Source organism: Lagopus muta, chromosome 5 (genome assembly GCF_023343835.1).
Source record: "Lagopus muta isolate bLagMut1 chromosome 5, bLagMut1 primary, whole genome shotgun sequence".
Lineage (NCBI taxonomy): Eukaryota > Metazoa > Chordata > Aves > Galliformes > Phasianidae > Lagopus > Lagopus muta.
Genome location: NC_064437.1, coordinates 24,679,369 through 25,238,525, shown reverse-complemented (window position 1 = coordinate 25,238,525; position 559,157 = coordinate 24,679,369). Strand labels below are relative to the sequence as shown.

The following is a 559,157-nucleotide window of genomic DNA, read 5'->3' as shown; positions in this document are numbered from 1 at the left end:
AGGCAGGCCAGGCTGTTCTCCTGGCTCCAGCACTGCCTGCTGATTGCAGCCAGGGGCTGCTGGTGGCAGAGGTTCTGCCTTGCCTCCCCTGGGCCTCAAGGTGCTGAAACTGAACTGGGGAGTCAACCTGGTAACAGGAGTTAAAAACAACCTAGAGCTTAAAAAAAAAACAAAAAACACCCCACCCCATCCCATTAACACTGGCAAGTTGTGTAAGAGCCCCAAACTACTCACAACAACCAACGACCATCAAGCAGCACTCATGCTAGACCACTAGATATAGGAATCAACTGTGTGAAGGCAGTATGGTGGGAAGGGGGTAATTCCAGTGGTAAGTCTGCCCAGCATTCCTGATGCCTCAGCTACAATGAAGACGAGAACATGTGGAAGATGAGGTGACAGGAGGGAAAAGGGATAATTTCATATATTAACTAACTTTGCAGTTCTCATTACAGCAGCAACAGCACTGTGGAAGTAAGCCACTGAGGCTAGTGCATCCACCTCCAGCAGCTCTGAATACTGTCAGTGCATTAGACCTGCCCCCAGCTGCACACAGCCTGCTCCTTCAGAGCTGCCCAGCCAGGACTGCTCAGCAGCTGGTACCAGCAGAGCCCCGGGGCCCTTCCTCGCCTTGTCAGGAGCCCAAAAGCGTGTGTTAGTGCTGATGGGGTGCGTCTGTACAGCCAAGGGGCCGGCAGCCACTCCAGTACTCCGGCTGCCAGACCGTCCTTCCCAGAGCGAGAACCTGCCATCGATTCTCCTGCCTGTCAAAGGGAGGAGCAAGGATCTTCCTTGCCTCGCCAAACCGAGCAGATCAGACTGGCAAGGTAGGGACAAATACTTGATGTTCTGCCCCTTACAGCTTGAATCTACCCTCTCCATCCCCATTTTCTGAGATGAACTTGTAAACGTGAGAACTCAGTGATCTGAGGTACTTCACATACTCAAGTATCAGTCTTTCCTTTTGAAAGCATCAGTACAGAAAAGAGTCCCCCCCACCCCACGTGTATTTCTCTTACCCAGATTGACAGTAGCTACCTTTGCACCACATCGCTGATTTCTTGGACGCACGACAATAAGTTATTAAGGACGGGGTTTGCCCCAGGGATGCTAGCAGCTGTTGAGGACACCTGCAGTTCCTGCAGGCTGAGTTCCAGTTTGCTCACGGCTTCCCGGAAGGCAAATTTGTTGCGTGTATGCGGAATGCAGTCCACGTAGCCTGAGCAGTAATCCAACAGCTGATGCCCTGTGTCCACCAGCTGGCTGTTTGGTGTTGGCTCAGTGATGGCACTCGAGAGAAGATCGGCGCACTCCAGCAATGCTTCCTTGCTGATTTTATCTGCTGGGATTTTCTCAGTTGCCTGTTTGGTCTTTCTTAACGCTATCTTTGCGCCAGCTGTGCCATTGGCCATTTTCACTGGGGAGGTGGAAGACGACGACAGAGGCACTTGAGGTGGAGGCATCATGGGCCTCCCGGATTTCCCACCGACAGGTGCTGCTGCTGCCTTCTTACTCCCTTCGCCTGACTCCAGCCCGTGCTGCGCCCCCGCCGCGTTGCTGAGCTCTTCTGCTGCATCCGAGCAGGCGGCTGGCTGCTGTAGGAGCCTCATCACTGGTGGTGGAGGTGGAGCACACTTTGGTTTTACCCGTCTGGGCCGGTCCCTGTCGCCGGAAGAAGTGACCTGATGCTCAGATAAGAGCTTAAATTTATTACCCTGAGAGTCTGTGCCAATGAGCTGCACATCTGCTGGAGTGTGTTTTAGAGTGGGTGAGATTAGGACTGGCACTTTGTGGTTGTGAGTGGTTGGAAGTATTGCTGCAGCCTTTACTGGAGAGGACCACCCTGGTCTCTCGCCATCCTCGAGGGCCCCCTGCCGAGGGCCGCTGTTCTTTTCTTTGCTTTTAGGAGTTGCTGCTAGCCCTGGCATCTCCTTTTCCTCTGAACTGGAGGGGGTTCGGAAAGGGAGAGCTGTGGCACCCCTTGGCAAGAGTTTTGCTTTTGGTCTTTCTCTGGTCAAAGCAGAACCTTCTTCAAACCTTTTGGGCAGCAGGTCATTTGCCCTCCCTGTGTTCTCATCAGGCTGAGAGGAGGTGGACACTGTCCGTTCCAGCTGGATTTTTGACCTCTGGGAATTCCTGGGAAGGGTCATTGCCATTCTATCCTGCTCTGGAAGCCCTGAGGACATGGAAGATGTAGAGTTCGACCTCGGAAAAGGCTTTGATGCTTCTTCATTGCCAGTGGGCTTTCCTGGTCGTAGACCCAGTGTCTTTTTAATCAGGCGTGGTGTAAAGAAACCTGTGATGCCAGACCACCCCCCACCAGTGCTCACACCCCCACCGCTGCTGGTGCCAGTGCCATCGTCATTGTAGAAGGTCCTCTGCACAAAGCCCCCACCGTAGCACTTGGGTGGTGCCAGGTTTGCGTCCTGCTGTGTGGGAGCAAAAGCGAACCCATCCACGTGCTGCAAGGAAGCAACAGATGAGAAGTTACCCGTTAACTCGTATTTCTTGTGGGGCTGATTCTCCATCTCCCGGAAGGAGCTACTGCGCTTGGGGGGTGTGGGAGCATTCCTCTTCTTCATGAAGGAGCTGAAGAAGCCGCCTTTTCTGTCCCTGGTGAAAGTGGTCTCTTTGGCATCCTCCAGCAGGCTGCTGGGTGACTTGTCCCTCTGCTTGTGGGGCAGTGCGGGAGACCCACTTGTTGGCTGTGTGCTTCTGATTAAACCTAGGAAGAAACAAGAATGAATCTACAAAATCCATTTCCATTTCCACCTCCCTATCCTCCAGAGGGCTGTAAGGGCCCAACATTTCAGTTACACAGGATCTGCAGAGAAAGACTGAGAAAGGAAGCTGGCACTTCTATTTTTGAGCTTGTGATTTAAAAACATTGTGCATGTGTGACCTGTCGGTTGTCTCGGGAGGCAATTTAGGAGAAGGTCAGGAGAAAGTGAAGCTGCTCTTTTCTCTCAGTTTCTTACCCCCTTGCTGTAGTTCTTTTCTCCCTCCCCAGATACTGCAAAGTATAAAAGAAAATCTCTTGCTGTATTGTCAATTTCTGTTTGAAAGCTGTTATCTTAAAAATTTAGTTAAATTTAAAATTAAAAAAATGTTATGAAATTTACTAAAAGGACATTGCAAAAGCTGCAGTGTTTACTAGTTACAAGCAAATAGGCTGGCAAACAGCCCTCATGACACTGCTGCTCAAAGCACCAGCCTAGAACACTTTGGCTGGATGAGAGTTGAGTTCCAGCTTATGTAAGGCTGAAGAAAGCTGGAGCCCCACATACGTATTTGCCACAGAACTGCTTCACGTCCCAACATTTGGGTTCTTTGTTCTGCAAACCAAGAGCAGAATGGAGAAGTCTGCTTGACCCAAAGGAATTGTGCCTGCAGACATCATCTCAGTTGTCAGGAGTAGTTCCTCTGCCTACTCAGGAATGAGAAGTGACACCTGTACTGAAGAACAAGACCATGCAGGGCTCCTCCCCGTGAGTCATCTCATCCCTCAGCTCCCTCAGGGAGCAAATCTGCCATCATTCCGATCTCTCCACCTCACTAATACAGGAAGAGTATCCACAGCCCTGCCTCTCCTGCCACATTAACAAGCCTGCAGACAGGCTACAAACTGAAAGAAGCCAACACCGTTAATCGTATCTTGACTAGAATGTGAACTTTTACAGACCATCCTGGCAGGATACTTGGTTGAAAGATCTCCACTTGGTGGATGTTCTGTTCTCTTCTGCTTGTCTGACAATTTACACTGGGAGCAGATCTACACCAGAACACACAGCCTCAGTGTGAGTGCCCTAGAGCTCATACCTGGTGCGGAGCTGGATGCCGAATGCTCCAGGGTATCCTGTGTTCCTTCAATGTTCTCCTTGTTCTCTGCCTGCTTCTTCAGTGTTCTTGTCTTGGAGGGAAGCATGGGCAACCGGGGCAGGTAAGGAACAATGGATGAGGAGGAGGCTGTTCTTCCAAGCTCCTCTGCTACCTCTACAGGAGGAACAGGAAGTGGAATGGTTGGAACAAATCCAGAAGAAGAAGAAAATAAAATATGGATCTCTACTGCAATCCCAGACCAGCAAGAAGACGTGACTGAGAACGCAAGAAGTTTGTGAATTTAGCTTTTTGTAAATTCAGAGGTGCTTAGGGTAAAACACGTTGTACAAATGGAAGTCAAACTAACTTGCATCTTTGTAAATCCATCCAAAATGGTGGTAGGATCTGCACAAGTGAGGCTCTGGTACATATCTAGCTCTTTGCTGGGTTAAGGTTGCTCAAGTGCTAAAGTTTACAATGAATGCATTTTCTTCCCTTCTAAATAAGGTGCCTCTTGTTAATTGCCTCAAAGTCACATCCTTTCTGACTGGACATAAGCTGCTTTGAGGCAAAACACTGCACATCTCTATTAGAAATGAAGATTTCATGTTTTCTCCTCAATATCAACACAAGGTATATGATTTAAAAGCACTAACCAAAAAACCCCTCCTGTACAGCCCCGGGTTATTGTTTGTTTGTCCCTTGATGTGCCTGTTACAGATCCTCCCTGGTAGAATTTCATCTGGTGTGATTTTTCTATAGCAGGGAAGTGCGTGGCTTTTCATACTTGATTTCAGAATTAGAGATGCTTTAACAATTTGTGCTCCTTTGCCTCGTATCACACCTCTCCTAGCTGACCAGATTTGAAAGTTGAGTTGCATAGATTTTCTCCTTAAAAAAAAATAGCTAAGTAGAAAATCCAGATATTGAGGCAGACTTTTTAAATAAAAGCTGACAGTGGTATTTCACTACACTAATTTCTGCAATCAGAAACAGAATGTGGTATGTGTGCATCTTTCTCTCTCCCCTCGCATCACTCGCTATTCCTAACTCCTCCTTTAGTCTGGGAGGCTTCCTCTCATAAAGGAGACAATCTTCTTTAGGCAAACTCCTTGTTATCTTGGTATTCAAGTTAATTACTGTGCTGTCTCTGCACTGACACATCTAAAGTTTATTCAGTATTTGTGCTAGGAGTAAGACTTGTATTTACAGACATAAGGATAAGAAGTAAAGGACGAAGCCTCATCACAGTCTCCACAGCAAGCAGATAAGCTTTAAGAGCCTGTGCTTAAGAGACAGCACTCTGGGGGATAAACAACTACCACTGCTCAGAAACAAAACAACAGGTGCTCTCACCCTCCGAGATGCTCGAGTCGTGGAACATGGTTTCAAAAGCCTGGTGGGTCTCAGCAAAGGAAGGTCGGTCTGGTGGGTTCCACTTCCAACCTGCAGTGTGAGAAAGCAGGGTAAGTCTGTAACAAGTGGGAGATAATTTGTTATTCTGTCTTTCATTAGTAGATTAAAAATTTGTTATGCAGTGTTAGAGAGCTCTTTGTGGCAGATGCTAAGCAGCACACTTGGAGGATGAGTTTGTGCGACCCTGTCAGCAGCTTGTCTCCTGCAGAGGTGCTGTGTTTGCTGAGTAAAATTTCCTTCTTTTTTGGTGATTCCATATTAAGAGTCCTGCTTACAAGTGACAGTACAATTTGCCACAAAAGCTACCTAGCTGTAATCAGCGATGACAGTTTTTGAGAGTTCTTGTTCCCTGGAGACCAGACTCACTTTGCATCACTGACCAGGTATGTCTCAGGTGACAGGGACTTTTCCACATAAGCTAACAAAATGGCATCTAGAAGTAAGGACTTAGGAGCTGACTACAGATTTCTCCTACCCCTGCCAGGCTTTGTTCCCCAAACTGGAAGAAGATACTCACAGGCCCTCATCAGTTCATAAACCTTTGGAGGGCATCCCTCCGGTTGTTCCATCCGGTAGCCCTTTTCCAGCAGATCATACACCTGAGAGAGATCAATGCCTGGGTACGGTGACATCCCATAGGTAGCAATTTCCCATAACAGCACCCCAAAGGCTGCAGAAGGAAGAAAATAAAACTCCTGGTCACAAGACTGCCTGTATGGTATGCTGCTCTTACATTTTGGCCTTGGCTGCAGCTAGAGGCAGAACCTCTCTGCTGCAGATTCTTCAGGCCAGCCTAGGTAAAGACATTAACAATTTGTGAAGTTGTGACCTGGTATGTTCCTCCCATGGGTTTTCTGCCCAGGCCAGAACACACTTTACTCTCCAGGGTGGCAAATTAAAAACCAGAATGAAACAGAACATAACAGTGAAGTGGAGTTGTCTTACCCCACACATCTGATTTGATGGAAAAGGTGTTATAGGCCAGGCTCTCAGGAGCAGTCCACTTGATTGGGAACTTGGCTCCAGCGTGAGCTGTGTAGGTATCTCCAGTCATCAGCCTGCTTAAGCCAAAGTCAGCCACCTTCACCACGTGGTTTTCTCCAACTAAGCAGTTCCGTGCTGCCAGGTCCCTGTATGAAGAAGAAAGCACATAGGGCGTTTAAACACAGTCCTGTCTTTGCAGAGTTTGTCCCTTTCTGCTTCTCAATGCCATCTTACCCACCTGTGAATGAAGTTCTTCTTCTCCAGGTACTCCATGGCAGAGGATATCTGAGTGGCCATATAGAGCAGCACAACAGCACTCACTTCCTCCCGGTTGCACTCCCGTAAATAGTCAAGCAGGTTCCCATATGGCATGTACTCTGTCACGATGTAAAAGGGGGGCTCCAGGGTACACACACCTAGCAGTGAGGAGAAGGCATGTGAATAAAGCTGCTGGTTCTTCCCTAGCTTACCAGTATGCCTGATTTAATTCCCATTTCTTGCAGTCTCTAACAATGAGAGTTTCTCTGAAAATCCAGGCCTTTTGTCTACAAGAGCTGGATCATATAGGAAAACTATATGGGAACATATAGGAACATTATAGGAAATTTAACATATAGGAAACATATAGGAAAATTATAACTATAATCATATAGGAAAACTATAAAACTGGAACATACAGGAAAAGGAAATCCCCTTTTCCTATATGTTATGCATAAAGGATGTGTACTATACATATACATACCATACGCTGTTATTTGGAGGGTTACAGAATGGAACAGGACATATTCTGAACACCCATTATTTACTTTCCTTTCCCTCTTCTCTTAAAGCTGAAGAGTGGCCAAATGGAAGTGGGTACCTGTCAGCAGGCCAGGTATCCAGGCTGGAATGTCACGACGGAGTAATGCGAAGCACTCCCGTGTATGCTAGTGGGTAAGGGATCAGAGCAGTGGGACCTGCTCCTAAAGCAGCATTCTCACACATTGCTCAGATTATTCCTTGCTACAGTCATTGCAGTTATGCACAAAGCATGTCAGAGTGGAGGAGGAAGGCAACAGGATACTCATGTCAAATCTCTGTGAACTCTCACTGCAGCACTGCTGGGTGCGTGCTGATACCATTACCCACATACAGGAGCAAAAATGCATCTCTAATGAGAAACTGTTTTAGTCTGGAAGCAGCCAGGGCTGGGTGACCACTTCATCTGTGTCCATTTTTTAAATGGGTACAAAATAGATGACATTATTAACATCCTTCACATTCTTCACATTTCTCCTTTCATCCTAGGCTTGGCTTGACAGCTTTGCTCCCAAAGACAGCAAAAGTCCAGATGGAGCTAACCACCAGTAAAGCTTTAAAATGTCTCATTAAGAATCTTTGTATATACTTCTGCAAGGCTACTTCAACTGAGTAGAAGAGGAATGTGACTTCACTGATAACTGAATCCAGGAGAATGGCTAAAACCAATGGCACAGTTTAACAGGAGGTTGATACTGCTAACTTTACACAGTGCCCCAAGAGCAAAGTCATGTCACTAATGTGACAATATTTGATGTTTCATTTAGAACTGGCGTTTCAGCTCAGCTTTGCTATATGAAGGAGAAAGCAGTCAAAAATACCACCCCATAACCTGACCTGATTCAAAAAATCATGTCAGTAAATCTGCCACTCTTTTTCAACAAAATGGATACATTTTGGCAGAAACCTGAATAAGAACAGAAAGATCAAGGTATTTCACTAACCTAATAACTGCACTAGATTTGGGTGCTTGATTTCCTTCATCACAGCAGCTTCTTTCAAGAACTCTTCCACCTCCATGGTATCTTCCTAGACAAACACAGAAGAGAAGATTTATCTTCACGACCAAGGTCTGCTCAACGCTACACATTCTAGCTGAATGGTATCCTTATCTCCATTCTGATGTTTTGGCTTTTACTAAAGCAAAAATGTCCTAACAGCCCTGAAAAGCTGGCCTGCAGCACAGCCAAATAACAGATGTGCAGCCCCTGGAAAGCACTAGGTTCTACCAACTAGGTATCTACTGTGGCTGGAGAAAAGATGACTCTGAAAGTCACTTTGTTCTGCCTAGCTGTAAAAATTAAATTTGAAATCTTCCTTCTTCAGGTGGGGGGGTACCTGAAATGTTAACATTCAACAGCGGTCACATTGAAACAAACAGAAGGCTCTGAGAGAAATACAAATGGAGGAGCTAAATTTTTCCAGAAAGATGGGAGAAGCTGTAGGAACGCACTTCCAACACCTTTGATTTCTTACAGCTTCCACAGCTTTTCTAAGGGAAGGGAAGCAGAAGTGGTAACCGTGCCTCCAGGCCTGCCTGGGACACGCAGTTCCTGCAGGAGCCCATTGGGCCAAAATTCCAAGCTGTTTCTAAGCTCCCTGCACTGCTGCAAGCTCAACAAGCTATCTTTGTTCTGCAAAGCTGCTCTCAAAGCATGGATTTTATACAGATCAGCACGCTCCGTTTTCAGATAGTCCTATCAGTAGATGGTATAACTGAAGAAGTTACAATTTCCTTCTACTTATCGTCAACACTGACCAAATTAACAGCATGCAACAATCTGATAACTCACCTTTAATGTTTTCACAGCCACGGTGAGGTTGTATTTCTTCCAGACACCAACATACACCTCGCCATACTGCCCTCCCCCGAGTTTGTGCTTCATGGTGATGTCAGTCCGCTCCATCTCCCACTTGTCGTGGATGGGGGACACTCCATACACAGTGGGCTTATTGCACTTGGGTGCTGGGTAATGCAGAGTCGTCACCAGTCCATCTGCTACCGTGGAGTGATGGTGCACTAGTTCTGCTAGCGTGCTGAAACGGCTTTCTGCTGTCACGTACACCTGTCAGGAACGAATCAGGAATCTGCTTAGGTAAAGGCTGCTGAGAGCTTTCAGTTGTGCTGGAAAATGGATACAGTACAAACGTTCCGGCAGATTTGGAAGAGAAAACAAAAACGGTAACAGAACCAGATGTTAAGAGCACTTGTTCTCAGTTGTGTTGAGCAAATGAATGTTCCTCTGTGCAATTTTCACCTGCAGAAGGCAGCCAGATTTCCTTTCCCCACAGCGCCGTGCAGAAATCCTTACCTTTCCATCGGAGGTGGTGTTGATCCTGTAGTGGTAAACACGTCCCTCGTACCTGAGCGAGATGGACAGCTGCCCTGGGCTGCTCTCACTCTCACGAACCAGGAAGCTGCCGTTGATGAGGCTGCTCAACAGATACTCTGCTGCGCTGCGTGACACCGGCCCGTGATACCACGAGTGCTTCTCCAGGCTGTTGACTGGTGTGATGTAGTTGCTTGGTACCCAGCCCTGCCCATTCTTCGAACGTACCTCACTCCATTCACCATTCTGGTTGTAACCCAGGACTCGCAACTTCTCACCTACGAGCCAGGAGGGAAAAAAGCAAAGGAAGCACAATATGATCTACTGGGTCTCATCAAGAGACATTCCCCACCAGCTGACTAACCCTTGTTTGTTGGTGTACGCAAAGTATTTATGAGTAAAGTGTCAGCCAAATTTACTGCAATGTAAACAATAAGTTCACAGAGCTTCTTGCAGTCCACATTTTAGACCAGATAAGTGTTTTCCTTTTTTCTTGGAAGAACGAGGTTTGTCTCCATCCTGAAGCCTGAAGTGGCATTTGTTTTTTTAACAATTGTGCAGAAGGGCATATTCTGATATACTTCCTAAACAGAAATTCTTCTGTGACATTCTTAATCCTTGATTTGGCTGCAGCTGAAAGCTCCTGAATTCTGTATCACCAATAATGTAAAGATTCTCCTCTGCCTCACAGCCAGGGAGCTGGGCAGCCTGGATGTACCTGGGTCAGATCCTTGGCCAGTTACTCCAAGGTGTACCAGTACCAGAACTGCCCAGCAGGTGTCTCTCCAACACAAGAGAGAGAGACCATAGGCTTGTAATCCTTGGTTCGAGAATAATTGCTAACTCACTCTTTCCAATGGAACAACAGCAGGGTTCTATTTTCTCTTGCTAAGCGTACAGCCCGTGGCTGCCCTGCAACTCAGATCCTCACCTTTGGTGATGCTGAGTGTGTTGTCACCGCTTGCTACAAAGTCGTAAAGTGCAACAAAGAGGTTGGGATCGCTCTCAGTGGCTCCCAGCAGGTTCTCCTTGGAGCTCCACCTAATGGCTTCGTTCAATGCCTGGGGTTCAACATCGCAACCATAGGGGCGGTGCAGGGCCTCTGAAGGAAGAGCAGAAGAGGAAATTACAGCTGTAAGTAAATCAAAGCCTGGCGCACAGCAGAGCAGAGCTCCCACTGCACAGTATGTGCAAGAAATAAAACATGCCCCTTTGATGTGAAGTAATGAACTTCTAAAGTATTTTCATGCTACAATTTCAGTCTGTTTCTGCAGCTGAAGTAAGTAGCTTGGATTTGAAAGCAATGTTAAGAATAGAGGCAAAACAGACTGAATTATGACAAATAATATGCAACAGTAACAGAGTCAGTAGGAATGGTAGTGATTTGTGACACATTTCAAATAATAAAGTGGTAAACTGGCAAGGATAGAAAGTAATAAGGATAACACGAGGTATTTAGGAGCAGTGTTCCTGAACACAGGGCAAGTCTGTTTGACTGCTTCAGATGATGCATACTTGCTAGTACAAGGAAGTGGGAGGAAGAATCAGTTGTGAAATGGTATTTATAGAAAAAGGGTTTTCCAATCCGTACTGTGGTTTCCCCAGGAACAAGCAGCTGGTTGCATTTCAGTATAAAGACACAAGAAAGACGCGGCAGTTACACGTGGGGCAAAAATACATGTAAGAATGGAAGTAATGCTTCTGAAGGCACAACAAGGGCTGTTCCTGCCCCACCACGTGTTCCCAATGCCCCTCATTGAATCTACTCATGAAACCACCCCATAAGTAGACCTGGCCTGTTCCTGAGGGTCTGAGAAGTCAGGAGCAGGATGTATTGAAGCAGACTGCTGCAAGAGGATCCACCCCACCAGGCTCCCACACATTCTTGTGAGACTTACATACGTGAGCAAGAGCCAGGCTACATGGCACATGGAGAGAACAAAGAGCTCGAGAGCAACACAGATGGGAGAGTTGGGAAGTCAGAGAGACAGAACAGGAAGAGGCCTATGCCAAGTAACAGGCAAACACGTGTCGAATCTGTGCCACGTGATGGAGCTCAAGCCTGGAAAACTTCAGTGTAGGGGCTTTCCCAGAATCCATGTTCAATTGTTTTTAAGCTTTATTATACATACATGGGAAAGGAAATGACTGAGGTTTGTTAGTTTGTTCCCAAACACACAGCTAAGTGGCTTTTGCCTGCATTTCTGGTAATCATACTGCTCGAATAACTTGCTTCCCAGCCATGACAGAGTGCCACCCTATCGAGGTTCTCCTAGCAAGAGCAGCAGTGACAGAGCCACAGCTACCAAAGCATGGCTTCATTCTCTACAGATGCACTATTCCTGTGTTTTCTTCTTCTCAACTATCACCTGCAATTACCAACATCCCAGACTGTCAGATAAAGAGTAACCACGCTGTGCTGCCAGCACATGGCTGCTGCTTTTTAGGGCCGGGTTTGTGCAGTTATTATGCATCAGGAACAGCTTAAGTGGCAACAGAAAAGAACAGTGGTTCCCAAATCCAGCTCTCTTTATAGAGTACAAATAGATGGTAATTAAATAACACATTCTTTATACTCCAACAATGCCTCATGTTAGAAAGGCAGGAGGGGGTTTGGTACCTTGAGCAAAGCAGCTCACCGGTGTGCTGCACAGAGAAACTGAGTGATGCTCCCCTGCTGGCTACAAACAGCAAACACAAAAGCAGGCAGCTTCCAAAAACCACCCCGACTCTTCTGCTCTGAAATACTTTAATGGTGTTTAAATTACTTCTTCCTTTCAATTGCACAGCTGCTGAAACAGCAAAAGCTTTAAACAAAAACACATACGCTTGTTTTATTTCACAACCAACGTATGGCTTAGGATTCCTTTTCAAGCTAACCCAACTCACACACAGGCATCCAGTCCCCAATAACCTACAGTGCTCAGTGCAGTGTGGGATTCTTGCCATCCCATGTGCAAGGATAAGAAAGCTGAGCTCAATACGGTAATCACAAAGAGCTCAGTAAGGAAGCTGAGACAGCCAGTCACACCACATGGGATACGCCTCACACTGAACAGCCTGGGAGCTCCGGTCACACCAAGGGCGAGGAAGTGAACTGGGAAGTTCTCTTTGACATCGACTCAAAGCCTAACCATAAATCATATGTGATTGCTTTCATTTCCTATACAATTGAGAACTTACCTCATCATTTATTCTACAAGCAAGGCTTCAGCCACCTCCTTCCTCTCCTTTATTCCCACAGTACACTTTGCTTCCCTCCGGACATGAATGCTTTCCTATTCAGCCACCACCACCAAGAGACATTTTGCCTCCCACCCTGTGCCACAGAGGCTACAATTACGGATCTCTTCAGCTCAAGAGCAGAATGAGAGCCCAACATACACCTCATCTTCAGTAGCAGAACCCATCAGGCGCTGACACGGTCTGTGTTCCTGAAGCACTAACGCTTGTACAAACAGAGCATTTTGATAAGCCCAAATAAAAGCAGGCAATCTGAGTCCTGCTCCCACACAAGACAAAGAGCTGAGAGGTCCCACACCCTAATCTAAGCCAACAGGGCAGTACAGAAACAGGAGGGCACACTGCAACCTCCCTAAGCATCCTACCTGTGAAGCTCGACCCCGCAGGCTCAGAGGCATCGTTGCCAAGGCAGCAGAGCAGCTTGTTCTCTTTGCCATAGCTGGGCTGGAACAGCACCGTGCCCACAATCATGCCTGCTGCACAGCAAGCAAAAGGCCAACTAACTGCCACGAGAAGTGCTGGGCTGCCACCACGTGCAGACAGTACTGGCAGCCAATGGAAAAGCAAGCGCAGCCTACGGGTGGAGGAGGAACAAGGGAGCTGCGGTTATTTGGTTAGGAAGGGTGGAGCTTCCCAGGGAGCTCTGAACATACCAGGCATGCGGAGGCTGGACTGCGAGATGAAGCAATTTCGACAGAGCTCTGTGTCGCTAGGAGTCGGGCAGCAAAGTGTTGGGAACAAAACAAACCATTTCCTTGGAGAAATTCCTTTGTGCAAACTGCCAAACAGATCCTTCGTGAAGGGGACTGCCCACATTGATTCATTTTTTCACTCCACGTCCATGCCAATGCACAAGTACCATTCACATGAACTAAGCAGAAGTGATGCGAGTCAAAATATTAAACCTAAGAGATGAATGAGCACTTAAAGAGAAAATGCTGCTGAGCGTTTCCGAGAGAAACAGAAAGCAGAGGCAGCACAGCATGCCCAGTCTGAGCTGCGTAGCTGCTCACCTAGTAAGGTTCAGGGCAGCTCTCTGAAAGGGCACCATCAAATCGTCTGTCACAAACGTGAGACCTGTTTGCGGGAGTCCTCAGCAGCCCCAGTTCTCTAGCAGTCTCTAGGGCTGGTAGCAGAACAGATTTCTTCTAATGCAGAGGAGGAAGGGTTAAAAAACAAGCAATCACGGTGGCAGTCCCACAGCTGGGAGGCTGGTGGGCCTGCAGAGGGGTATAAAAGGCAGCAGGGGAAGGGCAGCAAGTGCTTTGGCCTTTTGTAGAAGGCAGAAGGTGCTGCAGCTCACCAGCCAAGAGCAGCATTTCTACAGCTGTGAGCTCTGTGAAGAAAAGGCGGCAGCTTCGTGTGATGAGGGCACAGCTCAGACTGAAGGTAAGAAATGAGCAGTTGGGCTTGTTAGAAGCGTTTGTTTTGTAAGGCTGTGGGTGTGAAAAGTCACCACAGAACAGGTGTAGGCTGGATGTAGGCTGTGCAAAGAGTTACTTCTCCCTGTGTGAACTGTATCGTGAGTATTTTCCCTCTCCACCATCACTAATGCAAGTGGAAATTGCAACCAGACAGAATATATTACAACACCTACATACAGTTGGCTTCCAAAAGTTCCTGTGACAACTGAGAGGTATCCTTTCCTTTTCCTCCAAAACAAACCTCTGTGAATCCTGCTGCATGCTGCCAGCTGGAGGTTGAGATGCTTTTACCTCTGAACCCCCAGGCTATCTTTTTCCTGTTTGTTCTTCCTCTTGCAGTTTGTCTTCCCTCTCTTGTGTGCTCTGAGTGCCCTTAATTACACTGGTATTTGAAACAGCGCGTTTATTAATACACAAAGAATAATAATGTGAGGGAAAGGCGGAGCAAATAGTTGCAGTAAATAAGCTTTTCAGGTGGGTCTGAAATGGTGTTAGGAAATGAAAAGCTACATATTAATTTGTTGCTTAATTAATATCAGCTGCAGAAGTTTAACAAGCAAAATGGTTATTAGCCTGCTTGTTACAATGCGACAGATGTGTAAGTGGTATCTCTGGAACAAGGAAGGATTAGGAGATAATGAATCGGGGTTACAGATGCAGCATGGAAGCACAGGCACTGAGCGTGCTGTCTGTAGCCTCTCTGAGCTGTGACGGCCAGCTGTAGGTGAGCTCGGGGCAGTCGGCCAGCAGCCAGCACTGGTGTGGGCAGGGCACCAGTGTCCCTGCACAGTGGGTCGGTTTGTAAAGGCCTGGCACATGCACCCAGGCAGAAGGAAACCAGACTTCTTTTTAACTTCAGGATAAGCATCGTTTCTTCCAAACTGATGTTGCTGGATGGTTATTCTACTGTGCAGACCATCACTTTGACATCCGCATCCACAGCAAACATCCTGTTCCTATTCCCCTCACACTCAGTGCACAACGTGAGACATGAATTCTGGTACACTCCACTTGTTTGACCGAAGCAGCAACCTTTCAGGCAGAGCAGCTTTTCCCAGCTCCTTGGGCTATTCCCTGCTGTGCCCTTCAAAGCTGTTTCCTGAGCACAGCTAACCTTCCTCTACCACTTAAATCCTCCCTTCCGAGGTACTGCTTTTAATGTAAGGCAATCTTGCTGACTGCACGACTTTGAAATAAGTAGTATGAGCAGCTTCTAAAACTTGCTACATCTGGAACATACGTGCTGTCAGTGTCTCCCAGTCAAACAAAAGTGCAAATAGCAATGCTGCTCTGAGGGGTTTGGTGCTGCTGGCAGCAGGCCAACGTGACTTTGTAGGAAGGAAGAGAGGCCAAGAGCTACAGGACAGTGTCACTGACATAGCATTTAATACCAAGAAACCCAAAACCCAGTGGGTGTTCTGGGTTTCCCTTCTTTGTTTTACAAGAGGACACATGAACTACAAGGCCACCAAGATCCTCATGCATCCACATCTTTCGCTTTATTTCCACTTGGGGTTTTCAAACCAAGTATCAATCCACGCTGCTATTTTACCCGGTCTAGTTTCATACCCTTGCTGCCAAGACTAACAGAGTAACAAGGAGTAGGCATTAGTCAGCCTGGACCACAGGAACTGGGCTGTCAAGTACTGAGTGGTTCTGGTATAACTGCCATTTTCCACCGCATCCTCTAAACATACATCATTTCATGTGCTGGGCTTCAGGAGCTTCAACCAGCTTGTTAGTGGGAGGCCTTCCGCATTAATGAAGATGAGGACACAAAACTGATAACACAGCAGCAAGGTTTCCTATTTTGCTGACACGTTTGGAGCAGTATCAAACCCTACAGTAGCCTTGTTTCTGAAACCCAATCTGAGCACTTCCTACTAACCAAAAGTACTCCATCCATCCTTACAAGCAAACCAACGCTGGCCAGGCCAAGTAGCTGCTGTCTAATAACTTAGCAGCACAGAAGCAGGCCTATGAACTCTCTACCCCAGCAACAGACTTGAGGCCTTACCTTGATGGACCACCTAGTCTTCCTGCTGACATGTGTGCAGCCATGGAAAAACATCAGCTTAAAAGGACTGGGACAGCTCACATATGGCTCTGGTAAGATACGGGTGACCCAACTAACTGCTGTTCCTAGGTGTTCCGCTCCTGCAAGCAAGCAGGCTCTTAATAATGTGGTTTGTTTGAGCTGAGCACAGATCCATAATTAGTCTCTGGGCCTCCCACAGCTCTGTGAGGTTTAAGTGCCATAAACAACCCACTGCATAATGCCAAGAAATACAGCTCCAAGCCAGGCACAGGGATGGGCAAGAAATAGGTTTCTATTTATGGTCTCAGGCTGGGAGAGACAGAATGTGGGAGGAGGCATCAGAGTCAGTGACAACATTGCATCATGAGGAGTCCTCATCACAAAAACATGTTGCAAGCCAAGCTGGTATGCCTTCTTCCCTCAGGTATCAGAATGCATCTGACACAGGAAAAGGTTAACAACTGATGTCTGGTACTGGGGAGTGAAATACATGGGGAGCCCAAATGCTCTCCACACAGCTCATCTTTTAAGAACAGATTTATTTTAAATGTGGTACAGAGCTGCATGAGATGTTCTGCATTCAGTTCGTGGTGAAAGCGGTGGGGAGTGGCACAGAAGACATGTTTTTGAGCTGGTTTGAGGTGGAAAGCCAAGGGAAGGCAATACCTGGTATTGCTGTATTTTTACTGGTGGAAGGACAGACTGACAGATCTATCTCAGTGCTGTCCATCAGCACATTTCCTTGCTGTCAGTGACTTACAGCACACCACTGCTCTCAGTATCACCTGCTGCAGAACTTCCCTACTTGCAGCTTCTTCCTGGTAAAGAAACATCACTGATACAGAATCTGGAATGAAGACAAGCTTAAGCACCAAAGTGTTAATCTAAGAATCTCTGACCATTCCTTGCTGAATGCAAGATGCACAGATTTCTTCATAGCTCATCAGCTGTGCAGATGTAAGGGACTGAACCTCCTGTGAAGCATCTGGTAGCAGCAATGTTGTAAGAGTTTCAAAGCAGATTAAGTATCAATCACCTTCAGCAGAAACACTTGATGGATGCTACTCATTACCTCTGAGATTTCCTATCCTCACGGAACTCTGTCAGGAAAATGACTCTGGGACATACACAGCTAACAAATGATGCAGATTTTTATGTGCACTTGAAAACATTTGAGGTGAGGAACTAATTTGAACACAAGTGAGCTGGACCTAACAATGATTAAAAAAGCACAACAGGTGTTTCTCATCATGGGCATTGAAAGTGGTCAGGGACAACACTATGCACTAATCTGACTTCTTTGAGCACACCTCCATGTGAGGAAGCAAAATCTAACACATGATAGAACAAGAAAAACTTTCTCCTATGGGAGAAAGAAGTTGTAATGCAATTAAAAGTGATATACAACAACAGATTTTTGAATGAAAAACTACACCTGTAACCTCTTTACAAAATCCTGAATGTCTTATCAAAACATCTGTTAGCTTAATTACTAAGGACTGGTTCAGCCCCTATGAAGCTACCTAGCTTTGCAATGCCAGTATCCACAAAGAAGCAGACAGACCACCAGCCTTAGGTGCTCTATATTACATACCTCCTTCCATTGAGTACAGAGGTGATGATGGTCCAATTTTTGGTCCTCTGAATCCTGCCTACAGTAGACTACAACTCACTCCCACAAGAGCAGTTTTGGGAAAGGAGTGCTATGGAGGGACACCAGCAAAGATAACTGGGAAACCACTCATGTGTAGATCAAAAGACTGCTTAACATTCTTCCTCAGTCGTGGCGAGTTCCAGTAAACTCCACTATAAAGAGTAAGGATTAGGTCACCCAGCCCTACAGGAAAGGTGGGCTGGCCCAACGTTATGACAGCTTACAGCAAGTCATCTGGGTTTAGTACTTTGGGGCAGAAATAGCTTAATGTGAATTACACCTCCATGGAATTTCTGAGGAGTCATTAATTCTGGCCAGATCAAAGCTGAGATATTATCTACTTCCATGCAAATCAAATGGATTGCTATTTACTCACTCAGTGTTAAGACAAGAATTTGAAGTTACAGTTCTACAGAAATCTACTTGAAAAACCCTAAGCAAACCAGAAATGCCTGCACTGACCTAGCCTAGCTCTGAGAGGTTCATTTTGCAGATGTAAAGCAGCAACCGATCAGCCCTTGGAGTTCACACGACATAAATGTCCAAGCTACTTTCCAAGTGACATAATGACTTCCAATAAGAAGCACTACAGTGTTAGGATCCCTCCTCAGACGCAGCACCTGGAACAACAACTGCATTCATCTACTTCTCAGCCAGCTTGTTGAGGTTTATTTTTAGCCTTTCCAGTTACAGGGAAAGCTTGGAAGGAGTAAGCCTAACTTACTGACCTGCGATCTCAGGAGTCAAAGAAGCATCAATCTCATGACATCAATGAGAGCCAAGTCAGGACCTGAGCCCAAGCGGCTATTCTGGCAATACCTTGGGTAACTGGCACTGCTTACCTTCTGGAAGGTGTTCGGAGGGTGGAGCTGCCCAGGTGAGCTGATAGAGCTTCAGTTTCCAGTACATGAGTTTAATTCTTTAATCCAATCCCGGAATGCTCGTTAGCACAGATGTGACTGCCCAGTTCCATCCACCCACAGTGAATATGCAGCAACTGCCAAAGCTACGCAGTGCTTCTGCTTTAGACAAAGTTCTCGAGCTAAAAATAAATCTCAGAGCTGTCAGCCTCAATCGTCAGCCACTGACTGAGATGCTGCTCAACCAACTGTCCACAGCCATTTTCTTCCCTCGAACAAAGAAGAGTTTCCCTTTTTAAAATATTTACTGTATATTTAACTCAAGACTTATGATCTCGCTTCCACGAAATGCGTACGCCTCAGAAAATAAGCCAGCGCTTCTTTTTCTCCTAGAGAACCTGTCCTGAGCAGGAAGGAGTGCTCAAAATGGCACGCTGTCCTGACTGTGGCACCAGGGAGAGCCCTTCACGTGGAGCTCAGCCCAGGCTCAGGGACTCTGAGCTGTCCTGCTCCTTCTCAGCCCCAACCCCCCGCTGTGGGGGGCAACGTGAATAAGCGCGGGTGAAGTCAGAGAAGCGCGTCCATCAAACTAAACTTAGTGACTGGCTGCTGTTCCACTTCCCCTTGGCTAAACCCAGACACTTGTAATTGGCTCTGCTGAGCAGACAAGGGACTCCATTCAGCAGCGCCGCTCCCAACAGCTGCCAAATAACTGGGGTAACACAAACCCCACAATTCCTACTCGGGGCAGACAGCTTGTCAGTTTCAGGCTGTGCCATGCATGTGTTTCTTAAGATCTCCTACCAGTGATGATCAGCCCTTGTGCATCCAGACCTTGTGTTAAAAACAAGAACGCGCTCACTGAAATTACACTTTCTGAAGAGTCGTCCTAGAATCCAGCAGAATTAATACAGCTTTGAAGGAAAGGAGTCCTTCGAAGACAGGAAGGCTGAACAAGTCCTACACTCATAATCTAAAAGCAATCAAAGCTACAAGAAGTCACAGTTTGAACTGCAGGTACACTGATAAAATAGACATCTTCCTTACGAAGAATAACTGCAAATGAGTAAATATCATGATTAAGTATGACTACACAGGTTTGTAATGGATAATTGTTGCCATGACACATCCTTGCCACAGCTCACAGATCCATTTCTCCTGCTGTTGTACACAGCTCAGAGCTCAATACCCCACCTGCAAAGTTGGAGTCATTCTCCTGCGCAGCACCATCCACACTTACGCTGAATGTTCTATCATTTCTCCAACCTGCAGTCTTTCAACTGGCTTCTCTCTCTGTTGCCTTTAACAATTTAATATTATCAGCAACTTTGCTATCTTGCTTTCTTTTGATTTCTTCCTCTTCACATCGCTTGTCAGTCTGACAGTAGCTTTTAGATGAAAAGAACAGCTCAGGTGAAGAAAAGTTAGGAACAAAAAAGTCTATTTACTCAGCTCTCCAGTAGCTGCACTCCTCACTCTGGTTCATACAACAAAAACATGAATGCATTCCAACAAGACATACAGCCAGTGCTTAGTCTGCTGTACGACTGGGTTTGGTTACCAAATACTGCTATCTTGTGGTGGGAGGCATAAGATGTGACAAGGGAAAACGCTGAGCTGAAAGAGCAGCTAAAAAGTGCAGAGTTGCATCTAGGAAGCACACAGCAGATAATGGGAGACCTGAACGTGCCTGGACGCAGGCAAAGCAGGGTCAGCCTGCAGGTATTTTTCAACCAGTTTGGCTTTAGAGCAGTAAAGAAAAGCGACAACTCCATGCCGCCACAGTTGGAGGAGAAGCAGCAGTAGTTCTTTAAGGAGCCTGTCTCCCACTTAGCACTGGCACTGCTGTCTGAGGCTTCTCTCCTACGGCCTGCGCTCCTGGTGGCACAGCAGCACACGCAGCACCGCTCGCTATGCTGCCTGTGTTCCTACCTGGAAGCCGTTCTGCCCACTGTCACTGCTCTGGTGTGACACTTGGGTGACGCTTCTCCCAGTGCTTCGTCCACTCCGTGTACCATATATATTCCGAGGGAGGAAGGAAGAAGGAAAGGGCTGGGATTTCCCAGTGCGAGGTCAGCACTGCTGCTGGCTCAGCATGCCGTTTGCTCTGGCTCTGCAGAGCAGTGGTTACCCCTACCCAGCACCCACCCACGACTTAACCTGAGGCAGAAAACAAGACCTCTGCCTACAGAACTTCAGCTGCGTTCTGTTTCACGGCGAGGTCTCTGCCAGCTGTGCCTCACAGCTTTGAGGATACGTGTAACTGCTGCTTAAATTAGGAGTTGTTTTAGGAGATGGAAATTTTGAATTGAGATTGAGATCAAGGAGCAGCCGTGCCATCCAGAAGGGAACCTCACCCAGTGCCCCCACACCTCCTGCTGCCAGAGCCCAAGATTCCTTTAGCATCTTAAATTGAATTATTGACAAATTTGACAGAGTTCCACCTCATTCCTTCTTCCTCCCACTCCACAGAAAAGCATTCCCAGTTGTTGCTGGCCTATGTAGGTTGTCAGGACAGCTGACTGCTTGGGTTACACAGGGCTGCATTGTATCCCTTCAAGAACCAGGCACCCTAAGAGCTTCCTCTGGGATCAGGGCTCAAGACCGGGCTGACAGCAGCGCACCAGGTGCCGTCTTGAAATCTGAAATTCCAAAGCAACAGGCAGTGCTGCAACTGCTCCTCTCGAAATCACTCTCCCTCTTGAGCCCCTTCAAAGCAAACCTACTCCAGATCCGACATCTGAGTAACTAAAAGCATAGCAAACCTCTAAACTCAGCTGCCTGATGTTGCCTCTGGAAATGGAGAAACAGAACTCTCTTCTTTCTGCCTGTACCTGCCTCTCACCTGCTGCAGGCTTCAAATGGGCCTTTCAGCTCAGGAAGACTTCATGGAATCAGAAGCTAATAAACATTTGAAAGTCATGTGAAGGGTCTTTAGAATTAATGGCATGTTTCCCATCCATCAACATCACTGCCAGGAACAGCCTTCCCATTGCTTTCATGCTGCTGTAAGCACTTAAAGCTACGTGACTGTGCTGCACAAAGTGCTTAGAAGTAACACCTTCCTGACAGATCACAGAACTGAGCCCAAACCCTCAGAAACAGTTAGGGAAGATAGGCAAGGAATGATATTTACGTGAACATATTATTGCTTTGAGATCTTAACCTCTTACTATCTAAAATAAAACTGGGCAAGCATAAAAAGTTACATTTGAATGAAGCCTGCATAGTCAGCCTCTGTGGAGACTGAAGCAGGGGCTGGAATTCTGAATCCCAGCAGCAGTCAGCAGATGGGAGCTCCTCCATCCAAGGATGCTGAATCTGCTGCAGGAAGGATCAGCAGAGATTCCGGGGCAATGGCCCTTAAGGTTATGCTTTCATTAAGAACACAGACCCAAAACAAGGAAACACCCTTAAAGACAAAATAAAGCACCCACAGCACACAAATCCAGCAGTGAAATACAGAGATTACCCCACGAATACCCATCAGAGACCTGCATGGAGCCTGACACTTTTTCCTGCTAGCAAGACCATTCATTGAAACACGTAGAGTCACACCTCAGGTTCTGAAGCTGGAAAAACTGATTAATGGCAAACATCAAATTGCTAATATCAAATACATCAAGCAGCCTCAAGAGGGCTGAGTAATCCAGGCTGGTACGTCCTTTCATTAGCCATGTCCAGCGTGACTGTTCAGTCAAACTTCTCTGTTGAGAATTTGGTCTAATTAAAATGCAGCTGAATATTACCAGTGTAAGAAGTAAGTTCCTAATTACAAGAGAAACTAACAGATCTGTTCACGCAACCGAGATTTTTCTGAGAGACAAACTGGCCAAATAATCAACCCACTTGTTTATCCACCTTCACATTCACACCTAATTCCTCTTGAAGGAAAAAAATCCAAGTCTTCTCTCTTCAAAAATTCTCAACACAACTTCCAAAAATTCTATACAGTGAATATTGCAGAGAGCTTGTTTATAACGGACTTCATACTACTGGCATTGCTACTGCTGGCCCCAGTAAGGTGAAATTACACTCACAACAGATGTACGCTTCAAGAGCAGGAATGGAACTGACTCACCCGACTAAAATACACAGGTTTAATGATGTTACTTCTGAAGACAGGGCAGGGCTTCCTGCATAATGACAGGTACAACATAATCATGGAGAAACAACAGTGCTGGCTTTGTTCTTAAGACGTGAAGGTGGCTGCTGTCATCTACGTAAAGCCCATGAAGTGCAGGTCATCCCTTCAGAGTGGGGAGGCACAACGCTCAGCTCTGGGTGCGGAGCTCTCGGCCCACTGCTGATGGGCTCCTCACTCTTATGGAAGCAGAGCAGCACCTAAGGGTGGCAAGGAACGTAGGGAAACGTCAGTGCATGACAGGAAGGTGCAACTTGGGCAGAGGAAAAGAGGAAGGAGAACTAAACCCACAGCGGTTTCTATGGGCAATGTTTCTGTTTAGCCACACCGCCACAAGAGGTTAGCATTATCCTGACCACTTGAACGGGGCTCTGCAGCCCTTAAGGCCACCAGTAGGGACTTAGGAAAAACTTTGATAAACTGAGCCCTCTGCAGCTGTTGGGACTCATCTCGTGTTGAGCTCCATCTGTGCAGGGGAAGGTCTAAACTCAAACCAAAGACCCTTGCTAACTACTACTTGCCAGAAGCTGTGGCAGAATCCAACTCAAACTGCTGTTGGCCGTCCATCCCTCCCACATTAGAGCTTTCATTACAAAATCCTTTCAGCATCTAGCTAATGAGTGACGCCTTCAATACAAAGCACACCAGACTTTAAAAACAGACTTTAAGCTGGTGTGCAACACCACTCATGTTCTCTCCATAAACTCTCCTACACTTCCCCATCCTGACGAAGTAGGATTACAGCGAGTTAAATTCTAGCATCAAAAAAGAGAAGCAAATCCATCACAGGGTGAAGCACAACACAAAGCCTCTATAGTTGGGCTTGGAAATAAAGCTGGACCTGTGGAAAGCACATAGTGTTAGTGTGTAGCATGGACTTCAAAGCGTTAGCAGTTCTGCCAGAGCTGTGCAGCACAAACCATCCTGTCTGCCCGCGCCTTGTGCCTTATCTCTACAATGAAACACTGCCCTCCTTTTATAAGCTTACTTAACCTACCAATGGGAAAAATAGATTAAGTAGCTAAGTACTAAAGAAAACAGGTTTTCTTAACGGCATCGATTTTTACTTATTTCAATATCCATTCTTTTGGTTGGTTATCTTCATGGGGAGGAAAAAACATTTCCTTCCATTCCTGTCTGCCTGTATTCCTGGTTCTAGAGCTGGCATCCTTCATCTGTCCACCAAGGCAGGGAACAAGGGAATAGACTGCTCCACTGGGAGAGGAGGTGGTCAGATAGGAAGATATCATGCCAACAAGATAAGAAGGGGCAGGACCTGCTCAGAGCAAGAAAAAGCAAAGGGGGGAAAAACAAGTATACTGAGTTATGCAAATGATAGGAAGGATAAACACCAGAGAAGAAACAAGGGCGCGTATGTTGGACAACACAAGAAGGAATAGCAGGACTAGAAAGTAGACTTAAAGGAAGGAAAGCTGTAGAGCAGTATGTAAGAGAAAATCCTCACAGGACAAACTGTGATATGCTGACGGAATGGAAGGTGACTGTTCTGCTGTGATTTCACCTGCCTCACTGACAGATCGGATGTGGCTCAAAGTAAAGATTCAGGCAGCTGAGCAGGAAAGCTAAATGCCCAAAGGAAAGGAAATGGTCATTTTTCCAGCATCTACCCTTGGACGTTCAGTTCTGCCGCCCTCCATCTAAGCCTCAGACAACCTTATTTCACACCATATATTCAGCATAGGATGACACTTGCTTCTCAAGTTAACTCATAGAACAGCTTGGGTTGGAAGGGACCTTAAAGATCATCCAGTTCCAACAGCTATTTAATTCCTAGAAGCAAATCCAGAGTAATCCCAGGAAGGGTAATCTTCAGCTTGGTTAAATGAAGCACCGCTGTACGGGTGATGTACTGAAGCCTGTTTTCTTATTCACAAACTGAGCTGTAATAGCTTTTATGGTTTAAAAACTGACGAGCTCATCTCCCAGTAGGCCATGGAGGGGAGCACTGGGAGGCAACTGTGTGATGGAGAGTGTTTCAACCTTTCTGTAAGAGGAAATAATGGATGGGGGGATGTAACAAAGCCAGATGTTAAGACGTGAAATGCACTTAAGGCCTCGTAACAAATTAGGAAAGTGCAGGGGAGAAGAAAAGGACAGCTACAGTACACCAGAGCTCATGCCCTTGCATTCAGGCAGTAATATGCATACCAGAGGAAGTCCATCTTAGTTATATTTTAAAACATGCTTTCATATCTCTTTTCCAAAAGTCTGTTTTGTGACCAGTGCACTCCTTTTCATGTGGCCTGTCACTGCCTAGTGCTGGAGGCAATGGCAGGCAATGCGACTGCCTGGCTGTGGGCCACTTGTTAAGGACGAACACAGCAGGAGTGTCAGGGCTCAGATGAGCACCTCAACTCTGCACTGTAACATAGAAATGTCACAAAACTTCCCTTTTCAAGGCTAACAAGAACCTTGCAGGAGGAGAGAAATTAAGTCAAAGCATTGCAGCACCCTCTCGTGGTAGGCTGGAAAACAATTTTCTCCTAAAGCAGCAGCAATTTACCCCTTTCCCTTCTTCCTTTCTTTCTAACTGCTGGCTGCTGGGTGTCAGTCTCGCTAGGCTGGACCTGGAAGCCAACTTATGCCTTAACCCCAGCCCATAGAAACACTATCACAAGGCAGGCACAGAAAGTCACGGCACCCTGATGTCTTAGCCCTTAAGAATTTAAGTATATTGAATGATGATGACCTACAAAGAGAAAACAGACAATCCGGCACAGCACTGGATACTGTTATGACAAAAGCAAGAGCTGAAGCTGCCAGCCATGGGTTCCACTAGGCAGTTATGGCACGCTTATACAAACCACCATTTGAGCTGCCGCCAGTTTTGCACAGCACTCTTAAACCACCCAGAGCATCCATGGGAGAAAGAAGAGGGAAAAGCAGGCTGGCTGCTCCTCTGCACCTCCTGTCAGACTCCAGTTATTGCACTGAGACAAACCAAAGCCTCAGCTTCTTACAAGAACAACCAGCTCATTTCTTACAGCGATGGAAAACTTAATACCAGCAAAGCTTCTTGAGGGGACATGATACATCATTTCCTTATTTATTCTAAGGATCTCCTCCAGACAAAGCCTTCTTAATCTGATACGGTACCTCTGCTTTCTCTGTTTACTCTCGAGATTTCAAAACCAGCCACAAATAACTACTGGGTAAAACCAACAAATATAGTGCCGAATAACAGAGCACAGAGCTTATGGTTAGTGGGGAAGTATTCTGCTGTGCTTCACTGGGTAATTGGGACAGAGCACAGCTTTCATGCTGGTATCAGTTACAAAAACACTGCTGGTCCCTTCCCAGGCTCTAGGACTCTCCCTGTCTGAAAATAGAGAAAAAGACACCAGAGAAACATCCATCTCTGGTCAGGAGGCACAGCATGGATTCTCTTGAGCTGCAGAGAGCAGACCCTCATCGCTCATACAGGTTACTGCACAAACCATACAGCTCATCACACCTTGCTTGATGCCAATCCAGACAGTGAAGGAAGCAGGTCTGAAACCAAAGCAGAACTGAGTGCCATCACCAAGTGATCAAAGAAAGGCTCCCAGCAGCTGGTCGAGGTCCTGCCTGTACCGCAGCCTTCATTCTGGAATCAGTGTGCCATTCAAAGGGCATCTGCACCGAGGATCAGGGATATTCTGATATGTAGGACATCTAAAATTGAAAGCTCAAGTCTGAAGAAGTTGCTATTTTAAATCTAGGTACCTTAAATCTGAGCCTTGGAACTGCCAACTATTAGACACCATTATTATTTGCTGGTTTATAGCTACTTCAAAGATGGAAAAAAATAGCTATAGAACAGGAACTGCAGTTCAGCTCCGAGACAAAGGACACAGTTTCTCTCCCTCTTGTACTGGACTCAAAGAAAGCCTTACAGTTAAAGTGTAAGGAAGCTGCACGAAACAAGCAGTGAGCCCATCTCACACAGCCCAGCTCAGAGCAGCGTAACCCAGAGCTCTGCTGGACCCAGGCACTGAATGGGGGAGGAAAGCTGTGCCACAAACTGTTCCAAAGGATCTCGGATGCTATTCACGTGTCTGTGAAGAGTTCATTTCACACTTCCCACATGACATCACTTTACCAATTTTTAAAAAGTTTGCAAAAACAAAGGCTTCGTTTATTCCATTCTATTTATTATAATTTATTCATTTATTCCAGAGACTTCATTTAGTCCTCATAGTTTCACTGATCGGAAAGCTGTGATATGTGAGGTCTCTGGACCAGAAATTACTCTTTAAAATGATTTCTTTGGAAATCCTTTCAGGGCCTTTTAACTCAATCGTTCCTCCAGACTCTTCCCATCATTTAATACATTTCAGAAATACCTTCTGCTCTTTGGTTTTCTAAGCAGCAACACAAAATTGGTATTCTTATCAGTTGCACAGCCTCCCCCACGTTTCTGAGCAGCAGGAGGACCAAACAGTCTTGTTAACTCTGTGACACTGCTGGTTAGCAGTGAATCCAGGGCAGCAAAGGCTTTGAAATAATATTGAGAGAAAGAGTATTTTAAAGCATTATCCCTCAAGTTGAACAGCTAAGATAATATCTCCAGTGTACAAAAATGAAGCTTTAGGGAAGCTTTCCTTAGGGCACAAGAGCTCTCCATCCCCAGGTGAAGGAACTCAGGAAAGGAAGGCAAGAACCTGGTGTGGCTGAACTGGGACCTGCTGCAAAACTGGAGAGCAGAAACAAAATGCACAGGCAGTGGAAACAGGAACAGGTACCATAGGAAGACTGTAGGGAGGTTGCTAGGCTGTGTAGGGTTGAGGTCAGGAAGGTCAGTGCCTAACTGAACATGGGTATAACAGAAATGCTAAGTCATGGCCTGAAGCAGTGATTGAGCACCTGGTGGGAAGGCAGGGCTCAGGTGGGTGCAATGAACCTGAGTGATGGAAGGGCTGAAGCCAGGATCCACCGCTTCCCAGATCTCATTTAAGGGTTGGCAGTGGAAGTGGGGGCATCTTTTGCTGCAGATCCCTGTGTATCTGAGGCCTTCTGAAGGTAAGCAGATATTTTTTTCTTTTGTTTTTGTATGTTCTACTTGAGACAAAAACAAACAGGAACAGCAGAGATGAAAACTCAATGCCTTGTTGTAATTATAACAATAACAAGGAAGGAGAAATAGGCCAGATGTGCACAGAGTCACAAATGCAGAATGTTCTCACTCTTGTCTCCTCTACTCTGACCCAGACAGCAGCACACAACAGTTCCTGTGCCTTTGCCATACAACACACCAGGAAGAAGCTGCTTCTGTTCCATGTCAGTGTTAAATAACAACAGCAAAGCAGGGATGAGCCCAAAAGCCAAACCAGTAACATGATCTAACAACGGGGGAGAGAAAAACCGGCTTAGGGAAAATGAGATTTCCTTCATCGAAGAGCAACTTTTCTTATGTGAGAAGTTCTCACGTGATTATTATCACAATATCTGCAGATCAACATAAAACCAAGCTCCAAGTTGATTAACACAATTATTTTTTTTTTAATTGAAGTGTCATAAATCAAGATTGTGAAGGCAGTGTTTGTGGCTGAAAAGACTTATATGGGCTTGGGTGGGAGGAAAGGAAAGACATGAGGAAAACTCAGTTGTAAGGAAAATACTGAGATGACACTTAAAGAAAAAAAATCCAGACATGAATTCAATGCAGTTCTCAGTGAAGCATTTCTGCTCATCGTTATTTCCCCTCCCCATGACGGAAAGGCAAAGTATTACATTAAAAGGCTGCCTAGGTGAGAGTTAATGTTAAACCCAAGTGCAGATAAGCAGCCATATGGGAGATGCCTTGTCTTCCTGTGAAGACCACAAAGCACGTGAAACTTCCTCAGCAGATATTGGTAATAGAACTAAGCTTTGTTGTTGTGGTTTGCAGTGTTACCAACAGGAAGCCTCAATGGTTTTGTAACACTCAGAACAATCTCTCTGGGTAATACCAAGATCAGTCTTTAAAATAAAAGAACATATTTAGCGACCACAAAGCCAGACAGATGCCAGTGATGATGCTGTAGCAGTGACAGAAAAAAAATCAGGCCTGAGAGCCCAACTGTGTTACCAACTTGGCACGAGCCCGTGTTTCTTTGCTGAGGAATGACAGCCTGCTGGTGGTCCAGACAGCCATGAGAACTGTTTATCAGTAAGTGATTTCTGAATGCTGTTAGGAAGGAACCTGAACGCCTGCCTGCAGATTCACCTGCAAAGCCAATCAGGAACCCATTCACACCACAGCTAGCAAGCCCTGCATCACTCCTAATTCTGTAGTGCTGCAAGAACAACTAACCATTTGGCAAGCAGGGATGCCAGGCCTCAGATTCTGAAACAGTTATAACCCAGGTGGGGCCTTGGTCTGCACTCCTCCATCCTCGGCTTTCTTGAAACAGAAGCAGGTGGAAATGAATTTGGCAAGTCACTAAGCAGCCTCACCTGTGCTACTGCCAGTAACTTTCACACATATCCCTACCAGACTGAGTATAAAATGCTGCTGCTGGGTTCCTATTAGTTGGATTTCTGTGTAGTATCTTAGGAGTGTGAACTAGTCAACTGTCAGCAGTATTTAGAAGACAGTTAACGTGAAGTTGTGACAACTACCAGAAATGGGCTAGATAAACCATGCTAACAATTATCTAGCTGTGTTTATAAAGCAAGACCTAAAAAGTACGATTTGATTTGAGCAAGGACAGGCTTGCTTTAGGAACCTGACATATGCTGAAGCAAGTGGGTCACAGAACAGGTCACTTCTTCTGAACGCCAGTGAAAACATGACTTCAAGCCTACTGTCCCAGAATCTGTAATTAGCACTAAGATCTTCCTGAAGACAGCCCTGCTGCAGTGTCACCAGGAGACAGCCCAGCCCTCTCTTAACTCTTAATTACAGGAGCTGGCAGTTCAGCTAGATTAAAAAAGATGATTGAAGCCGATGTGACAACTCACTGTTGTGCCCAATAGCTTACGGAGCCTCTTGCCACTGACTTGTTCACTTGGCTGTGTCCTTATTTCAAGAAAAAAAATGTACAATTTTTTTTTGCCAAACATTGCACTTGCAAGCAATAGAGAGTTTGTGAAATATTGCTAGAACAACTTGTACCACGCCATCTGCTGCATGTGGAGAGCTGAGAAACCACAGATCTGCTTTTTAAGATAGTTCTGATCACTGTGTTTGTCAGTAACTTCATTTCAGCCTTACCTTCAGCCATACCTCCTGTGCATGTGAAAAGTACCTGAGGAAACACATATGACGTATGTCAAGAATCCAAACAGATCCGTGCTCTGTATTATACCATCCCTTCTGAGTTGGCAGAGCCCCTTCTCTTGTGAAGTACAGGATGCAAGAATCCCAACTTGAGGGATGAGAATGAGCGTGCAACTGAAGCTGCAGGAGTAATTCAGCTATCATGGAGAATGATGCAGCAGAGAACAAGAATCCTGCAATTTCATATTCGGCAGGAGACTCAGCTGAACTATTCTTTATTCCCCAAATAATTAGTTAAGAGTTATTTATACCTTATGGTCCCACAAGATTTCTGATTTACAGTACAAAGAGTCAGGCACTGAATACAGTGATTATATTCCATCTGCGTAGGGCATTTACTGACAGGAAAGTCTGCGGGCAAGGAGCTCTGGCCCAAACTCACTGCTTTTCACTGGGATGAAAAAATAAAGAACACTTTAGGAGGCCCACAAAGTACAGTTGTTAAACTGAGCCTATTTTCTCTCCCTCTTTCCATTTTCCTGTATCCAACCCTTCAGTTTCACTGGATTTCAAAGGGACAGTTATTTGTGCTTCTTCCTATTTTAGGATGTTTTTATCATGTGGCGTAGCGCTCCAACTGCCTTAGGGGAGCTTTAATGATAATTTTATTTTTAAAAGTATAGGCTTATCTTGCTTGACCTTGATGCACTGAGTGAAAGGTTGCTAAACCCCTCCTCTAGAAAACAAAACGAGGAACAAATGTCCTGCGCCTGCTGGATCAAAAGCTCAAGTGTGGCAGTGCCTTTTGCTACCCCAAAATATATCACCAAGGCAACGGCAGCAGTTCTGCAAGCAGGTATAGCAAAGGCCTCCCAGCCAGGATTTAAATAATCTGATTTTCCTGCAGTATGTTTTCTTCAACACTCAGCAAGTCTTCTCGGAGATGAAAAGCATGCTAACACCATTCCAAAGGGTATCCTGGTACAGGAGGCGGTTATCGCTGCTCTTTGAGAAGAAAACACGAGCATGTCACTGTTCAAAGGCCATACAAGGAGCCAAGCAGAGCCAACACCAGTTGGAAGCCAGTGGTTGTCAGTGGCTGTACCCCTTCTCTCAAGCAGACTACCTAAAGGACAAGAGGGAGCCTACCTTCTTATTCTCCACCCTGCTCTTTCTCTGGAAGGAAAACAACCTGTGACAGCACCAAGAAGAACTTTTCTCACCTGGCTGTACCAAACTACAAACAAAACTGATCTTAAGCTGGTGTCTGCTACAGCTTCTTCCCACTGAGGAACTGTCCCTGTGGGACCAGTTAACCCTGCAGCTGCATACGAAGGAATACAAGTGTTTCAGTTTGCGCTCCTTCAGTACATCACTACTGAACAACATGCTTGGTGGTCCACTGCTTGCTTTTATAAGTCACAGATCATGTGCTAGGAATGCTAGCATGAGCTACTTTGAAGGCTTAACTGCAAAATTCACAGTTCATCTTCTACATCTTGGAGAGCCCTGCTCCACTGACAACAAACCATACAAGTGTATCAGCTTGCTTAGGTCTTTTCTGCTCAGCTGCCATTCGATGGTGAGCTGAAGCCCTAAGGAGCTGAGAAGTCTGTTCTCACGGCAGAATAGCAGGCTGCTACAATGCAGCTTTCTGTACTCTTCCAGTAAAGCACTTTCAAACCCTTTGTTTCTTCCAAAAATAGGTACAGACATTACTTCTGGGCATCTGTGCATAACTGTAGCTGGAAACTCTGTAATATAGCAAACAAGTCTGGGACAAACCTGCTCAGCTCCATCTCCATCTTTCATAGACAAATGCACTTCAAGTTAGCTGTTTAGAAACATGTCTTGGGTTCAGGTGGCCTAGCATAAGAGACTGTACGCTCAAGTACAGCCACTAGCAACTACAGCGTTCAGCACGGTGTTCAAAGAAAGCTTGCAGGAAGCCAGGTGAAGTAAAACAGGAGAAGGTCAGTGAGTGAAAGCTAAGAATAGATCTTATGGAAAAAAATCTCAGGGGTCACAAAAAAAAAAAAAGAAGAAATTGCTGAGAAAGGAAGTTGGTTCCAGAGCCAGGAAAGTGATGGATTTGGGTTATTGCCCAAGACAGGTGTTTAAATGTGTACCCAATTTTAACTAGCTCTTGCTACAAATTATTGCTGATGAGTTTTTCACTTGCACTGAGTGAAACAGACATGGATGTATGGAGCTGAGGAGTTCACCAGTACAGGATGGGAGGCTGAAGGTTGCCCTGAATCTCTCCAAAGCAAGATAGGAAAAAAAAAACCCCACAAACTTTTACCTAACCTAAAAGATTACAAATCTGCATTTTATTTTCAACAGCCACATATCCCTGTAGCATCTGCAAGAAAGGTAACTGAAGGAACAAAAGCATAAGTAAAATGAAATTAATTACCTTATTGCTGGAGCAGTAACTGCACTTCCCCAAACATCTCTCCTACTTCTCCTACTACAAACACCTTGTGAGAACAAGCACCAGGCAGTCATCATGGTACCAAAGCACTGCAAGTCAGATTGGCATGTGCAGGACTCTTGCCCGCTATGTCATGCTTGGCAACCTATACAGCAATTCTACTCTGTCTCTGAAGTTGTAGGTGTCAGCATGCTGAAAGAACCAGGGTAGGTGCACAGGAGAGATCTGAATTTACAGTGTTATTGTATTTTACAGTAATGTTTTCCCCAAAGCGCCTTCTAAAGTGCAAAAATACAAGAGTATAAAACATCAAATCAACAATACTGTACTTGAAAGAGGCAGTGAAATAGTAATCCTTAGCTGTAACCGTAGTAATAGTGGGTCAAGCATTTCAGCGAGCATGGAGCTGTTATGGTTTTCTAGTTCATGCTGCTCCCTGATCTCAAAAGCTGTGATAACACTGAGAATTTAAGCAGCAGATTTAGTGCTGCACTCTTGTTTTGATTGATGCTTCCATGTCAGCAGTCACAGCAGATGATATTTACATTTAGACTGCTGCTTGTGCGTTCCTTAATCTTTTTGCCTCTGCTCATTCTATTGAGCAAAATGAAATATATATTGACAGAAACTGCCTTGTTCCATAGACACCGATGTCTCCCTATAACAAGGCAAACCATGATGCTCTCCAGAGCAGATTCAGTTCCTCAGGTTACAGATGCATGCACACACCTATAGCCTCAGTACTCGTGTTGAGGCAGTCCATTTATGGCACCTCCTAAAAGTCTGTGTCCTTTATTAAGAAGCTGTCAAACCAAGATAACAGATAGAATATCACAGTTATAAAAGATTGGGATTTGGAGCTGCGGGAGAGATTACGGAGATGAATCGTGCTGCATCGAGCGTTTCTGCTTACAGCGATAAGACAGAAAGGGATAAGCACAAACTTCAGCTGCAAACCGGCCGGATGGCAGCCGCAGCATCCCAGGCAACAGAAAAAAAACCCTGCTATACGGACCTTGACAAAGCAAGAGTTACCGATCCGGACGGGCGCGCCGCGAGTCTCTCGATAAAGCGTAAACCCCAGTTCAGCTCGCAAGCACATGGAGCGGCCGTCCTCGTAAACAAACCCGGCGCCGAGCCGTGCCGTGCCCCCGGGCCGGGTCAGCCCCCCGGGCCGCATCCCCGGTCACCCCCGGGACGTGGCAGCGCTGCCCGGCCCGGCCCGGCGCCATCCCCGCCCGGCCGAGGCGCCGCTCCTCCCCGCCCCCCGGCCCAGCCGGCCACAACAAAAGCGGAGCGCTGCCGGCGCTCTCGCCCCTTCCCCGCGCGGCCCCGCCGGCCCCTCACCGTGCTGCGCGAAGACGTTGAAGCCGCCCTCGGCCGCGCGCCCCGCCGCCTCCCTGCGGCGCCCCGCCGGCCTGCCCGCGCCGCTCCCTCGCGGTCCCCTCGGCTGCTGCTGCTGCTGGGGTGGCGGCTGCTGCTGGAGCCCGGCGCCCGGCTCCCCGACGCGGCCCACCTGCTGCCCCATCGCCGCGCTGCCGGCCGCGGCCCGCCGCTCACATGCCGCCGCTCCCCGGCCCGGCGGGCGGCCTCCCGCTCCTCCCCCGCGTGCGCGCCCCGGCGGCTCCCGCCCGCCCCCGCCGGCCCCGCGGCGCTCCGGCCTGGCGCTCACGGACTCTCCCCCTCGGCCCCCGCCGCCATCTTAAACCACAGAGCGCCGGGAGAGGGGACGGAGCGGCTCCCGCGGTCCTCCCGGGGAGGCCGCCCCCTCCCAGGCTGGCGGGCGGCGCCGCCGGCGGGTGGGGGGTCGCGGCCGCGTCGGGCCGGGTCGCGTCCTCCTGAGGTCGCTGAGGCGTCCGCGGTGCCCGCGTTAAGGCGCCCCGTTCCCGCCTGGGGGCGAGAGCTGCGGGTTGTGACCCAGGGGTGGCTCGGTTCGGGCGTCAGGGACTAATAGATTCTTCACGGAAGGCCGGTTCTTCACGGACGCCGGGATGGGCTCGGCGCTCGGCCGCGCGGTGCGATTTTGGGGTGGTCCTGCATGGAGGCAGCAGTCTGAACGTGCGAGCGCTGTGGGTCCTTTCAGCTAGGGCTATTCAGTTATTCCGTGCCCCTGAGCGCTGCACAGGATGACCTTTGCGGGCTCCTCCCAGCTCAAACAGTTCTATGATTCTACATAAAGCTGGGACTGCTTTCCCACCTGGTGCAGGTCAGAGCACGGTGGGGACGCGCAGGATCTGGAAGCTGAACCCAGCCCTCTGCAGGCCCATTCTCTCATTCTGCGTGCACCGTTTCCCCCCTGTGCTCTGTGTACGCTTCCCACGCCCTGTGCACCTCTCCCAATGCTCACAAGGCCCCAGGTGAACTCCCAGGGCCCTGGGACACAACCTGCCCTCTTTGTCCCCTCCTGACCCAGGGCATGGAGGAGCAGGGAGGCACAGCCACACGAGTAACACAGGGCGTGTTGCTGCACAGGCACGGCTGGCAGCAGCAGCTCGTCATCAGGTGGCTGAGCATGCACTGTAACTAATTGGTGTGCAACCAAACCGTCTTCTTTCAGCCCCTCTAATCCTGCAGAAGGCTCTCCAACTAAAGAAAAGGGAGGAGGTTTCATCCTGAGAGACAGCGATGCTTGCTGCAGTTTAGAAGACCTGAGTTCTTGAAGGTGTTTTGCTCTCCAAGCTGGCTACAATTTTAGCAATAAAGGCCCTGTTCCATAGCAGTGTTTGTTTCTTCACGGATAATATGCAGGGCTGTCAGACTCAGGTGCCCTCACCACATCACTGAGAACAATGATAAACTCTCTTGTTGATACAGAGCCAGCCAGGCCCCAGGGACCCACAGCAACCTGTGCTACATCAGCCCTCACGTGGTTGTCTAGACTGGAATCCTGAGGAGAAACTCCTCCATGGCAGTCAGCTGGCTTGTCTGAAATGTCTAGTGACACTTCTGAGGCCATATTCTACCTCCCCTGCATCACAAGGTGTGACCGAAATGCTATCCATACTGTCACGTGCACCTGAACTGCACCCAGTCCTAGGGCACCAGCTCTGACACAGACTAGAGTGAATAGGATAGAGGAGTATGAGCAATCAGAAGTGCCTTAATAAACGCATTAATAAGCTAGGAACACTGGGGAGATCAGGAAATAGAGGCAGGCTTGCTAATAACAAAGCAGTTCATAAAACAGCATTGGGACTATCTGGGCTACACACCGCCAAGTCCCAGGACCCAGTGCAGACATGGCTATGAGGTATGAGCAGAGGGTGTGTGTGCAGGATGGGCAGTCCTGTGCAGAGCTGATCTACATGGGCAGTCTCTGCAGTGGAGATATTTCCTGGTATCCTTCCAGCCAGAATTTGCAGGGTTTGGCATTTGTAAATGGCTTGCCTCGTAAACAAAATGTATGTTCTCTGAAGACTGCAGAGAGACAACAAACATAAAACTCCTCTGTGCCATTTGCAGTTGCCTTGTAGGATAGAAGAACTCTTTCATATCAACAGGAATGGTACTTTTATTTCCTAATGCCTCTTTACTCACTGATCCTGAAGAGCTAACCAGAAGAAAGCCATTAGCATTTCAAAAGGAGATGCCAACATCAAGAGACTATTATGCATAGGTGCACTAAGGAGAATTGTGTTTAATCACTGCTCCTCAGGCCTTACGAAATCCCTCACTCCCTCTATGAGCAGCTTGTGCACATGTAACAGCTCACTGTGGGTTACATTAATGTCTGACTGCTTGGAAAATGTCTGCCACACAGTAACATGTCAACTGGGGGTGGAGTCAGACAGGGACTTTGTTGTAAAGGGAAGGGGTCTGCAGCATGGTTACTGTTTGCTACCCTACAGCAGTGTTTTAAGACCGCGCCATACCCTATTTAACAGCTTCAAAACCAGTGCCCAAAGATACTAGCAGTTGTGGTCAATCTCCTGAACGAGCTATGTCCTCAGGCTGTATCCACTTGGTACTCTCAGGAACGAATTTTAAATGGCACCATTTCCTCTGGCCCCACGTAACAGGGGATGCCCAGCCCCGGTTGGTGCCCACCATTCTGGATTGCCTAAAAGAGCGATGGGGATATAAACAAGAAGCTCCCCAAACTGAAACTGACCCTGTGTACTGAGTCACTGATGACACGGAGCCACACCACTCCACGTTGTTGGAACAGGGGCTAATAAGTACTTACTTCATGGAGTGTCACAGTTACTAACTATGCCAAGATTACAAACTGCTTTTGAGAGGAGATTTTTAAATCTGTATCAGTGCTACCCATTATTGTCAACTGTGATGTTATCAGGCCCACGCAGTGCCAGGAACAGGTTATGTGTCAGAAGGTAATTTCTTCTGAAGAGGGCTGGCAGCAAGTGGTACCCTAACAGTTACTGCCCTCCTGGCAATTTTGGGCTCCCAGTCAATCTGCCATCTCATGAGCTGTTTGAGTAAGGGATAAAAGCACCAAGGAACAAAGGCAGCATTGACGTTGCAGTAATAGGCCTGACCAGAAATGTGGTATTTCTAGCATCACTTCAGAACTGACTTTAAATATTTGCCAGATATCCATTTCTTGAAGTTTCCTCTAAGTACTGAGAATGCACTGCAGCACATCCATGGTGTGCTCCAAATATCACAAGATCAAGTCATTGGTGGATGAGCAGTGCTGTGCTTTACATGCCATGAACTCACAGCTGTCATTTGCATGAGGTGTGGGTTCTGTGCCAGAAGAAGCCCATGGATAAACTGGAGATTCCTAAGCTTATGTTGAGTCAGCTGAGCAATTTGGATTTGTAACTTTGGAAAAATTAACTAGCATTGCTGTACTGGTAACGTGAAAATTAATTCTAGGAGTGATCTTTGTTCTTTTCCCAACTCATACACCTTCTGTGTACTGAAGCTACAGAGAGAAACATTATTTCTATTAAATATTTGGCCCACATTTAGGAAGTGGATGATATTAGTTGAAGCATTTGTTAATTGCTTAGGACAGCAGAAGCTTAATCCCAACTGAGGCATTTGGAGAGTTCCCAAGAATAAGGGAAATATGTGCTTCCCATGTCAGGATTTTCGTGCTCCTGCTGCAGTGCAGGAGAACAGGTTGTGGAAATAAGGATGGCTGTAACTCACCTGGGATGGCTGCAAAAGGCAACGTGTGACATCCACTAGGTGGCCCGGGCATTGCTGCTGGGTGTACCTGTAACACCCAGCCTGGGTCAGTGCAAACACCAGGCGGCCTCCTCTGAGTCGTAAGGAAGGGGCTCTGGAGAAAGGCACGAAGAAAAGAAAGAGAAGTATAAAGATGTGATACAGCTTTTGTGACAAGAGGTTAGTTACCCTGCAATAAACAATAAAACCTGTGAGTGCTGAGCCGTTTCAAAGGAGAGTGTCATTTCTGGATGAAACACACACGAGCACTCATCCTTTCGTCTCCGACTGGCGGCTCTTAACACACAGTCTGCAGAGATCTGTCACAGCACAATAGTTGGCATTTCAGCCTTTTAAAAGCTATTTTTAGTCTTTACTATGATTTAAATTGTGCTTCGGCGCATGCAAGATTGCTTGAAGTACTCGCATGCCTGTTCAGTGGGGTTCTACAGACACAAACTCTTTCCTGGGAAGGAAGGTTTTCTAGCAGATTTGGGCCAGCAGCATAGAAACATCCCCACACAGCCTTTGACAGATGACATTTCTTCTGCTACTAACTGCTCTTCTGGTCCACCATAGTTAACATTTTAAAAACTACAAACACACACCGTGGTTTTGCATTAGCTGTAGTGCCCAGCTAACTGCTCTCACTGGGTTACAGCTGTGTGGCTGTCCTTGTCCATATATCTATTAACTGTAAATAGGAACATATTGACTGCTCTGAGGGTTTACAGGAACTGTTCCCATCATGGTATAACCCATAGCCTTCTTGTAGCCTCCATCAGGGGAGAGCCAGAGGTGCAGGGGCATGGAATAAGCAGCTTGTTGGACTTCTTCAGATGTTGGACATCTTTCTTGTCTGCTATATTTGTGAGTGCTACAACTGCACCGCCCTTCCCATGTATCTGTTTAAGGCAGGAAAAGAGGTACAAGGGTGTGTGGATAAGAACATTCAGCATGTTGTTTGTTTGTCTTTTTCTCTAGAAAATGAAAAAAAGAAAAAAGAAGAGAAAAAAAAAGATGACAAGCCTCTGCATCTGCTGGCAATTGCAAATCAGTACTCAGCTTGCCCAGCGTGATTAGTGATAGAGTACATTTGCTGAGGTAACATGAGGTTCCCCGATGGTGTTGCTGATGATTCAGGCTTTTAGGCATTTGTCTGCAGAAGAGTCAATAGGAGTGTTTTTACCACCAGCATTCCAGTGCTGCTTCAGTTCATATTTAGGAGCCTAATTCTTTTGGTTTCTAATTTATTGAACAGTGAGAGATGTCTAGTTAGCAGACAGAAGCTTTTTGTTCTGTATTTTCTCTTCTCACTGGCTGGAAGGTTTGTAGCCAAAGAGCTGACATTTAGCTAAGGGACAGCAAACACTTCAGAGTGCAATACTCCATCAATGCCTCAAGACCGAACTCATCCCACCCTCCACTCCCATGATAACTACTGTTCCATGTTTGAATTAGACTAAGCGAAGCACCGTAGTAGTCCAAAACAAAACAGAGGCTTCATTAGCTCAGAAGAAAATATATCCTTCTCTTGGTTTTCTAGTAAGTGCAGTTAAAATTAAATTGAGTTCAGACTTAACAGTACTTCCTTCCCATGCTCTTTGCCTCACATACCGGTTTCCCCTCATGCTTCCTTCCTCTCTCTCTTCTCTCTTGCCCCCTCTGGCTGTCACTCATGCTCAGAATGCTTTGCCAGCCAGTGAGTTCTTAAAGTTCAGTCTCAAATACTGCTGCAAAGACCTGGTAGATTCTCCCTTGGTAGGCTTTCTAATTTAGTTATGCAAGAATTGCAGGTGATTGCTGCGTCTTTCAAACGACATTGTGTTCCTGCCTCATACTCTGATACAGAACTAAATGCCTTGCTTCGCAGTTCTCAGATTTAATGTTGTTTCTTTGGAAGGTGCTCAGCCACGTGAAACTGAAAACAAAAGCACAATCAAACAAACGAAGCAAACAAATCAAACCGTGAAAGGTTCTCCGAGATGTTCCTGTGAATGTGTTTCCACGTGTGAGCACACAGAGCAGCACCCAGGGGATCACCATAGACGTTTGTAATCAAACCTCACTTCAGTTTAAAACTTGTTCATTCTGTTAAACATGCAAATATTTCCATTCTCTTTGCAGATTCCGCCTCTCTGCTCATTACCAAACCTCTCACAAGCCCTAATCTTCCTCTGATCAGGCTCTTAGAGTGTTTTGTGTGGTCTTTAGTTAGACTGTAAACTTGCAGAAGTGCGAAACATCTTATGAAAAGAACTTCCACTGTCTCATTTCACATCCAAATTCTTCTCCCATACCAGCTGTGTGTGTTTGCCTAGCAGCAAGTCTTCTGTTAATGAATGACTTGTTCTCATTAGCTTGTCAGGCTGGATATGTAGCCTGCAGTTCCTACTCACACAGAGCCGCACGCCCTCCCTTGTAGCTCCTGGTAAAGCAAATAATGAGATATACAAAGCCTTGTGTCTCTGAGTTTGGCCTTTGCACGCTTAATCATTAACTAACATAGAATGCCAGAATTAAGTGACTAGCTGGTGGCTAAATATATTGAACATAAGCTGAGTCCTATGGGTTGCCTGCAGTGGGGTTTGCTGCAGACTTTGACATTGGCTGCCACTTCTAAGACCTGCACAGAAGAGAGGAAAAGTTGTTTGCTGAGAACTACTTAGCAGAGCCAAGGGAACTGCATACATTTGTTGTGTGAAAATGAAATCAGAGGTGGATTCTCTGACACCTGGGATGTTTCCAAAATGAGACCCTGTGCAACTTTGCCTAACTTTGAAGCCAGTTGTGCTTCGGTCAGGAGGCTGGACACACTGAGCTCCAGTGAGCCCTGCCAGCTTACATTCTTATTGTGTTCAAAGTTGAGATCATCTGCAGGTTTCCTCCATTCAGAGTATTAACAGCTTGTCCTTCAGCCTGGCTGAACTCTTCACAAAACTCACAGGAGCTGAATATTTCTGGAACCTCTGTTCCTCCATCTGATTTGTGTAAAATCAGCCATCGGGTTTAAAAGTTACTGGAGGTAAAAGATGGAGCAGACGGACAGGCACTCCCTTCATCAAACACACAGGACAGCTGCATAAGCCTTGCCTTCTTAAGACAACCTTCCTTCCATTTACTTTTGAGCAGAAAACTTGTCAAGTGTGCACTGAATGAGGCCTGAAGCTGTGTTGTATATTCCCAGCTGCAGCCAACCTGAAATAATACCCCCCTAGAGCCAATAGCACATTTCATATAGCTGAGATAGTTACTGTGCAATGGGAGCTATGCAGAGAAGTTGAGACATTTAAGCCTGAAACGTGGGCATCTTCTTTCTGATAGAGGTTATACTGTTGTGCTCACACAGGCACGTGTTAAAGTCTCCCTGCAGGTTTGTGTTGCTTGTGTCTGTTACCTATCTGTGTCATCCTCAACTTTCTCATACCCCAGAGTGACAGAAAGGGGAATTTGACCTCAGCATGCTAGAGACCGCCTGGCTGTCTGCTGTCTGCCTTTCCCTTTCTGTCTCTTCTTTCTCAGGATGTAGTCACACTACTAAATTACCTTGAGCGATCTGTCTCAAAGTTTTTCCCAGGGGTTGCTTGCCATAAGGGGCAGACGTGTGACGTGCATCGATAGTCTGTGCTGCTGCAGGAAACTCTGAGACAGTGTGAATCCACTGTGGGCTGTACGTGACCCTAAGATTTCTGTTCACCTAAGGCAGCTTTGCATCCCTCGGCGTCTCTTCTGCAAGGGGCCAGCTGTATTGCTTCAATCCACAGAGCTTGCCTCATCAGCTGAGTGATTTTCTTTCGCAGCGATGGCAGCAGGCTGTAATGTTCCCTTTTCTCTCAGTTTACAGAAAACAAACCTCTCTTCTTCAGCTTTCAATCGCCCAGGAAAACATTACTTTTGTGCTCCTGGGAAAGAGCTTCATAGCATTTCTATTTTCTGCCTCGCAGGGAAGCAGAAACTGTGAAATCATCAGCATCCTCTGTGTCTCTTGTACGTTCCCTGGAGCTGTTATACTGTGCAGTCTGAAATAGGGATCTGCCTCAGGGATTTGCTAATGATGCATTCAGTCCCAGCATGGCACATGCTCATTCCTGGGGAGTTACTGAGTTAGCATTTATAGTTCCACACTTTTCCTCTGAGTACATGAAACCCTCTGATTTTCTCTCAGCACTGAGGTCTTGTGTGTTGGATTCTCTTCTCATGACAGCTCGTTTGGAATGCCACCAGAAAGCTTTCAGCCTGGATCTTTCCTCCTAAAATCATAGACTACAGTAGCATCACATCAGTGATTCTCCCATGACTTGGTGCCTGATCATCAGGCAGCAGAGAAATGCAGTCTTTCGGAGGCGTATTTTCAAAATAACAGAACGAAGGCATTTGCAGTGAAGGTGGGTGACTGCTGGTGTTGATGCCGGAAGCCTTTTGCAACTGAGTAAATAAGCTCATAAGTGAAAAGCAAGGAGCCAGCAGACAGTGATGAAAGCACAAGAGGCCAAACGATGGGAAGTAAGCACTGCTGGTTGTCCTAATGGTGCTAACTTGGCTACATGATGTAGGGAAATGGCAGGGGTAAAGGATGAAGTTACCTCACTCAAGCTTAGCCTGTCCTCTGGTTTGTTTGTCAGTTCTTGTTTCTCCTGACACTTTAGGCAAGGAGAATTTTCTCTGTGTGTGAGCAAGGGTTGAAGGGGCAGGAACACTTTTACTGTGTTTCATAGTAACTTGCTAGTGAAGACAAGACTTTTCTTGCATGACCTACATGCCTGAACTCAGAATCCCTCTCCCAGGTCTGCCATCTTCAGATTTAAAACCTTTAAACAAGCTCAAGTTTTCATCTCCTCATCCATATTTCCAAAGCATGTAAGCCTCAAGGCACTAGGCCAACAACGGAATATTGCTGAGCACAAAGATGTTTTTGTAACCACATCAACTGAGCCCAATGCCAATCAAATGCAGCAAACCCTGCATATTGCTTCACCTCCCAGAACGGTTCCATTACAACCTTCCATTTTTGCTGGCCCTCAGCTGATAGGAAAGGCTATTCTTTCAGCTTTGTAACTCTTCTATTTTTTCACTTGCAGTGAAATAGTGTTGAGAGCTGCCAGAGACTCAGCTGTGACATGGATTTATCTGAATTCAGGGTTTTGGAAGTGTTCCTTCACGCTTGTCATCTCCTTCAAAAAGCACTGCATTGAACCAAGTCTGTACATTCTTTACTGCTCCACTTGTTGCTAAGGCCAAAGATGCCAAGTTTCAGCCTAATTCTTTTGAGAGACCAGACAGAAATCTGGATTTTTTTTCTTTCTGCTTTGTTTCTGCTCCTGGCTCCTACACTGTTCTCCCTCACCATCACCCAAAACATCTTTCCAAGGCAGCTTGGAAACTTGGAAAGCATTGCCGTCTCCAATCCCTCAAACCCAGCAGCACTCCCTCCTTTGCCTGAGTCAGGCAGGCTTCAGCAGAAAAGAGAACGAATGCAGAGATTTTCTCTCTGGCCAGGTATTTCCAAAGGGAAGGGGAAGCAAAAAGGAACAGATGGGTACAGCGCTGAGCAAAGAAGAGGGAAGGTTTTGGCAGGGCAGCTACAAATGCATGGTGTTCTCTGTCAGGCTTGGGAAGGGTTCTTGCAGAAGGGAAAGCAGCAGGCCTGGCTGCATCACTGCCATGGAAACAGCCAAATTGCTGGTTGGACAGATTTAGAAACGTCTTCTGCTTGGGACTACTTTCAGTAGATGTCATCCGTCTCTGCGGAGATTAAAACAAGGTGGAAATGAGGCAATGCCTCATGCTAAAAGCTGAAAACATGATTTCTTTCTCAGTTTACAATGGAGACTCGGTCTCCCACGGCTTTATGGAGATATCTGTTCCCCTCTGAGCAATAGGTTGTGGTCTTGGTGGGTATTACTTTTCCCCACATCCTCTAATTTTTGGAGGGCTTTCACTATGAAGAAGCGAAACCGCCTTCAGCATTATGATTCCAGTTGCATTTCAAAGCTCCTGGGCTTCTCCTTGGTGTTCACTGTGGAGTTTAGGTAGCACCCTGACTACCTAAGTGACATTTCTCCCTAAGATCTCTTCTTGGTGACCTCAGAGACCACGTGTTTCCTCAGAGGGAAAACCTGGCTGATTTGTTCTCACTGGAGCAGCTCATTTCGTTTCCCCACACCTTTCCCATGGCCTCATAATGTAACTTTCAAAGGCAATCTAAAAGATCACAAAACAAAGCTGGGGTGTTACAGAAGGAGTAAAGCACTTGTAGGAAACACAGTTGAACTTAGCAGGGTTAAAATGTAGATACACCCACATGGATTCAGTACCTTTCATGATGCGGTGTTTAGGAGCTTCTTTTTAAAAATATACCAAAGAAACAACATCCTCAATTGAAACAAAAAACCCAAACTCGCTAAACTGGCACAGCTCATTCAAAATGATAGGGCAAGGAAAAAATATTTGCCACTTGGAAAACAATGCAGATTTGGCCTGGCAAGAAGGTCAGCATCTGAATTTCTGAGCTTGCAGAGCAATCCGGCAACCTGCTGACAGGCAGCAGGGCTTCACTTCTTTTTGGAAGGGTGATTTCAGCTCAGTAGCACTGAGTGATGTTTGAGGAAACCACTGCCCTCTGCTGAGAGAACTGCACTTGGTTCTCTGCCTGTTCTAAACGCCAGCAAAAGCAGCAACTGCATTGCTTGTAAGTGCACGAGGAATTGCTCTCCGAGGCCCACGTTTAATTCCTGCTGCTCCTGTCTCTTTACAGGAGTTTGCTAATCTGGATCTCTTGTAGCAAATATTTTGAACGTTCCCAAAAGTAAACAGGAGCAAGGGTAATTACACACCAAATCCGATGTGATGATAGCAGCAACTCTGAAAACTTGAACTGGAGGTTTCAGAAGCAGTCTGCATGATCTATAAGCACTTTGGGCACCTCAGCTATGTGACGTGTGCTGGAGCCAGATTTAGGTTTTCTTGCCAAAATGCAGTCATGCGTTATCAGATCAGGCTGAAGCCCGCTACAGTTTCTTAAATGATGTGTGATTTGGTATTTTGTTAACTGCTGACTGAGCTCCGACCTTGGCCTTACAGCAGCACCATTTTTTCTGGCTACGCAAAACCAGACCATTCATTGCTACACTTCGAATTGGCTTGATGATACAGGTCTAACTTCACTGCCATTTTGCTATTTGTTAAAAAAGGATTCAAAAAACACCAACTCCTTAAAAAGTGTAACATGTTACAGTATTTCCTACCACTTGAGGGAGCTCTGTCATTTACACATTGTCATTTATACAGTTGCTATGGTGCACGCGTACTGAGAAACGATTAAACCATACTTAGAAAAGCATATTGTGACCGTTTACAAGGGTGGATAGCGATAGAACAAGGGGGGAATGGTTTTAAACTGAGACAGGGGAGGTTTAGGTTGGATATTAGGAAGTAGTTTTTCACACAGAGGGTGGTGATGCACTGGAACAGGTTGCCCAAGGAGGCTGTGGATGCTCCATCCCTGCAGGCATTCAAGGCCAGGCTGGATGTGGCTCTGGGCAGCCTGGTCTGCTGGTTGGTGACCCTGCACATAGCAGGGGGTTGAAATGAGATGATCACTGTGGTCCTTTTCAACCCAGGCCATTCTATGATTCTATGATATTATGGGGAATACTGCAGTCGACTGAAACATGAGAAAGTGCTGAGGCTTCTGGGCGACTCAATCTAAAGCCCAGATAGAAGCTCTAATTCCTGTGAAAATGAGTGACAATAAACAGCCACAGTGACTTAGAGCCTGAAGTAGTGCACGGAGTTATGCAGAATTAAGAAAAAGCAGCATCAATCCCATCTGTTTGGAAACAGTGCCAAGCTTTATGGCAAGGTGCAGCAGAAGGCGCAGGTCTTCCTGAGGGGCTGTGAAAACCTCAGCCCTCAGCCTGTCCTGGCTCTTGAAGTGAGATCAAGTAAAGCTGAAGCAAAAAGGTTGGCGTGTCTGGGACACCAGTTGTGATGTGGGGGCGAGCAACGCCGTGATTCAGCCAGGAGTGCTGAGAAGTGGTGGTGGTGAGGCAATCGTTGAGCAATGCAGCCTGTAGGATTAGTGTAAAACGCTCAAGAAAATCAAGATTGCAAGCAGCGTGGTGACAAGCATGGTAAAGGATGTAGCTGATGAAACACTGCTGCAATTTGGACCTGTGAAGACAAGAGCAGAAGATGCACGCAAGTGGCAAAAAAAATCAGTGGTGGCAATGCCTCATTGAATTTATAAAGTTTGGGAAGAAAGGCAACGAGGGGGGCTGGTCGGGTGTGCTGCCTGCAAACACACCTGGAGCAGGAGGAATCTGTGATACAGATTTTAGGGAAAGGCTGAGAGACCAGAGGCGAGCAAAGCACCCATCACACAGTGATGTTTGGGCCAGAGAGGTTCTTTAAGAGCTGTTAACAAACTTGGTGCTACCTACCCCTCATCTCCATAAGGCACAATAAATGAAGCCCCGCAACCAGCTCTGAACTCCAGATGCCCTCTTCTTTCTGCCAAAGGTATCTGATCTTCCTACCCTCCAGAGCTGAGGTTTTGCTGATTAGATACAACAGTTCCATCAGCAAGTTTTGGATCTTCAGGAAAGGAAACTTTCAGTTTCTTCCCCTTTTTCTCCTTGCTCACCCTGCTCACGCTGGCACCACAAGGCACTGCAACGTGAGTAGCCTGCCGTGACTGCGTGCTAGCAGCCGTGAGAGCATCTCTAAGAGGAATTGTGTTAAAAAAACACAAAGCGGGTTTTAAGTCCACACTGTGGAGGACAGGGGCTCAGTTCTGTGAAGGCTCCAGCACAGTCATTCGCATGTCAGCAAATACTTTTTTCCTCTTTTTCAATCTTTATAGCAGTTTTCCTGCTAAGAAGCCCTACACCGGGAATAACCGGTCAGCGCACCGCATGCACGGCACAGCCCTGGAGCTGCGAGGAGGAGAAAAGGCGGAGGTTGGCGGCTCAGTTCTCGTTTTAGGAACACTTCCCCGTTTACGCCGCAGCGACAGAGGTTACTGGAGTTCGCTGACGTGCCGCAGTGACTCACAGCCCGTCACGCGCCGTGCCCTCCCTGCTGCAGGCAGTGTGCGGGCTGCAGGTTGGGCCTTTCACCCCATTTCTGACGCTCCGAACAGAGACGGGACCTCCTCGTTTCCCTCCCCCGTAACAACATCTGCCCTTGCTCCGGCACAACCGTTTGAAACGATCTCCCCGCGGAGGCCGCGAGTCGGGCCGAAGCCCGGAGCACTTGTTGAGCAACCGCCGCGTTCCCCGCCAAGGACAAGGACGGGCGGAGGGACGGGGTCCTCCTCCCGGCCTCGACTCCGGCATCCCGCCGGCCGCACCCACAGCCTCCACGGGGCGGGATGTCCCGCCGGACCCGGACGCGCGGGCGGAGATGCGGGCGGAGCGGAGCGCAGGGGGCGCGCTCCCCCCCACGTGCGCCTCACGCGCCCCCCCCCCCCGCGCCGCGGCCCGCGGCCAATGGGCGGCGCCGCCGCTCCCCCCTCCCTCTGCGCGGTGACGTGCGCGGGCGCGCGGCGAGCGGCGGAGGCGGGAAGAGCGGCGCGGGGCCGGCGCTCAGAGGAGCGGCGCGGGCTCTCGGAGGTGACCGTCCGGGCTGCGGGCGGTCGTTGTCTCAGCCCTGCCCGGCCGGTTCCGAGCGGTCGGCCCGCTCCCGGCTATCCCGGCTGTAGGGGGGTCGGGAGGCTCCGGGAGCGGGCAGAGTTCCTCGGGGCTGGGGAGGACGAGGAGGGGAAGGAGGGAGCTGTCGTCGTGCAGCGGTCGCTTCCGCGCGTGTATCGGGGCGCAGGGTGCCGCGCTGCTTCGGCACGGCTGCGGGCTGCCTGACGGGAAAAGCCGCGTGTGGGCTGCTCGGAGGGACGCGGGCGGTGGTAGGCGGCGTTGTGATGCTCCCGAGGGATGAGATGGGCGCTCTGGGCTCAGCCCGGCGTCCCGCCGAGCTTTGGCTGTGGCAGAGGCTCGCTGTGTTAGGGTGCCGTGGTGTTAGGCTGCTCTGACGGAACCCGAGTGAGGAAAGCGGTTGTTGTGCTCGATTTCCTCCAGCACGGCTCTTGTTTTCCTGCCAAAAATCGCTGTGGCCGGTGCTAACGGAGCTGTGTTGCTGTATCCCCAGGGCTCAGATGGGGCATCGAGTCCTTCGTTAACACCTGAACTTGGTCCCAAGGAGGCTGTGGATGCCCCAGCCCTGCAGGCATTCAAGGCCGGGCTGGATGTGGCTCTGGGCAGCCTGGTCTGCTGGTTGGTGACCCTGCACGTGCCTGGGGGTTGGAACTGGATGATCGCTGTGGTCCTTTTCAACACAGGCCATTCTGTGATTCCATGAACCTTCCTTCCCTCGTCCCAGAACTCCTTGTTTTTAGTTCCGTTCTGTTAACCTTTCTGCTGGATGCTAACAACTCCCAGCCTGTGGTGGGAAGGAAGGAGTGCTTCCTTGCCTCTTGGAGGTGGGCAGTGCGCTCTGAGTGGAGCCAGAGAACCCCTGCTGTTCAAGGACAGATGTGGCTTTGGGGCATCTCACCGGTGTAAGAGCAGAAGGGTTGAAGTGGCTGCTTTCCATGTGCTTTTAAGCCACAGGTGGGCAGAACGGCCCTGTGCTGCTGCAGTGGGAAGGCAGTAAGGTGGAAAAAGTCATGTCACAGTGGTGGCTGGGTTGCTTTTAAAGGTGAGAGGATTGTTCAGAGTGATTGCAGCAGCAATGGCAGAGAGCTGTTAGAAGGGGGCTAGATCCTGCCAGCAGGATTTCTGCACCAGTGAGAGTATTTATTTGCTGTGAGAAGGCGTATTGTTCTCGTGCCTGGTTCTTTGTGTTCTTCAGGTAAAGGCTTTTGTATAAGCTCACACCACTGTAATTTATATATCAGTCAGCTGAGAAGCTTGTTGTTTTTGTGGTTTCTGTTTCTATAGCATGTAGACTGACCTGGTTGTGACTTCCTTACGTGGAGCTGAAAAGGGACAGTGTCCTGCAAGAAATGGTTTGTGGTCAATTGATGTTTTGCTTGGTGTTGCAGAAGCTGCTCCTGTGTACCCAAAAGATTGGCAGGTCCTCTGCTGGAGGAACAAATGCAGGAAGCTGACTCCTGCCAGCATATGATCATAAGGGTCCAGTTTCCCTTTTGTGGAAGTGTCTGTCTCAGTTCTCTGAGGAAATCCTTCTTTAGTTGCTTTCTGACTTCTTTTTCTCAGCCCAGCTGTGACGGATCAGGTGTTCCCTATTAGCTAGCAGCTCTGACACTAGCAGTGATTTTTGCCATTGGATGTGTTCAAACCAGATTTTCTCTTCCTGTTTTTCCCTGGTTCGCAGCACAGCCGTTGTCTGGCCAGACAAAATACAAGGATCTATTGAGGAAGCTGCTTTTTCAGTGAGAACTGAAGCTTGACAGGAGGGGGCTTGGCTCAGGCAAAACCATGCGGGTGATCTTGCAAAGCAAACGTGCCAGAGCTCTCTGAAGACAAATTTTGCTGTCAGGCTGACTACTGGAGAGCATTTTCAAGAGCTTTTTGCGCTTTTAAAGATTTCACAAAGGCTCAGGTCATTTTAAATACTTAGATCTGTAAGGGAAAGGAGGGAGCTGTGGGAAAATGAAAGTTCTTTTTGTAGTGGTGAGGGAGAACTTGCTTGGATACTTTGCTCTTTCACAGATACAGTAAGGGAAAGGCAGTGTGACCTGCAGTACAGTGACTAATGCCAGTGTGTGCTTCTTTTCAACTGCCCTTACTCTGAATTCATAATAGCAAGGGAAAAACCTTAACTGTGGAGCAGAGGCGGCTATGTAATTCATTCTGTAACTATGTGAAGAATAAATGGGGTTTTGTCATTAATTATTTCCTGTCCTTTTCTGGTTTAGCTAGGCAGCAATGGCAGGGGAAGACTGTGTAAGAAAACGCCCGTCTGGCTCCACCACAACCTACAAGAGCCCTGAGAATGAAGAAATGCAGAGGAGACCTGATGGCGACAGATCCTTTCAAAACTCCAGCAATGGTGAGGTTCTTTCACTTGGGATTAATTGGGTTTGTATTAGTTTATACTGTGGCCAGCTGGGAAGTAATGTGGCTTACAGCTGGCTTGATTTGTGGATGTTTAAGTGGTTTTGCCTGTGGACTTTGAGACAGTGTCCCCAGAGTCCTCAGTCATGCTGCACTGCTTTCTGTGAGGAGGTGAATGACAGAACTGCAGCTCTTATTCTTTCTCTTTGGGAGTCGGGATGAGTGAAAAGCTAAGCTAGTTTGTCATGACGTGCCACACGAATCTCTGTTCCAAAACTCTGATAACAGTAATTGAAGGAGATAACTTTTTTTAATGCTCTCCTGAATAGTGTCACTATTTCACTGTGTATCTTTCAAGCGGAACAGGAGTTGAAGCAAATATAAGTTGAGAACAAGTGAAATTTCTTCTTCCAAAGATATCCTTGAGAGAAAGCTGTCCCACAGACTATTGCAGAAGTGAGACTTTCAGCTGTTGGTGGTACTAATCTTTTAACCTGGCTGAATGGGGCTGCTACATCAATGCTGTTTTTAGGAACTTGCAGGTAGTGACTGCTGGGAAACAGTTATGATGGGTTTAGAAGCAGACTTCTACCTCTTTACCCATGGAAACACCTTAACCATTATAAGTCAGTTTGAGTTCTTGCACGCTTGTGGGTAAAGAATAAATATAGCTGTGATAATTAGCACTTGGTAGGTGGGTGTGCCTGCTTTTTAAAAGCTTTTCTTTTTAGAATCTCTGGAAGGCAGCATATCACTGCAGGTGTGATGCTGTGAGTGGGCAGCACCTAAACAATCTGGGATGGATGTCTTGATAGTGTGCTGGGCTTTCATGTGCAGGTCCACACCTGGTGGTTGGGTTAGTAAGTTGTGTGTTAGTGCAGTCCAAACTGCAGTGCAGGTCTTCCACAGGGAGACAAGTGTCACTCTCTGACTGATGACCGTGACACAGAAGATGGATCCCTCTGTACAGGAATTCCTCTCTGCTGGGTTAGATCAGCAGCTCTGCATCACAGAGTTTAAAGCTTTACCAAGTCAAAGGAGTGCTCTCGTGTTCTACATAGTGACCCCTCATGCAGTCTAGTATGTTTGTGTAAGTAGTTGTAACTTGGTGTGAAAGCTCACTAAGCTGGAAGGGTTGCTCAAAAGTAGCACCCATAAATGTTTTGTAGCTTTCTTTCATTCTGGTTTCAGGATAACTGTTCCTAAAGCATCAGTCCTGACAAATATACAGGCAGCTTGAGGCTAATAATCTGGAATGCCTGGCAACATCCTTTTACTGTAGCATCTTCACACCTGAGTTGCACAGAGTTCTAGATGATAAACATGTTTACTGCAGTTAAGGAATTCTAGACACCCCAGGGCAGTATCTTGCATGCGAGTGAACACACAGTATTTTTGTAGCAATTCTTTCTGCAGGAAAAACTAAAAACAAATGTGACTTTGTACCCTTTATCCTCCCTGATTAGCAAAGACAATCTGCTTTTTAACTTAATAGTGTTAAGGGCCAATTGACTTGTTTCCAGAAGCACGTTGGTCTCATACTCTTTTCTCCTTGAAAAGGCTAGAGTGTCTTAAGCAACTGATTTTGTCCTGGCATAGTGTGTGTGGGTGATCTAGGCAACAATAATCCCTTGACAAAATCCAGGCTGCCCTAAGATTTGTGTGTTTTCAGCTGGAGATGTGTCAATAAATGCAAAACTGTTCTGCTTAATGGGATATTGACGTTGGGCAGCAGTAGCAGGAAGATTTAACCTGGAATAGCTGTAATAGAAACTGCATGGCAGATGTAAAAGCTTAGAGAGGACGTGGCTCTTTACTGTACTGAGGCCCTCTGAAATGCGAAGATAAGACCGTTTGAAACCAGTAAACTGATGGCTGTGGAGAAATCTGAAGAGGACTGATCCGCAAACAAGTCTGTTGTGGCATATCTGCTGGGTATGAGTAAGCATGTTTGGTAATGCTTGTCTTGGAAAGGGCTTGTTATCTTCTAACCAAGAGGTTACTATGGATCATTCCTGGTGTGAAAGTTCATGAAGCTGCACAGGCCATGTGTCCTTGTTGACACAGGAGAAGGGAGCTTTGGAACCAGGAAGAAACTTTGAACACTTCAGACTTTACCGTCTGCCCAGGGCAACAAGTGTGCATAAGCTGCTGAAATTGAGTTTCTTGGGGGTACTTCAGGGAGTTAGGTGGAAAAAGCTGTCTTGCCCACGACTGTGTGGATGCTGGTAATTCTTATGTTCTGACATGTTTTATAGTCTGTGGGTTTGTTGAAGGCCAAGAAGCTTCTTGTGACAAGCCTGGGAATGTGCAGGTGTGACCTGGAGAATGCTGCTGTTTCCTTCTGCTAGTCAAGAGGCTGTTTGGGTTCCATGTCCCTGCAGACTTTGCTTTTTAACTGGATTCCTTGCCCAGCTACAGCACGGTGACCTAAGTAGCCTGTGCATTTTTCAAGCAGGTCAGCTGAGGGTTGAAGGCAATTTAGTCATAACTTGTTCTCTCTCTGCTGCATGCATGCGTAAATTGGAATAATTCAGAATAAGACTTGTGTTCTGTTGTACCTGGTGTGGGATGCTTCTGCCCTTGGCTGTGTCCCTGTGCTAGGCTGGCTTGGACATAGCTGGTCTTTCAGATAACAGCATCTTCAGTAATTTTAGACTGGGAGCCTGGACAGTAACAGGAAATTCTCCTGCCAGTGTTCCTCTCACCTTTTCCGTGATAAGTAGTCTGGTCAAGATACAATGAATATCATGTTTTTCATCTCCTTTTATGGAAGGGCAGTACTGGGTACAGTTTGCATGGTATCTCTGACTTTCCAAGAAGATCCTGAAGCTAAATAGCTTCTGTAATCAGTGGGGAAAATACTTCTGGTTATCAGATGCAGCTGTGCACAGCATGTCCTAAAACCATCTGGGGAAGTACTTTCTGTTTTATGAACACATGACAATAAATTGAAGTTCATTTGTATGCTTTTCTTAGCTTTTCTGGGAAGAAAAGTTTTTGTCAGATCGAACAGCCAAGGAAGATGACTGACTTCTTGTGGCTCATGAAGGCTCACCGTCTGGAACTGTGCTCACACTTACATGACTTATTCCCACTTGTGCTTTTGACTGTAATTACTGGAGCAGTTAAACAAAATGAGTACTTTTTTTAACACTGATTTTTGAGAGCTTGCTCAGTGGAGTGCTGGCTGGCATCTCATGCAGGAATTGGTTTTGCTGGATTGCAGGCTTTAGTATTAATGAATTGTGTGAATTGGGATGATTTTTTTTTCCTCCAATCAATGTCACTTGCTTGTAATATGTACAAAAGAAGATTAGAAAAGAAAATCAAATCCAATTAAAAAAAAAAAGACAGTTTGTAAATTTTTTTGGTGAAATTTAAGTTGCTCAAATTTTCAGCAATAAGAAAACGTCTTGATAATTACATGATCTCTTTAAGGCTGGTTTCCTGTGTGATTTGCTACTATGTCATTCTAGTCTTTAAAGATCTTTTTCTTTACAATTTCTTAATGTAGTTCCTGTTTTCTTAGTTCACAACCTGCATTACTTTGATGGTAGATGTGCTTGCCTGACTTGTGCGACCTTGAGTCTGATTTCTTAGATGATACTGTAATCCTAGAGTGGTGCAAAGGGATTTCTGATGGCAAAGGAAAGTGGAAAATTTAGACTTCTTAGTGGTGTTCAGTTCCTCTTAGACTCAAAATCATGTGACGATTCTATTTGTAAATGACTTTAGGAAACATAAGTAGCAGCTCGCACAGCAGAAGGTGAATGATTCAAGATGATGATTTATCTATTCTATGCTACCTGCCTGTGATGCCCTGCCCAATAAACTCATGGTGTGGAACAGCAGGATGTGTTGGTGTTGTTGGGGGGCAGATTTTCTTCAACAGGAGACAGTTTTGCTTCTTTTTCAGAAGGAAGCTGAGCTTACAGGTGGTTTTACTTAGTTTGCTGCGTGAGGTACATGTAGAGAAGATGCTGAGATCTTGATTCAAAGACTCATTAAGCCTTGCTATGTTTTTAGTCTATGTGATGTTGCTTATTCACTGGTGTGTGGGTGGATAAAGAGATAGGAGGGACACTATGTACAACTTCAGCAATTACGATGTCAACAGGTCAGAGACCTGCCCAGTTTCCTTTACAGGAATGTTTACAGGAATATTACAGTCATATGCTAAGGTATAGGTGAAACCAGCCATTTTTAAGGCCTTGTTAGTGGAAAAAGGATGTTTTCTTTCTTAAGAGAGTCACTCCTGAGTAGTTGTAGTGATAGGAAATGCAGTCAAAGCAGTAGCTGCTCATTTTTTGTTCAGCTCACAAAGGAAATAGTGCTACCCCCCACATCTCAGATGTCTCGTTGTCTTTGGCCCTGTTGCACAGTTTCGTGAATACTGGCAGGTGGATGAGAGAACAGTTCTCACCTTTTGCAGCAAAGGTGGCTGGGCAGTGAGCTCAACAGCTCTGTGTGGTTTGGTTGCCAGCAGGTAAACATACGGTGGTTTTTAGCACAGCAATAATGGGTAGAAGGACTATCGATACAATTGTGGAGTGGTGCAGTGAGGGAGTTGAGTTCTTGAGATGCTCTGAAGGATATGCTTTCCTGCTGCTTGTGGGATGGTTTTGCTTATTTTTTTTCTGTGAGTGGTGGTGCCCATTTGAGACCAGTGAAGTGCAGGAGCTGAGTGGCAAAAGCTATTTTACACTCTTGAATTGTTCCCTGACTGGCAGTCTATTGCACTGTTGTACTTGCTGAATGACTTAAATGCTGAGGTAACTTTTTGTTTTGGAGGTGAGATGCTTAGCAGCCAGGAATTCTGTTTCTGTGAAAAGTGAATTTTGTGTGCAGCCAGAATATAAAGAAATCATTTACCTATTTCTATTCTTTGTTGCATTACAAGGTGGCTAAAAATACCTGTAAGAAGGTGTTGCCACTTCCCATTCTTCAGTCTATAGCCTGTGTTTTATGTCCAAAATCTGTTCTTACTGCCTGCTTGATATGGGGTGGTAGGAATGTCTAATGCTGACAAATGAGTACAGTTTTATTAAAGATGGAAATAGGAAATATTTCACTTAACTCTTGGTGTTGCTAGTGACGAAAGTCCCAATGGTGTTTTTAGCATGCATAGACCTGTTGTTAGCATGCACTGACCACCTGCTTTAAGGGATACAGTGTTTTGGGGAAATACAGTCAGACTGATGCTCTGATGGGGGAAGAAAGGAGTGAGAGTAGCCAGGTTGGAATACAGGATGACAGCCTTCCAACTTGCCAGTCTGCCCATCTTTAGGGATGGTTATTTTACAGAAAGTCGTGTCTTTACTGCCTTGTCTGGAGGTCTCTACATTGCCAGTAGGCAACCTAATCTTTCGTCTAGTTCACAGTGCATAAGATAAAACTATGCTAGAAGATCAGCATGCTTGGATATGACCTTCTAAGGGTTGTTCTGATTGCTGTTTCAAGGCTGAATATGTTTAAGGACCTTGGAATGATTTGTGGAGTTGCAAAGCTTTCAGAAATCCAGCACGTTATCAGCTGTTGCTTGCTTTATCATGTTGTGATCCTAAATGGCTGTTTAAAATACTTGCTCAATGCTTACTAACATTGTAGTTTAGTTTTGTACTTGCTGAGACATTAGTAGGAATCAGAAGTATTAATGAAAAACTAGTGAATGAACTACTGCCTGCTGTTTTTCATGTATTTTCAGTCATGCAGGACACGTTGCTGCAAATGCAGCTGTTAAATATTTGCTCTTCCTTCCTTAGGTCGCGTTGATGTGGACCATGTGATAACAAGGAAGATGCAGCTAATAGCAGAAGCTGAGGTAAATATACTGTAATGCTTCTTTGTGGGGAGGAGCAGGATAATTGAGCCTGATCATCTCTTTTGGAGACTCCTCAATCCTGGAATACAAATACATTCTATTCAGACATAATTCAAGTGTGGTGACTTTTATACAGCCCTCTTCCTGTCTGTATCTCTTCTCACTTTGCACAAGAGTAGTGCTGTCAAACACAGCTCTGTCTTGTTTGACCCCAATAGGTTAGAGTCCGGTGATAAGAATGAACTTTGAGGCCTGTAATAAAATAGGACTTGCCTCACTACTAACTTTTGACAGTGTAATTGTTAGCTAGCCTGTTCCCTTTGACAGCTTGTGTGTCCAGTGCTTCAAATTCTGTGTCCTGTTAGCCATTAATGCACCTGGCCTGTATCTTTTGGTTTCCATTGCCCTAGCTGTGGAGGTGATCTTACTACTTTTCAGTAAGCATTATCCTCAGAGAAAAATTTCTATGCATGTCATCTGCATCTGCGTGAGCTGCCATTGCCTTAATGTGCACTAAGGAGATTTATGGCCAAATTAAATGAAGTTAGCTAACAGTGAACTGCACCCTCCTTGCTAACCATTGTTTCACAGCAGGCATGTTCTTTGAGGCAAACTGTCCTGCGCTCTTGCTTCACTTTATTGCAGAGAATCCCATGCTGAGGATGAGGTCATCTAATTGTCTCAGCCCTATGTAGTTATTAGGGATTGGATACTTAAAGGACAGGGACAAATACCTTGCAACTTTGACGTCCTTTCCTGTTTTAAAGTCTCTTTATTATATAGATATGATGTGTAACTTACAGTAGATACAACTGTAGTGTACTTAAATGTCTTCCACAAAGGGTGTACTGCTTTTTGTGCTGACGTTCCTAGAATTCAACCCATTAGAGGGATAGTCAGCTCTTAATTTTATTTCATATATTGTCTTCTCTGAGTGACTCTTACTGAGGGCATGATAGAGCAAGTCTCATATCTGCCTCATATCTTTTTTCTGCAGACGAATACAACCACTGCAATTCACTGTTTGCAACTAATGCTTGCACAAGTAACCTTTGAAGGACTGTTAAGCACATGTAGCTGTTCCAGGGGACACTATCTGGATGCTGAGGGACAACTTGATCTTGGATTTCTTTCTTTGAGAAAGTTATCACAGAATTGTAGGGGTTGGAAGGGACCTCTAGAGATCGAGTCCAACCCCCCTGTCAAAGCAGGTTCCCTACACCAGGTCGCACAGGTAGGCATCCAGGCAGGTCTTGAACATCTCCAGAGAAGGAGACTCCACCACCTCCCTGGGCAGCCTGTTTCAGTGCTCCGTCACCCTCACTGTAAAGAAGTTCTTGCACACATCTGTGTGGAACTTCCTATGCTGCAGCTTATGTCCGTTTCCCCTTGTCCTGTCTCCACTCACCACTGAAAAGAGACTGGCCTCACCACTATGGCCCCCACACCTCAGATATTTATGAACCTGGATTAGATCCCCCTCTCAGTCTCCTTTTCTCAAGGCTGAACAGACCCAGTTCACTCAGCCTTTCTTCATAGGGGAGATGCTCCAGGCCCTTCACCATCTTCGTGGCCCTCCGCTGGACTCTTTCCAAGAGATCCCTGTCTTTTTTGTACTGGGGAGCCCAGAACTGGACGCAGTACTCCAGATGAGGCCTCACCACGGGCAGAGTAGAGGGGGAGGATCACCTCCCTCGACCTGCTGGACATGCTCATTTAATGCACCCCAGGATGCCATTGGCCTTTTTGGCCATGAGGGCACACTGCTGGCTCATGGCCAATCTGTCATCCACCAGGATGCCCAGGTCCCTCTCTGCAGAGCTCCTCTCCAGCAGCTCATCCCCCAGCCTGTACTGGTGCATGCAATTATTCCTCCCTAGGTGTAAAACTCTACTTTTGTGTTATCTTTCTGAATGCTTTCTGGCTCCAAAGTTTGAGACGTGGTAGCCTGTAGTCAAGGCAGTTTCTTATCCACAAAGAGAACCGAAGAAAACCAGAAGGTTCAGCGGCACTTGAATGCTGAAGTTGCTCCTGAAACATGGGAAGTTCAGGTTTTATATGCTGAGTTCAGCAGATTGCAAATTTAAGATTCCTCAAAGCTACAAGAATAGCTGTAGGGCTAAGTATAAAAGCCTACATCTGTTGCAAATGCCCGAGAATTCCTCTTCTGCCTCATTGTTTTGACCGGTATTCACACAACAGAAGCTTAGATCCCCTTTTGCCCTTTATGGGGTCTGTATCTGAGGCCTATACAGATGCTTGATTTCTGACAAGTGCTAATCACTGTCAGCCTCCATTTGTTTAAGCGGGAGTTGTAGGTGGTTGGTGTTGCTCCACTTAGGATCATAGAATCCTTAGAGTTGGAAGGAGCCCTTAAAGTTCATCCAGTTTAACTGCAGCACAATGCACAGGGATTTCTACAGCTTGATGAGGTTGCACTAGGAAACCAGAGTGATGCCAGTGCCTCACTAGCCTTATCATGAAAAACTTCTTCCTTATATCCAATCTAAATATCTCCTCTTTTAGTTTGAAACTATTTCCCCTGTCCTGTCACAGCAGTCTCTGGTAAAGAGTCTGTCTCCTTCTTTCTTACAGCCACCTTTTAAATAACAAAAGACCACTTTCACATCTGCTTGGAGCCTTCTTCTCTCTATACTGAACAGCTCTGGCTCTCAGCCTGTCTTTATAGGTGAGGTGTTCCATCCCTGGGCTCATTTTGTGGCCCTTCTCTGGGTACACTCCAGCAGGTCCAGAACTTTGCTGTACTGAGGACTCCCCGTGTGGACACAGTACTCCAGGTGAGGTGTGCATTAGAGAGGCAGGATCACTTCTCTTGACCTGCTGATCACACTTCTTTTGATGCGGCCCAGGATCCAGTTGACTTTCTGTGTTGTGCAGGCACGCTGCTGGCTCATGTTCAGCTTGCCATCCACCAGTACCCCCAAGTCTTTTCAACAGGGCAGTGCTCTGTTTTTTTGTGCTTGTATTGATAGTGGGGGCTGCCACAATCCAGATGCAAGACCTTGCACTTGGATTTGTTGAACCTCATGAGGTTCACCTGGGCCCCCTGCTCAGCCTATTTAGGTCTCTCCGAGTGGCACCACACAGCTTGGTGTCATCTGCAAACTTGCTGAGGCTACTCTCGGTCCTGCTGTTGATGTTACTGATGAAGATGTTAAAAACACCTGACTCCTGAGGGGCACCATTTATCACATGCAGACACTGAGCCATTGACCAACACTCCCTGGATATTTCTGAACCAGTTCCTCATCCATCAGACAGTTCATCCATCAAATCCATATCTTTCCTATTTGAAGAGAAGGTTGTTATGGAGAACTGTGTCAAAGGCCGTACTGAAGTCCAGATAGACGAGGTCAGTGGCTCTCCCCTTGTCTAGTGACACAGTTAAACTTTCATGAAAAGCCATGGGGTTTGGCAGGCAGGGCCTGCCCTTGGTGAAGCTGTGCTGGTTATCCCATATCGCTTCCTCGTGTTCAGTGTGCCGTAGCACAGTTTCCAGTTGTATCTGTTAGAATGAGTAAAATTAAGGGAAACTCTGGTGAATTTCTCTGTAGCAATAAGTTACAGGGTTGCTTGGCTCGATTTCCTCTGACTTATCAACTATTTGCCTGCTTCTGTTTTTTATGGCATAGCATTTATTGAGTATTTGCTCCCCCTCCTTGTTGTTCCAATAATCAGATTCTTTTATTTAAAACTAAATTGTGACAGCTGAACAGATCTTCCCTGTTCCTTGTGTAACACTTGGAACACCAGTTAGGGAACAGTTAAGCTCTGCTAGAGGACTGTGCCATATTGCAGAGAAGGTTTGTGTGAGGTGCATTCTCTTATGTTTTATGTGTTTAGTGGCTTGATGAGTTGGCTTATTGAGTGTGAACAGTTACTCTGGCAGTTACTCAATTAGACTGGCCTTTGATTGGCAGTAGTGATGGTTGTCAGTGTAACACAATACATTGTGCAGTTCTGATGTGAAGAGTTGCAGTTAATGTGGAGTTTCTGCTCTGTCTACATCAAATTTTATTTCATGAGAACTCGCATCTTGTTTTCCCAGCCCAAATATGTGCATAAGTTGATGTCAGCCTTGGAGGGTTGTGTTAGGAGGGGCAGCCTCAGCAGAGCGCTGACTGGAAAGGGAATGTGTAATATAAGGAAATTATTTCTGCTAAGCTCTTGCTGAGAGGAAATTTAAAAATAAAAATAAAAATGTGGTAGGAATGAATAGTGCTTTTCTGGAAGGGAAATGAGAACACTCCAAGAGGAGTAGGAATTTGTTTGACTTCCTCGGTTAGGGATACGTGCATGTGTGCTGTAAGAACAGGCTGTGCCAAACAGCAGTCTTCTGTTACAGGCTGTAGTTCCAAAGTACTCAACTTTTGTACTTCTTGTTTTTAAAAGATCAATCCGTGTTTTTGCAAGAGTTGAGCCCTCTTCTCTGCTTTCCGGAAAGCTCTAAGAATAGACAACCGAGTTGTATCATCAAGTGCCAGTGAAGCTTGTTAGTTCTATGCTAGCAGCTGCCAAATAGTAAGAAAATGTTTTCTAAGTTAAATATTAATCTATTCCTTCTCCTACTGCAGCTTTTTTAGTTCTCACTAAAGCTGACCACTGTGAAGAATGTGTTCTTATTTCAGGTTTTGCGTTTACTACCAGAAAGTTAAACTTGCTTGCTTGGCTGTTGTTGCATTATGCAGCAGCACTTTGTACGAATACAATACTGGGCTTTGCTCGCCTAAAAGATCTACATCTAACAAAGACCTTTTAGCTTGGCTTTTTGGGTCTATTTCCTCATGTTATTAGTCCTTGTGCCTGTTTCTGCTTAGCAAAAAACAATGGTGCTTCACCTTTTTCTGATATGACAGGCTCTACAAAAAAGACACCAAACAACGGAGCATCACAAAGGCCTTCCAAAGGAAGCAGTGCTCCTGTGTACAACTTCCAGATTCTTTTCCTCCTTGAAAATGGATTTCTTGGTTTTGTTGCTTTTCAGCCTTCAAGATTAGAAAATCAGTATCAGAAAGGAATTCTGAAGGCATTTGGAGGGAAAAACAAATGTTTCTTGAGCCAATGATGAGTAGGAAGATAAGATGAAATAATATGCAGCTACCATCTAGAAATACTTGGACAATCTGAGAAAGTCTCAAGCAAAAGGATGAGCAGACAAGTTTTGCAAAGAGGCACTTGCATCAAAAAGAAAACAAACGATGACCGTAATACACGATTAGATTTGTAGTCCTACAAACTTTGTTAAACATGCTTATCTTCTGTGCTGAAGATAACTGGGTGACTTCTGAAGGGCTCATAATTTTAGGATCTTGTGGCTTTCTAAGCTCTTGGATTTCAAGTGAGCACATGTTGCATTTATTTCCTTGAGGGAATTCATTTTGCCTAATCTTCTACTTGCAAGAATAGCTCTTATGCCACTATGCAAATCTTGGGATCCTGTTTGCATCTAAAGAGCAGGAGAATTTGCACTGTAGTAAAGAACTGTCCAGAGCCCAGTGTAATACTTTCTATGGAAGTAAGTAACTTTGAAAGTGAGCATTTTATTACTTAGTTTCTTCTAAAGGCATCTTATTTTTAAAGTCTTCCTGGCCCGTGGAGATGAGGTCTTTGGAAGTTCATGCTGTGAGACCGAAGAGCAAATTGAACTATGCTGTATACTGGAGAATTGGAGTGAATTGTGCACGTTAGCCTTTAGGCAAGACAAAAGTGATAGGGAAACAGGATTATAATCTCATCATTGTGTAGTTTGCCTTTCTTCCCTGGTTAGCTTGTTATTGGAAGGTTTAAGTAATATTTTCCTTTCTGGAGAGTAAACTTTTTTTTAATCAGGTAAAAAAGCAAGCAGTCTTTGACCAGGGTGGCCTATGCCTTGTTAACAGCCAGTTATTACCCTCTTTGTGCTCTGTGTTTTTCCAGGAAGATGGTAAAGGATTGGGATGCTCATCTAGTTTCTCAGGCACCCTTAGAAGTCAAGAGCTCTAGCAAACAAGATGCTTCAGAAGTTGCATTTTCCGGGTAAAATGAGGAGAAAAAAGAAAAGAGGGGAAAAAAAAAAAGCATGAATAGGCTGAAAATGGTGCACTTTTGTTCCAACCGGTTGCATTAGCTTTACACTGGTTATTTGCTCTGGCTTACAAAAAGGGAATTCAGCAGGTTCAGCTGGGATTTTTGAGTCACAAGCATGAAAAGATCATCTTTTTTTTTCCTTCCAGTAGCACTACACTGGCTATGATGTAAATCTTGTTTGCACTTGTGGCTAAAACTGAGAAGTGTTTTCTGGGTCTGTATTATGTTTAGCTCAGCTTCCATAGCAGCACCACCAAAAATGTGAAGTACCTGCCACTCCAGACATGTGTGAAGTTCAGTATTTTTGCTTTGCTCCTCTATTGCATCTGGTAGGGAAGATAAACGTTATTCAGAACTCTCGGAACTGAGGTGTGTGAACAGGCTGGATATGTTCCTGTCCAATTGACTCCAGCCGTGGGCTGATGGCACAGGATCCCTTACTTTGTTCTGCTCTGGGATAAAAAGGAGTATGTCTTACTTAACTCTAGATACATTTTGGTAACTTGCTGCTCTGTTCTTGCTCTGTCAGCAACTGAAGCCAGTTTTCATGAAGGAGGTGGACAGTCACTTCACAGAGTTTGTGAACAGTTTGGTGGCAAAGTCAGCGCTCCTGGATTCCTCATCTTCAGCTTCCCTCTTCCCGGCTTCCTGCTCTGAGAAGGAGCTACACAAAGCCAAGTAAGTCAGGTTTACGTTAGTTCTATAACAAGACTGTTTCCTGGAAGCCTTATTTTCTTTTTCTTTTTCTTGAATGTTCTAATTTGCAGGACCTTAAGAGCCCCTCCAGAACATGGGAAGATCTTCACTGCCAGGAGGTCCCTCTTGGAGTGAGTAGTTTAGCTTCGCTTTTTCCATTAATAATAAGTTTCCATTAATAAATAAGTTGACTGTAAGTACTCTTGACAGCAAGCTAACTAGCCTTTGCTTTGAGATGCTTCATTTGAAAGCCATAACACAAGTGTGATGTGCGATCTGCTATGTGAATGGCCTGATAGCTTTTGAATCTCTCCCCCAGTGAGCTATTTGAAGTGAGTCACATCAGGACAATCTATCACATGTTCATCGCTCTTCTCATCGTCTTCATCCTCAGCACACTTTTAGTGGACTTCATTGATGAAGGAAGGTAAGAGTGCTCGGGAAGGACAAGGGCCAGGGCTGGGAAATGCTCACTCCCAAAGAGCCAGAACTACATGAAAACTATAGAATGGTGCACAAAGTAATTCTTCTTGAGATGCTGTTAAAAGGGGGGGTGTTCAACTTGATGCTCTTCAAATATCCAGCAATTGTTATTGAGTGGATAGGGAAATTTCAAATGCAGTTAGCTAAATGTTGGGAAGGTCTTACAGATAGGTGTACTGTCAGTGAATTGTGGATTTAACATGCTTAGTTCATCACAAGGCCTAATGGAGGGGAGCCATCAGTGGGTGTGGACTGCTTTTTTTTATATCAGCTTGCAGTGCTTGGAGGACTGTGTTTAGGGAGAAATAAAAAAACAAAAAACCTGAAATGCATTATCAGTCCTTTCTGATTTGAGAAATGACAGTTCTGATACACTGTACTTGTGCTTAAATAAAAATAGAAGCTTCTCATTTTTTCCTGTGGAAAAATCTCAAGGATATTGGCACAGCCTGTAAGCTTGTGCTTAGCAGGTAGCCAGTTCTGGAAGAGATTGTGAAAGACTGCTTTCCTCACACTTGATTGTTGCCTTGAATATCTTTTTGGCAAGATGTATCTTGTGTGCATGAGTAGGATTGCATGCTTATCTTGCTGATAATCTGTTGTTCAGTGTACAAAGCCAGAGCTGTATTTTGATTATTACCGTTATCTTGTCTAGGTATAAAAGCTGGCTCATGCACTACTGAACATTATTTGGCTAATTCTAACTTAATAGCAATGTGGATGCTGGGGGAATAGACATTTACCTCTAAAATTGGCTGATAGGGCTGGGTTATCTGTGATTGCTTTAAAAAAAAATTCTAAACTACTTGATCTGATAATTTGGATCCAATTTGCAATTAAGCCTCCACCCTCACAACAAATACATCTTGTTGGTATGCTTTGCATTACTTGTTCCTTTAATTTGCTTTAGAATTGTTACTTAAGTATTGGTGGCTTTGATAGGCTCTCAGGCTGCACATCTAGTGCATGTTTAAGTTCAGTTAGTGAAATCATGTATCTGGTGCACATCACTTGGTGATCATCATTCCCTCTGGCTATAATCCTTCTGAGTCACTTCCAAAAACGTCTACTGTTTTCATAAAGCAGAATTAAATTAGGTTTGGGTGCTAGGTGTTAAAATATCTTGCTTCTACTGGGGGGAGTGGAGAAGGCCTCTCTCGACGTTAAACTCTTGTGGAGAAACTGGTTCTTAACATAGTAGTGGTAATGTCCTATGAGTGTTCCTCAAAAGCTCTTTTGGGCCCAGTTCAGCTACCAGTGGATCATTCAGTGACGTGTTTAATTACCAGCAGGGATGACCTTTGAGCATATTCTCAAAGCACTTTCTCATCTTAAAGATGCACTTAAGCCCTGCTGGATTTGAAGGTAAGGACAGCTTACAGCTGTGCCTTACAGCACTGATGGCATGAGTCCTTCAGGTTTTTATTTTCTGGTGTGCTTGCAGGTGGTCATTTAAATCTGTGCTGTGGGCAGCCCTGTGTTTCTGAGCTGAAAACTGCCTTCCTTGCTACTGTCAAGACTCAAACTGCAATCTGTGTGGTTGGCCTTCTGTAGCCATTTACTGAAACAGAAGCACTTCCTATTGAAGCAGTGGATACTAAATGTTGTCTATTTCCTTGTGCCTTCTAGGCTGGTCCTTGGGTTTGATCTCTTGGTCTACGTTTTTGGAAAGTTTCCGGTCGTCTTCTGTACTTGGCTGTGCATGTTCTGTGCCACAGTTATCATTCCATACAGCCTTTTCTTCCAGTGGGCCCAAGGTTACAGCAGTTCCTCCCATCGTGTAATCCACTCTCTCTTCTACGGGACACTGTTCACTCTCTTCCAAACCGTTGGGCTTGGGATTGGGCCGACGTATGTTGCTGTATCATATGCTCTGCCTCCAGCTTCCCGTTTTATTGTAATACTGGAACAGGTAAGCAACTACTCGGTATCCTTGGATATATTGAAGCTTATCTGCAAAACTGGAAGGTGATTTGTTTTTTTTTTCTTTAAGAATCAAGTGTTGTGGGATTGTTGTTTGGTTGCGGGTGGTTTTGTTTTTTTCATTCATTAAATTAAGCCAGGGCTATGGATGGAGTTAGTCTATGACTTAAACACGTGGCAGGTCTAATGAGAAAACCTGATAATAGCAAATCTTGTTTTGACGTGGAAACAACTTCCACCTTAAGATTTTACTGTACAATTTTCTCTGAACGTGTATCAAGGCTGAAACTCCATTTACTTCTAGTTGTCTTGTGGATGCTAAGTGCCTTAAAACAACTTCAGTAACCTGTTATGCTGTAACATTGCCCTTTAAGTAAATAAATAAGGGGTACGTGGTCAACACCTGTTTCTTCCTGGAAGAAGAAATTCCTGGTGGAACGTACAAACTGCAGAGAAACCAAAGTGCTGAATGCACTACCCTGAAACACTTGATGCAAGTTGGTATTAAACTGGTGTTCCGTTAATCTCCCAGGTTCGTCTTGTTATGAAGGCTCATTCATTTGTCCGTGAGAATGTGCCCAGAGTCCTGTCTTCTGTAAAGGACAAGTCTGGTGAGTAGCTTGATTTTTAGTTGACAACTGTGCTTAACTAGCTGTTGCTCTGAGAGAGGCAGAATCTGAGCTGGTGACTTTGCACAGGGAGGTGATGAGGCTTTGTGCTGACCTTCTGCAGCATCATTTCAACCTGAATTTTTTAATTTGGTTTTAGTTAATGAGCTAGACTGTTGCTCAGATCTAAATCTTGCTTCAGCAGGACTTCTTACTTCTGCTTTTGTGAGCAGTATGGAGAGGCTGCCTGCTCACTCCTAGTCCAGTGCATTGGTCAAGTGACAGCAGTTCTAGAAGGCCTCTTGGCAATGTATACCAGAGCTGAACATGAACCCACATGTTGATCCAGGCCTTAAGATTGATCTACCCTGCTTGAGCAGGGACATTGGACTGCATGACCTCCAGAGATCCTTTTGAACCTCATTGATTCTGTGATCTTTGTGAGGAGGAAAGGAGATGTGATATCAGTGTGTCATCACTGCACTGTTAGTCATCCTGACTTGTTAACTGCTCTTGACAAGGGTATTTCCATCTGATAGTTTGCTTTATTCCTTGGGAATCCCCTACCTTTAGTTCCAGCCTGATCTTTTTTGATACACTGAGTGCTGTATATTGGGAAAGAGTAGTAGGTAAAAGAAAACTTCAGTAAGCAAAAAGATTGAAGAGTTATTTTTTCTTTTCCTTTTCTTCCAGGCTCAGTACCTATTCCTCGCATTTCTCAATACTTGTACTTCCTCTTTGCTCCCACACTCATCTACAGAGACAACTATCCCAGGTAACATGAGCAATATCAGTGTAACATTAAAGAACTGAAGCCAGTACTAAGGACCCCACATTGTGTCCTATTAAATTAGTTAATTAGAGCTTTCATAAAGTCATGGTAAAGTCAGAAACCCGACACGGACAAGTCTTGGTTATGAAAACTCACTCCACTACTAATAGTGCTTTTGACATTACAATTCCTGTTGTGTGCATGAACTGAACCAAATTGCCACTGAATATCTAATGGCACCAGTCCCAGCAGTGGACATGTGCATTGCTTCGTGCATTGCTAATTGATGGCCTTGCCTGTTGAGTTTGAGGCGGTAGAATGAAGCCTTATAAAACTGAGAACTCATGAACTTTCATGTACTTGTTGTTGTACTTCTATAGTGTCGAGTCAGCAGTACTTTACATGACTATCGGGTGGATCACCACCTCCTGTGTAATTGCATAATGCTGCCTCAGAGGTACTTTTTCCTTTATGTAATTGTCACAGCTGTCCTACATAGTTGTGAGGAACCAGCAATCTGGTCTAGGCACCTCTTTTTAAAATTCAAGAGGTCAAGGACTTTGAATTCTAAAGCTAGTTTTTCCCAAAGTAGAATCAGTAGCAAAAGGAGGATTTTGCTGCACTAAGATTCTATTTAGATGTGACATTCTGCATTCTTTATCTTAGGAATCCTACAGTAAGATGGGGCTACGTAGCTACCAAGTTTGCACAGGTGAGTAATACAGCTTTCTGAAGAACAGATCTGTCAGAGGTCATCAAAACTGTGTTGCTAAACAGCTTTCCCTTTAGCACTAGTTGCTGTCAGCATGGTGTGAGCTTACTGGAAAAGAACACTTTTTAATGATTTAAGAAGAAATTAAAAAGCAACCTTGCTGAACTAAGGATTCTGTCAAAATACATGAAAATGCTTGTTAAACCTTCAGAATGTTTTGGGGTTTTTTTTGAGCAAGCATACTCCATTCCATAAAAAGTTTCATGTCTGTATGGGGAGCACTGTGCTCTGGCCCTCTTTCTTTACTCAGTTTTGCTGTAGTGCACTGGCACGGCAACCTGTCTGCAGATACTCAGGCCAGTGTTGAAATCAGAGGCCTGGAGTTCAGTGCTTAACTGAGCTTAAGTCTGACCTGATCTTTACTTCAGTATTGAGGGAGAACCTATTTGGAACATAAACTTCAGTAGCTTCTTGTAGATTTGTTTTCAAACAGTGGCTTCGTGTGATTGAAACTTTTATGGTCTTGTTTTAAAAATAAAAACAAGTAACAGAAAGGCCTCTGGCTGCTCACATGAGTATTTGGCTTCCATCAGTATCTAAAGCAGTGGCTTGCATTTTTGTCTTCAACTTTCAGAGCATGGGTTTGTAAGCCAGAGAAGGTATTAGGTGGTTTGGCCTGTTACTATCTTCTTTGGGATTAGGGAAATTAAGTCTTAATACTAGATATAATTACAATTATATAATTCTTCAATTAATTCTGTACTTGTCTTGGACCTGGATCACAAGGCACTGTTCCCTGCTTAGTTTCATGTTGCTGTAAGTCTGTCTCATAATTTCTGAGCTGACAGGACTAGGAGAAACTCAGAGCTTCTGTAGTAGAAAATATGACTTTCTTCCTGGCAGTCAACATGCTGGAGAGATGGCTGCTGTGTACTCTCTGCCTGGAGCATTATGGCAGATTATTAGTAGCAAAGTGAAATAAAATAATTGATTTGTGTTGGCAGCTGCTGATGTTCTTTCAGAGCTATCAAGTGGCAATGTGTTAACTGTGCATTTTGCTTACAAAGTCAGGCTACTATTTTTGTTCCAGGTGCTTGGTTCGCTTTTTTATGCCTACTACATCTTTGTGAGGCTCTGCATTCCTCAGTTTCGCAACAGTAGTCAAGAAACATTTAATCTTCGAGGGCTGGTCTTGTGCATCTTCAACTCAATTCTGCCTGGTAAGACCTGGGTCTGTGAGTATCTGTCTTTGTAGAAGAGGCAGAAGGAAGGGAAAATAACTCTTGCATCAAGCATTCGTGACAGGCAAGTTTGAACTTAAGTCTTCAAATTGTAGGTACTGTTGCCATCTGAGATAAGTGTGACCCTGTGCAATAAGAAACTGAAATGGTTTTACTGTTTTTGTGTAGGTAGCATAAAGTGTATATCTGTCAGTGTATTGGAAAGCCCTTCCTAACAAAAAAAAATAATCTTGACTGTGTTACATGTTCCCCCTTACTGCTGAGGGAAAATACAAGAAAATCAATTTGACTCTGCTTTGCTTCTAGGTGTACTGATTCTTTTCCTGGTCTTCTTTGCCTTCCTTCACTGTTGGCTTAATGCATTTGCTGAGATGATGCGCTTTGCAGATAGGATGTTCTACAAGGTAAGAAGCAGGAGTTCATAAAGCAAGCTCTATAAAGCTTCTAAAACATTACCTACCGTAACAGAAGGGAAAGCGGAAACTAGAGGGGGGGGTGGTGGTGTTTTCCTTTTGCTTTTTACTTTAAAAAAAAGTCCATGGGGTTTTGCTTATCTTATGCCTTAAACTGGTGGTTGTGTTCTAGAACAGTTGTGTTCTTGTTTTTATTTGGTAGTCTGAATTGTTTGTGCAGTAGTAACCCTGTGCATGAATGGATCTGTGCACCAGGCCTACTGAAGAGCTCAGTCAGGACACTGTTCTTTTATCATCTCAGCCACTGTGGTTTTAGACAAAAGGAAATCTTGATATGCATTTCAAAATCATTGAAAGTACAACAGCGTGTTTTATTTCGTGGTGTAAATTGTTATACTGGCTTCGTATTGTTCTGACTGATGTGTTTAAACTTGATAATGCAGAAGAGACCTGTAGGATGTTTGATACTTAATTAGATTTTTATATTCTTTCAACTTTGCTTCCAGGACTGGTGGAACTCCACATCCTATGCAAACTACTACCGAACTTGGAATGTGGTAGTGCATGACTGGCTCTATTACTATGCCTATAGGGACTTCCTCTGGGTGAGCAACAAACTCATATATTCCTTGTATTTCTAATTAAATCTTGAGCAAGATGGTGCTTTTTCCAACATGCAACATCACTACTGCTATATTGAGAAGCCAATGACTGGTTTTCCTCTGCTGGCTTTGGGCAGCAACTGTAGTTTTTACAAGCATCTATTACTATGCCTGCAGGATTTTTTTAACAAAACAAAAGAAAATAACTTGCAAGAACCAAACTAAAGCCACAGCAGAATAGGTGAATAATACTTTGTATTCTTTTGTCTTCCAGTTTTTTGGCAAGAAGTTCAAAGCTGCAGCTATGCTGTCTGTCTTCACAGTATCAGCTGCCGTGCACGAGTATGTTCTGAGCATCTGCTTTGGCTTCTTCTACCCAGTTCTCTTTTGCCTGTTCATGTGCTTTGGAAGTAAGTTCCCAGTAGAGTATGTGAGTGGGTTGTGGCATCATTATTGTACAGAATCATCTCATTTCCAAGTGTTTGCAGTTGTGGGTCCAAACCTAGTGAATGGCTTAGAGAAGTGAAGATGTGAATGGGGAGAAAGAGAGCTATGTATGATACCCTGATGTTCATGGGGCTCTATGTATTTAGTAGCACTGTTTCCTTTTTGCCAAGCCTTAGTTGAATTGCTGCTTGTCAGCAAGTTGGAAATGATCTTTAAAGTTGTAGTGCAAGACAAGCATTACTTTGCTACTGCAGCAAGGAAGAGAGTGCGTTTACAAGTTAAGGCTCTTGCATTTCATTTTGGGGTGTAAGTGAGAGGGCTCTAAATCTCTAGGTCACCTCTGCCAGCATGATTTGGTCATCTGTATATCACAAACAGTATTGACACCCAAGCAAAGAGGCATATAGCTGCACCAGCTTGGAGAACTCTTCTGGAAGTTCAGGTCAATTGGTAGTATTTGCTGTCCTGCCAGGCGTAATCAGATATTTGTGTGCTGCACTGACCTTGGGGAAGAGCCTTGTTCTGGAGGTGAAGCAGTGGGGAGGGGGAATATCCAGCAAAAATCAGCTGGTTTCTGAACGATGCTTCTCATTTCCTCTTTGCAGTGCTCTTTAACTTCATCCTTAATGACCGCCGGAAGGGGCCCATCTGGAACGTGATCATGTGGACATCCCTCTTCCTGGGCCAAGGTGTCATCATCTGCCTCTACAGCCAGGAGTGGTACGCCCGCCAGTACTGCCCTGCACAAAATGTGAGTGACTGACCCTCCTTAGGGGATAACTGACCAGGCCAGTGGCTTGTCCTTTCTTGCCATGGGGATGGGACAGGGATTAAGTGATGCGAGCCTTTCTGACAGTGTGCTGTATTCGTTCATTAGGAGCTATTCAGAAACTACAGAAATCTCAAAGCTTTTTGTCACGGTAGCACTTTCATTAATATTTTCTATGCTGACAGTATTTCACTTCTTGGAACTGTGACCATTTTTCTCACATCTGAGAAAACATAAGCTGCTACTTGCATGTAAACTAGACCACTCATGCCATGTGAGTGTAACTATAGCACTTGGCCACTGAGGTCACGGGAAATCTTTCTAGGAGGCCTGCAGAAACTGAGCCTGTTGTGCTCCTCCTAGGCTAGAGTGGGTGACAATAAAAATTGCTTAGCTCTTATCAGATATTTCTGTAGATGTTTTTTTTTACCTTTACTTACTCTGACACTTTCATGGTATTAGAGTCATCTTCCACATAAAACATTTTGCTCTGCTAGTTGATTTCAATTTTAATCAAAGGTATGCTCAGACAAACTCAATTTTGAGTCTCATTTAAGTGTTTACTATCATAAATTGTGGACTCCATGAGACAATATGCTACTATAGCAGATGCATCAGAACTGTGGATAAATACTGTGTAGGGTGGGAGGTGGGCAAGGAGCTTGTCCTTTCAGAGATAAGAATAGAGTCTGAGGTGTGGAAATGTGGTTTGACCTTTCTTGTTGGGGAAATTTGACTTCATCAGACCACACCACAGCTGGTGCTGTTTGCCTGTGACTAACACACTGCCTCTCTGTGTTTTGCAGCCTGTGTTCCTGGACTACTTAAAGCCTCGCTCGTGGTCATGTCACATGCAGATGTAAGAACTTGTTGGCCACACCATCACAGAAGAACAGAGTTTCCTCCACGTATTTGGACCATTGACTAATTCACTGCGGACTTTTTCTAAGGGAATTTTTGCCTCCTGATTATTTGGGAGAAACTGTATCTTTTAAAAACAGTACTGAAGCAACCCAGTTGAACTGGATTGCACCAGGCTTCATAGGCAGCATCTGTCATGTGCTGCCCCCCTTTGAGCCATTTCCATGCCAGTGAAACATTATGCTGAAGGTGCAGTCTACTGGAATCCTACTCGTCCTGGGGTCCCCCAAGTGGCTGCTCTTCTGGGCAGTCGTCCAGTCAGATTTGCTAGTAGCTCATGGTTGGCTTCCGTCCATCTTCCTCGGTCACCCCTTTGCAATTTTTGTCTCCTTTTTGGTAATGGGATGTCTACAGAACTTCTATTCTTTGTGATCTTGTCCGTTGCCATGCCACGGACAAGTGACGGAGCAACAAGTTATTTGCCTCCTTGCTGTGAAAATAGCCAAAGCATTCCTGGATGGCTTTGAACTGCATTCTATGTACAATGGCTGCCTAGGGATTTCAAATGGGCAGAGGAAGAGGGTGTTTTTTTGTGTGGCTGTGTTGGAGAATCAGCTCTTTCTATCTTCAGAAGCAGGGCACAGTGTGTGCAGTTTGTCTTTTTTAAATGGAAAACCTAGGTTTTCTCTATGTTTGTTAAGTTTGTAACTGACTTTACAGCTTTTTTGTCTTCTGAAAGCCCTTGTGACTTGAGGAATAGATTTCTTGTAGCTCTTCCTTTCCGTTGCTCACAGATAATCAGATTTTTTTTTAACACAATTTACTTAAAAGAGCTTTTTCTTTTAATTTGGCAGATGCTTTAAGGTATACAAATTAAGGCTTTCTGTAGTGAGAAAGATTTGAAATACTATGACTGAACTGTAAGAAAATGTGATTGACTTTACAGGTACATAGTGCATTCTCATTTGAGATGTCTGTGTTGGCTTCTTTACCAGCATGTCATGGTGCCCCTTGCCAACAGGTACTGTAGCAGTCTCTATCACTGTCAGTGGGGAATTAGGGTTGACCCAGCAGTTGGAGTCAGAGCTGCTTTTGCATCTGCCTGTGTCTGCCCTCGTCAGTGAGATTTTTTTCAGCTGAAAATAAGTTTTCTACATATTGCTCTCCTACTTCTGAAGAGGGAGGCCATCTTCCCATAGACACTGCTGAAAGAAGCGCAGTGAATTTGGTCTTTCAGTATGTATTTATAACAGCAGCTATTCTGTCTGAATTAGGCAGAGCCCCTTCAGCTTCCTTGCGCTGTCAGATGTTAAGCACAGAAAGGAACTTGGATCGGGTTTGGGTGCATATCTGTTCAGTTTTCCTGAAATCGTAGCTTCCATTATTGGAGAAGGAAGGTAACCTGCTAGTTTCTCTAACTGTTGTCACCTTGACTTTGGTCATGGGGATTCTCTTAATTACTCAAATGTTCTTAATTGCCACTTCTCAGCAACAGCTTTTCCTTACTAACATACAGCCCAGGTGTTAGATACCAGCAGTAATGGACTCGTGGACCTGTCTCCCACTTAAACGTCTTTTGGGCTTCTCTTTTTATTAACCTGAGTCAGAAGTAAATTCATGAGAGCTAGGCACTACTTACTTTTCCAACTTTTGAAATGCCTGTAAGAGGAAATGCTGTGCTTCAGAAGGGATGCCGTCAAGTCAAATTTGCCAAATCGCAGACTTGCATGTGTTGTTCTCATCTAAAAACATCTCCTACCAGAACTTGTCTGAAACAGTTGGGTTGGCTTCAGAGGAAGGAGTTTGTGTGTGTAACCAAACCTGGCTGTATTAGTATACAAAATCCCAGGAATGAAATACATTACTCTTATCTTGTTCAGTCTGAATAATCCTAAGTCTTTCTTTCCCTTTCTGCTTAGAGGAAGGGATAGAAGTGCTGGAAGAACTGAACAGTCACTCTCAAATCCAGCTTTCTTCTTTAAAACACAAGGAAAGCATGAACAAAAGCAAGTAAACCCTTTGGCCAAACAGCTCTATCACTTGCTTAACACAGGGTAAAATTCAGTTTAGTACTTTAGAGCTGGTGCTTGAAACACTTATATACAGATATGATTGTACTCAAACAGGGTGTGATGGTTTTGGAACTCATTTTTTTCTTCTTGATGCCTGTGTCAGGTCTTGCTACAATCTCAGTGTTCTGAAAAGAAATAAAGTCCTGGCACTTTGTGCCAAGTTGTAGTGTTGCCCTTACAGCTGGCACTGTGTCATATCCCTAATGAACAATATCAGCATTTTCTGGGTCAGCATCCTTGGTGTTGGAAACATTGGTGGTTCGAGCATCTGGCAAGCAAAAGGCAACCAGGATGGGGTGCTCAGCTGTTGGCAGTGGTCTGAAGATTTTTTGACAGGTGAAGGTTTTCAGCCTTGTAGATCAAGGCATCTCACAACTGTGCTGTCAGGGAGTTATTTTCAATTTCATAGGGTTTTTTAAATTGCTTTGAATACAGGCTTACATTCGTTTTTCTGGAGGGGAGAATACTGAGTCCTTTGTTTAATTAGTCTGTTATAGTATGTTTGTTTGCTTGAAAAGAGCTTGCTTAGACCATGAGTACCAGAGCTAGCGGAGTGGTGTTCTGGTCAAGTAAGTGAATGTTAAGGTTTATAACCTGCCCTTTTCAAGTTTCTAATGGTATATGCTGTTTTCTGTGATTCTTTCCAACACAAGAATTATAAAGCTTGCTTCCATAGTAACTCTTTTAAAGTTTTAAGGTGGGAAGCGTCCAGCTTTGGAATGGCAGCCAGAACAGCTGCAGCTCATTGTTCAACATCACAAAAATCAGTGTTAATGTTGTGAAATATATCCAAAATCTATCCCATTATCATGCAGATAATGGTTAGTTCTCAGGAAAACTGAATCTGTGCAGTCTTCACGCCTTGTACGTCCTTTCTGTTAGGATGTTTTTGCTTTCTGCCTTCCAAAGTGAAGCAGCCTCGCATTTGAGCTGTTAACTGTATGTTATCCTGTGACTGCCACCCAAATAAGGCATGTGGTACATGCTGTGGTGGGAGGGGGGAGATCCTAATGTATTTTTAAATATAAAATGGTACTGACATGAATCAGTCCACCTGCCAATGGACAGCTGAGCTGTTTGAACTCCCACCTTTTGAATGTAGTTGGGCTGGAAGGATGGCAGTCCTGTGTGTGAGCCAGGAGCAGGCCCACATGCTGCACGGTGTCGGGTTTGTGAAGCAGCTCTGTGCTGTGCCTCTGACCCAGCTGAGCTCACCCTTGTCCTTTCTGGTGCTTGCAGCCAAGCCAGCTCCCCCTTCCAGGGTGAAGAAGCCATTGCTGTCTCTTCATCCAGCAGCGGTGTGGCAGGGAAGAGGCGTGCAAGAAGAGGACTGCACAGCAGTCACCTGCTGGCCCCTGGTACCAGCAGTGTCCCACGTATATGCAACCTGTACTGTGTTCTGTCATGCAGAGGAGCCGTTTATAATCTACTGTATTACAGCAGTTGAAATATATTTTCCTATTAGAGGAGAAAAAAAAAAAACAAAACTGTCTCAGCCTGTTTCTTTCCCAAGGCTCTGGATTAGTTTGGGATGAGGGTGGCAGAAGAAGAAGGGGAAGGGGAGTAGGACTGGGCTTGGGGCAGGGTCACTGTGGGGTTGTTCCTCTGGGAGGGGAACTGCTGTGAGAGGCTGCTTCCAGAATGCAGGGATGGCAATGCTCTGTTTCCATAGTGATGGAGTCAGTGAGGAGCTGCCTGGCTGCTAATAGCTGGCAGGTAGGGAGGGCTCTGCTGCTCCCTGTGCAGCGTGGGAGCTGGAATACTTGGGAGGTTTGGGAGCTGCTGGTGTGCAGCAGGGGCTGCGTGATGATGGCTGTGGGGTGGCTAGAAACAATGTGCCCAGCTCCAGGCAGTCCCTTGCACAGCCTCTGTCCAGTCCAGCCCCTCTGCTAGAGGAGGGAATGTTCTTGGAGCTGAGGAAGAGGTGCAAAGGAGCACAGGGAAAAAGGGCCTGTAGCTCTTGGAACAGACTAGAGTTTCTAGCCTCTCCCAACTTAACCTGTATTAAATCAGAACAAGTGCCAAAATGTACATCGTGTTGGTGATTTCTGCCTTTGCTTTGGGCCTGAAATGGGTTTGTGTGCCAGGAACTTAATGTGCTATTTTCCAGCTGTGCACCACATGCTTGAAGTCAAGTCTTTTCTATGTCCTTAAGCTGTAGCAGCGACAGAACAGCACCATTAATCAATCTTCCTATCCTTTGTGGTGAGAATAGAGTGTACTGCCAAGCGCTGGTTTTAAAGAGGAGCGGAGAGTGGGAGGAAACTACTGCAATGTATTCACCTATCAGAAGTTTTACCCTGTTTTTCTTTGGTTACACCTATGTGCACGAACGCATTTCTGTGCAGTCAATGAAATGCTGTTAACCTATCTGGAAACCTCAGTACAAAAGGATATAGCTGATAAGGAGGTCAGAGAGTATTTATGAAGAACAATGTGTATTGGCAAGGGTAGGCTTCACGTGAGGGTCCCTGGGGGCAAGATTTTTTTTCATTGGCAAGCAAGAAGGAAAAGCAGTAATGTTAATGGAGAAATTCAGTTACAATTAAGTCTCTGGTTCAGTCGTTAGATGTGTAAAAGTAGCAGTTAACCCCATTTGCAAATGATAAAATCAAGCACTCTTGTGCACGTAGCATTTGGAGAACAGAACTCTTGTGATGGTTTCGTTAAGTGCACTGAGCTATCATTTTGTGATGCTAAATGTTAATAAATTGCAGAAGTTGCATTTGACTTAAACACCTTTGACTTTTCTACATCTGTGAATCAAGTTGATGCCATGTCGGTTATGAAATGCATTTTTATGGGTCTAAGTAGATAATGAGTATGGTGGTCCTTCAGGCTTTGCCCTCTGTAGAGCCAATAAGAGCTTCTTGTTGGGTATTCCTCCCTGGAAATAAAGCATCAGGTGCTTCTTCCCAGCTGAGCTGCCTAGTGTCAGATGTTTTCTTTTTTCCCCGTTAATTAATAACACAAAAAAATATTAACCCTGTGAAGTACAAAGGTGGGTTTGACTCTGTTTCTAGATTGCTCATTACTGAAAACTTCCTTGGGTAAGAATAAAAAAAATCCAAGCATCTCTTCAGCATGCCCACCAACGGAATGCCAGTTCCTGGGCTGAAGGCAGTTGGAAGAAAAATGAGCAATTCCTTGTGCATGGAATCTGTCAGCAAGGACCATTCAGGTAGGGCTGGAGTTGGAGATGGGGCAGAGGATGGTGTCCTTTGGGTTCCTTTTCACAACAGGATGCTTGTCTGGGGGAGTTCCAAGCTTTGCCTTTGTTTAAGTAATTGCTAGTATTGCAGGGTGTCAATGTTTTTGTAGAAAGTAGAAATCCTTAAGAAGGGTAATGGATTTACGTAAATAACTTCAGCTGCTTGCAGCATCCCTTGGTGTTTGCATACCTGACAGCTTGGCACGGTTGTGTATTTAGTGCCGCTGTCCCTCACAGTTTGAAGGTAACTTGTTATAGGCTTCGCCAAAGATTCAGCAGCTGCTAGAAATGGGATTAGCTGCCTGTGTTTGAGAGAGTTGTTCCTGCTTTGGGGTAAAGGAGTGGGCAACTTCTCACAGTTCTTCTCAGCCCTCTATTTTATCAGTAGAACAAGTGAGTTCTGACGCATTGCTTTCCAGAGATCCCTTTGTTAAGGGGTACATGGAGGATGCTGGACCACGTCAGGCCTGTTTCTTCCTCCCCAGAGTACAGTTTCGTTCCAGAAGAGATTTTCCGAGCCCTGACCTGTGCTAGCAGCTCTCTTGGCAGCCCAGACTACTTACAGTCCCACCAAAAAACAAAAAGCACAGTGAGCTTCAGGGTAAGCGTTTCCATCTTTGGCTTTTTATTATCCAGAATTGACTCTTTCTTAGGGACATGTTTTCATTCTGTTGGTGAAAGAGAAGGGTGCCAACCTTCTTGGACAAACTGATCTTGTGTAACGTTACTTTTCTGATCGTGTCATTTGATGTGGATCCAAAGCATAGTCTTACAATGCCTGTAAAATGCTAAACGTGCTTGTACCTATGTGTTGCTGTGAACCCCTTGTAGCAACTGTTTTGTGCATGCTGGTTTCTTTAGCCCTAAGACAGAAATAATTACGTGGAGCTTGTTTAGACAGTCGTTTTGACCTCTCCCACTCCTTGGCACATTTCTGGCTAAGAAGTGACAGCCACGTGTGCTTTGTCTGCAGGGCTGCTTGCGAACCCCCGATCGGCTTTGGCATTATCCTAATCGTCGGAGCAAGTTCAGACACTTGACAGACCACCCTGTCAGCTTGACAGGTGCTGGAAGGTAAGTAAAGAAGGGATAAGGAGTTGACTGTGATGGGAAGACGTTAGCACTACAAATGCAGATAGGTCTTTCCATTGGTTTTTCTAGTGGTGAGTGTCTGCGCTGCCTAACGAGACTGGACGAATGGACCAGTTATCCCAACTGAGCTTATTTGGGTGAAATTCAAGGGAATGATGTTTCAGGAATAATAAATAAAGAGTTGCTGCTGCGTGATCTCTCTTTGGAAGCATTCTTCCAACGGATCCCAGGCTCACTGGCATACTCTGATCCAGGATTAGGAAAAGAAGCTTTTCTGGCTTTAATGGATTTATCAGGGAATAGCTTTACACTTCTTTGCAAATAAGCGTTGCTTAAATAGCACTAGGAATTGAAAAATGCCTTGCTCCTCTACAGTTTGCAGCTACGTACGTGACAAGGCATTGACAACCGGCATGAAAAGCAGTTTTTTGGCCAGTGATAGGCCAAAAATTAATCTGCCAAACAGATTAATCTGCCAAACAAGCATTATCTTATCAGTCTTTTTTGGCCTGGAAGAGGCCAGTAGCAAGAGAAAGGTAGGTTGCCTGTGTTCTGGGTCAGTGTACAGCTCTTTCCCTTTGTTTCAGGGATGTCTCTTATTTGTGTGATGTGATGATCCCAGAAGATAAGAAAACAGTGGCCCTCAAAAGCTCTTTTTCTCAAAGTCCTCAGGAACAAAGCAGCGGTACAGTCTCAAGTACTCCTGTGAGTGCTGCTCCTCATTTATGTTTCTGTGTACATCATTAAGTGGGAGAAGGGAATTCTTCATGTACACCCCCAGTGTTGCCATGGGTTGTGGCTTTGTTTGGTTTCTGAGCCAAAATGATTTTAGTGTCATACCCTGATCCTAAAAGCCATCAGTTCTCCCTTCAGTTCACAGCCTCCCAGCTCCCTGCCACAGTTCAGCATTAATTATTTTAATCTTTTTCCAAATGTGGATTGTTTCTGTTGTGCTCTAATTACGTAGGGCAGGAAAGAGAAAAGCACCACGAAAAGTCACTCTGTGAGCTTTGCTATCTTTGCTCTCTTTTGCGTGGCCAAAACTGCACCATCTCTGGCAAGGAACTGGGAATTTGCATGCTATCTTCTATGCTGATGTTTAATGCTTTCTCTTTTCTATCCCTAGCAAGCAACCCTAGCAGATAGTCTGGTTCCCGAGGAATTTCACATTGTGAGAAAGCAGGGAGTTCTGCCCTTGAAGTACTTTGATGAGTAAGTGCTTTCTGATTGACCAGGATTTGCCTTCAAGTTGTAGAGCTTCTGCTGTTCAGAATGGAGGGGTAAAATGCTAATAGGCTGAGAACGCTGGAAAAATGAACTTCTTTCAATTGAGGAGAGTGTATAAAAAAAGAAAAGAAAAGGTGGCTTTACAAATCCCACACTAATGGTAAGGCTGCATTCAGCCCGCCAGAGCAATGTGAGCCACCTTTGCTTTGCCTCTACTGCTTGAGGAAGGGTAAAGGAGGATTTTCTGTAGGCTATTACTACTAAATGTTTCCCTATTTGAACATGAATGTAGAAGCTGAAGTCTCTTTTGATCTCTTGAGGAAACTTTTGGAAGTTGCCACTTGTTTTTTTTCTGTTGTTTTGTTTTTGTGGTTTTGATTAGCCTTGTTTTTCTACTTATCCTCTAGAATTGCTTTCTGTAGCAACACTGGGCAGATCCAGGGTAGTTTTTATTCTCACTGGAGCTATACAGGCCTGCTAACTCTTGGAGCTGACCATTCTGGTGTGGGTTTGTTTGTTTGCTTGGGATCTTCAGTTTTTCAGGCTGTAAGTTTAGAATTTCATTTACAAAGCTTTACTCCAAAGTGCTGCTGGGTACCTCCAGTGTTCCTACAAGATTTTGGTGGCAAGGAGGAGCTTCTGTTGGTGTATCAGCTGCATGAACAGCTGCAGGAGGTCAGACTTCAGGCTCTGGATGCTCCCACTGAGAACAGCCCCACACTTCTTTCCCTATCTTACTGTATGTGGGACATAGAGATTGAATTAAAGCGCAGGATTCCTTAGCACTGGAAAGGCTGTTATATAATTCAGCTTTTATGGTTTGTTTCTTTTTTAGTAAATACACAACTCTGCTTGAAGACAGTGAAAAGAGACTACGTCTGTTCCCATCCATGTACGTACCCTGAATCAAGTTTTTACTGGGGAAAAAAAGCCAAACCAAAACAACACACCACAGTTGGAATTCCATTTTGTGGGAAAATCCCATGGTATACTGTGTAGAATAATGATGTGTCTCTTTCTGGTCTGTCAGGAAACCTTCTGGGAGGTTAGAGGTCATACAGCTGATGGAGGCAATGGACAGCATGTTGGAAAAAGCTGGAGTAGATGAGCTGATTGGAGTAACAGGACCTTCACAGGTGGATAACTCACTCATACCCAGAAAAAGAATATCATTTTCCCTAGTGTTTGTCTCAGTTGTGCTTAAGATGCCTCCAAGCAGTTACTTTTTGCCCAGGCCATCTGTCTGTAGGTGCTGTCATAGGTGAGAGATCGCTCTCTTGAGCTTCTGGTTGTCTTTGTCTGATCCTTGAAGAACAAGCAGCTGCAAAAATGCCAAAAGGAATCATCTGGCATTGCTATGGAGGAAATAAAGCAGTGGCTATCTCATCTCCTCATTAGCAGACAGGCTGCTGTGTTTGAAAATGGATCTTTGGAAGCTTTCATTTGCCAAAAAATCTCTATCCTTTGCTTGGGCTTACTTTTTATTATTCTTGCACAGTAACGGGGAAGGTTTAAATGGACAAAGTAGGATTTTTGAAAAATGTATAGCACTGTTTCAATATGAACTCCTGCTGGAGTTAGCAGAAAAGCTCCCACAGATGTTAATGGGAGGACAGAGCCAAAACAAATTTGAAAAAGAACCTGTGAATGTGTGCAGGTTGGCTCTTTCTCTTCCCCTTCCCCATTACCTCTTCAAGAGGGAAATTAGGTTCAGAAGAATTTAGTGTGCTGTGCCAGTCTCAGTTGATGATGGAGATTTGCCAGTCTCTGCAAGGCTGGTGTTTGTCTCGTCTGTTTTGCCAGCTGCACAACATGCTGGAGCTGATGAAGGCAGAGCAGAACATCTACAATGTAGTTTTCCATGAGATGATTCGGCAGGTCAGCGTGGACTGCAAGGAGAGAGGACAGCTGCTTTCTAAACTCAGGTCATCATTTGGCAAGCAGCCTTAATCCCCCTCTTGATTTGTGGCAGTATCCTCTCAGGAGCAGCATTAGCTAGATCTTTGCAGATTGCAGATCTTTCTTAATGTCACTGCCCAACAAAGCTAGCCTGTCACAATGTCATTGGCATGGGGTCTGATGCCAGAAGTGAAATAGGATTGCCCTGCCTAGTTAACAACCAGTACTAACGGACCACTGTTACATAACCAGGAGTTTGAACCCTTGACACAACACTTGACAATGCGGGCACCTTATGGGTGTGACATTTAATGGAACTTTTCACATGTGGAATAGCTGGAACTACTCTCACAGCTGGGGTTCCTCTGCTCTTTTTCCACCTCACACACAGATTACCAGTATTTGTAGCAATTACATTGTTCCAGGGTTTTTAAAATCCCAAGTCCATACAGTCAGAAGATTGCCCTCTAGATATGCTGTTGTGCAGTGAAAGGAATGGTTTTCAGATCTTCACTTTCAGGACAATTTCTATTTATTTTTATTATTTTTACTGAAGACAGAGGTATGTGGATCTCCTGGAGCGTATTCCTCAGCAGATGAAGGCACTCTACAAAAAAATGATGGCTCAGCAACTGGTTGACAGACATATTACAGAAGAACTACTCTATTTTAAGGAGTGTGTTGCGCAGCTGGCCAGGTCTGAATCCTTCCTCATCCTAAAAAATTATCTCCATGCACTAAGCTTAGCATACTGGTTTTGTTCAGTTTTCAAATCTTCCTTCCATAGGAGCAGGCAATTATTTTTCTTACTTGAGCCAGAGCTACAGGGACTGCGCTTTAGCCTCCTCACACCATTAGTCTGTTTTTACTGTCAGCTGTGCAGCATGGAAGCACAGAATAAGGGTTAAAACACCTGCTTTCCTTTACACTTTGCACTGAAGGGGATTGCGGGAGCAATCTGCATGTGCAGGAATAAGAGGTCTTCAAAATGCCTTTCAACTCCATAGAGAGCTGTCTGTGTATGGTGAGAGCAGTCTGTGTTTAGCAGAGCAGAGACTGGGCTGGGCTAAGTTTATTTAGGCTGTTCCTTGCTGTTTCAGCGAACTATATGAGGTACGAGAACATGACTGCAAGGTGACCAAAGAAGCAGAAAAAGCTCAAAAGGAGCTAGCTGCAGCTATGCAGGAGGCAGAGGCAAATGCAAAGTAAGTTCCTTTCAAAGCTAAGGTTGGGAGATCTCTGCAGCGTGCTGGTATCATTCTCCTGGCTTGGGAAGAAGGACAGATTTCCTTCTGAGGAAGAGAGCTTGGCTCTTTGTGACAAATACTGTCATTTTTCTATAAATCCTGAACTCCTCAAAGGGACAAGAAGCTGTCTAAAATTCTTCTAGTTTCAAATCATAGAAGTTGCATTTGTTGCTCAGGTGCTGCCATCCTCTTCACCCTACAGTCACAGCTAGTAAGCTCATAGTCAAGTAGAGCCTGCAGCTTGGAACTTGTATGAGGCTGTAGACATCTTCAGGTACATAAAAAAAACCTAAGTGTTGAGGTGGTTGGTATCAGATTTGTGTTGGGCGTTTGGGATTCACTTACAGGAATCTTGTGTCATGAAGAAAGCAGATGGTCTAGATCCAACAGAGATTTGTAAGAATGCTGGCTGGAAACTCGGTGTGAGGATATCAACACAATGGTGTTGCAGCAGCTCAGGGTAAAGGAGCCGTGAATTCACGCACTTATGTGGAAGGTGATCAAGGAAGGAAAGAGGGAGATGAAATGTCTTGGGAATTGGGAGGAACGCAATAAATGTGAATAAGAAGCATGGACAAACTTCATTGTCTTTTCCTTCTAGCCTTTTGGAACAGTATCGAGAGTTATACGAGTTACAGAGGAGAAGGCTGGAAGACCAGGTTCTGGTGGTAGCTCAAGAGAGAGACATCTGGAGCTCAGCTGCATGTAACCTTGCTCTGATGGTAAGTATGGGAGGTCAGTGATACACTGCAAGGTATAGACCATCACAGCAGGCAGACTTTTCCAAAAGCAAATTTCATCCCAAGGAATGTTTGTTTAATCTAATTGGTGCTAACCCGTCTCTTGCCCTCCTTTTCTGAGGACTGTTGTATTTCATGTTTTGTTTGGTTTGTTCCAGCTGATTCACACAGCATTTTTAGTACAGGCCTCCAGTTTCTGTGCAGGAAGAACTACGAAATGAATATTTCCAGTTGGAGATGAGTTTGACTGAAAAGTTTCCTTCTTCCCCATAACTTGGAATATTGTAGCCAGATTCTTTAAGCTTCACAAAATAGCATTCTTGGATAACTCTGCTTCCTAGCTTGTGTGTTTTTCTTGTTCGTGATCTTTTACTTTTTCCTCGATAAAGTTTCAAATTTATTAGCAGACCTACCTTCTTGGTTTGCCTTGTGGATAAGAAGTTTATTTCTGAGGTAAGTGGCTTCATCTGCTTGCACTCTATTTCATAGATAGTAGAGCTTCACATTACTATCAGATGTCCCTTCTCTCAAAAGACAACAGTGAAAATAACGTTTCTTTCAGATAATAGAAAGAAACCAGCTCACATTGATTCGCAGGCTCCATATAAGTGGGAAGGCTCTGACCAAAGTTCTCAAGCATTTCATAGTCCTTCTGGCCTCAAAGGTAGGACTTGTCTGCCATGGGTACCTGTTTGAAGTGTTTGTGTGTGTGGTGCATGTAGCACTGATACTCAGCAAAGCATTCAGTACTTCTGCTGTTACTAGAACTTTTAAATCTTGATCTAGTTTTGAACAAGTGTTAAAACTTGAATTCACTCATTGTCTTTCCAGTTCCCTTTCTCATTATTCCATATCCTCTTTCCTCTACCTCAAGCTTTTCTTTTTCCTCTTCTTTTCCTTCTTTGTGTTATTCTTCCCTTTCCTTGTTCCATCACCATAAAACCAAACAGATCCAGGTTAGTGAAATTTTGTCTTTGAAGGTATATAGTTGCATGGTCTCTATGTAGCATACAAGCAGCAGACAGTCAAGTGCTCACTTCTGGAATGCCTGGGAAGTGTGAGCCAACTTAGTCCTGCATGAAAGGGGTTGTTTCCCAGATCTCTGATATATAGATATAACTCAAAACACCTAGGCTGAAGAGAGAATTCCTTCAACTCAGATCAAAACAGTTACGACTTTTTTTTTTGCCATTCAATGGCTGCAGGATCTGAGAGACCTTGCTGATCTACAGGAGGAGACCGAGCAGTTCAAAGGAATATTAGGTCATGTTGGAGCAGAGACAGAGCATCTGGAGGAGTCCAGCAAGGAAAAACTGCAAATTGTGCTCAGAAACCTCAACAAGTGGCTTCAGTACCAACGCAGTAACTTGTGAGTGGCCCTGAGAGACTGGGAGTAGTAGTCATTTCCCCTTTGCCCCATGGCACAAGTCAAAGCATGCACAGAATTCCTGACTCAGATGTAGTGAGATTTGTTACAATCTTCATTTTTCATATCCCTCACTGCCCTGCTTTTATGATTGACATGTTTATTTTGATAGTTGGGTCCTTAGTGGTAGCTCCAAAGTGATGCTGTATGCTTGTGGCTGAATTCAGTGGTGAGGTTACTACTGACTCCATTAGGGCAAGGATTTTACCCTTCTACTAGGAGCCAGAGTTCTCTTTTTACAGATATGATTGCCATGACAGAATTCTTCTGTTTAGTTTGGTTCATTTTAACACTCATGACACTTGCATTGATGCTTCAACAGAGCAGTAAAGATACAAAATGAGACTGTAAGGCACATGAGGTTCCAAATGCAAGGTCTTTTTGTATATTAATGTATATTTTGCAGACTTTTTGTTAGTCCATCATGATATATTAAATAAAGGACAAATGCAAGTGCAAAATCCAGAAATGCACACTGTCTGCACTAACAGAAGATGTTATTTTCCATACTTCACTCGTATGTTAATAATTGATTTTCTTAACTACAGTTGTGTTTGCACTATGTTGAGTGACTTAGCCTTACCAGCTAAGTAAGGCTTGGTGTTTTTGGCTTTTTTTTTTCCAAGTTATAATTTGTGTCACAAACTTGGCATGCGTACAGTGTATCTTGACCTTGGTTTTACATAAACCACTACAGGATTTTTTTCTCTCAGCTCTCATGCCTTCTTTTTTTCTGCTTAGTTCTTTTCAGATGAAAGAAGAGCTATTGGATGAGATCTTAGAAGATATGAAGCTCTTAATAAATGTAAGATTTCTGGAGGTTGGACATACTACTAAATGGTATATGCTCAGCAAATGACCACTTGCTGTCAGTATCTATGCCCATCACAAATCAACTGACATCATTTGTTCTGAAGCTTCAACCAAGAATCTACACATGAAAAGTTGCAACTGCCCAATACTGCAGCTCAGCCATTAGGCTTACCCACACTTGAGCACTGACAGCCAGTTCTGGTGACTGATAGATTATATTAATCTGTAGAAGCACTCACAGTTGTCAGCTTCGTGGAGTAAGTTTCCAACTTATTGTACTTACTATGACATGCTCATGAATTCCTTGTTATTCTCTTACCTGATTTCTACCACCTTTCCATTGCAGCCAACTTTTGGGGACACAGTAAGCCTGTTGCTTTTTTTTTTTTCTTCAGATGCTGAAGGAAGATGTGCAGCTGTATGCAGGGGAGACATATCTAGCCAAGACTGAAAGTCTCAGGAGTGCTGCCAGGATACAGGGACATTGGACAGAGCTAGGAGAAACGGTGCTGAGTCGACACCGGGACTTAACTGGAGCATTGCCTCCACAGCTCGCTGCCCTGGAAGAAATAAACCAAAGTGCACGTGAACTCTATCAGCAATATAACATAAGGATAAGTGGGAATAATGGTAAGAAATAACCAATTTTGCAGTTCTGTCTTTCTTAGGGTATGCCAGGGAAGTAGCAGGTAATAAAGGGCCAGTTAGTATAATCTGCTCTGATTTTTTTTTGCAAAGACTATGTCTGATCCCTACGTATATTTCAGTAACCAAAAAATGGGAGGTATGAACTCTGAGAAACTTGGCTCTTGATCGCACAAAGAATATCTGGAATCTGAAATGCAATGCAATACAATCAAAGAAAATTGCAGTACAAATAAGACATAAGCTGTGTTAAGTTCAGAGCATGTGTAGTTTGTGATTGCGTGAATTATGTGTGGAAAAGAAAGCAAATGTACAATAAAAGAATCACAGAATCACAGAATTGTGGGGGTTGGAAGGGACCTCCAGAGATCATCGAGACCAACCCTCCTGTCAAAGCAGGTTCCCTACAGCAGGTCGCACAGGGAGGCATCCAGGCAGGTCTTGAACATCTCCAGAGAAGGAGACTCCACCACCTCCCTGGGCAGCCTGTTCCAGTGCTCCGTCACCTCACTGTAAAGAAGAGATGTTTAAGTTTTAAAGCAAAATGTCACTTTAGAGTTCATTAACCTGATAATACTGTTTCAGAGGGTAATATTTTTTTTATTACCTTATCATTAAGACAGTTATCTAAATTTAGATATTGATTTATACTGATAATAAATTATGCAAATAAATATTTTTCTTGCTGATATAAAATTATCACATTCTGCTTAAGGTAACAAACATTTGTAACCAACTTTTTCAACATTTGCCTCTCCTAGGCCTTGACTCATTTCTGATTTCAGAATTGTTTCATCTCTGGTGTTTTTTTTCCAATCATCTTCTTTTCTTTTAGAAGACTAAACTGAATATGTGTCCAGAACTGCTGCTCATGTTTTCCGAGCTCCTTCTCATTCTGTCATCTTAGTCTTTCATAATGTTACCCTATGCTTTATGCTGTGTTGTATATTTCTGCTAAAAGAGACAGTATACTGTAAGTCTGTCCAACCTAAAAGACAGCTGAAAGAAGTAAATACTCCTAGCAGTTCTCATTAAAAAGTAAAAGAAGGAAAAAGAAGCAGGGACGTAATTGGCCAGATATCATGGCAAAAAGTTAACAGCAGGCTGTCAGAAGTCTTTGTGTTTATTAGTGATCTGAACAAAGGTTTAGGTGGCATAGTGCTGACATCTGATACAGAATTGCTTCCATCAGTAAAGTCCAGAAAAAGGAGGTTTAGCTTATTTTAACAAAGGTTTTGGGAACTGGATCTCAGTAAAGGTATTCTCTTCCTCCATACAAGGCAGTGTATTTGAATTGCTTGGACTCATTTCTGCTCTTCTCCTGCCTGTGAGAAGAGACAGGGTATTCCATCTCTTTACATTGCAGCTACAGTTTAAAAAAAAAAGGTGAAAAAGAAAGTGGCTATAAGAAATAGATGAGAGAAAATACTGAAAACATGGTAATTATTGTAATTTTGTTCTGTAAGGCAATGATCCTCATTTACCTGAAATATTTATTATCTGCTAAGTTCAGGTTACCTGATCTCAAGCACCACGTGACAGAAATACAAAAGGTTCAGTATTTGTTGGCAAGGAATAAAGATGCAAAGAGAACAACGGCATATGAGACTAAAATTTATAAATTTTCACTTAAGACCTTTGCTCTTCCTTGATCATTTCTCGAAGTCATACCTTTTTTGGTAAGTTTCTGACTCTGAACTTGGTGACTGGGACCAGAGCGACCTCTCCATTGAGATCCTGCTAGCTCTTCTCTTTTGCTGCAGACCTGACTATAAGATAAAGGCAGTCTTCCCAAAGCAAATTTGTCTAGTAGTGGGGCTTTCACAGTATGTTCTGGTACCACCCAACCTTTGGAGGTAACTTCTTTCCTTTCTTACCAGTCTGAACATCTCAACATTGCTTCATTGCATGACAAATAATCCAGAGTAGAAGTTAACATACCACAGCAGTACAGTGGGGAAACTGAGTCATTAAAATGCCTCAAAAATGGTAATTACCTCCACATGTGTAACGTGTTATCTTTGAAACAAGTTGTCATGAAGACCAGGACCTTAGCAGGATTTAAAGACTAAACACTGGACATCAGGAGCGACCTTAATTTCAAGCATACTTCCAGGAATCAAAGAATATCCATCAGTTTATGCCAGATGAGTGAATGAACATGTGATTTACTGTTTTATCCGGGTATTTTTTAATATCTATGTATGTTGTATCTCTTTTGAAGAGAGCTACAGCGCGTTTTGTAAGAGTTCTATTAAGCCATCACATTTCTTTATGCAACAAGTCAAATCTGTCAAGACAAGAAAGAAAGTCAGCTTCACATCAAGCAGATTTTCTTCCAACTTGCTGTTAATTCAGTGCTTCCTAAACAGTTTTTTCTTAGCGCTAAGTATAGCCAGATCTCACGTCGGCTGTTCATCCCTCCTGGCAAAGGTCTTTGAATTGAGCCTTGTTTTTGTTGGCTGAAAGAACGTAATTAAAGGTTTGTATTTTCTTCCCCTCCAGGCACAGTCAGATTTTTGACAGTCTTGGTGAGAAGCATGGAAGATTGGTTATTCAAGGCGCAAAAGCTAACGCGAGGTTCTGGCATGCATGAAACTGAACTGCAGGCGTTTTATCACATGATTCCTTCATGGTTGGCCCAAGTGGATGCATTAATGAGCATTATAGGCTCCAGTCAGTTGCATAAAGCTGAAAATGATATGGAACTGCATTTCCCGTAAGGACAAAGGTGTTAATTGTGCCTTATACATGAAACTACATGCATAAGAAAAGAAAAATGTTGTTTTGTGGGGACTCTGGCACAAGAAACTGGCAGTGGGATAACTGTGATCAGCTTAAGTGTTAAAATGATTGGTGGCTGGCTGCCTTTCATCTGCTGTGATTTGGCCATTTGCTTTGATTTGGCAGTATCTGTCGAGGCAGTTGGTGGCTACAATATAACTCCTGGAACATCACTGAGTGCCACCTGTTTCGAGATCGTGGCATTTGAAGAAAAAAACTACAATTTGTGATTAATTTACAGGCAGATTTGTGGGGGCATTCTTCTCATCGTGCTCTGTCTTTGGCAAATATCATCAGGAAGTGAAGTATTTGCAGAGCACATGCATTACATATATGTTAGAGATTATTTGCAAATGACAAGCTTGCCCACAACCACAGTGTTAATAAAACTGCTTGTGCCACGTCCCCAGCATCTGGTGTGCTAAATGTTATTTTCCTTGAGCTGGGAACAAAGGTGTCTTTGCGACAGGAGATCCCTGGGTGTGGTGCATTAGATGTCACTTTGTCTCTGCATTATTTATTTTAAAGGGTGGTACCTAGAGAATTTTTTAAGAGGATTCAACAATGGATTTTGTCCGTGAATACTGAGGTTGAGAAGAGCACCACGCATCTTAATGAAGAAGTAAGTGGAAGCAAGTAAAGCACTGTATTTAGGATTCACTCTTTCCTCCAATTTTTGTCTGGACAGACCACAGCTGAGAGGAATGCCTGTTTCTCCTTTAACACCTTCTTTCTTGTTTGAGTTGCGGCTTTCTGTCTTCCAGCCAGGGGAACATATCAAGACTACTAAAAACAGTGCACTAAAGAGTGAATCAACAGAATTATGTTTTGCTAATCTTTAGCAAGCTTTCCCTCTGGAGTAATGTTGACATTTTCTGTTCAGAGAACTGTTTTGGCTGCTAGCTCTCTGTTTTTGATGTTTTTTTGTGTGTGTTTGTGTTAGTGAGGTTCTCACAGTGTATCTTCTAAATGTTTTGCAAGCATGATGTGTGATTTTTGGTCTGCTGCTGTAATATGGACAAGAATGCCCCATAGCTGATAAAGAGCTCATGTTGCTGAACAAACACTTTGCAGAAAGACAGATCCATAGCAGGAAAATATTTATTGGTAATAGGAATGAATATGGGAGAAAAAAAATACGGGTCAATGTTTCTGTTATTAGGTCAGCTTGAGTTAGGGTAGAATATTGGCTTAAGTGAAATGCACTGAATTCAGACTACTTGATAAGATCGTTCACTTATTACTGGTTTAGATTTGCTCTGATGTTTTGTGCAGGTGACTGAACTGCACAGAAACCTGACCCTGTGGCTGGTGAATTTGCTGCAATATGTGATAGTGGATCGCTTGTCCTGTGAGTGTCCCCAGCAGCAAGAGGCAGACTTCGAGATGGGCAAGGAGCTCAGTCTTCAGAGTGCTCAGGAACTACAGGAAGAAGCAGAAAAGCTGATTGCCAAGATGTGTGGACTGTCTGGTTCTGTAGTCAGGTATGAACAGAGACTTTCAATTTGGACTAAAGGAGGCTAATTAAAGAAAAATGTGTAGTGTGCCAAGAGATTCCTTGAGGCAGCAGATCTGATCAATTTGGTTTTCCTTAGATCTTTTCCTAGTTCTAAATGGTCCTTACTGGAATTTGGAGGGAGCCTCGTAAGATAGGTGTATCTAAAGAGAATGACAGTATCTGCTTCATACCTGGTACTGCTATAAAACATGCACCTGTAACTCTGTGGGCTCTGTCTACTCTTCTGAGCATCATGTAAAGCAGTTCAGGCAGTGAGTCTGCAGTCCAGGTCACCTGGAGCAAAACCTGCATCTGTGTTCTTATTTCCTCTATGGGCTAGTACAGTACAGGCACAAGCAAGCTGCCTGGGAGGTCACTGCGTGAGTGGTGCAGGTGAGGATTGTTCTCTAGCACAGAAGTCTATAGGTAGCTCATACATCTTGCTGACAGCAATGGGATGCTGCCTGAAAGGCAGAAAGCATTTGAGGGCACTCCTACAGTGTCAACGACATTCTCCATCTTTGCAGCTGCTGCCGTGAGGTTGTCAGCACAATTGTTCGGAAGAAACAGTCAGAGAAGGATGCAGAAGCTGATTTTGAGCTAGAGGAGCTGGATAAACTCAAGGTAAAAGGCCACTATGTTTCCAGCTGTCTAGGTCTGTACCTCGATGAGACCACATGTGCTTTGTGAAAGGTAGAGAAAAATAAATGTGATGATTTTCAAGGAGGAAGATTCTTACTACTCCTGATCCCTCAAATTGCCTACTGACTCCACGAAAGTGGAAAGTGGATAAAACTGAACATGACTCAGTATTAACACTTTCCTTATCTCATTTCAGGATATCCTGCTAGATTTATTCCGTATGAATGGCAGCAGATTCATCTCTATGTTAAAGCTTGTCAGAGCCATGTAAATTGAGATTTGAGCAGTGCTTGGGAGTTTCTGGAGGTGTTTGGTGCAATATACCACTATACAGACTCTGTTGAAGTGTTCTGCTGTCAGCTAGCCTACCTTCTGTCTCCTTGACTCTATACTGGAGCTCTTACTGAAAGTGTATGTTGATGGCATCTTTATTTGAAGCAGTGCAGGGAGTGTGATAGCGCGTACGTTTCTTCCTCTGGTAATTGCTACCATTGTCATCTTCAGTGTTTAGTTAAGCTTTGTCTGTGTTTTAGGAACCTGAGATGTAGACCCTTCTTAAAGCCTAACGCTGCACTGAGCACAGAACAGATGAGATTTTTACAAGGAATTCAAGAAGCTTCTTTTCAGGGACTGGAAAGTTTCTGTTCCATGTTAGCTTTGCAAGTGAAAAAGTAAACTGTCAGATTTTCCTTCACTTCTCCCCACATGGGCTGGGACAGAGACCTCCTCTGCTGGCCTGAGGTGGAGCGTGTTGAAGGAATTGAGTAATTAGACAGTGATGGATACCATATCTGGAAGCTTGGAGAAACGTCTTCCATTTGCTCTGTGAGGTGTGAATGGAAGGGTCCATTCATGTCCCTGGAACAGATAAAGATAGATGGAATTATTTAACTGACTGAATAATTACGATCACAGATTATTTTTTTCTTAAATTAATAATGCCTCTTTTTCCATTATGTCTTCTCAGACTGAGTGCTGTAATTGGATTCAAGTGTGTAGCCTTCTCCTTTCAGAGATCAAAGGCACTCCAGTCTCCTTTCTGCATTTAGAAGAACTGAGAAACCTCTTTGGATCAGAGGTACATATATTGACTGCATTTGCTGTTCTATGTTGAACCAGTTTGAATGAAGATCTGCTTTAAAATATCTAAAGCAAGCAGCTATGATTCAATTTGAGCAAAGATCCAGTATGGAGACCTCCATGTACTCAAAGCTGCAGTTAAAGCTTTGAAGAATGAAGACTGTAAACTGGTTAAAAATCACTGTGCTTCTTGTGAGGGTATTTCTGAGGCAAAACTGAAGCTTCACTGTAGCTATGAGGTATTACTGCACTGGTAGAACAGTTCAGCATGGTGCCCGCTAGCTTTCGCTTCAACCTTTGGCGTGGACTTAAGCTGGAATTCTCTTGGTTGGCTTGCCCAAATCAGGCTGAACTTCTAGTCAATTCTTTATATGACTGAATGGGTGTCTGACACTGCCTGTGACAATTACGTGTTTTATATATGGCTGGCCTGGCATTGATGTAACGTCATACATAACCTAAATTCAGATGACAAGGAAATAGTTTTCCTATTCCTAAATGATGCACAAATTATGTGCATCAGCTCTCAATTTAGTCCTCAAGCAGAGTGATGTTTGTCATAACTGTGTACTTATGACTAGTATGTCAGTACTACAGTATACTGCCACTGCTGTAGGCCATGTGTTGCCCTTTTTTTCCCCCCCCCTATACAATGGCCTATAAAAAGCAAGTATACCATAGTGGGTCCTGCTTATGAGATATATGAAGCCCAAGTTTAAATGTGTGCAAGAGGAAGTCAGAGACCAGCCATTTTGCCTGGGTTATTTGGATGGACAAAAGGCACTTTTGGTACTAACCAAATTATTGTGGTGCCTTACAGGAATTGGAGTTGAAACTTAAGGACACTATCATTTCTTCAACTCAAGAAGGGCTTAAAGCTGATGATGCCAACAGCGAAAAGAAACAAATAACAGAGAAAGAAACATCAACAGTAAAGGAGAAAATCGTCCTTATGCAGGTGACAGTAGTAGCTGCAAGATGCTACTTTCCAGCAGAGTTGGGATTTTTTTATTGCTTGGTGCACGTGATGGGAAACGTGGCCTTTTACCTACAGTGTCTCTAAGCTAGTGATACTTCTCCTATTTCTTGTTCATTTTCTCTCTTAGGAGCAACCAGGTGCTGGTACAGATGATATGAGTGAAGGTGATGAAGCTACTACAGATGTGATCAGATATGTAGGACAAGACTCCAACATCCACCTGAAATCCTTGAAGTCAGACATCATTTCAGTTACAGGGGTAGGAATCTCTACTACACTAATGTTTTTAGCACACGTGGCAGAGATTTGGAGCTGGGTTTTAGCTGTCTATTTGTTGTCAGACACTGTTTAATGTTTATATCGGACCTGCTGCATGAGTGAAAGGTGCTGGTGTTCTCAGTCTCTCTTCTTGCCACTACAAAATATTCATTAGCACAATTTCTGCTGCCTCAGTTCATCCACGTGGCTCATGCATTCCTGCCCTGTACCGTGAAGTTGGGTCCAGTCACAGGTGATGTGTGCAGTCTGAACGAGGACTATCATCAGAGACTGAGTGTTGCCAGCACTTCCTGGGATGGTAAAAATAATACGGTGCTGAATACACAGAAGAAGAGATTCAGGGATATTCAGAACAGTAGGAGTGCAAGAAGTTCAGGTTGCTTTTGGCCAACTGTGCCTCCTGGGTCTCTATTTTTTTCCACTTACCTATGGGATTGTACTCTTTGGAAGAGTAGTCCAGGCTAAAGGCATCAGTTTGTAAAGCTGCTCTTCAGAAGTCATACAGTTTGCCTTCTCCAGTCACTTCCTAGCTAGTCAGACCTTCAGAGCAGAGCCCAGATGTATGTGAATTGTGGAGCTTTAGCAAACTGTCAGTGGATATTGCTACTCCTTAAGTAAGCTGCATTGTTAAGTGTGCCTTGCTCTCAATGCTTTAGAGGCAGGCAGGTAGTGCAGTGATAGTGAGAGACTCAGGAGTGTTCCTTTATGGAATTAGATTGGTTAGTAAAAATGAATCTCTGGAAATCATAGTAACCTTACTAAGCTTAGATTAGGAGTCTTTTAATGGGACTCCACAAAAGTCCTGGTTCTTTTCTTCAAATGAAGAAAACTAATGCCTGCTGGACAATTTGAGTAGCTGCCTCTGGCCATTGGTTGTTAGTTACTTCACTCCTGGTCAGGCTACAGCCATCTCCAACATCTGTAACCCAGTGATGCATGGGCAATCATGCAACCAAGACTAAGTGCAAGTGAGATATTTATGTCCAAATCAGGAAGTGATTTTAGTCTATTTTTAATGTCAATACATGATTGGATCCAATCAAAAGAAAATGCTTGACTTAACCTCTGGTTTTACATGATTTATGGATACTGAGCTCTTGTCTGTGTCGTGACCATGTACAGAGACACCAGCAGTGTCCAGCCAAACAATATTCTAGATGAAATGCAGCATTGTTGGTTTCATGTTCATTTATGGAAGATTGTGCCCTTTCCAACCAGAGAGAGATGACTGCCAGCAAGTCGTCAACTCCCTTTTCTCAGAAAGAGTTTGAAGCCCTGGCACTGCTGGAACACCTGCAAGTGCAGCTTATGTGAGTGCTGGTTCTATGCTGGAGGGATAAACAGGGCAGGGTTCCATTTATATCTGTTCTGCTTTCTGATTAGGCTCTGCTTCAGCCATCTCTGTTAGCTTAGCTTTGGGGTTCTTTCTCTTCTGATTGTCTCAAACCGTTGATTGTGATGTTAGGTAAAGATGTGATACTTTTAACACTTTGTTAGCAAATGCTGAGTTTAAAATGAATTCACTTTGCAGGCTTGCATAGCTGTGCAATGATGTCTCCATCTCTTACAATGCCCTTCTATGAAACCACAACTGTATTTTATAGAGTTGTTCAATTCCACTGCACGTTTCAGCTTTCTAAATCTTTCTTTTAAGTATTCTACCAGCACCTGCTTAGATTTCAAGTTTCAGCATTATCTTTGCTTCTTTGCTTCAGAGAAACAGAAATCCGTGCTCAGAATGCAGAGCAGAGATCTGAAGATTTTGAGAAGAAGCTGGAAGAAGCCCTGGAGAGAATCCAGGAGCTAGAGAGTGAGCTGGAGAAAAGGGGCAAAGTCGTCCCAGAACCAACACCTAAAGAAGGGCAAGGTCAGGATAATCAGTGATCTGAACCTCTCCTGGACTCAGAGTAGGAAGCAATTTTTGAGGATGCCTCATTCATGTCCCACTTAGCACATGCTCCTTTCTTCCTGAGCACATCCCAGGGTCTTGTCTTGACTCGCTGTCAGAAGCTAAGCAGGGAGGCTTTTGTTCTCATTCCAGATTGGGTCAGAAAGAACTGCTGAACTCTGTCTGTTTTTGAGATAAAATAATTTTGATTTTGCCATATAACACCAGGCCTACATATATTCTAGATATTAGATGTCACTGTAATTGGCTTCGCCTTCCCTTTAAGTACTGTTACAGTCAAGGTCTGTTTAGAATCGCTGATTTGTGGGTAGAAAAGAAATAATGTTTAGGTCCCTTGATATCCCACATAGCTTTTGTGTTTGTAGCAGAGGCCATTCTTGCTGTCTCCAGCTGCTGATGGCTTGGTTTTGCCCACGTGGTGTGGCAGTCAGTTCTTTAGGTGGCATGTTTATTGTAAGTGAATATATTTCCTTTCTCGGCTGGATCTGCTCAGAAATAAGATGTGAAGGAGAATAAGTGGGAATTAAAACGTCTCCTTTTAACACTCTAGTGTATATTCTCTTTGATATCAAAGTAAGAAGAGAGACTAATTTGTTTAAAATACTTTAAACGTATTTACTCTGCATTTTAAAGGCTTTTGTTGTTGTTTTTTTTTCTCCTTTCAGAAAAATGTTTACAAGAAAGCTTGCCTGAAGGGGAAGCCTGCTCAACTCCCAAAACTTCCACCTCTGGCCAGCACAAGCAATCCAGAAAAAGCAAAAAATAAAAAATAACAATGCCTGAGCAGTTTCTTGGTGACTATTCAGAATAGTTTCTCATTCCAGTCCACTGCCTTTATTCTATATTAGCCACTCCTCTCTGCCATCTGGGCACTTATACTGTTCTTCTAGCTGGTTCTACCACTTCCACACCTGTCTTGTGCTTGTCCTCTACTTCCCCCCAACAGCTCTAGCATCTCTACAGCTTGTTCACCTTCTCTGTATGCTGATATACCCACATGCAGTACCCCTACAACCTGAAAAAGCCAAACCACCCAGAGAGGTGGTCCCCAGGGCTTCTGCCTCAGTCAGGCACCAGCCTGGGATAGTCTGAGTAGTTATGAAGCTCTGCCAGGACAGCAGCAGCTGCCTGGATTTGGCATGACTCTGAGGTTTGACCCAGTCTCAGCTCTGAAGCTGTCAAGAATCATGTCTGCTCCAAACAGCCCCTGCCAATTCCCCTGGAGTAAATTCTATTATGGAACCTACCATATATCAGTAACACTGAAGCACATTTTTAAATGATGTTTTCCTTCTTTGAGGTTTTGAGTCTATACCTCCTGAAGGTAAAACTACAAGTTTCTGCCAACTCTGTATACGTTAAAGAGAGAAAATCCTGCTGGAACAAGGATTCTTTGGAACTGAGGAAGCAATTAGCTGTCATTTGCCTTTTCTGCAACTTTGTAGAGAAGTTGCATGTTTGAAGAAAGATGCACCTGACTTCTAAAAATGAGTGCAAATAGGGTAATGTGTGCCCTGCCCTCATACCACGTGTCTCTGGCCGAGCACTGTTCCTTTCAGACGTTACTTGCAGAGGTGGTGGTCCTTGATGTGCCAAGGAATCTTGGTCTGGTTGGATCGTTTCACATGAAGTTAGAAATACAGCCAGAGAAGTGCTCAGAGAAAGGATCATCTGTAGGTCACTCTGTGTGGTGTTTACACCCTTTTGCGCTGGTTGGGAAGCAGGGGCTTATTCCAGCATCATGAGAAAAAAAAACAGAACCAGCCTCAGAGAAGTAAATATAAAGCTCATGTTCATCAGTGGAAGATTACAGAGCTTCCCAGAATTAGTTTTCTGTGTCTAGATCACCACTGAGTTTTCTTACAGACCTACAAGCAGCAGCCAATGAAATCCTCCAGCCAGCCAGCTGCAGTTACAGTGGTAGAATGAGTCGGATGTGAGGCTACATCTGGAGCTCAGATGCAGTGTGATCACTAAGTTCACAGGTGAGGTTTTTTGTTGTTTTTTTTTTCCCTTCTCAACCACCTCTAAGGAGACTAGTGTACTGAGAGTCCCTGCTGCAAGAAGACTAGCAAATACTAGTGGAGTGAGATACATGGAGCACTGAGTGTTGAGAAGGAGATTTCGTAGAGAGGAAAGAGCTGATTAAATACAAAATTACTTGATACTTATTCAAGTAGACTCTTTGTCCCTTGTAGAAATGTTAAACCAGTACCTGCAGACCATCCTTGAGACACAGTTCCACGTCCCAGAAGTCTTAATTAATGGTATGAGCCAAGTGTGTGAATGTAACTAGCAGGCCAAGAGAGACTGAGAAAAATGAGTGAAAAAGCAAGAGTGAGCAGCTGGCTGGTCCACCCCTGCTGGACACACGGATGATGGGAAACTACTGTGGGCGATTAAGAGCAGGGGACGCAAAATTTCCTTTGGCCTCTACTGGCCAGCAGCATGCCAGGGAGATCTGCTTGGAAGCAGGAATAGATGCTGCAGTGAAAGGAGAAGAGCAGAGTTGATGTCCACCCAAAGGAACCAAGAGCAAAGAAAGCAAGGGCACTGTGTTATTTCCTTTGGCAGTGCCCCAGGTCTTTCAGGGTAAAAGCTTACAGTATGTAAAGCTATTTCAAGTAGCTTTCGGCAGGGAAAATCTTACAGGAATTTTGAGGACTTTCTCCATTCCTTCCCTGTGAGTTTGACAGTGCCCCATGTCTATCAAGGTAAAAGCTTACAGTATGTAAAGTGGCTGCAGTGGGCAAAAGAACTGTTCTCAAGGCTTTTAGCTGGCTCTTTGCTTAGTGCTGGATTCCCACTTCTCAGCTCAGTGGGAGTTGGCTAAATAGGTCATCTTCCTTATATTTTCAGACAGTCCTGCTGGAAGCAGAGGTTCATAAGCTCAGATCTTGTCCTGTCTCACCACCCAGTGGAAGCACGTAGCAGCACAGCCTGCCTTCCTCCCTCTACACAAGCAAGCAAGACACAAGCATTGCCACTTTCCTGCTTTTCTCCTTAGTCTCTAGGACTAAACATCCTGGTTGCCTATTAAATAAATATATATAATAACATATATATGATAATATATATATAAATATGTATAATGTATGGGTGGCAACTGAAATCTTATATCCAGTGCACCATGGACAAGACCTGGCTCATTCTCTTGTCACAGGAGAACCAGGTTGGCAGCACCTACCAAATTACCTGCATGTAATTACCTGCATTACCTGCATGTAATTACCTGCATTACCTGCTAAGCCCCTTCCAATTTCCCTCATTTGTCAAGGCTCCCACCCCACCTGCCTGGCTGTTGTCTTTCCCCCATCAATTCACACAGAGGAAAAGGCACCTTAGCAAAGCTCCCATCTGTAGCACCCAACCGCTCCCAGTTTCTCAGGATGCAGCACACAGAGGTGGGCTGTGAAGAGGAACATGTTCCTATCCAAGAACTTCTGCCTTGGCTTTGTTTACCACCCAGCTGCAGGACTTGCTTTTATTTAAAAGATAAAATAAAATAAAATAAAATAAAATAAAATAAAATAAAATAAAATAAAAAGGCTTTTTCAGCCAAGATTGTGAAAGGGAAAACCCCCAAAAGCCTGAGTGTAAGGACACTGGAAAACAATGCCCTCTGATAAGATATTCCCTTCTAGGAGGCAACCTGTGCCTGCCTCTTTTATCCCACTGTGGATTTTTCCCTGTAACAAATGATGTGTGACAGGCTGTTCGTTTGGAGATGGGGGTGTTTAAACATATGGAAGCTATCAGGCTTTCCTGCCAATGTGATGAGGGTAGGACAGATCAGATCCCAGGGATCTTTTGTGTCAAGGTGTATCAGCTGATGTGAAAGGGAAGGGATGATACTTCTCCCTCGGTCCCCTGCTCACATATGCACCAACACTGCTTATTGTGCTCCATACTTTTCCCTTTCCAAAACAAGCAGAAGCTTCTTTCATGTACAATCTACTTTTATATTACAGGTCTGGGCTGCCTTCCCTCCTGTCTCCAGTCCAGTACCTGCTGTTGGGCTCCCCATAGATCAGCCATCTTGCTCCTCTCTGAGCAGGATTAACCAGTGCTTATAGCAACTATTTCTGGGAGAACTCTTACAGCATGGGTGAGTCCTTCTTGTCTTTCACGCTTTCTGGGAGCTGTGAGGTGTCTGTGATGATGCTGCTCACTCCTGGAGGGCTGCGGGTAGCTGGAGAAACCAGATTTGTGGGATCCAAAGGTAAGGGTAAGATGAAGGCAGCAGGTTTCTCTGCAGCAAGGGAGTGCAGTGCATGAAGGTAACGGAGCTGAGCAGCAGCAGGGGCACTGGACAGGATCTCAGCTGCCATCCGCAGGGACTCAGAAGCCGCCTTCTCCCCCTCAGCAGCAATCACCTACCAAGGAGGAGAATAAAGATTTTTGTCAGGCAGGGAGTAAGGCCCCGGCATAGGCTACTTATTACAGAGGGAAGTTGCCACCATGAACTTTCTGGGGCCCCTGTAACATTCCTGCTGTTCTGATCATGGCATGTACTAGATCTCGCGTCTAACTTGTTTTCACCAAAGCTATGTGTACTTTGGGTGCTACTAGTTCCATCAGAGCTTACAACTGGACTCATGTGTGCTGCAAAAGCATGTGAGAGGGCAGCCCACAGGCTAAGCTTGTGAGAAGGGTACTTGGACATAAATCCTACCTAGGCTCAGTGTAAGGTATGGAAGACAGCCCAGGGTAAGGATGGTGTGGGGTACATGATAGTAGTGGCAGCCCAGCTCCACCCTCCTGGCTGGGTCTCCAAGCAAGAGTGAAACCCTGAGAAGGGAGAGGTTTTTATAGGCACTGTGGTCAGGGATGACACCAGCCTCTTATGTGTCTTTCTGACCTGTGCATAGGTACCAGATCTGGGATTCCACTGCACTGGCCCATGCTGCAGCTCACCTTGCTTGACACAGCTCTCGAACAGGATCTGAACATCTTGAACAGATCTTCCCAGAGCTGTACCCTACTGTGGTATGTTCCAAAGACCTCAAACTAGGGTGGGGGAAAGGAAAGAGTGATGCCTTGGAAGGAGATGGGAGGTCTTCAGTGTTTGCATACCCGCACTTTGGCCTGCCTCTGGGCTTCTGCTTCCACGGCCAAGGACTGCTGGACTTCAGCAGGCAGCTGCACATTGTTGCTGTGGTAGTGAAGGATAAGGATTAGAAGAGCTCTAGGCTCATCTGACAGCCCTGGCCCTCTAGGGCTTAGAATGGGCTCAAGTACTGGTCTCTACAGAGGTGTTCACAAACATCCTTTGTTCTCTGCGTGTGCCTCTATAAATTACTTCCTTTAGTATTCTACCTCTATTCTAATCTTTCTTTTCCAGCCTGATTTTGTACATATCCAAGCTGGAATCATTAGAAAATAATTCTAATGATAACTAGATCATTAGTGATGTACATAATCACTAGGCAGCAGAGAGGCCTTCTCTGTTTGTGTCTCTGAGGCTTGAAGTTTAGAAGTCTGTGAGGTATCAGAGGATCCACTGGGAGACTGCTCTCAAGACAGCCACAGGAATTTCCTTCTCTTTACAGATGTGCTTCTCTGCTGCCTGGCTCTCTCTTCCACGGCCCTCTATGTGATGAGCAAGTCCCACCTTTCTCTACAGGCTTCTGAGAGTTGAGACCAACCACTGCTAAGACCCTGAGGACTTTGGGGCACACACTGCCTGTGTGACTCTTAGGCTAAAAGAACTGCAGAAGAGTTGATGAGATTCCAGCTAAGGATTCTGCATTTGGCTGTCAGTGCAGGAGCAAGTAACATCTTTGCTCATGAAAGTTTTATGTGAGACAGAGGTTTGAAAGGGGCGGTGAAAACAAGGAGGTGAGGGCTGCAGAAGAGCTGCAGGGAGGGGGCCAGGGGTGAAGAAGAAATGTGAGCAAAGCAGAATGGATACTTGCAAAAGGGCAAGAAAGTCTCTGCTACCACCACTTCCTACCTACATTTCTGTTCTCTCCACTTTGATCCCCCAGCAGCCTGTGACCGCATCCAAAGCCACCTGTCAAGAGGAAGATATTTTAGAGCACAAGGAGAACATAAGCCCTTGTCCAGGCTCCTCAGAGGGACTTAGAAGTTCAGGAACGTTAATTCAAGGCAGTGATGCGGATTTATTATATACTGTGTGTGGACTCTCAGAAATAAAAATTACATCCCTCACTTCTGATCTGTATTTGCCCTTAGTATGATTTAGCTAGTCCATACTGGTTGACTGTAGAACCAATCCAATTCCATAGGAAACATTCAGTTCCTGAGTGGTATAATAAAGTTTGCATACAGTGGCCACAGAGAACTGCCGCTGAAGATCCTGTGTATTCAGGGTTTATGGCATCTCTCTCGCACAACAGAAAACCATTCTCCTGAGAAAGTCCTCTCTGGAATAAGCACAGAACCTGAGGTACTGCAGAGCACTGATGAAAATGATTTAAGGGGTTCCTTCACACTTCTCACATCACAATGTTTGCTACTACCCACATATGCTTGTGAGACCCACGTTGTAATTCCTTCCCCTAAAGTGATTTAAAAAAAGAGGAAAATTTCCCACTTTTCAATGAAGGAGGCACATGTTCTTATCGCACTCTCTTGCAAAATACTGTCTGTGATTTAGGACTGATTATCTTCCAAGCTTGTTAGCAGAGCCTAAATTCCCTGCTTGCTCCACCCTCTCCCCAGCTGCAGAAGCACCTTTATCTCCTGGCTGATGCTCTTTCTCTCCAACAGAAGCTCAGAGAAGGCTCGATGTGCCAGGAGGCGCTTTGTGGTGGTTTGCACCAGCAGCTGGATGGCACTGGAGATGCTGGTGAGGGTGGTGAGGAGAAGAGAGGCGTTCTCCAAACGGTAATAGCAGACAGCATCTATCTCCAGTGTAACCATGTCTTTAGTCACCACCTAAGCAGAAGACATGAGGGAAGATGGATATGGTTCTGGCAACTTTAAGGTAGCACAGAAAAGTACACAACTCTGGGAAAGAGGAAGAATAGCTAGATGGGTACATCTTTGTAGTTGTCACCTCTGCTACTCTCTGACCTGAGGCAAACTGCATCACCTGTGGATCTCAGTTCCCTGGTATAGCATCGCTGTGTCTGTCTCCTGAGTTTGGTTGCTGGGCTAGAGACTGCAAGCAGTCAAACATCCCCATGTGTCTCTCAGCCCACAGCTGCTTGCTCCATTCCTGTTGTCTGCTATGTGCTCAGTGTTGCTGAGTACCATCCCCAGAGGGATTTGCTTTACACCACGGGAGGGAACCTGCTGATGGTACTAGATAAAGGCAGTGGCACAGACAACAGGACTATTGGGAGGTTTGACCTGTGGGACTGTGGCTAGGAGGGTGCCAGTTTCAAAGTTAGCAGTGAGCTCTCAGCTCTTTCCCTGACTTGTACAAGAGCAGAGTTGCCACACTTAGAGATGCCATTGTAAGATCTCAGTCTGCTTTCCTGTCCCCACTGTGTGTACCCTCAGTGTGATGGGTAAAAACTGCTCCAATATCCATGGCTCAGCCACTTCCTATTGGTTACCACTAAAGCTTGTCAAACTGAATGGGATTAAAAGCAGTGGTTTTAAAATGGCAGAGAGGTAAAGGATGTCTCATACAGTCACAGGAATCCAGCAGCTGAGGCTTTGCAGAGATGGCTTGATGTAAGATCTGCAGCAAGACCCTAAGAACTGGCAGCATTTAACAGTATCTTCTGCCCAGTGGAGTGACATGGAACCAGAATCACTATCTTAAGCATAAGCTGGTTTTTCTTACGTCAGTGCAAAATCAGGACTGTCATCAAATACAACCAGATAAAGAGATCCAAGAATTAATGTAAAGAAGGGATGGTAGCCATACCTGGTGGAAGGGGATCTCTAGGGTTTTGAGGCGGAGGTCCACTTTGTGATATGTGTCCAGGCAGGGAAGGAAAAAGAAAAGACCTGTGGAAAGAAAAAAAAATCTTTTGGTGATCATCAAAACCACAGAAATTGCTTCTTCAGCTCAAGGGAGCAGTAGAGGGGATTGAGCACAGAACTATGAAGGAACAGCAAATACATAGGCTCAAATTGTGAGTCTGATTCTGTATTGGGAAGAGCCATTGGAAGCTGCTGGACCTCAGAAGACGTGTCTCCTGGTTAACTGTACCTGCCTGGAGGGCACCAGGACAAGAGCTTTAGTAGAGCATGATGAAGAGGAACAATATGGCTGGGGGGAACTCAGTGAGCATCTTACCAGGCCCTCTGGCCCTGCCAGGAAGGAGATGCCCAAGCCGGAAAACAATGGCTCTCTCATACTCCCGCACTACCTGCAGAGAGAAACAAAGCTAGGCTGGAGTGGAAGGCATAGGACCAGCAAAAAAATCTCACTGGGCTGTGCATAGGAAGACCTCTGTTCTGGTAAAGTCCTTTGAAAAGAGGATTTCAGCAGATTGGAGGTAGTGGAGTCAACTGTTCCTAAGCCTCTTTACCCCAGAAGAAAATCTGACCCAAAACTGATGGCTGGCTTGCATATAATCAGCCTGTGATTAGGTGAGAGCAGCCCATGCTAGAGTTGCTCAGTATTTCCCAGGATGAGGCCAGCATTCTGCTTTCTTGTAGTCTGGCTGAATTTGAACACCTTGTGCCTAATCTATTTCCTGAGAAGCTGTAATCAAAATATGTCTACTTGTAACCATGCTATAAATTAGAGAAAACTGAAGGAAGAAGAAAAATCTGCTATTAATTGAAAGATCCAACCTCCCTTTAAATTTGTAACGCAAAATCTATTTTACCCTGCTGCTGCAACGCAACTATGTTTGGATTGGGTGAGCTGAAGGTTATGTTCAAAAGTGAACAGACCTGCAAACTGTTTAATAACAAGAACCTAAGCTATATGCTTATGACCAACACATGCTGGTTACAGTCACAACAGACACCAAATACTAAATCCAAAAAGGCATCATGCCTATTCTTACCTTCATGCAGAACCAGACAGAAATGGGGAAAGTCATTACGATGAACAGGAAAGACAATATAGTCAGAAGCCACTCACAGATGTTGAGACCGGGAGACTTCATACCTAAGGGGAAATCCAACATGACTCCGTTAGGATAGGAAAGTTCCCAAAATACAGATGGCCTGACAACTGCCTGCACAGGTCAGCTTCTGCTGGTCCTCTGCCTAGACTTGGTGTTTGCCTATTCAGTGCTCTCTCAAGCTGTGTTTCAAGAACAGTCCCTGGTGGTCAAGAATTTCCAAGACAGGCTCACAAATTTTAATGCTCCTTTTTTTGGCTTCTTCACAGTAGATCTATATGACAACTAAGCAGCACTGAAAGATTCAGAATGGGCAACTTGCTGGCTGACCCTGAAATCACAGAAATTTATCTGAAAAGATTAAGCAAACAGAAAGACTGCAAATAAAGCACAATATTCAATACTCAAAGCCTGAAATACCCCTCTCCACTGGGGAATCTAAAAGATCTCAGGGTCTTTTGGAACAGGATTTTAGCCACATTTCAGAGAATAGAGCTGCACTCAGAGGCTATCCTGAAGGGAGTTACAGTTGTATGCCTCAAGCATTCTCCCTGCAGCACAGTTCTTAGGGCTGTGAACTGGCATTAAAGCTAATTCTGTCTGCCTAAAGGAGGGCAAGCAAGAAAATAATGAGAAAAGAGCAGGAAAAAAAAAAATGGGGAGTAGTGAACTGAAGCATAAATGATGCTGGGAATGTAACTGCTTGTTTAAAGTTCACTGCTTTGCTAGACAGCACTGATGTGCCTGTACTGACTGTAGAAGCTGGCTGGAGCTTCCCATAATCTGTCTTAAGGACAATTACACATCTATGCAACGGGTGATAACACTCACCATGCAGAAAGCAAAGACACTGTCACCCACACAGTGTCAAAGAGCCCGTAGCTTTTCTGCCCCTTCCCTTCTATAAATCATACCTTCTTCTTGATGCTCGCTGTCCAGCAACATCATTGCCTCCATTTCTTCATCAGATATCACATCATCCACATCCACCACTGTGGATGTGTGCACCCTACCATCAGTGCCTACAGTGCTCTTAATCTCCTTTGTTTTCTCCTGCCTTATATCTCCTATTTCTTTGCTGGCTTCTTTGCTTCTCTCCCTCTTCTCCCGTTTCCTCTGTGTAGCTGGAGACTCTCTCTTTCTCCTATGGGACTCCCTGGAAGAGCTTCGAGATCTCTTATCCATCCTCATCTGTTTCTCTGCACCAAGGAGCATACAGCTTCCTGTGGGAGTGGAAAGAATCCGTGCCTGAGTGCTTGAATTTATTGCTGCAGGCAGAAAATCCAGGCAGGGGAGGAGAGAAGAGGAGGTGTTAGATCAAGGAGGCTTGTTCAAATTTATCATAAGCTTGTCAGACAAAATGGACAGTGAAGTGAGAAAGCTGTTTCCCTCCCGCTCTGCTTTCATTTCACATGGCTGTTGAGATGAACAGAATGTTAGACCATAACAGGGAGAACTGCAGGAAGACATTATGTTTTACCTTCCTGCCTTTGGAAATCAAATGCAATCAAAATGATTTTTAATAGATGTTTTCTACAAAGCTGTTGAAAAACAAGCTAAAAGTAACTAGAAGATGCTTGACTCTCAAAACCCCAAATGGTCTGAGTGTTCAGCACAATAAATTCCCAGTTCTGAATGTGATGAACATGGAGGTCCTTGCAAGCATAGAGCTATTGAATTTATCTCTAAATTGCCAGTAGAGTTTGTGTGTGAAACGCCTTCATAATTTTGCACAGCAAAAGTCAGGCAGTGCAAACATGGGAGCTTTTTACCAGAGAAAGAGCTGCCATACGGCACAGACTGTGGTACCGTCTCTGGAAACCTTTGCAAAGAGTGCCACAGATCACGCTGTGTCACTGCTTGTCTGAAAGAAATCAATACCCAACTGGAAATCACACTAACGAGGCTCAAACATACAAGCAGTGACAACCCTGTGGTCGGGCAGTGCTGAGCTCAGGGTTTCCCACTCAGCCTCTGGCAGATGTGTCATGTGGAGGAGCTGCTGGAGGGAGGGGGGAAGGCAGCCAGGGAGGTGCTGATCTCGTTTTCTTATAAGATTCCTGTTTTATTGCAGGCTTTTGGGTTGCTCAGAGTCGGAATGTTAGAAGCAGGGGGGCAGGCGCACCAGCTTGCTGCAGTGATGAACATAGGTGAGAAAAGCTGGATGGAAGTCGGTAGGAAAACAGCTGCTTTATGACACTTTAGGCACTCCACTGTAGGCTTTCCTCTCAGACGGGACAAAAATGTACAGGACCACCCTGACCAACGCTGGCATTTGAGTTTAAATATTGCATTCAAGAAAAGAGAACTTTTTTAACACGTGGGTCTGACTTTTCCTGTCAGAAGGGAAGCACACCTGCTCCGCCAGGTGAAGGCTGAGAGCCGGTCCCACAGAGCAGGCAGGGTAGCGGGAGAGGGTAGAAGAGCCAACAGGTGTAGCCGGAGCGCCGCACGGTCGGCAGAGCGCTGTGAAGAGCAACGCGCGCCACCCCGCCTCAGCCCGAAAAGGCGGGAACGGGGCGCGCAGGCGCAGTGCGGCCTCTTGGCGTCGTGTCGGAAACGCGCTGTCGTGACTGAGGCGGCGGTGCCGGGGTGTGGTGGCAGTGTTGAGCCTGGCCTGCCGCGTTGCCGGCTTTTGGTTGTGATGTGTTAAAAAGCCTTTCGCAGTCGTGGCGTGAGGTGTTTTCTGCTCGCTTTTTGTCTCTCTTAGAACACAGACATGTCGCAGCAGGTACAGCTGATGGAGCTGCTGAAGAAGGAGGTGAGGTCGCAGCTGCTGGCTGCTAAGGAGGGCCTTACCCCAGCCCAGCTGGAGCAGGAGTATCTGGCTATGGTCGGCAGGCCGCTGCCGCTGCGTGACCTGGGGTTCTGCTCTACCATGGAGATGGTGGCCAGCATGCCAGGAGTGGTCCGGATCTGCCCCAAAGGCAACGGAGGGTTTCTCCTCAAAGGTGAGACCTTCCTCCTTGCAAGTAGAGAAAGATTGCCTGGAGTTACGCCTCGGGGTGAAGTGGTGCCCTGAAGTGAGGGCTCTGTTGTAGGTTGCCCACCCAAAGGCTGGCTCTAGCTCCCCGCTGTTGCTGGTATTTCTGGCGCTTTCTGTTTTAGCTGTTTCCTGTTGTTTGGCTAAGAGTACAGAAAGGCAGTAGGTGAGGAAGGTGAGTGAAGATCAGTGCCAGCTCTAGTTTGGAGCTACTGGGGTGTGTGTGACCAGATGACCTCCAGAGAAGTCCTCTACACCAGTTCTTGGTGTGATTCTGACATCTTGTTTTTGCTTGAGTATTAGGATTGATGGTGAACTGGAGAACCGGTGCACAAACACAGCCCTTTTTTGAGTGCTGTTGGCAGCTTCTTGTGGTTTTGTGAAGCTTAAAATCACAGAATGGCTCAGGTTGGAAGGGATCTCAGGGATGATGAACCTCCAACCCCCCCTGCCACATGCAGGGCCACCAACCTCCCCATTTAATATTAGGCCAGCCTGCCTAGGGCCCCATCCAATCTGGCCTTGAACACTTCCAGGAACAGGATATCCATGACCTCCCTGGGCAGCTGTTGCAGCACCTCACCACTCTAATAGGAGAGAACTTCCCTCTGATATCCAACCTAAACCTTCCCTCCCTCGACTTAAAGCCATTTCTGCTTGCCCTGCTGTTATCTACCTTTTCAAAGAGTTGAGGTGACTGTTGGATTCTTTTTTCATAGCCACTTTGAAACAAGACTCAGTTCATCAGCATCTTGATGCTCTTAAGCTGTGTTAAGATTGTACTGCAATTCAAGCTGAGAGAAGCAGTGGACCATTTACTGTTGCCCAACAAAACCCACAGCAGCTGGCTTTCTTCTTGTGATGCAGTATGCACTTGGCCAGCCTTCCTTCTGTCTGGGTTTATAGGGAGGAGGGTGCAGATTAGCTGTTAAATTTGGTTCTGTCCATTTTGCAGAGGGGAAGGAAAATTGTTTGCTGTACTGAAATCCACACACGGTTTAGTAGGATTGTTTTTAGAAGAGACATCTGTCTAAAAAGGGAAATGGGAAAAGTGGAAAGAACAGCTTTGCCTATGCAGAGCTTTGAATGGTTTACTGCTCCAGTCTTCAAATAGCTTATAAATATCTAATATTTTTTTCCTATTGTAGCTGTTGCCGACGAGACCACCAAAGATATTTCCAAACTGATTTCCAGACAGAAAACAAGTGGTAAAGCACGGAGTGTTGCTAGGAAGGGAAGGGCTGCTTTTCTCTCTCAGAATCAGTGGGATTTGCCTCCAAAGGGCAAGACTCGTGTCCTGCCAGCAGCAGTGAAGAGGGAGCTGCAAGATCTCTTGAGTTCCTCACCACTTCTGCTCTTGGATTTCAACGATGCGTACTACACACGCTTTAAGCGGACGTTCCAGTACAGGCAGTATGGATTTCTCTCCATATTTGAAGTTTTCGAAAGCATGTCTGATACAATTATGGTTAAGGAGACAAAAGAAGGTTCCTTGATAACCCTGAAAAAGAGCTCCTCAAGTGAGAAAGAGCAGAAAAAGATGCCACAAGGTAAGGCATCTTTTAGCTGGAAACATGTAGGTCTTTTAAGCATTGTGGACAAGCAGATGTATTTCTGGTAGATGTTGCTGTATTTTCAGTTGCTGTAATAGTCCCTGTTCCCTTCTGATTTATCAAGGAAGGTCTGTGTGGTGCTGCAGAAGTAGTTTAAGGAATTGTCTCAGTAGCAGAGAGCTTAACTGGAAGTTTTCTACAAGTTGCCGCTGGTTTTTGGTGGCAGGTGAAAGAAGAGATCTACCTTCCAAATATAAGCTTTCTGAACCTGTGTGGAGGACTACAAATGCTAACTGTTGCAGACAGCAGATAACAAAAGTAGAAGGATCTCTTGAATGCCCCGCTCCACAAGGCATTGGAGCCCTTCAGTGCACTTCTTGAGATTGAAAATTTACTAATACTACTATGAAAGATTAAGCTATAATTTCCCACAGAAGAGACTGTGTGTACTCACTGTTCCTGTAACAGCCATGGCAGAAAACTGTGTGCAGTACCTGCAGGGTTCCTGACTTGTCTAGCTGGAATTCATTTATGAAGGATGCCTCTCTAGCAAAAGTTTGTGAATGTGGTAACTGAATGCTACAAGAGAATGGAAAAATGCAACCAGTGCTTTCATTTTTCAAGTGTTTTCTGTTTAATATGTAACTGCATCAGTCCAAGAAAGAATAATAGCCAAGTTATTGTCTTTGCAGTACTCATGGCTGAGCTGCCTCCTTTGGAACCCAGCTGTGAGACAGAGATCTTTCATCAGGCAGCAGAAGAGAAGTCAGAGCCAGTGGATGCACAAGAAGTAGGTCTGGGTGATGGCCTGAAACAAGTGAGTAGCTGGATGAGTGATCTGTAGCTTCTTCTTGGCTTAATCCCAGATTGGAGGCTCTTTGCTTGCTTTTGTTACTGAGATTGTGTTGTTGATGCATTGCTGCTTGCAAAAATTTTAATACCTGTTTTAATGTGGAGTGGCAAGACTCCAGGCTGGGATATGGCTTCATATGCCATCCTAACCTAAGTTTTTCTCTTCTCTCTTTTGGGTCATCTGATCTGTGTTAAAGACCATCCAAGGTCAGTTAACCATCATCTTGTTCTCTGATAGTTATGGTAATACTCTGTGTATTTATTTGTTATTACATCTTAGTGATCTGAAGATGAGCTCTGTGGAATTTCCTGGGCTGCTGTAGGCAGAATTAAGTGTCTTGTGCAGTCCCATTAAACAGGGAGACAAAGCTGGGTGATGATTCTTGTGGAGACTTTGATCCCTACAGTTTCACTTGGTGACTAAAGGAAACCAGTAAGACTTTATTCACTGTCTAAAGTTATGGGGGTTCCTTGTCATTCTTGTTGGACTTTGAGAGTTTTGAATTTGTTTGACAGTATATTTCTAGAAGGAGACGGAGAGGAGCAGTTCGGAAGATCCAATAGGTTGAGGGAATTTGTCACCTCTGTTTTTTTTTTTCCTCTCTCTTTTCCTACCTTCCTTCTCTCCAGAACACCTTCCTACTGTAGTTCTCTCTGCCAAGCTTCCCAGGTGGCTGTATGCAACCTGAGGATTGGAGTGCAGGAAAAGAGTCCCAGGAGTTCTTCCTGACTTTGGTGTTTTTTGCAGTTAATTTGGAAGTCTGTGTCTGAGTTCGTGTATGGTAACTGTTGAGTCACAGCCTGAACCACTGATTGGGCACCTGGGGAAAAGACCTGGTCAGCCCTGGGAGCACAGGTGAAGGCAATTCAACTGTGCAACAGGAAGGGGTAAAGCCTGGCCATACTTCTCTTAGACCTCACTTAAGGGCTGACAGCCACTGTGCAAGGATTTCTTTCTGGGGATCCCTCCTTGGTGAAGTTCTCCCCTGCAAGCCTAGATCTTCAGAGATGGGTGAACTGTCCTTTTTCCTTCCTTTATAATGCTTTCCTATTGCATTAGTCCCTCTGTCATTACACCTCTTGTATCACCTTTCCATCATGTCAATCTTTCTGATTCTTACGGCTGGACTTCACGTTCCTAAAGCAAACTCTCTGGCAGTCAGCATTGAGCTTGTAAAGAAGTCTTAGATCTGAGTGATGAAGCAGCCAGAAATTCTCCTTGAATCAAGTGCAGTCTGCCTGTTGAATCTGAAGGGCAAAAAAGAAAAAGAGGACTGTGATAACCCTGACTTCAAGTGAGGTTTTTGAGCCTTCATATCACAATGGGAATCGGTTAAAGACTTCTCCTGCTCAGGCCATTAAAGGTGTTTGTTCAACTTGTTTTCCCCATGAGACGTTAAGTTTGCTCTTCTGTTTTTAAAAAAGCCAGAAAAGGGAGGAAAGGTAGTTGGTATGTGGGATATGCAGTGAATGCTTGTTCATCAGGATGCTGCAAGGTGGAGGGGAAAGAAGAGACCTGATCCCTGCCCTGCTATACGGTACCCCAGTATCCTGTCACAAGAAGCTAATAATGGAAGGGAAACTAATAATGTGAGGAGCACGGGCTGAGTCAATGCTCTGAGAAGGGGAGAGGTGTGTGGAACTGCTGCTCTCAGCGCTTTTCTCACCCACAGCTGAGCCAAGGGTCATTCACACCACTGTGGCAGCTGCCTGACTGTCTTAGGGAAAGGATTAGCTGGTCCCACAGGCTGCAACATATTGCAGGGCTCACTTTTAGTGTTTCGCTGTTTTCTCTTGTTATTGTTTTATTGTTTGTTGTTTGTTTTTTTTTTTTTTAAGCATATTCACAAGTACATGTTTCTATACATTCATGGAGATGTCTTTTGTGATCTTACACATCTTTACTGATCTGTAAATTAGATTATAAAGATAGTGTATGCCCTTAACAGGGTGATATGAACCAACTTCAGGGGAGCAAACCAGTCCCTCAGAAATGCCTCTGTTCACAGGCACTGCTTAAAGGATTTCCAGCCATGGATTGTTTTTTTTTCTTTGAGCTGCTGCTCAGGCAGGCATTTCCTCAGCTGTTATTTAACTTAATGTTTCACTCAAAAAATTTTAACTCAAAAAATTCAAGAGTATTGGCCTTTGCTCTGTCTGTAGAAGGACTTATCTAATTCTTGAAAAAAACATTTAGAAGAGTTAGTGTTGCAAAAAACATTGCTTGCAGTTGGATTAGCCAGATAAATGAAGGTGTATGTACTGGAAGACGTTTCCCATGTGTTGCTTGGTGCATAATGCACTGTTAACTTGTAGTCTGTTCGTTATGGGTCAAAATGAAATCATTTTGACTTCTGATCTTTGGAGGAACGCTGCTCACTGCTGCAGAAGAAAGCTCTTGAGGCAGTGAGAGAGTAGCTTATGTATGGTTCCCCTCCACAAAAAACTGTGAGCTGCAGTAGCCATTCACAGACAGATCTCTCGGGTGAGAAAAGAACAGAATTTGTAGGTCTCATTTGTTTTTATCCTGGGGAAATAGCTCTAGTGTGAAAATGTCACTTGAATCACTTTCAGGTAGCTTTCCTGGTTCAGTCATATACTCTTTCATGGTCACAGAGCATAGAAAATAGCATCTTTTGGGTAAAATCCAGCAAACTTTAAAAAACATTATTGTAGCAATAGCTGTTTTCTGGACAGAAGTCAGGACATGACTCTAGCTCTTTCTCCTCATGGGAATGCATGGTATTGTTGTTACACTACCGTTATTGACTGATTTCCTTCATTCTTCCTTTTAGGTAGAAGAGAGAATGAATGCTCCCCCCACAGAGGAAGTTCTAATCCAGGTTTGCACATCTGGTGGGATTTGCTGATACTCAGTAACTCATAGGTTCCAAGCAAAGCAGACTCTTTCTTTTCTAAATGGTACTGGAACAGTTATTCATGTATGCTTAGTGCATGAAGAAATGTGAGTACCAACTCCTTCATCTCTTTGTAGCCTCAAGATTTGGAACAGTCCAGGCTGGATATAATGATGGTGACTTCAGACATCCCTCCAGATGCAGTTCAGGACAGAAGACTTTGCAGTTTACCTCCACTGGAGACAAGGTGCTTGGTGGGAGTAATAGTGAATTTAATAGTCTCTCCTGGTGAGTTCTACATCCATGTCTGCAGCGCAGAAACTTCTGATAAACTGTGGGATCTCATGATTGAGATGAGGTGAGAACACTCTGTGCTGATAGATGCTACTGCCTGTTGTGTTTGTACTGAGAGAACAAGGACAGCCAGCTAGTTATGATAGTTATGATAGTCGATAGTTACGATTACAGCTGGTTTGGTAACTTGTGCTGTCTGAAACACGTGTTCATAGTGCTTATCCATTCCTTTTGATTAGCAAGCCAAAAGTATGGTTACTATCAATTTGCAGTTGCTTGGGTGTGATCTGGATAGCTCTAAACTGTAAAAGAATAGAAAGGTTCCAGAGGGGGAATTTTTATCTTCCTTTTTGCCTCTTTTCTGTGTTATTAATGGGCTCAGTTAAAATTTTTCCTTCCGTTTCCAATGCTTGTCAAAAAGCAATGAGTAATATGCACTTGCCATCATGTACAAGGGCTGCTTCAAAGTAATGCTTCCTGTACGATGTCTGCTCACGATGTCAGAGGTGAATATTCTGCAATAGTGGTGTTGTGTATTGTTGTGGTTACTGTGAAAATAGGAAGCATTACTTTCAGAGCAAACTGTGTGTATTTGAAAGCAAGCAAAGCCTCATCAGTGACTGTCAGTTTCATTATGCATTTGAGATTCTCTTCCAGCACAGTTAACAGCAGTTACAGAACTGCTGTGTGTTGAGGAAGCACCCGGTGTCCACGGGGCACATACAAGTGGAGTTATAAATTCTGCAGGCAAACACTACAGATGATGTGTAGCCAATACTCCAGAATCTGATTTTTAATAAGCAGTGATTTAGCCAGATAATGTTAATGACCAGAATGACTGTATTTAGCCTCTAAGGAATTCTCTTTTTAATTGGACCCCAGGGAGGACATTCAAATGTTGAAATTTAGGTTTGCATTTCTTACAGTCATTTCAGTTTGAGTTCAGCAGAAAGGTGATGTAAAGCATCCATTTAAACATCTGAAAATGTTGTCACTGGGATTTGAGAAACCAGGATTCTTCTGAAATCCTATGGATTTTTGTGTTCATCTTTTGCATCTTTCCAAGCACAGTCTTTCCTTACGATGTTTTGCAGATGCTGTTATTCAAATAAACTTGTTTCTGATCGTTACATCATGCCTGAGTCTTCAGTACAGCCTGGACAGCTTTGCTGTGTGATGTTCTTGCAGTGGTGGTACCGGGTTATCATCTACCGTGTGATCAGTGACCAAGAAGTGGAGGTGTTCTACCCAGATTATGGGAATGTAGGCATTGTTCAGAAGTCTTGGCTGAGGTTCCTCAAGTAAGTAGATTACACATGGTTGGCAGAATCACAGGATGGTTGAGGTTGGATCTCATCCTCATTTTAGATTCCACGAGTGGGTGTAAACATTCTCTTCAGTAGTCATCAGTTGAAATGGGCTGCGTTTTTGGTGTCAGAGGTACTTGTTTGCCTTTGCAATTTAATATCTTCTGTGCTTCATTCTTTGGTTCAAAAGTCATTGTTCTCTGTCCATAACTTTGTAATCATGAGGGGTTATGATAGAAAGATGCTTGGGTGAGGGAAGGCATAAGAGATCAGTTGTTAGTGCAGTTCTTTCTGTGCCTGTTCCCTGGATATTTTCCAAAGTTACTGTTGGGGTTAATCATAAATCCACTCTTTATTCCTAAGTTGATTTTTAAAACCCAGAAGAGGAGTAAGTTCTGCTCTTCTGTCTGTTTTTGCTCTGAGTTTGCTCTAATGGCCATGACTTTGTTTTATATTGCAGATGGTGCTACTTGAAGCTGCCAGCTCAGGCCATCCCGTGTTCCTTGGCATGGGTCAAGCCTGTGGAGGTGTGTGTTCATATGCAGTTTTGTTTACTGACGTACATATAGGAGCTGTCAAGAAGAGAGAGGCTTTTTCTCAAGATAAGGACAAATATTTGGATTCATCCAGGTCCCTCTGATGTTTACAGCAGAATTGTTGCTGTTATGTTCAGTGGAATGCTGAAAAGTGATAACCTTTTCAGTGTTTCTTCTTTATGCCTATGTAGTATTCTTGCTCATATAATTTCAGAAACAGATAGCTGATAAGCAAATGAGCAAGCATTTGTTTTCCCCTCCAGTAGTTCTCCAGGGTCCTTCTAAAACACTGATAGATTCAGCCCTGTTGTAAAATTTTCTGAGACCAAGCTTTAAGTGAGTTTGGTGCAATCCAAAATGCCAAAGCTCAGGTCAGTCTGTCGTGAGAAATCTCATGGTCAAGAAGTCTGGGAAACGTGCTCCCATGCTCTGCATTGGAAAGGCTACTTCAAATTTGTGTTTTGAAAACATTCTTAAAAACTTTGCTTCTTGAGGGCAGCAGATCCACGTTGCAGTGAGGCATTAGCAGCTTTGTAAAAACTCCTGGCACTTAACTTTCATAATCTCATGGTTCCAGGAATTCGCTTCTTCCCCCTCCCCATAGATAAGATAAAATGGCTACACTTGAAAATAGGTACTGACAGTGAGAAGGTATTCCCTGTGTAACTGGCTTTGCAAACTTTGGGGTTTAAATTTAATTTAGTTCAGTTCTAGAAAGTTTGCCTGAATTTCCCCCTTCCCCTCTGCATTTTTATCCCTAGCTGCCTTGGCCTAATTGTCATCTTGATGAGTGCTCAGAAGGGAAAGTCTCAGGTGATGGATTCTGGTCTGTTATAGTAACATCATACTCTTGTTTCTTCTTGAGGACACGTGGACCAGTGAGGCAACTCTCCAGTTCCAGGAGCTGTGTTACTCTAAGGTCCTTGTGGGCATTGTGGATGAATACGTGAATGGCATTTTGCATCTCTTTCTGTGCGACACATCCTCTGAGGAAGATGTCTACATTCACTCTGTCTTGAAGGATAAAGGATATGCTGACATCTGCAAAGAGAACTTACCCTCCCAGGTCAGGAGGGAGGAATGTGGTGCTGTAAGAAAGGGCAGGGCTGGCATCCGTTGGGTGCCTTATAGGAAGATGCTCTCATCGTTGAAGATCAGTTATGCCATTACCAAACTGAATTACAGAAATGGTCTTGATTAGAAGCATCTTAGTTTGCCAGTGAAATATGCAGTGTGGGACAGCGTAAGCATGGTGATTGCATGCTCTGTGTAGGACAGACATCAGGATATAAATCATGCACCAGGGAGTGGTTATGAGTTAGGCCAATTTGTATAATTGTCTGAATGTCTCAGCTCTGTTTTGGGAAGAGCTGTGTGGGTCTGAAAGCCGTGAGAAAAATGCTGCTGGGATTATATATCTCAGCAGGACGTCAAGCTTTACTGCCTGGAGCACACTTTTTTTTTCTTTCTGATATTGGTGGTATTTGCAGATTAGCTTTCTTAACTGTGCTGTGTGTTGCTTTTTGTTGTTGTTTGCTTGTTTCTAGGGATTCAAGGAATTGAATTCTTTAGCCTTGTATGTTCAACCCAGTGCAAAGCAGGAGAGTGCTGAACTGGTGGAGCCAGACCTTTGCTTGCAGCAGGATTCTGTAGGTGCAGATAATGAAGCATCAAGCTCCAGACTGGATGAGGATGAACTGTGTAATCAGGTGGGCATTTGGCTGTGACATAACTGTCGTTCAACGGAATAAACTCCAGAGGTTGTTTGACATATGTTGATATATGAGTACCATGCACTTTTTCAAAGAAGTTGGAAGCAGGACCAAAAAAAGCCCAACACCATTCCCATAACATGTTTTGAGTTGAAATGAAGCGTGTCTAACATGACACTTGTTACAGCTCAGCTGGCATTTCCTTGTAACTGCTCTCAATGCAGGGAAATGCAGTGCATGCTCTTGACTTGGTCAGACCTTAGATTTGCCCTGTCAGCCTTGACAGCTTGCTGCTTCCCCACCGCAACTCAGTTCCCACTTAAAAACAAAATGTGTGGATGCTGTTGTAGCAGATCTCTTAGCCTAGGACACTCCTACATGGTAAAGTTCTCAGAAGGCTGTGTTAACTGGACAATATTCTTAAAGAGTCTGATTTTAATCAAGAAACTAGTTTTATGGTGGTGGAAAGAAGTTAGGGTGGCAGCTCATTTCTTGTTCGTGCTCTTCCCTTCCCTCTGTGTTCTTCTTTAAAGTTGCCAAAACTTCAGGAAGAACAGGGTGGAAAAATTTCTTTCTGTTAATCTGTCAGAGCGATACCATCTGACTGCTCAGTAGCTTGCACTTCAGTGGATTTGTTCCAGTGCCTCTTGATTTCTTCATGCTGGTCATGTCCTTGCAACAGAACCTGTATACAAAGGAGAAATGGGACGATGTGCAGCCACTTCCAGATGAAGTAAATGACTCCAAAGCTACAGACCAAGACCCTGAATTCGAACAGGAGGATACAAACAAATCTTCAACTGACCTTATGGCATTGGTTAAGGTAAGGTTTGTTGTTTTTTTTTTTTTCTCAGCCACTGCTGCTGGGATGGAGTTGTTTTAAATAAAAATAGTCAATTTTTCTACTTTTTTTTTTTTTTAAATTTACTAACAATGAAACAAGGATTGGCTTTTAGTATGGGTCCGGAGGTGTACATTTACCTCTTTGTTGCTGTATTATCAGCAGCACCAGGAACACTAGTGTTTCACTGGTACATCAGGGCGTTATGGAATAAAGTGTCAGTGTCAGCACTTCATGGATCAAATCTGGCCCTTCTTCACTCCTTGTGAGCTGACTTAAGCATTCCCCTGCAAGTATGAAACCACGTGGGTATAGAAGCATAGGAATTTCCCAGCTGGATCGTGGGCATGTTGTCTGCCCCTGGCTTAATCGCTTTAGAAGCTTTAGAGAAAGTGACAGGATTTTCTGTTAAGGAAGACCATGAGATGAAAAGCTAAATCCTGCCTATAGACACCAAGGGAAGAAGTGCTCTAATCAGCTAGCTGTGACAAACAGAAGCTTTTCCTTTCTCTGTGTCATCTCGATCCCTTAGCCTCAGTAGATGTTGGTACCTGTGGTGTTGCCAGGTGGTATTCCACCCCTTTTCCAGTTTTCATTGTTCATGCTTTCCTTTTAGTGGTGATGATCTTAATTGCGTGAATCAGGAGGAAGTGTAGATGGTGCCTTCCTTATTTCCTGCCCCTCACAGCACTGTAGGGCATACTATTTCTTTTATCTTTTCTGGACAGCTTCCTTATGACTTGTGTGCCTTCCAGCTTTTTCCAATAGTCATAGACCCTTCCACAGTCTGCCTTTCCTCCATGAATGTTCCTTCTTTGTCTTGAAGTGGCAGTGACGCTTTGAGTCCCCCAGCAAAGACAGCATGGTTATCAGAGGGGATGATTACCTTTTAATGGTATTTTCTTTCTTATTCTAGCACTCTAGTTTTTACTGCATGTTAGGCAGAAATTGTTAGTGGGCTGATGGTATCAAGCTGAGTAGCTGGTTAATGAGGCTCTCATACTTGTTCAGGTTATTGCCTTGTTATCCTACCAGCATTATACTTCTGTTGCCCAGCCCTGAGGCTGTCCTTGCTGCTTCAGAAGCTTCTCACAATCCCCCTGTGAGTGGCCAACCTAAACTTCTTGAATCACCTTGTGTAAAACTGTTTTGTTCTGGGCTAATAGTCTGAATGCTCTCTCACCAGAGGCTGATTCACCTCATCTGGAGGTGGGTGCCTTTTTGCTGCTGCTTCAGCAGAAGAGGCCTAGAGAACGGGCACCTAATTTTTGAACAGCTACAGTTGGGCAGATGAATTGCACCGTGGCTTGCCTGTTTCACTATTCTGTCATGCTTCATGCTGAATCAGTAAATAAAAACACTGGCTTCAGTCCCATTCTTTGACTGAGATGTAGGTGGTCATCTCTGGAGCTTAAATTTAATTTGTATTTTTGGTAAAAAACGCAGAGGAACTTCTTCTGACTCAGTTCTCACTCCCTTGCAGAAACTCCCTCTGTCATCGCAGTCACTTGTTCTGCGTGGGGCTGCTGAGAGATGAGCCAGCTGTTCTTTGCTAAGACATGCTAATTAGTATCCTGTAATAATCTGCCACTCTTTTCAGCTCACTGTGCAGGAAGAGCTGCCCTTTTGCTGGGGTTGCAAGTAGCCAGTATTTTGAAAAATTCCTGTTGCTGACATGTCAGTTCTTTATGAACTCTGAGGGAAGTCATGAAGGTCAGGGCAGCTAATGAACTGAGTGTGCACTAATTGCACCCTCTCCTGAGGGTTTATTGTTTGTTTGTTTTAATATAATTGCAGACACCTCATCCTCTTGGAGAGTCCTTAAGGCCTACTGTTTTCTTCAAGTCATTGGAAGACTACTTCTCCTTCCTCTATGTCAAGCAACCAGCAGAAATGAGCCAAAATGGCCCTAATAATGTACAACGATTTTCCAACAAAGCCCAGTCTTGTGAAGTTCTACATGCCTCTCTTCTGCTTATGGCAGCACCATTTATGCTGGACAACCGTAACAGTACGAATGGATTTATCAGTAAAGTTTAATGTAGAGGAAAGCTGAGCAAACTCTTACTGTCCCTTGAGACCTGCAGTCAATGTGAAAGTATCCTAGTGCTGCTTCTTTGCTAGACCTGATGGACTTGTTGGTATTTCTGTGGGATGAGCTGTGACAAAAATAAATGGCTGGATGCAATGCTTTGTTTCAACCTCTGTAAGCATAGTGAATTGAGGTGTTTTTCTCCCAGGGTTTTTGGTTTTTTTTTTGTGGTTCCTAGACTTTCTACACTTCTCATGCTGAAGTTTTTGTTTTTTCCATTCCTTACATCAGGCTGTGTTCATTCCATAGTGAGCCTCTCCTTCTAGCTGTAAGGGAGAAAAGCACTTTTTTAACTTTAAAAAGTCCACAAGGGTGTTTTTTTTTTTTCCTGTTTTCAAAATAATGAAAGAATTTTCAGCCCCCATGTGCAAGTTGCCCAATTTACAAGCCAAAGTGAAGTGGCTTGCCTGAGATAGTGTATGTTTGTTTCTTGAAATAGAGCAGTTTGCTGTTTCTCTGGAGTTGAGGCCCTAATCTTCAAGATAGGATCTTATTCACTTTGAGTCTTCTTTCCCACCTCTGGGGGGAATAGGGATGAGAGCTGGGGGGAGATAGAGAGAACCTCTTGGATTTCACCTTTTCCAAGTTAATTCAGTGAGTTTGCAGTGGGAAGTAGCCATGCAATCACTTGATCAAGTACAGCAAACAGATGCTGCTGTCTAAGCTGAAACTCTTAAGAGATTCATGCGGATATTTTCCTTCTTCCTTATGCAGGTGATGAGAAAATGAAGAACAAAGACCTCCCTGAGAATCTTGCACTTGTGCAGTGCAGTGGCAGAGGTCTGTGTGAGCAAGAGATGTCCTGCAAGCTCTACGTCCCTCCTACCACCTTGTCTGCGGTGTTGGCAGCTGCTGCACGCTTAGCCACTTGTCATGGCTACTTCCACTGGCTCCCAGGCCCAAGAAAGGAGCTGTAAGAAGAGGTGAGAGAAGCAGATGGAGCTGCTGCTGAGGAAGGCTCCGTAGAGCAGTGAAATATTACTGTGCTGTCATTCTTTTAATTAAAAAGCACTTGTTTGAAAAACCTGTGTGACATTTTCTCAGACATACCTGGTGCCTGTAGCACGTGTTTCTTTGAGTTGAGGAAAATACTCTGTTTTTCTTGTACTGGTCTTGCTTTATTGCTCTTTAATGATTCAGAAGAACATCTCGAGTGTCACGTTGTGTTCTAACCTGAGGAGAGGAAAACTGGAAATGCATCCCTCCCTCGGTGTCTGTGTGGTTTCATCATTGTGTACAGGAGGTGGTTATGTTTTCTTCCATCTTTTTTTTTAACACAGTCAGTGCTCTTGCTCAGTCCTTGCCATTAGGAGAGCTGTATGCCAGCCTTATCACTATCCATCCTCGTAAACAGCCATTCTCTCTCCTGTTTATGTGCTCCCTTCAAGTACGTTATGGTTGGAAAGACCGCTATGACCATCTAACCCAACCATCAGCCCATGCCTGTAGTCTGCTCTGGGCCATGTCAGTCAGTGCAGCATGTAGCTTTTGCTTGAACACCTCCAGGGGCAGTGACCCCACCACCTCTCTGGGCAGCCTGTGCTGGTATCTCACTGGCTGGTGAGGGCTTCCTTTCTAGGAATGAACTGTGTGCCCAGTTGATTCCGACCCAAGAGTTTTCCCTGAGAAGCACTGGTGAAAGAAAGATGACTACTTTCGTTGAATTTCACCATTTAGTTGTGATCCACATTCAAAAAGAAGGGTAAAACTGCAGAGAGCAAGAAAGAAAAATGGGTGTTGTTAGGGATCAACTGGGCAAAAAGCCAGTGAAAGGAGGTGAAAGCAGAGAAGTTGAGAGCTGCAGGAGTTATGCATTGTGCAGCAGCTGTGTAGCCCTACAGGGAGTGTCAGAAGTTGCCTGACTTTCTGGTCCTGTGTTAAGGCCATGAGGTTGTAACAAAAGTGTTTGTCTTCTAGCATAAAAATGGATGAAACACTTGTGCTTGCTCAGAGTTGCGTGGGCAATGGAGCTGGCTAGGTTTGAGTGCTTTTTGTCTTAGTTTTTCTGCTCATTACAATCTAATAAAAGCTCTCAACTGGGAACATTTCTGCAGAATTTTCTTTTCCCAGTTCTCCCTGATGTGACAGGGAGGTTTCTGTGCCTGGGGTAGTTGAGTTCCCATTTCTGTGGGAAAACAGTTACTGTGATGCCTTGGGATGAGAACTCAGGGAAAATTGGATGTGTATCTCTGTGACCTGAGTAGGGGGCAGTCTGGGAGGGAATAAAAGGAAAGAAAGCATTTTGTGTCCTTTCAAACACTAAGATGGGGTCAGTTTTATTTTGATATACTGGATCTTTGTTCCCCATATGGCATGGGCTGTAACATCTGCTTGGTTTTGTAGCTGGGATTTGAGTGAGCTGAATGCTCCTGGAAGGTCTGCTTTCCTCACTTCCTCCCAAAGAGGAGGGCAACATCTGTTTTTATCTCCTAGAGATCTACTTCTGTGGCAGCTCCTCTCCTGTGGAGGAGGAATAGCATCTATGAGGGAAGGATAGGAATGCTGAACTTTTGGGCTGTGCAAAAAAAAAAAATCAAATTGCTTGGTAGCTTTCTGCCCTATTGCAAAAAGTGCAGGCGGGTATCTTGGGGTGCCCTGGTTTGTCCAGAGTCACTGGGACTTGAATGGCTATGTGGGGACTGTCTCCCAGGACAGCTCAGTCAAAGGCAAAGCCCCTGAACTCAGTTCTGGGAGTTGTCCTCGAGCCAAGCTACCTAGAGCACTACCTAGAGCAGCTGCTTATAGGCAGCGTCCTGCTGCTTTTGGTAGCTCTTCAGCACTTCTTTCAAGCCCTGTGATTCCTCCTGTCTTTTTTGCATTGAGTTTATTTAGTGGTGAGGTTCATGACTCTGCCTCTGGAATAATAAAACAGCTGGCTGAGGATAAAAGCTTGCTGTTAAACGTTATAGAGAAGAGAGCCAGGTGGTGATTGGGTCAGGAGCCTCCTGTTCCAGCCAGGAGCAGCTGGGTCTTGGCTTTATCTAACCTGTGGGCACATAGGTGCCTTTCTCCAGACCTGAGCTCTGCCCTGGCTCTATTCCCCTCCCTGCCAGCTTTTGTTTGATCCCTTTCCCCTGCTGGTTTGTGGTCTGGTCCGTCTCTGGCACTGCTTCCATCGCTGCCTGGCTCAACCAAGGCACGTTCTGCACTGGGTCAGGGACTGTGATGGTGCCTTAATTGAGTCTCAGATATTCTTGAGAATTTTGATCTCTTAAATCACCCAGAAAGCTCTTCCTCCTGCCTGCTGATTGCCTTCTCCATAGCCCCATCCCTAGCAGCAGGTTTCACTGCTGTATCGGCTGCATGCTAAGTTGTTTTTGGATGCTGTCATTGCGTTCCCATTCCCACCTTGCAAGTGTGTGAATGGTCCAGAGCAGAACAACCTGTTTTCTGGGCTGTTTTTTGATAGAGAACACCAGAAATTGTGAGTGACAGGTGCAGAAAGAGATGGACTCTAGAGGTAGGCTGGCTCATCCAGCCCAGACCTACTTTGGCAGAGATGCTGTGTGTTTTCTGGTTTTTTGGTCCAAAATAAATGCTTTCTAAATGGACCAAAATCACAAGTCACCACCCTGAAGCCCTTTGGCTCAGAGCCTTACCCCCAGAAAGAGGGAAGGATGTGGATAGTTCTGAGCAGCTTGGGGAAATGGTGACAGGATTGAGGTGCTGGTGAAACAGGCAGCTGGCTGTGCTGCTGGTGTGGGCTGACACTGCTTTGTAGTGACGTCCTTCGCTGCTGATGGTGGTTTTTGGGGATGCTGGTGGTCCTGGCAGCCTTCTCTTATCCCTCAGTGCCCCACGCGTGGATGTGGAGAGCAGAGTTGTCTCTTAGGGTGCTGGGTGTGTAGTGCTGATACGAGGCCGGGGTGGGATGTCCTGAAACACAGAAAGGTAAAAGTAGATGCAGCTTGGCTGTCTCGGCCGTGTGTTTGCAGACTGCTCGTGCAGAGGACTGCGCAGTGCCTTGGCACAGCTCTGCTGGCTGTCTCCGCGTCCCCAGCTCTACTGGGTCGCTGCTAGGTGGCGGCCGAGGCACAGCTCTGTTCTCTTCAGCCTGAAACTGCTCCTCTAGGGGGATCCCGGAGGGAAGGAGCTGCTGGAAAGACTCTACCAGGGTGGGAAACATCCCTGTGCCTCTCAGCAACCCCTGAATCGCACAGGAACAGCTCACAGGGAGGGGCTGACCAGGGCAGCTGCATCTTACGGAGTCATGAAGATGGGAAAAGAGCTCTAAGATCCCCAAGTCCAACCCCATCCTATTCCCACCACTGACCACATCCTTCAGTGCACTGTTATTGAACACCCCCAGGGTGCACTACCTCCATGGACAGGCTGTGCCAATGCACAACTGCTCTTCTGAGCAGAAGTTTTTCCCAATATTCACCCTGGACCCTCGGGTTCAGCTTCAAGGCCATCACCTCTCATCTCCTCCAGCTCGCCAAGCAGCAGGGCGATGAAGCTGTTTTGGGGAGCTGCTGGCTGGATCCTGCCTGTTCTCATCTCACAGGACTGTAATTGGGGATAGGAGGTGCATTTGGGATCTCAGAATGGGAGACACAGACACTGCTGATGGGAACAGGCAAACCCAAGGGGGGAGGCCAGCAAGCATTACACAGCATCGAGGCTTCCCCCATAGCTTAGGAGCTCCTTCAACTGCTGAGATGTGGTTGGGAGCACGTTCCGGGCTACAAGCACTGCATGTGGGATGACGTGTGACTGGTGGGATCGTGGAGGTTGTGCCTGCCATGCTGCTGCTGCTGCTTGCTATGTGAGTACTGCTCCTGCTGCAATATCAGCAGATATCTAAAAACCCAAACAACCCTGCTCCTGGGGCTGCTCCCCTACTCCTGGAGACCTTGGCTGATCTTTCCAGTACAGCTCAGGTCATGTTTCTCATTCCCAGCAGGTCTCTGGCTGTCCATTTATTGCTTAAGAAGGTGGAAAAAGAGAGATTGTTGCTTCAGGGACTGAAGTGTGATGCTGCACCTGCATCCCTGCTCCCTGGGTGTGGGGTGAACCTGGGCAAGCTGCAAAGCTTGAAGGAAGCTGCGCAATTTCTTTGTAACAGTGATTATTGACCGGGAGCCCCTGGGGTACAGGACCAAAGTGTTCAAAGCAAATGAAAAATGGAAAGGCAGTACAGCCCTGCAGCTCTCCTTGAAAGCCGGGGTTAGCAGAGTGCTGGCGAGGTATGTGTGCCCCAGGGACGTGCTAATGGACTTGGACAACGTGTGGAGCTGTGGTATGGGGGAGTCATCTGGGGTGGTGGGTTGGGGTGATGGAAATATGGGGGTTCCTGGCTGAGACTCTAGGAGTGGGGCTGCACCCCAAAACCTGGACCTGAGGGGTACCGGGGTGGCTCTGCTATTTCAGAGGGCTGAAGTATTCCAGCTCTGCTTCCTCCATCTGCTTTCCTGTGTGCCTTTGGGTTGCCCTATGCTTCACAAAGTGGAGCTTATCCAGCAAGTCAGCTTGGCTTTAAAAAAACGAAATGCTCCTAACACCAAAACCATTCTCTTTTTTTATTTTTAGGTGGTGGTGTCTTTTGTTTTTTTTTCCCAGTGAAAATGGAATCGTTGCACGGTTTAGGGAAGGTAAAGCTGCACTCAAGGCTGCTTCACATTGCTTCACTTGACCCATGAGTAAGTGCTTTTCTTTCCTCTGACCTGGAAGGATTTATTTTTCTTTCCATTTAGCAAGAAAAAGGGAAAAAAGCACGTTCACAACACAGGTCACTGCAGAATGAGGTCTTGAGCCAGAACTGCCTTTTCAGCCCCTGTGCCAGAACCCATCAGTGCTTCCCTTCCCCAGCATGTGCACTGTCTGCAGGGCTCCCTGTGCTCAGAGGCGAATTAAAACTCTTTGCCCCTATTAGCTGGTGCTGAGCAGCTGCAGGGGTGGCTTTGGGATGAGCAGGGTGTGGGCAGTGCTGAGGAGCTGATGGCTTTTTGAAGGTTACCAAGCAGAATGAGTGAACTGCACTGCTTACAAGTTGTTTGGGGTCATTCTTGTGCTGAGATGTTCCTACCACAGGGGCATGGAAGACTCGGAGCAGAGCTGCTGGGGGAGATGTGGGTTCAGTTGGTGCGGGGCTGTGCTGTGGGGCTCAGTGCTTGGTGGTGGGGCTCTGGGCACTGCTCCCTGAGGACATATGGTCTCTGGGTGTCCTGCTGAGCACCTGTTCGCACCCAGGTGGGTCTTCCTGGCTCTGCTGATCCATGCCCAGCAGCCTGGGTGTTCTCTGCCATTCCTGCTCCCAGCAGTGAGGAAGAGGAGGGGTTCCTGTGGGTGCTGCGCAGTGCTGGAGCTGCTCCCCAGGGCAGCAGCCTGTGTGCATGCATGCGCGCTCCCCTCCCAGTACCCTGCTGCCAGGAGCTCTCCTTTTTCTGGTTCAGCTCTTTAAAGCAGGAGCTGATTGCAGAGGGGTTGCGAACTCACCCGTGCTTTTAATCCCACTGCTGTCAAACTCCATTAGGAGGTTCAGCATCATTTCACTACCTCTGGGGCTGGACCGTCTCTTGCCCAGCCTGAAATGAGGCCAAGGCTGGGCTCTGTTGGGCAGGCAGGGCCTGCAGTGGAGGGGTCTGAGCTGCATTGGAGGCTCTCAGCTGTGCACTGGGCTCAGGGTTGGGGTCACGTTGGCACCTCCACATCCCCTCTTTGTTGGCCCCCAGTGCAGCACTGCCTGTCCCTGCTAGACCAGTGCGAGCTCCTGTAAGGTACAGCTGTGCCATGTGAGTGGCTCCCCACTCACTGTGTGCCTCAGTCCATGTGCTTTGGCAGGTGGGATGACCTGTAACAGCAGCTGTCAGCCCCATGGGGTGGTTTCTTTGGGAGGCAGTGAACCCGGTATGGCTCAACCCCAGCAGAATCCCCTGTGTATCCCACTGCCTATGTCACCGTACTGGCACTGGGAGGGGACAGCAGGGAGAGAGGGCAGAGAGGATGAACCATAGGGTAGTGGGAGGGGGTCATAAAGAGGGAGGGTCATAGAGACAGGATCATGGCTCTGCACTGCCGCATTGAGCTGCGCTTCCTTCCTGCTCCGGAAAAAAGCTGCTAGGCTTCATCAAATATTGAGGCTGAGGACTCATGAAGGCTGGAAGCAGTACTTTTCCTGGTGCAGGGGGGTGTGGGAGGGGAAATCCTTCTTGGGCTGAAAGTAAATGTGTTTGTATTATTTTTTTTGTAAATTTCTTGAGGGTTTTTTTTTTTCCCCAGCTGTCCCCAGGAGGAGAGGACACACGGGGCTCCTGGGCTGGGGCTGTGTGCTGCTGAAGTGTAGCCATCGCCTGGGAGGGAATATACAGCCTCGGGTTGTACAGCACGCAGGGGCTGTCTTCAACATCAATCTCTATTTGGGCAGGAGGTGGCATTTCTGTCACCAAGCAGCACTGCTCCATGCTCCTGAGCACCCCTGGGTGTGTCAGGATGTGTGCAGAGCAGAGAGGTGTCTGTGTGCACAAGTGTCCCAGCAAACACATGGCTGAAGAGCCGATGCTGGGAGTGGAGTCCAAGCTTTAATTTTTGCCAGAGAGCACAGGCAGGACCGGAAACATTTTCTGGCTTCAGTTTAAAACTTTTCAGCAAATTCTCTTGCAGAAGCAGGCAGAGGGGATCCTACACCACTCCTACGAGTTGGGTTGCAATGTCTGCATGCTGTAAGGGCTGACTGCACTGGAGTCCTGGGATGTCTGAGGATGAAGAGGGGTGAGATTTCCCCCAAACCCAAACTGAAATTAATAGGAAGCATGCTCAGCTTGCGCAGTGCACTGGGTCATGCTGCTGCCGCCGACCCTAAAACATGCTGGTGGGGCTCCCCTACCCACGTGCTTCATATAAAACTCCACGGATTGGAAAGCACAGCGCTGTTCCCCACCTCCTTCTCTGCTCCCAAAGGAACTCCTTCCCAGGGACTGACATGGAAAAAAGGAGCACTGACCCTGCTGCCATCCGACCAACCGTTTCTTGCCCTGCGGTCCCGTGGCCAAGGCAGCGCTGTGGGACGGGTGATGGAGACGAATGGCACCGCTCCAGAGCTTCTCCACGGCGGGGACACTCCGAGGTTGGGGCCGGGGGCGGTGCGGGGCTGGGGGCGGCTCCACGCAACCGGGCAAACTCCTCCCCGCTGCCTCCACCCCCGGGCGGACACTCGGCGCCTCCCGGGCTTCGGTGCGCGCTCCTCTGTCTCTCCTCCTCCTCCTCCTCCCCCTCCTCCTGCCCGCGCCCGGCGGCGCTGCTCTCCTCCGACCCCGCTGTGTGCCGGCTTCCAGGTAAGGGTCAAGGATTTGGGATAAAGGATCTGGGATAGGGGATAGGGGAAAAAGGATTGGGATGAAGCGCTTGGAACTTTCCGCCCCCCCCCCGGCCCCCGGGCAGGGGATGCTCTACGAAGGGCTCTGGAACCACAGGACCCCAGTTCATCTCTTTGGGATTGCACTGCCCAACTTTGCGACGTTGACTCTTTGGGGTGTGGATGGTGCCTGGCCCCTTTGTTTATCCCTGAGGATCTCTGGTTTGTCTCTGGCTGAGCTTCAGTAATTGAAGGAGACCCGTGCTTGAGTTATGGGTCTGCCATTTGTTGTCTCCTAAGGTTATCCTGGAGGGTTTGGTTCCCCACAAAAGGACATGTGGAAGCACCTAGCATTTCCAGCCAGCTTTCGTTGTGTGCTATTGATTGCCTCTACAGGGGAGAGGGTTTCTGATAGGCCACGGAATATTCCACCCAATGGAGCGTTGTGTCGTGGGGGCTTCTCTTCCTCTTCCCCACGTTGGTCCTCGTGCATCCGAGGTGTGGAGCTGCTGTGTGATGCTGTTTGTGGTGCCTTTGGGCTGCTCGTTCGCATCTAGCATCATTGCCAGTGGGGTCCTGTGGACTCAGAGCTGGGCTTGGGGGGAAAATTCTCCATCCCAGAGGGCTTCACTTGTTGAGCAGCTATCCAAGAAGAGATGAAAGAACCACAGAATCATAGCATTGTTTGAATTGGACTGTGCTTCTACGAAGATGCCATTCCAAGAGGGGAATGATCCCACTCTACTGGGACACGGGATGTGCTCCCACACCTCTCCACAGTGCTGCGTTTCAGCCCCATTGTTCCACTCTGCAATTCCAGGTGGAGCACCCTATGGCCGTTGCACATGGAGTGGTTTGGGTGGACTCACCTGGGTTTTGGGTGCTGGGCATGGTGCTGTCAGAAGGGACAGCTGAATACTTTGTGGCCAAAGTGCTGCCCTGGGATTGGATCTGGGGGCCCAGCTGCTCTGCTTTGGTGTGATCATCCCCAAACCTTGCCTGGAAGGTGGTGTTTGGAACGGCCAAGTGTGGTAGAGGCCTTTCCAGAGATGGAAAAGCTTCTCCAGCTTGAGCAGCACTGCTGAGCTTGGCCATGGGCAGAATCAGCTCTACAAGCACTGCTCCTTTGTGGATCTGCTAAGGCTGCACCCAAAACCAGCAGTAAAGCATTAGCGAGGTCGGAGCGCTCCCTGCTCTGCTGCCTCTTTCTCTCTGCAGCCGCGTCACCCCACACTGCATCCCAGCGAGGTGAAATATTCATCGGGGCTCTGCTACCCGTGTTCTACTGAAAGCACATTTCATGCTTCATTTGCTGGTGAGGCTGAGAGGCTTCATGATGTGATTCCCCTGTGACGGCCCTGAAAAGCGACCGTGGATAGGACTGGTGGAGTCTCCCTTAAAGAGAGCGAGGGGAGAGGTCAGAGGGCCTTGATGCTGCAGGATGGAGGCCCTGTTGTGATGCTGATGCTCTGGCAATAGGTATCCAGCTTCCGGCTTCCCCCCTGAAGCTCAGCATCCCCCATGAGGAATAGAAGGAAGCGCGGACCCGATGCTGCTCTGGGGTTTTGGGCTCCCGTTGCTCTGGGGATGGCAGCGTCGCTCTGTCTGCCCCGCGCTTTTGGGGAGGGGATGGTGCCCAGCTGCTTGGCTGTAGTACTGCTGCACGTGGGAGGCTGCTTCCCTGTATTGCTGGGGGAATGCAATTAGACCTTAATGAGTCATTACAACAAACCTCTGTTTATGCTCCCAGCAAAGATGCTGGGGGCTGCTGACAGCGGGCAGCAGTGCTTGCATCATGCACAGGGAGAGGCTGTGCGCCCTTCGCAGCCCCTTCTCCATGCAGAAGGGCCACGGGTGTTACAGTGGGGTTATAATTGCTGCCAGCCCTTGGAGTGCTTCTGGAGGGTGGCAGCGGTCAGAGAGTTACCTGCTGCCTGCTGCAGCCCTGGCCTGGGCTGCTGGTTCTTTCCAGATGGTGGCTTATGGATGTGGTGCCCTCTTCTAATCTGTGCCCCAGGTGAGTGGGCAGAGGTCCCACACGTCCATGAGCTCCCTGCTCAAAGGCCTTGCCCCACAGCCCCCTCTTCCCTTGCCCTACCCAACTGTGCAATGCTCCATTTTGTTACCCCTGAACGATCTTTGCTGATTGAATCCCGCTGGCTCCCTGGCACGTTTTAGGGCAGGAAAGTGCCTGGGGACATTTGGAACATCCCTGTTCCCCAGCCACTTTGCCCTGTAGGATGCACACTGGTTGTTCTGGCTCAGAGGGTGAGAAATAAACCTGGGGCTGAGCTTCCTTTGGTGGAAGTGGTGAGAAAGGTGGACGGGATGGAATGTGCCTGCAGACATTGCACACAGGTCCCGGTCCCCCTGCACTCCAGTGCTCTGGTGCTGGAGATCACTTTGGCTTTGCTTTGTTGGAGCCTTCTAAGTTTTTCCTGCTCTATGGTTTTTTATGTTGCTCATTTCTTCTGGTATTTGCAGTCGATCCATTCACCCATCTGCTGCGTGTTCTCAGGAATTGTTCCCTTCCCACCAAAACTCTGGGACGTTTGGGAATTGCCCAGCCCCAGCAGACACCGGTGGGTCCCCACAGCTGCTTCCCATCCCTGTGCCCATCACATCCCTCCCACGAGGCCATGCAGGGCGGCCCCAGTGGGACAGGGGGAGGCAGTGGGGTCTCTTCTATCAGGGTTATCTTCGGGCTCCCACCCACTGCTGCAGCCCCTCAGGGTGCTCAGCCCACCCCAGCGCTGCTCTGTTCCAATTAGGCCCTGTGAGAGGATGGATGCTGGTGAGGCCACGGCCGCTAATTCACCAGGCAGACAGCTCATTGAATTAGCCCAGGCTGCAGAGCGGGGCTGAGCCACCCGCACACAGCCCCACGTCTGTCCGTCTGCCCCACATGGGGCTGATCCGCTGCTGCTGCCGTGCGGGTGCAGGGATGGATGTGCAACAAAATGGACTGGGGCTGTCCAGGCAGGAGAGGCACGCATTGACCCACACCAGCAAAGGGAATGTGCTGCCCTGCTCGCTGTGCGCGTCCGGCACGGACGTCATTGAAGGGAAATAAATATAGCAGCCGCTCGCTCCAGAGCTGCTGCTCAGGCTGTAAGTTTGTGCTGCCGCACGGCATCAATTAAAGAAAATGGATCTCTGCGCCAAGCAGCCCCACGCCTGCCTGCAGGGTCAGCCTGCTCCGTCCCCACTGGGGACAGTGGGATGGCAAGGGGCAGGGAGGGCCCCAAGGGTGCAGACAGACGTGTCCTCGTCCCTCTCCAAGAAGTGGAGGCTCTGTGGGGTGTCCCCGAGCCATCCAGGGTGCGGTGTGGCTGTCATGGAGCGTGCTGTCCCTATTGTTAGCTCCGTGCAGGCGTGCTGATGGATGGCCCTATCAGCTGGCTGGTGGGCATATCGATTTGTGGAGTTTTTGTCATTTTTTTCCCCTGTTTTATGTGTGAGAGTGGCTTGAGAAAGGAAGTAAATCCAAACCGTCCTTCTGGCTTTGCACTGTGCCTTTCTGAGTGCTGGAAATCAATGTGTGGCTGCTGGCAAACCACGCTGGGATGAGTTTTTGGGGCTTTTCCTGCGGCTCGGGCGGAGGAGCAGGTTGGCAGCTGTGATCTGGAAGCTGCCACCTCCCCGCATCAATTAGGGTCGTGTGGCTGAAGGGTAATTAGATCTGCTCAGCTGCGAGCTGCCAGCGCTTGGGTCCTATCAATTAGCGGCTCACAGAGGGCTGCTGATGGGACACGATGGCAATGGGGATGGCAGGCATAGGGCTGAGCTGATGGCTTCTTCTCCTCCTTGTCCCTGCTCCCAGTGCCACAGGCATCTCCCCAGGGCCATGCAGAGCTGCCAGCCCCCCCCAGCCGTCCCAGGGCCGGCGTGACCGCCAGCGGCCACCGCATCCCTGGGTAAGTGCCAATGGGGAACGTGGGATGGGAGCGGTGATGCTTTGGTGGTGACACTCCCCATGTTCTGCCTTTCAGAGTTTGATGGAGAATCGGTCGGATGACAGCGGGAACTGTTGTCATCACCGGGGGAATCCTAGCGACAGTGATCCTACTGTGCATCATTGCTGTGCTCTGCTACTGTAGGCTACAGGTGAGTGTGGGGACATCCATTGCACCAGGGTGCAGGATGGGCTGGGGGGCTTTGTGCCCGTGCTGGGCAGGGTGAGGCTGCCCGACTGCCTCCCACAGGAATCTGAGGAGCTGCAGTGCTTGCTCACTTAGGTGTAGGCTTGGCTGGATTTGCAATACCAGATGAAGAGCTTTTGGGTTGGTTTTTGTTTTTTTTTCTTCCTATAAATTAGACGAGGAAGCTTTCAAAGTCGGCTGGCTACAACCTCTTTAAAAGTTAATGCTGAGTCTGTGCCATGCAGCAACGTGCTGGAAAGCACAGAGGCTACAGGGGAGGTGGCATCCCCAAATCCCTTCCCCATGCAGATCTCACTGTGAAAGGAGGAGACACATTCCCCTGCTGCCCCCCACCTGCTCCTGGCTGGGTCTCACCCTGCTGCCCTCATATCCCAGCCTGGTGGAGCCGAGCAGGCAGCTCCAGCAGTGGGGAACTCCAGCAACTCCTGCCATGGGGCTGAGAAGCTGCCCCACTTCTGCTCCAGCGCTTTTCTCACTTTTTAAATTTATATTAATTTGTTAGTAGAGTTAGTAGTAGCTCAAACTGGAATTATAGAATCATAGAGTCATGAAGATTGAGGAGGACTGCTGAGGTCGCCAGGTCCGAGCCCAACCCACTCCCACCACTGACCGTGTCTGTCCCTCAGTGCCACATCTACTCTTAGGTTATGTGTGCCAGGTGGTGCCTGGGGCTGCCCCGTGCTCACCTACCCCATCCCTCTCTGCAGTACTACTGCTGCAAGAAAGATGACCCCAATGAAGAAGAGGAGGAGGAGGAGGAGGAAGAGGAAGAATCTGACCTTCCTGCGCACTCGCACCCCGGCACATGCAACGCCTGCAGCTCCCGCATGGCGGACGGGCAGGGCAGTCCCACTCCCATCCCCGAGCTCAACCAGCACGGGGCCCACCCCCGCTGCCCCACCTGCTCCCCGTACGGCTCCCCGTTCTACATACGGACCCCCGACATGGTGCGCAATGGGGGTGAGCGTGTGGCCTACGCGCCCGCCTGCTACCCCGAGATGGGGCCACCCGTCGGCCTGCAGGGCTTCCCGCTGAGCCGGCACAGCTTCCGCGAGGGCTTCCCCCCATCCAGGGCCATCAGCACAGAGGTGTGACCCCCACCACGCACCCCGCTCGAGGGATGGGGCTGTCAGCTCGCAGATAGTGGGGGTCGTGCAGGGAGAGCCCGAGGGCAGCGTGGCCCTCCTGATGGAGGGGAGTGGCGGAGCCTCACGGGTCGCTGTGGAGGAGGTTATCCAGACTGTGACCTCTGCACCTACAAGTGTAATTATTACTCTATCTCCTGAAGGAACTTGTCTAATGAGGGCTATGTACAGTACAAACTAACTTCATTGCTCCCCAGAGCGGCGCCTTTGGTGTTCTCCAGCTGGGGCTGTGCCCACGTCCCCTGCACGCGGGATGGGGATGGGAAGCACAGTGCAGTGGGAATGGGGGCCTGGGGCCATCCTGCTCCGCCTGGCCGCAGCACCGCTGTCAGCAGCTCATGTTGCACTGGGAACTGACACAGGGCTCGGCTTCGCCCACTGCAGCCTGTGCTGCAGTTGTAGGAGAGGATCTGGATCACTGCGAGGGGACGTGAAGACCGTTCACCCATGGCAGTGAGCACAGGCAGGTCTCTCTGTGGCCAAAGCCCCCACTTTGATTGCTCACAAGCTTTCTTAGGAGCGATTTTAACTTGGGCCCATAAGTGACCGAGGTTTTGCTTACAAGAATTGCACTGCCAGATGACTGCAGTGTGGTCACCTCAAAGCCCTGCCCAGACCCCATCCAGAAGGATGCTGGTTTAGAATCGCTTTGGCTTGCAGCAGCAGAGCCCACCAGCTTGCGTCCCCTCCTTTGTGAGGAGCTCCAATGGAGCACAATCTCCCCCTTCACTTTGGGAAGAGGACCCGAGCCAGACCCAGCAGTTGTGTGGCTGTGACGACAGCTCAGCCAACAGCTCCATCTGCGGAATGAAGATGGGGAAGTTCCTTCCTCCTCCACAAATCCAATTAGGTGAAAAATGACCAAAAGGACATCTCCATCGTCCATGGACACTTCCATAGCAACAGCGCAGCACTGCTCCCCGCTTGCAGCAGGGAGGAGGGACGCAGCCAGCCCACAGGTGCTGCCAGGAGCAATAGCAGGAACTGCTTGCCTTGCCCTTGCAATGCTGGGTAGAACTGCTCCGAAGTACAAGTGGGGTGTTCTTTCACTGCCACCATTTGGAGACTGGCCATCTGAAGGATTTGGACCAACAAGTCTTGACTTCCCTATTCAAACACAGGTGAAGGAGATCTTGTGGAGGCAAACACTGTGTCAGCCTCAGATGTCTTTGCTAGCAGACAGTAGGCTAATTGACACTCTGACGTGCTGTTGGTTTGGCACCTCTGCTCAAACAACCCAAAGAAAAGGAGCCGGATGAATGCCAAAAGTGATGATGGTCCTTGCAATCCAGACACCGTGCCCCAGCATGCATCTTACACAGTGTATGAGCAAACATTATTCACCGTCTCCCCCATCTCTGGGCCAGAAAGACCTCGTGTTTCCATTATGCTGAGACTCAGTCTAGCTGCACCTCCTTTACAGTCTCCTTCCATTCTCCAGACAGCGATAGCAGGCCTTTTCGTGTCCTTTCACAATAAGGGCAGGCAGGACGAAAGAAGAGAGTTAGCAGCAGCAACGCTCTGTGGATCCCACTGGCTGATAGCACCTGGCTCCCATCCAATTCTCTTCCCGGATAATATCATCTCTCTGTTTTTCTTGGCTAACTCAGCAAATGCTGTCCTTTCCCACTAGAGCGTCTGCTCAGCTTGGTCTCCATCCTGCTTGGAGCCACACGAAGTTAATGTCACAGCACGGCTGCCATGGGCATGTCCCGCTACCCAACTCTACCTCTTGGCATGAAGCAAGGCTTCCCACCTTGCAGTCCCCAGGTGGGGAGAGAATATGGGGTTCTGCTTCTACAGGTCACCTCTCTGATGAGAGGAAAGAGAGGAAAGCAACCATATCATGTGCAAATGACCTGTCACCAGCTGATGAGGTGAGGCAGCTCCAAGGTAGATGGATGGCCAAAGGTGAGTGTCACCCTCACAGCCAACACAAAACCCTGGGCCTGGCAGCTGCAGATGGATGGGTGAGTCCGAAAGGGCAGGGAGCAGAGATACAGCTGTGGGTTGTACGGTTTGGGTGGTGGAGGAACAGGACAGGGTAGGGGCAGGCATCTCAGATTTTTTCCACTTCAGATTTCCTCTGTTATTATTCTCTGTCTTTGTTGCTCAGCTATGGGTCCAAATTCCATGTCAGAAATAAAAGAGGACTTTGAAATACAAAACAGGAGTGATTTCTGTTCTTTTGGCAGGCAACACAAAATGGGGTCCATCCATAGCTGCCCTGTAAGCTGTCCTGATGCTAAGATTTCTCCACCCCCCCCACCTGCTCCTGCTTGTTTCTCTTCTCACCCTCCTCCTCCCTTGCCCCCCCCCCCCCGCCGCCTAGGCGCACACATCCCCAAAACAACAGGTGACAGTTTAGCTCTTTATTGTGACACAGAATTTTTTGGCTGTGTTTGGAAATTGCCCATGTAGCAGAACGACCTGCAGGGCAGGACGGGGTGACTGCAGCCTGTGCCCTGCTGTGGGCTGGCTCTGTGCCCCACCGCCTCCAACCAGAGCTCTCTGGAGGCGACTGACAACAGGGACAGGCTCTCCCAACTCACTTCTCAGTAGCTTTCTAGGAACTGGTGGTTTGTCTTCAGTAAAATCCTCTTGGTGGAGAGGGAACAGTGATGACTAAGCCCTAGGAGTCCTTTCTCGCTGAGCAGGCTGGTCTACAGGGACTGGCTCCACGGCCAAGCCAAGTGAGGTGGCTTCAAGTGGTAAAGTCTGGCTCAGGGAGCTCACAGCCCTGAACTTGGAAGGGAACTACAGCCTGGCAGCAGTCACGGTGACTTGAGGCGACACGACCGGCAGCAAGCCTTCCTGTAGTACCAGTGAGAGCACAGCTTCACCTTCAGCACAAGCACGCAGTTGGCCGTCGCTTTGTCTTCACAGTCTTCTTCTGGGGAGCAGAAGCAACCACAGAAGGGGTTACAAAGCAGACACGCTTCCCCAAGCTGAGAGCTGGAGGGAGCGAAAGGTTCCCAGGGCTCTTCCTCCTCCCTGCTCTCCCAGTCTCACCTGGGGCCTCTGTGGGGCACGGCTGGAGCTGACACATCTGCCTGCCTTCTGGTTTGGTAGCAAGGTCACAGCCCTGGGCCAGCGCTTCCCCCTGGTAGCACTTCACCTCGCGCAGTCGCACGCCAGCACCGCATGTCTTGCTGCACTGTCGGGATCGAGGGAGAGGAGAGAGAGCATGAGAGGTAGGTTTTCATTGAGGTGTAGGTCCCGAGCTCTTTCTTCCACTGAGACCTGGCAGTCTGTGCTTTGGAGACTGCTCTCAAAGAGGTTTGGGTCAGATCTAAGCCCAAACTCAGGCTCTCCTCCGGCTGCTTGAAGAGAGCCTCTCTAAGATGAGGCAGGAGGTTGCTTTCTGCTTTTTAACGCAGCTCGGAGTTGGTTTTGCTTTGAAGGCTGATGCTGTTTTAGAAGATGGACAAAATGGCAGCTTCACCTCCCCCCCATTCACTAAATGCTAAGTAAAGCAATCAAGAGGACAGAACATCAACTGCTGGCAGAGAAGACATGATTGCATCACCTGCAGTGGTACATGCTTTTGCCTGAGGCAATAATCCACGAGCTCAAAGGTTTTCTCCACCTGCTGGGGGCCAGTCCTTTCTTTTGCTGCCTGGTCTGCTAAAAAGCAGAGCTTGTCGTCCCACCCAGACCCAACAGAGCCCTCAGCAGACTGAACTGCTGGCAATCCTCACTGCAGGTCGCGCTCCACCACCCAGGGTTAGCTCTTCTCCCACTTCCCTGCCATGCTGAGCCGTACCTGAGACCAGGAGGTAGTGAACCAGGTTGAACACGGCCTCATGAAGCAGGCAGCTTGCTCCTCAGGCTTTTGTGCAGCCTCACAGCGCTTCTCAGGGTACTCCCTGTACACCCCATTCTCCAGCCCTGCACACAGGACAACCCGGCTCTTTGTCCCTCGTCCGCAGCTGGCATCACACTGGGAAGTAGAACATAAACTGCTGCTCTGCTGTAGAGCTTCAGGTAAGGTAGCATCCTGCTCAAAAGATGCTGAATGCACGTGCTAACACCAGGCTGATGGAGGTAGTGCAGCCCGGGTCACGGGAGCAAGGGGTGCCTGCAAAGGAGCTGAATTCCTCTGGAATAGGGACAGGAGATGGTTTTGTGTTCAGCATGGAGGATGCTGAATTGAGCCTGGCTGGCCTGAGAGCAGTTCCCACAAGGGACCTGGAGCAGCCAAGGTAAGGATGTAAGAGGCTGTTTCTGTCTTATTTTATATATCTCTATGTCCTAAAAGACCACGTAGCGTGTTTGTGCAGTAATTACATCCTGGAGTACTGACAAGCTCTGTGAGGGCTCAAGGGGACCAAGCTGGTGCACTGCAGGAGATTGCACAGGCAAGTACCCACGCTCAGCCCAAAGCTATGCAGGCACAGATGGGAGGGATCGACCTCTCAGGACAACACCGAGAGAAGCAGGCAGTGGGAGGCAGAATCTCATTCTAGCTGTGTTCCCTGGTGTCTCAGGCAGCACTTACCAGTGCAAGACTTCACTGCTCAGTGCCCATCTTCACAGTGCCAGGGCCAGCACAGCTGGCTCACATCCCTCCTGAGTCATCCTGCAAACAGCTCACCCGCAGCTGAACAGCTGAGAGCACAGCAAAGAAGCTGGCACAGGCAAAAGTGGGGAGCCCAGCTGGCCCTTCAGATTTCAGGTGAGTTTAATCACTCAGGCACAGCTCAAAAACTGCACTGCAGCATTGGGTGGGACCTACACCACAGGACAGAGCAGGAAAGGGCTACAGGAGTGCCGTGGGTCCCCAATTGTAAATGATTTCTGCTCGTTACTTGTGCTGGAGGGACTCCCAACTGAACGCAGTCAGCAGCTAGGAAGGCTAGAAAAAGGATTCCTTAGAAGCCCTCCTTTGTGCTCCGTGAATGCCTGTTTTTCTCAGGACTTTACAAGGCAAAGCCCAAACCCCACAGGTGTGTCATGATGTTCTCTCTGGGTGCTCTGGGATTTGGACCAGCTTGTAATGGAAGCTCATAATAGCCTCTCTAGCAACAGAGGGCAAGCAGGCTGGCAGCAATTGCTGGCTTAATAGAACAGGGCCCCTGGGCCATGTTCATTGCACCTGGGGCAAGTAAATGCTCTTGGGCTGGAAGTGACTCCCAGGACAGGGGCCTGGGCTGAGGCCTTACCTCTGGCTCTTATTAACTGGAGATGCAGTTGGTTTTTGTAGGGCTTTCTCTTTAGCAGCGAGACCAAAATCTTGGGGGTGTAAGTGCAGATTCTGGATGGGGCTCTGCTGAGGTGCCTACAACTGCCAGCTGGGAGCCAGAAGTGGGAGAGGAGGAGGACTTCCTTAAGACACTGCTGCCTTCCCAGAGACCTCTGGACCTCAGAGAGCTTGGAGGGCCACAAGTGCCACAGACTGGGGTGTGGTGGGGACAAGCTGGGGTATTTTCCTCTTCCCTCTTTTTGGAAGGAGCAACGATGCAGCTGGTGGTCACACTGTACAACTTTGCTCCACCAAGGGAGCCAAGTGCCCATCACCTCCTGTGGGACAGGGCTGAGGACGGAAGGCTGGGCTTGGCTTTACCTGGTCCCACTCCTGCTCCACCCAGTGTGCAGGGCAGTCCTTGTCTCCACACGGATGGACAGCCAGGGGCTTGGCAGCTGGGTCACACTGTGTGTCAGAGATCACCTTGCCCTCCAGGTTGCGACAGGCGACGAAACGGTTTATGCGTCCCTCACCACACGAACCTGAGCACTTGGAGGAATAAAGGGCATTTAGACACACCAGGGAGGTGGAGGGGCTACGGTCAGCAGTGAGAGTCTGGAGCCCTGGATCTGGGGCTATGGTACTTGATCCCAAGGGTCCCTAGAGGTGTTGGAGAAACATGGAAATGCGGCAGTGAGGGACATGGTTTGGCGGACATGGATGATGGGTCAATGCTTGGATTAGATGATCTTAGAGATCATTTCCAACCTTAATGATTCCATGATTCTAAGTTCCAGTTAGGTCTCAATGAGCTCCATTCAATAATTTGAGGAGCTCTTGGCACCTGGAGAATGGAACTCCCTGACCAGATGCACCTCCAAAGACCCTTGGACTCCACCACTCCCTGGGCAGCCTGTGCCTGTGCCTCACCACTCTTACTGAGAAGAAATGTTTCCTAATACCCAACCTGACCCTCCCTTGGTGCTGAGGCCATTCTATCCCATCCTGTCATCGTTACCTGGGAGCAGAGGCCGACTCCACATCACCACAGCCTCCTTTCAGGCAGTTACAGAGAGCAGTGAAGTCTCCCCTGCACTCCTCTTCTCCACACTGCCCCATCACATTCCCTCAGCTGCTCCCCATCACGCTGTGCTCCAGACCTCATGGAGATCCCTGCCCTTCTCTGGACAAGCTCCAGCAACTCAATGCCTTTCTTGTGAAGGGCCCAAAATTGAACACAGAACTCAAGTGCTGAGTACAGGGGGATGATCCCTCCCTGCTACTGCTGGCTGCACTACTGCTGATACAAGCCAGGATGATGCTGGCCTTCTTGGCCACCTGGGCACACCGTTGGCTCAAAAATGTACATTATCACTATTTCTCTAGCCTCTGCTAGAGGAAAGCCAACAGTGAGCAGCAGCATGACTGCTCATCCGCTCCCTCCTGCCAGCCCTGTGCCCTCAGAAGTGGGGGCATGGAGGAGCAGCCTCTCTGCACTCACCGGGCCCCAGTCGGAAGCGGTCCAGCGGCGGTCGCAGGGCGGCCCTGTGCACTCCTTCTCACTGCTGGGCTTCTGGGACTCATCGCAGAGGGCTGCTTCCACCGAGCAGCGCACCGCCCTCTTCATCGTGCCCTGGCTGCCGCATCGGGCTGAGCACTGCAATGACACCGAGTTGGATTCCAAAGCAGAGCACAAGAGGAATAAGCAAAGGCGTTTTCCTCCTGCTGCACTGGTGGAGAGGAGAAGGGCCCCAGCCGGGAAGGAGAAAAGTGAGTAAAAGTGAGCGTGCAGTTGGGCAGGGCTTCCTCAGCGCTCGCCAGCGGGAAGCACCCAACATCTGTCATTTTCCTTCAGACCCCGGCTCATCCTTGGATGCAAAGTTCCCCCGATGCCTACCTCAGACCACCCTGAGAGCTCCCACTGGGGTCCGCAGGCCTTGTTCTTGCAGGCTTTCCTTTCTATGGGCCTGGCCAGCCCAGCTGTCTCGCAGAGGTCATCGTAAACAGAGCTGTCGAAGCCTGGAGCCAGCATCTTCCAGCAGCGCACGGTGCGGTACTGGTAGCCCTCGCCACAGGTCCTGGAGCACTCACTCCACCGGCTCGTTTCCCACCTCCACAAACAGTCCCCAGGAGAGAAAGCACAAAGCAAAACCCACGTAAGTGACCCGGGGATGGAGGGTGGCTGGGGAGTGTTCGTGTGCCTGGGACTCCCTGACCCACTAACTGCTGCTATGAATCTGCTCATCAGGTGTAGGTCTGTGGTCTTGAAAAACAACTTTGTGCTTAGCGGGTAATTTAGACACAGAAAATTCCTTCCCTCTTTTCACTTACATGAGGATACACAGGTTTAGCTGTTTAAGTACATCTTCCAGACCAGAAATGGCTGCATACTGTGAGCAGGAAATGATCCTTACAAAGACGTGTATTCCCCAGGGGGAGCAGATGTCATTTCCACTCACCGAGGCTGGCAGTCTCTGCCTGTACAAAATTCATGTGTAGGTTCTGGTCGGGTCAGGGCATCGCAGTACGCTTCGTCCACTTCCACTCCGTCGTACCGTACACACATTGCATAGGAGGCACTGATACCTGCTGGACAACCAAGATCTTGTCTAGGTCAGGCTCCACCAGAACCAAAAGCCTCCCCCAGCTATTAGAAAATCACCGAAGAGCATTCACTGCCTCTGAAAGTCTATTTGCAATTTAAAAATACCAGTAGCCAAAAAGGTCCTGGAAGATCAGTCACCTCAGCAAGGCTTGAACTGATAAAAATCTCCAGACAAAAGCCAGCCAGATGCTCTGAATGGACTCTGAGTGTTGGCATATAAACCTCTCCTAAATTCTCATATAAGCTGATGCTAAAACTCACCCTGCAAACTAAAGAAATTATGATTGCACCACTGTTACAAAAGTCAGAAACTTCAAGACACCACTCTAAGACCAATGGAATTTGGAAATGGGAAAACAGTACATCTGTCCTCTTCAGATACCAAAAAAGAGGGAAGCAAATAGCAAAGAAAGTGGAGGCTGCTGAGTGGATTCCAACTACAGAAGTCACCAGGACAAAAGCAGTCTTCAAAGTAAGCTCTGGGTCTTTACCTACCTGAAGTGCAGGTGGAGCTGCAGGGGGCATAAGCCGAGACCTTCCACCGATACATGTCAGCCAAGCTGATGTCATCGTGGCCCACAGGGCTCACATCAAACTCATTGCTGCAGACAGAGGAGGAGGCAGGAAATAAAGACGTAAAATTGCTGTGAACATAAAATATACTGACTGTATTTCCACCTTTCCTTCTTGGAAAATGGGAAGAAACTCAATGGTTCTGTTCTCCAACCCTATCTCCCCCACCATGGGCAAGATGCGCCACTGGTAAGCAGAGCGTGAAGCCTTCACAGAATCACAGAATGGCCTGGGTTGAAAAAGGACCACAATGATCATCTAGTTTCAACCTCCCTGCTATGTGCAGGGTCGCCAAGACCCAGGCTGCCCAGCCACCAGACCAGGCTGCCCAGAGCCACATCCAGCCTGGCCTTGAATGCCTCCAGGGATGGGGCAACCACCTCCTATATTCAGCTAGTAAGACTGTGAACAGCCATAGCTCCACAGGTCCTTCCAAACACATCTAAATGGATCTCTGAGGCAAAGGAACACAACGTATGTTCCAGAAGCTCTGTGTTGGACCATGAGCCGTGCCAAACATCTGGAAGACACAGTGTTGCTCAAGCAACTATAACAGATACCATGGAGAGTCGCTGGCAAACGGGGACATCAGGGACAGCAGTGAGACTGCCAGAGGACTGGTTCAACCCTCCCTCCCAGCCAACCGTGCTCCTGTTTTGCCCAGGAAACCAAGTGCCACCTTTCAGTGCCGGGGGCCCGCAGAGGCTCTGCCTGGCTGATGTCCTCCGTTGTGCTGGCACCCAGCAGAGAGCTCTCCACAGATGCCATCACACTGTAGTTGCTCGCTTTCCCCTGTCTCCCAGCAAACATCTCCACCTTCAAGTCCTGCAGTGAGTTCTTATGGGACGGTGCTTTGTGGAGGCCCTGTGGCCACCGGGCAGCTGTTTCAGCCCATAGTCCTACTGTGGTGTTCCTCTGGGCCAGCCTGGCAGCCAGGTACTGCAGCTCCCTGCAGAAGGCAGCGTGGTGCTGGTCCTGGTGGCACAACCTCCTGAAGAGCCGAAGCCTGGAGGATGCGACGCGGCTGTTCTCTGATAGCTCAGACCTCCTCATGCTGTAGGGTACAGCTGTGCTGATGGAAATCTGGTTGAATTTGAGGGCTGGAAGAAGAACATTGGGATGTGTTAACTATCTTGCACGCCTTATACTTTAGCATGTGGTTTAGTGGTGCCTGGTAATGCAAAAAACACTGAGTATTTGGCTTTGAAACCCTAAGTTGCCATCAGGGTGCATCAACAGGCTTTAATTATCCTGAGCAGCCTCACGTGAGATCCTCACACCTGCCCGTGGCCCAGAAGTTGGATTAAAGCTCAGACCTATGTTGTAGGTGCATTTCACTCCTAGTCCTGCCCCTTAACTGTTTGGCTTTCTCAGACAGACCTCAGATCTGCTCCTCTTCCCACAAGGAGCACCCAGCTGCACTCTGACAGTCTCCACCCCTGCTATTAACCATCCTTTTTCCCTGTCTGCCTGATGGAAAAGCCACCCTACATTTCAAGTGAACCAGCGTAGAATGTCTCAATGCCTCTTTTCAATAAATTAAGGCTTGGGAGAAAAGGAAAAACAAAGCAACCAACCCAATTCTGTTTCTCCACCAATTGCTGCTGCTTCCTCTCGTTCTTCCTCCCCTGCTGTGTTTGCATGGTAGACCTGTCTTATGTGGAACTCATACTTCTCCTTTTCTTCACCTTGTTCCCATCCCCAGCCCCGAGGGTGATTAGTGGAGTTGGTGTGGAAGAAGTGTGGATGGCTGAAGCCTAAATCTTCATGCCTGTCTTTTAGAGGAAGCTGTTTGCTGGTGTCATCTGGTGACAGGGAAAGCCGTGTGACATTGGAGTCCTTGGCAGCTCTGAAGTTGGCTGGAACAGGACGGCTCTGGCTGGTCTCTACTGGGTGATGATAACGAGGTCTGTCTACAGCAGGGGCTGCAGTTCGGAGAGGTGGTGGTGTCCGTGGTACAGTGTAGTCATAAGTTATATGTGGCATTTTCCCATTAAAGTTATAGTACTGGAGGAAGCAGGGAAGGAAAACAAAACCTCTTTTATTCTAAGGGCATGCATTTCTTCTAATCGCTTTGTGACAGATGTTAAGAGAAGATAGCATCCTCTTAAACCCAAAAGGAAACCCCACGAGGCAATATCTGGCTTCCTCAGCCACAGGGTTGGTATGAGAACAAAATTAGGAAGCAGTTTGTCTGAGGGAGGCTCATAGTTTGGGACAGGCAAGACAGGAAGGGCTAAAAGTACCTCTTCACATACCATGGCATTCAGAGACTGGTTAGTGGGGCCGTGAGCTATGATATACTCCAGCCCATCTGAATTCAGACTCGAAGGCCGCCTGTACTTGAAGATCGTGCCAGCTACCCTGAAGTTCTGGGGGTTGTCAATGGCAGAGTTGCCGTTGAAGAAGAAATGCCCATATTCATCAGCGAGCGCTTCAAAGGAAAAAAGAGACAAGCGTGATGCTCCGTGCGGAGCGCTGAGGCTGTGCTGGCACTAAGGAAAGCAAACCCTGTGCTACCCAGGAGGAGATGCTCACAGGAACGGCTCAGGTGTCCTCCCACCCCATAAGCAGCTGAGCTGGGACCTCCACACCCAGCCAGACCCCCCGCTTACCCAGGATGTTTTCTGTCTTCCTGCGCTCCATGATGAGGATGTCCGTGGCACCGGCAGGGATGCTGGTGATGAACACGTAACCTGAGGAGCAGGAACGGGAGGTGAAGAAACTCCAAGGATGGAACAGAAGAGTGCTCATAGGCAAAGCACCTCGTGGGATAGGTGTGCATGTAGGAGGGCAGCGCTACCCCTAGCAGGATGTTAAGGACATAAGCATGTTGTGCCAAGCTGTGAGCTCTAATCCTGGCTCCCTTCTGAAATCCCTTTGCAAATGACCACTGCAGGTCTCTAAGGCTCAGTTTGACCACTGCTGGGTTTGAAGTCAGAAAGGAATTGCGTGAGCTTAATAGTGTGGCTGTGGGTGCATGAATGAATGTGCTGTCAAGCTTTTCCTCACAAGAGCACATAAAAAGCTTACTATTGATCAGCACTGGTGCTGAAGGGTGCAGGGAGAAGACTGCAGGTCCCCACAGCTCCCGACTCAACAGAATTTGTCTCAAGAGGAGCATAAAGATTGACCTTTAAATGGGTAGGAAGTAAAAGGCTCTTAACGTTGTGGGGCTTTGCCAGCTTGCCTTTCCTGTTAGAAAGTCTGTTGATTGCTTTTTTCCATCCTGTAAGATTTTATGAGGCCTGGAATGGAAGGCCAAGACTGTCTGTGTGCTTCTAGAGAGGTTAGCACTATTACCACACCCTGGAAAGGAGCCAGAATACTTCTCTGGTCCAGCATCTGTGGAGAATGAGGTAGACTAGTGGAACAATAGCAGTGTAAAACGATGTTCCAAAACATCCTCAAACCACAGTTAATTAATTACTAATGAGTATACCACAGTCTGTTCCTTCTTGGTGGAGGAATGGGCCATGAGGTTGCAAGAGATGAACCATTAATCTCAGCCCAGTTTCAGAGGGACTGTCCCTCAGCTGCATCAGCCACAGGACTGGGGAAAGCTGGAGACGAAGTGCAGGCTGAAACAAATGCTGTGACCCTCATCAGAGGAGCCTAATCTTCCAGTGAACACCTAGCACAAATAAAAGAAGATTCATTGACCTTATCACATCATCTGAGGTGCGCGAGATGCCAAAATCAATAGGAACAAAGAGATCCCCAGCTGCCTCCTACGGTGAAGATGTGAAAGAAAACCTTGCTGGCCTCATTTACAGCATATCACACCCAATCTCCTCTGATTAATCCAAAAGGATAAGATGTCGGTATTTAAGCAGAGGTGGCACTCTTCAGCTTTTTCCACCAAGCAGCTGGGAAACTCCTACCCTCATTCAAGCCAGTCACCCTTCATGCCAGTTGGTGGTAAGAAGTAGCAGGTGAAGTCTCTGGACTGTGGTAGCAGGGAGTACCTATCTGTGAGATTGCCTTTCGGAAGCTGCCTGAGACACGGTGACAAGTGCTGCCGTCCCCTCCACACACCCTGCATCTGTCCATCGTCCGGGCCGAATACAGGCTCCCATCACACCCCACTGGCTGCAAGGAACAGAGCAAAAATAGAGTGTCTCTTAGGGGACAGTGTCTTTTCAAGGTGATGCTACCTTATTCTTTAGGTGAGCTTCTGCGTGTGGATGCAGGGTAGTTTGTGACCGTGTGCACTGTGCTCCTGAACCTGGGGCAGGATCTCATGGGTGGGTGCAGAAAATAGGACTCAGAAAGTCTGTTGCCATTTATTCAGTCTCCCATCTTTTGGCAAATCCTTCTCACTGTAGTAGTGATGTACAGCATCATCTTCCAGGAGACGCTGCATCAAAGGCAGGCAGGCTGCTTGAGTTTTTAAGATACCTCTCTCTACCACTCCACACACACATCCTTTACCCTTATTCTACAAGGGAAAAAATCCAATCTTTTTCAGTTTGGCTATGAACACTGAGCTGCAGTCCTAGTCTTCTCTGTGCTGGGAGAAAAGTTCTGTTACCCACTGTGAATGTGGATGTATCTAACTCCTTTTGTGTGAGTCCCTCTGTCCTGCTCTAGCCCAGAGGCATTCAAAAGTGAATGTCATCACTCTTGCCAGGCCTTGGTTTCACCTCTCTGCTGGGACCCTTGGCTTCACAGTGACTAGGCAGTTCAACAAGGCATTTATACCCCTGGTTTCAGTACTGTTTCCTTCCAGAGCCTCACCTCGCACTTCCCATTGATGCAGACCCCTTGGTAGGTCCTGTCCTTGCAGGAGGTACCATCCTGGGCTCGGGCCATCAGCTGCCTCTCTCCATTCCGCGTGGTGCACTGGAGGTCACACGGCTTGTTGGAGATGCTGGTGTAGTCATCTGAAGGGACAGAGGCAGACCAAGGGGGTGGGCAGTGAGGGAGGGGAACTTCCCTTTATCCACACTGCTGGTTTGATATCATCTTAGATGTTCTTGCTTCTCGGGATGAACTGCAAGGCTACAGACCTTGGTAGTAAAGGGATCGTGGTATGAGGCTGCACCTGGGGCCACACACAGAATTGCTTCTTGATGGCAAAACCTCTCCCCTTTGCAGTGCCATTCCCTGTGCCAGATATGGGAATCCACATCAGCAGATCCCAGGCCACACATAAATACACAGGAGCAAGTATGACCCGCAAGAGAGGTATCCACAGTGGGGCTGTGGCCAGCTGCACCCCTTCCAGCTGAGCAATGGAAGTTAGAGGTGCAGATGTTCTATGTTCCCTTGGCAGCTAATGGAAGAACAGGCAGGTCCAGAAAGGCGGTCATATCTCAGGGGAGCTGAGTCTGGGCCTCAAGGGCCATCTGGCAACTCGTGTGAAGCAATTTATCTCCTCTGTGCAGGAAATGGATGGCCATCCTGTTCAGAACAACCCACCGCCATCCCAGTGGGAAGCATGCTGGCTGACGGAGGTGGCTGAAATGGTAGGAGGCACACACCGACTGAACACCACTCTGCCAAGGTGACTGGTGGTGAGTCAAGACACCTGAGAGATGCCTGTGTTCTGTGTCTGCTCGCCAGCACATTCTGACATAGGATCCAAGCCAGTGTGAGAAGGGGCCTGGCTGGCTGGGGTGGCTCTGTGAAGAGAGGGGATGATTTCTCCAAAGCAGGGAGCATAGGGAAGCACTTCTGGACCAGCCAGGAGCATCCATCCCTCGCCCCTGGGTCCTCCTCCTGTGTCTGAGAAAATCCTGCAGGTGTTTTCTCACCCTGATCCTTTGTGTGAAGCTGTGAAAACCCACCTGGATAGAGGGGCATCCAGTGGTAGTACCGCTTTCCAAAGGCTTTGGCATTGAAACTGGAGCACTGCTGTTGTTTGAAGCTTGCTGTGTTGGCTGGGCAGGGCTATGGAGGGAATAAATGTGATCAAAAGCTCCCTATATCGCAGCCCTGGCTGTGACAGCTGCTTGGCCCTGCTACATCCTTGGAGGATGAAAATGCCCTGTCCACCCTGGAAGGAATCAGTGATGGACTTTGATGTGCAGTAACACGGGCAGAAAGGCCAGGCTTCCATCGCCTCAGACAGCTGTAGTTAACAGTACTGCAAAATCTACTTCCAGCAAAGGGAAAAACATACCAGAAAAACTTCTTCCTTCCCCCCACCCCACGATGAATATGTTTTATATCCTTCTCCCCCACCTTTCAGACCCAGAGAGGAGCCCAACTCCCAGAGGCACACTGGCAACTCCTCAGGAGTGCACTGTGCCTCTTATCTGCACTCCTCTGCCAGACCCTCACTGCTGCTGCTCCTGCACTCCTGCACTTGCTGGTCCAACCTCACATCCCCCAGTACGGACCAGTCAGTGCTGGAAGCAATTCTCACCTGCTGCTGGCACAGTTGGTAGTGCTTGGCTTGGCCAACACACATGGTGCTGTTTGTTCCCTGGGGCATCTGGAGCCTGCAAAGCAGAATGTGTGAAAGCAGAAATAAGCTAGAGGTCTGCAAAGCACTAAGAAATCAAGGATAATAGAAAAGTCAGGGTGGGATTTTATTAGAGTAAGGTTTTCAGGATTTACAGTGGTCAACGTCTCCCCTGAAAGACATCTTCAGTGCTGTTAGCTTTGGAGTGTGATTTTAGGCTCAGTTTGGGTGGATGGGAAACAGCTGAAGTATTTCCAAGGCTTTGTCTGCACATCTCTGCAGAAGGGTTGTGTGACAAAAGGCCAATGGGGCTTGATGATCCACCATTTCCACAGAAGCACCTACGATTTAGAAGTGAGCTGGGGAACTGATTTCAGAATTCACTGGGCAGCATGCAGAGAGATGGCACCTATCATGTGTACTGAACACCTTTCAAGACTAGCAAGAGAGGTTTGGTGATGAACAAAAACCATGGTTCTCAGCAAGTGATGCTTTAGTTCTGGCCAGCAGCACTTGTCCAAGGGATACTGAACTTCTCAACTAATGCAAAAGCTAAAAAAATTCCTCAAAGCTGAGAAGATGCAGGGAGAAAGGTCAAGGTTACAGATGGGAACTTCACTGTGTAATGAAGAACCACATTCAAGCTGGACTGCTCAGGTCTAGCTATTCCTGCAGAGCAACAATTTACACAATGTTGGTAGAGCCTAAATTCACATCATAAGGCTTCAAAATTGCCATCTCTTTCAGCTGAAACAGGGGCAGCCTGCAGACTCCAGCAAAAACTGTTTCACAGCGCATGGCTGGCTCACACTTAAGCTGCCCTGCCGAAAGCTGCAGGGGCCTTTTGGCTGGGTTTGATGTCAAGCAGAGGCAGAGACATTGGCAAGCCTCGTTAGTGGGGAGGCGGTGTCCAGACGGATGGCTGTCACCACATCTGGACCCTTACTATGCTGCCAACCAGCCCACATAAAAGAAATTTTCTTCTGGAGGAGGCAGAGCAGGTAGGGGGCCCTTGTCTGAGCTTCCTGCCCTCAGGAGTGCAGTCACGCAGAAGGGAAAGAGGCTGAGCAGCCCCAACGGTGTGCTGCGCAGTACGATGCTGGCTCTTGTTAGCAGCTCAGGCTGGCGAGGTGCCTGATAAGGGCTGGGTGGTGAGGTGATCCAGAGGGAACAGCTGGGTCCCCACGAACCCTATTTGACCAATTCCAGGACCGTAGTAGCTGCAGGGGGCAAATGGAGGTTGGGGCACCGTGGAGAATGCATGCTGGGACCCACCGCTGCCGCAGGCAGTGCCGCTCCCGGGACATCACGCCTCCGCCGCAGGATCGCGAGCAGGTGGACCACGAGCTCCACTCTCCCCACCACTTGGTAACTTCTTCATCCCAGGGGCCAGCTCCGTCTGCTGCCTCACTACTGTCCTGACAGAAACAGAGAACGGTTAGCTGGGGAACCTGGTGGCCTAACTCCAGAGGATGGATGGATGGATGGATGGATGCCTCTGGGATCTCGTGGCATGGAGAAAGGCTGCTGGGTATGACATGCGTGGCACTCAGTCTGGCTGCAGCCTGAGCTGCAAGCTCACTGCCAGCCCAGCTTAGCCACACCAGCAGCCCACAGCCCAGCTGCCAGCCAGCACGGAGCAGCAGGAAGGCTGCAATGCCTGGCTGCAGAGAAGGGGGGTGGGGGGGGATGCATCTGTCCTTTGGCAGAGCTGTATCACAGGGAATAAACTCTTCTTTGTGCATAAGTCGGCTCAGGTCCAAGTTCTTCACCCTGCGACTGTCACAAAAGTCATTTTCAAGAGCGCTTCAGAACCAGAGCCTCTCGCAGGCTGTCTCAGCACAGCTTTGCTGGCCTCTCCGTGCTCAGCAGAGGACTTTCTCCCTCACCCAGCATGCTTTGCTGTGGCCAATCCTTTAAATTTGGCAAACCTGAGCTCTCCCACCCCTGTGCAATCACAACTGCAGGCTGCCGTTGACTGCACCTCTAAGATTCCCAGCAGGTAAGTGAGCGTATGTTTCAGTAAGATCTCTTGCAATGCTTTTCCTGCTGTGTGATGCCCTAAAAGCTCCAGAGATTTTTGCAAATTGTGTGCAGGAGTGAATTTGCTGTTTACTGCAACACAGCTGTGAGCAGAGAGTTAAACGCAGCAATGAGCTTACCATGGGGCAGTGACTAGAAGTGATTTAGCCAGCTGAAAATGCTGACGGTGTATCAGTAGTAGCAGAAGAGATCAAATAATTTGTGTGTGTGTGTTGTCTGTGTAGCATCTCTTATGTTACACATGGAGAGGCTGTATCAGTGCTACTCATAGCAAAACCCTGATCGTCCTGGTGGGAAGAACTGGTCTGCAAAATTGATGGATGTAAAAGAAAGCTCAGCAGTCTGCTGAGCTAGATTCACTATTCTGGTTGACTGCCTCTTGGCTCGATGCTCTTTCATGGTGTAATAAAGCCAAAATGTTCTTCATCTTGCAGTGTAATTCCTGCCTGAGCATTTGTTTCTATAGCATCTGCCAACAGCATCCTCTGGGCAGAGGAGATGCAGAGGAGCTGATTTGGGGTTAGAACCAAGTGTGGTCGAGGTGCACATAGTGACTGTGCTGCCCATGGAGTGTGTTAAAAGTAAACCTGCTCTGCAAAAAAAGCACCACACCACCTGATGCTTTACCCTTTTGTGATTACAACAGCTGATGGTGAAAACAGTGCAACCAAATTCCTTGCAACATGGGTGTGCTGGCTGGATGTGCTTCTCTGACAGAGAGCAAGTGCTGTGTAAAAATGAAGTGTAAAAGAAACAAGCAGATTTTCAGCAAGATCTTTCCTTCTGCTACCAGATGCTCATTTCAACCTGCGTCCTACGACGGTTTCTGCCTGACTGCACACGATCAGTCTGCAGGTGGAAATGCTGGCTATGCAGCTTCCGTGGTTACAAAGACAGAAACGAAAGGCTGTATTTTCAGTTCAGATCTCCCCCTGACCCCTGTGATAAGCATCTCCAGGCCTGCAGAGGAAGCGCCCTTCACAGCTGCTGGGAAGGAGAGGACAATGATTTATCTGTCTGTGCAAAGAGCTCAGTGCAAAGCAGTCTCTCAGGAGCTGGAGCATCAATCACAGCTGGCCCCTTTCCACGTGACTGAGTGGCCACAGAGCACCAAGGGGTGCACAGGCTGCCCAGGGGGAGGCGTGTGGGCCAGAAGTGGCAATATTTACCCAGCCTTTCTCCAGGCTTTGCCCCACTCCACCCCTGTGGGCTCTGCTGCAGCTCAAGCAGTGACAGCAGTTTTCAAATGAAATGTGTTCCTCTACCTCTGTAAGCCCCTGTTCCTGCTTCCTCAATCAATCACACACTAAATAGATTGATTTGGCTCTCAGGTTTTCCATGACCAAGCACTCTTGCCAGCCCTCGCCCAGCAGCACTTATTTATCTGTGTAAGCAAGGACAGTGCTGAGCTGCAGCCTTTGCCAGCGAGGCTCACGGTGTGACAGCAGCTGAGTCCTCAGCCCTGAGACGTGGAGGTGAAACTCAGGTACGTGCAGCTGGTTTCAATCTGGGCTGACTTTGCTGTGTTGCCAGAAGTGAACCCGTGCTAACCATGACACACAAATGGCTCTTGTTTGTAATTAGCGATACTTGCATTTTCCAAATTTCCAGATAATAAATTAAGGCTTGTGGGATAGACTCCAGATTAGATAAGCTCCCAGCTTCAGTTTCCCAAGCCCCTCGGCAGACCCCAAGGGTTACTTCTGGCCAAGCAGATTTCCCCCCCCGTTCCTTGGAGAAAGAGAGCCAAGGGGCTTTAAAACAACACTTCTGCAGTCTCCTGGTTATGGGAGATGCTGAATCCCACTCTAACTTGTCCCATGCTGTAGAACCATGCATGGAGCAGACCAGAAACTGTGGGGCAGGAGGTGAGTGTAGGTGCAGGATCTGTAAGGCTGGCTCTGCCTGGGCTTGGATATGGAAGGGAGGATCAGGTACAGTTCCTCAGCTGATGAGAAACGTTAAGGGCTAGAAATCACATCAGCAGAAAAGACAGGCCACCTGCAGCTCAGCCAGGTGCTCTCCTCAAGAATTCCCCTGGAGGCACTTGTGGCTTGGCACGCAGGCTATACAGCTGCAGCTCTTCCTCTCTGAGGCTAACCACGGTATTCCTGTGCCTCAACACCTACACGGGAGGCTGCGCACATGCTCTGGTGAGGGCTGCCCTCCTGTTCCCTTGCTCGGGGGTGAGCAGAGCCTACGGTGACGCTGGGGAACTTTTCCAAAATTTTCCAATATTGCTGTCTCTAAGCCAGCATCACTGAAAGCTTTTCCTGCCTACCCAAAGGCTCAGCAGCTGTTTCCCTTCTACCCCCCACCAGAGCCAGACAAAGGCTGCCACAAACAACTGCTTCAGCCTGGCGAAGGAGGGAGGGCCCAGGCTGACATCCTATCAGTTCTCCAGGCGGTCTTTCTGAAGAACAGAAAGGAGAAAATAAACCCTCTAATGATTCTCTGTTGCGTGTCAGATCAACTCTAAGCTACAATGGGTTTCCCAGAAACCTGGGAATAATGGCAATTAGTGTGTCATTGGCTCAGTGTCCCACACTGCGCACTGAATCCTGGGACTCATTAAGCCCGTGTCTCAGGGGTTAGAAATCTTTCTAGGAAGAGACAAAACAAATCCCTGTTAGTTCCCCTGAGTGGAGAAGCTTGCAGGGGTGTGCTCTGTTGCAGTGTGATGTGCCTTAGGGCCCTGTGCACCACTGCAGGCCACAGGAAGCTCTCATAAGACAAAAAAGCAGCTGAAAAAGAACTAAATTCTGAACAGCCCTTTTCTGAGGTCATTAACTGCATGTCCTCTACAGAAATCCACAATCCCTTACCTCAGGGCTTCTCTCTATGGCAAACTCTGCTACTTGCTTGAGATACTAAACAGCTTCAGATGTCCTAATGCCTCAAACTGCCTGCAGATGTTATCTTGTGCTCCTGGAAATGAACCGCCGTGTTCAGCCCCCAGGTCTGGGTGCTCTGTGTTGTGCTCTGATCAAAGCTGTGGCTGAAAAAAACGACTGTGTTTTCAATTGTGTCCCTTCCTCCCCACAGAAAGGAGAACTCTGATGCACCGTTGATCATCCTGCTGTGAAGGGAAAGAGGAAAGGAATACGGGGTGTGCATGAGGAATCCCTACCATCTGTTTTTTCAGAGGCACTGTGTCCAGAGCTTGGTGCAGGAAGGAATTTGCTTATCTAGGGACTGAAGCACTCTGTGGCATTCTCTGCATGCATGCTGCAGAAAACACAACCAGCAGGTTAATCCCTTAATGACCACTGCATCCACAGCCTGCTCTGTGTGGGGTGAAGGAGTGCACATCTGGCAGGCTGACCCTGGGAAGCAGAGCAGAGCAGGCAGAATGTGTGCAAGGCTGCAAAATGCAGCAGGAGCAGCACACTGGGGCTTGAACCCAAAGGCAATCCCAGCTCAGGTGACAACGCTGCTCAAAGCTGGGGTGTACACAGAATGAGCCACAGAATGGCTCAGGAAGGACCTCAAAGATCACTCACCACCCATGCCATGGGCTGGCTGCACCCAACTCAGGCTGCCCAGGGCCCATCCGTGGCCTGGGGTACTTCCAGGGATGGGTCACCCACAGCTCTGGGCAGCAGCGCCGGCTCCTCACCGCTCTGAGCGAACAATTTCCCCCTGACATCTCACCTCAATCTCCCCTCGCAGCAAAGAGCCGTCCCCCCCCCCCAAGTCCTATCGGCGATCCCACCTCAGCCACGGCTTTGTGCGGGGAGCAGCGCATCGCTCAGACCCCTCCTGCGAACCGGGGGGCTCCGCTCCCCACGCAGCAGCGGAACAGTGCCACCTCTAAAGGCCGTGGGGGCAGGGCTGGAACCGGCTCCCAGGCGCGGGCGAGCGGCCTCTCCGGGTCGCCGCGGCCCTTTGTCGGCGGGGCGGGCGCGGAGGCGCCGTTCCGGGCAAGGTCAGCCCCGAGGCCGCGCTTACCTTAGCGCCGAGGGGGGCGGCGGCGCTCAGGAGGAGGAGGAGGAGGAGGAGGCGGCGGGGAGCGGCCATGCCGCGCTGCTGCTGCTGCTGCCGCCGCTCGGAGGAGGCGGCGCGGCGGCCCACCAGCGGCCGGGGCAGTAGCAGCCGGCGGCGGGGCGCGGGCCGGCATGGCTGGGGGAGTTAATGACTTTACAACGTGCCGGGAGCGGCGGCCGCCGGGGGAGGGAGGAGGAGGAGGGGGAGCCGGCGGACAAAGGGGAGGCGGCGGGGGGCAGCGCTCCGAGCTCCGGAGGCGGGGAGCCCCGCGGCACGGCCCCGTCCCGCCCCTCGGCTGGGCTGCGGTCCGGGCTGCTGGCACGCAGCGCTGTGCCTCGCGCTTCTCCCGTTTGGGATCCGCCAGCCAGCCTATGGAGCTTCCAACGCGAAAGGAGGACCGGCGTTTCTTTCTTTGAGGAGGAACCCGTGTGATCCCAGGCTTCCCTCTGCAGCCGAGCTCTGAGCCGGGAGGTGACCGCTCCTCCCTTCGGCTGCTCCGAGCGGTTCAGCTCCTTTGCTACGGCGTGGCTCCGCGCACATCAAGCGCGGGCTGGGTCTGCTCCTCTGCGGGAACGCCGTGACCCGAAACTGCTTCTGGGATCCGCCTGAGCGGTCCCGGGTTGGGGAGCCGTTCCCGGCTCTCGTTTGGAAGCTGTGCTACGACTCTGAAGGTCGTCAGCTCTCGAGTGCCCTCGCCAGGGACCTGCCGAGCCCTGTGCTCGGGGGGAGATGCTAACGCTGAGCTCCGCGCAGAGCAGGGGAAGGACAGCGATGGGGCTGCTCGATGCTTTGCCCTCTCCCTGCGCTGGGACAGCCGAGGTCACTGCCCGTCTATCTTATCCTGCCTTCCAGCTTTACTGAGTGCAAAGAGATGTAGGTACAGTCCAGCCTGAGCTTTCAGAACTGATTTTGCCCCTCAGCTGAGCAGCTTCGAGGTAATTTTCAGAGTCGTCGAGCACTTTGCTGCAGCACATCCTTCCCTGTAAAATTAGTGCTGCGGGGACACCTTCCGCCCTCCTCTGCTTCCCTTCAAAAAACACGGCTGTGTTCCTGCTCTGCATGGGGCTCAGTGCAAGGACAGACCCGGAACCTCCCATCCTGCAAATCCAGATAGATCCTCGTGTCCTGCAACCTCTCAGCACTGACGCACCCAAAGCGACTCCAGTGTGCAGGAGGGAGGTTTGGGGAGCTTGCAGGGGGCTCTCGCTCAGTGTGCATTGAAGGTCATTTCTCTGTGTGCAGAGAACACACGCCACAACAAGCACAGCATCTTAGGGGGGGGAACATACAAAACCAATGCTCTCCTCCAGCCAGAGCTGCTCTGGGAGCCCAGCAGGAGTTTGGCTGTTCTGGGAGACTTCTGAATTCAGAGGCGAGACCAAAAAAATGCTCTCTGTTTAGGCCAGGGCTGAGCGAGATAATTCAGCACAAATGTTAAAATGAGGATATGCAGAGGTGTTGTGAAATTGTGTGGAACAGACTAATTCTTTTTTCCTCCACGAGTACAGTGTTGAAATGAGAAATATTTGGTTTCTAAAATATTTCTGCTGCCAGTGGCTTTCAGTTTCAGTATTACAATGGAGTGTTTTGCAAACCCCAGCGTGTTTCAGCTGGAGTTGCATTTAGCAGCTGGGTTGAGCTGAAGCATTCCTCTGTGGGTTTGTTCTTAGTTTTGGGCTTAGCTAAAAAGCTGCCTATGTTTGCCCCAAACAATTGAGAGAAGTATTCACTTTGTTTGCAGAATTACAGATGTGACCTAACTTAATCTTTGTCCAATATGATCAGCTCTTCTGCTTTATGAAACAAGCTAGAGAAAAGAACAGAATACAGTAAGGCTCAGCCTCACTTTGCTGCTCTCTTTCACGATCTCATTTATTTTTAAATAGAAGTTTTGTTTCAGAAGCAAGCAGGGTTGTTTGGTTTTTTTTTTTTTCTTTTGGTCTTTAAAAGGTCATAAAAATGTATCTATATTAGAACAGCTTTGCTGGGTGATGCTTACAGCGAGGTACCCAAGCAGGATGAAGTTGCCACTGCATACCCTGACTATGCATTATTCATACGGTATATAAAACTGGTAGTGAGATAACTTTAAAATACTGATTTCTCTCAAAATATGAACACGATTAATGCTTCACCAGTTCTTACATCAGCGCCAATACTTAACCATGAAGAGCAGAAACAGTGTTTTTTGTTACCAAAGTAGTGGACAACAATAAAAATGAGGAAGAGGAGGAAGCACCCAGCATCTTGCCTATATCTTGTATAAAATCACGCCTAGAGCTGCTCTGCTGATGCTGGGCTGTAGCACGTCTAGTTGTGTTTGGCATGGTAAAAACCTCTGCAACAGGATGCTTCATGTGTAATCGTTGGCCAACGCTGCAAGGGTAACTCAGCTCCCTGTTGGCCGTGGGGGATAAACATCAGTAAGTCTGGGGTAGTGGATAAAGTGCTGCAGCACTCCTGGATCTCATCTTCACGTGACCAGCATTGTAAAGAAATCAAATGTCTGCTCTTTGGTTCAAATTGCATCCCTTTCCTCTTCCCTCTCTTTGTCCCTTCCTCCAAGTCAATGGCCACAGAATCTCCCAGGAGAGGCAAGGCACGTGGCAGGAGGACAGAAGATTCAGGTGGTGATTTCAGGCACTGGGTGGATGGCTGAGCCATCAGTGGAGCAGATCAGCAAGACACCATAGGGGTGTCAGCACAGGGGTCTGGAGCACTTGGGTGGACTGCTTGCATAAACAGCATACTGTTCTTGATTTGTGTCTTGCTCAGGTGTAGTTTCTGCCTCTGCAAGGCTTCAGTCTCTGTTGTCCATACAAAAGCAAGACATGCTTTGCTCCAGCTGCTCCGTCTCCAGTAGCCATGATTGTAGGCACAAGGGGCTGACACCTGGGGCTGGCTGCTAGGTTACAGTAGATACTTCAACCTGTGCTTGCCCCTAGGTGTTCCCTGAGTTAGCAGCTCTGCCCCAGCACTCCTGCAGCAATTCAGTGTGTAGGAGGACCATGTAGGAGACTGTACAGGACCTGGATTTCTCTTCTTGGGATGCAGAGGAGGCACGGTAAGAATCCATCCTGCTTAGTTAAGGATTTGGGGTGTTAATGCCATAGGTTTTGTTCTTTACCACTTAGTATCAGTCTGCTCCTCGTTGCTCTGACATTAGCCAGAGTATCACCTGCCTGGCAGGAAGGTAAAAGTACCTTTGGTGGCAAGGACCTGGTGTGCTGTCTCACATGGCTTGAAATAAGTATCAGTATTATCATCTACATTCATCAATAAAAGCTGGGGAGAGGCAGGCAGAACAAGGGAAAGCAAGGCAGGGAACTGCTGGTCTGCAAACACTCTCAATCTCCATGAAGGGGGCTTTTCCAGGGGATCTGGAAAGGCCATGGAATGGCTCACGGAGGTGTTTTGTCAGCTTGCTCGTGTCCCGACCCTGAGGGCTCCCCTCTGTGCAGGCAAATGATGTAGAAACACTTCTGATGGCTTCCATCAGATCTGAGTGAAAAGGAATCATGTAGGACCAAAGCTGATGCATCTGCCCAAAGAGATTCTTGTAGCCTTGTGGTGGTAAATGGATCAAGAGTGAACTTTTTAAGAGGTAGCATTAAGTTAAACCATATTATTCATCCCTTTGCCTCGGGGCTTCACACCATCAGAGTGACAACAAAGTGTCTTGTGTTTCCTTGTTCTCTGCTTTCAGAATGGTCACTCCATTCCCTGTTTTGTGTAGTGTTTAAATGCTGATAGCTTAACATTTTTTGTCATTGGTGTTTGAGGAATTTCTGGACTGCAGATTTGTTTGCACATTCTGAATTTAGGATCTGGTCTTTAGGTGTAAATCAGTCAGTGGAGATGTACCAGGACTGGCTGGTCAAACTCTTGGGTAGCAAATCTATTTTCTTTTTGAAGCATGACTTCCAAATGTTGGGTTTAGTGAGTTTTACCTTGCTTTGTTCTACTTCCTGCAACATGCAGTTTTTCCTTCCTGCATCCCCACATTGCAACGTGCTCCTGTGCAATTAGCAGTCTAAAATATCAGCTTTTCCCACCTGTCAGAAGGAAGCATATAGTCTATTATTATCTTCAGTTGGCCAGGAGGCCTGGATCAGTTTTTACCTGTTGAACTCTTCCAGGAAGGTACAGGAAAAAAAAAACCTGTAGAGAATTCTACACAGCACTGGTGTTAAACAAAGTGAGTTCTTCATTCATTTTTGTCTCCACCTGCTCCGAGGCTGGCTTTCCAACCCTTCCTGGGGCTCTGGCAAGCCCTTAGGGTTTGGTGTGGCAGCCCCACTTCTCGATGTTCTGCACTGGGTGGATCGGTAGGACCAGGTGGGAGATGCGGCTCCACAGCCCGCTCAGTTTGTCAGAGTCCATGTGGTCATAGGAGCTGGGAGTCCTGGCACTGGTGAACTTGGCCCAGAGGAAGTCACGAACCCTCTCTTCCACCTGTTGGAGTCTGATGTGGGTCTCGAGCATCTCCTCCTCCAGCAGCACGGTCAGCAGCAGGGCCACATCCTTAAAAGCAGCGCTCTCGTGGTCACAGTACTTGTAGAAGATGAGGGTGGCACCCGCTGGCAGCAGCTCAAAGCGGTGTATCACCGCAGCACGGTCCCCAGCCTGGAAAGCTGAGCTGAGCTCTGAGTCCACCTCCAGCTTGGCCTGGTCGCTCTGGAGCCCGGATTTATCCTTGCCATCGATCTGCACTGTGCTGGCACGCAGGGCGGCAGAATAGGTGTCAGCTACACAGGCGCTAAGGCATCGCAAGGTCCGCTCGCCTTTGCGGGCGGCTGTGAAGATGATGATGGCCGGCTGCGTGTGCTGGGATGTGTTGAGGTGCTTCTGCAGGAACTTGCGACTGCGAAGCCACAGGTCAGGACTCTGCCCTGGAAACCTGTCCTGTAGCTGGTTGAACTGGGACAGGAAGGCCTCCACCGTGGGGTTCCTGGGGGCTGGCTGGGATTTGGCGGTTGGGTTGCCGAAGCAGAATATGCAGAAGCCAAGAAATACGAGGCCCAGAACAACAAGTCCTGCTCAACAGGGAAGAGATGCAAACGGATAAGTCAGTCCCAAGCAACCCATGGCAACCCGCTGTTTATACCTTCCTAGACCTTCCCTGCTAGGACAAGAAAATGGTTCTGGTTGGCACTCTCTGGGGTCTCAGGAATAGTGAAGAAACCACTTGCTCCATACTGTAGAACCCATGCTACTTCACACCACCTGGTGGGGCTACAGCTCCACAGACAAGGGCAAGGCTACAGCCTCCCGGCTGCAAGGCAGAACGCCAACTGAAATTATAGCAGACCACAAACTTTCTTCTCTTACCCCACTTCATCTGTTTTCTTTAAGGTTCATGACCATTTGGAGCACCTGCCTCCACACATGGAGGTGGCTGATCTAGCTAAGCTATTGTGTTTGCTGCCTTCCTCCTAGCTATGCTGGGTGAACAAGGACTACCCTGGTGTCCAGAAAGGAGAACAGTGGGGCTCAGATACTGCTGGTGTTCCCAGGATCTCTTTCTGCCAGGAGAAATGCACGGTACAGATTGGATCAAACTGGGCTTCTCTTTAAGGGCATGGATTGCTTTTTTTATTTGTGACCTGTTTCCCCCAAGTCTGTAGTATCTGCTGAGCAATAGTTCCCTCAAACCTTCAGAAAAGACTGTGAAGGGTCATGAGAGAGAAGAAAAGTTAAATGTACTTCATTACTTGTTCCTGGAGGATCGGGGCCTTCTGGTCGATGAGTAATGCACAAGGGAAGCTCCTTTTCCTCACCTTTCACTAAGAGGGACTCTGTAGGTTTCTCCTGTTCTGTGTTTTGAGCACTGATGTTCTGCAAGCAGCGCTGAGCCTCTGGTTGTGGGGCTGCATGTCCTACAGTGAGAGAAATACATTTTCTATTTGCTGTTGAGAGAACAGCTCAATTGGGTAGTTATGAGAAATGCAACAAATCATCCTGGAACTCCCAGCTGTGGGAAAGAGTTAAAGTTAATGCTGCTTTGGGAAGTCTTGTCTCTCTTTGCTTTTTGGGCAGGAAAAGAAGAAAGATTCAGCATAGTTTCATGCTTTTGAAAAGAGAACAGAAGCAAAGGGGAAAGAGACAAAGAGGAGCCAGTTAACTTTGTGCTGAGTAGCAGATACCTTCTTTCTTGCTTGACTCCAAAAGAACTGACAACAGGCACTAGGAATCTCACTGTATTCCAGCACCTAAGCAAAGCAAAGGCATGTGCACGATCGAGCAGCAGCAGAGTGCAACCACCAGCTCACCTTTAGTCCCGTGCCTGCTCCTTAACATGCCTGAGTAGTCACTCTGCAGTGTCACTTGCTCTGTGTGCTCTCCTGCCTCCTGGTCTAGGAGAGGAGTACTGGTGCTCTCCTGCGCCAAGATGCCTTTGGTGACATCTTCTGGGGCGTTCAGATCTGAACGTGTCATTTTGCTGTCAGAGCTCAATGACTTGCTTCTTGATAAAGCATCTTCCTCTGCTGTGTCGGAGCTTTCACACTGCCTGCTTGTCTCCTGGTCCTCCTGGGCTTCCTGGAGGCCGTGGTTGTGTCCTGCACAGTCCATTTCATTTTGCATCAGCCTGGCTGTAAGGAATGAAATTCACAGACCTATGCTTAGTTTCTTTCAGCATAAGAAACGAGTATTTTTTCTCCTGTTCTGCCCCCTCTAGGGAAAGGCTCCGTTTCTCAGCATTTTGGAAATGCAGTACACACAGATGGGGAGAGACTCACCTCTGTCCAACTCATTTTCTTCCTGAGATCTTTCTGATGCATCATTTTTTGTCTCCCCAGATTCTTCCAGTGATACTTCAGTTTCCTGAGGAACTTGAGTCTCCTGAGGAGATTCCACTGTGGGGCTATCTAACTCTGTCAGAGCCACCTCTCCCCCATGAGCAGCTGGTGGCTTACACACTAAAGTGTCCTCCTCCGGTTTGCAGGAGGTCTCAGGCCGTGTGCTGGTCACTTGGTGCTCAGGAGATTCTTGGGGAGGTTCTTGGTGTACAGGATGCTCAGCTGTGCTCTCCACCTCCTCTTGGACTGGCCCAGCTGTTGGGATCAGAGTTCACGAGCTCAGTTAGCCATGCAGGAGATAAGAACATCCAGCGCTTTACTACCACCCTACTAAAACTCCCAGTTCTTGCATTTCAGATACATCTACACAAGCTGCTCTGGGGGAGAATTTACCATGGCCAGCCATCATCACCAGTGAATCACACTGCCTTATGTTTACACAGAGTACTCCATTGTTTTGGCTGTAGTGGTAGCCACACAATGAGCAGTCACTTTCAGAGATGCAATCCTCTATCTGTCCTTTGATCTGTCCAACACCAGGAACTTGAAGCACTTTTAATGCTCAGATCTTACCAGCAGTGTGTGGTGGGTTGGCCTTGATGCAGCTGGGCGCCTGGGGTAACCAAAAGTTGGAATACACATAGTTTGAGATAGAGACACTTAAATAAGTGAAGGATGGGGATTGGGGGTCCTAAGTGATGCAAGGGCAATCACTCACTTTCTCACACAAGCGGGCTGATGACTGGAGAGTCTCCAGATAATGGCTACTTTGGAAATCAACCCCATCCCACCTTTTTCTTCCCGTTACCCCAGTTGTATTGTTCAGCATGACATTACAGTGCATGGAACATCCCTTCAGCTAATTTGGGCCCATCTCAGCCTACTTCTTGGGAGAAAGAGAAAACCTTGAGCCTGTACAAGCGCTGTTCCACAGCAGTCAAAACACTGGTTTGTTATCAACATTTTTCACTTGTGGACTTGTGGTTAAAGAAAAACAACACAGCACTCTAGAGGCCGCTATGCTGAAAGGTAAGGTTATCTTAGGCAGACCTTGTGCACACCATTCTATGGGGGTGGCAGTCCCTTCATTACATGGAGGGTATGTTACCACTTCTTCCCCAGAAAGTGGTTTTTCCTAGGCTAGTAAACTAAGATAATAGACTCAAACCATTTCTAAGGCTGTTGTTCAATACTGGTCATAACAATTATGGTGGTGTCTGCGCAATAGCTGCCTTGGAAGCCAACCCTAGATTATAGATAGCATCAAGCTATCACTGAAATGCTCTGGTGCAAGAGAAGATACCAGAGAATGGAAGCGCGTGGTAGGAACCGAAATGCGAGGAACCAAGAAGTATCCTGCTATTCAAGTTGGGTACAAGAAGTGTACCTTGCCCTGCCTCCTCTGTAGGTTTTACGTCCCTAGGTAGTGGAAAACTGTCTTATCATTTAATGCCTATCAATTTTTGGCTTCTGGGCTGTGCATTGTTTGGATCTGCGGATCAAGAGCCCGCACTTGAGCTGAACCATCTCATCCCTACCTGGTAGATACAACCTTGTGAAGACTCACTTCTTCACTGGAAGCATATTTGTTGTAAACTCTGAAATTCCTTCTGCAGGTGCACTTAAGATACATTTGTGCAGCAGAACCTCCTCCTCCTTGATTGGTAACCCAAGGGAAGTGACTCTGTCACTGCCACCTACTGTGCACAGCAGTACCAGTGGGAGCTGCTCTACCTGATTACACTGGGCTGTTGGCCCAGAGGTGTTCTCTCTGCACACTGCATTACAAAGCAATTTCCCATGACAAAGCACTGGCATACCAGGAAGAAAGCTCTCCCAGCCTGAACTCTGTCTTCGGCCCTTCTTGAGTTGCATCCCAAACACAAAGTCTAAACCTGTTGCTGATAGGAATACAAAACTGAAAGTAACCTGCTACTACGTTGCCTGGAGAAGAGTGGATTTTTCTTAGCTTTTTTTGGTTTCCATTTCCATTGTTGGTGTTGAAGTCCTTTTGCAATGGGATTTTCCCAGGAAGTGGAGCAAGCATAGATTTCACTTACCTCCGGGCAGACCCACACTTGAATTCTCTTCCATTTCTTTTCTCCCTTGGAGTCCCAGCACTGTTTTGCTTCACTTTCTCCTTTGCTTGTCCAGGGACTCGTCTCCCCCCTGGTGGGGTGACTGAACAAGTCCTACCCCTGGCAGGGCCACCATCCCGCCTCGGCCTCAGGAACTGCAGCCGAATGCCTGTAGACCTGATAAGAGCAAACACAGCCGCAGTGATTCATGGTGGAAGGGGAGGCTCCTCCCTCTCCTCTAAGTTAATTTCGTTGCAGGAAAATGAGTGCATGTAACCGTTACGGTATGCCATGAACTCACAGTGTGCAGTGCCTGCCAGCCAACCAGTGACAGGCAGTGTGGAAAACTCATTAGAAACTTTCCCTGCCGAAGATGAGTTCAAGCAGACCAAAGATCTTGATTCCCAGCTGGAGGGGCATCTTCCCTCCCCCCCTATCCCCCTTCCGGGCTGCCTCTGTAGCTGAGTTTTCTTGCTACTGCAAGAATTAGGAGTGCATGGGTGCAGAGTGTGGCTCTCTCAGCCTGGCTCCTGTCCCTCCCCTCCCAGCGCTGTTCCGCTTGCAGAATAAGGAAGTACAAAGATGACGTGCCTTCGGACACTTACCAGGCAGGGCTGGAGCCTGTCAGGGAGGCAACTAGAAGCAGCGAGGTGGCCAGCAATGGCCTTGGGGCTTGCCTTTGCCCTGGGGCTGGCTGAAGAGTCCTTTCCCTGAATACACTCTGAATCCTCCGCTGTGGGTGCAAAGGTGAACCCTGCCCTTCCTCACGCGCCCGGCTAGGCTGCTGGGAGCTGTAGTTTTCCTCCTTCCTCTCCAACGCGGCCACCTCTTCCCCAAGAAGCAGCATCTCTGTCAGCAGGGCTGTTTGCTGGAGCATTCCATATTAACCTTCAGGGCTGTACTTCTGAATACTGGATTTCTGTGCTGTAGGTTTAAATATGTTTGAGCAATGCTTTTTGACAAAACAGTAATACATGTTGCTGTACCTACATGGGATAGATATGTTCCATCTTTTCTATCCCCTGCCCCAGGACCTATTTCATAGGAACTGGTGACGTGGGAACATCACACCAAGGCAAAGGTATCAGTGCAAGGGCAAGAGGCTGCAGCCCCCCAGATCAGGCTACAGCCTGTATACAAACACCCTCAATACAGCCCAACACCAAATGGCTGAAACAAAGCACGAGGAACAGCAACTGGAGTGGTGCTGCTATGAAGCTGAGGCTGTGTCTGGAGCTCTTCAGTTTGGAGAGCAGAAGGCTGGTGGAGCTGTTGTTCACCAAACCCTTTGTTGCCAGAACTTTAGACACCTACACACCAGATAGTAGGTCAAGTTCAAGGGAGTTAAAGAAATAGCATTTTTAATTCTGTGTACAGGAGATCTTCAGTCCTTATTGGCACTCGGGCAATGAAGGCAGAGTGTCAGAAAGGATCAAACTTATTTCTGGTCACCAGGTTCATAAACAGCCAGTGCAGGACTTGGTGGAGTTGTACTTCGCAATGGAAGGTGTCACTAAGGTGAACAAAACCTGTTCCATGGTCTGCTCTTTGTGCTCCCACACCCAGAGCTGGAGTATGAGGGACATACAAGGGTCTGGATGGGATGGAGATCTCTCTCTTCGTGGCAGCAAATACAGTGCTGTGCTTTATAGAGTAATTGATTTTTTCATTGCTTCTATTAGCAGATTTGGCTTTTATCCTGAGCACTGATTCTTATTTTTCCTCTTATCTTCTCCCCTTGTCCTGCTGAGAAGCAGGACTGAGAGAGTGTCTGGATATACACCTAGTGACCAGGTTAGGCTAGCACACTAAGGGATGTTAAAGCCAGAAGGGGACCTGTGTGCCATTCTGTTTGCATTCCTTTGGTTGGGAACAGCCAGTGGATGCCCTGCTTCCCCTCCTGCAGCAAAGCAGGCAGCAGCTCCCTCTGTTAACCACAAAGCCTCTGTAGGTGCAGGGGACAGAGTCCATCTCCCTTCTAGACAGACTCAGCAAATTCTTTTGTCGTGAACAATCTCTCACCGGATGCAGCAGAGGGCTGTAAAAACAGGAAGAACGGCAAAGCGTAAAGGAAAAAGCCTAAGTGACTTATCTACAGCGAGCTGCGCTCCCTGCGATGCTCTGTTATGCAAGAAGCCAAGGTCAGAATCTGCATAGAACATAATCTCCCCCCAGGGTTGTGCTCTTGGGTGCCATCCATCTCGCACCCTGGCCAAAGGTGTATTTGACTTGTTTCTGGCCAAAGGTAAAGAGCAGCATGATGGACACAGCGGACAGGAGCTGCAGAGCTCCGTTAAGGTCCCAGAGTTCCTCTCCGTCCACCCGCCTGACCCCGCGCTCGCCACTTCCGCGTCACGTCGGGCACGGCCGGAAATAAAGGCGGCGCAGTGCGCGCCCTATGCGCTGTTCCACGTGACGCGGAAGTGGTGGGTGCGGAGCTCTCCCCGCCTCGGGAAGTGAGGTTGGCGGAGCCGCCTCCGCCGCGGAAAGGCGGCAGCTTCGGTGCAGCGCGGAGCAGAGGACGGGATGATGGAGGACGGCGAGGAGCAGGCTCCGCCGCACGCTCCGGAGCTGAAGCACAGGCGGAAGAGCCCCCGGTTCGCGGCCGAGGCCGAGCCCGACTCTGGTGGGGCGCCGGAGGGTGAGCGGCGCGGGCGGGCGTAGCGCAGTGGATCTTGCGGTTTAGGGCGCGGTGGGGCGGCGCGGAATGGGGCGGGCGGGCGGATTGGGGAAGCGGGCGGAGAGTTTTGATAACGGAGTCAAGAAGCGGAATCTCGTTGCAGGAGGCGAGCCGTCCTTCGGTAGCCCGGGCAGCCTCACCCGGCCCCCGATCCGCGCCTGCAGGGCGGCAGGTGAGTCCCGGCCCTGCTGCTCCCCTGCCCCCGGGTTCGGTCGCCCGCTGAGCTGAAGCTTCCTTCTGGCAGCCTGGGTGGGATGGCAGGAAGGCGGTGGCACTGCGTAGTGCGATGCTGCGGCTGTTGTTTGGCAGCCTTAAACATGTCTTCATCTTTTCAAACCTCTTTTTTTTCCTGTGAGCATCTCTTTTGACTGGTCAGCCGGCCCTGACCTTTGCTTTGCAGCTTCTGCCACCTTACTGGACTTTATTCTTTCTGTTGGCAGTGCTAAGTTGGGTTTTGGCCTCTCAGTGGCTGCGGGGTTGGACAAACATTGATGGTGTGGGTTGATGCCTGAGAGCTCCCTGAGGGTTTCAGTGAGGGATGTGGGTGCCCTGGAGAGAAGCAGCATGTGGTGTTATGCTCTGAACTGATTTTAAGCCAAAAGCTCTTTTAAAAAAAATAAATAAATCAAAATAAATCTGTGTGGCAGCATGGACAGCTGTGTTTGCAGAGGATTCCAATGTGCCATAAGCTTTTCAATTCTTAGTTGCTTTTTGGTGTCAAGAAAGTAACCCTTGGGAGATCGTAACGAGAAAAACACAAACATAGTTCATATACATTCTAAAACTGTATCTTGTCCATTGTTTTTGTGATGTTATGAGCACCAGTCATACTGAGATTATATCAGGCCTCCTTTTATCTCTCTTTTCCTACCCAACAGGTGGTTCTTCAGCTTCCTTCCTTCCAGAGAGCCCAGCAAAGGAAAAAGTGAATGATTATGATGTAACTGAGCACAAGTATTCAGCAGGGGATCAGCCTAATGTTTATACACCGCTGAAAGGTAACAGCGCTAGTTTTGGCCATGCCTTTCTTGTGATATAATAAATGATTGCTTAATTGTACTCAAATGATACTGAAGGAGGAGTTGAGCTGAAACCTGAATGGACGAAGATGTTTAAAATGTTGTTTTGGGAGGGGGATCTGGGGGAGCTGGTAGCTAACTGCTTGAAGAATCAGGGAGTGGCTTGAAATTCATTTAATCAGTAATTGTTTAATCACCCAGCTAAATTCGCTGCCTGTGGGAGAAGCCTGAAAGCAATTGTGAGCGCAGACTGACAAAAGATAGGTGTGAACCAAGTGGCAGGCCCTTCCTGTTAGATGTGGTAGCTTTCTTCCTTTACAGAGGGGTCTGAGAGGCTCATGTGAGTAGTTTGGCAGTACGCTGTGTACTCCTTCCCTGATAAGCTCTGAAGAAGTCATTGCAAGACCTAAACATGTGTTGGAAACATCTTACTGTTGTAAACTCGGATGCAGTCACAGTTTCATTTATAATTTTTGCTTTGGTTTCAGAAAGTAAGGCTGACTTCTTTGAGAAAACTCAAGAGCACTATTCTACAAAATCACAGAGTAAGTAGAAAAATAGATTCCAAGTCCTTCCCTGTAAATACGAGAATGCTACAGAATTCTTTTCCTTTTTTCTGCTAGTATTTTTCTTGTGCCTTTTAACTCTTTGTCTGGGAGGGGGTCAGGAGGCAGGCCCACATGGAAGCTGGAGAAGCTGCTCTGTTCCAGAGCTGGACTTGTCTATTTTATCAGTTATTCAACTTGCTCACCCAACAGAAAATGACCCCTCCCCCCTCACTTTTTTTTTGATTTTTGGCTGAGTTGGGTTGACTCATGGAGCAGTCAGTAAGTGCAGAGCACTGAGCAGGCGTATTGTGGGGTTGAGGGAAAGAACACAACCTTCACTTTTGGTATCAGTGGATCAGGATGTGCACAAGTCACCTTCCTCTGTAAGCCTTCCTGGGGTAATGGTGGCCTGTTGTGGTTTGAACTAGCTGTCTGATACAGAGGAACAGCTTTCTTCTGTGCTGGCCAACTTAAGCCTGTTCATCTGAAGACCAATTCCTTGTTACAGATTTTTGTGCTTTTGGATGAGAGATGGGGTTTTCCAGTGGTTTGCTTGCTTGTTTTCTTTGTGTTTGTGTTGGTTGATGTTTGTTGGCTTTTTCTCTTGGGAGAGTGCTCGCCAGGGTCTGCCTGTGCCCTGTTGAGGGTGTCAGAGAGTTGCAGAACAGAGTTGCTCATTTAGCCATTCAAGCTCTGGCTTAAACCAGAACTGCTTTTAGCACCTACTGTCATTACATTCATACAGAAGCAAGGCTGTTGCATTTATTTTGGTGTTCTTGAAGTAACCACTGCAGGGTGTTTGTTCAGTTTATTCTCAGTAGTGTCATTGACAGTATCTGGATTTGGTTATATGTTACTGAAGAGCCTTCAGCTTTGAAACCAGTTGCTTTAGCTTTCAAGGGGCCAGAAATTCTCACATCTTCTTAATTAAGAGACTAAATGGAGAAAACATGCTGACCAATAATTGCACTGTATTCATGCAGGTCTTGGGAAAGTTGCTCATAACACTCTTTGATGGATAATGTCTCTAGTATTTTGCTGTCCGAACCCATTTAAATCAATAGACTAATAGTATATTTTAAGTTGAAGCCCCAGCAGTTATTGGTGCACAATATGGGGCCGTGATCTGATTGAGATAACAGGCCTGCATTTCAACCTGCACTGAAGTTACTGGCACCATGCCAACTTGCTATTGTTAATTAAACAGAAATTAGATTTGGAGAAGGAAATGTGACCCTTCCTAGGTGTTGCAGGTTTCTGGAGAATGCATATCCCTGGTTACAGTAAGACTGTAAGCCCTCTCTCCACTGGAAGATTGGTTATGATTGTATATTGTTCTCATGTTCCTTTCTTAATCTTGACAGGCAGAAGTAAATTCCGAGATCGGCCCAGCACAGGGAAGCAGTCACAGCACTTGGCCAAAAGTAAGACTTCTGCTTTCACTTCTATTTCTTACATGCATTATTTTAAGCACTCACTGGCTTGCTCAAACTGAGCATCCTTAACGGAACCAATGCCTTGCTCACTAGGGCGTGTGTTTTCAGTACTAAAGAAGGGAAGAGTCTTGTGTGATGGATGGGAAGTGTTTTTGCCACTATCTGAACATCTTCCATTTGTACTGTCTACAAGGTTTGCCCTGCAATTAAAATTGAGGCAGACCTAGTGGTGGTATTATTTAATAGCTGTTGTGTTGCTGTCCTGCTGAAGGTTAGGACATTAAAAGACAAAACACAAAAAACCCCCACAAAATCCCCAACAATGTAGTATAAGTTCTTTGTTGCCAGAGAACTTGGTCTGTTTTATTATGGGTTTTTCTGGGGACAGAATCAAGCCTTATGCTTTGCAGTAGGTCAAACACGTGTTAGTTTAGCTGTTTTAATTTGCAACCAAAACCAAGTTTCTGATGCTCACTGTGCTCCTGTGCACTGTTTGCTGTGTGTCTTCTTTGTGAAGCTGGTTGAGAATGCGTTCTCTGGAATATTGAGCACCTCTGAGATACAAATAATGCATGTTTATATTTAAGAAGATTGGGGAGAAACAGCAACAGAAATTGTTCTGGTACTGCCAGATTTTCTATCAGGTTCTTTCTATAGAAACTAAATGGAGGAACAAGTTTGACCTTTGTGAGCTTTGCCACTTTAAACTGAGGATTTGGTGGAAGGAGGGGTGGAGCTTTCAGCTCCTTTTTCAGAAGAATGTCCAGTGTCTTGGTTATTTTGAAGCATTTTCAGATTAACTTGTAATGACGACATGTTATGTTGCTGAAGAAGTGAGGATTTCACAACACTACTTTTAACCTGAAAGATGAAATTGGGAAGGTTCTCTTTTAAGCTAGAACATTTTTATTTTCTACTACTGTACCAGTAGCTTAAGAGTGAAATCAGTTCATTAACTTCTGCTGTATTTTCTTCTTTTCTCTTTTTGTTGTTGTTTGCTCCTCTTTTCTATAGAGGATGGATCACAGAGTGGATTTTGCAAGGGATGGACTTTGTTATTTGTTCTGTTAATTAGTATCTCATTGTTTGCCTTCCTGTGGATTAAAATACAAAGCCTTCCAGATGCAACTTTGTCAAGTAGAAATACTCAAATTCTACAAGCGTTTCGGGCCCGGATGAAGAAACTCAGAAATACATACCAAAGTCAGGACCCCAATCTGTGGAAGAGAACCCATGTGTTCCTTGAGAAGCACCTGAATACTTCCCACCTGCACCTAGAGCCAGCCATCTTACTGTTCACAGCTGGTCGAGAAGCCGAGAAAGCACTGAGGTGTCTTAGTGATGAGATTGCCAATGCTTTTGCATTCTCCCAGAATGCAACTACAATCAAAATTAACGGGGCAGACAAAGCCGTATTGGACAGTGATGTTGTTAAGCTGGAGGTGGATGATGAGCTCAGCTCAGGGTTCAGACAAGGCAAGAAGGTAGCAGTGGTGCATCGTTTTGAGCTGCTGCCTGCAGGCTCCACCCTGATCTTCTACAAGTACTGTGACCATGAAAATGCAGCATTTAAGGATGTGGCTCTTCTGCTGACAGTTCTCCTGGATGAGCAGTCGCTGAGAAGAAGCCTCACCTTTCAAGAAGTTGAGGAGAAGGTGCGGGATTTCCTTCGGACCAAGTTCACTAGTTCTGATGATCCTGGTTCTTCTAACAGCATAGATACAGATAAGCTGAGTGGATTGTGGAGCCGTATCTCTCATCTTGTCTTGCCTGTTTGGCCTGAAAAGAGCTTCTCTATGGAGGGATGCACATAACAGGCTTTAGAGTGGCCTTTGGAAAGGAAGGAGACAGAAAATGTGGTGTGATGGCTAAACAGGGAAGAACTGTGGCTGTTGAGCTCAGACACACACAGTTTCTGTGCAAAGAAACTTCATCAGGTGGCAGGGTTGCTAGAGTAGCTGGGACTGGGACTCTGAACAGAGCCTGCAGAAGGCAAGCAAGGAACTTGCTAGTTTTTGGTAAGTTGCCTTCAGTAACTTACTCAGGTTTGGTGTCTTGGAATTAGAAGCGTGTGCCACTGCAGAGCCACTCATCTGCTTGTGAAGTTGTCTTGTTGGCTTTGCTCTGAAGAGCCTTTTCTGCTGGCAGGTAAAGCTAGAATCACGTTTGATAAGGTAACGAGACAAACTATCACCTTCAATGGACAGAATTTACCTTTCTTGTAATACATTAGCAATGATAAAGTGACATGAATCCATATAATCATAGCATAGATGTCAGCTATCTCTGGAGACTTCTTGAAATGACAGAATTGCCTGAGAGATTTGTGACTTGCAGAGAATCTTTCAGCAAGCATTTCTTCCTCAAATTTCTTCCTACTCTGACCAGTTCGGAGAGTGAGAAAAGCTGATGTACAAAGTATTACCTTGATGCTGGTAGTAAATGTTAGTTAAATGATTCCTCAGCCCCTCTTTGCATCACTGCTTCAGAAGTTCTGCAACTCTTTAAATTTGGGGAGAATTGAGGAAAAACGCCTACCATGTGTGTACTAAATGTTACATCTCCTTTTCAAATAAAACCTTAGCAAGACATAATTATTTCTCACCTTAAGAAGATAATTATTTTTGCATTAAGAGAATGTATTTATTTGTGGTACCTTGTAAACTAGAAAACAAATCTTTTTTTCATGTCTGTGTATAACCTGGTGCTTGCTGCATAAGCTTTTAGTGAAGAACAGATTTGCAAGGCGTGTTTTTAAAATACATTTTTAAGAGTGCCTCCTGCCAAGAATCCCTCATACCAGACTAAAAACATGTGTCTTTCTGTTGTAAATTTTTTTTTTTTTTTTTTTTTTTTTTTTTACAAAAAATAAGTGAATTGCAGCACTTCCATTTCATTACTATTAGTGATGCTGCTGAACCATTGGTCTGCACGTATTCAGTGTTGAGTATGAAGGAATGTGTGAATACTGCTCTCAAATTAACAGGTCATTTTCTTTAACAGCTGAGAGCTTAGTGGTTCTTGGGCCCATCCTTTACTCACAAGTCCCTTGAGCTGTCATGTTGTCAAGGAGAACATCTTGGAAATGCTGGAACATCTGGCTTCTTGTGCAAGCACAGATTTGGGGTGTAATGCGGGATTGAGCAAAATCACCTGAAGTGTATAAAAGAGTGCAGTTGGAGAGACACAGCTGTGGTTGTTTGAGCCAGTGGTGGAGTTGTGTTTACCACTGAGAGCCAGCACTGGATACCAGTTCTTATTTCAATGAGAAGAAATACAAACTGTAAAAAGACATGGAAGTGCTGCTGTTCTGTGTTTAAGAGTAGCTCAGGAAGAAAAAGGTGGCATTTACATTTTGAACATTTCACTGGACAAATGCTTCTTTTTAAAGAATAAAACAAACTGTGACTTATTTCCGAGTGTATCCTGATAGTATATCTACTTGTATGTTACTGTAAACTACTTCAGTAATCATTAAAAAATAAATCTACTTGTTTTATAAACATGAGATTTGCCTATTGAATGTTACGTGGTCAGAATTCCTTGTTCATGTATTTAAGACTGTTCCCTTTACCTTTGACCAGATACAGATGCCTAAAATAAAACCTTCTGCAAAATTTAGGAGCTCCAAGAAACTTGAGTGGAGTGATAGCTATTGGGATGCAGATGTATGTATTTGATAGTATCTGGGCTGCTCCCCGACTGGGCACAACTCAGGAAATTGTAATAGCTCTGGATTTTCTCATGCTTGGTGTCCTTGTGCTGTTTCTCAGTTCTGATTCAAAGTTAGCATATGGTTCACTTGTTTCATTTGTCTGATATCAGTCAGATGACTGAAGGGATGATTCCATTGTTGGCCCACTTCTGGCTGCACATTCCTGTACCTCTGCTGTGCCAAGTTAGTGTGCTGTGACCAGCCTTAGGGACAGGTCTGAAATGAAAACCAGCTTGGGGGGGGGAAAAAAAAAGGATAAACTCAGCAGACTGAGCCATGCCACAATGGTGGGAGATTCATGCTGTTATTACTAATGAAACACGTGTGATTCAGTTTCTTTTTCTAAAGCTGTCTCCCATGAGATGAAAGGGCTGTGTTCTACTATTTCAAGACCAAATAGGAAGGTGTCTTGAAACTAAAGACTTAATGTTCTACTTAGTGTTGTGTCAGACAGTAATTGTGGGGTTTTTTGTTAATTGCAAGAGAAGTGAGGTGTACTTCCAAATCTACAGTGTGCTGCTTAGTCTGGAAAAATAAATTAAAAGCAAAATGCTATACACAGCCCATTCTGGAGAGTGGGAAGGGCTGGAATTAGAAGGCTTCCTACTGCTGAAGAAGTAGGTCCAGTTTGTGGCTTTGTCCTTTAAAGGCTCTTATCAAGTATCCATGGGTACTTAATGCAGATCTTAAGTAACTTCTCCTGGGCCAGAGTTGAAGAGTAGTATGTCTGTTGCTCACAGGCAGCTGATTGTTACCCTCCATGTCTTATTTCATTGCCTGCAGTAAACTGAGCCTGTTGATGTTTTTGAAACTTTGGCATCTTCCAGAGAAATCTCATTTGTGAAGCTGCCTCTCCCTAATAGTTAACAGCAAATTAAATAGACTGTGATAGTGAAGATGTAGTTATAGACAGCGAAGAGCCTAGGCTGGAAAGGGAATGATTCATGTTCTGTGGACCTAGAGTATATAAACTTCAGGTAAAATGTGATTCTAGAGGAGCAGGACCAGTCAAACCAATTTGCAAACAGCACACTTCAGAACACTTATTTTCCATAATGCTGTGAGTTGGCTTGGAAAATGGGAGTGAGGCACACAGGAACGAGAAACTTGATTTTGCTCCAGCAGGGTTCTTATCCCGGTGCAAATTGCTCCCCTGATGCAAGCATACAAGTGCCAGGGAGCTGGTGACAGTGCCCTGTAGGCAGCCAGGGCATACAGAAAGTAGAATGTGGGCCGCCTTCTGCAACTCCTGCTGTCGCCTTCGTGCACCTAGAAAGGCAATACCTGTTTTGCCTTGAGCAGTGCATGGTTTGAAAGGGACTTAGAGCAATGCACTGCCTCATCTGTTTTTACCTTGTCTCCCACACCCTGCTTTCAGTCGCGCTGCACTGAGCAGAGGAATTCTGAACAGTTTTTCCCCACAAATTAAGAAAAAAATCATGGATTCAATATTCTTTTTTGAAAGATGTGTTTGTTTAGAACTGATAATCAAATCAGCTCAAACTGGGTGCAGAAGGCAAGGTGAGCTCCCCATTAAGGTAGACTTACAAGTACTTGCTGTATAGAGCAGAGCTACACTCAATAGCTATTATGTACTTGGAAAAAAAATCTGGCTTTAGAGATGCACAACAACATGTGAACAATTTGCCAGATTCTGTGCTAAGACCCTGTAGCCCAGCTGGAAAACTGAGAACAAATCTGAAGTGATGCGTAGTGAGCCATTCTGTTTTCTAAGCACAAATCACACGGGGAACAATTTTTCATGCTGCTGTAAGACAAACTGCAAAATTGTACCAGTATATAGAAGGAAAAGGGGGAGGGGAAGTTTCCTGTGGTTCTCACAGCTGTCCTGCGTCCTGTTTTATTGTCAGTGCCTGACAGTTGGATTTATAATGGAGAGCCTGGAAGACCTCATACCACATTCAACAGGTGGAAGCACCCTTCCCCAAATTCTTCTCTGGCTCATGGGAGCCATGCCAGTCAAAGAAAGCAGGGAGGGAGGCTGGGAGGGGGGGAACTAGCAGCTCTTTTGGCTGCAATAGCCAGCTGCCCCTTTTCTAATTTTAGAAGGGGCGTGCAATAGTAGTATGGAGTGGAAAACTTTCCAAACCTCTCTCTTAAAGCTGCAATAACAAAGTTAGTGTAAGATGAGATTGTGGCTGTTTAGCCCTGACTTACTGTATCCATCCACCACTTCCAGCGCCCCGGGAGTGCTCGCAGCAGTGTCTCCGTTGCTTCACAGTGTAACAAGCAGTTCATCAAACTGAATTGGGATGAGAGTCTTTTCTCCCAGCTGCAGCTGTTTGCAGGTAAACGGCCTCCTTATTTCTAATCTTGGAGAATTTCACAAGGGGACTGCATTTGTTGTGAGTTTCTCTCTTGTTTCTTTTAGTACAAGACCTGCCTGTCAGAGCTTTATGCCCATTGGTAGGGAGTTTTTAAAAAGTAATGCAAAGTTTTATGATTAAGTTCCACGGATAAAGAGAATAAATAGAAGCTGTACAGAAGCAAAAAATGCAGTAGACAAACAATGCCTTATAATTTTGACTGGCTGAAAAATTATTTTCATGTTTGAGAAAATTCTAATGCAACTCCCCGTTTGCCTGAAAATGAAAAGGAGCCTGAAACTAGATGAACTGCTTCCAAGCAGAAATGAGAAGCTAAGTTTAAAAGCATAATTAAAAAGGTAATGCATTACAAAAGTGCTGAATAATTTAACTAGACTGCCAAGGCAGCAATATTAATGACTGAATTTAAGCAAACACCAGGTGATGATGGAGAATGGAATAATGGAATGCAATTTCCCTTCTCTGTGATCAGGGCTCTCATATGCTGCAGTAATATCGCCCGCATTGACTGAAGTTGTCATTAGTACAAAGAGTCTTCTGCATTTAGAAGGTGCAGGTTTGTTCTTTTAGGACTTGAGAGGGAATGAGGCACTCCCTACCACTTTTTTCCATCAGAACTGTGCCTGTCTTTTTGTCCAATTATTTTTTTCTCTTATCTGGAGAAAAACACAAAAAAACATTTTCCACTGCCATCTCAAGCTTACCTCTTGTTTCAAAGGAGGTATGCTTACTCTGGAAAATACACTCTGTAATTAGACTGTGCATGTAAAGGAGCCAAATTAAGGCTCAATGGGTACCCTGTAATTGTGACATGATTAAGTTCTGAGTTGCTCAAACTCTGCAGCTGCAATGGTCTCAGCATTCGGGCTGCTTTCCCGTGTTGTTCCCATACTGGAATTTTTATATGCAGAACATTTGCCATTCACAAGAAGAGGGGTTATGTAAAAATAGTTTAATCCTTAAGGAAAAAAAAATCTCCAGTAATTTCAGTGCTCCTTTAGGGGCTGTGGAAGATAGCACTCCACCCCCGTGCTCCCCCAAGAAATTTGGCATCTGTAATCAAGCCATCACACTAATTACTGGAAACCGGAGTCTGGCGAGGCTGCAGACAGGCCCTCAAGGAGACGTTCCCAAAATAACCAGAGGAATAATTTCTTTCTTTTTTTTCTTTTTTCCTATTCTAATGACTTTCCTTCTTCAATGGAAATAATTCTGCTGCAGCCAGATAACATCTCAGACCTATTTGTGAAATGTGGGTTAACTGTTAAATTTGGAAACAGGGAGTTCGGCATTCGGAGCTGCTTTCATTTTGGGAGAAAAAAAAAAAAAAAAGCAAGAAAAAAAAAAAAAAAAGCGTGATTTTTATGAAGATGGTGCCCCAATTTGGGCTGCGGCCCAAAGGAACACGGCGGCAGTTAACATGACAAAGTGCCGTTCTTGTATCAAACCCGAGGCACCGAGCCCTGCCGCTCTGCACGAACCGGCACGGAAAGAATACAAGCCGTGAGGGACGCGTTGGAAAAAAGCCCTTCGCGGCGCTGAGAGCACAGCAGCCCCGCCACAGGGCCGCCTCGCCCCGCCCGCAGCCGGGCGCCGTCTCGCCCCGGGCCAGGCGCGGCGCTGCGTGGGCTCTGCGGGCACCATGAAAGCGGCAGTGCCGAGCCGGCACCGCCCTTGGTCCGTCCCCCGGCTCGGCCCGGGCTCCAGCCGAGACAGGAGCGGAGCCGCTCGCCGGACCCGGTGCGAGCCGGGAGCGGGACGGCCGGGCCGGGCCGAGCCGCAAACGACATGGCGCCGAGGTAAGGAGCGGCGCGCCGCGACGGGACGCCGCCATCTTGGGGAGGTCGCGGCGCGCCGGTTCTCGCGAGACTTGGCGGGCGCTCCCGCCCTGCCCCGCGCCGCTGCCGCCGCCGTTCCGTGTCAGTCGTTGTCCGGTAATGGCGGAGGGCCGGCGCCGCTGAGGGAGCGCGCGTCGGCGGGCTGCGGAGCCGAGCTCGGGACGCACACTCTCTGCTTTCGCGGGATGCCCCGGGACCCGGGCGGTGGGCGGCGAGGAACCGCCGCCACCAGGTGAGCCGGGAGCGGCCCAGGCCCGGCTGCGCTGCCGGCCGCGTCCCGCTACGGGGCCGGGCGGTGCGGCGGCTGTCAGCGGGCCGGGCTCCCTTGGACATCGCTGTTTCCCTCTTTCTTACGTCGATGTGCCTGGGGCGGTGAAGGGAGGGACGGGGTAGGGTATCTGTGGCGTCGCTGGTTGTCGCTTTGCATGGGGAAACGCCGGACGCGGGTTTTCTTCCCGAGCCTCCCGCTGCCCCGTTTGCTGCTGGCAGCCCCGGCCCTGCCAGGTCCGTCGCAGCGCTCAGCGCCGTTAACCGACCGCCTCCGGCTCCGTCCCCGCTGACAGCCGCTCCGGCGAGCTGTGACCGCGTCGTGCCGTTCGGCTGGGCGTTCGGGGCTTTGTGATGATGTGACTGAGGCTTCTTGTTCTGTGGATGTGGTTTGCTGAGCTGTAAGACCCGCTGTCGGTGTCTGGCATAGTTTGGCTGCAAGCCGTATCACGGCAACCGGGCGTCTCCTAGCACATCGCGTGCCTGCCATCGAAACTGCCGCTCCGGGATAGCCCTGCCGCTGGATGCGTGCTCCTGTGCCTCGTAGCTGAAAGCACACGGCCTCACCAGCCAGCCCTGTGTTTGGTCCTTCACAGGGCTGCCCGGCAGACACCTGAAAGCTGGCTCGGTAGTCCGTTGCTACCAAAAGCACAGCACAAAACTGCAGCCAACGTGCGCTGCTACATTACAGGAGTTCAGATCTGCTGTCCTGCCTGGTTGTGTGGCCAGCCTGCTGTGCTCGCTGCTCCTCATCGTTCCGGTTGCTACAGCAGCTTCATTAGGTAATGCTTCAGATAATTAACTACAACCAAGGGTGTGGCCACGCTGACAGTGTTGAAGGCTTCAGTTTCTGCCTGTGACGCTACCTTAGAACAAAGGTGTGCTGCATCTGCTGGCTGCAGCAACTGAGTTTGTGCACCAGTGACACATTTCTGCAGGGGGCCGGGGTGCTGTGGGAGCTGCACAGCTGTTGGTTCAGGTCTTCTGGTACAGCCCCTAGGTGTGGCAGGTTGCTGAAAAAACAAAGTGATGTGTAACTACAAAATCACATTTGCACAAACTTATATCGCTAAGCCAGTGTGCAGCCCTGTTTTATCACTGTAACGCTGGGCAAGACTTTATGAATATAAACAATCCCAATGTGGACAGCATCTTTCAAGCCTTGGAATAATTCTGGCAGTGATTTGTGCCACCGCGATAAAAGCATCTGTCGAGAACTAAATAAGTGGATAAGAGTTATTTATAAGTTTATTTAAGAGTATTTATTAGAATTGCAACTGTAAAGAATCAACTTGTGATGGCTCAGGTATGATATGCTTTTTGGCTTTTTCTTGCACTCTTCTCTATTGGTTTCTACTGGACTGGGTACTCTGTGTTTGACAGCTGAGCGTCAAGCTGTTGATGTGGTAATTCTCCTTGGATTTGAGTGCTCAGTTGAGACTGTAGTCCTGTGTACCTTTTAAGTTAGGCACGTGTTTGGTATGAGCTGAAGTCTAGAGTGTTAGTGCACATAGATCTGTATTTTCCAGTATTATATTCACAGCAGGTAAGCAAAACTGCCCATGGTAAGGTGAGTAAGTGTGATGTTTTGCTGATGCTTCTCTTTCCCCTCTGACCCACGCTGGCACTGACCGTGTGGCAGCTTGCTCCAGTTTGCTGAGCTGGTGGAGAACCAACAGAAAAAAAGAATGATGTTCTGCAGGGTTAGTGAGTTGACCTGGCTTAGTGAGCAATTGGACAAGCATTGCAGCTATCATAGGAGAGCAGCATCATTTGCTAGGGAGGAATATGTCTGTTCTTTTCTCAGTGCCAAGTTGCTAAATGTGCTCCATGTACCTTATAAACTCATGGTAAGAATAGGACTTCTTTTTATCAGTGCAGCAGCATTGTTTGAAACATGCTACCAAAGTACTCAGTAATGCAATTTGTGCTATTCAGTATAGGTGGTGTTAGTGAGAACCAGCGTAGCAGTGTAATTATGACGGGAGAAGTTGAGTGGAGAGAGAAAACTTTCCTAGTATCTCAGGCACGTGGCTGGATCGGAATGTCTGAATGCAAGAGTTATCTGTAGATATAAGTGCCTGGAAAAGATATGTGTATCATTGTGCTAATGATGTAATAGGCTTTCATGGACTGCTCTATTGAGAATAAAATTACTTGTATGCGTAGCTGAGAAACCTTTCTCAATATACTGCAGAAAGAATAGAGCAAGTAGATGAAAGAATCAGTTCTATGAGGTCATTCTTACTGAATGCTGAAAGAAATTGTGTTGTAAGAACAGCCTCACCAAATGGTTATCTGTGGCAAAAAGTGTATCTGTTCCAAAAGTGTTACATTTGTTAATAGGAAAATGCATCAGGTGGAATTGTTATATCGCATCAGAAAATCCGGATTTAATGCTTTAGGCACTTGGAGCATTTAATGGGACAGCACAGTCATTTTTTAAATACAAGAGAATATTTTGTTGTTTTCTATCTAGTGCAAGAAAAAGATCTTCTCAGCAGGGTCCTGGTACCAGTCTTTGCTGGTTACTGGCCTTTCCAAGGCAGGACGTGCTGAAGGACTCAGGCTTGTTCTGCTGAATGGATTTAGTATGGGCTGCAAGAGTTGCAGTCTTCTATCATGCAGTAACTGGAGATGAAACGGGAGAACTTCTGTTACGAAGGCTGAGGAAACAAACACAGGAGTGTTGTATCTTTCTGAAATTAGAATGTGTTGCTGATTTTCTTCTCTGTGATAAATGCAAATATCTTTGTAGTCAAAGGCAGTACAGAACTCCTGAATGGATGTGCATCTCCTTAATAAATGGATGCATTGTCTGTGCCTTTGTGCTCTGATTTCTTCACGAACAATGCATCGAGTTACGTGAGCTGTCACAACATTCATCTCAGTACATTTCCTCAGAGTACCTCCTAGTATGTGATGCAGCAGAGTAAGACATTCAATGCATTTTACTTTTGGCTAAACCACTAATTCAGTTTTTAGCTCCAGCCATTGCTTTTGCATTGCTTGTGGTGAAGCAGGGACACTTTTGCAAGCTGATGTGGCTTTTCACAGCAGAAGAACGTTGCAAATATCCATCCTCAGCTTATACCTGGAGAGAGGGACATTCTGTAGTGTTTCATGCAGTCATAGAATGAATGAATCATAGAATGGCTTGGGTTGGAGGGGACCTCAAGGATCATTAAGTTCCAACCCCTTTGCCACAAGCAGAGCCACCAACCTCCAGATCCAGGCTCCATTCAGCCTGGTCTTCAACACCTGCAGGGGTGGAACATCCACAGCAATCTGGGCAGCAGTTTCATTCATAGGAGATTCTTCAGTGTAGTTTGGATGCAAATTTAGTACCTGGCTGATGTCAGTGATTTCATCTTACAACTCGTGCTTCGTGTTTGTGTGTCTCAGCTGAATTTTCTGCTGTTTGATGGGGGTGGGACAGTTGATGTCATTTGTCTTTCTGGTTAACAGTTAGAGGTAGCTATGTGCACTTCACATTTTTCTTACTGCTTTTCTGTATGTAAATGTGTGCTGTATCTTGATTGCCCTGTTTAACTTCTTTAGTATCCCTAAAAGCTTTTAAAATATTTTTCTAGCTTAAGACAGGCCAAAAGTCACACATACATACATAGATATATAAATGAATCTTTTTGATTGATAGTTTCTATTTTCTTAACAACCAGAACATGAGATCATCTTGTATATTTACTGCTTGCATTGCAGGACTGAACAGTATTGCCTACAACATTACTCATTGAGAGCAGCTAACAGTTGTGCCTTGTTGCTTACTTTCAGCATTTTTTTGCGTTGGCCTCACATAATTACCTGTTGTCTCACATACAGCCTTACTCAGTGGGGCCCAGAGCAGTGTGGACCAGTAAACAATCTCTGAGTCATAGCAATAGCAGCTGCTTGGATGCAATAGCAGGCAGAGCTACCTGTGCAGGCACTCTTGGTGGTTGGAAGCCAGGAACTCTATCATGAGGCACAACTAAACTTCACAAGAAGAAAAACCCCCAACTTTCTTGCAGAAATCTCTTTGGGGGTCTGGAGAAAGATTGTGGGTGATGTGTATTTGTTGGTGGTTTTTTTTTTGTTTTTGTTTTTCATGTATTTATTTTGGGCAGATGTGTATTTGTTGCACTGGAACTTGTCCCCAGTTCCAGTGACCAGGAAGGTCAAGAAGTCACCTGCTTCTTTCTGCTTTGAGGGAGGAAGCTTTTTCAGTATATGTTGAGGCAAAACAAAATGCTGGTTACTCTTGTATCAAATGAACGTTAAAACAAAAGTCTTAATGTAATATGGATGTTTTGATCTCCTGTTTATTTGGAATAATGCAATGTGGTAAAAGCTCAGATTCCAGAAAACGGAGTGGATGAATGTATTTGTGTTCTGAACTCAAGCACATCATTAGAAATTGTACTGTGTGGCATTTAAGGAGTCATGGAAAGTGTTTCTGGCACCTTTAAATAGAAATTCCATCACTTTCAGCAGGCTTGCTCCCAAAACCAGTTTGTTTGACAAGGTCTGTCCGCCTGTGAGTGTCTGTTCCGGCAGTAGCACAGAGCTGTAGCTGTGCAGGCAGGAGTTCAGCGGGTCTTAAGGATTCAGAAGCCAACTTCCAGTTCTTTGTAAGCAAAGACTTAAAACTGGAACAGTCTCCCTGTAGCCTTTCCCTGTGTCTGTTTCCCCACAGGCTCTGCCTGCGCTGCGCAGGACTGGGCACAGTGGGAGCCACTGGAGTGGGATGTGCAGCCTCTGTCAGGCCTTGGAGCCCCAGCCGTGCCCTGTAGGAGCAGGGGTGGCAGTGGTTCTGCTGTCCTCAGCCCCACACGCAGCCCTTGAGGAAGCAGCTTCAAGCATTTGCCTTTGGATAACGACTAGGGAGTGTGTTACAGGACTGGGATTTGGGCTAGATGACCTCTAAGGGTCCCTTCTAACCCTAAGGATTCTAAGACTTTATGACTTTATGCCTGCATAAGGCAAGGAAAACCAAGGTGTAGAACAAGAGGAGGATGGCTCCTGCTGGTGCTGCTGCTTTATGGTAGCTAAGCTGTGCCAAGTGCTGGCCCCGTGTATTCCCAGCCTGGAACAGAAGCTCCCACTTTGTGGGTTAAACAGTTAATATCAACCCTTAGAAGTCAGTATCAATCATTTGCTTCTCTCCTTCCTCTTAGCGAGCCTGCATGTTTTCTGTTGTGTGACTTGATTTCCTTTGGCATCCTTGTGTTTATATAAGAAGCAAGGTCCTGAGGGATATCATTCGTCTACATACTGTGGGTGTTTTTTGTTTTGCAGTTACTGACTGCTAATGAAAGCTGTGGTCAGTCTCTTGCTCATACTCTGCCTTCTCTGAATCCATATGATGCAGTTTCCTCTCTGAATCCATATGATGCAGTTTCCTCTCCCATTTCCTTGTTGCAATGTTTTCTGAGTTTCTTCCTTCCTTTACTCGAGGTTGTGCTACCAAGGAAAAAAAATCATACTGAGCACTCTTGGAAAACTGAACAACAAAACCAGTCTTCCCATTGCTTTTCCTCCTTTTTGCCATTCGTTCTTCTGTTCCATTCCTGTCCTACCTGTCTTTCCCCAGTCTCTCTCTCTCTTCTACATCCTGCTTATCTCTCTTTTCCTAGCCCTGTTTTTTGTATCTTGACATTTTTTGGAGTACCTTTGCTAAGCATATTCTACTCTTACATTGCCCTTTCCTTTCAGAAATGCTGTTCTCTTGATGTTTGACTTGTTTTGTTATCTGCAGTTCCTTTCAATGCTATCTGGTGTGTGTGATAGTAAATTCAGTGCTGGTTTCTCTTCTTTTTCTGCGTGGCAGTGTTTTTCTCTTAGTTTCCATTTCCTCGTTTGCCATGTCTTATCACGCCCATAGGAACTGTCTGTGGAAGACAGTGGTGTTTTCTCCTCATTTTCTTGCAGGAGTTTGCTTTTCTTGCTAGTTTCCCCTCAATGCACTCATCAGCAGCAGTTCTGCACCTTTTGGTGTGTACCTTTTTCTTTCTTGGACAAATGGGTAAAAAACGAGACGGGCACGTGATGTGGTCGTGGAATGTCAGACCACGTTTGTGTCTCAGCCATCCACCCAAGGCTTGGCAAACCAGCGTTTGGTGACCTGACTGCCTGCATGGGAGCCCTCACACCACCACATCAGCTTTGCTGAATCTGCAGCCTTCCAGTTTTTTCCATGGCCTTATCCAGGCTGCAGATAACCTTTGGCATCCAGAAGTTCTTTGGAATTTGGGTTGTTGAGCTGCTGTTTATCCCCTGCTTCCTCCAACTTGCGTGCAGAATGGGGATGGACCGTTCAGTTTTTGAAGCATTCACTTCAGAATGCAGTTTTTACAACGCGTTTATTCTTAAAACTGTTCATGGAACGTTGAGGCAATTTTTAGGTTGATGTAAAACGATATTTTTGAAAATTATTTACGCTTCCTTTGCATCGCATTTTAGTGTAGTGTTAGTGTTTAGTGTAGTGTCAGTATTCATGTCAGTGTATTTTGGTGCCTGGCTGGTCTGTTCTCCTGCGTGTAAATCTTATAAATAGACTTGGCAACTGTATCTTCATTTGCTTTTTCTTTCTTTTCTCCCCCACTCCTGGCTGCTTTCCTCTGGTGTAACTTCTTGCAGAGAGGGGCACTGACTTAAACAAATACTTGTTTTTCAGAGGGCTCTGCTTGCTCATGTGAGCTGTAGCGATAGGAAGAAGTTATTTTAGGAATTCAGAGGTTGGTGGAAATCAGCATCATTTGTTGGTGGATCTTGAAAAGCTGCTGAATTCTTCTCATCCTTCCAAAAGAGGGGAGAGGGACACCTGAAAAGCCAACCTTTATGGTTACAAATGGCATTGCGATTGGAAACTAGAGCTTTTTTGATATTTATTTGATATTAAAATTGGGCTGTTTCAGTCTGACTTGTGATCTGCTCAGCTCAGATGCAGGGCTGCCAATCCTTCCTTGAGCATCAGGATGAAAGATGCAAGAAATAATCTCATGCCTCCTTTTTTTTCATCTGAAACTTCTTTAAAGAATGTAGGAATACATAGAGAATATTACTATACTGTGTTCTCAAGGGCATCATACAATAATCTGTATAGAGCTGTGTGTTTATAGTGAGGACAATTCTAGTCCCAGACTAAGATCCTCTGTATATATATTGGTAATTCAAAGGATAAGAGTAAATCACAAGTAATTACTTGAAGAGGGTTAATGTGTTCCCTTAAGAAATGGTTGCAAGCTCTCTTATGCTAAATGTATATACATACTGGGTGTGTTTTGTCATGTTTCTCCTTGTGCCAGAAGCCTGATAATGGTGACTTAAAGCACTGCTATCAGCTCTCAAGCTTGGTTCTTTATGGAAAATGTCCCCACTTCTGTTCATGTTTGCTTTACTATTTATCTAGCACAACAGAAGATGGTTTCTGAGGCAGAGCAGGGCAGTGCTTCCCAGCACAAATGATGTGATGCACAGAGCTGCAGGGCTGTGTGAAGGAGCTGTGCAGCACCTGTCCTAGCAGCAGAATTCTCTGACTTCACCTGGCTTGCTCTCTGTAACAAAATACTAAAATACAAAAGAAAACAGCCAGTTTCCCTTCTTTCTAGAATTTCATCCTCGTGATCAAGGTCATATTACCTTTAGCATACAATTTATTTATTTTTTATGTAATTTTTTTTTTTTGTAGATAAATTGACATGATGTGGACCAACAAGTCCAGTGAGGTGGCTCAGCAGAATCCAAGGCATAACCAAGCCAAGGATTCGACCAGAGGTATGGATTTTCTCTACTGTATTTCTTTGCTGTAAAAAGTCTTTTATCACGACTTCTTTGAAACTTTGTGGAGCTTTCATAGACAGCATTCTTCTGCCTTGATGTAGAAGCTAAGACCATGTATTATATGACTTATTTTCTGCAGAGGTAGCAGTTTCATACTGTGATCTGCAGAGTATTTGCTGATCTGTGTTAGGAATTGCCAGCCTGTGGTGTGGCTGCCAAGACGGCACAGAGACAGCTTTTATTTATTTTTTTTAGTGTTGTAGAAGAGGAGCAATGCAGGAACAGAAATTGGGAACTGTAGTCTCTTGAAAGAAGCATCTGATAAGCAGTTGCTCTTGCCTCCAGCTCAGTTCCAGAGTGGTGAAGAGCTGCAGACTGTTGACTAGAAGCAGTACATCACCCCTGGCAGCACTTAGGTTGTCTAGAGCTGGAGGAATCCAAGGAGCTTTTCGCTGTTGTGATTAGTCTGCAATTGAAAGGGGAGGGGGGAGAAAGTATGCTACATCTCTAAGAGGAAGAAGGCTCTCATCTGGTGGAGCAGCTGAGTCACATGCTGAGCCCGTGGTTTGAGATCAGGCATATGATCCCCACTGTGACAAAACTGGACTCCAGAAATTAAAAAGTAGATACAGATGACTGTTTTATCTACAAGAGGACATTACTGTTGATGTCTCCTGTGATATGTTCAGTTTCTTTTCAAATCATGTAAGTTATGAAACTGAGGGGTTCTGTAGACATGGAACACCATCCCTCAAAGAGCAGTCGTTTCTGTCTTACTTTCTTATCCCTCCTATTCCTTACCATCGTTTTATCTTGCCCAAAATGATATTGGCATCTTTTTTACTGTAAGGAAAAAACATGTATTTTTGAAACTTCTTAATACCTACTCTTCTCCATGGTTCTGATCCACATAAAGTTTTTGAATGTTGTGTGTGTAAGCAATTATATATATATTATAAATTATTATTTCTTGAAAGAAATATATATAAATTATTATTTCTTGAAAGAAATAAGTGAACTGAAGAAGTAAATAATTTTAGAGGAAAGCACTGCTGTATCCTGCTGACCTGGGGTTTCTGTGGAGCTCGTGCTGTTTGTATTAAAAGGCTGAAGGGGATTAGTGCCTTGTGCTTGCTCTTCATGACCATTACTCCATCTAAGATATTGTGTTGGGGTAGACAGCTGGCTTTGTTATCTTCTGTAATGTGTGGTAGATCTGGTTTCAAGTCTTGTAATGCATTCAGCGTAACTTAGTGAACTCATTAAATTTGACATTAAATATTTTATTGCTCTGTTAAGATGAATCATGGCTGATAACAGCCTCTTACTGAGGGTATTTACAGGCTGGAATTGAGTCATTAAAAGAACTCGATTAGCGAGCCAATGACAATTGTTCTCAAGCAGCATTTTCTTTCATTATTTTCCATTTAATAATAAGTAACTTATTTCTTTTCTTCTGCTATACAAGATCCAACTGCAGCATGGGCTACTCCTTCTCAGACTAAAGCTGCTGTAAGTACTCGTTCTTAACTGCTTTTCAAATCAGAATAGTTTGAATGAAAATATTTTGCTCAGTGGTTTGCTGTTAGGTTGAAAATAGAGCAAATGATTGTGGTGTGCGTGCATGTCAGACAGTCCTGTATTTCAGAAAATACTTTCCACAGGTAATAAAAGAAATTTTTGACACAGCAAGCTTAGCCTTGAGCACAGTACTACCTTCTAAGTCTCAAGCATGGTATTATCTTATTTCCTATCTAAGAAAATGCAGAGTTCTCTTATTTTTGTAAACCTGAACAAAGAGTTCTCCCCTGCTTTCCCAAAGGAGTCAGAAACTGGGGCTGTACATTGGTACATCATCATGGTGCTTCATCATTTTTCATCTTTGAGCACTGAAATTGCAGTCTTTCTGTGGGAACTTAACTTTGATGCTTAAGAAATTGCACTCCGCTTTCTAAAAAGTGATGTCAGTGAAACCAAGTTGTGTGAGTTTGGGGGGAATTTGGCTCTTTCCTAGGCCCACATTCCTCTCTATGTGAATACCTGAGCATCAGTATAGGATTTTACACGTGGAATTCTGTATTATGCTCTCTTTTTGGTAAGAGTATTATAGAATATATTCCAAGTGGAATTAATACTTCATTGAGGCCAAGCAGTAAGGCTCTGAATGGCATGTTATTGATAATTTATTCACAAAAGCTTACTTATGGAAACATATCTATATAACAGATCATAATTCAGATGATCTTTTTAAACAGATCCTAATAATCTTGCATTTTCTGGTCAGAAGGCTCTCTCATTTTGTAACACAAGCATTGTAAAGTTGCTTTTGGCCTGCAGTTTTATTCTTTATGAAAATGAGGAGGAAAAATGTCACATGGGGAAAAAACCTGTTTTTTAAGAATTGAAAACAGTATTTTAATGTGCATTATCTTCAAATTCTAGCTACGGCACATAGAGAACAAATTGGAAATAGCTCCCACCAGCACAGCTGTGTTTGATTCTGTCATGGATGCTAAGAAGCCCTCTGCTAGTGCCGGCAGGAAAACAAACAGGAAAGGTATGTATTAGTTAGGGCATAGCATGCAATGCAGGGATAAGCTACTGCAGTCTGGGAAGCCTTTATTCTTTTCCCCCACCAACCCAATCCTGTGTGTGTCCAAGGTGTCTTCTGCTAATGATCTCTACTGATGAAAAGCTAATTGTGCAGGATAAACTAATATTTTCTTCTCTTAGCTTGGGAGTGAAAATTTGCTGACATACACATACAGCTAGAATGAGTGACAAGGCTTGCCCATTGTTATGAGTGAGCGGTGCTTATCTCATCCTGATGGCTTGTTTTATTGGGGTTTTGATAACAGTTGTATATGCCTTTGTTTATATTGGAGTAGCTGTTTACATTTTTTAGCATTGTCAACTCTTACACCCTGATGGAATGTTAAATCTCACGCTTGCTTTATTTTAACCTTAACTTTTTTGAGTGTTCTTATAACACTCTTTTTCTTCAGTGCGTGTAGCAGATTGACTTTGAGTGGCAACACAATCAGCATACATAGGTTTCATTGCATCTAATTAATGTTTAAGCATTATTGTCTCTCTTTAAATTATAGAATTATAGAAAGGGTTGGGTTGAAAGGGATGTGAAAGATCATCTAGTTCCAGTCACCACTGTTTCAAGCACTTGCTAAGCATTCTCCTAGTTGCTGCAGTCGGACTGTAGTAAAAGAGAGGGAGAACTTTAAATGTTATTTTGGAGTGCCACTTGAACTCCCCAAAATTGTGTGCTTACTCATTCAGCCCCAAGAAATCTCTCCTTCTGGAGAGTATATAAAGTGTATAAAGTATATAAAGGGTTCTTTGGTTTCTGTTTCAGCTTCCCGGTCTTCCAGCCAAACTAAACCAGGCAAGGAGAAGTCCTCACGCAGTCCTCTTCGAGCCACAACCCTTGAAAGCAATGTGAAAAAAAGCAACCGGGTGGAATTTCGTGAACCGTTGGCTTCATACAGGTTAAGTTGGAACAACTGGCTGTTAAAAATATACTCACATAAAAATTAAGCTAATGCTGATATTGTTTGATGGTGACTCAGAAATTTACTTCTTACTCCATCCACGAGCATCATGTGTTGTTGGACAAGTTTCTTTGTTTTTAACTTAGAAACTTATTTTTTGTCTAGAGAATGAGTTTAAAGTCAAACGTGTTGAAATGGGGTCACACCATCAGATTGACTATGGCTTGATTGGTTTAAGTATTTAGTTTCTGTAATAAGGACCAAAAAGAGCATTTCCTCATGCTTTTCCAACTTTGTTTCGTTAGTTCTTAAGCACGTGTTCCCAAATGTTATTGTTCCACACTGTGCTATCATTGAAGGAGTAAGCAAGGTCAAGAAGAAAAGTAATTTAGAGGCAGGGTAATTTAGAGGCCATAGAAGATGGTGGGGTGTGAGAAAAAAGAAAATACAGAGAAACCTGTTCTTCGTATGTGTTAATTACTGTAATGCTCCTACAAGCTACTATGCTATAGGGTAAATGTGGAGCTGCTACATTAACACATCACGTCTCATCTGACAGCTGCCAGTAGTAGCTGCTTAAGCTGTGCACAGGATAGATTTATTTTATTTTATACATATATTTTTGCTGGTGAAATTATATGCAATTAAACCACTCATCTTCTATAGTTACATTGATGGGTAATGCTTACTATGCTATGTGAGAAAAATATGTGGAGAGAGAGAATTTATTGAGTACAGTGTTAAGGGTTTCTTAAATGAGCTCAGTAAACACACTTGCTGATGAAGCAAGCCAGCAAGCTTAGATGATGGAGATTCACTTCTTGAACCTCAGTAAAAATATTAAGTCAGTTAAAATATTAAGTGAGTAAAAATATTAAATACGTTTTTGTCCTGACGATATATCCACCACAAGTCTATTAAAATCCTATTCAGAGAGTGTAGAAAAGTACTTCAAATTTGGAGTAGCAACTTCGTATGATTTCTTCAGACTTTCCTTATTGAATATATCATGGTCAAGTTTTAAAAGAAGTTACCTCTGAAGTGGAGATGAATCGTTCTTTTTAATTAATGAGCATGTTTATAGCTGATTTGGAAGGTCCTGCAGTTGCACTTCTGATGGTGACTTTTTTCTTCCTCTTATTACAGCAGGGATACATTGAGTTCTCTGCCGCATCAAGGTTCTGGCCAAGTGGAAGCCAAGCAACTTCTGCCTTGTTTGGACTTCTGTGAAGCAGAAGGGAAGGCTGAAGTAATGGGCCGTGTGATACATGACAGAGATGAACAGGATCTCCACAGAAGAGATTTTGAAAGTCCGTGTTCTTCTGCTGCAGATGAGACTGTTGTTAGGTATTTAAATGATGGACCAGCAATTGATGCCTTGCAAAATAATGAGGCATTTCTTAAAGCTGCACCACCTCCAAGATTGGAAGAGGAAAAAACTAGCAGCTCCAGAGGAGATGAGGGTAACACTAAAGCTCCTCTGAGTAACATGTCCCAAGATGGTGATCTGAAAGTGTCTTTCCCTTCTTCCACGAGTACTGCTGCTCATAGGCTGGAAATCTTGAAACGGCAGCAGCATGATGCTAAGCTGGAGAAGCTGAAGGAGCGGATTCGTAAGCAGTGGGAGCTTTCTGAAGAGCTGGGTGGCAGAGGCCAGCACTCAGGATTTGCTGAACAGCCTGTAGTGGTCACAAATGTGGAGAATACTGTTATTCCCAAAGTCAGGAAAGTGGCAGCTGCACCTGCTGCTCCAGCATACAAAGGTATGGGGGTGCAGAATCCCTGGTAGTCGCTCGTAGCGAAGGAGCAAAGTTCAATTTTGCAAAGTATCAAAGCATGGAAATGACTAACTGTTGTGCTCAAATAGCGGGAGTGGATAGAATGATACGATCACAGATCTGGGCAAGAAATTCTCAACAACCTTTAGAAGTGTGAATTCCTTTTAAAATCTTCCTGTCTCTTCTTATGGATTACTTTTAAAAAATAATCTTGCTGTATTTCTATTTGGGTTTATTTTTATGTTGTTTTGTTGTATGTTCCCAGGGGATAGCAACATGTTATTGACTGAGAAAGCCTTTTCAGTTTTTTCTTCATACTTTTCTGCGGGTTTTGGTCTGTGAGCGGACAGCATTCTGATATTTTGCTTTCTTCTGGTTTATTATTAGTAATTCAAGTAGTTTCTATTTTACTTGTCAATTTCCCATTCCTTTTGTACCCCAATTTTACATTTTACACAATTATTTAAAACTCTTCAATTGTTTACTTCCAGGTTTTAATCCTGCAGAAGCTAAAATTCGTGCTCCAGATGGAAAGATCTGGCATGAGCAAGGATTTCACGTTGGTCGGGAGCTGTATACAGATACAGCACTCCAGTTAACAGGTGATATGCGTATTGAATTTATTAAGCAACGCAGCCTTTAGGATTTAGCACCCTTATAGACTGCTGAAGGGGAGATGGAGTGTATCTGCTATGGAAAATCTGTTGGGATCTGCTTATTTAAAATGCATTAATTAGGTATTCTGCAGTAAAGGGGTGTGTCATCAGCTATGTGTGGTGAGGAGATGATATGGCAAGAGCTTGGTTTCATATCTGTGGCTTTATAGAACTGTCATGCTTTTACATCAGAATAATCAAAATCTTGGAGTTGTAGGTGAAATTTATGTCCCAAAGATTTGTTTGCAAGGACTTCTTTAGAGGCTGTGGTCTCTTGACAATAGGGAAGGTTCAGCTGCGTCCAGCTTTCTTTCAAAGTGCTGGAGTCCTCTGCAAGGACCCAAGAAAGAAGCAAGCTTTCTGCAGAGGCAGTTAGGATAACAGCTTGGTTTTATGAAAGTGCAGCTTCTGTTGAAAAGAAGGATACAGGTAGACCAAAAAAAAAAAAGATATAAAAAAGCCTTCTAAAATTATCTAGATTTAGTTTTCTCTGCAACTCTGTACCTTCAGTGTTGTAAGGCTTATTAAGTCTGGGAGGAGGCACTTTGTAAATCAGCAGTGGTAAATTAGAAGAATGTTACCATTGGGCTTTATTCCATATTAGATGTAAGATCAAGTGTTGAATACTAAAAGCTTAAAAAACTGTTATTTGTTTACTTGGAGGCCTTTTGAAAAGCATTAAATACTGCTGTTGAAGAACAGAAACATGGGAGAAATTATTATTTTCTTTTCTTTGTGATGAACTCAGGTAGTAGCACAGTATTTTGATGATAAAGGCTGAGTGAAGATAACTGTAAAACAAATACATTGCAAATCTAAGCAGCTAAACAGTCAGAACTGTAACACGTGCTTTATGTTTTCGTATTTATGGCTCCAGGACCCAGTCTTCATTCATTTTTTCACTCTGGAAAACTGTATTGCCATTGACAGCTCTTTTCTCTGGCTAATCTAGATTAGGATGTCCACAAAAGTGTTTTGAAGTGGTTACAGTGAAGAGCTGTAGGGTTGAATTGCTTTTGATTCGCCTAATTGGAGAAAGAGATCAAATTAATAAAAAGCATTGGAGTGGAAAATTATATCCCCCAAGAACCACTAGTTTTGACACTTAAGAGTTTGCTTATTACACATTAAAAATAACATTTTTAATTTGTCAAAACATATTTAAGGTTAGAGGGAAAGGCACTTCACTGTGTTGATAGTATAGTGGCTCATAGGGAAATGATTGGATTTCAGCTTTGGTTTGCTTATATGGCTTGAGAAGATACTAAGAAATTCTTTTGGATTCATTCAGAAAAAAAATCAGAAAGGGCAACCATTTCAACGAAATAGTTGTTCAGATATTCTGTTCAGCATTTGCTCCTGCATCGAATGCCAATATTCTGAAGATATTTTTGTCTGCGCTAGCGTTGTTTATTTTTAGTTTTGACAAGCATATGGTTTGAGTAGTTCATGAGCTCCTTACATAAACCCAAATTTTTTGAAAAATTAGCTAGGAGATCCAATTAAAAAGGCATTTGGGTCGTGTTTTCAGTGAACTTCTGTCTACGAGGAGACAAGCTGCTGTGTTCAACCCTATTTTTGTTCTAATCCCATGAGTAGAACAGCTGTGGTGGAACGTGTCTCCTTGCTGACCTGAAAAGGTTATATTCAATAACTGATACCAAGTAATCAAATGCTGGAGCTGCGTATAATATGTACTCTAAATGTATTTTTAGCCCATAGGATTATCCATCCATACGTTAACTCTGTACTGAAGTTACAGCATGGAGAGTTCTGGGTGTGTATAGTGACTTGCATTGAAACTGCTCCACGGTCCTTTATTTCTTAAATAAGCTGTAAGATTTCTAATAACTGCAGAAGCTTTTCTCTTTTGTTCAGTGAAGTTTCTTTATGTTAGCACAGACCATGCAGAATACCTTTACATCTTCAGCAGATAGGCTAAAGGATATTGCATACGGATCCCAGGCTTCCAATAATCCTGTCTTAGAGGTGTTCCGACTTTGCCTCACTGAACAAATTTGTTGTAATATGAATAGAGTGAGTGGGAAGCAATTGCAGTTTCCTGGTATGAGGAAAGAGCTGTCTGGCACTGAGAGTGGTGAGGAGGCTATCTTGGTTTCTGCAAGTGCAGTCACTGAGGTCTCTGATCCTTTCTGCCTTCATTTTCTATGCTTTCAGGCTCAAATACGAATGGAAAATGGGTGAGGAAAGGATACAGAGGGCAGAACAGGCCTCTTAAAATTTCCATTTAGTATGACCTATTGATCTGTCTCTGATCCTCCATCAGTGAATTCAGCTGAAATTAAGTGCTGAAAAAATCAGCATCTAAGTAATAAAACTTCATCTCTATCCATGTTGAATAGGGGAACAAACAAACAGTAGTGGCTGTAGAGATCCATAAACACAGTCTGGTTGTATCAGGATTAAGAAAAGCATCTTCGAGGCATGTAAATTAAAGTGCTTCTAGAAGTCCATGGTAGGCTGCTGGAAGCAAAGGCATGGCTTGCCAGTTGTTCCTGAGCAGTGCTTGTCTCTGCTTTCTACCAGGGCAGCTGGGACACCCACTCAGTGCAGTTAGTGATGAAGCCACATTCCTTCTCATTCAATTTACCCTAATGTAAAAGCATGGTAGAATACAAGTTTATCTTGGGGGAGTGTGGCTGGCTTCTCTAAAACCTCAAACCTAATTGTGGTTCTAAATGAGGGCTTAAGCGACACAGAGTAATTCTGCATCACTGGGTAAGTAAATTTTGCAGAAAGTAGGGCACACGGGTGTCCTGTCCTGCACACTTGGGCACAGAAGCAGCAAGTGGATTTTATGTCATGCATTAATGTGGAGGGAGCAGCTCTGGTATTTCAGGAGTGAAGGAACTGCGTGTTTGTGTGGAACATTAATACTGTAAAGTGGAATGTCTGTAGTAGAAGGGAACAAAGAATTGCTTCTACCTGTCAAAATAGCATTTAAAATGGAAAGTGGACTTTGTAAAGATCTGTTACAGCTTTACTGTGGCTTGGCTTGGCTTCTGTGTGTTTCAGTGCATAGGTAAACAATACTTGATTCAAAATCTTCATGCTGTAAGACTGTGCTTCTGAGCTTCTCTTTTTTAAAGTAAATGTTATGTGTTTTTTCCTGTGGGATATCACTTAACAACTCTTGCTACTTTTTTGTTATTTTTTTTTAGAGAATTCAACAAAGAAAGAAAAACCTGGTGAGAGAAACAAAGAGAGAAAAGCATCCAGACCGGTGCGGAAAGTTCAGAAACTGCCACAGTCGTCAAATCCAGACTCCAAACCAGGTGACCTCCCCTACTGTAGAAGGAAAACTGTTGCATGTGTGTGCTTCACAGATGAGCTTTGTTTCAGGAAATAATAAAATGAAGCTTGTAGTTTTCGGTAGCTTTGCAGATGTGCAAAAATGCAATTGTAGTGATAGTGGATGGTATTGAGGATGCATGTGTGTTTGGTGTTTGCTTGGTTATGTATGCTTTTTTTAGTTTGGGGATATTTTTAATTTTTCACCTTTCCATTTGGAAACTGCTGATGGGTGTGTGTGTGTCAGGGGATATCCTCGAGTGTCCATCAGTGCTGACAGAAGTGGATCCTGCTTCTGTTTCATGTGGAAACTTGTTAGTGCCTGACCTGTAGCTCAGTGAATAATGCTGGGAGTTGGAATGGAGATGATACTGAAATGCCAGCAGTTGGGTAACAGGTGGGAATGGAGCCATTGAGTTGTCCTCCTCCATGAAGAGGCTGTTTCTGGATGGGATTTCTCCCAGTTTCTCAGTTGGGAAGCAGCTGAGCTTCTGGTTCTTTGGCTCACTGCTCTGATGCTCTTCCATGTCCTACATCAAGTTGTTGCTGTCCTGCACCTTCTGTTCTGGCTTGGCCCGTGCTTGTCTTTTTCATCAATTGGAAATGCTCAAGCACGTTCCCTGGCAGGTCTTACAAACCTTGATGTTTAAAAGGAATGTTTATTTCTTTTACAAAATGTGCTATTAAGGCTAATCATCTCTTGCACCTCTTAAGGTGTTATATACAGTCACCAGTAATCAGCAAACACTTTGTTAAAGAATATCTATTAAAAAAAATAATTGGAAAAAAAATAAACTATTATAGAGGGTTTTTGAGATGAATTTGCATTTGTGCATGCTGTAAATGCAAATATTTTGCTGTGATGGTGACTTCTAATACTTAAAAGCATTAAGCGTGGATTTTCTGCTTCCTATGCTGATCAATTCATCCTTAAAGAAACATTCTAAGCTAACTTAAATTCGTATCAGTCCCAAATGAGGGAGGAGTACAGGTTGCTTTGAGTTTTAATGGCATTGGGTATCCTCTGTAATGGAGTAAATGTGAGTAGAATTATGTCCTCAAATGCGTGGAAGAGACAGATCTAAGTGGCATAGCTGTGTGATCCAGCCTCCTCCAGTCATAGTAAGAAATTGCTTAACATAGCCAAGGCTATAAATAGCCACAGCTCATGTTCTGTTCCATTCGCTTCTTTTAGTTCTAACAGCTGACTTGAAATGGAAGATGAGGCTTTACACTGCCTTTTTAAATGCACACAGAAGTAATTGAGAGCAGCGAGTCAGGCAGGAGAACCCCTTTGGCTGATGAATCTGTAAAAGAGGATTGTGGTGACATGTTTCAGCTGGCAGATTTGTAAAATACTTGGACAATTTACAGTACAGCAAGGAGGGGTGTTAATAAATGAACAGTGGGTTATAGACTTCTTACTGAATAGATTTGCTGCTTTTTTTTTCCCTAAGCCTAGAGTGTATGAAGAAAGAAAAAGAGAGGCTGAGGACTGGCATTGCCAAAAATGGCTTTAAGACCATTTAAAAATGATTAATGATGTTTTAAGGCAGTCATAAGAAGGATGAGTTGACTAAACCTAGCATTTTAATCTAATTAATGTTAGGTAGAGATATTCCAGCACCAGTTTTTATCATTTAATGATGTGTAGGATGATAAAATAATACTAATGCCATTACGATTGCTTTGCAGATGGCATAAACTCAGTCTGTATGTGAATTAACTGTGAGCTTGGAGGGTAATGGCTTTTTTTCTTTTTTCAGTCATGGTACAGAAATGTCAACTAGAGGACAGTGAATTTGCATAAGACAACTGCTGCTCATGATTATTTTATCTCTTAACAAGACACCTTCCTCAGCTCTGTTTGAAGTTCTTTCTAGGGAACAATTCATCTTCACATTAAAAAAACACAAGCCTTTCTTAGCATTTCTGTTTCAATTTTTGTTTCTGCTCTTCTTATTGAAACATTTTACATCTTCTATCTAATGTTTGCCTCTTAAGTTTTAGGCATGTGTAACCTTTTTTTTTTTTTAACCTTGTTTCGTAGGGCTCTAATGTTCTGCTGCATATATTGAGGTTTTACACCATGTTATGTGTAGGCATGAAGCACTGACAGTTGTGTGATTCAGCTGTTGAGTGTCTTCGTGGTACTTGCTGTTATGAGTGTGTGACTGCAGCTGTACCCCTTATGTAAAATTAAAGGGCAGAGTAATGATTGAAAGGTGCAAGCAATACTTCTTTTTAATGCATCAGAAAATCCATCTGGTGCTTGACTTTTGTTATTTACTGTGCAGGTGGAAACTATGTAATAAGTGCATCCTCCTGGCGGGAGGGACAGAAGCTAGTCAGAAAGCTACTGGGTCCAGCTCCCAAAATAGGACACGACAGAAGAGCTGTATCTAGTGACAGAACGGGGCGAGAGCGAACTGCCAAGCCTGGTAAGTTCTTTATCACTGTACTTTCATTGTTCTTCATTTATTATACCATTTTGCATGTCTGCAGGATTAAGTAGATGCCTGAGATGTAGCGTAGTCAGTTTCTTAATAAAATAAATTATTTTTAACTTGGAGGCAGCTACAGAGAAAATTTAATTCACTTCCGTGGTTGGGATGTATCACCTCACTTCCTATGCTATGAAGGTGCAAAGGAGCTCTGGAAAAGAGGGAAAAAGGGAAACAACAAAATCTGATCAGTTGTGTTCTGTCTTTGCCTGTTAAGGCTACTGAGGAAAGGAATGGCTGGAAGTCATCTGTGGCCAGATTAATTTTCCACGTGTGCTGCATGTAATTTGTAAGCTGTGTTTGGGCATTTATGTTTCTACATTTATTTTAGCTCTTACAGGTAGAATATAATATCATCTCTGGGCATCGTAATTCTTCATTTTTTCTTCCACCAGCCCTTTTCAGAATGTGTCCAAATGTCGGGTTAAATAAGGGAAGGTGGTAAGTGTTGTGCTGATTATGCCTCTGAGGTGGCAAGGCTGTAAGAATATAAAGGGTGTGAGCTCAGTGTAAGCAGAGGCTGCTAAATTCAGGCTGTGACACTGAATATCTGAAACATAAGCATATTTACAGTGAGACCTGCATAGGTGACGTGACACCGGGGAATTGAAGTTGAGGTGAGTAAGCAGATGTTTTGCTGTAATGCAAAGGAAATTTCCCCAAAGTACTGAATTAAAATCAGTGGAATTGTTTGGTTACACATGCTTCATGGTCATTAGAAAAAGAGGAAGGTATACTGGTTGTACCAATTCAGTTAAACTGGGACTGTCTAAAGATGTGCAGAGAAATCTTCATGTGCAGGGAAGGGGTGAGACTCTAATAAAATCCCTTCTGTTATTTTAAGTGTTGGTTGCCATTTCCACGATGATTGCATCACTTTCCACAATCTTTTATCACTTTCCTCCTCCTCACTTTCCCTGCTGCTTCAGTTAGAGTGTGTAGTTACCAAGTTTGATTTTTACCTGCAATATCTGACGAGTTATTTTTTAACAGGTCGTATTGGAAGGACGGGTTCAGATTCTAGACTGGTTGTTACACAGAAAGCCTCTTCAAGAAGTTCTGAGCGGTCGAGGAGTAAAGTACGATCTGGGAATAATCTGAAGAAAAAGGAATCTGCTCTTCCAGGTGATACCCAAGATGATCATGCCTCTGTGAATAAGGACTTCTTGACCTTGGAGATACGTGGAATTCTTGATGACTTGCAGTTGGATTCCCTGCTTACAAAGCAGGAAAAAAATGTGGAAAAGCAGAATCCGAAGTCTGCTTTGCCTACTCAAAATACCAGGAGCCACAGTCCAACCAAAAGGAAACCAGACAAGGTAGCTGCCAGTGAGGAGCCTCAAGTGATCTCTAGGAAACGTCACTATGATACAGATGAGGTTCGTCAGTACATCATCAGGCAGCAAGAGGAGAGGAAGAAGAAACAGAATGAAGAGAAGAAAGCACAAAAAGAGGCAACGGAGCAGAAGAACAAAAGACTCCAAGAACTCTATAGAAAGCAAAAGGAGGCTTTTAAAAAAGTCAAGAGCGTGCCTCCTCCTGAACCTCCAGCAGCTAAACAGTTACAAGAAACTTACTCTAAACTGTTGTTGGAACATACATTTTTAAAAGAGCCCTCTCAGCAGCCTACAGTGCAGGAAACACAGGTATAGCTGATTCACTGACTTAAAGTGCTGCAGTTGTTTGCAGGAATAGGAGAACTCATGATCTAGGAAGGTCATGAGTTGTCCTGATCTGAGAGCTATCCAAAGCGTGCATAGAAAACAGTGTTTTTTAAGCAGAAACTACAGTACTTTGGATTCAGAAGTAACTTTCTACTGATGGTAGCTTCTCTTTGTAGCGAGACCTCTCTGAAAGGTGAATGGGAATCATCTTTCTATTATAGTAGAAGGAAAGTTCAGAATATTTACTAACATCAACTATAATAGTTGACTTCTAAGAAAACTGTAAACCTCAATCGAATGGTGAATTGAAAGGCTTTGTCTGAAGTTACTCTCAGCCAGTGGACAAACTTAAATCAGTAGCGAGTTTAATTAAAAGTCTGCTAATCAGAAACTGAATGTGAAATGATCAATAGTAAAAGACTAATATCAATTTGTGTTCAGTTGAACAAGTTCAATATAGGAGCAGAGTTCTTTTCCCATTACATTCTGCTGAGACAAAAGCATATATGTCCTATACTTTTAAATCTTTGCATGGTAGGAAAGATGTGATATTGCACTGAGAAAGTCAAATTTTTTTCAGTTTTAATAAGACAAAAGCTTCTAAATTCCTACAGGTTTCTGAAAATGCATTTTTCTGGTTATTTTCATTTGTAGCCCAGACCTGGTTATCAGCCATCTGGAGAATCTGACAAAGAAAACAAGGCTCAAGAGCGTCCTCCTAGTGCATCTTCAAGTAGTGACATGTCACTGTCGGAACCTCAGCAGCAGCAGCCACTACTGAGGTGAGCCATTGTAGGCCTTCTGAGAGAGAGGGGGGTACTCTAGTGTTCTTCTCAGGATGATGAAAATAGATTGTTCTTTATGTTCATGCCCTGTGGAGAGTAATTGTCTTTCTGGCAAATACAACGTTTTCTCAAAGTAAGGGGGCAGATGATGCAGAAAAGCGTACAAAAATTTTGGCTATTAGCATTTATTGAGTCTGTAATGAATGATTGGTGGATCCTGTTAATCTTCTGCTGACATCAAGGGATGTGCATTTCAAACTGGGAGGCAATGTTTTCTCCACTAGCTATTGCCAGCAGGAAAGAAGAGATGATCTTATGAGAAAAAACAACGCCCGTATTCATTTGATTTGTTCAGTGCTTCCATTTCATCTATTGTCATGTTCATTCTTTTTGAAAAAGTCTGTGTCTGAAGTACCAAAAGCCTCTATTTCAGCTTGGAACTAGCCTTTCCCTATTTCCTTTCATGCCCTTTTCTCCACTTCTCATTTTTTTCATGTCTTATCTGAGTTTTTCTTATCAGAAGTTAATGTGCTTAACCAAAGTCTTAAAGGTAAGAAGCTAAAAACCAATACGTTTCTTGCCTATCCTTAATTGCCTAGTTGTGCATGTCTCATTTTTAATTACACAATCAACATCTGCTGCTTAAATATAAGCCTCCTTCATTATATTTACTTTCCATTGGTCAAATCCACACTTTGTAAATATAATGAGGCGTTTCTTTCTTTCTTTCTTTTCCTCATAGCACCCATATAAGGGGGGGTGCGACAGTTCTAGTGAAGCGTGGTCTGAGTACAACTGAATGGGAAAGAACAGTGCTAAGAAATGCCACGTAAAAGGGGGGGACAAAGGAAATGTTTTCTCCTTTATAAAGTTGGGAAACTTTTAGAAAAAGGTTGCTGTTGATTACGAAAACATTCAGCTCTTTACAGCTCTAAAATGCAAATTGCAGCATAAACAACATTTAAAATTTGGGAGGGGCTCTGTTTTTAATAACATTCTGTAACTGTTTACTGCCCATTGTCCACCCTTCTAACTCCCCCAGGAAGTATTTATTTCCAGAAAGCAAACTTGTGTCAATGAGACTTTCATCTAAAATAATGATACTTATTAGTCAATAATTTAAATGTTGACTTTTTGTTTCAGAAGTGACTTCATGGAACCTTCAAGGGTACAGCCAGACCGGTTGCGCCCAAGAGTCCAGCTCTCTCATCCACAAACTCTCATGGACTTGAGTGGAGGCCCTTGCTCACAACCTCGCAGTCTGGAGCAGATGGGACTTTTGTCGAAGGAAAGTGATGCAGCATTAGCAGGCAGGAAGAGCCACACTGCACCCACGGGTTTGCTGAGCCTCATGGCTCAGCCGTACTTGAATTCAACTGCTGCACAGCAAAATCTTTTAGGAAAACACTCTGCTAACCAATATAAGAGTAAATTAGATCGGATTAAAGCTTTAAAAGCTACAGCTGCTTCCCTTTGTAGCAGAATTGAAATTGAAGCCAAGAAGTTGGCTGGGGCTGGTCTCAATTTTGGTGCCATGTGGAAATTGGACCATGAATTTGTGCAAGAAAACCAGGATGACAGACGGTGGGCAAAGGCTGTGAGTCCTCCTGTGAGGGAGGAAAATGAAGGTGCTTTTTCAGCCAGAATTCAAAAGATGCTGGGTACCTGTGTGTCTCACACAGCCTTTGAAGACAACCTTCCTGGAGTAGGCAACCTTGGTGAATTTAAAAAGCTCCCTGAGACAATCAGGCCTCATACTGCCGCAGTCAGCCTTGGAATGAGGTCCCCCACTGGACATTTGTCTAAGAGACTGGCTGATTCCCTGGGACGTGAAAACCAGGCGTACGGTCAGAGCAAAGCTGTAATTCCTCGAGAGTCCAGCATTGACTCCGTCAGCGAAGGGCCTCTCCTGTGTGACGAAAGCCTCTCTGAGGAGGAGGGAGACCAGCACAAACAGCTGCCACTGAAGATTCTGGACACATTGAAAGAGAGAGATTTCTGTGTTCGGGAGAGGAATGCTTTTGAGCCCATAAAAGAGTTTCAGAAAGAAGCTGAGAAGTATCTGCCGCTTCAACCTCAGACAAGTGGCACTCACAGCAAGGGGTCGTGGGAAGAGCTAGCCAAGGGAAGCCCACACAGTGTCATCAACATCTTTGCAAAAAGTTACCACCTTCATGGCAAGGGTAAGGAGAAAAACAGGAAGGTTACTCGGAGGTCTTTTGAAAAACTGCTCAATTTTATGACTCCTTTCGTTTGATAATTCACAAATAAGGGGTGTGCGTTAAGATGTATTGCTTTGAGATATATCACACATTAATCTGTGTAATGGTTTCCTTTAACTTTTGAAAGATAAATGATCCCCTCCCTTTTCTCCCTTATTTTCCCCCCCAGCCTAACCGCATAAGGAAAAAAATCCCCACTGCTGAGGGAAGAAGGGTATTGGTGTGTTAGTCCTCTTTCCTTTTTGTTCAGATCTTCATTTTTGAGAAGGAGCCTTTTTTGAGAAGTTTTTATCTTGTTGTTGTTTTTTTTTTTCCTCCTTTACTATTGTTTAACTATCCCTTAACATTAAACATGGCTGCATTGAAACTTTCTGTTGATGACTCTCAAAGAGTTTGTTCTTCAGAAGTGTTTTGGCTGGAGTTTGACAGTGAACTATTCAGTACTTTGTGGGAAGAGCTTGTTTTGTGTTAAAACTGCTGTGAGATACCTGTACTGTTCTTCTCCTGATGCTTCTTGTATTCAAAAGGAAACATTTTGACCTCTGCAGTTTTATTTACTCACTTGATCCACACTGTATTCAGAATTATTTTTGTCTCCAGTGTTTGATGAAAGATCAAATGGAGGATCTTCCCTTCTGCGCCCTTTACTCCCTGCCGTGAGCCCACCAGAAAGCATGGTTTCTTATGAGGATGACTTTGACTATTCACCAGGAAGCAGCACTTTAACAGACAAAAAGATTGCACGTGACCTCAGGTAGGTGTGTGTTTGACTTCCTGTAAAAAACAAAATGCAGCGTTTGAGAGAATGTGGTTGATGCAAATTTTGTTTTATAATACGCTGCACATCTTTCCTGGTATGCTGTACTGTAATGCCACTGAAATGGTCAGATATTTCTTTATGATCTTGGAGTTAATGTGGCAAGCAGCATGACCTTTAGGTGCAAAGGTTAGAGTGGAATATTGCTGATCTTTGCCTGATTTTTGTTCAGCCTTGATCTGGCAGGTAGCTTCACCCTTAGTAGCCGGGTGAAAATTAGCTCTTGTGTGGCTGTTAGAATGTTAATTGGATAGTGCTTGTAAAAGTTAGGAAAGAAATGAGATTTGAAAGTGTTAAAATGCTTCCACTACTTCGAATTAGATCCATCTAATGTCTTAGCTGTTGAAGTTTTTAATTCCAGAATTGGTGCTTTTCAATATGAGCTGTTTTGTGGGTTATAGTCCTTTCTTGCAAACTTCTTGTACACAAAGTAACAAAGGACTGGAAATTCCACAGTTTATCACTGTCAGTCTGTTCCATTTTAGTGTTGCAAGCAGCAGTAATTCAAGCATTCAGGAAGAGCTTCCTAGTGGGAAGTCTCCCCGTGAATCTCGATCTGTCGAACTTGCATCTCAGCATTCATCTGGACCCAGATCTGCAGCATCTTCTCACTCATCTACTTCATCTAAAAAGAGAGGGAAAAAAGAACGTAAGTGCAGCACTTGACTGTAGGATATTTGTATTTCTTGAAGAAAGCTCTAGGATTTTCTTGTTGTAAAAGCCGCAGTCTTTCTGTGTACCCAGTGACAGTAATCTCACAGGGATAGGACGTTTTCCTCTAGTGGTTCTCTGCTGAATTTTCTCGACTCTAATTTTCCTCTGATGTTAAAACGCAGCTGTCCAGAACTAGATAGGCAGAGGAATTATAAAAATGGTGAACAATTGTCCCCTTCCTGAACTATCTGACAGCGTTGTTTATTCTTAGGGTTGGAGTCTTTCAATGGAAGTTCTCACCACATTCCTGTGGGAGAAGATAAAATTCAATCTGAACTGGAGTGGGGATCCCAACAAGCAAAGAAGTCCGTATCGAGTAGCAGACTTCCTAATAAAGACTATGAGCAGAACACGGATACTGACAACACAATAGAAAATTTGTCTGGACAATCCATGTTGAGGTAACATGAACTTACAAGACTGTACGAAAATATAAGTAGCGTGGCTTATGTTACAGCAGGCTATAAAAAATGGTTATATTTCTAGACATGTAAACGCAAGGTAATATAAATGTACAAATGTTAGTGAGATGAACATGCAGTAATCTTTTCCTGTATTTTAAAAATCATGGAAGCCCAAAGTTGATAGCTGTCATAAGTGAAAATGGAAAACAGATTTCTATGTTCCCCTGCACCCCTCAAATGCTCCTGTTTTTATAAGAAAAATTGACCAGCATAAGCTTTGTGGCTGTTTTAAGCATTGAAATACAATTTTGTTTTCCTTTCCAACAAATTCTCTGTTATGAAGAGGGGAAAAAAGTAGGTTGTCAATCTCTATCGTTATCTTGCTCTTAACAGTATGAAACAGATGTTTCTGGCTAGACTTGTATATGCTTAATAATACTCATAAGCCTATCCAGCTCTGTGAGGTAATGCTTTTAATGAGTGAAGTGCACCTCAGGAAAGAGTATAAAGTAAGGAAAAAAATTAATAATTTTCCTGTTTGGCTGACTGTGAATGCAGCTCATTGGCTAAATGTGCAATGAAAACAGTTATGAAATACACTCAGTGTAATTTTCACTGCATGTTTTTCTAAAGAGCAACAAACAATGGTTTTATGCTCACTGTGTGCTTGTAGAATGGTTCTGAGGTATTAACTTACACTAATGGCTTTCACTTATACTTAGTATTTGGTTTGAAAGGTCCTTTGCCCTCTAAAGGTGTGCCAAGCATGCACAGCTGAACCTCTTCCTAAGGGATTCAAGCATCTGCAGTTGGTCCTTCTTTGGCATCATAAAATAGGGATAATATATTTAAGAAGTGCCTTGTCTCTGTGTTTCTTTCTTGCCCTTGTTTTAATGATCATCACAGATTTTGTTGTAATTGGATCAGAATGTGTAGATACTGAGTTACTTGATTTTTGATGTATGCTGAGTACTTGAGAGAAAATACTGTGCTGTAGCAACTTCGCTCCAAATTGGAATGAAGGTGCATAACCCATTTCATGAGGTCGTTTCATAAAGACAGACTGGGCCTGTGCAAACTGTAAAAGAATAGACCCTCTACATAGATCTGTTCAGTCTGTATAAATGAAAGAGCTGAGTTACTGCTTCTTTTGTTGTCTTATCAAATGACTGGAATTAAGACAATACGGACACCTTTCTTTCTTGTTTTCTGTCAGTTTCTCAGACAGAGGAAGATCTCAGAAGACGCCAACTTCTTCCCCATCTCCAAGTTCCCAAAAAATTATGCAGTTTGATTCTGTAGTCAATACAGCGGAGAGAGCCAAGTCACCTTCTGGCTTTGCTGGAAGCGCAGCATCGGGGCAGAAGCCTAACCTAGCCTTCTCTGACTTGAGTCTGGGAGCTAGTAGACCTGCAGCAGGAGTAGCCTCAGCGAGTGGTGAGTTCTCTTAAAGATGTACAAATTCAAGAGCTGTTCCATTTCTTATCATTATTTTATGATGTGGGGCACTGAAGTTCAACAGAGTCTGACAGTTAAATCCTGTCCTTCAGGATGTATGCGATTCTCCCCTGCTGCTCTTCAGCATCGTTTGTCAGCAGAATTGAACTACCTTACTGCCATTGAAGAGTCTGTGCGACAGCTTTCAGATGTGGAACGAGTACGAGGCATATCACTGGCCCAGCAGGAGAGCGTTTCTTTGGCTCAGATTCTAAAGGTAGCAGGGAAAATATTTCCCTGTTTTAGTATTGCTAATTCGATTAATTTTCTTGTAAGATTAAAAATAAAATAAAATAGGAGGAATCATGCTTTTGTCTTTCAAAAGTAGTTCCAGCAAGTGGCTGAGGCAAATAAGCTCTTGCATTTACCCTCTGAGCTTAAAAGATGTTTTTCTGATCTATAGGCACAACAGCAGCGTCATGAATGGGACGTAACTCTTTTGAAAATGAAGGCTGAACAGGAAGCTTTAAAAAATAAGAGACAACTGGAAGAGGCAAGGCAGAAGGCAGCTCAGGTAATGCTGCTCTCAAAAACTGTGGATTGTGTAAGAGCAAGTTGTTGTAAGTAAATCTGTGCCTATGAATGCTCTTAATCTGAAGCTGTGGTGAAGGGATTTAATATAATTGGGGGAAAAACAAACAAACAAAAATCTTCTGGTGTCAATTTCAAACTTTTTTTCCCAGGCTTATAGAAATGCTATGTTATACTATTGACAGTACTATATGGTAATACTTATTATCTATAGAAAGTTTTGAAGGGCTGATTTTTTTTGCACAGGCCCAAGCAGAGACACTGCATCATCTAGTCCAATCACGACAGGGGGCCGCAGAAGTGCTTCAGGAGACCAGGTGCAAGGCTGCAGCCAAGCAGATGGAAACTGCACTTTTCACTGCAGATACGGGCCACCAGGTCCGTGAGGTGAGATCCTGAGTGAAATAAAAAGCTGTTTTAATTTCACTCTTGCTTCAAATACTGCCTCTAGATTATGCTCTGCGTACAGTTTCTTCATGTTCCTAACATGCCAAATAACAGGACTTCAAAGGAGCAGTTCTAGCATCACTACTTAGAAGTTGGTTAGCAGTTCTAAATCCCTGATTGTGCTTCTCATGGTCTTCCCATTAATTAACTATGCAAAATTTTGGATGGTGATTGTGAGCATAGCATCTCTGATTTGTAAGCGTTGTAGCCCATTGGATTGAATCTATATCTATTCCATACAAAAATCACACTAGAAAAGCAGGGGAATTTGTGGGCTGATTTAAACATGGAAGTTTGTACGATGTTGGAATTTAAACCTGTTGCTTCCATTGCAGTGAAAATAATATTTTTACTCTTTGAGTAGGATGCATTTTCTAATGGAAATTCAATGTTCTGGGTTTTTTTCATGCTTTTAAAAACTAATGTAATAATAGGTCCAAAACGTTCTGTCGCTTGGAGATCATTCTAGTGATCAGATGTTAAGTTGATTAGAATACAACATAGGTGATGTAATGCATGTCTGTAGCTTTACATTAATAATTCCGCTCCCTGCAAGTTAAATAATATATGTGTATGTACAGAGCATCTCTGAAAACCAGAATTGAGATGTGTGTAATACAAACATCTCAAAACAGTCTTATGCATTCATTCAGTATAAATTGCCTGCGAGAAGGACAATTTTTTCAAAAACATGTTGATAGTTAAAAGCTCATTGTGTTCCTTTGTTGGTTGTACTCAGATGATGGAGCTGGCACGAACCCAGATCTCAGATACTGTCAGTGCTCCAGCTGCTCCAGTCACCACTTTGTTTGACCACCAGCGGCAGCATCACTCAGAGTTCATGAAACAACTGAGAGCCCGACCTGATACAAACAGGTTTTGTCAAATGTTTCATAACTTGGGAGGGGGGGGTTGTAAGATTTGTTAGTTTTTGCTTCACATACTTTCAAAGAAAAGTGTAGTATTTCATAGTAAGTGAACATTTAAGAGGAACTTGGATTCCAGCTCTGTGTCCTTTATAGTGTAACTCAAAGGACAGATACTGATTGTTTTTGCAGCTTTTTATAAAAGAGTAGGAAAAGATGCTCTGGGTGTTTTGTGGGATTATTTCACTTCTAACCTAGATAAGTGTTTTCTTTATGAATTTTAACTATTACTTCTTTTACTAAACTGATAAAAGCTTATGGAATCTATATCAGTATTTAAGACAATGTAGATTTAGCTCAAATGCTGTCTCTTTTCAGGAAATGTGAGACCGCTACCATGTCACAAAGTAAAGAGGCAGGTGACTCAAAACAGACTTACTCACTGGCATTTGATAGTTATTCAGAGTCCTCGAGATCAAAGGTTCACGATCGGAGGTAAGAAAAGATTAGGATTGGTTTTTTTCTGTTTACCTGCTGTAAATAAGAGCTACGTTTTGAAAATGCTTGCAAGGTAATTTTGAGACGTGTTGTTCCACTGTTTTCTTTTGAAAGAGAGAAAGTGGGTATTAAAGCTTAACATTGCTGGGATGTTATTCACTGATGTAATGTAAAATGAATATTTTTAAATGTGCAAAGTAGTATCTTAATTTAAAAGGTATATTTTTTGATGAAACAGTAGTACCAGCAGTCGCCAAGAGAGTCCTTCTGTTCCGTCTTCTAAAGAGAATGAGAAAAAACTTCCCCATCGTGAAAAGATAACCAGCAGCATTGAGGAGCAGGCTCATACTGGTGCGGACGATTCCTTGCCTAGTGATAGTATTTTATCACTGCCAGATGAAAAAGGTTAGCTGTACTTGTATGTACTGAACCAGACAGTGGTAAGGGGGGAGGCAGGTGCTGCTTCAAAACTGGTTTCTGAAATAAATGAGGGAAAATGTGTGAAGTTTGAGTCCCAGCTGAATTGATAATCTCTTAAGCAAAAGATGGCGTAGTGAGATTGGAATATTTTGAAATTCTGCATGTTACAGTGATGGAGTCTTCTCTACTTTTTGCTGTGGTAACTGTAGCTAACCAGATGTTTACTGGCTAAATGTGTAGGCTGAACACCAGATGTTTTGGTAGACTTAAAATGTATTTATACCTGCATGCAGAATTCTGTTAGTTTTTTTTTTAAGCTAGATAACAGTACTGCAAGATGTCCTCTAACTCAAGGTCACTTTTCTGAAAGCTAAGACCTTTTCTTGCATTAGAGGAGTCCTCTCCCTGTCTTTTCTTGTCCTTGTGGCTTTACTGAGTTGAGACAGGGTAAAATGACCTGCACAGTACATACTTGAGCATTAACCTGCTTCCCTCAGATTCTGCTTCCATTGCAACTGAGTATTCCCTGAAATTTGATGAGTCTATGACGGAGGATGAGATTGAAGAGAAATCTTTTCGGTCTTTGCTGCCCTCTGAAAGTCATCGTAGAATTAACTTGGAGAAGAAGCGCGGTAATCGCGATGATTCTGATGAGGAAGTCTCCCCAGAAAAAACTGCTCTGTCATCTATCAAGGTATGTCAAGTGACCACAGTTAAGGTAGATTAACTGTTACTGTTCAGTTATGCTCATGAATTTGTTGAGTTTTTCTGTGTTGCTCGTGCTTACAAGCTTTGGTTGTTTGAGCATTTGAAAACATCAGAGTTGTATGAACATCCTTTTTGTCACTGTTGTGCAAGCAAGGTGACTTGTTCTGTGGAACAGTCCTTACTGGCCTCGGCCTTTTCTCCTGTGGCTTTAGAGAAGAGTGATGTTTTGAGGTAGATTATAAAAACTCAGTGGATATATTCTTCCTAATACCTCCTACTCATATCCAGGAGATAAAAGCAGATGCTGCTTCTTATTCTCATGAGGAGACATCCCAAGAGTGTCACGAAACACAGGGCAGAAAAAGCTGCTCTTGCAGTAGCTCAGAGAGAAAAAACATATTCCCTTCTTACGCTGAACCACATGCATACACACAGTTTGTACTTGAAAAAAGCTTTGAAATTTATTAACAAACTGTGCTAAATCTGCCTTGCCTTACAGGAGCTAAGCATGCCTTTCTCAGGAGGGCAAGATAGTTTCTCTAAATTTACTATGGAGATGGTAAGACAGTACATGAAGGAGGAGGAGGTGCGAGCAGCTCATCAGTCCTCGCTACTTCGGCTCCGGGAGAAGGCTCTGAAAGAGAAGACAAAGGCTGAGTTAGCTTGGTTGGAGCACCAGAGGAAGTAAGACGATGTTGAATATACACTCTTGCTAACTGCTCATTTTCTTACGAAAATCTCCTACTTACATTGTTTTGGTAATACCGCACTCCTTTGTGATTAAGTACCAGTGGTTGAACAAGTCTTCTGATTTCTGTAATCTGTGCAAATGTTATTTTGTGGGTTTTTTCTTTCCTTTTTTCCTTATTTAATCATCTCTTGCAATCTGTTTGCAGGCATTTGCGAGACAAGGGAGAGGATGACAAGATGCCCCCTATACGAAAGAGGCAGCGTGGTCTTCTGCTGAGACTACAGCAGGAAAAGGTAACTGATGCTTTCTAGGAAAATCCTATAGAAACTTCTGTGATGCTTTGGACACTGTAGAAGTTAAGAACTGATGGCTCTGTGCCAGGCTTTTGGATAGAAAAACAGCATTATTTCTCACCATATAATAATTCATCATTTGATGGTATATAGCGTATTGTTTTAAAAGGTTCTTCTATATCAGTAATCTCATGGATTGAGACCTGAGTGTATTAATTCATTGTCTATTCTCTGGTGCCAAAATTGCAGGCGAAGTACTTCATCACAGTTTTGCTAACTTTAATCTCGTATTGTGGACACTGAGAGTTTCAGAGTGTGTTGGAGAGCTGTCTGTCAAACTTACTTTGCTTAATCTTTTATACCTAAAAGGCAGAAATTAAGCGTCTTCAAGAGGCCAACAAGGCTGCTCGGAAGGAGAGACAGCTAATCCTTAAACAGCAGGCAGAAATAGAACGAATCCGTCAGACTACAATGAAACTGCAGGAAAAATTGAAATCTGCAGGAGAAAACAAGCTTGTAAGTGTTCTGTACAGAAGTTGGAATCTTCACCTCTTTGTGCTGCTGGTATTTGATTCAACTACTAGCTTAAAAGCTATTGGATTACACCTGTCACTTGGGAAATTTATCTGCTCAAATTGTCTTACCCTGTATATTTCAACAATTTTATTTGTTTAATTTCTTCAAATCGTTTGAGGAAATGCATATGGAAAAGTATTAGAAAATGTTTTAACTGGACAGTAGACAAGAAAGAAAGTGACAGACTCCTTAGCAGGGTCTGTTGTGACAGGACAAGGGGCAATGGGGACTAAAACTAAAAGGGGAGATTTAGATTGGATGTAAGGAAGAAGTTTATTATAATAAAGGTGGTGAGGCACTGGCACAGACTGCCCAGAGAGGTGGTGGTGCCCCGTCCCTGCAGAAAGCCAAGATCAGGCTGGACAGGGCTCTGAACATTGATGGAGCCATGGGTGTTCATGTTCACTGCAGGGGAGTTAGACTAGATGGCCTTTAAGAGGCCATTCCAACTCAAACAATTCTGTGACTCTGTGGTGATGATTAATTCTCGAGCTTAAGTAATGACTTTGGGAATATCAGCTTTTGGATGTTTGAATAGCTTGGACTCTGATTCTATTAATCTGATTCTGTTTATCCGATAAAAGAACTAAAACGTAAGCTCCAAAACCTAAGCTTGCTGGTTTTTGTGTTTCAGTGTTATTAAACAAAGTTTCTCACATCTTCAGTGCTGGAACAGGTTGCCCAGACAGGCTGTGGATGCCCCCTCCCTGGAGGCATTAAAGGAGAGGCTGGATGGGACTGTGAGCAGCCTGGTCTGGTGGGAGGTGTCCCTGCCTACAGCAGGGCCTTAGAGCTAGTTGATCTTACAGGTTCCTTCCAACCCAAACTGTTCTGTGATTCTGTGATCAAGACAGGTTTGGTAACCAGCTGAATCCTTACAAAATTCTGGAAATGCAAATGTAATAATAATGAGAGGACTTGTTTCCTTAACTGAACTCTAGTAGGATTTTTTGTTCTAGTTACAGTCAAGGGAGAACTGAAATTGTGGTGGGAAAAAGGATACAAAAAATGATGTCTAATGAGAAGAAGTTGGAGGATAAAGCTAAAATATGTAGGCGGACAGACTTAACCTGAAGTATTATTTGATGTAATCTGAGGATAAGTAAGATGAGTTAACACAGTTCAATATTAAATTCTAAAAAAAGGATAACTTTTCATGCTTTTAATGTTGTTTTTTTTTTTTTTTAACATATATTTGCAGGAACTTCACAGTGAGGATGATGTCAAGCAGAGCAATGGTTCTAGCCTACTTCTAACTGATGCAGAAACACGCAGCCCTTCTCCAATATCTATCTCCAGCAGTGAGACCAGTAGCATCATGCAGAAACTTAAAAAGATGCGCAGCAGAATGGATGAGAAGTAACTAAATTTTCTTTTCTATTACAAAGCTTTGCTATTTTAATGAAAACAAATTGGTTCAGACAGTGTCTGCACTGAAAACGGTTATCAGACAGACTACAGTGATACTGAGATCATATGCAGTGATTGTCTTTTCAGAATCAGCCTGAAAAAGAACTAATTATAAGCATTGATAGAGCTATATTAATCTTTGAAGAGAGTGTTTCATAGGATATGTTTTTTTCCTTGAGTACAGAAATGCAAGTCAGTAAAAGCATATCAGTTTAAGAGATTGTGATATCTGTACTTGGCAGGAAAATTGATTGATTTGAGCTTAACAGTGTGTCTTGTCAGACTTCTTAGAATGAAATACCTTAAAGCAGATGATCAAAGTGATGCCTGTATCTTGTATTTCTGCTTTTCCCTTTTATATATCTGGTTCATGGAAGGTCAGGGAGCTTGTGTGTGACTGAGAAGACAGTAAGACCTTTTATTTTTCTTACGTCATCCACAGGTTGGGAAAAAAAACTGAAAACAGCTGTTAGTCTTCAGAGGAAATAAGTATATGTGGAGTTGCTGGGTCTGGAAACTAAGACTGAATCTGTTGATTTCACCTGTTGAATTGTTCTGTATCAAATAAGTTGTTTCTCTTCAGTGCAGAAATTACTTTGTTTGCTTTAAGCATTTCAAATATGTTAGCAGTATGTTCTCATTAGTTTGAAGTCCTGTGTTCTTATTTGAGACTAACCCATTCAAAATCTGACTTGTGCCACTTAACCCCACGTAATAGTCTCTGCTTAAACATTTCTTCTGAATTTTGAACCAAGGTAGCTCACTACATTTTTGTTTGTGTGGTGATCTTTGTAATGTCCTTTCTTTGAAACTCATAGCAGTTAGAGCAAATATCAAAAAAGCAAGCACTGCCTTTTGTAAAGGCAAGCTGTCTGTGGCTCCTTAGCATCCTGCTTGTGATCGTTTGGGAAGGACATTTCCAATATCTGCATATGTTTGTGTATGCTGAAGATTAAACAGCCCAAAGCATCAAAACAGTGAGAGAGGATTGGTGTAAGTAGTGGGGGAAGGAAGAACAAATCCACATTCTATTTGAATAGTCTCCGTGTTCAAGCCTGAAAATTGGATGCTTTGTTATTCAGACCCTTCTGACAGGAACTAGTGAACTGAAAAGACAAAATCACAAATGATAATCCAAGTTTCTGAAAGACTGTATTTCTAAAACTTAACTCCTAGCATTCCAAGCTGTGTGGAAAACCTCACTTTCATAACAACAAACTTTCCCTAAGTATGTGTTGAGGTTGGTAAATTGCATAAGAGGGGAATCAGAAATAGGCTCAGAAGAAACATCTTGGAAACCTGCATGGAGATGGCCTGCAAACAAAACAAGTTCTTTGTCTTCTTTTTCCCTCAGTTTCAACATACAAAGTTTAGAATGGTAATATTGTGTTACAAAACTGAATCACAGCTTAAGAATTTGGGTATTATATTAGTGCTAATGTTAATACATTATGTTAATGTAAAAGATTACAAATGTGTTTGTATTTATGTCTTCCTTTGCCACTTTTTTTCAGGTAGCCTTTTTAGTCAATATTGTTTCTGAAATCTTTGCTTTATTCCTAAGCAACAGTAAGGATTGCATGTTAGTAAATGAATCTCTATAGTACAACAAAGGATAGTAACAGATGCAAAGTATGTTTTATCCTTGAGAATATTTTAATTGCAAGTCCAAAATGTTTGTCATCTGGGATATATGTTTCAAAAGGGTAGGCATCAGGATTTCAGCTGCAGTAATTACTGTGAGGAGCATCAAGTGGAAGTTGTACTTGTGTGTGATGCAGTGTATGTGGCCGTGCATTTTTGATTTTATAGTTTTGTCAGATTGCTCTACACGTTCAAAGTATTTTGTGTAAACATAAATAATTCTCTAGAACTTCAGTCTTCTTGACTGTATACACATCTTGCAGGTTTTCCTGATAGTGGTAGCTGTGCTTATTGACTGAAAAACAGTGCCAACTTAGTACCTAATTTTTACATCCTTGTTTATAAAATACCTAAGAATAACATTAACATAATATTTACTTAGAGTATATTTAGGGAACTGTCTGCTTGAAAAACGAGTTGTGTGATGCTGCAAATGGGAAGAAACTGAATGAGTAAAATATAACAGAGCTAGGGAAACACTTTATCTGTGAGACAGCTTTAATATCTCTTCTGTTAAAAGGACAATGAAAGAGTTGTTCTGTTTTAATTATAACTCATGAATCTGCATAGCCTGCATGTGAACAGGAGCATGCTCTGTCAAAGAGAATTAACCCTTCTGCCCATGCTTGCCTTGCATATGCAGCTTTAATGATAATTCGTACAGCAGAAGAACTAACTAAATGCTCATTTGCTTTTGCTTTCTTTAGTATGCTTCTTACCCTGCTTTGTAGTTGCTACAGAGCTGTGCAGAGCATGATATTTTGCTATAAATATGATAATATGCTAGGAATTAGCTTAAAACAGTCTTCTATTGGAAAGTAACATTTTAGTCACGGTGTTAAGTTTATGTAGTTTAAAAAAATACACAGGCATTATCTTTCTGCAGAAATGAAAGTGAGTATTCTGAGACCAAGTCTGTGCCTTACTGCAAAATCCAAGAGCAGCTGGAAGTTGAATACAGATATATTTCAGGCTTTTTCTGGATTTGCTTGAGTTTCTTTAAATAAATTCATCCTTTTTTAAGTTTCAGACTGGCAAAGCTGTCTATATTACAGAAGCAGCACTCTGTTTAATGCTAGCAGTATTCTCTATTAAGGATTAGAATAGCAGAAATCACAAGAAGCTGAGGTTGAGATGTTAGCAGGTGCATGTGTAAGTTTGTATCAGAGTAATCAAACTTCAAAAAGTTAAAGAAAAACAGAGCAATGTGAAAGTAGCATGCCTTTAACTAACAGAAAATGAAGTGTTATAACTTATGCACAAGTGTATGTTTTCTTATTACCTTCTGCATAACAATGTACAATTTTTCTACCCAAGGTGTTAGGTTAAATGCAATTAATTTTAAAATTCTTTGCTAGATGCTGTCCTTTTTCTCATTCTTTCTGCCTTTTTTTTTGCTTAGTTTTAAACTCTTCCTCCTTATTTTGTAGACACTGCTCTCCTGTTCACTACTTCTTCTCTGTCTTTACGTCTCACCACTGGGCCTCTCTCAGTGTCTGTTTTCCCAACCTCCACCCCAAATTCCAGCTGTATATCTACAACCAATTGGTCAGGTAACTGTACCTTTCTCAAGTGATAGACTCTTTGATAGAGCATGCTCTGTTCAGTCCTAAAAAATCAAGAGGTGGTTCTTCACTGAACAGTTCTGACACTTTTTCCACACTGATTCCAGATTAATCTCTTGTTTCCACTGTGTTCTGAGTAGCACACAGACAGTTCACTTTGCTGTCCAGTTGCTACTTCAGAACAGCTGATGAAACTGTCTAGTTTGGCTTTAAAATCTGTGTGTATTAGATATAAATACAGTTCAAGTATAGGGCAAAACTTCCAAGTTGTTATTTTTGTTATAGGCAGACCTAATGTGTGACTTTAGCACCAGACAAATAGTTAGACTTTGAAAATTACAATGATGTAATCTGAGTGCTTCTGCTTCCCCTTTGCTCCTGTAGATTTCCTGCCTCGAAGATACCAGATGTGGTTCATGCTTTTCTAATATTTTCCTCCCTGTGAAAGTGCCCCTGCTGTGGAGGATGAACGTGTGCCCTTGGTGTTGCAACTGGAACCCTCTAGACTGTAGCAAATGCTAAGGCAGTATGCATGCTACCTTGTGGTGGTTCTGACCTTTTAAACCCCTGGGTTATAAAAGGGTCTGCATCTTTAGCTATGCTCATTTAATCGTCTTCTTCCTAAAGCACGAGTGTTTGAGCCTTCTTTCCCTCTCGTTAGTGCTCTTTTTGACCAACTTGTAGTTTTCTTATTACTTGGTCTTTGTATGGTGATTAGTTTCACAATCATTTAGTTAGTTCTGCTCTCCTGCTTGTGGCCTCCTGGGTTAATTCATTTGAATCTGCTGTTGAAGAGTCTTGCACCTTCATATCCATTTATTTCAGCCTTTCTCTTGAACTTTACTCCAACTGGATTTGCCTCCCTCAAGACCCAGTCAAACATGAAAATCCAGGCATTCTGATGAGATGAAACAACTAGTGAAAGAAGAAGAAGAAGTTTGCATTGAGATCATTATTGTAGTAATGACCTACATAACAAGTTCCAAAGATATGACCTACTAGATTAATTGGAACTGATGTGTATCTGAAAGTAAGAGCTGATAAATCTGGTAGTGCTAGTGAAAGACAACACGGACAAACATGGCGCTCTGTCATGTTTGTAGTGCAATTATCGCTGGCAATCTAGCTTCTTAATGTTATTAATGTCAGTTTTCTGTAAGACTAGATAATGTTTGATGCCTATCTATAGGAAGCGATTGAAAAAATACGGGAAATCCTGGCATCTGTTAGCTGAAAGGTGACAGGTATTCCAGAGTGATAGAGGTGCTGCTTTTCATCTGCTGTTGCTCTGGCCATAGTAAAGAGGTGTGTGTGCGTCTTACTGGCTTCTGAAACTTTTATCTTGACATCATCACTTTTCCACATCATTTGAATCTGTCTCAAAGAAGGAATCATCATAATCCTTCTGATGAACTGCCAGCTCATTTTACCTGGGAACAGAGTGAGCAATGCTGAGTGAGCAAACAACCAATGTCATTCATCAGGCAACACCTGCAGCTTACCCAGTTGGCCATTGCAGTCTCTGTATTTATAAAGGTAGTTTGAAACATGGGAGGTTAAAAAAGCACAAATGGAATTTGTAGCTTAAGAACAATAATGCTAAGTATTTGGATTGTTTAAAAAATTACAAATTATAGAATACACTTTCAAAGAAAAGTCTCACAGGACTTGGAAGACAGCATTTTTAGGCACCCATTTTGTACTTCTGTACCCATTTGAGCACTCTCTCTAGCTGGCAAAAACCATCTTGTTTTCGAAGAGTGATTCTGTGACATTAAGGATTTCATTGCAGGGGATGGATGGATTGATGTATGCTCTTCTCTAGAGTTGGCATGTTAGAAGACTATACAGTTGATATTGACCTTCCAGTTGCTATCTTAAAGACTGAATGCTATCTTCTTGATAACTTCAGCATCTAGATAGGAACAAGAGGTGATTCTGTTCAGTAGCTGGCAAAGAAAACTAGTATACATGCATAAACTTATTCATGCTAGTGACATTTTACATTAATTTCCTCATCTCTGAGGTTTCATGCACAATTTGAGAAATCTTTGTCACAGATCAAAAAGATCTACAGATTTTCAGCATGAGCTTTCTTTCTTTTCTTAGTTTAAACTAGTAGCCAGGACTGTTAGTAGGTGGGAGAACAGTCCTGCATCCTTACCCTCTTTATGTTGTTAGCTGATGATTAACATTCCAAGTGATGATACTCAATCCAGAGATGATACTCAAAGGAGGAAGGATAAAGGCTCCAGTAATTCCAGTAAATCTTTCAGGTGGATTATTACACAGGAACACCTCTTATAATTAGTTATTTAGAAAGGACTGTGGGGCAGCTGGGGTCACAATATTTCTCTGTCACTGGAACTAGCAAAAAGATGGGTTCATTTTTCACAGTCACTGCTTTCTTGAGGGTTCCAGTTTCATACCACAGGTACTTCTCATGTTCTGAAATTAGGAGCTGACCCTGTTCATTTTACTGAATATATCATTAGCACTTTTAAAAATGTTGAAAATTCTTTGAATGTTAGTAGCAGTTTTACAATATCTTGTAGGCTTTATTTACTGGGGGAAAAAAAAAAGTGTTCTCTGTATGTCAGAAATCTAGGAGATAGTAGTTAATGTGGCAGTTTCCCTAGAAAACAATTTGAATAGCTAAAATTCTGGAAACTGTGGCAATAGAGCGACTGGTTTTCGGGGTCTTTGACTATCTTCTGCTATGTCTGCCAGGTTCCTAACTAAACGAGAACAGAAGCTGATGCAGCGTCGACAGAATGCTGAAGAACTGTTGGAGTGGAAACGCCGCCTGGATGCAGAGGAAGCAGAAGTACGGCAGATAGAAAAGCAGGCTTTGGCTGCCTGGGACAAAGAGCTGCTTAAAACCAAAGCGGCCAAGAAAGACCTGGGGGATCTGAGAGCTGAGCCCAAAGGTAGTAGAAATTTTGGGAGGAACTTAGGCAAATAACTCAAGTCAAGCGTAACTGGGCAGAACGATTGCTTAAGTTTGCACTTCTTTTCTGTGATCTTGTGGTGGTTCTTTTCTCACTTTCTGCAGTCTGTGACATCTTTGGCCCTGTTCTTTTTACCTCTGTTTTAAACCTTGGTCAGACGTGAATTCCAGTTTTGCTATGTATTTTCTCATGTGTTTCTGCATACAATCTGAAATCCATTTCTGTTTTCTCAAAACAAAAACAGTACGTGATCTTTTGCTGAACTTATCCTGAACTTACCTTTGTTCAGTAAACGTTTGAACTCTGCGACTGTGCTGTAGTATGCTAGGATGTAGTTAGTATAAATAGTGCTACTCTGAGAAAACAGGTTCCCAAATTTTAGGGGCTTCAGTCTTATCACTCTGTCTTAAGTGGAATGTACTTTGAGCACGGACCACAGAAAATTGTATTGCAGTGGGAGAAAGTAATGAAACTTCAGGGACTGTTCTCAAAATAATATTTTCTCCTCCCACCGTTGAAAGGGGGTGATAGATTCACTGAAGGTCCAAAGGGAATTTAGAATGATGTCCCATCACACTTGTCACTGAAAAGCCTCGTGGATCTTAGGCATGTGGAAAACACTTTAAAGATGTTGTGTGTGCAAGCCACGACGTTCCAGCAAGAGAAAATTCAGCATGCTGAACACAGAGACGCAGATGAGAAAATACATTTACTTTCTGTTAATTGTGTCTACCAGTGAGCACTGGAGCACGGCCCTGCTTCGGAAGAAGTTCCTCTCCCTAGCCTTTGCTCAAATATTAAATAGTTCTTCATGGCTGCTTCCATAATGCTGTGACTCCTGCGGAATTTAGTAAACAGGAATATTGAAAACCCAACTTATTATTTTACTTGTTGCCATTTGAGAGACTCATGATGAAATCATAACATTAAAATGTTCTCTGCAACGGCTGTAAAGGAAGCAATCAATTCTAAATTCAAGATCTGACTTGTAGATTATGTGCTCCACCATGACTTCTTCAGACTAATAGTGACTCTTGCTGTTGCATGGCTAACTGGAAGGACAGGTTTCCCTAATAATCTTTCTGGAGTATGTTGTCTGGAAAATGTTATAATATTTTGAGGAGTTTTTTTGGTTTTGACATTTGGCAGTCACTAAGACTAAGTAGTCTTAAATCATAGTTCTCTGGAAAACATCCCTTTTTCATACTAGGTATTTCGAAGTCAATTTCTAGATAAGTGACTAATGCATACCCATTTGACTTACACTGATAGCAGTTACTACTTTGTATGCAGACAGTGATTACTCTGAAGGCATCTAAGCCAGTGAAGATTCTTATGTTGTTTCTTTTTTCTCGTTATTCAATCTCAGAAACAGCCAGTGAAGAAGAGTCTCCAGTGCCTTCTTGCTCTTGTGTGAACAGTGAAAGCTCGGTCCCAGAAGAGCTTGGCAGTCCAGCTGCAGAATCCGTCCCATCAGCGACGATGGGCCATGGACAGCCAGAAAGCCCAGATCAGAGTGCAGTTAATGAAGACATTATTTATTCTGAAGACTTCAAGTCTTCTACCTCACCTGACAAACTTGTGAGTGAGCTTTTTATGCTATATAAATTCTTAAATTTCTAAAAGGGGAAGACGAGTAATAGTCTTTCCAATTGTTGAAACAGGGGTTAAACTGTGGTATGTAATACCACTGTATGTTATTAGAATAAACATTGTGATCAGTTACGTTCTTCAAAGTCTTGATGAAAAAATGCTTGAACACAGAGTTTCAGTGTTTTTAAATCCGTAGGTAGTCTTGCAAAATGTTCTGCGTGTGTCACGTAGGTATGCAGTATTAAGTGGCGGAACACTGACCCAGTTAAACAATGTGTATTAGCTGTAGGCGAGCTTGTCACCATTGTATGAATTCTTTGAGGCTGAGGAAACTATGCCATGTTCTTCTGCCTTGCTTTATTTGCATATTTCCCAAAGTATAGCTATAAGATGAGGAAACATAGCTGTAATCTGGTACACAGTCCCTTGAGTTTCAGATTATAACTGCTTTCTAGTTCATACAGCCTTATTGTTCTGTTTCAGTAGTTCCTCCTGCTTGGTTGACAGTTTTGGTGAATTTTGTCCTGACAACTTTGCTTTGCACTGAATCAGAAGAGACCAAAAATGCACTTTGTGCAAAGTCAGAAGAACTGCTCATGTAGACTTCCATTACAGACACTTTCTTCTTGTAAAGTTTCCTGAGAATATATTACAGTAAAATGTCAGATATGCACTAGAGGTCATGATTGAGATGTGTGAAAAGTTTGTAGCATGACACTGAAGCAGTGAGCGGAGTTTTGGAAGAACAATTGCTCTTAGAATTTTTTGCGTGCCTACAGAGAAACAGGGCTCCTCTTGAGTGATTTAGAATGGCATCTCTCACCTCTTGTATGAAATTGTCCTTTTGGATTTGCAGGTATATTTAGTAGGTGTTCCCTTGAGTGTTACCTGTGAGTACAGATGTATTGAACACCTCTGAGTCACAGCCATGTCTGTTTACCTAAGTAGCAAGAAGGTAGTCTGAGCACGTTTATTGAAGTCCAGCCTCAAAGTAAGCAGTCCATTGTTGCTACTGCTGGTATTTTTGCTTTATTATTATTTTGACAAGCTAAGATAAAGCTTGTCTTAAGACAGCTGGATAGGTAGCTTTGCTTATGAGGTGTTCTGTGGTCATGCCAGTCTCTCCTTGTAACTAGCTCCTGATGGCAGTGATCTGCTACTTTGAGATTGAGCTTTACAAGCAGTTACTCATTTGTCCTTTTCTTCTCACACAGACTCCTCCCAAAAGCAGCATATCTGTATCAAGGCAAGATTCCAGCAAAGGCAGCCATAGATCTGGGGGACAGCTCCGTTCTCCTGTGAAGTCTCATCAGATATCTCACAATTGGTCTGATGAGTCTTTATCTATGACACAGTCAGGTAAGTATTTGCTTGGATTTAAATTGCTGTTTCAAAGCTAGTCATTTTAATAAGTAAATTTGCAAAGCAGACCTAGATATGGTAAGGCAAGCAAATTCCTGCAAAATACTGGGTTTTGAAGTTCTGTGGGAGTATTTTCCCATGATGTAATTTGATCAATTCAGCATAAGAAGGCCTTTGCACAGATTCCTGCAAACAGTTGAAGAAGAGTCAATAGTTAATATGTCTAGAACTTAAAAGTACCAAGGTTGGCTGTGTGTTTAATAGACTACACTTCTCTGTTCTGCTTGTTTTAAGAAAGCAGAATATGGTTCAGCAGCATATGAACATGATTGTCTTCCTTCTGAACACAGCATGGCTTCAGAAGACACACAGCCCTGTTTATCATGGCAGTGCAAGTGAGCCCACTGGACCTGCACTGACATGTGCATGGTGGTTGGACATTTCATGACATATCCAGAATGACTCTTTTTGTGGAGGAGTTTGAATTGTGTGCAGTAAAATGGGGCCTAAAGTTGTGTTTTGAGCTACAAGCGTAAGATCTACTACATAGACTCCTATAAAAAGTATTCTAACCCAATGTCCAAGTGGGCTACCAGTAAATACGTGGAGAGAGTATATACAAAATGAACTGGCACAGAGCCGTCCTTTCCCTGCTGTGCTCTTGCGGTCTGTTAGTCATATACACTTCATGAGCAGCCACAATCTGTGAGGTCACCATCATAAGCTCCATTGATCTGTGAAGACAGTTCTGATCGTTTCTCTGCTTTTAGTCTCTGAATGATCTTGTACTCCACAGTGCAGTTGTTACAGCATCCCAAATGCACTTCCTATTGGCAAATGAGGTAGCATTTTCCTGCATATTTTTGTTTTCTTTTAATTCCTTGAGTGAATGGTAAGTTTTTAGTGGAAGAAAAATAAGGCGGTTCTTTCTGTTGTATGTCCTGGCTGTTGTTTGGCTGGCAGATAGCTTCACTTGCATACATAAATCTCTGGTCTTCGTAGTGCTTAGTGTGGCAAGCTTAATAATCCTTTCTGCTGTTTTTAGATTAATATGTATGCAAGTGCAGTAGTAATAATTTTAAAGCAGGTATTCTGCTGGATGTAGAAATGAATACATACTCACTCAGATACTGAGTAATTTTTGTTTGCATTCTGGAGCACAGTTAGCAACCCAGTGAAGCATTCAGCAAATTGATAAACCTATGATCAAGTTCTGACTGACGAACCGTATAAGGAAGCCATTATGAACAGTAGAACAGGCAACAGTGGTCATGGTCATGAAAATGAAGTCTTTGATTTCAAGAGCCAGAGACAGATGGAAAAAGGGGGAATTCCATCAAGGTGGTGCTGGTTTCATAATCATTCAATTGAAAAGAGGCAAATCTTCCAAGCTGCTGAGTAGTAGTGATGTCATTGCTATGTCCTGATGCATGCAAAGACAAGTTCGTCAAAGATGAAAGCATGCACCAGTTTTTTCTTTAATGAGTTGATCAATAAAAGCTATAATTACATAATGGTCACTTAGCATTCAGGAGGAGTTAAGTACAGTGGCATCATAAAGTACTTATGATTAGCAAGTGAGATTCCATTCTTTTCATGCCTTTTTTTTTATTATTATTCTGTAAATGCTACTAACAGTTGTTAGTGGAAAAAGAGTATAGTAGTGTGTATTTGCTGGATGTTGATGAAGTCCTTCTTTATTGTTGTCCTGTGAAATGGAGTTGATTAGCAAAATGTGCTGACCAGCTAGTATGGATAACTTATTTTCCTAGTGCCTTCAGTAGAGCAGTTGGGAGTTCATGAGCATCCAAGCCTCTTGTCTAGAAAGCAGCATAGGTAATATAAAACGTTGGAAAAGCAGACCAGCCTAAAGCCTTCTGTTTGGGACTGCTGCTCTAGGTAGAAGTTGAGAGAGGGCATGGTAGAATGTGGTTATTCTGCAGTGAATCTAATCAACTGCAAAATGTTCCATGGGAACAGAGGCAGAAAATCGTCAATGGCATTGAAGACCAGACTGCAGGGGATGGAGAGGAAAATGATTAAGAAATGTTAGGTAGAACATAGCTGTAGTCAGTAATGGCATCTTAGGAAAGTCTGTGAAGTTGAACTTGGAGCGAGGATGTGCCTCATAGCTTTGTGTAAGCAGCTGCTGAGTAGTCCACTGTGTGCCTAAGCTCACTTCTAGTCGCTTCACTCTGAATAATATGTCACTCTGAGGCCTGACAACAGTGAAATCTGTGTTGTTCGAGTTGGCTTTCCTTCCAGCTGTCAACCACTCAGCTTTCCTCTTCACAGATGTACTAACAAAGTGTACCTTGTAGCTTGAAATTTTGCATAGCAATTTTAAACATGCATTTCAGATAAGTTTTTGGTATGCATCATTGGGTTATATTTTTAATGTGTCAGCAAATTTTAATGTCTGCAATAAGCTGTTAATGAGATAGCCATGAATGTGGGAGACAAATATGTGAACCAGTTTGCTAGCAAGTTATTACACATATCAGAACATCTTTCTTGTCTAAAATAAGATGCAGTGCTTTTTCTTTCCTGTGTTGTACAGCAGTGTTGTGAATCTAAGAATCCCCTTGGAGCCCTACTACGTTGAAATCAACATAATTTCTTTGCTGTTTCACTTGGGTTATCTTTTATATTTACTCTATGACTACTGATTGTTTTACATGGGACTGTTTTTTAATAGGCAAGCTATTTAAAGACTAAAACTGAACTTTTTCAGAAACAACTTCTGATCAAAGTGATATTGAAGGACGGATCAGAGCCCTGAAGGATGAACTACGGAAAAGGAAGTCTGTGGTTTACCAGCTGAAAAAGGAACAGAAAAAGAGGCAAAAGGAAAGACTGAAAGCACAGGAGGCCAGTCTGATCAAACAACTGGAGGTTAGGAATAGCAGTAGAAGGGCAAAACGAAAGCCAAGGCTGTTAGCTGTGAATAAATCATTATTATATGGATATTGTTGGCTAACTGTTGTGTGAACAGCTGTGAAAGACGTTACTGCAATGGAGACATGGTTGAGCTTTGGCTGATTAACAGTTTTCAGTAATGAACCATTGTCTTTGAAGCAAGACCATGCGCTTTGAAATGTGTGTCTGTAAGGAATTTTAGACAGTATTCAGGAGGGAACACATTAGTATCTCAGCTTGGGTTGCTCGTGAGTGTTGCTCATGTAATTTGACTTTGAAAGTGGGTTTCACAGCTCTGGAGCTTTAGGAAGTTAAGTAGATTGCTTTACAGACAAACTGTGTGTCCTTAAGCATTTGAGACTGAGAATTATTTATTTGATAAGTTTTGTTTACAGAATGGTCGTTATGGTTTAGTCCTTTAACAGCCATAACTGTTTCTCTTGCTCAGTCATATGATGAGTTTATCAAGAAGACTGAAGCAGAGCTGAGCCAAGATCTGGAGGCATCACCCACAGCCAAACCTCAGATTAAAACTCCATCCTCTGCTGCTGCTGAAAAACCTAAGATCAAGGCACCACCACTCCATAGGTAAATGGGATTTCTTCTTTCTGAGATTATTCTGAAACCAATAGAGTGCTGCTAAAGCAGAAATCATCTGTGCAAGGAAAGCACTTCCACAGTGCTCTTCCTCAAACACTGGATTATGGCAGTGTACTGCCGACACATGTACTGATCACATCAGACCTAAAGCAGTTAAGATGCACTGTCCCTGTAATCATATCTCATTTCTGTCCTGCCCAGCCTCTCAGGTCCTAGTTCCAAGTTCTTTCTGAGTAACAGTTTTTCATGGAGTGAGAATTTGCAAAGTGGTTGTTTGAATTACTTAGCTAAACCATCTTTGCAGCTTAATCTTGGTTGGGATCTTATGTTTTAAAAGGCAGATGATTCCATTGACTTCACTTCCTACAATATTTTAAGTGTTTCATTTTCTCCAGCAGATGGTGCAATTTTAGCTCATTTTTTTCTTTAAAAAAAAAAAAAAAAAAAAAAGTTTAGTTTCAGTAGTGTGGTACTGGATGCTTGTGTTTCTATTTTTATTTGTTAAAAACAACAACCAAAAAACCTCAGTTCACTCAGTTTAATTTTTCAAATTTAGGCCAGAGACAGCTAAAAACTGGAAATCACTGACTGAATCAGAGAGATCAAGAGCATCTTTGGAATCCATTGCAGAGCACGGAGGTATGTAATGGAAAAATCAGTTCTACAGTAAAGATCTCGAAGCCTGACTATTTTAAACTTCTTTAATATTTTACTTCTTGATTCAGGAAGGGGCTCTAAGAGAACATGCAAGCTTCATAAAACCATAATGATGAAGCTGCATTTTCCATGTTTTGCTTTCAGAAGTATTTTGAGAGTAGAGTTTCTTTAATTATGGCTTCCCCGTTGCTCCCCTGCTCACCTGTTATGAAACCCCATAGTATTTGAGTTCTGTATTTTAAAGGAATCATCTCATTTAAAAAAGAAAAAAATGTTGATGGGAGATGGTGTCCTCTTCAAAAGCTAAAACCACTCTGTTGTACATCATATATTGCTACATTGGTTGTGCACTATAAATGGCTACGTTTTTTTTGTTGCTTTGTTATTTGTATTTAGTAGGCTTCTGCTTTTGCTGTTTCCTGAATGCTCAGTATTTAGTTTATTCTTGCTGAGGTTCTTGTAAAACTAATTATGTGGCAGCCTTTTTCCTTTTGCTTACTTCCCTGTTCCTCTGTCACTTGAGGAAAATAAGGAAATAAAAACGACGGCTTGAGAAGTACTTGTTTAAGAACAGGTTTCTTTGAGATACTTTTCAGTGTTTTGCTGCCTGTCATTAGATAATTGCTGTATGCAATTCAAATCTTCATTGTTTTTATAGAATTGTAGAATGGTCTGGGTTGGAAGAAACCTTTAAAAAATCATTTAGTTCCAATATCCCTGCCATGGGCAGGAATGTTTTCTATTGGATCACACTGCACAGCCCTCATTGTGGGCTCTGTATCGTATGGTGTTACGCCAACACAAGGAACAGCATTAGGAAAACAAAGTGGGAGAACCATGGAACTGGATGAATGTTGCCCATATTCATAGGCCAGGTAGAAATACCTGTTTCCAAAACATCATTTTGTATTTTTTAGGGTGGAAATCTTGATGTTTAACTTTGTTGCCTATGGTTGTGGTCTTCACTAAGATAATGTGGGCTGTATCGCATGTTGTGATTCATTTTCTGTTTTCCTTCAAGATGTTGTATCATCAAAAACTGAGAGATCTGTGTCTTTGCACACTAAGAAGGAGGCTGTGACAGATGTTCACCCAGAAGAACCTTCTGGAACATCTTCGTCAGTTTCAATGCCACCAAGTAGTTCCAGAGCAGGATTTGGTGATTCCCTAGAGAAGGTGTCCTCATCATCTCCTCTCAAAGACATAAAAGACATAAGCAAGATATCCCATGGGTCAGTAAGCACTGTGGAAAGTGTATCCAAGGAGGAGGATGTCCTCAGTCACAAATCTGAGATATCGGAGAACTTGGAATACATAAAGTCAGAGGAAAATGAGCTTGAAGATTCTCATGTTAAGTCTCTGGAACATTCAGATGTCTTGTTAACATTAGATAAAAAACAGGAGAGATCACTGGACATCCTTCCAGAGAAAATCCTCCATTCCAAAAACGAACCTTCTCTAAAGGAACCTTTTTGTTTGACTGTGGAAAGCCTTCATGGTGGGAAAGAAATCTTAGAAGAGAGACTGGCAGACAAAGATGCTGCAACTGTCCCAAGCGTAGAAGAATCTTCTCACAAACTGAGCATATCAGCAGAAGAAAAAGATAATCTGCTTTCAAAACATTTGTGCATTCAAAAGGAGTCATCATACATTGAAGACTTTGAAGGATCCTCTTCCAGGAAACAGCCATCAATTGAAGAAGCACTTGCTGTGGAAGAATACGAAGATGATTTTGAAGCATCTCTCTCATCTCAGGGGGGTCAAGGGGACTCTCAGTCACTGCAAGAGCAGTCCCTGCTCACACAAACCAGCAGAAGCAGATCCACCAGCAGAAGCAGATCCACCAGCCTTGGCAGCGATGATGAAATCAGTGAATGCCTCAGTGACAGATCTCTCTCTCTCTCTGGCAGCGTGCATTCAGAGAGGTTATTAGAACTTAAGTCCCCGACAGAACTTACAAAAAATACTGAATGCAGAGATGCGGAGAAAGATCAAGCTGCTGTTCAGTCACCACTATGGCCCTCTGTTTCAGTGACAGAAGAAATTGATAGTTTGCCAAACTTCAGCATAGATGATAGGGTACTTGTAAGTAAAGTCCAACCTGGAACATTGCGATTCAGAGGTGTGACTGAGTTTGCCAAAGGGATTCGGGCTGGTGTGGAGTTGGATAAGCCTGAAGGGAATAATGGTGGAACTTACGATGGTGTTAAATATTTTGATTGCAAAGAAAAACATGGTATTTTTGCTCTTCCCCAAAAAATGTCTCACATTACAGAAAGTATTGATAGCCATTTAGATGCACATGAGTACGAAGACTCATCCTTTGATGATAGACTGGAGAAGAAAGGTAAAAATGAGCAGAAAGACAAAGGAATTTCCAAAACTAGCAAGGAAGATGAAAGCCAAAGCAGAGATGCAACAGAGACCTCTTCTCAAGGTAAAGCTGCTGCAGACACAGCTGTTTCAGAAACCTCAGCTGGAAAAAACATTGATGAGGTCTCATTTTCCAAAGCAAATGGCATAAGGATTTCTGTAGCTGCCAAATCCTTTGCCCAAGAGCAGTCTGTGGTGGCTTATCTGAAGCATGCTGTAACAGAGGAAACCAGCCTTACTCCTCCCATTTTTGATGTCACAGATAAGTTTTCCAGCGTTCAGTTGGATGACATCTCAGATTTCTTTTCTGAAAAGTTGGAGAGACAGAAAACACTGGGAGAAGAATGTTGTGAGAAGTTAAATGATCTCTCTCCTGGAGTTGTGGAGAAGCCTGCAACTCCACTTCTGGATTTGCTGACAAAAGAAAAGAATCAATTAGAAGCTCAGCTTAAAATACCATTTGAAGAGGAAGAAAAATCCAAAAACCAACTGGAAAAGGTCAGTTTGCTCACAGACAGTCTGCTTAAAGATTTTGTGAAAGATACAGTTGACCAGTTGCAGCAAATAAAGAAGATCAAGAATGAGAAAATCCAGCTCAGCAACCAGGAGCTCTGTGATGCAAAGCAGCACTGCAGTACCCCATTGCAGGAGGTAGAAGAGCAGATTTCTGATGGACTGGACAATTTTTTTCTAAGTTCGGACTTGGAAGATGACAGAGAAGAACTTTCTTCCCCAGACATGTGCCCCAGACCAGTAAGTAACAGACATCTTGCTCTGATTTTAAGAGCTGGTGATTCCTTTGATTATAGAATCTGAAGAATGGCAGTGTGGCAGCAGTTTGTTTTCTCACAATTTCTGTTCACTGATGTGATGATTGTTTGTATGTCTGTGTAATGCATGTTTTGGTGTTTCAAGGTTCACAACTCACTTTAGTATCCCCACAGGCTTGAAGGCAGATTTTGGCACATGAAAGTGAAAAACACTTCATTTAGATTGCATTCTGCTTATGTGTTTCATTTTCAAGTTGTTACCCTTGGTCTTAATTCTAAAGAAGTCAACATACTGTAGATTGTAAACTTACTTTTCTCTACTCTTGGTATGAAGTAATCATCCTGTAAAAGAATTGGTTCTTTTATAGATCATTAAATTGTCAGACTGCTCTATCTGCAGAACTAATATATCACGAGCAGTGGAAGTTCAAGCTACCTCGGAACAACCATTAATGAAACAGATTTAGGACTTGGCCTCTGCTGGAGATCCTAGTAAACCTGTCTCAATATATTATCACAGAAAGCTTCAGCTCATTTCACCATTGTGAGCACTGCTCAGTCACTAGAACAGCCATCACCTGCTAAAAGCTTTTAGGCTGTTAATGTAGATCTGAGAGCGCTGGTAAGCGAAGTAAAAAGTTGTATGTCACATTATCACTTTTTAAACTACTCAGCCTTTCATAAACAGATGAACATGAAGACAGACGGTGGGCCAGGAACACAATTGTAAGTAAGCTCTTTGGTAGCCTTCTGAAAGCATTCATCAGGAATGATAGAGGACTCGCGCATTTTAGATGAAGCATCTGGAACTTCCCTGTGGGTTGTTTGTTGTTGCTGGGAGAATTTAAGAGTAGTTGTGTACGTATAATCTATCAGTAAAGCGTTTGAAAATCCAAGCTGAATATCTGATAGACAAGAATGTGATGCTGCTTTTAAATTTACTCTCCTGCAATTTACAGGAGAGCCCGGTGTTTGGTGCCAGTGGTCAGGAAGAGCTTGCCAAGAGGCTGGCGGAGCTGGAGCTCAATCGCGAGTTCCTGAGTGTGCTGGGAGATGAACAAGACTGGTTTGATGAAGACTATGGCCTAAGTTCCCGTAAGGTCCAGCAGAAGCAAGCCGAGGAACCAGCGGTGCTGCCCAAGGTAAAACCAGAGAAAATTCCACCAAAGCCATGCGAGGAGCTTTTGGCAGTTCCTCATACTGCGGCTGAGGTGGAAAGTTTGGTGCATGCAGCAGCTGAGGAACTCTGGAAACTGAAAGAGCTGGGTCACGATCTTCAAAGTTTCAGCTTTAACACTGACTTTACCACTACCATCAAAGACTCGATAAACAAGCAGGTCTATAAAAAGGTACAGTCTTCAGGTGTTTCGCTTTTGTCCTTTGAATTGTTACTGTGAAGCACGGAAGCCTTAATTCTTATTTCTTCTCTGTTAAGGTGGTATTTGATTTAACAAAAGAGATCTTTGGGGAAATCTTTGCTGAGGATCCTAATCTTAATCAACCTATTTGGATGAAACCATATCGGAATGCGTCTGCTTACTTTCGCCGAGTGAAGGATCCAAATGATTTGGATGAGATCAAGGTAGGAAGAAATCCTTGTCATACAGGGAAGATGAGGTGGAAAATAGTGTATTGACAATTGCCTGATAGTAAAAATAAAGTCATAAGGGGTATGGACCATAGAAGATGTATTGAGAAGATAAATTAGATTACAGACCTGTAAGAGTTTGTCAGAATGGTCTGTTTCACTCAAAAGATTTGCCTCCCAGTCTTCTTGGCTGATACTAGCTGCTTTTAAACTACAGCCCTTGACTGATAGGGTGTCCTTGGTCTTACAAAGCTGGTACGCTCACAGATTGGCGCTTTAGCAGATTTCAGTGGAACGCTGTATTTTGGGGATAATGGCATGGATCCAACTGTAGGGTTGGGCCAAATGGGATGAGCTGGATTACTGCTCTTTTCCTTTACTGAGATGTACCTGTGCCAACCTCATTGAGGACCGTGGAGTTGTCCAAGTTAATCCAAAATATAACTGGTGAGAGCGTTGCGGTGTTTGGTAAGCCTCAGGAGGTCTCCTGTGGCTGGTAGGAGTGCTCAGCAAAAGGACAGAACCTCAAAAAGGCAGAGCCAGACTAGGACAAAATTGAATTTGTAGGGCAGCTTGTTAGGAAGACGCTCATCAGGACATAAATGAATACTATACTGTTTCTTCTGATTTTTTTTTTACTGTATTTTGATTATTTGTCTGCAGATAGAGCATGTTAACTCTCTATAAAAGTTCAAAGTAGTATCTAGATCAACTTCTTAGTTGAGAATACTTTCAAAAACCATATCTCAGAGGAGAGAAGGGGCACAGGACAGGGACACCGAACTCCCGCTCTACTTTTCTTCAATATCTTCCTGCTAAATGAATGGTCATAATCTCCTGTTTACTGTACAGTTTAATTGAAAGTTCTTCTCAAGACTGCTGTCTCAGAAGTGGGTGTCATTTTTTTTTCCCCACTGCTGAATTTAATAACTGTTGTCTATGTAAGTCTGCCTCAAAGACTTTGCTGTGACTTTCTTGGTCCATCGTATGTCTTTTGACTAAACAGAAGCTTGCTGTGCTTTCTGTCTTGACTTAGGGTAAGTACTTTGAGCTAAGGAATGACAACTACACACAAATGTTATTAAAACTCATCTTTTTTGTTCTGTAGAACTTCATTGCAGCTGAAGTACTGAAGCTTTTTAGTCTAAACAAAGAGCCTAATAACAAAACAGACTGGCAGAAGATGATTAAATTTGGGCGGAAGAAACGAGACAGAGTGGATCATATATTGGTGAGTGGATAAAAAAAAGCAGTCGTGTCCGATGCGGTCCCTCAGACTGAAGTATGACATGATCATATTTTTCAGATTTGATCATACTATTTATGGAATGCAGAGTATGCAAGAGATCTTGATAGGTGTTTAATTTTAGAGAGCACAGTGTTGTCAAAACAAAGTAAACCAAAAATCAAGTCTGTTACCAGTGAAGTGAGGAGACTTGAATGAATTCAGTTCAGGTTTACTGGATTTGGCTGGAGGATAGATTTGCGCACTGACAGAGGTTTAAGGCGTGAATTTGCATTGGAATAGTTGACTGAAAGGAGAGCAAACTTTTTCTTTGGGAAGGAGATATGGTTTTTTTTGTGTTGGTTTTTTTTCCAGTTTTAAATGTTTTTATTTTGAAGTCATGTTGTTTTTATTGGAGGCAGAGATACTGAGATCATAATAGACATGATTGCTAACCAGATTGAGCAGAAAGGCAGCAAAAATCTTTAGGTTAGAAGAAAGATTTCCGTGAGATGGTGTGGGACATGATGCTTCCTTCGTACAGGACAACCAACCTGCCAGGTGGTACCCAAAGCTAAGCACTTCCTCAAAGCTAAGCAATGAACATGAGTTCTGCTCCTGTACCACTTGACATAACTGATGAATGCATCTGCAACTGGGCAGAGACTTAGAAACAAAGTGTTAAAACTGTGTAAGATGGAGTATATCTGGTGTGTACTAGTTTTGGAAGGTTACTTGTTGGCTTGTATTGCAGGATGATTAACATCTTTATTGGCTGTAATGATGGTGAAGGTTCTACTTGGGAATATGAGTTGTCATTAACATCATGCTTCACTTAATTATACCTGAAATTGATTCCACACACGTGCACACATAAGTAACTTCAGGTCATGGGTAGTGTGGTCTTTTAATTGCCCATCAGTGGAAGGTTTCCAAAGCAGGCTTTTTCTATAGGGAGAATGTGGAATGTATGTAAATAAAACGTTTAGGTGTAGGACCTGCATATCCTAGTACTCTTGATTCTGACTTATAGAAGCTGTTCATAGTGTGTACAAAAAAGTCCTATGCTTAGATCCAGGGAAGAGTTAATAGTTCAACCATCATGCTTGTGTACAGATTTAAGACATGCTCCTAATTTCTTTGAGTCACACCTGGAAAGAAAGTTTCCTAAGTGGGAAAAATCCTTCCAGTTGAAGGCATCCAAAGTACTTTAGGTGGGATAAGTTGGAAGTTTGGACAGTCTGGTGTGTGAATTACATGTGTGATGTCTGTGGCCCAGACATCAGAGATTAATAGCACTCTGGCAGTTTTGGCTTAATAAATAATCTGTTTAATTTTATTTTGTTCTCACAAGTGCATGGTAATAAAATTTTAGCAGAAAGCTGGGAGTAACTGAAGATTGCAGCTTGCCATGCTTTAGGATTAAGGCAGCCTCAGGGGCATTGCTACCAAAGCCATACTGTAATGCTGCTGCTATCAGAGAATCTTGTCACTGAAAACCTAAGGACACAGTATTTGGTTTCTTTTATTCTGTTTTATTAATATTTCTATAAAATATGAACTACTTGAATAGCTTTCCTCTGTCCCCTAGTCAGCCTTCAACTTGTGCTTAAGGTCATGAATTCTGTGGTAACACAAATGCGAGGCCATAACTGGATATACAGGTCTGTAAAAGGTCTGCAGCCTGTCTGCTAGTAACTCAGTGCAGCTCTGAGCAGAGGATCCAGTTGTGGAGTTTCACACGCATTGTTTGAAATGTATTCAAATAGTACAACACAGTGATTTTCTGAAAAAGAAATCAAGATTTTTGGTAGGCTTAAGTATAGTAGAAACTTCTTTAGAAATGACAGCTGAAAATGCTTTCTTTGTTAAATTTAGGAGACCTGCATCCCTTTCAGTGTGCAGAATCTGCCACGTGATTGCCTGTAAGAGCTGACTGATTCTCCGTGTTCTTTTGCTGCTTATTAAGACAAAGATTATTAAAAATAAAAGGTGTTCTTCTTTTCAAAGAAAACGTAAACTTTATTTGTCTTCTATTACTTGCATTTAAACTTTGAGCACAAGTCCTTCCCAGTTTCTTCTTTCAACTAAAAGTAATTTTCAGAGGAAAACAGCTTTTTACAGTTCTTACTGAGACAAGTACGTATTTGAGTGACTGAGAGGAGTGAATGCATCTGATGGCCAGTATGGACACACAGCCAACTGCCCCAGGAGCACAGCACAATTAATGCAGGGGTTTTGGTTCTGAGGAAGAAGAGTTTGTTGCACACCAGTTTCTCCACTACAGCAGCAAAGGCTGTCAAGTAGCTGTCTGCCATCACAGGTGGCTCTAAAACCTAAAGCCAGGTCTGTTTGCTGAACAGCCTTTTGCTTTTTCTGAAGACACTGAGCAAGCACCAGGCTATTTTGCCTGGTTTAATCTCTCCCTGGTTATTCTTGGAGGTGTCCCTGGTTTATCACACTGAACCCATTTCCTGATAATGCCTGGCTCCAGCAAAGTTCAGCCCTGTGGTAGTGGCACAGCAGTTTGAAAGGCACATGTTCTGGATGGGCCCTGGGAAGCAGGGTGGATCAGCCACTGCGCAGCCAAGAATCGAGGGGAGAACTGGATAGATCAGCAACTTCCACCAGCAACTGCATCCCACTTTCATCTGCCATTTCCCACAGCAAAATAGTTATCAGTTCTTTCTGCCACCAACAAAAGCCACTGTGCTTTTCTCCTTTTTTGCAGCATTAACTTTGATCAGGCTGGCAGATCTTTAAGGAGTCTGTATTTAGAGCGCAAAAGCTCTCCATTACCATGTGTAGCAAGTCAGGAAGGGAAGGCAGAAGACCGGCATGGTTGAGCTGGGACCTGCTGGTCAAGCTGAAGAGCAAGAAGAAAATGCATAGGCAGTGGAAACAGGAATAGGCACCATGGGAAGACTGTAAGGAAGCTGCTAGGCTGTGTAGGGTCGGGGTCAGGAAAGCCAAGGCCCAGCTTAAACTGAACTTGGATGGAGATGCCAGAAAGAACAAGAAAGGCTTCTACAGGTGCCTCAGCCAGAAAAAGGAAAGTTCAAGAGGGAATATCCCCCATAGTGAGTGACATGGGCAAGCTGGTAACATCAGACGAGGAGAAGGCTGAAGTACTTAAGTTTTCTTTTTTTTATCTTCCCTGATAACTGCTTGCCACACATCCCTCAAAAGTTTGGTTTGGTAGGAGGGGATCGGGGAAGCAACATCCCTCCCACTGTAAGCGAAGATCAGGTTTGTGACCCCCTGAGGAACCTGAACACCCACACATCTATGGGTCCCGATGAGATGCAGCCCAGAGTCCTAAGGGAATTGGCTGATGTAGTCACCATGCCTCTTTCAGTGATATCTGAAAAGTGGTAGCCATCAGGTGAAGTCCCTGGTGAGTGGAAAAAAGGTAACATCACACCCATTTTCAAGAAGGATAAAAAAGAATACTCCGGGAACTGCCAACCTGTCAGTCTAACCTCTGTGCCAGGGAAAACAGTGGAACAGATCCTCCTGGAAGCTATGCTAAGGCACATGGAAGCAGGAAGGTGACGGGAGAAGCAGCATGGCTTCACCAAGGGCAAATCCTGCTTGGTGTCACTGCATCAGTGGACAAGGGAAGAGCCATGGATATCATCTATATCCATGAGCAGTGTCCCCCAGGGGTCAGTGCTGGGCTGACACTATTTAGTATCTCCATCAGTGACAAGGACAGTGGAGTGAAGTGCACCCTCAGCAAGTTTGCTGGTGACACCAAGCTATGGGGGGGATGCCATCCAGAGGGACCTTGATAGGCTAAGCAGTGGGTCCAGGAGAACCTCATGAGGTTCAACAAATCCAAGTGCAAGGTCTTGCACCTGGGTGGAGGTGCAACCCTCACTACCAATACAAACGGGGATGAAAGGATTGAGCACAGCCCTGCTGAAAAAGGCCTGGAGGGTACTGGTAGATGGCAAGGTGGACATGAGCCAGCAGTGTGCCCTTGCAGCCCAGAAAGCCAACCATATCCTGGGCTGCATCAAAAGAAGCGTGGCCAGCAGGGCAAGGGAGGTGATCCTGCCCATCTACTCTGTGCTGGTGAAGCCTCACCTGGAGTACTGACTGCATTCAGATGTGGAGTCCTCAGTACAGGAGAAACACCAGGCTGCTGGAGAAAGACCACAAAAATGATCCGCAGGATGGAACACCTCTCCTATGACAACAGGCTGAGAGAGCTGGGACTGTTCAGCATGGAGAAGAGAAGGCTGCAAGGTGATCTGATAGCGTATCTAAAGGGGAGCTACTGGAAAGAAGGCTTTAGCAGGGTCTGTGGTGATAGAGCACGGGGAAATGGTTTCAAGCTCAAAGAGATTAAGGTTGGATGTAAGAAAAAAAAATTTTATAGTGACAGGCACTGGAACAGGTTGCCCAGAAATGTGGTTGGTGCCCCATCCCTGGAGACTTTCAAGGCCAGGCTGGATCAGGCCCTGGGCAACCTGATGGAGCTGTGGTGTCCCTGTTCATTGCAGGGGAGTTGGATTAAATGGTCCCCATGGGTCTGTTCCAACTCCAAAGATTTTATGATTCGATCTATCTCCAGAATTTGTAATAGCATTTGTTACAAGCATTTTCTGGTCTGCAGGACAGTTGCTCAGCTATTAACATTTACAGTGAACCTTCACTTTCAGTGAACAAGCACAGGAACTTCACTTTTATGAAAAATGACTTAGTTTCAAATCAAGTTAAGGAATGTTTAGATGTTTGGTTATTTTTCTTCTCGTGTCCCTTTCATATTGCCAGCTTTGTCTTGTGTATTCTATCTGTGATCCATGGGAGAATCTTAAATGTGTACCTAGGCAGAAGTGCCACGTTTGGGTGTGCATCAGTACTTCCTACACCTTTCAAAACCTTTTTTAGTACATAGTACATAGTGAGAACCCTCAGTCCTCTTTGTTTAAGTTCAGGTGCTAACAATAGGCTGTTTTCACTCCTCTTTTTCCACTTGGGTCTTCAGCCAAAACTCTCTGCCAGTTTGTTTGCACAGGGCTAGAACAGACTCTGCTGTTGCTTTTCCCAAGCTGACCTGCCACCTCTTTTCTTTTATCCTGAATTTGAGAAAGTAAAGCTCACATGATACTGCCAAACCAACATGTTCAGTTTATGAACCCTGTCAAGAGAGTGCAGAAAAGTACTTGATCTTCTGGCCCAACCACTCAAGGGTTTCTGTCCATGAGATTTTAAACTCTGCAAAAAAGCCAAGCTGTTCCTATCCAGCTGCCTTTATCAGAGAAAGCCCACTTTTGTGATGCAGGAGGGAAGTTCTACTGTAAGAAGAGAATCACAGCCTGCTCTTGTGTATAGCTGTGCATCTTATTTCTGAGCACTGAGAGCACAGTGCTGTGAGAATGCACCTGCCTGCCATTCTCATGTGGGCATTCTTCCAAGGCAGTATTTCTGAGTCTCTGTTATTTCTAGGCTTCTAAATAATCTTTTAAAATGTTGTTTACTTTGCAAATATTAATGCAAATATTATTTTGCATGAGAATCTCTAGAAATCAAAGCTTATCGCCTAAAGTTTCCATCAGATTTCATTCTTCTCAGTGTTGTTTTTGGATACCATGACATTTATTAGCTGGCCAGGAGGATCACAGGCCCCTGCACAAGTTAGAATGGGTCTGTAGGAGAGCCATGAGGATGATAAGGGGCTGGAGCACCTCTTCCACGAAGGAAGGCTGAAAGAGCTGTGCTTGTTCAGCCTGGAGATGACAGGGCTCCGGGGAGACCTCATTGCAGCCTTTCAGAACTTGATGGGAGCTTATAAGCAGGAGGGGACTGACTTTGTATGTGTCAACGGTTTGTGGGCTGGTTCGGCCCGGTTCTGTGACCAGCGGGGCAGAGGGATCTGTGGATCTGCGCCTCCGCAAAAGGGAAACAGGGGACCCCAAAATACTTGAAAGCAATGGCAATAATCTGAGGTGGAACAAATGATTTACTAAATATAGTATTAGCAAAATACAATGAGAGAGGGAGAGGGAGAGAGAGAGAGAGAGAGAGGGAGAGAGAAAGAGTCTGTTGAATGGTAGATAGACCTCACCACAATGCTGAGGTGAGACGTGCAGTCCAGTTGAGTGACTGAAGAAAAGCAGACAGTGAAGAGCAGGTGAAGAAGAAGAACTCAGGTGACCTCGCACAGAGTTGTATCTCCTTGCTGACCGCAGAGCCTCCTGGGGAAATGTAGTTCTTCTCCGTCGGACGAACATTCAGCAGAAGTCAACCCCCCCCCCCCCCCCAATTGCATTACATGATGTTATGGTGTGGAATACTGATAGCCAAAAATCATAAAACCATGACATTCCACCCCTTATTCTACATCACTACATCATGCTTAACACATGGGATTACAGACTGCACTCCCCTAACATCAAATTCCCTTGTGGTACACACTGAACATCCCCGTTTTTCTGCATCACCTACCAGGTGGACCCAGGTCCCTGGGCAAAAACAGTTCCACGAAGAAGTTTGCCCTTCCCAGAAGCTGGAAAAACCCAAACTGCTTTTCCCAACAGGCTCTTTACATGTGCTACAGGGACCTTATCTCCCTCTACAATATGTAGAGAGCTGGATTGGGTAGGACCGTCTCAACTGATTGATCCTCTGGCGTTGACCAGCCAGGTGGCTTCTGCCAAATACTTCTCCCAGTGTTTAAATGTTCCACCACCCATTGCTTTTAACATGGTTTTTAACAACCAGTTGTAGCGTTCGATCTTACCAGAGGCTGGTGCATGGTAGGGGATATGATAAATCCACTCGATGCCGTGTTCTCTGGCCCAAGTATCCACAAGTGAATTATTAAAACGAGTCCCATTATCTCACTCAATTCTTTCCGGGGTGCCATGTCGCCACAGGATTTGCCTCTCCAGACCTAATATGGTGTTTCAGGCGGTAGCATGGGGTACTACGTATGTTTCAAGCCACCCGGTGGTTGCCTCCACCATGGTGAGCACATAGCACTTACCATTGCGAGATCATGGCAAGGTGATATAATCAACCTGCCATGCCTCCCCATATTTGCACTTTTGCTATTGCCCTTCCCCCCAAAGAGGTTTCATCCTCTTAGCTTGTTTAATTGTGGCACATGTGTCACAGTCATGAATGATTTGTGCAATAGTATCCATACTTAAATCCACCCCTCGGTCTCTGGCCCACTTATATGTTGTGTCTCTCCCTTGATGGCCTGAGGTCTCATGGGCCCACCGAGCTAAAAATAACTCACCCTTGTTCTGCCAGTCCAGGTCTATTTGAGCCACCTCAATTCTGGCAGCTTGGTCTACTTGATGGTTATTTCGCTGATCTTCTGTAGCTCTACTCTTGGGCACATGAGCATCTACATGGCGCACCTTTACAATCATATTCTTTATTCGGGCAGCAATGTCTTTCCACAGTTCAGCAGCCCAAATAGGTTTACCCCTTCTTTGCCAATTATTTTGCTCCCACTGCTGTAACCACCCCCATAAGGCATTTGCTACTATCCATGAGTCAGTGTACAGATAGAGCACTGGCCACCTCTCCCGTTCAGCAACATCTAAGGCCAGTTGGACAGCCTTTACCTCTGCAAATTGGCTTGATTCGCCTTTCCCTTCAGTGGCCTCTGCAACTTGTCGTGTGGGGCTCCACACAGCAGATCTCCATCTGGGATGCTTCCCCACAATACAACACGGTCCATCTGTGAACAGGGCATATTTCTTTTCATTCTCTGGTAGTTCATTGTATGGTGGGGCTTCTTTAGCACAAGATACCTCTCCTGCTGGTGATGTTCCAAACTTTTTACCTTCAGGCCAGTCGATGATGACTTCTAGGATTCCTGGACGGCTGAGGTTCCCCATCTGCGCTTGCTGCGTAATCAACGCAACCCACTTACTCCAAGTGGCATCAGTAGCATGATGGGTGGAGGGAACCTTTCCCTTGAACATCCAGTTCAACACTGGCAGTCGAGGTGCCAGAAGGAGCTGTGTTTCAGTACCGACTACTTCGGAAGCAGCCCGAACCCCCTCATATGCAGCTAAGATCTCCTTCTCAGTTGGAGTGTAGCCCTCCTCCAACCCCCTGTAGGCTGGACTCCAGAATCCCAGGGGTCGGCCTCAGGTCTCTCCTAAGGCTCTTTGCCACAAACTCCAAGTGGGGCCTTTCTCTCCAGCAGCAGTGTAGAGGATGTTCTTCACATCCTGTCCCATCCGTACTGGCCCCAGGGCCACAGCACAGGCTATCTCTTGTTTAATCTGCTCAAAAGCCTGCTGCTGCTCAGGACCCCACACAAAATCATTCTTCTTCCGCGTCACCTGATAAAGTGGGCTTACAATGAGGCTGTAGTTTGGAACATGCATTCTCCAAAAACCCAGTACACCCAGAAATGATTGTGTCTCTTTCTTATTAGTGGGGGGAGACATGGCAGTGATTTTGTTGACCACATCTGTCGGGATGTGACGACGGCCATCTTGCCACTTTATGCCTAGGAACTGAATTTCCTGGGCAGGTCCTTTCACTTTGCTTCGCTTAATAGCGAAACCAGCACAGAGAAGGATCTGGATTATTTGCTCTCCTTTCTCAAAAACTTCCTTTGCTGTGTTGCTCCACACAATGATGTCATCAATGTACTGCAGGTGCTCAGGAACACCTCCCTGTTCCAGTGCAGCTTGGATCAACCCATGGCAAATGGTTGGGCTATGTTTCCACCCCTGGGGCAAACGGTTCCAGGTATACTGAACGCCCCTCCAGGTGAAAGCAAACTGTGGTCTAGATTCTTTGGCCAGAGGAATGGAGAAAAAGGCGTTAGCAGTGTCAATGGTGGCATACCACTTGGCTGCTTTTGACTCCAGTTCATACTGGAGTTCTAACATGTCCGGCACAGCAGCACTCAGTGGGGGTGTGACTTCATTCAGGCCACGGTAGTCCACCGTCAGCCTCCATTCTCCACTGGCTTTACGCACTGGCCATATGGGACTGTTAAAAGGTGAGTGAGTTTTGCTGATCACTCCCTGATTCTCTAGTTGACGAATTAACTTATGAATGGGGAGCAAGGAATCCCTGTTGGTGCGGTACTGCCGCCTGTGCACCATTTTTGTGGCTATCGGTACATGTTGCTCTTCCACTCGTAGCAACCCCACACCAGACAGATCTTCTGACAGGCCAGGCAAAACAGACAACTGCTTAACACCTTCTGTGTCTACAGCAGCTATTCCAAAGGCCCATCGATACCCTTTGGGATCCTTAAAATATCCCCTTCTGAGGTAATCAATACCAAGTATACATGGAGCCCCTGGGCCAGTCACAATAGGGTGCTTTTGCCAGTCTTTACCAGTGAGGCTGATTTTGGCCTCCAACACAGTCAGCTCTTGGGAACCCCCAGTCACCCCATGAATATAAATTGATTTTGTCCCTTGGTGACTCGAGGGCATTAGGGTGCACTGTGCACCAGTATCCACCAGGGCCTTATATTTCCGTGATTCTGATGTGCCAGGCCATCGAATCCACACAGTCCAATAAACTCTATTATCCCTTTTTCCCCCTTGGCTGGGGGCAGGGCCCCTCTATTTGTTACCTCTGTTGCCTTCAGCAACTGGAGCAATCACCTTTTTGGAGAAGTTCACCTTGGTGGTTGATTTGCCTTGTAATTCTTTTACCCGTGCTTGAAGTGCTGGAGTAGGTTGCTTATGCCACTTCTTCGTATCTTCTCCATGGTCACGTAGGTAATGCCACAAGGTGAAACGTGACGTTGTCTTACTGTTGTCACTTGTTTGAGCAGGAGGACGTCTTCTTTTGATAGCTGAGACATTGGATGACACTGGCTGGGAGGAAATCAAGTTGATCAGCCCCTCAAGTAGGCTGTCTTGGGAATTCTGTTCCTCATTGGATGTAGCTGTTACCACCATGGATTCATCAGCATCAGGCACGATTGATAGTTTGTCTATGATATCTTCTTATTTGTTCTCCATTCTGTCCAGCTTTTCAGCTACTTTTTCAATGGCTGAAACACGAGCTCGTAGAGGGCTTAAATGTAACTCAAAGTCTTGAAGTTTATTAACCAACTCATTTATAAGGGGTCTTCTTTCCCCTCTGCCATACATAGCTGCAAATGTACCGGCGTACCTCTCTGGTGCAGTCTTTGTGAATGTATGCCACATGTTTGGTGTACACCTGGCTCTCTCAGGATCATGCTCTTGGTCTGGCTCATCAGGAATGAAATCGGGGCTATGTAGTGTTTCCACCACAGCATATTCTCTCAAATAACGGGTGCCTTCTTCCATATCAGCCCACTTCTTCTTCTCAGGCATCAGATCGTCTTTGAAGGGGTATCTTTCTTTTACAGCTAACAACATCCTCTTCCAGAGGGTGAAGGCCTGGTTCTGGCATGTACCAATACCTCTGTCAATGGCTGAGTCCCTAGCAGTGCCACCCAGTTGGCGAGCTTCTCTACTATCCAGCCACACACTGGTGGCCCCATTGTCCCAGCATCGAAGTAACCAAGTAGCAATAGGCTCATTTGGGTGACATGAGAAGTCTTTTTTCAGACTTCGAATTTCATTCATTTTCAGAGATCGATCAACAAAGGTAACGATATCTTGCTCACCTCTTCCTCTTCCAGGACTTCTTGCCCTCATAGGCGTTGGTGACATGACAGTACGTGGTCTGATAGTGAGAGGACGAAGGGGAGTTAATTTAGACTGAAAGAGGGAAAATTTAGGTCAGATGTTTTGAAAAAAATTCTTTTCTTAGACATGGTGAGGTGCTGGCACTGCTGCCCAGAGCTGTGGGTGCCCCATCGCTGGAGGGCCCTGGGCAGCCTGAGCTGCTGGGAGGCAGCCAACCCTCACTAGGGGGTGGGGCTGGGGGAGCTTTGAGTCCCTTCCAACCCATTCTATGAAAATGTCTCCGTTGCCTAGAAGCAGTTTGCGATAAATGGATCAACAAAGCAGTTGCAACTGCCTCGGCTCAGATGTCCTCAGCTGGAACTACAAAGCAGCATGGTAGGCTCCACACATGTTCTGAATAACTGTAAAGAAACTAGCCTGCAGCTGCACACTGCACCTTCCAAAAGTACGTTCAAGGAAGTCCTGCCGATACCGAAGGAAATTGTGCCCTGTGCCTCAGAGGAAGAAGGGCATGATAGAAATAAGAAAAAACAAATCACTTATACTGTTTTTCTTGATGTCTCCGATGCTGTTGAACATGCAGATTTTCTCTCCTTGTATCAGGTTAACTAGTCCTTCCCCAAGTACTTGTTTCTTTATCTTATGTATCGTTTTTTCCTCCTGTAATACCGTAAAAGCAGTGTTCCATCTCGTTGTTGTGGGTGAGGCAGAGTAAATAGCAGCTTACAGTGAGTCTGGATGTTGGGGTTTGCTTAAGAGCTAACAAAATTACAGCTTTTAACCTACCTAGTTGTTTTACTTGCTTCCAACCCCACGTTCGGTTCATGAGGTCTGGGCTTACCTTCCCAGCAGGGAGGCTGCTGCTGGCCTGGGGAAATCCAGCAGGGAGCTGTGTCTGCTGGCAGTGGGCAGCTGCTCCAGGTACCGGTCCTGGGGCAAGGTGTGCTGGCACTGGTCTCCACCCATCTCCTTCTCTTCCAGGATCTTCCTTCCAGCCAGGATCTTCACTGTCTCCTTTTTGAGTCCCCTGTTTTCTCTCCAAGACCACTTCTGCTTCTTGGAAACCCTTCTTTTTGGCACAGTCCTTTCTTTTCATGATCCCTATCTCCTCCCTTTCCTCATCTAAATGGTCTCTTTGCAGGCATGCAACACGTGACCAGCCTCCCAATTGGTGCTTGTCTTATGCCTTTTTATTAATGAGAGGGTATGGGACATTCCCCTTTTTTGTTTACTCAGGGCTTATCTGAATGTACAGCCAGCACATATGGGTTGCAGGCAGGAAGCTTCTGCTGGAGTCTTCAGATGTCCGTGTGGGGGTGGATGCCTGGAACAAACTTACACCCAGTTATCTGCCTCCTGTTAGCTTTCACAGTTTAAACTGTTTTTCACCTAGGACACACGTTCAAAGTTTGGTTGCCAGTATTGTTAACTTCTTCTTTACTAGCAAGAAGTAAAGTTAAGCCATTGCACTTAATCTCTGACAGCTGCGTGGAGTGCTTGCTGTGGTAGCACAGAGACTTGTAAGCACATGGTGTGGCTCTTGCAAAGCTGTTTGCAGGCTGAGATCCCTCCCCACGCTCTCTTAGGAGAAGGAGAAAAGAGCTGTCAGGCTGAAAGCCCATGTGTGAGGCCTTACAAACAGCTAAAAACCATGACAGCAATGCACGTTTCCTAGGGTTCCCAGTGCAGCCTGTTCTTGTGCTGTTTGGGTTATTGAGTTATCACTGTGCTACGGCAGCTGCCACTGTCAGGACAGATGAGTTTCTGTGCAGTTTCGTTTCGGATGAAAGGGAGGAAGTGTTGGGGCTATAGTTCTTGTACTGTTTGAAATAACAGCACATTATTACATACTGATGCTGGATTAGTGGGCTTTCAGTATGCTTTGACATTCTTTCAGCAGCACTTAGATGCCTGGCTAACTTTAAGTGGCTAGCAAAAGCACATTTGGAGTTCAGAGCTTAGGGTGTGTGGTCAGAGGAGCTCTGTGCTGAAGCTGAGCAGAGGAAGAGCTTTAATCAGATGTGGCATTTTAAATGAGCAATGTTTGTATCCACTCTTCTTTTGAGAACGTTTGAACTTTGTTGGGATGCATCTGTAACGCTAACATAGTCACTAATACACATGTTTGATAAGCTTAGTTGGAGCTGGGCAATTTGGAGAGATTGCTGATCAGGCTTCATCATATACCTCTGTTACTAAAACACCTCTTTGCCAGCAAACAGTGGGCAGCAGTTTAAAAGGACATAAATAGCCATTGAGTTATTCTTTGGGCTGAAGTAGTACGAAATTCAGTTTGTACTAATGATGACAAAGCAAATGAAGCATGGCGTTGTCTGTGCAAATGAGTTTAATTCTACCATACAACACATGCCAGTGTTTTGTCTTCCCATGTAGAAGAATTGGAGAAAAGTTAGTAAATTCCTTCAGGTTTTCTAATTCTTATTCGAATAATCTGAACTGTAGTAAAGTCTTTTATCCTCCCCTTTTGGAGCTCTTTGCATGATTCTGTACCAGCTTAAGCTGCATGAAATCAGCGTCTTACAAATAGGCAATTAGGGACTTTTTAATGCAGCCTGTGCTATTGGGCTCAAATATCCCATTAGCTGAGTTCTTTCAAGTGAAAAACTTGGTCAGGAATACAGAAAGCTTTGAAGCAAACTGTGGTGGAAGGTGGATAATGTTCATACAATGGAATAGCCTGGCTCAAATAGAGCTATGTCCGTTGTGCTATTCCAAGCATTCCTTGTAATGTCTTGCAAAGGCAGGTCTGTTGTTGGCAGATGGGAACTGTTTGTGATCTTTTTGGAACTTTGCAGGGGGTATTATCCTAGAGCAACAGACTTGTAATGCTTCCTTGTGTTTCCCTTTTTCCCTTTTATCCCCTTAGGTGCAGGAACTCCACGAGGAGGAAGCCCAGTGGGTGAATTACGATGAGGATGAACTGTGTGTAAAAATGCAGTTGGCAGATGGGATCTTTGAGACCTTGATCAGAGACACTGTTGAGGTACTGAGCCAGGTAAGTGCAAAACAGCAGAGATGGCTGCTTGTGTGAAGTGCCGAAAATAAACCTCTAGCTGCAAGCACTGAGGCACGGGCCTTTTGACTCCTGATGTACTCTCCACCCTGCAAGCATTGCTGCTGGACTTCCTCGTGTGGGTTTTAAAGTTGGCTCAGATGCGACTACAGGAACCTAAATTTGCATCCTCTGCCACAAGAGACCTTGCACTGGATTTGTTGTCTGGACAAGCTGGTCCCCCGCTGAGGCTGCGTTGTGGAGTGCTCAGACTGTGTGCCAACGCAGTTATGCCATGTAACTGTCAGCAGCTGTCTGTGCTCCTTGCCTGGGGCTTTGACTTTCAGCCCATGCCCTGAAAGGGCTGGGTTAAGTTGGGATATTGGTTATTTTGTTGGAATGGCTGTCAGTCATCAGTACGAGAGTTGTCTTAAAACGTGAGTAATTTGGAGAAGAAATGATTTGGTAATATTTTAGGTATAAATGATTTACTGTACTGAACAGTGTTAAAACCTTAACACCTCTTCTCCTGCAGCCCTAACAATGTGCATCAATTTCTTCTGCTCCAGAGCCCGGTTAATTCCCTTTCCTGTGAAGTTGTTTTTCATCTTTCTTCCTGTGGCGTGGTACCAGACATGGTGCCACTCTGTCCAGGGAAATCAGTTAATGTTGCTTTTTGCATTCAAGTAAAGAGTTCCTTCTGTTTTTCATATGTAACATGCTTCAGTCCAGAGGTGGAGCAAGATAGAAGAACATGAAAGAAGAGCCCATGGACAACTTTCCTCCAACCACGTAGCACTTCTTGACTTCCTGGAGCACCAGCTGCTCCTAGATAACAGATACTCAGGATTCTCTCAGGCACGGAACATGCAGGAGTAGCAAATGTTTCCTTGCAAAAATTTGGCCTTCACACCCTCAGCTTTCTCCCCTCTGGTCACCTAATATATAGGAGAAGCCATTACTTGAACAATTTAGAGAACAGAGTGTATTCACCAAAGAAAGCAGTGCTTGACCGACTGCATGTTTTGTGCTTGTGGGCTTTTTTTTTTTTTTTAATTTATTTTTAGGTAATTTATTAAGTGGGTTATAGGAGAGTGTCCTGTGCAGTTGGTTGTGCTATCTTATATTTTGAGACAGACAGATTTGAGAAAATGCCTGTTCTGGGAACTTCCGGGGTCTGCATTCTTTGCTCAAGTCCTCCAGCTTCTTGAGATGGATACAAGGAAGAACCAAACCTCAGTGACTAGGGGTGGACAACAAAGGCAGGACTAGGAATGGAGCTCCTCTGCATCCAGTTCAGAGACAAGGGGAGAGTTAAGGGGGCTGAGCTTGATGTGAAACTTCCCTGCTGCATCTGTTTCTTTTCTTTCCCAGACCTGCTATGTCACGGGCAGCCATTAGTACGTGTTTCATTCAGTGCTGGGTTGAACTGCAGTGTCTTTCTGCCAAGTTTTCTTTCCTAGTCTGCCCCTCCCACTCTGGTGTTTTTCTTGGATGGACGCAGACAATCTGGGGTTGAATGCTGATGCCTTAATAGTGGATGACACTGTTAACCTGGGACGAGATGCAGGGGAGAGTCAGATTCTCTGGGCAGCTGGAGTGCAGAGAGATGCTTTGAAGCACTTTAGGAGGTCCCGTAAGGATGCTGCTGCCCATGATAGGGATGGTGGGGGGGGGAGGAAGTACCTTTTTCTTTGATCTGCTTGGTCCTTGGGCTTCTGGGCTTTTACTGTGCAGACCTCTGCTCCTGCTCTGTTACGTTTTCTCTTTTCCGCTTTCTTTTTTTGAAAGCTGTCATTGGAATATTTGCATTTTGCACAACGACACGTGGCTGGTAATTCTTCAGGGACAGCACTGGGAAATGCTAGACTTACCAGAGGTCCAAGCAAACTCTCAGATGTAGTATTGCCAGCGCCTCGCTTGCGAGTTAATGGGGAGCCGTGTTCATGGAAGCTTAATAAGTGGAAGAACAGAGGAGCTAATGGCCTGTAGGAACAGCTCCAACGGGGCACATGCACATCTGTCCTGCAGCAGTTGCCTTCCTGGCTGGCTGAAAGTCAAATGGTCTTGGTGGAGCCACGTTCAGCCTTTTTTTTCCCTAAGTGACTCACTTGTCCATCTAAAGTGTCGTGATGCTGAACTGTGAAATTCTGGGCTGCTTAAAATAGAAGCAAACTGAAGCTGCTGCATTTAACCGGCATGGTGTCACTGATTGGGTCACTGCTGCAGATTCCCTTTCCTGGGTGTATCTTTTTCAATAGAGTCCATTGTTATTTTTATAGGTAGCAATTAGGAAGGGAAGGCAGAAACCCACAACACAGCTCTGTGGCTGGAGTATCAGAGACATGCAGCTGGCTTTTGTCCCCTGAGTACCATGACCAGTGCTGAGGAGGGTGCCAGGCATCAGAAGGCTCTCCAGCTGTCCTCTGGGGCTTCTCTGGAATATCCAGCAGCAGGAGAAGGTTGTGCAGCTCACCTGCCAGGGACCTTTGGAGGTCGTATGCCTGCTGTCTGACTGCTATGGATCAGCAGTAGATCAGTGCCCTCACCAGAAGTAGTGAGTAGCTGTCTTTACAGCTGTTTGGACGGAAGTGAACTCTGTATAAACAACGGCTTTATTCCTGTGCACACATCACCTTTTCTTTTTGGTAACCATCCTTGACAGGAGCAAGCCGAAGAAGACTTGAACATAAGTAATTTATCTTCTCAGTACCTCACGTGTGTTGAGCTTCTTCTAGTTGAGAGTGTGCTCAATACCTCGGGTGTGTTGAGTTCCTTTTGGACCGGTGATGACGGTGACGAAGCGATGGTCTGCCTGGGTCGTGTCTGATAACAGGTATGGGGGAGCCTGGAGTCTTAGGAGCAGAGGCTGAGTTCTGTACGTCTTTCCCCTCCCAAACTTCCTACTTAGAAGAACAAGATGATACTGCTGGGTCTCGGCTATCATAGCACAGCCACATTAGGAGCTTCAGGGCTGAGAGGTTCTCCTGTAAGCTCCTGCAGGCAGCGGCTGCTGGCACTGGGGGACGTAGTTCCCTTTTGGAAAGGATCTCTGCGCCGTTTGGAAAGCCCAGCTGCCTTTTGGAAGGGGGAATGAGGGATTGGAAAATCCCATCTTGTTCACTTTCCTTTCTTGAAAAAGTGGCCTTAGCTTTTTGCAATACTTGAATAAGTGTGTAGCTGCAGAAGATCTTCAGTAGCACAGAGATAGAGACCTCTTAGGTGACTATTCTGCACGGAACTGAGTGCAGTTCTGACTTTCATATCCCTTTGCTACCTTCAGAACATTAGGAATACAGAGTACTTTTCAGCAGAGAAGCAGTTGGATCTTATAAGGCATTTAGTGCATCTGAAGTGTTTACAAACGGACTGAAATGGAGAAAAGCAAACTAGTGAACTTATTTGTAATTTAAACGCGAAATGCGAAAATATATACAGATGAAAGAGGAATACTGTAATTAACCTGCGTTTAATAGTTTGTTTCCTTGACTTTGCAGAGCCTTTTGATACACACTTGCAAAGCCGCCTTCTGGGAGGCTCTGTCTCCCCATGTACTGTGTTGTGGAGATACTCAAAGGAAACCTGTTTACTGTGTACATGTAAATAACCTGGTCACTTGGTTCTTGGGCCAGTTTCTGCAGACGTTCACATCCAGAGCAGTTTTGCACGGTAGACAGACCCAAGGATGCGGAGGCGTTTTTGTAATTAAGAGCTGTAAAATAACCAGGGTGCTCCCTGTGTACACCAGTGTAAATATCTTTGGTAACTGAAATGTACTTTAAGAGAACAAAATCTGTAAATAAACTGATTTATAAATTAATCTCATTTCCTGGTTCTTTCAGAAATGGAAGCTTCATAATTACCCAAATTGCTGCTGACTCTGAGGGTGTCCTGTGGATTTGTCCCTTGCCCGCTCCCCTTGCTGTCTGATGCTGTACTTGTGATGCCAATCACAGTCCACAAAATCCCATTAGAGTTGCCTTAATGATAATCACACGTTATTAGAATTTCCTTCTCGTTGGAGCTGACTGATGAAAGCGAAAACACAAAATATCATTGCGTCATCATTGCAGGAGGCACGCTCTGTGCCCTTGCCAGGAGAAACATTATTCCTTATGTTTATTGAAAACAGGTTATAAAGCTTAAAGTGTAAAAAAAACAAAAAACAAAAAACTCAAAACTGTTGGAATGAAATCCTCCAGACCCTAAGCTGTGTTTCACATGAATTGTTTCCTAACATTTTTCCAGCTCAGGAGCTCTGCTGCCACCAGTTCTGATCTCTGTAGATGAGCATTGCTCCTTGAAACCTTCATTTATTGGTGAAACCCTCCTTACCTGTGCGACCTGCTGTAGGGAACTGCTTTGGCAGGGGGGTTGGACTCGATGATCTCTGGAGGTCCCTTCCAACCCCTACAATTCTGTGATTCTGTGATTAATCTTTCCGATTTCCCCTCCCTTGGATTGCAAACTGTTTTCAGACCAGCAAGAGGAAATGCTTTGACAAGTGAGAGGTACCAGAGCTCTGCCAGGGGCTGGCTGACCGGCAGCCGTGCCAAACCACAGCCCTGTGATCATGAAGTGCAAGAGAGGAGCAGCGTGGCCACAGTGTGGGCTGTGAGAGGCAGAGTGCATTCGTCAAGCTTCCAAGTGCTTCCATTTCTGCTGCTGCTCCTGTAGCTCTGCTGTGTTTGGGGCTGTTTGCTAATGTAGCTGCCCAGGGCATGGCAGTGGGATGCCTGCTGCCCCAAGGCTGAACCAAAGCGGTGCACGCTCATTACTGAACAGCAGGAGAGCATCCGTGCTGCTGCTCTCCTCGCCCTGCAGTTATTCTGCTCCTTGATCTTGGATTTTTGGGTAGGGATTTGCTTGCAACCAGTAAGCTGCTGCTGCACTGCTGCTGCTGTCCCTGCCCAGGATGCTGGCAATCAGCTCCACGGAGGCACTTACTTCCTCATTGGCAATTCTATGTTGCTCCACTTTGGCATGGACTTTCTACCCGTGCATTTGCACAACTTTTCCTTTGCAAAGGCCACGACAGCACGTGGCCCCAGTACAACTCCCAGGTTGGGCAATGGCAGGCCGCCACCTTCCTAAAGGGAAGAGCTGGGCTGCTGGGTGCCTCCCTTCTCAGGAGGTGATGCTGGGAACGGGCAGCCAACCCAAAAGCAGGGGCTGGAACGGGGTGGGCTCTGAGGTTCCCTCCAACCTAACCGTTCAGCAGTTGTAGGACTCTGTGACCTACGTTGCTCTATGGAGGCGGTGGAGCCAGCCCACCCTTGGAGGTGAGCCCTCACACCGAAGGGTGGCTGCAGCCAGAGGAGTGCTCCGTTGTCATCTGTGTGGCATTCTGAGTTCCGTGCGCTGCAATTAAGCCAGCTGCCAAATGATGATGTGGCAGAGCTGGGCGGTGTGGCCTCCTCCGATCTGCGCCAGGACGCCGGGCAGGTGAGCTGGAGTGGAAAACATCTGCCCCGTGCATCCTGGGTTGTGGCAATGAGTTATAAGGAGGGACTTTGGGTAGAGCCGAGCTTTGTTTCCAGTCCTGACGTACCAGGTGCTGCCAGCGCCCTCTGAAAAGGGCAGCAAAAAGAGCAGGGATGAATCAGCAGAGGGCAAATAGCAGGCAGGGGCTGGGTCTGGTGCTCCGCAGACACCGAGTGCGTGAACATTCATCACATCCTGAGAATGCACCCCAGAATTTCTTGTTGTTATTACAGGTTGCTCGGGCTGGAAAGGTGGAAATCAACAAAATACAGCCGCTGGCTACTGGTGGTGGCCCACAGGGGTCTTCAAGGGCTGTGCCAGGTGAGTGGTGGGGTCGGTGATGGGCTCAATCCGAGTTCCCTGCATCCTGCAGTGGAACTTCTCCAGGCAGCCCTTCCAAGGCCGGCACAAGTGACGGCAATGCCAGCAGTCATGGTTGTGCCATGAGTGTTGCATCGGCTGAGTGTTTTTCTTGGAGTCAGTTCCTGGAATCCCAATTACGTAGGCATGTGTTCTTTAATTTTCAAGGAAGAAAGTCCGTTTTGGGATCTCCCTGTTCCCGGAAATTCAAAGCTAAAGGGAAGTGAAAAATTCCTGCATTGTCTTACCCCCAAGGTTTGAGCCATTGGACTTCCTCAGCCACGTTCATGCTTTTAAGAACAGACATCAACCTTTCCCTATATTCCAAAGCACGTTCAGGAGTCCTCTCTGGCAGTTTGAGACCTGAATACATAAAACCCATCTGGTCTTCCCTTGTCTGCTCTCCAGCCCCACACAAGGAGAATCAGAGCTCTGTGCCTCCAAGGACGGCCCATTTGGGCACATGGAACAAGTTCTGCAGGGCTCCAATGATTTCACTGAGGTGGTGGTTGCCTTTGAGGATCTCAGCCCACACCTCAAGGTGTGACTTGGAGGCGGTTGCCTTTGGCTGGGAAGGGAGATCTGGGAGCTGATGGGCTTAGTGAGCCCAAGGTACCGCTCAGCTGCCGCATGGCAGCAGTGGCAGCAGTCCTTGGCCCATGGCCTCATCTCCTCCCAAAGGTAAGGATGCTGAGTCGGGCGCTGAAGACCTTTGCTGAGAAATGGGTTCCCAAGCACAACATCAGAGCCTCCCACTGAACTCTATGGCTTTGGAGGTGGAACCAGTAGCAGGTAGTGCTGAGAGGGCGTTGCCAAAGCCATCTACCACTTCTCTATTTATTTTTTAATTCATCTCGGTTATCCTGACATCGATCTTCAAGCAGGATGTTTCAAAACCTCTGCTTTGCCTGCAAGGAAGAGCCAGTTCTTGCCAGCTTGCTGCAGAGATGAAAAGCCCAAGCTCTTGCTATGCAGTGAGAATAAAGGTAAAGAAGGAAAAATAAATCCCAAACGAGCAGCTCCCACAGCGGCTCCCCAGGAGCAGGAGCAGCCTGGGCCCGGGGCAATGAGCTGTGGCCTGGCTCACCCCAAAAGGAGTCAGGGCCCTGGGCTGTGGGCTCTCCCCTCTGCTTTGGAGCTGTTTTTCAGCTGAGAAAGGATTAAAGGAATTTGGGCTGCTTGGGAGGGAGGGGCGAGCTGGATGGGAGGATGCTGGCAATTAAGCATCAAGCACCTCTCCTTCAGCACGATAACCCCATCGCACTGATGAGCCCTGAGAGGGAGGGATGTGGCCCAGGGTGAAATAACGGTGATCAGCAGGACAGAGATGGGGTGGGATTTTGGTCTTATGGCTGGACGATGGAGAGCCTTGTGCTCTTCACCAAGGCCCCTGTGTTCCCTGGCCGGGGCAAGGCCTGGCTCTGGCAGGCTCGTTTTTCTAGCAGGGCAAGTTCTCCTCTAACACCTAGGTGGGGCCGGCAGCTAATGGCCTTTCTGGGGCCGCAGCCAGCACCCAGCCCTGGGGAGCGATGGGCACCCCGACGGCAGGGCTGGGAAAGGCTCTGCGCAGGCCCAGCCATGGTGTGGGGCCACGTCCAGCCTGGGGCCCTGTGCAACGGGCACCTTCCAGCAGAGTGGGTGTGCGCCGAGAGCCCCGTGTGGGGCAGAGCCGCCCCACGTTGGGTGGAGGAGCCACATCTGGAGCCTCCGTGGTGTTGAATGTAGGCATCACTCCTTGCAGGCGGCCACCAGCCCTGCGTGCCCCGCCACGTGCTGGGGTAGCCATGGGTGGGGGACCCCTGCAGATGCCACGCGGCTGACATCAGGGTGCCCGTGCAGGGCAATGCCGTCAGCAGGCGGCTTCCCTCGAGGAATTTCCCTAATGGCTGCCACGCCGCAGGCTTTGGGGCTGAATCAGCCGCCTTTGGTCATTTTATCACAGTTTTGTGTGATGCGTCTGCAGGTACCGGTGACCCTCTGGGGCACGTTCCTCCTCCCCGGGGTCTGACACCCCCCCTGCCCGACTCACGAGGCGAGGGCTGCCTGCTGCTGGTGCCACCGTAGCTGCGAGGTGTCTGTGTGATAGACGCAGTGATGCATGCGAGTTCCTGGGCTAAGGGTCATCACACCCCCTGCAAGGGGTACGGCTCAGCCCCCTGGGAGGTGCAGACAGGCCTCCACGCAGCTGAAATCCCCGTAGCTCAGACCGGAGCGGCTCAGCTCTCCCAAACGGCTGGACGGGGATGGAGTGGGGAGCTTCGAGCTGAGCCCCCCCCCCAACAGCTCCCACGACCCCAACGGCCAGCGGTGCGCGCCCGACAGGGGGCGCTGTGATAGCGGCCGCTTTGGCCCCGCCCTCCCGGTCCCGCCCGCCGGGGGCGGTGCGGGCGGGCGGCCCTAAAGCCGGGCGGCGGCGGCTGCAGGGGGCGGCCGGGCGGGCGATGTGGCGGCGGCGGGCGCGGAGCGGTGGCGGCGGCGGCGACGACGGGGGAGGAGGCGGGGCGGGCCCGCGGGGCCGCTGGTGGCTCGCGGTGCTGGCGCTGCTGGCGCTGCTGGCGGCGGCGCTGCCCGCGGCGCGGCCCCGCTCTCTCTACTCGCCCAGCGACCCGCTGGAGCTGCTAGGGGCCGACACGGCGGAGCGGCGGCTGCTGGGCTCCCCCAGCGCGTGGGCCGTCGAGTTCTTCGCCTCCTGGTGCGGGCACTGCATCCACTTCGCCCCCACGTGGCGGGCCCTGGCCGAGGACGTCCGCGGTGAGTCCGCGCCCCCACGCCCGCGTGGGCATCCCTAGCAGCGGCCTCCTGTGCTGGCACCCGGCCCGGCGGCCCCGGAGCGGCTCTGCCCTGCTCTGCCCGCGGCTATTGGGGCGTGCCGCCGCCCCTCCGACATCCCTCCCCCCGTGCCGTTCGCTGTGCCGTGCTGGCCGTGCAGCCCAGCTGTGCTCTCGCAGCGCTGACCTTGGCGCGTGGCTCTTGCCGGCCCCCGAGCCGCGTCCTTCCCCTGTCACATCCCGGCTGCTCCCCGTGATTGCGCTAATGACAGCGCGGGCACTGCGGCTGAGTCAGGCTGATGGCTTCCTTCAGCGCCCGGACGGGAAACGAGGGACGGGGCGACGACGCTGTGCTCCCGCCCCGCCGTGCCCCGTCGTGGAGCGGCAGTGCCGGAGCCGCCGCGCCGAGAGTCCCTGCTGTCCCCGCATGTGTGCTCCTAAGGCCCTCTGCTCCCGGCCTGCTCCCGTTGGAGCTGTCCCTATTCTGCTTTTGGCACCTGCTGCTCGGTGTACCCAGGGCTGTGAGCGTTGCTCCCTTCCCCAGCTCGCCCGTTTTGGGTCATTCCGTCTTTCTTATCACAGCTGGGATGGGAAGGGTCAGAGCCCCGCTCCCGGCTGCATCACGGTGGCCATCCCTCCCCTATCCCGGCGAACCGGCTGGTTGGGCAGGGCTGCTGCCTCTTCACCTCGTGCTGCCATCGTGTTCCCTGCCTGAAAAGTAGGGCACAGAGTGCTGGCTGGGCTGCTCGTGGGATGGAAGCACTGCGCAACCCGGGAGCAAAGGCTTTGTGTCCGTGCTCGGCACTCCTGTGGGCCCCGCAGTGCGATGGGGACTGACCTGTGTGCTGCTGGTGGCAGGCTGCAGGGCCTGGCTGCTTCCCAGCTCTGTATTTGGGTCTATTTCTGGGATAGAAAGCGTGGGGCAGGGCTCCAGCAGCAGGAACAATCTGTGTCGTGATCTGTTGGGTTTTTTTTTCTTTTTTGTATGTGTTCTTTTTGTTTTCTTTTTTTTTCTTGAGGATTTTTCCAAGCAGACATCAATTGGAACAAATCTCCCGAGCCTCAGGAGGCAAGAAAAGAGGCCAAGGCGCTTAAGCTGCCTCCCCCCCCCGCCATGCTGTGCGGGAGGAGATTGGGATGGAGGGATGCAGGGATGGCGATGCAGAGCACTGCAGCCTGCTGCAAGCAGTTATGAGCTCGGCCTTGGCCCCGTGCCTGGCTCTGTGCGAGCTCTCTGCATCCCCCATCCCTACTGGGAAGGATGGGGAGTGGATTTCCCATCAGTGGGGGGCAGCACAAAGGGATGTAATCCCTGAGGGCTGCTCAAATAGCAGGGATGCTCTGTAGGGCTGTGGCTGCGCTGACTCTGTCCTCCATCCCCTGTCCTGCAGAGTGGAGGCCGGCAGTGATGCTCGCAGCTCTCGACTGTGCTGATGAGGCCAACCAGCAGGTGTGCGCCGAGTTTGGGATCACTGGCTTCCCCACGCTGAAGGTAAGGTGCATGGGGAGAGGGTGATGGGGATGCGTGTTGAGATGGGCAAGGGGGAGAGGCTTTTAGTGCCCTGTTTTCACCCTGCTTTTCTCCGTGATGTTGGCCCCCTCTTGCTCAATTGGGCTGACATCATTGTGGCACCAAAATATTCCCGTGGGGATTCTGCAGGCAGCCTTTCCCATCTGGCTGGCAGGGTGCCTGGCACGCTGCTGTCCCTGCTGCTGGGCCCCTGCCTGCCCGCTAAGCTGCACAAACACACTGGTTCCCAGTGCTGCCCTCTGCAAACAGAGCTCCAGCCCTGTGCTGCAGAAAAGCTGGGGCTCCCTGACCAGCAGGATGCTGGCCCTGTGAGCTGCCATTGCCTTAGGATGAGGAAGAGGAGTCTGGGGTTTGGTTTTGAACCGTTTTTGATGCTCTAGAGGTGGGTTCCAGGGTGGCTCCATCCTCTGTTGCTTAATTAAAGCAGGGCTGATTACAGCTTGGTGAGCTGGAACCAGTCAAACACCTTGTGTGCTGCATGTACTGTGGGGCTGGCTGGGCTCCAGTGGGACTTTGCAGCAAAAAATAGGGCTGCAAAAACCCACCCAGCTGGGACCCAGGGGCTGGCAGCCCAGTAAATCTGGCATGGAGTCTGAGTGTGGGGATCCATGAGCCATGCCCAGCTGTCCTGGGGACCTCACTGGGCACATGACGTTTAGGAATTGTCTCCAGGCTGTTGTGTCTGCTCTTCCCGCCACCCTCAAGCAGCCGTGCGCCCAGCCCAGCCTGCAAAGCAAACACCTGCATGACGCCATCCAGCTTCATGGCAGCAGGGCAGGGCTGGGGGAAACCCTTCCTCATCCTTCTCTGGGAGCTCCGGGGAGCAGTGTGCAGGACTGTGGGTGCCCGGAGGTGTGCATGCCGCTCGCAGTGCTCAGCATCCCTCCCCTCGGGGCCAGGCGCATCCGGAGCCGGGCAGCATCCCGGTGTCATGCTGGGGCTGTGCAGAGCAGGGCTGTGAGCAGCACGCAGGGATATTCCATGAGGTGAGAGTGCTCTGCGTTGATTCATTTTTTCTCCTTGCAGTTCTTCAGAGCTTTCTCCAAGAAAGCAGAGGATGGGATAAGGATTGCTCGTGAGTGTTCACAGCCATAGGTTTTGTGCTTTGGAGTTTTGAGGGAGGATGGGTCAGGTCCCTGACTGGAGCCCTGGTGTCCTGTTCCCACAGACCCTGCTGCCACTGTTGCAGACCTGAGACGTGCCATCATCACCAACCTGGAGCAGAGCGGAGATGCCTGGCCACCTGCATGTCCTCCACTGGAGCCAGCGAGGTATAGGCACAGGAAAAGGGGCTTCCCAGGGAAATACTGAACCAGAAGTGCTCAGAAAGCTTGTTTTAGTTATTACTATTATTTTCTTAATTATTTTCAATTCAACCTGGCTGAAAGAGAGCAAGCGGTGCGTGGCAAGGGAGTGTTTGGCTTTCCCAAAACAGTGGTTGGGCCAGGGTCACACTGCAGCTCTCTGTGTCCCATGAAAGAAATAGGACACCAAACAAATTGGCTCAGATTCGTGGCACTTGTGTTGTTTCTTTCCCCGTGGGTGAGCACACAGCTCCGTCCTGCCCTGCCTGCCCTTTGTTTTCTGCCTCCTCGCCTCACCCTGCAGGCTTTCAGAGCCTGTGAACCAGAGCAGAAAACTGGGCTGGAAACCTCAGTGGGGAGGAACCTGGGCTGGAACCACACTGATGGCATCACAGCCCTGATCCGTGTGGGTAAGGGATGGCCCTATTCACCTCGGGGACAAAGCAGCCCACCAGCATTACCGTGCTCCCGTCTTTAGCCCAGAGAAGAGAAGACTCTGGGGAGAGCTGAGGGGGCATTTCAGTATCTGAAGGGGGACTATAAGAAGGAAGGGGACAGCCTTTAGCAGAGTCTGCTGTGACAGGACAAGGGGAAATGGTTTCAAACAAAAAGAGGGAAAAAGGGGAAAATTTAGACTGGAGATAAGGAAAAAGGTTTTTACAGTAAAGGGTGGTGAGGCTGTGGCACAGGCTGCCCAGAGAGGTGGTGGTGCCCCATCCCTGCAGACAGCCATGTCAGGCTGGATGGGCTCTGAGCACTGATGGAGCTGTGGGTGTCCCTGCTCTGTGCAGAGAGTTGGAGCAGATGGCCTTTAAGGCTCCCTTCCAACTCAGATGATCCTGTGATTCTCTTGCAGTGCCGAGGAGGTTCGCAGCTTCTTCCACAGGAACACGGAGCGGTACCTGGCACTGATCTTTGAGAAGAGCAATTCCTTCGTGGGCAGAGAGGTGGGTATGGCTGTTCCCCTGCGCATCATTAACCTGTGGGCACCTCTGATGGGTTGATTCACCCAGTGCTGCCTTCTCCTCCTTGAATGAGGAGATGGGAGGATGGGAACGCTGGCCCATCTCCCAACATCCTGATGCTGGGATCTCTTGCAGGTAGCCTTGGACCTGCTGCAGTACGAAAACGTGGCGGTGAGAAGGGTGCTGAGCAGCGAGGAGGAGCTGGTGGAGAAGTTTGGGGTCACCACCTTCCCCTCTGCCTACCTGCTGCTCCGCAACGGCTCCTTCTTCCGCCTGCCCGTGTGAGTCGGGGGTGCGACTGGGGAGCACCGGGGTCTTCTTGGTGTGGGGTGGGAGGGGGCTGCTCACTGCCCCTCTGTCTGCAGGCACGCTGAGGCACGCTCCTTCTACACCTATTACCTGCGGACGCTCTCTGGTGTCACCCGTGGCTCCTACAGGCTGAATGTCACCAGCAGTGCCATCAATGCAACCCGTGCGCTGCAGCCAGTGTGGGCTGACAGGTCAGAGCCCTGCTCTGGTGTTACAGGGTGGTGTGGGGAACGGGAGGGGGTGAAGCACCTATGGGTGGGACCCTGCCCCCCAAATCCCATATTGCTGTTGCATATCAGCCCTGCTCCTTGCAGCTGGTTCTCTTGGGGTGTAAAGCGAAGTTCCAATGGGCGTCTTGTCGTCCCCATAGCTCCAAGTTGTATGTGGCTGACCTGGAGTCTGCAATGCACTACACACTGCGGGTGGAGGCCGGCCGACCAGCAGTGCTGGCAGGAGCCCAGCTGGCTGCTCTCAAGTGCTACGTGGCCACACTGGCCAAGGTGAGGAGCTGGGAGGGAAACCACCTGCATGGGGGATCAGAAATGTGAATGTGAGCACATGGGGCTGACTATGTGTCCTCCATGAATAGGTGGCTGAAGGTGGTTTTGCTGGGAGGCTTGGGGCTGGATAGTGCCAGATGGTTCCAGACTGTCCCTCCAGCTCTTAGAAATCCCCTTGCAGTGGGCAGCTCCTGCTGTGCTTTTCCTCTGTTGGGATTTCCCTGGGATGTTGAACTCATGCTGCCTTTCCCTGCTCCTCCACGGGACGGAGCAGTGACACCGGGATTGCTGCCAGCCCAGCTGTGCCTGAGCCATTGCACACCCGAGAGGTGTGAGCTGAGCAGGGAGGGGGAGCACGGTGTGGAAGGAAATGTTGGCTGGAGAGCAATGTGTTGTGGCTCAAAGGCAATGCATTGAATGGCAAAACCTCATGTGGAAGGGAGGAATGGCACTTTGCAGCAGAAGTGTCAGCTGGGAGATGAATTCCCTGCAAATCTGGGAACTGTGGTGTAATTTGAGCGCCCAGAGAGAACAGATCAGCCTTGAAGAAAAAGCAAAGTGCTCCTTCCTTTTGCTTCTTGGCCTCTTTTCCTATTTGCTACCACTGTATTTCTTGTAGCTGTGGCACACGTTGTGTGCATATGGATGCCACGGGTGCCACACGCTCATGGACCACCCCCCACTTCTCCTTGGTCCAAGAGCATTGCCGCTAATCGGATTTGTGCTGCCTTACCTCCAGAGCAGCTTTGTGCCCTGCTCAGACAGCTGGGCACTGGGGCTGCTGTTCAGAGCCTGCTGCAGGGGAAACTCAGTGCAGGATGCCGGGAGTCCCATGTCTGGGGGCTGTCCTGGAGCTAGATTCAGGTGTCCTCACCACGTTGTTTTCTCCCTCTTTTTTGCACAGTACTTCCCTGGGCGCCCCTCCGTGCAGACCTTCCTGCAGTCCCTGGACAGCTGGATGCAGAACTGGACAGAGCCTGAGCTGCCCCGCAGCGCCTTGAAGGAGGCGGTGAAGAATAAGGAGGATGTAAGGCACCCCCCCCGACACCCCCTTTTATCCCACCCCCATCCCACTCAGCAGCTCAGTCATGCTGCGTCCATCTGTCCTGCAGGCCATCCCTGCCGCCGTGCTCCCCACCAACGTCACCTGGGTGGGCTGCAGGGGCAGCGAGCCCCATTTCCGTGGTTACCCCTGTGGGCTCTGGACCGTTTTCCACCTGCTGACAGTTCAGGCTGCCCAGGGCGGCCCTGACCAAGGTAGTGGGATGAGGGGTGCTTCATCCTGGGGGAAATAGGGGGATGGCCTGTGGGTGATGTGGCTCTGTGGGCTCCTGACTCATCCCTCCTCCTCCTCCCAACCCTCTGGCCATCTTTCTCCCTTAGAGCTGCCGCTGGAGGTGCTGAACACCATGCGCTGCTATGTCAAGCACTTCTTTGGCTGCCAGGAATGTGCCCAGCACTTTGAGGCCATGGCAGCCAAGTCCATGGACCAGGTGAAGAGCCGGGATGAGGCTGTTCTCTGGCTCTGGTCCCACCACAATGAGGTCAATGCACGCCTGGCAGGTATGGGGCTGGGATCGGGGGGAACAGGGGCTGCACAGTGGTACCTGGGGATGCAGGGAGCAGGTGGTTTCTCAAGGGAGGGGAGCTGGGACTGTTAAGGGATCCCTTGTTATGATGAGGTTGGTCAATGGTTCCTTTAGGGTGAGGGGACCCATGGTAGTGGGGACATCCCGTAGCAGATGGTTGTGTGGCATTAGAGCCATTGAGCTCCCCATAAGCATCCCGCTCCCTCACAGGTCTGGGAAGCTGATCCTGGCACAGCGTGGGGCTGTGCTGTCCCTGCTGCTTAGGGCACCTCTCACTCCTTGCTCCTCCAGGTGGTGACACAGAGGACCCCCAGTTCCCCAAACTGCAGTGGCCTCCGCCAGACATGTGTCCTCAGTGCCACCGGGAGGAGCAGGGAGTGCATATGTGGGATGAGACGGCTGTGCTGAGCTTCCTCAAGAAGCACTTCTCCCCGGGCAACCTCCACCTGGACCATGCCATCCCCATCCCCAGGGCCGGGGAGGAGGTGGTGGCGAGTGCCAGGCTGGGCACTGCAGGCCTCCGGGAAAAGGAAGAAGAGAGGAAGGAAGAGGAGGAGGGAGAGAAGGAGACAGAGAAGCCCGACAGGGAGAGCGAGACGGGGCGGCCGGGCTCCTCGGAGCTGCGCCGTCCCAGCATCGTGCGCAGGAACCCACGGCTGCAGGCGCTGGGGGAGGACATCGTGGACCTGGACTCCTTCAGCGAGCAGCACTTCAAGAGCAAGGCGCTGCGGGCTGCCGGCCGGCACCGGCGGCTCAGCAAGAGGGACACCGTCGCCCTGCATCACGACATCGGCTGGGAGCGGCTGCAAGTGCCTGAGAGCCGTGAGGAAGGGGAGGAGGGGGGCTTACAGAGGAGCCCCTGGCTGCGGGTGCTGGGCTTGGGCTTCTCCCGCCTGGACGTCAGCCTCTGCATCGCGCTCTACTTCCTCTCCTCCATGTGCCTGCTGGGCATGTACACCTTCTTCCGACTCCGCACCCGTGCACGGAAAGGCCGTCCTGGCTTCCCCGTGGCGTGAGAGCAAAGTGGGACCCTTCCCCCCCTCCCCCCTCTGGCTGCAGGACTCCCCTCGGCCCTCACAGGGCAGGAGTTTTGCTGCTGGTTTTTGTTTTTTGGTTTTTTTTTTTTTTTGAGGGGGGTGGGGGGCGGCTTGTTCCTTTGTGTGCCACGTTCCTGGGGCTGCGATGCTGATGTTGGTTGGGGTCCCGGCACCCCACTGCGCTCTGCAGGGACTGGGCTGGTTTGGGACAGGGCAGCCTGGTCCTGTGCTGGGGCAGCCTCCTGGTTCAGGAGGCTCCTGGGGCCAGGAGCATGGCGTTGGTTCCCCCCCCTGCTGTTCCCCCTTTGCCTGTGGGGGCACTGGGGGTGGGTTTCAGCATTTTGTTCCCCTCCCCGTCTCATTGCTCGCTCTCTGCTTGTCTTAGTGGAATAAATTATTTTTGCCGATGGTGCTGTCGGCTTGTCCCTTATTTTGTTCTCTTGCCTCTGGATGATACCCAGCCCTACATCCCCGGGGTTGCAGTGTCCCCAAGTGGTCGGACGGCCCCTACAGAGGCGGGGACGCAAGGAAAGAAGCTGGCAATAAACCTGCCCCAGTGTTGGAGCTGCAGCTGTGCCTTGGGCAGGACGCAAGAGCATCCCCGGGGACCGGGACCTGGGCCGGCCGCTGGCCCCGTTTCTCCCTGCCCTTTTTATCCTTGTTAGGAATCATTAAGGAAAATGGTTGTTTTCTGAGGCTGCGGCCATCTGCTCCGTTGGCGCTGCCTAAATCCCCCTGTAACAAATTCATTGGGATTACGCAGCCCTCCCCTAATCCCAGCCCTGCCCCCCGTGCGGGGATTTAAAGGGATTAGAGCCCGGCTGATAATAAACTTTATTAAGGGGTGTGCGTGAGGGGGGTGTCAATCCGATTTGGAGCCATTTTCTTGATATCTTCACTTCGCCCAGGTGGGAGGAGAGGGCCGGCAGCTCTGTGGGCCCATCCTCCTGCCCTTGAAATAAATCGTCTGTCGTGCTGCCTCCCTCTCCTTGATTTCCCTGGAGGGGGAGGTGCCCGTCCCCAGCATCCCTTAACCCCCTCTCCTCTCCCCCGTGCACCTCTCCTGGAAGCAGATGCTCCTCTGCATCCCCCCCTCCCCGACCCCAAAGCAATTGTGGGAGATAGGATGCGCTGGTGGTTGGGGGGGGGGGGATGGGACTGCCCAGATCGCCGTCGTGGGGGGAGATTTGCGGGGCTGGGAGCTAAAAGCCACCACGCACACAGGAAAAAGAGAAGTCCCGTAAATAGACTTTCCGTAATCCTGTTTGGTGCTGGCCCGATGCATGCGGAGGGGGCAGAGCTGGGGACCCCCCCACACACACCGATGGGCACCCGATGCGGTGGGGCAGCACCGCGTTGTGCAGTGCTCACAGGTGGGCTGAGATCCGGGGAAGGGGGGGGGGGGCCGTGCTGCTTCTTCCCCCCGGGGCCGCCCCTTCCCATCGCCGGTAATTACCCAAATGGCGCAGGCTGATGGGAGACAGTCGCTATTCCCTAATAGAATTTGCCCTCAAGTGCAATTTAATTTTCCTGGGCCAGCCGCCCCCCCCCGGCTCGCTGCTGCCCGCCGCTCCCTTTCTCCCCTCTTTCCTTTCCCTCCTCGATGCGGGCAGGAGCGTCTCTCCGGCCACAAAATCGCGGGGCTGGGAGGGGTGGGGGACACCCTTCGTGTCTGCTAATTCCCAATTAAAATTAACAGCGCCCTGCTTGGCACTCCCCGCGTTCTCCAGCCGCCGGTAAGTGCCCGCTCTGTGATTTCTCCATGCAACGGGGGTGGGTGTAGGATGCGAGAATCCGGATCCCCCCTTCCCAGTTAGGGCAGCGTGGAGGGGATGGGTTTCTGCAAACCTGACGCCCTCTCAGGGCACCGGGGGGGAACGAAACCCAAAGCCGACCGAAGAGCAGCACAGCCGGGAATAGATGGGCGAGGGAACGTGCCGGAGGGGACGGAGAGGGGCGAGGATAGGGGCGGTGCGGAAAGGTGCTGCGGGGGTCAGGGGGAGCCGCGTTGTGCAGGGATGGGCGATGCGGATGGCGATAGGGGAGGTCTGTACCGATGTGCGGAGCAGAAAGATGAATGAGAACGGAACCCTCACGGGAGAAGGGGATTCGTTGGGCCAGAAGGATCCATCGGAGCCTGCCGGACATAGCGCGCTGACTCCGGCAGTGGCGTTTGGGGAATGGCTTGGGTAGGGGATGGGGAAAAGAGATGTCCGTGCGTCCGTCTGTCCGTATGTCCCAACGCTCCGGGATCGCTCTTCCCGACCCGCAGAGAGCTGCTCAGCACCGGCCGTGCTGCGGGCAGGATCCGTGCTGCCGGGATGGGTCTCGGTGCAGGAGCCTCGTGCCCCGCGGGGGATTTGGGGGGATTTCGGCTTCCCCGCGCCCGGTTCACCAGCACCGAACGGCCCCAATCTCCGCTCTGCCTCTCTGCACCGGCACTGTTGAACAGAGCTATGTCACGACAGCCCCGTGTCGCGATAACGCCAACCACGCTCCGCAGCCTCCGGAGTCCTGAGGCGTGGCGCCGCCAGACCACGCCCCTTTCACGCAGACCACGCCCATCAGCCACGAAGCCCTGCCCCTCCAGCTCTCAGACCCCGCCCCCCGCGGCGTGCGGCGTGCGGGGATTGGCGGAGGGCTGCAGGCCCCGCCCCCGGCCCCCTGCGGGCGGTGACGTCAGGCGCGCTCCCCGCAGGGGGAATGAATGGGAGGCGGGCGGTGCTGGCGGCACAGCTGCGGCGCCGCGCCCGGGCCGGCACCGGCACCGGCACGGTACAGCACGGCTGGGGCTCGGCTCTGCTGCTGCTGGAACCGGTGCTGCCTGCGGCCGGGGGCCGGCCCGCCGCCCTCTCCTTGCCCTCTTCTCTCCCCTCCGCCGCCCCCGGGCCAATAAAATGATGCAAAGCTCAGCGCTCGCTGCCGAAGGGGCTGTCAAGGGGCTGCCGGAGATCCTCGGGGTGCCGGTACAACGTAAGGACGCGTTTCTCTTCTCCCCAGATCCCCTCCCTGCGGCCCGCTGCCAGCCCCGGCCTCGCTTCTTCTCCTTTCATTTCTTCCCGTGTGCGGCAGCGCTGCTGCATGGGAGAGCCGGGGGGGGCCCCGACGGGGCGGTCAGCGCGGCTGTGCGTGCGCACGGGGCTGCGAGCGGTGCCCCCGCTGTTGCCGTGTGTCGCGACACGCGGCCCCGACCCGCCTCTCGTCTCTCCGTCCGCGCGTCCATCGGTACGTGCTGCAGAGCTACAGGTGGCGCGGCTCCTTGTGTCCCCCCAGGCAGGGCCGTGAACGTCCGGACGTGTGCGGGGACACTGTGCGGGAACGGGGAGGTTGCGGGGGTGCGAGCTTTGCCGGTCGGGTTTCCGTTGTATTTGTTATCGTTGTTAGCATTTATAATTTGTATTCGAGATCATCGATTACTGCTATTACGGTTCCCCCTCCCCCCTCCCCAGTGCGTTTGCAAACGGTTCCGGAGAAGCGGAGCGTCCCGCGGTGGAGGGGGGGGGGGGGGTCTACAACGGGGGGAGGGGGGACTGTGCACCATTCGTTTCCCGGCCCGATGTGAGGCTGTCTCTCTGCTTCTGCCCGCACCAGGGTACAGCGAACGAGATGTTGTTCTTCTCGTGTATTTAAGCACAACAAATCGCTGGCGAAATAGCAGGGTTTGTGCTGCCGAAGTTCCCGTGGTGCTGCTCGAAGGGGGGGGGGGGGGGGGGATGAGGGGGGGCTTCGGGGCTCCGTAGGGACTGGGGGGCAGTCCGCGGAGGCACCGCGTCTGAACCCCCCCTGCTATGGGGAAATCGTGCGGTGAGAAATAGGGGCGTCAGTGCAGGGCCTCCGGCCGGGCTCCGGAGGGTGGGAAAGAGGCTGCAGCCCCCTCAAGGATTGCTCTATCATTGTTATAATATTTTATTATTTGTATTTTGTTTTATTTTGTGCCTCCCCCCGCCCCCTCCCCTCCATACCCAGCACTGCTCACAGTGATGGGCGCCCTTTCCCGTTCGCGTTTCCGATCGCTGTGAGATCGCATTTCTTTTCCCCCCCTCCTCGACCCTCACAGCACCTTTCTGCCTTAACCCCAACGTTTTGCATCGACTTCAGCTTGGCGTTGAGAAGCAAAGAGCTGCGCGGGGAGGAGGGGGAAGGGGAAGGTTATAAACCCCCAGCACGGCCCACGCTAATTGACACCCTCATTAATAACGCTATTCTTAAGGGGCAGGCGGGAGAACGTGCGGCAAACCTTTTGCCGAACCCAAACTTCTGCCTAAAGCACCTTCCCAAAATAATAGTAATAATAACAACAACAATAATAAACGAATGCATCGACGGAACGATCACTGAAAATAATAAGAAGAAGGAGAAATAAGAGAGAAATCGATCAGTGTAGATGGAATAAAACCAACGGGCTGTGCTGCCAACTCGCAGTGCAGTGGGGGGGGAGTGGGGCTGGATTGGCCCCCCTGTATGTGTGTGTGTGTGTGTATATGTGTGTGTGTGTGTATGCATGCATTTATGTGTATATACATGCGTGTATATCTATGTACACACAGATGTGTGTGTGTATTTATATATCAGATCAAATGAAATTATCCGAACTACTTAAAAACAAACAGAAATCGGCTCGGTTCCGGAGCCGTACGGGACAGACGTGGGCTGCCCACAGCGGCCGGTTCCGATCCCGACATCGGAGGTGCCGCCGCCTCCAGCACTGCGCATCCCCGCTCTCCGTCCTCCCCCCCCCGCTCCGGGATAACGAAGGGGTTTCTGTCTCTCCCCGTTGCCGTCAGGGATCCCGAGGGATCGGCGGCGTTTCCTCTCGGTGCCGTTTGTCGATGCTGTTTGTTGGGTTCGGGGTCACCCCGCTGTTTGTCGGGTTCGGGCCCCGCCGTGCTGCACCGCCCCGCTCTGATCGGCTGCTGCGCCCTTTGCCTTCCCCCCCTTTTTCTTTTCCTTTTTTTCCTTTTCTTTTCCTCTCTTCTGCCATTTGCGTTATTTGTTTTCCTTATAGTTGCCTTTCTTTTCCCCTTTTCTTTCCCCCCCACTTTTCCGTCCCTTCTTTTCATTTCCTATTTTCCTGGTATTTTGCTTTCTTTCCCCCTTTTTATTTCCTTTCCCTTTCTTCTTCCATTTTAATTTCTTGTGTTACCTTTATTTTCTTGTCCTCCATACATCCATTTCCCTTTTCCTTTTCCATTTCCTTTTCCTATTTTCCCTTTTTTTTCTTTTCTTTTTTTTTTTTGCCTTTTTCCTTTTATTTTTTTTTTACATTTCTTTTCCTTTATTTTCTCTTTTATTTTTTTCCTCATCTCTCTTCTTTCCTTTCCTTCTCCCGTTTCTTATTCCCTTCCCAATATTTCGTTGATTTCCTTTTCCTTCCTTCTTCCTTTTTCCTTTTGATGTTCCTTTCTTTTTCTCTTCCTTTTTCTCCTTTTTTTTCTTATTCTCTTCTCTTTCTCCCTTCTTTTTTCCTTCCTTCCTTCCTTTTTCTTTTTCTTTCTCCCTTCTCTTTTCGTTCCCTTTCCCTCCCTTTTCTTTGACATTTTCCATTTTCTTTTTCCCTCTTCTTTTCTCATTTCCTTTCTTTTCCCCCTTTCTTTTCCTTTTCTCTTTTCCTTTCACTTTTTTTCTCCCTTTCTTTTCTTTTTCTCTTTCTTTCTTCTTTTTCCATTTTATTTTCTTTTTCTTCCCCCCCTCTTCTTTTCTCATTTCCTTTCTTTCCCCCCTTTCTTTTCTTTTTCTCTTTCTTTTTCTTTTTTTCCATTTTATTTTCTTTTCCCCTTTTTTCCTTTCCTTTTCTCTTCTCTGTCTCCCTTCGTTTTTCCTCCCTTCTCTTTCCCTTTCCTTTTCCCCTTCCACCTTCCCTCCCCTTTCCTTTCCATTTTCCTTTTTTCCCTTTTATCCTTCCCTTTTTCCTCCCCACTCCCCTTTCCCTTCCACCCTTCTCACCAACCATTCCCCTTCCCCTCCTCTCTTCCTTCCCTTCTCCTTTTTCCAACCTCTTTTCTCTCCCTCACCCTTCTCCCCCTCATTCTCCCCTTCCTTCCCCTCCCCGTTTTCCTCTCTCCCCCCCAGTTCCCATCTCTCCATCCGGGACGGCGGGAGCTCGAAGCTCCGCGCGATGCCGGCGTTGCTGAGCCGCTCTCCCCTCCGTCCCCGCAGAGATCCCGCAGTGCGCCGGCTGCAGCCAGCACATCCTGGACAAATTCATCCTCAAGGTGCTGGACCGACACTGGCACAGCTCGTGCCTCAAGTGCGCCGACTGCCAGATGCAGCTGGCCGAGCGCTGCTTCGCCCGTGCCGGCAGCGTCTATTGCAAGGAAGACTTCTTCAAGTGAGTACCGCGAGGACCCCGTCCTTCTCCCCGTCCTCCCCGCACGCTGCCGGCCGCCCCGTGTCGCGATGTAGCCGGGAAATCGCCGATGCTGCGCTCTCCGCCCGCCTCCGAGCGAGAGGGCACCGCTCCGCTCCTCTTTTCTTCTCCATTTCTTCTTTTTATTTTTTTTTTCATTTAACCTTTCCCTCCACCCCCTTCCCTCCCCCCTTATTTATTTGTTTTCATTTTTCTCACTTTTCTTCCCCCCTTTTTTCCCCCTCTTTTTTAAATATTCTCTCCTCACTGAGCCTCCCTTCCTTTCCCCGCTGCTTTCCCTCTGAGCCGTGCGCTCATCCACCTCCCCGGCTGCTGCATGGAACAACATTCCCACCGCCCACATGGAACATTTCCCAGCCCCCCATCCTCCCCCTAAAATTTACTTCCCAACACAGATGCTCCATCCCCGTTTTCTGGTGGAAGCTGGGGGTTTTCCTAAGGGCTGACACCGCATCTCCCATCCTTCATCCCCACCAACCCGCAGGATGGCGATGATGTGGCCATAATCCTAGGGGGTGTTCCCAGCTCAGCAGAATGGAGGGGGCTCAGCATGTTTTCTGTACCCCCTCCCCCGGGGATCCTAATCCCATTGCCAGCCCATGGGGACGGCAGCGCCAGCACCACGTCCCCACATCCCACTACTGCAACCACTGAAAATCGTGGCGTGAAATGAAGCTGATGATCCCAAAGTCACTTACACTGATGGCCAAAAGGTGTGGGGATCGATGGTATTGGCACCAGGAGCTCAGTGCTGGGCTCATGTCAGGGCCCACTTAGATCACCCTGTGCCAATCAATAGCCCAGTGCTGTCACTTTTGATTCACCCATCCATGGGGCTCGAGGTCTGCTCACCTGAAGCTGCCCAAAAGGCCACACTTCAATATTTTTGCACATAGAATCATTAAGACTGAGGGGGAAAAAAAACCCTCTCAAATCCCCAAGTCCAGCCCCAACCCATCCACACATCCCTCAGTGCCACATCTCCACAATTCTGTAGCACCTCTGGGGATGGTGACCCCACTGCTCTTTCCTTGCCCGCTCCTCCATGCCCGCTCTGCACAGTTTTGTTGCTCACTCCGTGCACAGTTTCACTGCACACCCCTGGCAGCCCACCCTGCTGGCACGGCACGGCACCGCCGCGCTGTCATTACGGCGTAAGAGCCCCATCATTCTGCATTAATCTGGGATTCATCATGCGAGCGGGGCGGTGTAATTAATTTATTTGGTATTAATGTGGATGAAATATGTACTGTCCTTGCGGGGGAAATCGGGCAGCCTATAAGCATTAGTTAAAAGAACCATTAAACTCAACCCTTCCCCAGCTCCATTAGGGCAGCCGCTGACGAAGATGAAGCCGCGCCGCGTGAGGTGTCACACGTAATTAGCCTGATTGCTGGGTTAACTCTGCCCCGCCGGCCGCTTGTCCTTGCAGGCGCTTCGGGACCAAATGCACGGCGTGCCAGCAGGGCATCCCCCCCACGCAGGTGGTGCGCAAAGCTCAGGACTTCGTCTACCACCTGCACTGCTTCGCCTGCATCATCTGCAGCAGGCAGCTGGCCACCGGAGATGAGTTCTACCTGATGGAGGACGGGAGGTTGGTGTGCAAGGAGGACTATGAGACCGCCAAGCAGAACGGTAGGCAAGGCCCCTAAGCTCGTGTTCAATGGCCCCCAAGCTCGTGTTTTACTGCCAGGTCTGCTCACGCCACTCATTTGCTCACAGATGACTCCGAGGCGGGGGCTAAGCGGCCCCGCACCACCATCACGGCCAAGCAGCTGGAGACACTGAAGAATGCCTACAAGAACTCACCCAAGCCTGCCCGGCACGTGCGGGAGCAGCTCTCCTCTGAGACGGGGCTGGACATGAGGGTGGTGCAGGTGAGACCCAGAGACCCAGGCTTCTGCCCACAGCCCAGCGCCAGGCTGGCCCCTAGCAAGGGCTCAAGTTGGGTTCCAGGTGCAGGGGTGTCGTGGTGATGGGATGCTGGATTGCAGGGCTGCAGGGATGCTTAGTTGCAGGGTGTGTGGAAGCTGGGATGGGGGGTGCTGGGGTTCATGCTGTATGCAGATGCAAGGTTGCAGCGATGTTGTAGTGCTGGGTTGCAGAGGTGTTAGACTGCATGGATCCAGCGTGCTGGTAGTCAGGTTGTGGGACTGCTGGCATGCAGATTTGAATGGGTGGTAGGCTGCATCAGTGCTGTGGTAATGAGGTGCAGGTGTGATGGGTTGCACAGATGTTGGATGTCAGCAGTGTTGGGTTGTAGGGTCACTCATTTGCACGGTGCTTTGGTGCAGGCATGATGGGGTGCAGAACTGTGGGGATCCCGGTGTGCAGGGATTAAGTGTTGAAGCAGTGACGTACTGATTTGCAGGACTGTTGCACTGTATGGGTGGTGGGATGCATGAGTGCTGTCATGCCACGGTAATGTGGTGCAGAGGTGCCAGATTGCATGGGTGTTGGCACACAGGGGTATGCTGGGTTGCCAGGAGTGCTGGGTTGCACGGATGCTGGCCTGCTGGGGCAGTGAATTGCGGGCATACTCAGATGTGCAGTGCCTGGGAGCTGGAGTGCTCAGGTGCTGGCATGATGGGGTGTGGAGTTGTTGCAGGGATTCTGATGTGCAGGGGTGTTGGGTTATACAGGGGCTGGGGTGCTGGCATGACATGCTAATGGGCTGCAGGATTGCACAGGTGCAGGCATATTTGGTTGGACTGCTTGGTTACACAGCTGTGTGGAAGCTGGAGTGTTGGTGTGTGGGGGTCCCATCCTGTGGGGACGCAAGGTTGGAGCAGTGATGGATGCTGAGTTATATGGGTGCCAGATGGTGTGGCTGAGAGGTGCTGGCACGCAGGACGTTGGGATGCCGGGTTGCAGGGCCACCACCAACATCCCCATTGCCCGTCCCAGGTGTGGTTCCAGAACCGTCGGGCCAAAGAGAAGAGGCTGAAGAAGGATGCGGGACGGCACCGCTGGGGCCAGTTCTACAAGAGCGTCAAGCGGAGCCGCGGGGCCGGCAAGCTGGAGAAGGAGAGCTCAGCTGAGGACTGCGGGGTCAGCGACAGCGAGCTCAGCTTCCGCGGTGAGCAGGGCAGGGGGGCACGGGGCGGGGGTCTGTGGGGCTCTCTGTGCACGGCTGACACCCCATGCACTCCTCTCCTTGTCCGAGCAGACGACCAGATCCTCTCCGAGCTCGGCCACACCAACCGGGTTTACGGCAGCGTTGGCGACGTGGCAGGAGGACAGTTGCTGAACGGTGGTTTCACCATGGACGGGACGGGGCAGCCGTACCAGGACTTGCGGGACGGCAGCCCCTACGGGCTCCCCCAGTCGCCCTCGTCCATCTCGTCGCTGCCGTCCCACCCGCCCTTGCTCAACGGGTTGGACTACGCCATGGACAGCAGCATGGGGCTGGGGGCGCAGGGGGTGAGTCAGACGCTGCGTGCCATGGCCGGGGGGGGGCCCACATCCGACATCTCCACGGGGAGCAGTGTCGGGTACCCAGACTTTCCCACCAGCCCGGCCTCCTGGCTGGACGATATGGATCACCCCCCTTTCTAAGCGCCGCACGCCCCCCGCCCTGGCTCCCTGCGTGCTCCCCCAGCCCGCAAGCGCAGCGCCGGAGGTGCGAGATGGTGCCAGGATTTCCCGTGGGAAGAGGAGCCGGAGGGATCCGTGGGGGCTCGGCGCCCATCCTTGGGGCATCGGCGATGTCCGGGGCTCGGGATGGGGCGGGTGCCTTTGGATGTGTAAGCACAAGGGAGGTGTGGGCGCACAGCACGGCGAGGATGTTGGGGTCACCCCGTCTCGTCCCTCCTGGTCGGCGGAGAGCCACGTGCGCAGGAGGGGAGGACAATCAGGGATGGCAAAGCCTTTATGGCAGAAGGGTTCGTTTCAGAGCGTTTCTCCCGGCCCAGGGGCCGTGCTGGCTGCTGGCTGCGGCGCTGGGCGGGTGGGAGCGGGGCTGTCGCGCTGCGGCTGCAGGGCCGTGATTTATCCCCGGGCGTGCAGGAGTGCTTACGGTGCAGCGCTGCACCTCGCTGGCTGGAGGGGAGGGATTGCAGCAGGAAGAAAAGCCTCGAGGCTGAGAGACCGAGGGCACGGCCAAGCTGGGGCTGGAACACGGGGAAAGATGACTGGGAGCGTGGGGTGAGCCTCTGCTGCAGGATATTGCAAAAACATTCCCCAAAACGGTGGGGAAAAAGGGTCCGTGCTCGGGGACTTGCCTGATCGGGGGCGTTCGGTGACATCAGGCTGTACTGGCTGCTGCCCGCGGCCGAAAGCGAAGGGAATTACAAATAAACGTGAAATCAAGTGAGAAAGCTCGATGCTGGGCAGGCTGTCCCCCGGCTGGGTGCGTTGGTGCTGCAGGACTGCCCAGCTGCACCTGTGCGCCCCCAGCTGTGCCCTCCCCGGTGCTGCTCTGTGCCAAGCCCCCAGCCCCCGGGTGGCACAGGGAGGGGACACGGGGTGGGGGTGGGGGCTGTCCCTGCAGCAGTCCCTGCTTGCTCACCGTCCCCATCCGATGCAGCCAAACGTCCTCCCCTCCCCTTGTAAATGTTGTACAGTTCCAGAAAGTGAGTCTTGTTTGCTGGGAAAAGGGGGGGGAGGAAAAAAAAAAGAAAACAATAAAAAAATTTAAAGACTAAAATCTTATTTATTGCCGTGTCTTTGGGGAGACACGACCCCCCCCACACACCCTGTCTGTGGGATGCTGCTTTGTACCCTGCCTCCTGTGCCATGGCATGAGCTGTGTACGGTCCCTGCCGCGTCGAGGGCACACGATGTCAATAAATTCGGGTCTCATCTGCAGCTGCTGTCTCTGGGCTCTTCTTCCCCACTGGGGGTGGGAGGGCAGTGGTATCACCTGCTCTGTCCCCACATGGGGCCGTTTTGCAGCCCCTCAGGTAATTTGGGTGAAGTGAAGCCTGCGGTACTTTGGTCCAGGAGGGAGATGGAGCGATTATGGCTCCATAATGATCCCACCGAGCTGCGGATGGGGTGACAGCAGTCCCAGCAGCCTGACACGGAGCTGGTACACCTCCATGCTTTGCAGTGGGCATTTCCATCCCTGCCACTGCTCCCCCTGTGCCCTAAGGGACTGTTCCAAGATGGGGGGACCTCAGCTCTGAGCTTGCTCAGGTGAGGCGTGCTGGGTGCTGAGCCCCGCCGTGGGCACCGGTGTGTTGGCTTTATATATTTTAATCATTTTAACATTTAATGCTTCTCAATTAAAGTGATTTCCTGGAGTAGATGCCAAGCTTAGCCCGAATGCACATTAACCACTTTCTGTATCGGTAGTTAAAGGCACCGGGGGATTTAAGCAGCAATCCGCAAGGCTGTTGGGGAAAGGTTTGGCTGAATAAAGCAGATTATAAACAATAATATATGTCTTTCTCATTTTACCCCCCCCCCTCCTGGTTTTTTTTGGAAAGGCTCCAAACTCACAAACAGACCTAAAGTGCTATAAACATCTCCAGGGCTGCGTGCCGAGCCCCACATGTGCTCCCTGAAAGCAGGGGCCTCAATGCCACTGCTTCTATCCCGGCTGTAAGAGGGCGTTTTATTGCCCATTGAGCCAAAGTTCCCTTCACATTGGGGGCTGTGAGAGGTACAGTTGGTCCCCCCTGCCTTCCCACCGGGTGCTGGTTCACACTGTGAATTAGCATTTTGGCTACAGTGGGTTTGCTGATGCAACGCTGGGCTGTCGTAGGTGCATCCAAAGTGATGCAGCAGACACAGCGGGCTGACTTGTCCTTGCCATTGACCCAACACCTCCTGCAAGGGCTGCAAGTGACCCTAAGTGTTGGAATCTGTTGAGGAAAGGCACAAAGGAATACACAGCCCATCACTGCTGCTGAGCCTGCCCTGTGCTCGTGGGCAATGCTGTGCCACGGTGTTGGCTGCCAAACGCCATCAGCATCAGCCCAGAAGTGGGTGCACTGCAGGAGGACCTGGTGTTGGCAGTTCTTACTGCCACAGATGTTATCAGCCCTCATCTGGGGGCAGACAGATGGATGCAGGACAGAGGATGGTATCTCCCATCCCTACAGCATCCCAGGAACCAAGTTGCTCATTAAGGTTGGAGAAGACCTTTGGATCATCCAGTCCATCCATCACCCCATCCCCACCCTGCCCAATGACCACGTCCCTCAGAGCCCTCAAGTTCCTCCCTGCAAGAGAAGCACGCAGAGACACCGTCCCAACACTGTGCTTGTTTTATTTATAATGTTTTGCTTGGACCCAAGAGAAAAAAAAAACCCAAACCGTAATGCAACCCCATGGCCCTGGCTGTGCCAGCAGCCCTCCCCGGCAGTGTGCACTAAAACACAGGGACCTATCCAAGTCCTGTCCCCTCTCCTTACCCCGGAATACTGCTAGATGTCAGAGCATGCAAAACCCTGACCCGCAGCCTGCTTGGAGGAGAGCAGGGCTTTGCTGCACGATGGTATCCATCCGGCCGCGTGGCACGGCTACACCTTGCCTGCTGTGTGCCGCTGCAGGGCCGAGGTGATGGCCTTACAGTCTGTCACCTCCTCTGGCAGGCAGCCCTCCTTGTCCCGCAGCGTGGGGTCGGCTCCGGATTGCAGCAGCAGCTCCACGATGTCAGAAAACTCACAGGCGGAGGCTGTGGGGAGGGAGGGAGAAAGAGCAGGGTCAGACCTCGGCCCTGGGCTGCTTGCAGGGCTGCTTCCTGCCGGATCGGTGCCTCTTTGGTTTTAATTATATCTCAGGTCCTTTTACAATATAACCAACTAACTCTTTTGTGCTGTTAAATGTTGTAATCAGAGGATCTTTTGCATTACTCGGCAGTTTTGCGCTGACCCGAAGCGACGAGCGGCAAAGTTTAATTAAAATAAAGGCAAGGTGTGATTGAAGCTTATATAGAAAAAGATAAAAAGAAAAGGAGGAAGGGAAGGGGATGATGCTCGTCTAGAGGTTGGCAACCATGCCCACGGCAGGGAGTTGGAACCCGATGGCCGTTGAGTTCCCTTCCTACCCAAGCTGTCCTGTGGTTCTACCGTTCTATAATGAAGCAGGGATGTGGGAGGGACCGAACAGAGAGGTGGCTGCAAAGAGGGGATTTCCAGGGCAGCCAGGGAACTGCAGCCCAACCCTATAAGCACGGTGCCCACCCTCACCCCGCTCCTGTGAGCCCTGGCTGGTTGCCGTGTCCCCACAGGGGCAGTGTCCCCACAGAGCAGCCTCACCACCGGATTTATGGCACCCTGGGCACATCTATTTGTCAAGGGCCGGAGCGGCACTCCTGACACCGGCACGGGTGAAGATGAATTTCCATTCAGCTCAGTTCGCCTGGTGACTCCATTAATCCTCAGGGTTCGGATGATGAATTTCTTTCTCTCTCCTATTTTTTTTTTTATTTATTTCCCCTCCCTCCGCACCGAGCCGAACAGATGGCTCTTTCCAAGGAAGACGGAGCGCCCGTGAGGACGCACAGCCTGCCCACCGTGCAGCCACGTGGCCGCCAGCGCTCCGAGAAGCCTTGATTTCCTCTGGGAGCTGCAGTGGGATGAGTTGGGTATTCCCAGAGGGCGGGAGGATGGATGGAGGCGAGGAGATGGGAGGCCATTTAGCAGGACCCGGGTCCCAAAGGCGAGCAGAGCCTTCGGGATGAGGCTGAGCGCTGGCCTCCGCTTAACCTCCGATTAAACCCAGGGTCAGCAGCGGGCAGAAGGAGGCAGAATTTATCACCCGGCGCAGCCCGCGGTTCGAGGCCGGCTGTAATCAGGAGAGCTGTCGCCACAAGGACAGCTGTCAGGGCACGCTCGCTCATAAAAAGGGATGGATGCACCCTAAAAGCAGCCTCTCGTGGGGGTTAACCCTTCCCGGAAAGTCCTCTGACAAAAGGGGAGGCTTCATTCCGTGCTGCAGTGAGCAACTTGGTTACAAAGTGCTTGCATCAGGACATCTTCAGCAAGTCTCAGCCTCAGGCCGCCTGGATGGGAACGATTAACTCAAGGCTGTGTTTGAGATCTGGGTGGTGTGTGAGCAGATCTGCTATGGAACGGAACGGGGAAGGAAAGCGCCTGCAGTTTGGGAGCGTTGGCACCTGGAGAGGCGTCCCACAGGCTGCTTGGGTGGGTGGGAGAAATGACTGCAGAGATCATGTGAATTAAATCAGCTGATCACCAAACACCGCAGCACCGACGCGGCAGATTTCCCACCTCAGCCAGAACGATAACAAGTTGGAAAATGAAGTGTCCTACAGGAAAGATCACACGGGGACCATTCACACATTACTGTAATTACAGCCTTGGTTCAGGGGCCTGGGAATCTGGCCGTTTAGATCCAGATCCAAATGCTGTGTCTCGGGCTGATGGACTACAGAGCAATATTGCCATCCTGCTAATGTCCTTGTGGAGAGATCAGAGAGAGGCACAAACACTTCAGAATGACAAGTGTGCTCTTAATTACACAGTGACAGCCACTGAGAGAGAGTATAAAATAATAACTGGACATGCCTTAATTTTGGAACAAATTACGATGGAGATAATTTTTTTTCCCTATTCCCTGCATATCAGCACTGCGTGTGTCACTTAAGTCTCTCTACTTTTCTCATTTAGAGATAGAACACTCTTTCAATTAAAAGGATTGCTATAAAATCTTGTATTTAATTAGCACGTAGCTGCAGGAGTGAGACAAGCTGTAACTTCACTCTGCCTGGTTTGGTAGTAGATCCGTCGTGCTCCCAGCTGGCACCAAACTGGTTTGTAACCAGGACACCCGGAGGTTAGCATCACACTGCTCATGGGCTTTGCCATTGGTTAATCAAATCCATCCTTCCTACTAATGCTGCTGCTGAAATTTGCTGTTATGTACAGAGGTGATTTGCTCCAGCTGCAAATCCATCCTGCTAAAAGGGAACAACAGAGCTGAAGGGCAGCTTACCGTAATGGAGTGCAGTCTGGCCTTCCCCGTCCTGAAAAAAACCAAGACTTGATTTTAGAGGTGTAAGCAACGCCGCGGGGATAGAAGTGAATTCCAGCCTTAAATAAATATGGTGAATCACAGCAATGCTTTAACTGATCAACACACACCCAGCTATCCAGCAGCCAGGCTTTGAATCAGCATCTGCCATCAATCTGTATTGCTGGGTAATCAATACCAACCCACGCGTGGATCACGTCATGGCACCGGTATAATTCAGTTCACAGCCTTATCACTTCCAGCTCATAAAAATGAAGGATTTCAGTCCTACAGCCTTACTTTGGGATCCTTGGCAATCCTGAGTGCACTTCTGGAGATGCCTACTGAGAGCTTCCTTGCAAGCACAGCCTTAGATGGCAATTCAGGACACAGGTGAGGCACGTGGGCGCTTGTACAGCTCAGCAAACAGGGAATAAAACCACTTTTCTTTTCCCCTGCTGAATACATTTTAATTCCCTGCTCTTCAAACTCAGGTCTGTACAACGGTGGACTCAAGGCTGAAGCCATTTCTGTTGTGCTTCTGGAGTCCTCTCCTCTGCAGGTGAAGAAAGGAGCACCACAACCGCACGGAATGATGGCTGCTGACATGCCTGGGGAGCTGGGAGACGTGTTGTGGAGATGGGTGATGTGATCCCACACTTTGGGGTGCATGTCCCATCCCCAGACCCAGCAGCACAGCCCTGGGCATCTCCTGCTCCCGCCACAGGGACAGGTGAAATAACAGACGGGAAGAATTACTGTCCCCTTTGCTTTCACTGCCCCATTGGGATTAGCCTCTAATTCAGCTCCTCGCCTCCTTAATGTATTTGCATCTGTTTATGTAGACTTAAGTTTTTAATTACCATCATCTTTGGGATTAAGGTGCAAATTCAACAGCCCACTGGCAAAAGGGGAACAAAAGAACAGGAAAACAGGTGGAAATCATCCAGAAAACTGCTCTTCAGAGACTGCTGGTTTCTAAGCCTGGTGACATCAAAGGCATTAAGCACACCCAGCTGGGAAACCAGGAAAGAGTCGTGCTGCAGGGTGAGATGCTCTGCACCGACCTGGAACGGGGCGGGAGGAGAGGCGGGCAGCACGGATGAGTTATTGGAGAAGCAGAGTTAAAATATGCAGGGTGTGAAAGTGCTGGGGGATGGGAGGCGAGCTCTGCATCGCCGCCATCAAAATTTGAGCCAACAACAACAAGATGAAAGGCAGGTGGATGGGACTGGAGGTGCACAATGGAACCTGGGCACCCTGATGGCGATCCCTGTCTGGAGGATGGCTCTGAGGGTTGGTCCAGGAATGCTCCAGACATTTGTTCCTCTTCCAAAGGCCTGCGTGAAACGCTGCTGCTTCAGCAGAGCTGTGCTGGCGGGGCTGGCGAGCCCTTCATTTCAGAGCTGGCATTTATTAGTTGGAGAAGGGAGAAGTCCCAGCACACACAGTGCATCTCTCCAACCCCAATGCCATTGAAAAGAAAAAAAAAAAAAAGATCATTAATCCAGTGTTATGCAAAAGCTGTTTACACTTTATTTACACCAGATTTTTTTCCCCCTGCGAGCCTGATCACTGGCCAGGTGCCATTTGTTCTACTTCTCCAATGTGATTCTGTTTGCTCCTGTTTGCTCCGTGACAAATTTTAATCCAGGGAAAAGGGGAAAAAAAAAAACAAACAACTCTACTGTGGTCACTGGTGAGTTGGAGCTGCTAATTCTTCCCCACTGAAACTGACAGGGATATTGGTTGGCTTAGTTTATGGTAAGCTCCGAGCCAGAGGGGGGCACTTGTAGGGCTGCTGTCGTGACTGTTCCATCAGTTCTTTCCAAACTGTGAATACAGAAAGTTAGGTAGTCCCAAGTGCTGGTGCCATTAAGGGCATGCTAAAAGAAGTTAGAAATGTGCTGACAGAACTCCAAGAGTGCACAGAGTTTGTCTTGCAGCAACTGCCTCTTTGGGAAGCGCTGTATCACACCCCATTGCAGTTCTGAGCCAAGAACTTAAGAACAAAAGCCCACATCCGCTGAAAGCATCAAAACAAAGATGCTGCAAAATGACCCGCACCTCCCAGGCCCCAGGTCTGTGACAGATGTCTCTCAATGAAAATCCAGCTACCAGTGGGCAACTTATTGGATAACGGGATTGCACTGCCCTCCTGAGAAATTTAACGGAGAGAAATGAGAGAAGATGGACCGAGTGCAGATGGACCCACTGCCTTATCCGTTAAGTGCTGCTATGGCTCCTGCATGCCAGTTCTGCCTTATAAGAGAGGATTATATCAGAGCTTCCATCCCGTTGCTCTCTCCTTGGGAATTTCTGCTCCCTGCTGTACCTGAGATGAGAATTCTGGAGCTACGGAGGTGTGGGATCGCCTTGGTCAAGCCAAGGTGGAAAACAACACATATAATAACCTTTCCTGCTGATGGACAGTGCACACACTTGTTTTTTAAGGTATTCTTCCCCTCTCATTGCTGTTTTTCCCTGTTCATTCATGGGACGTTTAAGGGAGCCGCTCGCTACTCACAGCTCCCAATACTGGCAGGGATCACAGATAAGAATGACGCAGAGATAACTGTGTTTAACAGCTCGGGTTCAGCAGCGTGGACAGGCAGCGAAGATAAATATTTACATGAGGTCTTTAGAAGGCGAGTGAATAAGAGGGCTGGAATTATACAGACCCTGAACAAGCACTGGTGCTTAGGAGCTGTGAGTATAAATCTCTGCAGCCGCACGATGCAGGTTCATTCAAGCCAGGGAGATAAAAAATAGCAGGAAAATACTTCCCTCCGCTTGTAAAAACTGCTTAATGTCTCATCTATTTCCACTTTAGACTTCAACTTCCCAACAATTTACTTAAACCTCATCACTGGAACAGGTTGCCCAAGGAGGTTGTGGATGCCCCATGCCTGAAGGCATTCAAGGCCAGGCTGGATGTGGCTCTGGGCAGCCTGGTCTGCTGGTTGGTGACCCTGCACATAGCAGGGGGTTGAAATTAGATGATCACTGTGGTCCTTTTCAACCCAGGGCATTCTGTGATTCTATGATCTTCTTTTTCTCTCTCTCTGCAATTTTATCCCCGAGATGACTGCAGGTGAGATGGCAGCTGAAAGGCCTCCAGAATGTATGTGCTCATGGTAATAGTGAGCAATGTGGGCTGACACATCCAGCCTGAAATCCACTGCACAGCTCATGGGATGTCCCTCCACGGCCTTTATTTTCATTTTCATACTTCTGTGGCTCACAGCAGCCCTGGTTTGGGCACGTGCCATTAACACATGCAGAATGAATGTTTGTGCAGTTGAGGCGTTGGGTGAGTGAATCACTGTGGGTGTAAGTGCTGGCATTCCAAAGCTGTGGTTCAGTTTGGGATCTGATGTTGTTCTTTAAGGTCTCTGTGTTATACCAGTGTGCACCCACACACACCCAGACTTTTGCTTTTAATTGCCTCCTGATTTTCAAAGCAAGACCAGTGACCCCAAGTTTGGTAACGATACCACCTAACAGCATTGTGTGGGAACACCCAGAGTCCCAAAAAGCTCCAACCACTGGAAAATGAATCACACCTACCTTCATGTTTTCTTCTCCTTTTCCACCTTTTGATTTTGCTAAGGCAAAATATACTTATGACTGCTTCACCTGCTGGTTCACAGCGAGTGTCCCATACGTGGGCGAGGAGTGGTCTGGTGTTTGAGAAGTGCCAGCAGTGTTACAGCTGTGAATGTTGAGCATGGGGACCTTGGGACAGCTCAAGCATTCCCAACAACAGGGCAACTTCCAGCAGAAGCAAACCCAAAACCCAGGCAACAGCCACACACTGATCTTATTTGGGATTGCAAACTGCCCAGACAGGGCTTGGGCGTCCCACCACTACATCCCGTGTTAACTCTTGCAGGCTTGGCACTGTACTGAGCTCACTCCTGGCACTGAGCTGCCCCTCTCCCCTGCCATGTCAAGGCACGGGGCAGCCATCCCCGGAGATGGGAGGTGCTAGACAGATCTTTATCATCACCTCTCCATCCCTTCCCTAAAGCCTATCACCAAGCTATCACAGGTCTATCTCCTAAGTGCCTCCCAGATAAATTAGACCTGCATAGAGAAGCAATTATTACATTTCTAATGGTATGGGTCCTTACAGCACAATCTCCTACTGAAAGGCAAAGGAAATTGCATTAGCTTTTGTTTGATTCAACATTATGATGGAAGGAGGAGGGGTGCAGAAGCCCTTTCAAGCCAAGCTTGGGAGCTGAGGTTCCTTCTCTCCGGTGAGCCCCTTATGGCCTTATGGCCCCCACGGCCTGAGCATCCTGGTTCATTCAGGCACTATAACATGAAGGTGCTCTCCACTTCCCAAACCAGGCGTAAAAAATCTCAGGGAGCATCTGATGCCCCTGAGCTTGCTCTCCCTGGAAGCCTGCCTTTGCTAATGCACCCAAACCCACTGGCCTTGGGAGTTCAGAGGGCCAGCATGACGCTAATCCCTCATCGCCCTACTTTCCAACTGGTGCTGCACCTACATTTCCACGTGCAATTTCAATAGGATTTATCACATCCACCACCATCCCCATCTAGTGCTTCTGGCACAGCCAGCGCCTCGATATCGCCATCGTGCAGATGGGGCTGCCTTTGATTGCAGAATGAATTTTCACCCCAGTTTGCACTCAGTGCCCTGAGCACAGCTGCGTATTTGTACAGATGTGCTGATAGGTTGCCCCAGATAATGTTTGCTGCCTTCTGTTGCCTCCAGCATCAGGTGTTGTCATCCCTGTGTGTTAGTGTGACAGAACTGCGTTAGCACAAGACAAAAGCTGCCAGGGAGCCCCGGGCTTCCTCATCCCATCCCAAGAACAGGGCTCAAAACTGGGTCTGGAAGGAGCTAGCCTTCCCTAAAGCTACCTCGCAGGCTGCAAGCAGGACGGCCCAAAGCTGCTCCTTCTCTTTCCTTTGAAGCCAAACATTGCCAAGACATTAAAACATCCCTTCTCTGGGCGCTTCCCCGCCCCCTCCCCGCATAAAAGTTCCTCGCTCCCTGTTCTGCTCTTGTGTTGCTTTATCACTTTAGCAGATACCTGGTTATTTAAGGGGCAGGATAAATGGGCTGAGACAGCTTTCCCATCCCCAATTCACTAGGGAACGCTTGGAAATTCCACCTGACACCAGGACCGAGCTCTGCTCTTAAACAATCTCCCGTCTGATCCGATTGTTCCCCAGTGGGGAGGCAGGCTGCAGCTCGCTCAAGAGTCATTGATTGGATTAACAGCCTAATTCCCAACAGATGAATAGAATACTGATGTCTTGTCAGCCCACATCATAGAAGGAAAACACAATCTGCTTCTACAGCCCCGAAATTTAACCCTTTGCTTCCCCCCCCCCCCCCACCGTGCACAAGGGTCCGGCACTTCCAGCTCAAGAGCCTCCCATTTGCATGACAAAAGCTCTATTAACCTTTGGGATGGTTGGCCTAGCCAACCCAATGCTGGGGGCTCAGGTGTTATTCTTCGTGAGGTTGGTTTTGTAAGAAGCTACGGAAGAGATTTATACCAGGACCTTCACTTTTTCCCTATTTTACAACCTGTCCTTAAAGGAAATACTGTATGCTTCACCCTAAGTGGTGGAAAATTCATTAGCTTAACGATATTTATCCTAAAACACATTGGGATTGAGTGTTTCTGCTGTACATCACTCAGCTGTGCGTCCGTCCCGGCCGGGATGCCCAATGATCAATCCCACCTCGCAGAGCACTCCTAATGGAGACATTAATGTTTTCTTACCTCATAGAAAGACTGTGATCAGGAATTAATTGCTATTGGTCAAACGTTCACTGCTGGAAGAGGAGAACTGTGTGCATATTAAAGAGATTCTCCCAGAAAAAAAAAAAAAAAAAAGTATCTATGAATTTCCCCTGCTTTTATTTCCTTGCTCAAGGTGTAACAATAAATAAAAATCATACAATTTTAGGAAACACAATCAGAATGACCTATTTTTAAAATATCATTGGCATCCAGTGTGCTCTGGGTTCTTGCAACAACCACCCTTTATGTTTGCATTCACAAATACTTAAACCAGCCTTTAAATACTGCTGTTTCTCAGCAGCAGTCCCAGAATACACAGAAATAGGGCTAAAGCCACCATGCCAAGGTGGTAACCCATACATAGAAGTGGTCTCTACAACATCCCTGGTCCACCATTCTTAGTAGGACTGGCTTCCCACCCCTTCAGCATTCTTCCTTCCCCTGCAAAGCACAGTGTGGGTGACCTGAGACTGGCCAGGTTGGGTAATATTTGGATTTTAAAGCTCCCATGAGCAGTGGTAACATCTCCTCCATTAGTCCTTAATTCTAAAAGGGCTAATTAGCCCAGAATTAGCATGACAAAGTGTGTAAGGATGGATATGTGCACCCTTTGTTTTCTCCCTTCCAGCAGCACCTGTTAGCCACTGTGATCTTCCAGACTGTCATTTCACAACACTAATATGCATACAAAAGGCTGAGCAAACAAAGCCATCTTCCTTGGGTCCATCCCTGCCTTTGGCCACCCCTTCAGAGGTGCGCAGCACAGGCAGTGGGGAGGCAACAGGCGGCACCAACAGCAGAGCTGCCCTAAGCAAACAATTAGCGAGCGACGCTGCGCCGAATCAAACAATTCAATTAATGCAGTGTCAGTGCTGTTATTTTAACGCCATCCTAATTATTAGCTCCCCTGGCAATTGGATATCATAATGTTTCGTTTTCATCCCGGATTGAACTGTGCTACGAAAGCAATAAATAAATAAGCAGAGTGACCCCTCTCCAGCCCAGCCCTGCAATGTAATATGGCTGTGTTGTGTATTCCCAAATCCAGGTTAAGGATGGGGACTGGGGCAGTTGTGCCCTGGAACCAGCAGACTGAGGGTTTTATAAATACATACAGAAATAATTAAAATCTAAGGGGTTTAGAAGGGTTAATCTCCTTTAAATAATCTCTGCCACAAAGCCTGTAAAGTCACTGCTGGCGCCGTGCCTGCGCGGGACCGGCTGTCGGAGCAGCACGTGTGGGCTGTGACATGGCCCCAGCATGGTGATGATGCTGCAAGCCCAGAGATCCACGTCCAGAGCAAGGTGCTGTGCTGCTCTGCCAGACTGCAGGGAAGGAAGCCTGCTCAGGCTGCTAAATGGAGCAGGTGGGATGGGAGACAGCGGGAGCCGAGAGCGATGCTGCTGCTGCTGCTCTGTTTGGCTGAGCCTGTTGGGATGCCAAGGCTTGTGCTGAAAAGAGTGTAAAGGGGCTCAGGAGATGTTGCATTTCTGTCAGCTATAACGGCATCAGAGGAACCACCCTGCACTTCTCTACATCCTCTCCTTTTAAAGTGCCAGTTTTAAAGCCAATGGCCGAGTGGTCATTAGAGAAGACAAAAAAAAAAAAAAAAAAAAGAAAGAAAGAAAAACAAAGGGAAAGCACAGATGTCAATCCTGTGGAAGTAGAGCAGTACCAAACCAAGGGGTTTGGCTTCACCTCCAGCAAAGGCACCTGAAATGCTGCATGCATGCACGAGTGCCACAAGCAGCTACAGGGCTGGAAGGGAGGCTCCTGCCTCCCAAACCCTGTCCCCACACCCGCAGGCACAGCCCAGGAAGGGCTGCATAATGCCTTCCTGCACTCTTGCACTGCAGTCAGGAGTAATGCAGGCTCCAAAAGGAGTGGGCACACTGCAATTAGTACCGTGGCTAGAGGCACAGCTCTAAGAGCCTAAAGGATGCCTCAGTTCCTGTTCTGTTTTCAGGCCAGTGAGGATAAAGAATCCAGAGGCTTTGTTTTGGTCTCACAAACTTTCCTCAGCTCAATGTACAAAATCCAAACTTCCCATATTCGGATGGTCAGAACCATCCTCGGGCTTGGAGTTGTACAAACTCACTAAACAAGTGCATAGGTCTCCCAGGACAGCCGCCTTCCTCCCGAGCACGCCTGCTTCTTAAGCCTGACGACTGCTCTGTGGCTAATCTGGACTTAGCAGGCATTCTGCATGCAGCTGTCTGCTGGGGGAGGCACTAGGGCCTGCCCCCTGTGCTGGGTGCAGGAGCCCATATAGGATGCTTCCTATCCACATCCACAACCTCCTGGGTTGCCCAAGGAAGTTGTGGATGCTCCATCCCTGCAGGCATTCAAGGCCAGGCTGGATGTGGCTCTGGGCAGCCTGGTCTGGTGGTTGGTGACCCTGCACATAGCAGGTTGAAACTAGATGATCACTGTGGTCCTTTTCAACCCAGGCCGTTCTATGATTCTTTCCCACGAAGGGATTCTGCTTTGTGATGTCTAAAGGCCCTTTCACAGCCTCTGTGAATTGTATCAGGAGCTGATTTAGCATTTCTTGTAAGGCCATTTGTGCACAATATCCCTTTCTCGTTTTATCCAACACAACTACTTTTTCAGGTTGGGCTCTGAAAAATCTCTGTTTATGAGCTGCAGGACTTTTCCCTGATGGAAGAAGGGAGAAATAAATGAGAGGAAGAAGGTTTGTTAGTGCTGCTCTTTCACAGCCAGCCAGGTTTACAACCAGTTTTTATAAAGTTCCAATACTGAAGAAATAAAGGTAGGAAAGCCATCTGGAGGAAGCTGCCTCGGGTCATCCCGCTATCAGTAGATGGAATTTCTCAGCGGAACCACAATACTGTTAAAACACAGCCAGCTAAATACAATTAGTGAGATGCAGAATGGATCTTCACTTTAAGGGCTCTTTCCATGGGCAGCCCTTGCTCCCCGCTCGCCATATAATAGAAGTGTTCCTAATGAAATGCAGCAGGATCAGGAGGCGACTGGGGAAGAGCATGGCCAACTTTACACCAGACAGATTTATGCTCAGGGATGCTCTGTTTGTGAATGAGATGCAGGAGGAACAGGCTCGCCATTCATGGCATAAGGTCAAGTTCCCCAGCACTGCTTGGTTCGAGGGCTGGGGTCACAGTGCAGAGCAGGGCTGCCCCATTTGCTGCCCCATCAGCCCCAGGGAGCTTGCTGGGCCCCGACATCTGTCCCAGCACACAGCAGTGCAGAAGCACACGTGGCATGGGTGGGCTGTGGGAGCAGCAGATGGCATGGGCTGGTGGGCCACCGACCCAGGGCAGCGCTGACCCCGGGGTGAAAGGCTGAGCATCTCCCATCACCCATCCCCTGAGCCCCTTCGAAGCAAGTGTTGATGCATTAATCTTCGTGACTGACGGAAACAAACTGCAAATGGAAGGTTCCACGGGGAACCTTTATTTATTTGGAACCGAAACGCCGCTTAAAAACATAAACTTAAGGGCTCTCTTTGATTTCGTTCATTCATCAGTAGCGTTGCTGCTCAGTGGCATTTCTTTCCTCCCGAGAGCAAAAGCACGTCAGCCTCGAGCACAGCCCTGCAGGACAGTGAGGACTGCTGCAGTAAATAATGAACTGGACTTGTGCTTCCCCTGCACAACCTTCCTGACCTGCTTACCACCACTCAGGGTGCTGAGCTGGCTGGGCAGGGTGAATGCCTCCACATCGGGACACTTCCCAAAGCCATCATGCAGGGGGTCAGGCTGCTGTGTGCTTGTTGGTTGGTTTTTTTTTTTAAAACCACACAAGCTAATGCTTTAAGAGTGTCTTGATGGAATCAGGGAAATTGGATTGTCCCCCCATTTGCTGGCCTAAAACAAGCCTTTTTTTATTTATCCCATTAGAGGAACACAAGAAAAACCTTTTAAATGTCACTAAAATTTCCCCTGCATTGCAAAACCCAGTCAAAAGGGTTTTAATTTTCCCCGAGACCTCTTAAGTAATGCAGTGTGTCAAGGTTTAATACATTGCGGGTTGGGGATTGTCTGCAGCCTGTGCTGTTCCACCAGGGTGACTCTGGAGGGTCGGTCCTATTTGCTGGATGGGATCCTCGGCCACGCTGAGCTCCCCAGCCTGCAGCACTGAGGTCAGTTATGGTGGTGAGGAGTGAGATGGGGTAAAGGGACCGGATGGATCTCCCTTTAGGGTCCCCAAAAGTGCAGTGGTGCTGGTCCCTCACCTGTCGTTTTGGTTTGTGAGTTTTGGTGCTCTGGTTTTGTGAGTGCCTATAATTTATAGGCTTTACTTATTTATTTACGAGGACTAAAGAGACTTGGCAAGAGGCACTTATGTATGCTGATACGAGGCTCCGAATTCCCCTGGAGTATTTAATATGACAGACATCAGCTTAATACCAGGGATGGAGCCCAGAACTGACAAGTGGAAGCACACAAAGCCTTCGTGCTGTGAGAGGAGCGCTGAGCCGGGCAGGACGAGGCTCCATCCAGCAGCCCCAGCATTGGCACCTTGGTGCCCCTTGAGCTTGCCAGGGGTGCCCTGCTGAAACATACCCATTTGTGTGGCTCTCCAGGGTGTCCTAACAAGTTTGAATCTATGCAATGAAGGAACGTGTGTCCAAAACATCAGAGCTGGGACTTGAAGCATCCTCTGGGCTAGATGGAACTGAGAGACCAGCTGCAGTCACTAAGGGCTACTGGCTGCATAATTCCTCTCATGCCCCCAGTTTTGGGAGAGATGGGGAACTGGAGGGTTATGTGTGCTTGAGTCCAAACCCATGGAGAGCTGGTGAAGGTGCATAGCCAGGCAGAGCGAGGAAGAGGAGGGGGATCACAGCCCTTCACTGAGCCACAACAAAACACACCCCTGAGACTGAGATGCTGCCTCCCGAGCTTCCCTATAGGGCCACATAATCTGCTTTACAATACATCCAAATTCAGCACGAAAATCGGGAAAAAAAGGGGGGAAAAGCCCCCCGAAGGGCTGGTTATTGGAGCAAGGGCTGCGTTAAAAGGATCAGGAGGTGGGGGGCCCAGGGGGTGGCGGGGGAGGGAATGGGATAAAGTAGCGGGTCTAATCAAATCAGTTTAAAAAGCTGCAGCCTCTCCGAGTTAACCTTGCCAATCAGCCTGTGAGCGGGTGCATGTCTGTGCACATTAAAGTGGAAGGGCGTCCTTGAACCCGCAGCCTGCTCCGTCCTCACCGCAGCCCACGTGGATGCTACCGTGGTGCCCAACTGAGAGCAGCCCGGGCTCGAGGCTGCCTGCCCATGCTTGAGCCCAGCTCAGTGCCATGGGGCTGCTCCCCGAGGTGAGCTCGGGGGAATTAAGCCAGCAAGAGTTGGTTTAAAAAGGACAAAAAGAAGATAGGAGACAAAAGGAGCAACCCTCCCCTTGACGAATGCGGTTGCATTGAGGCTGGCAGCTGTGAGATGCATTACCAACCTCCGCTAATGACTGAGGGCACAGAAGTCACTTTAAAATAAATATTCACTAGGAATTACACGGGTAATCTAAAGGGATTATCCTGCTGCCTTAACAGGTCCATAAACTAAACGCTAAATGGTCTACACAAGTGTTTGCATTAATTCTGACCTAAATCAACCCTGCTAAAAGCCAGATTCGGTTTTGGAAACGGAGTGTCTGCTTTCAGTTAGCATGCTTGTGAACGTCCCCAGATCATTGCTTTCCTGGAGGAAAAGCAGGGTGGAGCAGCTGAGGCCACAAGTGTGCCAGCAGGTGGAAGAGCTCCAGTAGAAATGTGTGGGTCCAGAACAGAGGCACCCACATCCCAAGTGCCAGCTCCAGAACATGGTACCCAACATGGGGAGAAGGGTCAGAAGAGCGATGCTTGGGGCACGTGCTTCAGCCCTTTGGTTCTCTGTAATCCTTCCAATCCTGAGCCCTCAGCTCATAGAACCAGCCAACGTGTGTACCTCTGCAGACAGCTGAATTCAGAACACAGCAAGACTGAGAAGAGGATCAGTGATCAATATGGGTCCCCTGCAACTTGGGATACTCTGTGATTTGCTGGGAGCTCTGGCAATAGAAGTGGAAGAGCTATGTTCACCCAGTCAGGCCAGTGCTCCAACAAGTTCTACTTAAAGTCTAATGCCATGCAAATAACATTTAACAGAAAATAAAGATCAGATTCCTTCCTTCCTGAAATACATATTGTTGTGAGCTCCTACACCTATGCTAGGGAAAAACAAACAGACAAAAATCAAGACTTCTGTTTTAAAAGAAGATGAATGTTCCCCTTTGTATGGGAACTGCTGAACCTCTGATTGATCACCTGAGGCGAGCAATGAGTCAGCCATAGGAGCACAGGTGAAGGCAATTCACCTGTGCTAATGGAAGGAGTGGAGCCTGGCTGCACCTCTCCTAGACCCCATTTAAGAGCTGACTACCAGTGGGGAAATATCTCTTCTGGAGATCCCTCCTTTGGAGTTTTACATTGAGCCCAGGTAAGCATTCTATCTATTCTTTTTTGGTATAATAACCTGCTCAGCCAAACTCTCTGGTATATTTCATAGTTATGAACAGTTTGCAAGTTTTCTTCAGATTCTGTAAAAGAATGACAATGGGGAATGAATCCTCATTCACCTGCATGAGCCTGAGAGCATCACTTCAGCCTGCACTAGACCCTACTCTAAAACAAAACTTCCTTAATAGCTGCAAAGCAGACGCAGTTGCTCTTGTCCCTCCTGGTCCCAGCTGCCAAGGTGTGATGTCAGCCAGGTGTAGAACCAACCCAGTAGACAGCAGCCCCCTGGGACAGGCTGCCAGCACAGCACTGCTCAGCTGAGAGAGCCCCAGCAGCAAGTGTACGTGCACTCATTTGCCAAGGAAGTCTAAAGCCTGCAAGAGGGACTCAGAGCAGGGTGGGATGTGAATGGACAGAGTCCACATCCATGTGTGTATCAATGGGAACGGCAGCAGGACCAGCTGCAAACACTCCCAGCTCTTGAAGCAGCATTATGGGAGAGCTTTGCTATGGAGAACCACAGAACCATTTGAGTTGGAAGGGACCCTTCAAGGCCATCTGGTCCAACTCCCTGCACTGAGCAGGGACACCCACAGCTTCAGAGCCCATCCAGTCTGACCTTGGCTGTCTGCAGGGACGGGGCACCACCACCTCTCTGGGCGGAATGGGTGGCTGCAGACTCCCTTTCCTTTGGGAAATCTACTCTGTTGTTGGCAAGACAAAAAGTTTGAAGCCTTCCTTTTATCGCTCCTTCCTCCAGCTGCACGACCCCATGGAGGGAGCAGTCCCCAGGTCCCTGTAATTTTATGCAGCTGGAGTGGAGCAACTGTGCTCCAGCATAAAATTCCAAGATAGACAGCTTCCCTTGGTGGCTTCTCACACCTTGAGTGCTCAGGAGACAATACCCTTCTCCGAGAAGAGGCACAGTGCTACCGAGTGATGGTACATATTAATTTCTAAAAGAGGATTTTAATCATGCAACGTCCTCTGCAGTCGCACAGAATTTAATCTCATTGCTGACAGTGGGTGATGGGGGAGCATGTTAAGTGGAAAAGTTGTATTCTAGCCCTCCCTGCAGATGTGTGCTCCTCCCCAGGAGGATGGAACAACCCACCACAGCCTCTCCCTGCTGAGCAGCCCTGGCTGAGGGCCTCCAGCACAGTGCATCCCAGCGGACATACAGCGTGTTCCCAACCTCCTGTGCCAGGCTCACCTACATGTACTAACGCGGTTAGCATTTATCAAGGCTTTCTTCACAAATATGGATTTATTAATCTAGGCAAGACCTGGGATATATGCACATAATACTGCCAGGTTACTGAGACACACAGAACATCCACCCCCTGGCCGGTGGCTCAAGGTCAAGCAAGGAATGCAGCCCACAGTGGGATTAGCTTCAGGATGCTGAGCTCCTCGGGCTGTGCTGCAACCATTAGGACATGCTGTCCTTTGCCACATGAGGTCTTCCCTCTTCTAATGAGATCTGCCCTCACCTAAGCCAACATCTAAGAATCCTGCCTTCTCTGAGTAACATGGGAAGGGAAAAGAACCCAGAACTAAAGCCTGAAAGCTGTGAGCTGAGACCCCCCCCCCATAAATACATTTGAAATTATGGCAGCCTAAGTGATGGCTTGAGCAGAAAGCAATTCACAGAATCACAGAATCACAGAATGGCTCTTGTTGGATCACTGAGCTCCAAACCCTGCCCAGAGCCCATCTATGACTGGGGGCACATCTGGGGATGGGGCACCACAGCTCCGGGCAGCCTGAATTCCATATAATCACTGCAGATAAATGCAAAAAGACATACATTTTCAGGAGGCAAGCTTTGGATGCCAAGTAAGTTGCACACAAAACTCCTGTAACAACATTTGGGAGGTACAAGAGCAACGTTGAGTTATCTGCAGATAAAAACAAGGTATGAGCAAAGGATCTACTGACTCTACAATCCTGAGGAATCTGAAACAATGACGTTTTGCTTTTGGACACAATAACCACTGTAGGAAGTGAGGGGTCTGAGTGAGAGCTGCATGGGTACATCTGAAGCAACAGCTTTTAGAAGATACAGAATCCTGCAGAAAATCATGGTTTTCCAACCTTACTGATCCTATGATTCTGTGGCAGTCCATCGTGCACACTTGTGATTTATGTCCTGTAATGCATGATAGGTTCTTTGTGCTCCCAGTCCACTTGGAGCAGGGGCAGAAAACATCTCCCTTCCTAAGTGTGTCGCTCATAAATGCAAAGAAATGCCTTTTTATTTTCCCCCTTCCAAATACAAATCCATCATGAGGGGAACAGCGGGAGCATGGCCAATCCCAGCACACCCACCCCAACCTGCAGCCACTGCACAGCCCTAATGCATGCAGCCCTCTCCCAAACCGAGCGCATCCCTTAATGCGTGGAGCCCGTTAATGCGTCCTATTTTCCTGCATTAACCAAGCAAACATTACAAAGTGGGTCCCCGTCACAGCCTGACCCATTTTGAGAGCCCACCCGAGCCAAACTGACTTTTATTTCTTAGCAAAAAACAAACAAACAAAAAAACAAAAATAAAAACAGGGCTTCAATAAAAAGCAACCAGTTGCAGCCTTGCAGGATTAGTTGGATGAACCCGTCAGTGGATATAATCAGCTTAATGGCAACAAAGATCACAGCACAGGGAGTGCAGCTGTGACACTCAGGCACTGCACCGAAGGGACAGGTTTGCATAGGGCTGGGCTGCTCTCCTTGATTTCCAGCCTTTTTTCCTCTCTCTCTCCAGCCAACAGCCCCATCAACATGAAAGAATTAAGGATGGGAAGGGGTAGGGTGGAGCAATTTACGTCTGTGGGTCAGCATGCTTACACAGCTGCATATAATTCAATTAAATGGACAAATAAAGCAGTGCTAGTTGTTTTCCAAACTCGGGTTAATTTTAAGTCCATTCCCACTCTGCTGTGGGCTGAAGGGCTGCCTGCTGGTGCCTGAGCTAGAAGCTCTGGTTTTGAGGCATCTTAATTTGCCAGGAAAGCCAGGCACTAAGCATCTACACCTTAATCTATGTGTAGACTTATCAAATGGTTTGCGTTAGAAGGGACCTTAAAGACCATATTGTTCCAATTAACCATTCTGTTTCTGGGGTTCAGGGTTTCCCCCAGGCAAAATCCCCTGAAATCCAGATAGGTGACATAGGTGGGGATATATACAGATGTTGCATGAATCTGTTATCTAGAGGATAACTGATGGATAGATGTGGCACAAAGATGAGCTTACTGAGTGGAAACCACCCCTGTACAGCTTGCTACTGTCTTGTGGGCTCCGTGCTGGTGAAGCTCCAGCCTGTGCAGTCACACTTTCAAACAAGAGCTCCAAAAATAATTTGTTTCTGTTTTTGTTTGTTTGTTTGTTTGTTTTTGTTTTCAGAATAAAGACCTTTTTCAGTACTGCAAAGTGTAAAGGACCAACGATGCAAAGTTTTGAAGTCCTTAAAATCAGTCGGTGCCTGCAGATCCACGGCACCTCCCACAGTTAACATGTGCCCTCAGTCAGAGCTTCCCTTGCTTTCTCCAAAATGCCCATTCAACACTCACTGCCATCCTCCCCACCAGAAATGCCTACATTTCGGCAGTTCTGAGCGTACGTAATTTGTAAAGTGCTAGGCAAATAAGCACGCTCTTAAAGGAAAACCTTATAGACAGGCTACGTGGCACTGAGCTCATAACCCACCAGGAATGTCAGGAAGCCAGATTTGCACATGTCAAATCCATCATCTTTGGATGCTCCCAAAGTTTTGCTTTTTGTGACTGTACAAAAGGCATCTCTGGAGCCATTACAGGAATTAGTTGGAAAGGGTGGGGGAGAAGGAGGAGCGGTTAGGAACGGCCATACACCCCTATGAGGACATTTAGAAGCATCTGGCTCTGAGATATTAAGAAAGGGGAAAAAAAAATTAATCACGTTGGCTAGGAAAAAAAACCTGGCATCAGCACAGCCACCTTGTCATAAGGCAGATATTAATAATGTGAGCCTCCAGGGAATGCTCTGACATCTGAAAGATCCACTCGCTGGCTATCACAACGCGGGCAGCTTTAACTGATGCCTTTTTGAAACCTCCTGAATCTCAGTCTTAAGCACTGCTTAGGAATTTTTTTATGTTTTATTTTTTTTTGCAGCAAAATGAAACCCTCGGTGTTAAAGATCAAACATACAACGCATTACTCTCCTTCCTAGGTGTTAAAAAGTGTGTGCAAGGGAAAGCAATGCACCTTGCTGCTTTTAACCATGGCCACAGCAGAATGGAAGAACGCCCAGAAAGTGGATGCAGAAACATTGGATACTGGAGCTGCAGTTAGCAGGCGAATAGGATGTTAGGAAAACAACGTGGTGTGTTTAAGAAATGCACAGATGTAGCTCTGAGGGACATGGTTTAGTGGGTAACATTGGTGGACAGTTGGACCTGGTGATCTTAGAGGTCTTTTCCATTTCAATGATTCTAAAAGGCTGCTTTTCCAAAGAGACCTGCACACCTCATCCGAATGGAGTGGGACAGCCAGAGTCTGGGGATGCCCCCAGTGTGGGGATCTCTTAACACAGCATCTAAAGCAGAAATCCCCAGGGTTTGAGTAGGACCTAAAGTTGGTGACACAAAAACAAAGCTTTAATACTAATGACTCACTGAGCAGCAGCAACAGTTAGAACTTGCATTTTCAATAAAATGTATTTAATGAACAAAACATGGCAAAATTCTCTTTTTTTTTTTCCTTTCTCTTATAACTTCTGCAGAGCTGCAGAAATCCTTCCCTAATCCCTTGAAAATGAACCACGAAAAAGGAGCCATCAATTTGCTTGAAGAGCACTGCTAAGAGGAACCCACGCCACAACCTCATGTGGATTTTCTCATCTTTTGGACCATCCATGACCACCTCCAACTCCAGGTGCACGGAATGCACAGCCAACTCAAACATAGCAGCAGCTACAAAGCGAGCATCTCCAGGACAGAGCAATGATTGAAAAACAGAGGTGGGTCTCTATACGCTATTTGGTGATGCAGGGGATGCTGGCATAGGAACTAACAAGCAGTCACATCAAATAAGACGGGTTGCAGCTGGCAAGCCTAGCTGGGCAATTCCCCAGCTGGGGAGTATCACTAAGGCACATTTAGGAGCAGCAAATTCTGATGCTGAAGTGGATGCTGACCCCCTGGAGAGCAGCTGGGCACAAGGTGGAAAGCAGCATCCCTGAAGAAAAGCAGGGCCACCATGAGTTGCCACTGTCTGCTTAGATTTAGGAATCATTCTGCAGCCTGTTAAATCACCCTGTCCCAAGAGGAAACATTTTCTGCATGGGGTACAGCTGTGATACATTCCTATGCAAATGAATCAATTTTCTCTTTTCCTCTATGAAAAGTCTCCCATTTTTTCCCCATCACTGAATTTATCTCCCCGTGGACTTGATAAAAACCAACACTGATCAAAGAAAGGGATGCATTCAGCCCAGAGATACGTGTAGATAAAAGTCCCATTGATTTCAGTAGGGAATTCACAGGTTTACCCTTCATCAGAAGCCCTTGGTAATGACACCTTACCAGCTTTTAAGCCCTCAGTGTTCGAGGGCCTTGCCATGACTCAGTGTCACTGCTGGCACTGCCTTTGGAAGCACCGAGCCAAGAATGCCATTTTTCTGCTGATCTCTTTTTCCTCCTCTCTTACTTCCATTCCCTCAACCTTTCTGACTGCCCTACCTGTCGCACTGCATTTGGTGCCAAGAGGGACTCTTTGGGATGGGGACAGTGTTTGCTCTTGCCTGATGCCCTGACTGGCACTGCTACCAGCTGCAACAAGGGCAAAACCAACCTATTGACGTGCCTGTCCATGCTTCTCACAGTTTCTCTGTGACTGTGTAGTTGTTCTTACATAAATCCAGAGAGCTGCTCTGTATTACTATGTACATGTGCACAAGAGAGCCATGTGAGCTGATACAGACAAAAAGGAAAAATAAGATGATGTAATACGGGTCAAAATAAATGATTCCCACATATGCTCCAGTTCACATCATCTTCAGTTTTAGACTCTAATAGATACACATTCATAAACCACAACGTAAAGACTGATGACTCCAAGCTGCTGTGGTTTAGCAAGTTGTTTCTAAGCAGCTGATGAGTGCAGCTGACCACATCCACACTGAACTTTTCCATCCAAGGAGAGAAATTAACAAGCAGAAGTCAGCACAGCTCCCAGCTTTTCTGCTGCTGCGAAACATTCAGCTGTGAACGCTGTCATGGTTGGCATTAACCTCGTTGCTTTGCAATTAGGGCTGGAGGTGTGGGTGCTCACGACCACCTCCTGTTGTTCAACAACAAGTGCTCGGTTATCAAGCTATGAAAAATCGATCACCTGCAATTGCTGAGCCCTGACTTCACACGGCTCTTCTGAGTTGGACCACAGGAATTTAAAGTGCAATGCTCAATTTCACACCGCTTCAGAAGGCAAATTGCCATGTAATCGGTGAGCATCGCTCGGAAATATCCTGACAACAGCAGAGGGAATAGGGCAACACAGAGAGGGCAACGGGATCTGGCTTCAGCCTCAGATTGCATCTGAGTGCGGCTGTGATTAAAGCTTGAGTTCAGAAAGAAAAAGGAAAGAAGAAGCAGCTGAAATTTCCTGCAGGCAGGTAACCTGCCCCTGGCTGAGCCCATGCACCTAGGGAGCTTTTCCTGCAGCCTGCTGCTGTCTGAAATGCTTCTCTGTGTTGCAGAAAGCCAGCCACTCACAACTGCTTCCTCACTGTTCGCCTTTCTGTTCATTAATCACCACCTTGTTTCGAGTGCCCAGCTGAAAGGGTGACATTTCTCACTGAGCACCAAGCCAGAGCAGGAAAACAGCTCTGAAGCTGGGGTCTTCCTCCTCTCCATGCACACACAGCCACCTCCAGCCCCATCTCCAGCCCCATGCCAGCCCTACCCTGGTCTGCATCCAAGCCAGGGTTGCTGGTGACACACCAGAGCTCCGAAACCAGCCTGGCTAACAATAACCTTTAGCACTATTTCCATTCCTTCTCCTTTCTTTCCGAAAATACTGCTGGATGTACAATAAAGGAAGGAAATACTGCAGAAGGAAAAAGAGAAAATCAATTCAAATAAATTTGCAAACCATTCTGCTAGAGCATCTCACTTAGAGCAGCCACTTCTTAGTTGTAGGGCGAGTAATTGTGGTATGATCACAGCACTAACACGGTGCATGGAGGAGGTGACAACATTTTTAGGGGTATTTATTGGAAGCACACTAAATTCAAGACTGTACCCCGCAAATTAATTTTCAAGGGTGGCAAAAGTCAGCTGGCTAGGGCTGTTATTGCTAATAGCTAGAAAAGAGCCACTTAATCACTTTGCATTTTTATTTGTAGAAGATAAAGAAACATTTCTTTCCCTAATAGTTTCATGCTTGTTTCATCTCATTTCATCTGGACTGCAAGATCTGTTTAATTTCATTTGATCCGTTTTCTCAGGGTCTTAGAACTACCATATTTTTATAATCTTGTTATATCCGTGAGATAAAAAACAATTATTTGCCCCATCATTTCCCAAATGGGAAAACAAGACGGAAAGAAATCGAGTGACTTGTTCAAGGTCATGCAGGATTCTGCAGCAAAACTGGGGAATTAGAAACCTGAACTCAATTCTTAATGCAGCCATAAAGGGAACTTCCCCACTGAAGCAACAGGGGCTCTGTAGACTTTGGCTGCTGGTTCTCAACATTTCAAATAGCTGGTCTGCATTACAGGTGTGTTTCTATGCCGAGCAAAAAGAATGATAACATCCATATTTCAAAGTTTTGCTCCAAAACCTTATCAGAACTATGATTCAAGTTACAGGGAAATACCATTTCAAAGTTCTGTACGTTCAGCATATGCATGGTGCAATCCAAGAACTGTGCTGCACGATGGTATGCCTGTATTACTCTGTTAGCTTCTATAACAACATGAAAGGTGCAAGAGAAATTACTCAAAAACCTGACCATTAGACTAGAGGTGAAGAGATCTTCTGATTTTTGGCAAGCCAGATGTTAACAGGTGCTTTAGCCTTATCCAGCATTAATGGGGAGAAGGGAGCACAGCAACCAGGCACTGGCTGTGCCCGAGCTGCACTTTCCATCTCACTTCCAAGCTGTGCTGAAGTACACTGGCAGAGCAACATCCATCAGAGATGTACCGACTGCTGACCACAGCAATATTTGTCCTCTACAAAGAGGATACGAGCAGAATAGTTGAATCTGCATAAATATTGCATTAATAACAAACGGACTGGGTGAAGATAGCATTTTAATACTGAGCACCAGCTGAAGTATCTACCTTCAGAGTTTAGAGAAGCTTCTTAGGTTGCTGAATACTGCAGCGCTCATGAACAGGGCAGAGTTGCCATAATGCCACAGGTTAGGGCCTTGCTGCTTCCCCTGGGATCATCCCCTGGCCATCACCAGCACATACAGAGCCATACAGACAGAGGGGACATCTCACAGCTTGGAGCAGAGACACTCCATTTCTGATGAACATGTGAAATCCCATTTCTTTTGGCTTCTCTAACACGACAGATCTACCTTGGTGGTTATTTACACTTCCCTCTTCCAACATTCCCCTCTCCTCTTCTGTAAACATGCTATAAATACAGACTTGGCATGCAGCTCAGCTCGCCCATCCTAAAGGTCTTTCTGTGGACAAGCTGTGATTTAGCTCCAGGTTCCTGTAAGCCTGAGCAACTTCTTCCAACCTCCGTCAGCACTAATGTGACGCGTGCCCTTGTGCCTCTTCCGAGAGACCCGTACCTGGAGGAACCGAATCCAAGCACCAGCATGACTCATGTGGGCTTCTTTATGGGCTTCCTCCTGCTCTGGCTCCCACGAGCCCTTTATGGGCTCCTCAGGGTTTTGGAGGAACGCTGATGAAAGTCACCCTATCCCGTACATGCCACAGGACGCTGCCCTTAACAAGACCAAGACCTCTGACCAGTGTCAGATAATCCGTCACTATAAGCTCCTTGTATCCAAGCCAGATATTTATTGCTATTGATCTGCCTGGTCCCAGCGAAAGACTTTTGTTCTCCCAACCCGGGACTTTGACCTCAATTAAGTTATGAATTTCAATCCGATAGACTGCTCCACTTACCCTGCTGCTCTCCCTGACTGGATTAATTAGAATTAGCTAGGCTGGGAGTCACCCCGAGCGCCTCATGGATCATGTTATTTTAATAATAAATAAAGAGACGGCAGCAGCATACAAGGAAGGATTCTGAAAGATTGTTCATCCAAAAGCATCACTCAGAACCTGCCAATACTAATTTCTCTGAGTTTGATTACCTCATTTACTTCTTTTTATTTCTATTCATTAATTGAGTTTTATCCCCCATTACTTCAGCTCCCCAAATGTGCCCTTCCTATAAAGGAACCAGACACGCACTTTGCCGTTCCAAAGTTTTATTGCTGCAGCTCATCAAAAGTATAGTTAGCAGGAATGGAATAGTCATTAAGCATTTAATAATCTAATAGTGCTGAGAAAATATATATATAATAGGGGAAGGGGAACGGGGAGGGACGAGGCAACCCTGCCTAGTGCCACGAAGCGTGTGCTAAGCACTCTTCCTACAGATGGTTAATTGGCTGGTGGACAAAGCTGAGCATCTTCAAGGAGGTAACATCTAACACTGGAGAAAATGCATCTATCAATTAGGATATTTTCTGACAGCACAAGAATGCCTTTGGAACGAGACTAAAACGGGTTGAATATCAAAGAAATTTGATTGGCAAGGGGAAGTTTTTGAACTGGTGAGTCGAGGCCTGATAGCTACATTATCCTTATTACTTCTCTTTCTGTATAAAAGCAATTACATACTTGAAGATGTCAGGTTGCCCAGGACTGTACTGAAATGGATTGTCTCAGCCAGTCATGTCACAGACATACTACGGAGTTATTGACCCAGAAATGAACACTTATTTGTCACGCTCATTTTAATGTTTAATTGGCTGGAACAGGAGAAACAGATTTAGATGATGGAAGTTTACCAATTTCTCAAGCTTTGGAACTCAGCTTGCAGATAGCCAGGTCCTGACCCGAGAACAAATGCAGCAGAAAGCTTCAAAGCACCTTCCAGCTTCACCTGTGCTCAGGCCTTCATTTGGTGAGAAACCTTCCTTAGGACAGGGTGATCAATTCCAGCCAAGCTGAGCTGATTGCAGGGGTAAAGGCTGAATAGGAATAAAAGATGAACGCACGCAATTGCTGGTGGTCGTTCCAAGGGATTTGTGCGGGCTGTCTATGGTACCACCAGCTCTGTGTTCAGGTAGTTAATAAACAAAAAGAAGGCACTAATAGAAAGAGGAGGAGTAAGAAAGCACCATTACATTGCTTTGTGAAATTTCGTACTGCATTACAGCTGGGTAACAGAGAGAGCAACATCTGAAAGAAAACACAGATGAATTGATGGTTGGACTAGATGATCTCACTGGCCTATTCCAACCTTAATGATTCTATGGAAGAACTAGAAATAATTCTAGGAGGTTGTACCAGAAATGCTGAGTCAGAGCTTGAGGCAGCGACTGAGCACCTGGTGGAAGGCAGGGCCAACCCAGGGGAGCTCAGGTGTGTGCAGTGAACCTAAGTGACCAGAAGGGCTGGAGCCAGGATCCACCTCTTCCCAGACCTCATTTAAGGGTTGGCAGTGGAGGTGAGGGTGTTTCCCTTTGAAGATTCCTGCTTAGCTGGGGCCTTCTGAAGGTAAGCAGCTCTTTTCCTTCGTGTCTACATCTGTGGCTGCTGCACTTGGGCTTGTTCTCATTTGGTGTAGTCAAAGACTTTGCCACCCTGCTATTATCATGGTATTTTCCATCCTATATTATAGCATTATAGAGGTGTAACATTACTAGACAGCTTCCAAGAGGGGTACAACTAAATGAGTAATTTGCAATTAAACTTCTCAATCTGAAAAATGTGATTAAGAGGGCTCGAGGAGGCTGATGAAGTCAACAACAGAACAGAAAAGGCAAGGGGGGAAACAATTACTGTTTCTCATGACACCAGAATGATGGGCTATCACGTGAAATACTTGTGGCAAGTGGAAGCAAATGCACAGCTAAGCCACAGCGCTACACCTGGCATAGAAGATTTGGATCCAAAGAGGTGGGAGAGAAACTTATCAAAGAAAAATCTAGAAAAACCGGAATTGATTCAGGAGCCTCCAAGCCGCAGACTTCAGGTAAATACATTAAAAAATACCTTCTGCTTACCCTGTTCTGTCTGCTTAGCATTCACTATTCCTACTGCTGGAGACATGCTACTGAGCTAGGAGTCCTGCACTGACAGCTGCTGCGGAAAAGAAATATAAAAATCAAGGGATAGGGATCTCCTAAATGAGCTTTGCCATTTTGAGTTCTGTTTTGTCACTTACAACCCACGAAGCCAAGCAACAGGTATGAGTGAATTAGTCAAAATCTAACTTAAAATCTTTATTAAAAAAAACATGAAAAAAAATTACTGTCCTGGCATTCAAAGTACTGGAAGGAAGTCCATCTTTTTTAGAAAAACTAGCAGAAGTTCTTTGCATCAAAGCCAGCAAATTCAAGATGTCCCAACAATGAGCTCAGCATTTGTTTTCCAAACAGGAAAAGACAACTGACAATGCATGAGTACAGAATTCCATTGGGAAGCAAGATCAGACTTTCTCATACTGAAAAGTCCTTAGGAAGAAGGTCACTGGTGGAATTTAGCTCCTTCAGAACAGGGAAAGCTGAATGCAAATGCTCCAGGAACTACCTCTCCTAAGCAAAGAGTAGCTGGTTGCTTGGCAAAGGTTGTTTCTCCAATAAAGCCCAATGCCTGGGATATAGGAAATGAAGCAAGGCTGCAGACCATTCCAATGTGATGCGTCCACCTGAAAAACCAGCTTGGTTGCCAGTGGTATCCTGTTTGTGCAGCTAACCAAATACCTTAATGAGGGGCTAAAGCATTTCCAACAATGCCTTCACAAATTACAGGGACTTAAACATGTGCTTATGTCAAAGATGACCTTGGGACAAAGGGGCTTGGGACCATCCCACGTCCTCCCAGGGAGGCATTTGAGGTAAGGCTGATTCCTGCATCTGCAAAGACAGATACAGTAAGGAATAAGACCTCTCTTCCAGCTCTGCAACACAGCATGCCAGCCAACATAGTGCTATGCATGTCCACCTAACAGCCAGCTGCTGCTGGCTGTCCCTGTGGGCGCTCCCAGAGGTTGCGGCCATCGCATGCCAGTGCTCGCCCTGCCCCTATGAAGGAACAAGGTGATGCCCATGTGCCACACAACCTCACAGGGACTCACAGAAACCCGGTCCTTGGATTTAATCCCTGCATTCTGACATTCTGATTACCCTGAGAGCAGCTTTAGATTTTGAGGGTGTAACAGTGGGGTCTACTGCTGGCTCTTCAGGGCTGGCTCTTGGATTTCACTTTTTCAAATGCTTGTATTGCATGGAGAGGTTGAAAGGGCTGCGTGGGTCCTGAAATGACCACTCGAATAACACAGAAGCACTCAGTTGTCTCAGCCTGCTTTGCAGGCAGTGCTGCACGCGCTGCCTGAGCAGAGGTGCCAACTGCTTTGCTGCACCAGCAGTGAAGCAATGATTCATATGTCTACAGGGAGCAGAAGAAACAAAGGCTGTACATGTCAAGCTGGAAGATGTGAAGAGACAATGCAACAAAAAATCGGCATGCACAGGCAGAAGGAAACTTCTTCTTGTCCTTATAATACACAGCTTGTGCTGCTGAGACCTGAGGTGTCTTCAGAAGCTGAAGAGCAACCCAGGGATAAGTCTCTGCATCCCTCAGCATATATTTAGAGCTGCAAATATTTTGCAAATGCTTCTGCTGAAAGGGACTTTTCTCCCAGTAGGTAAAATCAGCATCTGCTGAGTGGTGACCATTTAACATTCAACCTGCTGCCAATCTACATTCCACAGAGAGACCTGCAGGAGAGACATGGAGCTGTGCCACTTCTAATAACTGTGTGACTGGCACCATGTCAATGCTTTAATGTAGAAAGCTACCCTCTGTCACTAAGCAGATCTTTCCTTTCTTTTGGCTAATGGATTTCACACCCATTGGCAACAATGTCAAGACTGAAGGGGTATAAGCCTGCAGTCTTCTGAGATCTCCTTGGCAAAGCTGACTACAGAAATATTGAGATAGGGACTGGGGGCTGTAAGGAAAGAAGAAAACTATCGTGGTTAATAATTCTGCTCTCATTACCCATTGCTTTGCCTTTCATCTTTGTTTAGTTTCTTCATCTGTTTGCCATTGTGCCTTCCCACTGCAGCAATGGTCAGGTCAGCAGAACCTGCAGTATTTGCTTGCTGGGAGCATAACTATGCCAAACCTCTGCAGCAATCTGCAGATCCAGGAGAGGGTCCTCATGCTTTTATTAGCTAAGCTTTCAGCATATTTAGGGGGAAATTTATATTGGGACATTAAATGAAAGCGCTCACAGCTCGGGTATTTTTATTTTGACAAGGTTAGAATGGTCCTAACAGTGGAGTATTTTGATGGCTGGCATTTCGTCTATAGGTGCATTTGCACAGATGGGCTTGCAGGAAAGCTGGTGGGCTACACAGGCATGCACACATTCCATGGGGAGTGGAAAGCTGTGAAAGTGCAGCCTGGGACCTGTGTCTCTTGATAAAGAACCACCAGGATGCCTATGCTGATCTCCTCAACACCTCTCTCAGATACAGAGAAATAGGCAGGGAAGGGATGGATGCACGCTAGCTGGCTACTGCTTTGTCTGCACTGCACCTCCAACATGAGGCCCACGCTGATGTAGTTCCCCTTTTTGCTGTGAAATCTGAATAAATGCAGTTAAAAAGAAAACAAGCAGGCAGTGACATGCAGACTTTTTCTGGCTTCTTTTTACTCTATACATGCAATCATTCAAGAGTCAGACAGGAAAACGCAAAGGCCTTGCAAACAAAACCAACTGGCCACCAATCTTAGCAATCTTCAACACATCCGTAATTCCTACTTCATTTTTAGCTAATGGTGGAAATTAGTCTTTGGGCTCAGTTGATAAAAATCAACCTGTCTCTGCTGGGTTAGTACCATGATCTGTGGCACAGCAACCACCTCTAGTACAATTGATTTTCTTTTTTGGCAACCAATAGGCCAGTCAATAATAATGTTGTTTGAGAAGGATTGAGTCATGAGGGAGATGAACCCTCCCTGCCATTTATTATGTTTGTATTGTCTCCATTTGAAAAGATTATTTTCTTTTTCCCCAATGAGGACGTGAAGGTATTATGAGGGGACTGCTACTCCCCATCCCAGGCTCCAGAAGTCCTATGACTCAAAAGCATGCTGGCATGCAGATGGAGAGCTGCTGCCTGCTGGGGCTTTTGGCAGGGGACTAGGAGAAAAGATAGGCTGGGGAAGCAGCCACACTTCTTGTGCTACTCTTAAAGGAAACAAAATAGACTTCAGACAGCTGAGCTGCCTGGTGTGAATTAGTTCAGCACACAGATGTAACGTTCACACAGGTATGAGAGAGAGCAACCAGCCTTCACTGCAGACAGTGCGGGATGCTTAATGACTTTCAGTGAAGTTACAGGTGCGTACAAATGAACAAAGTAAAACTCACTCCTATTGGCAACAAACTTCCCAACCTGGTGATTTCCAGCTGCGGTTCTCAAGTTTCCTTCCCAAGGCCCTGAGGGCCCAGGGGTGACTGGAAAACTTACTGACAACAGGTGTGAAATCTTCGTACAGTGACCTGTGCCTTTACTGAGGAACTGAAAGGTCAGCAAACAAAGCAAACAGGTCAGTTAGAACTTGGATCGTGACCAAAGTAGCCAAATTACAGTGCTATTTTCTATATGTAAGTATAATGTTGATAAGCTGATGACGTGAACTGCACAATGATGTGCAGAGACAGCAAGGCTGGGGCAAGTCTCAAGTTTACTGCTTTGGTGTTACAAGATACTACTTGCTGTTCTTCCTCTCAATGGACAGTTATTAGACTATGATGCCCTTCATCCTTCTGAAAGCACAGGGAACACAGAGGATGCACAGCTGCATGGCAGCACAAAGCTGGGGTGCAATTCTGTGCACCCAGCATCCAATGCCCCCTGCTTTGAAACCTCCTTTCCAAGGCCAGGGCAAATGCTGTAGGAAAAATTGTCACAACTGACGCTTTGACAGTGTAAAAAGGTTTTCCTTTGTCGCTTGACCTTCTGCAAGGGAAACTTATTCATGTCTTCATATATTTTAAAGCTAGAAATTGATATTACAATCATGCTGTCTGAGCTGCTTTGTAACTACTGCATTATGAATATGCTCCCCTTCCCCTCCCTTCACCACTCAATTAAAAGCCTACATTTTAAGCAAGCAGAGCTGCAGCAGCAGGAGGCTGTTTTCAGCCTGATCCCTAGCTCTGGGTATTTCCAGCAGGGCTCCAAAACACCATAACACCACCCACTTGGAAATGGCCTCTGGCTCCGAAGATTTAGGTAATTCAATTGCATAAACGTCCCTTTTCAACGTGAAGAGAAGCCTGTTGCCTTTCTGTATCCCTTTGCCCATGGCAATCGGTTACCGCTTGTCAAATGTGCTATTAGAGCTAATTATGAACAATCAGAGAACTCAATGGCTGCAGCTTTTCGATGACATTAATGAAACGCCCTTCTGAAGCTGCAGTACCACCATTTAAAGCAAAAAACACCGCACTCCATCACTGCAGTCCAGGACAGTGTGGCTGTTCCCAGAATCGGGGCTGTTTGGAGCATGCTATGAGAATGAGTGGAGCCAGGCAAGCTCTCCTCCAAGCTGCCTGTTTAACAACAAAGAGTAATAGATCCAGATCCAGAGGTTTCAAGTGCTTCCACAAGGTAAGCATTGCTACGGGTGAACTAAAATAAGGCAGTAAAGAGTGAGCAAGGCATATGTGCAGGCTGGAATAATGGCACTACAGTTTCAAGTCACCAGAGATCCCCATACACCTATCCCATGGTTCTTCATAGCCCACACATTAACTGACAGTGCAATTGGTAATGTGTAATAGCAGACACTGCAGTGTTTATGGCTGCTTAGGAAGCCACATTTTTTCCCTCTCCCTTTCTTCTTCAGGTTACTCTTCAAAAACTCTTTCTGGTTCTTCTGGGGGTGTGAATTCTCAGAGAGTAAAGGTCAAAATAAAGAAGAAATAAACATTAGGTCATGAAGTCTCAAAATGTTATTGCAACTTACGTATGGCTGAGAATTAAAACGCGCCTGCCTTCCCTGGGAACACACCTACGTGCAATGCAGGACCTTTATAAAAATTCTCCTTTATTACTTTGGTGTAAAAAAAAAGTCAAAGATTGATTTTCTTTTTATGGCCACTATTAACCTTTTGTTACTGGCCAAAAATAAACTGGTTAGAAAACGTGCAATACATCAAGAAAAAAGAATGGAAAGAATTTAACAGAAAATTGAAGTTTGGAGAAAAATAAGACAATTCTCCCCTCAGCCTTTTCTTCTAGGAGTCAGACTTTACCTCCAAAGAAATGAGATAGTTATCCAAAAAATGAATTCCCTGCGTGCTGATGCAGTACAGCATTTCAAACAGAAGCACCTCCCAGGCTGTCAGGTTAAGGGGGACGGGCAGGTGGTGGGCCCCACCTCCATCTCATTTCAAAGGGAAGCTCTCCCCCGATGCATCTGACACGCTGCCTGCTAACTTGCTGGAAGGGGGGCTCTGGGCTGACAATGGGGCATGCCATGCCACGAGTGTGGAGAAGGTCCACTTTGCACAAATTCCCACAGCACCTTCTGCAAGGCTGATGAAACCATCTTGCTGCAAAGAGCTTGCAAAGTTGTCAAAAGGAGAGCATCTCTGTCCAAACTGGGCAGGAGAACAACGCCTATAAAAGCCACGCTGGTAAAGAGCAGTCAATCATCATCTGACAGAAATATGTTGAACGATTATTTCCGAACACAATCACAATTACACAGGGCAGCCCTTCATTACAGCCAGCTGACAAAACTAGGAGCGTTGAGTTGTGAGTGCGGGGAGCTTCCAGCTTCCTGGCCAGAAGGAACCACTTGTTGAGCTGCAGCTGAACCAGGGCAGCTCCCAGCCTGGTGCGTTACGCTGCTGCCCCTTCAGCTCAGACACTTCTGAGCATTCTCCTGTGTAATGCTGTGAAAGAAATTGCTCTGGAGTTGGTCAGGAGGCCACAGAAAAAACAGCACACAAGTTCTGTTTTCATTCCTTTCTTACCTGGCTGTTAATGTCAGCAGCGTGCTGTAACAGTGCTGAAACGAGCTCCTTGTGTCCTCTGTCGCATGCCCAGTGGAGCAGAGCCCTGCCCTGCAACATCCAAGAGCATCAAAGCTAGTCAAAAAACAGCTTGGAGAATTGTAGTTATGCTATGAATTATTGAGTACTAATAGCAGATATACACTAATATCAGTACATAGCATCCTAGTGCTCCGGATCTGAACTTACAGCAGCCCACGCCTGCCTATAAATCTCTTGATGCAGCAGTGGTGAACAAGGTGAGCAACTCATTTATCCACTAATTGGGACTGTGAGCCAATTTCCCAACCGTGGTGCCAGACCTGCAGGTGGGGCAGAAGATACCTGCAGCAGAAGCTCACCCTTCTCCTGCTGGGCATCCTTCAGCAGGGTGGCACAGACAGACGTTATTTGGAAGGAGGATAAGCAGATACAAAGCATTGAGCTTTTTAACAGACTTTTTGACCCAGTGAGTAATTAATTTTTGTAACACATAATTTTAACGTTACACTAATTAACCTTGAATTAGAATGTATTCTCTGACAATGACTTTCTGTGGAAGCACCGATGACATCGGTGGGCCATTTAATGATTTATGTTCTTGCACTCAGCACCACAATCAACGTCTAAGAGAGGAAAGAGTGCCATTTACACACGATTCTGTAAACACGGGAAGATCTTTAATTCATCTTTAGCATCCCTAGCTCAACTCTAGCCTGGTAATTACTTAAGAATGAGGATTTCAGTTGGGCAAGCAATGCCAACTTCCTTGTGCCTGGTTTCTATTTCAGAAGAATCACTTTATCTGCAATATGCACAACAGCAATAAGTGCTCCAACTGATTATCCCTGTTTCTCTACACATGCAGTATAGAGACAATATTCTAATTACACAATTCCAATTTTTGTGTCATTGTAGTGCAAAATAAAGGCATTCCTATCCTGTCCATAAGTAACATGTTACAAATGGCTGCAACGTTTTGGTTTGCACTTGTCTCTGGTCGAGCAGAACCTTATTTTACTGATGCTCAGCTTGGTGGAGTCCAATGAAGGGAACCCAGTGGTTGAGGAAGAACTGTGCTGCCCATTGTGTGAGCGTGGTGATACTGCAGCATGGTGCAACCAGTCCCTCCCTGCAGTGCTGCTTCTGCTGTGAACGTTGCCTTTTGGACAAGACAAGAAACTGAAGCCTGATCATCTCCAGTCATTAAAAATCTCCTCGCGCTATTTGCAGGAGTATGGATTTCAAGTCTTGGGCCAATTCCATTTTGGGTAATTACACTCTGCTTACCTATATATTTTCTCTGCAATTCTAAATGGATACAATATTTTCCAATTAGTGCCTTAAATGGTTCTGCATTGTAATCGTGCACTATTAAAAAGCTGACACGTTCCACACAAGAAATGGCTGCATCCTTGCATCATCTTATCCACCCTATAAGCACAGGGTGGCAGGGACCCTCTCTGCGAGAGCACACCATCTGATGTGGAAGTAAGAAGAAGAATCTCAATGTACTTACCATATAACAAAAAGCATCACTAAGAAAAGTTTAAAACAATCATGGAGTCACAGAATGGCCTGGGTTGAAAAGGACCACAGTGCTCATTCAGTTCCAACCCCCTGCTATGTGCAGGGTCACCAACCAGCAGACCAGGCTGCCCAGAGCCACATCCAGCTCACGACTGTTTGCACTGAAGCAGGCAAACTAAAATCTTCTGGAGCCCCAGTTGTATGTATTTGGAACAGCTACACAGCTACAAAGTCTACCTGTTTCCCAGGTCCTCCTTAAAAAACTAATAACAATTCAGTGATAAACCAACTGAACACACAGTCTACAACTCTCTGTGCAGCTTGGCTATCACCTATACAGGTTGAAAACAGCCTGCACAGCTGTTACTTTACATCAACATGTGTCTGCATCTTTAAATAACACAGCAGAAGCATTAAGAGCCACAGATTGAGCCGTCCCAAAGCACTTCCCGTATGACTATTTCATTAGGCAGTGAAAGACTCAGACCAAGGCGAATAATTTTGCATGGGAAAGCACTGCATCAGTAGCCTTGCCCAGTGCAATCAGACAGCAGGGTACTCGTTCTGTGCAATTCAAACACACAACAGTTGTTGCAGAAGTTGCTTGAGAAGATGCATTTCCCCTGCCTCTGAAGTATTTAATAAAAACAGCATAAAAATAGCCCCAGTGCACTAACCCTGCCTCTTAAATCTTCCGTGCTTTGCTTGGGTAACCGCTGCCAGCTTGGCCGGCTTCTGCAGCAGTTTCTCAAGCCAACAGCATATCAATTTGCTCAGCTCCAAGTCACAGTGTGTTCACAAACAAAGCACAGGACGGGGATTTGTCTCAGCTAGACCGAACCTCAGCAGACAAACGGATGGGAATGAATTTCACATCAATTAGCCAGTGCAGAGAAAGAGGAGAACAAAGCCAACCTCAATGGAAACGCCACAGTATCAAGCTCTACTTCTAGGGACAATGCTTGCAGCTTAAAGGATGCACACCCATGACAGACAAGCTAACCCGTAGCAAGAGTTTTATTGGGATGCCCCATCCCTGCAGGCATTCAAGGCCAGGCTGGATGTGGCTCTGGGCAGCCTGGTCTGCTGGTTGGTGACCCTCACATAGCAGGGGTTTGAAACTCAATGATCATCGTGGTCCTTTTCAACCCAGGCCATTCTATGATTCTATGTTTGTTTATTGGGGCACTTCCAACAGTTACAACAAAATCTCCATCTACAATCTCCGTGGACTTTGGCACAGATGATGGAAGCAACCCACCTATGTCTCTGAACAACTTCTGGTTAGTTAACAGCTGAAGAAATACTGCTCTCACAAAGGCAGCAAACAATCCACGCCACCAGAGCGTGCCTGACGCCCTCCAGTGACTTCCCAGCCACAGTCCTTCCCTTATTCCATTAGTCCTGCTGACACACGCAAGAGAAACTGGTTGTTTTAGCCTGCACTATTACTCCTAAGTGAATGCAAGCTATTCTGTTGAACTCTGGGCAATTTAGATACAGTAAATGGAAGCTTGTACATGATTACTGTCATTAGATTCTTTGCTTAATTCTAAATTGAAGTTTATTATATCCGTACTGTTAGCAGGTATGCTGGCTTGACTGCCGTACACAAAGATTTTCCTTTCTTTCTTTAATCTAGGGGAGGAGGCAGCCCATGCTTCAGAACTTGCCAAGCGCATCCCTGCCTAAATCCTACAGACTTCTACTGCTCCTTCTGAAATCCTTTTGCTTCTAAGTCAGCGTGCCCTCGTTTTACATTTTTATTCTCATTTTCTCCCTTTGCTAACTAGATACAGTACGAATACATCACTTGGTGATAAAACCAAAGCACCATACCACTGCAGGCAGGCCATTCCTGCTGCGGGAGCGGCTGTGCTGAGAGCCTTTACAGCACGAGGCTGCTTGGTGCTCCAGCAGATTTTGTTCCATAACAAGTTAACTCTTTGTATGGATCCGTGCTGCCACTTTATATTTATATGTGTTTAAATCAAAAGATCGACAGAGTGAGTTACGTTCAGAGGGCTGGGAAAGGCATCTTCTGGATACGGCAGGATGTATTTACACTGTAACACTAAAACACTTAATAAAAATGACAAGATGATGCTTGCATACCCTTCACTCTACCAGAGGCTTGCTCTGGATTATCTCCTTCCTAAAATGGGTTCTAAAACTTGAATCAATTTGCACGATACTGGAAAATGAGCAGCTCTCCAGACTTTGAAGAATGCATTTGGTTACTAAACAGCTCTGGCGACAGTTTCAGTCCCTCAAAACAGCATCAAACAAACATTTCTTTCAGATTTCTTGTTTCTCCAATTTATTTATTTATTTAACCAATTTAAATCAAGCCTAATGAAGGGGCTCCTACCTCTTTGAGCACTTGCTGGGGTAAGCAAAAATACACCTAAGGGGGAATTCTGCACCAGCAGGTATCTTTCCATCCACTTTCCATAGGCAGCCAGGAGTCCAGAAGCGTCAGGCGTTTGCTGCAGCAGCTCCATGCTCTGCAAGTGCCTGCTGGTTCTGAAACAGGCCCTATCACACTTTGGACTCGTGGGCATATTTCTCAAAGACGAGAACTCTTTGGGAGTCACTCTGCACTTTTCAGATCTGTCTCCAAATCTTACATGGAGAGAACAAAAATATTTCAGCCATCGTTCACGTTTATTTTTTTAACCTATTTCTTTGGCTGAAGGCATGCACATTCATTGCTTGGATGCAAAAGAAGGAACCAGCTTTTGAACATCAGGAAGAATGAAAACATCTCATCAATGGAAATGAAGCAAAGATCACATTATGTTATTATGCACTGATTACAAGTGTGTGATCTCAAAAATGGGATTTTATTAATGAAAAGATTCTGGCCATGTTAGGAATGACTGCCCTGGGCACTCACTTCTGCAACCTGTGGCTGACAGAAGGGCAAACGGAGCTCAGTGACAGCCCTGTTGCAGTGACTGCACGGCATATGACAGTTTCAGTTCATTGAATTTACAATGCGAAATTCCAGCTCTGATCGTGAACACCTTCCTTCTCATCTGAAAATTAATTCACACGAATTCCTGATTAATAATAAAAGGCCCTGCCATCAGCATTCAGAGCCCCAGCCGGGGCTGTCATGGCTCAGAGGGCAGAAATCTGCTTAGAGCTACCGGAGAACCCAACTGAATTTGTGGCGTCTCAGTCTATGAATGTGTAAGCACTTCATCTGTTCACCAAAACACAATGTGCTGGAAAGCAGCAGGCAAAAGTAGCTGTACGTACTGTTGACCAGGAGCAGGGCTAGGTGGCAGTATGCAAGCACTGAAACCAGAGCAATAAAGCTGGTACTGCTACATTTGCTGAATGCAGAACTGTCCACTCCAGGTGTGTTCTTTTACCAAGAAAATCATCAGGCCATTCACATTTTATGTATTTGTCTTTTCCTTGAGGTTTCTGGCAATACCTCTATTATTTTCCTGTGAGGAAAAGGTGTTTTGATTCTGAAAAAGAGTGTATGATGCCCCTAGAAAGGGGGGTTTTCAGCAGATCAATCTGCAAGTTGCAGCTGTTGTTGCTGAAAATAACAGGAAGTTTCTGACATACTACAAAACCACAGTACATCCATGCTGCTAAAAATCCAGTGGAAAGTTGCTCTTTCCAAACAGATTATACTCATCTCCATGATCAAGGGCTTGTCCAACTCTTGCAGTACCTTCTAACAAGTCTAACAGGGGAATTCTGGGAAGGTTTAATACTGAGTTAATAAACTAAACAATTAAAAGACTGATTTTCTGTATCTTTTTATCCATACCTCCTCATCTGCAACATTCACATCCACTTTTTTCGATTGAATGGCTTTGGTTACGTAGTCAATGTTGTTTTCTCTGCAGTAATCAAAAATGTTCTTGTCCTCTTCCCTATCCAGGAAACAAAAGCAAAAGAAATAACACATTACTGCACTGCACAAAGGCCACGTGCACATCTTATGCTCTAACTTTGCTACAAACATTTCAATAGCATCGCTGGAGTGGAACTGGCTTCTGGTATAATGCATGCAGAAGAATATGTTTTTTCCCCATGTAAGAGTCAGAAATTCCTGCTTCCTAGAAAACAAAGGTTGTTTTTAACAACACTGTATCAGGGCAGAAGTCTTACTCCTGTGAATTGTCACAAGAAGCTTACAAAGTTACCCAACACAAAACCTGCTCAGTCCTGGTATATATCACTGCAGTTTGCCAGGGGATAAAGGGCTAAAGCTCTGCTTCTCCCTGCTACGCAAACAAACTTGTAACTACTACTGCTTGGAGTCACTTTTCAGTGCCACACATCTCTGACAGTGGTCACTAACACAGGTTTGGAGAGAAGAGCAGAAGAAATAGGATTAAGTGCAAAGCTGAGGATCTAATCTTGGTTAGACCCTCAGCTTCTGAAACTTGGTGGCTTAAGGATTTCTGTAGCCATATCCAGATGAAGATATTTCTCAGATTTTTCCAGACCCTTTTTCAAACACTTTTTTACTTTTTGACCCGTTCATGCTCTCAGCCTTGTTAAAGGAAAGTTCTACAGCTCCATATTGTGGGCATGAAGAGATGAACAGATACTTTCTTTTGGTGTTTTTAAAACAGACGTCTGATATTATTGGGTACTCCTTGGTAACCTGTGTTTATTCACGTACTTCACACCACCTGCAGACCTCTCATATGACCACACAAGTCACATTCTCTCCAGATGCTCCTTTCAAACGATGCTGTTGTTTCCTCGGATAGCAACTCCTACTTTTGCTGATAATTCCATTTCACCCTCTTCTTCAGCCTCTCTCCTTCCTTTTTGAGATGGGTTGACCTGAATTAGATATGCAGGTGCACAGATTTGTACAGTGGGGTAAAAAAGCCTTCATTCAGGTCTCCATCCTTTTCCTAAAGGTTCTGAGCATTTGCTTTACTAATTGCCAAGAAGCGCGGCAGATCCAGCAACTGATATGAAGGTCTTTCATGCTTTAAGAATCTGTACTAAGGTCTTAAATTCATTGGAAGGTGTTTGCTTCACTAATAACAACACAAGGTTTAGTATGTCTGAAGCCAGAATACTGCTTTTAGCTCCAGAAGAAGCTATTGGTGCATATGGTAACTGTTGAGACACAGCTTGAACCACTGATTGAGCACCTGGGGAAAGGACCCAGACAGCCTTGGGAGCACAGGTGAAGGCAATTCACATGTGCAACCAGAAGGAACGGAGCCTGGCTGCACCTCTCTTAGACCTCATTTAAGAGCTGACTGCCAGTGGGGAAGGATTTCTTTCTGGAGATTCCTCCTTTGCAGAGTTTCCCTTGCAAGCCTAGATCTTCAGAGATAGGTAAGCATTTTTTATTTGCAGCACCTTTCTGTCACTCTAATGCCTTTGTTACTGGGCCTCCTGTATCACTATTCCATCACATTGGTTTTTCTGACTGTTACGTGGTGCAACTCAAACACCTGCCACATCCCAACTTGTGGGTCTTTCTGCCAGCAAGTGTGGCTAAGGGAGCACGTGTTGGCATCCTGAAACAGGCATGCGTTGGTCCCTTGCATATCCTAGCCTGCTGCTCTGAGCTAAGGCCATGGTCAAGCTTTGTTGTAACACCATCGCTGTAAAAAGGACTGCAACAAGGTTTGCTTGTGGGATGGTACGTAAATAGAAACAACTAAAGCATGACAATAATGTCTTTAAGTACTGGTACACCCACACAGCTGTGTTCCCACTGAGGAGTAAAGAAAACAGATCACCGCTTTGTTAGAAGTAAGCAAAAAGTCCATGTTTCTCCTCCCCTTCCCTGTTTCCAAATGAAAACTATAGCTCCAATGAACTAGTCAGTATTGTCATGGGATTTGGCGTCTTCCAAACAGTTAATAATACAAAGTTAGCCTCTCCTGTGGCACCCCCAGTTCACAGTCACCTGTGGGCTTAAGACAGTCTGGATGTTGAGCAGAACTCAAACCTGGCTGCCTCCAAGGAAGTTCCTTACAAAAGCAGCAGCCTGCTGCATCAGGTCAGACCCACTGGAGAGGCCACAATGCTCTGGGCCATTCTCCTTCACATCCCTGGAGGCGTTCAGGCTGGATGTGGTTTTGGGCAGCCTGGTCTAGTGCTTGGTGACCTTACACATAGCAGGGGGTTGAAACTACATTATCATTGCGGTCCTTTTCAATCCAGGCCATTCTATAATCTCCCTTACTCTCTGCACACAAGGAGTCCTCTGGCACACCTGAGCTGCACCTTTCCAGGAGAGATCACACACTTCATGTGCAGGCCCAGGGACGCTACAGAAGCCTGCCAGTTCCTTAACTGCACTCTCAAGGACTCATTTGTTGGGGGCCTTGCCTGTATGCTACACAGGCTCCTGGGGAACAAATCACTGCATGCTTTAAATGCAATTGCTTTGAATTCTGGAGGGGAAAAAAAGGATCTCATGGTGGGATTAGAAAAGGCGAAAGCTTATGCTGCTCAAGATGGAGATCGACAGCTTCATGAAGGAGGTTATGAGGCATGCCTGCCCCTGCTAACGACAGCTGATTTGACAAGCAGATGTTCCTCCTGCCTTGCCAATCTAACCTCTCACACACACTCTTGGCTACTGAAAGCCCTGCTGGGCCTCACGTGGCACAGCTGAAGGCACCAGCAGGAAGGCAAACAGCAGCAGTGAAGCAACTGCTCGCTCCCTGTGCTCCACAGGAACCTGTCTGTAGGAGCACAGCGGGAGGGAACATTCCTAACACTGATGGAGCAGCAGTGAGCCACCATTCCACCACAGCCTCCAGGCCAACTCTTAGTCTCCTCTGAGCATACCAGTATTATCTGTAAGGGAGAAAAATGGACACAGCTATCTGGATATGATTTAGCTTTTCTGGACTCACCACCTCTGTGAATAGTCTATGTATTCCCCATCCAAAAAACCACTTTTCTATCTCCACAATGGAATTATTCCAGGATGGCAATCTCCCTAAACAGAGATAAAGTTTTGGGAAATTTCACCTTTCTACAATGCATTTATTTGTCAGGGTCTAAACCTGCTGGTTCCTGTTTTTGAATTAAAATAAGAATTGTTAGCATATATTCTCTCCATTTTACAGAAACCAACGAAGAGAAGTGAGTTTTTTTTTACAAACAGATATGAAGGAAGTCCATACAGTCCTAAAGAAGATATTTTATTGCAAACAAAACGATGTCTGTGCTTCAGACATTCAAAACAATTTGTTCTTGCCAAGTGCCAAAACCAGGAAGGTAACTAGAGAGAAAAAAGCTCACAAAAATAGTATAAACTTGGCTCTTTTTTTCTTCTTTTAGAGACAGAGAAGAAATAAGAAACAGCATAAAAGCACATGAAGATTTTTCATCTGTTTCACACATGTTCATGTGTACATGCAAAACAACCCCTCCACCAGCAGTTACAAGGAAACAAAGTGGATGCACAGTTTGTAGACCAGCACGCCACCTATAAAGCTGATAAAAGTCAGCAGCAAGGCCTAGAAGACAAAATAACCTAAAAACACAGGCAGAAGCACATCAGGAATACAACAGATGTCATATCGTAACGTTATTTGACTCAATTTCAGGGGAAAAGGTTCTAGCATTTCTAGTGATTTAAAAAAGAAGTGCATTATGAAAAATACAGCCTTTAGGATACCTTGAGTTGGGAAAGAGCAGGAAACTCAAACTACTGGGAAAGTTCACAGTTACTTACAATGGTAGCTAAAAGAAAGATTGAGATGACCTTGTTTCAGTGTCAGACTACATACAAGCCTTGTCTCTTCTCGTTGAGGAGTCTCCAAATCCACCTGATATCTGCAAGGAACAGGTTCCCATCTATTTCTTGCAGATGGCTGGAAGGGCTTCTCTTCCCTCCCCAACACATTCTACCTCTCCAACTGCCTTCTGCTCTCCCCATTCTGGTAGGAGATGCTAACCCCCATTCAAAGTCATAGAATCCTTAGAGTTGGAAAGGACCTTTTAAAGGTCATCTCTCAAATCAACTTGAACCACACCTATTGTCAAAAGGCAAAGCAAGGGCAGTTCCTTCCACACTGGAAGATGATGCAGGAAAGCTTACACCAAGCCATCTCCTTTTCCCAAGCCTGGGAGACTTCCAAAGCCTTCTCCCGAAGCTATATGAAAAACAGAGGGGTCAAGCCAATGGGTTTTAAATAGCTCACAGGGAAGATCTACTGTTGCTTAACCAGTCTTCGCTTCCTCCCTACCTTGGGCACAGTAAATCCACCTAAGCTCAGTTCCCAACTGGTGCCGGCCCCGCTCCCTTCCACCCTCACAGATTACCTCTGGTCCAAGGCCTTGAGGGATCCACCCAGTGCTTCTTTGGGCTGCTTCTGCCCCTTCCCATCTCCGTGTCCCAAAAGATGCTCAGTGACGGCTGCCTGGCCCCGGTGCTGCACACAGGTGGCATGGCCAGGCAATGGGAGCCCACCGGAGCGGAGCAGCAGCGTGCGGGGAGCAGAGAGGCACTCGCAGCACTCAGTGTTTGTGTCAAGGCCCTCAGCCCCCACGGGACCCATTTTCACATAATCTATAATTATCTCTTCGCTTTAATCGCCTCGTCACTTCTGAGGCTCTCTTGGGCGCAGGAAGAGGAAAAGCTCATTAACTGAACCTTTTCTCCTCTCTCCAGCCACCCATAGCTTTTAATTGCTTGGTGTTGTTATTATCTAGCAGTGCAACTGGGATCATTTTCATAAGAAAGGGTGGTGGGAGGGGGGGAGGCAGGAGTGGGTCCCTGAGGTATGCACTGCAGACAAACCTTTGCTTTCTCAATTATTTATGCCAGCTGAGGTTTTACAAGCTGAATAAATCCATAACTCAAGTTTATTTGGAACCGGCAGGCTGTCCCGGGGGGAGTGTTGCCCACTTGCCTGTACACTTGTGTGCGGTCCTCGGGGGGCTGTGGGGACGCAGCGAGACATGTGTCAGCCGGTGCCACACGCCGCGCCATGCATGGCACTCTGGCAGATTAGCAGCATCACGGCGGGGGGGGAGGACAGCCGTGAAAAGCCCTATTGGGAAGGCCAGGGAAGGAGGCCTGAGTGAGGCCGGCCCTTTGCCCAGCACAGTCCTAAGGTCACCACCCTGGGGAAGCCATAAACCCAGAGCAAACGTGGCGGTTGTTGTGGAAGCACCATGGACAGAGCATCCATTCCTACCTAACGCCAGCGTCGCTCTTGTTTCCATCGCTGGCATTCCCAGAGGCAGGCTGGAAGGAAGGAACCAACCCCCGGCCACGCGCCGGGCTCTCCCGAAAAGGCTGCGAAGCGAAGCAGCACCTTCACCGTGGATGCTGGAAGCAGCTTGTTAAAATTCAGCAGCCTTTGTGCCTGACCACACGCAGCGACCTCTGGTATTTTCTGCCAAAACAGTTCATTTGTCTCACAGAACAACTAATCAATTCCAGAGCCCATCCATCACGGAGGCTCGCGCGAGCCGGCCGGCAGCGGGGCCAGATGGCGGCTGCGTTAGTGGGATTAATACAATTCTGATAGATTACACGGCAGCGGGCTGGCTTCCAAACGCCAGGGGGACGGGAAGAGGAGTGCTGGGGGTGTTGGCCACCACCTGACTGCTCAATGGCCCCCGCTTCCTAAAGCAGGCTCCCTGCTTTAGGACTCACACAGGTCCCCTCTGCTCCAGAGTGCTGCAGGAAAACGTGGTGGTTTGTCAGAAAAGAGCTCCTTTCACCCCTTGGGATGACAGCGTATCGCATAGCTCAGTGGGACCTCAGAGCCACCCAAGGGATTTCAATTCCATACCAGCAGGCACAGTCCACATGCAGGCAGCTCCTCTGCTGTGCTCGGAAATGGGAGCGGATGTCTGGCAGCAGCATTTGCTATCTGACAAGTTTGCTGGAAACATTTGTAAACTGCCTTTTTTTTTTTCTTTTTCCTTCTCTCCTTCAAAAATGTTTAAAAAGAACTTTGAAGTTAAATTTCCAGTTGTGCAACACTCCTGGGCATCTCCCTCAGTCTGCGTCTTAGATTTATATTGGTGACACATCAGTCAGCCTCATCCCACTGTTTATTTCCCAGCTTTGCGAAACTGTAATTATAGTTATTTGTTCACGGAAGAGCTCAGCCACCACTGCTTTCATTCTGGCATTAAGAACAGACATGAAGCTTTATGCAGCAGGAAAAAAACCCAACAGTACACCCACCACTGCTGAGCAGCCTGAAGCCACAGATCATTTCCAAACCCTCCTTCAAGGGAAATCTCCGAGTTCCACCACCAGCACACACTATTTTTATCTAATGCCCAAAGTGAGATAAGTGATTTACAGAGAAACACAAAGGCAGAGCACTATGCTAATACATTTTGCAACTGTTCCCCATTAGTCACTGGGGGTACTTCAGCTCTTTATTGCCAGGCTTTATTAATGACTCCTAATTGATGACCAGTGCCCAGCACCCCAAAGTAAATAACTGCTACGCCTCATTAGCTCAAGAGACCTTCTTCTGATTTGAGGATTGATCTATGAACACGCAAATTGCACTGATTTAACTGAATCTCTCTCTAAATTGATTTAATTAGATCAGTATAACCTGTTTCTATGGATGCTCTTGAATTTATTTGGAATCCTTGCAATGTGGTTACATGAGCCAGACTGACCATTTTCCTATCATGTTCTCAAAGTGGAAACATTTGAGATAATTAGTGATAAAGCAAATTCAGCCCTGGCTCCATCCCAGCTCTCCCAACCCCGAATCCACCTGACTTCAGGGTATGGCGTGGCAATTTCCCCTTGCCCAGCATTTGCACCCTAAAAGCCAAGCACTTTGTTCCACAGAAGGAATGTAAGCATTATTTATGTATATTCTAGAAACTCACTTTGAAAGCAATAGCAGTGCTGCTGCACTGTAATTGACTGCTGACAGTAAACTCATGGTTTACACTACTCTTAAAACAAGATCCCTCATCTCCCTGTTAACCTACTGCCAGCTGCTGCTATGTAATCATTTGTTCAACTGTTCAGATGCTTCTGGTAAGCATAAATTAAGAGAATCTGCTTAGGTGAGCCTTCAAAACTCTGCACTTGCATTCCTGCCTATCTGCTGGTGCCTGGTGAGGCTGTGAAGATGCTGGGCTCCAGATAAATTGGACAGCCTTTCTCTGCCTTTGCATCAGCTGAATCCTAAAGGACACGTGGGAGCCTGCGTTTGGCACGGCGCTGCTTGCTACGGAATTCATTGCCTTCAGCAGTCTGTCAGATCCCAGGGCTGAGGAGGACACGAGTTTTTGTTTTTAGTAGCCAAAACAAGACTTTTGCTCATTCTGGGCTTCCATTTCTATGGCTCTATAATTGGAAAATATTTATCCCACCAGCTAAGGGAAACAGAGACCAAAGTGGACTGATTAATATTTCAATTTTGGCAAGCTTGCTGCAATGCATCAGTAAGGCACACCACTGACAACCAAGTCCACGAGATGGTCTGCAAAGTTTCCTTCCTCAATTCTCAGGCTACAAAGCAGCACCCACACACAGAAACTACAGCTTCACACTTACTGGTAACTTCCAACATGCAAATATTTGCTGGCTCAAGGTGTTAAGTTTTCTTATTCTGCTCCTCTCACCCCTCAGCCTTCTAGAACATGCTACAACCCTCCATCAATAAAACTTCGTAACTCCCTCTTGAACAACACATTACTTACATGTAGAAGCTCATGAAATCTCAAACTACAAATAAGTTCCCAGCTTTTGGTGCAACACTTAAAAATCCTTTTACTGCATTGTGCCATACACAATTTCCAACTCAGGAGCCATCAGCTAACACTTGAACCAAAGACAAAAGCCTGGATTCTTATCTATAGGGGATCCCTAGGAATCCCTCAGAATCCCTAGGAGCAACATACTGAAAATGAACACTTCAATTTTCCTTCTTCTTCACAGAAATATTTCAGAGGGATCTTTTGTTTGTTTGTTTTTAAGACAGTATACTGCTTATAAATGCAATCAAGTATTACAGAATCTTATGTTCTTGTAAGTAAGCACTCCCAGCCCAATTAAAGTCTCCTTATCATTTGAGTACTATCAACCCAAACCACTTCCATGCTCTAGTTAAACTTGGATGCCAAAATAAATGTCTACAGCCATTCTCAGGCTCAGCTACTTGCAAACTTTGTACCAGTGCACACTAGACAAAAGCCATAGTACATGGGCAACTGCACTGAGAGAGGTGAGGCTGTGCCTGTGGATGAGACGACGCTGATGCTTCCTCACTTCCCAACTTGCAGTTGAAGACACTGATGCCTACTGGCCAAATAGTGCTAATGAACCACGTGAAAGCTCCTACAAACAAAGTCAAGAGATTTTATTCAACTCACCTTCAGCAGAATCTCACTGTACCATCTATGTTCAGTGAGTACATCCATCCACAGCCATGTTTTATAAGGATTACAGCTATGCTATACCAGTCCACGACTATCTGAGCACCGCCACACAAAAACAAACAGTATGCTCTGCATGGTAAGTCTAGAAAAATTATTTGGAGCTGTGGTCATCTTCAAGTCCTCCACAAGCAATGTTCTCATGGATACAGTAACAAAAATATGAAGAGAAGATTTAGAGTAACCTAGCTGAGGCAAAGTTGGTTTTTCTGGATACCGTTTCATGTTCAGAAGGTGCTCAGGCAATACCTGGGATAGCAAAGACTCTGAAAGGACTGTAGGAATAAACATCTCATTCAGCACTCAATGCAAGGCAGCACTAATATGCTCAACTCCTGAATGAGCAGCTCAAATAGAATTTAGACCACAAGGTTAAGTTATGACATCAAGGATGTTGGCTGAGACCTACGCTGACAGAGCAGGGAAGAAAAAGGAGCTTGCGGCTAGCAGAGGGGCTATTCCTCAAGCAGTATGTTAAAGCAAGGTCACACCTGCCTGTCTGGTCAAGGTCCAGGTGCACGTTAAGACGTGATGGCTTTCCAGGCCTGGCTGCTCCTGGCCAACAGCTCCATCTTGCTCAGGAGTGGGCTGCAATGCTGAAGGATGTGCCCACGCTGCAGCTGAGTGCAGCGCTGCTGCTGTGTTTGCCTGCTCCAATTCCTACCTGATCTCCATGCAGAGGGGCTGGAGCCACCTGCTCACGTTTTACTTTTCACTCATTTGTGACAACCAGCCAAAGAAATGCTGCGTTAAGAGTTTGAAGGCTTGGAAAATTCACAGCAAGCTTGAGAGGGTGTGCACAGAAATCAGTGTTTATCTTTTAATTTCCTGGGACTAAAATGATGCAAGACACGCAGTAAAACAAATGGGATCACAAACACATAAATGGGTGACTGCGACACGACATGCAAACGCTGCTCAAACATTTAGCCCTCTCATTTAGCCTGCTCATTTGAACTAAAAATAATGCTGCATTCTCAAAGATTCTCCAGGTAATCCTTTACATACTGGAATGAATACTACTCCTGTGATTAGTAGTGTGGAACAATAAAAAACAAGCAAAAAAAACCCACTTGTCCTTATTCAGTAGCTAATGTCACTGAGTACTTGCACTTTGACAGTTTTTAAATAGCAGCCATTCTAGCTCAGTAAATGCATTTCTGCTATGCTAGCTGCAGAACCTAGGAAAAATTAATTTGATATAAGGTGCAAGCTCTCCCCGAAGGCAAACATCGTCCAATATTAAAACCTTCACTGAACAGACCTTAATGAACATATTGGTAAAGAAATAACTATTTGAGAAAGGTGGTGTCTGAATAGCTTTCTATTAAAAAAGCCAATATTACCTTTTTTTAGCCATATAACTGAAAAATGGGAAGCCTTGCCCTTCCCCCCACATCTCGCACCAGGGAAAGGTTAGTACCTGGCAGTGATACAGAGAGTTATTGATTTAAATGATTATGGACCTGAAAAGTTCTTTCCTGTCATTTATTATCCTGTTGTAGTTGCCACCACACTTGCGCGATATTAGAAAAAAAAGCTTAACAAGATGACATGAGAAAAATACTGTTTTCAACTGAAGTCCAGCACAGATAATCACCTGATTGTTTCTTCTTGATACAACGAGCTGACAACAGGGCCTCCAAACGCAGTTTTGCTTTCTTTCCCCCTCTTCTCTGTCGTCTGAAAGAAAAAGAAAGGTTGGTCCCAGCATCCTGGCTCCCAGGTTCACCTCCCAGACCTTTCCCAGCCCCATGGATGAGCTCAGCCCTCTGGAAACCCCATCTGTGACCCTTCCCATCCGGAGGAGGAGGCAGATGGATGCTGCTGTGCACACAGCCATGGGCTCACCCCAGAGGTGTGCTTGGTGGCCCAGCCATCCTGCTAACAGGGACCCAAAGCATTGCCATGGCCCCCAAGGACCCAAAGCCGCACCGCTGTGCAGCGGCATAATGTTATGTTACTAGATTGCAAAGCTTGCCTTTGGAAATCTATTTAATATAGATTTAAAATTAAATTTTATAATGGGTAGCATTTCCAAATGATTTACTCCCAGGAACTCTAGGATTCTGAATGATTCCCACCATAATAGAAATGAACAATTAGAGAGATGATTGATCGATACGCAGCCGCAGGCCTACCTTCAAAAAGCATCCTGCACTTCGGGCTCTGCGATTGACTTTAACTCCATGCCAGATTTGCAGAACAGAATAAAAGCCTGCGTCTGAAAGCCTGAACCTCTTGTGCTGGCCAAAGGGACCCCTGCTTGCTCTAGAGAATCCGGCACCCCATTCTCCAGGGGAGCACTCGAAACTGGTTTGCAATTCTCAGCCAATGCTGCCTTACAAAATAGCCCATTAATTGCAATGTGCCCTTGGCAATGGGCAGTTCTGCTTTCTGTAACAAGAGATCATCATGCCCAAGATGAATAAAATCAGAGAAAGCTGGCCCAACTCTAGCCCCCTCTCAGTAGATGCAATACATTGCTGACTACACCAAAAATGGTGCTGCCTCATCACAATTCTACGTAGAAGGATGTTGATTTTTTTTTAAAGTAAATGCTCTAAGTTGCCTTTCTTCCTGGCTCCCTAAGCTGCTTTTGTTTTAAACAATTTTTTCCCCATAGTACATTTACATTCTGCCCAGCTTGAACCAGATCCACCTTTCAGCTCTCCTGTATTAGCCCAAAGCCATAATATTTGGGTTTGCAGATAGCATAGCTTTAAAAGAAAAGATGAAAAGGAAATTGGCTATGAAAGTCATTCTGTGGCAAGTTGGCTTTCTCTAATTTAGAGTAAAAGGTGACACAAAGTTGTTCTCTCCTGAAGGGAAAGGGCTTTAAAGTCTTCCCAGTGCAGTGCCCCTCTTAAAAAATTATTTAGCAGAGAACCTTACTGTCCATCAATTATTTCCACACCACTTATAAAGAGAATTAATTTCAGATCAGCTGCTACTGCATGCGAGAGCTATTCGTATGAAATGAAGAGCTATTCTTATGAAATGAAGAGCTATTTCTATGACATGAAGCTATACTTACACTTAGCCTACCTTCTTTGATGCTGGGGGCCAATGGACTCCCAACCAGCTCCAGAAACTACAAGAACGTTTTTAATCTGCGTCCTTTCCTCTCTTCCCACCACAGTTTTGGGTGGTTGCTTTTTTCAAAGCCAGAAACAACACTTGAGAAAATAGATTTCATCTTCCTAGAGGCAAAAATTGTAAAACAGGTTTCTTGGATTAAGTTCACCTCCTTTGTGCAACCCGATGCATTTGCACCAAAGATTAATCATACTGATCGAGTACACCTAAGGCCACTGGGAAACTTAATGGTAGAGGCTTTCCCAAAAATGCTCAGATGACAACTTCTCTGGTTCTTAATCCATATACAGGTTGCTTTGTCCAAGCAGCTTTTACCTCCTCTCCTTCATACAGAAATAGGGAACCCAATACCCAACCTATGAATGTCGAACCAAGCTTATTCCATCACAGTCCGCAGAACAAATTTATGAAAAATGTACAGCAAATGTCTCAGCTAGCCTCTCAGGATTCAGCGTGTGCCTGTGCTCTGCAAAGCCATTAAAAGCAGCACCGTGCTCCAACATCCATCACCGTGGCTGGGCTTCCCATGGGGAATGTGCCCAGGCTTGGAACAGCACTCCTTCTCAGGAGCGATGGGAGCTCAGCCTTGACGCAGGCACACACTGGTTTCCTTCCAGCCAGCCTTGCCAACCTGCCTATACCCTGAGCTCAGCTGCCTGCTGCCAACATCCGTACTGCCCGGCCTGCCAGGGATGTGCTTGCGAAATCCAAGGGTGATGGAGCAAAGAAACCAGGCAAGAAGTGGGATAGGAGCTGCTGCTCGTTCCAAGCCACACTGCAGCTCAAAGAAGAAGCGTTTGGTGGTTTATGTGCTGCTCGTACCAGCTGAAGGGATCTGCAATGGGCTGGTGCAGTTCTTACATCTCTTGACATCTCTACAGTCTACAAAAAGGGCTCTTGGGGCTGAAGAGGCAAAGCAAACGTCATACCAAGACAGATGACAACCAGTGAGTTACCTTGCAAACCACAGTGAAATGAAACCCTGACATTGCACATTCTCTCTCTTCCTTTAAAAAGGCACTAATAATTAACTATACAGCTCTCAATTAAGCCAGCTCAATTTCTTTTCTTGCTGGCATGCTGTGCGAAGCACTGCAGATACACATGTAACTAATGATAGTTAAGGAATAACGTGATCCCAGGCTCCCATAATTTGCTCCCCTGATTTGAGATAGATGCCAGCAGTCAGGACCGTGTAAGAGATGCTAGAGAAAAAGCAAAATTACAACATGCCACATATGTGAAGGGGTTACTCTTGAAGTGCCAGCTGAAGGTAGAGGAATTCATAGCAGCACAGCAACAAATCTTCTTGCAGGACTGCACACAAGTGCCAAAGCACAAGCAGTGTCACGTAAGAGATCCAGGAAGAGATCGTAAAGAAAGGCAAAAATGCCTTAAGAGGCACTGGAATTTCCTAATTTATCCCTAATTCTTGTCCATTGACTTTTTGCTGCTTATGTACACATACAGCTGATCTCAAAGTCACTATTACTCCTGACAGCCAACTTAGGTAGGTGGATCTGGGTGACCATAGCTAGCATAAATCACAGGCAAATGTGAGCTTCTGTATGCAGCAGCCGTACTCATTAAGAGGCATTTCCAACTCCCCTGACTCCCGATGCATTTTGGAGCAAGGCAGGGAGCTCCAGCAAGGAATCATCGTTCTCAAGTGTCAAGCAGAGCTGCAGAAAAAAAGCCATGCTCCTCCTGGAGGGGACAGCAGAGCAGCCCCAGCCATACCTCCCGGCACTGTATTTGTCAATAAAAGCTTGGCTCGAGTCAAGGTACAATCGCATCTAGACTGGCTGTCATGGACAATGCTGCTCCAGCCAGCCTCAAAGCCTGACAACCTCTTTCTGAACAGAATGGAAATACAGGGACTAATATTTGCTAACATCATTAATTCATTTTTTGTCCCCGCTCCCCCCATCTTCCTTTATCCACGATGTCAAGGCGTATACCTCCGAATTGTTGTCAGCCATCAAACAGACGCTGTGTCCCGGTTCAGAGGTTAACATACAATGACAGACACATTAAAAAACCCTGTCCGATGCCTCACTGACAATTTCAGCTCCATCTCCTCCTCAATGCGACAGTAGCTCAAAGTCACTTACAAGCTTTAACAACATTAAAGTCTAATTGCGATTGAAAAATAAAGGGGAAAGATAGTTTTATCATACTAAGCATTATGGAAGCGAAAAACGATTAGGGAGACAAACATTTTCTTTGCAGAGGTTTTGAGTCCACCTCCTATTTTGGTCTTAAGAGTCTCCCATGATTACAGCATGATCCATTTCTCCTCTTGCAGCAGGAAGAAAATGATCCGAGAGAGGTAGTCTGCTATAAGGTGGCTGGTTTGGGGTTTAGTTTCTAGCTGTATCCCTGAAGACAGGACAGGGCTTTACTGCTTTTCATCTCATAGCCCAAGCTTTATCTCCATGTACACAAAGCATGCTGCCACAGATTTAAGATGCCACTTCCACAGTCCTCCTGATGCCCCACTGCCATGTGCCAGAGTTCCCTGCAGAGATGGAAGTGAGCTTCCTGCTGGTGGGGAGCTGTGAATGCATTTGACCTCGTGGTTCACAGCAGCAAGAACAGCAAAAGTTTCAGCTGAAGATTGTTATTGTTATTAAAAAGTTGTAATCTAGCAGAAAAGGGAAGATTCTACGCGAGGGTTAGCACATCCCAATCCCAGTACAGGACATCGCAGATTTACTCAGAGCAAAAGGTCTCCTGTGTTTGATGAGTTCTGCACATGCAGGCACACAGCAGCAACAGCTGGATGACAAAGGCACGCGGCTGCATCACGTTGCACACCCCTCAGCCCATGGATTCCCTTGCTGTATAGGCACACATCTCTCCTGCTTTCCTCCATACTGCGAACCTTCAAGCATATTTGCATATATTTAAGATAAAGAAAGCTATTAATGAAAAAATATATTTGCCCTCCAAGGTGCACTGGCTAATTCCTTAAGACACTCAAGACAAATTCATCATTGTCACAGAGTTTGGAAATGGAAGAGTGAGGCAACTTCAATGCAAGCTATGGCCAGGCTCGAGCATCCCAGGCACTGCCGAGCACAGAAGGAGCTCTTTGAGGTTATGTTCAGGTGTCTGTGATCCAGCCCATTCTTTCTGAGCAAATGCACCAGGAGTCAGAGGGGCAGCAGTACCTGGCTTAAGAGAGGGAGGTGAGAAATACTCCCCATAAAATTTAAACATTCCTGCAGCAGTGAATACCCAGAACCGAGGCTTCAGTCAGCACAAGTGCTGCCCTGAGCCCGGAGGAGCTGCAGTGAGGGATGCCTGAAGAGCTTTGCTTGATGGTAGCAGAAGGAACCTGTCCTGAGCTACGCCTCCCAGTGCTGCACCTGGGGGAGGCTCAGCAGCTCCAGCTCAGCTGCCAAGAGGGACAGCAATGTCCCCTAACCCTTCAGCTCCTGTGAAGTTTGCCTTAAATCCTTGAAGTGTGCTGATTGAGTTGTAATTAAGCTGCATTGTCTCAGGCGACAAATCTGACAGGAGACACTCCAGAGATAACCCAGAGGCAGAGCTCACAGACTGCTCTGGCAGCTGCCACGTCCCCTTAACCCTCTGGATTAACATTTCTGGGCACCATTTGAGGAGAGAGGGTTATTGGGGAGGCAACAAGAACACGTGAACTCTCCTAAAGTTTCAGCCACTCTCCCCCTCCTCTCCCTGTACCATGGCCTGGCTATCCCCCTGGGAGGGGAACTTGGGCAGACACTAATTGTATTTGACAGCAGCAATTACACGCAAGGCTGGAGATTAGAAGCTCGTTAATTGTGTGTGCCGTAATTGCTGCCGCCTTTCCCTTGGCTGGCCGAGGCCGGAGCCAGCAGAGCAGAGGCAGGAGGGGTGCTGCACCCAAATGCAGGTGGTCTGGGGCTGAGAGGAGAGGTCTCCTCTCCCCAATGGCTCCTGACCCTGCACAATGAGGGCTGGGTGGCCAATGAGGCATGAAATGAGGACAAGCCGTGTGCTCTTCCGAGGGTGTTTTCCACCTGTATCCATCTGCACGGTCTGGCTGAACAGCATGGTAGGTGCACACAGAGGGAAGGTAAATATTAACCCTTCAGGGCAATGCTGCTAAAGGAAAAAGACAATTACCCCCTGTAAGATTAGGTGCATATCTCAGTAGCATTCATAAGAATCCTCTCTTTTCCACTGAAACCCACAAGCTCAGCATTTCTCACTGCCTTACAGACTACCAGATAGACGCAAACACGATGAACCCTTCCAGAGGCAGTCCCAGGCAGCCCTGCTGGGCAGCCCCTTTCAGGACAAGCTCTGTGCCCTCAGCACCAGCAGGACTTCTGCACCCCATAACCAGGGCTGCCCCGTTCCCCTCCCACTGCCCTTCCCAGCTCTGTGACTCATCACCTGGAATGCTTTCAGGAGACCACTGAGGATCTATCTGCACAATCTGAGCAAGCCGTCCCATGCAAAAAGCAGCAGTGCATCCCCCAGGATGGTGCATGGATGGGTTTGTTCTTTTGATATTGCTGAGATAGTTACCACAGCTTTTCCCCTTCTAAACATAATCTGAGATGAGGATGAAATATTTTCCTAGCTGAAAGCTAAAAACAAACATGCTGCTATTAACACCCATGCGCTGCACAGTTATACAGAGCTGCAGTCTAAAACAAGGCTTCAAAGAGTATTCCATTAACATATAGTGAGTTAATTAAAAACTGTAGCATAACACAGCTGGAATTTGGTCATAAGCACAATCAGGGGAGGGGAAATAAATGTGAAATGCCTGACAGAACTGTGAGCAAGCTTTATGATTGCTAGTAGCTCTGATTTCATGACTCAGCGTACACAATTTACCGTGCACGTGAAATGAAATATCACATTCAGCCAACAAACATAATGCAGCAGCTCTTAGGATTTTTGCTTTTGATGCGTGGAGCTTTTTTCTTTTGTTTTCAATGGAAAAACAGAGAGGTAGGGGCCTTATTCACACCATGCCCAGAGTGCCCATGGCAGCATCATCCTCTGTGCTGCAACCCTGTGGCTGCCTGGCCACCATCACCACATGCTGTCGCCTTCTGCAACCAGCCTTCCCAGCCATGTAAAGGCACAGATCCCTACCCTCTGTCTGAATGTCATCAGGTGGAAGCCTACAACTCTCCACCTAGAAATCAAGGTATTAGTGAGATAACCCCACAGATTCCATCCAACTCCCTGAATTTTTAACAATCTCTGACACAGCAAGAGCTTCATCTACACTGAAAAATAGGATTTTTTCATTAGAGCTTGCACCCTCCCCCACTTGAAATAGCTGAGCAGCAATTTGACATGGTGCTGTCATGAGCAAGGTGCGGTGATCCAAAGCCCACCTCCTAAACACACACCTCAAGCTGCAAGCACAGCAGAGTGGCCGCGTTCCTCCAGCCTCTACCACTGCCTCGCTTCTCTACCCAGTGCAGAGGGCTTGGGAGCTCAATGTCAGGCTCTTCTGGGTTTGTGGGCACTGCAGGAAGGCTTTGGGGTCCATGGATGCAAGGGAGACTTCATGCTGCTCTCATGCAGCAGAAACTCAAGACTGAGCAGACAAAACATCTCTTACCGCTGGTCTTCTCCACCTCACCTGCCAACACCAGCAAGCTCCCATTTGACTTTCCTCCCGTTCCAAGCACTCTGTTATGTTCAGGTTAGCATTCAGCCTACTGAAAGCTTCATTTCCCAGCTTGCTTTGGCCACTGAAGTTTCTGATTGAGGTTTGACTGCAGGTTGAGTTGCTTCTCACACCACACCACCACCACTCATTTCTGCTCAGAAAGCCACTCCATACAAGCAAGCTTTTTAACACCTGCTTATCTCTACTTTTGTTAATGGAGAGAAGCAGCACTGCTGTTTGTCTACAATGAACAAAAAGCTGCATGTGCCAACAAAAGCCCTTCCTTGCCAGAAATGGCCACCTGTCATGGCAGAACAGCAGAGGCAAGACCTGGCTGTCCCAGTCACTTCAGCTTGCAGCCTGACATCCCAATAAATGGGGACATTCAGGTTGAGTATCAGGAAAAATTTCTTCTCAGGAGTGGCTGGGTACTGGCAAAGGCTATCCACGTTAGCCACCATCCCTGGACGTGTTACAGAATTGTGGTGATGTGGCACTGAGGGGCATCGGCAGAAGAGGGGATGAGTTGGGGTTGGACTTGGTGATCTCAGTGGTCTTTTCCAACCCTAATGATTCTATGACTCAAATTCCCCCTTGCCATCTCAAACAAAGCCAAGATCTTAGGCTGGCCTGCAAATACGAACAAATCAGGTTCCTTCTGCACATCTATTAAGGGGGAAAGAAAAAAGCAACTGAATCCCTGCTACGCAAAAGACATACAAGCATCTCACCTCCTTCTGTTAGCTCTGGTCATCACTGAATATCCATAGTTTGAATTAACGTACTTTATATTATTCAGTTTCCTGTGCTGTACCTGGCTGGGATGCAATGTTTAAACCCACCAGGAAGCCAAGTGTCATGATGTCGGGACATCATAGCACATTGCTATGCTGTAGCAGTGCTCAGCGTCAACAAGGCAGAGCCATATCCCTGATTATTTTTCTGAATGCATTTCAGAACAGTACAGAATATATATATATATTTTATGAATTGTAACAAGATGATGGAAATGAATTCATTCGCATATTCAAAAGGACAAATACTTCATCTTTGCTTAAATGTTTAACCAAAAGCTCCACACTGGGGGCTAAAAATGATAAACCCTCCAATTTCCTGCTTGCAATCCCAGAAGACAGCTACTACAACATCCCTGAGCAGCTGCGAGAGAATATGTGATACTGCACACAATGCACTAACGCTACAGAACAGTGGCACTGCTGGATCTGGGCTGGAAAAATACAAGCATTCTTACAAGCAGAAGTTAGCAGAGCTAGTAAAACTGCGTAGTTACTATGCAGTAAGCTCCAGCAAGCTTACATGGAGGGAGAAGAGGTAATCCTGTAAAGTGAAGATGTTTAGGAATAAAACAACACCGAGAACCTCTTCACAGGATTCCAGTGTGGCTTTTAATACATAATTTTGCATTGTTGCTTTGCTTTCTAAACTTCAACCTTACTAAAATGCCAGCTTGCAGCTTGGCACTGTTTATTTCAATCAATTGCTCGAACGAGGATAGCAATGTCATAAATTAAAGGTGCTAAGACCATAAATTTCCAGGGAGATGTAAAATCAAAGAGAACAATCCAAGCGAATCCCAGGGGTGGGAGCCCAACACATGCTCCAGCTGTTGGGCTTATACACTGTGTTAGTGCCCTCCCTTTCCCCACACAAACTGGGGGGTGTACAGGGTTACCTTCACCTCTTGAGCCAGGGCTTTCATGCTTAATATTCCATGCTGCTTTTAAAAGCTGTGCTGCCAGTGAGGGGAGAAGCTTCTTGACCTCAGCTCTCCCCAGTTCACCGCACAGCCCAGTGATGGCCTGCAGGGTGAGCAGGGGCTTGCAAAGCTGGTGCTCATCACTTCAGAGCTCAGCTTTCCACCCAAGGTCTGGGCTGCCTTTTCCCAATGACATCCAAGAGATCTCATACCCCTGCTCCAGTGGCTCCAAGAAGAGACAGAGCAGATCTGCACGAGTGGTGGGAGGTGTTTGCAGGAGAGTGCACTGGTGCACCTATAGGCTCAACCAGGTGACCTTACTGCTTGTGCAAGGCTAATCATCACCATCAGCAGGACCACAGCAATCCCTGCCAGCATTCCGCTCCCGTTTGTCTTCTTCAGACTAATAACTGACACTTGGATAAAATAACAACCAAAACAAATAGTCAAATAAGACATTCACAGGGTGGGAACCGAAAGACAAGAGGGAATGGTTTTAAAGTGAGACAAGGGAGGTTTAGGTTGGATATCAGGAGGAAGTTTTTCACAGAGGGTGGTGGAGCACTGGAAAAGGTTGCCCAAGGAGGTTGGTGGACGCCCCATCCCTGGAGGCATTCAAGGCCAGGCTGGATGTGGCTCTGGGCAGCCTGGTCTGCTGGTTGGCAACCCTGCACAGAGCAGGGGGTTTAAAACTAGATGATCATTGTGGTTCTTTTCAACCCAGGCCATTCTATGATTCTATGATCTGAACAAACCCCGAAGTACCCCCAATGGAGAGAAGCAGGGATGCTGGCAGTGCTGCATTCCATGCTGCCAGCCTTAAGGAGTACCGTGCTACATAGCCCCCACTTCACATGATGCTGTTAAATGACTTCCATGCTACAAAGAAACACATTCACTATTTTCACAGTTTCTGACCTCGCAGTAGGACAAGCCATAAATTGAGGCATTAACCCAAACGGCACAGCAGGCGTCTGAATGCTGGTGGCAGGCACAGCCCCACACAGGTCCTCTACTCCCCGCTCTTCCCATCCCCCTTGTAATCCTGCCCACACGCCCTGCCTCTCTTCCTCAGCCACAAACAGTGGCTGCTTGGGCAGATTATCAGGGGAGACATCTGTTTGGCTGATAGACAAAACAGGAAAACATGATGGGTGCACTCATTTTGTTTTCAGAACACTGTTTTTTCTAATGCATTTCTTAGTTTCCCAAAGAAATTGTCAGCCTGAAGTACCAGCCAGGAAATCTGCAGATTTTGACCTGAAACTGCATTACATGATTTACCACTTGCTCTTGTAATTCTTAGAAGCTGACCACACGTCAAACCTATAAACTGCAGAAGAGCAAAGCTTCTCAGTCCGGGCAGAAGAGGACAAATTTGAGTGCTGAGCTCAAGCTTACAAAAACTGAGGTCTGGCTTTCAAAATGCCAGTTAACACATTGTGATACAGAGTTCACACCGAGTCACTGCAGAAATGCCAAGTTGCCCTGGAAGTGCTACTTAAACACAAGAGGGTCACCAATTTCAATCGATGGTTAAAATAGTTCAGTAACACTGTGCAGCCCACAGAAAACGTACACACAGCTCTGCTGCAAGTCCAGATTGTCCTGCCTTCACTGTATCCTTGTATTGCAAACGCCCATTCTCACGTTTCAGTTTCCCTTAACTTGCCTGTTACAATTAAAATGTGGCAGGGATCGGCTTAACAGGAAGAGCAAGACAGAGGGCAGGAGCCCCCCATGCTGGGGCAGCTGCCCACCCGATCAGAGGTTGCCCTCTGCAGTGCCTCGTAAGGAAACAGCCACTTAACAAACCCATCTGCTTCCCAGTTTACCGCACTGACCCTACTGCTATTTCATTCACTCTGAAGTTTGCTTGCCTTCTGATGAAGCTATTTCATACCCAGGGTGCTCTCCTGGCTGCTCCCAGTGCTCACTCACCACCAAGAGGCATTCCACCATCCCACTCCCACTCGCTCCTTGGCCCGAAGTGCGGTGAAATCAGTCCTCCTTACCCAGATAGAGCACAGGACAATAGCTGAAGTACAGCCTTCTTCTCTGTAAATGTCAGCACTGGAATTTCAAACCTCTGAGAGCTTAGAAAAGACATTTGGCAAATGTTTATTTTCTTTGAATCCACATTCTCTCCCTGCTCTGCCTCAGAGATGTGTCTCTGCTGTTCAGATTCCAAAGATGCATCTTTGCTCATTACACAGTGCAAACCTTACTGTGGGCATTATTGGTGAAGTCACATTGCTAGTCAAGCACAAGTTAAAATACCCTTTTTTTCCCCAAAGTATACACACAGAAAACCATTAAGTGCTTCAACACATTTTTGCAGTTAAAGCCAACAAAGCCTCTGTCAGGAGAAGGGGGTCCTGCTGAAATCGGTACTGGGACTCGCTGTTGGGATTGGAACTGGTAGATGTGCAACGTAAGAAATAGCAAAAGGAAATATTTAGAATCAAGAGATGCCAAAACTGCAATCAGCAAATGAAAGGCTAAAACTGATGAGTAGATCTGGATGCTTTCTCTATTATTTATTTTTATTATTTAAGCTGTGCTATGCAACCCCTCTGTTACAAGAAATGCTCGGTAACCACTCACTGCAGTGTGTGGTGCAGCTTTCCACCACATCAGCTTGGAAAACCCAGGGTTTTACATCGAATGGGATTGCTGTGACATCAGTTACATGCCAGAGAATAGAATTATGGTGTTTGTGGAAATGGAAATATTGCCACCAAGAACGTTTGCCTCAAAACTGACGAGCACTAAAAGCGCCCAAAGGAAAGACGGCGACGAACGTGAGAATAAAGTGACTGTACAGACCTGCAAGAGTTTGTGGATTTCCCCAAATGACCAAACCCCGCTACTGACAGCAAGGTAATGCTGCCAGGGCAGGGCCTGCAGAGCCAGAGTGACAGCAGGGTCAAGGTGTGCGTGGGCAGTGCTGCAGGTGGCTGCCAGGGAGAGCTCAGGGACGTCATTGCCAAACTCACACACACGCATCAGCAAAAGCCACTGAAAGCAATGTGTCACTTGCTGCCAGGAAAGCAGGAAGACAACAGGTGAAAGCCTGAGAAGCAGAACAGGCAGGACACATCTAGCTCTCTGAAGGACCCCAGGCAGTCGGATGTGTTGACGGCATGAAATGTTTCTATTTAGGAACAGAAAACACAAAAGAACTGCTTCATAAATTATTCTGTTTTGGAGGAAGAGCGAACAGACTTGAAGGACAGGTGATGTCTCTGAAATATGTAAATGGCACTGAGCTGGTCCAAGCAATTACCTTTTCATTGCCTGGAACTTCAGACTAAAAGGAATGACTCACAAGAAAGAACAAGAAACAAAAGATGTGCTAAAAGGTAGAAGATGACGAAGGTAGATGGCATCGAGAGGAGAATAGAGACGAGCATGGAAGAGTTGAGTCCTGGCCTCTGAATAGCTGCTCTTGGGAAAAAGAGCAAAGCAACCTACAGCATGGCACATCAGAAGACCATGCCAACGTGGGGGAGCTAGCTGCAAAAGCATCCTGAAAGGCAACTGTGATGACTAGTTCTAGACTTGTGAGTACAAGAGAAATATAGCAGCTCTGTGTAAGTAAAGATCACGGATTTCACCTACTTTACTGTATTTGCTATTTTAAAGCTTTTCTAGCAAAGAGAATTGCTGAAAATAATGCAGTCTGATTATTTATTGCTGTTAAAGAAAACTCCAGGCATGAATGTATCAGACAGCCTGATAGTGGGAAGGGTGAAGGCAAAACTAAAATGCACTGGAAACATCCACGGAGATGAGCCAACAGCTGTGCAACTGATGTGAAAAGCAGCATCTGGGCCTCACAGAGCAAGATATAGCTGTGGCTGCCATATCTCCACATGCAGTCCTCTCCTAATCATCTGCAGGTACTCCAAGCTCTGGGTAGGAAGAGAAAGGAGAAAGTTGGATTTTGGTTATTGGTGGTATTTTCAGTGCTCTGCACACAAATTCGGGATGCTCTTTCTGCATCAGCATGAATTCACTTCATTTTTTTCCATCAAAACCAAAGAAAGATTACTAAATTATAGCAATTACAGTCTGATGCTGAAAATGTACTAATACAGAACCTGCAAGGTCAATGTGAAAGAATGAATCAAGGAAAGGATCAAGAAAAGTGAACAGAGACGTAGATCTATAGAGGCTGCATAAGAAATACTGTGTACATTTAGTGCCACTCTTTTCATTAAGAAAAATACTGACAGCCCAAAGGCTGCAGAACAGCAATAAATATAAATCTGTTGGGGTGTGTGTGTGGAAATTAAGAAAAGTTTCCAAGTTTTAAATTTTGTGTACGTAGTGCTAAAAGATTAAGACATTATATACCCTTTGGGAATATAGGAAATGGGGGAGAGAGGGGACTGAAATAACACAAGAAATTTGTAAGCCATATAATAAGATATGCAGCATCCCTGTACTTTGATTACTATTTATGATCCTCTAACAGAAATGCTAAGTCACAGCCTGAAGCAGTAATTGAGCACCTGGTGGGAAGGCAGGGCCAACCTGGGGACCTCAGGTGTGTGCAATGAACCTGAGTGACCAGAAGGGGTGGAGCCAGGATCCATTCCTTTCCAGTCCTCATTTAAGGGTTGGCAGTGGAGGTGAGGGCACCTCTTGCTGGAGATCTATGCATATGTGAGCTCTTCTGAAGGTAAGCAGCTTTCTTCCTTCACTTTTGGGTCTGCTGCGTTTGGGTTCATTCACTTTTGCTGTAGCCAAAGACTTTTCCACCCTACTGTTATTGTGGTACTTTCCACCACATTACAGTTCCATGGTAATTTGGAAGCTCAACTTTTTGCATTTGTACCAAGCTCTATATACCATTTTATTCAAGTAGTGGGAGCATTTTATTTGTAATCTACTGAGCACAAGAAAAACTGAAGAGAGCCCAGCAGGTGAGCATGTAAAGAAGACAATGATAGCGATGAAGAACTTTGTGATGGTCTCACAGATCTTTCTTATAAATCCAATTTGAAGTTGGAAGAGTAAAACAGCTATTATCCTACCACCATGCCCTGATGTGTACAACTCCATCATTTGGAAGAACAGAGCTCCCTCTTGTGGATCCTGAATGTGGATGTGGCAGGAAAAAACTGGGAGATTGAAGGATGAGAAGACTCCTCGTGGGATTTTAGCTGTACAAAAATGGAATTTAAATGCAAATACAGTAGAGAGGAAAGGTGAATTATCTTAAAGAAGGTACTGTTGCCTGTACTTGAATGCTGACTCTGAAATCACATTCTCTGATCTTCTAACTTCCTCTGTTAGCTCTTACTGCAGCCAAGCAGACTGCTTCCACGGAAAGCTCTCAGACCTCTTAACAGGTTTCTAGCTCAGTCACAGGTGAGGGGTAAGAAAAACAGAATAAGGACTACAGTGGTGAAGGCACAGTGGCATGCACTGGAGCTGTATGAATAAGAAAACCACTGGTGTCAGGAAGCCAAGAAATACACACCTGATTACGAGAGTGAGAGGTTTATGTACTGAAATGCTGCAACAGCAAGAATTTGAAGAGAGAAAAAAATGCTTCTTAAAACTATCAGGAAGCCTTAGCCCTGCCATTAGCAGAGAAGCTTCTGCTCAAGCCCTAGCACTACTCTTTTCTCCTGCAAACTTCCTGCATCAACTATTTAAAACCACAGGAGGATGGAGCCACACACCAGTGAGCAAATTCCTGTGCTATAGCATTACCCTCCACTGCATGGATTCTGCTGAGTCCTGTGCATAGGGGTATGTGAAAGAAGAGCTCTCACCTCTATTCATTCCCCTCTTGAAGGGAGGAGCATCACTGCAGACAGCCCCTTGTTTGCTGGATGAGTTCTTAAGAAGGATTTGAAGACCACCAGGTTATTCCAGTTCTCCTAGCAGAGAGCTTTGTAACCCAAAGGGATACCTATGAAAAAGAGTAGCCCTCTGAAGCAAGGAGGGGAAGCATACCCAAAGCAGAAATTGTCACAGCACTCTTAATGAACCCCAGCTCTGCCTGGTTGTCTCTAAATTACTTCTCTGCTGCAAAAGCAGGATCAAACCCATGGAACAAGAACTGGCAAAGAAGCAGCAATCACTCTTATGAGTCCAGAACAGCACCAGAATATAAGAGGGAATCAAGACCTTGATTCATAGGCTGGTGCTCACACAAGATCCTGCTTCCAGAGTGCAGGACAAAAAAAGAATCAATTTCCTACCGTGAAAAGAAATTACCATGCTGTCAGCATTTTGCTATTAGTGAAACATCTTCCTTCTATCTCCAGTTAAAAGCAATATTTTTCTAAAGAGCAATCCTCTTAAAAAAAAAAAAAAACTGTATAGAAATCAGTCTATAAACAGGGAGATATCCTTAAATGCTCAATCAAGTAATAAACCTAGCAGATGAAAGGCAGACTAATTAAAATAACAGTACAATCTCCCTTTAACAAACGCATACAGGACTCAAAAATATGCTTGTTGGAGTACCTAATCATAATCAGATTTGGTAATTTGCTGTATCAAAACAAAAAGGAAACATTTTCAGAATTGATCATTCAGTTCATGTCACTCTTATGGAGATTACTTTCTATTGATCAACATTTAAATAGCAGTTGAAAAGAGAAAGATGAGAAAAGGGTAAGAAGTATCTTTACATGCTAAATACAGCATGAACCGATAAAAGCAGAAGAAATTAGATCACTATAGCCAAATCAACCCTGCACATGTGCTCACTGTAATGAAGATAATTACAAATGAAAAAGATGGTTCTTCATGCTTCGGCCTTAACAAAAGGGGAGTTTTAAAATGAAGTTAGAGCTTAATCTGCTCAGAATGAAGTTTCCTACGCAGCAATTAAGTTCTGCATGAAGCTGAACCACCATCGGCTTCTGAAGGGCGCAAATGCTGGTTTGTTTTCTGAACAGCACTTCCTACCTGTGGATTCCAGTTGGGGTCCAGTTTTTTCACTGTAGCAATGTACTCCTGCATAGCCTGATGAGGACTGGTGTCTCCCAGGGCTTTCCAAGCTTCCCTAGGGCAGAGAGCAATGTATCAGTGAGCCTCCCTGAGACAGCACAGCGTGTTCTTATGGTGTCATCAGTGAACAAAGCAAGAGGATCCATCTACATGTTTTCAAGGGTTGTAAAGCCACCTCCCATTCAGTTTGAAGTGGTCAACTTCTCAGTGAAGCCATGAACAGCTAGTGCAGGGGCAGCACTTTGCTGGGAAAGCATCTTTCAGGGGGTCTAGATCTAGGTTGGAACATGTTTTGTGTTCTAACATAGATTCAGCTATCTTGGCTGTTTCTACAGTGTTCACCCTGGAGAAAAGGCTGCAGGGTGACCTCACTGCAGCCTTTCAGTACTTAAAGGGAGCCTACAAACAGGAGGGGAGTCAACATGTTGAAAGGGTAGATAACAGCAGGACAAGGGGAAATGGTTTGAAGTTGAGGGAGAGGAGATTTAGGATGGATGTCAGGGGGAAGTTGTTTGCTGTGAGAGTGCTGAGGTGCTGGAACAGCTGCCCAGAGAGGTTGTGGATGCCCCGTCCCTGGAGGTATTCAAGGCCAGGTTAGATGGGACCCTGGGCAGCCTGGTCTAGTATGAAATGTGGACGTTGGTGGCCCTGCGTGTGGCAGGGGATTTGTGATCCTTGAGGTCCCTTCCAACCCCGGTCATTCTGTGATTCTCATGGTATGCAGGCCAATTCTGGATGTAGAAAGTAAAGACAGGCTGGGTTTTCACGACCACATGAGGCAGAGTTAGCTGTAAGCTGTTCAGGTTGCAAATTCTGACTTGACCATGTCTGTTGCATTGCAGGCCTGCAATACCAGTAAGACCAGTATCCCTCTTCTTGTTCAGGAAAAGCTATGTTTTTGTGAAGACACTCCTATATTAAGCAAAAGCCATTCAGTGGCAGGCTCTTAGATTTGACATCCTCAAAGTGAGATCTGTAACACAACACAGAGCAGAACCAGAAGTCTCTAGGAGTTGCGATGATTTCCTCTTACCATTTCTGCTTCCCCTCAAAATCAAAGAAACTTGGCTTTGGAGTGTTACAGGTTCCAAATTTCACCTAAAAAAATAAAAATTCTTTATGTTAGAACAAATCAAATGGAACTCCTGAATGGTCTGAGAGGCATCCATCCAGCTGCATGGGAAGCACCAGCTGCCAGTGAGCTGAGGCCCGAGCAGAAGTGCCTGAGATGAAGCAGTGTGATGGAAGGAAGCCATCAGTGGCAGTACCAAGGCAGGGTTAGCAGATAGGCATTGCTGCAGGACACACTGTGATCTTGTACACAGCTTTTGTGGCTCAACTCTTGTTTAAAAACACCAGAACAGACATGGCACCCAAACTAATGCAGATGGACAAGAAATCTTTTATTCAGTGTGAAATGGACTTGGTGCCAGCAGGACTTCTGTGGCCAGCTTTCCATAGAGAGGCATCCCAACATGACAAGCACAAAGCCATTTCTGTCAGTGTGGGGTGCAGCTCAATATCTTTGAGGTCCCTTCCAAGCAATGCCATTCTGTGATGCTCTGGTCTGGAAGAGGGCAGGGACTGCTGGCAGAGCAATCTGTGAGCCAAGCAAAACCCAACTGCCTTCACTCTTCTCGTTTAGAAATGAAATATGCCCCAGTGCTCAGGCAGGTGAAGTGCTTAAATCAACCTCACCTTAGCAGGGTGGGGATTTTCTGCTGAGGAGAGAATCATTAATCAGGCTTTAAAGAGAGCGTGCCTACACTGAGAGATATTTATTAGTTACACTATGTTTTCATTTAAAGTGTGAGAGACTGTGACTGAAATTAATTTTCCGTGCATCTGACTGCCTGTGAGCGAGCAGTCCATCCAGATTAGGATCCCAGCTGGCCTGTAAAACAGTGCACTGCATTCCATGGAGGAAGAAGGGAAAGGACAAGCAGCAGTTAAGCCCTGTAAATCAATCACCATTCATTTGTACTGTCAATGTTTTCTCCTGTGCTCAGATATGGTCTGGACCATTTGTTTTATACAACAAAACGCGGAAATAAAATGCAAGCTCATCATGTGAGCAGAAAGTGCCTGCCTGGCAGTTCTTTGATTCGGTGTGCAAGCAGGCCAAGTCAGACAAAAAAAAAAATCCCATCTTTTTTAATTGTTTGCTGCCATCATCAAAACAAGAGGGTAGTTTCTTCTCTCTAGATTTGGCATTCAAAGGCTATTCCAGCCCTGGAAAGATTGTTAGTAGCATCAATAGTAATACAAATCAGGGAACAGTAGTTAAATTTCATCCATCAAAGGAGTTAAAAAAATAAAAAATAAAGTGCTCCTGTGCCCTGCTTGCTATTTTGAGATATATTAAAAAGGGTTGCAGTGGTTTTGCTGGAAAATAACACTCTTGGCTTCCCTGGCTTTGCTGCAGGACTCCATAATGCATCAGAAACCAAATGGGAATTCAGCATTGGAGGAGCCTGGATGCTGAGGATGGTGATTTTTACCTAAACATCAACATAAAAACTGGAAAAACAAAAAAAGTGTGGTGTAGGACTCGGTCCTGTTGCTTTCAGAGGAAAGCCTCAAAAGCTGTTTTTTCTCCCCAGCTAGCAGAAAGACAAGAGCCTGTGTTAGTATTTAAGGGCAGAGTTCCTCGTTCTGGATCCAGAAAATAATTACTGATGGTCTCCAGGGGCTGACTGGTCACTTGGTGCTTAGCTCTCCTCGTTTACAGTTCATCAGCAGCATGAAAAGCAGTGTGCAGCCAGAATGTATTAAGTGCTTTCCTAGCATTGCTTCTCTGTGCAGCTGACGGCAGGCTCTGCTCCTAAACCACTGAGAAGCAGCTCTGAATGGGAGCTGCCTGCATTTGTGGCCAGCGTGGCAATTCAGAAGCTCTGGGAGAAGCCTTCACCTGACGGCTGGAGGTGACAGCACTCAGAAGAGTGCCTGCATAGATGGATGCTCAGAGCTGTGCTCTGTTAAACCGGTTGTCAATGGGCCATAAGGGAATCTAAGGAAATATCACACAAGGATGCTAACCTGCAGACTGAGGGCAGCAGGTCCCTGCTTTGCTCACAGTCATGCTGCTAACTCTGATTCAGTTCCATCCTCACCTTGCCACTACAGACTCAAGGCATGGATTGCACAAGTGATTTGCCCAGAGCCTCATGGAAAGCAGGAGGAGAAGCAGCACTCCAGCCCAGAGCCCTGCCATCCACTCTGATCTTCTTCCTGCACTGAGGCAGAGCCATAAACTCAGCACCATCAGCTGAAAAGCTCACTGGAGATGACAACTAAGCAATTCCCTCATTTTCGAGTCTCTGACACATAAACAAAATCAGAGAGAAAAGTAATAAAATCCTGAAATGGCCTCCAATAAAAGGTAATAAAATTCCAGGAAAACAGTTATATACCCAAACAGTTTGAAATAAATAATATACAGTATCTTAACAGAGAGCTCAGCTGTTACTGTCACCCCTTTTATGATGGTGCTGTGTCTTAAATCAAAGCCCTCAGTGACACAAAATACTAAACTGAGGAAAGACAAGGATGCCAAATCAAGGGCAGCGGACAGATCTGAGTCAGCACCTTTTGTGTGCTAGCAATACTACTGTCCACTGGAGTAATATATTAGCAGCCCATTATGCATACTGATACGGCTGCTATAATTAAATAGAGAAAACTTGCACTAAGCACCATCGTTTTGATTTAAAGCACAAAATGCTGCAGAACTCCAAGCAAGCAGAGCCTATCCCTGAGGTAACTGAGCTAGCAAACTCCTCCTCTTCCCTGCCAGCACTGCCTGCTCCAGCACTGTGCTACAGCCTTCCTCGACAGCCAAAGGCATGGAGACCCAAAGCAGGGGGCACACGGACACTGTTTGTGCAGTCTGGGACAAGAGGAGATGGAAGATCTCTGGTTCCTCACCTGGAGGGGACTGGAGACCTGTGCTGACTGCAGTAGTTGCTGCCTTTTCTTAACTGGTATTACAACTTGTGAAACAGCTTCTGATTTCAGTAACTATAGCTCTTATAAAGCACTAGGAAACTCCTCTGGAGTCTGCTGACAGCCACGGGCTGAGGGCTAAGTAATGCCTCCCATCTGCCATAGAGGACAGCTCCAAAGCACTTGTAGGCGGTGAGAAATAAGAGGTTATTTGAAACGAATCTGAGAATCCAGGTAAGCTGTAGCAGAGACAATCCTATTTCTTTTCATCTCCTTCTATGCAAGGCTTTAGTTCCTAGAAGTTCTCCTGGCACTTTCCCCACCCTTTCCTTTCTCTTACAAAGAATAAAGAGCCAGAGACCTGCTGAAGCACCAGAAGATCTGAAGACAAAGCTCCCACGTGATCAGCCTGGTCTGAGACAATTAATGGCCCACAAACTACAGCTAAGGAGCCACCAGCTCAGGGGATAATTCAATACTGCATCAAAAAGATGGAAATGCTTTTGAGTAGCAGCAGGCCAGGCAAGGGTATTCCAGATGGAAGAAAAATGTAACTTGGATTGTCTGCAGAATCATAGAATGGTTTGGGTTGGAAGAAACCTCAAAGCTCATCAAACCCCAAACCCTGCCGTGGGCAGGGCTGCCAGCCACTGGATCAAGCTGCCCAGAGCCCCATCCAATAGCCTCGGGCACCTCCTGCTGAGCAAAACAGACAGAGTCCAGTTCCACAGTCGCTTTTCAAGTCAATGCAAAGTGAGGAGCCGGCAGTGCCACCCAGAGCAGTGTGTGCCCCGTCCCTCAGGTGCCCCATGCCGTGGACGGGCCCTGGGCAGCCCGAACTGCTGGGGGGCAGCCAACCCACGGCAGGAACCAGCTGGGGGAGCTTTGGGGTCCCTGCGGGCTGGGAATGCTCCACAAGTGACCCAAGCACGTGGCAGAAACAAGCCGGCTCAGCCTCCCGGCCCTTCCCCCTTTTCCTCCCATCCCCTCCCCCCCGTAGGCGCCAGGCCTCTCCCTCGGCCCAGTCGCAAGGCTCCGCGCCTCACCTGCTTGTAGCGAGCGTACAGGTACAGCAGCTGCTCCTTGCTGGCGCTGGGCAGCAGGGCGGGCAGGCGTTCGGCCGCCTGCTCGAACAAGGTGGACAGCTGCTGATCGGACGGATCCGGCCCCGCCGAGCCCGAGCTCCCCTCGCCGCCGCTCCCGGCCGCCAGCGGGGGCGACGCCATGGCGCCGGTCCGCGCGCACAGCCGTCCCCCTGCGCGCCTCGGTACGGTTTCGCGCCGCCCGGCGGGAAACGCGCACTGCGCCCGAGAGTTCCGGGGTACGCGCGATCCTACTCTCATCCGGTAGGGAATGGCCGCTGGGAGGCAGTGGCGGGCCGGCTGTGGGCCCAGGCTGCGCAGCCTCCTAGGGGTTGCTCCCTCCCGTCCTATCGCTGTTACCTGGGAGCAGAGGCTGACCCATCTCAGCACAGCCTCCTTTTAGGAGCTGTAGAGCAGCGAGGTCTCCCCTGAGCTCCTCCGCACTGCCCCATGCCATCCCCTCAGCCGCTCCCCATCACACCGTGCCCCACACCCCGCACGCCTCCGTGCCCTTCTTCAAACACACTCCAGAAGCTCGGTATCTGGTAGTTGATGTCAGTGTTCTCGTACTGTGCAACCCAAATGGGGATCTGAAGGAGAGCGAGCACATCTCTCATTTAGTTGGTTTTTTTTTTCAAGATATCAACAGAAGATCAAGAGACCTCACAGCAAGAGCCAGCAGGCCTGGAGCCAGCCCCAAGCCCTTCTGCTGTGTGCTGACCCCAGCCACGAGGGGGATGGATAAGAGCTCAGCAGCTGCTGCTCAGGGTTTTCCCTATGAAAGGCTTTTTTCTTGCACTTTTCCTCTGAAGGCTCCTCCCCAGCAATCCCCCAGCATAATTTATATATATTTTTTAAAGAAAAACGTGCTATTTATAAATGATTCTATACACTCCCAAGAAAGCAAGTGCCAGACTGTGCTGGCAGGAAGCCTACTGCAGACTTCTTGCTGCTCCAGTTAAGGAAGCAGATAATGCCCATTCTCGTGCCTTCTCCCAGCACCCAGCTGCAATAACAGCGAGATGTTCCAAGCACACTGCAGGGCACTATGTCAGGAGACTCTGTGGGACAAATGGTTCGAGTGTACGGACCTAATGCTTGCAGTCCTGCAGGCCTTTTGTCCTGCACGTTGCAGTTGGGGTGGACTGACACGTCATGGGCTGGGCTGGGCTCACCGAATGTAATGTGCTAAGGACACGGCTGGGGTCAGGAAACACACCGGGAGGGAGGAACAAGACACCAGGACGTGAGGTTTCCAGTAAAATGCAGGTTGTTAGAGAAGCAAGGCAGGTCATTCCTGGGCTCCTAACGACCTCATTGCTCTGCCGAGCCCAGCAGCGATAACGCAGCACCGTGCGCCGATGCTCACCACGCCCGAAGAGCTGCGGGACACACGCAGCCGCCCCCCATTGGGGCCACGCCCCTATCTTTAAGCCACGCCCGCCTGAGGCCACGCCCCGTCTTTAGGCCACGCCCCCATTCCCGAGGCCACGCCCCCCGGCGGCGGTGGGCGGTGGCGAATGTTGCCGTGGCGACGCGGCGCTGCCGGCGGCCGGTTGGCTGGCGGGCGGCTGACGGCGGGAGGCGGCGGCGGGCCGGGGAAGATGGCGGCGGCCGAAGAGGCGGCGGCGGCGGCGGCTGCGGGGCGGCGCTGAGGAGGCCCCGAGGCGGGCCGAGGATCGGCGGGGCCGGGCGGGCGGGGGCCCATGTGCGGCGGCGGAGGCCCCCCCCCGCCCCGCAGTACCGGCGGCGGCCCGTTAGCAGGCAGGCGCCGCTAGGAGCGGCTCGGCGGCAGGATGAAGTTCGCCGAGCACCTCGCGGCGCACATCACCCCCGAATGGCGGAAGCAGTACATCCAGTACGAGGTGAGCCCGGCGACCTTCCCGGGGCTGGCGGCGGAGCCGTGCCCGGCGGGGCGGAGCGGAGCGCAGCGCTGTCCCGCAGCTGCGGGCTGAGCCGCCGAGCCCGCGCTCTGCTCGGCGCTCAGAGGCCGGCTTCCCTCCCCGGGCCGCGGCTCTTGCGGTGCGCGCAGCTCGCATTGATCTCCTGACGTCTGAACCGCGGTACCGTTACTGTGTCCGTCTCGCTTTCTCCGCCTGGCTACTGAATAAAGGCGGGTTGGAGTACAAACTGTCTCGGAGTCCTTTCTGAGCGGTACAAAATAAGCCCTCCCAGCCCTGCTTTTCGCTCCTAAGTTGTCAAACTCTTTGTTGCTCTGCCCTATTGCCCGCGCGTATCGCAGCACTCGTTATTTGGGACCTGGCGGTGGTGTGGGTGCAGACAGAGGCGTGCAGCCCTCCTTTGTGCCGGCAAACACCGCCTCGTTGCTCAGCCGAGGGGAAGGCACAGCACCGCTTTCAGTACTCGCATGCGGTTTTTCTTGCACCGTGCGTGGCTGCGGTCGTGTCGTTGCCGTGTCTTTTCATTTTGACAGCTCAGATCTTCTTAATGAAGGCGGGAATGCTGCACCTAACCCACACACTCGCGTGGGTCTTGTGGGCGAGCTGGGAAAAGATGAGCCCCGTTTCCAGGGATTACCACGACCAAGGCTGGGAGATGGGACAGGCACTGCCTCCAGCTCGTTCTGTGTCACAGAGCTCCCGTGCAGCCCTCATTTCCCATCCCGATGGTGTGGTTATTTCCTTGGCACAGCACCTGCTGACCCCGGGTTGCAATGTGGCTGAGCTCAGGGAAGCTGAGCCCCCGCCGGTGAGCGGCCCTGCCCTGCTGTAGTGGCAGCAGGATGAGGGTGTGATCTGGTGACGTCAGGGAGAAGAATGAGACGTTGTGTTTTGAGGACCTAAAAACAACATTTAGCTGTCAGGTGGTCTTTCATCATTTACAGCCTGCAAAGTTATTGTCAGTAACATGGCTTTCCCCTCCAGCAGTTACCTGTGCTGTGATCGTTGAGGGCGGGTGCGTGACCTGGGGAAGAGCTTAGGCAGGGAAAAGCCTGCTGGCTTTCATTAAAAGGGGAAAAAGATGTACTTCAATACCTATAGCTTAGATTATCTTTCAGCAAGAGCGCAGCAGTGGCCATTGCTGTCCGTGTGCTTATTAAGAGCAAGCAATGGGCATGTGAAAAGGCAGACCGATGATGTATGCTGTTCTGTTTCATTCAGCTTTTGGCAAAGATGTTGGCCGTGTCTGAGTGAATGCAAGCACTGAGTTTTACAAACCCCTGATTGCCTCAGTCTGCCTCTAGAATGGGAAATCAGAAGGAAAAGATTGCACAAATGGTAGAACGGCTCGAGTTGGAAGGAATGGAACGGCACAAAGCATGATGTTCCATGCTATGTTCTAACTGCTGGCTGGTCTGGGAGCCCAGCTTGCCATCACTCCGTGTGCTGTGAACTGCCCCTTTGCTTCCCATGGAGCAAAAATAAAATAGGAGAGCAAACAAAATCCTGTCTTTCCGTGTCAGCCAACAGCATTCTCTTTTTCAAGCAGACAAAACTGGACAAATTAAAGTGACTCACAGATGAATCTCAGAGGATGCTTTTTCCTACAAACATGCCCTTGTGGCTGCAGTGAAGTTGTTGGCGTGTTTGTCCACTAATTGCAGTGTGGATTTGCTGTTTGCATCTCTGAAGCTCCTGCAGAAGGAGGGGAGAGTGGCTCAGCCTGCTCTCATGTGCCAGTGTGATGGAGGCCTGGTTTTACACTTGGCAGATGGCAATTCTCTGCTGGTTTCTCTGTCCTGAATTTGTTTATCCGAGAGCAGAAAGCTCTTTATTGAACTCTTAAATTGGCACGCTGTCTTTTTTCTTTCATGTTTTCCCATCTATTTGACTTCCCTCCTCTCTAAAGGGGACCTTGGGCGCTGCCTGCTTCAGTCTTTGGACAGGGGCAGCATGTTGAGAAGTTCTAAAGCCTGGTTTCCCCCATGAAAAATGTACAGGTAGGCGCTGGTGATTGGCAGGATGAGAAAAGGGAAGGCGTTCTGCATTGGTGGCTTTTTCTTTTGACCACTTGATGCATGGCACAGGATCACGTGCTGCCAGCTGGTGAGTCATGGGAGGAAGGGGACAGAGCAGCCATGGTCAGCCAGAATGTAGGCATGGGTTGTGTCACTGGGATGGGGATCATGCAGCAGTGGCTTAGCTGGGAAAACAATTCTGCAAGTGACCTTTGTTGAGACCTCTGGAACGAGAGCTTTGGGAGATGCCTGAGCTGCCTGTTTGCTGGCCGCCTGTGACACCTTGCGATAAACAGACGTGTCCTTTAGACCTTCTGTTTGCTTAGCAGTGCATTACAACAGCGCTGAGCTGCTCCTTGCTGAGCTTGTGGTTTTCCCTGTGAGGGCATCAGGGTGGTGGTTGTTCAGGCTGTGCTGACCCAGGGCAGGAAGGGGCAGAGTGTGGAGTGTGGGGCTGTGGGATGTGTTGGGTGATGGGCAGCAGGCCTCGAGGACCCCAGTGACTCATGTGCATTGGATTTCTGTAGGTTCACAAGGCAGCAGATGAGCTGTAATTCTCACAGCAGGTGTGTGTGCAAAGCCTGCTCGTGTTCGTGCCCCTTTACTTCTAGTTCCCAAACTGGTTCAGGTTACTCCATCAGTCTCCAAACCCATCTCAGGTTGTTTGATGCTGTGTTACCCTTGAGATCCCTCCTTGGGAGAAGGCAATCACTCGTGTTTCCTAATCTGGTCCGTCACCCTGTCTTCAGCTTTTAGAATATGTGTGTGTTCCTGTACTATTGTGTAACAGTGATAGATCCCTGAGGCTTCTTTATCTCTGTTTGCCTTGACAAGCTCCTTTCTATGTCACGCCACAGGTTTTCTAACAAACCTCGAGCATCCTACCGACCTGGAAACCTTTTTCTGAAAGAATATGTTTTAAAATACGGTTGGAATAACAATAGCAGATTAGTAATATAACAAGGTTTAGATGAAGGGGTCAATAAATGAGAACATGTGTTTCTTTTGCTAGCAGAAATATGTGTAATAGCATTACCAACACGTCCCGTAGCTTTGTGTGTCAGTCTGGAGGGATAAAAGGACTTTAATTGCTTTTGTTTTCAAACAAGCATATCAAAACGTAATTTTTATTTGATTCTGAGTGCATTCTTTGTTCTGCCCCTCCAGGCTTTGAAAGAGATGCTGTATGCAGCCGTGGACCAGGCCCCTTCTATAGAAGGTAAGCACGTGGTCACTGAGAATTGTGTTTTTCTTGGCATTGGATGCTGGATGTGCAGTAGTGTTATTTTTCTGTCCTCAGTCCTCCTAAATTGGTCAAGTCAATACACTGATGGGCGAACGCTCGGCCTCCCGCAGCCTGCGTGCTATTTGGCATTGTTGGAACTCTTTGTCCTCTGTCATCAGCACAGTAAATGGCTTTGTATAGCTTGAGACTTCAGCAGCTGGATTCCTCTTGCTTATAAGGACATTCACTGGTGGAAGTACTACTTCATCACTGGAGAATAGCCTCTTGTTTTCCCATGGCAGCCCTGGGAGATAGCTGTGCTGGAGAGTCACCGGTTGGTGAGCAGGGATGTGAGGGTCTCATCCTTTTGTCCTGGGTGCTCCCTGAGTGCTGTGCCACCTCTTGGATGCTGATATGAGTATATTTTCTTGTTTTCGTGTGTTTATTGCCACTGCATTCTCTAGGTAGGTTGTTTTAGCACAGCATCTGCTTTTAAGCTCGCTGCATTTTGAGTAGTCTTATGTGTTGTGTGCAAAAGTTCTCAATAGAACCCTATAACTTTCTCCCTCCTTTAGTTTGAGGAACTGAATATTTTTGCCTTGATCTTTCTTTGCTCCCTTTCTGTGGATTTCAAACTCTGTGCTTCTAGCAGTTTGATTGCAGAGCAGTGTTAGTGTCACTGATCTCTCTGAGTGCAGCTCTTAGATTCTTGCTGTGTGTGTGCAGAGCAGAACTGCTGCTTCTAGTGCAGTCTGTTGGCTGGTGTCAGTAATGCCAGCCATCCTTAATGCTAGTTCATTAACAACTCACACCTTCTTCTCCAAACTGTGGGTCCTAGAAGTGCATTTCTATAGGTGAGTGGCCACGCTCCTGGCATCACCTAAAATTGATGGGCTGCTTTTGGGGAATGGAATCAAGCTTGGAAGCAAGATGCTGGCAAAAGAGGCAAGTCCTGCTTTTTAAAGATGCAAAAATTGCTTTAAAACCCCCACAGGCCTGGAGGATCTTTCTCCCAGACAACAGTTTTCTCTCCCAAGAAGCAGTTTTCTGTCTTAGAGGAACCACAGTGTTTTGTATAGGCTGCACAGATGATCTTTATTAACTTGTCTTTAGAGATAATTGGCCGGTTTTGTTGAGAAAATGTGTTTCCTTTGTCTTACCACCAGTGTGTGACTTAAGGTTTGTCTTAAAATGGATGGGGCTGCAGATCCTTTGCGTTTTAGTTCCTCAGTATTGTTTTGGGAAGGTGTAAGGAAGGCACTATGAGAAGCTGGACGGAAAGCTCCTGAGTGGTATTCTGCATTTTGACTTCTTTTTTTTTCCTATGCTCATTGTGATATAGTGATGTTCTGTATGTGCTGTAATGTTTACGTGTAAACATACTTAGGACAGGAAGGGAAAGTGAAGAATAAAATGTTATAATATAATATTAATGTTGTTCTTTTGAATGTTAAAAGGACGTAAGCTTCTGTTTCTGCCTCCTTTGATGCTCATCAAAAAGGGAAGTAATGACTTAATGTTGTGCTAGCTACAAAAAGCATCTTGTTATTTGGAGAGCAAATTTCTCCCTCTGTGTTGCAGAGAACAAAGCGATGCAAACTTTTTGGAACTGCTCAGATTTGTCACTGTTTTGCCCACACTGCCTCTAAGAAGAGAGCAGCTGTGCTAATTCCTGCACTGTTAGTTCAGTGCTATGTGAGCGTGTGCTGGTTTCTTTTTTAATTGAAGTTTGTTTCCAGTGTGTTATTTCACTCCTGTTTTGTTTTTGTTTTTTTAGTTTCCTCTGCTGTGAATCTGTTTTGCTCATTCCCAGCTCTCTGAAATGCCTGTGTGGCTTTGAACTTAGCACAGGAACACCAGGAGAGTGCTGTAAGCCCCATCTTCCCAGGGTGAGGCTGGTATAAGTCTCATTTTAGGCTGGTTTAACTAAAAACCATTTGATGTAGGTGATGCCAGGCGCTGTAGCCGTGTTCAGCTGGGCTTTGATTTGCCTTACATGTAGACTGGAGCTAATCTTCAGCTAGTAGTTGGGCTGTGAAATAAAGGGAGGTCTGTCTCCGTTGGCTGTCTCTGGGCTCATGTTAAGGAATCTCCTGCTTATGGTTGGCACGTGGGTAAACAAAGCTGGCTTCAAAATGACTCATAAGCTGTGCAAATGGTGCTGCTGCTGCTATTTTAGGGAGAAAAGTTTGCTGAGAGGATGATCTTGCATGTAAGTTGTGGGGTCACCTACCAGCACGTTTACCTGCTCTACTGGTGATCGTAGAATCCTTAGGGCTGGAAGGGTTCCTCCGAGGGCCATCCAGTGCAACTGCCCTGCAGTGAGCACTGCACTGACCAGATGTGCTGGCATCTCCCTGAGCTCCTCAGGGTTCACCTCTTTGCAGCCATAGCGGAGATGGAAGTCTGACTGTGAATTATTCATCCTGATTATGCGCTCCAATGGACAGGGTCTACTCTGAATATTATTGCCTAGAATATTTGTCTTTCAGATATTGAAATTTAACCTCCCTTTAAGACCTGTGTAAACAGATCTTGTTGTTGTCACGTTAAATGGCTCAAAAGTGGCACTATCCTCCTATTCTGATGACTTATTCCACTTAACCCCCATCTGCATTCCAGTGGTAGGCTGGAACAAGGATTAGACCGAGTGGGGAGTAGGAATGCTTCAAGATTGAACTCAAGACCAAAATTAATAGGTGACTTTCATTACAGCTTGATTGACAGGGGAAAAGCTTAGCAGCAGTGCTGGTGCTTGTGCTGTGCAAATTCACCTCTTTGCTTGCTCCAGATGAGAACAGAGGTGTGAGATTGGAACGTTTTCTGCATGCCCTGCTTGGTGATACAAATTTACTTCAAAGCAGGCTGGCAGTGCCAGAGCATAGAGCACTCAGGCTGTGGTGCAGGAGCACATGCAGATCTGCCTTGGCTGAACTGGTGCGCTCAGGTTCTTGCCCCCAGGTACTTGTTTCCACAGCTGGGAAACAATGAAACTAATGAAAGGGCTGTGCACAGCTTGGGAGGCAGCAGGAAGGCTGGGTTGGGCACTGCACACCAGCTCCAAGGAAAGGGCTGCACCTGCAGGCAGGTTTCTTTTGCAAGCTGCTTATCAGGCTGGCTGCACAAGGGCTGTAGATCCCTCCTTAATGGTGTGGGGTGACAGCAACATCAGAAATGCTTTTTTTCCCTGCCTTCCTGCTCTTGCTTTCTGATAATATAAAAAGGCCAGTGTGTCAATTTAACTGGTAGGTAGTAGGTTTCATGTTGGTGGTTAAAACGTGAGGGCTGGGAAATAGAAAAGGAGTTCACAAAGCTGGAAGATGGACAGCCAGCCAGCCGTGCTCGCAGTGCAGCAGAACATCAAACAGTGCTTTGGGTGTAGCCTAGAGAAACACCATGCGTGTGTGTATAGGAGGTCAGAATTTATTGTTGGGCTTTGGAAAAGGCTGCAGCAGGAGGAGTAACAGCAAGATTTACAGTGTGTGTAGGAGGCAGCCTCGGGGTTTGTAGCCACTGCATTCAAAATAGGCGATTAGGCTTTGGGATGAGGCTGTGGCTATTTGGTGAATAATGCCATGTGAATTAAACTCGATGAGTTTCTGCCTCTTTAAAAATGCATGCTGTGAGCAGGCTCTCCCTGGAAGGAAATCTCATTCTTCTGCATCACAATCACTTGTAAGATGCTTCAGAACGATGGTCAGGGCCTGCCGGGAGCTTCTGCATCTCTGTGATGCCACGTAGGAGAGCAGGGGCTGCCAGCACAGCTCCTCTGCTTTGTTACCTGGGCTGAAGAATGCCTGCAGGTCTGTAGCTGTAAGGCAGCAGTGAGTCGGAGCTGTGTACGTTCAGCCAAAAGCTGCAGAGAACACTGAGAATGCACCAATCTGCTGGCATGCATGGTGGGTGCTGTGTGAGGAGCAGCACAGCCCATCCTGCAGCTCCAGCCCCAGGCTGTGCGCTGCCCTTGCTGCAGAGGAGAGAGCCTTGTTTATCTCCTAGGAGATGGAAAAGCAATTTCTACTTCCTGATGAGAAGCTGACAGGCTATTTGACTTAACAAGAGAGGCAGCCGGTGTGATTGGGAAGAGGAAAATTGCATGCCATAACATAGCGATAGAAATGCAATTTATTTTGCATGTGCTATATAGCTTCAGGCATGCATTTTGGAGGGGTGAGAATTCTACACGCGCTGAAATGCCAGTTCTAAATAGCAACAAGAGGTGAATTTGGTTTCCAGACTGTGTCTGTAATCTTGGTCTTATTGCTCCCGCTGTTGATTAGTGTGCTTCTATAAACACTGCCAATGTGATTAGTGTGCCTTTATAAACATTCCCAAGGTGTGTGTGGGGTGAGGGAACCTGGAGCTCTCTGGCAAGCTGAGTGAATGAGCTGTGACCTCAGGACCTGCCTTTTCCCATGGCTGCAGGCGTGCCCTGATGTGTGGCCAGGATGGCTGTCCCGGTGCCACCGCTGCCCATCTGTGTCCCCATGCAGAGCCCAGGTGTGCTTCTGAATGGCTGCTTTCTGTGAGCACAGCTGTAAGCAGTGACTCACCGGCAAGGCAGCTGAGTGGGGTAATAATGAGCAGGATTGGCTGATACACCTATAAAGCAAATTCTGTAAGTAGCTGAAAGGGATGGGGCCAGTACTGTTGTGTTTTGGTGTGACTTTGTCTTCCATCATCAGTGGTAGCAGTGAAAAGGCAAGGAAGTTACCAATCTGAGAGCCCCATATGGCACTCTGCCTTTCTTGGAGCCTTTCTGCATGCTGGATGTTCCTTGAACTCCATGGCAATCCAAGACAAAGGTTTTATTTCCCCTCACCCAGTCACAGGCTAATGCATTTCTCTGTTAACAGCTGGGTCAGGGCTTGGTTCTGCACTGACCTTGATGAGCACAGGTGCAGGGAAATGTTTCTTGGAGGCTATGTGTCCTTTTAAAGCCTTTAAGAGGCTGTAATTAATGGAGTTGCCTAGAGACAAGAAGACTTCCCGGGGAGGAGAAAGGAGACCTTCCCAGGGAGGATAAAGAAGGAGCATCTTTTGGCTGAGCTGGGTTAGTGGTCGGTGCTCACAAATGATAGCCCTCTGTATAGAGCCTTCGTCTCTGGCTTTCAGATGCTGCACGCTGTTAACATGCAACATTCACTTATAGCATAGCTCTGTAAGATTTGTTCATTAAAACTTCATGTTTCAGAGGTTAGGTTGCTATAATATGGATCCAGAACACAATCTCCTTGTCAAGCAGTCAGAGGAAGAAAGCAAAGCAGGATACCAAGCTTGAAGCATTTGCCACACCTGATCAGATGCATCTGTTGTAATAATCGTGGTTGCAGGACAACTGCTCTTTCTGGTGAGCGCAAAAATACCCCGTATCAGGTGTGAGTTTGAGCAATGCATTAGCAGCAGGGAGCTTGCCACAGCTTTCATACCCTTCTCTTCAGCAGATGTCACCTTGGTGAAGCCCCAGAAGGCGTGAAGCAGCAGGAGGGATGGCGAGGGGTCCCGCATCCCTCTGCCTGTGTGTAGCTGTCTGCGTCTGAGCCATTCTGTAAGCAGACCTTGCCAGGATGCTTTGGGGTCTGAGTTGTGGCCACATGTGGCCCTGTTTTTCCCCAGCCTGCTGCCTTTGGTCCTGGAGCTCCTGACCACTGAAGGTGGAAGTTCTGTTTGCTGCTGTCGGCATTCAGTAAGGGTTGAGCTGGAGTCCCAAAGGCTCCAGAGACGCTGAGTGTCTCCAGTTTTAGAAATCCGGCTGCAGCTCAGTCAGAATTGATCTGTACTGATTTCCCTTTCAGTTCCTCCTGCTTGCAGCCAGCTCCTGCGGGTTGAGTTCCGCCTTTGTTCCCAGCTGATGGAGCTGGTTGGTGCACGCTCATGCTAATGGAGCCCGCTCACCTTCCGGCTGGGGAGGAATTCAGCACTGGGAGGTGTGTGTGTGATCTGGGCTTGGACTTGCCTAAGCACAAATTTGAGTAATGAATTAGTCATCAGCCATGGATTTCATGGCCCTGGGGACACGGATCCTGAGGCTGGTGCAGCCCAGCTGTCAGTCAGGAGCTGCTGATGCAGGAACTTCTCGCGGCCTGAGAAGGTTCCCCCAGCCCTGCTAATACGGGGAAGGGAGGTTGCCAAAGCCTCAAGCTGGTATTTCAGCAGCAGCGTGCCTGCTTTACAGTGTGTCCTTCAAGGCTTCAGCCTCTTCGCATAACTCAAATAAAAGTATGCTTTAACTGGGTATTTAGAAACCCAAGGCAGCACACCCAAATTACAGCAGTTCTGCCATCTTCTGCATGCAAGGTAATTTTACCTAATCCTGTTTTTGTGGTAAGCAGGACCATCCTCCATCAGTTTCACTAGTGATCCCATGGTTACTGAGGTACAGGGGTGATGTGGAGTGGGTCTGGGAAGAGATGCTTCTATTCCATCTTCTTGTCCTTGGCCACCGCTTTGTTTTTTTCCCCCTCTTTTGTTAGCATTGCACTGTGGCGTGTGCCTTGTGGTGGCTGGCCTCAAGCAGGATGATTATTCTGAGAGATATGCAAGCTTTATCTATCAAAAAAATAGAAATTATGAGTTCGTGTGCTTTTTGTACATAGCTGAAGCAGTCTCTTTGGGGACAACAAGGCTAGATTTGTGCATTTTCCCATCATAACTCCCACCTATGCTGATTCTTTGCAGTGTCTGTTATGGCTCCTGGCCAGGGAGTCAGTTTTTCTGTTGCCTTTGTCAGGCAAACACCACGTGCTGCAGCAGATAATGGGTGATTCCCCCTGTAGCGAGGGGTAGTGGCTCAAGAAACTCAAGACGACGGCTTCTACTGTGGGGTTCTGTGTGATTTTATTTGAAGATGGAATAATAATGCCCAACGTTGTGCAAGTTGCAGGTGTCCCACCTGAAATGTTCTGATTAAAGAAAAACCCCCAAACTATAAATACGCATATGGAAGGTAGACAGGAAGGAGTATAGACAGTGTCAAACACCACATCTGCCTGGAGTTCTCTTGCAAGCATCCATCAGGCCTCAAAGTCTTCATGTGGTCCTGCTGCTATGAAGCAGAAGAAATAAAAATCAAACCTCTCCAATGAAAACATTTGGCTCAAGGAGCAAAGGATACTTCCACAGTTATGCTCCCATTCTTATGTTTGCTTTTTGCAGGCATTTGGCAAGACTGTGCCAAAGTGTTTTGGGCAGCTGGAGAAGGAGTATTTTGTTGTTCTCTGCTTTCTTAATTGTAAGTTCATTTGCAGAAGTTAGAAATGAGGCAGTGCTAGAAGCTGTACGCTTGGTTGCTTGAGCATTGTGCTGAATACCGTTGCTTTATAAATAGCACCTTCAGGGTTGGCACCTTCTCTGCGTGGAAGGTGTCCGAGTCTCATTTGTGGGATTTGGATTTGGTCATCACGTTGTCACGCTGCTCTGCTTTTAATCTTTCAAGACACAAGCTGGCGAGAGTGCCTAATGCTACAGCCCGCTTCTGGTTTGTATTTAGAGTTCAGCTCTGCCCTGTTGAGAGTAGGCACAGCTGCTGGGTGCTCACAGCTTCTGAACTATGCAGTGCTAATTCTGCTTTGGATCACGTTGCTCCGATCTTCATTAGAAAGTTAATTGATCAGATCTTCAGTTTTCCACGTTGGAGGGCAGTAGCAGAAGGGTATCTGCATGGGGCACAAGGGCTCAAATGGCCCTGGAATCCTTAACAAAGTGGGGAGAATGCTGGCTGCCAGTGAGTTTGCTGGGTTTTATCATTTGCTCCTCTAATGCTTTGCTCTTAGTAGGGCTGTTTGTTGATGGAGAGGAAGGTTGATAGAATTATTAAGGCTGGAGAAGATCTCTAAGATCATCACGTCCAACCATCAGCCTGTGCCCACCACTGCCCACATCTCTCAGTGCTGCATCTCCATAGTTCTGGAGCACCCCCAAGGATGGTGATTCCACCACTCCCTGGGCAGTCTATGCCAATGCACACCACTCTTTCCGAGAGGAAATGTTTCCTGATACCCAACCTGACCCTTCCCTGATGCAAGTTAAGGCTGCTACCTTTCATCCTCTTGTTCAGTTGCAAAGACCTTGGCTAGGTCTGAGAGGAGCCCAAGAAGGGCATGCAGCCTGGGTGCTGCAGGGTCTGCCTGTGGATGCTGGATTCAGTGGGCACCGTCCCTTCCTCCAGGATTCTAACAAGTGGCCTATCTAATTAAGTGTCTGCACATAGATTCATTTACAAATATTCTTAATCTTTACTTGAGGAAGCCAGTTCCGTTGCTGGCTGCTTGGTGCTTGCTTTCAGGCTGGAAGGCTTTAGGAAGATGCCTGCTGTCAGAATGTGACTGTTCCACGCGTCTGTGTGCCGAACACAAACAGCTCTGCAGTTGATCAAAGAGGAAGGATTACACTGCTGCCACGAACTAAACGGGCAAGTGGGGATAAATGGCAGCTCTGCAGCAGGCCTACCTGAGCACACAGCCTCTTTGTTGTCAGTGGGGTAATGTGAATCATTTGTTGGTGTGATTGCTTGGTTTTGTTGATAGCAGAGATGTTCTTTGTTCTGTTGGGAATATTTTTCCTCGCATTTCAAAGCCCTGACAACTGGGTTACTGGTGATGGAAGGCCATCTTTGGTGTAGCTACACATGCAGTGAAAAGTTCATCTAAATCTGAGGAATATAGGGCATCCTTTGGAGTTCTCAGAACACTTCTCATATAGAAAAAAGAGAGATTTTGATTTGCACACCTGCATTAATAGAGCATGCAGACACATCCTTGGTGAGAGGTGAGTTATCTGAGGGCAGCTGTACAACTTCATCTCTGCACCTAATCCTATGAGTTTCGTTACATCCCAGCACCTTGTATCCTGCAATTCTTACAGGCAAACGTTGTATTTATGATTATATTGCAGGTGTTTTGACTGGCCTTTGTGCCTCTGTAAAAATACCAGGTATAACACAGCACCTCCAGAGGGATGTATTCTACCTGTATGTATGGTGAGCAGTTGTTATCAGTCAATCTTCCTCACTTCAGGGAAAAGAAAAATAGGCTTTAAGCAAACATTAACCATTGCCACATATGGTTTTTACACAGCGAATCCGAGTTTAAAATGATGGGCGGAAAGCTGAGTTGTTTTAAGTTGCCTGTGAACTGTAGCTGAAGCAAGTCCTGATGGTCTTTGACCTGTTAATAATCAATTAAATGAATAGCACAGACTTTGATCTGTCTGTCTCAGAGTTCAATTTGCTGCAGTGCTGCATGCCCCTGCCCAGAAGCAGGGCTGAAGAGGTGACCCAGCTGCTGCCAGCTGTGCTGCTTCCAGCGCACGGCAAGCTCCTGCTCTTCTTTTGCATGGTTACTCTATCTCAAATGAGGAAACCAGTTCGAAGTTGAGGTCTTTCCTGCTAAACCAGGAGCAGAAACACGTCAGTGTGTCAACTACAATCTGTTTCCAGTTATTGCTCCTGTCACATCGGTTGCGTTTGTAATGTACAAGGAGTATTTGTGTTATCAGACCACTTGTAAAGGCAGATCTTGTTTAGCAGCTCTTTCTTGTCACTGTACTTTATTCTCCTTAAACTTTCTCCTTCCTGCACAGCATGGAACGTTATGGCTGGAGCAGGAGTTAGTGCCTAGTTCTGTAAGCAGCAGTTTCTGAGCCTGGTTGCATCTTACTTTCATGCTCTACAATGTTTTATCTGCCTGGAAAGCTCATTTAGAGCCCAGTAACTGAAGATGGCTGTATGTTCTATACAAGTAAAGTGCAAGGACTTGCAACTGCTAGGGAGAAAAGGGGGGGAGAGGAGACAGAATATTGTGGGACGGCATCTGGGTGAAGTCTCATTGCATTAAACTGTTTTCTCTCCTTGCAGTCATTAAATCTTGTATAAGTCTTGACACTTTCTCATGGAGGAATAGACAAGAATAAGCTTGGGGCTTTCACTGCTTTGCCATACATTGCCTACATATGACATCGTTTTCCTTGGAGCTGTTGGAATGGGTCTGTTGGATTGCCTTAGACGTATCTCTCAGCTTGCTTGTCTCCTAAGCAAAAGTCTCCCATCTTGGAATAACATTATTTTTGCCTCAGGATAACCTTGGTTGGCTTTACAGTGCCAGTTAGGTTTTGTTAACGGAATGTTTATGGATCCCATGCTAACTTGCTTTGCCCTGAAGAGGTCGGGCCATTGGACCCAAGGGTCTTTTTAGGTCCCTTCCAGCTGAATATCCTATTCTATTTGCACAGGAATGGCTATTCTGCTGCAGGATAGCAGGAGAAAGCCCAGAACATTTGTGTGTGGGCAGGTTTTTGTTGACGTTACATTGCTTGGGAGGATGTTGCCTCCTCTGCTGGGTCATCTCTTCCTTTTTTTTTCTTTTTTTTTCCTCAGAATTTTCTAAAGTGTTTTTGACAGTCTGGATATGAGTCAGCATATTGAAAACCACAAGCTTTGGGCTGGGCTGAAGTTGGCAGTTTGGGCTTTTAGCTCGTTGCCTGGGAGTGGAAGGTATTGAAGGGAGTACACATGTGCTGCTGTGCCTTCTGTTAGAAACATGGACAGTGCAGGCTGTGACGGTTCAAAATTCATTGTGCTTTTATTCGTGGTGAGAAATGTGAGCAGATCTGCTGCTAGGTTCCCAGTTATAGTTTGTTCTTTTTTTCTTTTTTTTTTTTTCTATTTCACTCTTCTGTGGTGCCACTGTGCTTTTGTTTTCGCTGAGCTGCCCTCTTGTAAGCTGTGCTGTTTGTTTTTTTTCCCAAAGTGATCCTTTTGGTGTAAGGATGCTCAGCACTGCCTGGGGCATGGAGCCCTGGGGGTATCCCTGTGCTGAGCAGCTGCTGGCTGTTGTGCTGAGCTGGGCTCTTTGCCTTGAAAGGCCTATGACTGCTTGCTTTCAAAGGAGAATCACTACATGTTATTTTTAGGGCTTGGCAGGGAGAAAAGGGTGTAAATAATTTTTATGAGTTCCATTCTGAAAATGGCAGCTTTGGGATGCGCAAAAGGTGGACTTACTGTTCCATGAAAGCACATTGAGGTGCACTGAGCACATTTCAGGAATGTAGGTTTTTGTTGTTTTTTTTTTACACTTAAGCTGTTTAAGATTCCACTTTATGTACTTAAAGCATTTCCTTTTGAAGATGGTGATGTGCCTTTGATTTGGAGTCCGCTGTCGCCTTCTACCAGCTGTGTGGAATTAATCTTGTGCTCAGACACCAAGTTCTGAAGGTGGAAACAATCTCCTGCTGTTGGGTGTAAAGTGTGCAGGAGCTGCCCCTGCTGCCAATGGTACTTTGCCTGGGACTTTTGTAAAGGGCTTCTTATTATAAGGATGCTTATCCCATGGAAGAAACTTTACTGATGTAGATTTATTTTCTTCCTATTTCTGCGTACCTCATTGGGGATTCATGTAATCCAGCAGAGGTTCCAAGACCCTTAAGGATTTGCAGTGTTCGAGTGATTCATTAACTTTTCTAATTATGTGATTGCTAGGACAAGTCTGAATGCTTCAGGGCGGATAGTCTGGAGATAAATACATGGATACCTGGGGTAAATGCAAGTTGTGCCTTACGTGGATCTGGGAAGCTGTTGTGACACTCCAGATTTTAGCCGAAAAAGCAAGATGGGATGGCTGGTCAGCTAATACATGCCTGTTGAGTGTGGGCATCTTTCCTTAGCAGTGACTTGATGGAATAAAACCCCACAGGATTTTCCCCCAGGGATTAATGGTGGAGGCTTCAGTTTGTTGATGTTCTGAGTGTTCTTTGCTCTGTGCAAATCAATAGAGGCAGTTTCTTAAAAATTTCTTTCTTTTTTTTACAGCTACAAAGGCAAAAACCCTTTCTCTGTGAAGGAAACTGAAGCAAGCAGATCTATATTTGCCCCTGATTGATGTGGGCAGCTCCAAGCTGCAGTGTCAGAACGCTGAGCTAGGATGTGTTCATTTGATTAAATCAAGTCCATGGAAGTGGTGGTAAAAGGAGCTGCTTACTTGGAAAAGTGTATTTTTAAAGCAGTAGACCTGAATATTTCCATTTTAACATTCTGTTTGGGCAGGCACAATGTTCCAGCTGGCTCTGGTAACCAAAGGATACCTTGAAGGAAAGGCATGGTTGAGGTATGTGGGACACAGCGCCTGTTCTCCAACTGCAGGCAAGAACTGGTTTTCTTGCAGTTCCTTTAGAGAAACAATCAGGCTCATTAAGATGATTAATTACTGCAGTTTTCAGTCATTAATCTTTTGGAGTACTGATATATATAGTGTGCAGGAAAATCCATTAGCGTGCCATGGCTCTGTGCTAATAGTTGAATTCTGCTCCTCTTTGTAGTAGTAGTGAGGTAGATGCATGTAGATTACAATGGAGTAAAAACAGATTCCATACGAAGGAAAATATTTCATTTGATGAACAAGATATACTTGTTCTCTTACTCCTCAGTTGCAGAATGACTTACATGGAGTAAAGCATGTTGTTAGAGCTATTAAAAGTTATTAAATGGGACCAAGGAAGGCATGATGTGGGAAAGGAGCAAATCGGTGCATCATTCTGTACAGCTTTGGCCCTGTGTCTGGTTGATGATCCATGGGAGAACTCATTTAAAGCTTGTTTATTTAAACTACTTATTGTACAGTTCAGCAGCCTTGGAAAATGAGGGTGAAGGAGACACGGGACTCTGTGAGTTTACAGACTTTTTATGTGTTAATTTAATGCAATGTACAAACATCTCTTTAATTACAAAGGATGAGAAAAGCAGATGATTAACTAGGGGCTGCAGATAGGCATTCAATTCACGTTCAGACATCACTATTTCTTGTTTCTGAGGTGAGGCACAGATATATATGGCTATGTGTGCATACGGTATAGTGGTTCAGATTAGGTAGTGCAATGTCTCTTGCCTGGGAACAAATGATCCTATTTGATGTGGGAAGGATGAATTGTTTTCCAATCGTAGAGGCGTCTGGTGGTGTTTACACAAGCAGTCAAGGTTTCAGATAAATCATGGGTTTCGTGTGACTGTGATTTGAGTGACTCCAGTGCAATGGAAATAAGCACTCAACCAGACTTGCTGACTCCTAGGCTGTGTTTCAGAACCTTGTGGAAATGCTAAGGAAAGCAATGTTCAGAGAAATTCTACACAACCTGAGTATCTGCTTGAAATATGAAATACCTGAAAAGATAGGCAGCACCTGAGCTTTAGGAAGAATGAGGTGAGGTTTAAGATAACTGTAATGACAAAACACTGGCTGAAGGCTCGTCCCCAGGTCCAGAGTGGTGGATAAAATCCCAAGCAGCTACACAGATAAATATGTGATTATTCTCTCATTCCCACTTGTACCACAAGTGATTATTTACATCTTAAGAAATTGATGTTTCTGACTGAAGTCTTCAGGGTATTCCTGATGCTGCTCTTCAGCTGACTGTAGAAACTAATTGGGAGAGAGAGATTTACGGCTACAATTAACTCACAACATCGGTGTGTTTTCATCGAGTCAGTCCAGACAGAGGTTGACCTCCTTCATGTGAACTCATAATTCAGATCTCAAAGAACAAGAAGCAAAACCTCACAGTTTTAACATCTGTTGCAGAGCAAAAAGGAGACAAATAATAGCTGGGTTAACTTCTTAAAATCCTGTGCTGCAGGAAGAGTGTTTAGAAAGAGATGTTTATTGAGAGTGTGCAGTAGTGGTGTTATTCTTCTTAGGGTGCAAAGCTCCGAGTTGTTTCAGGGTTTGGTACGTCTCCTCTGGTCGAAGCACTGTTGTTGCTGTGTCCTGGGCTTTGGAGATGGACATCCCTGGGAGCAGAGGAGTCCGTTCCTTCCATAGTGATGACCCTGATTCTGCAATACGATGCCTTTGAATCTCTCTGATGTTCCTTTGGATGTTTTGGTAGCTCTAACTTTCAGAAAACTTTTTTTTGAAACTTCTTCACTCAGTTCCAGCTTCAATGGGTGTCGAATTGAATACCCTTTGTTGAGTGTAAGGCGTCTGTTATCTGTTTTGGCAGCCTTCAGTTCACAGCATTCAAAGAAAAACGCTTCCCTCAGTGCTGCAGGTTTTCTTCTTTTGCTTTAACATCTTCAAACAACTTAATTTTGTGGAGTTTGTCCATTTCCCAAAGTTTCTTATCTCTGCCATCCAGGCTCGAGGATTCATGTGCAGATCGAATATTTGGGGGTATGGGAAGGAGAGGTTTGGAGGTAAAAAGTGGTGTTATCTCATTTATTGGTTACTTCTGCATTTCTGCCATTTAATTTTGTTTGCACAATCAAACAGCTTGGAACTGGCTGAATTGTGCAAAATGACTTGTGCACTGTCACATATGATGGCATCCATGTGTTTCTTGAACGCAGTTGGAAGAGTGGTGCTTGTGCTGGTGACATGGGTTGGTAGAGCTGGGGCTCCTGTCTCTTTGGGGTTGCTGAGGTCTGGGCAAGATGTGATGGCAGCTGTGATGGCAGTATGGGAGTCCCCTAATGCACAAGGGAGGGTTGGGCATTGTTTTACCACTGCCTGCAGTAGGGATGAGTGTGCTTCCACCAGGTCTGAGCTGCATTAAACTGCTTTGATCTTGTAAATTGACTTATTCTTCACTCACTCAGAGGAACTTGTTCAGAGCTTTTAGGCTGCTAATGCCATAAGTACAGCACAACGCCTACAAGCCAATTACAGAAAGCAGTGACTTGAGGAAGGGGAGCTTTGGAATTAGCCCTTCTGATAGAAAGCAGTGCAGAGCACACCAGTGCCCCAGCGCTTTGCTTGCTTTGCTCGGTGCTGGTGAGTGCAGGCCAGCTGGCAATGAGGAGCTTTTTGTGGCCGCTCTTGCAGCCCAAGTGAGATATTTGAGACTAATAAGCTATGTTACCATTGAGAAAAAGGATGTCAGGTCTTTTCCCTTGGGCTGTCTCCAAACCTCCATCAAACAATGGTGCTTCAGTTAGGGCTGTGGCAGGTTCTGGCAGGAGCATTCAGGAGCGCTGCAGTGGTGTTGAGCTGCTGTGGCTTGTGAATCAAGGGGGGAAAGGAAAAAGAAGAGGAAAAGCTTTGTGTAACACTTAAAAAAATAATAATGATAATTGTAATAATGACTTCTTTTCTGTAAAAGTGTTACTTGAAGAATGCATCAGCACTTTCAGGCTAGAAAAATGTGGGGTTTTTCTCTGCTGTTCATGGGTGCAACCGAAGGGACTTTGTTCATGCTTGGAAAACGTGACTTGAATTAGCAGAGCATAAGAACCTCCTGCTGGAGATGTGGCTTTCTGAGAGTTGATCGTGTGAGAGTATTTTGTGAAAAAACAACATAACTGTTCACTTTGTGCTAGCAATTAGGCCATCTTTTACTAAAGGCTGGGTTTATATAAAAACAACAAACTGAAATGAGCACCATTTGCAATGGGCTGCCTGAAATTTTAGTAACTGACTCTTATTGCTATATATTTTTTTTTAATGTTGCAGGGAAGAGAAAATTGAGAATAAATTGGCGAGTACACCCCACACTTGTGTCTTATCTCCAGCTTTATATTTAGAATTGAGTTTAAAATAAGAGTTCCTTTTGTTTTTAGGTTTGGGCCATATGTGCTGCTGTCTCTATAAAATGTGAGTGAAGCTAATTAACTACAAACGAAACACCAAACTGCTTTGGGTAGGGGTTATTGCGCACGGTGTCGATGGAGCGATGCTCGTGATTATCCTCTGCCATGACCAACTTCTGAGCGTATGGTCTGGTTCCATCAGAGGACCTTGGTATTACTGAGTTCCTACAGGATTTTGTAAGAAGAGGCAGTGCTCATTGCTGGCTATGGGAGAAAGCTGAGGTGAGCCATGGCAGCTCTGGGAGGCGAGTTTGATTTACTGTGTTGTGGTGTTGAGGGAGGTAATAGATACCAGTGTGGAGCTCGCTTCCATTACTGTTATTTTTGCTGCCAGTGTATCAACATGTTAGCAAATATCTGCATAAATATGGGGGTATGATATGTCCTGAAAGCATTGCTAGAGTTTCCAATTCCACTTCTGTATTGTTGATGGTTACTCACATAGCCAGTAAGCTGAGCACCAGCGGGATCATCCTGCTGGAGATGGATTACCTCTGTGAAATGCTATAGAGTCAATGAATGAATTTGTTTCTGAGATATTTGGGCTGTACAGGGTTGCCAACCATATACTGAAAGAGGAATATTTAGTCCCAGATCTGCTGCAGGTAGGCAGATGCACAGACTGGGAGCATGAGAGTACATCGTGATTATTTGGTGTAGCTTGAAGCACAAGGAGCTTTCTAAATCTTGCAAACTAAATTTGATTCCTACATAGAAATTAGAAGCCTTCAGAAGTTGGAATGTGTTCTTAAGACAACTTTCATCTTATTTTAGACGAACGTCTCATTAGGTCACTCCTCTTTCTGTTCTGAAGCTCGCACTGCCACAACATCATAATTAAATGGGATTCATTTTCCAATTTTAACATATATTGTTTGATGGTTGTTTTGTTTTGTTGGGTTTTTTTAAGACAATGTACTGGAATAGCTGAACTTGGAATGGTAAGAAGAAGATTGCTCTTCACCAGAGAATCGAAGGAATTGTACCAATATTTATTCCATTTCTATAGCTGGTAATTGGTTTCAGGTTCATGTCTGTGGGCAATCAGCCGTGTCTGTCTTCCACTTAAGGAAAGCCTCTGATGTGATCTCCAGTTAATCACCATGATCTTTTGAGGCTTCACAGCTGCTGAAATAATGGGAATTTATCCTTTTTATTACAGTGTTAGTAGTGATGGGGTTTTAGCATATATTGAATATTGCACAGGATGCTAAAGTTTGGTAACTATATGAGACCTCTCTACCCAGGCTGATCAGTGGAATTGGGTGGATGATGCTGCAGTGATCCCTCCTCTAGGTAGGGGTCATATTGATTTTAGTTCTGGAGGAAAAGGAACGGGAAGGGGAGATGAATTTACTGGTAGCTAGACCTTAACTACTGGAACTCCTGGGCACTTGGGCCTTCAGTATCATTGTTAGCTTGTCTTCAGATCTCCCTGCTGCCATGTGGCAAGGCACCTAGCTTACTAATTACTGCACTGATTGATTCCTAGCAGCTAAAATTGCTGAAGCAGCCAGATCAGCAGGAAAATAGGTTGTTGAACTTGAGATTTGCTGCAGCACTGAGCATTGATATATCGTTACCTACAGCTGCCTGCATTTCTTTAAGGAGATACAAATAGTGGTATAAGGTGCATTATGCGTTAATGATGATTGCCTGACTAGATTTGACTTCACTGAAAAGCTGTCTTGGAGAAATCTGTATGATTATTATTATTATTATTCTGAAAAACCCTATTTTCCTGTATGGAGTTTTATAATTTATTTCTACAAGCTTGTCTTTCTTGGGTATAACACTGAATTTCATACAGTTCTCAACTGCATGAAGTTGAATTTGGGCTATTCTTCAAAGCAAGAAGTTGCTTTCCCTGCAGCTGTTTTGAAGAGATCTCTGGACTAGAGAATGAAGGCATTTTCTGGGATGCCTGTAGCATGACCTGAAGTCTTGTTTTCCCTATTTGTTTCTTCTTCAAGGTTTTCACTATTCTTAATTCCCTTGTTCCAATCTTACAAACGCTTTCGCAGAATAAAAAGCACTGGTGTTTTACAAGGGGCATCCTTCAAAGAGAGAGCTGGCACAGATGAGTGAGCATCACCCAGATTTGTCTGCTGCTTTCATGCGCTTTCCTGATGGGTCACTGGAGCCTGACCTCGTTTATGCTGGCCACTCGTGCTCTTAGAAAGCTAACTGGAGGAATTGAAGGCAGCAAAGCTGGTAGGACTTGAGAATGAAATCAGGTTTGGGAACATCTTTGTGCCTTTCTTAGCCTCTCATTAGGTATAAAATCGTTGTAGTAATTACTTAGACTTGCATGTTCCAGGGTAGATCTTGACCTTTTATTGGATCCCGTCAGTATATCTTCATTTAATGAAGTTCTTGTTCCCTCTGCCTGGGAATGTCCAAGTGTGATGCTGAGAAATTCTCAAGAGTTTGATCATTGTCAGCTGTTAGGAGCTGGTGCCCTTGTGTACTTGTGTCAAGAATTCCAGGCTGAGTGAATGGGAGCAGACACCATTGCTTGGGTACTCAAGCAAGGTTGCTTCTCTGTGCTGGCGTGGCTGTAAGTATTTGGACATCTCTGGCCCTTAATGTTGTTGTCTGGTCTCTGGTGCAAACTTCAAAACTTCAGCTGCCCAGTTTGTCCACCTAAAGTCTCCCACCTAGCAATTTAGCTTCACTTAATTGGTAGAATAGAGTAAATCTTCGCTATATTCGGCTCCTGTTTATTTACTTTAATTATAGTAAATTTTGTCAGAAATAAAATGCTGTTGTGCTTCATGTTATGAAGCTTATCATAGTGAATTTCATGTTCTTTTGTGGATATAAATCGTGGCTCCTTGTGTCAGCCATAAGGTCGAGTGCAGAATACTGAGCTCTGCTCCTGTGTTAAAGCTGGCAGCAGGTATCAGCATGGCTGATGTGTCCAGAGAGCTGGCCACAAAGGGGCTCTTGTCTGCAAGAGCCATAGGATGGCTTAGGTTGGATCACTGAGCCCCATCCCTGCCATGGGCTGGCTGCCCCCAGCTCAGGCTGCCCAGGGCCCATCCGTGTTCTGGGGCACCCACAGCTCTGGGCAGCAGTGCCAGCACCTCACCACTCTGAGTGAAGAATTACCCCCAACATCTCACCCTAATTTCCTCTCTTGTGGTTTAAAACTCTCCAATGTCCTATTGCTATCAGAGTCTTCATCTTTTTTATAAGCTCTCTTTATGTACTGAAAGGTCGCAATGAGGTCCCCTTAGGGATGACTACTATTAGCTTCTGTGATAGCTTCTGTGAGATGCTGATATGAACTGTTGCCTTTCTGAGCCTAGATCTATGGGCAGTACCCAAGCACTGCTGTTTTCCATGTGCTCATCTGCCTTGACTTAAGCCCTTGTTGTTTGACATAAGGGTCTCTATAGCTCTTTAAGGAGTTCTTAACCAGCACCGTTGTGGAGGCAGGCCTCCTTCTGGACTTGTCTTTGATATCCTTGGTAGAGAATAGGCATTGCTGTCTTCATTTCAGTGTCTTTCTGTTTTTTTACTGACAGCTCCAATCAGCTTGTTGCTCTACTTGTACATACGATGAGCTTTTAATCACAGAATCCCCAAATGTCTCAAATTGGAAGGGATACACAAGGATCATCAAGTCCAACTCCTGGCTCTGCAAAGGACCACCCAGAACTCAAACCCTTGGTTTGACAGCTTTGTGACCTCTAGCAGCTTGGGGACTGCTGCCCTGGGAAGCTTGTTCCAGCACTTGACCACCTTTTCCAGGACCCTCTTCCTAATGCCCAACCATTATGGTAATACTATGTCGTATTGTTCTAGCTGTACTAAGTGAGTTAGGGATTCAGTCTTTAGTGTTGCACTAGGGCAAAAGTAGAATAGGAGGCTTTAAAAAGGGAAATATTCAGCCATTAAGTATTAGAGCAGAGGTGAGTTGTGGCCCTGGTGAGAAATTTGCTGCTTCTTTTGCACATCACTGCAGTGCTATACTCACAGCTCCTCCTGGACACTCTGGGTTTTTCCTCCATGGTAAGCCCAGAATAGCTGTGTCCTTGAAGCACACATGGAGGAGATGTCCCAAAAGCTTTTACATCTCCAGTCCAGCAACCAGAAAATACGGCTACAAAAAAACGAACTCTCAAGTCTGAGCTTAGTGAATCTGGAGAGCTGGGGAGGCAGACAAAACAAGGGCAAGGATTTGGCTCTGGGTCGGTGCTGGCAGCAGCGCACAGCTTTCCTGCTGTCCTTCAGCTGTCCTTTGCGGGCAGCTTTGAGGTGTGGATGGAAAAGCAACGTCTCACTTCTCATTTTTAAACTATTTCCCCATGACCATTGAATCAAGCGCTGTGCAGCCTTGAGTCACCGAGCCTTATTCACTGTGGAATTTACTGAGACAAACAGCTACGACATGCTGCTGCTATTTATAACGTTATCTCATTGTCTGTGGGTTACATGATGCTGTGTGGTATGAGGGCTTGGAGGGGAGACCCTCTGCAGCGTGCAGCGTTTCCAAGCTTTTTTACTGCACTGTCCATGTCATTGATGAAGGTATTAAAGAGTATCAGTCCCAGCACTGACCCTTCTGGGACACCTCTCACCTCCAGCTCCGTTCAGACATGGAGCTATTGACTGCTGCACTCTGGACTTAACCCTGCAGCCAGTTCTTCGTCCATTGAACAATCCATCAAATCCATGTCTTTCCAATTTGGTGAGAAGGATGTTGTGGGGTACCGTGTCAAAGGCCTTACTGAAGTTGAGATGGGCGACATCCGTGGCCCTTCCCTTCTCCATTGATGCAGTGACACCATCACAGAAGGCTAGCAGGTCGGTCAAGCAGGATTCACCCTTGGTGAAGCCATGCTGGTTCTCACGTATCACCTCCTTTCTGAAATATCTGACTAGTGATTTTCTTAGGAGCTTACTTTACATGAGGGGCCAGTAGTTAAAGTCTCATTTTGACCTGGAAAAGTTGACTTCTCCAAAAAATGAGTTATGTGTAACTTTAAACATGGCCAGGGTATCCCATCAGTGTTGCTGCAGCTGTCACTGGAACCTTTTCTCAAAGCAGATGTGAAATCGATACCTGCAAGATGCCTTCAGCTCAGAAGAAAACAAAGCTTATTTCTGGATCTGAGCCTTTTGAATTGGTTCCAGAATGCCCGAAGGAGTTGGGAGCGGGGAATTCCCTGCTAACTCTTGGTAAGTTTTACTGGAAAATGAATCAGAAAGAATACTATAAAGCAGCAGTCTGCCTTCAGCTAACGAGCGTGACTGACCTACGTCAGTGTGACGCTGTTTTCCAAGTACTGCCCCCCCAAAAAGAGTCAGAATATGATAGGAGTAGTGGAAGGTCAGCTTCAAAAACAGGGAAACGCCTTCAAAGGATCCTCTCATTGTGAAACAATAAAAGAATAAATTTGGTTTGGTTATGGTTCTAGAGAAACACGGGCTTCGTTTGTGAAAACACAGTGACTACATTTAGCTATTCCAACAATCAAAGCAATTAATGCTGTAAAGGGAAGAGATTTTAACTCCGACTTTAGATGTAAAAATTTGCAGTCGGTAATATGAGAGGAGAAGGGTGTGTGAAGGGCACGTAAGGGGGAAGGAGGATGTAATATAACATCAGACAACAGTTTGTGGTGCGGCGGGTGGTTTTGTGAAGGTGGGTGGGCAGCCCTGCAAGCAGCTGGCTGTTGGCCTTTGCAGCCAGCTTGAGCTAAGCACTAATGACAACTATCCCATAGATTGTCTGTCCACCTGGATGCTTACAGGACAGTGATCTGCTGGGACAGCAATCTTGTTGCAGTTGACATCAGAGCAAAAATCACTTCACCCTTGAAAAGCATGTTAAGTGCTCGGATTTCTTTGACAGTAAAGAGCCATGTTAATGCCCTGGCTTTCTCACTTCGCTTTTGTTTTAGCAAGCAAAATGCGAAGGCATTAAACTACTCTTGTATCAAAGCATAACGGAAGGTGGCTGGGAAATGTATAATGGCAGCTGGATTCCATACACAGATTGCTGGTGAGGTTGAAGTTTGTGTGGGTTGAATTTGCAGCTTATTGGCTGGCTTGTTGGTTTTTTTTTTTGACGTCTCTTTTGTTATGGAGCCTGCTGTCATCTCCCTGGAAACTGAAACAGAGCAGCAGTCAGAGAAGTAGGAGAGGAGCAGGTTTGAAGAAAAAGAAAAGTGGGGGATGGAGACCATGTAGTAAGAGTACACCTGAAGGAAGAAGTTGTTTTTTTGAGTTAATAGATATATATATTTTTTACAGTAACCAAACTCTTTTTAGCAAACTTCTTTTGTGTGAAGAGATGAGTCTAAATGCAGCCATTGCCACAGTGCTTTTTCAGCTCTGAGATCATGGTGGTGAAGCTATGCACCTTGAGCTGGCTCACCACGCAGCCCTGCCTTGTCTTTGTGCAGAAGTGCCTCTGCCACACGTGCTTCAAATCCTCCTGGTCCTCTCCGTGTCCTGCAGCAGCTTAACGACAGTTCTAGGCTTACTGCTTTTGAGACACGAAAATGCATATGCTATGTTGGTGATTCGAGTGATATATTTTTAATAACTGTGAGTGCTGTTGTTCCTATGTGCCAGGCGAAGCTTTTATGCTTCAGAAAAGACCAGGGCTCCCCATGGAAGTACAGTGGTAGGCTTGGGAGGATGCTGTGACTTTGTAATGAGTAAGCACTGTGGGTTTGTGCAGCACGTTCAAGGTGTGTGTGTGTATTCACAACCCATGGGTAATTAACAGAATCCCAGTTTCATTTTCCTTTGATTGACTCAATGTGAGGATTCAGAGTGGGCCTGGCATTCTGTCTGCTTTCTTTGTGTTATTTTTTCTTTTCTTTTGGCAATTAAACTGATCTTTATGTAAGTCGTCTCTCGCATCCCCGTGACAGAACGAAATGTTGCTGTAAGAGCTACCCAACTGTGGAAATGAAGATCAAGAAACAACATCAACTTTCTTGCATGTTATTTTCACAGCTTTGCCTGATGTTCTATCAAGGACAGCATCCTCAAATGGTTGAATGAGACCTCTTCAAGCTGACACTGCATGAGGAAGTTGGATATAAAATAAGCCCTTCTCGGTATATCTGCAGCCAGACTTTTTTTGTTTGACTGACAAACTGACTGACAGTATTTAGTATCACGTTCTTTGCATTTCCTCTTGGGTGTTGTGTGCTGCATGTATGAACCATGTGATGCAGTGTGGGAACATGGATGTACCTGAATTTTGGCCTCCATGCACAGCCTTCTATTTTGTACCTGAAGCATACAGAGCAGTTGCAAGGGCTGGGAGGAGGGGGCTGTTCTCAGTGAGCTGCTTCAGCAGAGACTTTCTGCTCACTGCTGTAGCAAAAAGAGGGGAACAGAGCTTGGGCTGGTGAAAACCAGGACTGCCATGCCCGGCCCATCATCTCCCCTCCAGCTCAGATGCTGGCATGCTGGATGTGGAAGAAAACCTTTTGTTGTGAAAGCAAGGCTGGTAGGAAAGCTGCTATCTGCTTATCAGCCCAGCTGTGTACAGTGCTGGTACTGATGTACCCTGCCAGCTTATCCCATTTCAAAGGGCTGAGAGCAAAGCAGTAAGGAGCACAGAGGAGGGCAGTAAAGATGAATTACTGGCTGCTATTGTACGAGTGATTGAGCTGATTACAGCTATCTAGCCTTGAACAAGATCTGATAGGAGACTACCTGATAAAATAGGTGAACAGCTCACTCTTTCTGCCAACACAAGAACTAGGGGACATCAAATGGAAGCAGTAGATGCCAGATTCAAAGTGAAAGATGTAACTCGCGTGGCACAGGTCTGGAGGTGCTGGGAGTTTGAGAGCTGAACACAGGATTCCACACATTGCATAGGAGGCAAATATACTTGAGCTCCAAACAGAGTCAGGAAGCCCCTAAACCACAAACAGGTGCTTTGGGAGAGGTTATTTAAGGGAAGCTTCACTACAAGGTTGTCTTATCTTTGCATTCTCTCCTGGTTAATCATACTGGGTGATGATGGGAAGGGACTGCTGGGCTGACTTGCCTTTTAGCCTCAGTGTGGCTCTTCTCATGTAAAGCTGGCAAAAGGAACACAGTTTTCACGAGCAAAACTGCTTTGGCAGTTCTTTTCTATGAGAACTATAACTTTAATTATTGCATAGTGACTTGTAGCAGCATTTAATCCAGTGTTCTGGTTGCTTTGCTGCTGCAGTACAAGGGCACATGAGGTGTGAGTTTGCCCTGTGAACAGTGCCCTGGCAATACAACCTCTGAACATCTCTCTTTGCACATTTTCGTTTATCTGCAGTCTTCGTTTTCCATCTCAAAATAAAGTTGAATTGCATCTGCTTGTTAAAACAAAAAAAAAAGTGAAATCTGATCTTGTATAGAGTTATTGGAAGTTATTAATGAAAAGAGTGGGACCTTTCCACCCTCTCTACTTGCTTTAATTATACCAGGAGATGGGGGGCAGGCGTCAGTCCCTGCTTCTGTGAGCAGTGCATCAATTTCACCCCGACTATGGGAAAAGCAACAGAGTGGCATAAAAGCATAGGATCATCTGCAGTGATGCTGACTGTGGGATGGCTTGCAGGCCTTGCAGTCTGCATTTAGTGTGCTTTCTGAAATCCCAGGCTGGAAATCCCTTCTTTATAAAGATATGTCACTGTTATGAACCCTTATCCATGCTTTACAATGGTTATTTCTTAAGAGGATTATGTATCTTTGTATCACCCGTACTGAAAAGAATATCAAGCATGTGTCCCAGGGTTTTGTTGTTTCCTGAGCTTTGTAAATACTGTTAAGAAATAAAATGCACTGGTTTACCATAATAAATCCTAATACTTCAGGAGATAATAAGCACTATTGGAGGTTATTTGCTTCAGAAGACGGGTGAGTTACCTTGCAGCATCTGGTGGGCTGTTGTCCAGTACACGCTGTGGGGTGGGATGCTGCCTTGGCTATTTAAAAGCTCATTAAAATTGCATCTCCCGTGCTGTGGTTCTGTCCTTACCCCCTCCAGCTCGCTGTCCAGGCTTCTGTGAGCAAGCCAGAATTGATCACAGCAATTAGCTGAGCCCAGGGGAGATTTCTAAATGCTAATGTGTATAGTTGTTTGGTTGTTGGTTTTTTTTGTTTTTTTTTCTTTTTGCTGTTAGCTCATGTGTTACTGCTAGTGATGGGTGCTTCCTCACTTTAATGCATTCATTCTTCTCCTCTGTCTTTAACAGTTATCTGTAGACTGTTCTGTAGACAGTGGAATCGTAGAATCACAGAATGTCTTGGGTTGGAAGGGACCTCAAGCATCATGAAGCTCCCAACCCCCCTGTCACAGGCAGGGCCACCAACCTCATATCTAATTCTAGACCAGGCTGCCCAGGGCCCTATCCAACCTGGCCTTGAACACTTCTAGGGACAGGGCATCCACAGCCTCCATGAGCAGCCTGGGTTGGACCAGTTTGGTTTTGCATTCCTGACTCAAAACTAGACTGGTGATCTTTCCACTAGTGGTAAACTATTGCTTGCTTTTTTCCTTCCCCTTAACTGTGTGCATCTACTCAAAAGACACATTAAATGTCACTTGCCAGCTTTCTAATACTTGAGTGGTTGTATGCTCGGAAAAAAGAGAAGTGTCATTCAGCAAAGTAGAACTGCACAAATGCATGAATAAGTCTGGTGGTTTGTGGCTGCATGCAGGGAAAATAAGTCTGTAAGCGGAGAGAAATGGCCCTAAAAACTCCAGCCTGGCACAGACTTGTAAAGGAGTCATGTTGGTAGAGCTGTTTCCTGGTTACAATTTCATTTAACTGTCTGTACCTTGAAGCAAGTCCAATAAAAAGTAAACATGCAGAGGTTTGGTCAAAAGGCAGCAGAAAACTCTTCTAAACCTTAAAATCATGATTGATGGCATAGTAGTAAGTAGCTTCTCCATTCTTCGAAAGCTTTGGTCTTTTTTCCTGGGGAAGAAGCACTTGAAGTCCTTCTGATGTTTGTATTATGAATGGTTTTCTGTTTCTTAACCAGAGCTCAGCAATAACACTGGTTCTGAAGAAATGGAAACCCAACAGTAAGTTGTGGCTGAACAGCTGAAAATCTGAACTGATGTGTTGGTTCTGTACTGTTGACCCAATGTGGCAGCTCTGATCACAACCATTACATCTCACCTTGTGAACGTGGTGCTCGCTGTGGAAAAAGGGGATAGAACAAATTAAACCTTTGGTATTTCAGTCTGGAGAATGTGATGGCACAGTGCTGTCGTTATGTGTTCAAACAGTTCCTCCCCTTGAGTATCACAAAAATAAGCCCATCTTACCTGAGGCTAACTGGAATATTTTCCTGTAAGGCGTTAAAGCTCTTAACTGTTTCTGACATTGATAAAACATCACTAAATGTCTTCTGCAAATCTAAACACACAGGAACATCCTGCACCAAATTTTCTGTTTCAGGAAAATACTGAAGCAGCTTGATGCGTTCCCAGTTGGCACCTGTCCCATCAGGGCTTGCTGGTAGCTAGTTTGCTGGACTGCTGTATAGCTAGCCTGTGGATATCCAGGGTTTTAATCCTTTCTACCTCTAGAGCCAGACCCTTTTTTACATTGTATGTATAGAACAAAATGTGGAATACCCTCAGTGCCCAGTTTTTTGGGCTTTTTGAAGGGTTTGTGTCACTACAATGTGAGAACAGATATTTCAGCTGGTGAGCACTGCTTTTTATCTTTTCTCTCTACGTTTTTAAGGCACCCCTGGTCCTGTACTCAGCCCCTGGTGTGATGTGGTCAGAAGGAGCCCTTGCTCGTGCTGCCCCATGATGCATTCCAGGGCTGAATTCTGGAGGAAAGGTCTCTGGGTGGAGGCAGACTTGTGCCTCCTATTCCCTTCTCAGTATTCAGCAGGCGTCCTGTGTGCGTGCCAGCCCTTCTTTGGAGGTTAGAGAAGAGTAAGGCTTAATAAAACTCTCAGAAGTCAGAGTGACTGTGGTAAAGGCCACAGCAACAGCAGGGGAGGAGCTGGTGGTGACCCCTGAGTTCTCAGCAGGAGCCTGTCCTTACCTCTCCTCTTGTACCCGGGGATTTATTTCATACTTGTGTTCACTTCCCCCTCTCTCTCCTCTCCAGATGAATCTTGGTCTTTTGACTCAGAACCTGGGCTGTCCTTCTACTTGCATACACTTATAAATTCCTAGCTCTGTTTGTGCTGTCTTTGATGTGAATACCACTTCCTCTGTTGCCACAACATCGAGACTATAAAAAGTACTCTGAAAGCATCAGAAACATTCTCTAGAAGATATTTAATTAAACCCATAGTTTCCAGTGTGCCTCGAACACGTATATAGTTCCAACTCATGACACTGTGATAATAAGATGACAGTTCTAAAATGTGGTGCTTTGGCTAAACCTCCTCATCTTCTTTTTTCCGCTACGGGGGCTCTGGATGCTACAGCCTTCATATGGTAGATGAATTCCTTGGCAATTTGCTCTGCTGGCAATCTACACCCATCAACCATTGAAAAGCTGGGCGTTTATGTTCAGTTCCTGTAGCCTTGTTGTCCCTTGTCACCACAATGGGGTAAATGGTTCTTGTCTTGAGAATTTGTAAAAAACCCTAATGTAATTCTTGTTTGGAGATGCCTTACCATGAGTGAGGCCTTCAACATCTGTTTCTGTATCCCCTTCATTGCAAGTGGAATCCCATTTTTCTCTGGAACTGAAGTGTTCCTCGTTACTCAAGGATTCAGAGGTGAGCAATGGAAGGGCCTTGGTTCTGATGGTGGAGCTGTGAAGCAGTTCCTCTGCTGATGGGAGCAGATGGAGGTCCTGGAGCTGGAGCCATGTGCTACATGGTCTGGAAGTGCCCCCAGCAGCTCAACTCATTGTGTGGGGGTAAGAAAAGCACCAAAAATGCACAACATGAGGATTACTTTGGGATCGACAACTGTCAAACCACTCACAGAAGACTAATCAGGTTTGGGACTGACGAGCGTGGAAGCGATTACAGCTTTCCTTAAGCTCTGAGGCCTTTGTCGTTTCATTTCCCTCCCGTGGGCCATAGGATTAGTTTGTCAGCAAACATATTGCTTCTCAACTTGCTGTTTGCAAAAAGGAGAGCAAGACCTGAGCCTATGTATCCTCCTGTAGCAGAAATGCTAAGTCATGGCCTGGAGCAGTGATTGAGCACCTGGTGGGAAGGCAGGGCCAACCCAGGGGAGCTCAGGTGTGTGCAGTGAACCTTAGTGATGGAAGGGATAGAGCCAGGATCCACTCCTCATTTAAGGGCTGGCAGTGGAGGTGAGGTATTTTTCTGGAGATCCCTGCCTTCCAAAGGTCTTCCAAAGGGTAAGCAAGTTTTCTTTTGTTTCTGCATCTGCAGCATCTATGTTTGGGCTTGTCCTCATCTGCTGCAGCCTAGGATTGTGCTGCTGTTACTGCGGTGCTATCCATTACATTACAGCATCACACTTTCCTTCCCCTGCTTTCACTGGTGACTGTAGCCAGCGAAATCTGTGCCCAGCAGAAGCTGAATGGCCCCAGCTGGTGCTGGCAGTGACTTGCATGGTGCAGGTCAACGTGCCCTGCTCCAGCTCCTATTTCTTGCAGGCAGAAGCAGCCCCTTGCCTCTGGCATCCTGCTTAGAGCGAGGTGCTGCTTTAAGCCTGAGTACTATAAATGTCTGCTTGGGATAATAACATATTTCATGATTGTGATCATTCAGCTAGATAATTACTTGAAAATATTGGGGGTGGGGGCAGTATTTATTTCTGTAAATTGAAGCAATTAGATTGCAACCTTCTGCTCAGCTTTATAAATGTGTTGGTGAAGCTCTTCCATCCCACAGATATGCAGCTATATGAGTCTGGCCTGGTGGGTGCCCTGCCTTTGGCTCTGGGCAACCCCAGTGCCCCTGTTCTCACCAGAAGCTCTGTTTCCCTACGAGTGGGTTTTATTTCTTTCAAGCACTGTGCTGGCTTTATTTCTTCAACGCCATGGATTAAACATCCTTAATCATTAATGATTCTGATTCAAAACGCTTGGCATAGATTTCTGAGCTACGGGTTTTGATCCTAAATGAAGCAATTTTTCTTCCCATGTGGTATTTCCCATCTTTGGATAAGATGCTTTGAAGTCAAGCAAATGCAGTTTAACTTTGAAAACAGCGGCGATGTACTGTTTATGACTGCAGTGTTTCTCTAAGTTCTTTTCTGATAAACCAGAATGACTTTTTTGAAGGTGATTCTTTCTGCAGATACTACAGTATGTAAAAAAAAATAAAATGCTACCGTGGGAGGGAGATTGGTTGAAAAACTCAAGTATTAATTTTTCATTCCTGCTGTATCTTTGAGACCTCTCCAATGATACTCTTTTCCTTCTCTTTCATCCTATTAAGAGAAGTCATAGACCATGAGGTTGTCCCTTTTTCGAACCTTGACATGAAGGCGTTTCTTCTCAGCAGAGTAAATCAGAGTACAACCTATATTCACAGCCCATTGCTCTGATTAGCTTTCTTTGGCGTAACTAAAAAGCCAGTGAATAATCTGTCCAACCTCTAGGAATGGCTTACATTTGTTTTATTTTCAGATCTGTGTCATTTCTGGTGATGAAAGTTGTCTCCATACTCTCCCATTGCGTGGTTGCAGGCAGCTATAGGACTTTGTCATGCACCTTATTTAGACTGAACAAAGCCAGCCTTCCTTGTCTCTCTCAGCTTTGTTATCTTTGGCATTTTTGTGGGAGATGCAAATGATCTGGAGGACTTTTTGCTTTTCAGCTGCCTCTTTGCTTTTCAAGGTGAAACGGAATATCCACTGGAACAGCACCAATTGGCATAGGGCTGCTCAGGCTTTCTTGCTTGTTGCAGACTGCAAGTCTGGACAACCTTTGTTTGCAGACAGTGCATGTCTTGTGTCAGGCTTGGCTTGTTTGTAAACAATTCCAGCTGAAGGGGAACTCCCCGACATGCCAGACAGGTGACTTGTGTCCAGGATGAGTGCCTGGCTCTGTGTGGCTGGGAGCAAGGTGCTGCTCTGAGCTAAGGGGCTCCCTGCAAGCTCAGGCAGGTTTCAAAGAAGCTTTTAGGCATATATTGTTGACTGTATGCTGGTGTGACTTGCAAAAATAAAGAAGGGACGTTGAACAGCCAGAAGTCTTCCTTCTTAATCTTTCCTTAACAAATTAAGCCTGCTTATTAATTTATTAGAGGAGCAGACAGCTGCTGAATGTGCTCTTGTTTTGGTCACAAGACTGTGATTTGGTGCTTTTTCCCTGTAGAAGCAGTGAAGAAAGGGAAGGAGGAATGGAAGGCTGGGAAGTGCTTGCTTGGAGCTGAGTCATTTCCAGAATGATGGCCCAGGCCCATGGGTTGGCTGTGCTGGAATATCTAGCAGGGCAGGCATGGATCAGCATGGGGCAAAGCTCCGGTGCAGAGGCACGAAGATGATAGAAATGGTTTAACCAGCATCTTCGTAATGGTTGTGTTTTCAGAGTTAACCAGTTCAGGCATATGCAAACCCAGAGCTCCTTACCAGTCGTGTTGTTAATTATATTTGCCTGAAGTTTATAATGCAGGCTTATTTGCAGACGGGGTGTGGGAGTTCTGGTACTTGTTTATGGTGTGTTTTCCAGCTTGGGGGTTTCTCAGCCAGCTCTGTGCACTCTTTTAGCCTGCATCTTACTTATTTTTGAAAGTACCTGACCTTAAGATATATTACTTTAAAAGGCAAATCTGGTTAAATTTTGTAATTGAATCAATTCTGTGCCAGTTCTCCATAATTTTCATGTTGAAGTATAACTCTGCCATGGAGAAAGCTGGCTCTAACACGAGTCCTTTCCTAAATGAGCATTTCTGTCCATGTCTCCATTTTCCTCCATTGCTTAAAGCCCAAACAACTGCTGTAGCTTCCTTGGAGATCCTGGTTTTGCTTCAAACCATCTTGCAGCATATTTCGTTCTTGCTGCTGCAAATGCACTGTAATTGGCCAATTTTCCCATTTTACTCCTATTTTTCAAGTCCTGCTTTTCTTCTGCTCAATGTACTCACTACTGTCAGCTTAGCTTCGGACCTATTAAAATATTGTGTTGCTTTATTTAGTCTCTTTCTCCCTCACTATAGTATTAGTACATGCTCAGAATTCACAATAGTTTCTCACAGTCGTGGTTTTGCTCTCTTCCTGCACTCTTCCTTTAAGGATTGGCCTAAACTATTCCCAGGGATTTATGCTGGGGGAAGAAAACCAGTTGTGTTGTCTGTGTGTCAATGCCCCATCCTTAGAGGCATTCAAGGCCAGGCTGGATGTGGCTCTGGGCAGCCTGTTCTGGTTGTTGGCGACCCTGCACGTAGCAGGGGGTTGAAACTAGATGAGCATTGTGGTCCTTTTCAATCCAGGTCATTCTATGATTTTATTCTTGCAACATTCTCTTAGATGGGGCATTGAGAAGGCAATTTGGAAAGGGAAGGTCTTTAATTGAAGAAATGCCTTTGTTTCTACACTCACTCGTGCATCTATAATTTAAGAGTGCAGGTGTCAGAGGCAGAGGTGAGTGGCCTGAGTACCTATCTTGAACCACAGATAACAAGGCCTAATGTTCTTCTTTCCTCCGCTGTCTGGCAGGAAGAAAAATCTGCATGTAATTATTGTAGATAAACCTGTGTTTTTAGTCATATCTATGGATTTGGTTGGGCGGTTTGGACAGCTAAGCTAAATTGCAGTATAGTTTGTCTGCTCTCTTCCCAGGTTTGAGAATGCATCAGATTAATGCTCCCGATAGCAGGAGTGGCTGTCGCTTCCATTTCTGAGACGCTGCCTGGTGTCCTGTGATACACAGCAGAACATGATTAGGATGTCTCAAGGGATTTTCACCTTTCCAGCCCTTTCCTGATCCCCGTTTTCCTTTTCTCCTCCGCCGGTGCCACGTTTCCAGCTCACAGTCAAGGCTCACAGCTCCCCTTTCAGCTTTCTGCAGTCTCCTTGAAATGTGAAATTCACCATGTAGTGAGGTCTCTGTAGTTACTGCTGAACGTTGTTCCTTTTCTGATCCCTACAGGTTTAATTCTGCCGCTCGGTATTTTACAGAAGCGAATGTTACTGGCCTCCTCTGATGTCTTTGGCTTTGTAAAGCTTTGTGGAAATGGCTCTTTGAAGAAAGAACAATTCCGCAATTAGTAGGATTTTGCTCGGTGTTAGGGGTTGAGAATCTTGCTGGCAAGGGAGCTGGCTCTGGGCCAGGACAGGCTTTTAGATATCCGTATTGTGATCCTGTTTCCCAAGGCAGCTCAAAGGCAGCCCAGCCCCACAGCTTGGCTGCTGGGGAGGAAGGCGCGTGCTGGGAGGAGGCCATCTTGTCAGCCTTCCCTTCCCTTGCAGGAGCAGCCCTTTGTGCCTTGCCTTTCTGCAAGCTTTCCCCCCCCCCTCTGTTATCAGAAATAGTAATAAAGACTAATAACTCAGTAATAATGAGGTTTTTCTTGCTGTTGCATCCCCATGGAGCTGCCTTGTTTTCTCATGGCCTAGGGGACTCCCTCCTTGTTCACAGCCTCCTCCTTCATGCCTCTTCCCAGTGAGCAGCTTCTGGGATGGGGGGACTAGCTGTAGTTCCCAGGAGGTGTTTTTTCCTGCCCTGGAGGACAACTGCAAGAATGTGTTGTCTGAATGGGTTTATTCTCAGATGTATGGTAGCAATCCCTGCCGTGGCTTAAAAGCTTTGAGTTTGGTGCACCTTACAATATTGGTGTCTTTAGAAGAAAGCTGCCAACGTGATCAAAACAGAGCAAAGGAAAAACAGGCTCTTGGGACTTTTGAGTGTGGAGCCTGCTGACCTCAATACCTCTCTCCAGCACTTAAAGTGAAGCTGCTCAGATGGTAAGCTTCCATGTGGCTGAGATTCAGAGCTGCTTTTGGTAGTACGCAGGACCAGCCGTGCCAGCCACCTTGGTCCCTCCCTGCATAGATCACAGTGGTGTAAGGACAGGAGCATCACCACCAGGGTGCTGCAGTGCCGTTATCCTCTTTGGTTTCCCTAAGCCTTGGTTGCTGGTCTGCTTTCAGCTGAGTTGGCGTTAGTGCTGCTCGCTCACCCTGACCAGCAGAAGCTCACTTTGGTGCCAGCTCCCGTGGGACGTTTCCCATGGATTCCCATACAGGGAGCGAGCAGATCAGCTCGTGTCCTTTGGTATCTCTTTGTCAGATGATTTTTTTTCCTTGTTACCACGGCAACCCCTCCTACTCACCCCCAGCACCCGAGGTCTCCATACAATGTCAGTTATTGTCTGTGACGATTATTAGGCTATTATTAAAGTACCGCTGAAGTATGTCAGGATCCTGCAGGAATTTCAAACAAGTGGGAGCATAGACAATAGGGAGCACGCATGCATCGTGCTGCTGGGGGAACACGCCTGCAACCTTCAAAGAGCATTTTGGAATCAGCACGAGGGGTTTTGCCAAAGTGAAGAGAGGTCAGAGCAATGCTATCATGTGCATGGAACGTGGCTGTGTCAGTGCTGGCTTGTTGCTGCTTGTGGCACCTCTGCAAGCAGCGTAGCACCGAGAATACTGCGTGGATAGAAACAGTAGTGTAATACTCACACTGTAGATGGCTGGGGAGTGATCCTTACTGGAAGGTCTTGGGCATTTGCTATGTGTCTGAGTTTAAAAATGAGTTGGCCATCATCAGTGAAAGGATGCGCCACAGCTGTGCAGTGAGCAGGTGAGAAAAGAAAGGGAACCTCAAAATGATGCTTTACAGATCACAGCAGATCATAGTGCTTTTTTTTTTTTTATTCTTAGAAGAACCTCTTTGTCTATTTCCCAGCTGCAGGAATTTGGGAGATGAGAAGAAGGACTCACTTTGCCCTCTCCCTGTGCAGTAAGCAGCCTGGGCTTATGCTACTGAAGCCCCTGTTCCACATGCAGCAGTAGGAGCATAGCCTTTTCCATTCCTCCCCACACCCTAGAACTGAATTCTCTGCTGCCTTTGTCTTGCTGCTGCAGCCCTTCTGTGCAGCTATAGCAGAGCTGACAGGGTTTTATGGCACCTTATCGATTTCATCCAGGAATTTCCTTCCCAGCACCTGCAGTGTTGTCATGGGTCAAAGATGTCACCAGACTGATGTGGCATTTCATTTCTAAAAGCTGCCAAAGAGGACAGCAGCTCGCTGATAACATCTTTCTGTCAGGCTGCGCAAATGTGAGTAGCAGTTGTGAGAGTGCAGATGGCAAATTTGTTCATGGTTTTGCATATGTAAAAAAGAAAAGGGAAAAGAAGAGGGAGGGTTTGAAAGAACCTCAGTTCTTACTGTTGGCGCGTGAGACTGGCTCTTTAGAAACTAATTTCTCTGAACAGGTTGCTATAAATTTTTCTTAAGATGCAACAGCACAACTTCTCTTCGTCCCTGGAGAGAGATTCTTCCTCCTTCCCCAGCTTACTGCACAAATAGAGAGCTCTGCCTCGTCGCTTAGCACTGTGATAAGCACTGAAGATGAGTATCTGGAGATGTTTGTATGCCTGTTAGTTGTTTCTCTTAGCCTAGAGTACAATAGTATCAGGCAGATGTACAAAGCGTTTCTCAGTTCTTATCTGCAGCCTTTCTGCCCTTCTCATGTAGGTAGCAGCAGGGAGAGCATCTCAGCTAGCAGAGAGCCTGGATGCAGTTGCTGGCTGGAACCAGGGCTTGGGCTCACAGCTACAGGTCCTGGTAATTCCAGTACCATTTAAATTGGTCTTTCTAAGCTTGTTCCTCAAATGGAAGGCTGATTTAGTGACCAGTGCATGTAGCTGCAATGTGTGCCTAGCTGTCCTCTGTCCCTCCACACAGCCCAGTGTAGTTCATGCTGCCAACACACATCAACAGGCACTGGATACTCTTTGCTCTTAATTGCAGTTCCCTTTATTAAGCTGAATTCAGGAGCACAATGGTGGAGGTTATCATCTTTGGAGAGCAGAGATATGCCAAAGCTTTTGTCGCAGCACATATCAGCTTTGTTTTTTGTTTTTTGTTTTTTTTTTTTTTTGGACGCAGACTTGTTGGCATCCTTTTGACAACCCCATCTTGTATTTCTGCTGCATTTTGACTGTTTTGTCATCTGCATGCTACCTGCCATGTGGCATATTTCATGGACTTGTTTGGCAAACGGAGGGAAAATACTTCCATGTTCTGCTTTAAAAATAGTGCAGCCGTCTGGAAGCCCAATTATGCTGTGCTGTGGGATTACCCCGATAACACTGTCTCTGAAGGCAGATTGATAGCTCCCAAATTGCGCTTCTTGGGAAGGGGATGGAGGAGGGAGCGGACTGATAAAACAGCAAAGAAACCCCAAATCAATTGGTATGGAGTTGGAGAGCGGCTGTAGTGTTTTGGCTTCCTTTTGGTGAGAAGTTACAGTCATTTCAGGGCACGAAGCCGGAGCTCCCTGCAGAGCTGGCAGCCCCATGCTCAGCCAGCAGCAGTGGCCACGTTGCTAATTCGGGGTGCTGTAAGCTGAACCAGGAGCAAAGCGCTCTCGTCAGCGCACGAGCAAATGCAGCATCAGCAGCTTACGTTGCAAGCAGGATGGCTATCGTATGCGTACGGTGCTTTAGTCTTGGCAGACTCTTAAGGTTTTTCAGTCTGAGACGTGGTTTTGGAGGTAATTTTGTACCTCTCGCCTTCAGGAAGCTCGGTGTGCACAGAAACAGAGCTTTTCCTTGCGTCCCAAGCGTACAGTTTTGCTTCGTTCATTGCATCCTGTCCCTCCTGACCCATCCCTCTTTTCTTTCAGGCCTGTAATGAATTAATGATTTTATGTAAATGTGCTGTTTGATGGACTTGGGAGGTGTGCCCTGGGACTTGTTTAAGCTATCACATAGGAAATGCATCATCTGTTCCGTGCTTTCTGCAATTGCCATCGTTTTTATTTTTCCTTTATTCCTTTTCCCTAATTTCTAATCTTTTTTTCCCTTCTTTCATCCTTCAAAGCATGTGTAGACCATTTGCCCGCCTTTAAGGATTTAATTGTTTCTCAGCCCTGTCTCCCTGCCCCACCCCCTATATTCTGCCTTAAATAGGAAGCCAGAAGCAACCCTCCCTGCATTACATACCTGATTGCTATTCAGTTCCCAGGGGGGAGGCACTGAGAGCTAAAAAGCAGGGGCTGGAGGTCCAGGCTCTCAGGTTAGACTCACTGAATGTCACTAATTAGAGCAGAGTAGCTGCTTACATATTTATTCATGTTTCAGAACAGTTGGTGAATCAATTGAGTGAATGAACTGGGGCAGCCTCTGTGTTTCTTGGGGGTTGAAATAAAGCCCCAGGACCTACTTGAGCTGATTGGTGCTGGTGTATAGTGGTGTGAATGTGGCAAAACGGTTCTTATGCCTTTCTGTGTGACACAGCAGTGATGTTTTATGCTCTTCCTACCTTCTGTTGTCCTGCTGGTGAGGAGCTGGTTCCCTCTTCCCAAACACTTGCCAAAAAAACCCTGCTTAACTCGGGTGAGAAGAAAATGCTGTCATCTTGAAGGCCATCCTCACTCTATTTGTAGTTAAGGTAATGGATTAGTTTCCCTAAACGTTACATTAAAATCCTTGCAGGGTTTTAAAATCAGGACGACAACAACTTTGCGCTGATGCATTGCTGACAGATTTAACGGTGCAGAATAACCTTGTAATACCCAGTTTCCTTTTTTTTTTTTTTCCCAAGGAACAGATTGGTTTCCCTGCAAACACCTTGAAGTGTTGCCTTTCACCAAAATCCCCTCTGAATTTAGCTCTGCTTTTCACCCTTGAGTGGGTTTGTGGCATGGGGCAGTGGGAGCCTCCTGCTCCCCAGCAGGGAGCTCTGTGTTCCAGCTGCTCATCCGCCAGGAGCAGTGCTCATTTCTGCAGTCCTAGCAGCTGCCTGCAAGGCTCAAGCACAGCTAGTGGGGTGAGAATCACGTTTTTGGATTCTGCTTTCATGAGAAGTAGGGCAGACTCTGCATATCTCCGAGTCCGGATTTCCTGGAGCATGGCAAAATCATGGCTAGGAGAGACTCCGTGTTCCTCCCTGCTTTCTCCCACTGCACTTTTGCTTGGCTCTCTATTTTGTTCATAACGTCCATACTTTAAATAAGGAACAATCTTGAATTTAAGCAGTTTTGTAAGTAGTGAAGTCTCAAATCAGCCACTGCTGCAGGGTGAGTGGTGCCTTGTTAGCCGCTGCTTGGCAAAGCCAAGGTCTGAAAGGCTTGCAGGTTTCTCACAGCAAAGCATGCTTCCTATCATTCACCTTTGACAGGGAGAGCACCTGCACGTAAGGTAAGGTTGAGAAATGTAACTTGAAAGGTACAGATAAGGTAAGGTTAAGAAATGGTGAGGGCAGCTGGTCCCTTGTGTGAGGTGCATCCTGTAACTCCATCACTGTGTTCAAAAGCTAGTTCAACTATTGACACAGAACAGCACCACACCAATGTGTTTTAATGCCAGTTTTTGTGTGGGTGCGCACAGTAAAGCTGGGCTGCTTATCCTGACCCTGCAGCCCTGTTGGCTGCTGCCAGATTGCACAACCTGAAGGTGAAGCTGGCTTCTCTGGGCAGCTGTCCATTCAGGGTCATTGGAAACATCATTCTGCCCATGTGCACTGCAGTGTAACTCAGGCTTTTGTCATGCTCTCAAGCAGGGATGCAGCAGTGGTGGTTGCAAGGCACCGCAGTGCTCTTGGAGATGCAGTCAAGAGGTGGTTAGGAAGCTGGGCCCTTTGTTTCCCCTGCTCAGCATGCTTGCTTCCAGTTTGTTTCTGAAAGCAAAGCCCACTGGTGCTGGCAGTTAGTTCTGCAGTTTGTGTATTCCTGTCCTGCCAGGTTTTGTTCTGTTAGCAATAGAAATTACTGAATGCTTCCTTTGGCTGCGTTATTTACCAAGTGCCAGCAGCGCTGCGTCTTGCTCCTGGGAGAATGTCGGGGGAATCACATGCCTCTAAATCATTCTTCTCATTTGAGGTGTAAAAAAAAAAAAACAAAAAACAAAACAGCAACCCTTTCTTAAAGTATTCCAGCCTGCTCTGGGCAGAGACAAGCTTCCTGTAGCTCCTGCCTGGGGACTGGGGCTGAGCAAAGGGGCGAGTGAGTGCATGGGCAAGTAAACAAGGCTATTGAATCCTGAACTGGAATTGCCCCAAACTTGTGTGCACTGGAGAACTTCTGCTTGCTGGGCTGGAGTGGGGTCCCAGTGAGCAGCAGGGTGGGCTGGGCTGGGGCAGGGCTGGGCTATGTGGGAGTCAGCAGCATCTGTCGCAAGTGCTGAGTGTGAAGGTCCCCTGATACAACCTAACGCAGAGCCGCTCTCCAGCCCTGTGCCATTTCTCCAAGATACTGTGGAAGCGCATTTTTCTTCGTCTGATAATTGCTTGCTTATTATCTTCTCGCTGACTGTTTGCTCTTAATAGCTGGTTTTAAAAAAAGGAAAAAAGGAAAAATGAATTGGAATAGTTTGCTCCCTGGGGGGGGATGAAGCCATCGCTGGTGTGCTTATAGCAGGCTTGTCTTTGTGCTGCGTGGCTGCTTCCCTGTATGGGGAGCCTGTCGCTTGTTCTGCATGGTTAGTTTTCTCTTTCTGGTTGCTCTCAATATTAATTGAAGTCTTTCCCCAGACACAGCTCTGTTAATCTTCCTTTTCTCATTGCCCTCCCCCTGGCTTTGATATCCCCAGCAAACACGCTTCAGTGTGCCTGAGATTTAAAAGCAGCCCTGTTTTCCTTGCTAATGTTGGTGCTCCCTTTGTTCACCTGTTCCTTACTGCCACTTTTTAGCAGTTTTCTTTCTGTCCTTAACTTTCCCAGCCTTGTTTGTTCTGTAATTGTTACAAGGATTTCTGGGGTGGTGGGGGGAGGTCTGGTATCAGCTCCATTTATGCAGCGTGGCTCTCGATCCATTAGCCTCATTGCATTTCTGCCTGTTCCCTGTTCTGTCTCCCTGAGATGTGGTGTGCTGGGCTTCCCCTTCCCCGTCCTGTCCCATCCTGTTCTGTCCTGCCTTGCTGGCAGCATCACCCTGTTCCTCCCAGAGTTTTTAAGAAGCTCAAATGTTCCTAATTTCAGTATTTCCCTAAAGGTTTTCAGCATCATTGCTGGCAACCTGCAGGAGGAAGCTGTAGCTTGCATCTAGTTCATTTCTAGCAACTGCAGCTAGATGCTTACAAGTGATGGAAGTTTGAATGACTGAGCTGTTTTAGGTGTGGGCACCTGAGCTCAGTTCCAGGCAGCCATGTGGGCCTCCCCAGTGCCTGCTCAACAGCTGAGCTGCAGCCAGGCTTCAGACAGTTCTGTAATGAGAAGGTAATTGCTATTGCTTTCTAAAAGTCTGGGAGTATGACCATTAAAACGGGAGGCTCGATAAAAGAAGCATAAACAGTCATTTTATTACGGAGCTTTATCTCGGACAAACAGCCTTTTTTGCTTGATTAAATTATTGGCGAGATTGAGCCGATGTCTTTATTGATAGATACAAATTCCCACTGAAAACGACGGGAAAGCTTCCTCTTAGTTCTCTTGCTATGCCATGAAGCGTGACGTTCTTCACGAGGGAAGTAATATTTATGGCTTTTAGGGTGAGAGATCTCTGCTACATTCAGCACCAGAGTGTTTGAGTTTCCTTTAATTTCCCCTGGTGTTGCATTGCCAGTCCCTGTGGTAATTACTCCCATCATTGATTTGAGCTCAAATCTATAGGATTGCAGCCTCCCCCACCCCTTTGTAGAGCAGATGCATCTTAAACATCTCTTGGCTAGAAAGTTGGGAGCTGTAGCACAGAGTAGCAGAGGGCTTGCTGAAATCATTGAGTTTTGCCAGGCTGAAGGAACACGTGAACTGAAGGAACAGGTGAATGTAGGGAAAAACTTCAATTGGAACTTGGAATACCTGATTCTAAGTCATCAGTTCTAATCTTGGTGTTCTGTGCTGCTGTGTATCTTTATTGCTGCTTGTCTTCCGTGTTTGCTTTGCTTAAGGACCAGGCTGGGAACTTGGGGAAGCATCCTTTACACCTACCCAAATGAGTTTCCAGAAGGAAGGCATTCTTCTGCTCTTATAGCTGGGTAAAACATGAGGCCCTGTGTTACTTAAACACAGATATGTAAACTGTGAGGTGAGTTTTGTGCAACCATCGTTGCTACAGGGCTGCTTCATTAAAAGGAAAGCTGCGGGATGGCAGCTGGAGGAATGTGTGGGCACGTTGTTTAACCAGGGACGTGCCCGCTGCCATCCTGGTCCTTCCACCAACCTTTGATATCTCGGTTGGCATCGCTGGCTGCTTGCTTCGACTGGGCAAACCTGGTCTGTGTGTCTGGGCAGGTCCTGGGATGCATGGAGCAAGCTTCTCAACCCCTGCTGTCTGTTCTTTGGCCCATGAACATGTGATGGTCGGTATGAAACTTCATCTGGAGCCATGGCTCTTCTTGGCCCTTGGCCTTCACTCTTAAGTGTGTGGCATATTTCTGGTTTAGCTTTCCAGGAAACTTTTCTAAAGCATTTAATAAATCTTTACTTTTCTCCTTGAAAAGAAAGAGAATTCAAAGGTTGTTCTTAACCAGGGAAGGCAGGTATTGCAAGTCCCGTCCCTCTGTGACATCTGTTGGTGTTTAGATTTGCCCTATTGCATTAATTCTGTGTTTATGGCAGATTGTGGAATATTGCTTGTTATTTATCTTATTTTTTTCTGCTACTGCCTTGCTGTCCTTCACATGTGAGGTGCCCCCTAGCCTAGGTCCTGTAAGCCCCGTAGTAGCACGTCATGGAGTGTTGTGGTCACTTATAGGGACAGGTAGCAATGGGGATAGACTTCTGGAGCTGAAAGGGCACTGTGCAGAAATCAAACAACCCAGTGATGTTCAGGACTAACTGCCAGCCTTTTCTACGCCTGATTTTCTTACCAGGATAGTACCATTGCTTTAGATTCTGTGCTTATAGAGTCATAGGCACTCGGTTATTTAACTAGCTGGAAGGCACTTTGTGGAGGTTGCTTTTGCTTCCCTACTAAATAAACCATCTACAAGAATACAACTTCCAGTGATACAGCCTCAAAGTAAGGGAACAGAGTTTTTACCCACCTGAAAATTGTAATTTCCAAAGATACTCTGAAATGGGTTCCATTTATTCTGGGTTAACGGTGGAACCATTGCATGGCAAACCAAAGCCTGAGACAAATTATGTTGGTGGTTTGCAGCAGCTCTTCCTTCCTCCTCCCCTACCTGCCCACAAACGCTGCCTGTGCAGACAGCACAACCTCACTTGCTACCTGACTGTTCATTTTTTATTTCTGGAGTTATTTCTCTAACTTAGGCCAAATTAGATTTGGTTATTAAGGCAGTCATTAAGTGGGAAGCTGACCAGCACATCTGGAATTGTTTAGAAAAGCAGATACAGCCTACTTAAATTTTCTTATTTTTGGTGTGTTTTTTTTTTTTTAAAAACATTACCTAATGTATGAAGCTTCTTGCATGCTGCTTTTTTGGTTTCAAGGCCACATTTTTGTTGATGGACTCTTCTAAGAGAGAGATGGACCATTGCACACAAATGTACAGTTTCTCAGAAGTGAAGGTGAAACATGAAAGCAAATGTTCTTTCCATGCAAAATGAGTGAAGTGGTGTCTGCTTCCTCCCTCTTCCCATAGCAAGAATAAAAGGTTCTATATCTATGCTCTGAACACTTAGAAGTGTTCTTGTACTTATTTGCCACAAGATTGGGCATGAAAATGCATGGTGAGTAATTAATTTCTTAGAAGCTGGATGAGTGATACCATGTGCAGCTGACAGGAGTGTGGCTTTCTGCACAGGAGGAGGGAGTTGGTGCATGGAAGCATCTTGGCCTTGGAAAAATCCCCCAGTAAACACGGGATGACTCATTAGGGATGTAGAGATGATCTTTGTTCCTGCATTTATGAGCTATGCAGCTTGAGTTCTAGCTGTAAAGCTCTTTGTTGTACTGTGCAAGAGGTTGGGGAAGTCTTGGGGCTGTGGGACCGTCAAGGACGTTAGAAAATGATGGTTGAGCAGAGGGGAGGAGCTGGTAGGGGTTGGAGGCAGATGCATTTCTCCAACCAGAGATCTGCGGATGCCCCGTCACTGGGGGTGTTCAAGACCAGGTTAGATGGTCCCTGGGCAGCCTGGTCTGGTACCAGATCTGGAGGTTGGTGGCTCTGCCTGTGGATAGGGGTTGGAATTTGGTGATCCTTGGGGTCCTTTCCAATCCAAGCTGTTCTATGATTCATTAAATTAACTTTTTAATTTCTTATAAGCTGGAAGCCTGCAGATTTTCCAGAGCCTGGTCACGTTGTGTTGTTGTGGCCCTGTTTGAGCCCGAGGCACAGGGCTTTTTGGTAGCAAGAGGCCAACAGCAGGGCACAGCAAACATATAACATATCCAGGCAGCTCAGTAGTCTGTGAAAGTGAGTAAGCAAGCAGCCCAGTACGCCGATCACTTGTTTCTATGCTGCAGCTGCACAACACAAGAATTTGGATGCATAGTTCTCATGTGCTGAGAAATGACTGTGTGGGGCAGTGCAGGAACGTATGGCAGTTTTTCAACTTCAGGCTCTATTGTAGGTGAGCTCTGTGCAGGCCAGAAAGCACAGAAATGGGAATATATCCCAATTGGTCCAGCTTGCAACGTGATTTTGCAAGGAAGGGCAAAAGGCTTTTGGGCTTAATGCCTTGTCCTCTGCAGCAGGAAGGTGATGGCAAGAAACAGCCGTATCGATTGGGCTCTCTTGGCAGCCTTGCTCATGGCAGCAGCACAGATTTTAGGGTAAAAGACTATTAGGGCTATAGAAATAGAACAAAAGAAAGGTTACCAGTGGTCCTTCTTGGCAGTGGTAGCTCGATGCCTTTTAACAACGGCTTCTGTTGTCATGGAGCTCCTGAATCCAAGGCTGAGTTCTGGCACTGTGATTTTCTCATGGCAGAAAATGTTGTCCTGTCCTAGCCTTGGGGGGAAGAGCAAATAAAGGCAATAGCCTTGGCAGCACTTTATTATTGCAGCTCAATTGCTGAACTGCAGTGGGAACATTACCAAAGGGGAAACCTTTTCTGCACAGAAAATCTTGATTTTTTTTTTTTTTTTTTTTTTTTTAATTTACTTTTTTTTTTTTTTTTTTTTTTAAAGTTGGCATCCACTGTGGTCTGCAAAATGTCTTTTATAAGAAGGTGTTTGGGTAAAGATATTGAATGGTTTATACAGAGCCTTGCTTTCCTCTGAGTCAGCAGTGTTTTGAGGTCCGAACAGAGACCTGAATTCCCCATCTCAAGGTTTTTGGAAGGTCTTTCATTAGTGGCTCATTAGTGCCTTAGAGTCCTTTTTCCTCTTAACTTTGGATGTAGTCAAACAGCTCTGTGCATCCATTGTCTCCTAAAATGATTGGTAAAGTAGAAAATAAGGTATTTCTTTGGCACCGTGTTGGTTTAGCCCTGCCTGCATTGAGCTTCCCGTTACCATGTGAGGTGACATTTTGGAAGGAGCAGAAATACGTGGCCCTTCCTTAAGTCAGCTCTGTTTTGAAACTCTCTGATTACAGTTATTTAAAAACCTTCAGGCAACTGCTGGCCTAAAATCTGCCTATTAAGTACCACACACTAATTTCTCTTGCTCCATCCACCCACACCTGTGGGATCGGGGCAAGTCTGGATTGGCTTCACCACTAGGGCTGCAGGGTATGGTGTGGCAACCACTGTGACTCTGCCCTTAGGAATGACCAGCTCCAAAGCAGAGCTGTTTCCCATCCTCTGGTGCTGTGTTTGTATGTGAAAGCTTAGAGGTTGAACTGAGGAAGCTGTTCTGTCCTCGGTTCCTGATTATACAACCACGAGAGGTTTAAGCAATGTCTTGAAGTGGCTGTTTTATTATAGCCTGGCTCTTGCTGAAGTCTGAAAGTCTGGCTCGGAGGTGTGTTGTTCAGTACTGCCCATCGCTGTGCTGATAATAGAGCTCCAGGAGAAAGCAATGGCTTGGCTTGGGTTTTGTGGATTGCCAGAACAGTGTCATCTTGGAAGTGCAAATCTCCAAGGTCTATGTGGGGGAAGGCTGCTGTGCCTTAGTGTCAGCAAAAGGAACGTGGCTGAAGCATTCAGAAGAATTTGCTGAAAAACTGTTCTAAACTGCCTATAAAGGGAGCAATAGGTAGTGAAGAGAAGGAAGGTTATAGATGATGAGAAGGTGGGAATGGTGGCTGAAGCCAGCGAGTCCACCAAGAAGGCCTTGGGTAGGCACATGGGGATGGAGCGTGGTTTATCCTTCCACCGGTGCCTGACTGTAGCATGGGTGATGTTTTAGTGTTGGTGAGATGGTAGGCAGCTGTCTTCACCCATGTGGCCCTACAGGTGCAGTCATACAAGCTGGCAAGTAAGAATGAAGCATGTGAGATGTGCAGGAGCACATGAAGGGTGTGAAACGATGATGGGAGCTTGGGTCAATGGGCAATGCTGCTTCTGTGGGATTTTCCCCCTCAGTCTTTGAGCAATTCCTTTTACAATCAAGTATGTGTTCCCATTGGACTTGTTTCTTCTTCCTCCGTGTGACAAGGTGATATTGTTTTCCCCTGAAGAATTATTTCCGTGGCTACCATTTAGAAATATGTTCCTATATTCTTCTGTTTCAACTTATTTTTTCCTGTTTTGTTTTATAGACACAGATGAAGACACGGTAAAAAGATGTTTTGCCACGTTTGAAGAGAAGTTCTTCCAAACCTGTGAGAAAGAACTTGCCAAAATCAACATTTTCTATTCAGGTAAGGTGCTTATTTGTGTATATTTGTGGAAAATGCAGCAACATAAAAAAGAGTCTGAAGCTCCCAGGCTTTCAGAATAGCCACAGTGTCCATGAAAGGTCTAACATCAGGTAATTACAGGGCAGGTTTATATGGGAGACTGCTCTGGTTTAATCACAGACGTGGAACCAAACCATGGTTTTTGAATGGAAGAGAATGAAGGACAGGCACTTTCATTTCTTTGTAATAGCATCCTACTGAACTTTGAAGATGCTCTTAAATTTAAGTGGCAGCTTACATATAGGGCGCATTTCCTCATCCGTGGTGACAGTCTCCTGTGTGTGTTCAGGCAACTGCAGAGCTCCCCTGTTGGTGCTTTCGGAGCTTTTGCAGAAGGATCTACTGTGATCTTGCCTGTTTGTGTCCACTTGTCTGCCTTGGCACTTCCAACAGGTTTTAAAGCACCTCATTTTAGCTTTTGCTGTGTTCTGGGGTAGATCAGTCAGAAGCAGTTTGTCACTGGCTGTATACACAATCCTGGTTAGTAAATTTGGGTAAAAATATGATGGTGTAAATTTCAAAGTGCTATTGTTTGTTTTCCCCAAGAAAGTTTGCGTTCCCACCCTTGATTTGCTCTGTTATATTGCTCCAAAAGGCTTTTGTGTACTGGTGTGCTCTAGTTCCACCCACCATTATATCTCAGCTGGTTTTCTGCCTCTTTTGGTAATGCTTGAAATGGTTTTCAACTGGAAAAGAGTTTAAATATGGGTACAATGAAGTACTGAGTGCTGCCATACTTTCTCTCAACGTGTTCTTGATTTATTGGCATCTCGCATTAAAACAGGCTTTTGCAGCACTTCATGGTAGCCTTCTCTTTTTATTTTGATTGGATAACAAAGTTGAATTGTGCAAAGTATTTTAATAATCACCTAGTATGACTTTATTGCTAGCTGTTTTATTGCTGGCAGAGTCTGGGTGGTGAGCACAAGAATAGCTAAAAGCATAATAGATGCACTGAGTGTACACTGCTGCTTGCCTCTCTTCAGCTTCCATGTAGGGAAGCAAACCTCCCTTGGGCTGGCTGTGCCAGCTATCCTGGCTCTGTAGACCTGTTTTGATGGAGCCATGGTGGGTACAAGGAAGTACAAGGCAAGAGGAGGTTTGTAGCTAGACACTGTTGGGCCAGCTGGGTTGCACGCTTGAGTCTGTAGGCATTTTTCTACGTTCAATTCTTATGTCCCTGCCTAAACTCAGAACAGTTCTCAGTTGAGTTTTACCCTGACTGCTGTATCAAAAAATACCATTGTTGTTATGCTCAGAGACTTGTCTTGCTTTCATAGAATCCTAGAATGGCCTGGATTGAAAAGGACCACGATGACCATCGAGTTCCAACCCCCTGCTATGTGCAGGGTCGCCAACCACCAGACCAGGCTGCCTAGAGCCACTTTCTGAGCTGTTTCAGCTGTTCTAGTAGGAGATCCTGTGTGCTACACGCTAGGCTCCATGGAAGTTCTCTCAATTCATATGCACAGTGCACATGATAATTTTCCCTAATGAAGACCTTCTAGCACATATGCACCCACATCCACACACCTCTTCCCTCACTGTATAGAATGACATTAATAATACAGAATAGGATTTTTTCAATTTGCTGTCATTTCAAGAAGTTATAGGAGCAAATATGTGCAATTTGAAAATCTCTTGTGAAGAGATTTAAATAAGTCTTTTATTTGCAAGAGAGCAGTGTGACTGGAATAGTATGGAAACCCCTTATTAGTGTTGTTAACGTGAAGCTACGTAGAGCAACCAGTGAAGGAATGTTCTTTGTCTTGTCCATGTCAGAAGCATGCCATGCTGGGCTCTGTTATAACTCCAGGCAGGTGGTGGCTTGCATCATGACCTGCTACTTGCTATTTATTATGAGCTCACTATATGGCTTGTTAGACACTTGTCTTTATGACAATAAATATTTCCTGCTTGCAGGAAGGCTAATCCTTCTGCTGATCTCTGTTTCGTTTTCTCCTCCCCTCCTTTTCCTGTCCTGAAGGCTCTGCTCTGAGCACTGCCTTGTGCTGTGTGCTCAGAGACTGTTGGCTTCCATCAAGCGCAGTCTTAATTCCCCAGGCTATTATTCTGCCTCTGCAGGAAGGAAACCTGCCATTAAATAGATCTGATTTGATAACCAGTTTGTGATTATTTGGACTTCTCTCGAGTAAACTTATACCTGATTGAAAAGAAAAAATAGGAACGTTCTTGGATAGTTGCAGTGGAGAAACGCTTGCTGAAGAGTTAAGGTTTCATTTGTGGCCAGTTTTGGTTTGTGCTTGGGACCCTCCAGAGTGAATCCTTGTTATAATCTAAGTCAGTGTAATGCAGGGAGGTCTGAGAGAGCCTGCCCTGAATGCACTCTGGGCAGGGTTGCTGTGAGCTGCTATGGGCTGCTGGGTTGCCTTGTGGCTGTTAGCAGTTCTTAAGCCTAGCCGTGGCCATGCAAGTGACTGTTATTCCAAGCTGGAACTTGGGGAGTTATTTTACCAGCTCCTTGGTGTGATGTTTTTTCCTGATCCTTCTCTTTAAGTTTGGGAAATAGTCCTTAGCTATCATTTTGTTGCGTTTTCGAGATAAGTTCAGGTTGGCAGCCCCTTTATTTGCTAACCAATGAGACAGTGCTTCTAACTGGTGCAATGCAACTGAGGGAAAGGAGGGGAAAGTGGTGATTGCAGATTGTATACAGATGCCAGCAGCCTCGTAGCTGCTGATCAAAGCAGGAGCTGCATCTGTTACTGGGAGCTTGCCAGAGGGGTTGAGCTGCTCTCTGAGCTCCAAAACCCAGCCATGCACATGAAATGTGTTTCTTCTTTGATTTCTTTGCTGTCGTATAAAGCGGTAGCAACCACGTGGCCGGTAGTGGATGTGCAGATCCTCAAAGTCCTCTGCTGAATTTAACACTTGGTAGGTAGTAGGTTGTTCTATGCAGAGCTATTTACCTACAGGCATATTGTTTGGGGAAAAAGCCATGCTTTCCTTTACAGGTCTGATAGGCAAGTTGCTGCCCACTCACCTGCCTTTTTCCTTCCTCTACCAACAGAAAAGCTTGCAGAAGCTCAGCGCAGATTCACTACTCTTCGGACGGAGTTACAGTCAACGTTGGATGCACAGAAAGAAGCCAGTGGGGCTTCCACGCTGCCACGGCGCAGAAAGCCAGTCTTCCACCTGTCCCATGAGGAGCGTGTCCAGCATAGGAATATCAAAGACCTGAAATTGGCCTTCAGCGAGCTCTACCTCAGCCTCATCTTACTGCAGAACTATCAGGTACTCACAGAGGGAAGCACTTTGAGAAAGCTCTGTGTCTCCACGTCTTTGTGCTTGTGTTGCCTTCGGTTGCCTCATTCAAGCCAATTTTGCACATCATTTTAGCCTTAGAGACCCTGGCTTAAATTAAAGAAAGGACCAACACCTAGCAGCCAGCAACATTCTTCTTATAGGGTTGTGTTGAGCTGGAAGCACTTTGCTGACCTGCAGAAGGATCTCGGATCCTCTTCCATTTCTGAGCTCTCTGAGCCTAGCACTTTTGGCATGGTCACAACATGCAGTCACTCTGGGGCCTCATAATTTGGTGGTATGTTGTTCTATGCAGGGTTAGAGCTGAGAAGGTGGGGAAGGAACTCTTTTATCTAATGTTTGTAATGGAACTTGAAATGCTAGCGTAATGTTTCCTCTTGGTGTTACCATGGCAGTGACTCTGACCTTGCTAGATCAGAATTTCTTGTTAAAACATCCACTTTAAAAGAATGTTTGTAATTCTGTAGGACGCGGGCTCGAAAGAAGTATGAGGAAACAAATCTGTAGTTGTAGTTGGACTTGTAGCACGAGGGGATGTGACAAATATTGCAGACAGTGATTTCGTTCCAAAATTCTGGAAGTATTAAGATCTTGCTGGGTTTTTGTTTTGTTTTCTTTTTTCTGGGCTTGCTCTGCTTTTAAATATCTCACTATGTTTATTTGTTTTACCACATTAAATAAGAATGGTTTAACATAGGGTCTTTCACTTAAATTTGCTAGATCTGTATTTAGGTCCTTACCAGTAATGCCTGGAGTCTTTTTGCTGTCAGAAATACTTGGATACCACTGTGTAGTGTGGACAAAACTCAATGGGAGGTGACAAAGGTCATTCCTCTGACAAATCCTTTCCTGTTCTACATCAATGAAAAAAGGCATCCTGCACACTTACCTTTTTGACTTGTGCTACCATGAGTCCAGGGGCACTGTGTGTATGCTAAACATTTGCATAAAACCCATCTGGATCTGATAGCTTTCAGTCTCCAAAAGGAGCAGAGCTTCCTTCTATGGCATATCTTCAAAGAGAATGAGAAAGTCTGTTCCAATTGGTCTTGAAGTTGAGGACAAGGAATACATACACTAAAGCCAAATCCCATAACATTGATTTTAAGCACCTTTGAGTTTAGATACAAGAATTAGAAATATTCAGTAGCTTGAAGTTTTAGAGAAAGAAGAGGGTGACCTGTTGGGACGATGGCATAGCTGGGGTCATGTCGTCCTTCTTGCAGGAAATAGAATGAAACCACATAGATTATATAAAATACTGTGTTTTAGAGCAAAAAAAATTGCAAAATTAACTAATATGTTATACTTATGGGGCAAATAATTGAGGCTGACTCGGTCTCACTGGAGTGCTGTGCATTTGCCTCGTTGGTGCATTTCCTAACTAGGTATATGAGCAAAGATTGCAAGTCTGCTGCTTCATCCTACTTGATGTTGCATAATATTATTGCACAAGTGGCACTGTTTTTTCACCTTTAATGGCAAAGCATGCCATTAGTCAGCTGACTTCAATAAATACAAGTAGTATCCAGCAGAAATGGAAGTCAGGCCTGGAGAAAGCCCTGTGCCAAGTGAAGCATCTTGAATAGCAGGACAAGCAAAATGTGTGACTGAGTGCATGACACTGGGTTGTGTGAGGTGGCACCAGGAGGGATGCCACTGTGCCCTGAGGACACTGAAGCCAAGCTGTAGGTCCTGCTAGTGCATGGATCAAGTGCTGTCAGTTCAGGCTGTGGAAAAAAATCTCTGCCCCAAATCAGCATTTTGTTGCATCTTTTTCATTTCAAATTTATGAAACGGTGACCTGCTCTCCCTGGGTTAGAATGCTGGCTTTTCCAATGGAGAGTAATTAAAGTCTGTTGTCTGCAGTAATGTAGATCAGTAATGCATTGGCTTCCTGCTCCCATCTCCCTAGCTTCATTTCCCCACCTATGGCAGGGCTCTGGTACTAAATCACTCACAGTGTAATTAGATTGGAAATAATTTCGGTGAGTAGTTGGTGCCTCTCCCCAGGGTATTGGATTCTGCTGTTTTCTGTGTTTTTCTTTCCAAGCTAATTTCTAAGCTTGTTTTGAAGTGACTCTTGCATGTGTCACTGCTGTCTGAAGGGGACGTAGAGCCTTTCGAGTTGCATTTTCTGTGCAATGAAGTACAGTATTTCAGATGCATCCTGTCACAGCAATTGCTGTTTAATGCAGTGTGCTGAGCTTTGCCTATCTTTGCTACTCGGTGTTAGGAGAGTCTTGGGTCAGGGCTTAGCACATAGCTTGGAAATCAACCGTTATCTTTCCTGCTTTAATGTGGTGTCGTCTGCTTATCTCACCTCCTGTGTCTGCAAGCCCAGTAGACTGGTTTTGTAGTTGTGGGGTGGGGTGTGCTGGGGAAGAACGTGCTGTCCTGGGGCTGCACTTGGCTGGATTTCATTTGCAGCTGTATGAGGATTTCCCTTCTATAACGTGCTTATTTTGAGAACTTGGAAGGTTTGGAGAAACTAGAAATCGGTGGCCTGGTTCTCCCCAGTGGGGAAAAGCCCTTGAAAAGACTAATGTGTGCCTTCCCCTGGGGGATTTGAGCCAAAACATGCTCTTCCTGTGGCAGTTTTTAAGAGCTCATTCCAACTACTGCTTTTGCAGAGACCTGTTGCTGAGCTGCAGTACCTGGGATGCACACAGTCAGGTGCCCATGCAAGCAGAGCATGTTGGAGAAACGTTAGGCTTGTTTGTCATTCCTTTCCTTGCTAGCCGTGGCAAATAACCAAGCTGAGCTTCAAAGGCAGTAACTGTTTCCCTCATCTGCAGAACCTGAACTTCACTGGCTTCCGCAAGATCTTGAAGAAGCATGACAAGAACCTGGAGACAACACGAGGGGCAGAGTGGCGCGTGGCTGAGGTGGAGGTGGCACCCTTCTACACCTGCAAGAAGATCAACCAGCTCATCTCTGAAACAGAGGTGAAGATGCTGCTCTGTGTGCTGCTCCTATTGCAGCTAGAAAGCAATGGTTTCTTGTTCGCTGCTGATTCCTGTAGCATCTGCATGTAGCTTGTGTTCACCACTAGGGCAACTAGTAATTAATGTACCACTGATTTCTTGCATTGCTTGCACACGTGTGTAAGTTTGTCTTTAGCTGGCAGCTTTTCACTTTGAGAAACACTGTGTTGTTGCCTTACCAGGTAATGGTAACTGGATACATCATAGGAAGCTTTTCCTATCTTTGTTATCATGTATTGGAAGAACACTGAACCAGAAGTCAAATGTAACTTGGAAATCAACTGTTACTTTTTGTTTTAGTGCAGTATCTTGTACTTACTGTTAGAATGAACTTCCGTGATGTGTGTCTTTATCTCCTTAGGAAGTGGTGACCAATGAGTTAGAGGATGGGGACAGACAGAAGGCTATGAAACGTTTGCGTGTTCCACCTTTGGGAGCAGCTCAGGTAAACAATTGATAGAGCTAAGCTTCAGCAACTTGACAAGTTGCCAAATTAGATTCGAAAGTAGTGAAAATACATGGATGTGAGCATGCTCCATAAATTGTGAGGGCAGGGTAGTCACATATTCTGCTTTAGTTCCAAAGGACGTGGAAACAGCCTGCAGATTGCAGGCACGATAAACATAGGGATGAGGTGAATAATAAAGAGAAAATTGTGCTAATTATAATGTATGCTTACATCCTAAGAGCTGCTGAGAGGCCCCAGCTCTGCTTCAGTTCAGCATCAAGATAGGTAAAAATGTTATGCAACAATTTCAGTGCTGCACTTCAAGGAGGAAGAATGCAGTCTGAGATGAGGCTGCATCCCTGATTTAAAACGTACTCTGCGAATGGATCTGATTTTGCTGATAACCTTTTTAATCCCCCATAATTCCACCATTGCTTTGTTCACAGCCTGTACCAGCCTGGACTACATTCAGGGTTGGATTTTTCTGTGGATTGTTCGTTGCACTGAACGTGACTGTCATACTTTCAGGTGGGTATGTTCAGCAGGACCCAGCTGGCTCCCACACCCTGGTGTGGATGTGTTCTTGTCTCTTAGCAGGGGCTTGCAACTGAGCTGGTCAGCCTTTTGGGTTGGATCGGCCTGGGTCAAGTCATGCAGTTGTGAATTATTGCTGCTCAGTAATAGATCACGTCCTTCTTGTGTTACCTACATGGATTTGGACTTGAAAGGATGCTGATTTTTCTTCTCCTGGTTTCCTTCTGGAAGTGTAACATCCATGTGTAAAGACACGGTGCTTGTTCTGTGAACACGCATTCCTCTTCCACCTTGAGTGAGGTGTTTGCAAAACTTAACTTTTGCATAGCACTGATTCACAACAGAGAATAGAACATACGTATAGCTATACGAATACTGTGTCTTTCCTAATTTTCATTAGGAGTGCATGAGAATGGCACAAAGCTGTGCCAGGGGAGGTTCAGGCTAGATATCAGGAAGAATTTATTTACCACGACCGTGGCCTTGGTTTTATTCTACTATTCCAAGTTTGAGCTCTCACAGGAGTAAAAGGAAGGTCGGTAGTCTAGATCCAGATATGGGGCTCCATCACAAGCTGCCTTACTGTGGTGTGTGTGATTTCAGTAATGTAACTTATGTAAGCAGTGCAACAGACAATCAACATATGAGCTCTTGCATTTGGGAAAGCCTGTGTCTGTGTTTTGATTTGAGAGAATTTTTAATCAGATGTTTCTGTAATTGGATCTGAACATCTCCTGGGATAAAATTTCTCTGTTTTAGAAGCTGTTTGCTCTTCCCTTTTGTATAGTAGAGTTAGAAAGTTGCCCCGTCTGTATGAAGGCTCCAATGAATGTGTAGGAGCTGTTCTTTATTCATCAGCCTTTTTTCTTGCTGTAACTTTCATGTTTGGTCTGTAAGATGCAAATAGGACTGAAGCCTGTAATGCTCATTTCATCTCAGTATTAAGAACAAAAACGAGACGCGGTTGTGAGCAGGAATTCATAAAAATGATTACACCTCTAAAGCAGATGTTGCTAAACTAGTGTAAATAATTGGTATGTTTGTATCAGCAGACATGATCTGGTATCTCTGAGTTACTTCACATATTGAGCAAAAGCTGCATCCTAGCTGTAAGTTATTTATTTTTAATTGGGCATTCTGTTGCTAACCTCTATGCTACTTTTGCCAAATTGTTTTCATGGTATGATTCACTAAGATAGGATTTCAGAGTTGTGTAGAACCTGTGAAGCAACATTACACCATGGCCACAGTAGTAAATTGTATCGGTGCTGTTTGGGGCTTAGATTGAACATCAGGAAGCATTTCTTCATGGGGAATATGGCCAATCATAGAATGGCTTGGGTTGCAAGGGACCTCAAGGATCATGAAGCTCCAACCCCCCTGCTGCAGGTAGGGCTGCCAACCTCCACATTTAATTCTAGATCAGGCTGCCAGGGCCAAGCCTTGGAGCAGGCTGCCCAGGGCAGTGAGGGAGTTCCCATCACACGCTGTGAAGTGTTGAGCTGTGTTCACTACAGGATAAGCCTCATCTAGCTGTTCTGTCTCACATAACAAGCGTATCTGTTCTGGTCTGCGTGGTAACTTCTGCATGTCTGATTCAGTATTTTGGGGCTACTCTGGGTTTGGGAGCAGCTGCAGACATTTCAGATAAAAAATTTGAAATGCGTGCTTTAGCAATTTCATGCTCAAGACTCCTTTCTTTCAGTTCATCAGTGCATCTCTCATTTCTGTCCAAGCTTGGGCTCTGTTTGCCTGAAACTGATAGTCTGTAGTTCTCTTCTCCCTTTAAAGTGCTTATGGATGAGAAATACTCAGGGGAACTGGGGATGAGGACAATTGTATGTGCTCTTCTCATCAAACCTCTATCAGGAGCGGAGGTGCAGTGTTCTGCAAGGGGACTCTGCTGGACGGAGCGCTGCTTTATAGGGCTGCTCACTGTTTGAGGCCATTTCCAAAACCCCAAAGACTGAACAAAGCAAGGAACAGACTTCCCCATATTGCTGCCTTGTGTTGGTTATTCTGCTTGGGTGCGGCTGGCAACTATATTGCTGGTTATGAATATGTATTACGTTATGGCTGTACCTACTTCAGTGATCGGACGCAGTTCAGCGTTGCTGTAAATGCTGTAAATTGTGCTGCCTGGTTTTGTGGGCAGCTGAAATATTTGTATCTCTGTCTGGTGAGATTTCCTCTCCGTTAAAGCAGAATGTGTAAGTGGGTGTAGTGATGATTTATGCTTAGTGCTGTCCCTTGAGCCCGCGGTGTGAGACGGGGGACTTGAGATGCTGCTAATGACCTGACTGCACAAGCTGGAGAGAGAATTTTCCCCAGAATACTCATAAATCCTCGAATAGGTTAGGCAGAAGGTCCTCCAGCTGCTAGAATATGCAGGTGAATGACAAGCAGGCCATGCTTTCCTGGGCCGGGGCTGAGTATCTGAGAGCCAGAGCCAGGAAGCGGAGCGCAGGTTTGATTTGTGGCGTGACTTGTGCTATCATTAAGGCCCTTTCATCTTTTTCTTTGTCAGGTGTGGCTTTTATAGATGGACCAGATGTGTGGCCACTGGTGAGAATCTATCGAGGTGGCTTTCTCCTGATAGAATTCCTCTTTCTCCTGGGTATCAACACGTACGGCTGGAGACAGGCTGGTGTGAATCATGTCCTCATCTTCGAGCTCAATCCCCGCAGCAACCTGTCCCATCAACATCTCTTTGAGGTAAACAGCACAGACCGTTAGCAGAGGCTGAGCTGTGTGCATCAGGAGGATAAGTCCTGCACCGTTTCCTGGCAAGGAATTCTAACACAATTAGAGGAGGAAGTTGCTGAAGTCTGATTAGATTACAGGGTTGCGCACTGCTCTCCCTTTTCTTATAATGAGAATTCATTGTGGGGTTTGGAATTATTTTTTTCACAAGGTGTCTCTGTATTTTGTCTGTCTTTCTGCAGATTGCTGGATTTCTGGGGGTTTTGTGGTGCCTCAGCCTGCTGGCATGTATATATGGTAAATTCATCTACATCCCTATGCAGGTGAATCCGCTCATCTTGTATGGCTGCATGTTGCTTTTTCTCATCAACCCTACCAAAACCTTGTATTACAAGTCCCGTTTTTGGCTGCTCAAACTATTGGTAAGTCTCAAAATATAAAATATAAAATAGATAATTAAAAGATTAAAAAGCTGTGGCTAAGTTGTAGCAGTTGAAATATGTGCAAGCATCAGTAATCTTCAGTACAGAGGGATATTTTACCTTTGTGTGTATGTATGCATAGAGCAGACCTGATAAATACTTACTGCAACTTATTACTTGCTATTTCTGTTTGCCTCTACTGTTGTTATCTTCATATTGCAGGTAGTTACTAGTTAATCTTCATGTGTACAGCTGTATGTAGCATGTCCCTTGATGTAGCTAGTCCTTGACCCAGCTGGGCATTGCTGGGTTTACTGATGGAGAGGGAATCTTTGCAAAGGTTACTGCTTCCAGGTTACTGTTTCCAGCAAATCGTTTATGTTTCTTAGAAGACCTTATTTTAGACCCAGCTACTGTTTTCTTGGTAAGTTAAGTCTGGTAAATAACGAGTAGTAGATATCCATGCTACTTTGATGTACCAGTTGCAGGTGGGAGTCCAATAGAACTCGTTGGATGGCTCATCAGTTTCTTCCAAAATGGCTGTTTCGCATATTTGCCCCCACCCTGCAGGCCCTTTTAAATTAACCTCAGTCACTTTGGTTCCCTTGATATCTTGTTCTTGCTGGAACTACTCTGAGAGGGGAGTTGGGCTGGCTGACATTATTCGTACAATCATTTTAGTGCCAATTAAGACAATTAACTTTGTCTGGAGCATGGCAAAGATGAAATGTAGAGTCATGCTTTAAGTGTGTGCGTGCAGGTATACATGCAAGTAGTTAACCTCTTTAGCCCTGTTATTTGATTTGCTAAGTTACAGCTACTTTGGTTTCTCCCCCTGTGCCTTCCAGCATTCAGCCACCTCTCACAAATGTTCCTTTAGTCCCAAGCCTCATTAGTCTCCCTGCTGTCCCTCGGTGCTAGGAAAAGTACAGCCAGTGATCTGACTGTAAGCAATCTCTGTGCTAATTTACCCTAATATCTTCACAGAGTAAGATCCTCAGTCTTCACAGAACTGTTAGTAGCTGTGGTTAGTTCCCAGAGCCTGCTCCATCTCTAGACCTTGCTGCAGCCTGCAACACAGATGTATGTGGAAGCCAATTCATCCCAAGGTCTCCTGGGGAAAAAAGCTCCATCAAAATGCAAGATTGCTATAATGGTAGAAGATCACGAAATTCTTCTGTGTGTCATGCAGAAGGGGGAAGGGGAGAAAAGAGACCAGACAAAACCACTCAGTGTAGCTGTGAAGCTTCTCCAATTTTTATCTCGTGCAGTTTTTATTGCGTATTTTATTTCTTCTCTCACCAGCAGCTATCTGGGTGAAAGGAGGTGTGAATAGTGCAGTTCTTAGAACTCTGCTTTTCACACAAACTCTGACTCGAGGAGCATTTTCTTCTCGCAACTTGCTATGCTTCGTCTCTGGCAGAAATGCAGCCTGGTGTATCGGGTGTAGCTGTGCATTATTGGCACCTCTGATTTTTCTAGAAACAAATCAGGAGGATGTTGTCAGTGTTTTACAGCATTTCCTGATGGAGTGAGGAAGCTTTCTGCATCCACCTGTGCTCACTGGCTGCTTGTTGGTGCTCATGAGCAGGATCTGTGTTGATAATCCCTGATGGACTGCAGGTCACTTCTTGATCTTCCTCTGGGTGAAAAAATGATTTAGCCTGTAGGGAGTTTAATCCCTTCTTTCTTGCCTGCGTGGCACCCTGCTGACGTGAACGTTCTTTGCCTCTGCTTCCAGGAGAGGAGCGTGCTGCATGCATTTGTGTAGGCTGAGGGAAGCAGCTCACCAAGAGGAATCAGATCAGAGTGCAGAGCATGGCATAGCGTCTCCATACCGGCCTTTCTGCAGGGAGCTGAAATGGGGAAGCAACTGCAGGGAGCAGAGCAGCATGAGGTGAAAATCTAGGGAAGTCTTCAGCTCAAGCATCTGCTGTCTCAGCACTGGCTTGAAACTGCAGTGGTCAGCACCAGAAAGTTTGCGCTTGGATTGTGGAACTGCTGAAATATAATTGCAACCGATTGCTTGAAACTGAAGTTGGACTCTTGGCTGTTATTGCTTTATTCTTAGGGCTCATCTTCAGCTGAGGGTTTTGCAGATTCCCTAGCTGGGGAAGGTGGATCTGCTTGTGGAATGGGGATGTGCCAACACTCTCTGGTCCCTGCTCTGCAGCTGTCTCGGGCCTGGGGAGGCGTGCAGCAGCCCTGGTCAGAAGTGGGAGCTTTTGGGGGGGTTAGAGGAGTTCAAACAGCAGCTCCTGTCTGTGGGGATTGTGGATGGCGATAGCAGGGCCTTAGCTGGGCCATCTGCATATCTGCGACTCCTTGTCTGCTCTAACCTTTAGGTGGAAAGCTTCTGCTCTCTTAAAAGTTCTGTGCTGTCATCACCTAGTGTCCAAGTGTCTCTCATTAATCATAGAATCAGAGAATGGCTCTGGTTGGAGGAGACCTTCAAGATCATCTTTCTTCTGCTATGGGCCCCAGATGTGAACACAGTACTCTGAAAGGGAACGTCATGAGGGCAGTGCAGAGGAGGACAGTCCCTTCCCTGCACTGTGCCACCCCTCTGTTGATGCAGCCCAGGAGCTGACTGATGGCCTTCCAGGCTGCAAGAGCACACTGCTGCCTCGTGTCCATCTTTCTGTCCACCAGGACCCCCAAGTCCTCCTCAGCAGGGCTCTCAATGAGTTCTTCTCCCAGTCTGTACACGTGTCTGGGATTGCCCTGCCCCAAGTGCAGCACCTTGTTCTTGGCCTTGCTGAGCCTCTTTAGATTCTCATGGACCCACTTATTTGAGCCTGTCCAGGTCCCTCTGGATGGCTTCCCTTCCTTCTGCTGCTTGAATTGCACTGTGCAGCTTGGTGCAAATTTGCTGAAGGTGCACTCAGTCCCTCTGTGAATGCCATTGATAAAGATGCTGAAGAGCTCCAGGTTCCCCTGGAGTCACCAACCTCCACCTGGGCACAGAACCACTGACCACAACCCTCTGGCTGCAACCACCCAACCGATTCTTTATCCGCTGGATGGTCCACCATCCAAATCCATAGGGCTCCAATTTAGAGATAAAGATGTTGTGTGCATTAAACTGTTAGGAAAAAATAAAATTCTATGAGTAAAGGTAATCAGATGGTATAAGGGGTTGCTCGTAAAAGGGGGGGATGGTCTGTATGAGAAAGAAGGCTGCTGCACCTTCTCTGATCTCTGCAGCAGTGCTTCCACGCCAGGGCTGCTTTGAGAGCAGCCATCCCTCACATTCAAGCCTTTGTAATAAGTGCTGTCCTACCTGAGCATGGGAGCTTTCTGGGTCAGGGTCTCTATCTGCTATTTAATGCCTCAAAGTCTTGATCCCTTCCTTGGCTTCGAAATATAGAACCTTAAATTGGCATTACTAGCCCAGCTGGGGTTGTGTCAGTCCTTTCCTGGGTTTCCATAACGGTGTATCATTTAGGTTAATAAGGAGAGCAGTATAAAAGATCATTGTTAGCCTGTGCTTTCATTAATTTAAAGGTTCATAAATCTCTCAACTACAGGATGGTGCTGGGGCTGTCTCTTTGAGAAATTGGCCGTTAGTAGCTATAACTAACTGGGTAGAGAGAGTTGTAATCGAAGGTAATGGACCATGAAAGCTGGCTGGTTTGAATGTAGCAAAACTGCTGTTGAGGCTTAGAGGGAAAGTGGGCTGGGATGAAGAGGGAGTTTAACTGACACTTAATAGGATCTCCTCTGCTCTCTATTTAACTCTTTAACTCTTTAACTTTTAATTCTAACTTAACTCTCAAACCCTGCTGGAGGTTTTGGGAGATCCAGCTGAATAACGGTACTCACTGGTACAACTTTGAGCACCAGAGAACAGTTAAGTACACTGAGACATGGTCAGATTAAGAGCCAAGTTATGGGTTTCTTATCTGACTGATATTAAGTCTGAAGGACATCAGTTAAGGTAATGTGTAGCTGAAAGAAAGTGCCAGAAGTGCCTGGTCAGCATGAGGAGCACTGGGAAGAGCTCTTACGCGGGGACTGCGAGCTTGGTTGGGAAAATGAAAACTTGGAGAGGATGAATAGTTAAGCACAGGAGGAGAATTAGATGTCTGGAAGCAGGAATTTTATTTGTACTTGAAATAGGGAGACAATTATCTTTCTTTTTTTCAGCAGGAGCAAAAGATCAGCAACAAATCTGCAAATATTTTTGTTTAATTCCCGTATTTGTTCGACGCTGTGATGTTCTGCTGCTGCAGATGGGTCTTTGCTAATATGTCACACAAATTATTCCTTTTTCTTTCAACAGTTTCGAGTGTTCACCGCTCCCTTCCACAAGGTGGGCTTCGCAGATTTCTGGCTGGCTGATCAGCTCAACAGCCTGGTTGTAATACTCATGGATCTGGAATACATGATTTGCTTCTACAGCTTCGAGGTTCAGTGGACGGACAGTGATGGGCTTCTGGCAAATACAGGTAGAGAAATGCTGTCAGCTTTGTGAGTGCTGTCAGAATGACCTGAAAAATACCAAGCAAGGCAACTTCTTAGGCAGCTGATTTGAAGAGGCCAACCAATGACACGGAACTGAAATAACTGGCCTTTCTTGTAAGCTTGGCATTGGAGAGATTCTGCCGTTTCTTGCTTCCATCCAGAGAAATGGAATTTCACATCAGTGCTCGTTTCCTAACCCGGTCGTTTGGCCTGACTTGCACATTCATCAGAGGATGTTAGAGCACTTATTGATTGGAAAGACAAAACGATTTTCCTGGCGTTGTTTCATTTCAGTGGTTTAACCACGTATTTGCTTTTAGCCTGTTGCTGTTGCTTAGCACGAAAATGAGTTGAGGTCGTTAACCACAGCTTTCAGTGCTGTAGCCTGGTTCTTAAAGGCTCCATCAGCATAGCCTGAAGCAAGAGAGGACTGAGAAACTTCCTCAGAAGTCCTTATTTGTCACATTTGATGCTATAAGAGCAGGGCGGTGCGTGCTCTGCCTCTCTCCATTCTAGCCAGGGAAGTCACAGAGCTGATGTGTGAATTTTGACTTTGGCCTTCCCAGTGGCAAAGCCATACCTGGCTCCTACTGCATTAGGCTGTGTTCTTTCCATTTTAAGCAGTGACTGCTGGCAAATTGTGTTGTCTGATGGTTTTGACACTTGCTAAGAGAGATTGCAGCATGCTTCAATAAGCATCAGCATTCGCTTTGTTTTTCCAATCTGTCTGATCTTTATCTTCCATTTATGACAGTGTTGGAATTAACTACGTATTTGTCTTATTCAACAAAACCAAAACAAGTTATAAAATAACCGTGTGGATAATGATTAGTCCTCCAAACCCTGGAATAAAATGCTTCAGAATAACTATCAGCTAACGAAGCTGTCTCCATTAGTTTGAGTAAGAAACAAACATTTGTTTTAAATGTGCTGAGCAAGACTGCAGAAAAATATGGTATGCTTGGGGGGTTGTAGTTAGAGCTGGGATTTTCTTGGTTGTTTCCTTAACGAGAGGACTTCAGGCTTCCTGTGTGACATGGTGCTGTGTTTGTGTAGTTGCCTCTCACCCCAGTTGTTCGATCTGTGTTCATTCTTTGCTCCATCTTTCAAAGATGGAAATAAATAAATGGTAAAGTTTTTTTCATATGCAAGAAAAGATAGAAGTTACTGACTCTGTATCTCTGACACTTTTTTCTTGCAGATAATCAGATTTGTTACAGCTACTCCTACGGAGTCAGAGCAGTTGTCCAGTGCATCCCTGCTTGGTTGCGATTCATCCAGTGCCTGCGCCGGTACCGCGATAACAAACGGGCCTTTCATCTGGTTAACGCTGGAAAATATTCCACCACCTTCTTTGTGGTGACATTTGCAGCCCTCTACAGCACTCATAAAGGTACTGGTTATGTTGGAAGGCCATGTGCCCATCGGTGTGCTCATCAGATCACGCTCTAGAAGGGATGCTGAGGACCACCTCAGCCACGTTCTTACCAAGTTCGAGTGATAGCAGTGTGAAAACGCAGTATTGTTTCTTTATGTTTAAGTATTGTGTCGTGGTGCTGAGCTGGTTTTTCATCGGTGACTCTGCTGTTGAGGAGTGGTCAATATTTACGTGCACAGCTCTGGTGGGGCAGATATGTCTCACCAGTTTTTCTTCTGTTGAATGAGAACATCCTGGGCTAAGTCATGGGGTTTTCCTCTTCCATGGGGAAAAACTTAGGATTGGCTTCCCTTTCAAGTGTAGGCTTTGGCCTTTCAGCATCTGTGAAGCATCTCAGTGGAAAGTCAAAGGGCTGCCTAGCTGGTAAAAAGTACTTCAAGATCTTACTTGAAGTATTTTTTTGCATACCTGCTCTAAAGGAGGAAACTGGAATACCTGTCAGTTCTTGCTGTGATGGGAGGTTGGGTGGGAGACGTCTAAGGAAAGGGAGAATGTAGGAAATTCTTCTGCCTTGGCATTCATGAACAGTTGCAGCTTGTCTGTCATCCCTAAACACAGGGAGATGTGCACAGTGCTGGGAAAACGCCCTCTCTGGATTTTCCTGTGTGTTTTTATCCATGTTTTTTTCTGCAGCTGGCAGGGAGTTGTTTCCAATCCATTTAACTGCAGATTGAGCTCTGATCCCCAAGTTCCCCATCTCCCTGGAAACAACAATTACTTGATTCTGCTTCTTGCTCTGAAGGAAAAAGCTTTCCGTTTCTGCACTTCAGGCAGTCACCCTGCCTCTCATTGTTCTCAAGTCCTCAAAGCTGTATTCTTTTATTTTAAAATATACGCCTCCTTTATCTCCTGGAATTAACAGCTACACATGTTCATGAGCTATTGCTTATCCTGACATATGATTGTGGCAAGGCAGGGAAAAGGGTTGGATGTATGCTCCTAGTTCCCATGCTGGTTGTGGGTGAGGAAGCAGGGTTATTAGAAACCTTTCTGTGGCCAGTGGTTCTGGAGCCGTGCACGTAACATTTGCCAAGCTTTGCATCTTAATGGCACAAACCCAGCATGACAACGGTGGTGATGGATGCTGTCAGAGCTCTTCACCTTGCTCCTCGTGCATCCCCTCCTGCTGCTCCCCCACAGGGCTTGCTCCCATTGTAAGTTGCTTGGTGCCACCCTGCTGCCCTTTTCTTCCAGCCCTGCACTCTGTTAGTCTCAGCTGCTATGCTGTGAGATGAGGCACGTAGAGATTGCCTGGCTGTGGTCAGTGCTGGTATGGTTTATATATAGTGCCTACCTTTAGGAGGCTGAGGGATGCTTCTGCCTCCCGTGGGGACGCTGTGGAAGAGCCCCCTGTGGGAAGGCTGGGGTAGGTTTGGGACAGGAGGAAAGCCAGCATCTGGGTAAACATCCTATGGAAGGACTTGACCTTTTCCTACTCCCCAAGAGGTTTGCATCCATGCCAATGCTCTGACCCTTGTTCTCATTGCTGCCACACACAACTGGTGCCTGCCCCTGCACACAACTGGCAGGCAGTGGGCTGTAACGAGGTGTTTATGAGCCCAACCCAGGCTCTTTCCAGTGCCTGAGACCTCGGTGACTCCCAGCTTTGCTCTGTCCCATTCTCTTCTTAGTGGCAGCTGGTAGTGCATAGCTGTAGATGTCATACAAAAGCAAATAAAAATTTGGGAGCTTCGTGGCATTTAGAAATGACACATCACACAGCTTCTGCAAATGTCACTGCGCCCGGACTGGCAGTGGTTTTGTGAGCACTGCCTGAAGACCTTGCTACATCTTGTCAGTGCTGTTGGCCGTATCCCCCTGCTGCCAGAAACTCGCCCTTGGACCTTCTTAATTCTGTTCAGATCTGCTGGAATTGTATCTGTGTTCTTTGCATGCGTTTCCCCTTCTCTAAACTTGGAGTCAGATGGACTCTTAGCAAGTGTTCACCACGTTGCTGTTGGAAGTAGAAGCGCTGCTCCCCCACGCTTTCTGTCTGCCTAAGTATAGCAGAGGCAAACACTGGTCTCTTATTTACAAAACAACTATTAGGGGCTATGGATGTTTGCTGCTCAGAACACCAACACTGCCCCAGACAGGTGTCAAACGGGTAAAAATCCTTGCTACTTAGACCTGTTCTAAATGACAGTTAGTAATGAACCTGTTAATTGCTGTTTTAACTAGAGTTTTATTTAAACAGTTTTTCATGCCTCTGTTTGCAAGTCTATGACTTATAAGTCTGGAATGAGAGCTTTCAGCTGCCAGGAGAAGAGGGTAATTTGTGGCCTTTTCTTGGGAGGTCAGGTAATGTACACCAGGCAGTTCTCCCTGGGAGTCCCGAGGAACATCATGGCCCTCTGGGGAGGGTTGTCTTCCTCCACTGAGTTAGAACAGCAAATAATTTGTAGTTGTTCTTTAGGTTTTCTCACGTCTGCCAGCTGCGTGGAGATGGGCTGTGTGGTTAGGAGGGTTTGTCAGCACTAAAATCCAGCTAATTCACCTGGAATGCACTTACATGGCACTGTTGTGCTGGATTTTCATATACTTGTTGAAAACAACTGGAGCCAAACAAATGCACAGATGCCACTTTGTTATGAATAACTGTCATGTGCCGATGTGATACTGCTTTATCTGTGGCTGCTAGAGCAAAGGTTCCCCCCAGCAGCGACACAGCAGGCTCTTGACTCAGTTTCCCCAAAGGACTGCAGTTTAATAACCCCTTGTGCAGTGCATAATTCTGGTTGGAAAAGCAATTTTTCTCTTTAGGGTTTGGATTCCAAATGCAACTCGCTCTGCTCTTTGTGCTGTGCTGTTAGATCCAAGGTACCAGAGTACACACAGTTAGTCCTCTCTCAGACTGGTGCTCTCGTTGTCCTGGAATGAAGCTTGTTTTGCAGAGCCCCCTCCAAGCTATCGTCTCCTAAATTAGTGCCGCTCAAATGCGAGCCCCTCACAGAGAGCAGGAGCAGTGAGCAGTGACTCGAGCTGCCCGCCCTGCTGCCAGCTCACAAACACAAGCACATTTCAGGGAAGACAGCAGGAACCAAAGGGCAACTGTTGCTAAGCTCCCAAAGGAAGAATTCTCAGTATTTTTATATCGCTCAAAGGAATGGGAAGCAAAGGCCGTGTTCTGTAAATATAGTCCTCCGGGATATGTTTGCACAGGCAAATGAGGCCTATCTGTAACTCTAAGCTACCTAGCAACTGCAGCGTGTGCTGGCTGCAGTGCAGCAGAGCAGCAGCCCTGTCCCCTGTAACTTGCTTTTTTTTAAGCTGAAATCTGTGAAGCTTGCTGCCTTACCGAGGAATAGAGATATGACCCGATGAGGCAGCAGTCATCCCGAGATTAATGAGCTTCTGCATGAAGGTGTTGGACCATCTCTTACTCATAGAGAGCTTCAAGCAGGCCTGAACAGATGAAGATGAATGGGAAATGTGCTGCTGTGTGGAAACCCAGTGGAAGACTGCAGGTCTGTTTCCCACTCCTCATTCATCACAGTGGTTAAGGTTGCTGCCAGGCTTGACACCGAATGGTGCAGCTCACTTTGCATTGGAACGGGTCACTGTTTCTCTCTGGGTCTGTCCTAGCACTGCACAGCTGTGGCTTCCAGGTGAGGGGATGGTGGGCACACTGGGTGCTACTGGGGCTGTATCAGAGGATACCTGGCTGTGTCTTAACTCTGCCATCCTCTACCTGCCAAAGTACTGGTGGCTTAGTTGGGGCGTCGCTTATGGCTTGTTGGCACCGTGTTAGAAACTGCAGGATGTAACCCCTGTGGAGAGAATTTGCAGATAGGTGGAATGGTAATTAACTGTGATCCTGAATGGCTGCAGCAGGAGGTGAGCGAGGCAGCGTGAGAGCTGGGGCTAAAATGAATTAAACAAGTCAGACATTGGTGCAGAAAATAGCAATACCTTGTAAACAAGAGGGAGATCATCTATTTACGCTGGTAGAGAGTGATAAAGCAAGAGGGAATGGCTTTAAATGAAAGGAAAGGAGATTTAGATTAGATGTCAAGGGAACTTACCACTGAGAGAGTGGTGAGGAGCTGGCACTGCTGCCCAGGGCTGTGGTGCCCCATCCTTGGAGGTGCCCCAGGGCATGGATGGGCCCTGGGCAACCTGAACTGGGGGACAGGCAGCCCATGGCAGAGAGTGGAGCTTGGTGATCTCTGAGGTCCCTTCCAACCCAGTCACGCTGTCATCCTGTGGTAGTGAAATGGGTGGGGAGAAACTAGCAAAGCAAAATAAAAGGATGCTTAGAGTTCAAGTGCAAATTTTTAGTTAAAAAGGGCCCTTTTTTTTTTTTTTATATATGGCAGAGTGGAACCATAGTATTTGTGAGACCCTGTTGCCTTTGTTATTCCTTGCATGTCAGTACAAGATCTCTCTTTCTCTGTGTTGGAACAGCTGTCAGCACTGTGGCAAGCCAGATGGTTTGATTTAGGTGTCACAAGAGCCTTGTAGAGAGCTTAGATTGACCTCTTGAAGTAAAACAAACTTTGTAATGGGATTAACTGTCTTCTTTCCTAAGTGGCTGCCTTCCTGCTGCTTGCCTTAGCACAGCATACCAGCAGCTCCATCAGGGTGATTATTTGGAGCCAAAATGTGCAATGTCTGTCACATTGCTGTGAGCTAGGACGACTTCTGGTCTGAAACCCTGTCATCCCATGCCCAGGAGGCCCTCAGTAATGAGTTGTGTTCATTAGCCAGTCTTTCTGATCCTTTTTTCCGGCAGAGTGGTGGCAGTGTCATTAGCAGAGTATGTGAGGCATTGCCACGGGGCAAGCATTTCCAACCCGGCCTCTGACCCCCCGTCCCAGAGCCAGCCTGGCTTCCCATGCCAGCTCGTTGGCTCTAATTGCTCACCCAGGGCTCCAGGTGATGCTGTGGATGGAGGGGGAGTCACCCCCCGAGGGAGCCCTGTGCCTGGTGGCACGCATTTATAGGCAGTGGGGTTGGGAGCTGCCTCTGCACCCTGAGTGTCAGCACAAACGAGGCGTGAAATCCCGCAGGGACATTTTCCAATTCTTTGTAGGCCTCTAAATGTCAAGTGGGATGCTTGGTGGTGCCAGCAGCAGGGCTGTGGGGGAGAGGCACCTCGGCACCCTACCAGGCAGTGAATCATCCATCTGGTCCCAGCTTAACGTGACTGGAGAAGCGAGAGCACTAATGAGTAAGGTGTAAGTAAAAGGGATGGCCTACCGGTTCACCTTCCAAGGCTGTGCCAACCTGGGCTTCTGTGTGGCTGCAGGAACCTGGCAGGTGCAATAAGTCACCGTTGGTTTATTTTTTTTTGGTCAGGGACATAGTCAGTGGGCATGGTGGATGGTTGGATTAAATGATCTTAGTGGTCTTTTCCAACCTTAATGTTGCTATGAATCCCTAGACTAGACCACAGCATTTATTTTTGACAGTGAATTCAGCTATTCTTATTAGTGAGTCTGCTGGCAAATGATTGCATTGGAAGCCCCATCCTTCTCAGTTAAACACCCCCCGGTAACACTTCTCAGACGTGAGAGATGACACTGGGAGAGAAATCCAATCTGTCAGCAGGGAGTGGTGTGCTTCCTCCAGCTTGCAATTAAATCATGTATCTCCGTAACAAAAAGAATGCTTATCCATGAGAGTGCTTATCCAGGCTGGATGTGGCTCTGGGCAGCCTGGTCTGGTGGCTGGCGACCCTGCACATAGCACAGGGTTGGAACTAGATGAGCATTGTGGTCCTTTTCAACCCAGGCCATTCTGTGATTCTATGATATGGTGATTCAAAGTTAGGCACAGTTATATTGTCCTACACAACCCACTGTAAATCAGCAGAATATATATATTTATTTAGGCAAAACAGGATTTGGGGATTTCCCCGTTCTGCAAATGCAGGATTTAAATAGGAGAAGAAATTAGAGCTTGCCTCCTGACAGCTCTTCAGTGCTATCTCCCGATGCTTTACTTTAAATTGCGCCCTGAGGCAGTAGCAGAGGTTTGCAAAATCTAAGGGAAGGTTGTTCTTAGGAAGTGGTTGGGGTATTTGACAAAGCCTGTCAGCTCACAGTGAGTCCTGCTTGTGCTCCTCAGGGCTGTTTGCCTTTTTGCTGCACTAAGCCCACCATTGTGTCTCTGCCATCGATCAGCATTAAATAGAGATCCCCGCTGGTTGGGGGAGCACTACTGCCCTTCCTTCCTTCATAGTTAGAGTGGCTGAGGGCTCGGTGAGACTTGGCTTCAAGCCATAAGGTGGTAGCAGGCACGTGCTTTGGGATGCCATCCGACGGCTCTTCTCTTGGAGGTAAGTCACTTCTGGCTGTCTCATCCTCCCTCTGTGTGCTGGGGTGGAGTTGAGGAGCGCATCGCTCACAGCCTACCTGGGTATGTGCTCAGTGTGCTAACAATTCCCACTGGGCACGCTGTAAATACGGATTTCTTTCCTTTGGGTTCCACCTAATCTGGGGCTGAATGGCTTGCCGTTAAAGGAGCCTGTGTTTGGCAAGCCTTGATCAAGAAGCTTCTAATTCATGCTGGAGGTGGAACTGCTCCACACAGTCAGATTGGCATCGTGCAGCAGGGCTCACCTGGCTGTGTTTCCTGATAACCTCAGACTTCTGACAGCTTTTATCACAGCTTCTGCCATCAGCAAAGCCTGCAGCTGGCAGTGGTGGCTGACACACCGAGTGCTTATCGAGGGCTGCTGTGCTCTTATCCAGGTCTTCAATAATACATGGCATTGATTTTTATTTTTTTTTTCCTGTGTTGAATACTATATAGTGTTTACATTCCCCAGAATAATTCAGCAGGGTAAACAGATAGTATTCTTTGGAAGTAAAGTCAATATTAACTGCGTTCGGAATAGTATTTGCTGTCTATCTTTGATGGAAAGCGACTTTTCTCTTGCCTGTGTTTGGAAGGGGCTATAATTTCTGCACAGTATTACTCTCTCAGAATGCATGTCAGAAACTGTTTCCCCCGTGGCTGCTGTTGGTATCGAATGTATTTGCCTATCAGCAGTTTTTGCAGGCAGTAAATTCAGTTGCTACACGTGCCCGTGGCTGTTTTCCTGCTCTGTGGCCATTCACAGCTTCAGTTCAAAGGTTGAAGCCTTCCATTATTTATCCGTGTGACCTTCTGGGGCAATTTGCGGGCGTGTTTGTGCAGGGTACCCACTGGGATTGCCTTTTACAGGGGAAGCTGAGGATGCTAATGGAAATCCTGCAGTGAAGGTTGCAAGTGGCCCTGGCAGCGTGCAGCTCCCCCTCATCTGTGCAGCAAGTGGAGGTGCCACGGGTGCTGCAGCAAGACACTGAACTCGAGTAGCCTCTGACACAGCCCAGCACCTCCAGGTTGCAGATGTGCTCATTAGAACACACCAAAATAGACCCCCTGCAAGAGGAGCTGAAGCTGTGCCTACAGCTTCGCGTGTTGCAGTTTTGTGCTGACGGTGTTTCCTCACACATGTGCTGCTTGGAACAGCTTTGTAGCTTGGGGTGTTGCTGGGTGGCAGCACAAAGGGCCTCACATCTCTGACTGCCAGCTATGCTGCAGAAGGTTTTCTGCAGCCCGTGGCACAATCAGCTTCAGTCTCTTTCCCCTCTCAGAGGTGTTGAGATCTCCCAGGAGTCCAGTGCGCTTCTACCAGTCATCCCAAGACTCTCTAGTGGTGGATCTGGTGGTTTCTAGCGCATCATTAAACAAAATAAAAATAGGATGAAGCAGCTTGTGTTGAAATAGACCCTGACGTGGTACATACACACGGCAATGTATTGCTCCTCAAAAACTGGCAGGCGGTAGATGGAGCCTCTGGGCAGAATGCAGATGCCTTGATTTTCTACCCCCCTGAGCAGTGCTGAAGAGGCCACTAGGACCAGCCAGTGGAGATTGAGATATAATTGCTTGCCTGGAGCAGTAACATATTTCTGTGTGCCGGCTGAATACCAATGAGGCCAAGAGGAAGGAAGGTATCAAACAGAATCGCAGGCAGGAGGAAAAAGGAACTAAGTGATTAAAGGATGGGACTCAATGGCCAAGGCTGAAGGCAATAGGCTTGTTCTGATGAGAGCATTCTGCCAGAGAGTGGATTTGGTTTTGTCGTGAAGTTTTTCAGGAGCTGAGTGGCGCTGCAGGATGGTGGGTGAGAGAGAATACAGGAGCCAGTGGGGGGATTGGGGGTGGGATGACCTGCCTAGGATGGTCTGGGTCCATCCCCTCCATGAATGGAGGATGTCCCATTAATGCCACTTGGCTGCTCTTCAGTGCTGCAGGGCACTGCCATGGATGTAACCCTCAGCACTGCCTTCTACGTCTCCCTGAAGGTGCGGAGTTCCAGTTTGTTTGAATTCTGTTCTTAAAAACAAACCAAACAGCCTGACCCAACCTTCAAGCCTAAGCCCCTGTGGGGAGCCTGCAGCCTGCGGGGTAGTTTGGAGCGTTTTAGATGTTGGAAAGCACTTAACCCCTTAGCTGCCTCTTGGAATGATCATTTAGGATCTGGTAGGGGAACTGAATGTGGAGATGTTGCCAGCCAAAAATAATGTAGGAGGGCACAGCCTTAGAGTCTGGGTCACTGCACATCAGCAGCTGTCTGTTTTTCCCAATGAAAAAACCTAGTGAAGGAGCTGCTGGGGGAGGACAATGTCTTGCAGTTGATTGCTAATTGATAAGCCTCAAGCATCACCTGAGCCCCTGTTTTGTGCCAGCAGCACTTGGAAACGTGGCATTGGAGCCCATATGGTGCAGGACATCCATGTGGCAGCGGGGTCAGAGCTGCCCTGGGTGCCACCAGGCTGCAGGGAGATGAGGGTGAGTGCAATACTGCTGGTCCTGTGTGACAGCAGGCAGGCTGGGGAGACCTGCACAGCTCAAGTGAATCTCTTGTCCTTTTCCCCTGCTGATTCGAAGCTTGGCTGCATAAATGGTTTAATAGGTTTGCTTTAGGGGGTGTGTTTTGAAAAGAGAACAAGCGTGTGTATTTGACCTATATCCTGCACTTCATGTCCAGGGAGCCTGGAAGGCATAATGGGGAGAGCGTGCTCTTACACGATGCCCCTCATTTTCACCTCCATTAATTTTATCGGATCGCTGCCGTACGTTTATATCAGAGTGCTAAAAAGGGAAGGAGAGAGCAAACGGCCCCGTTGTTTTCCCCTGTTCTGAAGCAGCCTGTGGGATTCCCATGCCGTCCGTCTTTTTTCAGGCTGTTAGGGGACTCATTTGCTGTTGGTGTTTTTGCAAACTAAGCCGCGCTCTTACGAAATCCTCCTCGTTGCCTCCTTGCTTTTCCTTTGTACAGCCCGTGTCCTTTGTGAAATGCGGCCCTCAGCTTCCCCCTGCTGTCCGGACTGAGGATGACAACAAGCCTGCCTCGTCTGCCACCAAAATGAACGTTGTACTGCACGTCTGCGTTCCCAATGCAAGACGTTGGCTGAGGTTTAAGTAGGCTTTTTAAAGAAGCAATCCACTTCAGGTTGCACAGAAGTGTGCTGTTCTTCTCTTTTGCAGCTAAAAACCACAGCGACACCCAAGTGTTCTTCTACCTGTGGATTATCTTCTATTTCATCAGCTCTTGCTACACCCTCATCTGGGACCTGAAGATGGACTGGGGTCTCTTTGACAAAAATGCTGGTGAAAATACCTTTCTTCGAGAAGGAATTGTCTACCCACAGAAAGTGAGTATGTTAGAGGTGGCTTCTGCTGTTGTACCAAAATGCATTTCCATTTGTTTCAGCTGCACGTTGCAGTTGGCTGCTTTGTGCCCCCTGCATGCTGGGCATGAGGATGTTCCAGCAGCAGAGTTTGTTTCAAAGACATGCTGCTGGTGGTGCTTTGAGTGAATGAGGAGCAAATTCTCTCTCTGCTGCCTCTGCACCAGGATGCTTGTATCTACAATGAGAAGTGATGCAAACGTAAGCCAATTTAAAAACAGACCTTGGCACAACTGTGCAGTGCTTTGAGTAGATGACTGGCAGGGTCTCTTCCCCAGGAATGAAGGGGATGTGTTACTGTGTACGTTGTATTGCGCAGGCAGTCTGTGTGCAAGCAACAAAGCTGATTTAAAAGTTGAAGCACGCAGGCCTGCTTCTTCCTGAAGGCCTTCTTGCTGACCTGTCCCAACTGTATCTTGTGTTCCAGGCATACTACTATTGTGCCATTGTTGAGGACGTGATCCTGCGCTTTGCCTGGACCATCCAGATCTCCCTCACTTCCATGCAGATCTTCCCACATGCTGGGGATATCATTTCTACTGTTTTTGCCCCACTTGAGGTTTTTAGGTAAGGCTGAGGAACTTGTTTGGATTTCCTGTTGCTTGTGAAACATCAGCGGAGTGGGAAGCCTGAAGCCTCTTGCTCTTTGGACTCTGAACTGGGAGGAGAGGCACTTAATCTGAGCAGGGTGCTGAGGAACACTGCAGCAATGTGGGGCTGGGTCTTTGGCTGCATTTACCATTCCCTCTGCAGCTGCTGGATCTAATCTCAAAGGTTGTGTTATTACCAAGTTTCACCTTAAAACTGTATCATTGGCAGAAGCATTTGATATTTCCCTTAATTTCATGTTTACAATTATTCCCAGATTCCTGCTCCTTTCCACCAGTTTGCAGCCTGCCCCATTGCCCTGCAGGTTTCCAGAGCTCTTTACACCCTCATGCTCTTGCTGCAGACCCCCATATGAATAATCTGTGCAGCCAAACTTCACTCGTGTACATGGCAGAGGTTGCCATATGTTTTTCCTTCCTCTTGTAATGCCTGCAGACTCGGGCTGTCATCATTAGGACAATGAATGAGCCTGCCAGCCCGTTTGTTCCCTGAGGGGCTGGGAGATGTCACAGCAGGTGCTGCTGGTAGTTGTTTGCCGTTCCTCCGTACTCCAAGCACGTTCCCAGAGGCCATTTGTGATCAGTGGGAGTAGTCAGTGCTGCCCTGGCTCACGGATCAGTGCTTCACCAAACACAGCGGCGCCTATCAAAGCGGAACCGCGTCAATAAATCTCTCTTCTTCTCCACCCAGGAGGTTTGTCTGGAACTTCTTCCGTCTGGAAAACGAGCACCTGAACAACTGTGGTGAGTTCCGTGCCGTCAGGGACATCTCTGTGGCCCCGCTCAACGCCGACGACCTGACGCTGTTGGATCAGATGATGGACCAGGAGGACGGCGTGCGGAACCGCCGCAAGAACAAGCAATGGAAGCGCAGCCAGAGCATATCCTTGCGCAGACCTCGCCTGGCTTCACAGTACGTCCGGCCTCTCCTCCTGGAGCTGTTGTGAAGGCAGTGCCCTTTACAAAACTCCCCCTCCTGCGCTGGTAGCAGTGCATCCAAACGTGTGAGACAGGCTCTTCCCTTGTTTCCGGGCTTCTGGCCGCCCCAAGATTTCAGTTATCCTTTCATGAGATGTCACGTGAGATCTCAGATCCCTTCCCCTCCCATATCCAAACCCATGTGGTTTTTCTTTCCACCCCTCATTCTTACACCCAAAACATTCCCCCATTTTGCATCCCAGGCTCTACTGGCTGTGCTTCTTTGCTGCTGTGCCTGTGCTCCAAGCCTTGCAGGATGCTTTGGTGTCTGAGCATCACTTCTTCCCCCCAAGCACAGCTCCAGAGCCCTTGGCCAAGAGAGCAGCTCCTGGGGTGAGGAAGCACAGAATCATAGAATCACAGAATGGCCTGGGTTGAAAAAGACCACAATGCTCATCTAGTTCCAACCCCCTGCTATGTGCAGGGTCGCCAACCATCAGACCAGGCTGTCACATCCACCATCAGACCAGGCTGCCACATCCAGCCTGGCTTTGAATGCCTGCAGGAATGGGGCGTCCACAACCTCCTTGGGCAACCTGGACATGCAGGGAGCATTGTGCAGTAATGGCTGCAGAGCATCTTCCTGTTTCATCGCTTCCTGGGAGGGGGTGGGAGGAGGAAGCAGCAGCCTCAGCTCCCTGATGAGTGTTTTCTGTTTGTGTTTCTTCCCAGGTCCAAGTCTTCTGACACGAAGGTATTGATAGAGGACCTAGCAAAAGAAGTGAACACATGAAGCAGCAACGATCTCTTATTCAGCATCCTTTGTTTTCTCGTTCTGCTCCCCTCTTCCCCAAGTAACCCAATCTCTGGTACAGTTCCAGCTGCAAACAGGAGAAAACACTGAACACATTTTCCGAGCTCTTCCAGACCAGATCCTATGGACTCCAACAAGCTCACTGTGTTTTGTTTCTTTTCTTCTGCGTTAATTTTGATGTCCTATTTTAACAAACAAACAAACACAAAATAAAACATTTTACTTTCTTTTGCCAATAAAGAGGACAGTTCAGGAAAGAAGGATTGTTTACAGTCTCAACAAGGACATACACACCTGTCTGGATAAAGAAGCATCATAGGGACTCCCATTTGGGACAGTGCCGAGAACACCCTCGGTTTCTGCTTGGCCCGGTTTTGACTGGTTGAAACCGGACTTAAGTTTTTAAATCTGATTATTTTTGGTTTTATTTTATTTTTTTTCTTCATATCCAGCGCTGAGGCACTGGCTGCACTTGCAGGGAAAGTGCACTTAGAGCAGTACCTTCATTCATGAAGCTACTTTTTAATTTGATGTAACTTTTCTTATCATATATATTTCTTTTTTTGGGAAATGTGATGTATGTGTTACGTATAGTTCTCACATAATTTATGGAACCTAACAACCATCTGAGAGTGCTTTTGAGTCCTGTGCAATGAAGGTTGTACCGGTGACGCGGACCCAGGAATGTGGATGGAGATGTGCAGGGTCGTGGGGTTGTGCACCTGTTTCCCTTTGATTGCTTGCTTTCTTTTCAGCTTTAGTTGAAACCAAAGCTTCTCTTCCTGACTTTGGGTTGCTGCTCCCACTCCAGGCACTGCTGTGGTGGCAGCTGAAGGCTGGCTTGCTGTGTGACAGCAGCACACACCGTCACACCGCCCGCTGTAAGGGAGGGCTGAGTCCTGCTCCAGTGTGAGCAGCTCGAGGCAGAGCCTTCCAGCATCATCGTCCGGATCTCACGCTGGATTTCAAAGCCTTAATCACCTTTAGCTGAGCCCTGTGGGTAGGAGCAGCAGTGCGCCTTGCTCTCTCCTCCTGCAGCAGAGGCAGCACACGACAGGTCCTGCCGGAGGTGTGTTGGGCTGCCAGCAGGAGGTGGGCTCTGCTCATTGCCTCCTTGCCCTGCTGTCTGTTGGCTCCCGTCTGGTTTCAGCGATGGGATTGCAGGAATCCCTGCTGTCGCATCCTGGGTTCTGTTCTTTTGCCCTGGGCTGGTAGCACAGCTTCTCCCCTGACTGCTGCCTTGCATTTGCTCTGATTTTACCCGCTGTGCTTTTCGCCCGGAGGATCTGAGGAAGGAAACTCAGTTCTCTTCTTTTCATTTGGAATAGGTTAAAACAAAGTGGTGGTGGACCTGTGCCAGAGCAAGGTTGGTGCTGCAGGTTGGGAACTGCAGGCTGCAAGCAGTCAATTTCTTGCTGTGTAGTTTCTCAAAGCCTTATGGAAAGCCTTTCTCCTTCCTGGCTCCTTCCCTTCCCTTTATTTTTGTTTCTGCCTTTGCTGCCAGAAGAAATAAGCAAAAAGGGGAGGCGGTGTGCTGCAGCTGGCAACAATTATCTCCCAGAATAAAGCACCATTCCCTTTGGCAGGGAGCTCCCAACCTGCCGGCGGCCTCAGAGAAATCAGGAAGGCACATTCCTCCCAAACCAGCCCTGTGGAACCTGCAGCCATCACAGCAGCATGGATTGGGATGGAGGTTGGCAACGGGCTGGGCAAACTGATGTCTGCAGGGGCCTTCAGCTGCAGTGGGTGCCCGCATGATGTGGCACCGTGCACACAGGTGCAGTGAGCTGCTGCCTTCAGCCTCCCTTTAACTTCAGTTCTTATTCCAGAAGGTGATTCCGGGTTGTTTTGTCTCCCTGGTAAAGAGGGTTTGGGGCTCCTAGGGGAAGAGTGGATGATCCTTGCGGCAACCGTGCCGCCCACAGCTGGCCTCACTGCTGCTGGAGGGTTAGCCTGGCCCTGGGAACACCACTGGAGAAAGGCAGGTCTGTGGGAGGAGGAGAGGAGAGGGCTGCTGGCACCCTTTGGTGTCCAACCACGGCCTGATCCTCTCGGCATCGGGGCTGCAGAACGCCCCGGCCCCTCCCCATCCCTGCCGCGTTGGTCTCATGGTTCTGCCGCCCCGACCTGTAGATATCCAAAGTAATTATGGAGTGTGATTAGTCCTCTGTGGGTGCTTGCTTTCTTCCTTTCTCTTTTGCTATCCCCTTCTCCACTCTTCTCTCTGGCTAAGTGGAAAAGGTGAGGACAAAGACTTGCCGCTTGCTTGGACTCATGGTGTACTGTGACTGCGCTGTTAGCTGTCTCCTCTTTCCTTCCCAAATGGATATCATTTCTGAAGTGTGGAATAACCCTTCTTGATAAGTAGGTTTTAAAAAAGAAAAAGAAAAAAAAAAAAAAATGCACAATGTGATACTGTTTCCTAGTTCCTAGGTGGTTGTATAAAAGCAAAGTTACTGTGATTGTGTTTTTAAGAGGAAAAAGTGATTGGTTACTCAATCTGTCCTTTTTTTCATTATTACAAGCTCTTTGTTTTCCAATGACCTGACGCTCGTTTGTCGCTGCTCTGCGCCCGCCTTCCCCTCCTCTGTGCTGTAGGGCTGCACCCACCGGGTCCCCAAATCCACGCCGTGGGGCTGCAGGGCCTGGCAGCTCCCCAATGGGATTTGTGATGCTGCCACCGGAAATTGCGATGCCCCTGCCCTGCTGGGGCTGATTTAAGAAGATAACGGCGCTTTCTTGTGCTGGTGGGGGCCGGAGCTGGGGGGTGGGGGATTAAAACAATTTCATAATCCCAGCGATTTCCTCCGGGTCCCGGGATTATGAAACCAATGATGAATAGCAAAAGCCGCAGCGTGCAGCGGGACCGCCTCGCCCATGGGCCCTGCAGCTCCCCAGCGTGTCCCGTGTCTGCAGGTAAGTGCTGCCCAGTGTGGGGGGATCGAGGTCCCGGCGGTGGGATGGGGCTGTGCAGGGAGGGGTACGCCCTGGGGGCTGCTGGTGAGGGCACGGCTGTGGGGTTCAGCCTGGGAGCAAGCAGGAAGAGCCAGGATGCGGGTGATACGCATGGGATGCTCCAGCACTGTGGGTGAAAGATGCTGGAGAAGAACCATGGGGCGCTGGGGATGGGGGAGCGCTCTTGGGGTGCGTGGGGGCCCTTTGTTTGCACAACCAGAGGGCGTCCCATGGGTGGCCTTGGCACTGCTCTAGGTGTGCCGTGTCCCCGGTGTCCCCTGGGCTGCGTGTGACCGCGGTGGCCCCGTGGCCGCCTCCAGCTCGGGTGTCAGCATCTGCGCTGGGTTTGGCTGGGAGCCCTGCCATGGAGCGGGTGGAGGAGGAGGAGGGGGAGGCCGGGCGGGAGGCAGGGCCGGCCGCAGCCAGCAGCCCAGCCAAGCGGCGGAGCTCCGGCAGGGCTGGAGTGGCTGGGATTTGCTGCTTTTTTTTAATTTCCTCCCTATGCTTCCTTCCCCTCTTCCGCTTTCTTCTCCCTCCATCCCGGCCCTCTCCCGATGCTCGGGGTAAGCCCTGCCCTCGTGGCTGTCCTGGCTCTGTGGGGGCCCACTGTGACGGAGGGGTGTTTCTCGTCCCCAGCACATTGCGGGCTCCCTGGGAGGGGATGAGAGGCTGCTGGGCCGAGCGGGGCACGGAGGGCTTTATCGGTGCCGTCGGGAAGACGCTTCCATGCAGGGTTTGTGCTCCGAGGGCTTGGCATCACTTGGGGACGGCCACATAGGCCACAGGCGGGCTGCCCTCATGCACTTTCTCCTCCCAGGGCACATGGAGGGGCCCCGTCCCGCGGAGCCCCCCCGGGGCCCCCACGCCGTGCTGGAGGGCAAAGTGAAGGCGCTGAAGGAGAAGCGTGGAGCCGAGCGGCCCTCGCCCAAGAAGGCCCGTGCCCGCAAGGGGAAGGCTGGAGCTGAGGAACAGCGGGTGCAGCTCCGCACGTACCTGACTGATGGGCTGCTGGATGGCACTGCATCGTGGGGGGAGCAGGGGGGGCTGGGGGGCTCTCCCCCTTTGGTCTCTGCTGGCAAGGAGGTGACAGAGGGCCCGGAGCCACTGTCCTTGGCTGAGAGGGTGGAGAGGAACCGGCAGCTGCTGCACGAGGTGCTGGGGATGCACGGTGCGTGCCTGGGCCTCTGCTGTCACCTCAGGTCTCTGTGGGGACCTCTCCTATGGAGATGGGCCCTGGGCGGCCAGTCTGCGGTGGGGGAGGGCTGGGAGGGCTTTGCCATTCCACCTATTCCCACCTATGCCATTCTATAGATCTATGACTCTCCAGTCTGCATCCCCACAGCCCTGGGGTCTTGTGCCCGTTTCCTGGGCTCTCAGATGGCAAAACATGCTTTGGAGAATTGGCCCCAGAGGGAGTTGGTGTGAGGCTGGGAGCTCCCAGCGATGCCTTCCCCCTTCTCCCATTCCAGAGGTGCCAGCAAGTGATGGCGACTGGGACTCAGGGGTCTCACTGCAGGATGCTGAGGGCTGCAGGTAGGACTTCAAATGCTTCAACTGGGGACAAACGGGTCTGAGAGGAATGGGGTGTGGGGGGTACCGTGAGCAGACAGAGCAGGGCTGGTGCCAGGTGTCTCTGACAGGAGAGAGGAGTGGGACAGAAATGTCTCCCCAGTGCTTAAGAGCTTACAGGAGGTAGGAATGCATAATCTCATTGGCCTAATGATAAACCTCAGCAGTGGGGCTAAAAATATGAGGAGGGATGGTCGGGAGAGAGGGGCTGCAGCAGCAATGCTGGGGGCAGCGTGGAGCAGGTCTGTGGACAATTTAGAGTGGAAGCACTTACATGGCAATGATCAGTTTTCCATTATTCTGGCATCTGAGGCTCAGTTGGTGCTGGTGGGCACAGCTGGGATGCCTCGGGGAAGCCAAAATTGAGGTTCATGGCAGTGGCTCCCCACAGTTCAGCACGGGGCATAGTTGTGTTCCAGCTGTGGGCAGGCTGGGGTGAGGATCCCCAAAGTGATTGCCGAGCTGATTATTTTAATCATGAGGATTAGGGCTGCAGCCAACGGGGGGAGGAGGGCAGTGCAGGAATGGGGCCGTGCACGGTTGTGGGTTCCCCCTAGGGCAGGGAACCCCTGTGCACATGGATAGAGGAATGGGGCTGAGCACAGCCCAAAGCTGCAGGGCTGGGGCAGCACCTGCTTCGGTTTGCTCACGTGCCTCTGGGATGTCCCTGGTGCAGGTCATGGCCCCAGGCTTGTTGCCGAGCCCCCTAAATTGCTGCTACTGCAGTGCGACATCTCTGGGTCTGCCTGCAGGGGTGTCCCCAGTGCCTGCAAGCCAGGCCCCGCTTTCTCCCCGCAGAGCAGCCCCGTCACTGCTAAACCACTTTTAATCCGTGTTATTTTTTGCTAATCCTTCCCTGCAGGGCCTTTGTTCCCGGGCAGGAGCTCGAGCTGAGCCCACGCCATGAGCAGGCCAAGCAGCTGCTGCAGCGCGCCCGCATGAAGGCTCGCACCAACCCGCTGCGCGCCAGCCACGACCTCCTGCTGCTGCCCACCGCCGCGCACCCCAGGTGAGCCCTGCGCCGTGCCACCTCCCGCCCCACATCCAGCTCCTGCCCTGTGACTGAGTCCTGACCCCTGCTCCCTTTTCGCATGCATGACTGCCCCAGCGGAGGTGCAGTGCAGGGGCCGTACGCAGGGTCATGGGGACTCAGTGCTGCTGGGCTCGTTAGCCACACTCCTCACCCCGTGGTGGAGGATTGTCCCCGCAGCTCGCCAGTCCTCTGTCCCCACTGCAGGGAGCCCAGCGGGACACCGAGGCCCAGCGTCACCACAAGAGAGGTGGAGGGCCCGGCGGGCGGCAGTCTGAGCGACTCATCCAGCGGGGAGTCGGGCTGCAGGGAGCCCCGGCGGCCACGGGGACCCTCCCCGTCCCGCGTGCGCTTTGAGGACGAGTCGGCCCGCGACGCTGAGGTGCGCTACCTGGAGCGGCTGCGGCACCGCCGGGTGCTGGGCTCAGCACTGGAGCGCAGCGGTGGAGAGCCCCGTGGGCACCCCGGGGATGGCCCTGCCAAATCCCGTGGTGGTGATATCCCTGCTGGGGGCAAGTGCCAGGCCTGCGGCTCCCTGCTCGGTGCCGCCGTGCCGGCTGAAGGCAGCCCCATGGCACGGGGACGGGAGCGCACAGGTCCTGGTGCTGCTGCCCAGCCTGAACCCAAGGCCCGGCCGCTGGGTCCTGGGGGGTCCCCGCTCTGGATCCTGCCTTCCCGGCAGCGCATTCACACTGAGAAGATCAAGGAGACTTATATCGGGAACGTCGCCCGTGGGGATGAGGCGGACTCGGCACTGGAGAGCACCGACACCTCCGATGGCTGCCGCACTGACAGCGAGGAGCCGCGGCCCCGCAGCCCCCACCCACGGGGGCATCGGGAGCCCCGGGCTCGTGGCCACCGCAGCCCCCGCACCCCAATGCAAAAGGAGAAGGTCATGAGTGTGGCCGGGGGCTCGGGGACGCTTTGTCCCCCACCAGCGGGTACAGCTGGCAGCCAGGATGGGGGGCACACCGGTGAGATGGTGGGCAAAGGAGAGCCACTGGTCCCCTCCTCGAGGCCAGCGGGGCCTTCCCACACCCCTTCCATCATCACCACTACAAAGGCCTGCTCCCAGGTGCCTTGCAGGACAAGTGTCCCTGCTAGCAGCCACCAGTGTCCAGAGCCTGATGCTGGGAGCACTTTGCCCCAACCCAAGGGTGCGGGGCAGCAGCGGGGGCCCTGTGGCCCTGTGTGGCTCCCAGGGAGCCCCCTGCGTGCCTTGTCCACTAATAACTGCAACAACACCCATGGACAGGGCTGTGGGAGCCGCCCCCATGGGCTGGGGACACAACCTGGGGAGACCACCAGGACGCCCAAGGCACAGCACGATGGGAACGCAACACCTGGGTGAGTGGTGAGGGACTATGAGCATCCCTCATTGGTTCAGCACCAGGCTTGGCCTCATGACATAGAAGTCACTGAAGCAGGGTGAGGATGTTTTTGGGGACAAGCTACTGCTAAACACTGTTGGGCATTGTCCTGTAGGGAGCCAGCACGGGCAACAAGCCGGAAGGGCAGTGGGGATGCGGCATCCTCAGGGCTGAAGCGGCTCCTGTGCAGCCTGAGCCAGAGCACCAAGCAGCGCCTGGGCCGCTTCCGCTGCTACAGCATGGAGCAGCTGCCCGGCCCTGCACCCAATGGCCCCAGCGTGAAGCGGTCGCCCTCACTGCAGGCACTGGTGAGCCATCCTCTGCAAGGGGGAGATGGGGCTTTGTTGGCTTGGGAGGGCTCTGGAGGCTGGGGAGGTTGAGGTGTACGTAGCAGGGCGCAAGGTTTTGGTGCCACGCGTCTCACCGTGTCACACTTCTCCAGGTGTCACCGTTCCGCCAGCCCCAAAAAGCCGCTTCCATACAGAGCCTGCACAGCCTGCTGGGCAGGGTGCCCCGAGCCAATGCGTACCTGCTGTCCCAGCCTGGGGACGGGGACAGGTGGGATGGGAACACGGCCACGCTTAGCCCTGGTCTGGTGGTGCCGTGCTGGGCTCACAGCATCTCCCCGCAGGAAGGCAGCCTCGGGGCCACGGCACTCGCTGAGCGTGGAGGACATTGGTGCACCTGACCGGCCACGCATAGTGGGGCGTGTGGTGGAGGTGTTCCCCGATGGCACCAGCCTGCTGGAGATAGAACGGCCACCACACGGCTCCTTCGGCTTCCAGGTCACCTCTGGGCACGGCCGGCCCGACACAGGTACTGTGGCTGTGGAACGGTAGACCAGCTGAAGTAGGAAGGGACCTTAGCGAAGACCATCACTCATATGGGTTTTGTGCACTGGGGGCTGGTGGCTCACATGGCAGCTCAGTTGCCCGCACCTCTGTCTGCAGGTGTCTACGTGCAGGAGATGGCGGACGCGGGCACGGCCAAGCTGTACGCGGGGCTGCTGGGGGTGGGCGATGAGATCCTGCAGGTCAACGGGGCCGCTGTGTCAGGCCTGGGGCTGGCACGCATCCGGGAGCTGCTGCTGCAGGCAGACAGCCTGGCCCTGCGTGTGCTAAGGCAGCGCCCGGCTCGGCGGTAGTGGCGCGGCTCCAGGAGGAGTGGAGCGGTCTGCAGGTGCTGCCGGAGTCCTGCATGGAGCTAAAGTGCAACAAGGACCTCACTGAGACAAAGGGCCTGGATCTGCCCTGCTTATGTGCAATGCGCGGGTCCCTGCGGGGATGGGGACGGCAGGGCACCCTGGGAGGCAACGTGGGACAAGGACCTGCCCCTGGCATGGGGACATCTCAGCTCTCTGGCCCTGGATTCTCCCTGCCTCAGCTGGAAACCTCTGCCCGTGAGCTGGTGGGTTTCTCTTAAATTATTTCAAACTGCAAAAAGAAAAAACAAATCACAGAACTGTAAATATATATATATATGTATGTATATGTGCAATGACAACAGGTGGTGTTGTGTGTATATGTAGGTAATGAACGTGGTGCGGGTGGCACTCGGGATGGAGATGATACCTGGGTGGAGCAGAGCAGAGCAGGTGGGGCTGGGGAGGGCTGCGGGTCCTTCACAGTGGTGGTCTCTCAGCTTCTCCTGCCTTGGTGCCCAGGCTGGGTTGTGCTGTCTGCTCCTGATGGGATGGAGCTGCTGCACTCTGGTGCCACACAGGCAAAGAGCCCCCAGGCTTGTCCCCGTTACCACAAAAGAGACCGGTGTTTTCCTCTGCCGTCACACACCGGCAGCAGCAATGCGTTTATTTAGGATTCAAGAGAGGGGCAACACCACCAACAGAAAAAGCAAAGACAGTTGGGTAGCAGTGACACCTGGACAGACACGGAGCACGGCAGCAGGGCTGCAACCTGGCACAGTGTGTGAACAGAGCACTCCTGCGTGGAGCATCAGGAGCCGCTCCTGGATGACATACAACCGTACTGAAAACCCACTCTCAGAGAGGTCTGAAGCCCAGAGCACTGTGCAGACACTGCCAGAGCCTGCCTTGGGAAAGAGACAGTACGTATTTCTTACAGCGTAACCAAAAGAGACAAGATGTTGTGCAATGACTGAGAGAACTGCCAAGATCACTTGTGCAGGTTGGCGTTAAGGGCACGTGTGCGTTCATTACAAGAGGAGATGCTCCAACCTGGCAGGGCTGTTGGGTCTCCCCTCATCCCAAGCCTGGCTGCAAAAGGCACAGTGCTACCAGTGCGTGCAAGGCCTCAATAGGAGGGACTGGGCAGACCCAAACAGAGCCAGAAACCACCAGGGCTACGTGTCCTGGGTGACAGAGTGCTTCAGGTGCCGAATTTCCTTTCTGTGGAGCGTGGTTCTGGAGGCCTGGTTTGCAGTGTCAGCACCAGTCAGCTTCCTCCCCCAGCCCCATCTGAGACCCAGATGGAAGGTGCAAGTCAGCCTGCCTCCCATCTTTTGCTGCTCTTCCCCCTCCTAAAGACAGGAGCAGACTTCACTGCAAATCTTTTTCTTTCCTGAAGCATCACCCCTTCCTCCTGTAATCAACTGCACAAAACCCATCTGTATTTCTCCCCAGTAGCACTGCCAGGGTGAGCTCTCCTCACAGCGTTTTGCTATCCGTGCCTGGCCAGCACTGCTGAGGCAATCCCCTTGCCAAACAACCCAAAGGTAACAAAAGCACTGGGAAGTGATACAGAACGTGACCTGGCTCTGAGCTTCCCGGCTCTGGGTTGCTTACAAGTGAAGTTCCCAAAAAAAAAAAAAAGCAATTGGGGAAAATTAAGACATCCTATTTACAAGTTTGTGTGCACTTAAGGTACACAGTTAGGCCCATTCCACTGATAATGCATCCTGCAGCCGCAGAACGAATGCGGCTCCAACAGTCATCAAAAATCACTAAAAGAACTTCTCCTTAAAAAAAAAATAAGTTATTTTAGACCTGACAAATCACTTGCCAAAGGGAAGCAGCTGTTAAACAGAAGCTTGGTTATACAAGGGGAAAGAAAGCATCAGTCAGGGAGCCGGAGAGGCTTGTGTAACAGGAGGTGACTTGACGAGCTGTGTGAAACCAGCCTCAGGCTGATGCCCCAGCCCTGCGTGTCCATCGAAGGCAGGACAGCACACCTGCAGCTCACCTACCTGCAGCGTGCCAGCTCCTGCCTCAGGGTCCTGGATGTGAATGCTGCAGGGTCTTGGTGCTAACTGGAAGGCGTGGTGCTGGCTGGGGCTGCCCTTCCTTGCTCTGGGTGCGTGTTGCTGCGGGGTTTCAGGCCACTGCTCCTCCCAGTGATGCTTCTGGCTGGCAAGCATCCCACAGGCTGGCGATGCAGTTTGTAATGCTCAGTGAAACAATTCCACCCCCCGTACCCTGCCAAGGCTCCCTGCTCCGTGTCCGCACAGAGGGCTTGGGACTGCTGCAGCTGGCTCATACCCGCAAAGGGTTCGGTCCCCTCCAGGGTTTGGGGACCAGATGGCAGCACCGTGGGGCAGGAGGCAGCCCGACGGGATCCGGGAGCCACAACTGCTTCCTGTCCTCTGTCTGCCCTCCCCAGAGCTGGGGGAGATGTTGGTGGAGCCAGGCCTTGGTCCTCGGAGAATGGTGAGAGCCGGGCACGGGTCTTCTTGACAGGGATCTCTGTGGTCGGACGGAAAGAGTTTCATTTCCCCGTGCTACAGGGGAGAGGAGGCGTCCAAGGAAGTTCAGTCCATCACAGGACAATCAACAGGACCAGCACCACCAGCAAGATGATAAAGAGGACGATGATTGCGCACCACTGCCGCCGATCTGGAAGAGAAAGGAATGGTCGGTCCTCTTACTTCAATAGAAGGAAAGCTGGAGGAGAGCTTTTCCTTACCACGCTGCTTTCACTGTGCTTCCCTTCAAAAGGAAAGCTCCCTCACCAGCAGAACAAGCACCGTGCCCTTCTGCAGGCTCCTCCCTACTGCCTGTGGGGTGACAGCGCTTCTCTTCCAGGATGCAGCTGCTTTTTGGGACTGCCGTGTGGAATTTTGAGGTTTCTCCCCAGTCAAGTTCAAACAGATTTGATAAGCTGGTTCAAAAGTGATCAGGAAGAAGCAGAGAGCTGCTTTGTGTTACTGCTTGTGGATTGACCTGTTTGTGCTCTGCACTGCCTCTAGGATCTGCCTTAGGGAGCTCAGCACATCACTGCAGAAATTCTTAGCTTTTTGGAAAAGATATGAATGCATTTCAGAGAACAAAACCATACCAGCCTGTACTGCTGCTCTACACCGTCTGACACCGTCCTGCTCCTACAGTGAAAGTTTCTCCCATCTGGATTCAAGCTCGCCTCCGACTTCCTGGCACCAGGAACCCCACTGTTCCTGGACACAGCGCAAGCTGCGACCGCACCGCAGAAGCCACATGACTCGTGCAGGGCCTGCCTTCCCCCACATGAGCTCTGTCTGCAGCAAGCTGTGAGTGGGCGACGCCGGGCTGCACAGCTGCTCTCCGTCCACGGCCACGTCTGCACCGGCAGACATCCGGCCCCTGTGAGATGGTGCAGTGTGGGGATGGAGCTGCTGGCACCACTCACTGAGCGTTGCAGCCAGCCCTGGGAAGAGCCGTCCCCATCAGCGCCAGCGGCAGCACGGATTCCCTGTGAGCTCCCTGCCCAGCCTGATCCTGTAGAGCGGTTCCCTCCTCCCTCCCTGCTGCTCCCACCCCCCACACGCGAGCACCGGCAGCGGAGGAGGCGACACAGAGAGCGCCGCAACGCGGGGAGCGAGCGGCGGGGACTTCCCGGCAGGCACGAGCTTCCTGTTTGCTCTGCCCACGGCACCCGGCCGGCCGCCAGCCCACCACGTTCAGGCACAGCCTTATAAGGACTTTTCTCGTGGGCTCAGCCTCCCCAGCGCAGAAATCGCCTCTCCTCACCACCAGGAAACACGTCCGACTGTCCTCCCGTCGGCAGCGCTGGCGCCAGCAGCGCTCAGGCAGGCGAGGTTGGCAGAGGGACTTGCTGCAGCTGGAGGAGGCACGCACGGTGGCAGTGTTTTGCTCGGCAGGTGGCCTGGGAAACCTCGAGCAGCACGAGAGGCTGCACAACTCTCCTTCCTTATCGTCTAAGAAGGGGTTTTTCCCAGTGCAGCAGTAACAACATCAATAGAAAGGCGCCTGTATATAACACAAAGCTGAGGGCAGACTGCAGAGCAGTATCTGGGCATGAGCAGCTGCAAGGTTTGGACGCCTTCTCCCTCTTTAACCTCTCAAGCAGCTGGAGCTGCTCCCTCCCCTCTACTTGGCTCTGGGAGCTCATAGTGCTCCGTCCCTACAATTCACAGATGTGCCTGCCCCTTTCCAGGCCCAGAGCCCACCCCCTGGACCTACCACTCGTCATGTGAGACACTTTAGCGAGCTTCTTCATGACGTTATCGAGCCGTGAGTGAGTGCTGTCCAACTCGTGGGAGAAGTCATCCAGCATCCTGGGGACAGAAGCACAGCAGTGGTCAACAAGTAAAGCAATAGGTGCCTTTGGCATCATTTGCTGCATGCACGCTCATCAGAACACAGTGGATGACAAAAGCAACACAGCATGGTCTCCTGAAAGCACCCAAGGGGAAAAAAAAAAACCCTGCTGAAGCAGCAGCTCAGCTTTGGTGGAAAGTGAGAAGTCATGGGGACACCTGTTGGACTGGTCCCCCAGCTCTGCTTATCTCTAAAAGGTGAGCAGTGGGGGTTTCCTCCTTTGAAGATGAAAGTTTTGCTTATAATCCATGATTAGCAGTGAATGTGTAGATCAAGGTGCCAGTTTGGACTTTAAATCCCTTCTCTTGCTGAGGGCTAGCACTTGAAGCTAAAATCTTGTTCCACTCTGGTATCAAGCAGGACTGAGATTTGCAATTGCTTTTAAGGTGCTTTTTAAACACTACAGAAGTTACCCCTCCAGTTCCTCCACACAGCAACCGTAACAGATCTGAAAGCCTTCCTGTAGCTGTGCTTTGTCAGGGCCAAGAACCCACCTGAAGACAGACAAAGCACATCCAGGATCAAAGCAATCCCAGCCATCTCCAGTGAGCAGAACTTTAAAACATAACACTCTTAAAAGCATGGAGAACAAAGAGTTGTAGAAAAAAGCCGTATTGCCATAATTATCTGCTAGCAAGCACTGATGGCTTATGTGGTGACCTGGAAACAGATGCACCACACCAACCTGCTGTGGCCAGGCTTCACACAGGAGGTGCTTTGGAGTTCCTCCTATTCACCAAAGACATCACAAGGGCTCACAGCCCTCCAGACTCTCCTCGGCCAAACAAGGGGGGTTCAGGCACAAACCCTTCATGTCTGTTAGTCTGCACAAGTGAGAATTTCATGCACTTCTTTCCAAAGGATGTGCACAAGGAAAGAAATCTAATTTATATGTAAATGGGTGGATACAAGCTACTTTGTGAGCTACCCTTTAACCCTTTGTGTGGGTGAGGATTATTTTTAGCTTTAACTATGAATGCAGCTCTGTGTGACAAGGCTGAGCTCTGAGCTCCCGGGGCACAGTTGTCTGGGTTAGCACAAAACCCCACGGAGTGGGAAAGCACCCACTGTCCTTAATAGGCAGCACTGCCTTCCCTCAGCCGTTGCACACTGCTGGCTGCTAGAAGCCAAGGAGCTTTACTGTGTGCCTTAAGGCTGGTGTTTAAAAACGAGAGAAGAGAAGGTGTTTAAAGAGAGAAGGGAAGGTAAACTGGCAGCTAAACCTGCCCCAGGTGCAGGTTTGAAAGGAACATGGCTGCGGTAGGATCCTTGCAGGCAGCAATATGAAATGCTTTCCACGGCCTGAAATCAAAGGCAGCCTAAGGTGCTGCAGATGAGCTAGGAGAGGCTGCCTGAGGGACCAGGAAATTCAAGGATGCAACATGGGTAGCAGCGAGGACCCCCAGCTGTGCTGCAGCAGGCTCCACACCTGCAGGGCCTTTGGCACCCTGTGACATACTTACACTGCCTGCTCCTCCAGCTCCCCGCCGATGCGCTGGGACATGTTCTTCAGCACCCCAATGCTGCCAGAGACCAGCTCCAACTGCTCATCTTGCTGCTCCACAATCAACTGGGGCCAGAAAGAAGGAAAAACGGGCGATTATACATCTTCCTTCTGCAGCTGGGTCACAGCCAGCTGCTTGTGTGGACGGATGCTCGCCAACTCTGCCAACATCAACTGTGGTGCCTGGGAACAGACCTAAGGTTCCAGGAAACAAGGACTGTGTTTCTAAGAAATGTGTGAGAAGTGGCAGCAGCAGGAGAGCCGTCCCCTGTTCCTGTGGCACAGCTGGCTGCAGTTTCCTCAACCATGCCTCCAAATTCAGCCTCGGCTTAGCAATGCCCCTTCCCTGCTGCAACCTCTAAGATGACTCTTTGATGGCAGCAAAACCTCAAGCTTTGCTGCCCGGAGCAAGAGCCTTGCTGAGGTAGTGTATGGGAAATGCTGCAGTTAACGAGGGGTTAACACAAGTAAGAGGCTGCTGCAGCTTCTAGAGCTAAAAATAACAGGTCTGGCTCTGAATGTGCCAAAGGAATAGGTCTGCTGATGGCTTAAGTCACTTTCAGGGCACAATCATGCTAAGGATTAGCTTTACCCCAGTTACCTACTTTGGAATCTATTTATCTTCCTAGAGTCACTAGGTAAAACTCATCTGAAAGCTGGCTGGCATCGTGTATCAGAAGCTTCAGCAGAGCTTGCTGCCTGGAGAGGCGGCCTATTTACAGGCCTGTGTCTGGGTGGGCTGCTGGAGGCGGATCTGCGCTGCTCGGGCGCTGCTCCAGGGCAGCACCTCGCCAGGGCTCCTTGCAAAGCCCTCACGCAGGCTTTCTCACGAATCTCATGTTGACAAGGACAGGAAAAGGAAGCAGGCACGTGCTCCTGCTCCCTGTCTGTTCTGATGGGGATGCACACAAACAGCAGCAAACACCAGCTTATTTTTTAACGAGGGAAAGTTCAGAAAGATAAATGAACGCTCTTCAGCTTGCAACATGTCTACTCTTCCAAGGATTTCAGCAGTTCTTGTAATACTAAAACTCAGCATGCTGCTGCTTCTAGACTTTGTTCTTCTGTACGTAAGTGGAAGTCAAGCCTCAATGGTTAAAAACTGCACCAAGCATCCAAAGCTGTGCTGTACATGGAACATATGAACAGGTGTGCTTCAAGCTATCAGGCTGTCAGGCTCCTGGATCCGGGCCAGCCAAGGGCTGGAGTTTTTCTGGCTCCTGAAGTTCGAACCCCATCCCCCCAACGCCCATTTGGCAAGCAAAGCCATTCGGTCTGCCTTATGCCAGCTGCCTTACCTGTTGTTGAGCTTGCTGCTCCTCAATGAAGTGTGAATTTGCTAATTGCAGCTCCCGGTCCAGACGGCTGTATTTGTCAGGTCCAGAGCTCCAATTCTGACTGCTGCTTTCACCCAGGAGTGCCTAAACAGATGCAGAAGTCCCTTAGCAGCAACACCTCTATGTCTGCTCACAGCTGGTCTCAGGCAAGGAGGACAAGGCAACGCTCCTGTGCACATGCCTACAGCATCCTTTTCCTGCCGCTCTACTGGTATTCAGCCAGAGTGCTGGCACAAACTAAAACAATGCAATGCCAAATACCAGCATGGGAAATATCTGCAGCATGATTATTGCAGAAATGCTGCTCCACTAACAGGAGAGCTGGAGCACGACTGACAGACAGCGCAAGCAGGAGGCCCGCACTGCCCAGAGGACTGGTAAAGGTCTGTTCAAGATACAGCACTGTGTGCTAGGAGGATGTGTGAGCTGGGAAGTATCCAGATACATTGTGTTAACAGATATATAGATGGAACTGAACACCATGCTGCTAATGACCAGGCCTGAAGGTCTGGATAAAGTACTTAACCAGATGAACTGACAGTAAAACAGTGTAATATAAACACAGCAGTGTTGTAGGCAGGAGTTACACTCTCTGATTCAGGTTGCAAGATTACACTCTCTACCTGCTCTACGACCTCAACACAGAAGCTAGTGCAAATCCAGCAGAGAAGTGGCTTTCCAGCTGAGGATATCTGGTCCCTGGAAGGAAGCTCTGATGCAGCTTCCGGAGGGAAGTCTGTGTTTGCCAGCCTCAGTCCATGAGGATCAGGTCACCACCAGCCAAAAGCAGGCCTCTCAGACACAGAGACGTGCTGGAGAAGCTGCTGTAGCCCAGCCCAGCTGAGACTCTGCGGACTTGAGGGAAGGCGAGGGGCTGGGGAAGGAAGATGGCAAGGGGAAATGAGTTTTCCTGACCAGATGTCACTGCATGAGCTGGGCCATATGGTCTCCTGCAGCTAGCAGTTAAGTAAAGCAGCAAAACTTAGAGACAGCTACAGGCTTGTTTGAGGAAGGCAGTAAGGGACTTTGCTTCTCCAAGTTTTTGCCAAGCACATCAGTTAAGCCTGTAACGGGCTGACAAACCAGCTCTGTCCTTCTCAGTATCTTCTTGCAGTTTATCATTTTTGCCACAAGTGATAAAGACTGATGCAGCCAGATACGGCACGCCAACGCTGACAGAGGCAGCTCTGGAAGTCAGCTCAAAGATCTCCTTACAGTCTCACCAGCCAGGGAGAAGCATCTATTTCTATTCCTTACATTACAAGTGCAGACAACCTGAGACTGCTTGAGCTTCTTCCATCTTCTTACAAGGTTAATTATCATGTGAAGCAGCTATTTGTGAAGGGATGTGGAGTCCTGGCTCCTAAATACAGCAGAGCACGGGGTTACATTTATGGAATTGGATTCTGACTGTTCCTCCTGAGATGGAGGGAGATTCCCCCTTCTGCAGGGTGATGCAGTGCTGATGGCTGTACACAAGCACTTGTGAAGGTGGAGACAGATGGTGAGTGGTGACTTACTGCTTTGAGAGACAGGTTTGAAAGAGGGTGACAGCAACAAGCCTGACAAAACCAATGCTCTCAGATCAGTGAGACAGACGTGGCTCAAACACACAGCTTTGCTGCAGCATGCAAGCCCCTTCCCAGAACAAATGTTTGTAAGGTGATGTGCTACAAAGTGGGATATATATGGTACTTACAGCTTTAAAGGAGCTTTAACCATGCTATATGCTCTACTTCATGGTGTGGGTCTCCAGACTAAGTGATAGGAAAGCTTCACCTAACACACGTCTCAAAACAGCTGTTAGAGCTGATAAATCCTTCTAGCTCTTTAAAGTGCCAAATAACCACTGCATTCACTTAGCTTGCCCATTCTGATTCTCACCTGCCTGTTTTTTCTTTCAGCCAGTGCTTGCATGGAGGAGTTTGACATCTGATCCTTCATTTCCTGTTTGTTCAAAGAAAGAAGAAGTACGTAAGCATTGGATTTGAGGCGACTTTCAGCTTCAGTTTGCTACCAAGCTGTCTATACCCAGAAAGATTTCTTTGTGGTGAGTGAGGGAAGGGAAATTTTCTTTGAAAACACAGTTTTGAAGAGTCTGAAAAAATGCTGTTAAAATCTCCACTGCATTTCATTGCTTTACTAATAGTAGAACCAACAGCAGTGGAATATTTTGAAAATATTCCTTATTTACTCCTCATTTTTATAGAATCAGATAATCATCTGGGTTGGAAGGGACCTTTAAAGGTCATTTAGTCCAACTCCTCTGCGATGAAGAAGGATATCTACAGCTAGATTAGACTGCCAGAAACACTTTGATTTGTATAATACTAGATTAATGTTCCCACTGACAGACTGTAAAGAAGTTATGTTCTTGAAGGTCTCGGGAACCCGTAGCTTGCACTTTATTCCCAGTTGTACCTGATTTAATCTTGCAAAGGACAAGATAGATTTCCTGTCCTATGGCCCTCCTTTCTGACTGTCTCTGTGTTTTCTCTGTCACTTGTTACATTTTGCCTTCCTACAGAAGACAGTTAGACCCTGGAGGCTCCTACTCCCAGTGCAAACCAGTTTAGTTTCTATACTGCAGATGAGCAAGAAGCCAGCATGATCCAGCAGGAGCTGACTGACCTTACCCACCAGCAGAGTTCTGATGTCACCTGAAGACACACAGGTATGTTTTACTGCTCAGAGATGTATCATTTAAGCAACAGATCCCACCTGGTTACTTCTAATGCACAAACTGCTTTCTATCCCCATGGAAAACATAAGTCAATTAACTGCACGCCACCAGTAAAGAATTTCATTTACCACTGAGACACACTGCTCCAAAACCCATCAGGCAGCAGCTTTCAATCAGGAAAAGAGGACCTAGAAAGCAGGCTTGCCTGATCCTGTTTGTTTCCAAAGCTGACTACACTGAGGACAAGGCAGCAAGCACCATGTCTGCTGCTGGGGCTGGTGTGGCTTCGGGATCAGTTCCCAGGCAGAGACCCTTAAGAACTGCCTCCGGACCGCAGGACTGCAGGTAGAATAACAAGCTTGTTGCTAGCCAGAGCAATGCAGCTTGTCAAGGAGGAACATCAGAGCCACGAGGGAAAGCAGAAACTAAGCTGCACTGAGTGTACTATTAATAGGGAGAAAACTTCCTAACCAGTGTGTTGGCAGGCAGTGAAGATTTTAGAAAGATTTTTTCTTCTCTACTTATTACCAGCGAGCTGTTAAAATACTCCTCCTGCTTCTGAATCCTCCCTAACAGCTACGTGAATAAGGAGGCTCAGGGGAGACCTTATTGCTCTCTATAACTACCTGAAGGGAGGCTGTAGTGAGCTGGGAGTCAACCTCTTCTCTTTGTAACTGGTGATAGGACTAGAGGGAATGGCTTCAAGCTGCACCAGGGGAGATTTAGGCTGGACAATAGGAAATACTACTAACTGTTCTGCAAGAGTGGTCAGGCACTGGAATGGGCTGCCCAGGGAGGTGGTAGAGTCACCATGCCTGGAGGTGTTCAAGGAATGTCTGGATCTGTGTTGAGGGATATGGTTTAGTGAGAACTATTGATGACAGGTAGATGGTGGGACTGGATGATCTTGTAGGTCTTTTCCAACCTTAGTGTTTCAGTGATTCTGTGATTAAACGCTGCTGGTCTTGCAGGTGCTACTGAACTTCACTTTACCACTGCCTGTAGCACTGAGCTGTGTGAAGCTGCGGCCCAACAGGCAGAGCTTTGCCAGGCCCGCCTCTCTCTGAAGCACTGATATTTAAGAGTGTGAGTTTAAACTACAAAATCTTCCCAGAGTTAAAAATAAAACTAATGGTTGTTTTGACTGCTTTGTAGCAGGGGGAAGCCACATAAATAACACCAGACTACAAAGAGATGTCAGTGTTCGAAGTGGACTCTGTTTCTGTCAATCAGAGATGCAAGCACTGAATAGGCAAAATTTCCTTTAACTCTGAAAGGAGACTTGCATAGCAGAAGGGTCTTTTAGTCTTCCTTTCCACTTTGTACAGGCTTCTAGATTCATCAGTACGAGAGAAGCATGCTAGGAAACATGGCCCCTGCACCTGACCCCAGGCAGGCAGTCCTCCTGACATTGGAACATGTGATGTGGGGATGAGAAGGCAGCCTGAGGGCAAGCAGGTAGCAGACTTACTCTCTGCTCTCCAGTTCAGCACTGACCTAGTCACCCCATTGCCTTTTTTGAACCGCTCAAGCTTCCTTCTCTTTCCCTATCCCAGCCCTTGCTCCTTACCCTGACCACCTGCCGCGTGCTCGTGATGAAGGATTTTCTGATACCCAGCTCCGTGGCATCCAGGTTGAACTTCCGAGGGTTTGCCTCAACGATGCATAGGGGAGGAGTCAAGGAGTCTGAGAATGGTGTTCAGTGCACACAGACAGACAAACCGCCCCGATGGGAGCCCATGAAGAGGCACTTTTCCACTGCGCTGCACTTTTTTCTATCATTTGATTAGCAAAACGTTAGATGCTGGAGGAAGGAAAGCATGGCAGCAACATTCAACACAGTACATGCACCAGAATGAGGTTTCTCTCCTGCTTTTTGTTTTTTTTTCCTCAGTTCTCCAATGCTGTGCAGTGCTTTCAGCTGAACACGAGGGAAAATGAATAATTTTGGAAGCCAGCCTGAGTATGAGTGACTACACAGAAATCCAAATTCATATAACACAATGAGCTTCTAAGCACAAAGCATCTTATAATATACCTTGTCAAAGGGAATACAAAAGGGAAATTCTCTTGCTGAACTCATTTGCTGTTTGAGAAAAGCTGAAGTAAATGCAAAATTCAATCCCTGATAGTCATGGTTCCTGCAAAAAATTAGCTACCAGCAAGAGCTGCTATGTAGCTATTTCTTACAGCTTAGGAACTGCATGCCCCAACCTCCAAAGAACTCCAGAAAGGATATTAATTGTTTCATCCAAGTCTTCCAGGTCCCACTCAATGCTCCGCAGATTGTTCCTGAGCTCATTTGTGGTCCAGTCAATTTCTTCTCTTGTGGCAATGGAGGGATCCTGCAAGAGCTCTGTCCACCTCTGGAAGAGCCCCTGGGCAGTGTTCACAGCTTTCTGCACTTCCCTGCGGTTGGGGTGAAGAAAGAGAAGTGAAGGGACTGCATCAGCTGTTCTGCAGCAGTCGTGCTGGGACACGCCATGCCCAGAAGAGCTTGGAACTGCAGCCTCCCTGCAAGAGCCCTTCCTTCAACCACTTCTAGTTTATTTTGTGCAATAAGGATTCGCCATACCCACCGGACAACCCAGTCTCCTCTCCTGTTGAAGCACAAAGTGACAAGAAACAACTTACAGGCCAGCCACCACAACTAACAAAAAGACCAGTTTCAGCAGGAGTAGTTTCTGCTGAGTGACACGAAGGCGAGACAGGGCAGCGTGAGTGGCTGGACAAGGCTGCCCTCATGGCAATTAATGTTCTGCATTCCTCTAAAGACTACCTGAGCAAGATACCCCAAGGACAAACAACATTTACAGGAACTGTCCCTGCAATAGTTAGGCAAATTGTTGAGTGCAGCATTGTTTATTTTAAGTTAGCGTTAAAAAACTACACGGCTATACTACACTGGCTTATGGGACAGAAGTCTTTTCTGCTGCTCTAAGCTTTTTGGAGACGACTGCATTCACAACATGGGAACACAGGCTTTGCTGACAGCACTGAATGCTGCATTTGTGATTAGCAGCAAGTAGCAGGTAGCAATTCTCTGTACCTACAGACACTGCAGCCCTGGCCTGGGAACAAATCACCTAGGTCCAGGAGGAGCCAGGATGAAAGATGCAGACGATGTTTTGCTGGTGTGACAGCCAGCAGAAAGTCAGGATCCACATAAGATGCAGGGATTTATCTCCAGCAAAGGAAAACTGTTTATCTGTGGGGAAAGTCCAGAAGGGATGAACCATGTCTGCACAAGACAGCAGCCATGTCTATTGCTCTATATCTGTCATGTCTAGAGCCCTAAGTTCAGCAGCTGTGCTCCGTTCTCTTGCTGCATGCAAGCAAAAGCTCTGTTTTTTTCACCTGTATATACTTGGAAAAGCACCTACCAGCAGGAATTCAAAGCTGGACATCCTAGCAGGAGGACTTACAAATGCAAGGAAAGCAAACTGAATGCCATGTGGCTCAACTCCTTCCACCTTAATCTGCTGGCTAATAATTAACACCAGGAAAAGCACAACATATCTCTCCCCTTCCAGCCCCTTCCAGCCCCTTCCCCTTGTGGCGTGGGAATCTCTCTGGAAAGTCTGACTGGCTGTTTGCTCCCCACCCACAGCAATTAGCATTTGTTCTCCCCAGCACTGGCTTAGCCTGGCAGCGATCCCCTTCTGCTGGCTGCCCTGCAGCCTTTCCCACACCTCCTGTGCTCACCTGGCTTTCCCCACCGCCCTTCCTGAGCACTGTGCCACTGCCACGTGGAGCAGGACAGCAACAGCAGGAGTTGAAAGTGGCTCCACGCTGAATTTGGGAAGCCTATCTTCTTTCCCCCTATTAATTACAGTTTCCCTTTCCTCTGACCTCAACTGCCTTTGTTTTGTGTTTGCCTTTGTTCAGGCTTTCCTCAGTGCCACTATCCACATAGGTTTCTTCCTAAGCCTGGTGCCTGATCCTCTCCCTCAGCACGGTGACCAGGCTCAGGTGCTCTGGGAATGCCCTCAATGAGGAGTGGCTTGCATTCAGCCACGCTCTGCCCATTGCACAGTGACATTTGCAACCTCACATCCCACGTGCCGCTGATCGATGATAAGGACAGCTGGGCACGCTGCCCCCAAGCTGGGCAGCCATGCCAACATCCCAGGTGCTGCACCTGCAGCAAGCACATCTCCAGCTCACAGCATCCCTGCAGAGCTTCCAGCAGGGCCTTCTGCTGCTCAGAGCCCCTCTGAACATTGGCTTTGTGTGGGCACATCTCCGGCACACACCTCGCAGGGGGAGTGGGAATGGCTTTGGGAATAAAAGCAGGGCATGGACCCTCGCAGAACTTTCAAGATTCCTAATGGCTTCTCACAGACCCCCAGATCCCTGCTGGGCCTTCAAAGACTTCTCTCCCAGATCCCTGCTGACCCCTCAGCCCTCCCCAGACCCTTTTTGATCCCTCAGATCTCTGCTGACCCTTCAGCCCCCTTCCAGATCCCTGCTTACCCCCAGATCCCTGCTGATCCCCCAGATCCCTGCTTACCCCCCAGTCCCCTCCGGATCCCTGCTGATCCCTCAGTCCCCCCCAAGATCCCTGTTGATCCCTCAGTCCCCCCCCCCAGCCCCAACCCTCCCCCATCCCCTCACGCCCCCAACTTCACTTTTCTCCTCAGAACTCCCCTCCCCTCACTCTTCTCCCCACAGACCCCCCAGCCCTCACCCTCACCCCTCCCCCCCACATCCCCTTCCCATCCCATTCCCTCCCGCTCAAGGCCTCCCTATTATCCCAGCACTCATCCTCCTCCTCATAGCCGCTTTCCCCCCCCCCCCCCACCTCGCATCCCTAATCTCTCCTCTCCCTCCCCCCTCACAGACCCTTCCGCCGCCCCAACCCTCACCTTTCCTCTCACAAACCCAAACCCATCCCTCACCCCTTCACCACGAAGAACGGGTCCTCCATCGACATGATGGCGCCGACGCCGCCGAGTCGCCCCGGCTGCCCAGCGCTCCGCCCTGCGCGCATGCGCGACCGCCCGCTCCCCACTGCCCGCCCCGTCCCGCCATGGCGGCGGGACTGGGAGTGAGCGCCTCCCCTCAGCGCGGGCACCGGCTGGGCTGGGCTAGCCCAGCTACCAACTCCACAGTGCTCACTGTTTGTGTCGCTCGCTGCCTCATTTCCACGGCTCTGTAACACCTCCAATGACCCCAGCACCTCGGCGGGCAGCCTGTGCCACTGTATCGCTGCTCTTGTGGAAGAGAAACGTTCCTCACACCCAACCTGAGCCTCCCCTGGCACAACTTGATGCCATCACCTCTCATCCCATTGCTGTCACCAGGAGCAGAGGCTGACCCAGCTCAGCACAGCCTCCATTTAGGAGCTGTAGTGCAGCGAGGTCTCCCCTGGGCTCCCCCACGCCATCCCCTCAGCTGCTCCCCATCACACTTGCTCCAGACCCCGCACAGCTCCGTGCTCAGGATGCTAACCCTCCCCCCTCGTATCCTCTCCCCACTGACTGAAGGGCGTTGTCCCTACCTGCACTTCCCTCACATAGCTGCAGCCCAGCTTCCCTAGCCAAGGCGATGCTTGCTTTGCTTGTGGAAAACCCATTAGCACAGATGCCTCCTCAGCATGGGAACCAGGTGAGTGGCTTTTGCAATCGCAGCACGCTTACTCACGAGTGAGGGGTGAGGACACATGTCGGACTGGTTTATGGGGCTGTGGGGTGAGGAAAGACAGCTGCCTGCTGCTCCGGCCATCCCCATACCAGAGAAACCACAGGTTGGGTGCAGCGCAGCATGAGGTAGCTGTATGCTGGGCTCATCATAGGGAAGGCGTGAACTTCACAGGAACAAAAAAGGCAACCTTTTCTTTGATGCTGGAAACGATGAACATTTTTTGCATGAAAACCACTCAGATTGAGCTGCTGTTGTTTCAGAGTGGGCTCATCTTGCTGTCAAGCTCAGACTTTTGGCTTGGAAGGGCCAGGCGGCTTTCAGCTTTCCTCATACTGGTGAGTGGCAGCCAGCTGCAGAACTGGCCAGGGAGGATCTGATGAAACACTGTGCTGGGAAGCTCCAGCTCATCACAATCCAAACTGCAAGAAAGTACAGGGCTCACTGAATGCTTTATCAAGAGAATTCCTGTGGCATGTACGTACATGCACAGGGCTGTGTGTGATCCCGTGCTAGCTGGCAGCCTGCTGCTAAGAAGGTGCATTTGACACACAAGAGATGTCTCTTCTTTTAGGGGAAAAGCTACGTTGGTTTGAGTTTGAATTTGCAAGAATTGAGATTGATTTTGTTGTTGGCTTCTTTTCCACCCAGACAAGGTTTTTCAGCTCAAAAAAGAAGCAATAAAGCACAAATGGGTTTCAGATGCTTCTGATTTTTTTTTTTTCTTCTCCTCCTTTGCATTTTTAGTAGAAGTTGCTGAAGATTTTTCAATGGTGGTTGTGAGAGGAGGGTTAAGCCAGTGATAACTGGATGGGAAGCATCAGTCTGTGGCTAAACAGTCAGCGCTGTGGTGGGCAGCAAGGCCTTACGTCGTGGTTTGTAAATAGGTTTTGTGAGCCTCATTTTTAGAAACCTGTGGTGACTTAACTGAGAAGTGAGAAAGGGGCAGACAACACCAGGGCTGTAAGATGCAGGATGCTAGCCACACTCAGGGCTTACCTACAGCTAAAAAGTGATTATTTACCTGTGTAATGAGGTGCCAGTGTGGAGAGAATCCTCATTACTTAATGAATTGGTGACAGGCTGGCCCCACCTATGGAGTGGATAGTGGGAGCTGCACTGTTGTGGTGGGTCAAAGAGGAGGTTTAGGGCACCCACGTGCATGGCCAGAGAATCCATTCCAGGCATTAATTAAAAGGAACTTTCTCTGGCCGCCTCACCCCATCACAATTCCTTATTACCTCCGTGTCCACGGGTGCCTTTTGTACCCAGCATCCTTGTCACACAATCAGCCCTGCAACACAGAGCAAGGTGGCAAAGGAAGGTCCTTACAAGAGGAAAGGGGCACAGACATTTTCTTTTCCACATTCTCTTCATTTCAGAAAGAGGGATTCAGATTCAACACAGAGAGGACCCTGGGCTGAATGGGGCTGATCTGGTGGGGAGCAGCCAGCCCGTGGCAGGGGCTGGGACTGGGTGGGCTTTGAGGTCCCTTTGAATCCAACCATTCTATGTGATTCCATGGTTCTACAGTACCATGATTTTACGATTCTGTGACCTGCTCTGCCCTTGATTGCCACTCTGAGGATGCGAGGATGCGATCCCTCGCTGTTAGCTTGGAGCATGGCAGTGTGACACAAGTGTCATTGCCATCCCGTCGCGCTCCAACGGGAAGCTGTGGGACAGAGGACACATCTGTGCTCCGTGATGTGCGCAGGGCTGCAGCCGGCACTTGCCTGCCAGCTAAAAGGAAGGTGACTTTGAGATGCAGGGAGAGAAAATAATTAGACTGTGACTCCTTTGGGCAGGCAGCCTACCCCACAGTCTGCCGGGCTGCAGCTTCGACTGGCTCTGTGCGGAGCTCACCCAACTGATGCGTGGATTTAACCCTGTGCTGGGCTGCAGGTGAACCCAGGCTCCTTCTGTTTGGCACAGAGTGAGTGCATCCCTCGGGGCATGGAGCAAACAGCCCAGTGGGCAGCACATGAGCAGCAGTGCTGTCCTGGGTTTCCCCTGGGCACCAGGCAACTCCATCTGCGTGACTGGGTTGGAGAGAGCCACGGACATGGTCCTTCTTTGGAAACAGTACAGGGCCCGCTGCAAGCGTATCAGAGAGGGAAAAAAAATACAGGAAGGTGGACTACAATAGAAGGGTTGTCTGATAGGAAACCCTGGACAAATAAATGCATTCTTTCCCCAGGAAACCAAAGCCAATTTCATAAAACACTGAAAGCTGCAGGGCCACGTTTTTCCAAGGGAAATGGCTGCCTGAAGAAGCTGATAGCTGGGTGTGGGAGAGGTTGCTGGAGGGGTAGCAGGATCTTGTGGTGGGCACAGGGTCTGGGCCCTGGGTGTCCAGGAGATGAGGGGGAAATCCCAAGTCACCGCCTCAGAGGGAGGGAAGGGAAACATTAAATCATTGGTGCAGCAGGGTAAGGGGAAATCCCTGGTCACCGGTGAAAGAAAAGATGTGTAGAGAGTAGTGTTGCTTGTCTGGGGAAGGACAGACAAGGCTGGGGCATCTACACCTTTATCCATGCTCACAGAAGATGTGGGTGCCCCATCCCTGGAGTTGCCCAAGGTCACAGATGGAGCCCTGGGCAGCCCGACTGGTGGGGAGCAGCCAGCCCATGGCAGGGTTGGGGCTCACTGATCTTTAAGGTCCCTTCCAACCTAAGCCCTTCTATGATTCTATGATCTACCCTCATGGAAGAGGGGTTTTAACCCTGGAAAATCCCCTTTGCTTTCTAGTACAGTGTTGTGCTGTGTGAACACGATGCTGTGGTTTCCAGTGCAGGTACAGAGCACTCTCAGAAGCTGGGGGAGCCACTTCCCCTTCTTCAGCTTTAGGTCTGTGTTGATTTCTTTGTTTTGCTTGCGTGTTTTGTTCGGTTGTCACCCGGCAGTGCTGAGTGGTTAAAGTTTTGGGATGTTTCCAAGCTCTCTGACCTTATCTTCAAACACAGATAACCCAGAGCAGTTGGGAACCACGGAGGATTACCTGCCCATACCCAACTGCGGGAGGCTGATGGCATCTGTGTCAATTGTTGATTTTTCTAGGGGGGAGAATCAACCCCAAATGATGCTGAGATTCCAAATGGCTCAGTGTTAGATATCTGTTATCTCTGAACAAAATGACTCTGTTTGGAAATGTTTGCTTTGTCAGCAGAGCCTGGAGATGTCCTGGAGGTCCATTTTCACCTGGGGAAACTCAGTACCAAGGCTTTTGTCCCTACCCCGCTGCCGGTGTGGACATCTGTGTCCCAGGAGGAGCCCAACCCCCGAACGAAGAGAAGGGCGATGATGCACCGGGAAGGCTTCAGGAGAAGGGGCGAACAGGCAGATTCCACGCTTGGAAGACAGCTGGATCTCTCCGGGAGCGCTTCCCATTCCTTCGGTGCAGCTGGCCCCCCAGCCCGGCTCACATTTGGCGACAAGCCGCAGGGCCGGCTGCCGGAGGGTCGGCGCCAGCGTGGAACAGGATCTGGGTAACCACATCCGCACTCGGCGACAGGTCGGGGGCCGCGCTGCGTGCCAGATGGCCCGGCCCAGCCCGGCTCTGATGGCAGGGGGACCCCGGGCGCTGCCGGGAAGTGACAAAGGGACCTTCGCCCTCGATGCTTCCGACAGCGCGAGGGAGGCAGGCGGAGAGGTGACATCTCCGACGGAGACGGCCATGGGGCCGTGCGCAGCCCGCGCCACGAGGCAGCAGCGCCGGCCCCCGAGCGAACTTCCCGGAGCTGATTGAAACGCCTATAAAAAAGCAGCCGTGTGCGCAGCCTCTGCGATTATTATATTGTACCGCAAGCTGCTTCCTGTCCCGAGTCTCTTTTATCTCGCATTGTTTTCCTTTCCAGGTGGGGCTGCGGGCTCCCCGCCGCTCGGCCCCCCGGGCTTCCTGCTCGCTCAGAGCCACCTTTGTCTGCCGGCCCTCCCCCTGCCCCGCTATTTTGGGAAACGGCAGCTGAGCCGGAGGGTTGCGAATTGTTTGTCAGCTCCCTGCCAGCCTGCCGAGATCACACGCGGAGAGAGGAGCGCCTGGTCGCACCCTGCCCGCCCGTCTCCCGCCGGGCTTGGGGCAGTGCCCCTCGGCTGGGCACGCACACGGGGACGCGGCACCTCCCCGCGTGGGAACGGGCGAAGCAGCGGCCCAACAGGCAGACAGGCACAGACAGACAGACAGACAACAAAGCCACCCCAGGCGAGCGCTGACCTCAGAAACTGCCATGTGACGCTGCCTCAAACTTACTAAGGCATGACATCAGCCTGGGAGGGAAAAGCAGCGCTGCCACCAAAATACTGCCCTGCTTAAAAGGGCTGAGCGGGGCCGGCCTTTCTGCTGCGTGCTCCCTTCTGGGCAAGCACCCACCCGCAGCCCTGCTTCTGTGCTCGGAGCCCCGGGGTTCACGCATGTTTGTGGGTGGAAACAGTGTCCGGGTGTACTCAGCTATAGCTATTCCGCCTGGCACCTGTGCTTGCCCTCTGCAGAGCTGTCTGCTCTGTGGGCATTGCAGAGGACGGAGTACCACGTTTTGGTGCTGGCTGCGTGGCTGTCCCTGCATCCCATGGCCCCTGGGGAGCCGGCAGGCAGGTTATGTTGGCTGGTGGGAAAGTCTCGTGTCATTGGGATGAGGCAGAGCGGCAGAACAGGTTGGTCAGCTTCCGTGCACTCATCTTTACTCAGCAGAGCGCCCGTGCTGTGCCGTGCCCGCCCATGCTGAGATTTCCCTGGGCTCCGCACCGCTGCTGTGCATCAACTCAGGCAGATGGCCTCAGAAACACACTGGCTGAGATGTGTAAGGCATGATTTATTCTCACTGGTGTCATCTGCTGAGCACAAAGGGGCCCTGTCCCTGCCAGCAAGGAATCCCGCAGCACCCATAAAGAATCCCTGTTGTTTTCACATGTGAATGGTCACAGAGTCATGGGTGAGGAGCTGCCACTGCGGTCCCAAAGAGCTGCCCTGGCCAGTCGGGCTAAGCAGAGGGCTGGCCCTGAGCACAGAGCAGGTTGGGCAGGTTGGGAACGCTGAGGACAGCAGTGCTTGGTTCCCATCAGAAGGGTGGGAGGGAAAGCCCTGCTCTGCCTGGGGGTGTTCTCCGCAGCCTAGAGGCTGGTGCACTGTGTGCTGTGTTTGGAGAGCATTCCTTGGGGGTTTCCAGCAGGAGGGAAATGTGCTGGGCTGGGGGTTCTGGGGAGGAAGGCTTCTATTGTGCCACCTGCATCTTGTGGCTAACATAGGGCATGATGGAGTAGCAGAGAAACTCCTACAGAATGTAAAAGTCCTCTTTTTTTTTTCCCCTCCACCCCAGCGAAGCAATGCTGTCCATTTTTTTGCCCTGTAAGCGTTCCCTTTGCCCTCTGTGTTGGGGTGCCCAGATGTTCCCTTTTCCACCTGCAGAAGACTGCGTCAGCAGCAAGGGAAATCACCAGACCTGTCCCAGGTCTGAAGCCTTCTGACAAGACCACGGGTCGCTGGTGGGTTCTTTTGACAGGAGGCAGCGTGCCCTGGCTGCTTGAGGCCCTATGGAGACGGGCACCTCACATCCTGCTCCTCAGCACCAAGTGTGGCTTTTGTTTTGGGTGAGAAGGCGAGGAGTGGGAAGGCAGCATGCGTCACATGCCTGACAGGAAGCCAGCAGACAGAAAGCCATACTTGGGGTTCCATTTCCTTCATGCTGGGCTGTCCTTTCACTTCTGTCCTTGCCATGTTGCCCCCATTGGAGGCGGTTGCCGCCTCCTGGAGCTTGGATGGTGGGGGGGGCATAGAGGCAAGAATCGTTCTTGCTTTTTTAATTTTTTTTTTTCCCCTCCAGAAAATCAATGAAATCCAAATTCACATTCTGGAAAAAGTGAATCCAATCCCAATAAAAATAAAATGTAAAAAAGAAACAAACAAACAAAAAAAAAACATAAAAAACAACTGCCCCTTGCGTGCTGTACGATGGAAAGCGTGGAGCCGCGGGAGGAAAGCTTCGCAAAGTGCTGTTTTGGCAGAAATTAGTAGCCGAAGAAGACACCACATTATCCCCGCTTGCCTTCCACTCTATGTGGGCCCCACCAACCGCGCGCCGCCGTTGCCACTTTAAGGTCTCTCTCCGCGGGGCGAGCGTTCGAACGCGCTCCTCCGGCTCGCCATTGGTCGGCGCGCCGGCGGTTGGAGCGGCCGGCGGAGCGCTCTGATTGGCCGGCGAGGGGGTGGTATAAAAGATCGCGTGGCGCGTGGGCTCCCCTCAGTCGGCGGCGAGAGCGAGCGGAGCGCGCGTCCGTAACGACGGCAGCGGAGCGAGGCGGAGCGGCGCGGCCCGAGCTCACCCCCCGGCTTCGCGCAACCGTCGGCGGTCCACCCATGGAGTTCAAGCTGGAAGCGCACCGCATCGTCAGCATCTCGCTGGGCAAGATCTACAGCGCACGGGGCCAGCGCGGCGGCCTGAAGCTCCACAAGAACCTCCTGGTGTCGCTGGTGCTGCGCAGCGCCCGCCAGGTCTACCTGAGCGAGCCGGGCTGCCCTCCCGAGCCGCCCCCCGCCGCCTGCGGGCCGCCCGCGGAGCCCTCTCCTCCTTGTCCCGCCGCCGCCCCCGTCGCCTGGGCGCCCGCAGAGCCGGAGGCGCCGAGGTTCGGCCGGCGATTGCCCGACGCGGACTGCGGGAGCTCCCAACGCTGCTGCTCGTGGGACGGCTGCCGCTGCGGGCCGGACGCTGAGGGGCCCGGCGAGGCGCGGCGCTGCGCTGTGCCCCCGCTCTGCCCCCGGAAGCGGAGCGCCGCGGAGATGGAACAGCAGGGCTCGCCGCTGAAAAAGCCGCGCCGAGAGGCGGAGGAGTCGCCGCCCCCGCAGGGCGAGCAGGAGGACATGGAGACGGGCAACGTGGCCAGCCTCATCAGCATCTTCGGCTCCAGCTTCTCGGGACTGCTCAGCAAGGAGTCCCAGGGCCGCCGGCGGCCGAGCCGCGACGGCAGCGAGGAGTCGACCGCGGAGCCGGGGCAGATCTGTTGCGACCAACGCGTGCTGCGGACCCTCAACCCCTGGAGCACGGCCATCGTGGCCTTCTGACGCGTCGGACCGCGCACCGCGAGGAGGGGCACGGACAGACCCGGAGCTGCCCCCCTCCTCCTCCTCCTCCTCCTCCTTCCTCCCCCCCGGCCCCGCACGGAAGAACAGCGGGCAGCAGCACTTCCCCTTCGCCGGGCCCCGACCGTCGGCAGCCGCCCTGGGAGCGGCCCGACCCGACCCGCCCGGAATTCCCCTTCCCGGCCGTCCCCCGCCCGGGGCGCTCCCAGCGGGGATATTTTAAGCTTGGAAAGTATTAAATTTATTAAATAAAGTGTTTATTTTGGAAAGGTTTAGGTCAGAACTGTTACACGGTGCTTTTAAAAAGTGTTTATTTGAGAGAAACAGAAGTTTACAGACGCTCCGACGGAAAGTCCTCGTGAGCCTGGTTGTTAGGCTCGGGGATCCCCGGTCTTTGTTGTATAAAGGCTTGGGGTTCCCGTGGGGGGGGGGGGGGGGGGGGTTTGTACAGTGTTCTCTTCGGTGATGTATCTCGTTTTTTGTATAAAATGTAATGCTACGTGTGTGACACGTATTAAATATTTTCAACTGTAGCAGCAGAGTCTGTGTCTGTGGGTCAGGGGATGGCTGGGGGATGGCAGCCAGGCACCCCGCATTGCATTGGGTGGGGAAGGAAAGGGGCTACGTCGGGGTCCCGCTCAGGACCCGGTGTGCCAACCCGCTCTGGGCACCCGGTCGATGGCTGTGGCTCAAAGTCCTGTGCTTAGGGTGTGTAAGCTGGCACTGCAAGGCATAGGCTGTGCTCGGGGCTGCTTGTTGTGCTGCCAGCGGTCGTTCTCCTTGCCTCCTGTTTGCTGTTACTTGTGGAGTGGTTACGATGAGCATTGAGGCTTTTTTTTTCTTCCCTTTCTGCTATCGGTTGGAACTGGGTTAAAGTTCCTGCTCGCATGGGTGGGGAGGAAAGCTTGGCCTGTGCTTCACAGCCACTGCGGAGCGCCCCAGGGCGTTGTAATTAGATTGAATTGTGGGGGAATTTTTTTTTTCTGCTTCTCGCTGGGAGATTCCCCAGGGGCTCCTCTACTCCTAATTAACGATCTCTCCCACTGAGGACTCTTCAAGCAGCCTGGTGTGCGCCCTGGGAGCTGCAGCCCAAACGTTGAGATGGGCGAGCTGGGCAACAGGAGGCAAATGCTGCTATTTCTCTTAAAAACTGCGTTTGGTGTTAGATGGGGAGAAGGAGGTACTTCGGGACCGCTCCACCTTCCACAGGCGTTGTGCAACAGCCGGACCGCTGGCAAATGCCACGCTGCTGCGGCTCCTCCCGGCTGGGTGACCTCCGCCGAGCTCCGGCTTCTCGCTTATCAGCTGACACGCCGTGTCCCCGAAGGACCCAAGCTGGCTCCGTGGGCTGCTGGAGCCGTCCCCGCTGTCGTACTCCAGCCACGTGCTTGCAATGGGGCCGGAGAAGTAGCACGTTCAGATTTAAAGGGTTAAACCCTGCAGCTCAATGCCGGCAGCTGGGTGGTGGGGAGGGAGGGGGCACCGGCGGGGAGCAGCCGGCCGCTCCCAGGGCTGCGGTGACCCCGCTGGCCGCAGGGAAGGGCGGCAGCAGCTCCCTGCCGTGTCCCAATTGTTCCGGGGATAGTTTTCATAACTGGCAGCAGAGCTTAGGAAAGCTCTCCGGGAGAGCTGGAGCAGCCTGCTGTTCTCAGGAGGTGCTCGAGGGTCCCAGGGTCTGCCTTTCCTCCTCCTTTCCGGCGGTCTTTTCTTGTGCCTGTAATAACATTGACATAAGCAACGCTGTCCTCCTTCTGTTCCACTGCTTGGGTCCTCGGAGTTTCCCTTCCCACGGTGCTGTGTTCAGAAGTGAGGTCGATGGGGTGGGAAAGGACAGAGCCATAGGCTGGGGAGGGGCTGGCAGCCCAAACGCACCTCCGTGCCAGTGTTGCTGATGGAAGAAGTGCAAAAATAAGCCAGATAAAAATAAAACCTTCCATCACTTGGAAGAAAGGGTAACTCCTGTGGAAGCAAGGGCCTGGACGGATGTGATCTAATGGCAAGATGGCAGGTCCTCACCTCCTGGAACAGCAGTGAGGCTGTTGGGGAACCACTCCTCGATGTGGTCTGGAGTTGAGGGGGCCGCTTTGGGCTTGGATGGGGACCCCAGGGCTCAAATAAAAGAGCTGAACCCACATGTCCTAGGATGGCTCAGCCCTCTGAGAAGGGACGAGGGTAGAGGTGGCTCCCAGGGGTCCTATCCAGTGTCCTCCATGAGTGCTCCATCCCGGTGCACCCTGTCCCAGCCTCTGTCCGTCCCTCCAGGGCAGGGGAGGAGGGGGGCAGGCTGTGGGCTGCAGCATCCTGCGGGGCTGTGTCAGCGCTCAGGAATCTGGGAGCTTCTGGGAAGGAGGGAGGGAGGAGGAGGGAGGCCGGGAGGGAGGCCAGCGCCTCGGGGCTGTGCTGCTGGGGCCTCTCCCAGCTGGGGAATGGGGGGCACAGCACGGAGGGGGGCTGCCGGGTGAATGGAGAAGGGCGAATCCAGGCCAGCTGGGGTCCCTGAGGCAGGGGTAGGGGATGAATACTAACAGCTTCCTTCTGTTTGCTGCTGCTGATGTGAAAATCCTGCAGGCCCCCCTGGCTGGGTGAGGGCTGCCCGGTGTGAGCGGTAATGAAACACAGAGCTGCTGGGGAAAGCTCCCTCTGGATCCCAGCTGAGCAATGTGTTGGTTTGGAGAGCCAGGGCTGGACATGCATGGCCCAGATGCAGGATGCTCTGGTGTGTCACCCCATGTCCTGTTCCCTTGCTCTGTGCCTCTTCCTAGGAAAAGGCGCTTCTCCTCCTCCTGTTCCTCATCTCTGACCTCAGCTTGTGGCCCTGGGGCTCAACGGCAGCCCAGGACAGGTCAAGGCACATCCAGCCCCAAGCTGAGCTCTGCACATGTAGGCACAGGAAGAAGTGTGACTCCCTGGGAGATGCTCCCCCACTGCTTTTCCTGGCACTGAGGGCACAGAGCTCGCTGGGAACCACCTGCAGGAGGGGAAAGGGAATGAGGAGGGAAACGGAGGAGCGGATGGTGCAGAGGACAGGCAGGAAGGACATGGAGAGTGGCTGGGAGAGGCAGGAAGGGTGGGAGGGCAGGAAGGAGGGGAGCGGTGTGGAGTCCCCGGTGCCGTGCCCCCGTCCCCAAGCACACAGCAGGGCCTCCAATCCTCACCAGGCTGGGCCCTGGCTGGGGTTTTGTCAGCAGCACACAGGAGGAAGTGGTGTGAGAGCAACAGGGGACAGAAATCCCCAGCGGGCTCTGACAAGAGTGGGTGGCAGATCTGGTCTTCCCTTTGAGTGGGCCGCCTTCTCCTGTTTATTTTAACCAGGACAGCGCTGTGAACCCAATACGTGCCCAACCCTGCTGGCTCCAGGGCCGTGCCTGACCCGAGGCCTTGGCATAAAGCCATGTCCTGGGGAAGCATAGACTGACAGATGGACACGTGGCTCTCACATCCTTCTTCCTCCTTTTCCCTTTCCTCTGGGAGAACAGCAGCAGATGCATCTCCAGGGTGTTTAGCCTTGTGCCTGGGAGCAGGGTGCATCCATCCAGCTGCCCCCGGGGAACTCTGGGACCCTGACAGCCATCCCTTTGAGCCTCAGCATCCGCTCTAGGAGAGGAAAAGGCCAAGTTCACCTCGGAGGGGTCATCCTCCCTTCCAAGCATCTCCTCCAGGTGCAGCACGGTGCCAAAATCCTCCTGCTGCCTGCTGCTCGCTTTGAGATGTAGCAAAAGAGCTGCCAGTCTGTAAGCAGGCTGTAAGCAGCCAACCTCCTCCTTTCCTTGTGCAGCAAAGCCCTCTCGTGGAGGCCTGCAGAAGCTTGTCAGCCAGGAGCTGCCCCTGCACAGCCAAGCTGCACTGAGGGGTCTGCAGGCACAGAATGAAGGAGATGCTCCAAGGTGCTGGGTGACTGTGTGTCACATAGCATGCCCTGCCATCACTTGGTGATACCCAGCTCCTACGTCCCTCAATGTATGCACACTGTGGCCAACAGTGATATGTACCACCTGGTATCATGATGTCACTTAACAACGCTCCCCCAGCCTGGGCCACCTGCTTACACAAAGGCTGTTCGGCTATTTCCCTCTCTAAATCTAGCAGAGAGGAGCCATCAGTTCGCCTGCACACCTGGCCAGTTGGTTGAAGAGCTGAGTGGCCTCACCTGGGGCTTCCACCCTTGTTTCCCATGGAGTTTTAAACTCAACCCAGTCTCCTTTAGCTGTGTTGAGTTGGGAGTTGGTTCCTCTATGCTCATAGCTGTAGGAGGAGGCTCCCACTGTAATGATGTCCCTGTTGCAGCATCAGTGAGGGGGTCCTTGTGTGCCATCAGTGTGCCATCAGTGCTCCTGAGCAGCTCACTCTGCGTACTGCCCAGGTGCTCCTCTCCCTTTTGATCCCAGTAGTTTAAATCCCACTTTGGGTATGTGGTTAAGTAATTTCCCTGCACTTGTAGCAATACAGCTTTGTACTGCTTGCCTGTAAATGGTATGATTGCAGGGACTGATGGCAGCTTGTGTCAACATCTGGCATCCCTGCTGACATAGCACCAGCCCTCTGGTTGCCAGTCCTCAGCTTCTGGGCTGCTAGCAGAATTCGAGATCTCCAGGAGCTGCAGTGAGGCAGCAGGGTCCAGGTACGTGCTGATGGTGTGGGATGTTGCTGTGGGTACTTTAAAAAAATGAAAATACAAAAATTGAAAACAATCTGAGCTCAAAGCATAGCAGATAATTCAAGGAAAACTAGAGCCTAGAGAGCTCTTAAGTGACAGTGATATGAGAGCAGTGTTCTAGGGAGCATCTCTAGGGTCTTGCCTTGTTCCTAAGCATGTGTTGGTGGGGAGAGAGCCCTGTGCTGGGCTTTGGCATTTCCTGAATGCTCCTTTGCTTCCCTGTTTGGATGGAGCAGCCCTCAGCTTGTGTCTATGGGGATGCATCTTCCTGGCAGCATGTGACCATTCTGTGCACAGCTCCGTGCAGCCCTCGCTCCCAATTAGCCCTGTGGGGATGAGTCCCGCAGGTTAATTACATATTGTACCTGAAACAACGGATCTATTGTTCTAACCTCGCAGTGAGTTCAGTGCTGCTGTCTGTTGGCTGTTGCAATGCAGAGAGCAGAGCTGCACTGAGCTCTGTGTACCTGCTCCCCATGGAGCTGGGACATTGCCCCTGACCTACAGGGCACAGTCCTACAGCTCCATGTCCTGCAGAGCTGTGTCTGAGCTCTATGGCCTCACCCATGGGGTGCCCAGCGCTGCGTGTGCCCCACGTCCGTGTTGTGTCACCACCAGTCTGGTGGAGACCCACATGGCTCATTCTGCAGAGAAATGGCATTGGCTCTCAGCCTTGGTGCATGTCGAGGTGTTTGGTGGCTGCTGCTGATTGGAAATGAGGTGAGAACGTGTCCCCTGGGTGCTCATTGCAGAGCAGAGGAGAGGAAATGGATGTTCCCCTCGGGCTCCTCTGGGGGAGGGACAGCAGGATGGGGGGAGCCAGGGGAGGAAGTGATTCATACCTTTAATTCTCCCTCCAGCTCTAATGATCACCTTTTATTTGAGCTGGGTAGAGGTCCCAGCTGCGATGAGTGCAGCCCAAGTGGGCAATGAGCATCCTCATTGTGGGGAAGCTGAGACATGCTGGGGATGTGTGCCCACAGCTTTCCATGCCCTGGGGGCAGCTGGGGGTGGGCTGCGGGACAGAGACACTGGGGCTGTCCTTGCAGGGGGTGGGCAGTGATGCGGTGAGTGAGCTGTGTGAGGATGGATGGACAGATGGATGGTTGGATAGACTGATGGTCACCTGTGCTGCTTAGGTGCCACCAGCCCCGTGCTTTTGGTGCCTCACTGAGCCAGGGTTTGCGAGCAGTTTCCCAGCAACAGCTGCTCCCTGCCTTCCCCAAAGCGAAGCCATCCACTCTCCCCTGCTCTGACAGCTCTGTATCCCATGGCTGTTTGCTACTCCTTTGCCACATTGCTGCCCCAGAGCCCCATATCCGTGCTGTCACCCCATTCCATGGTGATGCTGCTGGTGGGTCCCAGCCACCTGGACAAGCCACACATAGGGTGAGACCCACATACAGAGAGCTGCCACCAGAGCTCTCCCACCTTTCTGGCAGTATGATGAGAGAGAAAAGAACATTTTCATGCAGAGGACAGACTGCTCAGTGCCTGCAATGGAGATGAGCTGCACCAGGAGGGGAGAGTTGCCAAAAAAGTGTTCAGTGCTCCATTTCCCTGTTGCTCATACACATCTCTGGTGCTCCCCTGCAGCGAGCTGCCCGCCCTGCTTGCTGGCAGGAGGCTCCTGTTTGTATCTATTTGTGTGCTGTTTTGCTAATATTGCTGCTTATTGCGCACTGGAGCTGTGCCATGGAGCCTGGGGTTTGGGGGCTGCCAGCCTCGCTGTGGGCTGTGTGCTGAGGTTCCCATATTCTCACCCACCCCAGCTCTGTTCAGGGCAGGTATGAGCTTTTCTGGGGTCCGGACAAGAGGAAATGGGGGAAACAGGGTGGGCTGTGAGACACACTGCTTCCTATGCCTTGCTCTGGTTCTGGAAAACGCTCCTTGCTATGGGCTGGCTGCTGCTATGGGTCACCAAATGAATAACTTGGATTGAAATGGACCTCAAAGACCATCTAGGCACCAGCTCAGGCTGCCCAGGGCATCATCTGACCTGGCCTTGGGCACCTCCATGAGCAGGCTGGACCACAGTGCTTGGGGCAGGCTGTGCCACAGGACTGGGTCATGTCAACCTCTCAGCATCAGCCCTGCATGGAGGCAGATCTGCGCGGCTTTCTCCCTGTGTGCTGAAGGGAGGCGTTATTCACTCCAGTCAGCAGGAGCTTTATGGAAAATGGGTCATAATGAGCTCATTTGGTGTTGCTCATAACATCATGAAAGGGAATACTTGCAAAAGCAATGATTTAGGCGTTGTTTGACTCGAGCAGGAGTGATATCAACAGAGTTTAGTGGGAAAGATGATGTTGGAGCCGCTCAGTGTCGCTGTCAGCGGAAAGGCATCACTGAGAGCTCAGCCTGAGCTGTGCTATAGTTAATGATATCTTCAGCAATGAGACACAGAAATGCTCCTGGAGGTCTGCATAACGTAACAGGGAGGGCTGGACGGGGCTCTGAGCACCTGATGGAGCTGTAGGTGTCCCTGTTCGTTACAGGGGAGCTGGATCAGATGGCCTTTAAGGGTCCCCTCTGACTTGACCGTGGCCCTCCTGCCCGAGCTCTGGGCTTGCCACGCAGGTGATGCCCCCAAGGGCAGCATGCACGGATACTGGAGAGCCCCCTGAGCACCGTGCTGTGAAGTGGAGCTCGTTAACTTTCCACCCGATCCTTGGGGTGATTGCGAGTGGGACTGCTACAACGCAGCCGGCTTTGCAGTAAGCAATGAGCAGTTGGTTTCACATGGCTCCCTTTCAAAAATCCCAAACTGGAAAGGGAGGAAAACAAACAATCAGATCCGAAAGAAACTGATTTTTGGCACTGGTGCGTTCCGTGTTGACTGGGCTGTGAGACAGAGCCTGGGAAGCAGCTCAGAGCTGAGTCAAAGCGCTCCGACGCAAACAGGGGGAGAGAAACAGAGCGGTGTGCTGGGGCTGCGTGCAGGTGGAGGGCAGCAAGGCTGCTCAGTGCAGGGAGTGTCTGATGTACAGCTTACAGCCAGTTCCCTCTTGTCCTGTTCCCGGTGGGGACGGAGCAGAATTTACCCCACAACCTTTGCGTAACTGCGAGCTGCATCATGTCTCTCCCAGCTTTCAGAGCTGCAAATCAGACAAACCCAATTCTCAGGTTTTTCTTTTTCTTTTTTTTTCTTTTTCTTTTTTTTTTTTTTTTTTTTGCATCGGGTTGTGTTGTTCTGCCCTCTGCGTGCTCTTGGCTGCCCTCTGAACTCTCTCCAATTAGTTCACAACTGAAGTGTCTGCGGCTGCAGGCAGGGAGGAGGAGGAAAGCTGGATAGATGCGTGTGTGGTGCACTGTTAGAGAGCTGTGTGCTGCTCTATGGGAGGACAGACAAAATCCAGGCGGTGCCCGGCAGAGCTGTATGGGGCTGCATTTGGACACAGGGTGTCTCTGTGGGTGCTCCCACAAAGCTTGGGGTCAGGCAAAAGCAGACGCTGCTGGATGTTAATAAATAAGAAAAAAGAGCTTTGCCTGACTCTGCACCACGGGCTGCTCTTCCTGCTTGCACCGCTCTGCTTTGCACACCCAGGGATGCTCCTGCGGGTGAGTGGTTCCCAGCAGATGGATACCTCAGGGATGCCACCAGCACGAATGCCACAGCATAAATCCTGCCCGTGTCTCTGTGCCTGGATCTAGAGGGGCTGTGGGAGGAGGCACTGGGTTTTGTCTGCATGGCTCAGGCTTGGCTTGCCTTTCGGGATGCCGCGCCGCTCGTGCCCAGCCGTCCGTGGAGCTGGCACACAGTGAGCTCTCAGGGCGAGCATTGTGCTCCTGCCCTGCCAACATTGTGCCTTAGTGCCAGTGGCATCCAGGGCAGGCAGAGGGAGATGCGCTGAGCGGTGGACCCCGAGAGCTCCGTCACCCCCCGCTCCAGCAGGTAACCATGGAGACATCCGAATCTGAGGCATCGCCAGGCCCTGAGGAACAGCATGGATGTGTTGGAAGGAGGACCCCAGGCAGAGGGAGAAGGCTGCGGGGGGCTGTGCAGCACTGGGGGGCACTGCGGGTGCCCAGAGCACACCTGTGGGGTGCAGTGCCATGAGGTGCAGCTGCATCCCTCCCCCTGCCATCTTGCAGCAACAAGACGGGAGAAGCGGTGAGGGATGGGGGCTTTTGGTGTGCAGCAGTCCTATGGGGTGACAGTGCTATGTTCCTCTGTGCTTGCCCATGTGGCCTTGCTTGGGTTGCTTTTGGGATGTTGGTGCTCTTGGTGTGAGTTGGGGGATTTCTGCACACCTCAGAAAGGATGGGTGTGTGTGTAGCCTTCCCATGGAGCTGGGGCAGGAACGTGCTCAGCAGCTCAGAGTGAATACACCCCAGCACTGCTGCAAATGAAGCACTCCTCTCTGAGAATTTTCTTCCCTTGGCTTCATTCAGTTTTAGTGATGAAGGCTTTAAAGAGACAGCAGCACCAGGATTGGGCGTGCACCCCACTGAGGGGCTGCAGGGTGCCTGATCCCACTTCTCCCCATCCCTGCAGAGCTGTGCCATGTTGTGCCATGCAACCAGAGTGACGTGACCGTCCCCAAGTGTCCTGTGTTTCGGGTGGCATTGGCCCCAGGGAGGTGCTGCCTACATGGTGAGGTGCTGGGGTTGCAGCTGTGTCTGTGCTCAGTGTGGGGATGGGGACAGCATGATGGTGCTGCAAGCTGCCAGCTCTGCTGCAGCACCCTGGGGCATGGCATGGTGTTGCTGGGTGTCCTGCAGAGTGCTGGGGGGGGTGGGGTTTGGGGTACGGGACACCCAAATGCAATGTGTCAGTTCTGGTGTCACAAGGTGGCAATGGGAAGACTGTGTCACCTGCAGCTTGCAGTAGTGGGTGCTGGTGCCCGTGGGTGTTGCCCTGCCTCGGGAGGGCAGAACGAACCCTAGGTGGGAGTGCTGAGGATGATGCACCTCTCTGTTTTGTACGCTGAGATGGGGCCTGGGGTCGCTGGCAGCTGGAGGTGAAGGGCAGGGGGAGCACAGAAGGATGGCTTGGAGGGCACCGGGGTGAGCCTTGCGGGTTCCCCAGCCCGGCGTGGGGAGGAACGGGTCCCATTGAACCTGGGCAGCCGGGGTGCGGGGGTCTGGTGCTTGGTGTGTATGCAGGAAGTGGGCACACGGGGGGAGGTGTGCGCGCAGGGAATGCGCCGGGGCAGCCCCGGCTGTGTTTTGGCGGAGCTGGGCTCCCTCCCTCCTTTGTTATCCCCCGTCTGCCCCCTCCGCTGTGTGTGTGCGCTCGAGTTCTTTCTCCGATTGTCAGAATTTTCTTTTCCACTGTGTGGGCAGGAGACAGATTTTAACTGTCTCTATTTTCTCCTCTTTTTTTTTTTTTTTTTTTTTTTTCCCCTCAAATTTCGCTTTCTCCCCCCTCCCCCTTTCCCTCTCGCCTTCCTCCCTTCCCCTCTCATCCGTCTCTCCTCCCTCTCTCCCTCCGCACCGCCGATGCCTCGGGCATAGCACGCAGCCGGAGCCAGCCATGCCTCCCGCCCCAGGTGAGCCCCCGCCGGCTCCCCGCTCCCATCCCAACGCTGTCCCCGCTCTGTCCCCACTCCCTCTGCCACCTGTTGGGGACAGCCACCAGCTGCCCGCGGGGAGCCGCCTTCCTCCTCCTCCTCCTCCGGGTGGACATTTCCTCCCTCCTTTCTCCCGAGGCTTTTGTCTCAGCCTGGCGGCCGGGGATGCTCGCGGCTCGGGGGGATTTTTCCACGCTTCGAAGGGACGGAGCCTGGGACAGGTGCGGGGTCTCGCGTGGAGCGCCTGGCACGGCCAATCTCGTGGGGGATCGCGGGGTGGGAGGCGCGGGGGGGGAGGGTGAGGGCTAAGTATTCTTTTTGGAGCGGTTCGATGGGTTTGGAGGGTTTCCCTGCAGGGAGAAGCCCTGCTATGTGAAAGTTTTTGTTGAAGTAGCCTGCGTGTGTGTGTGTGTATGTGTGTGTGTGTGTGTGTGTGGATGGGGGGGAGGCTGCTCCGTGTGCTTAAGGTGGCTCGTATGGGGCTTGCTGCTGTGCCCCCCACCCCGCCTCAGTGTTGCCATATCTCCTTGTCCTGGCTGCCTGCTATGTGCTGAGCAGCAGGTATGGATGTGGGGATCCCAGCCCCATCGTTTGACCCCGTGTGCCTGAGGCCACCCTGCACCTGGTGGGGGACGCACCAGCATGGGGCAGAAATCCAACCCCAGTACCTCCCTGTAAGTGGACTCTGCAGCTCGCACTGTGGCCCCTGGGCTCATCTCCCCAGCAGGCCCTGCTGTCTCTCTTTGCCCCCCCCTCCCAGGAGGTGCTGGTGGCAGTGCTGAGCAGCGGTCCCCAAAAGTGAGGTGCTGCATTGCCGTGCTCCTTTAGAGCTCTGGATGCTCTGAGTCGCACAGGATGAGTTCGGGTGCTGGGGCTCTCTGCATGGCTGGGAGGAACGCCCCAGACAGCTGTATCTAACCTCCCATCCTCCCATCTCTTTATGCCCCCATTGGACCTTTGGTGGCAGATCTCATCCCGACTGCTGTCAGGCAGTGCTTTGGGGAGCTTTGGGCTCACGATGCTGTAGGATGTGGTGATGCTCCTACCTGATGCTGCTTGGTAGATGAGGCACGGTGATAGGGAAGGTGCTGGCAACAGGGTGAACTGTGCACATGCAGCCTTCTCTGCTGCTGGCATCTTTGGCGGGGCCCGGGCAGCATCACTCCCCGTGGAGTGTTTGGAGACTGAGTGCCATCCTAATGGGAATGTCTTTTGCAGAAGGTCCATTCAGCTCCCTCTCTTTGAAGAGTGTGTGTGGCATGCTGTGGGCTGCTGGGGAACCAAGGGCTGGGGTCCCTCGTGGTGTTTTTGGAGCCTTGCTGCAGCGTGGCTTTCTGGGTGTCTGTGGATCGTTGGCTGTGTGTCTCAGGGTTTAGGAGGTGCAGGAACTGGCCGTGGGGTGTCCCATAGCACTGAGCCCTGCATCTGCCTAGCTGAGCTTCCTCATTCCTTGCAAGCCCTGGAGCTCCCACTAAGTTTGTTCCCAGCACTTTGGGATGCACATTGAGCACCACGGCCATCACACAGGGTGGCGTAAACTCACCTCCAGTTGAGATGCTGAGTGTTGCCCATCCGGCTCCACTTATTTTGTGTGTGCTGGAGCCGAGGCGCAGACAGAACCTCCACCCAGTGGTGCTGCTGGGGATGCCGAGGTCTGAGCACGTGGGGGAGCTCCTGGCCGGCACTGCCCGACCCCCCCCCAGGACCCCTCCGCGACGCGTTGAGTCAATGCTCCCACCCACTGCATCCAGCACTGAGTCACCGGCTGTTCATACGCGGCTGTGAATCACTCACACACAACCATGCTGATGGCTTTAGTGACAGCTGGAGGGAGAAAACAATCCCTTCTCTGCCCCGGCACTGCTACCAATGCCACTGTATGCGATGACCCCATAAAACTTCAGCAAGGGGCACCATGGTGATAGTGGCTGAGTGTTGTGTGTACTGCATTTAGGCTGGGGTGCAGATGGCAGCGAGGATGCTTGTAGCCTGAGATGAGAGGCTGGAGGCTGGAGCCATTCCGTAGCACACAGAATTGCCATCCTCTGAGGGTTATGGATGGAATTAGGGTAATGCATGCTGGGTCAGCTGCACTCTGCTTGTAACCCGCGTAGCTGAGGGCTGGAAACCCATCTTCGTTCTCTTCCCACTTCCCATCCCGCTAGGGTACAACAGCTGGCAGAAAGGAGAAGTCTGGCCCTGCTGGGCTGCTCCTCTCCTGGTGCTTCTGGTAGCAGATGGTGACCCTGGGTGGAGGCTTCAATGCTCTTTTCTGCCCTGCTGGAAGCTGCCCCTTGGCACCGGAGGCGGCTGTTTGAACCTTGGGGATGATGCTTTTTAATTAAGCTTCCCGACAGGCTTCCTGGTGCTGCATCCCTTGCATGCTGCTTTTCTTGGTGCTCCCACAAACCCCCTTCCTGATCCTCCCTCTCTCCTGGGCCAGCTCCCCACTGCCATCCTCTCCTTCCTTCCTGCTCCCTGCTGCCAGAGCATCTCAGGGATGTCAAAACAGGGAGAAGTTTCTAAGTGCTGCACCTGGCTGGGCAAGGAGCAACGCATTGTGGTCAAAGGAAACCCTTTGAGCTTTGTCCTGTGTTATTGTGTTGGCTCATGAGGGACCAGTTCTCCTGCCCCCTGTCCTGGAGCACACCCCTTCCAGCCAAATCTCAAGCATTCCATGTGGATTCTCAACTCTCTGAGTGCTGATGCCTGCTGTATGCACCAAGCCAGCTCTGAGGTACGAGCAGCATCTCCCTACCAGCAGCCGTGTTCTTGCATTCCCAGCCTGACCCCCAGCTCCGTGTTGCAGTGGGGCTCCTGTGCAACTCTTTGCTCTACAAAGCTTGTGGGGCAGGCCTGGGAGCTCTGCTTTGAGCTGTGCCCTACAAGCAGTGAGCACCCCGGGAGTCCTCAGCCAACGTCCAGCTTCAGTGTGCAGTGAGTTCTAATTGCAGTCGCGTGCGCCAGGGAACAGCGTGCTGGAATGAATGGGAGTCACTCAAGACTGCGGCTAATTACTGTCATTAACTGAGCAACAGTTTGGGTGACTCTTCTGCTCCGTGTGCTGGATCAACCCAGCAGCATAGGAGGTCCCAGGGGGGCTCCTCTTTCCATCCGTGTGATTTTTGGAGCTGGAACATAGGGAAGCGGCAGCACTGAGGTGTCCCCCTCCAACACAGGGATTTTTCCTCTTGTTGGGTTCCCCCCAGCTTCATTTCTGCCATATCAGACAGCCGTATTTGTGGGTTGATCAGCTCCTTATGAAGCAACATTAAAAAGAAAAGAAATAGATCTGTTTGCAAAACACATCCCTGCTGATGCTGAGCTCGGTGCTGTGGGCTGTGTGCACAGCGTGCTGCTGGCACCAGGGGTATTTATAGAGCCCAGGTCTGCAGGTTCCCCAGGGCTCGGTGCCAGGCTGTGCTCATGTGGATCCCCATCTCTACATGGATTTGTAAATCCTTCCCTTTCTCCTTGTTGGGTGTTCAGCATCCTATATCTGAGCGATGCTGTGGGTGCCAATCTGAGGGAGGAAGGAGAACCCCCCCCCCTGAGGGGTGCAGCTGTACAGCACAGTGTTTGCAGGCACCACATCCACAAGGGAAAAAGGTCTGTTGGTGCACAGCAGGGTGGGCTTTGCACGGTGTGATGAGAGGGGAGCAACACCGTTTTGAAGCAGTGAGCTGAACGTGTGAAGGATTTGGGGCTGCAAGGCATGTTTTTTCTCTGGTGGATGTGACATAAAAAGCAAAACTGAAGCGGAGCGTGTCTGCCGGCTGGGATCAGGCGCTCCCACCTGCTCTGCGTGCTGTCTCCCTCTTCTCCCTGCCTTTCCAGCGCTGTCTGCCACCGCCCTGCATGCCCAGCATGTGCTGGGTGGGAGGGAGTGCTGCCTTTGGTGCTGTCACCCAGACCCTGCAGTTACTGAGGTGTGCTGAGAGCTGGCTGTCACCACGGTGCTCCCAGCCATGGTGTGGACCTGCAGCCATCTACCTGTCCTTTGGACTTCTGTGTGGCTTGAGGAGAAACAGCTCTGAATTAATGCTTTCATTATCCAGGCTTCTTCCCCGTAGGCTGCTCTCTCCGTTTTTAATTTCGGAGCTCTCCTGCATGCAATATCTCTTTTCTCCTGCTCTTGTCAGCTGTAGTGCTCGGCTGGTGCTGGAGCTGTGGGTGACATCCCTGCCCCTCTAGGGGCTGAAGGGGGGTGGGTGGGTATGGCACTGAGCTCTGTTTGGGGTCTTTGTGAGGTTAGAGGAGAGCAGAATAAGGGAAACGCAGTTCCTGGAGCTGCAGGGTGGGTGCTGAGGTCAGGTGGCTCTGCTCCAGGTGGTGCTGAGTTCTTGGAAAATGCAGGTGCTGCTCTGCAGGGATGGTCACTGCCCCCTCCTGTGATCTTGCTAATAGTCACGTTGCTTTGTGTGTATCTTTGTCTGGGGTTTGGCCCCTTTTCTCCCTTTCTTTTTTTTGGTCTCAGCCCCAGAGGAATCCTTTAAAAGGAAAGATAGAACTCTTTGCCAAGCATGCCACCTCTCTTCTAGCTAAAGAGATGGAAGCATCTCACCAGTCTATAGGAATTTTTTTATTTTTATTTTTTAAGGAGCTGGAAAATGTCAGCACTCCTTGCATTCAGATCTGCCTCTGATTTCTGAAACTTTTTGGGACCAATGAACGAGAACGGGGTGGGAAGGAAGGGACTCATATTGTCTTGTTTTGATAGGGAGTGGCCCTGCTGTGGGGGCTGAGGTTCCTCCAGTTTCCCCTCGAGGACCCCAGGCTCTGTTTTGGTTGGTGCATCACTCCAGAAGGGATGGACACTGGTGCAGGACCTGATGGGAGCTCCTATGATCCTGCATCCCAAAGCGCTGGTGTTCCTCCAGACTTTAAATGAGTGCTGAATGTGAAGCACTGACACATGAAAAGTGGACAGTGTTGCTCCTTGGGAACGTGGGTAGTGCTCTACTTTGGGAGCATGAGTAGTGTTCTTTGGGAACATCCAGGCTGGATGTGGCTCTGGGCAGCCTGGTCTGGTGGTTGGTGATTCTGCCCATGGCAGGGGGGTTGAAACTAGATGATCATTGTGGTCCTTTTCAACCCAGGCCATTCCACGATATTCCATGATATTCCATGAATGCATACAGTGCTCTTCTTTGAGAACATGAACGTTGTTCTTTGGGAACACATACAGTGTTGTTCTTTGGGAACATAGATTCTGTTGTGCTTTTGAAAGGAAACACAGCAGCAATCTGCCATGGCAAGGGTGTTTGTCTTTTTCCTCCTCCTTCCTTTTGATTTAATAATTTGGCATTCACAGAGCGAGGAGTTTTTGAGAGATGGCACGAAGATTTTTCTACTACAGGTTTTTATTTCTTGCTACAGCAGCTTCAGAAATCTATCACTGCTGCTCTGGTGTTGGACGTTTTTTTGCTGGCAGATGGAAGTAGCAGGCTGGAGATGGATGCGCTCCGTTAGCCGCTTCAAGCAGGCGGCACAGACACCGCGGTCCTCATTGCAGGGCTTTTTGGAGCCATCCTGTTTTATTCCCCTGGGTAGACTCCCAAGGTGTGGAGTACACACCCTGAGCTCCTAACTGAGTGCTTTGGGTTTTCATTTTGGTCTGCAAAATACTGTGGAAATCAGCTGCAAGTGAGAAAGGACAGCAGGATGTGGGTGCGCATGGGTGCCCCGACAGCCTGTGTGAAGTAGGGGTGGCTCAAGGCTTGCATTCCCAGCTGGAGATTGTGCACTTTTGACTTGGAGGCCCCTCAGCATCTCACTGCCAAGATACAGATGGGTTAAGCACCCATCTCTCTATGCTCTCAACCTCTATGGCTTGAGGGCATGGAGCAGTCCCTTGTCCCCTTGGCCTCCTGTGGAGAGGAGAGTGAGGCAATGTGCCCAGGGACACTGCTGGTGTGTCCAGGACTTGGAACAGCAGCCTTCCCCGGGGTTATTGAGGCAGGGTTAAGCGAGGCACTGGGGAAAGAGTTGCCTAATTACTCACCTGGCTGTAAACAAGCAGCATGCTGAACCCTGCAGGCAGCCAGCATGTGAGTATCATGGGAAAATCAATGCTTATAAACTATTTAGGAAGGAGTGAGTGGGCAAAGGGAGAGGGAGGCTGCTGGAATCAGCATTGCTTTCTTCCCATGGAAGCAAACCACCAGTGCTGGCACTGGGCTGGGCACGCTTTCATCCCCTTTGCTTCCTCACCATGGAATAGGTGCAAGAGCCCTGTGCACGAATGATGAGACCTTTTCAGTGATGATAAGAAGGCTAAAAGCCAAAGAATAAAACCTCCCGTTGCTCACCTCTAACACATCCCATTGTTTTAACCTCTCAGGGGTGCTGTGACTCCGTGTGCCGTGAATGTGATGTTTGCATGATGGTTTAATTGCCTTTGTGGCTCTGCTAAGCAGTGACACACATTGTGGCGCGTGAGTCACCTTGGTGAAGGTGCCGCGGGAAGCGAGAACTTCTCCTCCTTGGTTTTGCCAGGTTGAACACTTGTTTGTTACTTCTGTTGTTGGGTTAGTTGGCAGTGGGGGGGGTGGTCTTCCTCATGGGATCCTCTCCTCCCCTTGTTTGTGCACCCATCCAGCCCAGCCCCATTGCATAGCTTTATGTAAGCCAGAGTTTACTGGGGAAGCTGTAGAGTGCAGGCTTCACGCCTCTTTGCTCTCCCCTCCATTTACTTTAAGCACTCTCTGTGCCCATGTTCCCATCTGCTCCAGGTGCTGCAGGGAACGGTGCCCTGCCAGCAGTGCTCCTGGGAGACCGCTCTATTTATTTTCCAAATCCTTCCCTTCCTGTTGCGCAGCAACTCCGAACGCACTCTGACTCGTGCTGGCAGCTCCTGCTCTTCTCTCCCTTGCCTGTGTTAGGAGGAGGCTGGTGGGGACCCTGGTGTCACACGGAGCTCTTTGCCTTGAAACAAACGGTCTCAGGTCACCCGGTCAACCTCATTGCAAAAGGAGCTAGGGGGTGGTGGGACTGCAGCCCGTTCTCTGCTTCTTGTGTTCCTGGATGCCAGCCCGCTGCGTGCAGCTGGAAGTTATCCTGAGGAATCCCATCTGTGCCCTTCTTTGGGAAGCAAACTCCTCAGGGCACGCTCTCTGGCTATGTGCATGCTGCACCCAGCACTGCTGCCCACAGATCACTGCTCTTCTCTCTGTGCCCCGTAGCTCATCCCTGTGCAATTCTTTCCCGTGCACCGGGACACCTTGCTGTCCCCTCGTCCCCTCCCTCTGCAGGAGCTGCTCTCCTTGACGCATGCTTGTATCCATAATAGCAGGGTTATGGAACAGCTGCCCACAAAGGAGGGATGAGATGATTCTATGTTGTGATTTGAGTGGTGTCCCTGGGAGTGGTGCTGTTGGGTGGAGCACCCATGGCTGCCACCACCCCACTGTGGGCTCACTGGGTTCTGAGGTGCCTCCTGGCTTCTGTGTGCTGCTGCGTGCTCCTCCTGTCATCTTCTCCTCCTGCTTGCCCAGGATGGGAAGTCTCTCAAAGGGGAGATACGGTAGCATTGCTGCTTAAACACGAACACGTATGGGGAAAGGTTGCAAAGGACTCATGGAGCTCCTTGTGCACTGAGTGCAGTTATTAAGGTAAGAGGCAGTTATTTGGCTGAAGGTTTGATCGCTGCCACTGCAGTGCAAACATTTGCACTGAGATACCCCAGAAAGGAATGTCCTCAGTAGAGGTCATCAGCACTGCTAGGAACTTGTTGCTGTTGTGTAATTAACTGGTCACGAAAAGTGAAGCATGGTATGAGAGCTTACAGCCTGCAGAGCCTGCGTGCCCTGCGGCTGCTTTAGTCTGGCTGAGAAGTCTGGGGTGAAACCTTGAATGAGGAGCAGTGATGCGGTGGCACACGCTGCCCGGGGAGGTGCTGGGGGTCACAGTCCCTGGTGGTGTTCAAGAATGGTGGAGATGTGGCACTGAGGGATGTGGTTGGTGGGCATGGTGGGGTTGGACTGGGGGTCTGAGTGGGAACCTTAATGATTCTATGATTGGGTCAAGCCATATGGCAGCAAGTTGCGTGAGGGTTTGGCATCTCCATTGGCTTTCCATGTGCAGTGCAGACCTGCTGCCCTCTCCTCTTGATCCATGACCCCATGTGTCCCCATGCACTAAGACCCTGGTACTCAGCTGGGTGCCAGCAGGTGACTCAGCGGGGTGTCCAGGGCCACAGTTCTACCTTGATGGCTCCTCTGTTTTAGTGGCAAGCAGTAAACCCTCTAAATCTCATTGCTTTCCCCCAAACTTAGCTCTAATCTTGATTTTCTAGTAATTGGTACATGTCATGAACATAAGGACTCGTGCTAGGCAGCAGGAGCGCCTGGTATTGAGGGAGCACAAAGGATCTGGGCCATTCATCTTTGGGAATGCCAGTTAATTTCTCTTCTAATTTCTCTTCTTTCCTCTCCCCAAATCTCCCAGGGAACTGATTGCAGTAGCTTGACACATGGCTCCCCCAAGCAGTGCTGATAATCTCTCTGCCCACGCCGTTTCCTTTGGCTTTTTTAATTACTAACCATCATTAACTGATTTGCTCCTGGGGCTGTTTGGACCACGGCTAGTTCACCCCTGCTGCAGGACCCCTGTTATGTGCTTTGATTAGGGATGGTCTCTCTTTGGCTCCCAGGTGTTTGCATCCCATTTTAACCCACCCATAGCAAGTCGCTGCGGGATTTCCCCCTTTTCAGAGCCAGCCACATGTTGGCTTGCTGTGGGCTTGGGGTCGGTGGGAGGCAGGGCTGCAACAACACAGTAGAAGCTGTGTGAACAAGCACACTGCTTTTCCCATGAGATGATTCTGCGTCAAAATAAAGTGGGTTTGTTTCGGGGGAACTGCAGGCTGGAGCAGGGACCACCTTCCCGCGAGTGCCGGCTGTCAGATGCTTGGCGCCGCGTCCTCGTTAGCGTGCAGCCTCGTCAGCTCGCCTTAACAAAATGTTCTGGCATCCTCCCGTCTCTGCTTGTCACTTCTCCGAAGGGAACGGGACTCGTTCCCCTGGCAGCGTGAGCCCTGTTTGCCAGGCGAAGGCGCAGCTAATTATTTCTATTTATTTCTTCCGACTTCCTCAGTGTTTAATTTGATGGCTCTGCTTGATCTTTTTCACTCGCCTCCAAGCCTCAGGAGCGGCCAGGGCACAGAACGCATCCCTTGAGCTCATTGTGTGCGTGGATTAAGCAAGCATGGGGCCTCTGCTCATATCCCTCTCGTTTAGGGCTGGCTGTGCTGCAGCCCTGGCTTGTTTTGTTGTGTGCAAGAAAGCCACCTGCACTCCCAGTACCCAAAGAGATGCTCTGGATGGAAGTGGGGATGTGGAGCAGCAGTGATAAACCAGAGCAGCTGGACTAGGAGCATAAGTGTGGAAAGCAGTGTGAGAATCATAGAATCATTAAGGCTGAAAAAGACCTCTAGGATCCCCAAACACAACCCCAGCCCACCCTTATCACTGACCATGTCTTTCAGTGCCCCATCTCCATGGTTCTTGGACACCTCCAGGGATGGTGACACCACCACCTCCCTGGGCAGCCTGTGCCACTGCATCACCACTCTTCAGGAGAAGAAATGTTCTCTACTATCCATCCTGAAGTTGGTTAGGAGTTGGGTCCCAACCCAGATTTGGTGACCCTGCTGTGTTTTTGCCCAGGAGAAACGGGACTTGCATGAATGCTCTGGGAGGAAAGGAGGGAATTGTGGGGTTGAATGTTTCTAAGCCTCTGTTGTCTTTGTGCCCTGCAGAGTGATGAGCTGTGCCCACTCCCGGGATGCTCGGACTCAGCACATGCTCTGTCAGCGCCCCGGGCAGGGTGGCTGAGCCGGCCGCATCCCCCCACTACGCACTGGCCCTGCCTGAAGAGGAGATGTGGCGTGAGCACCGACTGGCCCTGATGCACAGCACCCAGTCCTGCAACCTGCTGGAGCCCCAGAGCCTGGCCGAGGTGCTGGTCTCACGTGCAGCCAGCTTCGATGCCCTCTACCAACCCCGAGATGCCAATGGCGACAGCGGCAGCGCCTTGGACCTGGGGCTTGGCACCTATGTCCCCATCAGCCCCGATGTCATCAAGCGCCGTCGGGGAGGGCTGATCGAGCAGAGGGACATCATCAAGGCACACGAGGCACACAAGATGCAGAGCACGCCGCAGGCAAGGAGGAAGGAGTGGGAGTAAGTAGGGAATGGGGCTGTCAGGGTGGGAGAAGCGGTCACGGCGGTGTCACTCCAAAGAGCAGTCGGTGTCGCCGGGCTCAGCTTCTAGGGTGGTTTCTTGGAGATGGAGAGGTAATGTGGTGCTGCACTGAAATCATAGGGGGTCCTCATTTGTGTATGCCCAGCAGAACCACAGGAGTGGCTGCTGCATGGCACTTTGCCCCGCTCACACCCAGCTGTGCCCTCTCTTGGGACTGGCACTGTTTGTCCAGACAGTGTCAGAGGTGACCCACAGACATATGGGCTCTGTGAGAGCGCTGCCTCATTATCCCCCATGCCCTGCTGGAGCTGCCAGATGAATAAATCATGGGCAGGCAGGAAGCAGAGGGATGGCCTCGTTAATTGTCGGCTGGCGGCGTGAGCTGCTGCAACGGCTGCTCGCTAATTAACCGCCTGGATGGGGATGGCTGCAGATCCATCACTGTGTAGGGAGGGGAACCCAGAGCCCTTTGGCACTGGGGCTGCCCTCGTACCGACTCCTGGGGGTTGGTTTTCTGCTTGTTTTGTGCTGTGGGAACGTGCAGAAGGTTCTGGAGATCATGGATCCGTGGCCCCACCGTGGGGATGTGCCTAGTTGTTGCAGCTCTTCTCTGATAAACTAGATGTATGGCACGTAGGGGAGAAGGAAAATCAAATCAACTTCCTTATCTGTAATTCTGTTTGTAGTGATGCCCTTTCCCTGAGATTTAATTTTCAGTGGGGTGTGCAGTGGGTTGCTCTGGGGGCTGTCATCTGCAAGATTTGGCTCAGCATCTCAGGTTGGGTATTAGGAAAAATTTCTTGTCTAAAAATGTGGTGATGCAGTGGCACAGGATGCCCAGGGACCGGGGGGGGTCACCATCCCCAGAGGTGTTACAGAACTGTGGAGACGTGGCACTGAGGGACAGTGATGGGGTTGGATTGGTGTTGGACTTGGTGATCTTAGTGGTGCTTTCCAAGCTTAAATGGCTGCTCAGAGCTGTGGGTACCCCATCCCAGGAGCTGCCCCAGGCCATGGATGTGCCCTGGGCAGCCTGAGCTGAGGGACAGCCAGCCCATGGCAACAGTGGTGCTGGGTGGCTTTGGGTCCATTCTGACCCTAGTATTCTATGGTTCTATGATTCTGTGAGGCTACGAGTCTATGTTTTACGGTGCTCCTGTCCCTTTTGCTCTATCACGAGGGATATGAGCCCAAGGCAGTCACCAAATCCCATTTTCCAGAGCCCCAGCCTGGTGCTCTGCCCTTCTTCCCTCTGTTTTGTCTCAAGTAAGCAAATGTGGAACCTCTGAAGGGTTCACCGTGCTGCAGCTCGGGGTTTGTGCATTTTCCCTGGGACAAATAGAACAGAATAAACTGTGAAAACACGCAGGATGTTGCTAGCAGCTCTCAGTGGCTCTTTACATCTTGACAATCTGAGAGGTGCACTCTGCATCCCAAATTACCAACGAAATCTACTTCTTCTCCCATTTTTTTTCTTCCTTGGTGCTGAAGGAGACAAAGGGCCCTTTGCTGCTGTTTGGCACCACCTGGGGTTCGTTGCCTGCGGTGATGGATGGGTGCAGGCACACCTGGGGCACCAACAGCATTCCTGCCATAGGATGACTTGAGGTGCATTAGGATGGCTTCAGGATGGCTGTCCCTGCCTGTTCTGCCCTGCAAGAGCAGCAGTGCAGGCAGCAGAATGAGCTGTGGATGCGCTGTCTCATTGCCTGGGGCAATGCCATATGGCTCTCGTTATGGTAATTCGGTCTCCAGCAGCAGATGAGCTCTGCATACCTCCCAGGGGTGTCCCTCAGCCTCTGTGGGCACACAGCAGGGCAGGGGGCTGTTCTCTGACCCGGGATGAACCCTGTGTCCTGGCAACGCTGCTGCATCCTTCCTGCAGTGCTCAGAGCCTGGCTTTGGGCACACCCTGCAGGAATTCCCTGTTGGAGTGCGTGCAGGCAGCTCTGCGAAGCCTCTCCTGTTCCTGCATGGAATTGCACTTCCACGTGGCTGTGAATGCCATTCTGCTTTCTATCCATGTTCAGCTCTTTGGTTTGGGTCGCAGTCCTTCAGCTCATCCTTCCCACGGCAGGAGGTGTTTGCTGCTGGAGGATGCCAGCAGCTCCGCCTTCTCCTGGCTCCTATCCAGACAATGGGGTTTTATCAAAGCCACCCTGTTTGGCTTTGTTGTGTTAGGGATGGAGCTGGGTTTTCCGGCCCAGTTTCATGCACGGCTGGGTTGTTGATGGTCTGATTTCTGGGTGGTGCTGTGTGTAGCTAGGAATTGGGCTCGGTGACCCCTATGATCCCTTCCAACTTTGGATATCCTGCAATTCCATGATTTGTAGCCATCCTACTCGTGTTTGCCTGATGGGATCCAAGGATGTTCCCTGGGCACGAGGAACCCAGTGCACACCTATGTTTTTGGGGGCAAGGGGAGGTTCTTTCCCTCCCACCTTCTCCCAGCCCCCACTCCCCATGCTGCCCACACCCATCCCTCAGTATGGCCATTGCCACATACCCAATCTCCTTAATATTCTTTTCCCTCTGATCCCCTCTCAGTCAGCTTCTCTGGAAATGTGATGCCCTAAACAGGACCCAGCTGGGAAGGGCTCAGCTGCAAAGCTCACTGGCTGAGTGCTGGCTGGTGAAGGCTGCCCTTGTCCAAGGGGAGGAGTCGCACGGGGGGATTTTGGGGCTGGAAATGGGTTGGGAATTCCTTTAGACCTCATGGAAGGGCAGTGGTTCTCTGGGTGTGGGGATTGCAGTGCACCTGCCTGGAGCAGCCAGAGCTATAAATGCCAATTAGAGCCTGACTTGCCAGGCTAAATAAAGCAGCAGGACACTCCAGGCAATTTATTAATGAGTAATTATTTCAGGGCTCTTCAGCTGAGCTGCGAAGCCTCGTGACCCAAGGCAGCATGTTGCTGGTGGCTGAGACCAAACCCCTAAAGCATCTCACAGCTTCTACATCCCCATAAGTGCTCAGGACCGGAGGTTTTTTGGTTGGCTTTAAACGTCTTCTAACTCTTTCAGCATGTAGTTGGACACGCAGCATCCTCTGTTGGTGGATCTAATGGATGGGATGCTCCAGTCCCACCACAGCATGTGGGGAGCAGTTGTCCTTAAGGCTCAGTGTTGTACTTGTACCCTTTGGTGACTTCAGGAGGTAAATAAGAGCTTGTTTTGGGGGCATTCATGCACCCTGGGCAACTCAAGCAGGACTGGTGCTAAGCTGTACCAGTGCAATGTGTTTGTGCTGCATGTTGCACATCAGCTGTCAGATGTTCTTACAGGCAGGGCTGAGGATGCTCTGGGCTGGGTGGTCTTAGGGAAATGCTTGTGGTAAGGATGGCACACACTGATGGAGTGCTGGGATGGGGTGTGGGGTGAGTAGTGTCCTCCAGGAGATGCCAGCCCAGACCCTGGGGCTGTGTCCAGCTGTAGGGCTGCAGGGCTGGGCAGGCTCTGGCAAAGGGAGAGATGTCTCTTCCTAATCCTGCAGGTAATTAATCTGTTCCTGGAAAAAACTTCCATCCCTGCATGGTTATAAACATGCTTCTGAGTCAGAGCTATCCACTCCCAATTTGAAATTCGGCCAGAGCAATGGAGACTTTCTCATTTCATCCTATTTTTTTCCCACTCTGTGCACAGTTAAAGCCTTATTTTAAAAGATATATAATGAAATCACGATGCCTGGAGTCTTTTTCTAATAGGAGAACTGCCAAAGCAGAGGGCATGCAATAGGGATGTGACCCCCAGACGTGGCTGGGAGCAGCACGGTCAGCGGTGGGGTGGACTGGGGTTGGACTTGGGGATCTCGGAGGTCTTTGCCATCCGTAACGACTCTACGGTTCCACGCAACTTTCCTCCCGCAGCCCGACGCCGGGCGGAGCACCGCATGCTCGTATCGCATCGCTCTGCGGGCGGGGAGCGGCCAGCAGCCGCTAGATGGCAATGCCGGAGCGGAGCTTCGAGATCTCACCGCACGCTGCAGCCTGAGGGGGATCCGGCCTCTGCCTGGGGAATGGGCTGCCCGCACCTCCTGATGCTGATGTGAGGGTGAAAGCAGGGAGGAGGCTTGCATTTCGCTGTTGCCCTACAGCTGCGAGCCCCGCTCCTTCCCAACCCCATCACCCCGTTGCCCTGCGTTGGTTTTCCTTCGTTTGCAACTCAAGCCAGCCCAGCACAGAGCTGGCTCCCAGTCCCCGTGCCGTGTTGAATCATGTAGGCATCAGCCTTGCTTCTCCCTGACTCACAGATCTCAGCGTGCTGGGGTGAGGGTCAAGACGAGAGTGGCAATAAACATCCTGGGAAGCGGAGCCTGCAGCTCTTGGCACTGCCAGGACTTTTTGCTTTCAATCTTCTCTTAAGGAGCTGCTTTCTCATAAATATCCCATCCTTTAGAACCATCTGAACAGGAGAGAGTCTCCCAGTTGGGTCTTCCTGTGCTCTGTTCTGCTGCAGCAAATACAGAGGAGAGTGGAGACCAAGGCCTGGGTACAGGGTGTCCAGGTAAGGGGTGCAGCTGCTTGTGGGGCCAGGAGGAAAGCAGCGAGGTGCATATGGGCTGGACAGTGCTTCTGGTGTCTGGCCATTCCCACTCCCACCCCTAGGTGCCAGCTGGAGATGGGTGTTGGGGAATGCCTCATGGGGATGGGAGGATGCTTGGGGACCCAGGGTCACCCAGGTTGGAGTGATTAACCCTGAGCTTAATGAGCTGTGGCTGAGAGGTGGGATGAGCAGCACCGCTCCAGTGGCAGCGGGGAGATGGCAATTGGGAACGACTTGCAGATCCTCACCAGTTTGTGGATCCTGGGACTGTAATTAGGGTGGCTGGTGAATTAAAGCTCTGTGTGTTGGTAAGGGGGGGGTGCCCACTGGGTGCTGTGCTGGTGACATTGCTGGGGGCTGGCTGACCCCCACAGGCACCCCCAACCTGTTACATGGCCTGTGGAGAAGAGCTGAGGATGGGTGCAGCAGATGGGTCTCCTGGTGTCTGACTGAGGTTGGGGCAGCCATCCTGTGGCCTTTGTGCTAAATGCTCCTTTCGTCCTGCTGGGGAGGGTCTGATCCTTCCCCCTCCCAGCAATGCACTGTGGCAGCCTGGATCATAAAGCCAGCCCCATTGCTGGAGGAGGGGATACCTATGGCAAGGTGCTGTGGGGCTGCACAGGGGGAGCATCCCTTGTCACAGATGAGTTAATGACCTACCTGATTAAGGGTTTTATTTTATTTTGTTTTATTAAGACTTACCCTAAGTTGCCACATGGCAAACTTGTAGGGCATGAACCAGGTGTCTGCTGCTGAGTGGTGTTGGGGGAAGAGCATGGATGGGATGTGGGGCACTGCAGGGCTGTAGTGTGGGTGCTGATCCTGTGGACACAGGGGGTCCAAGGGCATGGAGAAGCCACAGACCCACTGGTGATGCTGGGCGCATCCCTTGGAGGATGCACGGTTGTAAGCGGTGAAGCTGGATGCAAATGGATATGGGGGTTATCAAATTCAGGTGGATATGGGGACGCCCCTCGACCCCAGGGGATGGGATAGCTGGGGGGCAGCCCCAGTGCTTGTGCACCAATCCCACAGACAAGGGGGGGGAAGCAGAGCCCCAGTGTCCCCCTACCTCCATCCTCACTCACCCGGGAGCCCCCGTGTGCTGAAAACCCCTTTGCGGGCAGGGAGTTCTCCTTGCAGGGGGGGGGGCTCTCGCATCGCCTTTGTTCCCTGCAGACCCTCCCCTCGCCGCTGCCTTCCCTTTGCAGCAAGCAGCTCGTCGCTTGCCAAAAGAATGCACTGGATGGAGCGAGCGAGCGAGCCGGGCGTGCGTGCGCGTGTGTGCGCGCCCGCCCGTGTGTGTTGCAGCCGACTTCATTAAAGACAGCCAGCCCCGAGCTGCAGAGGCGCGGCAGCCTCGGGTTCCGCGGCCCCGTTCCTGCAGAAAGCCGACGTCCATCCCTCAGCGGCAGCCAGGCCTGCAGCGGGGCCGGGGGCTCCCGGGGGGGCTGCCGAAGATGGAGGCGGCGGGAGGAAGTTGGCCACTTGGCTTCAACTAGGCTGGATCGCGCTGCAACCTGTTCGCCGGCCTCCCCTGCGCTGCGCTGGGTGCTGTACCGAACGGCGGTGGGGTTGCGATGGGGCGGGTGGAAGGGCTCCGAGCTCCCTGGGTTGGGCTCGGGGGTCCCAAAGGTTTAGATTTGGGGGGAGGGGGAGAAAGGATGGGGCTGATATCCCCCCTGCTGTGCCGCTCCCTCTCCACGATGCTCTCCTGGAGGGATGCGGGAGCGACGGGGATGAGCATCACCGGAGAGGAGGAGGAAGGAGGAGGAAGGAGCCCCGCAGCCCCCCCCCCCGTTTCCCCCTCCTGCTGCCTTGGCGGTGCCACTCGGCTCACCTGTGTGCTTTCTTGCAGGATGGCTCGCTTCGGGGAGGCGGTGGCTGGCAGGCTGGGCTCCGGGGATGGGGGCTCCGAGCAGAACCGCAGCCGGCAAGGAGCTGCTGCTCCGGCAGGAGGGTCTCCGGGAGCTTTCAAGCAAACCAAAGCGCAGCGAGCCCGGACTATGGCTCTGTACAACCCCATCCCTGTCCGGCAGAACTGCTTCACCGTCAACAGATCATTGTTCCTCTTTGGGGAAGATAACATAGTCAGGAAATACGCCAAGAAGCTCATCGACTGGCCATATCCTTTCTGCACCCCCTGCGAGCCCCCCCTTGTTCCCCGTGCCCGGATTTGCCTTGGTGGCTGCCCAGGACACGTGTGTGGCAGCAGCTGGCAGGTAAGCGCCTGCCTTCTGCTCTCCTTCGGCGTGCGGAGAGGGGTGCCCTGGCCCTGTCCCTGGGGATGCTCTGCTCACCCTATTGCTGCTCCCCCCCCCATCACTCCATCACACAGAGGGAGCAGAGCCCCTTCCCTCCCTTCCCCCCCCCACCCCCCCCCCACCCCCCAGCTGACCCCAGCCTCTTGAGGCTTTGGATCACCCCTGTGCTGTCCAGGGGCTCTCTGATCCATTTTGGCTTTAGGATGTGTGTGGCTGGTGGGGGTTCTACTTCCCTACCCAGAGCCCCATCCTGCTGGGGACAGATCCCTGTGCAGCCTGGCATGCTGGGCACGAGCACGGCTGCCATCACCCTGCAGCTTCATCCCACCCTCTGGAAGTGGGATGCTCCCTCCCTGTGCTGCACAGAGGTGCTGACCCCCTTTGCCTGCCTCCTGCAGCTCTCCAGGAATTACCCCAGGAATACACCAGACAGAGGGCATGAATCTCCCACTTCTTCCCCTGCTCCCCCATCCTTTTGCACCCCCATGCATTTCTCTCCCCTTCCACCTTCCCTGCAGGTGTCCTGGGAACTGTGCTTGGTACCTAGCCCTGCTGCACGCCCCTCTCCATCACACCTCTGCTCAGCACCCCACTCCCCTCCCAAACCCACAAACTTCCCCGTGGCCATGCTTTGGCTCCAGGACCCTCCCTGTAGTGCTCTCTGCAGTGGTGATTATGTGCAGCTCTCGCCGTTGCTTCCTCTCCTTGCAACTTGTTGGGTAACTTGCTGGCTCCTTGGGTGTGAGATAGAGGTGTCCGGCAGATATAGGGTGACTCGGTGCAACAGGTGCCCTGGGGACACCCATGGGTTTACTACCCCACTCTAAGCCTTGCTGGGGGTATAAACCTGTGTATCGGTGCACTGCAACCTCTGGGTTCACCCCCAGGGCCTGCTGGGGGTCCAGCTGTGCCATAGGGGTGCAAGGCATGGTGGGGACAGCTTTGCCGAATCCCTGTGCCATGCCCAGCCCTGTGTTGGGTGCAGAGCATCAGCAAGGCAGCAGCTGCACTCAGAGCACTGCAGGGCGCTCGCTGGGCCGCCGGGTCTTGTTTTCCAGAATATGCCAAATTATTCATGTGCTTTCCCAGCATGATGTGGGAGGGCTCCCGCTGCTTGGCTGTTGCTCTGAGCGGGGCTGTGGGCTGGGGTCCCATGCCAATGCCATGCTCACCCACCAGCTGGTGCACGGCCACCGTGCTGCAGCATCCCCACAGTGTTATTCCTCCCTAAGACTTGCACTGCAGGAAGCAGATGGGCTCGTTCATTGATTTATTTTAATTTTTTTCCCCCAAAAGAAAGGACACATCCTTAGGCGAGTGTGTGGAGTGGGAGCTGCCTCTTGGTTGCCGTGCCATACGTGGCTGCCATCTCTTTCCAGGAAATTCTCCCACCTCGGGGCTTGTTGTGTATTGAGCTTTTGAGGGCTTGGCTACAGGCAAAGCTTTTTGGTGATGAGTTTGTGCCCACTGAGTGATAGGCTGGAAAAGAGGGACCTTTGGATGTATATGCTGGGTCAAGTGGAATGACCTCTTGTAAGCCTTGCATGAGGCTGAGCTTCATTTGGTGGAGAGGACCTCAGTGCCACCTCAACTTGTGCTACACCACGATGCCCCAAATGTCGTGCTAGCATCAGTGTAGCTTTGGGCTGTGCTAACCTTATAGCGAGGTCTCCTTGGGTGGAAGCAGTGTGGTCATGCTGTTGTCAGTGTCATTGGCCAAGAAAGTTGCTCTCCTCTTGAAACTGGTGCATCAGGGCCATGGGATGTGAGCACCTGGCTGTAGCCTGCAGCCCAGCGTTGCACTTGAGAGTGCTGGGCTCATGGGTTGGAGGGGGCTGGGATGGGGCGAGGGGAGGGTGAAGGCTCTTCTTCACCCAGCTCCAGTTGACTAGGTAATAGGGCTAAAAATAACGGGTGATTCAGGCCTGGATATCTGCTGGGTAACTGTATAATTATAACCAGCAGCCTCTGCAGTTTGGCTTCCCAGTGTAAATAGGGATGATGCATGGAGGGGAAGGAGGAGAAACACAAGGAACAGGGCTCAGGATTTGGCTCCACGGGGAGAGCCTTCGCTGAGAGCTTTGCTACCTCTTCTGGAGCTGCTCTTTTTGGGTGCTGGTGCTTCCAAACAGAAGGCAGCCTCTGGCTCGGCTGCAGGAACATCTCCTCTTCCCTTTGCTTCTCCTTTCCTCCTGAAACACAGCCCCGCTGCTCCCACTGATGGCCAGGTCTTGAGCCCTGATTTCATTTGTTCACTGCCTGGGAAGCTGCAATTCAGTTAGTGCACAAGATGGGCTGCAGCTCTGCTCTCTCTGCTCCGTCCTTCATCCACTTAATCGCATTTGACACGATCCTTCTCCCTCCCCAGAAGGACCAGATGACATGGGGTGCTGCTGGCTCATCCCCAGCACGCCGTCCTCAAAGCCTCCCCTGCATCCCAGGTGACCTCCCTGTGCCCATGGCTTTCCACTGCAGCCGGTGACAGCTGTGTCACCACATCCCAGTGCCCATTGCTGCCTCATCCCACAAAGGACCCATGCTTTGGTGCACCCCACATGGCAGTGATTTGGGATGAGTGGGTGTCCCCGGCTGGGCGGTGAGTGTCACCTGGGGACACCGCAGCCTCTTTGTCCCCTTTGCTCGCACGCTGCAGGAAGAGCATCACCACGCTGTGCTACCCAGGAGCATCTCCCCTCCATCACCTGAGGCTGCTTTCTGTGCCCTTCATTCATCGGATTTCTTAAAATGTTTTCTTTGGGGAGGGGCGAGTAGGTGTAATGGCAGGTCCATCTTTCTGACAGCCAGGGAAAGAGAGGCTGCCTGTCAGATGGTGAATTTAAACAGAGGCAGCTGTTGTCATGGTGACGCCAAGTTGCATCCTGTTGCCGTGGCAACCAAAGTTAAAAAACTGATGTTAAGGCAGGAGAATCACATGATGCGGTTCTTTTTTGTTTAAAAAAAAAAAGGGAGGGGGTGAGAAAAAAAAAAAGAGAGAAAGAGGTTTCCAGTTTTCAGGAGAGCACTTCTCCCTGGCGCTGCTTGCACGTGGTAGGCAGTGCCTGCGCCCACGTCGCTGCGGGCAGCTCTGCTCTGGATGGGGCTTGTGTCCTTGGGGACAAAGGCAGCAGGGCTGGGGGACCTGGTGCTGAATGAGGAGCAGTTGTGGTGCTTGCTCTGTTTGAATGCCTCCTGCTGGGTGTGGAGCTGAGAGATGGGCATATGGGGCAGGAGAAGGTCTGTGTTGGTGTGTGGACAGTGGCTTGGGAGCAGCAAGGCGAAGCCCAGCGGTGTAGGAGGTGAAGATCCATCACATTCACACATGGGGAGCATGGAAATGGCTGCAGTGCAGCAGGTCCCGGGAGAGACGTGGGGATGGGTGGAGAATGGAGGCTGTAGGAGATGTTGGGGCTGAGCAAGGTGGAACCACTCCTGCCCTTTGGAGATGCCCAGGTGGCTTCCATCTTTTTCTTCTGCTCCTTCCACACCTTCCTACCTGAAAGCTGGGTGAGGCGTGAGCACTAGGCTGCTGCTGGGCAAGGGGGTGAGGAGGGTTCCCTGTGGCTCCCACACCTCACCCAGGCCCAGGGATGGATTCATCCTTACACTTGGTGAGGTCCAACCACCTGGTGAGGTCGCACTGCTGGGCTACCAGCATTGCAAATCCATCTTCGTGCTCTCCTCATGAGCAATATCTCCTGGGTGGGGAAGAGAGGCAAGTTTGGCATCTCCATCACCATTGCACGTCTGCCTTCACGATGATGGTTGTGGTGACGTTGTCTGGGGATACTGTAGCCTCAGGGACCCTTCTCCACCCTGGGTGGGAATTGGGCTGCAAAGTGTGCCTGGGGATTAGCAGACTTGCTAAGGAAACCAGTCAGTTGCTCAGGGGCGAGGGCATGGGGAAAGGAGATAAATCAATAAGAAAACCTATTTTTATCGGCTCCCTAATGATCTGCCCGGAGAAGCCAGACGAAGGAGGAGGAGAAGGCTGGAGAGAGATGGGTTTTTATTACCAGCCTCTCAGGGAGGCGAGCGCTGTGCTGCGATCTGGGGGGCTGGGAGGTTGGCAATTAGACACCTAATGAGAGAGGAAAGGCTCTGAGAGCAGCACCTGGCCCTGAGCTGGGAGGACACTGGGATGTGTGCGGATGAATGTCCCCATCGTTTGGGCAGATGTTTCTGCAGTCCCTGGGGGAGGCTTTTCTCACCTCACACCCCACAGTTAGTATGGACCCTATGTTTAGAGTGGACCCCATAGTGTTGTGGGGTGGGAAAATGTGAGGTGTTTCCCCCATAGGTGAGGACACTGCAGGAAGGAGGAGGCAGCAGTGGTAAATGCCTTTGTTGAGGAGCTCAGGGTGCTCTTAAGGTCTGACCACGCTGTTGCCTGCCTTCTTATCTTGACACGTGTGCCCAGTGCAGCTGCCCCTCCAAAATGCTGGCTCCTTGGAAGCTGTGCAAATTGCTCACACACTTTCAGGCAAATGAAATAACAGACACCAAATAGGCTGACGGCTTGTGGTTGAGTGCTGTGTCCTCTGTGTTAGCTGAAGTTTGTGGATAGGGAGCAGGGAAAGGAGGCAATAGAATCCTTGCTGGTAGGAAGCCTTGAGGGGAAAGTTTTCCAGCACTGGCTGAATGTGAGGAGATGCTCCGGATCTTCTGCGTGGAACCTTCATGCTGCAGAGATCTCTCCTGGTGTGTTTTTAACTTACCAACCATTAATTTCCCTGAGTGGCCTTTCAAATGTTTTGGCTGAAGCCACTCTGGCTCGTATCCCTAAACACATCCCAGCTCCGGTGAGCTGGGCTGCCTGCCCCTGGCAGCTCTCCTGGACAGTGCCGTGACAGTAGTGATGTGGCCACAGGGTTTTGGCAAGGTGCTGGAGGTGTTTGGTGGTTGGTGGATGGTCACTGCTGGAAACCACAAGGATTTGGTCTGCGTGCTTCCCTGCGGTGATTCTGCCCTTCCCTTCCTTTCTGATGGGTGGCCAAGCTGGGAGCTTCCATGGCAGGTGCTCAGCTTGGTGTCATGCCTGGCTCTATAGTGCACAACTCCAACATTGCACAACCCCAAATTCTCTCTCAGATGAAGCCCAGCCTGATCACAGCTACCCACCTCCATGCTCACATGCATCCCCTGGGCACCCACCGCAGGCACCATCCCAACAGAGCTATAGGGGAAAATGGGGTAGCTACGGGGGGGCTTGGGGGGCTGGCAGCTCCATTCTACTTCTCCTTGACTTCTCCCACTCCCTTTGAGTATATGATCCTGGCAACCATCATTGCCAACTGCATCGTGCTGGCCCTGGAGCAGCACCTCCCAGAGGACGACAAGACACCCATGTCACGGAGACTGGTGAGCATCCTTATTGGGGCCCCTTTCCCAACACATGATTTCTGCTCATTTTGGGGTGGTGGGTCAGGAGGGAACTCCAGCAGCCTTTGTGATGGGTGGGTCCAGAAAGGTTTAAAAACCCTAAAAAGTGGCACTGAAGTAAGTCGCAGCTCTGCATTTCTGGCCTCCAAATTGATGATGTCTGAGGAAGGGCTGGGGAAGCTTCTGGATGAGGAAGGTGGGATGGGATATGGAATGGGGTTGATGCAAGGTGAAGCTGCTCTGTTGTGAGATGCTTGGTGATGTGTGCCCTGTGCCCTCTCACTGTGCCCCTGATTGCTCTCTGCAGGAGAAAACGGAGCCATACTTCATTGGGATTTTCTGCTTTGAGGCTGGGATTAAGATCGTGGCTCTGGGCTTTGTTTTCCACAAGGGCTCATACCTGCGCAATGGCTGGAACGTCATGGACTTCATCGTGGTCCTCAGTGGGTGAGTCAAGGGACATTGGAGCGCAGGCACAGGGCTTGTCCTGGTGGTGACACTGAACTCCAGGACACGGTGCAGCCATGTTTTGCCATTTTGTGGTGCTGTTTTTCTACCAAATTGAGGGAAGGGAGGATGGGTTCCCATAATGGGATGTAGTTCCCTGTCGAGCAAGCTCTGAGGGCATCACGTCCAGCTTTTCTCAGCTGGTGGCCTGGTCATGGAGTGAGGTGGGTGTTGGACAGGTGTTAGTTAGACCCAGGGTCCTGGTGGGGCTGTAGCTCCAGGTGACACTGGCTCAGCACTTGGGATCCGTGCTGGGGGTGGCAGTGTATGAACTGTGCCAGGTGCTGGTTGTCACTGCTTGTGTCACCTGCTGGGATTGTGGCCCAGATTCAACTCTTGCTTCAGATATGATGAGCTGTGCTGGTGACACAAAAAAAAATGAGCAGATACTGTTTGTTGGGTTTGCACTCACTGATGGTGGCTTGAGCAGAAGCAGCTCAGGGAAAATGAGGCATGGGAACCTCAGGTATCTGGGGTCCTTGCAGAGCTGTTGGCTGCAGTCCCATCTCCTGGTATGCAAGCTCCTGCACAGTGGCACCACGTGGGATGTGGCACTGGTTTGTTGGAGGAAGGTGGACACTGAGCCTGGTGCTTGGGACGTGGTGATGGGCGTTGTGTGCCCACAGTGGCATGGCATGGCATGTGTCAGGGGTGTGCTTGTTGGAGATGTCCTGGTTGGAAGGATTGGTTGTCCTGGTGGCATCTCTAGGGTGATGCAGGGACTGGGGAATGAGCCCAGGCTGGCTGGAAATGCCCATGGGCTGCCGGCTGGCCTGAGCACTCTTTGGGGCTCAGCCAAGGGGAAATGCCATGTTTGAGCTGGGAGCTCCACCGTGAGCCTCTCCGGCGGATTGGGGTGAGCCGGCTGCAGCCCAGCCTGTGCTGAGTCAGCGCTCAGCAATTACTCACCCGCTGGCATCACCAGCTCCTGCCTGCACTGGGCCCAGTGCCAATGGACCAAGCAAGGCTGCTGCTGTGCCCACAGGTGCCGTCCCCCAGCGCGCTTATGGGGGCACGGAGAGTCAGCTTCACCACTTTGTCCTCTTACGTCCTGCTTTTTGCTCAGGCAGATGGAAACCCCTCCCAGATTTGCCTGTGCAGCTCTCGCTCAGAGAGGTGTGCGTGTGACAGTGACAGCTTGCCTCCCTGCAAGATAAACCAGTGTGTGCGTTGGGTGTTCTGAGTTATCGGTGGCTTTCTGCAGTGAGCGATGCCGGGCTGCAAAGCGGCTCGCAGGCAACCGTGGGAGGGGCACGTGCTGTGATGGGCGGGTGGCAACGTTGGAGTGCTGCACCGGGCCTTGTGAGCGCCTCTGCAGACTAAAACTTGATGGATAGGTCTGGCCAGATGTCTTTGGGATGTGCGGAGATGCCTGGGGTGCAGGGGGTGTTGTGAGTGTCCTCAGGATGCGCTGAGTGATTTGGGATGGTGATGCAACACAGAGGGCATCCGTGGGAGTGGTGTGCATCCCACTGGACCAACATCGCTGTCCCTGTGCAGATGACATTGGGTGCTCTTTCATTTAGCATTCATTTAGCTTCGTAAATCAGAGGGGTGCTTTATGCAGGCGGCACTGTGGCCCGGGCACTGTGTTGGGGTGTCTGTGGGCAGCAGGCACAAATTAGCCTAACGAGGGGCTGATAACATGAGTGGCCTCCTGGGACCCCATAAGGGAGCAGATGGCACCAGTGCAGGTTCAACTGGTGTTTGCTTCTTATGTCAATAAACCCAGATTTCTCATCTCGGTGGAAATCAACGCCCACCCCAAACTCCCTAATGCTAAAGCTTCCACTGGGGAACTAATAGGCACATTTGTAAACCCACTCCATTTGTAACCTATGGCTTCTAAATCATCATAGCTGCCTGAAAAACAGCCCATTCTCCCCCAGCCAAATATATTTTTCTCAGAAAACGTGCATAAGGTACCTTCATGCATTGTGGAGCAGAACTGAGATAGAGATGGCACGTGTTACCCTGGGGATGCTCACCTTGTATGCTCTGAAGCTGGGCTTGGAACCTGCTTGGTGCAGTGTGTCCTGGTCCTGAAGTGGACCGTGGTCAGTTCTTTACATGCAGCCCTGGGAGGGAGAGGTTGGAGCTAGATGAACTGGTGATGGAGCATCACCTCCCTGCACGTGGAGTGGTTCTGCTGTTAGTGTATGGAATAAAAAACTATGATCAAAATGCAGCCTGGAACAGACTGGAAGGAGCCCTAACGCCACAAGAATGGGCTAGCAGAATGGCTTAGATGTCATCTGTCTGCACAGGGAATGGGATTTCGGGCTGCTCGCCTTGGTCATCTTCCCTTTTTCCTTTAGTCTTTACCAGTCTCCAGCACAGTGATTCCCCGTCTCCCGTCCCCAGCTCTTCCCTTCCAGGACAATTAGTAAAGTGTTTGGTCTTTCGTTTGGATGAATAATTGATTCCTGAGCTCTGTGAATGATTCATGGGCCATATGCCATGGCAACAGGACGTGCCTTCTACCGGCACCTTGCACAAAGGGCAGACTGCAAGCGTCAGGGATGTGTTAGAGCCGGGGGGCTTTGGAGGGGCCCTGTGTAGGCAGAGCTGTGCTATGGGTTTGGGAACACGGGCATCCCCCATTTTGCTGCAGGGCCGGCTGAGAACCCTAGTGGTCACCCTAACGCTCCCATTGCTTTCAGCTCAGGGTTTCCTGGAGCAAAGCACTGTTTTGGTGCCATCTGAGATGGGACCCGCAGCTCTGCAGCCTCACAATCCACTTGTGTCGTGGCCCCAAAACCTAGAAAGAGCGTGGAAAAAAAGGACAGAGGCTTTCAGGTTGCACAGCATCCCCAGGGCTGGGCTGCTGAGTGCATCTGTCTGGGTGTAACCGGTGCTAATCACAGCAATCTCTGCAGAGGAGGGGTTGGTTCACCAGCCAGAAAGGGGAAGAATGGGGTAAATCCATCAGGTCCCTTCCTGTGAGCTGTTTGACCAGTCTATTAATTATGCACTCGTCTCCCTCATAGAGTCAGGTGGCGGTTCAGGCCTTGAGGGGCCTTTCCACTTAATTATAAATATTAATTTGTGTGCCAGCCAGCACCCTGCCTGGCCCAGATTCGGAGCTGGGATTTGTCTGGCTGCACCGGTGGCTCCCTCATCCCCTTGCTGGGACAGCTCTCTGCCACCTCACCCCTGCGTGGAACCATTGGGGGATGCTGAATCCAAATATTTTGAGAGGTCAGCATTTGCTTGGGCTCCCTGCTAGAAAGCATGGCCTGGTGGTCCCCAGTGCTGAGGTTCATGCTAGGGTGATGATGCAGAGCCGGGTGCATCAGAATGGTTTTATGGGAGTGTGACCACGGGACGTGACTTGTGCCATACCCAATGCACATCACATTGATCACCACTGAGCTTGGAGATGGTTTCCCCACCGCTGCACAGTGCCTCAGGGTCTCATCTCTTGCTGCAGGGGCTGCAGATAAATAAAACAAAATAACCGCCCAGGTTGCAAACACAAAGCAACGGATTTTCTTTTCTAATATATATTTTTTTTCTCCAAAGTGTGTTTTTGTCTGCTGCTGATTGCTCACTATTCAATTATACTTTGCAGATTAGCATATATTTCCCACCCTGCCTCCTCTCTCATTTGCATTCTTCCAATAGATCCTCTCTGCTCCTTTCTCCACCTGAAGTCTCTCTTCTCCCTTTTATTCCGAAGAAGCAGAGCTCGCCCCTTTGCCTAGGTGACCTATAAAAACGCCTTCACTTTTTTTTTTTCCTTTTTTTCTCTGGTACATATGATGAAAAGCATGAGATCATTGGGATTTTTATAGCCCAATCTGGCAGCTTTTTTCAGATAACTTGGATGGTGAGATGTAATTTTAGTTTGGGTCCTTGCCTAAAAATAAAGAATAATTATTAGTACATCAGACGTGGATATTGTAAGTGTTGGAGAGGGCTTCAATTGTTCTGCAGATAGCAGATCTGCAGTCCTGCACAAACACTGAACTCCATCCCATCCTCAAGGGGGTTTTCAATGTGTGCCAGTGTGCTTGTTGTTGCTGCTGCCCAACCCTGGGGTGATGCTCCCCAGCAGGCTTGGTGATGCCGTGGTTTTCTCCCTTGCTTTTTTTGCCTTTTGGCTTCTAACTCTTGCTTCCAATTTCACTTCGGTTTATTGTAGGTGATGAAGCTTTTAAAGTTCTGGTGGCAGTTTTAAAAAGGGAAAGAAAGGCTGCAAAACCAGCGTGGCACGGGCTTCCCTGTGTGGTTTCAGAGCCAGGTCTGAGCAATTTGGCCTGGGGAGAGGTGAGCAGCAAGTGGTGAAAGCAGAGTGGAGCAGAAGTGGGTCGCACTGTGCCATGTGGGTCATGCCACCAAAAAGGCTCATGTAAGGGTTAACGAGCAATTAACAGATGTTGAGTGAGATATCCAGAGCCAGAGGTTTTGGGTATACAGGAGAAGCTATCAAGGAGAGGCGATGTCTTTTATTACAGACTGAAGGGCTTGGAGAAAGCAGACAGAAACCAGGCTCGCGTGCCTGCACGCTTGCTTGCTTTTTCCAGCACCTCAAATGATCTAAATTTAGTTCCATGCTGCTGAGACCCTGCTCTAGGCTGCGTGGATGCCCTGGGATGCTGAGCAGGAGGGATGCACAGACACCTTCGGTCAAGAGAAGCATCAGCAGTGGCACTGCTGTGCTTGGTGATTTTTCTGACCCACCCCCTCCGTGACACAGCTCGTGATGTCCCTTGTCCCCCCATGAGGACAAGGAGCACGTCACCTTGCCACAGAGGAGTCCCATTCTTAGCAGCTAATTTGGAGCGTGGTGGAGGCTCGCCCTGAAATTGCGTGAACCTTGCCTGGAGGCTCCTCACCAATGCTCCTGAGCCTTCCAGATGAATCTGGGTTAGCAGAGGACTTTGCAGCCTGGGTGCTCAGCTCCTCACTGGGTCTGCTTCCAGAGAGCTGGAGTGTCTGACCACTGCTGGGAGCAGGGAGATGCTTGGTGCTGTATGCCACCAAGGGTGTGAGAGCTGGTCCCCATGGGGATGCACCATGGATGAGCAGGTTGGTGCACTGGGGCTGTAGGTGATGTCAGAGTGATGCTGGGACAGGTTTGCTGCCCATCCCTTCTGCTAGCAGCCTGGTAAACCAGCAAGGAGGAAGAGGAGGGTTGGGAAGCGGGCGGTACCAACCTGCTTGCATTGTGGTGCCGGGTATCCTAGGAAACCAAGCTACCTTTTGGGGGGGCTGGGACCTACGTACCTCGGGGAGCACGGCAGGGAGCTTGTGCTAATTGCTCTGTGTGCTAGAGAGCCGCTCTGGCCTGTAATTAGATGAATTAGTGGAACAATGACCCAATTTCCCTCAGTTTTTTGGATTGCTGCAAACATCCCTGAGGTTGCTGCCACCCTCTGTCCCCCTCTCCTCCCTATCCCTGGTTCCACCATATGCAGCCCTCGTCCTCCTCTTCCTCGCTCAGCCCACATGGGACAGGCCAGCAGACCTGGTGACATGCTCCCCTCTCGCTATGGGCACCTTGGGCACTGCCAGACTCGCAGTGTACTGGCTCCCCTCTGTCCCAGTTTGTTTTCCCGAGATCAGCTTGAGAAATCTTTGTGTTTTAAAAGCAAATACTGGAGTCCTTCCTGTGCTTTCCAAGGGCATCAAATTTTCATTACTGTATATTTTTTGAATGCGTGCGAGGCTCTCGGCTCATTCCCTAAGGAAACACCGCATGTTGAAGGAGTTGATGCAGCTGATGGCTCCACGTGAGCTTGGGGTCAAGACTCGGCCATGGGTCCCATCTTCTGAAGCCTGATGGCACGTGGGCTTAGGGGAGGTGTCAAGAGTACCCACACCGGGCCCTGCTGGTGGGGACTGCTTCATTGGATGGAAACCAGGTTCTCAGCACCCAGCCCTGCACTATGGGGCTGTAACCATGCTCTCGTCATGTCTGTCTGCAGCATCCTTGCCACCGCTGGAACACACTTCAACACGCACGTGGACCTGCGCACCCTGCGGGCCGTGCGTGTGCTCAGGCCTCTGAAGCTCGTCTCGGGCATTCCCAGTAAGTTGGGTGCTCCCAGTTCTCCTCTTCTTCCCATCTTCCTCACGTTGCAAGGAGACCTCGTGCCACCTTGGTGATGTGGTGTGGAAATTGGAGGGGAGGAAAAGCTCCCTGGTGGCGCGTCCTCTCCTTCAACCCAAATGCAAAGGGTGCATCCTGCTGTAGGGCTCAGCTCCATGACCAGAAGGTAGTGGGTGGATCCTTCCAGGGGATATTTCTTTCTTTTTTATCAAGATTTCCTCTGCAGGAATGGAGATAAATAAAGAAACCAGGATGCTACTGTGGCTGAGCTTCCCTCCCCTCCCTGGGCACCCAACATGTGGTGTATGGGATTTGTAGCTCAGGCAGCATGAGAGGCATGGTGCGTGCATGCTGGATGGTGGGGATTAGTCCAGAAGATGTCTGTATGGTGCTGGGGAGCTTCCCCTGCCCTACTGGCTGTTGCCATGATGGGAACTGGGGTGCTTGTCTTGGGATATTGTGTTAGGAGGTGATGGATGCACCAGGAGCTGTCCCACTGCCTACAGGGTGCATGTATCCTGGGTAGGGGCTGCTGAGCTGAACTCACTCTTTTCTCTTCCAGGCCTTCAGATTGTGCTGAAATCCATCATGAAGGCCATGGTGCCTCTCCTCCAGATCGGCTTGCTGCTCTTTTTTGCTATTCTCATGTTTGCCATCATTGGCCTGGAGTTTTACAGTGGGAAACTGCACCGAGCCTGCTACACAAACAATTCAGGTGAGGGAGGCACCCTGCATCCTGGCTTGGGCACCATGCTCTGCCATCCACATGCTGATTCCTTGACCACCAGGGGCTGTGACGTGCATTTTGCATTATACACTGCGGGCATCCCTCAGTTGCGTGCAGTTGCGTCCCCCAATTGCCCATCTACCTCCAGGTTCTCCCCATCTCTCACTCCCATTCCATTGGGTATGTTGTGTGCTCGCAGGTGAGCTGGAGGAGCTGGACCCTCCCCACCCCTGTGGGGTGCAGGGTTGTCCGCCGGGCTATGAGTGCCGAGAGTGGATCGGTCCCAATGATGGGATCACGCAGTTCGACAACATCCTCTTCGCTGTGCTGACCGTCTTCCAGTGCATCACCATGGAAGGGTGGACCACAGTTCTGTACAATGTAAGTCAGGGGCTTTTTGGTACAGCTGGGTGTGGGGATATGGGGGTTCTAGAGGTGGCATTTACTTGGACTGGAAATTTTTTGAGATCCTGACTGGTGGAGACCGAGCTCTTGAAATAGCTGTAGATGTCCTTGTTTGTTGCAGGGGAGTTGGACCACATAACCTTGAAGGGTCCTTTCTAATTGAAATGATTTTGTGATTCTATGAGATGGGATTGGCGCATCCCATTTGGGGAGGAAGTGGGAAATAAAGGGACATGGTGCTACATGTTCTACTGGTCCAAGGGGTCATTCCATCCCCGGCTCTGGGCAGTGACACTGAGCAGAACATGAAGCAGGAAGAGAGGTGCACGGTTGCATCTTTGTGGGCGATGGGTTTCAGTTCATGGACTGGAAGCAGCCGTGCCAGTTCTGTTCCCAGCCTAATTTCAGCATCGCCTCCGGCGTCATTGCACCAGGAATGTTTTTATACGCTGGTTCCCATAACGCCTGGAGATTTACAGAGTGGCATTGCTCTGCAGGAGGCAGATTGGATGGATTGCAATGGAGAAACGTTCTCCAATATTTGCTTTGCTGTAAGCAGGAAGGCTGTTTTGTAAGCTGGATGAAGGCTGTGCGCTGCCAGCGTTAGGGACCCTGTTTGTTTTGGTGATGCTGGGGGTTCTGATCGGCATCCGTGAGGCAGATGGACCACCAAAACCTGGACTGGGGGAGCGGTCTTGGCCAGGGCTTCACCTACAAGGGGTGATGACTTCAAGCTGTGTCAGGGGAGGGTCTGGTTGGATGATAGGAAACATTTCTTCTCTGAAAAGTGGTGATGTACTGGCACAGGCTGCCCAGGGAGGTGGTGGGGTCACCATCCCTGGGGGTGTGTGGGAACTGTAGAGATGTGGCACTGAGGAACGAAGGCAGTGGGCATGGTGGGGAGGGGTTGATGGTTGGACTTGGAGATCTTAGTGGTCTTTTCCAACCTTAGTGGTTCTATCATTCTATGATGATTCTTGCCCAGAGGTTCTGTTCTTCCTCATCCTAAAGACACCATTGGTGTCTTCATCTTGCTGCTTTGTTGGGGAATTGGGCAGAACTGAACGACTTAGGAGATCAAAATATAAGAGCATTTCTGGTACATCAGTGGGCTTAGAGACTTAACCATAGTGCATATTGGCAGGATAAATGTGTACACCATGAAAAGGGATTTTCCCCTGCACAACTGCCTTTGGGATGGCTGGGAACCATGGCAAGCCCATTCCTTTCCTGAGTATCCCCACAACCCCACTCTAAGCCCTCCCATTCCCATGGCAGCTGGGTGCGACCCATAGCTGAGATGGATATTCAGGGATGCCTGGTGGTCTGGGATTCAAGTGATCTTCCCGGCATCACTGTCCAGATGTGCTCTGTCATCACATCCCTGATGGCTGTGACTGCTCACTGCCTCCCTTTCCTGCTCCTCACACAGCTCCAGCTATTACTTACCTTTAATGGAAGTATCAGGGACCTTCTTGGCTGCTAATTGAATGAGGGTTTGGGGCTTGGTGGCAAAACACTGCTGATTCACTTCTCCCTCAGCTGCCTCTTGTCCTTCCATTGTCTCATGGGGATGCCTGGCTCTAGGCTGCAAAATGGGCTTTGGAACTCTTTTCCTATGGGAAAAAATGCCACAAATGAGGACGTGTGAGCAAGCGTGTGTATGGGCTGAGGTCCTCTGGGAAATGCTCACTGCCTGCAGGTTTGGGGGTTCGGCCATTGGGTGCAGTGGTGAGAAATGGAGCCCTTTTGGGTTAGCAAGGAGCTCTGCAGAAGAGAGGAGATGGCAGGCAAAATGCTTCAGCAATCTCTCAAAGAAATTGCTTACTATAATATTCCCCCGTGTAGCTGTATCGTGATTTTAAGAGCCATTTTCCCACAATTTTACCCGGTCTAGAAGCACATCTCTCCAAATATGTAGAAAGCATCATGAAAAAGCTAATCAGCCCCGTGGTGCTCTCCACGTGTGTTATTCTGTGGATGCGCTCAGCTCTCACCTTGTTTTCCTCACCCTGCCTGCGTGAGATGCCGCCTTGCTATGCAGAAATCACAGTGTGATTGGGGAAAAAAACAGCAAAAAATATCTCAAACTGGAGTCCTTCCCTTTGCCCATCCCTGGAGGGCTTTGATTCCTTTTCAGAGAGCATGGTCCTCCTCACACTGTGTGCCAGGGACATTGGCTGTGTGGCATGGGGACCAGGTGTCATGCAGAATGCTGCTTGGTGTCACTGTGGGGTTGATGCTGGGGTGGGAAATGGGCAGCCCCGATGGTATCAAGGTGGTGGGAGCAAGCAGGAGGCTTGGCACAGCCCTGATTTGTGCACAGGGCCACGGCTGTTAGCAGCGATGGGTAAAAACATTTTGCCTCCCAGGCATTACAGCAGCATCCATGCTGCTAATTAAAAATGCATGGCAAGGCATCAAGGGAGCTGACGGGCCACAGCTGCTTGCTGTAAACCCAAAATCCGCCTTGTTGACATGATGGATGGGTTGGGGGTGATAAATACAGGGGGTCACAGTGCTGTGCCTTTGGCTCTGAGGTCCTGAGCATCACTCATGCCTTTATCCCTGTGCATTCCCAAGGAGGGAGAGACGCTGGTGAGCGAAGGTGGAGGGAGCCAAGTGCTGGGTTTTCTAGGGAAGAGGAGCTGAGGAAGTGCCACCCCAAGGGCTAAACACCATCCGAACTTTTAACTAAGTGTGCTGTTTTTCCCCTAAATGGCTCCTGGTCATTGAGCCCTGCCAGGTGAGCCCAGTGATGCTGCTGCATGCATCCCGAGCAGCCATGGGCAGGGTGCTGGTTTTTGCTCTCTCTTGGCTCAGCTGTTTGCTAGCACTTAAAGCCAGACCCTCTCCTTCTTGCCAACTGTTCCTTTTTTTTTTTTTCCTCTTTATTTTTTTTTTAATGTGTGCGCACTGAAATGACACAGCAAGAAACAAACTGTGTCTGCTGGATCTGCAGCTTCGAAGGCTTGCTCTGCTGAGAGCTGCCTGCTTACACCCTCCTCCTGCTTGCCAAGGGATCGGCTCTGTCCTGAGCCAGAGGAACAGAGCAGAACCTGATGCTCTGGAACTGCCCTACAAAGACAGAGGGTTTCAGCCCCTCTTTGTTAAGCCCAGGGGCTGTGTTTCCATTGGCATCCCATGAAGGGTCCTGCTGGCAACCCATGGAGGATCTCATTGGCGTCCCATGGTATGCAGTGCTGGGGGGTCTGGGTGTGATTTCTCAGCAGATCAGAGTAGAACAGAACCAAAGTCAGTCTCCACACCCGTATCAAGCACTTTCAAAACACTTAATTTTTCATAATGCTTTTAGCAACGCGTTGTTTTCTTAGTCTGAAATTGAAATGTTTCATTTAGAAAACAGGAAAAATGAAATACACGGGAGCTCTTCCCTGTCTCCCCATTCCTACCCAGCAGGATGCGTGCCTGCACGGTTCAGCCCTCACCAAGAATCCCATTGTGGGGAGCCCTGGTACTCTGGGGTCTGCACAGTGCTGTGGGCACAGCGTTGGGCACCCACTCAGGATAGGATACGGCCCAGCCTTTGCTCTGTGAAGGAAATACAGCAATTTCCTCATTAACCTAATTTGGAGAAGAAAAGCATTTTCATTCAGATCTTGTACAGCACTGGGGTCGCTGACAGATACCAGGCACAGCTGGCGGGGAGTGAAGCATGGCCCTGCACGCAGGATATCAAATTATAGCTATTAAAGGGAAGAAGGAGATCTGTTACTGTGCTGTGGAGCTGCAGTGGGTGTCAAGGTCTTGAGGGAGCTGGTTAGGTCAGGGAATCTGCTGGGAGAGTTCTTTAATTTGTTTTTTTTTTTTATCTTTTGGCTGGACTGTGATGCTGCTCCTACTGATCTGTGCCAGGGAGGCTCAGTACCGGCTCTGATCCTCAGACCCCACAGTACTGGGGTCTGGGAGGTGATGGTGTGCACAGCCCTGCTACATCTGCCTGTGGGCCTTGCTCCCAAGCTGTCTTTATTCCCTAAGCAAGTGGGTTATGGTAATATCTGAATATTACCCCAATCTAATTACGTGCCATTTGGGTTTGGATTAGAGCAGATATCGCAGAGGCTCTCCTGATGCAGATGGATTTGGACAGGGGACATGGCTGTGCTGCTGCTCAGAGCAGGGACCATCACTGAGACTGTTTCTCTCAATAGCAAAGCTTATCTGCTTGTCCGTCCAGCATCACCCTTCCTTCCCTTGCACTTTCTATCAAACCACTGGGAATCCAGAGGTGCCCTGCAAAGGCAGAAGGTGCTTTTTGCTAATTTTTTACGCAGAAAAAACTGAGTTTGTGGTTGTTTTATTATTTTTTCCCAGCACAGCAAAAAAATCCTGAAGTTTCTCATGCTGAGGGAGGGTATGTGTGGGCTGCGAGCCTGTGCTTTGCGTTTGACGACAGTATATATTTAGACTTCTTTAGACTTCTGGCCCCTGAGTGAGACCTGCTTTTGCAGCTCCCTATGCCTTTTCCTGCCCTTTGGAAATATAGCAGCTGCCAAAGTAACAGGGCCAGTCCATGTGGTGGCTTTGGTGGTGGGTATGGTGCCAGCACTGTCACCCCGGTGGCCCGAGCCGGTGAGGTGGCTTGGGTCATTTATATGCTTTGTATATGTCAGTGTCTCACGCGTTCCTGGAGGTGGTAGTGAACACATTTTGTGGTCAGGCAGCCAAGGAAGAGTGTGGCTGGTGGTATTTTAGGATGGAGTGATTCACAATGGGCTGTCAGGGAGGTGGTGGAGTCTCCATCCCTCAAGGTATTGAAGAAATGTGTGGATGTGGCACTAATGGGCATGAGTTAGTGGTGAGACTCAATGATTCAGTTTGATGGATGGCCTTGGTGAACTTGAAGGTCTTTCCAACCTGAATGACTCTGTGATTCTGTAATGAGAAGGTTGTTGCCTTAAAGGTGAAGAAGAAGGACCAGACATCAGGTGGCTCCTCAGTTTCCCAAAGGCTTTATATGAGCAACAGGCCCATCTCCAGCACAAGGCCAGGGGCAGGAAGGAGTTTCTTCATTTCAAGGAGTTGCAGCTTTGGTGTGGTCTGAGGATTGAACTACCCGTGGTCTGGCCTCCCTGGACCCTGCATGAGATGTCCTGCTGGGTCCTGAGCAAGTGGAAAATCTATGGGAAGGCACAAGGTGGTCTGTGGAAGGGTATTAAGAGTGAATGATGCTCCAAATATAAAGGAAAAGGGGCTGCTTGTTAAAGAAAATGATTTCCAAAGAAGTTGGGAAGTGCCAAAATTGAAGCAACATGAACCTTGTGCAGAGTGCTCAAAGGAGCAGTAAGTGGTTTCTCACCTCTGCCAATCACGGAACCATTGAGGTTGGAAAAAAACAAAGAGATCACCAAGTCCAACCATCAGCCCATCCCCACCGTGCTCACTAAACATCACTCAAGGCAACATCTACCCTTTTCTTGAACACTTCCAGAGACAGTGACTCCACCACTTCCTTGGGCAGCCCATTCCACACCTCACCCCTCTTTCAAAGAAGAAATTTTTCCTAATATCCAACCTGGAATAAGGGGATGTTTGGACACAGACCCCCACACCAGGTGGACATTTCACTCAAACTTCTGGTGAACCCAAGGGCGACAAAAGGATGCATAGTGTGACCAAGAACACGAGCATGGCCACAGCCCATTGTGCCCACCAGCTTGACGATGAGCATCACCCCCACTGCATTTAGGGGAAGCTGGCACATAGATGGCAGGTCTGGTCCTGCGTATTTATAACAGCTCTGGCGTGCTGGGGGAGGCACCAGCTGACTGGGGAAGAGTGAATGCAGTGCCTATATTTAAAAGCGGGGGGAGGAAGGGAAAAGTAAGGCAGGCAGGAATAGGGCTGCGAGCCTGACCTCAATTGCATGCCATTTCGGAACAGATTTTGGAGGCGAAAGAGGAAAATGAATCATGGGTTTGCCAAAGGTAGGTCATGCCGGGCTAACCTGGCATCCAAGGACTGGTTTTCTAAGTGCAGGAAGCATGCAGAGTCGCTTGTCGTAGTAATGCTTTCCCTAAGGGGAAGGGTTGGTGGAGCAGAGCTAGTGGGAAGGGAGCAGCACCAAGGTGGGGCTGGTTTAGGGCTCTCAGGGTGAGTCGTGTGCTTGTTGGAGAATGACGAGGATATACGTCCCAAGAACTTGGGTCTTTGTAACTGGAAGGTGCCAGGATGGAGATGGAGGGGAAAGAAGAGAAGCTTTCAGGCAGGATGGTGAGGTCTCAGCAGCATCACGCATGGGTGCAGCAGGACCTGTCAGCATTGTTCACTTGGGTCTCCTGTGTACATGGATGATGAACGGAGCCTGGACTGGAGCAGACGAGGGGCTGCTGGATGAACGAAGAGGGAGAGGCAGTCATGCGGGAGAAAACTGGATGAACCTTACTTGAGCTACCAGAGCAGAGCCTGGGAATGGCAACAGTCACCATCTATAAATACTTCAGGATGGGAAACAGGGAAGAGAAGAGCTATGTAAGCCAAAGGTCAATGTTGGCAAAACTACAAATGGATATCAACTGTCCACAAATAAATTTAGGCTGAGACTTAGGGACAACCATTAGAGTGGTTGCCATTTCCAGTGGGAACAGTGCATTTTTCAGGGTTAGGCACTCCTCGGCTTTGAGGTGGAGAGGTAGTCTCACTGTCTACTATGGGTTTGAGAAGCAGTGAGAAATGCTGAGCTCTTAGGGAACAAAAGAGAAAATGCTGGCAATTAGAGCAGGGTGATGCTGGTCCCCATTGCTCTAAATTCAGCTGTGCTTTCAGGGCACAACAGTGTGTGGGGGAATATGCCTTCTTCACCTATAGGAATGGAGCCCCTGTGCTGAGAGCTTGGGGGAAAGCCCCTGGCTCTCAGGCTTGGTCTTTGGTGGGGAGTGACCCCAATATTGGTGGTAGATACCCAATGGCACCTGGACAGCAGAGTGGAGTCCAGTGTGAGCTTGTTCCAAGAGGTTCACAGTGCCTTGATTGCCATGGGGAATGCTGCTGTTGGAGAGCAGTGGCCTGGCACCGGGACTCATGGGTGAGTCCAAGTATCTCTGGAGAGCAACGGTGAGTATGGGATTTCAGTGCATCATTCGCATTTCCTGGAATGGAGACCAACCTCAGGGTAGGGGCTGGCATACAGCACTGGTGTCTCTCCCTGCAGCATCCTTCTGTGTGCTGGTTGGTGCCCACAGCCAGATGTACTGGTGGCCCCAGTACCTGTGTGGTGGTCACCAGAGGTGGCTACCTCCCCACTTGCAGGTTCCTGTGCTGGCCGATGGGGAGACGTGGTGCCAATGACTCAGACGGAGATGAGGGCTTAATTAGCACGGGGAGAGGAGGAAGAAAGAGAAAAGAGAAAGAGCCTTTCATTGCAACAAGATTGATGCCACCTCCCCCAGACAGTCACGTTCTGCCGCATCACCCTCCAGCCTGGCATCATGTGCACAGTGCCTTACACTAGGGGACAAATGGGGCCAGGGAGTGGCTGCGAGGGGTGAGGGGGCATGGCTTTTATTAAAAGCTTTGTTTGGTGAATAACTGTCTGGAGCTGCAAACTGCTTCATGCAGCCAGAATGGAACAGTACGGTGGGATGATGGCAGAAGCCTATTGTCAGGGTTGGCGAAGAGCTGGTCACCCCAAGGAGCTTGGTGTGGTCAGTACAGAAGGAGAATCTTCCTGCACCTGAATTAATGTACCTTCTGCTTGTGCTGTGCATAACGTCACCCCTGTGATTTCTTTCCCCTCCAGACCAATGATGCCTTAGGAGCCACCTGGAACTGGCTATACTTCATCCCCCTCATCATCATTGGATCCTTCTTTGTCCTCAACCTTGTCCTGGGAGTGCTGTCAGGGTAAGCAAGTCACCATCCTCCTGGCATGTGCCTGAGCCCTGTGCCTGGCCCTGGTGCTGCCATGTCCCAAAACCTTGCTACTCCCCTCCATGCCTGTCTCACAATAAGGTGCTGCAGATTTTGGTGTTTTGATGTGCAAGAAGTTGTTGACTGTGACTGGGAGGGAAGAGGGAGAGGAAGAGATATAGAAATGCCTATGAGTTTGGGTTGTGTCTGTAGCCAGGTGCACATTCGACAGCTGATGGAGCGTGGTGGGCATGGGATGGGTTTGGGAGCTGTTGGCTGGGGATCCCCAGCATCACTTGCACATGGAGGGGGACGCAGGGGAAAGATGATTGTCTTATTCCTGATCTTCCATGTGGAACAGAGATTTTCCTCCAAGCCATCAGGCTGGCCTTGGAGAGAAAAAGGCTTCTTGTTTCCATGACAATGAACTGCGGCTGCATTAGCGCATCCCCAGCACTGGCAGAGGTTGGCATGTGGGGAGGGTGGCTGGTGGTGAGGCTGTGCAGAGTGAGGGCAGTGGGGCATGGTGGGTGGGGTGCTCCTGCTGGGGTGTAATCAGCAACCCCATGGAGTACCTTGAGGGTGTTCCAAGATGCTTTTTTTTGGGCACAGGATGGCTGTATGGCCAGAGACAGCCTACAGTGAGGAAAAAAAAGACTTCTTTGCATGTACATCATATGATTCCTTGGTCCTTGTTTTGAGTGTTGTGTGATGTCAGAATGCAGGGATCAAAGTGGAAGCTGACCATCTCCATCACTGTCTTAAACGTCCCCATGAGTTCAGGTGTGATGGCAATGGCATGTTCCTCTCTTGATGTCTGTCCACAGCAGGACTGTGTGGGGCAACCCTTCCTGCATCTGCTGAATTGGATGCAGGCACCTCAGGCTTTTCCCAGGCGCTGGCTGGCATTTCCAATGTTTGTTTATTGCTGATAGGGTTTGTACTGGGGAAGGATGCAAGTGGGTGGGTGGCCTAATTGGCAATGGAGATGCTCTTGTGGTGTGCCAGCTACCTAAGGAAAAGCTTGACTGCTCAGCTCCTGGAGGGCTGGGCAAGGTGATGGAGGCAGCCAGATGGGCTGTGCATGGCCACCAGTGAGGCCACAGCCTCCCTGGGTGCAGGACCTGGTTGAGGCTGGCTGTCCTCGTGATGAGGCTGTTGGAGGACTGTGAAATGCGGTGTCCTCAGAGTGGAGGTACGCAAAGGCTGCCTTCCTTACTTTGCTTGCAAAGGTTTTGTTGGTTTTAACATTTCTCACCATTCTGTTGTGCTGAAAGAGAGCACTGGGCTCTGCTCTGGGAGGCAAAGGCTGGCTTTTCTACTCCGCATCCCCCTGCACTGGGCTGAGCAGGGAGGGGGTGGTTGCACTGGGATGTGGTCTGGCCTCCTGCCTTCCCGGCTACAGCTCAGCAGCTGTTCTCACTGGGGAGCCAACCAGCCACCCAAGGCAGGTCATGAATGCCAAGAGGCTGCAGGAGGACATTTGTTTCATTTGCCACCATTAGAAGTTTGCCTGAGCCCAGATTTAGCAATCTTCTGGTTGCGATGCGCATCTCTCCCAACAGTCAGTTCCCCAACTGTTAGGCTGAGCCATGACCTCCGTGATGTAAACAGCCTGGATCCATCTGCTCCTGAGCACTAAGTATGTGGGAGAGAAAAAGCAATGATTTCCATCATGCCGAGGCCTCTCGGTTTGCTCTCTAAATACTAACACACACACATGCGCTGGAATTGCATGCACCGCTATTAGCAGAGATGGAGTAGCTCCAGGCAGGGGCTTGGAGAGCCAGATCTTCTGGGGCTTTGGCATTTATTGCTGCGTCTATTAACTTTTTCCCCTCTATGGGTGCAATTACAGATCAATTAATTCCAACTGAAAGCAGGAAAGGGAAAAAAAAAAAAATTGGCCCCGTTCCTCTTTGTGCACATTTCGCAGGTATAAAGCCCAAGGAGATGTGACTGCTCAGCTTTTAAAGCTCCACAAGCTCCTGAAATAACCCTGGCAGGAGCATCAGAGAGAGCAGGGAAGGAGCAGCCACTGCAGTGCTGTGGGGCGGGGAGCTCAGGAGCACGACTCGATACGTCGTGTGTCCTAGGGCTGGTGTAACCCAGGGCGATGCCAAAGCAAGAAGTTGAGCAGTGATGGCAAGAGAAATGAAATCTATCTGCCTTGTACCAAACAAGAGAGTAATTTAAATCCTCCTAATTGCTTCCACTCATCCTGGTGATGTTAAGTCTTTTCTCCCTTTGAGTCTTTTCTGCCCCCCACCTTCAGCTCTTGCACTGAGCCTTTGAAAGAAACGACTAATGTTATAATTAAAGGATCAATTTGGCAAGATTTCTTTGTCTTAAGATCTTCTTTCTTTCAGGTTGGGTTAGCACTGCGTTCCCAGTCTCCTGAGAGTATTCTTCAGCTCCTCCAGGAGCCTTCTGTACCATCTCTCAAATCTTTTCACTTCGCTTCATTTGGATTTTTTTTTTCCTACCCGATTTTGAGGCATAACAAATGATGAATAAGATTAAGTTTTAACAATTAATGATCGGGGCGTCAAAGGCACAAGGGCACAAGTGCACGTTGTCAATGGAAGCAGGGGTTTCTGCTGGCCCACGTTTGAGCTGGATCAGGTGGTTTGAAGCCAAAGATGGATGTGGGGTGGGTGCCCCATCCCTACAGACAGACATGTCAGGTTGGAGGGGCTCTGAGCACTGATGGAGCTGTAGGTGTCCCTGCTCAGGGCAGGGCAGTGGGACCAGATGGCCTTTAAAAGTCCCCTCCAACTCAAATGGTTCTATGATTAATGCCTTGGAGGTGCTTGTGGAGAAGTCTTGAATGACAGCAAGATGCCAACAAATGCACCCAGGAAGTATTGCACTGGAAGCTTACATTGTGTTTTCTTCAGCACTAGTGGCATCTTGAGGAGTGGTTTAGAGGAGGGCAGGATGTCTGTGCCCACTGTGTGTTTGGGAATTTGCTCTTCTGAGCTGTAATGGGGATGTAGATTTGGGCTGCACTTGTTGCTGTGCTCTGGAGAAGCTCTCATCTCACCAACATAGCACTTGAGCACCTTCTGCGGCTGATGCAAAGGAGCGATGCTCATCTATATTCAGCAGCCAGGTGGGCATCCATATTCATTGAGCACCTCTCCGCCTCGCCTGCTTGTGCCACCTGTCCCCGAGGCCCCAGTCCCCATGTGAACACGCTGCCTGACAAGAGGAGCATGTCAGGACTGCCACGTCCCCCATGTCACTGGGAGCGTCGTCTTCTCCTGCAGCCAGTGGGACCAGAGAGAAAAACCCCCAGCCATGAGGCAGTGCAAGGTTCTCCCCTTTGATTTCTCCTTGGGAATTATTTGCTGGCACGGCTCAGCCGCTCCGTGTTTGCTGTTTTTCTTGCAGATGTGCTCTGCGGACTCCCCGTGGTTTGCAGGCTGCTGGTGAGGGGCTCACTTTGATGCTCTTCAGAAAGCACTCAGCAGCGAGCTCTTTCTTTTGGAGATTGCTTTTGGAGCTGTTTGTTCCAGTTCTTCCCTATTTCAGTTAGCAATAGCATCCATGAACTCCTTGACTGGGTAGATGGATCAGCCTGATGATTGGGCTGAAGGTCTTCTCCAACACAGATGATTCTACAGCTTTGGCAATGCCCAACTCCTTGTAGTGGCCATGATAAGGATAGGTTAATTTAGGAAAATGTAGGTTAGATGTGAGGAGGAAATTCTTCACTCAGAGTGGTGAAGTGCTGGCACTGCTGCCCAGAGCTGTGGGTGCCCCATCCCTGGAGGTTCCCCAGGCCATGGATGGGCCCTGGGCAGCCTGAGCTGGGGGGACAGCGAGCCCACAGCAGAGGGGGCTGGGGGGTTTTGAGGCCCCTTCCAACCCAGTCATACTGTGATTCTCTGAAAGAGGTGCTTTACACCTTTGCTGGGTGGGTTGGGCAGGATCTCCCAAATGAATCACTGCGCATTATCAGTCCTCTGTACGCTGTAGGCGGCTGTTTGTTTGTTTTGCAGTGGCAATGACATATCTAGCAGTTGTTGTGGGTTTTGCACTTGATGGTTGGTTCTGAATCCATTGTATTTGCGTTTTGAAGCCGTCAATTAGAGAGCTTGAAAGTTGCTGGGATGATAACGTGATGAAATACTGAAAAATGGTGATTTTTTCATGCTGTATCAGTACTAGCCCCACACCTCCCATCTGCAGATTGCTGTCGCTTGCAAAGAGGGACAAAACCTGCCTTGTTTACAGAGGATGAAATGCAGAGCCCAGGAGAGGATGGGAGGAGCGGCATGTCCTTGGAACAGTGGAAGCACAGATGCAAACCCCACCTTGTCACATTGAGACACATGTTGAAGCTGAGGCTCTGCAGCTGGATGTCAGCGGCTTAACATTTGATATTTACCCTCTTTGACCTTTGTTTTTCTCTACTTCAAAACAATAAGCTCTGCTGGCTCGTGGCTGCTCTGAGCCCAGCTTGTGTCCTGGGAAACTCAGCTGCATTTAAAGGTAGCAGTGCACGGAACATCAGGGCTGAGCCGAACATGCAGCAAACCTCCATGTGTGCGTTTCTCCTCAGATCCCAGAGTGTCACTCCTTGGGAGGAGCACAGTGTCCTCTGAAATAGCTGGCCACTGGTAGCCCTGTCTCCACTGCCTTTGGGCCCTACATGGGGCCGCACATCTGCACCTCTTGGAGGAACCAGCTTATAAAAGAACCTCTGGGGATGGGAACTTTGGTGGTTCCTCACTGGAGCCACTCAATTCCCTGTTCACTGTTGGGGACAGTTGCCTGTTTGCACTGCCTTTTCCCGGTGCTTTCACATGGGCATTGCTTTCCCCCTCTGCCTCTGTTTTCGTTCACAGAAAACCCTTCTCCTCTTGGCGCATGGTGTCAATGCAAATCAGCGTGACGTGCTCTGTGTGAATCATTCACGCTGCTCGCTGTCAGCCCTGTCTAACACAAGCCCCTGTAGGACCTGGCAGAGGGCTTCCAGTGGTACCCATTAGAAAACCTCTTTTAAATCACAAGCTTCTCCCAAGGTAGAGGGTAATCATCAGCATCTGCCTCTGCTAAATGGATCGCTGATGTAAGGCACGACCTCAGCAGCGCAGCGCCCAGACCCTCTGGCTGGCAGTGCCAGCTCTGCTGCTTGCTTGCACCTTCTGTTTAAGCTCCAGCACCAGCTCACAGGGAGCACTCGCTGCTCTTGTTTTAGTTCCTTTACACCTCTTAGGTAGATACCAGCTGATCCTCCTGTTCTGCACCTGTCTCATCTATCCTCTCCAGATCTCTAGGTGCCAGCTCTGTCCCTTAACCTTTCTGGAGGTGAAAGTGTTTTTCCTCAAGCTGTGATGCTCAAAACAGGAGCCGTGAGCCTCCCTCGTGCTGAGCAAAGCAGAAGCATTACCTGGTGCCTTACAGATGGCATCTCTTGCTACACGGCCCACTACAACTGGCTTTCTTACAGCAGCACGCTACTGCTGCCTCAGCTTCAGCATGTGAGCCTCTTCCCACCCCATCTGCTGCTGTGTGTCATTTTATGACCATTTTGGTAGCTGCTTTGCTGGCACTGTGCTTACTGGTGGTGAAAGGTGGTTCTGTGGAGGTGGTTGGCTTCTTTGAAAGCATGGAAACCACAGTGTTGGTGCGACCTGTGCTATAGATAAGGGTAGTGAAGTACTGGCACAGGCTGCCCAGGGAGGTGGTGGGGTCACCATCCCTGGAGGTGTTACAGAACCATGGAGATGTAGCACTGAGGGATGTGGGCAGTGGGGATGGGATGGGGGTGGTGTTGGACGTGATGATCTTAGTGTTTTTTTCCAACCTCAATGATTCTATATATCCCCTCTGGACTCCAAGATGCTCCTGGTGTAATACAAGTGGGTTGCAGCATCTGTGATAGTTTTTCTCTTAGCCTTATTATTATTTTTTTTTTCCCAAATGAGGCTGCTCTGAGGATGCTTTCACATGGTTTCTTCTCCTGTTAAAACTTGACCTTGGCCCTGCAGTGCTTTGAGCCAAAAACACCAATGAAGAAGAGGAATCTAGTGGTTGGCAACCCTGCTCATAGCATGAGGGTGGAAGCGGATGGTCTTTAAGGATCCTTCCAACCCAAGCAGTTCTATGGTTCTATGAATGCACAGCTGCAGCAGCAGCCTAGAGAAGGAAGGCTGCCCCAAGATCTCCTGCTGGGCACAGGAGTGGGAACGAAGAACGATTTGCAGGCATGGGAAGAGCAAACCATCTGCTCCTATGGCCTTGGCAGGCTGGGCATGGGGTCTGGATGCTGCCTCACTGGTGTGAGAACAGATGGCACTGAGCTCCCACCACAATTTCTAGCCCTTCCATCCATCTCTCAGTGCCTGCCATTGGTATTCCCAAGGCTGTGGTGACACTGGGTCCTACACAGCCCCATATTTGGCACAAGGTGGGTTTCACTATGGCAAGGGAATTTTTCCATGCTGGAGGCTTGAATGTGCCTGTGCAGATCTGGGGACCTTCCATAGGACTGGGGAGTGATGCCGGATGCTTTGCAAAGCCAAACAGTGCTGTTTCACGGGGCACAACCTAACACCATAGGGAGCAGCATCCTTCATGGCAGCCAGCCCCGTGCTTGGAGCGTTCCCAGGCGGCTGTCAGTCAGCACGGCCAGCCCTGCGCTCACTGCACAGCGCTATCTCTACCCGCTGCTGCAAATTGGCTCTGAGCAATCCTTGATCTGTCAGCATCGCCTACCCACTCTCAGATGTCACCAGCCCCCGCTGCTGCCCTGCTCGGTAACGTGTCTCACTGAAATGTAATAATTCATTAAGTTGAGTTTAACTTTTCCCTCCCCCCCTCCCCCCCTTCCTCCTCCTAATGGACAAAAGCAATTAGGCTCCATTAGGGAGCAGGAGTGTGGGAAGCATCTCCCTCGGAGCTGCTGCCACAGCAGAAAGGGCCGTTGTGTCCCTGGGTGTGTGTGCGTGTGGCACCAGCTTCTTGCAGTCAGGGTTCTGCAAGGCAATGCTTGGCCACGGGGAGATGGCGCTTTGGCTTTCATCTCTCTTGGCTGCAGGGGACTCGGGGCTTTCGTGTGCAAACCATGCCCAGCCAAGCCAGGCTCAATGAGATTGCTGGAGAAGATACTACAATGACACGGGTCACACCAGGGCACAGCATCAGTGGGGTAAAGGCACGGTCCCCGCTGGCTCTGGCTGCCGATGGCATCTTCTCTCTCCTTGGCATCTCCATGTTAGCAGCGCACAGAAGCTGGCGTGGGGGATGAAGCGCAGCCGGCACCATCCTGCCTTTCCCCCGCGCAAGGCAAGGAGCTGTTCCACATGCCGTGCCCAAAGCGAGTGCCTTTCCCCGCCGGCTGTGGGAGGTGCTCCCCGCCCTCCTTCCCTCCATTTAGGCTGCTTTTCTCTTCCTTTCCTTTTGTTCTCTCCCCCTTCCCTGCCCCAGGAAGAAAGTCTCATTTTGGGCTGAAAGCTGGAGCTGGAAGGAGAGAGTCATTTGATGCTCAATGCCGGAGCGGCAGGAAACTTCACCTTCCTGGGGTGGAATTAAAAATGCTTGAATTGTCTGCGGATCTCAAACAAGAGATGCAGGGAACATTTCAGGGCTTTTCACACAAACACGCGCTCACACACATGCAAAAGCCCACACAGCATTAAGGGTGTAATAGCTCAGCTGGGGTGATGCACTTGAACTCCCCCTGCAGCAGACAGACCAATTCTTTCAGTTATTTGGAATATTCTAAGACTGGAGATTGCTGCTGGGCTCCAGGGAGAGAGATGTTTGTCTTGTAGCTTGTTCTCCACAATCGTGTTCCTCCTGGTGTGCAATCCAAGTCCTGCAGGACTTGGGAACATCAGCCAGCAAATTCCATCCCAATGATGAGAAAGGGTGTGCTGGGAGATGTCTGGGGCAGGGGGTGCTCCCTGTGTGCCAACCTGCTCCTTGCTGGAGTTGTAACGTGTGAATGGATATGCCCCAGGTGCTTGGTGTGTGTCAACGATGGGTATGGTATCTAGAACGTTTGGATGTGTTTAGGAGTGGATGTAAGCACATGGATGCTGCCATATCTGTGCACATTAGAAGCTGTGTGAGCAGTGGGCATGGTGTTAGCTCTGAGGTCCTTAGGGTGAATCATGAGAAGACCCTCCAAGGAGAGGCTGGAGAGAGAAAGGAAGATCCCCAGTCAGAGCCTAAAAGCATGTGCCCTAGTGAATGGTATTGCAGGAGAGAGGCCAGAGAGGTGATGGATGCCCCATCCTTAGAGATATTCAAGGTCAGGCTGCATGGGGCTCTGAGCACCTGATGGAGCTGTAGGTGTCCCTGTTGATTGCAGGGAATTGGACTAGATGGCCTTTAAGTGTCCCTTCCAACTCAAACAACTCTATGATTTTATAAAAATCCCACTTCATTGTGGCTTGCTGGAGATTAAGAGGGAACCCAGAGCAAATTTGCCAACTGGTGTGGAACTTGGAGCAAAGGAAGTGTTTGGCAACTGTTGCTGGAGAAGCAGATGAACCTTGGATGGAGCATCACCCGCCTTCTTCCCCGTGCACCGTGTGCTTCCTGTGCACAAAGAGCCGAGAGCTTCCCAGTGCTGTTTCTCTGCCCTCTTTGCTCATCCAATGCTTCTCAAGAGTGAATCCACTATCCAAGGACTGTTCCTTCTGATTCAGCCAACCCAACTCTTGGCATGCTGGCTTTGGCCATCGGTTGGGTGACAACAGCAGAAACAGCTGTGACTGGAGGCAGCGAGGTGAGGGGTGTGTGCTGTGGATGGGATGTCCATGGGACACCTGTGTGTGCTCTCATCACCACTCTGTGCTATTGCAGGGAGTTTGCCAAAGAACGTGAGCGCGTGGAGAACCGCCGGGCCTTCATGAAGCTGCGGCGACAGCAGCAGATCGAGCGGGAGCTCAACGGCTACCGGGCCTGGATAGACAAAGCGGGTAAAGGGCTGGGATCCCAGGGGGCGGTGGGAATGTAGAGCGGTTGGGATGGAGAGTGCTCTCCTTGCAGCCCCAAGGTGGTCCTGGTGCTCACAATGGGTGTGTGGGTGAGCTCAGCCCCAGCAGACATGATGGCAAGTCTAACTTGTGAGTGAGCGGAGAAGAGATGTGATCAGCAGGAGAAGGAGTTAGCAGAGGGCAAGGAGCCCTTCAGAAGTCTCACAGGGATATGTAGAGGGGTTTATTCTGAAAGCATGACTCAGAAACAAGGTTTTCTATCTACAGTATTCAGCTTATTTAGTTACTATTTAGTTATTATTTAGTAGGGCTGAAGTCATTTCTCATTCTGATGTGAAATGTGGCAGCTGCTCCTTGCCAACCCTGAGAATTTGCTTTTGGATGCTTACTCTATAGCTGATGAGAGTTTGCACCCTCTAGCAACCACTTCCAGGCCAGGCAAAGTGGTTAAGTCTGATGTGCTCAGCCAATGGTGGCTTGTCTCCTGATGCTGAGCTGTGTGTTTTGCATAGAGGAAGTCATGCTGGCTGAAGAGAACAAAAACGCTGGGACCTCAGCCTTAGAAGGTAAGAGAACATCCTGCAAAAGCACCTACTGCCCTTCCTTGTGCCTTAAACCCTCCTCTGTGAGTGGAGAAGGGCCTACAGATGCTCCATTGGGGTCTGCAGCCCAGTGGAGGGATGGGGAGAGATGGATGGCTCCTGAGGCCAGGAGATGGCTGCTCCTGCAGAGGAGTATCTCTGGCCTGGGGTCAATTGAGTGTGATCATATCTCCATCCCATGCCCAGACCTGAATTCACCAAGTACTGATCATGGTCCTATGATCAGGTTGCTGGCAGAGCTGGCCCACCATGGTCCAACCCTGTTCTTCTTTCCAGTGCTCAGGCGAGCCACCATCAAGAGGAACCGGACAGATGCCATGAACCGTGACTCCAGCGATGAGCACTGCGTCGATATCTCCTCCGTGGGCGAGCGGAGGCTGGCACAGAGGAGGCCTCTTCATCCCACCTTGGGTCAGTGCAGTTCGAAGCTTTCCTCCCCCAGACATCTGACAGCACACTGAGTTGTGGTGGTTGCATACAGCACGGTCGGACATCCTTTTGCCATTGTGTTGGGAGCCAGTTGACTCACCTCCATGTTGCAATGAAGGCTGGAGATCCCAGCTCCTCTTTGCACCTTGGCACCCCTTCTTTTCCCTCAGGTAACCCTCTGAGTCGCTCTGGTCTCAAAGGAGTGGATGGAGCCTCTTATTTACGGCACAAGGAGCGGCTCCTGCGTATCTCCGTTCGCCACATGGTGAAATCCCAGGTCTTCTACTGGATTGTCTTGAGCCTGGTGGCTCTTAACACTGCCTGTGTGGCCATCGTCCATCACAACCAGCCGGCCTGGCTCACACACTTCCTCTGTGAGTCCCTGGGTTTGGTGCAGGGGTTGTGTTTATCCTGAAATTGTGAGCAATGGTGAATGGGAATCTTACTGGAGCTCTTTTTGAATGCCTACAGTTGCAGGGTCTGAGCTGGGAAGGTGTGAGTGTGCGTGGATGAGGCTGAACAATGGTCATGAAAGAACTTTCCAGCTGAAGTTTTGGTTCAGATCCCAATGACATTGGGGATCCCAATGACAGTGACTGGGGCATCCCCCAGTCTGCTGTGGGCTGTGGTACAAAGGGTCTCAGTGGCAGTACATGTATGCCCATTCTGGCGTGGTGCAACCAGCAGAGCAGCGTGGTCAACCCCACGAAAGTCATGTGTTACTTCCAAGCTGTTGCAGAAGGGACAGTGCTGCTTTCTCATCCATGTTACTCTTATTCACCTTGAAAACGTCCCCAGCAAGCCCCAGGCCTGCCCAGTCTGCATTAGCATGCTCAGGCCTGCTGGGATCCCAGCACGATACAGTGTGGTGTGGCAGCTGGTCGTGGTGAGAAGCATCTTTTGGACAAGGTGAAGAGCCAGACCATTGCCTGCTAATGTTTGTGAAATAGCTTGAGAAGCTTTTTATTGGCTTGTGGCTATTTGGCTTAGTTACCCTGGCCAAGTTCCAGTTGTGCAATGATTTAGATCCAAACTGCTAATATTCCCCTACAGGGCAGTGTGGTTAACATCTTGGAGGATGCTCCAACAATTGTCATATGATGTTAAGGAACTGCTTTGCTCCATGATAGCCCTCACTTGTCCTCAGTGCCCCCTGGGGCACCAATGCATCTGCCCTGAAAAATTAACATTGTGGGACTGGTGCTCTGTTATTTACGTTTAGCTCTTTGCATACTTGCTTCTGAATTCCATACCCTGGGGAGGCAGCGTGCTCCTTGACTCGTCCCACCTCTGTGATGTTGCTATGTGGGCCTCTGGTGGGTGCATGCACGCTGCCCAAGGGTAGCACATCTGGGTTTTTGCTTTCAGACTATGCAGAGTTCCTGTTTCTTGGGCTCTTTCTCCTGGAGATGTCCTTGAAGATGTATGGGATGGGGCCGCGCCTGTACTTCCATTCTTCATTCAACTGCTTTGACTGTGGGGTAGGTGGCTCCAGGGATGCTGCAGGCCAGGGAATATATTTAGGGTTGTCTACAGAGCAAGGGACCGATGAGAACACGGTCCTTGAAGGGGCCAGGACAACCAAACTGAAACACCAGGTTTTGGGGCAGGGAGGTGGGTGCTTTGCTCTCAAGAATGGCAAAGCTTCCTGCAGCAGCCTGTCCTGAGCTCATCTGGGCCATGTCTGTTTCTCAGGTCACAGTGGGAAGCATCTTTGAAGTGGTTTGGGCCATCTTCCGACCGGGGACCTCTTTTGGGATCAGTGTCCTACGAGCCCTTCGTCTCCTGCGAATATTTAAAATAACCAAGTGTGTACCAACCATTTGTGCCTGTCACCCTCCACCTTGGGCTGTGGCTGCAGCCCAAGTCCAGTCACTCCTGCTGGCATTGCTGCAGGTGCTCAGCACTGTCTCTGTTTTCTAGGTACTGGGCATCCTTGAGGAATTTGGTGGTCTCACTGATGAGCTCCATGAAGTCTATTATCAGCCTGCTCTTCTTGCTCTTCCTCTTTATTGTAGTCTTTGCCCTGCTGGGAATGCAGCTGTTTGGAGGGGGGTAGGTTGTTGCAGGTCTTGGGGAAACTGAGCTTTGCTGGGTGATTTAGAAGCTAAGAGATTATACCCTTGTGGGTGCCAGGAATTCTGCAGCTATGCTCCTCAGCCTGTTGCTACCAGTGGCAAGTTTCCCACACAAAAGTCCCTGCTTGTGAAGTGCCTTAGGGCTATGGGAAGCCTTCTGGCCACGATGTATTTATTCTATGTTTTGGCAATACGTGACCAGCGGATCTTCCCTAGAGTGGGTGAAAGTCCTTCTAAGTATGAATAAGCAGCCTATGTTTTGGTGACCTCTTTACTTGAGCTTGCTCATATCCTTCTGGTTCCACTTCCAGGTTTAATTTCATCGATGGGACACCATCGGCCAACTTTGACACTTTCCCTGCGGCCATCATGACGGTGTTCCAGGTAGGAGCTGGGCTGCAAGGGGAAAAAGGCAGATGGGTTTGGGGCCATCTGCTCACTGCACCCTGATTGGACAGGGTTCTAAACCAAGCAGGTCTCCCTCCATCATCTGCTAGGACATAACTTGCAGATGGCTCTCTTTGTCATTATACACGATGGAAGGGTTTCAAAACACTTCTCAGGAGACCTAGTCCCTCAGCAGTCTGATATTCACTCACTCAAGACTGTGCCTGTAGAACAGGTCTTCATACTCAGCTCTTGCCCTGTCTGGAATGGGTTGATGGGACTGTCCAGGTGGTGAGAAGGTGGCTGGTGACAGATCTGCTGGCTTTCTTTCTGCAGATCTTGACGGGTGAGGATTGGAACGAGGTGATGTACAACGGCATCCGCTCCCAGGGAGGCGTTCGCTCGGGCATGTGGTCCTCCATCTATTTCATCGTCCTCACCTTGTTTGGGAACTGTATCCACCTGGCCACTGTGCTTTTTGCAGAAATAAACCCATCTCATCTCCCTCTTTGGGGCATCCACTCTCCCCACCACTGTTCCTTCCTCTTTTTGAGCCATCAGGGCCAACCTCCCTCGGTGGCTGCAGATGCCCATGTCCTTAACACGTGGCTTATGCATCCTTAGCTGCTCACAGATACTCTGCTGAATGTCTTCTTGGCCATTGCAGTGGACAACCTGGCTAATGCTCAGGAGCTCACCAAGGTAAATTCCAGTTGCTTATTTTCCTTCTTACTGGTGGAAAGGGTGGGTGAGAGGGGATGGCACCAGGAGCAGTACCTGTGACCACTTTGCCCCTTAGCTCAGCTCAACTTGCAAAGAGGTCGTCTCAAAGTGGATGTGGGTTTCCTCCTCTAGGAGAGCTCACAGGAGAGTTCCCTGTGAGATACCAAACACTATCACTGGACCTTGGTTTGGGGACCTTGGTTGGGAACCTGCTGCTCTTGTGGCTCTCCTGAACACTCACACTTCACATCAAGTGTGGCCTAACCATTTCTCCACATAAGTTCCCCAGCTTTGTTTGCCCGCAGTCACACTGAGATAACTCTCATCTATCTGGTTTGGGTTGTTATTTGCTGGAGATGTGGCAAGGAAGCGCTTTCCAGCGATGTCACTATTTACTCCACATCTGCCTGCAGGGCAGTGGAGTGATTTAGAATGCAATTTAGGATGGCTCTTGAGAAACTTATTGGGCTTGACTGCTTTTAAGACCATGCTGGGAAATATTTGAGAAAGGCTAAATGTTGGGGCACCTTTTGGGCAAAGGCAAGGAAGCGAGAGCTGCAGGGGTCATTGCTGCTCTTCAAACGTGACCAGCTACCCCATGCTGCCTGCTTTTGCAGAGCTCATGCCTATTCCTCAGCTTATGTAGGCTCACACTGTCCCATTGTCCCTGTCCTCTCATGGGAGCAGATGATGATGGCAGCTTGGACTATCACCAAGAACTGGTCTGGTGGCAAAGCTGTGTCCCCATAATATGAGACAGGACATTTCTGCATGCTCCCCCTTTCTCTTGGCCCCTCTAATTGATGCACATTCCCTTGAACTGCTGGCCTCGCACTGAGCAACCCCTCTGTTTCTTTTGTAGGATGAGCAGGAGGAAGAGGAGGCCTTTAACCAGAAGCATGCCCTTCAGAAAGCCAAGGAAGTCAGCCCCATGTCTGCCCCCAATATGCCTGCTATTGAGTGAGTGACCCCATTCACCCTGAGCCTCCCTTTGCTTCCCAAGCCCATCCCTTGGGATGGATGGAGACGGATATGTGCTCCCCATGGAGCAGAGACCAGCTCACCAAGAGGCCCTGAGCTGCCCCCAGGCAGAGCCTCACATGGCAGAAATCTCCCCAGAGTGGCTTTCTGCCCCAAAACATAAAGCCTGGATACTTGAAGTTGCAGCTAAGGGTAAGAAATGAAGTCAGAGAGGAGGAGATTGGTGGTGATCACTCCTACAGAGCAGATCCAAACCTCCCTGGGCTCCTTTCCTGGCTGTAATGCAGTTACATGAGATGGAGCAGGTTTGCAAAATCACGTTTCATTGTGCAGAAATGTCATTTGGGAAGGAAAAAGCCCAAAACCGCATAAAGCTCCCAACACAATGTTAAAGAGCCCTGCCTCTGCATTTCAGCAGATGAAAGTTGTTTTTCCTTCCTAGACGCCTTTTTTTTCCCTTTATTTTGCCGTGTCATATGGTCTAAATCATATAAAACTTTCAAAGTCAACATTGGAACGAGGCGTTTTGATTTGTTTCCCAAAACAGTACATTTCAGTAAGGCTGAAGGGATTCATTTTTTAATTTTATTTTTTTTTATAGAATCCCTTCCCAGGGAATTTTAGGTTTCATCATGCTTTGAAAACAAGCCAGGTTCGCACACGGCAGAGTCTCCAGCAAATCTGCTGAGAGAAATCTAGGCAAGCTCCAATGCACAGTGTTGGAGGAAGTGGCGAGATTCATCTTAGACATTTGGGATCTGTCCAAGATCCCTGGCTCCTTGGATTTGCAGCAGTGGGATGTGATGATTCCCTGTCCTGAATGCGTGCCTGCTGGTTTTGAGGTCATGTACCTGTAAGATATGCCTGAGGATGAAGGGATATTCATCGTAATAGAGAAATCCATACAAGCAGGATTTGGGGGTTTATGGGCAAGATGGCAGAGCTTGTGTGTTGTGATGAGCTTTAGCTGCCCACCTGAATGCTAAAGTGAGAGAAGACAGAAATTTGGGCTGGAGAATGGAGAAAAATGGAGGATGGAGAGAGATGGAGAATGGAGAGGAAGAGGTGAGAGATGGAATGTGTGGGGACACCAAAGGATTTGTCCCCTCTGCACATCCTTGCTAGTCTTACAGCTGTTGCCAAATATAGCTGGTTAGGAAAGCAGATTTTCTTAACTTTAATGTTGCTGTTCCACTGGCATTTAAATGGGAGATATGGATATTTGCAGGTCTTTTTCCCTGTTCCTCCCCCTGCCTGGGATGGATCGTTTCAAGGGTTGCAGTGGTGCAAGCGTGACATTTTCCAGGGTCAATTTGGATGTCCCACTGATGCCAGCAGCCGGCGGGGGGACATGGTGGGGAAGTAGCAGGAAGGGGCATGCAAGAGCAGAGCTGGTGCCAAAGGGCCACAACAGTGCAGCAGAAGTGCTCTCGGCGTTTGGGCGCGCGCAGACACAGATGGCTCAATCAATTCCTACGTGGGTACGCGGTGCGGGCAGGTTGGGTTGCGCGCATTGGTGCCGGCAGAGAGGTCCGACTGTGGTTGGGAGGAGTGCTCCCACGTGGCCATGCTGGTGTGGGTGGCTGCGGTGCAGATTGGAGCATTGTGTGTGTGCACACGGGCGCCCGCGGTGCAGATGGCTCGGGCTGCTCGGTGAGTGGGAGGCCTGACGGACAGACGCATGCGGGTGCTGCAATGTGCAGGTGCCCACAGCGCTGCGCGGCCACTTGCTGAGGGAACGACAGCCGTAGCTGAGCCGTGTGCCCTGAGCGTGGAACTGGGCTGTTCTTGTGTGTGGGGCTGTGATGTGGCCCTGGCATGGCAATGGGACTGTATTGGGGGCTGAAGGTGTCAGTGCCCATGGTGAAAGCAGCTGCCCAGAGAGCTGTGGATGGCCTGTCTCTGGAAATGCCCAAGGCCAGCTTTGATGGAGCTCTGATCTAGTGCTTGATCTAGCAGTTGGCAACCTTGCCCACAGTACGGATGATCTTCTTTGTAATCTATAATTCTGTGATGCACAGAACCTTACAGACATTAGCTCTGCATGCACCTGGGGGTGAGTTTGGTTGTGCGTTCTTACACATATACGGCATTTGCAAAAAGCAAAGAATGTAAATCAGTGTATGCATATTTGCATATATCAGTTGTGTGTCCCACTCTGTGGTCACACGGTAGCACACATGGCTGCGTTAACACATGGTGATGCTCTGAGTATCACAGGGCCAGCCCGACACATCACCTCCTCTGTAAAAATGCTGCGTGTTACTAGAAGTGAATAGCTCTTTCCGCTTGGAGTATCCAAGGACCAGGACTTCGAGGCAGCTTGTTTGGTCACATCTTCCTTTCTCCCCAGCCCAGCTCTGCAGCCCTAGCACAGGCACTGCAGCGTGTGTCCCCTTGGCAAGCAGTCCATGTGTCCTGGTGGGATGTCCAAATGGGGCACAGGTGTGTGAGCACATACCGACCTTGTTGCTGGTGTGCAAGCACGGACAGGCAGCAGTTTGCTGGTAGCTCCTTGCTCCAGCATCCATGCGCCCTGGGGCACCTCTGTGCACAGCCTGCAGTGATGGAGGAGGGCTGGTGGGGATTGAACGGGTTTGTTTTTCCTCCCCAGAAGAGACAGGCGCAGGAGACACCACATGTCGATGTGGGAGCCACGCAGCAGCCACCTGTACGTGGGTCGCGTGTCGTCTATGGCTCCTGTGCTGTTGGGGCAGCTCCTGCCCGTGTGTGGGGTGCTTGGGGTGCTCCCCTGCACCCGTGTCCCTGCGTGCATTCGTGGCTCTGTGCATCTGTGTGTCGGTGTACCCGTGGGTGTGTGCAGCGTGTGCTCCGGGGGAGAGCGGCGTACGCGCGTGCACGTGTGTGTTTCTGTGTGCCTCGGTGTGTCGGGAAGGGGAACGTTTGTCCTCCGCAGGGTGTTTGTGTTTAGGGAGGTGTCAGGGATCCTAGAAGGCAGAATACAGAGGAGCTCTGGTTATGCAGGAAGCCAACAGCTGCAGCCTCAGATCCTCCATGTAGTCCTCCCATGGCATGTGTCAGCCCAGCTGTGCAGGCAGGGAAGGGTTCCTGTACCCTGTGATGTGCTCCATCGTACGTCTCAGCAGCAAGGGCCATCTCTCATAGAGAAAGGCTGCTCTTGGACCTGACATCTTATTCCTTTTTGCTCTCCATCTCCATCCTATCAGCATTGCCACACAAGCATGATCATCATTAGGGTAGTGTTGCTTCCAGAAGGAGCCTGGCTCTAAGGAGCTGGAGAAGCAAGGGCACTCCCAGTGCTGCAGCAATAGGACTTTGTCCCTGTTTCTTTGAAGAGACCTCATTGTAACCTTTCAGTGCTTAAAGAGAAATTATAAAAAAGGGATGGAGACTCACTTTTTACATGGTGACATTGATAGAATGAGAGGGAATGGCTTTAAACTAAAAGAGGGGAGACTTAGATGAGATGTTAGGAGGACATTGTTCACTCAGAGTGGGGAGGTGCTGGCATTGCTGCCCAGAGCTGTGGGTGCCTCATCCCTGGAGGTGCTGCAGGCCGTGGATGGGCCCTGGGCAGCCTGAGCTGCTGGGTGGTGTCCCTTTCCCCTGGGAGAGAGGGGTGGAACTAAATGGGCTTTGAGGTCCTTTCCGACCCAGACCATTCTATGGTTCTATGGTTGAAAGTGGTGTTGTCAGGCAAGCAAGATGATTGTGGTTGGTCACCACCTAGTTGGCATGGGGCAGGTGTGGGTCCATCATCCTGCAGTCCTGTAGTCTTTTGAAGGAGCAGGTGGTCAGGCTCAGCCAAATTGCCAGCCCCTGCCAGCACCAGAAGGATGCCCAAAGGCTGGGAACTAAGTCTTGGGGGCTGGGCAGGTGTTTGTATCCCCAAACTCCGTGTCTGGTGACTTGTGTGCACCCCCATGTCTTGTCACGGGGGCTGTGGGTGCATGCAGCAGGGATGGGATGGGGTGACATGCCAGCACTGGCGGGGACATAGATGACATGATTGTCCCTGCTGCAGGCGGGAGCGGCGCCGGAGGCACCACATGTCGGTGTGGGAGCAGCGCACCAGCCAGTTGCGCCGGCACATGCAGATGTCTAGCCAGGAGGGCATCAATAAGGATGAGCCACCCCTCATCAACCCACATGCCAGCATCTTCCGCCGCAAGAAACCAGGGGACGGCGTTGCCTTGGAGAAGTGCGATGAGGAGCAAGGTGGCAAGGGAGAGCGGCCGCCAGCTGAAGGTCCCGAGCAGCCGGCCCCGGGAACCAACCCAGGAGGTGGGGAGGACAGGAGGAGCCCATCGCCCCGTGCCAGGAGGGACAAGGAGATGTGGCAACACAAAACGTGCCATGGGAACTGCGAGCCGGGTGAGGAAGGGGCAGGAGGTGGCATCGAGGAGAGGGCGCGGATGAGGCAAAGCCAGCGGCGCAGCCGGCATCGAAAAGCCAGGATGGAGGGGAAGGAGCCGACTGGAGCCCTGGAGAGCCGAGCAGGTAGCCAGGAGATGGGGCTGGAGGAGCCCAGCCCTGCAGAGGGGATGCAGGATGGGGAGCGGCGTGGGGATGCTGCCGCAGCACTGGACCTGATTCAGGGCGAGCCGGATGCGAGTGGGGACCCCACCAGGTTGGTCGCTGGGGGACATTTTGCAGTCCTTGTGACTCCTTGTGTCATTGCCTTCCACTTATTTTCTCTTTTTTTTGCCCCAAAGGACCAATGGGGCTCCAAACGAGGAGGGAAGCCTCCCAGCATCAGCCCCTGAGCCCCCTCGGGGGATGGAGGGCAGCCTGGGTGAGCAGGACTGCAGCAGCCCAGACACCAGTGAGCAGGCCCTGCTTGGGGGGGCAGCACTGGGGGCCAGCCGCACTGTCAGCCACAGCGAGCCTGACCTGTCCTCCGTCACCGCCAACACCGAAAAGGCCACTGAGAGCACCACCATCATGATTGATGTCCAAGACTCCACTGTGGTACAGAGTGAGGACCACTCTCTCTTTCCTGAGCACACACAGGGAGGAGCTGAAGGCTGCTCATGTGGCTTTCCCCATCCATATCCATGGGGTGGGTGGGGGTGTCCATCCCATCATCCCATGTCATCCCTCCCGGTGTCCCCACAGCAGGGAGTGGGGCAGGTCTGGGGCAGAAGCTGCCCCTCACCCCACTTGGCTGCAGGCAAAGGCTCTCATTTCTCTGCAGTTAGCAACAAGACCGATGGAGAAGCCAGCCCCTTGAAGGAGGCTGAGAGCAAAGAGGATGAGGAGGAGATGGAGAAGAAGAAGCGGAAGAAGGAGAAGAGCGAGACAGGCAAAGCGATGGTGCCACACAGCTCCATGTTCATCTTCAGCACCACAAACCCGTGAGATTTTCTTATTTTTGGCTTTCATACAGCCCACCTCCACCGTGTCCACTGCCCACATCCCTCAGTGCCACATCTCCATGGTTCTGTAATACCTCCAGGGACAGTGGCCCCACCACCTCCCTGGGCAGACAGTGCCAATGCACACCACTGTTTCTGAGAAGAACTTTTTTCCTAATACCCAACCTGGATGGCCCAGGCCTGAAAGCCTGGAACAGTTCATGGCCTTTGCACACGTGGGGCACAGGGGGTGGCTGTAACAGATGGGGATTATCTCGCCGTAGGGTGCGCAGAGCCTGCCACTACATCGTGAACCTGCGCTACTTCGAGATGTGCATCCTGCTGGTCATCGCCGCCAGCAGCATCGCCCTCGCGGCTGAGGATCCTGTCCTCACCAACTCCGACCGTAACAAAGTGATTGCAAATCCCCTTTCTGTATGCCTCCAAAATGGGGCTTGTCTTGTGGCTGCTCTGGAGGAGCCTCAGTGAGCCTCTTTTCTGGGAAGCTGCAGCAAAGCACCCATGTCCTCTCTCTGCAGGTGCTGAGGTATTTTGACTATGTTTTCACTGGTGTGTTCACCTTCGAGATGGTTATCAAGGTAAGACAGCTGGCTGTGCTGGTGGTGGTGAGGGGAGCAAGCGTCTTGCGTGGGAAATAGCTCAGGTTTTCCACTCTGGTCCTGAATTTGATGATGGAAAATTAAAAGCCTGGTTCTTAGCAGTAGGATGAGAGAACTCGGTACTGCTCACATCAGCATCCAGACCCCCTTGAAATGCAATGCTTCTGGATCTCAACCCTATCCCGGCTGGATAGCTGGACAGCTTTAGCTGTGTGGCCAAGCTGCTGCCCTCCTGCCTGTTTTTATCCCCCCAGATGATCGATCAGGGCTTGATCCTGCAGGATGGCTCCTACTTCCGAGATCTCTGGAACATCTTAGATTTCATCGTGGTGGTGGGAGCTCTGGTGGCCTTCGCCTTGGCGTGAGTGGCTGTCGTCCTTGTGGGCTCTGCTTGGCTGGGAGGGGGGAGGATGTGACCGTGTGTTATAGCTGCAAGACCACAATCTAGGGGGAAGTTCTCTGTGATTTTGTGCTCTGAGAATAGCTTCTTACCGCTCTGAAGGCCAAAAGCTGTGCAGCTTCAGGGACTTGTTAGATAGATGAGAACAAAGAGTGTCAGAGCTGGAGTTGTACGCCTGCAATGCACTCCAGGGTGCACTAAACCAGCAAAGGCAGCACTCTGTGTGGTGGAGCTGCTCTCTGAATGCATCTGTGCTGGAAGTTGTGCTCTCCAGCTGGTGGCTTTCCCTCTGCTCTGAGGGTGGACATCACCCCATAGCCCTGCGGGGACAGGGATGTGGTCAGCAGGGGTTGTGCCCATATTCTCTGCATTGTCAGCATTGTGGCTTTTCCCTGCCCCCAACCTCTCGGGGGACAGAGAGATCCCCTTTGACATGGGGCCACTGAATTCTCTTTTGCACCCCCATGGAGGTTTGGGTTTCCCCACAGGCATGGCAGGAGCTCTCTGAGCTGGTCTGTGGTGCCCTCTCACCCTGCAGCCATCAGTGCCATCCCACAGTAAAAAGCAATGCCCACGTGTCTGCCTGTAAAGCCACATCTCCGGGTGATGTTGCTGTTTGTCTGCTGCCCACTCACTGCACCCACTTTCCAAGTAAGAGGCCGCCTATGCCTGCCTCTAGTCCGCAGCTCTCAGCTTGGAAAGCTAATACATCACCCCGAATGCAGCTTAAATAAAAAGCCTGACATACCACTGTAAATCTCCAAAGAGCTGTAATTAAATTAGCTGGAATAACCAGCACCATAACTAAAGACCCTGCTCACTTTTGCCTCCCGTGGCACCTTCAGAGGAGGCATTAGCTTGCAGCTCTGAGAGCTGTGGTAAGACCTGGCTTGTGGGTTTGCAATGGGAGGGAAGGTTGAGTGGTGCTCAGAGCATGGCCCTGTCTGTCTCACCTGGTGTACAAGGGCAGAAGCACCCTGCAGAGCTGCCTCCTCCTCCTCTGTGCTTTTCCTTGCACCACTGGACAGAAGCCATGCCTATGGGTGGACGTGATGGATGTCCTCCTGCCTCAGGTCCCCACCCTGGCTGTGCTGCTGGAAGTTGTTGCCATCCCACACGGCTCCCAAAATGCTTTCCTTACTTTCTTTCTCTCTCCTCTCTTTTCCGTTCTATTCATGCTGTTCGGTGGCTTGGGCTGGATTACCAACAGGAATGCTTTGGGGTAACTATGCTGTCTGAGTGTCCACGGGGGGGAATGGGAGGAGGGCAGGTGTCTGTCTGTCTGTCTGACATCTGTGCTGACCCTTAGCTGTGTTCCCAACCACAGTTCCTGGGATCTGAGCTCGCTGCTCTGCGTGTTAAAAGTGGAAGTCCTAGGGCTGTTACTACAGTCACTTTCTAGAGTATTAATTAGTGGCTTTGTTTACATCTTTTAATGGTTAAGCACATTAATGTGCTCCCTGTAGCATTAACCCTTGCAAAAGAGCTGTGTGGTTCAGGGTATCTGTTGTTGTAAGATGTTTCTTTGATGGTTTTTAAGCTGTGCCACCTTCACCAGGATTGTTCTGCTCTACCTTGCACTCCAGCCCATGGGCTTTGGTTAGAAGTCGAGAAAAAAAAACCACACTGTGAGTGGGACTGATCACCACATTCAATAAATTAGTGTCACAGAGCTGGCCCTCACCGCAGAGCATGGCCCCGTGTTCTCCTCCCCATGCTGGGGGTATAACATCCAGCCCCGGAGCTGGAACGTTATTGTCTCTCTGTTTCATCTTTGGGTGCCTGTGCCTCCCTCCCACGTGGCAGGACCAACAAGGGTCGGGATATCAAGACCATCAAGTCTCTCCGTGTGCTGCGGGTCTTGAGGCCCCTGAAAACCATCAAGCGGCTGCCGAAGCTCAAGGTAACTACACTACATGGGCTTGACATCTGCCTCCTCCAGCATTAGCATCAATTTGCTCCCAAGCGATAAACAAGTCGCTTTCCAAGCACTTGCTGCATTTTAGGAGCCCTGTTTTCAAACACGGCTCCTTTCAGACTGCTGCACATTGGGGTGTGCAGAGTTATTCAAAGCAAGCCCAGCTGTGGATAGATCTGAGCTGATTCCTCTGCTAGGGATACTGGGGCTGGTGTGGAACCAGGCTGCAAAGCCCAGCTCTCCTGATAAAGTACATGGCCCTGGCTTTGGGAGAGCTCAGATCTCTATCCAAAGTTCATTATCTTTCCCACCAGAGCAGCTTGCAAACAACTCCATTTTTGCGTGTTGTACTGTCCTCGTGTTACAGCAGAAGGGGATTTCCCAGCTGAATAGAGGGATTATTTGTGTAGTGGAGGTAGAATCGTGCATTTCCCTGCTTGAGCCTATGGGTTATGGAGCTGGAAGGGACTAAGAGACCAAGGAAGCCCCGAGCCATCCTCACAAGGAGGTATTTGACTTATGGATAAAGCCCAGGATGGCACCCCAGATACACAGGTTTTCATCTCATCCTTTTCTCCTGACCAGTGGTTGGACACTGGCTTACTTTAGTTCATTTCTGGACACCCTGTGCCACAAAGCACAGGCCTGTGAGCACAGCTTCTGAGGCTTCAGAAACTGCTGCTATTGCAGACAGGGGTATTCAGTCTGCCTCATTGTCTGGGATGATGCTGAAAAAGGAGTATTGACTAATTAGTCTTGAGCGCTAATGGCATCTTTGGGACAGTCCCTGTCTGCTGCTCTGGTTGCAGAAAGTATTGGAGGATATAAATATCCATCACTGTGGGTACATTGGGTGTCATTTACCAGATGTCCCTTTGCTTGGGACAGAGATAAGCTCTTTCCTCATTTCCCTACCAGGAGTGGGAAGCATCCACACAGTAGTGTTGAGGAGGTTCTGGTTCTGCCCTGTTGTTCCCCATGGTGAGCTATGCCCTCTCCTGCAGGCTGTCTTCGACTGCGTTGTGACATCCCTCAAGAACGTTTTCAACATCCTCATTGTCTACAAGCTCTTCATGTTCATCTTTGCTGTCATTGCTGTCCAGCTCTTCAAGGGGAAGTTTTTCTACTGCACTGACAGCTCTAAGGACACAGAGAAGGACTGCATGTATGTGCCCCGTGGGTCCAGTGTTGCTGACAGCTCTGGGAAAGGCAGGGTGCTGGGCAATGTTGCCTTTGGGTTCCCAGTACAGCCCTTGATCATGACTTGCTCTTGGATGTAGTTTCTGAGGATGGACAGCTTGGGCCGAGTCCTATCTCATTGCTTTGTATCAGCCCATGCAATGATGTAGAGCCCAGTATTTTCTTCTTACTCTTTCTTTTCTCCTCTCTCCATGTCTCTGCTCCCCCTATCTGTCATCGAGCCTCTCCCCATTTCTTCAGCCCCACAGGAGCAGAGGTGTCCCCTCCCAGCACGTGCATTGCCCCAGGTATAGAACAACCCTCCTGTAGCCTGACACTAGCAAAGGTACTGCTCTCTTCCAACCTTGCAGAGGGAACTACGTGGACCATGAGAAGAACAAGATGGAGGTGAAGTGCCGGGAGTGGAAACGACATGAGTTTCACTATGACAATATAATCTGGGCGTTGCTCACCTTGTTCACAGTCTCCACTGGCGAGGGCTGGCCCCAGTGAGTATTTGCTTCATCCTCTTCCCTTGGATGGGTTGGGCATGACCCCATTGCCTTAGTTGGGTTAATAACTGGCTATATCCCAGCTGGATGGAGTTAGAAACTGCTGCACAGTGGGAAGGAGAGGAAGGCTGAGAAATTAGGTCAGGACAAAAGAGCTTTATTCCCTAGATGAGACTGGGGACATGGCTGTGGTTAACTTCTTCATCCGAAATTGAATGATGGATTATCCCTGCTCCCTCATGGAGGTACATTCATTTTAGGTCATTTTTAGAAATGACTACAGGGCTAGCGCTCTCTCCATGCTCATGAGAGACTGGGAAACCTTTTTCTCTGTGTGAAGCACTGAAAAATCCATTTTCCATCAAGGACATGGGCAAAGCACTGTGAAACAAGCTGAAGCCACTTGGAAGGGTTGTCCTTGTGAAGCTGGTTAAAGCAGTTTTATCTTATAGAGTGTGGATGGATGGAGATGGACGTGCAAGGGAGGTCCCCTGAGAAGTGCTGGGTGATGGCAGTCCTGATGGACACACTTCCCGTTGCTTTCCTCCACCTATCTGCCCACAGGGTGCTGCAGCATTCGGTGGACGTGACGGAGGAGGACCGTGGGCCCAGCCGCAGTAACCGCATGGAGATGTCCATTTTTTACGTTGTCTATTTTGTGGTCTTCCCTTTCTTCTTCGTCAACATTTTTGTGGCTCTCATCATCATCACATTCCAAGAGCAAGGAGACAAAATGATGGAGGAGTGCAGTCTGGAGAAGAATGAGGTACGGTCTAGGGAGGAAGAAGGATGTTTCTATGGGATTGCTACATTACCAGATGGAGTTCGGGAGCCTGGAGCTCCCCAGATGTTAAGAAGTCTGGCCGCTGTCCCTATGTTACCATCAGCCAGGTAACTTTTTTGTCTTCCAGAGGGCCTGTATTGACTTTGCCATCAGTGCCAAGCCCCTCACACGCTACATGCCCCAGAACCGGCACACCTTCCAGTACCGGGTCTGGCACTTTGTGGTCTCCCCATCCTTTGAGTATACCATCATGGCCATGATTGCTTTGAACACTGTGGTGCTGATGATGAAGGTGAGCACGTCAGAGTGGGCTTGGTTAGGGTGGTGAGGAGTAGAAGCATCAGTTGGGATGAGACCAGAGGGTATTTGGGTTATTTCTGTGAGATGCTTCTTCCTCAGAAGCAGGACCTGCTGTCCTGGGAGAGGGGTGGAGAGGGGAAGAAAGGGAATAAGGAGGTGTTAGATTAGATATTAGGCAGAAGTTTTTTACTCAGAGGGTGGTGAGGCGCTGGAAGAGTTTGCCCACAGAGGTTGTGGGTGCCCTGTCTCTGGAGGCATTCAAGGACAGGTTGGATGGGGTCCTGGTGTCTGGTGTGGTGTCTGGTAACCCTGCCCATGGCAGGGGGGTTGGAACTAGAAGATCTTTAAGATCCCCTCCAACCTAAGCCATTCTGTGATTCTATGAGGTGATCTTGAGGCATCGGGGGCAAGGATCATGGCCATCACAGGTCCTCCCAGGGACAGACATCAGCCAAGGGCAATGTCTCTCTGTCTCCATTAGTACTACTCTGCTCCATACACCTATGAGCTGGCCCTGAAGTACCTGAACATCGCTTTCACCATGGTGTTCTCTTTGGAGTGCGTCCTTAAGATCATTGCTTTTGGCTTTCTGGTAAGTATCTGATCCCATTCTCAGCAAAGGTGTTAATTTGGACTTTGACAGCACGTTTCAGCTCTCTGATTCAGAGAGGGAAGGTGTTAATAATGTGAGATCGATGCTATTTATTCTGGGTCTCATCCTGAGAGCTGCTTGCAAGCTGGTGGTTGGAATTGCTCCTTTGGATCTTGTCTGGAAGGTCAAGAGAGACCTTCTGAGCTTCCCAAGCCAGCTGCCACCACTGCTGTTGGACATGGAGTGTGTGTCCATACAGATCAGTCAACTTGCAGTCAAAGCTCAGCACCCTGGACCATGGTCAGGCTGGGCTTCTTGGTGCCAGGCCAGCCTGGAGGGGTCTGTGTGTATCCCAGCACCAATCAAGGCTCGCTGTCCCAGCCTCAAACCCTCTCCTTCCTCCCACAGAATTATTTCCGGGACACCTGGAATATCTTTGACTTCATCACTGTCATTGGCAGCATCACAGAGATCATCCTGACGGACACCAAGGTGACTGGGCAGAATGGGTGCCACGTGCCCCTGGTGTGGGGGCCGGGGTGCTGCTGCCTCCCCCCTGACACCCTCACCTCTTTTTCCTCTCAGCTGGTGAACACCAGCAGCTTCAACATGAGTTTCCTGAAGCTCTTCCGGGCGGCTCGGCTCATCAAGCTGCTGCGCCAGGGTTACACCATCCGCATCCTGCTGTGGACATTTGTGCAGTCCTTCAAGGTGAGGACTACACACACAGGGCTCCTCTTGGGCCTCAGTGTTGGCATGCTGCTCCTTGGCTCGTAGGAGAGGTGGATGGGCCTGGAGAGGTGTATGCTCCCGGAGATGAAGCTGTGTAAGGAGATGACTCGTGCTTCTCTTGCAGGCTCTGCCCTATGTCTGCCTCCTAATCGCGATGCTTTTCTTCATCTATGCCATCATTGGGATGCAGGTGAGCACAGACAGCTCAGCATGCTTCCTTGGGCACAGAGAAGCTGGAGAGACACATCCTCAGCGTTACAACCCTGCACAGCAGCCAGCCTGTCACTGCTTCACCGCTCTGGGTGCCCAGGAAGGTCCCAAGGGCAGCAAAGCTTGTTTAGGAGTCACATCACTGCATGCCCTGAGCTCCCTGCTTCTTCCCTGCTTGTACCCGTGTGGGGATGTGGGGACTCAGCTGGGCAGCATGTGCAGCAGCTGCTTCCCAATCACTCCCTCTTCATTCCACAGGTTTTCAAAATCATACCCAATCCCTGTCTCCCTGGTGGGAAGGATGTGCTGAGCATTGCTTCCCATCCCAACAGATGCATCGCCACACGGTCCCCTGCAGCCCATTCTTGCACACAGTGGTGGCCACACTGGTTGGGATCTCGAGCTCAGGGACCTGCAGCCCTTAGCAGAGCAGAGGTTCTGCACAGCATGGGGAGACGTGGGCTTCCCAGGCTCCAGCACAGGCACATGAGCACAGCTCTCACTCCAACACGTGCTCGCAGCACTGGCTCAGCAGCACGGTGACTAACACCCGTGCTGAGGATCTCACAAAGCATCTCTATTAGCACTCAGGATCTTCAGCTTGCCCGATGAGCAAGCCTCTGTGATAACAAAAGCAATCTCCTGCTGCTTGCTGTTAGGGAGGGGGGTGAAGCAGAATTTCAGAGCAGGTAGCGCATCGCTCGCTGCTTGGCAGCACTGCTGTATGGTCTCATCCTTCCCCAAGATTTTCTGGGCTGGTTTTGGCCTCTCCATCCCACACATCTCAGCACCGGCTCCAGGTGTTCTCCATGCTAAGCAACTGCCATCTGAGTCAGCCCCCCTCCCTGCTGTGTGGTAGTATTGGATTTATTATTATTATTTTTTTTTTAACATCATTGTGAACAAATCCCCAAGCAGTAAAGTCTGTGGGCGTTATTTGAGCAAAATAGCTGGAGGCAGAAGATATTCCACAATTACGCATTCCAAAAAACCCGTACAGGGGAAGAAATACTCTTGCAGTTAGAGTATTTTTAGGCTCAGGAAAAGTGGAATAAATATTTAACAGTAATAACAGCACATTTTTCCAATTTAAGGCACTTTGCAAACGTTCACCGTGTCCTATCGTGGCCTTGGAGGTGGGTTGTTAGTAGGATGTTGCCTGGATTCGGGGCTTTGTCACCTCTTGTGGCCCTGGAGACTTTCTGGTCTGGGGCAGGACTGGTGTTGCCTGAACCCTTTTTCCCCCCTGTAGGTTTTTGGCAACATCAAACTAGATGAGGAAAGCCACATTAACCGGCACAACAACTTCCGCAGCTTCCTGGGCTCCCTCATGCTCCTCTTCAGGTAAGAAGCTACAGGTTGGGGGGTTCAGGGCTCTACATCCTTCCCCGCTGCATCCTTCCCTGCTGCTGAGCGTGGCTGTGTTGGTGCAGGAGTGCCACCGGTGAGGCATGGCAGGAGATCATGCTCTCCTGCCTGGAAGGCAAGGGCTGTGAGCCAGACACGACGGCGACATCCGGGCAGAATGAGAACGAGCGCTGTGGCACCGACTTGGCCTACGTCTATTTTGTCTCCTTCATCTTCTTCTGCTCATTCCTGGTGAGTTCCTTCACCTGGACACAGGGTCACCCTGGATGCCTTCATCCCACCTTCCCTGGGATGCTGGCAGCCCCGCAGCCACCCAGCACCTTCCCTAAGGCTTTGGGGTTAGCACGTAGAGCGCACTGTGCCCTGCATCCCATTATAACCAAGATAGCTTCAATCCTGGAGCACCTGCTTCTCTAAAACAGCACCTGCTGTTTGTCTCAATTCCTTCTTTAATTCCATCTTCACATGACTTCCTTTTGTGCTCCCTTTACCCCACTTCCCTTTCTCTCTGCTTTTTTCCTTTTCACTTAGATGCTCAACCTGTTCGTGGCAGTCATCATGGACAATTTTGAGTACCTGACACGAGATTCCTCCATCCTGGGACCTCACCATCTTGATGAATTTGTCCGGATCTGGGCAGAGTATGACAGAGCAGCGTGGTATGTAGCCAGCTCCTACTCTCCCAAGCAGCTCTCTCCAATCTGGTTTTAAGTAGGTGTCTCTGCTTTCTGCTGTTGGAAACCACCTGGCTGGGATGCCTGGGGTGGTCCCGGCAGGACTGCTCTCGTTCACAGACAATTACATGGGCAGCAGCTGGTTCCTACGGTGCCTGGTGGCACAGGCACCTTAGGGGATATCCTGAAGATGTTCATGGTTGGCCATGGTGTTTACCCATGGTTCCTGCTGTCCCTCTCCTCCTCTACCATGCCACAGGCAGGTCCCTCTCTGCATCCTTCCTGGTCTCTGAACAAGTCGGGCTCTAGAGCCTGGTCCCCAGCACCCACAGCTCCCATCAAGTTGGAGTGGAGGGTGGCTTGTCCCCAGCCTGGAGAGATGCTGAATGTCTGCTGGGGTCCTGCTGGGTCACCAGGGAGTTGTGTAGGCTGGGGACAGGCTTGCTCTTATGCACCCACCCTACAGGAGATGGATGCACTTTGTTTCCTGCACTTACAGCTTTGGTGATGAGAACCCCAGTGAGCAAGGCTCCTGTTTGTAGGCAGCACCCTGTTCTCGGCAATGGGATGAGTCACACTGGTTGGTCAGGCTTTGGCTTTGGAGCAGCTCTGTGCTGCTCCTTCCATGATGGTGTGGAGCATCTCAAGAGCTGCATGCAGCCCTCAGCAGAGCAGAGAACATTATGAAGGTGTCTTGTGTGGCCCCTTCTTCCCTCAGCCTAGGGACACCCTTTTTGGAGCCATGTCCCAACACTGTGCCTGGGTGCTCTTAAATCAGGACCCTTGGCTGATGCACATGCTCCTTAAGGAAGCATCACCTCTTCTGCTAATCTGCCTCTTGGGAATCCAGGAGGTTTTATAAGCCTAATATCACCTCCTGGCACAGTTTCCTGCACCATTTGTCTCCAGCCCCGTTCAGTTCAGAGCTGGACAGGTTCCTCCCACATGGCCTCTCACCAGTGCCCAGTGCTATTGCATAGGCAGGTGAGTTGGCTTGTGAGCAGGTGGTTGTGCCTTTGGGAAGGTGAGCATGGGTAGATACCCAGAGGAGATATGAGATGAAACATCCTCTGGTTGTTGTGGGGTTCCTTGCCTGTGGATATGGGAAAGGATTTCTTCACGCCAGCCACTCTCACCCCCATGTCGGTGTTTGGGTTCCAAGGGCAGTTGCTGCAAAAACCACTCTCTGATTTCTGAGCAAAGCAGGCTCTTTGTCATGGCATGTAGCTGGCGGGTAGGGGCTGTGAGCAGATGGTGGTGTTGGGCCCACTGGGGCAGCCCTGACCCTCACTGTGGGGTGAAGAACAGGTGAGTACATCCCAGTGGGTCCCACCACCTGCGTGGGGCACAGCTCTGCACCCTGACACTGGGGATGTTTCAGGAAGGGTCTCAGGGGAGACTGTACAAGTCTTACACTAGGGAGGCTCAGGGACTGGTTTTGCCCACATGGTTGGCTTAGCTCTGGCCAGTGATGGGGACAAGAGAAGGAGAAACCTGAGGCAAAGGCACAGGGTAAGGTGGTAATGCTGCTCTTTGCCTCCCTGTATGGTTTCCCTCCAAGCTTGTCTAAGGATGCCCTGGAGGCTGCAGCACGCTGCACCTCAGCACATCCACCCCACAGTCCTGCTTCCCAAAGGGCTCTGAGCTGAAGCGGGGTGAAGAGCTCAGCATCCCTGCTCTTGGTCCTGCCAGATCCCCACCTCGACTGCTTCCTTATTTCAGCAGTGATGGAGGGATATGGGCTGTATCCTGCCACTGCTACTGCTGGGTCTGTGTTTAGGGAAGAAGGGGGGGGGTGTGTGGGAGGGTTTGCTTCTAATAATGTGTACCCTTGGCAGAGCGTGGTCTGGTGATCAGAGCACAGGAACATACCACCAGAGACCTAGGTGCCAGTGCCAGAGCCACCGGCCACCAGCTGGTCACATTATCTCTCCCTGTCTCATGTTCCCCAGATACTGGAGATGCAATTGACTCAGCTGCCAACCTCTCTGGGAAGGACCAGAGGGTTCTGATGTGGGAGATGCAGCTCCACCAGAAGGGCTTGTGGTTGCTAGAACCCAACCAATATCTCCCTTCTAAAACCCCAGCTCTCTCCCACCAACTATAGACAGCCAGGATGGCTATGAGGAAGGGTGATGGGGTGGTGCCTACTGCCTACACCGTGTTTCTCCAGGGTCAGTGTGGGTCAGGGTGAGGAGGTGTGAGCTGACTCACGACGGAGAGGGCAGCAGCTGGAGCTCACAGCTCCCCCTCTCTGGGTCTGACAGAGCCAGAAGGAGAAGAGCCATGCACCCCTGGGGGTCTTACCCCACAGCTGGTCCTAGCCCCCTGGTGAAGCTCTCCACCCATTCAGTGTCCTATTAACCCACCTGTGCTTCCTTTGCAGCGGCAGGATCTCGTATAAGGATATGTACAAATTAGTACGGGTGATCTCGCCTCCTCTGGGCCTAGGAGAGAACTGCCCCTACAGGGTGGCGTGCAAGGTTTGCCTCCCAGTCCTCCGCCACAACCTGGCCACGGGACGCACCATCCACCCTCCTTCCCCCCGCTCCGCCACCACCGCGCCTCCCGAGGGAACCCTCACGTTGCTTTCCTTTGAGTTTAAAGAGGTCCATGGCCTCCCAGAGCCAGCAGCTGTCCCCTCCGGGGAGCCCAGAGCCTCCCGGGGTGGGTTTTAACAAATTGTGCCAATCCCCTTTGCCCCATCAGCTCAGAGCCTCAGCTCGGTGGACATGTGCCACCGTCCCCCACTTGGCTCCTCCAGGTAGCATCCGTGGGAGCAGGGCTTTTTCTCTCCCCTGTTGGGGGCTCAGGTGTGGTTTACTGCTGGGGATGGAGAGATGGGTGAAGGCAGAAGGGTGTCAGGGGCTCAGTTGCTTTGGAGAGAGAGGACTGGGAGACCAGAGTGGCCTTGCTCCCTGTAGGACACCTGGGGACATGGTGCTGAGCATGACACACTGTGCTCTAAGCGTGATGTTCAGAGGATGCAGTTCAGGTCTCAGTGATCGGGGGAGCTGTGCTCTTGCTCATCTTGCCCTTTGTTTGCTGGAGCTGCCAGAAGGAGGTGGCATCAGGGATCTTCTAGGGCCAGGCTGGCTCTGTGGTGGCCACCCCAGCCTGCTGTGCCCACAAGGACAGCAGCCACCCGTGCTCATTCCTGGTTCCTGCAGCTCAGCCATCCCTCTGCTCCAGGCAGCTTCTCAGCTGTAAGCCCAAAGGAGCAATATAATATGACTTCCTTGTGCACCTGTGCACCTTCTTTTAGGTTGATTCTGAATGGCAACTGAGCATATCCTCACACCGCTGCCTTCTCCGAAGTGCCACAACACCCATGTCTGTGTCTGTGGCAGAAGAGGACGAATCACAGAGCTCTGTCTTCCCTCTTCATCCCTCACAGCATCTGAGGTGCACTCCCCAGGCTTTATCCTGCAAGGGAAGAGATTCCTCTGCATCCTCTCTGCTGTGTTTCCTCCAGCATCCCTGAAGTGGTTTTGTCACCCTCTGCAGATGCCCATAGGGATGATGCACACATCTGGAAGGCTAAGACCAGAAGCAAAGCAGAGGAAGCTAGACAAGCCTCAGGCACTCAGTCAGCTCGTTTATGAAGATGTGGTTGAGGGTTTTCTTGCAAGAATCTCAGACAGCTCATCCCTCAAGGAGACAGTACACAGTCTTTGCACACTTCTCTGTAGCATTCCTGGCAAAATGCTTTGGTCCTGCAAACAAAAGGCACCTGCAGATGAAATTCTGGCCTTTCTCAGTTGGCTACAGGGCTTCCCTGGGAAATTCTGTTCTCCTAAGCCAGAGCACCTGGTGCTTGCAGGGGTACCTGTGATGACCCCTTGTAGGAGGGAGATTTGTAGCTGTCAGGCTTTCTGCTGGCTCTGTGGGATGCACAGAGCAGTGGGGGTGGTGGGTAGAGATCCTTCTGGCCTTCTCTTCATTGTGCACCATCGTCTCCTCCCTGTGTACGGGGCATTTCAAGGACATGAGAGATTTCCTGAGGTTCCTCCTGGCCTGGAACAGTTCCAAGAAGACAACTGGTAAAGAAAGAAATTCCACATGGTCATTGTGTTTCGCTACCACGGTCCGGATCCCCAAATGTCAACCATCATGCAGCTTGGGGATTCTGCCCGACACATCACAGTGCACAGGTTCGCCTTCCTGGAGGCATCCAGAGCCATCATTTTCAAAGGTGATGTATGAGAGCAAGCCTGCAGCCTTTCGTCACCAGGCAATTTGACAACAAGTACTTGAAGAAACATGGCAAAGAAGTTTATGGAGTGGGAGACAGGATGCTATGGATGCGGTGGTCCAGCAACTTCAAGATGCTGTGTAGGGGTGCAGCATGGTATGGTAGGGAAGCTTATCTGCTGGGCCATCTGCAGGTGAGCTCACAAGATGCAAAAAGCCTTCCCATGGAAATCCAGCAAGCTCTGTCCTTGTGCTGGGGAGAGCGGGTCTTGTAACTGCACCTCACTGGGAATGCACCCTGACAGTCAGCTTTGCTCCCTAGGGCTCTCTCTATGCCTTTCTTCGTCTCCTTCTACTTCTGGCAACCCATGCTGGAAACAGCTCTGGGAGCCATCCTGTCCAGATGGATAGCATTTTACATGCCTTCCTGTGCTCGGCTTCATGGGGATATGCTTCTGGGCACAGTTGTGCTGAGCAAAATGATATAAGATCTCTGCTCTGAGCAGATGCAATGTATGCAGCCTGTCTGTAAGAGCAGCACAGTTCTTGTGCAATATCTGCTGGCTTTTGATGCAGACTCTTGCTTTCATGGGAGTCCATTCCTCTCAGTACAAAAGGTGAAGTGTGACATATTCTGGGAGTGCTAAAATCCACTCTGCCAGGAAGGGTGGGTTCAAGGTCACTATCTTGCTTCCTTGTTGCACAGAGCTTTTGAGCATGTGAATTCTGAAGTCGACATCTCACCTTCAGGCACCTCAAGTCAGTGTACAGCCAGCTCTGCCATGGTGCTGCTTATGGACTGCTGGATCTGGGTATTTTCGCTTGCCCATCTCATCCCTGCATTATTATCATCCTCTCTCCTGGCCTTTTAGATACGTCTGTTCCGCAAAAGGGCAGCTTGTCCCACTGGCAGCCCACTGCAGGTGGTCATATCAGAAACATCAGAACTAACCTAGCAGGGACCTCTCTGGCCTGGGGCTGTTTCCACAGTGGCTGATGCCCTTGAGAAGAGGAGATACCTCCTCACTTTTCCTCTCACCTCTGGGGTTGGGAAACAGCCAGCATCCCAGTGGCATCCTTCTCTCCCCAGCCACCTGTCTGAGCTGCGTTCCTCTCCATCCTCCTCCTGTCCTTGCCGTGATGGCCCCCATGCTACTGTCGCCCTTCTCCATCAGCCACCCCCCAGTGGAGCAGGTCAACGGCTTGGCATGAGGGGAAGAAGAGGTGGCCAAGCCCATCATCCCTGGGAAATGCATGTAGACATCCTCCTGGGTGTGCAGAGCCTGGCACAGGGAATTTCTGGTGACAGTGACTCTAGACTGGCCCTGGTAAAGAGGAGAAGCGAGAGGTGGGGCCTGTCCTAGCTGCCCCCCATGGGAAACCCAAACGAACCCCAATGTTGGAAGGCCCAAACAGCTGCCTCTGCTGAGACTCTTTAAACTCCAACCTGGTGGAACTTGCAGCCGCATGCGGGAGAGAGCCAGGGCGGGAGCATGGCATGCACAACTTTTTCCTCCTGATTTTATTTTTTCAGCCGATTCAGCATGCCTTTTGCACTGGTGCATGGTGGGAAGGCGGTCCATCCGCAGAGCCAGACGGAAGCAACTGGGCATCTTCCTTTGACAAGTGACCCTGGCCCACTGCCTTCTATGCAAGACGCTGCCTCCCAATTGCATAGACCTTATGAGATGGGGATACACAGCCTTCTGGCTATGGGTTAGGTGGCCACACAAAGCAACCCCCAGGCCCCCGGGAGGGAAGAACACGACGCAGGCCACTGAGCACATTGAGTCGCCGTGGTGCAAACCACCCGACCTCCAATAACCCATGGCTTGAGTGCCGTGTATCTGATTTATACCACTCGCACACAGCCCTGGAACCTTGTGGGACAAGGCGGGGGCTCCTGGAGGGCCGTAGGGACGGGGGTGAGGCAGGAGGAGGACTCCCGGGCTGCTGGCGAGGTGGGCATTTGAGGCCAGCAGCAGAGCGGGGTGAGTCGCTTTTCTGCCAGCATTCCTGGGTCTGTGTGAGCAGTGCTATAAATCCACATCAGGACAGTCTCTCGTGTATGATTTGCCTTGATTAATGGGTTTCCTGTTCTTTTCCTGTTTGTCCGTTTGTTTTTTCTCTCCTGTTTCCTGTACTATTTTGTTTGTACGTTTTTTTCCGCTCTCTGGGAATGCCTCCTCTCTCTCTGCATCTCCCTCCCTCCCCTTCCCCCTCCATGAGCAGTGGCCGAATCCATTACACTGAGATGTATGAAATGCTGACTCTTATGTCACCACCGCTAGGCCTCGGCAAGAGATGTCCTTCCAAAGTGGCCTATAAGGTAGATCAACCCTTCCTTCTCTGGGGGCTTAGAGCCGAGCAGGAGCTGGTGGGCGGTGGGGCTGGGGGACCTGGGGTTTGCTGGAGGCTTCCAACCCATGGTGTGCCCAAAAGGGTGCTAGCCACACTGGCAGGTCTCTGCTGCCCTTGTCACTTGCAAACTTGGAGAGCTCTGGGGTGGAAGACGCCTGAGGGAAAGCAAGGAGAGGGGCAGCAGTAGGGCAAGTGTGGAGGTGGGAGGGCTGGAGACAAGGTGAGGAGTGGGTCTATAGCACTTTCAGGAGGGTGGCATGTCTCTAAGACATCTAGCCCAGGAGTTTAACCCCTGGACTTGCAGCCACCCTTGTCCTAGCCAACTAAACCTCACAAAGATGGGAAGCAGGTGGGCAGCAAGGGTGCATCTTGCAGGAGCATCTCTGCAGCACATTGGCTTGAGACATCGCAGGGACATCTCGTGCTATGGGGATACCCAGGTGCCTCCAATAGGCAGCTGTGAGCTTTACAGGATGCCCAGGGAGCCCTGAAGGATGTGGGTTGGGAACAGCTAGGATGAGACCTGGAGCAATGCGCTGCCCAGACTGGAGGGAGCTGGGCCTTCCCTTGGTAGCCGGTTGCTGTCCTTTCAGCAGCACTGGCAGAAATAAGGGGGGGGGGGTGTCTGTGTGCTTGCAAGCACACTGCAGCGCTTGTTATGTGCTTTCACATGCATATGCCCACCATAGGGTTGAAGGCAGGGAGAAGACATGAGAAGCTGGGGGGGAAGAGACTGGCAGGGAAGGGATGAGCCCAGGAGTTTGCAAAGCAAAATATACTCTCTGGAAAGTGGATCTGGTCACTTTGGTTTGCACCCCGCCTGCCCAGGGTGGGGAAGGAGCATGGCGTGTCTAACCTGCCTTGGTTGCCCTCCTCTCTTTCCTTCTGCACTTTTTTCTCCCCCTCCTTCCCTTCCCCACCCTTGGATAATTCGGACCCTGTGCATGTGCTGGCAAACTTCATCTCTGAAAGACGCAAAAAGGGGCGCCAGGATGTAGCATGCTAGAGGAATTGAGCCAATCCAAAGTCCCTGAAGGTTAGGGACCCTCCTCTCCCCTGCCCCAGGTGGGAAGGGTTGAGAGCTGGAAAGTCAAACCACCCAGGAACGGAGACTTGAGCCCCCTCTCCCCCTCCCCAGCACCTGCTGTTCCCTTGACGGGTCAGGCATTCACAAAGTGCTGGGAGGTGGCCCATTGTCAGACTCTTTTTTGGGGAGGGGGCCCAGGGGCCGTTCCTAGGGTGCAGGAGGAGCCCTGGAAGGCAGTGAGCCGGTGTCCTGGGGTGGAAGGAGCCGGGGGGGTGGGTGGCGGGGGTGATCCTTGCCCTTCTTTTTTGGCTGTGCTGTTTTGACACTCTTTGTTGCTTTTTATATTATTTCATTTCAATTTAATTTAATTTATTTTTTTCCTTTTATTTAACGTTTAATTTATTTTCCTCCAGCCTGGTCGATGTGTTTTTCGATATTGTTTTCCGTCCGCTGTTTTCTTCTCTCTCTTGCGCAGAGACTGGTGCTGATGAACATGCCCGTGGCTGAGGACATGACCGTCCATTTCACCTCCACCCTGATGGCGCTGATACGCACCGCCCTGGACATCAAAATTGCCAAAGGTAATGGCACTGGGGTTGGGAATGGGCAGAGCAGGTTTTGGAGCAGTCCTGTTGGCATCATGGCCAAACTGGGGTTGAGTCTGGCATGTGGATGGAAGTGATTGATCCAAGCAAGCAAATTTCTGCCGCTCGTAAGGAGCAGGATTGCGTTTATGTAGGGAAGAGGTGGCCAGTTTTCCACTAGAAGCTGCTCCTAGAGCAAAACCTGCTTGACATCCACTGTGTGAAAGAGGAGAAGGAGAATTCCCATTTCTCCTCAAGTAGAAAGACAAACCAAGGAGGGAGACACATCACGTGTGCCTGGCTCCAAAGACTGAGGAGCAGAAATCTATCTCGCAGTGAGCACAACATGTTCAGAGCAGAAAAAACGTGGTTTTTTTGTTGTTGTTGTTGCTGGAAACACTCTGATTCATCAGATCAAAAGCTTTCTGCGGAAACATGCCACTTTCAAATTGTCCCCTGGGAAGAGTTCAGAAAGCCCAACCCAGGCAAGATCAGCAGGAGCCCGGCACTGCCTGCATCATGAAACATCAGGTTTGAGCCCTTTCTGGATAAAGCAGAGATTTGAAGCTGGCCAAATTCCCTTGCCCAGAGGCACCCAAGCCTCTGTTTGGCGTGTGTTAATGGCTTACTTTGAGTCTGGTTCTCAGCGGATCCCTTTGCTGCTGGCCAAAGAGCTCTGCTCTGCTTTAAGGACTTCAGCCAAGCAGAGCTGCTCTTTCACCAGCACATGATCTGCTCCCCAGCAAAAAGAAAGTGGGGCAGCAGCAGGTGTGTGTGGGCTGGAGTAGGATTGGAGCGGCAGAGACGGACCCAAGGCGAGCTCGAAGATGGCAGCTTTGAGTGGGAGGGCAGGGGATGGGAGATGGTGGCACATATGGAAGGAATGGTGGGAAAGTTTCCCTGCAAGAGCAGGAGAGCAGGCTGCACGATGGAACGTGGCTCTCCCAGCCCCGAGAGCTGGGCGCTGCTCATCTCTATGAGTGAACCTCACTGAAGTGGTGCCTTTAGATGGATGCCAAGTCTTGATGTACATGGGCTGCTTTTTTCCTTGCTGTTCAAGGTGGTGCAGATTGGCAGCAGTTAGACTCTGAGCTTCAAAAGGAGATCCTGACCATTTGGCCTCACCTGTCCCAGAAGATGCTCGACCTGTTGGTACCCATGCCAAAAAGTGAGTCTCTGTATGCATCACGACCACTGCCAAATTCTCATTGCACCTACAGCAGCGTCTTCCTGCTGGGAGATGGGGACCAGTCGGAATACCCCGGATGGGGAAGAGCTGGAAAGAGAATTTGTGCTGCTATAAGGCTTGCTCATGGGAGCCCTTTGGGGAAACACCCAGTTCACAGAGGAGGTCGCCTGTAAGTCATTCTGGAGCATACAGGAGCGGCAAGCTGAGCACTGTGAATCACAGAATCACAGGACGGTTGAGGTTGGAAAGGACCTCTGGAGGTCACCTGGTCCAAACTCATTGCTCTCAGGCACAATTAGTCTGTTGATGTGATGAGGATATGCATTTTTGTGGTTTGTTATGGTTCCTGCCACCTCCATCCATTTCATCTCCTCTCATGTATCTAAATGTTCAACTCTTTCACTGCCTCCTGCCTCTCAGTGGTGAGAAGTTTGTGGGTGATCAGGGCATCCCACAGCTGGGCTTTTCCTGAGATCAGTGCTGATGCCTTCAGATCTGCTATTTCTATTGACACAAAAGCATCCCTTCTTCCTTCTCTTCTCATGCCCTCAGCCTCTGACCTGACTGTTGGCAAAATATATGCAGCCATGATGATTATGGATTACTACAAGCAGAGCAAGGCGAAGAAACAGAGGCAGCAGCTGGAGGAGCAGGTGAGGGTCAGGGAGGGCATGTGGTGCTCAGGATGGGTTTTTTTGGAGCACCTCACAGAGGCAGCGTGCTTCATATCACACCCTGACCTGACACCTGTCCAGCCCCTAGCTGGCTGGGGAGCCAAAATGAGGATGTCCATGGGGCTCTTGGCTCGTGAGGCGCTGGCTTTCAACAGGTGCTGCCCATCCCTTGGTGCATATTGGGTTTTGTTGGCTACAGACGTGCATCCTCGGCCTCTGACAGTGAATACGAGCGCACCCTCACCTTCCCATGCTTTCTAGTTAAAGAGCTGGACTGTGTTTCATACAGCCTCAGCTTCTTCATTTGTTCCCCTCAGAAAAATGCACCCATGTTCCAGCGCATGGAGCCATCCTCTTTGCCACAGGAAATCATCTCCAACGCAAAGGCTCTGCCTTACCTCCAGCAGGACACTCTCACAGGGCTGTGAGTATTGCCTCGACAAGGGGTGAGGTTTTCCTGCAGCTTCTCTGTTTCTGGAAGGGGGAATGGGCACTGCCTTAGCTCTCCAAGGAGCATGGTGGTTGTATTGGGGATCTCTGTATCGGGGCTGAGCATGGGGACCCATGGATGTTGCAAGTGACAGCAACACCTGATTTGTGCCCACCCACCCTGAAGCCAGACTGTTGTTGCAGGAGCAGCCGGAGCGGGTTCCCCTCGCTGAGCCCGCTCTCACCACAGGAGATCTTCCAGCTGGCGTGCATGGATCCAGCCCAGGGGCAGTTCCAGGAGCACCAGTCTCTGGTAAAGCCACACGCTGCCTGCTGGGCACTGCCTGTGCTCCCAGAAGGATGCTGGTGGGTGCGGGGAGGTGTGGGACCATCGTTGTGTTTGAATCTGGCCCCTCAGCTCTTGCAGACAGGACTGCGAGCACGGTCCGATGCTCTGCAGTAAAACATCCTTCTTTTTGCAGGCTGCTCTTTTTTTTCCCCCTGAGCGCTCATTTCAGTGGGTTACCCCGTGCTGAGCGATGGTATCTGATGTTTTTGGATTCGTGTCCATGTTATTGTCAGTGCTGGTGTCCCTGACCCAAACCATCACCACGGGGTGCACCCCTTCAGCCTTGCACACATGCCAGCAGTAGTGTCCGTGTGTGTGTGTGCATCTATACACGTATTTCTTTCTCCGTGTCTGTGTGTGTGCAGCCACGCATTGCCACAGTGCCTGTTGGGTACCACTGTGCATCTCCAGCCCGGTCTGTGTCCCCGTGCTCTGTCACACTCCGTGAGCTGTGTACCACGCACATATGCAGTCCCTGTCCCTTCTGCAACCCTCCCTAAATCCGACATTTAGGGGTCCTGTGCCCTGTTCCCCTAAATCAGGGATTGGGAAAGGAAGTCAAGCCTAGGTGGCTGGGCTGATCCAAGCAATGTTTGCACTGCCAGCACTGAAGGAACGAGGTGTGAGGTGGACTTGGACATGAGGTGAGCCTGAAGTCCCATACGTGAGCTCACCTGGTTTGGAAAATGGACGTCAATTTGAGTGGCTACAAGGCTGTGATCTCTGCCAGACTTCCCTGATGGCCCTCTTAAAACCCACCTCAGGCTGCCTGTCCTCTATGAGGAGTAGTGCCCAACTGTGCCCTGACCCCATCCCAAGAGCGTGGCTGTGTGTTTGTTTCCAGGAGCCAGAGGTTAGGGAGTTTCAAAGAGTGCAGCCCTCTAACCGTGGCAGCTACCTTCCCGTGGACACTCAGGACCACGCTGTCTCTGGGAGGGCCTCCTCCATGCCTCGTCTCACTGTGGATCCCCAGGTAAAACCAAGCAAAGCTCCCATGGGTGCCGGGTCCAAGCAAAGCCTACCAGGTAACACTGGTGATAAAACCTTCTGAGCCCCACAGCTCCCCAGAGCACCATTGGGGTGCTCCACAAGGAGGAGAGCTGCTGTCCCATGTGTGGTGGGAACCAGCAGTGCAGAGCAGCCAAAGGAATTGCTCACTTGCTCTTGGAGCAGGATCATGCTGGGACACCGCAGGGCACCGATATGATGGGACAACCTCCTTTCCTCCATCTCAGACACTGGCTGAGATGTAAAGAGTCCCTGCTCGGATGCAAAGTGATGTGTCCCAGAGAATGAAACACCTTCTCCTTGTGTCCCCTTGTCCCATCACACGTGCTTGTCTGCATGTGTCTGCGGACAGTCTGTCCGGGTGAGCACAGGCCACATTTCACCTCGTTTGTCTGGCTGGTTTCTCTGTTGTTCTGTCTTGTATTCAGCCTCAACTGAGACACACAAGATTTTCTGGGGTTTGATTTCACAATGCATCCCTGTGAAGTCTCCAGGTCTGGTTCTTCAAAGGGGTGTTGGTACAGCCTGGCACAGGGAAGCTTTGCCTCGTGGAATTCAACTGTTCGGGAGATGGTTGGGAATAAGGGAGGGGAGGAGATGGGAGAAGGACCTGAGGAGAAGCAAAAAGCTGCTAAAGCAAAGTGGAAGGAAATTCATAAGATGGTCAGAGGTCTGGAGCACCTCTCCTAAGCTGAGGGAGCTGGGCTTGTTCAGCCTGGAGATGATAAGGCTCCAGGGAGACCTCATTGTGGCCTTCCAGTACTTGAAGGAAGCTTATAAGCAGAAGGGGACTGAGTTCCTACATGGTCTGATAGTGATAGGACAAGGGGGAATTGCTTTAAACTAAAAGAGGGGAGATTTAGGTGGGATGTTAGGAGGAAATTCTTCACTCAGAGTGGGGAGGTGCCAGCACTGCTGCCCAGAGCTGTGGGTGCCCCATCCCTGGATCTGCCCCAGGCCATGGATGGGCCCTGGGCAGCCTGAGCTGGGGGAAGCCAGCCCATGGCAGGGGGGAGCTGGCAGGACTTTAAGGTCCCTTCCAACCCAGCCATTCAGTGATTCTATCAAGGGGATGATGTTTTCCAAAAAGCATTTGAGATCACAAGCTGGAAGCAATGGAGAAGGTAGGAAGGAGGAGTGAGGAAGAGGAGTGATAAAATGGCAGTGTGAGCAGGGAGAGAGGGACTGAGTGCAGGGAAAAGGGGACATGAGGATAAAAGAGGACAGGCGAGGGGTCTGAAAATGCTGTTAAAATAACCACTGAGTGAGGAGCACTGGAGAGATGGATGAGACTGCTCTCTCATCATGATTTTTCCTGCAGTGCCCCCATTTGCTCTGCTGGTCTCATTCCCAAGGTGAGAGGGATGCTGTGGCAGCTTGGGGCCATGGTTCGGTATCCACACTATCACCGTACCATGGGCAGGATGCAGCTGCTCCCCCTCTGGCTGCCAGAGCTTTGAGCTACACTCGGGCACTTTGCTAGCAGCGCTCTTCAGCCAGACTCACTTTCTTTCTGCCCCTGATTTGTGGCGAGATCATTTAGGGGGAGTGCCCAGGTTGAGCACTGCTAAACCTCATGGTGCTAAGGAGCTCATGGCAGGAGCAGCGGTGGGGCTGTGGCCGGAGCATCCCATCATCGTCTGGCTGGGTCGTTGCAGGTGGTGACGGACACCAGCTCGATGCGGCGGTCGTTTTCCACCATCCGGGACAAACGCACCAACACCTCCTGGCTGGATGAGTTCTCCATGGAGCGCAGCAGCGACAACACCTACAAGTCCCGCCGGCGCAGCTACCACTCCTCGCTCCAGCTCTCTGCCCGGCGCCTCAACGCTGACTCAGGTGAATGAGAACCCCTTCCGTCTCTAAAAATCAACTCGGTGTTGTCCTTCCTTGTCGCCACCACGGGGACGTGGAGCAAGGGACCAATGGGCTTTGCTGCAGGCCACAGGTCCGAGGGGCACCGCTCGGGTGGCAGGGAGCGGGGCCGATCCAAAGAGCGCAAGCACTTGCTGTCCCCTGACATCTCCCGCTGCAACTCAGAGGAGAGGAGTCCCCAGGCACACGATGAGTCTCCAGAGCGGCGGCGCGAGTCCCGGTCCCCCAGCGAGGGCAGGTCACAAACACCCAACAGGCAGGTGGGTGGAAAAATCTTTCTTAAGTGCAAAGGGATGCTTGGTAATGGCCTCAAGTTGTGCCAGGGGAGGTTCAAGTCAAATATGAAGAAAAGGTTATTTTCAGAAAGACCAGCAGGGCACTGATGGTGGAATCACTGTCCCTGGAGGTGTTACAGAACCGTGGAGATGTGGCACTGAGGGACGTGGTCACTGGTGGTGGTGGGCTGAGGTTGGATTTGGTGATCTTAGAGGTCTTTTCCAACCATAATGGTTCTATGATTCCGTGCTAGGGGCTTTGTAATGGCTCTTCTCCCAGTGGTGCGTACAGTCAACAAATGTGCAGTTAGCAGAGTGGCGTGGTTAAGATGGTATTTTACAGGTTGTTTAATTAGAAATATTATCACAGTGGAAAGCGATAATCAAAGATAAATGAAATGCTCACCTGTGTCCTAGACTTGCAGTAGAAAATTCCAAAAGGAACAATCTTCAGAAAGAGATCCTTCCCAAGTGGCAGTCAGCCCTTAAATGGGGTCTAGGAGAGATGGAGCCACGCTTCACTCCTTCCAGTCACACAGCTGAATTGCCTTCACCCTTGCTCCCACAGATGACTCAGTGCTTGCCTCAGGTGATCAATCAGAGGTTCAGGCCCTGACTCAGAGTTCCCATACAGGTGGCATCTCTTGTCCCCTGTGAGAATGAGAATAGTATTGGCGGCTTGATAGTGCCTGGTGTGCCTCACAGTGTCTTTGGAGAGAGGGGAAGTCACCACGTAGGTTCTGGTGCCTCTGGAGCTGGTTTCACCAGCACCTGCTCTCTGCCAAAGCTGAGGAGTCCCAGTTACACAAGCTGGAGATGCTCAAAGTTGCTGGTAGCTCAAAGATATGCTACTAGTGAAGAGAACAGCAGCTAAAGAGCACTTAGCTCTTCCCACTGCAAGCTTGCAATGCCCTGCTCTGGTTGGTCATGTTACACAAAAAGCTTTTTGCGTGTTGCCACCACAAGCAGAGCTCAGACCCCGTGTCTCTTTGCAGGGAACGGGCTCCCTGAGTGAAAGCTCCATCCCCTCCATCTCGGACACCAGCACACCCCGGCGAGGCCGCCGCCAGCTCCCACCGGTGCCCCCAAAACCACGTCCCCTCCTCTCCTACGCCTCCATGCTGCGGCACACCGCCGGAGACGCCTCACCACCTCCCGACGAGACCGAAGGGGGGTCCCCGCTCCTCTCCAAGGAGCCCAACGCCGCCGGCCTGACCGAGTCTTCCAGCTCCCCAGCGGGGAAGCCGAGCCGGCCATCCACCCCGCAGCGTTACATCTCGGAGCCCTACCTGGCCCTGCACGACGACTCGCACGCCTCGGACTGCGGCGAGGAGGAGACGCTCACCTTCGAGGCGGCCGTGGCCACCAGCCTGGGTCGTTCCAACACCATTGGCTCAGCCCCACCGCTGCGGCACAGCTGGCAGATGCCCAACGGGCACTACCGGAGGCGGAGGCGAGGGGCTGGGCAGGGTGTGATGTGTGGGGCCAGCATAGATGTGCTCAGCGACACCGAGGAAGATGACAAGTGCTAGAGGCTGTGTCCCCGCCGCTGCCGCCCCGCCGCCCTGCCCTCTCCAATGCATGCTCTTCGCCACGCCTGGGAATGAAATGAAACCAAAACCAAACGCAAAGGGGGAAGTTTAAAAAAAAAAAACCACAACAAAAACGAAACAAACAAACAAAAAACCATGAACACAAAAAACACGACAAAAAAAGAAGAAGAAGAAGAAGAAGAAAACCCAACTGACCAGAATGGGGAAACAACAAAAAAAAAGTCTTTGTGCAAAAAAAAAAAAAAAAAAAAAAAATTAAAACCTGTCGACTTTCATTTATTACGATCACTTTTTTTTTCTGCACAGAGAAGTATTTGGCCAGAGGTGGAGAGGCCTGGCTGGGGGCAATGAGAGCACCCAGCTGCAGTGAGAGGCACTTGGGGATGCCCGAGCAGGACCTGGCAGCGCTCGTGATGCTGCTTTTGTGCTCCACATGGCCAGAGCATCCCAGCGCGGGGGTTCTGCGCTTGGGTTTGTGCTGCCCTGGCTTTGAGTTTCCCTCCCTAAGGGTCTCATGCTGGCCAAGGGAAGGGGTGAGGTGTGGGGTCTGGGGGCACAGCGCAGATAGCAGCAGCTCTGCCTACCCAGGGGGCCAAGCCAAAGCCAACTGGTTTGTACTGGTTGGGGTGGGTGGAAGCAGCGGGGGAGGGGGGGCTCAGTGCTGCCAATGTACCCCGCCTCGCATTGATATAGCTGTATTTCTATAAGGAGAACTCTAGGTGTGCCTGTGCGTGTATATACGGTATGTGTGTGTATATATATTTATATGCTGTATATATAAAGATATACACATACATGGATTTGTTTTAGTCATCTGACCAAGCCCCGGCGGGGTTCACTGGATGCAATAGAGAAGCAGGGATGTCCCCATGCCCCCAAGGCATTCACAGCAGTGGGAATCGCATTTTCTGCCTTAGTGGTGGCCTGGCAACCCGGTAACCTACTGCTCCCCACTGACAGATGCTTTGGGCACACGCAGCCCCGCTCCTGCATGTGCAGATCAGCCCCTGCCCGACTGCTCATAGAGCTCCCCCAGAGCAAATCCTGCCAGTTCCAAAAGGTCAGACTCTGTTGTGAACCAAAACCCTTTTTCTAATGGCTAATGCTTGCCCCTAGAAATAGGTTCCACTGATGGAACCAAACCTCCAACCAGTCCTGCTGGCCCCATGCAAGCCTCTTTCCTTCTGAGCAGACAGCTGCAGCTGCTGTATGTCCTCTAAATTTAGGCACCGGCATTGTCTCCTCCCACATGCAGCAGGGTGTCCCAGGAGCAGCCCCAGGGCTGGGAAGGTGGCAGCTCCTTGTGTCTTCATTGGGTGAAAGGATGGATTTGGGGATTCGCATTTCTCGGACCCAGAATGGGGCTGATGCATAGTGATGCTTTGCAGTGTTTCCTAGCAAACCATGTTAAACAAGGCAGGCTTTTGCAACCCAGAGCTTTTGGGGTCGGGGGTGGGGGTGCGTGCTGCTGTGACTGCTGGTGGCAGAGCCAAGAAGAAGAGGACGAGGACATGGCATCACACCAATGGGTGCTGAGACGTCGATGGTCTGAACTCAAGCTTTGCTGCCTAGGACCCCTGTTTTACTGACACGTGGGATACGTTTGTATGAGCAAAGCAGCCTGGTTTTCTTTTTTAGGGGGCAGCACAAAAATGCCCCTATCTGGCCTTTCCCATAGCAGCTCCCACAGCAGACAGGGACTGCAGGGCCATAGAGGCTGCGAAATCAAAACCAACTCTGGCAGGGCTGCGGGAAGGACTGCACCAAGGGGGTGAGGAACAGCCCCCATGCACCACTGCAGCATCCCTCTTCTGAAGTCACTGGACTCATGTTGCTGCCGCACAATGTCTCTCTTCCCTGGCTTTTTGGACATTCCTTTCTCCTCCAAGACTCAAGATCTGCCATCAGTGTTTGTTGTGAGCGTAGGAGGGGAGACAGGAGGTTCCCCCCAAAAAGGTGTTGGGCAGGCTGAGGCAGGGGGAGGGGGCGGGATGCTGTACTGCAGTGTGCTCGCTCAGACCTACCGTGGAGCCGAGCCGACGGGCGGCCGTGTACAACTTCCATGTTTTTTGTCAAAAGGAAACAAAAATAAAACCTTGTTGTAAAGAACCTCCCCCTGCTTTGGCTCTTTCTCATGCAGGTGCTGTTGCCTGGTCCAAAGCCTCCGGGTGAGTTGTCAAGGGAAGAAGCTGAAGTCAGGGCTTGTGCTTCTCCTGCACAGAGCTGTTGGGAGCGCAGCAAGTTTCCAGGCTGCCAGCAGCCTGCGGCAGGCTGCAGGCTAGTTGTGGGTGATGGCTGTGCTGCGTGGCTTTGCAGCAGGGCTCTTGTTTTATTGTGGGTGCTGCACCAAGAAGGGCTCAGGGAAGGATTGAGGCAACTGCTGTGCTCACCTGGGCCACCTCAACGTGAGCCTACCCCAACCAAAGCAATGAGGGGAAGAGGAGCTCATCCCTAGCAAGGGAACCTGGTGCTGCAAAGCAGGAGCCTCTGCTGCTAGGGAGGCAGTGCTCTGCCTGGCAGGCGTGGAGGCTAAAAAAAAACCTTGACAAATGGAACAGAAAGGTTAAAATTATCTGTACATCATCTGAATAACAATGGCAATGCAGATTGTACCTGCTGAGAATAGCTTCAGGAGACAGGGGATAAATTGGGAACTGGTGGGGGAACTGGGGGGTGCTCCTCCTTGCAGGGATGTGGGGACACAGACACTACTGGAAATGAAATGTGGCCTCTGGGTGCTGTCCTCAACCCTGCAAGGCCAAAGGAAAGAGCAGGGTGCATCTCTCAGTGCACCAAAGCCCTGTCCTGCTGGCAGGGATGTCTCAGAGCATCATGGCATGCCTGTCCCTGACTGCCCTGGTTGCTGGTGCTTTGTGAGCTGCAGCGAGCTTTTCCCAAGCAGCTTGGAGGGGAGATGCCGGGGGTGGTTCTCGTCCCCCCCTTCCCTTTTTGTTCCTCCGATGGCACTTACAAGTGTGCTCTTCGGGTGTTGAGGATGTGTGTGGGATTTGAAGTGGGGCTGCGCTTACTCATGCTGAGAGCCACGTGGCATAGCAGGATGGCAGTGCTGGTGGCTCCTTGGGTGAGCATTCTTCCGTGGGTGAGCATCCCCCTTCATGGGCAGGCACCCCCCTCCGTGGGTGAGCATCCCACCCATGTGTAAGCATCCTCCACAACGAGCACATGCAATTGTTGCTCCTCCTTTGAATTGCCCAACCTGGTTCAGCGCCTCTCTTTTTTCATTCGTTTGATGTATTAATGCCAGATCCCACGTGAGCAGGCAAAATACAACAGGCTACCTGGGAATTGGTCTCTGGTACACAGTGCCTGCAGGAAACACTTTGGGAGCCCCTTTTTGGGTCAGCTTGGGCATTATAGGTGGCAGTGGGAGAGAGGGAGGATGGGAGCCACCTCTCCTATGGGCTTGCATTGCCTCAGTGAAGTGACAAAATCCTTATAAATGAATGCATAACACATTAATTGCTCCCCTTCCCAGCTGGCATCCTCCTGGCTGAGCTGCACTGAGGGCTTGGACACAATGCTGCCAGCAGAGGTACTGGTACCACTGGGATAGCAGAAGGGTGGTGGATGTACAGCGATTTGCTGGAGCCAGACCTGATCCAGATGCTTTGTATGAGTTTTCCCTCCCACGTTTCTTCCCCCCCCCCCCCGGGACCCAGTCAGTCAATTTATGGAGCAATCTGCCATAGATGATGCGATTTGCAGATTGATTTTCACAGATCTGCTTCACGAGCATAGTGAATGATGTGTTTTTTTGCCTTTCCAAAATGGGAGGAGTAGAGGAAGGAAATAATCCAAGGGCTTTACCTCCTAGTGGAGTTTAGCCCTCTACTCAGCGCTGCAGGCAGAGCCTGGTGCCTGGGCTGCAGAAGTATCAGAGTGGCCTTGCACACGGCCTGATAATTTACTTCAGGTATAAAAGAAGCTTAAAACACAGTGCCATCACACTGTTTCAAATACTTTTTCAGAGGATGAGTTTCATGGACACAGATGTAATTTTTGGAGAGCCCGTCCCCAGCTTGAGCCCCTCTGGCATGTGATGTTACACCCCAGCAGCACATCTCACCTCCTTTCACAGCTTGCAGCACGTCTGGAAGTCAGCAGGAGCTGTGCAGAGGCAATGCCAATCAGCAACCCCCCCTTCTTCACCCTTGGGGAGCAGCGTCTTGCACCTCACAGCAGGAGTGAGAGCAGAGGGGTGCAATGGGGTGCCATGCAAAGGGCACAGACCTGGAGCTGGTTGGGATGCAAAGCTTTGATATTGCAGAAGAAGAACATTTCCAGGAGAAAACAGCATGCTGCTCTCAGGCTTTCTGCATTTTGTCTCTTTTCTGTGCTGGAGAAGGAGCTGCCACCCATACAGAGGTTCTCAGTGCTGGCCCCCGGCTTGGTGCCTGCTCCCAGCTGCACAGGATGAGTGCACAGCAGGTGTGTGGCATGAGCCTCTTAAACAGCCCTGAGCAGCTCTCCCTGTTTTTCCCTGGAGAAGGAGTAGGTGTGGGGTTGTTTTCTTTGGATGGATATGTGGCATTGCTGTTCCTGCTCACAGGTGGGGAAACTGAGGCATGGGGGTTATGGGAATGAAGCTGCATTTCCTGGGGGTGGGTGGGTGGTGTTCTGCTGGGTATCAGTTGTTGCTGTGCTCCCTAATGCTTTCCCTTGCACAAAGCAATTCATTGCCTTGCTTAGCTGGCCGTTGGTGCTGTGCCTGTGGGGCTGACCACTCAGACCAGCCTCTGTGCTGAGGGAAGAGTATTAAGCACTATTTTTGGCCGCAAATGAGTACAACTCCAGTGAATTAACTTTGAGATGTTATTACTGGCTGTAGGAGTGGGTCAGGTTTCAGCCTGGGAAGGAAGTGGAGAAGTGATGGTCTGCAATCATTCCTCTTAACTGCAATGAGGGCAGAGGCACAGTGGGTGCTGTGGTTGGGAGGAGGCCGCCCTGCAAGCAGGAGTGATCAGGGGGCTCTGGCCCTTCTCTTAGCAGCACGGTCTGACTTCACCTGGGAAATGAGAGGCAGGGAGGGCTGGACAGACTTCTCAGGTTGATGTGCACAGCTGTGAACAGAACGAGTGTTTGATTTTTGCCAGCATAGCATAAGGAGACATTGCAGATGGAGAACGCTGCACCCTCCATTCCTGACAAATGGATGGCTGGATATATATAAAGCCTGAATATAAAGCAGGGGCTTGGGGAGCTTGTTTGGCGTTTGTGTTTTTCCACAAGCTCCTGTTTCTCTGTGCTTCTGCCTCTGTTGATCACAAGAACCCTTTGACCACGTTCCTGCAGCGCATGGGGACAGATGTGAGAAGCAGCTCGGACCATAGCCAGGGAATGGTGAAACCTCCCTGGAAGTGCCATGCTTTCATTTGCATTTCCAGGGCTCTGGCAGGAACTCACGCCTTGCAGTGTGCTCAGCAGTGGATGTGCTAAATGGCCATGAGCTGCCGACCCACTGGGGCAATCTGTTGGTTGGCAGCATGATAGCTGTCCTGGCTCAACCAGTGGCTTGGGGAGCTGGGGGCTGGACCAGCTGGCTGCGTTTTTGTAGTGGGTTTTGTTCCATTAATTTGAAGCTCAGCCTGGCTTGGTTTCTTTGGTTCAATAGGCTGCGTTGCAGGCTTAGATTTCACCTTGCGTTAAAATGCATGGAGTGGGGAGAGCAGCGGGGCTGCAAATGCCTGTGCAGATTGTCCTAAGAAATGGGAAGCAAGGCTGAGCAGCTCCTAGAGAAAGTCAGAGGGAATGACTGCCTGGCAGCTGCTCCTTCACACCAAGCAGCCTGCAACCAGACTGCAAAGACACGGCTGCCGGGGGGCAGCTGGGCAATTGTTTCTCAAAGCAAGTCAGCTTGGCGTGGGGAAAGCAAATCCTATTTCACAGAGGCAGGAATAGCTCCATCAAACAAGGAGCCCAATGGCCATGGTTCCTGGGTGACACTTCTCTCCCCAGATGTGGTGTCAGTGGCAATGTGGCCACTTTGCTCATGTCCAGGAGCTCCCAGCCTGACCTGCCTTGTCTTCTCTCAAGGTGCCATCCCATAGTTTAACAAACCCTCTTTTCTATTTTGTGTCTTGACAGCACCTCCTGATGTACTCCCCTGAGGATGGTCACTTCAAGCCAGTGTGGCACACTGGTGATGGAAACCAGGTCAGCATCCTCTGCCCTTTCCCGCTATCTCTTCTTTCTGCCCTGCTTGTCTTGGTTATTCTTTCCTTCTTCTGGAAGGCTGTGGAAGCAATCAAGAGTTTGCAATGATTTTCTAAGAAACCTCTGTTTCTTTGGAGAGCTGATTAAAGGCAAATAGGAGAGACTCTAATTGCATCCATGCTTTTATCTCCTCCCGAGGCACCGAGGTTTGCCGGGAGAATCAGAAAACCCTGCTTTCTGCAGGGCCAAGGAAACTCTTCATCTCCATCTTCAGACACTGGAGCAGCGGGATAGCCAGCGAGCGAGAGTCTGTGATACACAAGGACAAGCCATGGTGCCTTCCTCTCTAACCTCCATCTCTGCCTCGCATGTTTTCTAAGCAAATCTCTATGGAAACAGGTGCTGCTTGCAGCAGAGCCCCTGTTTTCCCTTTTGCTTTGCTGCTTGGGAAAGAAGGAGAGAACAGAGACCAGTGAAGGATGGATGAGATTTGGATTGGACACGGGGAGTTGCTTCAGCTGCCTTGGCAGAGGTATCCCTGTGCTGGCATCCCTCAGTCCTGCCCTGCTGGTGGGAAAGGAGGCTGAGATGAGCCCAAGCTGAACGCTGCTCACACTTGGGCTGCTCCAGTGTAGGTGGCAGGGCTGAAATGTGGGGATTGCTAGGTCCTTCCAAGCATGGAAAGCACTCCCTTCCCGCTGCTCTTCCTGGGGCAATGGTATTTGTCTTAAGAACAGGCATTCAGAATGTAACTTAATGTTGCTTTCTTCCCAAACCAAGTTGATATTAGAGCCTTTGTGGCTCTGCTAGAATTACAATATGTGATTACTGGAGTTGAAACACTGGTTAATTACCTAGTCATTTGTTGTAATACTCCCAATTAGCTTGTGAAAGCATAGCAAATGCATTACTTCACACCTGTTTTTAATGGCTTGTACAAGGTTATTCATAGATGGTGGAAGATAAGCCATTATGTGTGTCATATTAGGGTGCTATAGCACTTTGGTGCTTGGCTGTGCCCTTCCCTAGGCTGGGGAGGGCAGGAATTCACGACCTGGATGAGCAGAGCATCTTTTCCACCACCAGGCCACATGGATGCGATGCATGGCTTTTATGGAGAGCATAGAATGACTAAGGTTGGAGAGGACATCTCGGATCCCCAAGTCCTACCCCAACCCACCCCCATCGTGCCCAGTAACAATGTCCCTCAGTGCCACATCCCCATGTAACACCTCCAGGGACAGTGACCCCATCACCTCCCTGGGCAGCCTGTGCCAGTGCACCTCTGCTCTTTCAGAGAAAGCATTTCTCCTAATCAACTGTGTGGCAATGCCAGCAAGGTTCAACTTGCTGGGAACACAAGGTTGTGATGTGTCCCCCCCAGCCCCATTGCTGCTTGTTGCCTCTGTGCACTGCCTGATTTCATGCCCATGAGAACGCACGCATCAGGGCAATGTTTGCCCATACAAGTGCCTGTTTGCCCACACAAAACATTTGTACATCTGGCTTGGCAGATTGGTGCACATGAGAAAATGGGCAAGGAAACACTGAGGCCTGGATGGCAAACTGGGGCTGTTTTTCTTGTTGTTTTTTTTTCCTCTCAGGAAGGTACCAGGTTATATCTGCATTGAAATGTGTCCTTCAGTAGAGGTTCAGCTCACAGATTTTGTGCTCTAATAGTCGAAATTTTGCATCTGTGTTCAGCGTGGTAGAACATCTAAAACACTTGCTGGCTTTTTGCCCATAAAGCTTTGATGGTGATGGATTGATGGTTGTATGTAATGATTTTAGTGATCTTTTCCAACCTTAACGTTCCTATGATTCTATAACAGCCCTTTCCTGGACTTTTTATCTCGAGATCTCGCTGGTCCCTTCCCTGTGCTACCCCAGCTTAGCTCCAGTCAAACTGCCTGTCAGCACAAGGAGGAGGGTTAACATGGGTTCTAGACCCAAACCAGGCATGTTTATGTGATAATGCCCTAAGGGGCAGCAATGGGAAGCAAATTGGCCTGTTCAGGAGGCAGCTTCAAACTGCCCATAGCTTGGTTACACACATGGACTCAAGGATGTATGAAGCACAGGTCTATAGAAAGCCCTCAGCAGTGGCAGAGACAATCCATGGGTATCTAGGTGCTGTTCCCCATCCAGTTTTCTCCCTCAGCAAAGACATGCTCAAGAGATTATCGCAGCCTGGCTGATGGTTTTAAACCACAGCAGCCGTGAAAGTCTCCATTATGCATCTCCAAGCTGCTTAGCGATAAAGTGGGTGGAGAAGGAAGCCACGTTTCCTGCTCAAAGAGTGTGTGGGAATACCTTTTCAAATGTTAATTTCTCATATTTTTCAAAGCTACCCGAAGGCACTGGTCCGAGCAAGCACTAAGAAGCTGTGCATATCAAACCAGCTACTGGGGGGTGTAGGATTTACAATCTGCAGAGATGTTTGTTGTGGGGAAGCGGAAAGAGCAGCCACCATTTCTACCACTTCAAATGTAAAATTAGATGCGTGTGCCTCCCTGTAGCTCCAGGGAGAAAGGTGATGGATAGATGTGAAAGCAGGATCAGACCAGGAGCTCGCTGTTCCCTCTCCCAGTTCCTTCACCCTACAGCACCATCACCAGCCCCTAAGCACACAGTGCAGCCCCAGGTAGGGCTGTCCTTGATCAGGTGCCCAACAGATGTATAAAGCCCATCCTACATCTGAAACCATTTCATTCCTTGCTATTAAAATGTCCCGCTGTAGAAATTCATCATCTCCCAGGATTTTATTATTGATTAAAAAACACTTTCTGCAGGAGCTGCCCAGGCGATGTGGGGCTAATTGGCTGGTGCTAATACACGTCCTTGTAGCTTTTTCTTTAAAAACAACAACGAGGAGGGGAAAAAAAAAAGGGTTGTGCACAATTTTTAATGCAGGTTTGAAAAGGGAAAAAAATCTCTTGGGTCTGTAACCACCTCAAGTTTTAAAGTGCAGAATCTATGTCTGTTCTTGAATAAGAAATGCATGCTGACTGCCAAATTTCAGCATGAAAGCAGCCAGAAGCTATCCGAGAAAAAAAAAATGTTTTGCAAATACCTTTTGTAATTGTAATTTTTTTTGTTTTTAAAGAGAGAAAAGCAGGAAAAAAGAAGCAGAAACTGGAAAGAGTTCAGGAGTCCTTTCTTTTTAACCTTTGAAAAATGAGATCTTGTATAACTCAGAGCCTAGAAGTGACATGTTAGCTGAACAAACTCTTCAAAACAGGAGTTTACAGTTTGCATCTCATTCCTCATAGGCAAGCAGATTTGTAACCAGTGTCTCTTCATACCAAGTGCTCGAGCAAGAACAGAAAATGCCTCAAGCCTGGCAGTAAATTCCACAAGCAGATTCAGAGCGTGCTGACCCAAAGTACAAATTACTTTATTTGTGGGGGGTTGGTGTGCCTCTGTTGTTGTATCCGTGAGCCTGCGCAGGATGATGGGTATGGCCAAGCCTACAGCAACACAAATGGCTTTTGGGAGAGTTTCACTGTCAATTTGGGTGGCTCTGGATGATAGTCCTTTTTTGCTCTGGAGGTTGTCATCACTGAATGAGGGCACGGAGCTCTCAGGAGTTGATGGGTTTGTTTCTTCACTGTTCTTCCCTTGGCCAACATATCCTGGGGAGAGATGGGTGCATTCAAAGAGATCCCTCCCTTTGCTCTTTTGCTCGTTCGCTCTTCACTCTGTTTTGGCATTGTTTTTTCGGTTGATCTTCCTCTCAAGTTTACCATTAAGACCAATAATGGGATTGTTCTCATCCCTTTCCCAAAACAGGAGTGAAATGAAACACGAGAGAAGGCATTTCCATTGATGAATAAGAAATCTCTGTCCTCTTTCTGGGAACCGTAGACATCAGCTGGGTTGGACCTGGAGCGAGGTGAGTATCCCTTTGGTGAGCAACCCTTCATCAGGCCTCATCTATTGGCTGCACTTGAGGTTGGTTTGGGGTACAAGAGGAACAGCTCTTCTCCATTGCTGCACTCCAAGAGTAGGGCTGATGCTGATGTACTTCCCTTACCCTGTCTCTCCTGGGAGCCCTCCTGGCTTAGTTTGGATTTGCAGTCCCTGCTCTGCTGCACAGTGCACAAACAATGCCTTCGTGATGCACAAAGCAAAGGAAGTCATGGGGAAACTCTCTTCAAAACAGGCTTTTTTTTCACAGATCAAGTATTTCACGACCTAGTGGAAGTCACAAACAATATGGGGCCAAGCATTCGTAATGTTTGGTGCCTATTTGTGTAGCTATTGCAGCTAATATCCCAAATAAATACCTCTGTGACTAATTCCTTGGAAGGATAAAGCACAATGAAAGGAGCTGTCACATAAAAAGAGATGATTTTGATGTTTGTTTTGTGTTTATAAACGTAAATTCTGCCTCTTGGGCTGTGTAATATGCTTCATCTAAAACCCTGTTAGTCTCTTGCTAGAAAAACATATTTGTTTTCTGTCCTCGTCTCCAAAAGCCAAAGAAGCAGCCTTATCCTTCTCTCTGGGCTCAGGCAAACCTCTGCATGTTTTGCTGAAGATCTAGATGTACAAAGTCTTAAATTCTAAAAATAATTACGGTTTCATTCAATGTGATTAAACTATGGAATTTTTTTTTTTTTTTTTTTTTTTTTTTTTTGCTTAACAGCAACAATTTTTAAAAAAATTAAAAAATCAAACCTGTTGGCGTCATCAGAACCTAAAAATAACAGGAAGACGACTGCTGGTGCCAGAACGATACCAAACCGAATCTATTATTGAATTAGATTCTTTCCAATTGTTGTTCTTAGGAATATATTTCCCTTTTTCCCTCGGGGTTTGTTTGGAGCCAAAGTATTCTGCCTGCCAGTGCCATTCTAGCACTCAAATTAACAAGAAGTGATGTCTCTTACAGTAAAAACCAATATCCATTGAAATATTGATGAAGCCGAGGAGCTGGCGGTGTCTGGTTCCTCACTGCCAGCTGGACATGCTGCGTGGGGAAGGAGCGTGAGGCTACCATGCATGGACTGTGGGTGGTCCAAGAGGAGTCCAACCTGTGTTGTGTTGAGAGCTCCTGGCACTCCTCCCTCCTTGCTTTCCTTCTTGCTGGATCAGCAGGCTCTGTTTGCTCACCAGGGATGATTTTTGAGGACCTACTTGCTCTCCATTTGCATAAAAAGTTACATCTTTTATTTATTTATTTTTCCCAACGTTTTACTCTAATTAAGCTGCTATCAAGCTCATTTCATTGTAGCTAGACAACTTGGGGCATTACCCTGTGATGGGGAAGGGACCTGATCCAACAGGTTGGTTTTCTACCTTCATCTCCATCTCTTTCTTCTCCAGCATGTCAACGTTATTTTAAGACTCTCCTGCAGTCATCTGTCTTCATTGCTGAGCATTTCTTGCTTGCTGGCATCTTATTTTCCAGCTGCCCCATTATTCTCACCATCTTAGCAGGGGCACTGATTGCTGATGCTGCTGAAAGCCCCTCTGGAAACACAGGCTGAGCTTTCATTAGCTGAGTGGCATGCACTTAATCTCCAGCACCACCCTGGATTCATCTCTCCAAGTCATCTTCACCCATAAGGATTCCCTGCCATTATGTTGGCACAGCTAACTGCCTTCTCCTGTTGGGGCTGACTTCCTTAGAATCATAGAACAGCTTGGGTTGGAAGGGACCTCAAAGATCACCCAGTTCCAACCCCCTGCCTTGGACAGGGTTGCCACCCACTAGATCATACACCAGATGACACTGTCCAGAGCACCATCTGACCTGGTCTTGAATACATCCAGAGATGGGGCACCCACAACTTCTCTAGGCAGCCTGTCATTTCAACAGATCAGAATTTGCTCTTTGCATCTCCACTGATGCAAACGGAACAGTGATGCTGTGCAAATCTACCACAAGCTTTTGATTTGACCTAGGATCAGGGAAAACTAAGTGCACATTGCTCAGCATCCTCTTTTGAGCTTTCCTTTGCAGGAGTTGACCACAAAATTGCTCAGGCTGAGCCTGCCACCGGCATTAACACAACCAATTTTTCTGGCAGCTCTCTACAACACCATCCCTGGAGGTGTTTAAGAACTGTGTGGTTGAGGCACTGAGAGGCATGCTAGGTAGGCGTGGTGGGGATGGGCTGATGGTTGGACTTGATGATCTCAGTGATCTCGTTCAACCTTAATGATTCTGACTCTATGACCTGCCTTGCCCCAGCTGCCTTCCCACAGCCAGCGAGCATGTCAGATGTGATGCTTTCAGCTCTACCACCCAGACATGCAGTACGTGACACAATCCGGGCTGGAAGGAGCCATGTGTTTTCTCCTCCTGCATGCAGCTCTACTCTGCTTCCAAACACATCCTCTTTGTACAGTGACTTTGCTCACAAACGTCAAACAGCAGCTGTTTGGCCAGGACTTGGAAAAGCAACCACTAATTCTAACTGCCTTAATTCTTGAAGCAAGGGTTTCCACTACTTGCAGAACAAAGGCTTCCTTTTCTTCCCCTCCAGTTGTGGGTATTTTTACCTATTTCCTTTGTAAACGTGAACCAAGGAAACAGTCAGACCTCATCAAGCATGAACGTCTCTGAGGTTTCCTCTAGTAGAAAGAAAATGTCATGGCACCTGTCAGAACAAAGTTATCCAGGGCTTCTCTTATTTCATTTAAGCATGAGCAACCTGCAATGTGTCAGAGGTGGCTCCAGGTAAACAATGTGCCCGGTGATGCTGGAGGTCACCTCAACGCTGTGCTTGAAAAGTTGAGCAGGAAGCTGTGCAGAGAGGTGTTTCACAAAGCCTTCTGCTCCTGCCTGAACTACCACATGCCCCGAGCCACATCTGGTGCCTTGGTACCTGCAGCAGAAAGGACATGTGAAATAAGGACCCAAGCCACAGGTCAGATTGAAGCTTTCTATCCTCCTAAGAAATACAGCCAAAAGAATTGAATTTTAGGACATGGATTTCATTGCCGCAGCTAAAATATCACTTGTTACCCCATTTCCTTTTTACAGTCAGCCCAGGACAGATCTCTAAGCTTGCTGTGCTTTGCTGCTGCTTTTCCAGTAAGTGCTTAAGAGCTGAAGGGAATGAAATCCAACAGGCATCCCCTGGAGTTGTGCCCAGGGGATGTGCAGCTGGGAGCATGGGAGGAATGAGGTGCCATTCACTGGGGATGCTGTGTGTCCTCATCTCCTTTGATGAGACTAAGTAGAAAAGACAGACTCGCCTGTGCTGGGAAGCATTAGAACAGAAGCTCTCACTGGCCAGCTATGCTGGGGCTTCCATGAAGATATGTGTGCTTCCCAAGGACAGGATAAACCCTCCTCAGAGCACCTCCAAGGGTGGTGTGGACACTCTAAAGCCAAGCAGTGTTCTTTGTCTTTTGACCAGTGCCAACATTAGGACAAAGTGTGTTCAAGATTGGCTCTGTGTTTATCACTTATCATAAAATTCATCTTACCATGCCCTTTCTTACAGTCTGGAGCTTGCTAATCCTGGCTCTTCAGATGTCTTTTTCTTGGGGGAGCTGACTTCAGCCCCAACATAGGCTGCTCAGAGGGCATGTTTCCTGCTGCTTCTCTGCTAAAAGGATTGGCTGAAGCCAGCAATCATAGAGGAGAATATAAGACTGTAAGCAGGGAGATCTGGTAGCAGAATGCATGCTTTTAAATTCACATCCGCTGCACGTGCTTTGGGTGGGAGAAGATGCTGTAGGCTTGCATGATAGCAGAGCATATGCAGTAGGAACACAATGGGGTGAGGAAAGGAAACGTGGTCACGAAAGGTTTAGCATACACGCTAGAACAGCTTGTGTGAGAGGCTCCAAAAGGTTTTTGTGTGGAGCACCTCCATCTGGGGTGGGTTGGCGTGGAGTTGACTGTGTCCTAGTGCTGGAGAGGTGAGCTGCCAGACTGTCACGCTTCACTCCATCCCTGCTTCTTATGTTTTTTGCAGTATTGCTGCTGGAGGTCAGGAAGTAAAAAAGTGAAACTCTGTCTTGTAAACCTGGAAGTGAATGCAGAGTACAGCTTAGTAGAAATTACTGACTTTCCCAGACAACCTGAATGTAAGTAGATGTAGCAGAAACACTAAGTCATGGCCTGAAGCAGTGATTGAGCACCTGGTGGGAAGGCAGGGCCAACGTGGGGAGCTCACGTGTGTGCAATGCATCTGAGTGACCAGAAGGTATGGAGCCAAGATTCACCCTCCCAGACCTCATTTAAGGGTTGGCAAAGCAGAATTCCAGGGCTCATCAACTCCAGAACAGCAATGGGAAGGGATGAAGGAATGGCTTTAATGGTTCTTTGACAAGTTAGTTGAGAAATTCCCTGTTTTTAAGGACCTTACTCAAAGGCTTAGTACGTTCTGTGAAGTTGTAGGGAAAAAAAAAGATGTCATTTAAGAAGATAATTGAAAGCACAACAAATCCATTGAGCTGAGTGGCTGAGGTGTTTCGTGCTTGAGTCCCGCTGGAAGCCCTCAAACATTAGAAGGATATGCCATAGGAAAAGAGGAATATTTGAGGAGCATCTGGAGAGATGGGCTTTATCGGTCCTCTTCCCTATTTATGCTTATTAGAGATGAAATTGAAGTGCAGCACGATTGAGTTATGCATATAAAGAAGAGTCCACAAACAAGAAAACATAAGCAATGTGGGAAGGAACAGAACTGCAAAGAGAACGAGAGGAGCGAAACTGAACAGGATGCCAAGCTGCAAAAGACATTTCAACAGCACCTAATTAAAACCGTTCACATTTGCAACAGACAGAAGGTAAAGGCATTCACTAGGAAACAGAAGAAAGGGGAAAAAAAGAAAAAAAAAAACCCAACACATTAAAAGCAGTTATTTAGTCAATCACGGGAGATTCTGGAAAAAATGACAACCTCGAAGGAAGGCCGGTTGAGTAACAAGAAATGCAAGGAGAGTTTGGGGGTTATTTCCATTTGTCTCCCAGCGGAACGGAGAGACTTCAGCTGTTAATAATGAGAAAAATCCTGTGCAGCAGCCCCTACCCACAGCACTTGGAGCCGATGGGGAGCAGGCAATGCCAACGTTGAGCATTTATCTCCACGCGCTGATTTGAATAAGATCACATAGCAACCAACCCAGGACTGGGAAATCAACCCACTTTTCCCAGGTCCCACTCCAGTGCCTTAATCATGAAATTATCTGCCAGCTTCTTTTGTTAATTAATGAATCTTCATCTTTTTGGCTTTAGAAACCATAGACGCAGCAGCAGTGGCAAGGCTGAAAATCCAGCACGGTACTTTTGGTAGCAGGAAGAGCTGACAACAGTTTTTCTCATAACCTGTTATGTTCACCACTGGTTTGCCTGGTTTCAGCTGCGTAGCAGAGCAGCACAAGCTTAAAAGTGGAATAATCATGACAAATGAGTCCTCAGCCATCTTTCAAAGAGAACAAATGAAATTTCCACTCGTATGACAAAATCACAAGAGATGAAAAAGCAAGAGGAAGAAGCTACACTGTGCTCTGCTTGTCTCTGTCTAAGCAAAATCACTTCAATAATTGGTGAACACAGTATGAAAAATAACAAATAACATATGAAAGGGAAGAGAGTAGCATGGCATGTCTGAGAAGGAAAATGGGAAGGGTTTTTTTTCTTTCATGTGGAGGAGCCTTTGCTTTCAGAAAGAGCTAGTGAGGTGAAAATGGAGCTTTCTTGCTGGAGAGAGGCTGATTTATGGGTACACGAGGAATCTTGCCATTCAGAGATAAGGTACCTGAGTGCTTCGTTAACAATGACTGATGAAGAAGCAATCAGAACTGTAAGAAGGAGCTTTTCGTTAAGTAGATCAGGAGCTGTCAGAGGCCTTTGGCCACCCGCCCTCCTGAGATTGGGTCATCCTCTCCTTGTCCACCCGTGATGCTCCACGGAGATGTCATAAATCACGTCTACGATTCATGAAGAATTACCATCAGGCCAAAGGTGTGTGTCAAGCCGTCCTATGCTGGGAGGTCCTTTGTTCTTCCCTTCTGCCCAAATAGGACTAAAATAACCTTCCTTGTGTCAGTGGGTGGCTGCTGGCAGGGGAGACAAGTGGCCCAGGCACATGGTTGACTCAGTGAAGCCATTTTACAGGGGCAATAGGAGCAGGAAGAGCAGAATCCCCCCCGGACCGCCTCCTCCTCCGGGAAGTGACTGATGAGCCTGGCAGCCTCTGAACAAATATTTCCGATGCAGAGAATTCACTTGTCAGCTTGGAGGAGCCTCGAGAGGAAATTTCCAAAGCAAATCTGTCGGAGATAATGACACCGCACGAGGAAGCCCTCCTTAGGAGGAACGTCTTTGGAAGACGTGGTGTGTCTGAAAATACCGTGTGTCTTGCTGTTGATGAGCTAAAATTCAGGCAACCGTGGCTGGGTTCTTAACCCGCAAGCTGTGGCAGATGAAGCATGAGGAGGAGTAATTCAGTTTTTTCCTCCCCGGATGCTTCCTTGGTCAACCAGATGTGTTTTTTCTACATCAGAAGCCTCTCTTCAGGCCTGAGACACCTTGCTGCACTCTGCCTTGCCAGGATTACAAAGCAGGGATTTTCTGTGCATCTGGATGGTTGTGTAATTGCCTAAGAGAGTGAAACTCCATCTCAGCTGAAACCTCTTAGCTCTGCTGCTGAGACAAAAAGCAATTAACAGTAACCGTAACCAGAAACATTTTTAGTGTGAAGATGGGCAGAGAATGGCAAATAGATACATCAACAAAGCTGTTTCTGCCTTGTAGTTTGCTGTTTGCAATCAATGGGTCATTAATTTTTATGTGGCTACCATGTATTTATAAGCAGTTTGGGAATCTGGAACTTATTACATATGACAGTGGCTTTGATTATGTTGGCTGCTTTGCGTTACCCGTGATCCTTTGGTTTCAAAGTCACCCCAAAGGACGCAGCAGGCAGAACTGTGCTCTGGGGAAGCCCTGGTATCTGAAAGCGATGTGCCTGCAGGCTGTGCCCTGCTGGTTGGTTCTCTCAAATATATTTCGTCCAAATGGGGCTGGTTTTGCACAGCCATTGCCCCTCAATGGCTCATGCATGCTTAGTAGATGTTATGCAGCTTGTTCTTCTAAGTAAGTGGTATTTCATCCTGTCAAATATGAAATTGGCTCAGGTCAGAAACTTTGCGCTGAGCTAGGCAGTCCTTGTGGTTTTCACTAATTAAATCTAGGGCAGATAACCAGTGGATTCTTCATCTGAGCAAGATTGACCATTTTGACCTCTTTTCTAGATGTTTTCTGATTCATTACCTTGTGTTTCAGTTCCCTGAAAAGGAAAAAAGCTCTAAAGTATGTTGGATAACTTGAATTTTACTCGGCAAGTGGATTATTTTACATCAAGTAAGGTTTTCTTTCCATGCAAAGTCACAGAGGCATCTGTATAGGACAGATGCATAAAATAATGCAAAGAATGCTACTTGGATTCATGTAAGTGATGCTTTTTTAATCTGAATAATTGCAAGTTTCCAGTTAGCAAATATGAAGATGTCAAGAACACTGTTGCACTCATCACCAGAGCAGTGCTTCACTTATCAGATATTTTTAAGCAATCTCTCCTGGTTTGTTTTGTATTAGGCTGTGTCTCCAGATAATCTGTCAGCGATTACCTGTCTCGTTTTTATTATGTTCTGTTCCCTTGTGCACTCATTCAGGACTTCATTTGCTCCCATCTTGCAGACAGTTTTAAAAGCTAGGCTTGCTTCCCCACCACATGGAGAATTGATGCCTTTACTTTGGATGCTTTGTGCTGTCTCCCAGGTATAAGGAGATGTGCTGAGTTTGTTCTACCTGAAGTTGGGATGGCAGCCAAGTACAAACCAAACCAGACCTTCAGCCCCTCACGGGTAAGAAGAGTTTTGCTCTGACACTATGCATTTCACACATAGCTGGGTGTCCTCTTTGTCCTGTTGATAGCATGCTGTGGGCAGTATGAGGGCATTACGCTGGAGCAATCCAGCCTGGAAAGCTGTGCTGCTGCACAAAGCTTGCCAGTACTTCCATGCCCATCTTGTACACATGAGACAGCACAGATTCACCTCTCGCTCAGTGGAGGCAATGTATTGTGAAGAAGATTCTCTACTGCCCCAAGTGCGCCTAGAGCCTTACAACTTCAAATTTCTCTTTTATGGAAGATGGCAGACAGCAGGAGTTTAAAAAACATCCACTTTTGGCTCAACAGCTGGCCGAGGAGTTGGTATGTCTTGACTCACTTTTGGTGAGGCATTGGAACAGGCTGCACAGGGTGGTGGTGTAGTCACCACTGCTGGAGGTGTTCATAGAATAGTCGGTGTCACATTGAGTGACATGATTTAGTGGCAGGGTGGCGAGCTGGTGGTTGGACTAGATGATTTTAGTCTTTCCAGCCTTAATGATTCTACGCTTCTAGGGAAAGACAGTCATAAAAATGTGCA

General features: G+C 48.2%; 19 protein-coding genes and 2 long non-coding RNA genes across 62 annotated transcripts in view; 15 read left to right on the top strand and 6 right to left on the bottom strand.

Annotated features, from left to right (window-relative positions):
- The window catches only part of TOR3A (torsin family 3 member A), an 11,082-nt gene extending 10,875 nt beyond the window's left edge, over positions 1-207 (top strand). The window contains exon 6 of the mRNA XM_048943829.1: positions 1-207. This exon is cut by the window's left edge and continues 4,750 nt beyond it. The gene's annotated coding sequence lies outside the window, so the exon portion shown is untranslated.
- ABL2 (ABL proto-oncogene 2, non-receptor tyrosine kinase) overlaps positions 1-33,911 on the bottom strand; it is a 36,991-nt gene extending 3,080 nt beyond the window's left edge. Inside the window, exons 1-11 of one of the 3 annotated variants that reach the window (XM_048943790.1) lie at positions 33,699-33,911; positions 10,279-10,449; positions 9,330-9,625; positions 8,811-9,083; positions 7,962-8,046; positions 6,458-6,635; positions 6,181-6,365; positions 5,753-5,905; positions 5,176-5,265; positions 3,820-3,993; positions 1-2,725 (exon numbers count right to left, since the gene is read on the bottom strand). The exon at positions 1-2,725 is cut by the window's left edge and continues 3,080 nt beyond it. In XM_048943790.1, the coding sequence (XP_048799747.1) occupies positions 1,035-2,725; positions 3,820-3,993; positions 5,176-5,265; positions 5,753-5,905; positions 6,181-6,365; positions 6,458-6,635; positions 7,962-8,046; positions 8,811-9,083; positions 9,330-9,625; positions 10,279-10,449; positions 33,699-33,879 (3,477 nt within the window). In that variant the 5' untranslated portion in view covers positions 33,880-33,911 and the 3' untranslated portion in view covers positions 1-1,034. Of the gene's footprint in view, positions 2,726-3,819; positions 3,994-5,175; positions 5,266-5,752; positions 5,906-6,180; positions 6,366-6,457; positions 6,636-7,961; positions 8,047-8,810; positions 9,084-9,329; positions 9,626-10,278; positions 10,450-12,955; positions 13,190-18,548; positions 23,017-33,698 lie in introns of those variants that run through there. The other 2 variants (XM_048943792.1, XM_048943791.1) reach the window with 2 other exon arrangements.
- A 13,077-nt stretch (positions 33,912-46,988) lies between these two features.
- On the top strand, positions 46,989-73,939 carry SOAT1 (sterol O-acyltransferase 1). 2 transcript variants are annotated; one of them, XM_048943817.1, is made up of 16 exons: positions 46,989-47,104; positions 49,366-49,499; positions 55,270-55,328; positions 61,945-62,093; positions 62,183-62,242; positions 62,431-62,538; positions 64,224-64,506; positions 65,050-65,128; positions 65,819-65,900; positions 66,564-66,609; positions 67,700-67,829; positions 68,157-68,254; positions 68,770-68,868; positions 69,140-69,275; positions 69,918-70,063; positions 70,888-73,939. In XM_048943817.1, exons 2-16 carry the CDS (start codon positions 49,376-49,378, stop codon positions 70,942-70,944), a joined length of 1,656 nt encoding a protein of 551 aa, XP_048799774.1. In that variant the 5' UTR covers positions 46,989-47,104; positions 49,366-49,375; the 3' UTR covers positions 70,945-73,939. The 2 variants fall into 2 exon arrangements, with proteins under 2 accessions (XP_048799774.1, XP_048799775.1); XM_048943818.1 differs by having other exon boundaries at positions 47,010-47,104; positions 49,370-49,499.
- A 2,119-nt stretch (positions 73,940-76,058) lies between these two features.
- On the top strand, positions 76,059-97,414 carry AXDND1 (axonemal dynein light chain domain containing 1). 6 transcript variants are annotated; one of them, XM_048943801.1, is made up of 25 exons: positions 76,059-76,195; positions 76,711-76,826; positions 77,199-77,299; positions 77,905-78,022; positions 78,444-78,529; positions 79,380-79,436; positions 79,575-79,680; positions 80,348-80,469; positions 81,000-81,140; positions 81,544-81,648; positions 82,292-82,412; positions 82,993-83,094; positions 83,636-83,799; positions 84,598-84,661; positions 85,065-85,299; positions 87,820-88,033; positions 88,627-88,720; positions 89,374-89,582; positions 90,124-90,220; positions 91,206-91,316; positions 92,139-92,276; positions 92,425-92,556; positions 93,795-93,886; positions 94,292-94,443; positions 95,151-97,414. In XM_048943801.1, exons 1-25 carry the CDS (start codon positions 76,099-76,101, stop codon positions 95,249-95,251), a joined length of 3,075 nt encoding a protein of 1,024 aa, XP_048799758.1. In that variant the 5' UTR covers positions 76,059-76,098; the 3' UTR covers positions 95,252-97,414. The 6 variants fall into 6 exon arrangements, 5 of the variants coding, with proteins under 5 accessions (XP_048799758.1, XP_048799756.1, XP_048799759.1 ...); XM_048943799.1 differs by having other exon boundaries at positions 76,645-76,826; XM_048943802.1 differs by lacking the exon at positions 81,544-81,648 and having other exon boundaries at positions 76,645-76,826.
- A 171-nt stretch (positions 97,415-97,585) lies between these two features.
- On the bottom strand, positions 97,586-105,950 carry NPHS2 (NPHS2 stomatin family member, podocin). Its single transcript, XM_048943831.1, has 10 exons — positions 105,844-105,950; positions 104,402-104,710; positions 103,428-103,531; positions 102,707-102,779; positions 102,332-102,414; positions 101,185-101,388; positions 100,446-100,501; positions 99,562-99,640; positions 97,727-98,861; positions 97,586-97,694 (listed from the first exon to the last, which is right to left on the bottom strand). Exons 2-9 carry the CDS (start codon positions 104,700-104,702, stop codon positions 98,583-98,585), a joined length of 1,179 nt encoding a protein of 392 aa, XP_048799788.1. The 5' UTR covers positions 104,703-104,710; positions 105,844-105,950; the 3' UTR covers positions 97,586-97,694; positions 97,727-98,582.
- A 2-nt stretch (positions 105,951-105,952) lies between these two features.
- Positions 105,953-120,467, top strand: TDRD5 (tudor domain containing 5). Of its 2 annotated transcripts, XM_048943806.1 has the most exons (12): positions 105,953-106,438; positions 107,619-108,020; positions 108,716-108,840; positions 111,671-111,718; positions 111,871-112,091; positions 113,122-113,328; positions 113,795-113,861; positions 114,736-114,936; positions 115,418-115,579; positions 116,265-116,405; positions 118,221-118,434; positions 119,230-120,467. In XM_048943806.1, exons 1-12 carry the CDS (start codon positions 106,207-106,209, stop codon positions 119,430-119,432), a joined length of 2,223 nt encoding a protein of 740 aa, XP_048799763.1. In that variant the 5' UTR covers positions 105,953-106,206; the 3' UTR covers positions 119,433-120,467. The 2 variants fall into 2 exon arrangements, with proteins under 2 accessions (XP_048799763.1, XP_048799764.1); XM_048943807.1 differs by lacking the exon at positions 118,221-118,434 and having other exon boundaries at positions 119,230-119,349.
- A 6,207-nt stretch (positions 120,468-126,674) lies between these two features.
- Positions 126,675-134,291, top strand: FAM163A (family with sequence similarity 163 member A). Its single transcript, XM_048943834.1, has 4 exons — positions 126,675-126,788; positions 130,632-130,725; positions 130,801-130,915; positions 131,679-134,291. The coding sequence occupies exons 3-4, from the start codon at positions 130,823-130,825 to the stop codon at positions 132,063-132,065; spliced, it is 480 nt and encodes a 159-aa protein (XP_048799791.1). The 5' UTR covers positions 126,675-126,788; positions 130,632-130,725; positions 130,801-130,822; the 3' UTR covers positions 132,066-134,291.
- Positions 134,292-134,473: 182 nt separating this feature from the next.
- LOC125692814 (ADAMTS-like protein 2) lies at positions 134,474-153,090 on the bottom strand. 8 transcript variants are annotated; one of them, XM_048943795.1, is made up of 18 exons: positions 152,889-153,090; positions 148,170-148,312; positions 146,856-146,931; positions 146,275-146,377; positions 145,223-145,368; positions 144,451-144,574; positions 143,098-143,178; positions 142,741-142,916; positions 142,060-142,489; positions 141,162-141,582; positions 140,405-140,511; positions 139,764-139,893; positions 139,202-139,415; positions 138,806-138,961; positions 137,683-137,853; positions 135,883-136,059; positions 135,129-135,273; positions 134,474-135,009 (listed from the first exon to the last, which is right to left on the bottom strand). In XM_048943795.1, exons 1-18 carry the CDS (start codon positions 152,955-152,957, stop codon positions 134,891-134,893), a joined length of 2,988 nt encoding a protein of 995 aa, XP_048799752.1. In that variant the 5' UTR covers positions 152,958-153,090; the 3' UTR covers positions 134,474-134,890. The 8 variants fall into 8 exon arrangements, 6 of the variants coding, with proteins under 6 accessions (XP_048799752.1, XP_048799753.1, XP_048799754.1 ...); XM_048943796.1 differs by having other exon boundaries at positions 148,170-148,307; positions 152,889-153,023; XM_048943797.1 differs by lacking the exon at positions 152,889-153,090 and adding an exon at positions 152,653-152,871 and having other exon boundaries at positions 148,170-148,307.
- Positions 148,834-152,560, top strand: LOC125692831 (uncharacterized). The gene is made up of 3 exons (XR_007376858.1): positions 148,834-148,896; positions 149,372-150,423; positions 151,983-152,560. It is a non-coding gene; the product is annotated as an uncharacterized LOC125692831 (long non-coding RNA).
- Positions 153,091-153,189: 99 nt separating the features above from the next.
- On the bottom strand, positions 153,190-162,559 carry TOR1AIP2 (torsin 1A interacting protein 2). Of its 3 annotated transcripts, none has more exons than XM_048943819.1 (6): positions 162,408-162,559; positions 161,785-161,979; positions 159,665-159,979; positions 159,197-159,517; positions 158,639-158,803; positions 153,190-157,960 (listed from the first exon to the last, which is right to left on the bottom strand). In XM_048943819.1, the coding sequence occupies exons 2-6, from the start codon at positions 161,816-161,818 to the stop codon at positions 157,200-157,202; spliced, it is 1,596 nt and encodes a 531-aa protein (XP_048799776.1). In that variant the 5' UTR covers positions 161,819-161,979; positions 162,408-162,559; the 3' UTR covers positions 153,190-157,199. The 3 variants fall into 3 exon arrangements, with proteins under 3 accessions (XP_048799776.1, XP_048799778.1, XP_048799777.1); XM_048943821.1 differs by having other exon boundaries at positions 158,705-158,803; positions 162,408-162,558; XM_048943820.1 differs by lacking the exon at positions 162,408-162,559 and adding an exon at positions 162,104-162,354.
- Positions 162,560-164,153: 1,594 nt separating this feature from the next.
- Positions 164,154-170,325, top strand: LOC125692826 (torsin-1A-interacting protein 1-like). Of its 2 annotated transcripts, none has more exons than XM_048943828.1 (6): positions 164,154-164,428; positions 164,586-164,654; positions 165,361-165,480; positions 165,990-166,046; positions 167,414-167,473; positions 168,500-170,325. In XM_048943828.1, exons 1-6 carry the CDS (start codon positions 164,329-164,331, stop codon positions 169,297-169,299), a joined length of 1,206 nt encoding a protein of 401 aa, XP_048799785.1. In that variant the 5' UTR covers positions 164,154-164,328; the 3' UTR covers positions 169,300-170,325. The 2 variants fall into 2 exon arrangements, with proteins under 2 accessions (XP_048799785.1, XP_048799784.1); XM_048943827.1 differs by having other exon boundaries at positions 164,157-164,443.
- A 3,016-nt stretch (positions 170,326-173,341) lies between these two features.
- On the top strand, positions 173,342-247,861 carry CEP350 (centrosomal protein 350). Of its 13 annotated transcripts, none has more exons than XM_048943766.1 (40): positions 173,342-173,509; positions 183,341-183,426; positions 184,901-184,944; positions 185,875-185,989; positions 186,803-186,935; positions 188,085-188,701; positions 189,208-189,318; positions 192,555-192,668; positions 194,982-195,125; positions 196,182-196,834; positions 197,507-197,634; positions 198,781-199,820; positions 200,460-200,613; positions 201,147-201,325; positions 201,602-201,791; positions 203,011-203,231; positions 203,345-203,508; positions 203,695-203,805; positions 204,069-204,209; positions 205,009-205,145; positions 205,514-205,630; positions 205,872-206,038; positions 206,551-206,747; positions 207,261-207,445; positions 207,658-207,745; positions 208,115-208,261; positions 209,523-209,680; positions 212,806-212,928; positions 215,671-215,870; positions 217,261-217,472; positions 218,699-218,843; positions 221,581-221,741; positions 222,214-222,353; positions 222,922-223,004; positions 224,044-226,148; positions 227,125-227,514; positions 227,601-227,747; positions 228,862-228,984; positions 242,494-242,622; positions 244,902-246,439. In XM_048943766.1, the coding sequence occupies exons 2-40, from the start codon at positions 183,351-183,353 to the stop codon at positions 244,986-244,988; spliced, it is 9,576 nt and encodes a 3,191-aa protein (XP_048799723.1). In that variant the 5' UTR covers positions 173,342-173,509; positions 183,341-183,350; the 3' UTR covers positions 244,989-246,439. The 13 variants fall into 13 exon arrangements, with proteins under 13 accessions (XP_048799723.1, XP_048799724.1, XP_048799731.1 ...); XM_048943767.1 differs by lacking the exon at positions 173,342-173,509 and adding an exon at positions 175,167-175,347; XM_048943774.1 differs by lacking the exons at positions 173,342-173,509; positions 244,902-246,439 and adding exons at positions 175,433-175,618; positions 247,841-247,861.
- Positions 247,862-250,904: 3,043 nt separating this feature from the next.
- Positions 250,905-258,946, top strand: QSOX1 (quiescin sulfhydryl oxidase 1). The gene is made up of 12 exons (XM_048943805.1): positions 250,905-251,214; positions 252,623-252,723; positions 253,789-253,837; positions 253,931-254,033; positions 254,923-255,013; positions 255,167-255,312; positions 255,397-255,531; positions 255,711-255,840; positions 256,745-256,867; positions 256,953-257,097; positions 257,224-257,403; positions 257,721-258,946. Exons 1-12 carry the CDS (start codon positions 250,905-250,907, stop codon positions 258,443-258,445), a joined length of 2,238 nt encoding a protein of 745 aa, XP_048799762.1. The 3' UTR covers positions 258,446-258,946.
- A 2,296-nt stretch (positions 258,947-261,242) lies between these two features.
- Positions 261,243-269,621, top strand: LHX4 (LIM homeobox 4). Its single transcript, XM_048943824.1, has 6 exons — positions 261,243-261,439; positions 264,623-264,794; positions 266,266-266,468; positions 266,556-266,710; positions 267,741-267,912; positions 268,003-269,621. The coding sequence occupies exons 1-6, from the start codon at positions 261,364-261,366 to the stop codon at positions 268,389-268,391; spliced, it is 1,167 nt and encodes a 388-aa protein (XP_048799781.1). The 5' UTR covers positions 261,243-261,363; the 3' UTR covers positions 268,392-269,621.
- A 1,415-nt stretch (positions 269,622-271,036) lies between these two features.
- Positions 271,037-339,882, bottom strand: ACBD6 (acyl-CoA binding domain containing 6). 2 transcript variants are annotated; one of them, XM_048943832.1, is made up of 8 exons: positions 339,677-339,882; positions 335,719-335,783; positions 334,644-334,740; positions 318,839-318,921; positions 308,633-308,738; positions 303,289-303,378; positions 273,741-273,771; positions 271,037-271,458 (listed from the first exon to the last, which is right to left on the bottom strand). In XM_048943832.1, exons 1-8 carry the CDS (start codon positions 339,854-339,856, stop codon positions 271,304-271,306), a joined length of 807 nt encoding a protein of 268 aa, XP_048799789.1. In that variant the 5' UTR covers positions 339,857-339,882; the 3' UTR covers positions 271,037-271,303. The 2 variants fall into 2 exon arrangements, with proteins under 2 accessions (XP_048799789.1, XP_048799790.1); XM_048943833.1 differs by lacking the exons at positions 271,037-271,458; positions 273,741-273,771 and adding an exon at positions 292,900-303,207.
- Positions 339,883-341,378: 1,496 nt separating this feature from the next.
- On the top strand, positions 341,379-418,104 carry XPR1 (xenotropic and polytropic retrovirus receptor 1). Of its 2 annotated transcripts, XM_048944659.1 has the most exons (15): positions 341,379-341,577; positions 344,799-344,850; positions 389,029-389,130; positions 392,198-392,421; positions 395,250-395,399; positions 395,800-395,883; positions 396,333-396,414; positions 398,948-399,135; positions 399,366-399,545; positions 403,831-403,996; positions 405,214-405,405; positions 414,937-415,103; positions 415,567-415,706; positions 416,439-416,660; positions 417,398-418,104. In XM_048944659.1, exons 1-15 carry the CDS (start codon positions 341,509-341,511, stop codon positions 417,456-417,458), a joined length of 2,079 nt encoding a protein of 692 aa, XP_048800616.1. In that variant the 5' UTR covers positions 341,379-341,508; the 3' UTR covers positions 417,459-418,104. The 2 variants fall into 2 exon arrangements, with proteins under 2 accessions (XP_048800616.1, XP_048800617.1); XM_048944660.1 differs by lacking the exons at positions 341,379-341,577; positions 344,799-344,850 and adding an exon at positions 372,626-372,747.
- A 127-nt stretch (positions 418,105-418,231) lies between these two features.
- Positions 418,232-425,927, top strand: KIAA1614 (KIAA1614 ortholog). Of its 3 annotated transcripts, none has more exons than XM_048944655.1 (10): positions 420,273-420,395; positions 421,071-421,167; positions 421,252-421,602; positions 421,904-421,967; positions 422,866-423,012; positions 423,241-424,380; positions 424,519-424,711; positions 424,846-424,961; positions 425,035-425,219; positions 425,354-425,927. In XM_048944655.1, the coding sequence occupies exons 1-10, from the start codon at positions 420,357-420,359 to the stop codon at positions 425,545-425,547; spliced, it is 2,526 nt and encodes an 841-aa protein (XP_048800612.1). In that variant the 5' UTR covers positions 420,273-420,356; the 3' UTR covers positions 425,548-425,927. The 3 variants fall into 3 exon arrangements, with proteins under 3 accessions (XP_048800615.1, XP_048800612.1, XP_048800614.1); XM_048944657.1 differs by lacking the exon at positions 420,273-420,395 and adding an exon at positions 420,902-420,997; XM_048944658.1 differs by lacking the exon at positions 425,354-425,927 and having other exon boundaries at positions 418,232-420,395; positions 425,039-425,183.
- Positions 425,928-426,202: 275 nt separating this feature from the next.
- On the bottom strand, positions 426,203-440,461 carry STX6 (syntaxin 6). The gene is made up of 8 exons (XM_048944661.1): positions 440,338-440,461; positions 437,676-437,845; positions 437,007-437,101; positions 434,638-434,700; positions 432,715-432,837; positions 431,376-431,482; positions 429,775-429,869; positions 426,203-428,211 (listed from the first exon to the last, which is right to left on the bottom strand). The coding sequence occupies exons 1-8, from the start codon at positions 440,427-440,429 to the stop codon at positions 428,135-428,137; spliced, it is 822 nt and encodes a 273-aa protein (XP_048800618.1). The 5' UTR covers positions 440,430-440,461; the 3' UTR covers positions 426,203-428,134.
- Positions 440,462-447,296: 6,835 nt separating this feature from the next.
- IER5 (immediate early response 5) lies at positions 447,297-448,576 on the top strand. The gene has a single exon (XM_048945431.1). The coding sequence runs from the start codon at positions 447,429-447,431 to the stop codon at positions 448,128-448,130; it is 702 nt and encodes a 233-aa protein (XP_048801388.1). The 5' UTR covers positions 447,297-447,428; the 3' UTR covers positions 448,131-448,576.
- A 3,804-nt stretch (positions 448,577-452,380) lies between these two features.
- On the top strand, positions 452,381-541,911 carry CACNA1E (calcium voltage-gated channel subunit alpha1 E). Of its 7 annotated transcripts, XM_048945303.1 has the most exons (51): positions 452,381-452,508; positions 452,631-452,766; positions 468,079-468,502; positions 474,922-475,188; positions 480,580-480,685; positions 481,014-481,153; positions 487,147-487,250; positions 487,834-487,986; positions 488,198-488,379; positions 496,163-496,266; positions 505,099-505,214; positions 505,745-505,798; positions 506,111-506,245; positions 506,434-506,637; positions 507,632-507,744; positions 507,959-508,071; positions 508,187-508,318; positions 508,653-508,725; positions 509,065-509,182; positions 509,363-509,430; positions 510,314-510,411; positions 513,047-513,103; positions 514,439-515,044; positions 515,130-515,392; positions 515,612-515,771; positions 516,056-516,185; positions 516,311-516,370; positions 516,646-516,752; positions 518,002-518,013; positions 518,598-518,694; positions 519,714-519,874; positions 520,260-520,397; positions 520,965-521,166; positions 521,312-521,476; positions 521,966-522,076; positions 522,485-522,568; positions 522,662-522,787; positions 522,933-522,998; positions 524,271-524,362; positions 524,452-524,617; positions 524,918-525,045; positions 531,487-531,583; positions 533,118-533,223; positions 534,287-534,394; positions 534,968-535,068; positions 535,407-535,513; positions 535,723-535,831; positions 536,712-536,840; positions 538,534-538,714; positions 538,817-539,010; positions 540,021-541,911. In XM_048945303.1, exons 3-51 carry the CDS (start codon positions 468,105-468,107, stop codon positions 540,555-540,557), a joined length of 7,278 nt encoding a protein of 2,425 aa, XP_048801260.1. In that variant the 5' UTR covers positions 452,381-452,508; positions 452,631-452,766; positions 468,079-468,104; the 3' UTR covers positions 540,558-541,911. The 7 variants fall into 7 exon arrangements, with proteins under 7 accessions (XP_048801260.1, XP_048801258.1, XP_048801264.1 ...); XM_048945301.1 differs by lacking the exons at positions 452,381-452,508; positions 452,631-452,766 and adding an exon at positions 458,204-458,297 and having other exon boundaries at positions 531,484-531,583; XM_048945302.1 differs by lacking the exons at positions 452,381-452,508; positions 452,631-452,766 and adding an exon at positions 458,478-458,539 and having other exon boundaries at positions 531,484-531,583.
- Positions 541,912-545,094: 3,183 nt separating this feature from the next.
- Positions 545,095-556,609, top strand: LOC125693575 (uncharacterized). The gene is made up of 4 exons (XR_007377157.1): positions 545,095-545,148; positions 550,025-550,137; positions 550,545-550,647; positions 554,693-556,609. It is a non-coding gene; the product is annotated as an uncharacterized LOC125693575 (long non-coding RNA).
- Positions 556,610-559,157: the final 2,548 nt, after the last annotated feature.

Coding starts and splice junctions, on each gene's coding strand:
- SOAT1 (XM_048943817.1), top strand. CDS start 49,376: ATGGCAGGGGAAGACTGTGTAAGAAAACGCCCGTCTGGCTCCACCACA. Junction 55,329..61,944: donor AGCTAATAGCAGAAGCTGAG/GTAAATATACTG, acceptor TTGCTCTGTCAG/CAACTGAAGCCAGTTTTCAT. Junction 68,255..68,769: donor CAGATAGGATGTTCTACAAG/GTAAGAAGCAGG, acceptor CTTTGCTTCCAG/GACTGGTGGAACTCCACATC.
- AXDND1 (XM_048943799.1), top strand. CDS start 76,099: ATGCCCACCAACGGAATGCCAGTTCCTGGGCTGAAGGCAGTTGGAAGA. Junction 79,681..80,347: donor GAGTAACAGGACCTTCACAG/GTGGATAACTCA, acceptor CTGTTTTGCCAG/CTGCACAACATGCTGGAGCT. Junction 83,800..84,597: donor CAGTACCAACGCAGTAACTT/GTGAGTGGCCCT, acceptor TTTTCTGCTTAG/TTCTTTTCAGATGAAAGAAG.
- NPHS2 (XM_048943831.1), bottom strand. CDS start 104,702: ATGCTCCTTGGTGCAGAGAAACAGATGAGGATGGATAAGAGATCTCGA. Junction 102,415..102,706: donor TGGCAGGGCCAGAGGGCCTG/GTAAGATGCTCA, acceptor TTCTTTCCACAG/GTCTTTTCTTTTTCCTTCCC. Junction 99,641..100,445: donor AAAGTGGAGAGAACAGAAAT/GTAGGTAGGAAG, acceptor TCACTACCACAG/CAACAATGTGCAGCTGCCTG.
- TDRD5 (XM_048943806.1), top strand. CDS start 106,207: ATGTCGCAGCAGGTACAGCTGATGGAGCTGCTGAAGAAGGAGGTGAGG. Junction 112,092..113,121: donor GATCTCATGATTGAGATGAG/GTGAGAACACTC, acceptor GATGTTTTGCAG/ATGCTGTTATTCAAATAAAC. Junction 116,406..118,220: donor ACCTTATGGCATTGGTTAAG/GTAAGGTTTGTT, acceptor ATATAATTGCAG/ACACCTCATCCTCTTGGAGA.
- FAM163A (XM_048943834.1), top strand. CDS start 130,823: ATGACAGCGGGAACTGTTGTCATCACCGGGGGAATCCTAGCGACAGTG. Junction 130,916..131,678: donor TCTGCTACTGTAGGCTACAG/GTGAGTGTGGGG, acceptor CCCTCTCTGCAG/TACTACTGCTGCAAGAAAGA.
- LOC125692814 (XM_048943793.1), bottom strand. CDS start 148,639: ATGCACAAAGAAGAGTTTATTCCCTGTGATACAGCTCTGCCAAAGGAC. Junction 140,512..141,161: donor CGGGCCCCCGGCACTGAAAG/GTGGCACTTGGT, acceptor CTCTGTCTGCAG/CAATGAGTTTGATGTGAGCC. Junction 135,274..135,882: donor TCACTACCTCCTGGTCTCAG/GTACGGCTCAGC, acceptor CGATCCCGACAG/TGCAGCAAGACATGCGGTGC.
- TOR1AIP2 (XM_048943819.1), bottom strand. CDS start 161,818: ATGGAAGAGAATTCAAGTGTGGGTCTGCCCGGAG. Junction 159,980..161,784: donor AAGTGTGGGTCTGCCCGGAG/GTAAGTGAAATC, acceptor TGATCCCAACAG/CTGGGCCAGTCCAAGAGGAG. Junction 158,804..159,196: donor GAGCAGGCACGGGACTAAAG/GTGAGCTGGTGG, acceptor CTCTCACTGTAG/GACATGCAGCCCCACAACCA.
- LOC125692826 (XM_048943827.1), top strand. CDS start 164,329: ATGATGGAGGACGGCGAGGAGCAGGCTCCGCCGCACGCTCCGGAGCTG. Junction 164,444..164,585: donor CTCTGGTGGGGCGCCGGAGG/GTGAGCGGCGCG, acceptor ATCTCGTTGCAG/GAGGCGAGCCGTCCTTCGGT. Junction 164,655..165,360: donor CCGCGCCTGCAGGGCGGCAG/GTGAGTCCCGGC, acceptor CCTACCCAACAG/GTGGTTCTTCAGCTTCCTTC.
- CEP350 (XM_048943766.1), top strand. CDS start 183,351: ATGATGTGGACCAACAAGTCCAGTGAGGTGGCTCAGCAGAATCCAAGG. Junction 192,669..194,981: donor AAATCCAGACTCCAAACCAG/GTGACCTCCCCT, acceptor TTTACTGTGCAG/GTGGAAACTATGTAATAAGT. Junction 223,005..224,043: donor ATCCATTGCAGAGCACGGAG/GTATGTAATGGA, acceptor TTTTCCTTCAAG/ATGTTGTATCATCAAAAACT.
- QSOX1 (XM_048943805.1), top strand. CDS start 250,905: ATGTGGCGGCGGCGGGCGCGGAGCGGTGGCGGCGGCGGCGACGACGGG. Junction 251,215..252,622: donor CCTGGCCGAGGACGTCCGCG/GTGAGTCCGCGC, acceptor CCTGTCCTGCAG/AGTGGAGGCCGGCAGTGATG. Junction 255,313..255,396: donor TCCTTCTTCCGCCTGCCCGT/GTGAGTCGGGGG, acceptor CTCTGTCTGCAG/GCACGCTGAGGCACGCTCCT.
- LHX4 (XM_048943824.1), top strand. CDS start 261,364: ATGATGCAAAGCTCAGCGCTCGCTGCCGAAGGGGCTGTCAAGGGGCTG. Junction 261,440..264,622: donor CCTCGGGGTGCCGGTACAAC/GTAAGGACGCGT, acceptor CCGTCCCCGCAG/AGATCCCGCAGTGCGCCGGC. Junction 266,711..267,740: donor TGGACATGAGGGTGGTGCAG/GTGAGACCCAGA, acceptor TGCCCGTCCCAG/GTGTGGTTCCAGAACCGTCG.
- ACBD6 (XM_048943832.1), bottom strand. CDS start 339,856: ATGGCGTCGCCCCCGCTGGCGGCCGGGAGCGGCGGCGAGGGGAGCTCG. Junction 335,784..339,676: donor TGTACGCTCGCTACAAGCAG/GTGAGGCGCGGA, acceptor TTATTTTTTTAG/GTGAAATTTGGAACCTGTAA. Junction 318,922..334,643: donor ACCCCAACTGGAATCCACAG/GTAGGAAGTGCT, acceptor TTTTTCTTTCAG/ACGACAGAGAAGAGGGGGAA.
- XPR1 (XM_048944659.1), top strand. CDS start 341,509: ATGAAGTTCGCCGAGCACCTCGCGGCGCACATCACCCCCGAATGGCGG. Junction 344,851..389,028: donor CCAGGCCCCTTCTATAGAAG/GTAAGCACGTGG, acceptor TTTGTTTTATAG/ACACAGATGAAGACACGGTA. Junction 389,131..392,197: donor AATCAACATTTTCTATTCAG/GTAAGGTGCTTA, acceptor CTCTACCAACAG/AAAAGCTTGCAGAAGCTCAG.
- KIAA1614 (XM_048944655.1), top strand. CDS start 420,357: ATGGGCCCTGCAGCTCCCCAGCGTGTCCCGTGTCTGCAG. Junction 424,381..424,518: donor GATGGGAACGCAACACCTGG/GTGAGTGGTGAG, acceptor ATTGTCCTGTAG/GGAGCCAGCACGGGCAACAA. Junction 424,712..424,845: donor CGCCCTCACTGCAGGCACTG/GTGAGCCATCCT, acceptor ACACTTCTCCAG/GTGTCACCGTTCCGCCAGCC.
- STX6 (XM_048944661.1), bottom strand. CDS start 440,429: ATGCGCGCAGGGCGGAGCGCTGGGCAGCCGGGGCGACTCGGCGGCGTC. Junction 437,102..437,675: donor AGACTTGGATGAAACAATTA/ATATCCTTTCTG, acceptor CTCCTCCCCTAT/GCATCGTTGAGGCAAACCCT. Junction 431,483..432,714: donor AGCAGCAAGCTCAACAACAG/GTAAGGCAGCTG, acceptor TTCTGGCCCCAG/TTGATTGTGGAGCAGCAAGA.
- IER5 (XM_048945431.1), top strand. CDS start 447,429: ATGGAGTTCAAGCTGGAAGCGCACCGCATCGTCAGCATCTCGCTGGGC.
- CACNA1E (XM_048945301.1), top strand. CDS start 468,105: ATGCTCGGACTCAGCACATGCTCTGTCAGCGCCCCGGGCAGGGTGGCT. Junction 480,686..481,013: donor CACCCATGTCACGGAGACTG/GTGAGCATCCTT, acceptor TGCTCTCTGCAG/GAGAAAACGGAGCCATACTT. Junction 513,104..514,438: donor GAGCCACGCAGCAGCCACCT/GTACGTGGGTCG, acceptor TCCCTGCTGCAG/GCGGGAGCGGCGCCGGAGGC.